The 487587-nt window shown below is 31.7% G+C and overlaps 23 protein-coding genes across 60 annotated transcripts in view; 12 read left to right on the top strand and 11 right to left on the bottom strand.

Annotated features, from left to right (window-relative positions):
- Positions 1-200: 200 nt before the first annotated feature.
- On the bottom strand, positions 201-20530 carry LOC115877143 (zinc transporter ZIP3-like). 6 transcript variants are annotated; one of them, XM_030893295.1, is made up of 4 exons: positions 20494-20530; positions 6044-6273; positions 2910-3090; positions 201-1189 (listed from the first exon to the last, which is right to left on the bottom strand). In XM_030893295.1, exons 2-4 carry the CDS (start codon positions 6255-6257, stop codon positions 565-567), a joined length of 1020 nt encoding a protein of 339 aa, XP_030749155.1. In that variant the 5' UTR covers positions 6258-6273; positions 20494-20530; the 3' UTR covers positions 201-564. The 6 variants fall into 6 exon arrangements, with proteins under 6 accessions (XP_030749155.1, XP_030749149.1, XP_030749151.1 ...); XM_030893289.1 differs by lacking the exon at positions 20494-20530 and adding an exon at positions 15544-15635; XM_030893291.1 differs by lacking the exon at positions 20494-20530 and adding an exon at positions 13396-13494.
- A 5166-nt stretch (positions 20531-25696) lies between these two features.
- On the bottom strand, positions 25697-28257 carry LOC115877141 (probable H/ACA ribonucleoprotein complex subunit 1). Its single transcript, XM_030893287.1, has 3 exons — positions 27948-28257; positions 27679-27894; positions 25697-26038 (listed from the first exon to the last, which is right to left on the bottom strand). The coding sequence occupies exons 1-3, from the start codon at positions 28077-28079 to the stop codon at positions 25712-25714; spliced, it is 675 nt and encodes a 224-aa protein (XP_030749147.1). The 5' UTR covers positions 28080-28257; the 3' UTR covers positions 25697-25711.
- A 448-nt stretch (positions 28258-28705) lies between these two features.
- On the top strand, positions 28706-34259 carry LOC115877142 (glutathione S-transferase-like). The gene is made up of 5 exons (XM_030893288.1): positions 28706-28952; positions 29356-29518; positions 31871-32038; positions 32604-32746; positions 33957-34259. The coding sequence occupies exons 2-5, from the start codon at positions 29383-29385 to the stop codon at positions 34119-34121; spliced, it is 612 nt and encodes a 203-aa protein (XP_030749148.1). The 5' UTR covers positions 28706-28952; positions 29356-29382; the 3' UTR covers positions 34122-34259.
- Positions 34260-40947: 6688 nt separating this feature from the next.
- On the top strand, positions 40948-43990 carry LOC115877140. Its single transcript, XM_030893286.1, has 2 exons — positions 40948-41253; positions 43611-43990. Exons 1-2 carry the CDS (start codon positions 41233-41235, stop codon positions 43908-43910), a joined length of 321 nt encoding a protein of 106 aa, XP_030749146.1. The 5' UTR covers positions 40948-41232; the 3' UTR covers positions 43911-43990.
- LOC115877139 (aurora kinase B) lies at positions 43914-47063 on the bottom strand. The gene is made up of 6 exons (XM_030893284.1): positions 46837-47063; positions 46590-46781; positions 46406-46540; positions 46105-46355; positions 44147-44286; positions 43914-44086 (listed from the first exon to the last, which is right to left on the bottom strand). Exons 1-6 carry the CDS (start codon positions 46968-46970, stop codon positions 44009-44011), a joined length of 930 nt encoding a protein of 309 aa, XP_030749144.1. The 5' UTR covers positions 46971-47063; the 3' UTR covers positions 43914-44008.
- A 264-nt stretch (positions 47064-47327) lies between these two features.
- Positions 47328-49390, top strand: LOC115877138 (la-related protein 7). The gene is made up of 4 exons (XM_030893283.1): positions 47328-47750; positions 47802-48642; positions 48694-48928; positions 49038-49390. The coding sequence occupies exons 1-4, from the start codon at positions 47585-47587 to the stop codon at positions 49338-49340; spliced, it is 1545 nt and encodes a 514-aa protein (XP_030749143.1). The 5' UTR covers positions 47328-47584; the 3' UTR covers positions 49341-49390.
- A 7311-nt stretch (positions 49391-56701) lies between these two features.
- LOC115877134 (rRNA 2'-O-methyltransferase fibrillarin) lies at positions 56702-64091 on the top strand. The gene is made up of 5 exons (XM_030893280.1): positions 56702-56890; positions 57066-57191; positions 60212-60345; positions 62602-62724; positions 62803-64091. The coding sequence occupies exons 1-5, from the start codon at positions 56887-56889 to the stop codon at positions 63382-63384; spliced, it is 969 nt and encodes a 322-aa protein (XP_030749140.1). The 5' UTR covers positions 56702-56886; the 3' UTR covers positions 63385-64091.
- Positions 64092-65730: 1639 nt separating this feature from the next.
- Positions 65731-202463, bottom strand: LOC115877133 (serine/threonine-protein kinase MARK2-like). Of its 18 annotated transcripts, none has more exons than XM_030893269.1 (20): positions 202308-202451; positions 199223-199335; positions 197339-197476; positions 112218-113522; positions 104545-104784; positions 103176-103396; positions 100566-100710; positions 99192-99454; positions 97121-97301; positions 94677-94845; positions 92371-92412; positions 91432-91443; positions 91176-91346; positions 88663-88750; positions 86775-86900; positions 84860-85045; positions 78447-78503; positions 76987-77104; positions 73555-73714; positions 65731-68900 (listed from the first exon to the last, which is right to left on the bottom strand). In XM_030893269.1, the coding sequence occupies exons 4-20, from the start codon at positions 113511-113513 to the stop codon at positions 68842-68844; spliced, it is 3534 nt and encodes a 1177-aa protein (XP_030749129.1). In that variant the 5' UTR covers positions 113514-113522; positions 197339-197476; positions 199223-199335; positions 202308-202451; the 3' UTR covers positions 65731-68841. The 18 variants fall into 18 exon arrangements, with proteins under 18 accessions (XP_030749129.1, XP_030749120.1, XP_030749123.1 ...); XM_030893260.1 differs by having other exon boundaries at positions 88663-88807; positions 202308-202450; XM_030893263.1 differs by having other exon boundaries at positions 88663-88807; positions 99201-99454; positions 202308-202449.
- A 409-nt stretch (positions 202464-202872) lies between these two features.
- On the top strand, positions 202873-204146 carry LOC115877135. Its single transcript, XM_030893281.1, has 3 exons — positions 202873-203480; positions 203574-203710; positions 203770-204146. Exons 1-3 carry the CDS (start codon positions 203420-203422, stop codon positions 204052-204054), a joined length of 483 nt encoding a protein of 160 aa, XP_030749141.1. The 5' UTR covers positions 202873-203419; the 3' UTR covers positions 204055-204146.
- Positions 204043-204808, bottom strand: LOC115877137 (baculoviral IAP repeat-containing protein 5.1). Its single transcript, XM_030893282.1, has 2 exons — positions 204498-204808; positions 204043-204403 (listed from the first exon to the last, which is right to left on the bottom strand). The coding sequence occupies exons 1-2, from the start codon at positions 204612-204614 to the stop codon at positions 204098-204100; spliced, it is 423 nt and encodes a 140-aa protein (XP_030749142.1). The 5' UTR covers positions 204615-204808; the 3' UTR covers positions 204043-204097.
- Positions 204809-205504: 696 nt separating this feature from the next.
- LOC115877132 (cilia- and flagella-associated protein 52) lies at positions 205505-237539 on the top strand. Its single transcript, XM_030893259.1, has 13 exons — positions 205505-205660; positions 205731-205930; positions 206235-206352; positions 211131-211396; positions 212671-212836; positions 216166-216350; positions 219676-219806; positions 219858-220028; positions 222048-222225; positions 228194-228345; positions 233569-233771; positions 234708-234908; positions 236563-237539. The coding sequence occupies exons 1-13, from the start codon at positions 205579-205581 to the stop codon at positions 236913-236915; spliced, it is 2406 nt and encodes an 801-aa protein (XP_030749119.1). The 5' UTR covers positions 205505-205578; the 3' UTR covers positions 236916-237539.
- Positions 237540-242057: 4518 nt separating this feature from the next.
- LOC115877131 (cysteine-rich protein 1-like) lies at positions 242058-247331 on the top strand. Its single transcript, XM_030893258.1, has 2 exons — positions 242058-242241; positions 246794-247331. The coding sequence occupies exons 1-2, from the start codon at positions 242202-242204 to the stop codon at positions 246988-246990; spliced, it is 237 nt and encodes a 78-aa protein (XP_030749118.1). The 5' UTR covers positions 242058-242201; the 3' UTR covers positions 246991-247331.
- A 4993-nt stretch (positions 247332-252324) lies between these two features.
- Positions 252325-293867, bottom strand: LOC115877252. The gene is made up of 21 exons (XM_030893403.1): positions 293482-293867; positions 285005-285194; positions 284833-284936; positions 284223-284377; positions 283999-284167; positions 283705-283938; positions 283436-283650; positions 282276-282457; positions 280052-280188; positions 279885-279991; positions 278776-278906; positions 271340-271485; positions 265681-265870; positions 264969-265072; positions 263075-263229; positions 261666-261834; positions 261171-261410; positions 260220-260434; positions 259933-260114; positions 252791-252927; positions 252325-252729 (listed from the first exon to the last, which is right to left on the bottom strand). Exons 1-21 carry the CDS (start codon positions 293622-293624, stop codon positions 252597-252599), a joined length of 3438 nt encoding a protein of 1145 aa, XP_030749263.1. The 5' UTR covers positions 293625-293867; the 3' UTR covers positions 252325-252596.
- Positions 286104-293922, top strand: LOC115877130. The gene is made up of 5 exons (XM_030893257.1): positions 286104-286302; positions 286355-286651; positions 290248-290327; positions 291137-291271; positions 293191-293922. The coding sequence occupies exons 1-5, from the start codon at positions 286141-286143 to the stop codon at positions 293288-293290; spliced, it is 774 nt and encodes a 257-aa protein (XP_030749117.1). The 5' UTR covers positions 286104-286140; the 3' UTR covers positions 293291-293922.
- LOC115877129 (carboxypeptidase N subunit 2-like) lies at positions 286932-288326 on the bottom strand. The gene is made up of 2 exons (XM_030893256.1): positions 287505-288326; positions 286932-287420 (listed from the first exon to the last, which is right to left on the bottom strand). The coding sequence occupies exons 1-2, from the start codon at positions 288028-288030 to the stop codon at positions 287143-287145; spliced, it is 804 nt and encodes a 267-aa protein (XP_030749116.1). The 5' UTR covers positions 288031-288326; the 3' UTR covers positions 286932-287142.
- Positions 293923-294630: 708 nt separating the features above from the next.
- LOC115877128 (intersectin-1) lies at positions 294631-344345 on the top strand. 4 transcript variants are annotated; one of them, XM_030893253.1, is made up of 24 exons: positions 294632-294932; positions 295120-295300; positions 295361-295911; positions 295971-296120; positions 296188-296371; positions 301436-301812; positions 303506-303727; positions 304549-304776; positions 305935-306101; positions 306158-306370; positions 308586-308822; positions 308876-309057; positions 311506-311570; positions 316105-316289; positions 320291-320491; positions 320556-320829; positions 322598-322774; positions 328309-328568; positions 328623-328860; positions 328909-329240; positions 331614-331842; positions 333532-333630; positions 340638-340862; positions 343522-344345. In XM_030893253.1, the coding sequence occupies exons 2-24, from the start codon at positions 295125-295127 to the stop codon at positions 343671-343673; spliced, it is 5124 nt and encodes a 1707-aa protein (XP_030749113.1). In that variant the 5' UTR covers positions 294632-294932; positions 295120-295124; the 3' UTR covers positions 343674-344345. The 4 variants fall into 4 exon arrangements, with proteins under 4 accessions (XP_030749115.1, XP_030749113.1, XP_030749111.1 ...); XM_030893251.1 differs by having other exon boundaries at positions 294634-294932; positions 303494-303727; positions 343522-344344; XM_030893254.1 differs by lacking the exon at positions 333532-333630 and adding an exon at positions 333425-333496 and having other exon boundaries at positions 294634-294932; positions 303494-303727; positions 343522-343673.
- A 3859-nt stretch (positions 344346-348204) lies between these two features.
- LOC115877127 lies at positions 348205-368698 on the bottom strand. The gene is made up of 3 exons (XM_030893250.1): positions 368383-368698; positions 353484-353672; positions 348205-352803 (listed from the first exon to the last, which is right to left on the bottom strand). The coding sequence occupies exons 2-3, from the start codon at positions 353661-353663 to the stop codon at positions 349114-349116; spliced, it is 3870 nt and encodes a 1289-aa protein (XP_030749110.1). The 5' UTR covers positions 353664-353672; positions 368383-368698; the 3' UTR covers positions 348205-349113.
- Positions 368699-384980: 16282 nt separating this feature from the next.
- Positions 384981-420312, top strand: LOC115877125. Of its 9 annotated transcripts, none has more exons than XM_030893243.1 (9): positions 384981-385244; positions 406628-406740; positions 409571-409695; positions 411463-411525; positions 412393-412568; positions 417684-418540; positions 418690-418846; positions 419005-419246; positions 420058-420312. In XM_030893243.1, exons 3-9 carry the CDS (start codon positions 409574-409576, stop codon positions 420142-420144), a joined length of 1704 nt encoding a protein of 567 aa, XP_030749103.1. In that variant the 5' UTR covers positions 384981-385244; positions 406628-406740; positions 409571-409573; the 3' UTR covers positions 420145-420312. The 9 variants fall into 9 exon arrangements, with proteins under 9 accessions (XP_030749103.1, XP_030749100.1, XP_030749105.1 ...); XM_030893240.1 differs by having other exon boundaries at positions 406628-406744; XM_030893245.1 differs by having other exon boundaries at positions 406628-406744; positions 419005-419367; positions 420058-420310.
- A 3708-nt stretch (positions 420313-424020) lies between these two features.
- Positions 424021-432724, bottom strand: LOC115877122 (kinesin-like protein Nod). Of its 2 annotated transcripts, none has more exons than XM_030893236.1 (11): positions 432287-432722; positions 432036-432230; positions 431814-431988; positions 431593-431758; positions 431260-431465; positions 430375-430741; positions 430090-430233; positions 429912-430038; positions 425096-425688; positions 424915-425040; positions 424021-424202 (listed from the first exon to the last, which is right to left on the bottom strand). In XM_030893236.1, exons 1-11 carry the CDS (start codon positions 432389-432391, stop codon positions 424097-424099), a joined length of 2310 nt encoding a protein of 769 aa, XP_030749096.1. In that variant the 5' UTR covers positions 432392-432722; the 3' UTR covers positions 424021-424096. The 2 variants fall into 2 exon arrangements, with proteins under 2 accessions (XP_030749096.1, XP_030749097.1); XM_030893237.1 differs by having other exon boundaries at positions 424024-424202; positions 424915-425037; positions 432287-432724.
- A 1505-nt stretch (positions 432725-434229) lies between these two features.
- Positions 434230-435687, top strand: LOC115877124 (ribonuclease H2 subunit C). 2 transcript variants are annotated; one of them, XR_004049289.1, is made up of 4 exons: positions 434230-434559; positions 434629-434861; positions 434919-435437; positions 435537-435673. XR_004049289.1 is itself a non-coding variant. In XM_030893239.1 (3 exons), the coding sequence occupies exons 1-3, from the start codon at positions 434412-434414 to the stop codon at positions 435561-435563; spliced, it is 408 nt and encodes a 135-aa protein (XP_030749099.1). In that variant the 5' UTR covers positions 434233-434411; the 3' UTR covers positions 435564-435687. The 2 variants fall into 2 exon arrangements, 1 of the variants encoding a protein (XP_030749099.1); XM_030893239.1 differs by lacking the exon at positions 434919-435437 and having other exon boundaries at positions 434233-434559; positions 435537-435687.
- Positions 435688-436091: 404 nt separating this feature from the next.
- LOC115877121 (transmembrane channel-like protein 7) lies at positions 436092-440116 on the bottom strand. Its single transcript, XM_030893235.1, has 4 exons — positions 439822-440116; positions 439606-439768; positions 439456-439549; positions 436092-439293 (listed from the first exon to the last, which is right to left on the bottom strand). Exons 1-4 carry the CDS (start codon positions 439985-439987, stop codon positions 437404-437406), a joined length of 2313 nt encoding a protein of 770 aa, XP_030749095.1. The 5' UTR covers positions 439988-440116; the 3' UTR covers positions 436092-437403.
- A 90-nt stretch (positions 440117-440206) lies between these two features.
- Positions 440207-445726, top strand: LOC115877123 (signal recognition particle 54 kDa protein). Its single transcript, XM_030893238.1, has 9 exons — positions 440207-440601; positions 440671-440847; positions 440904-441133; positions 441212-441362; positions 441420-441568; positions 441645-441906; positions 442322-442386; positions 442438-442565; positions 445346-445726. The coding sequence occupies exons 1-9, from the start codon at positions 440524-440526 to the stop codon at positions 445630-445632; spliced, it is 1527 nt and encodes a 508-aa protein (XP_030749098.1). The 5' UTR covers positions 440207-440523; the 3' UTR covers positions 445633-445726.
- Positions 445727-450227: 4501 nt separating this feature from the next.
- LOC115877120 (protein dopey-1 homolog) overlaps positions 450228-487587 on the bottom strand; it is a 51169-nt gene continuing 13809 nt past the window's right edge. Inside the window, exons 3-22 of one of the 3 annotated variants that reach the window (XM_030893231.1) lie at positions 482601-482766; positions 481030-481219; positions 479625-479800; positions 474032-475000; positions 468398-469175; positions 467125-467381; positions 466407-467071; positions 462841-463942; positions 462403-462688; positions 461893-462256; positions 461667-461830; positions 461436-461614; positions 459887-460079; positions 459661-459834; positions 458344-458677; positions 458138-458290; positions 457006-457195; positions 453690-453701; positions 451033-451200; positions 450228-450979 (exon numbers count right to left, since the gene is read on the bottom strand). In XM_030893231.1, coding sequence (XP_030749091.1) covers positions 450607-450979; positions 451033-451200; positions 453690-453701; positions 457006-457195; positions 458138-458290; positions 458344-458677; positions 459661-459834; positions 459887-460079; positions 461436-461614; positions 461667-461830; positions 461893-462256; positions 462403-462688; positions 462841-463942; positions 466407-467071; positions 467125-467381; positions 468398-469175; positions 474032-475000; positions 479625-479800; positions 481030-481219; positions 482601-482766 — 6893 coding nt within the window. In that variant the 3' untranslated portion in view covers positions 450228-450606. The remainder of the gene's footprint in view (positions 450980-451032; positions 451201-453689; positions 453702-457005; positions 457196-458137; positions 458291-458343; positions 458678-459660; positions 459835-459886; positions 460080-461435; positions 461615-461666; positions 461831-461892; positions 462257-462402; positions 462689-462840; positions 463943-466406; positions 467072-467124; positions 467382-468397; positions 469176-474031; positions 475001-479624; positions 479801-481029; positions 481220-482600; positions 482767-487587) is intronic. The other 2 variants (XM_030893232.1, XM_030893233.1) reach the window with 2 other exon arrangements.

Here is a 487587-nt window from a genome sequence, read left to right as displayed (position 1 = left end):
TTGCAAAATCATTTAATTCTGACAAATAAAAAAACGCAGTAATACCTACTTACCTATTTACATCCGCAGTAATACCCATGTTTAACCTACCATACAAATAAATGTCTTTTAAAGTAAGTAAATTTAACTGCTGAAATTTACGGCGAATATTTTTTTACCCCCAAATCAGGTGAGAGGAAAATGAAATAAAACTAAAACAATCCACTGTTAAATACAATATGTATTACGTTGATTTAACTGATACAGTTATATGTCTTATATACTTAATTGTATTTTGATATAGGTGTTTGACGTTAGCTCCAAATCCAAATCTGAATAATCCAAACAATTATTATTAAGCATGTCGGTTTTGCTAAACAAAACTAATTAGGTGTAAAACAGAAAACAAGTTGTATAAGAAAAAAAAGTGTATTGTGTAAACATTATTAAAACTCAAATGAGCCTAATTTCAAATAATATAATTCAAAATCTTGATATAAATTATCATAGTCACAGATTTGGAATCAATATTAATTGAAATCACATCTTTGGTTTGTTTCAAAATATAGGGTTGAATTAGGTACACTATCCCAAAATTGTTATTCCAAACATACAAACAAACCCAAACAGTATCGAGAAATACTGCCTCAATCCAGTTTTTCTTTCGTTTTGTAAGATTTCAAAAAACACAACGTATAACAATGTGCCGGAAGCAAGTCCTTGCAAAAACACCGACACCACGTCAGAGGAGTTTTCTTCTAAGTTGCTAATTGCCATTCCAATACCTATTCCCATGGGACTCACTACCGCAAACGTAAAAACATAGATCACGATAAGGTATGTTTTCATGTTGGTCGTGACCAGTTCGACTCCTATACAAAAAGCGATCACTAGCTTGTGAGCGGCTACTGCTCCGAACATGTACCACACGTTTCCAGCGCTGGATTCTAGTCCCACGGACAATCCTTCGAATAGTTCGTGAACGGATAAGGCCAACACTACTAGCAAACCTCGAATGGCCTTAACTGTGGAATCCACTTCGATTGCGACTACGTGGGTGTGCTTGTGAGAGTGTGCCGTGTGATTGTGAATGTGAGCTTCTACAATAACCTCCTTGATAGGTTCGATGTGCGCAGAGCACCGTGGGGTATCTCCGCGACGTACAGAAAGTGTCCTTATCAAAGGTGAAGTGAGAGCTTCAGCTTCTTTTCTAAAAAAAGATACCTTTTATTAGTAGACGCCAAGAAATTATTTTGGTATTATACGAGGGTTGTCTTTTATATTTTGCATATGACGGTCGAGAAAAACAGTAGATAATTTTTAAACACCATTGTTTTTCAAATTATTGTCCACTAAGGGAAATGCATTTTTGCATCCGTTGGAACCAACTCCGAAAGCAGTTATTCCATTCGCTAGTTGCTACCTTCAAAACTGCGTTTTTGAAGGCGCTGACTGCATCTTTTGAGGACTGGAACCTTTGATAACCCAATTCATTCTTAATTTTTGGAAAAGTAGAAAAGTCGTTAGGACTTAGATCCGGACTGTATGGAGAACGGTCAAACAATTCGGTGTTTTCTGGCTATAAAAGTTCAATTGTTTTTCGGGTTGTGTGGGAGCTTGCATTGGTGGAGGATCATTCGTCGTTGACGGTTCGTTTATTACAAAACTCAGCAATTACTACCGGCATGTGTTTCAAAAAACATGTGCCATCTCTCGTGGGGAGATTCCTCACGTAAAAATAAGATTTATTTTTCATATCAACATAGGACCGATTCTGCTTTATTTCCTGGCAACAGGGTGTTAAAGTCTTAATAATCCTTCGATTTAGTGTAATTTTCTTCCAAGTACTTTTAGCGATTTGAATGAAATTTTAAGTGTAAAAGTTCTATAAGTGCTACATATTTTAATGCAAAAAAAGGGTCGATAAATTCAGTATAATTCTTCATGTAAAATTTGAATTGATGTCTTTGAAATTCCCAATAGTGTGTCAATATCGTGATATGTGACACATCGAACTTCTTGGGCCAGCTCTTACAGGTCAGTTTACGTACAGTATCGACGTTTTCCTAGGTGAATGCCTTTGTTGGTAGACCTGTTCTTTCATCGTCGCTAAGATTAATCAGTCCACGTTAAAATTCTCCATACCAACGATAAATTGTCGACTGATGTGGTGTTTCATTGCCGAAAACAGAAGCCAGCTCGGCAAGGCATTCTTGTTGAGACAAATGTCTCCGAAAATTGTAAAAAATTATTGCAGGAAAATTTTCTCGACTGACTCGCCAACTCAAAAATTCAATTTAGGTACAGTTTTAACGAAGCGGTCTAAAACTTTGGCTTTAACTGAATATGACAGTTATATTTGACATTTCATATATGTTAATAGGCGCGTACTATGTTTCTATATGCAGAACATAAAAGACAACCCTCCTAACTAAGGGTACGTTGGAGCTGCGATAAACGATAAAAGCAGTGAATTATTAGGGTGCGTTTATGTTGGAGCGGCGATAAACGATAAGAGCAGCGATAGTAGCGAAGCAAAGAATATTATTATATTAATTTATATGTAGGTGTTTATATTGGAGCAACGCGTCGAGACACTGTTGGCAGTTGAGCAGCGCTAATTCACTGCTTTTATCGTTTATCGCAGCTACAACATAAACGTACCCTTAGATATTAATACATAAATAGAGATACCTCAGTGCAGATTCAGAAAGGTAATTAAAACGTGCAAGGAAGACAGCTATAAGTATTTCTACGTTTGAGTATTTAGTTTTTAAATATAATTACAATCATATTAAACAAATAGTACTAAACTCTATAAAACATCTTTTTTTTTAAATAATTGTTGTTTTTGCCCTTTTTATTCGATTTGGCATAAAAAATAAAGTAGATCCGGGTAGTGGGGCATCCCCTTTAATATTTTCTCTTACCTGTGCAAATAAACGTGAACACATTCTTCTACGAAGTACATGATGAAGAAACCAATGCACATCAGCAGTTCGGCGTAATGTATTTCCAAATTCGGTGTTAAATTTAGCTCTTCAAATGTTTCCGCGACTTCCGGAAGCAGATGAAGAAAAGTTGTACAGAGAAGAACACCGCCCCCAAGACCTAAGTAAATATCACAATATGAAATATAAATTATCGCAGTTTATAATTATTACTTTCTGGTTTTGTTGACTACCAAAATAATAACATTCTCGCGATTTCTTTTTGTTCTATGTAGTAAAGGTCTATTGTGGTCTATTACAAGTGGTCTATTACAATATGTTTAATAAAAAGCGAGAAACTATATTCAATATATTTAGTGATAACGGATCATCTAATGAATGACTAAGTATTGAAGATAAAGTATATGGGTTAAAAAACAAAATAATGTTCAGTAGTACATAATTAATACATAATCATTCATATAAGCCTAACCAAACCAGACCATAGATGGTCTATCCAACGACGACGAATGACTTGGATAGACTATATATTTACACATATTACGTACATACAGTTCTATGATATAAGTATAAACAGTTCTGTGAAATGGTACTCCAAATCCCCCAATATATTCGAATAACTGACGCTCTACTACATTTAAATAATGAAAAATATATTGTGAATCAGATACAGAAATTCCTATAAACGATAAAATTATTGTTCCTTAACCTGTAAATACCATCCTTAACAATAAACAACATTAATTAAGTGAAGTCAACAACAATAATTTCTCTGAGAAATATTTTTTTATTATGCATGGGATAAGCTTTAAACATGAATATGACTTTATACCGAGTTTTTTCTTAAAAGTGGCTCACCCCTATAACGTTTTTATTTTTTTTTTTCAGATAAAAAAACGAGATTTGGTGTGTTAGTTAACATATGACATAGGATTGATTGACGTATTCAGTTGTTTTCCGTTACTTCCTGTTGCCCTCCTAAATGACTACAACTTTTGATTTTTAAATGACACGCTCGGTATTTTTTACTTTACTACATATACTGCCATTACTCGCTGACGAGTATTTGACACGCATCAGAAAATGGTCACGCAAAGCGTTTTCTTTCATGAGCTTTTCTGTGACTGAAAAGCCTGATACGTGATGTTATCTGCCTACCGCACTCCGGACATTCAAAAATCTCATTGCATTGTTGTCTCTTTACTTTTTGGTTGTCACTGTTAACTGAGTTTACAATTCTTCTACAATGAGTTCTATTGTGAGCTGTTTCTTCCCACTCATTCTGCATATTAATCCCCTTTAAGTTTTCGTGGAAAATGTCCTTGTACCTTATAAGTTGTCCACCCGGCCTCCTCTTACCGTCTACAAGCTCACCGTAAAGGGCGTAAAGCAGAAATTTTGGTATGCGGTTTTCTTGCATTCTGCATACGTGACCAGCCCTTCTTAAGCGGGATTTTGTAACCATGACTTCAATACTCTCGCAGTTAGCTTTTTCAAGGACCGATACGTTTGAGACATGATCAGATTCTTAAGAGTTGTCTAAGGTGTCTCTGTTGCAACTTGTTTAATGCCGTCGTGTGCCGGCGGTACGGCATGGCACCCAGGTTTCGCTTCCATATAACATGCTGGGGATTATAATTGCTCGGTACACTGCAAGCAGAGAAGAACAAACGTTTGTTCTTCTCTGCTGCAAGTTTCGTTTTTGTCAATTGTAGAAAACCAAATACGTTTAAATAAAATATACGGATGGTACCGCTTAAATTCCTCTCCCGATATTGAAGGATGGCTATAGAATTTCAATGCATTTCCTACATAAGTCTATCCTCGTGTTGTAGGAGGTTTGACTAAACAAGGATGAACTTATGTCCTGAACCATTCAGACTCGATTTTCTGTCCTTCAATACTGGGACGTAAATCCTCTCATTGCTCTTATGGGGAGGCCGTCGTATATTTTAATTTAAATGTATTTGTAGAAAACCTTGTCTTTTAATTTCCAGATGGCGCTGCTAATCCTGTGCTGAATTTCAGACTCGATATTGGCCTTTTCCGAAAATGAAACTACCTAGATAATTAAATTCCGCTACATATGCCAATATGTAATTGTTGTAACGTTTTTGCAACTAGAGCGCAGTTATCAGCGTATTGAAGTTCTGTGATGAATTTTGTACGTGTCTTGGCCCTGAGTCTTTTTATGTTGAGCAGACCGCCGTCGTATCTATATCTAATGCCCAATCCCCTCTCCTGCAGTTTGCTGTCAACTATAATGGAGAGCGCTGCCATCTGTAGCTGCCATGAATATGTTGAATAGGAGAGGCGCTAAAATACATCCCTACCTAACTCCTGTATTTGTTAGGAAGGGATCGCTCAGTGATCCATGATGTGACACTCTTCACTTATAATTTTTTACTTTATTCGAAAGAAAACGATACTCTGAAAAAAATCGTATTTTAAATTTCAATTTAGAGTGCCATGGAAATAAATGAAACAATTTGACTCGAAATATCGGTGATCCCAAATTATTCGTAAAAAATGCCCTCGTTCCATTTGAAAAAAAATGAGATATGATTAAAAATTCGTTTTGGGCATCTTTTTAGGCAGGACAAGTGTCATTTTCTCTCCAATAAAGTAAAAAATACCGAGGGTGCCCTTTAAAAATCAAAAGTTGTAGTAATTTCCGGTTAAACAGGAAGTTACCGAAAACAATTGAATACGACAATCAATCCTAGTTGATGTCATATACTAACATACAAAATCTCGTTTTTCTATCTGAAAAAATGAGAAAGTTATAAAGGTGAACCACTATCCACTTATGAGAAACACCCGGTATACGTTTTAAAAGACTTCTGAATATTTAATGGTTTTATTTTCTATAAAAATTACAACTATCTAAATAACTGCAATTTTGGACTTGCATTATTAAGGAGGATAAATAATTATTTTTAAAAATAGATTTGCGTTTTTACAAACTAATTTCAGCAATAATCAATTGTCTTTAGTTGTAACACATTAGTGTTGAGAATTTTTTTAGGCTTTGTGATAGCGTTGTTACCACTCAGAAGTATTAACGCAAAAAAGTTTTTAAAAAAAAATAATTACTTAATATTTCTACTGACCTAATAACATTTGAACATATTTGTTGCTTTCAACGGCGGTATCCTTATTGTCACTTTTACTAACCAACCATCTGGTAAGTTTGATGGGCAAACAGCCAAGAACAAAGGAACAAGTGAACAGAACGCACATTGCTGTCGCTTTGGCGATATTGGGGTTGCTTCCGTCATCTTCAGAATCGTGGGTACCATGACGAAGGGAAAATACATCTACCATGGTGTCTACCAAGATCCTGTAAAAAAAGTATAGTAAGTATACATCATCCAAAAGGTGATTTAGTTGAATTTAGTTGAATTTAGTTATAACTGATCTGGGAAATTCTCGACATTAAATGACTCCTAACCTTTAGTTTAATCGAATGTACAATAGGATTTTTTGTAAGCACAGCTTATCTAAGTAATCTAATCAAGTCATTGTGAAATTAATTGTATAGAAAAACCACAGATATTTCAGACATAGTAATATCAATTACAGTGATTCGGTTAAAATATATTTTTAAGATTGTAGTACTTCCGTTTTATAGTCATTAAGGGCAAATTTCCACCAGAGACCCAATTAAAACTAGTTTTGTTTAACAAAACAGAAACGGAAACATGTTTTCACTTTCGAAAACAAACTTGAATTCACCAAACAGACACAGACTGAAACGGCATCTTTTATTTTGTAAATATTTTCTGCAGTTTATATAAGATTCCAGGACATCCGAGAAAATCCGGGGTTTCCCGGATTTAGGTAAATTGTCGCGAATCCCGAATATTAAAAAAAATATTTTACTATCCAGGAAAGCGCCAAGCAAATTATAAAATCCAAATGTTATAATGTTCACAAACTAAAAAATTACACACATACCCTCAATTTTATTTCATCACATTTTTCGATTTAGCTTATTTCGTTTATATCTAATTATTTACCTTCATTTTTATTATTTTGGTAATTATATACAGTATGTCCCCGAATTGTCTTCACAAGTGGAAAAACTATTTAATTATTACATTTTGAAAAAAATGCATTCTTCGTGAAAATTTTTGCTTGTTCTCAAATAGTTAATCCCGTTTATAATTTTCCAAATTTCTATACCGTTTTAGAGAAAATTAAAAAAAAAACATGAAAATATAGTTAGAAGTCCTAAAAATTAATAAGCGTTTCTATGCGTTATTGCTCTGTAGATTGTTATTGATAGAATTTTAATTAACGTCATATTTTTTGCTGTTTTAAAATGTTAAAGAAGCACAAAATTTATTTAGTTTATTACGGAAAGAGTGATAATAGTTATAGGAAAACGTGATACTTCAACAACTTCTCATTGTTAACGAAAACCTCCAAAATGTTCCTCATTTTGGACACTCCAGTTGCTGCTTTGTTGAAAATGACAGAATCTCGGATTCGCGGCAGTTTTGTCCGTTTGATGAAAATCCACCTTAACAGTGAACTTAAAAAACTCGTAATAAGACCATAGATAAAGGTAAGTAATACCTTAAATTGTGTCAAAAAGTTGTAATAAAACTTTGGTAATAAAAGATAATGACTATGCATTTATATACCGGGTGGTGCATCATCATTGGAAACATAGGAAATCCCATCCAAATTTTAAACTGTCCAAATATTGGCTCCCCTATGCTGAATACACATGCCAAATTTGAACAATTTTGGACAATCCGATTTCAAGTAATTTAAGAAAAACTGCATCTATTTTAAAATTGAAAGTGAACAGGTAACAATGCAGAACCAGTCGAATTTCAACATGCCTTAAGTTGTCAACCTATGATTTTATCATCGTCAAATGTTGGTCAAATGTAATTTGTTGATTTTGGTTGTGCTGTCTACACTACTACGTTATAGTACTTAGGCTTAGTGTCCCCAAAATGTATTTTAGTAAGTTAAAACTGGTTCGAATGAGGCAAAAGCATAACTTTTAGAAAATACAATTTGACAAAACTATAGGACATAGATAACTTAAGAACGTTGGCATTTGATACATTGGTTTTGCATTGTTGCATCTTCAGTTTTACTTTAAAAATAGATGCCATTTTTCTTAAATTACTAAAAATCTGCTTGACCAAAAATGTTCAAATTTGACATGTTTATTCAGCGTACGTAGACCTTTTAAAAACCTATTTACAACTTCGCTGTAAAATTAACAGGGGAGCCAATAGGTTCGTTCCAACCATGAATCATAAACAGATTTGCAACAATTTGCAAATCTTGTCCAATGCGCGTGTCTGTAAAATTAATTGTTTTCTGACCAATTTGAAACTAGGGTAGGAACACCTGCTTAATATTTTGTCTGTCAAGTGTGAATTTTAAATAAAATAACATAACCTAAAATTCGTCTAAGGCAACATTGAGTAAACAAGGTTGTTGCTGTGGTTGTTGTCTCTGAAAAAACTAGGAAAATGGCTCAACAAGATAATTATCTTTAAAGAAAATACCAATTTCAGCAAATGATTATTTTATATTTTACTTGATGCAAAGCACGAATATTGCCATATTGGCCAACTTGGCTATTAAAATGCTGGCTTATTTCAAACCTTTCAGCTATGTACGTGATTAGCACTTTGTCTTGAAAGCCTAAAATTTTCAAAGAAAACTTCATTGGAATATTGAGGCACGGTTTCCTCTGAAAATATTAACACAATAAGAGATTAGATAAATTTATGTGCAAAAATGTCGATTTTACCTAAATAATTTTGATTATAAATTCTGTGCTCATCTAGTAGCAATTCTAAATCCTCCTCATCACTACTTTCCATGGACGACACGTCACTAATCTCACTACTATACTCTTCGTCACTCATGATATCTATTCAGAAGTCTTTAATTAGTTAAACAGCCCGTTTAAATTATTCAAACAGATACGAGTATAATCAAATTTGCTATTATTGTATTAGTTATGGCGTGGTTATACGGTAATACGCATGCGTCGGATAAATAATACGAGAAAATTTTGCAAACCGTTCTGACAGTTTTCAAACAGTTTTCAATTTAAGATGGAACAGAAAATATCTGATTTACTAACCGACAGTAAATCCGGTTGGAACGCTTTTCAACTTCTGCGCAAACTCCTTACTGTAAGAAACCGTTTCTTACGCGGGTTGGAACGAACCTAATATCTAGATAGTTCAAAATTTGCATGCGATTTTCTGTTTCCAACGACGATGCACCATCCGGTAAATAGGTAAATAATATCAACACAAATCAAATTATTACTTTACTTGTTTTTCTAACTATATTTTTGTTGTTTTTCTCTGCATTATTTTCTCTTATTTATTGTTACATGTTCATCATAATTTTGTTTATAATGTATATATTTTTGTGTATTTTTATATCATTCATTAAAATATCTATTGAATACGATTATACACCATTATCTATTAAAAAGGGAAAGTTTTAAATTCTCAGGAAATTCTAATGCCATTTTATTAGACATGTACGACATTTATTTAACCGTTTTTTTGAACTAAGTATTTTCAATGTTATGACAAAGTCACAGTTGATGAACAGCAAATTATGGTAACCAGTGCCAAAAAAGATGCAGAACTTCAGAAATGTCACTTCTGCGTCACAGATATGCGGGCATCGACCCAGCTACGTTTACACACATACACATATTTCTATTCGATCACCGAAGTTAAGCGACGTTAAGGCGACACCGTCTGGGAATTCCGCCCTATTGTTTATTCAGGTGCCATATTATAAAACCTGTTCAGACTTGTCAAACGCATTGCTAATTTACGCCAATTAGAGACAGAATGAACTCCGACATATTGTGAATAAGTCGATTTAGACAGTTGCCTGGTCAGTAGATCTTTACGGCTTCGGACCACAGTTTGAAACCCGCGTAAACAAAAAAAATTAATTAGGAATTAATTTGATAATTCGATAGTTTTTGTGCTAAAAGTAGTAATAATACACATAGAATTTAGAACTTTTTAATAAACACGAATAAAAACGATTGAATCTAATATCAAAATTTTAAAAAATGTCTATATCTATGTGGCGGATTCATCTCTCCAAAAAATCCTATATGGGTATTTCGCCACTTTTTTTTCTTGCAGTGGCGAAATACCCATATAGGATTTTTTGGAGAGATTAAAATTTTATTTTAATCAATGTAATTAGGCATCTGTAATGATGTAATCGATTTTTAGATAAGATTTATATACTCGTACTATCGCTACTTGAAATTATTGTAGAGGATGTCCCAATATTCCGTGAATATAGCAGTAGTTATTGTTAGTATTTTTGGAATCAAAATAAGTTCGTTGAGCACAATTTACCTCTATACAAAAGTGGTTAGTTTGGTTTGGTTAGAGGGCATCAAACTTTAAATAAATAAACACATTTTTTAGGATATTTTAAGAACCGTTACTCCGAATTGAATGAGATTTGTGGGGTCTATGTTTTGCTAAGCGCTTTAACATTTGACTTTCACAAAAATACAGAAAAATTACGGGGAAGGTGAAAACTACTCCGACCCCTATAAATTCTAGTAGAAATATTTTCCAACTCCACCGACCACTGATTATATTTTTTTTCTGTTTTTTTTTTCGTAAAATGGTCCTCCTAGTATTTACTACAGTTTTTGTCTCTTGTAAGAAAAAAAGCCACATCGTATAGTTTTTGAGAACAAAAAATTGGAGAATTAAAAAAGCTTACCTCCAAAATGTACAGGGAGTTCCAATATTCCGCGGACATAGAACAACTACGTATTTTTTGAATCAAAATAAGTTAATTGGTCACAAGTTACCTCTATACTGTACGTTTGTCCCTTCTGTAGCTACGGGGTATCCGTGAGAGGGGAAACGATATTCTCTCCATGTTTTTCGTAAAAAATTAGACGACGCGTCCCATCAATAAAAATTCGACAAATTTGCAAGTAACCAATAAAATGAGTGGGCGGAGCGATTTACGGTGACGTACTCGTCAAGTCGACGAATAAAATATATTGTTGTTTATTTAAATGTTTTTTGTCCGCATTCCTTTCATAGACACAGATCCAGCAGACGTACTGTACAAAAGAGCTTCGTTTGTCCATTAGAGGACATCAATCAAAAATCAACACGACCGTTAATTAATTTAAAATTTATCAATTTTTTTAAGCTTTTTATGAAGCTTATTATCAAATATAATTTATGATACTAACATAAAATTTCATATTTTCGCCAATTATTACGCTTGTTAAAGCGTAATAGATTTTATGCGCCTCCATAGCTTCATCACAGGATTGATGTGACAAGAAACATTTTTTGGTTTGATCAAATCAGATTCGGAAAAATATTATTTTTTTCCTCAAAAAGTATGCGCGGTGACGTTTTTTACACGAAACAAAAAATGTAGTAAATACTAGAAGGGTCAATTTACAAAAAAAAATCGGTGCTGGTATATACTAGTATAGGGGTGGGGGTAGTTTTCACCGTTCCCGTACTTTTTCTTGATTTCGAGAAAGTTAAATGTTAAAGCACTTAGCAAAACATAGGCTCCTAACAACCTAACCTAACCTAATCCAAATCTCATTCAAATCGGAATAACTTTTCTTAAATTGTCTTAAAAAATGTTTTTATTTTTTTTTAAGTTTGATGCCCTCTGATAGACATACGAAGCACTTTTGTATAGAGTAAATTGTGTCCAATTACTTATTTTACGGACCTATTTTGATGCCAAAAATACATAGTAGTTCTATATCTACGGAATATTGAAACACCCTGTATATTTAATAGATAAAATACTCAGATACAAAGTCATTTTTTAAAAGCAGTTTACCTAATTTAAATTTTATAAAGTATTCTAATATTGGCACTATCTTTTTTATAATTTTAAGTAAATTACCGCAATAGGTAACAAAACCATTATGTTGGTACATTAAACAGTTAAATTACAAATAATGGAAATAATCGTTTGGTAAAAATAAATGATCAAAAAAATAATTAGGTATATTTTCTGTGAACATTACATGTATAAATATTAACAGCAGGCTTACCTATTGAAGATAGTAAAAAACTTTAAATAAAGAACATGGTGTCATATATACAGGGTGTCTCGGTTTCGTATGTTTTACAGGGTTTCTCGTTTATCGCGTTCAATTGGCTTGGAATTCTTGGAAATGACGATCGATGACATTCCTCATTTAATTCTACATATAAAATGACAGCAGTCTTCATTTCTAAGCTATTGCTGACGCCGTTTTTTTTCGATCATTCACTACATAGATTCGTATTTCTAAAAAATCATAATCTCTTCACTAATGAAGTAGTTTTAAGATACATATCAAAAACTACAAGGATTATTTATATTGGTTATCCTAGACAGGTAGACATGTAATTACGCGATTTATCTAGCGTTTTGCAAATATTGAAAAAATATAATTGATAATAATTATTACTACACTGCAAAAACTAATATGATAAAATACTATTATTATAGAATTATATGAAAAAATAACTCATAGTTATAGTTTATTTAGTCTGAAATTGATGCAATTTTAATATTGACCAGAATTCACAAAACAGAATTAATATGAGTATAAGAACTTTTAATTTTTAACTCTATGATAAGAACTTTATGATAAGTATGATTAAAAAAAACGGCGTCAAAGACGACTGGCGAATAACAATAGATGATAATTTTGTCGAGGTCAATCTCTAGACGTCATTTTTTTTTAAATTTCACACCTCGTGTGCTCAAGAGATAATCAAAGAATGCAGTCGCAATTTCTGTAGGTGTGGGACACTAGCACTATTATACCAGAAAGTAATTATCAAAATAAGTTAAGTACATACCAAAGTATCTAATAAAAATATAGTTTGAAACTAAAGCGTTTGAAACATAAGACTTAAAATAATTTTATTTTAAGTCTATGGTTTGAAACATATTGCAATACTCTATTAAATTTCTTTATTTAATGAAAGAAAAATGCTGTAAAATACCTATATGATTTCGTTGACCTAGATAACATTAAATTCGGTTTAGAAGGCCAAATAATAAATAAACAAAGATTTTTTTTCTAGATTTTATACAATTTTATAACCACCCGCTGTTTCTATTCGTTTCAAATATATTTTTACATATTAAAGTTTAAACTGATCTTTAATAATTCAAATTAATTTATTAAAATTCTGTATAATTTGAAATGTTTTGCATATTTAAACGTATAGGTAGTAAGTAAAATTAAATGTTTTGACACTTACAGTTTAAATTTTCACTGGTGGAACTCACTATATAAGGAATATAAAAAATGTGATCTATAATAAATCGTTAGCTCTATGTTCAGAGATGATACCCAAAAAGAGTACCTATCGATTCGTTGGCGGCTTTTATAGAGATCTGATCTAGTCTGAAATTAATTTATTTATACGACTACCTGTTTGAAATTATCTTTTGGTGTCTATATATCGGTAACACCTGTGATCCCAGACCAGTATACTTTGCACTCTTCAAGTTATACCTACTTACTAAAGGGCAACAGAACTTGATTTAATGCTTTTTGTATACATATATAATATTTATTTATCGGGTTTTGATCAAATAATTTTTGTTATAGGTAATGCCTACAGTGTGTGTCTTAGATAATTGAAAATATTTTAAATGGTCGTATATTTGGAACCCAGAAGTTTCTGTATATTATAGAAAACTATTTTTTGAGGTGTAAGTTATGATTTTTTGCATAATATTTCTTTGGCAGTGGTTTTAATGATATGACACGTTGTCAATTCTACATGATCTAATCATAATTATTGTTCCTAAAAAAAAACGCAATAACGACATAATTAAAAACACAATTTTGACAATCTATCAGCTTCTGTTTTAAAATTAATCATAGTTTCATTTTGGTGGTAAATATACAGGATGTTCCATTATTCCGTAGACATAGAACTACTACGTATTTTTGGAATCAAAATAAATTTATTGGACACAATTTACCTCTATATATAAAAATGCTTCGTTTGTCCGCTAGAGGGCATCAAACTTTAAAAAATAACGCACCCTAAATCTCCTTCAAATCGGAATATCGGTTCTTAAAATATCTTAACAGGTCTGTTTATTTTTTTTAAGTTTATTGCCCTCTAACGGACAAACGAAGCACTTTTGTATAGAGGTAAATTTTGTCCAATAAACTCACTTCGATTCCAAAAATACGTAGTAGTTCTATGTCCACGGAATATCGGGACACCCTGTATAATTGCCAACCCAACCAACCCAACCCTGTATAATACATACAGTACGTCGTTGATCCGTTCTGTATCTACGAGGTGTAAGGGAGGAAACGAAATTCTCTTTTAGAGAGCAATTCATGTGCGCGCTATAAATAATATTACTAAACTAATCCATTCGAGCTTCCATTACTAAAAGTCCAAAGTACCTAATCAGTTTTTTTCAGCGTTTTTCTATGTAAATGAGACATAATCTTTAAAAATATTAAATAATTGCGAAGAATAACTATAAAAAAAATAATAAAATCACGCAACTATTTTTTGCATGTACATAGGTATATGGACAGCTATTGTAATGAGTGGATGGAGTGTGTTTTGCGGTGACATATTCGTCAAATCCACGTAGACTCTCTTCTGCCCCGTGTATATAGGTAGCGATCTATAAAATATATTGCTGTTTATTTAAATATGTTTTGTAGTAAATTGATCATACTCCAATATTGTGTCTGTGTCTGTTACGGATAATACGCGAAATTAGCTAATTCGCGAATTAACCGGTTAAAACGCGAATTTTACGTCTTACGGTGGAAAAAGAAGGAAGAGTTAGACTTTATTTGATAGAAAGTGACATTATTGTCAAAAATTGATATGTCATTCTACCTAACATACCATTATGGAGTGTAGAGGTATGTGTATTACAACCAACGTTTTTTGTCTGAAAAAAATTAAAAAGTTATAGGGGTGAGCCACTTTTGAAAAACATCCGATATAACCCTTAATGTTCAGATACTCAATACTTAAGGATTCTGTTTCAATAGATAACAAATATCCACATTTTCATTAATAAACCTACCACAAATGTATAGATATCAAAGTACCGTATCATCGAAAAACGGGCGTCAATTAACCTCTGAAACGACGATCGATGACATTCATATATTCATATATGTATGTAAAGGAAATATTTAAAAAAATAGATTAATTGAAAAAGAACTAATATCTTACTAATGATGATTAACTTGCATATCAAATCATAGCAATATTTCGTTACATACTCAAGTGTGCGATATCTTAATAAAACTTAAGATAAAATGGAACACACACATTTTTTAATAGACATAATTTTTGGTTTTAGTTGAATAAAAATATACATTTTACATTATTACATTATTTTATTTTTGTGTAGTTTAATATATTACCATGTTTCAATTTATTTACTGTCATATCTTAAAATTAATAAATATTATTATTGTTGGTACACCTAAAATTTACAAATTAATATTATAGTTTGAATAAAAATTATTATTAACACAAAATACAGATTCCACTTAATACACATACAAATATTATCTTACCTAAATGAACTTTGCCAGACACTTACTAGATAACACTTAGTTGTCGACTATGAACAAGAAATCACGACGTTTCTCTTTTTATAGATATGGCAATCTCATAAATACCCACCTAAATAGCAAGGATTACAAGATATCTGTTTTGTACATATAGATACACACAATCAGAATAATCAGATACTATAAATCTTATCTGGCTGACGTAACGTCTTAAAAATAGATATTCGGCGCAGCATAAAGTATCGCGGTTACCTTGAACAAAACGAATTGAATGTAGTATCTATGCGGTCTAAGAATCTATAGATAATAAATATTAACCTTCAGCATTTCATTAAATCTGTGTGTCTGTTACGGATAATACGCGAAATTAGCTAATTCGCGAATTAACCGGTTAAAACGCGAATTTTACGTCTTACGGTGGAAAAAGAAGGAAGAGTTAGACCACAGAATATCTAGCTACGCAGTAGCTAGATATTCTGTGGTTAGACCAAGAACCAGATGGAGAAGAGATATTGAAGAGAACTTGAGAAGGATAAAAGTTAATGGTTGGAGAATAAAGGCCAAGGACAGAAACAAGTGGAAAATATGACTAATCAATCTTTTCTCTTTATAATCAATCTCTCTAAAAAGCGATAGGATTTTTAAGTCCTTTTTTTTTTTTCTATATACCATTTTATATTAGAGATATTATATTATTTATAAAAATACATTTAAGTATGCCCAAAATGTTCAGCAAATATTATTTTTGACAAAAATTGAAAATGTTTTCTAAAAGTTTAACTTGGGTATAGAAAATTTCGCACACAATATTACCCTTGTTTTAGTTTCCATAGTCTTAATATGGAAACTAATAATAGACAATACTTTTACAGTATTTATATTTTTCTTAGTAGAATTTACCCACTTTGATTTATCTTTACAAACGATGATAAAATTCTCTTTTGAGACAGCCTCTTGATTCAGCTTCCTACTAAGAACTCACTTGAGAATGTAGTGACTATCATATATTGGAAAACATGTAATTCTATTAAATGAATCAAAGAGATAAGTTTTGAAAAAATAAAGTTCTCTGTCAAATATAATATGTTTTTATTACAGTTGGGTGTTGAAGCCTTTGTTGTTACAACAGCAAAATAACACTAAGGGCGCAAACATAGTGAGGCATCTCGATGCGATGCTCGCCAAGATGCTGGCCGCGCTGCTCGCCAGGATTGTAGCCGCGATGCATCCTACGCGCAGTGTTTTAAAACGGCGAATGGGTGCGCGAAGGATGCATCGCGACTATCGTACAAACATAGTGAAGGCATTTCACCTCGACGCGATGCTCGCCATTCACCTCGCCATCCGGCGATGCTGAATCAAACATGTACAAATATATGCATCAAAACATACTGGAGCCGCGCACCTCGCCAGGCACCTAGATGTTCATCCTAGGAAACAAATTTTTTGTTTTTGCGAGAAGCGGACGCGGATGCCTGAAACTTTACATTTGATTGGTCGGTTTAGGATCACAATTCGTTGAGCATATGTCGAACTAGAGTCGGGTGGAATAAAATGTTCACAATACTAGTATTTAATTTATCACCAACAATGTAATCACCTTGATTCTACAGGGTCCGGCAATAGTGCGTCGGGCATCTGCAGCTCCTATAATAAAAACTTATGAATTTTGTAGTCCAGACATAAAGTATGTATTAGGATGTATTTGAGGAAAATATTTGAACTTCTAAAGGGTGGCTCAAAAAGTGTGAGTAGATCGCGAATAGTTTTTTAAATGGAACATCTATATACAGAGTGGCGCAACTCATTCGCCTCGGCTGGTTATACGAAAACGGAAATATGTAGAAACAAAATATTTTATGGGCATATGTGGGAAGACCATGTGCATAATTTAAAATTATTTTGAAATGTACAGGGTCTGTCAGAACTAGTTTTCTTGCAAACTTATTTGCTTGTACAGGGTGACCCAAAATAATAATATTATCAACTTTTCCAAAAGCAACAACTACTTCACTTCTATGTTTTTTTTCCCCAACTATAATTTAAAAAATATATAGGTACTAAAAGTCATATATCGTCGTAATATGGCATTTTACCGGGTGTTTTTCAAAAGTACCTTATCCCTATAACTTTTTATTGTTTCTGAAAAAAAGGAGATTTGGTATCGAGGGGTGTCTCACTTGGGTAAAAAATGTACATGTACTGCTAAAATATTTTACTACCAAGCGACTGCCAATGACTGCGAAGAAAACTGCCTATGTCTGCCATATAACAATTATAATCGATTGATGTCAATGATTGCCAGCGACAGCCAAAAAATGTAGATGTAATTCCAACAGTGAGAAACCTCTCGTTTGGTATGTTAATTTGGTTCGGGCGTATTCAATTAGTTTTGGATGCTTCGTGTTTCACCGGAAATGACACAAACTTTTGATTTTTAAATGGTACCGTCGGTAATTTTTACTTTATTTCATAGAAAGTGGCATTCTGAATAGAATGGTATATCATAATATGTCAATTTGAAAATATATATATAGTAATATGTCAATCTGGAAATGACAAAAACTTTTGATTTTTAAATTGTACCCTTAGTAAGAGTTAGACTTTATTTGATAGAAAGTGACATTATTGTCAAAAATTGATATGTCATTCTACCTAACATACCATTATGGAGTGTAGAGGTATGTGTATTACAACCAACGTTTTTTGTCTGAAAAAAATTAAAAAGTTATAGGGGTGAGCCACTTTTGAAAAACATCCGATATAACCCTTAATGTTCAGATACTCAATACTTAAGGATTCTGTTTCAATAGATAACAAATATCCACATTTTTCATTAATAAACCTACCACAAATGTATAGATATCAAAGTACCGTATCATCGAAAAACGGGCGTCAATTAACCTCTGAAACGACGATCGATGACATTCATATATTCATATATGTATGTAAAGGAAATATTTAAAAAAATAGATTAATTGAAAAAGAACTAATATCTTACTAATGATGATTAACTTGCATATCAAATCATAGCAATATTTCGTTACATACTCAAGTGTGCGATATCTTAATAAAACTTAAGATAAAATGGAACACACACATTTTTTAATAGACATAATTTTTGGTTTTAGTTGAATAAAAATATACATTTTACATTATTACATTATTTTATTTTTGTGTAGTTTAATATATTACCATGTTTCAATTTATTTACTGTCATATCTTAAAATTAATAAATATTATTATTGTTGGTACACCTAAAATTTACAAATTAATATTATAGTTTGAATAAAAATTATTATTAACACAAAATACAGATTCCACTTAATACACATACAAATATTATCTTACCTAAATGAACTTTGCCAGACACTTACTAGATAACACTTAGTTGTCGACTATGAACAAGAAATCACGACGTTTCTCTTTTTATAGATATGGCAATCTCATAAATACCCACCTAAATAGCAAGGATTACAAGATATCTGTTTTGTACATATAGATACACACAATCAGAATAATCAGATACTATAAATCTTATCTGGCTGACGTAACGTCTTAAAATAGATATTCGGCGCAGCATAAAGTATCGCGGTTACCTTGAACAAAACGAATTGAATGTAGTATCTATGCGGTCTAAGAATCTATAGATAATAAATATTAACCTTCAGCATTTCATTAAATCTGTGTGTCTGTTACGGATAATACGCGAAATTAGCTAATTCGCGAATTAACCGGTTAAAACGCGAATTTTACGTCTTACGGTGGAAAAAGAAGGAAGAGTTAGACCACAGAATATCTAGCTACGCAGTAGCTAGATATTCTGTGGTTAGACCAAGAACCAGATGGAGAAGAGATATTGAAGAGAACTTGAGAAGGATAAAAGTTAATGGTTGGAGAATAAAGGCCAAGGACAGAAACAAGTGGAAAATATGACTAATCAATCTTTTCTCTTTATAATCAATCTCTCTAAAAAAGCGATAGGATTTTTAAGTCCTTTTTTTATTTTATCTATATACCATTTTATATTAGAGATATTATATTATTTATAAAAAATACATTTAAGTATGCCCAAAATGTTCAGCAAATATTATTTTTGACAAAAAATTGAAAATGTTTTCTAAAAGTTTAACTTGGGTATAGAAAATTTCGCACACAATATTACCCTTGTTTTAGTTTCCATAGTCTTAATATGGAAACTAATAATAGACAATACTTTTACAGTATTTATATTTTTCTTAGTAGAATTTACCCACTTTGATTTATCTTTACAAACGATGATAAAATTCTCTTTTGAGACAGCCTCTTGATTCAGCTTCCTACTAAGAACTCACTTGAGAATGTAGTGACTATCATATATTGGAAAACATGTAATTCTATTAAATGAATCAAAGAGATAAGTTTTGAAAAATAAAGTTCTCTGTCAAATATAATATGTTTTTTATTACAGTTGGGTGTTGAAGCCTTTGTTGTTACAACAGCAAAATAACACTAAGGGCGCAAACATAGTGAGGCATCTCGATGCGATGCTCGCCAAGATGCTGGCCGCGCTGCTCGCCAGGATTGTAGCCGCGATGCATCCTACGCGCAGTGTTTTAAAACGGCGAATGGGTGCGCGAAGGATGCATCGCGACTATCGTACAAACATAGTGAAGGCATTTCACCTCGACGCGATGCTCGCCATTCACCTCGCCATCCGGCGATGCTGAATCAAACATGTACAAATATATGCATCAAAACATACTGGAGCCGCGCACCTCGCCAGGCACCTAGATGTTCATCCTAGGAAACAACATTTTTGTTTTTTGCGAGAAGCGGACGCGGATGCCTGAAACTTTACATTTGATTGGTCGGTTTAGGATCACAATTCGTTGAGCATATGTCGAACTAGAGTCGGGTGGAATAAAATGTTCACAATACTAGTATTTAATTTATCACCAACAATGTAATCACCTTGATTCTACAGGGTCCGGCAATAGTGCGTCGGGCATCTGCAGCTCCTATAATAAAAAACTTATGAATTTTGTAGTCCAGACATAAAGTATGTATTAGGATGTATTTGAGGAAAATATTTGAACTTCTAAAGGGTGGCTCAAAAAAGTGTGAGTAGATCGCGAATAGTTTTTTTAAATGGAACATCTATATACAGAGTGGCGCAACTCATTCGCCTCGGTTGGTTATACGAAAACGGAAATATGTAGAAACAAAATATTTTATGGGCATATGTGGGAAGACCATGTGCATAATTTAAAATTATTTTGAAATGTACAGGGTCTGTCAGAACTAGTTTTCTTGCAAACTTATTTGCTTGTACAGGGTGACCCAAAATAATAATATTATCAACTTTTCCAAAAAGCAACAACTACTTCACTTCTATGTTTTTTTATTCCCCAACTATAATTTAAAAAATATATAGGTACTAAAAGTCATATATCGTCGTAATATGGCATTTTACCGGGTGTTTTTCAAAAGTACCTTATCCCTATAACTTTTTTATTGTTTCTGAAAAAAAAGGAGATTTGGTATCGAGGGGTGTCTCACTTGGGTAAAAAATGTACATGTACTGCTAAAATATTTTACTACCAAGCGACTGCCAATGACTGCGAAGAAAACTGCCTATGTCTGCCATATAACAATTATAATCGATTGATGTCAATGATTGCCAGCGACAGCCAAAAAAATGTAGATGTAATTCCAACAGTGAGAAACCTCTCGTTTGGTATGTTAATTTGGTTCGGGCGTATTCAATTAGTTTTGGATGCTTCGTGTTTCACCGGAAATGACACAAACTTTTGATTTTTAAATGGTACCGTCGGTAATTTTTTACTTTATTTCATAGAAAGTGGCATTCTGAATAGAATGGTATATCATAATATGTCAATTTGAAAATATATATATAGTAATATGTCAATCTGGAAATGACAAAAACTTTTGATTTTTAAATTGTACCCTTAGTAATTTTTTACTTTATTTGATAGAAAGTGACATTATTGTCAAAAATTGATATGTCATTCTACCTAACATACCATTATGGAGTGTAGAGGTATGTGTATTACAACCAACGTTTTTTGTCTGAAAAAAATTAAAAAGTTATAGGGGTGAGCCACTTTTGAAAAACATCCGATATAACCCTTAATGTTCAGATACTCAATACTTAAGGATTCTGTTTCAATAGATAACAAATATCCACATTTTTCATTAATAAACCTACCACAAATGTATAGATATCAAAGTACCGTATCATCGAAAAACGGGCGTCAATTAACCTCTGAAACGACGATCGATGACATTCATATATTCATATATGTATGTAAAGGAAATATTTAAAAAATAGATTAATTGAAAAAGAACTAATATCTTACTAATGATGATTAACTTGCATATCAAATCATAGCAATATTTCGTTACATACTCAAGTGTGCGATATCTTAATAAAACTTAAGATAAAATGGAACACCACTATTTGGAAGATTGTTTAATAGACATAATTTTTGGTTTTAGTTGAATAAAAATATACATTTTACATTATTACATTATTTTATTTTTGTGTAGTTTAATATATTACCATGTTTCAATTTATTTACTGTCATATCTTAAAATTAATAAATATTATTATTGTTGGTACACCTAAAATTTACAAATTAATATTATAGTTTGAATAAAAATTATTATTAACACAAAATACAGATTCCACTTAATACACATACAAATATTATCTTACCTAAATGAACTTTGCCAGACACTTACTAGATAACACTTAGTTGTCGACTATGAACAAGAAATCACGACGTTTCTCTTTTTTATAGATACGGCAATCTCATAAATACCCACCTAAATAGCAAGGATTACAAGATATCTGTTTTGTACATATAGATACACACAATCAGAATAATCAGATACTATAAATCTTATCTGGCTGACGTAACGTCTTAAAATAGATATTCGGCGCAGCATAAAGTATCGCGGTTACCTTGAACAAAACGAATTGAATGTAGTATCTATGCGGTCTAAGAATCTATAGATAATAAATATTAACCTTCAGCATTTCATTAAATCTGGATACAGGAAAAATACTGTAGGGTTTAATAATAAGCCATAACTATAAAAGTTAATATCTATGTATCTGTTTTATAGCTTTATTTAGACAAGCATGATTAGTTCATTAAATACTTAGTAGATTCGTTATTCGTTCACATATATCTCCGTATTTTGATATTGGATATAATCTCTAACAAAGTACTTATATAAACGGATTTTTTTATAATTAAATATAAATCATATTGAAACCTCTTGGCGTCACAAGAGAAAATTATAGAAGCTTAAAAAGTCAGGAATACTGCTTATAAGAAACATAAAGTATGTCAGAAAATTTGAAAACACCTGAAATAGTCTCTTCTGTCGTTGGAGAGACTTTACATGGAATGCAAAGTCTGATTCTAGATTAGACTACATGCAACAAGTGACATTTACTTCTGCCTGAATATTTCAGAAATATACAAGTTTTGTCATTTATATTTTGCATATAGAAGTAGAAAAAAACAGTAGATAACTTTTAAAGTAACACTCATTTTTCTCCACGAAGAGAAATGCATTTTCCTCCGTTTGAACCTGTGGTTTGAACAAATTCTAAAAGCAGGTCTTGAGCGCCTTCAAATCTTTGAAGGCGCTCACTGGATCTTCAGGCTTCAGGGGACTGTACCCTTTGACCGCGCAGACCATTCTTAATTTTTGGAAAAGTAAAAAAATGTTTGGACTTAGGTCCGGGTTGTATGGAGGATAGTCCAACAATTCGATGTTTTCTTGCTTTAAAAACTCAATTATTTTTTGAGCTGGGTGGGAACTTGCACTGTTTTGGTGGAGGATCATTCTAACAAAAAAAATTATACAGGGTATCCCAATATTCCGTGGACATAGGATTACTACGTATTTTTAGAATCAAAAGAATCAAAATAAGTTTATTTGACACACAGATTTGACACAATTATCTATCTATACAAAAGTGCTTCGTTTGTCCCTTAGAGGGCATCAAACTTTAAAAAAATAAACACATTTTTAAGATATTTTAATAGCCGTTATTCCGATTTGAGTGAGATTTGGGGTGCCTATGTTTTGCTAAGCGCTTTAAAATTTGACTTTCACAAAAATCAAGAAGAAGTACGGCAACGATGAAAACTACCCCCACCCCTACATAAATTTTAGTTTTAGTATAAAAATATTTTCCAACTCAACCAGCATTTTTTTTTCGTAGAATGGTCCATGTAAAAAAACGCCACCGCGTACTTTTTTTTAGGAAAAAAAATATATTTTTCCAAAACTGACTTCCAAAAAGTGTTTTTGTCACATCAAGATAGAGGCGAATAATAGTATATTACTAAATACCAGAGGGCCCATTTTACGAGAAAAAAATCGGTCGTCGGTTGAGTTGGAAAATATTTATATTAAAATTTATGTAGGGGTGGGAGTACTTTTTACTCTTCCCGTACTTTTTCTTGATTTTTGTGTAAGTCAAATGTTAAAGCACTTACCAAAACATAGATACCCAAAATCTCATTCAAGTTGGAATAAAATTCTTAAAATATCTGAAAAATTGTGTTTATTTTTTTAAAGTTTGATGCCCTCTGGCGGACAAACGAAGCATTTTTGTATAGAGGTAAATTGTGTTTAATGAACTTATTTTGGTTCCAAAAATACGTAGTAGTTCTTTGTCCACAGAATATTAAGACACCCTGTATATAATAATAATGACATGTATTGACTATTTCCATTCTAAATATCTCGAGAACGGTTGCTCGTAACGATTTTTACAAAGAGATATTTTTTACGTAAAAAATAACTGAGATGTATATTTTTTCCCTCGGTAGTTTTATACAGGTACGGACAAAAAGTTATTACGTTTCAAACCAGTTAAAACACATGTAGGTGGCGCCCTCTACCAGTAGGAATCATATTGACATCAAAATCAAATTTCTCATATCAAAAAACTCCCAGACACCAATTTTCATCCAAATATTTACGTTACTGCAGAAATTATTTAGAAAAAATCGAAATAAAAATGAAACTTCTGCACCCTGTATCTCCGAAACTAAGCATTTTACGACATTAAATATATAAACAATAAAACGGTTTTTGTAGACGTATCTGTTTAAAAAAAAAATAAAATGTTCTCGAATAGTTGAATTTAAATATTTTAAATAGTTTTTTTCTTTATTCTTTCTATTTTTCTGCTTCCGACGGCGAAAAGAGATAAACTTTCCGAAACGTTAAGCGTTTTTTTGTTCGTTAGGCAAATTTGTTTCTGTAAACCTAACTGCTGACAAGTACCTATAGTTTCCGTTGGATTCACAGCGCTTTCAGAGCGGACCGTCCGCGACTTCGAGCAAGTACCATGAGTTTATATGAACAATTTCACATGGGTCGCATATGCTCCGTCCGGATGATTCGCCCGACGGCTATCTTGAAAAAACACGACGAAAGGTCCGTCGCGGACGATCCGCTCCATCTGAAAGCGCTGTAACGCAGCAGCGTTTACAAAAAATAACTATTTTATTTTGTAGATTTTCTTGCAGTGGCGAAATACCCATATAGAATTTTTTTCAAGTCAGTTTATTTTATTTAGTGTCTACTGAAGCACCTATTCAACAATTTTGTTATAAATGGATAGTATATTATTCATCTTTATATCTGTAATAATTATAATGACTGGGAAATTGCACGGCGCCATAATTTTAAAAGAATAATCTACCATTTCGATTACTAAGTAAATCTAACAGTGCACTTAAAAATAAAGTTCTTTAATTAGTATAACATCAATCATATCGTGCAATTCACTATAACTATTACAGTATAATATATTCCAAGTCATTATAACTATGACAGAAATAAAGATGACTAATATCATACTAACAATTTATAACATAATTGTTGAATAGGTGCTTCAATAGAAACTAAATAAAATAAACTGAGTTGGTTTCACATGAGATCTCACAACTTTTTTTAGTGGAAGAGTTACATTCTACGTTTTTAATAGGATAAACTATTTCCAGTAATGTCTTGAAATTACTGGCATAAACTAATTTTCGATAATAATAACACGCAGAAATATTAATATAAAATACTTTATTTTTAGGCTTCCACGTCATCTTAAAAAATAAACAATACAATTACATTACTATTACCATTTCTTAAATCCACCTCCTCCGCCACCGCCCCTATTAAATCCTCCCCTACCCCCTGAATTTCTATTAAAACCACCCCCTCCTCCTCCTCGTCCTCCTCCTCTACCTCCTGAACCACCCCAGCTTCCTCCGCCGCCTCCGCCTCCTCGCCCGCCAAAGCCACCCCTACCACCTCCACGACCCCCTCGATTCCCACCTCGTCCTCCTCTGTCCCCTCCAAAGCCACCTCTTCCCCCACGGCCACCTCCTCGTTTCTGTACTGATCCAGGCGGTCTCGGAAGAAACCTCTGTAGCGGTAACAGTTTGGCAGGATCAATAAATAACTGGAAAATTAAGGGTTTTTTAATATTAGCTAGAGAAATAATTAAAATATATTACACCAACAACTCCTATAATATTAAAGACCAAGTTCGTATTGTTTAAAAGAAAATGACTTGATCACTAAAGACTACCGATTTCCTACAAAGCGGTACCGCTAAACAGCGGCCATACATTAGCGGTCGATTTTTGCCAGCGGGTTCCAACCAGGGTTTGGAAGTAGTTAATTAAGACGTAATTTACCTGATTAACTACGTGTAGTTTTTCTTCAAAAACTACGTCTATTCCCGTTCATTAACTACATAAAAACTACGTTTATAAACTACCTATTGATATTATAAATAATTTTGCTTTGCATGAGGAGTGTAAATAATATGATGTGAATAGTTATATTTAAAGCCATATTTCTTCTGTTTTCTTAAATACATTATGTGTTTTCTAAAGCTTCAACTTATTAGAACCTCACCTCAAGCCTTTGATATTTGAAAATTACATACATATAGAGAAATTAAAATAACTTTGGCTGCACATCATAATACGACCACCAGCAAACTCCATAAGACGACGCATGATGTCATTGATGACGTGCAACCAAAATTGTTTTAATTTCCCTATACATATGGTACATAAACTACATTAACTACATGTAATGTAGTTTATGTAGGTTTTAAAAGTAACATGTCGTTTTCCGAACCCTGGTTCCAACAGAGTAGTACGGCCGCTTTGACGCTCGATTAAATACGGTGTGTTAAAATACTGCCGCTATTCGTTTTGAGTCATTCATATCATAGAGAAATATAAAATAAATAATATTACATTTATACATAATATTGATTACATAGCGACCCTGTATTAATTATACAGGGCACAGGGTCGCTGATATGTATGGAAACGGTAAGTTATTATGGTGCGTCCAGACCTGACGACCCGAGCGCGAGACGAGAGCAAGACAAGAGGAAGGCAAGAGCGAGACGAGAGCGAGACATTTTCTATCCATTTTTTGATGCAAGCCTGCCACGAGACAAACGAGCTGGATCATAGTGAAAGGAACCCAAACACATATTAAATTGTAATTATTGAATATAACAAATGATGGCCAAATAATAACGCATACAGTAATAAATTTTTGTATCTTTAACATGGTATTTAGTTTGACGTATTTTATTCATCGTCGGTTTTTTCCCTTTTGGCTGTTTTCCCCTTTATCTCTCCATTTGTTTTGGGACAGGACGTTGTTTACATAATACTTTTTTAGAACAAAATGCTAAACAGAAAAGTTATTGGGAAGGTTAAGAAGCACATTTTAATATTACTGTAGAGTATACAGGTCAAAAAAGTGTTGCGGATATAACAATATATTCTCTAATAGGAATACCCTATTTTTTATTTTATTATTAGATTCTGCTATATATCTAAGATTAATAGATTTTGTAATAATTCAATTTGTTGTTGTAATAATTCAATTTTTAACAAACTTATTTATGACTTCGCTGTAAAATCAACAGTGAAGCCAATATTTAGGCAGTTCAAAATTATATTATAATCATTAAAATGCTTTTATATCTCTATACCCATTAGTGATGGTGTCACATTGAGGCGGCACAGTGACCTTAATCTTAAGGGGGTGCTGAAAAGGTACACTTACTTTTTGGTTCTTTTTAAAACTTCCTGCTCTTATGTTTTCACCTAATCTAATTGAAACTGAATAATCTCTGATATTTCCAAAGATTTCATCTATTTTGCCTATTTGTTCCTTATTTTCTAAATATATGGGTGCATTAAAGAAGGGTACATCTTCAAGTTCTACTTTACAAACTAAATCGTCTTGAACACTGTAATCAAAGTATCCGAGAGGAATAACCTGTAAAGAAATAACTTTATTTAATGTGTTCAAAATTAAATAAAAATTCTTACCTGTTCGGGAGGTCCCTGATCATAATTTCTATTTCCTCCGCCACCTCGTCCGCCCCCAAAACTATTCCTGCCTCCTCTACCGCCACCTCCTCGACCACCCCCAAATCCACCACGACCTCCTCTGAACGACATTTAGAGATTACTTTAACAAATATAAGACTTCTTTTATAGAGATGTATCACTTTTAAAACATATTTAATTGATGAAAGGCTTGGAAAAGGGCTTATAGGCACATAAAACGCTCTTTACACGTGCAAACGCACTTGTTTTGATTTGACTACCGGGCGCATAACCTCAATCTGCGTCTTAAAAAATTGTAAGGTTAGATTGCAAAGTTAGGATGTATTTTTGGTTGCCTAGAACTTTGTCCGATTTATGGGTTGCATACAGAATTTTTTTTTAGTTTTTTTTGCCGCCTTTTTGCTTTTTAGGAGTTAATCGAGTTTATGTAATATCTAAACTTAATTACCTTTTTACAAAACCTCTGATAGTTAAACAACATTATTATCATACGTATATTAACAGCATTGCTGTATAAACAAATAATGATTAAACGTTGCTGAACCTTTTCAGGAATGTTTGGTATTTTTATATAATTATTTTAATTTCCCTTTAGGTACTGAAAGGTACTGAAAGACTTAAAAAATGTTGATTCAGACCTTTTGCTATTTTTTTTTAATTGTTAGAGATAAAAATGTTGTGGATAAGTATGGTAAGTGGATAAGAAATAACATTCTATCCATTAAGCTATTCATCGATAATTTGAGAGATAAAAATAAACCAACACAATTTTTTACATGGCAACGATTGAATAGCAAGGTCGGAAAACACCGGTACCGGTCATTTTATAGATTGCTAAGCTTTTATACGTCAGTTAATTGGAAGTCATATCCTTTGTTGTTGACTCAAAAAGTGTCTCTCGTCTCTGCTCATAACTGTTTTATTTGTGTTTGATAAAACGTCCGTACAGTACAGAAATATTTCTTATTCGTTTTTTGAATTAAGGTAGGTACCTATGTGGCTGATTTTCATTGTAACGCTTTATTTATCATTAATCATGTAGAATCTAATAGCACTAATAGTCTATAGGAATAATACAACACTGATACAAACATTCCACAAATTTATTGATTTTTTGTCCGTTATTTTGTAATAATTTTAGAATTATTAGTATATTCTAAGATATTGATTCAGTTGTGTATTGACTTAAAATCTTTCTGTGTTTAAAATACCTAGATTCTATACCCGTTATAGGACTCCCGTGGCTTGATAAACAGACAAGACGATATATTTAATAAGCAAATTTTCACATAAAAACGATTAGAAATAAATAACACTGCATACAATTATTTGCTAACAACACATTGCTAACAATATTTTTATAATAACTAAAAATTAAATTTTATAGGTATACCAGAAAATATACATCTTGAACATGGCGCCAGCATACAAACTTTCATATTTCGATATCATGGGGCTAGGAGAACCCATTAGGGTTCTTCTTAGTTACGGCGCTTTGGAATTTGAAGATTTTAGAGTTACTAGAGAAAACTGGCCAGGTTTAAAGTCAAGTAAGTGTATTATCACAAATAAAATTGCATTTTTTGGAATGCATTTAATTTTTAATTTATTTTATTTGCTGAATCAGAAATATATGAATACCCAGTCACAGACCCCAGGTACACTTTATCACTCTGAACGTATATTTCGCTATTGATGCCGTTGATGTCCTCAGGAATAAATGATTAACACAAACTCATAGCTTTAAAACCTGATATAATGTTTGCACCTATTAGCGAAACAGAGTCCAGAGCTACAAAAAGGGTGCTTGGTTTTTATACATTGCGTAATTTTTCGTAACGCTTTTGTAAAGAAAATATTTCTATAGAATTTTAGTTTTTTTTAAAACCATCGTTTATAACTCATTTATAAACCTACCTACGAGTATTCTACCAGTAGTAAAAACAACTTAGAAGACAAAGTTACTATACATAATACTAGAATTGATCAAAAAGGGTTATGGTCAAGCGTATACTTTGTATGGCGACAGTTAAACATTAAACATATCCTATGTGAAATGATTAGATTAAATTATATATTTATTTATATCCACAAGGATGGGATACACTACACCTGACAACATTAGCCACTCATACACAAGAATACTTGGCCTGCGGCTCTGCTGCGGCTAAAAACTTTGCTATGTGGGGCAGGCCAAATAATATACCACTCCGATAAACAAATTATATAGAAACTACTATAAAACGTCGAATTTTATCCCAAACGAGAATATGTAATCGGGCAAAGATCTAATTGGCAAGACTAGTCCGCAAGCCAAGTTTCCAGACCAAAATACGAGAGTTTTAGCTTAGATTAAGAACAAAAACACATTACTGCCTTAGGTGGCCTTCATTATCAATCTTCATTTTCAATCCAGTTTTTCCATCCAGTCTTTTCCAATATATTTTTATATTTTCTATTTGTGGACTATCTACTGTTGGTTAACAAAGAACATCACTTTAGAATGCCTGGACAGATTATTCAACTGAAAGTGGGTGATAAACTGCAATTTTTTCTTCAATCTCTTGATAAGAAAAGTCAATAAAAAATAAACATATTTTTATAATGGGTACACAAAATCAATAACAAGGTACTTATTTATCACATTTCTGTAATGAATGAGATAAGAAATAGGAACGACATCTGGCAAATAAAAAAAAATAATCTTAACAAGTTTTGTGCTTAGCCTTTTAATAATCCAAAAAGATATTTGTATTCAAATGAAATTTGATGGATCAGACCAATTTAAAAAAAAATCGGAATCTTTAATTTTTTTTTTGAATATCTCCGGAACTACTCGGAATTTGAAATAATAATAATGACTTTATTGTTTAAAATAAATAAAAATACAATTTTTAACAATATTTCAAAAGTAGAACAAAGGCGAAGTTCAGCTCTTACCGAACTACGTCCGGTGGAGCTGAGCTGCTCTCTTCCACTTAATTTTAACTTAACCCAATTTTTTATTTTTTTTTATTTAAATATTATTTTAGATACATTAATGCACAACTTTGCCCTAATTTAACCATACATTAGCGCGACGCGCACCGATTCGCCTGTATTGGTACATGTTTTCAAGTTGTGCGCGCTTTCAACCACGCAAACCGCTTGTCGCGAACCATCTCCTGTTGTTTTTTTTGTTTAATATCGAAAAATGCATTTTAAATGAACTGTTATGCCCGTCAGATAGTTCAGACAAGTTTTTCCTGCTATCTGCGAATCTGCCAGAAACCAGAAAAACCAGCGATTTTGCGCTTGTTAATTTGGTGACAATAATGTCAGATATTTTTCAAGAACCGTGTTCCTTAATAATAAAAATTTAGGCATTAATTAATTATAGGCATTTCATAGAAAGCATAAAAGAATAACAGAAACCCATAATCAAGATGTGAATGAATCATATATGAATGTGGTAGACAATGGTTTAGTAATGGTAGGTACTAAAATAATTTGACTTCCATTGTCTTTATTTATTTTAACAGCGTTTCAAGCAGAGAAGAACATACGGTTGTTTCTTCTCTGGTTTCAAGTATAAGTACAGATTAGGTAAGTGTGGACTGTGAACAGTTCACACGTTTGATAACGGTCAGTGATCAAAATCAACAAAATACCGATGAAACCCCAGCAATTAAGGAATAATGGGAGGATTATAATCCAAAAACTAAATGAAACACACTTTCTGAAATGTAATTTTTTTAGAAGTTATGACTGTATTCCTCTAATAAAAATTTATATCTCTTTATAATATACGTATTTTGTATGTATTTAGTGATAAATAACGGACTTTTTGTAGATCATAATAAGTGCTTAAAAAGTTTTCCAGGTATATCGACGGAGACCTAACACCTAAAACTTTATTTCAGGTATGCCCATGGGTCAGTTACCCGTTCTGGAAGTCAACGGAAAAACGGCACATCAGAGCATGGCCATTTGTAGATATTTAGGCAAACAACTAAAGCTAAACGGTAAAGACGATTGGGAGGATTTGGAAATTGACACCATAGTGGATACGATTAACGATTTCAGAGCAAGTCAGTATGAACAGTAATTATAAATAATTGCTATACCTTTGTGACGAAATCACTTCTTAAAAAAAGTTTTTTGGGTATTTCGCCACTGTAAGATCATCTACAAAATAAAATAGTTTTCTTTTGTAAAGACCGCTGCGTTGATCCAACGGGGATCAATTTGTCAGCGGTATTTTTTACCAATAAAACAAATTTGCCTAACGGACAAAAAAATGCTTAACCGTTTCAGGAGGTGAAACTCCTCGCGTCGTTGAAAAAAAACCTAGTGTTCTTGAATAGCTATATTTAGATATTTTAATTAGTTTTTTTCTTTTTTCTTTGTGTTTTTTTGCTTCCGATGTGGAGAGCAGATACACCTCCCGTTATGCTTTTTTTGTCGGTTAGGCAAATTTGTTTTATTAGTAAAATATCGTTGACAAATTGGCCTCCGTTGAATCTTACAAAAAATAATTATTTTATTTTGTAGATTTTCTTACAATGGTGATAAAAACCAGAATATTTTTCTGAAGAAATGAACAATTATGCTTAATCAAAATTAATTAATTACATAATCATATCACACTTTTAGAAATTGGCCAGTACCATTACCAAAGTAATGAACAAATTAAAAACGAATACCAAAAGACACTCGTCGATGAAATTATACCGTTTTATGTGGAGAAATTAGATGCAATTGCAAAAGAAAACGGGGGATATTTAGTCGGTGGTAGGGTAAGTATATTTGAGTAAAAATTTCTACTTTAAATATATCGTCTATACTAAAGGGTTAATCTTAAAAGGTTAGTCTTGGGTCGAGATTTCCGTATGTAAGAAGAGTACAATGCATGTATAATGTACTGAACAAAGAGGGAACAGTAAACACGTTGCCAAACGTATGAAATGAATCGAGAAACTGTGCACATTGCTAAGAGACGTGGAAGGAGATATAGCAGATTTGTCGCAGTTGACCGGTCGACCCAATCAGTACCTCTGTCAGTAGGTAGTTAAAGTTCTAGGGAGAGGTGTACATCATGCGTTCAGCTTCAGGATTTAATTACGTCTAGCGATACTTTATTTGTTTATTTATTAAGTCGTTGTAATTTTCCCTATAGCTTGAAAATTTTTAAGTGCAAGCTAGAAACACTTGCATTTTTGGTAAAAATAAGTGGTATTGAGTTGGTTTTCGACAATGGTCGGGCTATTAGAACTCTGAATTCAAAAATCGATATCTCGAAATCTATTAGAAATAATTGATTGTAGTTTTATCAAAAACTTTCTTAATATTTCAGTAAGTGAAAATCTTTATTAATAAAAAAATTACACGACTGCTGAAAATTGCTATGCTCTAAAAGTAAATAGATGGGTTGTGTACAATTTTTGAATGGAAAAAAAACAACCTTAGCGAATGTTTCTTATGTAAACATATTGTAAAAGATCTTCAAAATAAAAAAAAGTTTTGAATATCTAAAGTATTTCTTGAGTTATGGCGTGTTGTGTTAAAAAGTTGAGTTTTTAAATTATCGCGATTACTGACGTTTTCTTGTTTTAAAAAAATTACACCTTAAAGATATCCTTATAATTCCATTTCAGATGCTCAGAAACATTTCTAATGATTTTATCTAGTTATCTTTTCGAAAAAAAGTCTTTTAAAAATAAGCGGTTTGCGATCGTGATTTTACTTTACTTGATAGGGAGGGCGTACTGGCAACGCCGCAAAAGCACTCCGTCGCATTTCTCTCACTCCGACTTAATAAGATCCCTATGCGATTTACTTCCACACATGTAAATACCGACCCAAGAGTAACAGTTGCCAGCACGGTATAAATATTTTCGATAAAAAATGATGACTGAATCTTTGACGATTATATTACTCTTTTGCTCTGTATTGAACATAAGCTTTAAAAATGATTCTATTAAACACGAAAATTTATGTTATTTTCAGTTAACTTGGGCCGATTTGGTGTTCTTGGGTCTTGTGGATTACATGAATTTTATGGCAAAAACAGATTTGCTGTCTAAAGCTCCTAATCTTCAAAAAGTGAAGGAAAATGTTTTGAAGGTGCCTAACGTAAAGAATTATGTTGATAAACGTCCAAACAATCATTAAATTGTACCATTATTATATTCATTTTACTGCATTTGCCATAGCATTACAAATCATATAAAAAAAAATTGTTTGTCGTTAAATTTGTCAATTATGAAGATATTTTTATCATTTAATAAAATGTTGTAATCAAATTGTAGAGTGATGTTTCTTTTCAAATAATACCATCAAATCAACACTCTACACTATACGTAATCATGATCGATAAAAAACATTTCAGTTTGAGTTTTTATTTTATACTAAAAAAGCGATCATAATTTCCAAGCCAATACTGGCCGTTGTTTCTTTGATCGTATGGTATCAATCAAATACGTTTTAATTAAAATATACTGCGGCCTCCCCATAAGGGCAATGAGAGAATTTATGTCCCAGTATTGAAGGACAGAAGATCGAGTTTGACATAAGTCCATCCTTGTTCAGTAGATGGATGTAATGCACATGCGCCGAAATGCTACTTTTCTATTGGCCGAATGGTGTCGAGATGGGTTATCGATTTATTTTTGGACGCGTCGTCGGCGTGGATTTTGTTTTCAGTTTGACTTGGGCAGTCGCCATTAGAGTTTTCTCTAACTTTCTGTTTTCCACGTGTACTGTGTTTTCGTTTGTATTTTATCTTTGTGCGTTTATTGACAATTTTGTGATTTAGTTTTAAAGACTTTTGCTGTAGTTTAATTAATAGAACAATGGGAATGGGCTACTGCTTCTTGTGTGGTAGAAGCCAACTAACCAAATTAATAATAGAAATTTTTCTCGATGTTCGTTTGTATCATGAAAGCAAAATCAGAAATGAAAGGGATGTTAATATAAGACAAAAATATACTAAACTAATTTTATTCAAAAATCAATAATTGTTAAAAGCATTATATTTAGTCTTACTATTTTAAAATAAAAAAGACATTATAATGTAAAGACTAAAAATAGAGACTACATAAGGCTAATTATAATGCTTACACAGTTACACACAAACTGTCTTATTGTAAATTATTATTGTTTTTTTTTCATAATATAAAAGAGTATTTACAATGCAACAATGTAAATAATTATATTTTTTGTATCTAGCTTGATTTATGTATAAACTTAATATGTACATACTTTTAGTTATATTTGTTTAATAAAAAATATGTTAATAATAAAGAATTACTTTTGTTTCATTTTAAACCAGGACTGATGTTGATTATTGATCATAAATACATGGGCAGTAAAAGAAACAATAGACAGTAAAAAATGTACTGTTATACTTTGTTTTGCTGCAATTTTTAAGTCGAGTGAAATAGATATGCAATTTGTAATACTAAGTTCTTAAGACAGTTCCTTAATTGAGGTTTTACTAAATTATTTTTTGAATTTTAAAAAAAGTGAAATAGATATGCAATTTGTACTACGAAGTTTTTAAGACAATTTCTTAATAATTGTGGTTTTACTAAATTATTTTTTGAATTTAAAAAAAAAATATCGTACCTGTCACTTTTTTTCATTCGTTTTATTTAATAATAATTGTCTAACACAACAAAGTCTACTTAGAACGATATGATATAAATATAAATGAGTTCATTAAAAAATGGTCTGATTAAAATTAGTACCTAAATAAGCAAAAATTATCCCCTCATAAAACAAGAAATTAAGGAGTTCAGTAAAAGGATTGCAACTATATATTTTATTCAGTAAATTTTCATAATAGTAAGTATAAAAGCACAATCTCTAAAACGACAATATGAATAATGTATATTAAGATTTAACTCGAGTTTCAGTGAAAAAACTATATTGATATTAAAATATTTTAATACCTTCAGAATACTAATTACATACCATAAAATAGGAGTTTTTACGATGCGGGAAGCTATCTAGAAAAAGAATTTTAGAAATCAGCAATGGGATTCTGTAAGCTCTGTAGCAAGAAATTTCCTATCGAGCCTATGCTATTTGTATACGATTGATGAGTCACTAGACAGGGAAATGTTTACAGAATCGCACTGCAGATACCTATTACGCTACTAGGAGCCCCCCATTGTGAGACAGATATAAAATAATTTTTATATACCTATTCCATAGCCTATTTTTTTAAATGTCTGTAATATTTATAATAAACTTATTTTAACGAGTAGAAGTATTGCACCAGCATCAAAATTAACACTACTTGTAAAAAACTGTTGCTCCTTGAGTTTGTAATAGATATAAACAAAATAAACATTCGAAAATAACTAAATCGAAGATATCTGAAAACTTTTGGTTGAAAAAGTGTTTTGCCATAACATGTTGGATACGATTAAAATATCTCAATTGATAAATATGCGCATAATGTTACATTATCAAACTTATTTGATTTCAGAATATTTAACAAAAACTTCCAATTTTTCGAAAGATTTAATTCAATTATTAGAACGTCTTTAACCTCAACTTAAAATAAATAAAACCAAAACAACAAAACATATCATATGATTTGGAACTGTCCAATCAAAGTGCTTACAGATCGAGCAAGCGCAGAAAACCTCCTCCCGAACAAGGATAGACTTATGTGGGAAATGCATTGACATTCTATAGCCATCCTTCAACATCGGGACAGGAATTTAAGCGGTACTCTCCGTATATTTTATTAAAACGTATTTGGTATCAATGCTGATCTGACAGATGATTAGTTATTAAATGTAATTATTAAATATTAACAATCAATTATTGTATCTATAAAAAGTATCACAACAAATCAAGATATTTAGGATTTGCTTCAGATTCTATTGTAATTTTAATAAAGCTTTGTTTTCATTTAGGTGTGAGAAAAATTTTTAAAAAGTAACAATTTAACCTTATCAAAGATCCAAATATTTTATAAAATATTTGGATTGGATATTAAAAGGTGCCGGAATAACGGTTCTTAAAATATCTTAAAAAATGTATTTGTTTTTTTAAAGTTTGATGCCCTCTAACGGACAAATGAAGCACTTTTGTATAGGGGTAAATTGTGTGCAATTAACTTATTTTGATTCCAAAAATACCTAGTAGTGCTATGTCCACGGAATCTTGAGACACCTTATATAATGGCATTAAAAACTGTTCAAATAAAACCTTAACGAAAGTTGGCATTTTTAGTTTTAGCCCTTCCATTACACAAGGCATTAGTTGATAAAAAAAACCAACTAGTGTTTTCCCCTGTTTATGCCAGGAAGAATTTGGTGTATTTATATTTTTTATTACTTATACAATTATAATTCAACGTCGTATTATATTACCATTGATTTTTGTTTCACTTCCTATAAAAATAAAAAATAAAAATCTAAAAAAATAATTTATTTACATAATTAACAAAAACCTTTATATTACATACTAATCATTTCATGACTCCTGCGCTTTCCCTTCTCAGTTCTGTTCAGAATTTCAGTTATAAAAATAGAAAGCGATTTTACTAAATTAAGATATACAGAAGAATGGCTTAATGAATTCCTTCTAATGGTGTAAAAACTTTATACTGATACAGCTTATCATCTCCATAACCATAAAGAAGTCTTCCTACGCCATTCTCATCGTAGTATGGGTATCTGTATTTCGGCCTACAAAGAAAATACGTTATTTTTGTATTTTATATTTTCTAAAATAATTACTTACCTTTCAAAGTACTGAAAATTTGGCGCCCTTGGTTGAATAGCATCTGTGATTACCAGAAAAGCGGATACCAAAATAAAAATCTAAACAACAATAGATTAGTTGCATGCTTTTTACTGTAATTAATACAACAATTTACTAAATACATACCACAAAAATTGTATTCCTTGTCATGGTTTTGCGAACACTTTAACACTGAACCTTCAAAAATTGTAGAAAACCACGAAGCCCATCTCACCGTTATAAAGCAACTGAAAATGTGAAATTACACAGCAGAAACGGAAAGTGAAAGTTTTCTTTAATGATACTATTTCGTTAAGCTAGTATACGAGGGAGGCTTGAAATGTTTCCAACCTCACCATATTAACTTGAATAATAAATTATAATACAAATTAGATCTTCTGAAGATATCAAAATTTTCACTTTTTTATTTTTATTTTCAGAATTTTCACAAATTATAGCTCCGAACCCTTAGAATAATTATACACTCAGATGCAAAGAAACACAACATAGAAATTTTTGGTCAAATTTAAAATGTTATATTTTTATTTGTAGCCCTATTTACATGAATTTTTTAGCAAACTGTACATAATTATATCAACTTTAATTCGTAAATTCAGTTTTTTGTAACTTTAGGAATTGGCATATTATACAGGGTTAATCGAAGGGTTGTTTTTTATCCTAACTTTAAAACACCCTATGCAATAATTTAGTGTGTAAATTTTCCTAAAATATAATTTTACGGGAAGAACCATGTCTCCTGAGCATTTTGTTTTTTGGATCACGTCAATGCATGCTTTGGTTAATTTTTAAGAGCGATGGAACACAAGATTAATTTAGATTAACAATTTTAACTCATTTAATGAGAAAATTCAGTTTACGGTCGAATGTGAAAAAGATAATAGCGTTCCATTCTTAGACACAAGATTAATAAGACAGGACGATGGGGAAATCATACTAGATTGGTACCAGAAACCTACTGCATCGGGTAGATACCTTAACTTCTTTTCCAACCATCCTACATCGCAAAAATACAATACTATAAGAGCCATAAAAAACAGAGTAAGTTATATATCACACAAAAGTTTAATACAAAACAATTTAAATAAGCTATTTAACATCTTTAAAAATAATGGTTATCCGAGGAATATTTTGAAAAAACTGATTTATAACACAAACGTACACGACGGACCACGGGATGAAATGGATTACACAACTTATAGAAGAATTCCACTGGTAAAAGGACTCACTAACAACATCATATCAATTTTCAGGGATTTTCCGCATATAAAAATGGTAAAATATAACACACTTAAAATATCCCATCTATACAGCCAAATCAAAGACAAAACCCCAACACTTTTCAAGTCTGATGTAATATATGAGATACCGTGTGACGGTTGCCAAAAAACATATATAGGACAAACTAGTCAGTGGCTTAAACAGAGACTATCATTGCATAAAAGTGACTGTCGTACACATAAAAAGAGATGTGCATTGGTGGACCATCATTTGGAAACGGGACACACGTTCACTATAGATAAAGTAAAGGTTCTAAAACAGGAATCAAATTATAAAAGCCGTTTATTCATGGAAATGTGTTTTATAAATAAAAATAAAGAATCTATTAATTTTAAGTCCGACACAAACCAGTTAAATACAATATATTGCAATTTGTTAAAACATTAAACTAAAACTAGTAATGAACTGATATCCTCTTTCTTTCTTTTTGTTTTGTCCAAATTTATAACAATTTTATCTTACTGTTTGTTAGTTTTGTCTAATTGTTGATAGTTTTTTTTTGTCAGTTTCATTGTAACTTAAACACCATGCAGTGTAGGTCTGTTTTGTCCGTCAAATTTTATAACCGAAAGTATATTATTGGTGTAATGAATGTGTATATTGTAAGATACGACTGACTTTTAGTTTTGTAAGTATAATTTTTGTGTATTTTGATTGATCCTTTCTTATGTTAGAATTTTTGACTTTGTAGTATATCTCCTGATGAAGTAAATAAAGATTTACGAAATATTGAGACATAAAGAAATAAGTTTTTGAGTCACTGACCGCCAACCTGAAAATAATCCAAACAATCCTTTAAAACAGTACGGTCGATATTCAATTTTCATTTTTTACTATATATATATATGTAGTTCGCAATAGTCACCAAAGCTGCCTTGTTATATTAAAAAAAAAACAAATTATAATTGAAAAAATTGCAAATTGTTGGTGGCAAGTTCATTTCGCTCTTAAAAATTAACCAAGGCATGTATTGGCATGATCCACAAAACAGAATGCTCAGGAGACATGGTTCTGATCCTAAAATTATATTTCAGGAAAATTTACACACAAAATTATTGCACAGGGTGTGTCAAAGTTAGGGTAAAAAAACAACCCCTCGATTAACCCTTATAATAGCCAAATACTAAACTTTATAAAAAAACTGAGTTTACAAATTAAAGTTGATATAATTATATACAGTTTGCTAAAAAATAGGGCTAAAAGTGACAAAAATATAACAGTTTAACTTTGGCCAAAATTATTTCTGTTGCGTTTTTTTGCATCTGAGTGTATAATAATTTTTCGTATAAGCTTGATTTTCATGCATCCGTTGTCCGACGATACGACGATACGATATTAATTTTATTGGTTGAATTTCAAGGATTCGATTGGTTAACCGTCTCTAGCCAATCGAAGTCTTTAACTTCAACCAATAAAATTAATATCGTATCATCGTATCGTCGGATAACGGATGCATGAAAATCAAGCTTTCTCGCTATAATCAAACGTCACAAAAGTATTAATTTTTGCGGCGTGATTGACAATAAAAAAAGTCATTTTAACGCCTAGGCACAAAGTAAAGCACTTTTACGCCTAAGCATAAAAGTACGAAAATATATTATTAAACTGACATGAAGTGTTAAATTCAACGAGCCGTAACCATAGTTTATCGATATATAATTAACTGGATTGGAAAAATAGCATGTTTTATTCGGAGTAAAAATGAGCTTTTGTGCCTCGGCTGTATGTCCAAACTAAGTCAAACGTACAGCCTCGCTACAAGAAGTGTCATTTTTACTCCTAATAAAACGATATACTATTATCGTTGTAAGGCTAGAAGCTAGAGTACCCTCGTAGAAAATATCGCTTAAAAATATTCACTGTCAAAACATTGCCCGAAATTTACCTAGAATTTTAAATATACCTAATTTATTTGTGATGTATTGAAGTATTTTTTGCAATTGGGTTAAAACGTTGAAAGAATCATATCTATTTCAATCAACCATTAAAGCATGTTAATATATAAACGGTATGACGAAATTTTTATTAATTTATCATTCGAATCGTTAAATATTAATTTACTCTATGAAACAAGTGTCGTAGAATTTATTTCTCAATCGATACTACTATTAAATTGGTGGTTAAAATTCATGGTCATATAGAAGCTTTCCCTTTCCGCACCGTGCTATATACTAAACTCACGTAGGACATGTGTAGGTATTGTTTCTGATTAAAGCAAATCATGAGTAAAGTGCTAACGCTGGTAGGTTAATTTTTACATTTGTTTGTTTTGTTTCTACCTTACGACCAACAGAAACGGCGTCACAGATGGTTTATGAAATGAAGCTCACCGTCATTTTGTACATAAAATTATATGGGGAATGTCGTCGAGCCAACTGGACGCCGTTTTTTTTGCGATTACTAGCTATTACGCTTTTCTTTTATCGCCAGGAATCATTAAATTTACCAACTTTAAACTTTTTAGTGTAAACCAGCAAACGTCAAATAAAATTAAAGCCCTCCTTATTAAAAAAAGATCGCCTTATTTTTTCTCTCATATTCACTTACACCCTGTTGCCGTATACCGGGTGTTACTTAAAAGTGGCTCAACCCTACAACTTTTTTGGACTTTCAAATAAAAAACGAGATTTGGTATGTTAGTACATGACATAAATTAGGATAGATTGACGTATTCAATTTTTCTTGGTTACTTCCTGTTTCACCTAAAATGACTACAACTTTTTATTTTTAAATAACATCCTCGGTTATTTTTTACTTCATTTGATAGAAAATGTCATTCTGAATAGAATGACATATCATATATAGGGTTTCCATAAAGGCTTTTGGAAATTCCGGATAAGTGAATTCAGAAATCCGGATAAATGAACTCTAAAATCCGTACGTCGCAAAAAAGAAACTAAAAAAACTGGAAACATTTTTCGGGCTTGTTCGAAATTATTAAAAATTATATAACCGGTTGTATGTCAGAACACGCCACAGAAATAAAAGAATCCGAAATAAAAAAGCGCGTTATTTTATTCGGTGCAAGAAGATACAACAGATATTACAGAAAAGTCTCTGTGCTATTTCAATTCGATATGTTAATAAAAGCGGCTAAATCAAATATCTTTGCGAATTTTATTTTATAAAACATTAGATAACATTGTTATACATTTAGAAATAAAGTTGGCAGATAGGTACTCGTATGTCTCAATTATTTTTATTTATCTCTTGCGGATCCGAAATTCAAAGAATCCTATAAAAATTTCCAACGCATTTAACATCTGATTTAACAAACTTGTTATATTGATACATTTCCAACTTCCAACGCATTTAATAGTGATTTAACAAACAAAAAATGTTATTGACCAATAAATTGCAGGTATTAATAATAGATATGATAATTTCGAGCAGAAAATAATTTAAGGAGAATAATCCTGGAAATATATTTCCAGAGGCTTTCAAATTGTTTCTTTTGTTTGTTACTACACCATTTACAAGTACTTGAGTTGAGAGACATTTTTCATGTTTGAAATGCATTAAAATTTATAGTAGAGATTCCGTGAAAAATAAACCTTTATCGTCACTTGCCTTACTTTCAATCTAAAAAGATCTTTTCACAGCTCTTCAACAATCTGATGATTTTACTGATATAATAATAAATAACTTTTCTTTATTAAGAGACCGACTCATCAATTTAATATATAAAACATAATTATTCTTTCTCTCAATACTACCAATTTTTAAGTTTGCGTAAATAAATAAAAATAAAATAAAAATCTATGATGTACTCCATAGTAATAGATAAAATAGATTTAATAAAAACTATACTTGTACATTATGTCATTACGTTGAATGCTGTTATTTTTGCTTTAGTTTTGTCCTAAATATTTGTGAGCTATGTTTTTAACCCAGAGATAACATATATTTACAAACTGGGTATTATGTAAATTAGGGGGGGGGGGGGCAAATAGACGCAACTAAAATTTTGTCGCCTACCCAGTCACACGGGTCACGAGCCGCCACTGACCAACTTTTGACATTTTGAATTAAAAAAAAATAGTAATTTAAATGTCAATTTGTGCCATAAATGTAACAATTTGACTTGAAATACCAACTGTATGGTACCAAATTATTCGTAAAAAAATACGATTTGGGCATCTTTTAATCGGTCAGGACAAGATACGGAAAACATTAGACGATCAAATATATTAATCTAAGAGATTAAAAATTAGTGTTTTTAGCACAGCCTCTACTAAATCACACTCTAGATTGAAATTTAAAATACGATTTTTTTAAGCGAGAATGTCAAAAGTTGACATATGATATTCCATTATATTCAGAATATAATTTTCTATCGAACAAAGTACAGAAATACTGAAATATTGAATCATTTAAAAATCAAAAGTTGTAGTGATTTCCGGTGAAACAGGAAGTGACCGAAAACAACTGAATACGTCAATCAACTCTGATTTATGTCGTACACTAACGTACCAAATTTTGCTTATTTATCTGAGAAAATAAAAAAGTTATAGAGGTGAACCCAGTGCGGCCTAATATGCGATGATAACTTCAGAAAATACAACAAACCAATATCATTCACCTAAAATGATTTTTTAGGTATTTCTTACCCTTTGTTCAGTAATCTTAACAAACGCTGAACCCTTACGATTTGTAAAAGACTTTTTTCAATTTAACATTGCTGGTCATCCCGTTCTACACAAATCAGTTGAATGGCTCTTTGATCCAGATATAGGAATAAGAAGATCCAGGCAGTATCAGGAAAAAAACGGATATCTGGGTGAAAAAGCTATCGAGAAGTTAGGATTGGGGATAGATGGATATGACAGAGAAAGATTAGCTCAGCAACAGCAAAGAGATGAAGGACATCTAAATGGAATTGAATATCTAACTCCATAGATAGAGATATAAATATTAATTGATTTATTCTAGTCTAATCAGTTAAAAAATTACAAGAATAGTAGAAAAGATTTAAGAAAATAAAACTTAAAACAATGTTATTTGTTTCCTTGAACCCATGAATGGGCCATAACAGCTCTTAAAGAAAGCCGTTTTTCACCTCTGATTATTATTAGCTGAAAATAAATAGATTTAACATTAAAAATGAACACACGTTACAGGTTAAAAAAACTTACATTGTCAATTAAATCTCTTGCACCAGCCGAAATAAAATCTGCATAATGAATATCACGAGTTCTAATTCTCCTGTAAGTATCTTCTTGGTCTTTACCCTCAAAAGGAGGATAACCATGTAAAAATTCAAAACAGAGAACCCCTGTAATGATAAAATTTCAGTCATACCATAGGGTGACAAGATACACAGAGAGATCCAGCATTCTTAAAAAGCTCGGAAAGTTTTGGTTTTAGGTGCCAATTTTCATATGTACAGGGTGTCCCATTTTTGTGTGTTTTACAGGGTATCTCGCTTATGGGTAGAGATACAAAGATTTTCAAATCACTATGCTACTTTTTTCTGAAACTAAAGATGCTACAAGTAGATTTCTCCTAGCCCTCTTAGTTCCTCAAATAAAGGGCGAAATTGAAAATGTTGCATTTTTCGACCCCCTTCATATCTTGGTTATCTTATAACTTATCAAAAAGGCAAATACTGAGCCTAGTAGACATTTTACGCCGAATCCAGTGGCGTAACTAGTTTTTCGTTGGGAGCTGTCATTCTTGAAATATAACCTAAACTTATGATTTTTTTTAATGGGACACCCTGTATATAATTTTTTTATCAAATTTGCCTTGTCATGAGCTTTCTAAAATTATAATATATCCTAGACTTATTGAATAATTTATTCAACGTCAAATTTTGGCTATTGTCTTTTCCATGCGTGTTTCCATAGTTCCCGTGTTGTTTTTTGATTCACTGTAGGTACTAAACAGGGCAGGACAACAAAATTTTGATTATTTCGAAAAATATGACATGAATAAATGTTTTATTCTAGGCAACGAAGATTCTGATGCACCGGCAGAGTTATATTTGGACAGGTAGGAGGTAGCCTATGTTAAAAAGTTAAAAAAAATTTTACCTTATTTATTAAAATAAGTCTACGATATATTATATTTTTAGAAAGCTCATGGCAAGGCAACTTAGAACGCCACTGGATTCTACGTGAAAATGTCTACTGGGCTCAGTTTTCACCTTTTTGATAAGTTATAAGACAACCGAGATAGGAAGGGGATCAAAAAATGCAACATTTTCAATTTCGCCCTGTATTTCAGGAACTAAGAAGGCTAGGACAAATCTACGTGTAGCAACTTTAGTTTCATAAAAAAGTAGCATGTGATGTAAAAACCGCATCTTTGTATCTCTACCCAAAAGCGAGATACCCTGTAAAACACACGAAAATGGGACACCCTGTACTCTTTGTACAGGGTGTGTTCCTGTGTTTTACAGGATTTCTCGCTTATGCAAAGAAATACAAAGATGCGGTTTTCACATCACTGTGCTACTTTTTTATACACACCATATTTGTCCTAGCCCTCTTACTTCCTGAAATACAGGGCGAATTTGAAAATTTCACATTTTTGACTCCCTTCATATCTCGGTTATTTTATAATTTATTGAAAAGATGAAAAACTGATCCCATAAAGTTTTTCACATATAATTCTGGGGAGAAACTAGATTTTCGCGCGGGTGACTGTAGTTCTTAAAATATAACACAAACTTAATTTTTTTTAAACAGGCCATGTATATTATTTTTCTATTTTATTTGCCCTGTTATGAGCTTTCTAAAAATATAATTTTTATATATTTGGTTGGATTTTTTAAAAATTTTTAACACACTGTAGAAAGGAAGCACTTTCGACCTCTTGTTTATATTTATTTCTTAAAAAAACATAAGGAATCAAACCCCCATTTGTTTAGACTACTTAGGCAACACCCTGTATAACTAATGGTTTTTAAATATGACAACTTTTAGACTAATATTTTTTTGTACAATTAAACATCTCTTTAAATTATAAAATACCAAATAGCTCAATTTTTTTAATTGGAAATATTTTGCATAACATGGTGGTACTACTTGGGAATGATGGATGACCCTGTATAAACTTTGTAATCATTTGTATTGCCAATCTACTTTACCTAAACACCAATTATCCACTAAATGCCTATAGTCACGTCCTTCTACCATTTCAGGAGGCAAGTAATCTAAGGTACCACACATGGTGGTCCTTTTCAATGATGGAGAATGCACAGACCAACCAAAATCAGCTAATTTTATATCACCTGTTATAGTAAGAAGTAAATTTTCTGGCTTTATATCTCTATGAATTACTTCATTCTTATGGCAGTATTCAAGCGCATCAGCAACTTGATAAACATACTTTGCAGACCTGAAAATAATCTTTTAAAAATTAGATTTTTTTTCTTTAGGTGAACTTACAAATGCTCTGAAAACCTTCCATTTGGTGATGATTTTAAATGATTATATAATTCACCTTTTCCAGCAAATTCTAGTATAAGATAAATTCTGTGAGAGTCATGAAACCATGCAAGAAGTTCTAAAATGTTTGGATGCCTGTAAAAAAAGTATTATAAAAAATATCAAGGACTGCTAAATTTCATACTTTAAATGACTTTGAATTTCTATTTCTCTCATTATTAATCTTTCAACGCGACCTTTAACAATTTCTTTCTTGACTAAAGTTTTTAGAGCTACTATAAATCCAGTACGCTTCTCACGAGCCATAAATACTCTCCCAAATTTTCCTCTTCCCATCCTTTTACCGAGTTCGAAATCATTTAAACACCATTTGTAACTAAAAACAGGAAAACGCTTAAATTTAAATGTCCTATAAGATAGAAAAAATCTACTCTGGATTGTTAAAAGCTGTATGTGATATCATTCTCCTAACTAATTCTTCAGTTGGTTTTTCCAAACCTGGAGGAACTCTAACAGTTTTTAAGTGTTTCTCAGCTAATTCGTCGGGATTCTTCATTTTTGACATATTACTAAATAAAATGATAAATCAAAATTGGAAAAACCGTTTAATTTTGATTATTAAACAATTTAAAAATCACAACTTTCTTTTCAAATTCAAAATTGACATTGACAATGACATATTAGAATAAGATGCATAAAGAGAATAGACCATAGAATAGACATAGACCCTTAATATTTCTGATCAATTTGAACTACCGTTCATATAATCTATCGGTTTCAAGCAAGACTCAAATTTTTTATATATGATTGTATAATGAAAAACCGTGGTAAAAGTACCTATAATGTATAATGATTGTAATATAAATGGTTATTGTATCTTATATATTATTCTTTTATATATAAATCTCTACACTCCATATCTATGGCAAAGATTGTACATATGACGTTAGCCACGATTGTACTTGCTGAGTGGAAAATCCTTTCACAACATTTTGAAAATCAAAAATATGATCAAAAACAAACATTTCCTTGAAATATATCAATATATAGTATAAACTTTACCAACCGCTGAAAAAATTTATCCTTTTTTCTATTTCAATGATTTAGAGCAGATTTAAAAGTATTGTATACTGTAAAGTCATACAGTTAAACTTCAATAATAAATAATAAATAGTGAAAATGGGCGAAGGAGAATGTGTCGTTTTACCTGATGAACAACCGAAAAAATCCAGACATCGTAAAAAATACCTTTATCACACCATTTTACAACAAATGGAATTTTATTTTAGCGACTCAAACCTTTCCAAAGATAGATTTCTGTCACAGTTACTAAGTCAAAGTCCATGTAAGTACATTATATAAATATTTTTGGAAAGTTAAATAAACTTTATTGTAGATATTGATATCGACGTCTTCTTAAAATTCAATAAAATTCGAAAATTAAACTGTAATATTGAAGATATTCAAAAGGCTTTAAGAAACAGTACTGTGATTAGAGTATCTGAAGATGGTACTAAAGTAAAACGAAACAAAGCTATAAAAGTAAATGAAAATGTTGATTTGTGTACTATTTATGTAGAAAATATTAAAGCAGATTCTGATCATGAGAGTTTATCGCAAATATTTTCTGATTTTGGTAATGTAGTTTATGTGTCAATTCCTAAATATAAGCATAATAAAGCAAATAAAGGATTTGCCTTTATTGAATATGAAAATGAAGATCAAGCTAAAGAGGCAATTTTATTTTTTGATAGTATAGGTTGTAAAATACCTTCTGAGAGAAAACCTGAAGAATTACAAAGTATACTTACTTTCGAAAAAGAGGAATCCACAGAAGAATTTAACCCAATTAGTGGAGATATAAAAAAGAGGAAACTTAGTTTTGATGAAGATTTACAAAATAAGAAATCAAAAACTTCTGAGGAAGGTACGGATGACTCACAAATTAATAGCTTCGAAGATACTGAAGGAAAGAGAAAGGAGAAAAATAATGAAATTATCTCATCCACATTAGTCGTTAATGTAGATATTCCAGAACCTATTAGTGAAGATATAAAAAAGAGAAAACTTAGTTTAGATGAAGACTTACAAAATAAGAAGTTGAAGGCTTCTGAAGAAGTCACAGGTGACTCACAGATTAATAGTGTAGAAGATACAGAAGGAAAGAAAAAGAAGAAAAATAAAAAGGATAAAAGAAAATTATTCATCAAAGAACTTGGAATGCAAATTATGTCAAAGTAAGAATCAGTAATATAAAAAAAAACATTAATTATTATATGTATTTATAGAAAGGAATGGAAGAAACTAAGAAATCACTACTTGGATCTACAAAAGAAAAAAATGAAAGAATTTAAACTTTATTTAAGAAAACATCAAACCAATATCAAAAGAAAAGAACCATACAAAAACAAACAATTAGATGAAAATCATGATTCCACTGAGGATTCTAAATTAACTTATGTTCCAGGGGTTATTGTAAAGTTGACGTTACTTGAACCATGTAATGATGCTAAAAAATTAAAGGTAGGTACATAGATTTTTAAAGTAAATTGTTCTTTACCTAAATTACTGAAGGTATTACATTCCTTATGATTTTGTTTTTGTTTTAACTTTTTTAATTTTTTTCTTTTAGAATGAAATTAAAGTTTTATCATCAGATATTAAATATGTAGATGTACCTAATCAAGTGGGAAGTGAAGAAGCATTTTTACGATTTAATTCTAATGAAGCTGCAAAGCAGTTTTGTACTAAAGATTTTATGGGTGATAAAACAATTCTAACAGACGAGGATGAGAAGTCTTATTGGGATAAAATTAATAAAGATCGGCTGCTCAAGTTCCAGAAATTATCTAAAAAGCAGAGAGGTAGAGAGAAATTATTGAAGAAAGCTGATAAGGACACGGTTACTCATCTGAGATTTGAAGAAAATGATTAAATATTTTATAATTTTCAAGAAATAAATTAGGTTTCTTATTTCCCAAAGTATTTATTTGTAATTTATTTACGTTTATATATATTTTTAAAATGTTTGTAAAGCTGTAAGATGATTGTAAAACTGTAAGGGATATAGATAAAAAAATTTCGAATTATCTGTAAAAATATTTTTTGGTATATCAAGCATATCTGTCTAGGGATTTTATATGAATATGATATAAATTGTATGCCGTGACCGTGCCGTGACAGTACCGTATAATGTATGATCGAAAAAAGAAATGGCTATTAAATGAAGATCGGGTAACTGAAGATCGCTGTAATTTTATATGGAAAATGGGTATACCGGAAAATGTAATATAAACAAGGGTAATATCAAAGTGATTTTTCCAGAGATATGGACTTAAGGCTATATCTCTGGATTTTTCCGATTGACAACGTTCTAATGCCAGAACTTGGCAAAAACCAAACCAGAATATAGATAATTTTATTAAAAATTAGAACAGAAAGCATAGAGCAGGCCATAGAGAAAGTTAATAGTTTAGAGAGTGGTGAATCGCGTGGTAAAATGTTGGGAGATTGCGCTTTTAGCGCCCTCTACTTGGCTACAGGAACGAACTATGAAAGAGCGGGAGATTTAAATTATTATTAACAGTGAAATAAATGGAGATACCTACTAAAATTTTATATTATCATGATACTAAAGGATATAAATACAGCATTTATAATCCTTTTACACCTTTTTATTCAAAGTCTTACATGTTAATATAAAATTTGACTATTTCCATTTATTTCACTATTTTTGGTTAACGGCACTCTTAATTTTAATTTTCCTTTTTTTATGGGAAAATGATTAAATGGGAAGAATTGAATGGGAATGGAAAGAGTGACCAATTATTGTATTTTGTATTAATTTATAATACCCCTATTCTACTAAATATCTAGCTACATTGTACTTACAGTTAAATAGCTACATTGTACTAGTTATATACATATTTACAGTTTTATGATGGCTATTATTTCTTTTCATTGTGCTATCTATTGATTCGATCCGACTTGAGTACTATACCTCGAGATGGCTCCAGGAATTATTTATCTTTACAGGCCTAGAATATGAAGATTCACAGTAGAATTTTTGGTTTTACTGCCTATTAGAAACAAACCTACCCCCCTACATCAAGGGGCATACAATTATGCCTTGTTCTCGGCCATGATATTCCTTCCATTCTATATCCAACATCCAACTTAGCACACCTTCTGGTTCACAACAGGGCCTAGACTGGCCGGATGATATTTTAACAGGATAGCCCTTGATATCTCTTTCACACTTTCATTTAATAATTAAATAGGAGGGTTGGATGGTATAATTTCTAGAAAGAATAGCCTGTGAAATAAAAACTTCTGCATGGACATTACCTTTCTTACCTTTGTCTGCTATTTTTTAATAAAAAACAACTGTTTAGTTTGCACAAAAATAAAATTAACAATCAAAAATGTCTTAAAAAATGACCAAGCCTTGTAATACGCCGCACAGTGGGCCAGGGATAGCCTTAGCGATTGAAATGGACCCAGAACCTATTTCGTCCAAATTTTTTCTTTCTTATCGCAGACTGAAGTATACCATGAAACATCAGAAAACAAACAAATGAACTCGCTCCGTTGTCATGGTGCGAGTGTTAAAAATAATTTTGTTAAGTTTGTTGACGCGGCATTTCGTGTTGTTTAATTTATAGAATTTTGCCTGTTGAAACTGGAGCTGTTTTTCAAAGAAATTGTTTTTTTTTAAAAAATAAACATGCAAGAAGCCAGGGAAGGTAAGTTTTCATATTAATTTTATGCTGATAAAGTTACTCTGAAACACAACTATCCTAAAGAAATTCTACATTTTAAGTAACACCAAAAAAAATTGCCAAATAAAGGCTTTTTTAACTTTATTAAGCGATATGTTAAAATTTTAGCATCCTTTAGGGCCACCGTTACTACTGTGTATATAAGAAACATCTTATAATATTTTCTGGAAAACAAAATCTTGCTCCCAGCTGCTCCATTTTAAAAAAATTATTTTTAAATAATTTAGACCGAGTGACACAAAAATCGAAACACAAGTTTTTTGTTCATTTTTTTTAACTCTATGATCAATTTTTAATGCAACAAATCTCTTTTTACATTCAATTGATCAGGACTTTTGAGTTGAAGTATTTATTTGCCTGTCACCTTGAAAACTAAGATGGCGGCGAAGTTCAAATGAAAATAAAATTTCACATCCGGGTCTTACTTTTTGTGTAATTTTATTTTGGTGTTTTCAAGTAACAACTGAACTAAAAAGTAGCTTTTTTTCAGAGTTCAAAAATCATTCAGTTCCTGTAAGATCTTTATATGAAGTCTGCCATCAAAAACTATTGATAAAAGAAACTTTATATAATAGTCTGTGTGAAAGCTGTAGAAATCAAAACCAAAAACTTATAGGGTCATTGGCAAATAATTATTTTTGTCAATTTCGAAAAAAATGGCAGATTGCTAACCGAAATAAAACTAGATTTTTGGTGAGATACGCAGCATGACTGGAAACAAGTGTAACCATACCTTGCAACAAACCAAGAATTTCTAATGTTGGTCGACAGAAAGTAAAATTTGACAATTTAAGTTATGCTGGAAAATATAAAAGAACAAAAAAAAATCCGAGAATTTGAAACCAGTGAGCTTGTGTTTGCTACAGAAATCGGTTTAAGAACTTCCGGTAAGCCAGCAGCTGCAAGTTTATTGGCTCAAGTAGCAAACTCATCAAATGAGTCAGTCAAGCATTTGAAAATATCAAATGATTCAAATAATAACCAAAAAACAAGTTTTCAAATGTCTCCAGAGAAAGCGCTGTCCCTAATAATGAATCTGAATCTTTCTAAGCGACACTATCAATTGTTCTGAAAAATAATGAGAAAATAATTTAAATTTATATCCCACCATATAATACAATAAAGAAACGCCAAACAATTAAGATGTTACCCCTCAGATATCACTGCTACAGAACACTCTGTTTGTGTTACTTTACAGTCAGTACTAGATCACACTGTATCCAGATTATTTTTTAATACCAGAGCTTTCTTCCGATAATTTTTAATCAAACTAACAACAATTTGACTTTGCTAAGTAAATTGTGGGGATGTGACCGCAGTTCAGGGACAAAAAAGAGAGTATAAACAAGGTTTTCAGGAGGGGTGATTTTTATTGATAGTAATTTATTTTTGTGTCTGTTTGGTTCCCCTTAGCATTGTACTCGAAAAGATTTAAAAAACAAAAAAATTCTTTTATGGCAAAATCCACCCACCTTCGTCCAAACTGTTTATTGCGGGCCTATAAAATGCAATTTTAAAAAGAAACCATTGAAGTATCTAAAAAAATGAAAAAAAGTAACATGGATAAAGAAATACAACAACTTGTTGAAACTGTAGTTGTAGTAAGTGAGCATTTGACTGCTTACATAAAACATGAGTTAATAATGTCAATGATTGATGGTAAGATGATTAGTGCTTTGACAGATACATCGTCACAAAAGTGTTTTATTTGTGGGGCTTTACCTTCACATATGAATGATATAGATGTTGTGCTGAAAAGACCAATACGGGAGGATAATTTAAAATTTGGAACGTCTACCTTACACGCGTGGATTCGTTTTCTGGAATGCCTGCTAAGATAAGTTACCGTTTAAGTTTACAAAAATGGCGATGTGTTGGAAAAGATAAAATTGTAAGTCAAAACGAAAAGCAAAGAATTCAAAAAGAATTTAGAAATCGTTTAGGCATAATTGTAGATGTAGTGAAACAAGGTGTTGGTACAAGTAATGACGGTAATACCGCGCGCAAATTTTTCCAAAATTATACAATATCTGCCGAAATAACAGGTTTGGATCAAAATTTAATATATCGATTCTTTGTGATCCTACAAGTTATTACCAGCGGATTCAGCATTGACATTAATAGTTTTAAATCATACTCCTTAGAAATTAGTAAGCAATTTGTATTTCTTTATCCGTGGTACAAAATGACTGTCACTATACATAAAATTCTTATCCATGGGGGAGATATCATAAAATCATCTCCTGTACCCATCGGACAATTATCGGAGGAAGCTCAAGAAGCTCGAAATAAGGAGTCGCAGCTAAAATTATTAAGTACCGTGGCCGTAGCTTTTGGTTTAGGCAATGTTATTCATAAAGATAAAGATGTACGCCACTGATTTTTCTCTTTATTCTTAATTTTTTTTAGACGAGGCAAATTAAAATACAACTTTTTTTATTTATTTTTAGCACCTTGCCTCATCTTCAAGAAAAAAAACTCTCTATTACATATTCCCTGATTATATACAAATCCATTTAATTAGTTATCATTGACACTCTGTATACCAAAAAAGAGGAGAAACTCAGAAAAAATGTTATACTGTTACATCTTCATTTTAAAATTAAGTGAGGATCTTCGCGCCTTTCATTTGTTAATAAAGTTGATATCCTGTATATAGGAATTTACGGAGTACCCTGTGGGGAGCAACAATTATAGTTTATTAAAGTCCGATGTTCGTAAAAATTGTATTTATTCATTTTTTAATACATATTTAGATAAAAGTTGTTGACATACAAAAAGAAATTGAATTAGTCAAACTCCTAGTTACTTCCTGGCCCACTGTGCGCCGTGTTCCGGTTTTTGAACAAACAACAAACCTACCTAAGCAACAAACAAAAGAATGAGGTTAGCGGCGTTGCCAATGCCATTGTCATGTCCCGATTCACCAAAAATTCCCCATATGATTATTTTAACAAAAAAAAATAATTTTAATATACAATATTTATTATATATGTTAAGAGGAGGGATTAAACTGTAAATTACCTCCTTGTTTTTTAATCCCTTCCCTAGTAGTCTTTAAATAATTTGAGGTTACTAAATTTTCTTTCAACTGAAGCATTTGCAAAGGGAAGCACAAGTAAAAAGCAGATTATAATTTTTAAGTTGGGAAAGATGGTAAAGGTGTGGATCCGGTGGCTGACCTTGAAGCCCATATTTGCTGCTTTTGATCATCGATACTACGCAAACGCACATCGTCGATGTTGCCAAACTGCAGGTTATTTTCGAATTACTTGCAGTTGAAAATTTTTTTTGGCGTGTTAATCAATAATAATACAAATTCTATAATTTCAGATTTATCTTGATATCCAAAATTAAGGTAAGAAGGATAATGAAGATTGTGAAATGACAGTATTATAATATATAAAATTGTATTAATAATAACATTTATTTATATGTTTACATTAGAATTAAAATTTATCATTTACTTGATTTTTTTCTCTTAATGGTTTTAAACTTATTAGAATTATTTTTATTTCTTTCAAGTTATTTAATTTCTAGTTATTTACAGGCAACAATATTTTTGATTATATGCATGTATTGATGTTTTGAAGTACTACCATGACGGGTCTTATTATAGAAACAATAAACGTCAATCGGAGATAGAGGTAACATTTTACCTATTATATAATGTTACTAATATAATATACTTTGATTATAAATTAATGTTTGTATCATAATTTCCTTAAAAATATCAAGCATAGATATCAAGTTAGTGGATTTTATCGAAGAGTGCTGGATAAGACTGTAAATAAGCTTTATGTTCTATCTTTTATCTTTAGAAGGTATGGTTTGTATCAATAAAATACATTACAGTATTTAATATCGTGTACTTTGTTATTCTTTTCTTAATTTACTGTAATTTCTTGTTTCCTATAATGCCAAATCTTGACAATATGGTGAAGAGTTGAGTTTTGATCTTATTAGTTTTATAAGAATAATAATAATAATAGAAATACAAGACTAAATTAAGACTTAGTTTGTGATTTATATTAAGATCTTTCTTATAATATTTGTTATGTCTTCATCTTAATACTATATTATGCTTGGTTTGGAAAATAAATGTTAAAATATCTTAATTTTGCATATCCTATTCATCCTTCCATTAGGAAAAATATGGTTTATAAATCATATATTATGCTAAGAAAATCACATAAATTAGGTGTAAGAATAGAGAAATCTTAATGTAGCAGAAAAATTAATGCAGTATATGTATAAGCAGAATTAAACAAGGTAACTGTTAATGTTGCTGCAGCTGATTCTACAATTTTAATTACGGAGGCTAAAAGGCCTTTTAAGGCCTCCGTAGTTTTGATGGAATGTTAAAATAAATCTATTATGAACATGACATGGAGCTACAGCATTTAAAATTTAAAAAAGAGAAAATTTGGACACATCCTTTTAATTTCCCGAATTTTTAATAAAAGCACTTTTAAACGTAGCATAATAATCTAGACAGGAATCTGAGTTTTATTTCTATATAATTTTATTGACTGAAAATACATAATAAGCGTTCATATTGTACGAAATATTAAAATAATATACCGCGTACTGGTTGAAAAATAGCGTCAGCAATGACTATGAAATGAAGATCGCTGTCATTTATGGAAATGTCCTCAATAAGTCATTTCCCAGACAACTGGACGCCGTTTTTTCGATCATACGGTAAATATTGACAAAAAAACACTGAAAAGCACATATTTGTTTTCTACTGAAAATAATTTGAAATAACTCACAATCTGGCAACATCGAAGATGTGCGCATGCGTAGTGTCTGTGACTATATGCAGCAAAAACTCGTTTCAAAGGTCAGCCACCGGATCCACACCATTACCGGCAGAAAGATATATCGTCCCGCTCCGTTTTAAAGCTAAAAATTTTACGCCATTTTCAATCAGCAATAAAATGTTGAAACTCCCCTTATTTCGCCGCCTATTGCTAATCCCCTGCAAAATTCCCAATCGGCTCGGATTCCCCAAAATTTGGGGAATTCCCCACAAATTGGCAACGCTGGAGGTTAGCCTGTTCTTTCCTGAATATGCTAAGACTAACGGACTAGTCGTCGAAACTTGGTCGAAACTAGTCGAAACAATTTAGATAGTGATTTGGACGTATTGCTAATTCCTGCAGAGCCGATGCCAAAGTCAGAACATTTGGTTGCGCGTCGTATGGCTTCTTCTGGCAAGTCATAGCCCGAATTTTTCTGTTTGTCTATGGAGCAGGCTATGGAGGGTAGAAAACAGCCATAGAGAAAGAGAAACCGTTAAAAAAGTCAGAAAAAAAAAGTTGGACCATGGCTGAACCGTAAATCATATAATTAATAATATATGTACGTACATATATAAACAAAATTATCATATATATATTAAACTTGAAAAAAATATGATTAACTTCTGCGAATTTCGCAAATACGTCACATTTTGGTGGTCTGTGTTCATGGTGTGTTCATGGTCAAGTAAAGTTTCAACCGTTTGTATATTCTGTGGTTTCAACCTTAGACAAGGGTTTCAACTGGTTTCAACAGTTTTTTTTAGGTTAATGTGTAAGGTTATGTTATTTCGTACCGCAAGGCCCCATGCTTTAAAATTTATTCGTACTGCACGTGGTACTGTTTCTACTGTTTTATAAATAAATAAAAGGGCAGATTTGTTTTATTTATACAATGGGTAAGACTTATATTAGTTTTTTTATTATTTCTTTGAAAGCCTATTGTTGATGTTTTATTACTACTTTTATTTTCCTACTGTTGTGTTGGATTATTTTATTCATAGTTTTGAACCAGTTCTTGTAGTACTTTTATAAAATTTGAAAGTTTTTTGTTGTAAAAATCTTATTTTTTAGGTTTTTCTCCTGGTAACAGAGGTGGAGGTGGTTTTGGTGGTCGTAAAAGTTTCGGCAGCGACGGCGGCGGTAGAGGAGGTCGAGGAGGTGGGAGCCGAGGAGGATTTGGGGATAGACGCGGAGGAGGTAAATTTATTGACACTTTTTGTATATTCTGTAATTATGACAAGATTACAGAAAATAATCAGCCTTAGCAACAAAAACGAAATGTTAAACACCACTTTGAACAGAAGAAAAGATTGCCAAATAATATCAAGCTAATTGCCAATCATATTGCAATGTAATGCCACGGGTAATATACATAAACAGTGTGTTATTTAAATATGTAGCCAAACTTTAGTAGGCTATTTCTTTAGATGATTCTTGAGTGTTATTGAGATGAAAAGTTCATATAAAGATAGGTCCAGAAACACTTCCCTTTATTGGATTTTTTTTAAATTTTTGCCAGTTTTTTTTGTTATTAGACTAAAGTTTGTATGCCCAGTAGCATTCCAGAAGACACTAACGGCCGTATTCGTAGTCGACCGCCAGCCGCTCGCTGGTGGGAGCTTTCCCGAAATTCTTCGTTCTTATTTCAGAGTCGAGCGCTCTCCGAGTAACGCGTGCACACATCCGTCATATAGAGTAACCGCTCTCTCGCCGGCGGGCGGTTGGATAAGCATTTTTTTTTTCCGTTTCATAGTCGATCTCCAGGCGAAGAACGCTTGCGCAGTTTAAAGCCCCATCTGGTGATTTTCGGCCGGCGACTGGAGCATGTCCTTACACCATCTCCGGGCGGCCCGCCAATTTAGTCTTGTTTATTTCTCTAGTTGAAAGAAGCACCAAGCAAACTGAATTAATTATGGATATTTATAATATTGTGTGACGATTAAATGTACAACTAAATGCACAAAATCGACGAGAACGATGACATTCAGTATTTTTGAGGCCATTATTCATTACATTTGAGTCATATGAATTCCGTCCGTCTATTTGACCATTTAAATGTTTTATTGTTTTGTTTTTGTTATGTTTATAATTTTTATTTTTCCTATTGTGTTTACGTTTATTATACATTAATTCTCTTTGCTTAATTTACACAAACTGGAAAAATATACCAAATTCACAAAACATCAGTCATCTACACAAAAGAAACAAAAATAGAGCTAATTTAAAAATATAAATTACTTCTACACTGGTCATATTTTCCCTTAAAATAATTTGGGGCAATCCTTAACACAGCACACCAATAGGTTAAAGGTTAAAGCACAGTTGTTAAGGTCTATAAAATTTATAAACATACTGCCAAAACGAATCTATAAAACTTTTCAAATAACCCGAACAGACCTACGGAATTCCCCATTATATAAATTATTAACTTAATATCCTTTTTATTATGGCCAAAATATACCTAGCCAAAAAATATGTATATAAAAATTGTAAATCTTTTACTATATAAGTGAAGGATTCACGAAGATATTATTCATTACTTTAAAACAATTATAACAATGGACACATCAATAAAATATTTAAATTACTCAATATCAATAAAATATCTAAATTATTAATATTTAAATATTTAGAGAGAATGTTAAAGTTAAAGTGTAACCCATTTTTGTATAGAAAAAGTGAAGAAGAAAACATGGTCCCTGTTGTTAAAACCCTCCACCCGAAGTGAAATTTTGTCGGCGACGCGCCGTCTTTTTCGTCAGCCAGCGGTGCGCGGCCGACTATGAAAGAGCTTTTTTTGTCTCCGGATATCGAAGCGCTCGCCGAAGCTTTCTCCGGCGAGGCGGGAGAGCGCCAGCCGCCCGCTTTTCTGGCGCTCGACTATGAATACGGCCCTAAGATGCAGTTTTGCCAGAAATTCTTGAGTGAATTCCTTCACGGAGCCTTAAAAAACCTTTGTATTTCTTCAACTTCACAACAAATTTCAGATCTTGTGAAAAATCACCAAATTTCGTGTATTTTATCTATTTTATAATTAGGACAAAATTTTTAACAACCTATTTCTGGTAATTTTGAGACACAGATGTATTTAAATGAACTTTTTATTAAAAAAATAACACGATCAAAAATGCTGTGATAGATACTTGATACTCAACAACAGTATTATAAAATATGTTTCAAAAATTCATTGCTTACTATGACTGCTTGAACCGAGAATAATTAGTCGTGCAAAACGCGCGTCATCATGAGTTAACTTATTAGATATGTTTTCCGTGAAAACCAAACCGAACCAAATCTATCTATTTTTATGTTTTTGTAACAGAATCTACATATATAAAATGCTAATGTTTATCTGTGTCGTCTCTACTGAAGTAACGACTTGCTCTAGAAAGTTGCTTTTTTTACTAAAAGATAGCTAATTCGCTCTTCTAAAAACTGTCGTCGCCGGATTTTTTATGATTTTTTATTTTGTCGCTTAAAAACAGAAACACTCTTCATTCAATGACATACCTATCAGATTTTTTGGCTGATCTTTCTGGCCTCTCGGTGGTAACAAGTTTCCAGAACCGAGAATATCAGTACCACGCCTTAAGGAACCGGGATTTCCCGTTTTTTTCGGTACTCTCGATTGTATTTTTGTTCATTGACTGTGTACTTCATCAATCAGCAAGTAAGACATGGTTTTCAAAAGTAAAATCGATGAAAAAAAAACATATTTTTTTAATTAAAATGATATCAAATGATTAAGTAATTAGTAATTAGTCATGAGAAAATTAACATGAAGGCAAGTGACGAAAAAAAAGGTAGCTTAAAATTCACATAAAACAACATAAACCAACTTAACTAAATTTGAAAATAAAACCATTACATTTTTGAATTAAAAATGAAGGGAATATCCAACGTACGAAAAAAAAGACGTGTCTATTTATTTTCCATGGTCTATCAAAATTAATAATAATTTTTTTATGTAAGTTCCCCATTCAATTGAACGAACCGTATTTTAAGGGGATCTCACGATTCGATTTTAATATTCCTTCAAATGAACGACTCGTTTAATCTTTGTCCACCTCAATTCCCGTTACTTTCGAGACCGGGATTTCCCGGTTTTAAACCCTAGTGATAACGGTTTGGCAGCGACGTTACAGGTGGCGTTGTCGATAGGAGGAAATGTTACGTGTTTTATTATATATTATTAATATATGTTTTTAATTTTATAGGTAGAGGTGGATTTGGTGGGCGTGGAGGAGGAGGTGGAAGAGGTGGATTTGGAGGGCGTGGCGGCGGTGGTCGCGGTGGAGGGGGCAGAGGTGGCCGAGGAGGCGGCGGTGGCGGATTTAAAGGCGGCAAGACGGTATGCAACTTATATATATCGCAGACGTTATTATGACATTTAGCTATGTGTAATTTAGAGTTATGCTACCGTAAAATAGAGTTGATTGATTTTTGAAGTCTGACCGTCTGCAATCTCGATATTAACTTATCTTTTTATTTCTCTCTGTTCTCTTTTGTTGGCTTTCAGTTAAGTACTCTAATCAGCTTATGGCCGTTTTCCCATATCCATATAATATAAAATAAATAAATGGCCGTTTTGCCATATATCTCATTACATATTCTAGGAAATACAGGGTCACCCTTTATTCAGAAAAACCTCTATATCAGATTTTCATTTTAGATTTTCACAATATTTTTAAAAAAAAATATACTGACATAATTACTAATTAATTATTTTATAAACATATGGGGTAATTCAAATATATTTTTATACTAAGGCTATATTTTTTTACGGTCTATGACGTATGCTGTATTTTTTTCACCGTAGATTTGCCAAAAAAATCCGATTTGAAAAATAACGTAGTCTACTTAAGTAATAATACTAAATCTTACTTTACTAAGTGGTTCAGTTGTTGTCTAATGTTTCAGTTCAAATAACAGAAAAAAGTATCATACCTAGTTTTGACTCACCCTGTCTATCGTTTTAGTAATATTATTTATGAAAAATATATTACAATAAAGTAGGTACTTCAAGTTAAAAAGCATCAATAATTAGCAATTTTCAAAGATAGAAAAATGGTCATATTTCAAAAACCAGTCATTATAGATTGTAATATGACTTAAATTTATCAATTTAAATACCGTATGATCGAGAAAAAACGGCGTCAGCGATGGCTATGGAATGAAGATCGCTGTCATTTTATATGCAAATTTTTATGGGAAATGTCATTGATGTTCATTTCCCAGCCAACTGGACGCCGTTTTTTTTCAATCATACGGTATCTCTAGATACCAAATCATTTCATAATTTTTTCAGATATACCGGGTGCGTCTCAAAAGTGGCTCACCCCTATAACTTTTTAATTTTTTTAGTTAAAAAACGAAATTTGGTGTTAGTATATGACATAAATAGGTGCCCGGTGGCGAAGAGGTACAGGCTCTCGTCTACCAATCTCAAGGTAGTGGGTTCGAATCCCACCGGCATTTCATCAGCCGACAATTTTTATTAAAATAAAAATAGTTTGGGTACCTAGGTCGACTCAGCCTTAAATGAGTACTTGGGATTCACAATCCTGAGGTAATAATAGGCGGTTGAAGCGTAGTGCTAGCCACATTTCCTTCCTTGTATACCGAACGGCTCTAGTATGGCAAGCTGTACCTTGCTACTCCCAAGGCGTCAAACGCTATATACGGGAGCTATTATTATTATATATGACATAAATTAGGATTGATTGTCGTATTCAATTGTTTTCGGTCACTTCCGGTTGCACCGGAAATGACTACAACTTTTGATTTTTAGATAACACCCCCGGTATTTTTTTACTTTATTCGATAGAAAATTACACTCTGAATTGAATGAATATCATATGTCAACTTTTGACATTTTCGTATATGATTTATTTGAAATTATAACTTGCGGTTCATAACGAAAATTTGACTGGAAATACCAAGTGTGCGGTATCAAATTATTCGTAAAAAATGCTTTTTCCAAATATGCTAATGAACCACCCTCGTTCCATTTGAAAAAATTGAGATATGATTTGAGCATATTTTAACTGGCCAGGACAAGACACTAACAACATTAGAGGATCAAATCTATTTTTCCAAAGCTCCTTGATGAAGAATTAGTGTTTTTAACATGGCACTCTAGATTGAATTTTAAAATACAATTTTTTTCCCGCTTAATTTTTTTTTTAATTTATTAAGTGAGAATGTCAAAAGTTGACATATGGTATATCATTCTATTCAGAATGTCATTTTCTATCAAATAAAGTAAAAAAATACCGAGGGTGCCATTTAAAAATCAAAAGTTGTAGTCTTCCGGTGAAACAGGAAGTGACCAAAAACAATTAATACACCAATCAATCCTAATTTATGTCATGTATTAACATACCAAATATCGTTTTTTATCTGAAAAAATAAAAAAGTTATAGGGGGTGAGCCACTTTTGAGACGCACCCGGTATAAGAAACAATGATTATTAAAATAAGCGACATATCTAAAGATTTAACATAACAATAATATAACATGAACCCTACAGACTATTATTATTATTAAATTGTTTTGATGCATGTGATACGAGGTGCAATTAATGTTATTTCTTATTTAATTATAGGTTATTGTTGAACCTCACCGACATGAAGGTGTATTTGTTGCTAGAGGCAAGGAAGATGCTCTAGTTACCTTAAATTTGGTCCCTGGTTCTGAAGTATATGGAGAAAAAAGAATTTCTGTTGAAGTAAGTATCATTTTACATCCAATATTTAGTACCGCAAATGACTGAACATAAACTAAAAGTCCCTTATTTATTTTTTAGAATGATGGAAATAAAATAGAATATAGAGTATGGAATCCCTTCAGGAGCAAATTGGCCGCTGCAATTTTGGGTGGAGTTGACGCTATACATATGGCTCCCGGTAGCAGGGTTTTGTACTTAGGAGCAGCATCAGGGACAACTGTATCACATGTTTCAGATATAGTGGGACCGGAAGGTTTAGTATATGCTGTGGAATTCTCTCACAGGTCAGGTAGAGATCTAATAAATGTTGCTAAAAAAAGGACAAATATCATTCCTATTATCGAAGATGCTAGACATCCTCATAAATACAGAATGTTAATTGGAATGGTCGATACCATATTTGCGGACGTTGCTCAACCTGACCAAGCCAGAATAGTAGCGCTTAATGCGCAATATTTCCTTAAAAATGGAGGACATTTTGTGATTTCTATAAAAGCCAGTTGTATAGATTCGACAGCACAACCTGAGGCTGTGTTTGCATCAGAAGTGAGAAAACTGCAAGCTGATAAGCTAAAACCTCAGGAACAAATTACCTTAGAACCCTATGAGAGAGACCATGCCGTAGTTGTGGGTTTATATAAACCTCCCCCTAAAAACTAATGTTATTCGTTAATTAAAGTTATGTTAAGTGAGAAGTTTTTTTCTGGTATGTGAGAGATTTACCAAGATAAATATAAAGTCATTTTTATGTAGTTTTATGTCTTTTATCTTTATTTCAATCAGATGTTAGACTACTTTTTAACTAAAATGCAGATGAGACTAAACTAGGCAAATTTTGCTGTTCTTTTACTGGAATAACAATTGGTAGAATGCAAGTTTTGATATTTTTAGAATTACTTAAACAGTTTGAGAATTTCATTTTCAGCCATTAAAATTAATTGACTGATAAGACTACTATACTTTGTCTGGTGAAAGAATGTATTGTGTGGGTACTGAATTTTCGTAAATGAATGACAGCTGTATACCACTTCTCAAAAGCCCCGTTCTCAGAACTACGTTTTGTCGCTGGCTCTACCTGGTTGACTAAACGAGTTTAAATTTAAAATTGACAGCTGTTTGAATTTTGTACAAATCTCATTTGTTCTTTTGACGTGTCGCTGGCGGCACTATGAAGTTCTGAGAACGGGGCTTAATTCAACAGTAGATTGGTTTTTCTGTCCGTTGGTTATCTGTGGAAATCATTCTATGACCGGGCAGGCTATAATTTTCTTTTGTTTAAGACAAATGATAGGAAAATAATAATAAGTTATTTTCTTAAGATATTCCATATATGAAATGCATTTAGAGAATAAATATTTTTAAAAACTTTCAACCATATTAATTTCAATATCCTAGAGTTTTCAATTGTCTGACTGCTGTCTATCAGTTTGTCACGTGTAGCAGTACCTAACTGCTTATAAAATCTGTCTAATGAGAGGATCCCCGACAGTGACAGTTATGAGTGTCAGTGGCAAAAACAGTATTTTCTCATTTTTTGGATGTCGTCTGTCGAAATATTTCCTAGCTTGTTGGATAGACTATAGTCTGTTTGGTAAAAGAATATATTACATGTGTGACATTTGTCTGTTATTTTAATTTAAAAGTAGATTGTTTTTTGTCATTTTCCGAATGTCGGGACAGATTATAGTTTCTGTGTTTAAATTTTTGTGTTGTTTTGGACAGTAAAAATCGGTTTAATTTATTTTGAAAAATTGTAAAATGTTCCATATATGAAATACTTTTATAGATTAAATACTATTTTTAGATTTTAACCCATATTAGTGGCAATGGCAATATCCTCTTAAGAGTGTTAAATTGACTCACTTTCTGTCTCTTAAATCTTTGTTACCTATAACAGTACCAAATTGCCTATAGTCTGTCTGGTGAAATAATATATTACAAAATTGACAGGTCTGTCATTTTAATGCCAAAGTAGATTGGTTTTCCTGTCATTTTCCGAATGTCGTCTGTCGAAATCACTATTCCACCAGACGGATTATACTCTTGGTCAATATAGATAGGCAAATAATAATGTAAAATTAAGTTTCTTTTGAAAAGTTGTAAGGTGTTACATATATAAAATGCTTTTACAGAGAGTAAAAATATTTTTATAAAACTTTAAACCATGTTAGTTTCAATATCCTAGTCAACTTGAATAGAGACCTGGTCATTCTAAATCAGTGGTTTGTATTTAGATTAGTAAAACAAAGATAATGTTGGTTAGTTTCAGCTTTGGATAAGAAGATTGGAATAAGACCCCCCATTTTTGACAGTTTTTTTTAAAGTTTCAAATTTTGCAGATTTATTTGGCTTTTCTGAGCTTACTTTGTGTTATTTATTCTACAAATGGTTCTGTCTAAAGGTAGTAGATCTAGGAGGATAACATTTCAGGTCAAATTCAAATGAGTCAATTGAAACCTCAAACAAAACTATCAAAAATGGGGGACTGACTAATTCAAGTTCTGACACAGCAGTGAATCGCTATGGCGATCATGGGAGATGTTTATTTAGATAATCACTTAATCCCACCAAAACGCTTTCTCTCTTTGTTCAGTACTTTGTACTGTATTCAATATATTGTCATTCTTCTTCGACATGAAAATTGGTACCCAAAGCCAGGCGTTGTCGACGGTGTATATTATAATAAGTAATGATGAAAAATATTAGTTGCGGGCACATAGAATATCAGGATATGGTGAGAAATAAAAATATAGGAAGTATGTTTATATTTATTATAAATGATCTAGCTTAACATAAGTGCCCATCCCCAGTGAAAGATTTGTTTAAACATAAAGCAACATTGCTCTTTACAGCATTTCTATATCTAAGGCTGTTCTAACAAATATACTTTTATTGTATTTTCCTACATTATAATAAAGTTTTCTATTGGAGAAACTAGCCCTGCTTACATAGATCAACAAATATGCTGATTCAATAAAATATTCATATAATGACCAAACATTCATATATTAGAAATATAAACTTTATTCTTCTTGCTAACGATTTGTATTATATACAAAATAAAAAAAAAGTAAGTATAAGAAGCAAGGCTAGTTTGCTTGACGAGATAAATTTGAGTAAGTACACTCATGAAGTAATGCCGAAATTAAAAAATATTCTAGTTAATGTCTCATTTACTTATCATCGAGACATAATTTACATTTCAAGTGATTCTTTTATTATCTAAAAGTATAATGAAGTATGAAGTATTACTTAAGATCATAGTAATATGAAACATCAGTTAACTGCTTGCTTGTTAATATAACGGAACCTGTAATGATTTTTAAGTAGCTAAAATGGTATTCAATTTTGGAATATATACAGACCTTTAGCGAATGAAAATATTTTTGGTCGGATCACTTATATGACTAAAGCGCAGTTTTTCATATTTGTTTGTGCAATCAATAGAAATCTTGTTTAATAAGAATTAGACTAATACATTAGTTTTAATATTTTATTTTTTTGCAATTCCACATTACTAGGAATTTGAAGCTAGGTTACGAAAAAATGTACTTTAGCCAGACCTACAAAAACGTTCAGAGGACTTATTTTAACTCATTTAGACTGTTCAAATCAAGATTGGAATTGCAAGCCCTTCTCGCGAAGTTTTTTGGAGTTAGGGGATGTAATATTAAATATTTTCAGAATAAGATGGAATATAATTTTATTATGGGAAAGGGACATTTTTAAAGTGTTAAAACTCTTTCGATTTAAAAATAAATATTACTTGATAGCAAGTTATGATTCATTATAAATTATTAAACACCTAATTGCTTATAATATATGCAACACTACAATCAGTAGCAAGAATACTTAAATTTGAATTTAAGGTTAAGACATAAGTTTCCATCATTTTACCTAGCATTAATAAAATTATTGAATATTGGTAAAAACATATTTCATATATCTTCCTGGTTGCCGTAGTTTATAAATAACTGAAAAAATTTAATATCAAGAGTTTCTACAGGATGATTAATCCAACCATTCAAAAAAGCTCTACATCAGGTTTGCGATTGGATTTTTTGATATTTATACACTTTTTTATAAAACATGTGCATAGTAGCAGAAAGATTAAAATATATTTTCAAACTAATCTATTATATTTTTAAATGGAATGATATATCAAGCGGTGCATCGGCGTTGGAAATACGAAATCCTTTGCAAAGTTGCTTCCCTAGACATTTTACAGCGAAGTCGTAAATAGTTTTTTTAAAGATCTGCGTATGTTGAACACACATGCCAAATTTGGATAAGCCGTTTTTAACTAATTTAAGAAAAACTGCATCAATTTTTAAATTAAAACTAACAGGTAACAATGTAAAACCAGATAAATGTGAACATACTTAAGTCCTCAACCTACGATATTGTCAGTTTGTTGTGCTGTTTAAGCTACTACACATTACAGTACCTACAGTTAGTATATTTATAATTTAAAACATGTTCCAAACAAGCAAAAGCCTAAGGTTTAGAAAATACATTTTGACATTCTTTTTTCTTTTCAAAAATAGATGTATTAAAATACACTCCTACTTACTACTTTTGGTTAAACAGTATCAAAAATTTCCATTTTAGAAACTTGAAAGAGTTTTAAATAATCAGCATTTTTTTCAAACTGTCATATTTAAAAAAATCCGCTAAGCCTAACATATATAGCATTCCATTTAAAAATAAACTATAGTTTGAAAATGTGTGACTCACTCTGTACATCTATGAAAATATTTTTAAAATGTCTGTTACCTTCTATAAAAAATATCGGAGTAAATATCTCAAACTGGAATCCTTATATAAACCATATTTCGAACGTTGCCACCCTGTATTTTCCAAATGCATTATTGTGAAAGAAGATCTAAAAATATTCCTGCAACTGTTATTGACTGACAAACTCTGATCGCATAATACCCCTTTTTTGATACCTGACACGGTCAAAATGAGACCAAATAAGACTCTATTAATAAATTAAATGATATTTGTATGATAAAAATGCAGATGTACTAACAAAATCTCATTAAAACTATATGTATAATATTATACCTAAACACTCAAATCTTACACGCACTATCACACAATATTTACACGAATTTGAAAAACTAGTAAATTGGTTGCACAGTCAAAGTCTCTGTCTTCATTTTGTGCAATATACATATTTATATCACATGGAAAATTATACATACACGACTAGGTAGATGTTTATTATGATTCAACCAGCCGAATTAATATAATTAAACATGATTACCTTGATTTGAAAGAGTAGGACCAATCTTTTTATTTTCTAAAAGACGTACTCATATAATTTGTTTGTTATAGATCACAGATGTATACCTTTTGTTAAAAGACTGACATGCTTGAAATATTAAAATCGATCGCAAATTGAAAACTATAATTAAAATAAAATAAATTTGGGAAAACTGTCATGGCATGTAATGTAACAAAAGATACTAAGCATCTGATTCTCCTGCAAAAAATTGACTTGTATTTTGGATTAAACAGTTTATTTTATTCCTTAATAAATAGGGTGCATGAATTTTATTACAATAAATATTTACCATGTAACAAACACCCACGGCTATAACATATTTAGATGTTAATTTTAATATAGACCTTTAATTATTATTTTTTCTATTACTAAAAAGAAAGAAATTGAAGAATGGAGATCTTTTCATTTGGAACAGAAAAACGCTTCTACCAATTCTTTCAATTCCACATATCACAAGCTTCAATTAAAAAGTCAAATTCATTTCTTTTGCTTATTTGAAATCTTAAAATCTAAGTTCTTCAAGAGCATTATTCGAAAATTGTGTACTGGTATTAGGAGACAGACGCTTTTTCCACTATATAATTTTTCCATCACATTTAACTTTAGTGGTCAAATTTAAACCAATTATAACCTCATATTTATGTTGCCTGAAGACTAGTTTTTTTTTCTACACTTAATATATTCTAATAACATGTACAGAAAATTATTCTTTTTTATTTTCCACTAAATCTAAAAATGAAGGAATTCTTTTAACACACAATGTCAAGTTTTTCTTCCGTAAGAGGTTGAAGTCACTTTGAAAGGTCCGTCTTCTTGATGACCAGTCACAGTTTTAGTTCATTAGCTATTTTGCTTGCAATATTTTTGAAACCAATACTTGTACCTGTAATAAAAAAAAATTATGTAATATACATTTAAAATAGTTTTTCAGATAACAATATTTTCGTTCATTTGCACAATGTTGAACGTATTAAAAAGCCATAACATATTTCTTTTGATTTTTTTTAGATTATATTTTTATTATTTTTTGAGATTAAAAAAAATTAAATTATCCGACTTCATAATTTTGTAAAAAGCCTCAGATGATCTTTGCTTGCAAAAAATACATCAGTATAGTATAGACCAGTATTGACTATTTCAAAAACAATTCACACTAGAACATACAACTAAGTTTATGTGTACATGCATCTGTAATGTCGTCTCTTATTGTTTTCACTTAATTTTATTGGTTGATTTAAAAAGTGACGAATCATGCTTGAACATTTGGTTGACGGATTCATATATCCCCACACGTCATTAACAATTTTATGTAACAGCTAATTTTGTACACCGAGTTTAAAATGTTTTTGGCAATAACACACAATTTATACACTTTTTTGTCTCTACAGACATGTTTTTCTTTGTAGAGGAGTTAACATGTCAAGAAAATAATATTTAATATTAGAAACCCCGTTTAAACTGGATATTATTTATAGAAAACACAGAACTTTGTCTGTGTTTTCTGTTGTGCGTGTTTAAGACTGAGATGTGCATTGTAATTTCGGTTTCACACTGTATAAGCAAATAACTTTGTAGGGAAACGATAAATAAAAAAAATCATATTCAACTTCACTCTGCAATTTTTTTATACTTTTCTGTATATAATACCCCAGTGCAGTTATGACATTCACCATGTTGTAACTAGTAGTGGGAACTATCGAATGAATACTATCGAAACATTCGATAGTTGCAATTCATTCGAATAATTCGATAGTTAGTAAGAAAACATTCGTTGAAAACTATTCGAATAAAAATTATCGAATAGATCCGTCATCTGCCTTGAAATATTGTATTCTAGTAATTCGGCAGCAAAAACCATTCATTTATAAAATTCATTCATTTATGAAATTCATTTATTCGTCAGGATCGATTATAATAAAATATTAACTGAATTTTAGTTGTCGCCCGGCGACGTAGGTTTCTTTCCGAGAAACCTGACAGCGGTCGGTGGTGGCAATGCTATGAAAGAAGCCGGCATCTTTGATTTTTTGCGGAGTGATATATGATATAGATATAGATAAGTGACAGATATAGATAAGGACACATTATTTTTTTTATTGAGGTGCTAGTATTTACACAGAAAAAACATTATGAAGGGCGCTGTTGCCATATTTTGGTATTAGTTGATATTAGCAAAGAATATTATTGTTTGGCTTTAGTTAGTTAGGGATAGTATGTCTATATATATTCTGCATTTTTTTTTATTAATATTCTGTTGTTACACTGCAATAATACCTGTTATTTTGGATGTAGGAAAATTATTTTTAATGTTTTTAAGCAAAGACTGGTTTAATAAATAATAATAACAGTAATAATTTGTTACTATTAACAACACAATTTAAAATCATTTAATATAAATATTTTTTTAAGTAGTAGCAAAATATAAACAACAAATTAGATGTCAAAATTATTTATATTAGATCCTATTTAAAAATAATATAGTCTCTAAATTTTTTGTGTGTGGCAACGTTGGTTTATTAAATAATAATAATTACAGAACTAATTTGTTATATTAACAACAAATTTTAAAATCATGAAATATAAACATTTATTAATTTTCTAAGCATGCAGTGTAATGGAAGGAAAATATAAATAAAAAATTAGAAATCAAAATTATTTATATTAGGTGCTTTATATTACTATTTAAAAATTATATTTACTTTTACTGGCATTTACTTTAAAAAATAAATGAAATATTTCTTCGCAAAAACTACATGTAAGAGAATTAGCATAAACAAAATACAAACATCGTTAACTTTTTTTTTAAATTGGCACGTGTAAAACTTTCATTTTAATTTTCTCACCCCATAGTTTGAGTTCGATAACCATTTACTTAACCACATTACTTTAATATGATTATTAAGTTCAACTAATTCATATTATTAAAACATCTAAAATACAAATATGTACTTTTAAAATTAATTTAAGTTCATCTCATCTCTCTTAAAAATTGCTACTTCTCAAAATTTCCCATTAAAAAATAGACCATATACCATATAAAATTAAATAATTGAAAGATCGGACTACGGAAAACCACACAACTTTTCGGAAAAATTTTGACCACCTGCACATGCACACAATCGTCAATAAATAAAATTAAAAAATAACTACTATTTTAGTATTTTAACTATTTTAGTAAACGCAAAAATAGCACAGTATTTATACGGTGAAGTTATAAAAATTTGGAAGAACTAATAATGCACTGACGCATACAAAAATCAACGAATACTAAATTTCATTTATCAAAAGCATTCGATAGTCGTGGCTCAACGATAACCATTTAGTCGCACGGCGAGGTTGTCACATATGCTTTAGTATACAAATGAATGAATGATTTTATTCGAATAAAACCATTCGATAGTTGAAATCATTCATTCATTAACCATTCGATAGTTCCCATCGCTAGTAATAACCCTTATGTTAATAAGGGTTATTAAAGCTAATTTTTGTTTGATGATGCACACATCGGACAAATGGGAACTTTTAGTATGTTAATACTAAAAGTCCCCATTTGTCCGATGTGTGCGTCATCGAAAAAAATCGGCCGCCATCTTGAATTTTGGTACTTTTGATTTGGCTTTCGCACATTATTAGTACACATGTATTTAATATTTAGTAAAGGATAGCTTTTACAATTTAAGTTAATTTTGAAATATTATTAACCCACCAATAAATATTTCTTGAAAATGTCACAAGAATTGTATTTCAGTTGAATTGATGCTAAATATCCATGTTATTTGTTAATAAGCTTAAAAAATTAGTAATTTGCATTTCGGTGATTTCTTTTATAAATTTCTCTTTTTGACGTAAAAAAAAAACTTTTTTTACGTCAATGCGTTAGGATAATAAACTACATTTTATTGATTCTGATAGATTTTTTTATTCTCTTTAATTTTTACCTCTTGAAGTTTTTCGCTATAACGCACCGTTTTCGAGTTATTTACATTTTTTCCCAAAAAGTACCAAAATTCAACATGGCGGCCGATTTTTTTTTTGATGACGCACACACCGGACTAATGGGGACTTTTAGTATGTTAATAAAGGTTACTAATGCTAACTACTTTCAATGGTCGCAGTTTTCTAAAAAATTTTGCAAATTCAAAATTATTTGCGCTGGCCTATAATGATATGACTAGAATTTAACAGAATATCAATAATTGAATACCGAACATGTGAAGTTATAATTCAAAAAACTATGAAAAGAGTAGCTAGATGATCAAAAGATATTATGTCATAGAGCAAATATTATATGCAGTGACCAAACATCTGTCAATGCTGAACTCAATCATATTGAAACATATTAGTATGAACAAAGAGTATAACATTATAACTGTTAATTTCTAAGTGGGCCAATACCTTTAAAGAGGACGCGTACTGAATCGACTTCGACCGGTCGACTCGACTAAGAGCTGTCGGCAGGTTTTGGTATACATAGAAATAAATGTAATCATCAGACCAGTCGTCGAGTCAAACGGGCCAAAGCAGTGCGCGGGGTTTCGTCGAGAATCCCGATGAATACATTCATTTTTTTGTATACCAAAACCTACCGATAGCTCTTAGTCGAGTTGACCGGTGGAAGTCAATTCAGTGCGGGTCCTCCTTTACGCGTGATCCTGGTGTTTCCATTAAAGGAGATGCCGATGGACGGAAATCTATATATTATGTACACACTGGATATAATTAATTTTGATTACACGGAAGTTTTTATGAATAGTTAATCATGACATTTTAAATTAGCAGTAGATCCACCCCAGATTCCACCCAAAAATATCCATCGATACTGTATTATACAAGATACGCGCTACGAATATCTATCTTCATTTTATTTACATCTTCAAATTGGTAAGTTTAACAAAAAATTTAAACCTAACCAATTTATTTATTTAAACCAACTGTTTATTCCTTTGGTCATATCACAGATTATACAGATTATAAACTTATCGTCAAAAGCATTGTTTATCGGGTTCCAATTTTCGGAGTCGCGCACTAGTTAGGTTACTAGTTTGCGCCCATAGCACGCCCACTTAAGGCGTCTAAAATTGTGCACAGCGCCTGACCGGCCCAGTTATTGCGCTGTTTAAACGCGAGTTTATTTTTGCGCACAGGAAATTTTACTCGTTTGCTCATCGTCATAAAAAACAATTTTCGTACCACGAATTAGGGATAAGATTTTTATCTGTATACATATAGTATACCTAATCTGTGGTCATATACTCTCATTTTGATCACTGACTGCTTTTTGACAAAAATCCGAAAAACTAGACAGTTCGAAAATATTAAATTCATCAAAAAATATTTGAAAAGAAAGAGCTTTTTATATACTATTTTATATTTTCTCTCATTGCAATAAATTTTGTTGTTTTCTACTTTTTTATACTCTTGACTTAGTTATTGAGTTGTAAGATGTAGAATGTATGGAAGGGGGTTAATCACCGCGACCTTACAGATCTATTGTGTTTTATTGAACTATTGAGTTAGTAAAAACAAACAAGACTTACCAGAAATTCGTTTAAATCGGACGCCGTTGAGTGAAAGTCTTGGCAACTTGCAAACCTCTATTTCCCATTGTACTAAACTATCTGTGTTGGGGTCGCCGTGCACACATAATAATAAAAATCTTTCTCTCTGTTCATAGTCACAGTTGTTTGCGTCTAGTACCTGAAAAATAATATTCAATAAAATAATTTGATATTTAAAATAATTTGATACTTATTTCCAATAAGGTATTTTATTACTATCAAATACTTTATTAAGCACATAGTAGAGTATCTGATAATTGGACCACAGTTAAAGTTATATAAAGTTATTTGACAGTTAAGGTGTCATAATAAGCGTTTACACAACCGTGGCCTCTATTCTGGATTCTGTGAAGCCGAGCCGGTGAAATAGGTATATATAGAAATCTTCTGAAGGAATTTGTACAAGTCGTTTTCTTACGGAAACAGAAGCGTGGATTTTAAATTATTGATTAGATGACTAACGACTAGCATCAGGTGTTCAAAATTCAAATTCATTCCGACGGCTTTCGTTTGCGTTTCGTTTGACAATGGCCAATCGATTTTCGAAATTTTGGACTTGCGCAAAACTCCAGGGCTTCCCTAACAGAAGAACTTACATAAAATATACATGAAACGGGTATCTAGTTGTCTCTGACTTCAATTCGAACACATTACAGGTACAGGGTATAGGGGATAATCCATACCGGATGATGCATCGATGTTGGAAATGTAGGTAATCACATGCAAATTTTAAAACGTCCAAATACTGGCTCCCCTGTTGGTTTTTCAGCCAAGTCCTAAATAGTTTTTTAAAGGTGTGCGGATATTGGATACACATACCAAAATTTAAACAAATTTGGATACGCCGTTTTTAACTGCAGACCTTTAAAAACCTACTTACGACTTGCCTATAAAATCAACAGTGAAGACAATATTTGGAGAATTCAGAGTTTGCATGGAATTTCCTGTTTCAAACGACGATGCACTACCCACTATAATAGTTACTATACAGGGTGAGTCTTAAATAAGTCTAAAACATTTAATGCCCACTTGCACCGTTTGTATAAACTTTGTTTAAAGGCTAAACAGTGATTAACTATAATAAAATATGTATAGTTAATCACTGTTTAGCCTTTAAACAAAGTTTATACAAACGGTGCAAGTGGGCATAAGACTCACCCTATGTATAAGCCCAATATTAAGATAAGATAAACTATGTCTTAAGATATTTTACTTTGAAAATTTCTAAAAACTTTGATTTTTTGCTTAAATTTTGAGAGTGACTACTACAGTTAATCTTTCAAAACTGGATCTTTTCTGGGGTTTCTTCCTTGTAAATTTAATTTACTACCTATGTTACCATATTACATATGATAGGTTTTTTATCTAGTTAAAACTAAAAATTATTCCAAATTTTCAATTTTTTTTTCGCGAAAAAAAACTTATAGACGTGTTTCTGGGGTCGAAATAAACTACCCCTATTTGCACTTATTTAAGACGCACCCTGTATATATATATATATATATATATATATATATATATATATATATATATATATATATATATATATATATATATATATATATATATATATATATGTTTAAAAAAGAAGAAAGAATTTATTGGGAATCTTACTGTAGACTTGCAGTAAGATTAGCCATGAAGCATGACTAAAACATGACTAAAACTTTAGTCATGCTTCATGGCTAATCTTACTGTAGACTTGCCCAATAAATTCTTTCTTTTTTTTTATTATAGTCTCCACTAGGGGTGTAAGGGGTATTGAAGCGATACATATAGCCTAGCTTAACCAAAAGTCAACCTCACCTTCACGTGGTGCACCCTGTTTTCACAAACGAGGCTCTGACGTCCGAGTATAGGCGGTATAACACTATACAACCCTCAGACCTACCATCGTTCTGGGGAAGAGGAGAAGTAGACTACTCCTACCCGGCCGAGAGCGTAGCACAAGGGAACTATCGTCTCAGTCTTCACTGTGCCATAGTCATCCCGTGCTAACACAGCTTAACCCTTTTACGCAGCTAACACTCATCAAAGATGGAACATTCGAGTGGGGCAAAATCATCGTCCGGAGGTAAAATACCCCCTCGATCGGATCTCCGGGAGGGGGTGCCTACTCGAGTGTATCATCGGAGAATTAAGCAGCGTCAATGTTTCACGTTTGCGGCGTGGAACGTCCGCACTCTCCTGGACAGGTCAAACTCTAATCGACCAGAAAGAAGAGCTCTGGTCTCACAGGAACTCCACTGGCTAAGTATAGATGTTGCCGCTCTTAGCGAAACCCGCTTTGCAGATGAAGGTAGTCTGACTGAGGAGCATTACACCTTCTTTTGGAAGGGTCACCATGCCACACACAGTAGAATTCATGGCGGAGGCATTGCTGTCAAAAACGAAATCGCCACCAGTTTAACAGAAATGCCCATTGGAGTCTCCGAACGTCTCATGACCCTAAGGTACCCCATATCAGATAAAACTTACGTCAATATCATTAGTGCCTACGCTCCCACCCTAGCCGCTAACGTTGAGGATAAGGATAAATTTTACCAAGATCTACAAAATGCTCTCCAACGAATTCCAAAGCAGCATGTCTCAAACATATCAAAGCACCATGTCTCAAACGTATCAATGTATATATAATATATATCATGAAGTCATGATTACTAAATCTCGCTTAAGATGGGCTGGCCACGTATGCAGGATGCAAGAAAACCGCCTACCGAAATCTCTTCTTTACGGTGAACTTGTAGAGGGTAAGAGGAAACCGGGTGGACAACTCAAAAGATACAAGGATGTTGTTCATGGAAACTTAAAGGGGATAAGTATGCAGCATCAGTGGGAGGAAGCAGCGCACAATAGAACGCAATGGAGGAGAATTGTAAATTCAGTTAATAACGACAACCAAAAAGTAAAGAGGCAACAAAGTAATGAGATTTTTGAATGTCCGGAGTGCGGAAGAGAGATAACATCACGTATCGGGCTTTTCAGTCACAGAAAAGCTCATGACAGAAAACGCCCTGCGTAACCATCTTTTGATGCGTGTCAAATACTCGTCAGCGAGTAATGGCAGTAGTAGTAGTCTCCACGATAACATCTTTTGTTTATATGTGTTTATACATTAACAACGGTACCGAATGTCTATTAATGTAGAGATTATGGTACATAGCATAGTTGAATTTATTATTTAAGATTTAATATGTTCTTATTGAAAAATGATATTTCCTATATTAAATAATATATAGGAGGGAATTCAGAATAATCATTTCAAGATCCTGCTTACTCCATGGTACATTAGTATAATTTAACTAAAACTATTAAATTACTTAACCTAAAACTATTTACGTTTCGTATATCCCTTTTTAAGGTATATCCCAATATTTATATTTTATAAAAATAAACAAATCTATAACATACCTTTCGAATTTCTGCCATAATTTCCGCTGGATCTCTACTGGATGTAGTTTTCATCGACCATGTAAAACGAAGAGATCTAGGTTTAACGTGTTCATCATTTTGTGTTCCACCACCCACCCTGCAATGAAGTAGAACTATGCCTATTACTGTAGTAACAATCAAAACTATAAAATGTATGATGCACAAACCTACAACACATTCTAAAATACTAAATTTTAACAGAAATATCTCGTACGATAATTTGTAACTATTTAATACAAACATATACATGTTAATGCAAAAACATAGAACAATGAGTTAACTAAAAACAAATAATTAAATAGCAAATTAGTACTTTTATAAACCATTGTTGGGAATTATTTAAATAAATGATTCCTGATCATATTTATTTAATTAGCAGTTACTTTAAATTAAATTGTAATAGGTACAATTTAAATGTAAGTTAATTTTTCATTGTATTTTGCATATTTTGAAAACTAATAATTAAAACATGGCCCCTTCACAGACCTGCAAGGGTAATGTAATGGTGTATATGTCAGGCGTATCGAATAATCCGGCTTTTTGCAAAAAGACTAGGCATATTATAAAACGCCGGCATTTTAAATAAACGAGGGAGTTTTAACAAAGACCCTATCTACTTTCAGTCGCTTTGCAAAGTGACTAATAAGAATTAGGTATATTTAACTATGATATTTTCTGCAAAAAGACCGCTTGTTTTCAGTCATTCTTCAAAATTCCTAATAAAGACTAGTCATATTGCACAAAACATTTTACGCGGGATTGATATAACTAACTTAAATTTATCTAAGGAACATTTCTTGGAGTTCTCTTTCCAAATTAGGAAATAATGGCACAAAATAGCGATAATTCTGTTAATGAGAGTGTGGTCAAGGTCGATTATTATAAAAAACTAAATTCATTTTATTCTAAAAGACAGCAAAGTTCTACAAAGAAATTCTGGAATTACAGTGTATTGAATTATTATTAATTAAATGATTATTAATATTAGTAAGTATTTAATATATTTTGTATTTATTAAACTTATGTTACTTATAATAATTTATGAAATATGGTTCAAGTTGTTTCCGTCTTAAATAAATTGTTTTTTACAGTTAAATATGAGGTATTTTTATTAAAGCGCAAATAATTCTAACTAAGAGATCTAAACTTTGATCATTTTTTAATCTGCCTTGCCTCGATTTGGCGTTTTATAAAATGAGTGAAAACAGGCAGTCATTTTTGCAGAAATGTACAGAAAATATCGTCATTGTTTAATTCTTTGTAAAGCAATTTAAAATAGACAGGCTCTTTCTTAAGATTCCTTCTTTTGTTTAAAATGCCGGCATTTTATAATAATCTGCCAAGTCTATTTGCAGAAAGCAGGCGGCATATATATTAAGAAAAATATTTTTTCACGAAATGTATTTTTCTATTTCATCAGTCGGTATAATTGAACTTACCCTACTGAAGGTAAAGGTGAATTGCCATGTTTAACTTGTTGAGTGGGTTCTAATGCTCTGAAAATAACAAAGTTGAAACCATAAGAAACAAAATAAAATTTAGTACACAAGGATAAGTTAAACAAAAGTATTAATAAAAATTAAGTTATTAGAAATGTAAGACCTCACCTGTCGCATTGCTTTTAGTGCCATATTTTAAATAAAAATGCATTTTATAGTTGCCTAGTCATTCTAAATTTAATGAAAACAATGGAACTCATGGACTAATACTAAAATAGTATATATAAAAGATATAATCAGTCAGAAGAAAAATTATATTCAAAATTTATTACAACCTATGACAATGAAAAGTTGACAAAAATAAGGAATAAAGAAACTTTGTAAAATTTACAAATTTACAAGGAAATTTTTGTTATTACAATACTGAAATTAATGGTAAGGTCAAACGAGAATATTATGAAGTTGATTTTTCATAGCCTGAATTTATAAATTTTAATGTCATAAAATGTATTACAGAGAACACAAAAACAAAAGAACAGAAATAATAAAAATTTCTTTGATTCGCCTCACACACAGGATTAATTTTCAAACAATATATACATTTCATAGCACTGTAAAACTGACTGAACATTCAGTCTTGATTTTCATAATTTCAATTATAATGAATACATTAACAAGTTTGATAAAACATTTAGTATTTATTGCACCTCTTTTGCTCTAAAATAACAATAATTTATTATTTTAATAAAATGACTTTACAAGAACATAACAATTTGACTAACATAGGTTTGATTAGTCCACCGATTTATACAAAAAAAATCAAACTAACACTATTAATTTGTTTAAGTCTCTTAAGAATATCATTTTTGTTTGCATTTGGGAATAATTATATATCACTTAGGGTCAGCCATAACAATACCAAGATGGAATCCTCACGGCCTAGGTGGGAGGACTGGTATCGCTCCATAGAAGAAAGTTGAACCATGAGATGATGAGTGGCAGGTCCCTCCTTGTTTAATTCCTGAACCAGAAATAATTCGCTATTACAGACATCCACCAAGTATTCCCCTGTTCGCAGATTTATAATTGTGTACTCTTAATATGTGGCTTCATACATATATAAGGTATATAATATGGTATTTTACCTAAAAGAGGTTCACTATGCAAACAAACAGGAAACTCTTCATTTGTAAATTTGAAAAAAAATGAAACCGAGGTATAGAATAGCTTAAAATTAATTTTTCGGTGGATGATATAATGAAAAGAATGAAACATAGTATTTAAAAATAGGATGTAACGAGAAACCTTCTTATATAGTGCATTTTATGAATTCTTGTCAAAAGTATTAGGATGACCCCTAAAAGATCTCTATAAAATTCTAATAAAAAACGGAAGTGAAAGTAAATGGACTTGTATTATTTTTCTGTCAAAGTTAATAATGTATTTCCTCTATTAGACGTTAAGATCTTTTAAATTGAAAAATTCAAATATGGTAACTTCTATGTATCACATAAGTTTATTAAGTATCTGCATACTGTCCTAACGTTTTTACTATTATCACATTCTAAAAAATAATATATGTTCATCCGCATATGCCATTTAAAAGATATATACCAAGTGTCGATACTTGCGGTTTTTGAAGACTATGGGTTTAAAACTTTCAAGCTTCACTGATTTAATATTTCTTGTGTTTGTTTCAGAGACAAGATAGGAGGAATTCTAAATGTTACAATAGCAACAGTATTAATTACCGTCAAACATACCGAGTGATATTAAAAAAAAACAATCGGTAATATCTATCATATAAAAAGTACTATGGAGGGAGAACATGAGTTTCTTCGATGTGTTATTTGACACCTTAATGACAAAATTAAGAGATCTTCCTGACACTGACAATAAGGGCTATTTTGAGAAATTATAAATCAGGTAACAAATTATGGTATTATTATAACCGTATTTTGTTTTCGATTTGTGTAGTAAACTGTTAAAAAGTTAGGATGTTTTGCAAATACTCCATGAGTTAAGTCTCTAGAAATATAATCTTTTTCAATTAGATTGTTCAATATATCAGTAGCCTCTTGATGGCAGATAATTTGGTATATAATAAAAATATACATTTTCTCAGTAAATTGTGGTATTAGTTTATTATTAGCTTTCTAAATAAGATAAGAAAAGTTGAAATTTGTGGATCTATTTTCGACAATTAGTGACAGAATTTTGTAGTTTTTTCGGGCCACCCTGTATACATTTTGTTTACATTTCTCTATAGCTCTCATAAGATTGCCAAACCATTGCAGTCGACCATAATTATTCACACTATGATGCAATAAAATAATATATATAATAAAATAATTCGAAAATTTTAGCCTTCTCACTATACAACCTTTTTTAGGTAAATATCTTTGTACCTTATGTAAATAGGTTTATTTAATAGTTAGAGGTGTGTCAACTGTTTAATGTTATACATACATATTATTTTAAAAGAAATCTTAAAGATGTAAATTATTTTAAAGAAAAATTCATATTATTGTATCATTAAACGCCTTATCCAGACTGACATTATAATTTATTTAAAGAAATAGACTTATTTTGAATAATACAGTTAAATGCTGGTCATACAATCTTATAACAAAATATTAAAAAATTATTGAGAGAGATATTATTTAGTTATTCAAAATATTTAAATATAAAAGGTAACGAAGGTGGAAGGTGTCTTTCTATACGTACCTAGGTAAACAATTATCATAATGAATATCAAGAGAAACGTTTAAATGCATAAAATATGACACGCCTCTAATTTTACTCTTAAATTTGATAAAATTTTTAGTTTCTATATGAAATCGACCCAAAAAATAAAAATATATACATAAAGTATGATTTTTAATATTTTAACATTCCATACTTCGTTAGTAATCACAAAACAACATTATTCATTTCTAAAGAAAAGTGGTAATGTCATTAAAGATCTCTGCGAACAGAAGATTACTGGGTAACAAGACCCGTAATTACAATTCTATAAAAGAACTGACACGTTAAAAAAATGTGATTAAGAAGGGACGAACCACTCGCGCACACATAGCATCCCCAAAAATAATTGGACAGGGTCATTAAAAAGCGTTACATATAAACATCAGTTAAAACTGTTTAAATCCTAAGGATTTTTACTTTCATATATGTATACTTAATACAAAAAAGTAACACAAGCATTTGTTTTTCTATATGTATATTGTTTGAAATTATCCATTATATAAATCTATACACTTCTCATATGGCACATTATAATCTAGAGTAAGGTACACTTGAATATCATTTATACTAACCCGGTCATTCTAAATCTGTGAATAGTATTTTAACAGGTAAAATAACGATAAAGAGAGTCCATTTACAAAATATCCATATTGACAGTTAAATAATATCTTTTGACGTCGTGTGTCAAAATCTTCCTTCACTCGTTGGACAAACTTTAGTTGGTTTACATTATAATAGACAGACGAAAGATGCTGGTTTGACATTTTCTCGGGTGTCATTGTTAAACATGCGCTTGGTAGGAATATTCAATTAAGCAGACACACCAACAGAATTTGGAATATTATGTCAGGTATTATCAGTGACGCATCTAGAGATTAAGTCTGGGAGAGATAGTGGCAATGTATAAGTAAACTACTAGATTTAAATCAAATTTTCGCTGAAAGGTACTGTGAAAATAAATAAACTTGGATTGGCCTGCAATCTTTCTTTTTTGAATGGAATTATTCGTTTATTTTATTAGAATTTTATTTTATGCTACATTTTAACTTATTTATAAACTACTTCTCGGGAGAGGCAATTACCACCAATTATCTCTTGTACATGCGCCCCTATAGTCTAAGAGCTAGCAACGTTTTCGAGAAAGTATTTTAAGATCTTTTACTATGGTCTCTGGAACAGCATGCGGGCCGTCTGGCTGCCGATACCCGTTGCGTTCACTACTGCGCATTGAAAGAAGATCCTATATTTTTTATTAATTTAGTCCTATAAATTCTGGTATCGAATATAAATCGAACATGTCTCCATAGCGCAGTGCGTAGAGTTTCCGACCACGAACCGATGATACAGAGTTCGAATCCGGGCCAGGTCAAAGACTTTTTTTATTTTATTTTCGTTTATATTCTGATAGTAAAGTATTAAATAATTCTGATAATTAAAAAACAACAAATATTTAATACTTTACTATCACAATATGAACGGAAATAAAATAAAAAAGTATTTGCCCTGACCCGGATTCGAACTCTGAATCTTCGGTTTGTGGTCGGAAACTCTACGCATTGCGCTATGGAGATATGTTCGATTAATATTCAATACTAGAATTTAAAGGACTAATGAAAATATAGGATCTTCTTTCAATGCGCAGAAGAGGCAGCCAGACGGGCCCCATGCTGTTCTAGAGAGCATAGTAAAAGATATATCAAAGAGCCAGACGTCTTAAAATACTTGTTTTTCCGACGTTGCTAGCTCTCGTACTACTAGCTTTTACAACTGTAGTAAAATTACTAATTAATTGTTGATATACGTATCAGTGGTCCAACTCTAGCTTCAATACTAATCAAACCGTTTTCCAAAGTGTTTTTAAATTCGTGATTGTAACCAATATCGTACTAAAGAAATGTATATTATACATTTTTTGTCTGTCTTTTAACATGTTTGATTTTTCCATTAGGATATCTTATACCTTTACCTTACAAATTAAAATTCATATCACAGATTTAACATGACCAGGCCTGTATATTATCACAAATATAAAGCCAGTAAACCCAATCGATTAGATTAAAAATCGCTCCAAACACTACTCTACTATATACTTGTTTTAGAACATTATGCAAGCAATAATACTAAACAAAACATGAAGTTAGAATTTATATGAAATATTTACGCATATTTCTTATAAAATAAGCGCATAATAAGTTTATACACGTTATGCCCTATAAAAATGGTGTTATGATATGTCCAAAGAAGTTATATGTTATAGAAATGATACTAATATAACGCTTTATAATAAGCCACAACACCAATTTACGAATAAAAACCTATTCATATAATAAGTTTTGTGTGTAGAATTAACTTTTTGATTAGTGTATTATTTAAACCTCTTTCAGTTACAAACAGTAGCCAAAAAGCAAATAAGATATGTGCAAATTTCAAGCAAACACAAAATGCAAATGAACATTCTACTATAGTCCGTCCAGTGAAAAATGATAGTGACAGGTGTCATCATTTTAATTCATTCAAAGTTAATTGTTTGTGACTACTTTATTATGACATATCTGTCAATCATGATCATTAATTTTCTGGCTGGAGAGACTATTCCATATATGTATAAACACTATTCTGAGCATTTCGATTTAATAATACCATTCAGGAAGTTTCTTCCCATAGAAAATATGGTCATAAATTTTTTTTATTACTATAACTCGAAACAGTGCATACGCGTATAAGTATTTACTATTATTTAATATTTTGATTAATAAGTATAAATGAATAATCGCTATTTACAAAAATAGTAAGTTCATTGTAGTAAAACAGAAATTACTAAAATGGAAATTAAACATAAATGTTGGAGTTATCTATATATTTCGGAATTTTCGTTTATTCAATAAGAGTTGGAACTATTTTTTTTTCAAGATGTAAATAAAATAGGCTTTATACTACTGCATTTTATTATTTCACAATAATTGTAGAAAAAATCACAGTTTACGGATATTTTTTAACATATTCTTTGGAATAATAGTTGTATTTTTTGCGAGTATAAAGTTTTGATAACGGTAAAAATCGTAACCCCCCCCCCCCCCAAAAACAAAATGAAACCAAGTAAATTTTTATGAAACAATAATTAAAGCATATAATAGTTAAAATGTTGGCTTGGAAATGAAGATCGACATTCCCCATATAATACATATATGCTGCTAAACTACATACACAACTCTTGACATCGTTTTTTGTCGATGGTCTAGTAGTACCGTGTACCGTTTACTCCAAAAAAAAAGAAAATCAGAAATAATTGAAATAACAATTTAGTGTGTTTATACATATATTTGAACTACTGTAAACATTAATTATGACAGTGAATAATAATGTATAAATCTAAGTTAATAGAATTATATTAAATAAAGTAGATATGAATGTTCAAATAAAAATAAATTGCTTTGATTGCTAAGAGCGAATATTTGGTTGATTTTTAGTTGTTTATTTAATGTTTGGTGATACTCTGACGATAACAAAGCTAACTAAAAATTTAATTTTTATAATATAATTATTTTAATAATTATTGAAACTGATAATAAGTTTCACAACTTGTTACATTCATATCGAATATTTTGTTAGTGATACTAGACTTACCCCACAAAAATTTAAGATTAAAGTACTAATTGGTCTCTTACCTTTTAGTGAAACCCTTGAGGCTGAATTTAGCAAAAAACGAAGGCCTAGTATGCGGCGAATCTCCGGGGGTTCCCTGAGTGTATTGTGCTCGGGGGCGTGTTTGGCCCGAGTGGAAGGTGCTTCTCGACGAAGTGTTCCGGGGAAAAGCTTGCTGCCGCGTGGCAGCCGGTGAAGCGCTTGTTCGACTGAAATTGTAAAAAAATAATAAAAAACGCCTATTGTATATAGGTGCGAAACAAATAAAAATACCCTGTTAGTACAGATAAAATTCAAAGAAAATCATGGCAAATTATAATGCCAATTTTCAATAAATATGACATACATTTTCAATAAATGTCATATAGTACCCGAACAGACAGAAATTATTGTCACTTTTGCGATCGTATGGTACATTATACGCCTTGCGCTAGTACCAGGAATAAAAATAAAGCAAAGCTGGTGGGGTGGAAAGATAAAGCTATCCAAGGAATCTAAAAAAATAACAGACACTGTTACTGTTCAATCATATCATCTTTTGTATAGTCACTATCAGAGTTTATTTAAAATAGCGAATGGGATTAAATAATTATGATCACGACATCAACACTGTTTTTTTCACTACCATGCCATTTTTTGTCATAATTTAAAGAACACGTTTTTTAAACAACTTTTATGAGAGTTTGATCCAACCACACCACATTATCGGATGTAGTTAAAATTATGACTTAGTTGCATAGAGGATAAAAAAAGATCGTCACATATTACTGTCGCTCTACTGTGTTCAAAAATCGCTATAAGAAGAAACTCAGAAGCATATATAAATTTAACGTTGTGTCTCGGTGCATGTTAACGTGTAATCTATTATAATATTTAAGTACACGGAAAAATCAGAAAGCTTTCCGCACTAAATAATGCCTAGCTATACCCTCATTACGAAAGCAGCCTGTGGTTCCGTGGGAGAGGCGGCCGCTTTGGGAACAAGGGGCCAGAGGATCGAATCCCACAAATATAGAATATTTTTATTTTTTTACAGCTGTTTTATTTTTTTGCAGCTGGCGGTAATAGCAATCACAATACGCTGTAGGCGTGTTTTGATAGTGTTGCTTAATCTCTGGGGTAATTTTTTTTGTTTAGATTTTTTGTGTTTTAAATGGGTATTTCGCGGGCACCGAAGTTTTATTTTTAGTACACGTTAACCGTTAGGTTAGTTAAGTTGCTAAATTTGTGAGAAAAAGTCTTTAAAAAACGTCCTTTTTAATTACGACAAAAGAAGTACCATTTTAAAAATAGTCTATGATATGTTCCTCGCAATTTTTAAACTCTAAACGTAACTCGTATATACAAAAGATATATTCCTTAACCAGCCCCATTATTTTTATATATTATAAGTACATTGCACTAAATTTACACCACTCTATACTTAATAATAAGTAAGTAAGTACTTAATAAGATTAAAGTATTTGGAACACATACAAATTGATAGATAGCATTGCACTCATTTTTCTCCAAAATAAAGTGAATCTTATTACTAAACTTTTTTGTGGTTTAAAAAAAATCAAATAACATACAAATAAGTATATTACTTATAAACAGAATAGATCAAAATCAAATTGAAAATCCTATTTAATGGAATGTACGAAAGTGTTCCTTAAAATAGCAAATAATATTCTGTTTTCTGAAAAGTTTTCTATTATTTGTCTTAATTTACGTCATTATTTGTCTTAATTAAGTGTCAAAATTACAAATGACATTTCAAGGCTTGTATAGTTATATCAAAAGAAATCAACGCAATATATTATTTGTGCAGTTGATAATAATGAAACAAAAAGCAAACACAAAAATAAACAACTTTAGCCACTAAAATGATGTTTTTTAAATCAGTCAGTTAACACATCAACTCCAAGGTTAGGACACCTATTTCAAGCCTACACCTACCTAGTACGTAAAGGGTCATTAGCATTGGCATTTTGGGGTTCGGGTGGACCACTACTGCTCACAGACGCAGACTTGACGTGGCCCTTAGCTGTGACAGGTCTCAGGGTATCACCCAACGATTCGGGTCTACATGCGGTTAGCAAAAAGAGATCAAGTGTTATTTTACTGTTATATAAGAGGAATTAAGAAAACAGGAAATATTGCACTGAAAAGAGCAGTGTAGAGAAGGTTATTATCATGTCTTTGTGGATGGTTGGGAATACTACAGGATTAATCTACTACCTATGACCGTTACCATCGAAAAGGCAGAAGGCCTGACGGCTTACGCGTGACGTCATTCTTTCTATATATAATAAATTAGATGTATACCCTGCTGGCAAGCTAAACTTTGGTTCGGCATTTACATGTATAGGAGTGAATCGCTATGGCAATCTAGTAAGTCGGAGAGAGCAAAAATACGAAGTATTTATTACATAAGTACTTAATCTGACCCTAGATTCTATGCGCTTGGGAAAATACTTGCTTTCTGTCTTTATTCAGTACATCTTATTTTGCTAAGTGCGTTGACCGTACTCTTCGTACACACGAAAATCGGCACCCAAGATCATCAATGCCAGCCCTAGTATTGCATTGAAATTTTATAATCATGAAAATTAAAAATAAAAATTAGATCGCTATAGGAACCAAAACTATAAATATTATATTAAGATACGCATTAAAAGGACCGTATAATCGAAAAAAAAACGGCGTTAAAAAGTCTGTTTATAACAGACAATTCTGACAATATTTTCAGCATCAGGAATATTACATTTTGGAAAGTATAATAACGTTTTATTTTTAATGAAATTCTAAATTATTGTTGATGCTGTTGATAAGATTTTTGATAAAGATAATTTTGTTAAGACCAATACACAAAAATATCCACTTAAATATAAAATAACCGGCATTTATTTTTTCACACTTTTAAATCTTGCTCAAATATTATTATTGCAATATTATTAAAACTGATATTCAAAAAATCCGTTTTTTTCCAAAAAAAACTCCGCAATCCTTGAATTTTTTAAACTTTTTTGATGGCATCTTGGTGAACTGTTTCCGATTTTAACCATCTTCGTTTCTATTACGGTTTCCGAGATACCAATGCTCGTACCTCGAATTTGTAGCACCCTGTATAAAGTAACGTTTAAAGGTAACTAGAAACATTCCACAACTAGATGAAATTTTATAACGATCGTCCGATTTTCTTTCGATGACGATCAGATTTTTCCGTTAGAACTGCCCGGCCTAATGTTTTCTCGATGGTTACAGTACGACCCGATTAATGGCCACGTCATAAAATATACTACCATTATACTACATTCCCATGATTTCACTTGGTAATATTATATTATTTTATATGATTAGTATTATTAAAATTTAATTAAAAAATGCTTATATATTAGAAAACACTAAGGTATATATTGCAATGAGAATTTTATAGTAAATGTTTAAGATAAGTATGTAGTAAATAAGACTACGTGAAACAATTATTAAATGTCCATTTGAAAAAATACAACTTTAATTCTCAGACAGGAAACGATAAGTAATTTTATCAGAACAAATGGGTCAATTTTATTACTAAAAATGTCCTTAATGAATATTTCTCATATCACTGTATGCATCAATATAATATTTGGCCATGTTATAAACATTTTTTTTTCTCTACTCATAATCAATAAAGGAAAATCGAATTAAGTATACAGTTACTTAAGTGTATACATGACAACTATACTTTGTTTTTGTTTTGGTTCTTCCCGATTTTAATTCTTATTTAGAAATATTTAATAGATATTATAAATAACACACATATTTTACAATATTATTTATTAAATGTTAATACATTACTCACCCAGGCAAATCAGGAGCTATATTAGTCTTTTCTGTACTTTCCGATTTTCCATCATAACTGATAGTCGATCGCCTACCAACTGTGGTCCCTAAAGATAACGTCGTATTCTTAGATACAGTTCGAGCTCTAGCTGTAGCTTGTACTCCTAATATGACAAAAATAAAACAGATGCTACAACACTAAACATAGAAGAACAGAAAAAAAACAAAACAGAGAGTAGACACATGGAGAATAGCAAATGTAAAATAAGAAAAAATATTAATATAGCTTGAAGAAATGACTTCTCTACATTTTAGTGATTTATAATTGTGATTGAATATATAGTATAGACATGTGATGTATAAGCAACCTACAGTGATTCTATTTTATTAGAGGATAAAATGTTGGTAACAATGAAAATATTTGGAAGAAGCTTCTTGTTAAATAAAATATCTCAGAAAAGCTTGAATATTGTATTAATATTTAATGAAATAAGTAAACAAAAATCCTACACGATTAATAGGTATAGTTAGTTATCCAAAAAATCAAGTGTCTCTTCAATCTTTAATCAATAATAATTCAAAAACAATTCCATGACAAATGGTAATATTGAATTTTAAAAATACAAATATTCTTTAGATATTTCATAGAAATATTTACTTAATTAAAATATATACAAACATCATAAACACTTAAAGTTTTGTAAAACAACAATTAACAAAGTGTAATAATTAAATATTATATAATATTAAAAAAAATGTAGTATGACGAAAGAAAGTACGTATGACAGATTACATGACAGTGTGTTTTAATTTGTTAATTCGTAGGTAAAGTCTGTCCAACCAGAAAATACTTAACAGTGACAGTCGATGTCATTTTAATTCACAGATAAATTGAATTTTCTGTTAGTTTTGGATGTTGTCTATCAAAACCTTTTAACACTTATTGGATAGACTTTAGTTTTATATTAGCACTATACAGATGTTTTCACAACACCCATTTGTTACAAGTTTTTTTAGATAATTTAGATAGTATCAAGATAGTACTTTTTTAATCACTTCCACGTAATATTCTGATAAACTAAGAAATAAATGTACCACGGTGATGAATTCGTTCACATAACCCTAACAAATATTTATTAATCTAAGTGAAGTGTGCCACCTCACGGAGGCAAATGGTAAACCACATTGAGTATGTATGGCTAAATACAGGGTTTCAGAGATATTTATTGTGATACATGCAGGTTAATCTATTGAAGGTAGTAGAACATTTTAAATGTAGGGGTTGTACGGTTTTACCTGGACCACAGAAAGTGAAATAAAAAGTTAAGAAAAATGTATAACTTCATTTTTTCATTAGACCCTGTAAATTTTAAGTTATAAATTCAATGATTATAAAAATTTAAGTAGAGTAAAACATGTACATAGAAGTTAGATTGATAAATATAATAGGAGTAGGAAGTTTTCTTTAAGTCAGAAATAGTTGTTCTTTTTTATACTTTTTTTTTGTATGTGGTGTTTGGTTTAACACAGGCATTTGTTTGCTTTGTATTAACACACATACTAAAATATTATATTTTTTGAAAATAACTTGATTATGTTTTTTCAGTTTTATACAGTCTTTTTTCATATGGGGATTCTATCTTGCTCATTCTATTTCGAAATATAATATAAAAGAAATAATTTGTCACTAAACTTTTAACCACTGTAACTGAACCACAATTATCCAACCTTATTTCTTTTGTAAAATAAAATAAACTACATTGAAATTAAGATGATAGACACATCTATCACTGTCAAGGATTTTGTCATTGGACAGACTATAGACTTCAAATTAAAGAAAATAGAACCGCTGTCTAATGAATAGGCTGTTTCTCCAAAAAAATCCTTTATGGGTATTTCTCCACTACACTGCAAGAAAATCTACAAAATAAAATAGTTATTTTTTGTAAACACTTCTGCGTTAAACCTAAACGGACACTGCTTGTCAGAAGTTATGTTTACAGTTATACAAATTTGCCTAACAAAGAAAAAAATGCTTAACGTTTCGGAAAGTTTATCTCTTTCCGTCGTCGGAAGCAAAAAAATACAAAAAAATAAAGAAAAAAAACTATTTAAAATATTTAAATTCAACTATTCGAGAACACTTTACTTTCTTAAAACAGATACGTCTAACAACGTTCTTAACAGAACGTTGTTAGGCAAATTTGTATAACTATAAACATAACTTCTGACAAGCAGTGTCCGTTTAGGTTTAACGCCCAGAAGTGTTTACAAAAAAATAACTATTTTATTTTGTAGATTTTCTTGCAGTGCAGTGGCGAAATACCCATAAAGGATTTTTTTGGAAAGATGAATTTTAATAGGCTGTTCTATTACTAAACGTGTCGTGTGAAGAACTCTGTTAGTGTATAAACAAACACAAACTGTTTGTATGACTTAATTTAAGTTTAAGTTCTAACTTGAGAATAAATTGTGCATAGCATAAAATTTATCTTAGATTTTTCCTGGCATAAAAAAACATCATCAACTTACTATTTTCTGTAATGGTCTTTGGTTGAGCACTTGCCGGTCTAGAATTTAGTCTAGCGCTGTTCTCTTTAATGGTGGCGCTATCTACCGTATTTTGTCGTTTGAAACCGGTTTGGTGATTATTAGTTTGAGACGTAGGTACTTGTGGTTGGGGTCCAGTTCGTAACGTCTCGCCTATAATAATTCAACAACAGGTTAGCTCGGCCGCTCTTACTCGTTTGAAAGTAACACAGCAAGCTTGCGATTCATTTGTACTTACCTATAGTGCCACCTGGGGAGTAAGAAAAAAAGCTACAATTAAAATCTTGAGTCGGAAAAAAATATTTTTTTACGTTAGATAATTTACACATATCAAATATATCAGTTAATTTAAAATTACAAATATTTAAGTCAATTTAAGTGACGCGATGGAATTAAAATTATTTAAATATATTTGATAAAATTCTTTTAGATCAATGTGTGTACAAAAATACTGAATATTATATATTGTGTACAAAAAGTTCGCCAAAAAAGGGAAAATATAATATTGAGGAGCCAAAGTAATATTTATGCGGAATTACTTCACCATCCAAAACAAAAAAAAAATAATTTAGATGTAAAATCGAAAATCTAAAAAAAAGAAAAGTTATTTAGCTTTTAACTTTTTATTCAGATTTCTTTTGTGATTGGGTATGTTGAAGTAATTCCGCATAAAAAACTTTTTTCAATAGGTAACTCAATATTTAATATTTTGCCAACTACTTGGCACCTCCTGTAGTATGGATATTTGTTATCGCTGGATATTATTCACGTATTACCATTTTTTACACACCCTAGCTATCATGTATTATATTTATATGTGTAAAGAAAATCAAATAGTTGTGACAAAATAAAATTAAGCAAATGTCACAACTAGTTGTATGCTCTTAGCATTGTTTATTTACAAAAACAAAGCTGAGGCATCTAATTACAACTGCAATTATCAAGTATATGGAATCTACTTTATTGGTTAATTCTATATGAATATCGAAAATACCCAGAGTTACAGAGAAATGTCAATTTCTGCCGGGATAAAAACCTCACACCTAAACACACGTTTAGAAAATCGGGACAAATCAAACAACAGATAAGTAGGTATTATTAAGCACAGTACAAAAATTGACATTTACAATAACAGAGAATGACAAGTTTGTTAGTAGTGCACCAAACCAAGTGTTACCTGCCAAGGGTAAAGGGGTACCAAATGCCAAACCTCGGAAACCTAAAAATGTTAGAAACAATTTTTCTCAAGTAACATATACATATATAGATCAATAACACTACAAGATATGGATGAGAATTAGAAAGAAATTTGTACTAATATCACACACCACTGTACAGTTAGAAAAGCGAAGTTAAAGCTAGACAAAGAGGTACTTTTTAATAAAGAATATTCTTTGGTACACATTGTGTTTGAAGGCAGTTGTAATTAAATTAATTTCTGCAAATCTCAAGTACTTATATTTTTAACAAATATGACAAAAATATATAAATATCCTATAAAAAAGATAATATAATTTTGAAATGTTTCTAGTTACGATATTTATTATTCATCGAATATATCTTGTTACTGAAAATGTTACTTTATTATGCAAAATTTATTCTGTTCTTAGAAAAATTAATAGAACGTATAGAAACGAAATAGAGTTTTGTTTATAAAAAAACATTAGTAATTGAGCATCAACATTTGATATCAAGTATGGTAACACTAAACTTAAAAATCATACCCATGTAGTGAATAGGATTTATTGTAATGAACGCCGCAGTTAGCTAATACATATTATGACTGAGTTTAGTCCAGTTTTGTATTTAAATCTATAAATATAGAACTGGACTAAATTAAATCTAAAAGATCTAAAAACCCAAAAAATGTTTTAAAAAAATTCCAAATTTTAAAAAAAAATTACAAAAAAACTCAAAATCGTGTTTATGCGGTCCAGATATACTACCCCTAAAAATATTTGTAATTATTTAAGGGTCACCCTGTATAAATTTGGGTAAATACCCAAGGTCTTGCACCCGGTATATACCCAATTTGGGTAAATGCCATTATACCCTTTATGCATAGAAATACGAAGGCGATTCTTCAGCCGTACGGATTCCCTTCGTGATTTGATCAGATCATATATGGATCAGATATGATCCATTCTTTTTTTTTTGACTTCGGACGAGTATTTCATTCATCCACGCAACGATAGGTGGAGCGATACGCTCATAAATAAGCTAATTTGATGATTGTGAGCAGTCGGCCTTATTATAATAATATATATATATATATATATATATATATATATATATATATATATATATATATATATATATATATATATATATATATATATATATATATATATATATATATATATATATATATTATTATAATAAGGCCGACTGCTCACAATCATCAAATTAGCTTATTTATGAGCGTATCGAGCGTAACCTCGGCCTTTTTATGCCGAGAACAAGACCGAGATATCGGCCTGATTTTTACCCGAGAATGATTGTAACTGAGACCGAGATCTCGGTCGGACTTTAAAGGAGATTACCCTACAACTGCATATTAAATACCCCGTATAATAGTATATACCGGGCATATATCTACAATATTCCTCAATGGGTATATACCCTACCCCCTTCTAGGATATACCAGGCATATGCCCAAATTTGATTTACCTACACGTTGGTACCCATCTCCAATCAGTGCTTACAACGTTGCGACCTCCCATGTTACCCACATTTTACATATTTATGTGTTTATAAGTTCACAGTAATATTAATATTTTACACAATAACTTACAAAAATTAATTTTAATTGTATCAGTGACATTATTAATTCTAAAAAAAACGCAAATAACCTAATATATTAAAACACCCTAATATATTTTGCAGTTTTTTGCAAATTGAAAGAATAAATTTTAACAATTATTGCAGATTCTCTTATCGCCATATGAAGTACATAAAGTACTTTCAATCAAATTTAGTGTATATTTTCTTATCGATGTGGCAGCATAAAGCGTCGAATAAGCTGAGATCTGGCTGATTGCCGGTTGGTTGGCGGGGTTACCAAAATGTCTTAGTCAAATACAATATTCCCGCAAAGCCACAATAGGCCCTCGCGGCCTCAGTGGAGGGTCCCCCTTGGGACCCACTCTTAGTCAAATACAATATTACCAAAATGTAGGATTTTTTTGAATTTAAAAAGTCAAATAACTGGGTTATTTTTAATTTCTTTTATATATGGAAATAGAAAATATTTCTTACGTCCGTCCAGATCTATGATCCCTTAAATTATTATATTCTTAAATTATATATTCTCCGCACTTATTAAAGATACACCCTGTATAGTTTCATTAATTTGTTTGTCCTATTTCTAAGATAACGTGTTGTTTTCTATTTAAGAATTGTTCTTTAATATTTGAAATACTTGAGATTGAGCAGAAATATACAATATACATTGAAAGCTACTGCCAACACCGTGATACGCACCTCCACTCGATGCCCTCCTGGTCGTTTTCGCATGGGTGGCCGAGATTGACCTGTGTACGCCTCTGTGAGAAGGACTTTGAGCCGTGGGTTGCGGAGCTCCGGGTTGTTGCTGCCCCGTCATGTTCCTTAATGATAGACTGGAACCACTTCGACTACCGTCGCTTTCGGGCTAGAAATTCATGTTTACTCAATTAAATTTCGCTTATACCAGCTTGGTGCAATTTAGAATTGCCAGACGTCTGTGTTTTGCGGTAAAATTCAGATAAATTGTCACATATCACGGACATTCAATATACTATCGCGGAAAGCGCCAATCAAATTATAAAGCCAAATGTTATGTAGTTCACAAATTAACAAATACACACTTATGGCTTAACATTATTCCATCACACTTTTTGATTTAGCTTCATTCTTTTATGTCTAATTATTTCCCCTCATCTAATGTTATTTTGGTAATTATATTTACCTTCATTTATGTTGTTTGTGTTGTGTCAATAAAGAAGTTTAGACTATGATTTATTTTAACTTAGTTTTCACCCAAGGCAAGAGGTGGTGATGTGTAATTTATTTTTCGACGCCGATTTTGGCCCTCGTTTACTATCCCGGAATTGAGCTATAACAATCTGGCAACCCTAGGTGCAATAGATTTGGTTCCACCTAGGGTTATTACAATTATAAAATTATATAAAGCTATATATAAAGGCAGTTGACTTACATTATTGAATAAAAAACAAGAAAGAAATATATAAACAAATTTAGCGCAACCGCAAAGGAACTATAATATGGTATTTAAATTGCGGTTTATCAATGGCGTTCTAATTTTAATTACAACATGTTAAAATATAAAGCAGAGTAGACTCAATAATTAGCTACTTTTTTACTTTAAGCCAATAAAAGTTACTAGCTATTAAATTGGTTAATATAAATATTTAATAATTATAAAATACCCCGTTACGCTAGTGAAATAACTAACTCAAATTGACGCATCTTAATTATTTCTGACAAGTAGTAAATAAATGCGAAAACGCAAGAATAAAAACATAATTAGTTAAGTCGAAATGAATTCCGAGTTTGATTGGTTCACTACTCAGGATATACGTATAATTCGTAAAAAGTTGTCCGATTATTTTTTATAATTTTTGTCTGCGAACGATCGCACGTTGCAAATTTGTACACTATGTGTAAAACCAATTATAAAAGAAGCAAGAAATAACAAAACATAAATCCAAAAACCCCAGCGAATACGTAAACAATCAGAGCAAAAAAAGTTTAAATCAAATTCAAATGTATGAAATAAAACGCCGAACAACGCTGAAAGAAGACGGTATTTCCATGATATCCATTCTGTCTCTAATGCATGAAAATTCTTCTTCACAGATATATGCTGTCTGACAGAAGGATAACGATTGTATCAAAATCGGAAGACATGCGGAACCGATATTTAAATGTTTGAAATTTCCTAATTTGTTGTTGGATTTTATTCGCTGTATTGATGAACGACACGGGTAAATATTTCATTTCATCAAAGGGGAGGACTATTATCGCCATCATAAGCTCATTATAATGCGCAATCGTCATTTTTCAAAAAATCGGACTATAAATAAAAATGTACAGGGTTGCCAGTTCACTTGTTTAAGATATGAAAAGAGACAATAAAATTGAATTAAATGAGATTTACTTTACCAATAGAATTCCCAATAATATTACAATTGTATTAAAATTACTAACTGTTGGTATATTTATTATTGGTGCAATTTTAGTGGCAATACAATTTCAAACTTTAAAAAATATTTTAAATTTTTGATGTGAAATCCGGCAATACCGCATGGAAAAAATGTAACAATCCCCTTTTTGACTCTTTAAAAGTGGTGCATATTTCTAAAATCGTCTACTATTACTACACTGAATAGACTGAATTTAAAGGCGGTGTTTGACTTAAGCCGAGCTCTATGTAACACTGTGGTATACGAGTATTCGCTAGACAATGCGGGGAAAAAATCGACGAAGTGAGCGGCTCGCGAACAGCAACGGTGCTCCACTCGACAGTCGGGTTTTTAGCATGATACAAAGAATACAAGGTATGATATTGCGCAGGTTGGTCACTACGTCACTGGTGATAAACGGCACCATTGGTCGCAAGCTCCGCGCGCCAATTTCAAATTGTCAAACAGATGACACATAATAAATGTGAGAATAATTTTTCAAATGTCAAGCTCGATGATTTGACATAACTTTTAGGGTTATGTCCTAATTCTTCCTTATTTTAGTCTTTTTTTATTAGTGGCAATTGAACAATATGGATACTTCCATGAACGAACAAGCGTTACATTACAGCACTCGGCTCAAGTCAATCTCCGCCTTAAGAATAAAAACAAAAGAAAATCAAACAAAAATCTCAACAGTCACAACACTGCTACGCATATAAAAAAGAAATGGCTACATACGTCTGTACTTTTTCTTCCTAAAAGTAGATATGTTGCATAGGCATCATCATATTTTTGAGAATCTAAGGAATTTTCTACATCATATCTATTAAAGCCTAAACAAACTAGAGCTTCAATTCTCTTTGGATCATTCATGTCCGCTTCAGGTTCAACATAAGGTTTCAACTCGTCGTTTTCATACCTATAAAAGAAAATTATAGTGTAAAAAACTTAACTTTAACGATAACTCAATCTAATATAATGGTGGTTTAAAACATGTATCTACTTAACACATTTCATGCAGTGATGTTGAGACACCTTCAAACTTCTGAGTTATTTACCTTAAATTAGAGAAATTTGACGACAATAACCAGTTAATATAACATAAAGTGTCAAATATAAATATAAGAAAACGACTTGTTTACATTACAAATCAGATGTACATTTGGCCGAATGAAATTATTAAATATAGTCTTATCTGAAATTAAATTAACATTAATTAATATTTCAACAAACATTTCATCCTATAGCATGCATTACATTGAGTACAATACAACATTAACTGGTATTTGTTAGGCGTTACTTTATATTTTTTGAGCCAATGTTACAATTTAATATTAAAATAATTTTGAAAATAATTAATTAGTCCTTTAATATAGGATGTATATGTTCGTAAAATATGTTGATAACTATAAAGTTCTAACAATATAACTTTAACAAATTAATGTATCATATCATATTTATAGTATTAGTACAGGATCCGGCTGCATGATTATTACGCTTATTGTATTTTTAATCAAAACCTAATTTTTACGTTATTATGAATAGGAGAATAGACTTATTATAGGGTGCCTATCAAAAACTTGCCGCAACTAGGGGTTGCCACGTTTCAAAGTTTTTCCTACGAGTCCGGCAACAGTGTGTCGGGCATCTATAACTCTTATAATAAAAAACTTAGGAATTTTGTATAAGTGCCAAACTAAAGTATATACTAGGATGTATTTCAGGAAAATATTTTAACTTGTACAGTGTGGCTCAAAAAAGTATGAGTGGATCGAGATGACTTTTTTTAAATGGAACATAAAAATACTTGTATATTAGCCTCTCATTAGCTCTGTACATTATTGCTTTTAGCTTCCTTTCTGATCACTCTGCATGATCCTAAAATATTATTAAATATGTTTCGATAGTTTCAGAGATATTAATAAATAAATAAAAAAAGAAGCGTTTTCCCCAGCTTTTTTTAAAAAAAAAATATTAAAAATACAAGAAATTTTCTGAAATCAAAAGTATATTAGATATTTACTTTAGATAGTCTGTACTTAACTTTGCTACAAATATCGTAATTTTAACTATACAGGGTGTTCAGGTTGTTAGATGAAGAATTAAAAAATGAATATTTTTCGATTTAAAGTATTTCAAAATATTTAACGGTTTCGCAAATATTCACGTTTTTATTATAGTACAGGATCCGGCTGCATGAATATTATGCTTGTCGTAGTTTTAATCAAAACTTAATTTTTACATATATTTATGAATAGGAGAATACACTTCTTACAGGGTGCCTATCAAAAACTTGCCGCAAATAGGGGTTGCAACGGTTGAAAGTTTTTCCTATTGACCCGGCAACAGTGCGTCGGACATCTCTAGCTCCTGTAGTAAAAAACTTAGGAATTTTAGGATCCTGTAATAAAAAACTCAGGACCTAAAGTATGTACTAGGATATATTTCAGGAAAATATTTTAACTTCTACAGGGTGGCTCAAAAAAGCATGAGTGGAACGGGATTTTTTTAAAATGATATATGTATGTATATTATTCCTTTGTTAGATGGAGAATTAAAAAATGAATATTTTTAATATTTAAAGCAATTGTAATTTTGTAATGGTTTCGCGTTTTTTTATTACATATGGCTCTTTGAACGATAAATACCAGACTAATATTGACACAAGATACAGACTTTGAAATACTTTAACGCACCACCCAGTAGATGCCCGACACACTGCTGCAGAACTGTAAAACTTACTACAATTTCATGCTAATACCATACCATCTATGTTTTACAACACCTATAAGAAAAATTAATAACTAACCCCACGTACCCCTGGTTCATCCACTTGTCCTTCATGATGGTCTCGAGGCTGGCTCGTTTCGCCGGGTTCAGCACCAAAAACTTTTTGAGCAGATTTTCGCAGTCCGTGCTCATGTAAAAGGGGATGCGGTATTTGCCCCTTAAAACGCGCTCCCTTAACTCCCGCAACGTCGAGCCGTCGAATGGTAAGCTGCCCGATACCAAAGTGTAAAGGATGACGCCTAACGACCAAACGTCTACTTCTGGACCATCGTACTTTTTACCCTAAAACAATATAACAGATTGATAAAATGAGAAGGCAATTCTCATAGAACATGGATGATTTCATTCATTCAAGTGGAGGACAAGTCGAAGGAAAATAAGTGTTGACCCAGAGTTGTATTAGCCATCAATTAAGATTGTATACCGTATATGTTATTAAAAACTGGAGTAGTTGTAAAGTAAAGACATCAGACGATAGGTTTTAATTCAGGAAGTGTTTGTAAATTATTGAAATATTTTTTTTTTGTTATATTTATGTTGTGTTTTATTGTACCTGTGCAATATTAAAACTTTTTATTCGATATATTGATAAATATAATAATAAATGCGCGAAGTTTCTTCATGTTTCAAAGAAATAGTTTACTTAGATTTTTTGGGTGTGGTGTATTATTTAACATACACCTTTGTTTTGTATTAATACAGACCCTAAAATATATATTTTTCTGTTCATAATATTTTGAAGTAATCACTTATCACTAAAATTTTAAATATTTTAATTTCCTGCTCTGCGCTCCAGTCGTACCAACCTATTTCTTTGTAAAATAAAATAAACTACTTTAAAATTATAACAGACACATCTATCACTGTCAAGGATTTTGTCGTTGGACAGACTATACACTTCAGCTCTTTATTGTAGAACTATTTGTACTACTTACTAAATAACAAAAATGAATCTAAAACACAGTAATCAGAAGAACAATTTTAGGAGGACACTGTAGAGGAAAAAGTGTAGAAAATACAATAAAATGTAAACCTTATGTTCTTGATATTTTATAAAAAAAAGTCATTTGTAATTGTTGTCTATGGCATTTGAGAAAATATACGATTTGGAATACTGTTTAACAAGCAAGGGTACAGGTGGTCTTCCAGATCACTGGTGCGCAATGTCAGAGGATGTATAGCCCCGCCTCCAGGCCACACCCCCACAACGTCAATCTTGATAGTGAATACAGATTATATCAAAATATATTTAAACATCTTAGAACATTTTAATATACATTTCTTTTATCTCGTATGAATGAGATTCGTCGTTTTGTTTGCTATGTATAAACCTAGTTGCTATAAATAATAATATGATATATAAATATTCAAATAAAAATGAATTAAATCCCACCTGGAATAATTCTGGTGCAGCGTAAGGTGGACTGCCGCAAAACGTGTCTAACTTGCTTCCTGGAGTAAATTCGTTGGAAAAACCGAAATCGGCTATTTTAATATTCATTTCACTGTCTAACAGCAAATTTTCAGCCTTTAAATCTCTGCAACAGAAAAAAAAATATTTTAGAAAAATTAAATAATACGAATTTAAAATAACCAAAGCATTAAAAAAATAAATATTTTTTTACTGTTTTATTTGCTAATCTGTATATATAATCTATAAGTGGGTTTAATTTAGTCTTACGTATTTTTAATGAGCATATAAAGATAAGATATATAAGATATAGGTAATTAAAGACGGTTATTTACAAATATGTTTCTAACAACTCTCTGATTAACTGACTAAATAGTTGTTTTCACTTCTTGGAATAAGAGCAATCAAATATCAAAATACAACTACTAATTTATCTCTACCTCTACTTAAATCAAAACCTCGTACCTAAATCAAAATCTACAGAATTATATGTAAACTTTGCTTAAATGATACGTTTTAACAAAATATTGATACAGATGCATAATTCTTTTTCTTCTAAAATTAAATAAACATTGTAAGGAAAATTACATATTACCTAAAGCTCCGAACACATAACATTTTACCTTACATTTTGTTTGCCAGTTAAAACGGAAGTCCGTCGCTAGAGAACTGATGGAAGTTATGAAGAACGGTCTTCCATCTTAGCCACGGCTAGGTATTTTACGTTTTACCTGCGGTTTTATTTATTGAACTTTAGAAAAAATATAGAATACTACTACATAATTATTCTTGTAGTGGTTTCGCAAACACGCAAAGGTAATTGTAAAAATCATATCCTGTGTAAAAAAATTGTAAAATTATATTATTTTTTAAAACTACGTAAAGATGCTGTAATTTATCCATCTTTTTTGTAAACATGACAGGTAAAATGTTATTTATAGGTATTTTTTTAAATATGAGACAATAGCCCCCCATACAACGGAATATTTGGCCTGCGGATTTGGTCTGCAGATCAAAATTTACCCGATTAAATATTCTTGTTTGGGACAAAATTCCACCTGTTATAGCAGTTTTTATACAGATAAATGTTTATAGTAATAAAAACTGCCGCTTAGAAAGAAAGTTTACAAGTCCGCCAACTTTATCCTTCGTTCGTTTTTTAGAACAATCTAATCTGACAGATTAAGTGTGCGGATTTGGCCTGTAACAGACTTGGTCAGCCACAGGCTATCCTGCCAGACTTGTTCCATAGGCAAGATCTTCTTGTGTATGGGGGGCTATTGTGTAGGCGGATGAGACAAGGTTTGATAAAAAGTACCCTATGATCGAAAGATCGAAAAAAACGGCGTCCAGTTAGCTGGGAAATGACGATCGATGACATTTCCAATATAAATTGACAGCGATCTTCATTTTCATAGCCATCGCTGACGCCGTTTTTTTCTCGATCATACGGTATAAGAAAAGTATTATTATAATAAAATTAAACCCAGTCTCTTTCTACAATTATAGTACGGGAGCTAGCAACGTCAGGAAAACAGGTATTTTAAGAAAGCTGGCTCTTTAATATATCGGTTACTATGCTCTCTGGAACAGCATGCGGCCCGTCTGGTTGCCGGAAAACGTTGCGTTCCCTACTGCGCATTGAAAGAGGATTCTATATTTTAGCTTTGTTTTGGTTCGAATTTCAGGACGATTCTAGAATTGCGCAGAACAAATTGCGTACTAGCTATTATCTCGGATCGGTTCGGAATCAATTCGAGAGAACCATAAACCAAAACACATCCAAGATTATTATTGTTGCGCATGTGCGAACTGTTAATTCGTAAACCGTCCCTACTGAGAGGCGCGAATCGTTAGGACGATCCTAGAACGGTCCAGAACCAGTTCCAGCCAGAAACCAAAACAGCTGTGTAAACATTCAGAATCAATTCCAAATGAACCAAAACATAAAACGCTTACGACGCGTGTGCGAACTGTCCTAAAGCGTGAACCAAAACAAAGCTTTTTATTAGTCCTTTAAATTCTAGTATTGAGTATAAACCGAGCGAGTCCATAGCGTAGCGCGTAGAGGTTCCGCCTATCAAGCGAGGAGTGTTTTCCCCGAGGAGAAAGTCCCCGAGAACTTTTTTATTTTATTATCGTTTAAATTCTGATAGTAAAGTATTAAATAATTCTGGTGATTCAAAAAAAACAACAAATATTAATACTTTACTATCAGAATAGGATCAGAATATAAACGAAAATAAAATAAAAAAGTTTTTACCCTGACCCGGCCTCGAACTCTGAATCATCGGTTCGTAGTCGGAAACTCTACACGCTGCGCTATGGAGACTTATTCGATTTATATTCAATACTAGAATTTAAAATTTAACGGACTAAATAAAAAAATACAGGATCTTTTTTCGACCCGCAGTAGTGAACGCAACGGGTATCGGCAGCCAGATGGGCCGCATGCCAGAGAGCATAGTAAAAGATATATTACCAGCTTTCTTAAAATACTTTCTCGAAAACATTGCTAGCTCTTAGACTATCAGAACAGTAGTTGAACACTTAAATAATTAATTTATTATCATTTAATCAATTTACACTAACCTGTGTATAATTCTCTTTTGGTGACAATACTGCACAGCAGAAACGATTTGCCTGAATTTAGCTCGAGCCTCTTTTTCCTTCATTCGGCCGTGCAATACGAGGTAGTCAAATACCTCTCCTCCCGAAGCGTATTCCATAACCAGGTACAATGTTTTTTCAGTTTCAATAACTTGAAACAGTTTCACTATGTTTGGATGATCAAGCATTTTCATTATCCTCACCTGTAAAATAAAGTCGTCGATAGAAAATTCTCAATTTAATGTTAATTATTTCTTGGTACATGATTTGGGTAATTAACAACTGTCATCAGTATCATGTAACGCTGTATGCTGTATGATCATAAAAAAATAAATTCGGTGTGATATGAAATCGAATTTTATTATCAACTCTCTTTTATTTGAGTTCCGGAAAATGAACATGACAGGGATTTTGGTAAAACACTAAAATTCTATCTAAATTAAAAAATAAATAAAAAAGTTTTTCCTCTTAAAAGCTATTGTTTCGATTCTAAACCAACTTTTGTTAATGTTAGCTTTCTTCGGGTCTTTGTTGTTACCGATTTTGCACCGTCCAAGAAAAATTACGTAAAGGTTGTTCTAGGACTTTAAAATTTCTTAATAATTCTGCTATATTTTCTTCGCAGACAGTACATATGTGAAAATCGAGGTGAAAATATATATATATATATATATATATATATATATATATATATATATATATATATATATATATATATATATATATATAAATTTACATGATGAAAATTGCTATACACTAAAAGGAAATGAATGGGTTTTTTAAAAATTTGAATGAAAAAAAAACAAGCGACCTATCGAATTTTTCTTATTTAAACATCTTGTAAAAGATCCTAACTTCAAGATAAAAAAGAAGTTTCAATATCTAAAGTGGTTCTTGAGTTATCGGGTGTTATGTGTTAAAAAGTTGAGATTTTAAATTATCGCGGTTACTGACGTTTTCTCGTTATAAAAAAATGGACACCTTAACGATATCCTTATAATTCCATTTCAGATGCTCAGAAACATATTTAATAATTTTATCTAGTTATCTTTTCGAAAAAAAGTCTTTTAAAAATAAGCGGTTTGCGATTGTTATTTTACTTTACTTGATAGGGAAAGGCGTACCGGCGAAATGTAGCATCACCGCAACAGCACACCGTCGCATTTCTCTCACTCCGACTTAATAAGATCCCTATGCACACATTGAAAATACCGACCCAAAAGTAAGAGTTGCCAGCACAGTATACTAGTTTGTTACACAAAATATTCAGTTTCCTAACTAGTTGCATAAATAACTATTTTTATTCCCTAAACAAATCACTAATTTGCCTACATAATAGCCATGGACTTACTTCTCTGAATAACTTCTGTAAGGAGCCAGGCGTAAGCTGGGTCTTGTCTATGATCTTGATGGCCACTTCCTTGCCCGTGGGCACATGCTTGGCCAGTTTCACCTTGGCGAAGTTGCCCTTGCCGATGGTCTTGAGCAATTTGTATTTTCCGATGGTAGGCTCGTCGCCCAGCCTGGGTCGGTTGCGGTTTGCCGACGTGGTCGAACTGCTACGGCCACTCGACTCCGTATTGTCATTGCTCTGTGAAGAAAAAAGTAATTATTAGTTTACTAATAAAAGGCTGATTGTGTATTTAGATTACAAGAGTTGTTTTAAAATGTGACAGTGTTAAGCGTTCTTGGACCAAGTACATTAATATGCTGCCATATAACTGTAGTAGAGTCTTATTTGTACGCTGCTTATATCGTATTAACTGTTTTATCCTAGTCAAGTTGGAAGGCTTCGTAACATCCAAGTAAGTTGGCGTAACGAAGTTTTCCAACTGGACTTTAGATAAACCAGTTGATGCGATACAAGCAGCGTACAGTGAGACGCGCTGGTATATAGCAGCATCCTTGGTCTAAGTAAGTACACCTGGTATGTGTCAACCGGGCGTTAGCATTTTATTTTATTTCACTTGAAACAAGCTATAACTCTGATTTTTATGAGCTACAACATTCATTAAAAAATTATGAGGTCTTTAGTAAAGTTTTAATACGTATTACGAAAAATGGTATACGCGGTGCAATGACACAGTAATTTATATATAAACTACATATAAATTCAAAGGATTACCATGTATATTAGAAACAGAAGTATATTAGATTATATTACACTTTCATATTACAGTTCTAGTGGATCGATTTTGGTGATGTTTTAAGCAATTTGTAGATACATTATTTGACTTTTTAGCTTCTTTCTTGACAGTTTGTTTTTTGGTTCATCTTAATATTGTTTTTGTTGGAGATATTCGTTTTAGAAGAATTTTAGCATTATTTTATTGTCGGTTACACTAGCTGATTTTAAGGCCAGAAGGTATATCGACTATCGTTTTAATTCAAGAAGGTAGAGATCAACTTCTATGCTTAAAAATCAAACCAAACCAAACCAAACAATTCCTACTAGAATAATTGCCAAATGATAATAATGCGATTTTTCAGAAAAAAAGTGCTATTAATACGCAATACTGTGGCAATTGACAGCGCCATTGTGGTAGGCAATACATATTAAAACATGATTAAAACCCCATAATTTGTTTTTAATAAATGTTCGAACTCAAAAAATAAAAAGCCTGTTAAAAGTGGAGTAAAATAAAATGCAGTGCAAAATACATATAATTAATATATTAATAATTAATTAATATTTATAAAATGTGTTCAATTTTTCTTCAGGCGGAAAATTAAACGTATTTCAGACTTTGCTACGATTCATTAGTTTTTGATGTAGGGGCATTTTTGTATCGAAACAAAAAAATCGTGATTTAAATATAATAAGTACATCTAAACATATTGATAAAATATACTTAGGATGATTTTAAACTTATGTTCCCATTTATTTGGAGTTACTGAAGTTTTTTATTTTAAAAAACATTTTATCTGTTGCACAAAGTGTATTTTCACCGGTCTTGATCGCATTGCTACAACACAAAATCAAAATATAGTAGTATAGTAGCTGAAGTAAATAAAATGCAATCTAAAAATGTTTGTATTTAGAATATATACGGGTGGTGAACAAAAATAATTGTTAACACAAGAGGAACAAAAATAATTGTTAGTGTAGTATTTTTTCTTTACTGTTTAGATAAAATGTTAATTTGAACGATGTTAAAAAAGAACACATTCAAAATTATTTCAAATCATTTTGTATAATTTATCTATTACAGAGAAAAAAATATGAATGATAGTTAAGTATTTTTTAGCTTTTCTTTTCTAAAAAACGACAGTTTCTTTCAAAATCTCTCAAAATTATTCAAAAAATTGGTACTCTTGTACAGATTTGAAATTTGACACACACGTTGATGTATAATCCAATTTTGAACAACTTTTAATATCTTGTTTCCTGTTATCCCTGCTAATCCAACTTTTAATATGATTACGCAGCAATAACGATAAAAAAAATATATTTCTTCAAAAGTTTTTGACAGTCAGTGTATATGAATGAATGTATATTTAAATTGATTTTTCTAATACTCAATGATAGTACTCAATGATTTTGTGTTAGTTAATTAGTCAATTTCAAGAGAATCCTATTAGATATACATTTATCAATTTTTGTTAAGTATATCATACCATATTTCTTCTTAAAAAAATAATTTTTGTTAAATGTCATTTGTTTAAAAAATCTGGGCAACGGCAACGGCCAGCTACGTCGATTCTGATTTTTTACTGACACTCAAGAAAAACTGCCTGAGAGACAGTATTATACAAATATTTTAATAATCATTTTCATAAAAAAAATAGTATCTACGTATATTGTTTTGCTAGGAGTAAAAATGAAACATTTTGTGGTGAGACACCAAAAGTCATTTTTACTACGACTTTCAAACGTACGAAAGTAATACATTATAAGTTTTTATAGTATATCGAGAAACCATGGGTATACTCGTTGAATTTGACACTTTATGTCAGTTAAATAATATATTTTCGTATTTTGAGCCTAGGCGCTTTGCCTAGGCGTTAAAATCACTTTTTGATATTGTTAATCACATCGAGAAAATTAATACTTTTCTGACGTTTGAAAAAATGAAATTGTTTTATTAGGAGTAAAAATGACACTTTTTGTGGCAAGACTGTACATTACAGGCAAGGCACAAAAAGTCATTTTTACTCCGAACAGAACATATATGCTATTTTTTTTCAACGTCACTAATAATTTTAAACAATTTGAAACGATGCAAATAATATAAAAAGATTTAAAAGTATTACTTTGTAAATAATTATGTATTGAGAAACTATGGTTGCACTCGTTAATTTTTTGTCATTTTATGACAATAATATATTTTCGTACTTTTGTGGTTAGGCTTGGCTTAGGCATAAAATTGCTGTACTACAATTTGTTGTTGGCACGTCGCAAAAATTAATACGTCTGTGACGTTTGAAAAAAAAAAGATTTTTTATTAAAAATGTGACGTTTGATTGTTATATTAGAGCAGCCCATATTTATTAATAAATACGAGTAATTGGTTAATAAAACAGTTGGCAAATGTTAAATTATGATTAATCTATCAAAATAATAGTATAGTGAATTATTTGATATAAAGTTATAAAACATCTGTATTTGTTTAAGTATTTAACGAAATAATATTTTGGTTAATGTTAAATTAATTTGTAACAAGGTGAATTGAGTCAGATAGTAAAAGCAAACGAATCAAGTTCAATCTAATAATAAAAGTTTGATTGAACAGCGGCTGGAAAAATTACTGATAATGGCTTATTAATTCCTTATCTGCCCTAAAAGAATAACTAACCAAATACTAATTTACTATAGAAATATTAAATGCAGATAAAAGATTATATAGGTATTTGTTGAAGGGATATTACCTACATATAAAACAAAGCGACTTTATTAGTGAAATTTATTATCCCTAGTAGTTTAGTATGAATTAAATTTGTGTTTGTTTTGAAGTACAATTACAATGATGTAGTTTAACAAAAACAAATAGCCGAAAAACATGCCTTTACAGTGATGGGCGGTGGGTAAATACCCAACGAGTAGGAAAATAACCATTTGGGTATATACCCATATATAATAATAATTACAATAGGTACATACCGAGTGCAAAACAATATAATGGGTGTTTGTCCATGTTACATTTAATAAAAGAATCGTCAAAAATTCTATTGAAGCTTTTTTATATTGTATTTCTATCTTCTATATGATTATTACTGTTACTAACGTTGCTGTACTGTGACGTCCTATTCATTTAATCATACGGGATAATATGTAATTAACATAAATATAGTTTTTCTACTGCTATCAAAACAAAATTAAACTTTAATTCGCAGGCTTTCAGTTAATTATACGAGTATATTAAAAATCGATATTTCAATTAACTACTAAAATCTACCTGTTAATTTATTCAATGTTCAAAAGAAAGAAAGGTATTGTATAAACACTGGATATTTATTTTTTGTTTTGTTCTTATTTAGCCTATCCATTCCTAGACTGGCCCAATACCCAGATCTAATATATTATATTGAATCGGCACTTATTTCTTTAAAATTTCAAGCAATAATCGGAAAAATTCTATTTGTAGTAAATTAAAATAATAACCCTGAACAAATAAGTGATTTCTTTTACCATAATAAACGTGAAATACATATATGCAAGACCGGAAGACCGTCTTGCATTTGTGCAACATATTTTTGTAACTTTTTTTTATTCTCATTTAGTAAGTTTGGACTTTTGGAAATCAAGAAAAGTGTAGTTCTCTGCAACACTTACAGCCAATATCCAAGCCAACTTGAAACGGTTCTTTAGCCACACAGTATATTTTTATTAGGTATATAAAACTTAAAACGTCTCTTTATCACACAGTATATATTTATTAAGTTAATTAAAATCACTAGCCATTGTTAATTAAAATAACTTTATCATCATTAAAATTATTAATCTGGGCTATCAATACCAAAGCGTAATTGTAAAAAATATTGAATATTATTGAATGTTTTTTAATTTCTAGGTATATAAAATAATCGATATGTACAGTTTAATACAAAATAATCGGAGACAAATAAAACTTATTTTAAAGAATCTAGATAAAAAAGAATGACTAATCGTATGATTTAAAATTATCAAGACTTTCCTTATCAGTATCAGTAAACTTGGTTAATTCACTATGTCATTCACAATGTTGGTTTGTTGCAGTTTTCAACAGTTTTATGCCAAGGTTATACAAGGGTGATATTTTCTTCTAATAATTATTAATTTTTTTCTTAATATTTGTGACGAGGACATCAAAATATGATATATGATATATATTCATATGTCCAACGTAACAAATTAATTTACCTTAACTCCTTGTATAATTAGTTAATGCTTTTATGGTTTAAAAAACAATTTTGTGACAATCCTTATAACCAAACGAAGAATAAAAATAAATATACAGGATAATTTGCCTTTTTTACAATTTCCCATCAATTAAAATATTTTTCACTTAGTTTGAATGATATAAAAAAAGATTCATTAAAGGTGAAAGAAAAAGCATTAAAAATATAAGTACAATTGAAAAAGACGATAAGGTTACAGACTATAGACTGCTTTTTAAATCAATCTGAAACCAATTTGTCAAAAATTGTTCGTTTATTAACTAATCAGTAACATTGTTCTTTTGTTAAATGTATACCTAGTGGGTAGTAGGTTTCGTTTAGGAGGTATTATTAAAAATATACTGGTGTTTCAATCTATTAGTTTTACCCTTGATTATGAATAAGACAAGGGTTTTACCTTAACCTAATACCCCCATTTTTTTATTATAAATTGATAATGTAAAGCCAATTTTAATATGTTTAAATATAAATCCTAAACTACTTCATTTCTTTATTAAATTCTATTATGTTTTAATAATTATATTAAAAAAAATTAAAACCTTTCAATTACTGAGTGTAAAGTAGTTTGAAACTTTCAAAAATTGCATTTTTTAAATAATATTTGTATTTGATATTTCATAGTTCTGTTCTGCCTAATAGATATTTTACTGGTATCGAAATAAAAATATTACAGTGCTAGGTGTCCCTATCTCTAGGCCATTATTTTTCAATAAAAAGTTAATGTTAATATTAGAATACAGTATGAATTAACGCGAGATCTTCCTAGAAGAGATAATTAAATATTTTGTCAACAAATGTACGAATTGAATTAACGAAAAAGTGCGAAACAATATTCAGAGGTGTATTATACAGGTTGTTAATTAATAATCCGAAAAAATTGACAGGTGATTGCTTTTTGAAAAAGAAAATGTGTTTTTCATATACAACTTTTAGTTTGGCGTTTATTATATAGCGTGGCCCGAAAACATATACATCTTAATCTCAATTGGCAAAAAATTTAAAAAATGTAATATATTTTATTACTAAGGGTATTTAAAAATGTCGATCTAATGCCTAACTGTATTTTTTACTAGTTTTAGTGTATAAAATATTCACGTATATTTTAACCAATAGCTACCTCCGTAAATATTGCAAAATTTGTACATAAAAATTTTAAATAAACTAAACTCTTCTGATTGCAAAAATTTTAAATTTCTTGTTTTTATTTCTTAACGGTTTTGTAAATATAAACAATTTTTGAAAACAAATCTAGGGGATCACGGAAATCACACATTTGAAATAACAGATAAAGACGGCCATATCTTATGGTAATAAATTTTGATCAATTAAGCCATGGAATTGGCAAGAATTTTTTTCGACAGGTTTTTGATATTTCGAAAATTAGATATGTGACAATTCAGACAAAACTCTAATATAATTTGTATAATCTTTGTAATATTTAAATTATAAAAATCTTTCATAATTTAAACATTTTCCTAAAACCAATAATTACGGAAATACCGTACGATCGAAAAAAAAAGGGCGTCGAAGACGGCTGATGATAATTTTGGCGAGGTCAATCTCTAGACGTCATTTACTAAAAATTGACTTAAAAATTAACACTAATTATAGAAATATTAAAAAAGGATAGAATGTTTCCGAACACACAAATTTATTTACAAAAAATTATTGTTTCTCGAATTTTAAATTATATCTACCATTTAAAACTCATTTTTACTCAATATAAAATAAATTGTAACCTTCTCAAGGCTACCTTCAAGGCTCTCTAACCTTCTCAGTAAGCGTCATTAAAAAATAAAAAAGAGTACAGACCCAGTAATGACGTCTAGGGCTTGAGCTTGCTAAAATTATCATCGATCGCCATTCCCAACCGTTTTTGACGCTGTTTTTTTTATGATACGGTAGTTATTGGCTGAAATATACTTGGATATTCTGAACAGTTCTAACAGAATTATTCATAATTATTTTTATTCTTTTTCTTGCTTAGTGTCCTACGTAGACAAAAATGTTTGTAAATTGACTGATTCACATTAAACATTTTTTTATTTCAAAACTAGTCAGATAGTAAAAAAAAATATTACAAGTGGAATAGCGATTTGCACATTCTGTATATGACCATAGCCAAATAAATTTCTAGTTAAAATCAAAGTGTTTTAATTTATGTTATTTACACACCTAATGTCAACAACTTGGTATGAACTGTTTTTGAAATAAATTCTTATTGACATTATGGTTCATCCTGTACAAGCAAATATCTTTCTAGTGAAACGTCAAATTCAAACATTTTATATGAAAAACCTCCCTTATTTTTAAAAGAGGACTCATTTGTTTTTTTTTCGCAATTTATTATTTACACATTGTATATTTAATTTAAAGGAGATAGAGAATGACATTGTAAGAAGAAAAATTGTTCCAAAGTGTTCTTTGATGAATCTGAAACTGCCTGCCCGTTTTCTAAATCCAGTGACTTTCTACATAAAATAGATACTGACAAAATTGCTTGCACGTTTTCTAAAACCAGCAAGTTTCATAAAATAGTAGACCTACCTGCATTGTTGCAAGAGACACAACTTATCCGCTATTTCCAGATCGTCGTACAGTAAAATAAAAATACAAATGAATAAGTTGAAAATTACAATCCGATACCTTTAACTTGTCCTTGGTCGGCCTCGGCGTTCTTCTCTTTAGTACCGTCGTCGTTTTGTCTTGCACATCGCTAGCGGTCCGATTCAAGTACGTCTTCTTTTCCTCCTTTTTCGCTGTTTTAATGCTTTGATGGTCCATACTCTTCCGCTCTTTCTGCCGCTGGAAATGCTGTTCATCATCAGTCTCGATGTCGCTGTAACCGCGAGCTTGTAGATCCTCGATCTCCTTCGAAGGTTTTATCGGATTCAACAAATTCTCGTCCGCTTTCAAAAAATCTTGTGACTGATCCCTTTCGGGCGGAGAGGGTTTCTTGAACTCCTTACCTGGCTTAGCAGCATTTTTCTGGGAGCGAAGAAGAAACTCGTCAAATTTACGAAAATTGTCTTCTCTGTTTTGAGTCTCTCCCAATTTCGAAATCAGATTTTCCACATGCGTCAGATGGCCCATAGTATTATCTACCGGCACATTGGAATTGGTAAGACTGGGTTTTGGATGTGAAGCCACTGAATCGATCGATTTCTTCGGTTTAACTGGATCTAATATTTGGTTTAATTGAATTTTATGAGGATGAAAACCGGGCGGTATCATTGCAGAAGACTCAGCCGTAGGAGTAACGTGGTATATGTTTACATCTTTATTTTTTTTCGACCATTTTGATTGCTGTTTGGGTGTAGTTGTAGGACTAATTGTAAAAGGCGGTAAGGGAATTTTATTTTGTCGATTCGACACCGTAATGTAACCGGTTAGAGTGTTCTCGTGTTTGTTGAGGTCGTTAGTTGCATTGCTGAGCATAGTTTTGGGCGCACCCATCTTTTCGCACGTGAGTTGTTTCAAAGTTGATGAAGATCCTTCAGGTCCATCGTTGGTACTTATAAAATGTCTCCAGTTTCTAGATGTTGGAGAGTTTTTAAATTCGCTCTGTTTTTGGTCCTCTGTTTTCTTGTCATGAGCAAGCGCTTTCGGTTCATCCACGAAATTGTGATTGATTTCCTTCAAATCTTTGCTAACGGATTCCATGTTTCCGTCAACAAACTTCGAACTGTTTTTAGAACTACCCGAATCACTGTCCGACCTGTTGCTGAGCCTGTCGCTGTGGTGAAATTGTTCCAACGTATCTCGAACCTTGGCACTAAGTGGAAACTTGTCGTGTTTCACTTCGTGAGTAAACGCGTCCTTGTACCGTTCACTATAATTTCCAGCGTTGGTGATCTTATCGCGTCTGTCCTTCAGCATCCTGATACCTAAGTCGTGCGGATTCTGTTTCCAGGGACTATCGCTAGGTTGATTCTGGCTCATTATTCAATTCTGTCGAAGCAAAAAACGTGTTAGAGAAGTATGAAGGGTGCCACTAGCGAAACGCCCTTGCCGACACACAAAGCTAAAGCCGCGTAGGTCCTAACGGGCCGAAAAGCGACGGGACATGATTAGACAACACACAACATTGAAACATAGAGGACGTCACACGCCAGCCAGTTTAAATGATCGGATTAAATCGTTTTTATCTCTATCTCTCGAACGGCTGATTTTCGAACTTATTTACCTGATAAACGAGCGAGGAGCCATAGTTTCGCAACTATAGTTTCGCGGATACATGACTGCGAATAACTAATAGGTTTGTTTCGGGTAACAAATTGAAACGTTCCAGTTCTGAAAATGCACTAAGTTTCGATGAAAAGGTTAACTCGAGAGGGTGTCACGTGTCTTATCAGCTAAATGAAATTGCGCGTCGCGACGAACTCAGAAAAATAATTTTATCAAAACAATCGAACGATAGATACTGACTGCCGAGATATAGAAATTGAAAAAAGATACACATGTTAATTGTGTGTATTACGTTTCCCCAAGGTTAACAATTATCGATTGTCGAGCTGGATTGTCGGTTTCAGCTGCATTTCGAACCGAGATTGTACCGCGAACGGGCGAACCATTCGTAAAGAAAACGTTTTTTTCTTTAATCTTCAATTTCAAATGATTCAAATTTCCCTGAAAAACAAAATGGCGGCGCGACTTTCTTTAATTCCAAGCGTTAAGTAAGCAATAAAAATGATGAGATAAGATATAATATATTTAGATAAAAATCCTTTTCAGTTATATCTATTAAGTTTTATGATAAACGCAAGCATATTTGAGTGGATTATCCTTCAGAGGACCCAAGTCAATTTAAGATTTTGAGCTACATCGGAACTATTCATCTTATGTGTCCTGCAATATTGTATTTCATTTATTAGAATTAATATTACTATATAATTAGTTACAATACAAAAATATGCCAAAAAATAAGACAAAAGCAACAATTTGTTGCATTAAGTTGTAAACTAGTACAATGAGTAGAATGATTTCTTGAGCAAAATTGATTTACAATTTTAATTTTAATGTTATTTTGAATCTAACTGCATAATACAGGAACAAATCAATATTAAATTTATATCTTATTTTTGATATCTTAATGACAAATAAGCAGAACAAAAATAAATAAACCTTGAGCGTTTTCAGAAGTTTTTACTAATAGGTATATTTCACAATAATGTTAGAAACTTTTCTTCAAATTCAGATTATTTCTTTGCTATATTCCAACTACAATAAACAAAAACATTATTCAAAGCAGTAAATCTTTTATAATTTCTTAATTAAATAAGGAAATATAATGATAATATAATTCCTTCATTATATTAGAATATAATGATCAGCTATTGATATCAAATAAAATAAAAATAAAAAAATATATCATAGAACAGACGTCATACTATTTTCTCACTCATTAGATTGCATTGAATATTGAATAGATACAAAAATATAATCGATTTTGATTAAATATTTATTTGTTTTATTTCAATTTAATTTAGATATAATTATTTTTCGCAGTATTAATATACATAGAGTTTATCAATAATTGTTTGTTTATGTATAATCAATCCAACCAGAGAATATGACACAGTGACAGGTGTGATTTTAATTCACAGATAAATTATATTTTCTGACAATGTTCCATAACATGTTTGTTGTTGTTTCTGTCAACATGTTATAATAATATTTGATAACATTTGGCTTACATTTTCAAAAACTAATTAACTTAATTGAACACAAGTCTAGGCCCATATTTATAGTCGAATCTCAAACCGCGACTCCAGTCACGAGATGAAAAGGTCCGACAAAAACAACAGGCTTACTAACAGGCTGCCTGTTATTTTTGGCGGACTTTTCTGATACCCAGATTCGAGACGTGACTATAAATACGGGTCCTAGTGTGTCCAACGAGAGGATCCGTGATACTGTCAGTTTCACGCCTTTCAAAGCAAATTAGACGCTGTTTATTCGATCATATTATGGTATGAATTGGTTAAATGCCTAAGTCATATATGATTTTTGTTGGTATAATTTATAAAGCTAAAAATTAACAATCTGCTTTAAACAGTATAACAGCAAATTAAAAAAAAAATTGTTCAATATATTCAGAAAATGTTACTCGGACATAATGAATGGATACTGTCTTATTTTGTATTACCAACAATGTTTGTTTTTTAAGCAGTGCTTTCAAGCCAGTCAGATACTTATGTTAATTGCCGTTAAGAAATAAGGTAATCACTTCTTAATATTCTGTTTTTCTTATTTATTATCACTCATCAAAGCAACATCATAACTAAAGATGTTTTAAACAACAATGACAGTTCTAGACTAAATTTATTTAGAAGAAATATGATTATTGCCCATATTAGATAAAATAAATAACTTCATTATATACGAATCATCATACCATACGATCGAAGAAAAAATGGCTTCACAGTAACCTCTGAAATAATAATCGCTTAATTTTGCTGGGCAGGCCCATATATACAATTTATTAGAAATCGCATAAAAACTTGTAAATTATAATAAGTAAAAATGTTTCCTGCACACACAAATAAAACATAATCGAAAAAAAACGGCGTCACGGATGGCTTTGGAAATGAAAATCGCTGTCATTTTATAAGTAAAATTATATGGTGAATGTAATCGATCGTCATTTCACTACCAACTAAATGGCGTTTTTTCAACCATATTTTTTAAGTTTTTATGTCATATTTTAATAGGAACTAAAATCGATTATTATTTCTAAGACCACTACAAAAGCCGATTTCTTTTCGATGGTATGATGCATGCAATTGGAGAAATATTCAATCAACTATGACCTTAATTAAATGATACTTAGCAGAGAAATGATAATACGGCACTAATTGGAAAATGTAATCACCCCACTAAAAAATAATATATCGTCAGAGTAAAGGAAGTGCACCTAATTAATTTACAATTAAATCCAAATAAACAAAGAACCTTTAAAACAAAGAAGAATTTAAATACCAGAAAATGCGTAAACTCATTTTTTTAGACACATGGCAAATTTAAAGGACGTCACAGTAATCGGAAAAAAGTTATATACGCCATTGACTAAGTTTATATGGAATTTTGTTGCCTATATCAAACCTATATGCTGTGTAAATATATACAATGAATATTTTAATAACAAATGCATATTTTAATAATGAATCACTTGGGAATGACACTTTGGTCACCTTTACATTTGAGGCGTTCAATAAATAGTATCGTAATAAAATATATTATTCAACACATAAATTACTATACTTTGTGTACATAGTGACAACTGACGATATAATTAACATTTTACAACATAACTGTTGTTTTGTCTACACACAAAAATAATATGGATATATTACAGCCCTTTTAGTAAACTTTGCTTATAATGGTCAATACGTCCAGTACAATAAGATAAGAATAAAGAAAGAGAAAGCATAGCAAGTATTTTCCCAAGCCCTTGAAATCTAGTTTCGGATTAAGTGGTTATGTAATATATACTTAGCATTTTTCTCTCTTCGACTTACTAGAGCGCCATAGCCATTGACTCCTAGGCCAGTATTTGTAGTAGTATCTTGAAACTGGGTCTCAGAAAAGGGACCGACAAAAATAACAGGCTTACTAGGCGCGTTACGGATGACGAAACGTAAGCCTGTTATTTTTGTCGGTCTTTTCTGAGACCCAGTTTCGAGACGCGACTATAAATACGAGCCCTAGACATGTAAGCACCGACTCAAGACTTCGCTTGCCGACAGGGTATATCTTTTGTGACATCACCGTCGCGTTTATACAATCGTATGGCTCTTTTAATATTAATGTATTATTGACAAATCAAAATAAACGAATGGACAAATGCTATACAAGTTCATACCAAATAAACTTTTAGTCAAGTTATTAAGCTGGCAATGCTTTGCCCACTTTTATATATTTTCTTTTAATCAAAATATTTTAGGAAACAAAAATAAATTAATTATAAATATATAAACAGTTATTGTTTACATCAACAAAACTCACCTTCTTAACAGCACTTAAAGGACATAAAGGGCTATTACTATCGCTTTCCCGTTCAAAATATTCTAATAAAGTTGCAATGAGTTTTTTACGGCTATTAAGCTATCTTCTATACTTCGCACTAAAAGAGGTTCTAAAAAGAACAATGTTCGACTGCAAGGTCTGCTACTAAAGTATCACAACACTATTTATTTAAACTAAAAACTCGTAATACAAAACTAAAGCGTCAAAACGAATAACAACGTCAGTAAATGAATAAATAAATGACCTGAATCCCCAGCGCGAAATTTAAATTCTAGATAGTCAACCCGGCGCCGGCGCCGAATATGTCCATGGTTGGCAACAATGAATTTATAAATCGCGCCCTCGATTACGTAACTAAAAGTTTGATTTGAAATATACTTTGGTTATACCTTATTAATTAGTAATGCACGACTAATTTTCTTTTTCAAATTCTAAACTTAAATATAGAAAAATCGCACATAATATATTTGTCAAATAATATAAAAATAAATGGAGAAAAATCACACTCGCATATTTTTCTAATGTGATAAGTGTGAACTGTGAAATTTTACAACATTATTATAATACATTACAATGTTAATAAATTCTAATTGAAAAATATTTCTTTAAATTAAATTTTATAGAGATTTCCAGCCATTTGCTAATTTAAAAAAAAATGTGCACAGTCTACCGATTGAATGTAACTATTACATCAAGTAATAACAGCATATCATATACAATGTGCTCAAAAAGTTTTATAACTACTTCTAAAATCAACTTGATATAAATCGGCCCACTAGAACAAAATATATTAAACTTTAAAATGTATGACAAGTTTAAAATGCCTTTTTTATAACTACGCGTGTATTTAGCAGCAATTATATTAAATTCCTTCATCATTAATTAATCTCAGTTAACGTAGATTTTCGTTGACCCTTGATTTGACATTTCACGGTATTCCCTAAACGGCAAAAAACAGCAAAAGGAACGAGAAACAGCAGCTGTCTCACACGCTCTCTGGATTTCTGCGGCTGACCGACCGCTGAGTATTTTGCTCAGCGGCGGATTGTTTTTGCGTGTAAGAGACCGTTTTAGCATAGTTTAAGGTTTTAGGAAAACCGCTTACTTTCAGCCACTCAGCCGCTGACCATCCCTGAACGCGCCCAATCTTTTCTCTCACCGACTTACAAGATCGCCATAGAGATTCACTCCTAGACACGTAACTATCGACCCAAAACTTTGTTGCCGACCGGGTATGCATGACGTCCGCGGTTCGGACCCCGCGTAAATAAAGTAGGCCCCGTCCATATTAGATCTGACAGCAAAAAGAGACGATAATTTAAAATTCGTTTTTTTTACTTTTCTTATAAAAAATAAATGAGCTTATTATACAGGCCCATTTCAAATCTTCGTCTTCTAATAATCTATTTGGGTCCTTTTTCCATTATTTGACGTGTTGATTCAGCCCTCGAGGCGTGTTTGTCCCCGAATATATCTTCCCCAATAATCGATGCTTGTTGAATTAAAATGGAAATGGAAACCGCCTCGCTGATAGGTTATTAAAAGTTCTCGATAGGCAGTTTCTCTCTACGTGCCCTTCTGCTTTTGAAGAGCGCGAAAAGCAATTTCTGAGAAATCGTCTGAACTGATAAATGATCGTCATGTCGATCAATTACATTTTTTTTGATTTATGTATTCTAAAATGTATTATTGAAAATTTTCGACAAAATTAAATAAAAATTTCATGTTTAAAAAACCTTCTTAACTGTTAAGTTATCAAAATAAATAATTCTAGATTAAATAAAAACATTTTTTGTTGTTTGATTTGTTGTCAAAATTAATCTTAGTTTTATTATAAATTTATAAATATAAAATACTGATTATGCCGAATTACATGTAGACTGTGGAAGAAATGTTTAGTTATATTTTTTTTCTTCCAACCCAATGATCAGATTTTTCTACTACTTCTTATTTTTCTTTTTCTACTCTTCTTATACTTTCTACGAATACTGTATGTAAGATCGATAAAAGCTCGTCTAAAAAAATAAAAAAAACTACCAATTTTCAATTTTTTTTCCGCGAAAAAAACTTCGTGTTTCTCGGGTCGAAATATACTACCCAGTATATTTCGCCCTATACTATCCAGTGTAAAAGTAAAAGTGTTTTGGTGTATTGTGGTGATTTAGTGTTTTTATTTTGCTGTGTAACACCAAAGGTTCCAACTCTCAACTGTAATATACTACCCCTAAAAATATTTGCACTTATTTAAGACTCACCCTATATGTTTTTAATTCCTTTTTTATGTAGAACCACTTCCTATTAAATGCTATTATATTTTGAGAAAAATTTAGACTAATTTTAACCTTTTAAACAAAACATGAAGTTGATTTTATATAATATTTAATTCCAAATTAATTATTTCAAAAAATCAATGAAACATCATTAAAAGAACCTTTGCTGACTCATATTTAAGTAGACAAAAGATTGTTAATTATAAAATTGCTTAGTTTAAGCCACGTATTTAAAAAGGCTACCGAACCTTTATAAATTAAGAACCACGCCTCCTAATAAGTAATGAATAAAAAAGGTGTGCCAATCAATACTTAATATTAATTAGAGCCAACCCATAGGAAAAACTAATTGTTATATGAACTAAATTTAAAAAATATATATATTTTCTAAAGGTATCTGTAATCTGTAATGTATAGACAAACATGTATTGAAAGAAAAATACGTCATACTTTTTCCCCCCGGATGATGTTAATCGCATCGCAATTTGACGTAATCAAAATCTGTTCTAATATACATCGCAGAACTTTAAAAATTAGGATAACAATGATAAGTGCATAAATACGTCATCTATAGGTATAAGATGTAATAAACAGTCGTGAGTAGTTTGTAATTTAACAAGTGGGTCTCACACTTATATATAGTGGCTAAAGAGTATAAGAAATTGCATGTATATATAGAAGAAAATGAATGTATTTATAAGCAATTCATTTAAAATCTTCTACAGTTGTTTTTCAACTCATATCTTCCTTATTTTATCAATAGTTTGGCAAAATTATTTTTTGAGATATTTTCGCAGCCCTTTAAATATCTGTCTTAGGCCAGTCGATAAGTATTAAAAAATAGCTTATGGCGGGAGCAAATCCGGACAAGCTAGAATAAATTTTATTTTGTTTAGTTTAGTGTAAGGAACCACGTGTTCAATTTGCACCACCCCCAAAGCCCGGATGTGGCCGCCATCTTGAAAAAAGTGGCTAAAATTCGGTTTATTTTTCATTATTTGTCAATAACTCGATTTCTATCAACTTTAGTGCAAAAAATGTACAGACCAAAATTAAAGAAGAGGAAAAACTCTATAAAAAACGTTCTATGTACTTTTTCCGTGCGACGACCCGTTTCCAAGTTATCTCGGTTTAAACACGCAAAATATATTATAAGCAGTTATTATTTCCTCTATTCTAGGCAGTTTTTGTCTTTCCGAGAACCTTACTCTTTTTATTTATCCACGCAATGGCTGCGACACCACATCCGCATTATACAGACAAGGAAAAATGAAATTCGTTAAAGTTTTACAGAAAGAAAAAGAATTATTACAAACAGCTGCACAAACTTTCAAAGACCCAAACGTATCCCCAGAAGATATAGAAAAAGCTGGAGAACGATTTCTTCTTCATCTATATGGATCCAAAAAAATGCGACTCATTAGATAAGTACAGATACCAGTGTTTCGTAAAATCTATTACCAAAAGCTTACCAAACCTAGCATCATTACCACCGACCAAAGACGCAGCTCGCTTGCACTCCTTCCGTACGTACAGTCAGGTAGAGCCAGGTATGGGAATGAAAAATCACCTCTAGATTGGAAATGGAAAAATTCAAAGAATGGGTTGATGCCCATTGCTACTTCCCAAGACGCAGCTCCCCAAGAATTATTAAATCTGATTTCATGTAAATGTGACAAAGGTTGTAATACATCTTGTAGTTGCCGCAAAGCAGGTTTGCGTTGCTCGGTAATGTGTGCACTTTGTCAGGGCAAATCATGTTCGAATAGTTTGGAGGTGGCAAAATTAGACGAAGATGAGTACGAGGACAATTTTCCTCTCGATAAAGATCAACGAAAATAATATTCTGCACCTTATGAACCAGATCCGGAATATGATACAGATGTGGGAAGACATTCACGAAGATTATATATATTGAACAGCCAGTAACATCAAAAAAACGAAGGAACTCTGATGAACCTTCCACCTCAAAAGAAACCTAAGTTGACGACATGTGGATTAGGCCTATTGGAAATGGGGAGACCACTAAAAAAAAAACGCGCCGGGTACCTACTTTACCTTAAGGCAGCTCCCTGAGAGATAAGGCGGTTAAGTTTGGTTTCAAAGGCGGATTTAGCGGTTTGGTTTGGTTTCAAACTAGTGCAGTAGAACTTCACTAATTTGGACACACGCTAAATCGGACACTCCATTAGTTTGGCGTCTCTTATCAACCGAACAATTTTGATATGTTTACCTCTTTAATCCGGATACAAACAAAATACAAAGGCAAATGAATGAAAGTCCGCATTTTTCTTGGACGGTGGACGGTTAGATGCAGTATGTACTCTTTTCTTTGTAGTATAGAACTCAGGAGTATCGTATATTGCTAAAAAATAGAGCCAACTAAACGACTGTTTGAATGAATGAAATGGAAGATCGGATTGCACTGACAAGGAAGGAAGGATACATAACATTCCATTTTTGCTATTCCGATATTTAATAATTCCGATATAAAAAAATCAGACATACCAAGAACAAAAAAATCATATCTACCAACAAATAAAAAAAATCAAACCATGTACAAAATAAAAAAAGCGTAAAAGAACTTAACGAGAATAAGAATTTGTCTTTGAGTGAAGAGTTATAATAAGGCAGACAAATTGAAGATAAAATACTAGTCATTGGAAACAAAGGACACTAATAACGACAAGACTAGATTGACAAACTGCACCATCAATGAACAAATATTAGCTAGTATTGAGAAAGATTCCGGAAACCTAATAGTTATGTTACTTTTAATGAAAACACACTAAAGTCTGACCAATGAGAGAACCGATAATTTCGACATATGACATCTAAAAACTGACCAAAAAGAATAATTTTAATTGCATTTTTAATTTTTACTCAACAAATATATGCTATTAAGGACATAATGAACGTCAAAATAATTTAAGAATGAAACTAATAGTTCTTGAAAGCCCTTTTCCAGAATATAGCTTTATATTCTAGAGGAAATCCATCAGTCAAGTAATTTAACTAAGTCAAAAATTAAATAATTGGACTTAATGTGTTTTGCTGATCTGTATGTAACCAGCTAGGGAAAGATATATGCAATTACTAAATTTTGTTGCCGTAAAAAAGTCAATTAAAAGACAAATTGTGCCGCCGGTTGACGTCCGATAAAGTAATTAGTCGACACCCTCGGTCAACTTCCGCATAGTCTAAAAGACTTTCGGTCATTTCCTACCTTTTCCGACGTTAATGAAGTTTTGGAGCCATTTCCTCTTCCGCTAAAATGACGCACAAACATCCGTGCCGAAAGCGAACGACGAAAATTAAAAATTAATTTAATCCGATTTGGAAAAATTAAAAAGCAAATGAGAAAAGACGGTTCAGAAACTTATGAGAAAAACTGTATTTTTAACACTGTAGAATGAATATTTTTATAGTCCAATATCCGGCTGCAGGATTAGTACGTTCATCATGTAGTTAAAATCTAATTTTTACACATATATTTATGAATAGAGGAATACAGTTTTAAAAGGGTGCCAATCAAAAAATGCCCGCAAATAGGGGTTTCCACGGTTAGGTTAGGTTGTAAACATAGTAGAAATGACTTTATAGTAGCTCCTACAATAAAAAACTTATAAAATTTTAAAAATAAAAATTTAGATGCTAGCTAAGTCAGCAGGCTTATCATATGGAAAAAAACTATGATTTCCAATAATTTTCTTTTCAACTATTTCATGCTTAAATTCTAATAATTATTGCTTTTTTCATATACTGGGTGCGTCTTAAAAGTGGCTCTCCCCTATAACTTTTTTATTTTTTCAGTTAAAAAAACGGGGTTTGGTATGTTAGTATATGACATAAATTAGGATTGATTGACGTATTCAATTGTTTTCGGTCACTTCCTATTTCACCGGATCTACAACTTTTGATTTTTAAATAGCACCTTCGGTAGTTTTTTACTTTATTCGATAGAAAATAACACTCTAAATAGAATGACATATCATCTGTCAACTTTTGACATTTTCGCATATGATTTATTTGAAATTATAACCATAGATAAAAGAAAATAATCTACTATTAAGATAGATATGAAACTTAATAGTAAAATTATGGGTCAAAGCGCCCCTCCGTGTTTTTAGTGGCGACTACGTTTAACCCAGCGCCTTCGCCTTTTCTGCTATAAATGTTTTTTATGTTTATATTTGAATTCAAAGGATTTATTTTTAAAGTTACACTGATATATTAGTATATCAGAGTAACTTTAATAAAACATAAGAATATATATATTTTACAATTTATTTTTTTAATTTTTTTACAGAGTTTCATGTAAATGATCGTAAGTCGATTGGCTGTCTAATGAATAGACCGAGATTTATAGATTTTAAAGCGAACGAAAAAAAATCAAACAACGAATACATACCATATGTTTTTCTTTTATCTAAGAAACATACCGTCTATATTATCGTCTTTTGGAAACACGTACATTTTTGCAGTTTTGTTAGTTTCTTTGCAAGATGCAACACAACAAGAAAACACCATTTTTACAGTTAATAAATAATAAAACTATTTCTGACTATGATATTTAAAATTTAGATAGATAGAAAATTAAAAAACAAACGAGTATTTGCAAACGCAGGCCCAAATTCAATCAAAATCAAAATTTTTCCTGCGAAAATCAGGCTTTTTTCACTGAAAAGTTATTTTTTGACTTATCAGCAGTCATTGTCAAGTTGACAATATACAGAGTGTTTTCGAATTAGTCTAAAAAATTATGGTGTGATTCCTCATGTGATCTTAAAACAATTTTTATATAATCATTGGGTCTAAAGTACCTTTCTGATCTACAGGGTGTTAAAAATTAAAAAAAAATCGATTATTTTGCTTAACATAAATGGTACACCACTGCTTTTTTAAAGAAAATATATTTTTTTCTTGACTGGCCATCCTTTTTCAACAAAATTGATCGTTTTTCTTGTTCATCAAACGGTTGTCGAGAAAAAAATAAATATACTTATTAAGAGCCCGCCTTAATTCGTTTTCTAACGATTTTTTTATTTTTTAGATTAATTAGGAAACACCCTGTATATGCATATCACAGGCAACCAAATAAACTAGTAACCTCTAAAAATTATTTTTCCTGCCACTAGCGACATACCGTGTTTTTAGTGTGTACTAAATTATTTTATCAAAATTTCACCATATAAGTTTCCAGGCAATGATTATAACTTCGTTCGTAACGAAAATTTGACTCAAAATACCAAGTGTGTGGTATCAAATTATTCGTTAAAAAATGCTTTTTCCAAATATGCTAACGAGCCACCTTCGTTCCATTTGAAAAAATTGAGATACGATTAAAAATACGATTTGGGAATATTTAGCCGACCAGGACAAGACACTAAAAACATTAGACGATCAAATCTATTTTTTCAAAGCTCCTTGATTGAGAATTAGTGTTTTTAACATAGTCATGGCAGTCTAGATTGAAATTTAAAATACGATTTTTTATTAAGAGAAAATGTCAAAAGTTGACATATGATATATCATTCTATTCAGAATGATATACATGCCATTTTCTATCGAATAAAGTAAAAAAATACCGAGAGTGCCATTTAAAAATCAAAAGTAGTACTCATTTCCGGTGAAACAGGAAGTGACCAACATTGCAATGACAATTGAATACGCCAATCAATCCTAATTTATGTCATATACTAACATACCAAATCTCGTTTTTTTATCTGAAAAAATAAAAATGTTATAGGGGTGAGCCACTTTTGAGATGCACCCGGTATATTTATGACAAAAAAGCATCTACAAAAAATGCAAAAAATAAGCAAATTACATTTTTCATATATCCTCATGTATTTTATATTATCTAAAAATAAACGGCAATTGTAAATATATGGAGCTGATAATATTCTTGACAAAATAGTGAAGGATCCAGTAAATATAACAGATAAATAACACATTTAATTTCATAAATACACAGCAAACTACTTAATCGCATTTAAATTAATATTAATCATGCTCCTAAATTTGTTGAAGTAACACTCTAATTTTCTATATGTGAATATAAACTAAACCTCATAATATACTGTTGTTTCATATACCATACGTCCGAAAAAAAACTGCCTTAGAGGTGGCTTGGAAAAGATGCCTGAAGTGCTGCAACTTAACGCCGTTTGTTTCGATCTTACAGAACTACCACAAACTAAATTAGGTTAGTCTGTGGTACGACTGAATGGCACCAGCATTGATCATTATTATTTGTAAATTAAAAAATACAGTTTATAAAACATAAATTAATAGTAGGTATACAATCTCTACAAAGTACTAGATTTACATTGTTTACTTTAAGTGTTGATTATAGAGTGTAATATTTATTATTTTTTTATAAAATTCACTTTTATTTATATTTAACGTGACGTGTCCCTTTATTGCAATCTATATTGTAGGTTGCATACCTATGTTTATTATTTATTTTTCAAAACGATTTTTACCAATAAACATTACACAAATCCAATATCAGTTTTTTTTACACTGGAACTTTTTTTTGTCATTAAATTACTTAATTAAATTATTAATGTTTGGCATAGTAGTCCAACGCTCGTCAGGCCAAAAAAAAAATTTCTATGAAATTATAGTAGTATCTATCAAATGACAAATTTTCAAATCCTCACTGCCAGTTTCTCATTTGCCAATTTCGTAAATCAGATAGACTTGCTTTTGATTACAGTTTATTAGTAGTTTATAGTAGTGTCAAATAATACGTTAAATTTCATGCATGGGAAAAAAAGGCTTACGGATTTCAAAAATTTGTCAAATTTTTGTATCGGCAAATTTTCAGCGAGACTGTTTTTCTCCACTTGGGATGTGCCAGACTGTTATTTCCATTAATAAAATGATTCACTATAATAAATGTCAAATGATTGAGAATAAAGTGAACTTTTTTTCCTTTTATCTAGTGAATTCATCCGAAAATTTTAACCAGACGCAAATTGTCATTTAATGTCACCATCCGAACATATATTTTATATATTCACCCACTGGGAAAATAAGTACAAAAAAATCACTGCCTCCAGGATTAATAGTATAATTTACTGATAAAAGCAGTGCTTCTTTCTGCTCTTTAATTAAATGGTCTTTAGCAAAAACTGATCTAAAATGCAAGTAAAATTTCCACCGAATATCATTCTACAGTGAATATCATTGTTTTTCACTAACTCAGCGCGTTAACGTCGCCCTTAGCTCCAATAACAGCCTGAACTCTATTAGGCATTGTACCAACTAGGCCGTTACAGAATTCAGGGGTGAAACTATCCCATATTTGTTGCAATTTAGCACGTAGTTGTGGTAAAGTACGCTGATGATCATTTCTTAGTCGTTGTTTCATTTTGTGCCAAAGTCTCTACTGGATTAAGATCCGGGCTGCTAGAGGGATGTGACAGAACTTGTTAATAATAACCTTAATATCATGTTCTCCCATCCATTTTTTGGTAGATTTAGCCGTATGGCATGATGCTCCGTCCTGTTGAAAAATAAAATCTCCAGATGGATGTAACTTTGCTGCACTTGGTAAAAGCGAATGTTCAAGGACATCTTGATATTTGGCTGCGTTTACTGTGCCTTTAATAAAGTGTAAAGTTCCCAATCCTTTGGCCGATATACAACCCCATACCATGATGCCTGAAACTTTACAGTTATTTTGAGATAATCCTTATGGAATGCTTGTTTTTTCCCGAATCACACGCTTTCGGTAATCTCCCACACATACATTAAATCTGCTTTCGTCACTATAGATAACTTTGTCCCAGTTAGGTTTGGTCCACGAAAGATTTGATTTGGCCCAAATGTAACGATTCCTTTTTTGAGTTTCCGTCAACAATGGTTTTTCTTTGGCCTACTCATATAAGTCAAAAAATAGAAAATTTATACCGCAAAGAAGTACCTATCAAACATACCTTATAAAAACTAAAACTGCTCTTGTGGATATATTGGCGATATCATTCTCTGGAAACATTCATCCCAGTTTCTCTATTCCATCTTGCGGTTACTTCTCGTAGTGTATTTCTTCTTCCCGACTTACATATTCTAATTAAATGCCTTACACTTCTTTGAGAAACAGCTTTTGGTCGGCCTGATCTTTTACCACGAACATCAATACTGGCAGTTTCACCATATTTCTTAATTATTATATTAAAGACAGTAGTTGTTGCTACAGTCAATGCAGTATAAATTTCACGCATTGTTTTCCCGTTATGGTACTGATGAATAATAATTTCTCGCACTTTTGTATCAGTAGGTTTTTCACGTACCATTATTGTATTTTACTCGTAATAAAATTGACAGCTGTTAATAATTAATACTCAAAATATATAATTAAACCGTAAAAACAATTCCATATATCATAAAAAATATTGTTAATTCCAAATTTACAATTAAAAAAAAATAAATTAAATAATTTCGATAAATTGGCATTTTATTTGCAAAGTAACTGCTTGTTCCAACATATAGTTGTTAGAGCTCGTATAGCAGAATCATAATTAAAAATAATTTTGGTTTACTAAAATAATAAATAAAGTCTTAAAAAAATAAAAAGTATAGTCCTCGGTATATTAGAGAAAAATATTGAATACTACAACACATTATTATAATTCTTGTATTTTTCTGATACATGACAAGTTGCGTACGTGTATTGTTAGGCCAATTAAAAGTCAATTTGAAATAACTGCAAATTACACGCAATAAAAAATATAATTATCTACAATAAAGAGTAGTTGCCAACCGTGAAGTAACAATTTTTAATTGCATAGAGCTGACATAAATATAAAGATATGCTTCCAATGTATTTTATCTAGCTGAAGATACTAATCCGTTAAATAATATTTTTATATACCGGGTGTTTCACAGAAGTGGTTCACCCTTATAACTTTTTTATTTTTTTTCAGATTAAAAAAACGAGATTTGATGTTAGTATATGACAAATTAAGATTGATTGACGTATTCAATTGTTTTCGGTTACTTCCTGTTTCACCGAAAATGACTACAACTTTTGACTTTTAAATGACACGTTTGGTATTTTTTTCTTTATATGATGAAAAATGACATCTGAATAGAATGACATATCATATGTTGATCTCTATATCAGAACTTTTGACATTTTCGCTTAAAAAATCGTATTTTATATTTCAATCTAGAGTGCCCTGGCTTTGTTCATAAAGACAATTTGACTCGAAATACCAAGTATGTGATACCAAATGTATTTTTCAAATGGTTATTTGAAAAATAGTTGAGATATAATTAAAAATACGATTTGGCATCTTTTAACCAGGACAAGACGCGAAAAACATTAGTCGATCAAATCTATATTTCCAAGGCTCCTTGATTAGAAATTAGTGTTTTTAACACAGCTATGGCACTCTTGATTGAAATTTAAAATACGATTTTTTAAGCGAGAATATCAAAAGGTGAAATATGATATGTCATTCTATTTCTATTGAGAGTTTCATTTTCTATGGAATAAAGTAAAAAAGAGGGTGTCATTTAAAAATCACAAGTTGTAGATCCGGTGAAATAGGAAGTGATCGAAAACAATTGAATGGGTCAATCAGTCCTGATTGACGTTGTTGTCATATACAAATAATTGTCACGTATATCGTTTTTTTATCTGAAAAAAATAAAAAAAGTTATAGGGGTGAATAAATGGTTTATAAACAAAAAAAAAAAGAATAATTTATTATTAAGTTAGTTATCTAGAAACTTTTAATGCAAACGGAACCTCGGACACCTTGTATATTACCTAGATAAATGGGCTATCATACATCAGTTATTCTTGTTTCTAGTACGTGTTTTACGTAGTACTCAAATTGATTTGGACACAAAAATAAAAAATACGGTTCAAAATACGACCTCTTTTTACCCAAATTTGGCAGATACCCGACGGCAACATAACACAATAATTATTGTATGAAAAAAATAATGCCAAAAATAAGGAAATATTTATCATACAACTCCTATAATTTACATATTGAATAACATATACCTAGAGAATTCTTAAAATACAGCATCACCAAAAAACAATACCTTTCTATTTTTTCCGCCTCCTCCCACAACAAAGGGCAATCCTTCCACCATATTAACCACCATTCCGCCTCGTGCTTCTGCGCCGTTCTTGTGCGAGTGTTGCGGATGCACCACATGGTTGTGGTGGTAGTGGTGCGCGTGTTGGTGGTGACCACCAGGGGGCGTTTTTACCCCGGCGGCCTTGTCCGTGTGCGCAGCCGCGGCAGATTTAGACCGGCGCAGCAGTCTCATCATTTGGTTTTTTATGGTTACTGGCTGACGAGAAAAAAGTTCGCTTAAGTTTGTGCCGATTTATGAAGGGGCGCGTTGAAATAAAGACTATGCGGTATCCATCCAGAGCTGAGTTTAGGTACAATATCTGTGATTTAACGAGCGATCTTTTGCAAAGTATCCACGTTACGAACACGAATACCATAAGTTGGAAATATTATATAGGTACTTTGAAATTATAATCCATAATAATTTTAGTCGGCCGACCCTTGTAGATCTTTTATTGACTAAAAAACTTTTCAAAAATTAACAATTAAAAGAAAATATTATGTCAAACGTTTCAAAGCTTATCATCATAAAAACTCAGAAATAACATATCATCATAAGACCAGCATGCAAGACACTTGCAGTTTTTTACATTTTTATTTACATTACATTTCATTTTTCAAGAATTTTCTGAAATGTTTATTTACTTACCCCTCACCTCTATAATTTTTTAAATAAATATTAAAAAGGTTTCTTCGAAACTTTTGCCAGCGAATATATAATTTATGGTAGCCGTAACAAGAGTTTCATTTTTATTTCGTTTTTTTCTAACTAATTTTCTAAAGTAACATCGATATTTGGATGAAAATTGGTACCTATCTGGATATTTTTTACACGAGAAATTGGATTTTGATCTTAGTAAGACTCCCACTTGTAGAAAACGCCACCTGCAAGTTTTCTAACTGTTTTGAAGAGTAATAACTTTTCGCCCGTGCCTGTATTAAGGTGCGATCACACCGGCTGCGCCGATCCGCGCCGCGCCGCTCAAAACAGTTTTAACGTGTACTTTTGAAATGTATTTTTTTTAAACGCGAACAAAAGTATATGTTAAAAAAATGATTTGCGCGGCTAGGAGAGGCGCAGCCGGGGTGAGCGCACCTTTTCACGACTGAGAGAAAAAAATATACATTTTCACCGTTTTTTACACAAAAAAGTTTTCTTTAAAGATAGTTAATAGACTGAAGATAAATTTTGATTATTTAATTATTAATTTTTTGTGTCAAAGGTTCACTAGAAACCAGACATCAATTTTCATCCAAATATCGACGTTTGATTAGAAATTATTAGAAAAAATCTAAATAAAAATAAAATTTCTACACCCTGTATCTCCGAAATGAAGCATTTTACATTATGTTTACATTATTACGTCAATTATGTCAATTTTTATTTTTACAAGTTTTATGTCAATCAGTAAATGACGTATCGAGACAAAATTATCATCGATTGTCATTCCTCAGCCGTCTCTGACGCCGTTTTTTTTTCGATCATACGGTATCTATCGTATTTATAAAACATTTTTAATTTGCCACCATGATAGTTGTCACACAGCGTATGACAAAATATTTATTTCGTAACTGAACATACAGAATTGACTCCACAACTTTTTTCGATAATTCAAATATAAAATTATTTTCTTTGTTCTAGACTTTTTCAGAACACCATATATAATGCATGAAACAACAATATTAATAATATATGACAAGAACTCTCTCTTTCCGGAAAAGCAAATAGTAGCGGTGGTTTGAACTTGACACTGATCTGTAACGACAGAACAATACGAAGATTGTTGAAAGTTCAATCACAGAGGTGTTAGACAATATTGCACGAATTCAGAGAAAAGAAAATATCTAGAATGGAAATTACAGGTTTACAGAGTTTGTCTTAAATTGGGTACACGTTAAACTTAACAAAATTATTCTACGATACAGTTGGGGTTGGAATCTTTGGTATTGCAACAGCAAAATAAAACACTAATTCACCACAATACAACAAAACACTTTACTTTTAACACTGGACGCACGCATCATGTTAGTATCATCAGCAGATAGATGACTGATGATTAAATCAGTTTTAAACATCTGCTGATGATGCAAACTAACAGGGATAGCGAAACGCGCATCCAGTGTAAAAGTAAAGTTTTTTATTATTGTTTTGAAATAGTGTTTTATTTTGCAGTTACTTAACGTATATAAAAACGACACAATTTGTAATGCATTACATGTAATGATAAAAATTATTTTTTTTTAAATCAACTTTGTAGAAAAGAATTATAATAGTAACAATAATTTTTAATTAACATCTCTCAGATCGCAACTAAAATATGCTCACTAATAGTTCATTTTATGTAGAATTGAATGCCGAAAACCGTTTTCCGATATCTTTAACAGATTTCGAGTTATATGAGAAAATCTACAAAAGAAATATTTTTTTCTGTTTTTTAAAACATTTAACACCAAATATCTCTCCAGAACAAAAGGCGAGAATCTCAAAAACTATACCATTTTTGTAAAGTACACATTCAGGGCTACAACACGAAATAAGCAAAATCTATTTTCCAAAATTGTTTGAAAAAATTCCTCGGCATCACCCTGTCGATTTTGTCAAAAACCGAAATCTCTCAGATCGCTAAAATATGCGCACTGATAGTTCATTTTATGTAGAATTGATTGCCGAAAACCGTTTTCCGATATCTCTAACAGATTTCAACAACTAACAGTTATTTTTTTTCTAACAGTTATTTGAGAAAATCTACAAAAGAAATATTTTTTTCTGTTTTTCAAAACATTTAACACCTTTTTTTAACATCATTTAATTCTCAGCAACAAAATATAAAAGACGAATTTAGAATGACACTATTTTGAACTGTTCTGTATCCAGTGTGTTCCCTTAATGTGAATGAAATGCATCAAGCATACCGATTATATACAAATTATTCAAAAACACTTTGTTATACGGAATCAGTTAAATAAACAAATTTAGAAATTCTTCCACAAATCAAAGTAAAATGTTTTAAAGGAAGTGAACTAATCTTCCATTGCTTATTTTCTTATTTAAAAAAGTTTAATTGTGCGTGATGAGTCAACACGACTGTGCAAAACAGGATTTAAAAATTGTGAAAACTGAGTTGGCGGTAAAAATAATAATAATTTAAAAATGTATAAGTATGTTCAGGAACGCCTTACTAAAATAACAGCAAAACATTTTTAAAATTCAAAATTTTGTTAGGTATTGCTGTATTATTTTATAGCTGTATGATAGATAGAGATAAAGATATTTTTACAACAATACAGAATTTTATCCATAAACTTCAATGCTAGTTTCCTTTAAAACGTCATAACTGTAGTCAGTGATCTATTACCGTAAAAATATTGGTATATTGTTTTATTAGGAGTAAAAAAAAAAATGTTGTGGCGAAGTTGTACATTTCACATTTTACGAATGAGGCACAAGAAGTACATTTATCCAAAAAAATCCTTTATGGGTTTTTCGCCACTGCACTGCAAGAAAAATCTACAAAATAAAATAGTTATTTTTGGTAAACACTTCTGCGTTAAACCTAAACGGACGCTGCTTGTCAGAAGTTGTGTTTACAGTTATACAAATTTGCCTAACAAAGAAAAAAATGCTTAACGTTTCGGAAAGTTTTCTCTTTCCGTCGTCGGAAGCAAAAAAAAATATAAAGAATCAAGAAAAAAACTATTTAAATTGAACTATTCGAGAACACTTTACTTTTTAGAACAGATACGTCTACAAGAAATTGTTGACGTTCTGTTAAAATTAAAAAATTGATTTTAACAGAACGTCAACGATTTCTTGTAGACGTATCTGTTTTAAAAAGTAAAGTGTTCTCGAATAGTTCAATTTAAATATTTTAAATAGTTTTTTTCTTGATTCTTTATATTTTTTTTGCTTCCGACGACGGAAAGAGAAAACTTTCCGAAACGTTAAGCATTTTTTCTTTGTTAGGCAAATTTTTATAACTGTAAACACAACTTCTGACAAGCAGCGTCTGTTTAGGTTTAACGCCCCCCCGAGAAGTGTTTACCAAAAATAACTATTTTATTTTGTAGATTTTTCTTGCAGTGCAGTGGCGAAAAACCCATAAAGGATTTTTTTGGATAGATGAATCCGCCACATAGATATAGACATTTTTTAAGAAGTACATTGTTAGTCCGAGTAGTTCGTTCCATCGAACGTTTTATGACCTGCAGTTTCCTTATGATGTCCGTTTAAAGTGTCCAGGTTTCGCATGCAAAGGTCATGGGTAGTACACATTGGTCGAATGTTTTCTTCTTCAGATAAAGTGACATTCTAGATTTGAATATGATTGAGTTTCTTCCATAAGTACTCCATGCTAACTTAATTCTTCTCTTAGTTGTCCCAAATATATAAACCCCCGGTACACTAAAAATTCCGCCACCCTAAAAGTTTGATGTTTCATAACTTTTTATTTTGTAATCCAATTTTTAGGATTATGGTATCAATGTGAAGATAAATTTGGCATTATTTTTTTTATTATTTTAATGGCTTATATTCTTCGGTTTCTCCATCCGTTAATGCTAGCCATACCTCTTAAAGTTTGTGGTGGAATAGGACGACGAGACGAACAGCTCCTTTAAGTTCATCGCACAAATGTTCCATTGGATTGAGGTCGGGACTACAAGGAGGCCATTCCAATCTTCGTAGTCCAACCTCATCCAGGTACTCGTTAATTACTCGTACTCCTAACACGTTACCCCGCGCAACGTGGGGCCTGGCACTATCATGCATCAGTTTAAACTGATTTCCAATAAAAGGAGCCACTTGAACGACAACCTCTTGGAGGACATCCTCAATATAACGGTGGACATTGAAAGTTCCATTTTCGACAAATTCAAGATTGAAAAAATATCAGTATTTTATTTAAAAATGTGTAATCATAAAAGAATAGGAAATCATAGGATAATTGTAAAAAAAAAGACACGTTAGGAATACATTTAATATTACAGGAAAGTGTTCTTTATCCAAAATGCCCGTCCCACTTTTTCCACAGGGTGTTTTGAATTTATTGCAAAAAACGAAGTTTTGATTTACCCCGGTATAAACCTATCTAAACGAAATATATAAGCATTAAAATAATAAAAAATAATGCCAACAAATTTATCTACAAACTAATACCATAATTATAAAAATAAAATCAAAAGTTATGAAACATAAAATTTAGTCAAAATTTTAGGGTGGCGGAATTTTTTAATAGTAATAAAAGTAATGCCTTGTAAGTAAATATATAACGAGCAACAATGATGACACTCTCTGAATTTTACATTTAATGCCAGTTTAATAATATATTTTTGTACTTTTGTGTCTAGCTGTAAAAGTATTTTTTATATTAACCATGTCGCAAAAAATTGATACATTTGTGTGACGTTTTTAAACATACTTTATTTTTATCTAAAAATATGCTGTAATATCATAAATAAAAAAAAATTACTGCTATTTTCTTAATACATCCTATTATGTTTTTTTCGTTTAAATATATTTTTTGAACATTTCTCTCATTAAAACTAGTCTACGAGTAATAAGCACCTAAATTTGTTATTTCCTGGTTAGTAGAAAAAAATATTGTATAATTATTCAAAGAAAGTACTGTACTAATTCCGCTTTCCCAGTTTTCACTTTATTCAACTTTAGTTTCATAATATTAACTCTTGTAATTATATTAAAAACAATTCAAGAGCATTGAGTTCAGATGAAATATCAGTATAATTTGTTTCCGCGTATTTTAAACTCTATTTACAACAAATATAGATTCTATTTACAACAAATATTTTATTTATTAAGTGTTTTGCGGTAATATTCTGTAAGATTACTGTAATACCTACTAAAAATTTCAATTTAATCTTATGACTTAGTATTGTAAATTGAAAGAGTCCGTGATTTACCTACACCGTACCACCGAATATTAACTAAAAACCTTACCATCAAAAAATATTATATATACTATCCTTTGCCACAATTTCTGAATTATCAAATTCTCACATTTATTTAAAAGTAAAATCACAGGGTCACGAATATTATTCAACACAAGTTATTATCGCTTGATTTAATAATATAACTTTATAAAATGTGACTCCTAATAGATAAGCCCATATTCACAATTTTTTTAATTGTGGTTAAATATTTGAAAACAAAATAATGTTAGTATATTGGCACACAAAAAAGGTGTGTCAAGCTGAAAATAATAGAACCCTTATTACAATATCCCCTGAGACTTTACCTCGGCCAGTAAAAGCTAATGTAAACTTGCACGCCAATAAAAAAAAACAATTACTTTTCGTGAAGTATCAGAAAAATAAGAAAATATAGAACTAAAAACAATTATAGATGTGGCAGATTAAGGCGTATTCTCACTAGTAGATTTTAGTTGAAACGTTGATTGAAAGAACTGGGAAGACACGCAACCTAATGGGCAAATTCGTGACAAGGCTGATTTGATTTCCCGTACGGTGGAGCCTCTACTCGTTCTACGGCCAACGCATAAAACATTCATTTTCACTAATTAGGCGGAAAACATATCGAAGACGGCGTGGAACTGAAAGCGACAATGTCGCCACATTATGTGTAATATCTGTAATACGTTTGACGAAAATACCTTTGAATAAAAAATCCGCGTTTATGTATTGTATTCGTGCATGTTAAACATAAAATAAACAACAAAAACAAAAATTCTTTTATTGGTACTGAATATTTCGTATGATTGAAAAAAGTCGTTTAACTAAACTGACTTGGAAATAACGACTATTGACATTTACCCTAATATTTTACATATGGAATAACAGCGATCTTCATTTCCAAGCCAACTCTGACGCCGTTCTTTATATAATCATATAATGTTATATTAAATTTTTAATGATAGAAAATCCGTATTAATAATAATTCATTTAATGACAGAAAATCCAAATCCGTAGTTCTGGCAACACTGCCTCTGGCAACCACCCACTCTGTCGACTACAAGCAAAACTACTGTCTACGGTACAGTGTTCTTTATCCGCTACGCTGTAAACGATTATCAGCGCGCAGCGGCGGCGGCGCAGAGCTAAACTAAATCTCGGACATGGTTTGTGCCACGAAATCGCCCATAAAGTTGCGCATCTTCTTATTTCTTCAATCAACGGTTGAACGATTTTTATTGATGTAGCAAAAAATAGTGTAAAAATGGCAATTAAGTTGGTCCATTTCAAGGGTTGGACAAAATGAATATGAAGTGGCATGAAAGTATTCTGTTACTTTTTTTGGATTTACATCAACAGCATGACTGGATGCTCGACGGTTGTATATCTGCACGGATTCTAGAACCCATCTATGTTTACTTATTTCTCTGAGTGTATGCTCCTTTGCCATTATTCTCATTTATTCTGTCTCTCCACAGTGACGGTTGTTTAAATTTAATTTCCATTAAATAACTTAAACATTAGCAGAAAATTGTAAATTTTTGCCATTAAAATTCAGATAAAAAATAACTTCCTAAAAAACCTGATATCGGAATATCTTCACCGGCAACACGAAAGCACAATATTTTAAATATTTATTCATTTTTAAAAGTAGTAATGTGGTAGGGATTTGATCGTTCAATATCAGCTTCGTGAATTAATCAATTACCAAAATGTAAATAGATGCTTAAGTTTATATGTTTTGGATCTACGAGATTAAAATATTATTCAAACAAAAAATTTCCTTTATATTTTGAACATATCGGGATAATTCCATGCGCGATAATATATACGCTACAAATTTTTTTTCGTACCCTAAATTTTGTTAATTGTCATACATTTTGATAAAAATTTAAGTCAACAAACAAAATTAATTACTAGTATTTGCTGTATATGCACATTACTGTGTTATTCAATAATTACTGTAATAATAGTAATTTTTAATACAATAAGATCGAAAAAAAAACGATGTCAGCGATGGCTATGAAATCTTCATTTCATAGCGCTGTCATTTTATATGTAAAATCATATGGAGAATGTCATCGATCGTCATTTTCAAGCAAAAAAAAACGACTGAAAATAAAATACAGAATCTTTACATTACTGAATTTCTATATAAAAGGAAATCCTTTATATTCACCGTCATTATTTCTAATCTATACACTATGAGTCGTATAAAACACAACAGTACACGTCAGAATGTGGGAAGCACTGTCTATATATTTTTTTTCAACTTGATACGAAGTAAACATAAAAAATGACACCGAGGCTATAATGATGTATTATATTTTTTAATTCATTCAAATTTAAAACAATTATACCATAAATAGTATACAGTATGTCCCAGGGTCGTCTTTACAAGAGGAAAAACTTTTTTGTTACTAATATTTCGAGCAAAATGCATTCATTACTAAACATTTTGCTTGTTCTAAAATGGTTAATTTACCAGGTTTTTTAAACGGTATGGAAATGGCTAAGTTTACTATTTCCGTACCGTTTTAGAAAAAAAAATGAAAATATAGTTGATTTTTTTTCCAAAAATTAAACAATTTTTTAGTCTGGTTACCTTGTACTCAAAACAGAGTTTTGGAGGAAAATTTTGGGGTAGTTCTGATTTTTTCAGTTTATTATGTTTTTTAGGTTTATCTTTTGGTAATTTTAGTTGGCCTATGTAGCCTTTTTTTACTTTTTGCGACTTTTTGTTTTTGGTTAAATTTACTATTTCCATACCGTTTTAGAAAAAAAAATGAAAATATAGTTGAATTTTTTCCAAAAATTTAAACACGTTTTTAGTGTGGTTACCTTGTACTCAAAATAGAGTTTTGGAGGAAAGTTTTGGGGTAGTTCTGATTTATTCAGTTTATTATGTTTTTTGGGTTTATCTTTTGGTAATTTTAGTTGGCCTATGTAGCCTTTTTTACTTTTGTGACACCCTGTATACAACAAAATAATTTTAGGATATACACCATTATAAACCATGCAAAATCCGTATAAAACTTTTTCATATCTGCGACAACGGCGCCGATATTGGTCTTCATCGCACTAATGGACCACCCTGTATAAAGTTACAATATTTCTTGATTATATATATTTTCTTTAATATGAAATTTATTTATAGATTATTTTTAAATATATAAAATAACATTAAAGCTTTTTCCCAGTGTTTTCTCAGTTCTGAAAAGAATGCCCAATAAACAATTAAAAATGTTGCACGGTGGGGTATTAGCATGAAAAAGGTGATCGAAATTCGAAAAAGCAAATGTGTTTAAGATTTCCCAAAAAAAGATAAATGATAAGTTAAATCATCTCTGCCATGAATGGCTTTGCTATGGGTGTGTTTAGTTGCATTCATTTGTTTCAACGAAACGTCAAAGTTGTTACTTCTCACATGCTTCTCACGGATAAGAGGTAAATGGCTAAATTTTATGTTTAAAATTATAAATTGTTGTTGTTCTTGTGCTCTTTTTATGTTTATATTATTGTTTTGATTGAAAATGGCTCAGCAAGATGCAGGTATGTATTCTACATAAACGTATTATTTATTTTGATATTCTCTATACTAACGATTTTTTTTGCAACTAAAAGTTAGGCGTTTAGAAAATTTGATTAAATTTGTGACATTTTTATTATACTTAGAGATTTAGTTGCGCATTTCGAAGAATTCAGCATATTGTCTATATACGTTTTACTTAGTAAACATTGGGCTTTCATACAGTAAAATAAAATACTGCGACTTTTTGCGATTTTGCTGATAAAATGAGAAAAACATTCTTGGTTTCCTCTAATTTGCCAATCAGCGATATACTAATGCGAGGTGTAAACCGCGATGGCATTGTTGTGTACAAAGCGAACGCATTAGTGCCATTAGCAGTATAGCACAATTTGGCATTAGTAGCGACTTTAGTGGTATGGGCATTGCTCGCGGATCAGTCGTAGCATTAGTAGTAGTAGTTGCGATATTACTACTGGCACTGACCGTGGAAACACTGGAACAGTGATTTTTCTTTCTTTTTTTAGAATCGACGAATTATCCTTTATTTTGTTCATATTATTTCCTCTTTAATTGAAAATAGCAATAATTTATATAAGGTCTACATAAAAAAATTTCGATCAACTATCAGTGTCAAATACCCCACTGTGTGTCGCCTCAAGTATTGATTTGGTTTAATCAACAAACAACTCAATCGAGGGCGAACAATTCATTTGAAAAAAAGGGTCGGTCAAACGCGGAAACACGTGCTCAAAATCGATGTAGAGGTCATGCGGACGCATCTGCATTTAGACTGTTGTTACGTATGCACGAAGTCACATTTGCAATTTTAAATACCACCGTCCGCGTCCTGCATTTTCCAGGACAGTCCTGTGGTCAGCCAGCGCCCTATTTTATCATTGGACATTTACATATTGAAAAATAACCGCGATCGTCAGCTCTGTTTGGATACCACATTTTTATCGTCTATTGTGTGTGCCAAAACCTGATGATGTTTCCAGAAATTGAGTCTCACTTATTTATGTTTTCAGTATAGTTCTGCTCTACTATATCTTAATAGAGCTATATGCTTCAGGAATCTAGTTATTGATTAATGCTTCTTTGAAATCTTATAAATAATAATAATACCCGAGCTTTCTAGTGGAGTGTGTTATATTTAGGATATAAGTTGGTGTAATGTATTACTAGTGCTATACAAAAGTCATAAGATAAAACATAGTTGCGATAAGGTCGAATCTTCTTCTAATTGAGGTAAAGAATTATGTTATACACAAACCAAATTCCATTTAAATTATCTAAATTGGTATCAACAATAATACGATACCGTTCAAAAATTAGTTAGTAACTTTTATAAATAAGGAAATGTTAACGGTGATATCAAGTCTTTACAAGGAAATATATTTTTTTCTTTTTGACGTAGTAAATATGCCGTGCTCTTTTTGACCTAGCTTCATAATAAATGATAAAATGACTCTGTATTGTCTATATTGCTAATTAACTAATAAAATAAATGTATTAACTTATTACATTACTTAGGTATTAAAATTAATAAAATTAACTACATTATCCCCAATAGGTACATATTGTAATTCGTTTGAAATTGTAAACGCCGTAAGTTATATAGGTTCTAGTATTTTTTGAATCTACAATAATTGGTAAGTTACGTAAATTATTAATTTCAACATTTTCAGTTTCCACAAAACCAAAAGTGTGTTTAGTGTTTTTGATCGGGCCATATACCTACAGTATGTCCCCGGATTGTCTATACTAGAGAAAAAACTTTTCTATTATAGACATTTTGAGAAAAAAGCATTCTCATAAAAACTATTGTTTGTTCTAAAATGGTTAATCCCGTTTATACTTTTCCAAATGTTCATACCGTGTCAGAGAAAATAAAAAAAAACATGATTTTTTTTTCTAGTCCTAGAAATCAAAACGCATGGTAATGTAATTTCGTTTTCATTCTTTGATAAATTGTTATTGATAGAATTTTAATTAACGTCATATTTTTTGCTGTTTTAAAATGTTAAAGGAGCACAAACTTTATTTAGTTCAATGCTACGGAAAGAGTGATATTAGTTATCGAAAAATGTGATACTTTAACAGAAAAAAAATATGACGTTAATCAAAATTAATAATAACCATCTACCAAAGAATGAAATCTAAGTTATATTACGGGATTAACCATTTTAGAAGCAATTTTTTATTTAGCAAAATTTTTAATAAAAAATACATTTTTCTGAAATATCAATAATAATTAAAAAAAATAAAAAAGTTCTTTTCTTCCTCTTGTAAAGACAATCCGGGAACATACTGTAGTTCTTAAAATCTGTCTAGCTTCACTAGCGCTCTTGTGTGGATATTTTCAATTCAATAAAAGCTCTTAAAAGAAAGATACTAAAGTAGGTATAAACTTTCCGAGAAGAAAGCTCGACCAAAGCTCTCGGAAAGACATAACCTCGTTTTCTGGAAACAACATCAAATTCTTAGCACCGGATACCGCGCCTTTCATCTTTTCCGATTATTATAAATCTATTTACCTGTTCTTTCACGCTATATTGCGGCTTGATCGTGTAGGTCGTTTGCTTAAGCGCCGCTGCGGCGTCCAACTTGCAACTCCCCAAAGTCGAAACTTCAAACATCACTCTTTGTGGAAATGGGGGAGAAAATCCAGCACCAGCACCACGCGACCTTTCCACCAACGAAAATCGACCTTACGGAAAATTTCCCTCGGTTGGCATTTTCCGATGTACTGTAGAAACGGTTCGTCTCCATTAGAAGCGTATTTTTTAAATGTATTTTAGTGTAACCGAATTGCGAAAGATGCTCAATATTCATTTATATAAACATACTATCTATAATTACATAGTTAAAATTTTCATTATTTTAGTATTTTAATAATACACCAAATCACTAGACTTGTACTATAGCCTGATGGATTTATTCTGGCATGTCTGTCCGCTAACCGCCAATTTGTCCGCACAACAAAATATTTATGAAACCGGTTCAGGTTGTCAGTTTGTTTCTTAGGATCGTTGGTTTCCAAATGGTCTCAAACCTGGTTGTACATTATACTTCTGCGAACGATCAATCGAAATCAAGATAAATTTCGATGAGTAAGTGCGCGAATTATACGACAATTGTTCTTTGAGAGTTCTGTTTACTGTTTATTTAATGAGATGGGGAATGGTAAACAAAATAAATATTTTTCTTGTTCCATGGTCTTCTATTTTAACTTAAAAATGAAACTAAAAGAACTCCGGATTTCCATTGTCTTTATTTATTTATTTTAACTTACACGTGTAAGTTGAAATAAATAATGACAGTCCAAAGTTCTTTTAGTTTCAAGTGTAAGTTAAAATAAAGACACTGGAAGCCTAAAATTATTTTAGTTTCAAGTTAAGTTAAAATAAATAAAGTCAATGGAAGTCCAAAAATTCTCTTAGTTTCAAATGTATGTTAAAATAAATAAAGACAATGGAAGTCCAAAATTATTTTAGTTTCAAGTGTAAGTTAAAATAAAGTCAATGGAAGTACAAACATTCTCTTAGTTTCAAGTGTAAGTTGAAATAAATAAAGACAATGGCAGTCCAAAGTTCTTTTAGTTTCAAGTGTAAGTTAAAATAAAGCCAATGGAAGTCAAAAATTCTCTTAGTTTCAGGCGTAAGTTAAAATAAACAATGGAAATCCAAAATTCTTTTAGTTTCAGGTGTAAGTTTAAATAAATAAAGACAATGGCAGTCCAAAGTTCTTTTAGTTTCAAGTGTAAGTTAAAATAAAGACACTGGAAGCTTAAAATTATTTTAGTTTCAAGTTAAGTTAAAATAAATAAAGTCAATGGAAGTCCAAAAATTCTCTTAGTTTCAAATGTAAGTTAAAGTAAAGTCAATGGAAGTACAAAAATTCTCTTAGTTTCAAGTGTAAGTTGAAATAAATAAAGACAATGGCAGTCCAAAGTTCTTTTAGTTTCAAGTGTAAGTTAAAATAAAGCCAATGGAAGTCAAAAATTCTCTTAGTTTCAGGTGTAAGTTAAAATAGACAATGGAAATCCAAGATTCTTTTAGTTTCAGGTGTAAGTTTAAATAAATAAAGACAATGGCAGTCCAAAGTTCTTTTAGTTTCAAGTGTAAGTTAAAATAAAGACACTGGAAGCTTAAAATTATTTTAGTTTCAACTTAAGTTAAAATATATAAAGTCAATGGAAGTCCAAAAATTCTCTTAGTTTCAAATGTATGTTAAAATAAATAAAGACAATGGAAGTCCAAAATTCTTTTTAGTTTCAAGTGTAAGTTAAAGTAAAGTCAATGGAAGTACAAAAATTCTCTTAGTTTCAAGTGTAAGTTGAAATAAATAAAGACAATGGCAGTCCAAAGTTCTTTTAGTTTCAAGTGTAAGTTAAAATAAAGCCAATGGAAGTCAAAAATTCTCTTAGTTTCAGGTGTAAGTTAAAATAGACAATGGAAATCCAAAATTCTTTTAGTTTCAGGTGTAAGTTTAAATAAATAAAGACAATGGCAGTCCAAAGTTCTTTTAGTTTCAAGTGTAAGTTAAAATAAAGACACTGGAAGCTTAAAATTATTTTAGTTTCAAGTTAAGTTAAAATAAATAAAGTCAATGGAAGTCCAAAAATTCTCTTAGTTTCAAATGTAAGTTAAAGTAAAGTCAATGGAAGTACAAAATTCTCTTAATTTCAAGTGTAAGTTGAAAATAAATAAAGACAATGGCAGTCCAAAGTTCTTTTAGTTTCAAGTGTAAGTTAAAATAAAGCCAATGGAAGTCAAAAATTCTCTTAGTTTCAGGTGTAAGTTAAAATAGACAATGGAAATCCAAGATTCTTTTAGTTTCAGGTGTAAGTTTAAATAAATAAAGACAATGGCAGTCCAAAGTTCTTTTAGTTTCAAGTGTAAGTTAAAATAAAGACACTGGAAGCTTAAAATTATTTTAGTTTCAACTTAAGTTAAAATATATAAAGTCAATGGAAGTCCAAAAATTCTCTTAGTTTCAAATGTATGTTAAAATAAATAAAGACAATGGAAGTCCAAAATTCTTTTAGTTTCAAGTGTAAGTTAAAGTAAAGTCAATGGAAGTACAAAAATTCTCTTAGTTTCAAGTGTAAGTTGAAATAAATAAAGACAATGGCAGTCCAAAGTTCTTTTTAGTTTCAAGTGTAAGTTAAAATAAAGCCAATGGAAGTCAAAAATTCTCTTAGTTTCAGGTGTAAGTTAAAATAGACAATGGAAATCCAAGATTCTTTTAGTTTCAGGTGTAAGTTTAAATAAATAAAGACAATGGCAGTCCAAAGTTCTTTTAGTTTCAAGTGTAAGTTAAAATAAAGACACTGGAAGCTTAAAATTATTTTAGTTTCAAGTTAAGTTAAAATAAATAAAGTCAATGGAAGTCCAAAAATTCTCTTAGTTTCAAATATATGTTAAAATAAATAAAGACAATGGAAGTCCAAAATTCTTTTAGTTTCAAGTGTAAGTTAAAGTAAAGTCAATGGAAGTACAAAAATTCTCTTAGTTTCAAGTGTAAGTTGAAATAAATAAAGACAATGGCAGTCCAAAGTTCTTTTAGTTTCAAGTGTAAGTTAAAATAAAGCCAATGGAAGTCAAAAATTTTCTTAGTTTCAGGTGTAAGTTAAAATAGACAATGGAAATCCAAAATTCTTTTAGTTTCAGGTGTAAGTTAAAATAAATAGAGACAATGACAGTCCGAAGTTCTTTTAATTTCAAGTGTAATAGCTCCTGTAACAACCAATATGCGGTATTTAAATTCCAACAAAGTATGACAGAATATTTACTCTTCTTACAAAAAGAGTTTAAAAACCAAATCTTGTTGGCAGCAAATCTAACTTCTAATCGAACTATATCGATATATTAGCCATCCGGCTTTCATCAAGGCTTAAAAAATAAGGACCAACATATGAGCTTGTCCTCTGCTATTTAAAGGAATAAATTATATCACTGTGCAATAAGTTATCATACAATTCTAGAGAGCAAGTACGTATTTCAAATATTCATCTTGTGACCAAGATAAATCAAAAACCAACAATTCACAACCTATTTCCAATACGGTATGATGACAATCAGATTCCATTCTCGTATCATACGTATAACAATCCTTCAGGCCAGCTCGGAATTTTAACGAGACAATTCTATAATAATTCTACAAAAAGTTGAAATAAATCAATGAGAAAGTTCTCATAACTTGTATGAGGTATCTACATACTTCGTTAATTCATTCGGTAAATTATTTCTCAGAGAAAGAACAAAATATTTCAAAACTAGACCTGGATTCCCAGATACAATTTGAATTTTTACTCAAGACTGATAGATAAATTATGTATATTACAGTACCGTACCGACGTTATACAATAAAACGTCTACGCTAGCTATTGTTCAAAGTTGAATAAAGTAAATGAGAAATTAGGCCAATAATAATTAAATGCGAACCTACTCATAATAATACCATAAGATCGAAAAAAACGGCGTCAGTTATGAAATGATCATTGCCAGGGAAATAGTTTCATCGACATCCCCTGCTATTTTTCTGTGCAAGGCACTGAAGTTTTATAAACTGGTCGTTAATACAAATATAACGGAAGATTAATAAATGTAACATTTGTGTCATTTTAAAATGGGACAGAATATACTAAATTCAGTACGAAACAAAACTATTTTTGTATCTATGTACGAAAAAAATTATAAAGTTTTAATAACCTCGGGTGATTATTGTTGCTCGGGCCACAGGCCCTTGGACAGAAACTTTGCCCTCGGTAATTAACAGCCTTATAATACCCTTGATACGTATTAAATGGCATCATTCTTACATCAGTTCTATTTATTCCCCAAAATTATTCATCACAGACTTAAAAAAAACATGTACTAATTACTATTGAGTAGCTACAGTAGTTAGTACAAACGGTTAGTCCTTCAGAATACAGCAGAGCCTGATCGCCTGAGAAAAAAAATACTTTCCTCCTAAATAACCCTAATTAATTTAAAATTAACAAAATATTTTTTATCGTTTAAATTGGTTTTAATAACAATTTGCAACTTTAAAAAAAAATACTTTTTGAATGAATAAATTTGAATACGTTTATAACTGTTTCCATTATCTGTAAAAAAATGATTTACAACTTCGCATATTTAAAGAGAATTGCAAATTTAATTTTTGAAAAAAAGAACATAAAAAATAAAGGTAATTTAATAAAAACGAATATAAAATTGAATTCCATAAATTTCTCTAATTTTCTATTCTAATTGAAACCAAATTGCATTATATAAAAAATGAGAAATTAAAACTCAATTATTATCAAAAAAGTTAATTTGTTTTTGTCAATCTGAATGTTGCCATGTCTGGACCAATCGTTAAAAAGGTTGTACTGGTTTTGGTTTTGACAGGATTTTCAATGGAAGTTAAAAAAATGTTAATGAACTCTAAAACAAATTAAAACTCATTCCTTTTGTTAAATATTGACTAGCAAATTCAATTTCATCATGTTCCCTAGCACAAAAGAAAAAACAAAACCTTTTTAGGATGACTTTCCGTCTGTCAAGGCCCTTTATCTCGGGAACACGTAGGGGTTCGAGTTGAAATTAAAACCATACACTCAGGTCTACGGTCGCTTGAAACTGTGAAAAGAACTTCTACAGCAAAAAGCAAAAGTTATAGCAATCTAACGTTAGCAAACTTCCAAGTTAACGTAAGAAAGATTCAGCAAATGACGTTTTTAATTTGCGCCCTCAATAATAATAATCGACGCTCTCAAAGGGAATCAAAATTTATAGGGTATTTTCCGAGCTATGAAATTTGGAAAGTAGTTACCATCTTATACTACAAGTATAGGAAAAAATCTGAAATACAGGAGTCTTAAATAAGTCCAAATGTTTTCAGGGCTCGTAGATCTTGATAAAAGCAATATATTTTCTCTTTACCGTTTAATAAATCTAAAAGACCGAGATATTTTATTTTGAAAATTTCCAAAAAAAAATATTTTTTGCTAAAAGTTTGAATGAGAACCACTGAATCTTTTCTGGATTTTATTTCTTGTAAATTTAATCCTATTTAATATGTACGCACTTGTCCGTTTTTTATTTTTTAAATGTTTGTTCTCAATGTTGCATCAAAAATTTAATTAAGAATAATAATATTGTAACAATATCTGAGTTATGTTTGTAAGTAAACTCTTTCTCTGAGTTATGTTTGTAAGTAAACTCTCTCGTCTCCTTTATATAAATATTTTGACCTATTTCGTAATTAAAATTACAGGACATGTTTTTGCTGCCGGTCTATTTATAACTGTAAATTCAAATTTTACCTGTTTATTGCAAACGAATCTTCATTAAGAAAACAAAGCTATAAGACAAAAATAACTTTTAGTCGGTAGTAAATTAACAGCAATAAATACACTAGTGTGCGTAATAAATGCCGTTGGAACATCATAAATAATAATTTCTTATGCTTATATGAAATCTTAAATTAGTTTTATGTTTTATTTTTTCGTTAAATACAAATATTCTGGTGTAGTTAAATGAAAATGGCGCCATATTAGGCAAAGAACTAATATTTTAGTTGAGTAACCTGTTGTTTTTACTTTGACTATTGTTAGAGAATTCTTCCCTTATAATTTCTTGTATACACTTGCCACATCACTAATATTTGAAGAAAAAAGGAGAGGTACAACCTTATGAGTGAATTTGTGACATTTGTGAAAAGGTTTGTATTAAAAAGTAGATGAAATGAGCAAACAAGACTCATCAATGCCATTCATAGGCCCAGAAGCTTTCTGCCGCGTTGCAAAAGCAGTCACGAGAATGGTCACAAAATGGTGGGTGGCTAACAAATCTCTAGAATGGTAGACAAATTCACCAGGGCACGAAAAAGTTTCACAAGGTCACTACAGGCGAAAAAGCTCGATAGAGAGTAGAACATTCGCTCTCGTAGAACATTTGAACAATCTCGAGTAGAATATTCGCCAAAATTCTCGGCAGACCTGATAAGAAGAGATAGTCAAAGCTGTAGTGGGTCTACTAACAAGGCACTGTAAGCTGAATAGGCATCTAACATCTAAAGCTAATAAAATTGATGACGAAGAGTGTGCCGGTTCTGACAATCTGAAGAAGAAACGACAGGACACATTTTATGTCGGCGCGACAGCCTGGCAAATATGCGGTTCTTGGTGAGAGGCAGTGATAGGCCATTGCCAGGGAGCTATACGGAGGATTTAGTCTCCAAGTTGCAAAACTTTGTGAAAAGGATAGGACTGGAGAATGTAACCTAAGGATCAGAAGAGGGCCACACAATACATCTGAGAGGATCGCAGTGGATCAGGCCGAGAGCACACCATCTAGGAACCTAATCTAATCACCGATATTTTAAAGAAAAAGAAAATGTGCAACCTTATGAGTAAAACTTTTAAGTTACTAAAATAAAAGGAATACCTAATTCAATACAAAAATCTCGAATTCTAAAATATGGAAATATGGGGTTAACAACAAATATTTGAGCCAAAAGAGAAAATATAAAAACTGGAAATTAAAATGTTCGCATCGCATTCAATTTTTTAGTACGTGCACATGTAAAGCAGGTATTCTAAAATAACTTTCGTTTACATTTTCGATTAAGTTTATACTCGCTGATATAGTCTAAAAATAAGCTGTGTTTACATTTGATATCAACAAGATGAGACTTATATATATTCTTTGTTAATAATTTATTGAGTAATGTTTGCAAATATTGCGATAATAACAATAAAAAGATTTTCCTTTCTGCTACGTGTGGTAAATATATTCAAATCCAATATAATACCATACGATCGAAAAATACGGCATCAAAAACGAGTGAGGAATGATCATCGATGATAATTTTGGCGAGGTTAAGCCCTAGACTTCATTACTTGGCCCGTACTCTTCTTGTAACCTCAGGATCAGAAGAGGACCATAATAGATCTGAGAGGATCGCAGTGGATCAGGTCCATTGCCCCCTCGAAGAATCTAATCTAATCTACATCACAGAGAGCAAGACTGCTTAAAGGAAACGTAATTAACCAAGACATATCAAATATATTGAAAATAGCGCTTAATAATGAATCCAATTTAGACTCATATTAATACAGTGTTATTCATATTTATACGATTGAGCATCTTTCGTTAAATCACGGCTACATAATAATCGTAAAAAAGTTGGGTTTGAGTTAACGACAAAAATAAATACATTTCAAAGTTGGAGAACGAATTTTTTTTCCGCAAATTTTATACGAATGTACATCTTCACAGAGAGAATTGTACCTCTGACCTACATAATTTCTTAGACTCGAACCGGAGCAACTTCAAATAAAATTTTCGCTTGGATAAATTCAGAAAATTTATATTCTCTAGGCAATTTACAAGCAGAAAGGAGGCTGCTTATTATAAGTTCATACATACGTACTACCTTGAACGAAAGCAAATCATAAGGTTCAAAAAGAGTTAATAAAAGTATTAACGCCAAGATATTTACGTCTTATTGGATTTTTTCGTACACATTTAGTGTACATTCGTATACATTCAATCTGTGCAGATAAGTGTGTATGATATGCTGCTCTGTATAAACACCTTTTGGTTAGGTCACATATTCATTTTAAAAATATTTTTTATAATTTAATGAAAAATTTCGTAATGTGTATCTTTCAATATATAGGGTATACCAACAATTTTAGTTTTAATATATCTTCAGAAACAGTTAAGTGTTAAACTTAGATATGTATTGGTTTTCACATATTTATTGTGCTCCGTATCGTATACCGGGTGGTGCATCAGGAAAACACGAGGCAAAACAGGAAATCCCATGCAAATTTTGAACTGTCCAAATATTGGCTCCCCTATTGATTTCACGAGGAAGTCGTAAATAGATTTTTTAAAGGTCTGGAAATTTTGAAAACACATGCTAAATTCGAACAAATTTCCGCAAACCTTTTTTAATTAATTTAAAAAAACTGCATCTATTTTTAAATTAAAACTGAACAGGTAACAATGCAAAACCAGGTAAACGCCAACACACCTTAAGTTGACAACTTATAATTTTGTCAATGTCAAATTATATTTCCTAAATCAATGGGCTTTTGTATAATTTCAATAAGATTTAAATTATAAAATGCGTATGGGGCACACTAACCGTAGGTTAACATAGTAGCGTAGACAGCAGAACAAATTGCATTCAATCATAGGTTGACAACTTAAGGTATGTTAACATTTGCCTGATTTTGCATTGTTACCTGTTCAATTTTAATTTAAAAATAAATGCAGTTTTTCTTAAATCAGTTAAACCCGTCAAAACTGTTCAAATTTGACATGTGTATTCAGCATAGAGGTGGGAATTCTAGTTCTTTGGAAGGAACTAGTTCCTTAGTTCTTGTTCCTCCAGAGGAATAGTTCCTTGAACTAGGTCTTTAGTTCACAATAGTTCCCGACTAACATTGACATCCCCCTTGCTTGCTAATGCGTTTCGTTGTCAGTCAGTACTATTCACAGTATGATCTGTATAATTTTTATAATGTACGGAGATATAACGAGACGTGTAATTGTGTATGTTAAAAACATATGGGTAAGTTTTATTGCAGATAAAAAAAATTAAAAAATTCAAATCAGGATTTAAAAAACTATATCATAAATCAATTGAAGCAAATATTACAAAAATTTTCCAAAAAATTGCATTTTTCCTCACTTCAAGTTTTTTGTTTTTGTCTAAAAATTCAGATTATCTACTTCGTTTTATAAGATATTTCTTAATTTTAGGGACCTAAATTGAAACATTCCCATAAAATATTTAAAAAACAAACTAAAAATAAAAACAGTATCCACGACAATTTTCTGTGGTAATTACGCCGCACCGGCTCGGCTGTGGCAATAGACAAGGCTGAATCCATCGTCGTCGCCTTGTATTATATCTCGGATCTGCCGACTGAATAGATTCCCGTGAACTAGTCTTTCAATAGTTCCTCTATGTCCGGATCCGATAACATACGGCTGGCACTCCCCACGCCTGCCTAGCATCAATCGCGCTGGCTGATCCATACGTAAACTAGTCTTTTATTTAGTTCCTCTAGTTCCTTTAGGTCCAGATTCGATAACATACGGCATACGGCTGGCACTCCCCACTCCTGCCTAGCATCGTAACCTTTGTAACCCTTGTACGTAAACTAGTCTATTTAGTTTAGTTCCTTTAGGTCCGGATCCGATAACGTACGGCTGGCATTCCCCACTCCTGCCTACCATTGGGCTACGCGCGCTAGCCGATCCGTCCCCGTCGCATATTATTCTATATCGGTCACAGTCTGGATCCCGGAATAGGTCCTGAGGAACTAGTCCTTTGAGAAACCAGGAACTAGTTCCTTTCATTCCGGTGTCGGAATAGTTCATTGGAACTAGTTCGTTCAGGAACTACACACCTCTAATGCATTCAGCATACGCAGACCTTTAATAAACCTATTTACGACTTCGCTGTAAAAACAATAGGGGAGACGATATTTGGAAAGTTCAAAATTTGCATGGAATTTCCTATGTTTACAACGCCAAGATAATATTTCAAGTTAGGGGGGTTCCAGATAGAGCAGTTTCGGTGTACCTCAAAAAGTCACATCACTGGATAGATGATACCTGCTACTCCTAATGAGTACTGCTGTATACAAGAAACCATTCATTGTTATAGTATATCTCAATCAAGTATTGTAGTCATCAAGAGACAGTCTGTATTTACCTAAATATAACCCAAAATTCCATTTTAAAGGTCAGAACAGAATCGGATGATTTTTTTGGGAATCTTTACACAAAATCCAGGAAAATAAATATACTATAAAAATTTTCATTGTCATATTTCTTTTGTTTGTATACATAATATACACATCAGTGAATTTTTTTGCTATAAATCAGGAAGTCAGTACACAAGGTTATCAAAACTAGTAATATTTCTTAAGCCTATTGTTGTCTCTTTGAGATAAACCAAAACGTGTATGAGCTTGGAATTAATTCCATTATTTCAAATTTCCCGAATATTTGCGAAAATAAAATAATATCGTCCCCCCCTTGCAATTCTTGGTTAAAATATGATATGTACAGCTGGTTCCAATAAAATTGAATACGATTTAAAACATATTTTTATTATTTCGGGCAGTATATTCTATGATACCAGTTACCCCCATTACTCTACTCATGTCATGCTGACGTTCTGAAAAATGTATTTGCCACTTTGTCAAAAGCAAACTTGTTTTATACAATGTCACAATAACCTTAATATCTCAAAATACTTGACACATAAATATACACTGCCCAAATATTCGAAAAAAATGTGTAAAGAGTCGTATTCATTTTTTTTGGAACCAGCTGTACGTATGTCAAATATTTGCTGTGGCATGACAATATAAATATCCGTTATTAAAGTTTGTTTTTATTAATATTAAATATATCTTTCATAAGGATTTTCACTGTTCCCGGTCATATATAGAATCAATATATTTATAGCTCAAAATAGCTCCATTTATGCAAGTTCCATTCAGACGTCTAAAATGAAAATCTACTACTATTTCCAAATATCGCATTTGTTTTAAGTATATCAGTTTTCGGTATAATTGGCCATTAAATTTTGTATGCAAGCCCATTAAATTTTGAGTTCCAGCAATTACAGCGCTTTCAGATGGAGCGGAGCGTCCGCGACTTCGAGCAAGTACCATGAGTTTATATGAACGATTTCACATGGATCGCGTATGCTCAGTCCGAATGAGCTATATTGAAAAAACCACCGCGCGGACGCTCCGCTCCATTTGAAACCGCGATTAAAAATGAGACAAATTGTAAAATAAAGTTTTTAAGAATTTGGCCAATAAATCCGCTTATAGCCATTTACTGCTTTGACGTCAAATTAGACCATAGAGTATAATAAACAAAAGTAAAAAATACACCTTTTTATGTCCAAAAAATAGCCTCTTAATAAAATAAAGAGACAGCTGTTATGTCCTATCATTTTCTGCTTGGGGGGATTTAATAACATTACTTTTAATTAGAGAAAGTTTAAAATTCATAAACCTATTTATTGATTTCTGCGAACCCAACCGCAGAATTGAAGAAAAAAACTAGATATTTTTTCATAATACATACTTCCTATTCATCAACACAAATGTTTCTATAATATAATTTGATTGCAAAATATTCCGCTGCAAAACCATAACTACAAAAACGAAACAAACATAACATTTTATTATTTCAAATGAAATTAATTATAAATTGAATCATAATGTAGATTAGCGGAATAAAACTAAAATTCGTAATGCTGCAATGACACAACCTTGTAATGGCAAAAATACTTTCAATATACATCACGCGTTTAATGAGATATAGTTAACGCAATAAAAATGTAAATTATAGGGATACGCCGATTTAACTTATAAAACTCATTATAAACCAAGCCGATTGACAGTATATATTATTATATCATTATCATAACCAGTTAATGGTGTTTTGATTCTGGTGCATCATGTTTCATTTTTAAGTTCAATTCGATAATCTATAAGCGATACCAAATAAACTTTTAGTTACGTCATCGAGGGCGCGATTTTTAAATTCATTGCTGCCAACCATGGAGCCATTCGGAGCCGGACTGACTAACTGGAATTTAAATTTCCCGCTGGAGATTCAGGTGGTACTTGGTAGCTCTGCTGTAAAAAATGTCAAGTTGCCACATTTATTTTTTTGTTTTATTTATTTCCGGATATTTTGATTTGTTATGACACTTTAGTTTTGTATTACGAGTTTTTGGTTTACGTGAATTGTGTTGTTATATTTTAAAAATCTTATACTAGCAGATTTAGCAGTTGAAAATTGTTCTTTTTAGAACCTCTTGTAGTACGAGGTGCACAAGATGCCAAAGCAGCTTAACAACCGTTGCAAAAAACTATAGGATATTTTGAACGAAACGGTAATAATGGCCCTTTATGTCCCTTAAGTGCTGCTATGGAGGTGAGTTTTGTTGATATAGATAATGACTGTATGTATTAATAATTAATTCATTTTTGTTTCCTAAAATATTTTGATTAAAAGAAAATATGAAAAATTCAACGCTATGCCGGTCAAGCTTAATCAAGATTATTTGGTATAATCTTATAAACGAGTTGTATGTGTGTTTCACCATCATTTTATTTTGCTAAGACATATCTTGCTGTATTGCTGTGTGTGTTATCACGTGTTCAAGTCTACCTATAATGCCTTCAAGTAACTACAAACTACATACACTCAGTTTTGTGTGGGGCTACCTTTAATAGACAATTCTTCATTAGTTAACGCCTTGCAAACGAAAATTTCCAAATAAAAAACAGCAATATAGGTACTTATATAATGATTTAATTAAATTTCTATTAAATTAATATTAATCACTTTTTACATTTTATAATGAGTAACTTTCTTTAAAAGTATAACCTGGTCAAAAAAATATTTTTAATGATTCTATTCTTAATTATTATAAAATCGCGTATTTATTGCATAACAAAAATGAGTGCATAACGGCAATAGATAGAGAAAAAAGAATCGATATCGATATTGATATATTTTTATAGTAGTTGAAGCCTGGCGCATCCGCCACTACATCAGGAAAATAAAATACATATTTTTTTTTTAAATTAAATGAAAAACAAAAAATCCGGCGACGACAGTTTTTAGAAGAGCCAATTAACTATCTTTTAGTAAAAAAAGCAACTTTCTAGAGCAAGTCGTTACTTCAGTAGAGACGACACAGATAAATTAGGAAGCATTAGCATTTAACATATGTAGATAATAATTTATTAAATATATAATAATATTTAAGAATAAAAGTGCATTTACTTTTTATTATAATTTTATAGTTATTTATGTATCAAGGGAATTATAAGTGTAGTTGATTACCGAGGGCAAAGTTTCTGTCCCGAGGGCCTATGGGTCGAGGGACAATAGTAGTCCGAGGTTAATTTTAGAAAAATTTAAATAAAAAAAAATAATGTTTTTTTTTTTAAATCTTCCGGTATATTTGTATTAACGATGCTTGCCAGGTTACTATTGTATTAATGAGCTGGTTTTAGATTGACGGTTGTTGTTAATCGAGTTCAGTTTTTTGTCAAAAAAAAAAGTCTTTCGTGCGAATTCGGCACATGTTCGAGTACGTTTCCGTTCAAATGGAGGAAATTAAAAATTAAAAAAAGGCTGAAGAAGCACGACAAGCGTTACTTGTTACTTCCGCCTTTAAAAGTGAATCCATTTACCAAAAGGAATATAAAAAATACCTTCAGTGGCTGGACAGGAAAAATATTGTAGCCGGGGATGCCGATGAATCCATTCTCTTGTAAATTTATTATACTGTGACATAATAAACGTAAATAAATTATTAGAGTAGTTAGATGAGTGTGCATTTTCATTTTATATTATTACTCTACGAGTATATTGTACTACATGATTGTTACCATAAAAGGTAGAAAGAATTATGGCATCTTAATAAGGGTGTGCGATTGTTGAAATAAATCCATAATATCAAGATTTTAGGCGTTACTCTGCATAACCAAATAACTTTGTATGGGAATGTCACATCGAAAAATTTTATAGAAAAAAAAATCTTTTTAACAAGCAATCAACCCCATGTCATTTACACCCCGTATATCAAAGATTAAAATCAACAATGCTTATAAAAAAAACAAAGATTTAGAGTTCTCGAAGTCTCAAAAATATTTAAATGTCATTATCTTAAGTAAAATTCAACACTAATTGAACGCATCGGAAAACAGATGATGATAACATAACCCGGTCGCGATGCAAATAAATCAACGTAACTAGAACAGGGGGAACTGATCTGTCGCCCAATTATTTACAATTCTTGTTTATAATTTTTCGTGCAGGCAGAATGTAGGTTGTAGTATAGTTTCATTAAAATATTAATTAACTTTTAATGTATCCTCGTTTGTTGCCAACAATGTAAAAAGTAAACTTTACTACTTTCTGTTGTTTCAATGACTCTGGTCTTGTATTTGTTAGGACACTTCTTAGGCTAGTATCACACTATCAAATTTCTTTGTCAAAGATTTTATGTTATCGAAGAATTTGACAGTGTAATATGTGTGATTTTATAAAATATTGTATATAAACAATGTCAAATTTTTCATCAAATATCTTTTATAAAAGATCTTTGACAAAGAAATCTGATAGTGTAATACTGGCCTTAGAGTCGATCCAGATTTAAAGACAGTTCCAGATCAACCATTTTCTCTAAATAATCACGATACTGTTTACTATCCTAAACTATCATCCAGCTTCTTTAAATAATCAGGATATTCCGCAACCGCTACAAAAAAAATATGAAATAAGTTATATTTTGAAAAATGCCACTGGGTTAAAATCCATACAAAACCAGCACTCAATAATTGCATTTTACAAAAATTAACCTTCTCATTATTCGTATTATATTGAACAATAACACTAATTTGTGTAATACCATAGAAAAGAGAATTTGCTATGTGTAAAAAATAGACTTTAAAATGTCTGTTTGTAAAATCGAAAATCATTGTTTAATATTTTAATAAAACGATATAATTTTAGTAAGTAGAAATTTTAAAAAATCAATACAACCCAACACAATTTTCATGAAAATTAATCAATACAACTAACATGAAGCAAATTCCTGAGTCTATTTACAAGTCTGTTATCAGGCTTAAACTATTATCAAAGATATTAAGTAAAACTCTGAGTATTAGTTATTTATTCGAATTATAATTAAATTAAAATGCCTTCATTGTTTCTTTACATAATGTATTTGACTACGTATAACTAAACCCTATACGCAATAAAGAGTATAGCCCTAATACGGACCATACTAAAGTTATTACTGTTATTAGAATTAATGTTATTTTTTAAGATAAAGAAGAATCACAAAAAACAAGAAAATCAAAGATCTAATATTCAACTCAAGCTCGAACTCAATGTAATCCAGATTCTTTTGATACTTTCAGATTAAATATACTTAATTGAATCGGATAAATCAAATTTATACTTGTGTATTTATGACATCATAGAATTATTATTAGTCGAAAATAATAATTATTGTCCTTTAAAAAATTAGCATGCACAACATGAAGAGCAATTGAACCTATAGATAATTACAGGAAACGTACCTATATGTCATAAGACACAATAAGAAGCCTATAAATAGCCTACTTTTTACTGCAGAAATCGCTTTTAGTCTAATTTGAACAAATTAAAATGTTATTATAGTAAATTAGTACGTCATAATTGTCCCTAATTCCATTATAAGCTATTTTAGACAAAAAGTTTTCAAATAAAAGTTGTAGATAATCACATCCTTAATGAGATAGTGTCCTCCGTTTTTTTCTAAAGCCTGTCATTTTTGAAATATGACACAAACATATGTTTTTTTAAATGGAAACCATAGTTGGCCATGACTTCATAGAAAGCGCCATTTTTTAAGCTTTTCAGCGATATAAGCTATAATATGTTTTTTTCGAAAAATTACTGAGTTATAGCCAATTCTTATAAATTTAAACAATTTCGCTTAGTTAGCCATGGAAACAAGTTTAATCGTCTTTGCACTAAGAAATGTGCATCTGTTATATCCAAACTTTGTAAATTAAAATAAACAAAAATTGTAAATATGAATTTTTCAAATGAAGAAAAACGTGTAGGATTATTGGTTCAACTTTTCTTGGCCATACATTTTTGAGGATACGTTGACCGGTAAATGTTCAGTTTTTTAGAGAATGGTTTTCAAGACATGTTAGAAAAGTTAAATTTAGTTATAGCTAATTCTTATCTTTCTTGACTAATTTCACTTAGATTGCATAGTATTCTTATTCTGTTATGATTTATAACTTATAAAAAGTCAGAATATATTATTAAACGGTTCTTTACAATTTACATTACCCAAACTAAAACTTAAAAAAATAATATCACTACATACACTTTAAGTTATTTTGGAAAATTTTCAAAAAATCCGGCATTGTTTGAGTTGCATTTTTTTAAAACTAAATTACTACCTATTCTCACAGAAGAACCGGTCTACTTTTAAACTTCTCTCGTACCGCCACTTCGAGTGCCTCTCTTAATACCTACATTAATTCATAAGTTTTTTGTAAACCTTATTATTAACCATAGCGCATAAAAAATCTAAAATGGATAGGTCAGGTGATCGAGGAGGTCCATGCACTTAATTAGTCCACCTCTTCCTATCCCTAAGTTTGCATAAATTATGATATAAATAATTTCTTTCTTTTAGGGGCGGGGGGTCATAATGAAAGTCCTGTTGGAACCACTCTCTTGATGCCCGAGTATCTACATGCTTTTCTTCACTTGAAAAATGCATATTTACAATTTTTGTTTATTTTAATTTACAAAGTTTGGATGTGACAGCTTCACATTTCTGAGAGCAACGGCGATTTAACTTGTTTCCAAGTGAAATTGTTTAAAAATGATAAGAATTGGTTATAACTCTGTAATTTTTCGAAAAAAACATATTACAGTTTATATCGCTAAAAAGCTTAAAAAATGGGACTTTTTATGAAGTCATGGCCAACTATGGTTTCTATTTAAAAAAAATATATGTTTGTGTCATATGTCAAAAATGACATGCTTTAGAAAAAAACGGAGGACACAGTCTCATTAAGAATGTGAATATCTACAACTTTTATCTGAAAACTTTTTGTCTAAAATAGCTTGGAATTAGGAACAATTTTTAAAATAGCCGAAATTCGTTTTTTGCGAAATATCTAGTAAGCCATGAATTTTTTCTGAAAGGCGCATATTTATGACCCCACAAAACTGCAATTCTTTCCCCATTTAACCGACTCTCTATCTCCACTAGTTTCCGAGATACCCATAGAGAACATCGTAGGAAACTCACCCTGTATATAGAACTTTAGTAATATAAGCGCCTTATGTTCAATCCTAGTTCCTTTTGCATCTTTATTTAAAATATCTCGTGTCACTTTGACCTTGACTATAAAACAACATCAATTCAGAGGATGGTAACTTAACGTGAGAATTGCAAAATTTTTGATAAGGACTGGGAAGCCTAAGCTTAAGCACAATGCTATCATTTAAAAAATAACATTACATCTTACAGGGTATGTACGACCAAAAAAAATTGTGTAATCGAATTTTATAGTGGCAATCACTAACGTTTTCTTCATTTTTATATTTGACACGCATGGTTGTTTAAACAAAGTAAATTTAGTAGGTGAATAGAAGCGTGTTTTGTAATGAACTCATGATTGAGCCTTATTGTCGGTATTTAGAATATCTAGATTTTGAAGTTAAATTATTTGTTTCTTTTTTAGAAAGAATATTAAAAAATCTGAATATTCAATATTATGTACACAGTAGTACATGAATGGTAGTACATCAGTCATGTACTACTGTGTATTACCAGCAGTAATAAATGCTGCATTACAGAATTAAATCCCTCAAGTGGCAAAGGACGGACAACAGATGGACCACCAAAAATTACACCATGGTATCCACGAGGAATTAGACCTAGAGGAAGACGAAACCTGAGATGGGACCATCATATTAGGAAATTGGCTAAAATGATTTGAGCCGCATAGCCAACAATAGACAGCAATGGGCCCAACTACAAAGAGAGCATCTAAACATCTGAGGAAGGCTACACCATAATTGGAGACGGGTGAATAAGCTGAGAATGTTGATGATGGACAGAGTGTGTAAAAGACCAAAAGCTAAAAAAATTATGAGATAGGCTTTCGACATCCCTACAAAGATATTTATAGCGTGAACTAAAATCATATTAAACATGTAAAGTTCAACAACCATTTTTTTGTGGTAACTCACGTGATCCTTGTTTTACATAAACTAATGCTTTAATATCTTAGTTTCTTGTTTCATTAGCTGATAAAACATATCCAGATTTTGTAATAATGAATCCGTCAGAAAGATATAAACATTATTGTTTACAAAAAAGCATCTCTTATCGTAAGATTCTAATTTTTATCACTATAGACAAAAGATGTACTTTTGTTAGAAGTGTAAAAACACGCTTATGAATGGCTTCAGATATTTTAACATCGCTATGCAAATTTACTTCACACTATTATTGATGTGCTCTATACATTGGTACCCGTATATGTTACACAAATATTTATGTAGCGCAAGATAGAAGACATCAAACACTTCAACGTGATAAATTGTTTGTTTTAAAATAATTTTATATTTATTACTCTTGCAACTTGTTATTAGTAATAATTGATGTCTGGATTTCGTTTAGACGTCTTATCAGAGTTGAACGTCGATCAATAAAAAACTTATATAAAAATATTGATTTCTAAGTGTTGAGATATATAAAAACTGATTATAAACTACTAAGATAAAATATATTTTCAGGAAAATTTTACAATATAGTTCAATAACCGAAACTTTCACTATTTCCGGTAGGCGGTAGTAGGAAAAGCACTTATTTGTATAGACTCACCCTGTATTCCTGTATAACGTTCTAATCCAAGCCTACTTCAATGAAATAATTAAACCTTTAAAAGATACAATTTTCAAATTGTAAACTGCTGTAAGAGGCATATTCTATTTTCTTTTACTAAACTGACATTTTTTACAGATAAAACTAGTACAAATATTATAATATAGTACTTCTTCTTACATAGTTTCGTTCACATTCTATTTCAGGTTCAATGGAATTGTAGTCAACCCTATATATTAAAAGATACAGTTTTTAAATCATTAATGAATCTTATAAAACACAGTGATATAGCGCTTATGTTTTGTTTGCTTTGTTATATTTACCTTTCTTACATATAAACTAGGCAACAATCAGGTAGGTTCGTCTATATTATTTATCTATTTTATAAGTATGCTTCAATCAAGTTGGAGCCGACCAAATATATCACGATACAATTTTTAAAGTTAAAGAACGTCTGTAAAGCTTATGTTTTGTTTACTTTGTCAAATTTGCCATTCTTGCATAGGAAAGGAAACACATAGGGAAACAAACCATGCGAATTTTGAACTGTCCAAATATTGGCTCCCCCGTAGCCTTTTTAAACGTCTGCGTATGCTGAATACACATATACATACACTTCGAATAAACAGATTTTAATAAATTTATGCGTCCTTTTGATATTAAACCAAACAAAATTAATCATAAGGTTGTCTATTTTATATATACCGGGTGGTACATAGGCGTTGGAAACATAGGAAATCCCATACAAATTTTGAACTGTCCAAATATTGACTCCCCTATTGATTTTGCAGCAAAGTCGTAAATATGTTTTTAAAAATATGCGTATGCTGAATACACATGCCAAATTTAAACAATTGTGAACAAGCCAATTTTTCTAATTTAAGAAGAACTGCATCTATTTTTTAAATTAAAACTGAAGAGGTAAAAATGTAAAACCAGACAAATGTCAACATACCTTAAGTTATCAACCTATGATTTTGTCACTTTCAAATTGTATTTCCCTCGGTATTTCCCAAAAGTTAGGTTATTGCCTAATTCGCACAAGTTTTAAATTGCAAAATGCATTTCGGGGACACTACCGTTGGTATTGTAACGTAGTAATGTAGACAGTACAACAAATTACATTTGACAATGATAAAATCATAGGTATGTTGACATTTGTCTGATTTTACATTTTTACCTGTATTTAAAAAATAGATGCAGCTTTGCTTAAATTAGAAAAATTGGCTTGTTCAAAATCGTTCAAATTTTGCATGTGTATTCAGCATACGCAGATCATTAAAAGCCTATTTACGACTTTGCTGCAAAATCAATAGAGGAGTCAATATTTGGACAGTTCAAAATTTTATAGGATTTCCTTTGTTTCCAACGCCGATGTACCCGGTATATATAAAACAGAAAACCTTATGATTAATTTCGTTAATATTATATTGTAAGTACGCTCTACCCTATATATCAAAAGAAGAATTTGAAATGTAAAGAGTCTTCAAAAATACAACGATAAAGCGCTCAGTTTTGTTTGTTACATTTGCTTATCTTACAGATAAAACAGGTAGCCTTATGATTAATTTCGTTTGTATTTTATTTTATGTACACTTCAATCAAATTAGGGTCAAACACCCCGTATTCTCCCATCGAAAAATAGAAACACGCATCATTTCCAATACATAATAACATCAAACCCAACTTTCTTTCGATCGCTAAATACGGCTGTTATATAGGTATATTTATTTCGCTCTTACTCTTTGATTTCCTTTCTTCTTCCGACACTGAACAACAATGAACAACAATAAACAACACGCGCGCACCAATTCCCCGTAACGACATGCGAGTATTTCGCGGTCCAGTTGACAGCGAGCGGCAATTATTTCTTTCGATAACAGACCGTTTCACCGCGACAAAAGCAGAAGAGCTGCCACTACGTTTTGTCTGGCGAACTGACAAGACTGACTGACTATTGACAGAAACAACGGTGTGGCAGCAGCAGGATACTGGTAAATCGGCAGGCTTGATTATGTTAAACGCGACTGTTTCACACCCGCCTGCTAGAGCTGCTCGAACGCAGCGTGTGGCGATCGAGTGCGCGCAGTTGGGAACGCGCTCTTCTTCGCAGCCTCCTGCCGCCGCAGCGGGCGTATATCGAGGCGGGGTTTATGGGGGTTGACTCGAAAGTAAGGCAAAAGGCTCGAATACATTCTATAGGGTTGTCCGAACTGTATTCGGAAAACTTCGGGAACATATTCTACCGATAAAAATTAGTAAAAAAGTTCGTATAAATTGTCCTAAATTGCTTCGTTTCGGAGATACAAGGTGTAGTAGTAAGTTTCATTTTTATGTCGATTTATTCTGAATAATTTCCGAACTAATGTCAATATTTGGATAAAAATTGGTGTCTGGGTGTTTTTTGACAAGAGAAATTCGATTTCGATGCCAGTATGGCTCATACTTCGGGGGTCGCGACTATGTATCGCCATGCTTTTAAGCTATTTGGAAGAGTAAAAACTCTTCGTCCGTACCTGTATTACAACTAATGACTGAAAATAATACATATGTCGTATTTTACGTAATAAAGGTGTCTTGGTAAAAATCATTACGAGTAATGATTCACAAGGTATTTGGAATAGAAATAGCCAATACATGTCATCATTGACAAAAAATTAGACGTGTTTGATATTATTAGACTGAAATAATAAATTCGGAAATGTTTTAATGCTTTAAAAAATTATAATTAATTGAAAAAAATAAAAGGTTCCCAAATTTATCATTTCAGTCAAATAACTCTCCAGTCAACATGTTTTTGTCAATAATGACATGTTTCGACTATTTCCATTCAAAATATCTTGGAACGGTTGCTCGTAGCGATTTTAATGTATATTTTTTCACTAAGTAGGTAGTTTTATACAAGTACAGACAAAAAGTTATTAAACTTCAAAACATTTGTTAAAAACATGTAGGTGGCTCCTTCTACAAGTAGGAGAGTACGTAAATCTTGCTTTTCGTATCTTCGTATCCCCCTTCGTATCTTGGTTATCTTTCAACTTACAACTTATTGAAAAGGTATAAAACTGAGTTCCATAGAGTATTTCACGAATTCAGTGGCGTAACTAGATTTTCGCTGGAAGCTAAGTAAACAAGTTATGATAAATCTGGGTGTAGCATCTTTAGTTTCATAAAAAAGTGACAGTGGCGTGAAAACCGCATCTTTGTATCTCTACTCATACACGGAAAACCCCATAAAACACATGAAAATGATATTAAATTATATTTTCTCGCTCTAAAGACGGTTTAGCCGGTAAATCCACCAACCAACCTAACCTAACCAATTCCACAAAGCAGCCGAATGGAAACCAGCCAATGGATGTTTTTATTTTGCGTTTTTTTTTCCGCAAAAAAATGGCAATCTAGGCCGGTCCGTTAATACACGTCCTAAACTGCCTGAATGGTAAACAAGGCCGCAGCAAATTTGCAACGTAAGCTGCAGGTACCCCTTTTTGGTGAGCGCTCGCACACGTTGGAGGAATAACAGATTAGACGGGCATAGGGGCATAATAAGGAAAACCTACGCAAAGCGGGAAAAAAAACGCCCGTTTAATATTCATTTAATTAGAAAAATTGATTGAACTTGAAATACTATAAACTTGGTAGCTTCCAACAAATGACGCATTAGAAGAAATTCCGAATTATTACGAAAAATATGTATATACAGGGTGCGAATAAATATAAATTCGAAAAAATTAGGAGGTCCAGTGGTACTTATATAATAAGAATAGAGATTTTTCATTTTTTTATTTCGCATGTATATCTACAAAGTTGAACAAATACACAAAGTGCTTATTTAGCATGCTTTTTTTAGAAATGGTTCACACCAAGTTCACACTAAAGTTTTGTCAATTAGTGTGTCGTTATCATAAATAAAATGTTTTTTTTTTAAATAGAATAGTTGAAGAGCAGACTTTCTAGATGCATTTTGTCCATTTTGTCGAATTTTGGCAAACAAAGAAAAACTGCTACGCTTTTTGCAAGAAACTTAGATAAACTAGTATACTTAAAAAATAGATAAAAAAACATAAAAATAGCACGTACACCTACATGTGAAAAATCTAGTTTTGATATCTGAAAAAATTGAAAAAAACTGTTAACGTCCTTTAGACGTGAAATTTCTGTTTATTTTTCTCCTCCCCCGGTCCGTATCCCCAACTACATAAACCCCAGTAGTTGGTATATTTTACATTATACATATATTACTTAAAATAGATTTTATTTAAAACATCTTTTATGCAGAAAGTGTCTCTATTAAAAAAGTGCAAGAGTCTTGCAGCAAGACCAAGATCAATAGCAAGACTACCTAATAGACTTCTAGAGTACCTCATTAATTTTTAAAATTTTATCTCTACAAAGAATACGTAGCAAGAAAAAAAGACAAATAATTGTTAATATTCATTAGAACTGCTTACTAAATTCGTAAAAAACCGCTCTATGCGTATACCTATGTCAATATATGACACTCTTTGCTTGGTATTTGTGCAACCAAAAAATTTCAAAAAAATCACTTCTTGATTTTTTCATAGTTATTAATTTGGACCCTGTAAATTACAAGTACAATGCTTCGTTTCGATTCCATTATCGTTACTATAATGAACGCCCCTTAGCTACCCTACAGTGGTGGTAAAGATAATACCGATAAGTCCATTATTGGTCTGTATATTAACCTAAAATAATTAGGTTGAAATGTGCTAACGGTATTTGTCGTCCCATTGAAGGGTAAATTTGACATTGTATTAGAGGTTAACATGCTATCTAAGAACTTTAATCTAATAAACATACAAGAAGAGATTGTTCGAGCAAATTTAATTTACCCTCCCAGTTTTTTAATTGTTTAAAGTTCTCGTTCAGCAATCTTATATACCGAAAGATCGGCAATTGGTAAATTGTTAATTATTTGATCTTGTGGAAGCTCATTCATAGCGAACGAGAATATTTGTAAAATTAAATTGGTTAATGACTAATATTTAAAGAATATTTTATTTGTTTGCATGAATCAGAAATACAAATAAAACATTTCCAATTTAAAACACTGTCCCACATGTTACCGACAGAAAATCTCATCTCGTATTGAGTCAAACTGCAAATTTATACATGATGCATTATTACTAACAAATTTAAAAACTAATTTAGAATGAGAATCCTCTTCACTATATATCACTAGCCATCACTTAAAATAAACCGGAGGATTATTATTATTGGAGTTTTGCTGCTATATCGTTACCGAATCTACTTCTTAACTTTGGATGTCATTTACAACGTTTGAAACAAGTGTTTTTAAACAACTTTTAAACATACCGAGTTTGCTTAGCAAGTAACAGAACATACCATAACGTGGTATACTGATCCAAAACCAAAGCAGGAACCATAGAAGTATTTGAGCCGAAAACTAAATACTCCGTATCACTAACTAATACTCCTACACCAGCATTGTTCAGGCAGAAATCTACGCTATCGAAAGATACGTATGTACAACTTATCTTAGAGAGAAACTATCGGAAACAAGAAATAGCCATCTTATCCGATAGTCAAGCAGCATTAAAAGCGATCAACTCAGTAACCATCAATTCGAAGTTGGCCAAAGAATGCCTAGAGAAGCTGAACAAATTAGGTAAAGAAAATAAAGTCATCATACTCTGGGTGCCAGTCTACCAAGGGATAGAAGGTCGTGAAAAAGAAAACGATCTAGCTAGAAAAGGAGCAAACATTCCACTAACTGGACCGGAACTGTTGTACTTCCCAAGTGGAAACCAACTTAAAGCGGAACTCAAGAACCTGGAAGACTTGATCCGTAACCTGGAATGGAAATCCTCCAACGGTCTAAGACACTAGCAGAAATTTCTCAGAAGTTATGATCGAAAAAAATCAAAAATTTTCTACAGAACACTATCTCATCAATGAACACCTCAGTAGATTGAAGCTAAGAAACAACGGCGAATGCAGATTCTGTGGGGGAAAATGGAAAAACATCAGAACACCTCATCACTGGGTGCACCGAGACGTAGAGGTGTGTAGTTCGTGAACGAACTAGTTCCAATGAACTATTCCGACCCCGGAATGAAAGGAACTAGTTCCTGGTTTCTCAAAGGACTAGTTCCTCAGGATCTATTCCGGGATCGAGACTGTGTCCGATATAGAATAATCTAAGAGAATAAAATGCGACGGCGACGGATCGGCTAGCGCGCGTAGCCCAATGGTAGGCAGGAGTGGGGAGTGCCAGCCTTATGCCGTATGTTATCGGATCCGGACCTAAAGGAACTAGAGGAACTAAATAAAAGACTAGTTTACGTATGGATCAGCCAGCGCGCTTGATGCTAGGCAGGCGTGCGGAGGGCGAGCCGTATGTTATCGGATCCGGACATAGAGGAACTATTAAAAGACTAGTTCACGGGAATCTATTCAGTCCGCAGATCCGAGATATAATACAAGGCGACGACAATGGATTCGGCCTTGTCTATTGCCACAGCCGGCGCGGCGTAATTACCACAGAAAATTGTCGTGGATACTGTTTTTGATTTTTAGTTTGTTTTTTAAATATTTTATGGGAATGTTTTACTTTAGGTCCCTAAAATTAAGAAATATCTTATAAAACGAAGTAGATATTCTGAATTTTTAGACAAAAACAAAAAGCTTGAAGTGACGAAAAATGCAATTTTTAGTAAAATTTTTGTAATATTTGCTCCAATTGATTTGTGATATAGTTTTTTAAATTCTGATTTGAGTTTTTTTTTAATTTTTTTTATCTGCTATAAAACTTACCTATATGTTTTTAACATACACAATTACACGTCTCGTTGTATCTCCGTACATTATAAAAATTATACAGATCATACTGTGAATAGTTCTGACTGACAACGAAACGCATTAGCAAGCAAGGGGGATGTCAATGTTAGTCGGGAACTATAGTGAACTAAAGACCTAGTTCAAGGAACTATTCCTCTGGAGGAACTAGAACTAAGGAACTAGTTCCTCCCAAGGAACTAGAATTCCCACCTCTAACGAGGCGACAACTATAGTGCTATAAACATTGGTACGACTGATATCGGAGATAGAGAACTAACCTAGGTGTTCTTTATTAGTTTAGATTTTTTCGAGTTATTAAAAAAATAAATTCATATGTCTAATTTCTATCCTTCTAGTCTCATCTTTTGCTTCAGCATTTAATATAAACAATAGCAGGGCCTATAAACGTGCGTTCTGTGACTGTCTCATATTTAACCCAGCATATTTCAATTTTAGACTTTTTATGGGTTAACTATGAGACACTCTTTTCTGCATACTGTCTTTTTAAAGGTACTTTAATTTTTACTTTTGCAGTTGTATCGTTACCAAATGTTTTTTATAGAAGAAATACTTTTGTATTTAAATGGTAGTACTCGTAAATAATAATCGGTAGCCCACTACGGCTTAGGATCGTTGTTTGGAATCCACGTAAACAAATAAACTCCACGAGAATACCCCCAACAATTTTACATAATCGGTACTACACATACACAAAATCTAGTTTTGAAAAATGTAGAGTTTATCAAAGTGAAAACATTCTGATAATATTTACCAAACTTGATAGGCTGAATTAAATGATATTTACTGAAAAATTGGTTTTTACCGGTATTATTTAAATATCCAAAACTATAAGGATACGGTACAACACGTATCGAGCAGTCTAGCTCTGGCATTGCTTTGAATTGTCTGCGATAACGTGCAGTGTACAACGTGTTGTTTGTATAATGGCGAAACAATAAATATAAATTAAAGTGTATATTTTTATAAAAGACAATATTTAGCAATATTTAATATTAGAAATTATTAAAAGTCGACATTTATAATGAGTAAATTAATTTAAAATATAACTTATGTATGATTTTATTAAGGTAAGCTATGTAATTTTCCTATACATGTTAATGTTTGTAATAATGAAGATACACATCTCTCTTCTTTATATTGTATAACAACATTTCAACTTATATTAAATTTAATGATTTCTCCTAACTATCCTAATTGATAAAGTTAAAGAATAAAATAATATAGTGGTTTATCCCTTCAAAAATCTCTCTAATGACGTATAATATATCCTAATTACAGTGATATTAGCCATTTCTATACTATTACACTCTCTGGTGCAAACCCAATTTTCATTTAAGCCATAACTTTCTCTAAAATTGCACACCAAAAAAATAATTGTAAACCGCATCACCTTTCATTTCGATATCGATGGTCAATCAGACAGACAACACCAGGACGCTTCATAGAAATAATTATGATGTATCACCCAGCACCTTCTAACCGTGCATGTTATTTCAGAGTCACCACACTGTGTACAGCGAATTGCAAGTGTAGTATCATTATTAATCAAACGTATTTTGGTGAAAGGTAAAATGAAGATGTATGTTGCAAAAACTATGATTTCAAAATAAAAAATATAAATAAACAAAAAATAAAAGAGGCTTTTCAAATCAAATCAAGTTAATGTATTAATCAGGCATTTGTACAGGGTGTCCAATTTTCGTGTGTCTTGCGTTTTTTCGTTTATGAGTAGAGCTACAAAGATGCGGTTTTCACATCACTGTGCTACTTTTTTATGAAACTAAAGATGCTATACACAGATTTGTCCTAGCCCTCTTAATTCCTGAAATACAGGGCGAAATTGAAAATGTTGCATTTTTCGACCCCCTTTCATACTTTACAACTTATCGAAAACGTGAAAACTGAGTCACATAAAGTTTTTCACGTAGAATTCAGTGGTGTAACTAGATTTTTGTTGCGAGCTGTCGTTCTTGAAATATGACCCAAACTTATATTTTTTTTTAAATAGGATACCCTGTATATTATTTCTTTCATTTGCCTTGTTATGAGCTTTCTAAAAATATAACACACTCTATATTTATTTTCATAAACACGGTAAAAAAAGCATTTCTTAACATTTTAACATAGGCTTTTTAAAATAGGTAATCAAAGCAACCAAATAATTTATTCGACGTCAAATTTTGGTTATTGGTTATTCCCCACTAGTTTCTGTGTATTGAATCATTGCAGAAGTGCATTAGGAAAATACAAACATGAGGAAAATTTTGTTGATGTTTGACCATAAAAATCTTAAAAATAAAGAAGTTGTCTAAAAATGTGCTACAATACGGATATAGTATAATCCTTTATCTTTAATTTCCTTCTTCATTTATGTAAAAATACCTAGCCAGTTTTACATAAAACGTTAAATGCCGAACGCTATTTTGCTACCTTTTCGGACTAGTGAAATGGACTCTTAAAAATATTTTTAACACTGCACGCGCGTTTCGCTAATCACACGGTAACGGTATATGCTAACATTAGCATCGTCAGCAGATGATTAAAACTCTAAACTTAGTTATAATCACCTGCAAATTATGCCAAAATGGTTAGCGAAGCGCGCGCCTAGTGTTTAATAGTAAAGTGTTTTGGTGTATTGTGGTGAATTAGTGTTTTATTTTGCTGTTGTAGTTTCCAACCCCCAACTATAATCTAGTATAGATATTATATATTATACTTCTTCGTATTGCAGTTTTAAAATTTAACAACGACCTGAAATAATAACTCGAAGAATCGCTATCAAAAACTTCAAAGACATAGTAGAGCTCGAATTAAAATGTTATATCTTCACCTAATATAACGTGGTTTTTACTGGATAATTCTGAATTTCAAAAGTTAGTGTAATTATCGATTGAATTCTATATTATATAAGATAATAAGTAAAAATAAATAAAAAAAACTATATAATCAAATAATTATAATGAAAACAACACAGATAGAGAATATAAATGTTGTACGACACTAACATTTCCTTATAAAAACATATTTGTATTACATGCTTCTATATAAATCCTTCCTTTCAACATTTTTAGATAAGCTTCTTATCTACTACGTTATGTTTGTAATTAACTGTAAAAACGCGCCTTTAGAATACAAGATTATAAAAACAATTAAACATAACAAACACGAGAAAACGTCTGTACAAATATATCAAAACTTTAAGCAAGAAATAACTTAGGAAGAATGATATCATCTATTTTAAAATACGTACGAGTATATTGCCTAAAGCCTCATTCAGAACGCTAAAATTAATGGAATAAATTAGTGGTTTCAATTATTGTACAGCTGGTTCCAAAAAAAAATGAGTACGACTCTTTACACATTTTTTTCTAATAATTGGGCAGTGTATATTTATGTGTCAAGTATTTTGACATGTTAAGGTTATTGTGACATTGTATAAAACAACTTTGCTTTTGACAAATTGGCAAATAAATTTTTCAGAACGTCAGCATAACATGAATAGAGAAATGGGGGACTGGTATCATAGTGTACTTTATACTTTACGAAAAATTTACGATCATTCAATGAAAATGAATAGAATATCCTAGCTCAAACAGCTTGAGTAGTCAGTTGTATCCATAGAGAAAGTTTAATAATTAACTTATACCGGGTGTTTCCCAAAAGTGGCTCCCCTGTAACTTTTATTTTTTCAGATAAATAAACGAGATATGGCACGTTAGTGATATGACATAAACCAGGATTGATTGACGTATTCAATTGTTTCGGCCACTTTCTGTTTCACCGGAAATGACAACTCTTGATTTTTAAATGGAGCCTTGGAAAAATATATTTGATCGTTGAATGTTTTTCGTGTCTTTTCCTGGTCGGCTAAACATATAACTATATAAACATAACTAATAACATGACTATTTTTTTTTCAAATGGAACGAGGGTGGCTCATTAACATGTACAATGTGGGGAAAAACTACATACTTTTACGAATAACTTGGTACCACATACTTGGAATTTCGAGTCAAACTGACGTTACATTTATGGCCATGGGAGTCTAAATTGAAATTTAAAATGCTAGATATTTATTTTAAATCAAAAATGTCAAAAATTGACATATGATTTGTCATTCTATTCAGAATGTTATCTTATATGAAATGGAGTAAAAGAATACCGAGGGTGTCATTTAAAAATCAAAAGTTGTAGTCATTTCCTAATATTTTTCTAATAATCAATCCTAATTTATGTCATGCCAAATCCAGGTTTTTATGAGAAAAAAAAGTAATAGAGGTGAGCCACTTTTGCGAAACACCTGGTATATAAAACAATAAACCTTTCATTTGTAACCACAATAAAATTTCTCTTGACGGATTAGAATCAAAGGCCAAAATGACATTACTCGCAAATTTTAAAGTATAATTAGTGACAAAAGTTAAAACTTTTTCTACTAATTGAAATTACTACCACTAATTTTGACGTCCTGAATTGAATGCTTACATTAGAGGAACAAACCTCTACGCCTAATTAAAACCAGTAATTTATTCCACTAATTTCCAGATTCTGAATGAAGCTTTTTGACTAGTTAAACGTTTTTTGACACACACTTTTACATTGTAATCTTGGTTATATATAATTAGCATAATTTCGTTAAATTAAAACAATCTTATAATAATAGTTGATATCATACAAAAATAAGCAGGACCAGTCAGGTGACCAAAACAATAAATTTAGCTTAACTAGTATTAGTTAAACCGGAAAAAATGAGATAATAATTAAGTTAAAAATAATATTAACATGTTTCATGCTAATGACACAGCTTAATCACTAATCAGCTAGTCATCTTCGCTAGTTTTTGAGTACACGTGCTTCCCAAGCCGCGCCTGTTCTACACGTGCAGTTCAGAGTACCAATCTCGATAGTTTTTATAAACGGAGCTTTCAATGTAGGCATGTTCGGTCCACCGGTATCAGGACCGGCCGGAATCAGAAAACCGGTTCCAAACGGTGCCGAAATACCCGTACAGGTTTCAAAGGGTCCTGGAGTGTTCCATCGGTTCAAAGCGGCACAAACAACAAATTTCAACTGACTACTATACTAATAATTGCACGACTCTATTTTTATATTCTCCACTCTAAATATGATACTATAAATATTAAGTTTGCATTTTTAGCTGACCATACCAATAGGCCAATACTCAAAAACCGCTGAACCGATTTTAACCAAATTTGGCACAAAAATACTACGGCAATCTAGCCATTAGTTCTTGGTGAGTGTGGGGGGTTGGTAAGGGGGTATGGGAGGGGGTTAAAAATTTTAAAAAATCTTCCAACTCCAAAATTACAGTAGCTAGCGAAACGCGGTTTTCAAATTAAGATTAGGAATAACATTTGCAACAAAATTTGTAATAACATCAAAATCAGTCAAGTCGCAGTTTTCGAGATATTAACATATTTTAGTATGGGCGGCTATACGTGCCTCCAGGCGCCAATTTTTTACACTGTTTTTGCGGTTTGTTATAATAGCATACATGGTGATGTAAAATTACCGGTAATTTAAAAATCGGTAATATTACCTATTACCTGTAACATTACGTAATATTGAGGTAACATTGGTAATTTATAAAAAAACAGCTTTTTAAATAATATTTTATATTTCCAAACTGTAAAAATATTACAAAAAAAGACAAGAACGTTTTTTAAACTAGTCAGAGTCAGAGTAGCCTATGTTATAGTACGTAATAGAGTGGATAATGGTAGATCATCTTCAATCTCGTCATCTGGTTCTTCTTTCTCTTTCGTTAATTGAGTCAAGTCTATTACTTAAAAAATCGATATCTTCTTCTTTCAGTTCCTTCTCAGCAGCGTTTACCGTTCTTGGATGTTGTTCATTTAGTAAATTATAATTAAGGGTAATATAAGTAAGTTTTACAGCTCCGCGGTAAGTCTGTTTCTTCTTAGCTGATGGACAAATCCATAAGTACCAAAGTTTCTTTCGGTTGCGGCTATTGACAATGGTAAGAGTTATTCTCTTAATTCTTATATTGTTTTTTTATTGAATAACATATTTAAATAGAAATTGGAAATAACGAACATTATGGGTTAAAGCTGTCAAAGATGTCAACCGTCCTCTACCTGTCTGCTCCAGAGGACAGTCCTCTCTTTGATCTCACTTATGTTTCTCTTATGTACTGAAAATTTCTCTTATGTATTGAAAAAGTCCTTTTTTTACATACCAAACTCAAAATCTGAAAAATATTCGTCTATCGCCACAACGGTTTAAAAATTGTTAATCTGTGTCTTTCGCTCCTCCCTCTCGTTTGAACAGAAAAGAAAACGAAGAAATATTTATGTACAAGAAATATTTGTGGAAGTGATAAACATCTTTAACTATTTTATGTTTACTTATTGTTAGCTTCTGTTTTGAAAAAAAAAAGTTTTGTTCAAAATAGTTTTATTATATAAATATTTTTAAGAAAATAAGACCATTAATCGCTAACTAAATTCTAGACATTTGGGCGAGGTTTCAAAAATTGATTTAGCCTCTTCCTCTTTTAACCCTCTCGTCCTCTATTTTTTATTTTGAAAGTTGGCAACCCTAGTTAAAGCGCGCAAATTTGTCTGTCTTTTCGTGTTCGTTAAACCGAGTTCGACCGGGTCCATACATATTTAAAATATAATAGAACCATAATTTACCTACTTTTTATGTGAGTTTTTAAAAAATATTCGCTGTCTGTGAACTATAAATAGTAAATTAAATTTTATTTTACATTTAAAATTGATTCGCTTAATACGAACTGAAATGTATAAAGGAAAGAAAGTCTTGAAACGAATCTCGCTATTTTTTTCTTTATCCCAAAACGGCAATCGTGTAGCGAGTAGCGAGCGTATCAGCGATGAATAAATAAAAAAAACAGAAGCAGATGCTCGCTTCTCCGAATTTAGTAAATTTCTAACAGACTAGAATAGATAATATTCCTTGGAAGAACATCCGAGTTCTCCTTTTTGGTCCAATATTCGTTTCACCAGCCGACTAAGTTTCTATTAATAGTAAAGTTATTTCGTTATCAAACAACTCTCTTCGACTATATCGAGACGGCTCAAACTTAAATAACGATACATTGGAAAGTTACACGACTTTACAAGAATAATTCAATTGGGTCCCTTTAAAGAAAACTTATTTATTTTTTATTAACTTCTAATATTATATTTTCTTATAAAAGTCAATTTATGGCAAAGAAACTTACATTATTAGATTTAACAGATATACAAGAAATACAGTGTTAGCCATTTCATTTCATCCCACTCAAGGGACTCATAATAATTAATCTACTACTTTTCTACTCTACTCATATTTTGTGTTTCTGGGTTCGAAATATACCACCCCTAATATATTTGCAGTTATTTAAGACTCACCCTATGTAATAAAAAAATAACTTGTACTAAATACAAATGATTAAAAACGTTGATAATCCTAAAGAAAATGGTCCATTTCACTAGTCCGAAAAAGTAGCAAAATAAGCGTTCGCCATTTTACATTTTATGTAAAACTGGCTAGGTATTTTTACATAAATGAAGAAGGAAATTGAAGATAATGGATTATACCATATCCGTATTGTAGCACATTTTTAGACAAATTCTTTATTTTTAAGATTTTGATGCTCAAACATCAACAAAATATTCCTTATGTTTGGACTAAATTTTCTCGAAAATAAAGACATAATAAAAATAAAATTCCGTTACACACACACAATACGGTAATAGATGAAGTTTTGTGATTACAGTGATATAAATTATATGGTTTTGTAACAAATTGCTCGCTATTTTATAGCAAATGCTGAAGCTCTGCAAACCTTAATCAAACATTAATTAAAGCACATACAGTACAGTACGTCTGTCCCTTAGGTCTGTCCGTTCTGTGGCTACGGGGTATCCGTGAGAGGGGAAACGATATTCTCTCGATGTTTTTCGTAAAAAATTAGACGACGCGTCCCATCAATAAAAATTCGACGAATTTGCAAGTAGCCAATAAAATGAGTGGGCGGAGCGATTTGCGGTGACGTACTCATCAAGTCGACGTATAAAATATATTGCTGTTTATTTAAATGTTTTTTGTCCGCATTAGCGATGGGAACTATCGAATGAATTAGACTATCGAATGGTTACTGAATGAATGATTTCAACTATCGAATGGTTTTATTCGAATAAAATCATTCATTCATTTGTATACTAAAGCATAGATATGTGACAACCTCGCCGTGCGACTAAATGGTTATCGTTGAGCCACGACTATCGAATGCTTTTGATAAATGAAAAATGAAATTTAGTATTCGTTTGATTTTTGTGTGCGTCAGTGCATTATTAGTTCTTCAAATTTTTATAACTTCACCTTATAAATACTGTGCTATTTTTGCGTTTATTAAAATATTTAAAATACTAAAATAGTAGTTTTTTTAATTGACGATTGTGTGCGTGTGCAGGTGTCAAATTTTTCCGAAAATTTGTGTGATTTTCTGTAGCTCGATCTTTCAATTATTTTATTTTATATGGTATTTATGGTCTATTTTTTAATGGGAAATTTTGAGAAGTAGCAATTTTTAAGAGAAATGAGATGAACTTGAAGTTTTACACGTGCCAATTTAAAAAAAAAGTTAACGATGTTTGTATTTTGTTTATGCTAATTCTCTTACATGTAGTTTTTTGCGAAGAAATATTTCATTTATTTTTTAATGTAAATGCCAGTAAAAGTAAATATTATTTTTTAATAATAATGTAAAGTACCCAATATAAATAATTTTGATTTCTAATTTTTCATTTATATTTTCCTTCCATTACACTGCATGCTTAGAAAATTAATAAATGTTTATATTTCATGATTTTAAAGTTTGTTGTTAATATAACAAATTAGCTCTGTAATTATTATTATTTAATAAACCAACGATGCCAAAAAATTTAGAGACTATATTATTTTTAAATAGGATCTAATATAAATAATTTTGACTTCTAATTTGTTGTTTATATTTTGCTACTACGTAAAAAAATGTTTATATTAAATTATTTTAAATTTTGTTGTTAATAGGTATAACAAATTATTACTGTTATTATTATTTTTATTAAACCAGTCTTTATTAAAAACATTAAAAATCATTTTCCTACATCCGAAATATTTTATTATCTAACCTAACCTAACAACAGAATATTAATAAAAAAAATGCAAAATATATAGACATACTATCCGTAACTAACTAAAGCCAAACAATAATATTCTTTGCTAATATCAACTAATACCAATATATGGCAACAGCGCCCTTCATAATGTATTTTCTGTGTAAATACTAGCACCTCAATAAAAAAATAATGTGTCCTTATCTTTATATGACTCCGCAAAAAATCAAAGATGCCGGCTTCTTTCTAGCATTGCCACCGACCGCTGTCGGGTTTCTCGGAAAGAAACCTACGTCGCCGGGCGACAACTAAAATCCAGTTAATATTTTATTATAATCGATCCTGACGAATAAATGAATTTCATAAATGAATGAATTTTATAAATGAATGGTTTTTGCTGCCGAATTACTAGAATACAATATTTCAAGGCAGATGACGCATCTATTCGATAATTTTTATTCGAATAGTTTTCAACGAATGTTTTTTTCTAGCTATCGAATTATTCGAATGAATTGCAACTATCGAATGTTTCGATAGTATTCATTCGATAGTTCCCACTACTAGTCCACATTCCTTTCATAGACACAGATCCAGCAGACGAACTGTACGTCTGTCCGTTCTGTGGCTACGGGGTATCCGTGAGAGGGGAAACGATATTCTCTCGATGTTTTTTGTAAAAAATTAGACGACGCGTCCCATCAATAAAAATTCGACGAATTTGCAAGTAGCAAATAAAATGAGTGGGCGGAGCGATTTGCGGTGACGTACTCGTCAAGTCGACGTATAAAATATATTGCTGCTTATTTAAATGTTTTTTGTCCGCATTCCTTTCATAGACACAGATCCAGCAGACGAACTGTATGTTTGGAATTTTTGGTGTAGCTTAACACGACAGGATCGGGTTAAGCCTTAAGCAGATTTCTGAAATATAATATATATTTCCTTGGCCCACACACCCGCTTTACCTGACCCCTGAGAGCGACCCGAAAGTACAGCGTAATAGACTCTTAAGTTAGAAATTAATATTTCTAGACGTATACCAATAATTAGTGTTTAATACATACTACCATACTGAGGAATGACAATCGATGACAATATTGGCGAGGTCAAGCCCTAGACGTCGTTTTCTTGGCCCGTACTCTTCTTTATTTTTTTTAATGGCGCTTAAAATTGAGTAAAAATGATTTTTAAATAGTGCAGTTCAAATTCGAGAAAAAATATTTTTTTTGGAAATAAATTTGCGTGTCTAGAAACGTTCTATCCTTTCTTAAATAACGCCTAGAGATTAACCTCGCCAAAATTATCATCGATTGGTATTTCCAAGCCGTTCTTGACGTCGTTTTTTTTTTGAGTACAATTAAGTAAGGCTCAGTAAGCAATTTGCCTAGTGGTCTCATTACGTTTAAAATCTACTATAAAAAGCTTAACCTTTGATGTGTGTAATTACTACGCACATAATTTTACTTACGGGGTGAATTTTAAAAGTAGTAAACCTACTTTTGATAATAGAACCTTATAGCAAAGAATACAAAAGCAATTTGCGAAAAATATAGGTCCGCAAACAGTCGGTAATATTTGACGTAAGTTGCGTGATTCCAAAATAAATAATTCTAACTGATAAGGTAAAATTAATTTATTTAACAATTCGTTTAAATCTTACGAATACATTCAGTCTATCAAGAGGAAATACTACAATAAGTTAATAATATTAAAAATATAGCAGTATAGGAAAATATAGTTTCGTATTGAAATATTATACGATCGAAAAAAATGGCATCGGAGATGGCTTAGAAATGAAGACCGCTGTTATTTTATACGCAGAATTATCCAGGGAATGTCACCGTTCGTTATTTTAAAGCAAATTGGTCGTCGTTTTTCTCGATCGATTCGGTATATTTTGTAAAAACCTTCCAATGTTGTTAGTCTATTGTTCCTTATTAAATTGCTACAAAATGCAGACAGAACATAATAATTTGGTTTTATCTTAATTTTATTAAGGTAAAATATTGGCGATACGTTTTATAATGTAGTACGTAGGTATATTAAAATATAATTTTTTTAGATTCTAACTTTAACGCATTTGTAGGATGGAGTGTACAATTATGGAGTAAATAATGTGATGTCCAACGAGTCGGGGAAGATTTCGGCAGATGACATAAAAAAATGACAGATAGTTCAGTCATTGGGGATCAAAAAAGGGGTCTGCTTGGAAAAAAGACCGGAAGTTTTGAAACTTTGCAGGTTTATAGGTTTTGGGGTCCTTAACTAAAATCCATAAAATGCACATTGGCAGACTTGCCGCCAACGCCGCCATCTTGCCAAGATGGCGCCCAAAATCGGTATTTTGTAAATATCTCGAAAACTATGCGTTTTTCGCAAAAATTTGAAGAGAGCAAAATTAAAGAGAATAAAATTTACTATAAAGAGGTTATATGAAAATTTTCGCTAAAGTCAACCGTTTAGGCAAAAAATTCCTGGAAATTTTACAATTTTGCGTAAAGTATGATATACATATAGTCGATTTTCCGAAATCAAATGTCCTATAATAATAATAATATAATAAATCAAATTTACTATAAAGAGGTTATATGAAAATTTTCGCTAAAGTCAACCGTTTAGGCCATAGACTTAAAATAAAATATAGACTGAGCATCTCATTCATAAATAGCTGGAACATGCGGTCAGACACTGTCTTGTTATTGTTGTGTTATTGTTTTAGGTTATAACGAGTGCGACACGAGTGATAGATAGGTTGTCTCTGTCGTAACGGTCGTTCCCTGACGACTCTGCCGAGAAACACAACACTGTCTTTCGTTTCTCAAGTACACCTGAACTCTCCGTATCATAGCCGGGTAATTTTTTTTGTGAACTTACCACCAGGTTCAGCATTGGTCTGGTTGTACCAAAGATGCCGAAGAATGGGGTTGGAAGAAAACAAAAACAGGCATTACTTCAGTCGCAACGTTGAAAGGTCCAGCTCCAAAATCCCTAGTGGCATTTTTATACTGTAAATGCAAAACCAACAACTGTGGTAAAGCCACAAATGCCTGCGGATGCAGAAAAGCAGGATTAAAATGTTCAATGATTTGTGCATACTGCAATGGGAAATCCTGTGACAACGTCACTGAAGTGTCACTCGACGAATCCGATGAAGAGGGGTTGGACTTGCCTATAGATATCCCTCTGGCGGCTGAAGATGAAGAGTTGGACGTATTGAGAAACCACCCTGATGAGCCCAGCACAGCAGACACGATCGACTTTGACATCAATGAGCCAGATCCGTCGGGCTTGTGCAGATAAGTTAAAGTTTTTAATTTTCCTAGTGGAGTAGGCCTACGGGGAGACCACGTTAAAATAAATGCGCCATGTACTTTATCTCTTGGGTGGTGTGGAAACAAGTACACATTTTCAATAATTAAAATTAATTAATCATAAATTAATGAGCGAATTAATGATACGCCACTCTTTCATGACAAAATTGAAGAAACTAAACTAAAACTAGTTTTAGTGAACCCTAATCGACATTTGAGTTCGGAAAATCGACTATACATAATATATCATATTTTACGCAAAATTGTAAAATTTCCAGGGATTTTGTGCCTAAACGGTTGACTCTCGGGTTGACTTTAACGAAAATTTTTATAAAATCTTTTTTATAGGAAACTTCTATGATTATATTCTTATCTATATTCTCTTATATCTCTATTATCTACATTCTCTTTAATTTTGCTCTCTTCAAATTTTCGCGAAAAACACATAGTTTTCGAGATATTCACAAAATACCGATTTTGGGCGCCATCTTGGCAAGATGGCGGCGCCGGCGGTAAGTCTGGAAATGTGCATTTTATGGATTTTAGTTAGGGACCCCAAAACCTATAAACCTGCAAAGTTGCAAAACTTCCGGACTTTTTTCCAAGCAAAAATCCCCAATGACTGAACTAAGAAAAGAAGAACTTATTATTAACATACGAAATTATTAAATACGCGAAATACACAAATCTATTCTCACATTTTAAATTAATATATATCTTAGGCTTTACTATTAGATAATTACCACATACGTATGTATATTAGTATACATAGCTCCATAAATTTTAAGAGATGGTAGTTTTACTCGTAAATATTTAGTCCCAGTATAAATACTTTCGGAAATCTACAAAGATGGTTGAGAATTATTTTAAATTCCGGAAATTTACCATAATTATAGCAAGTAATGATAAATGAGATCCACCGTTTTAAAAGTTATATTAATAAAATTGTAATAAAGTCGTCCAGAACAATTATCTACAATATGATCGAAATAAAAACGGCGTCAGCGATGGCTATGTGTAAAATTATACACTAAAAAACATACAAAAGAAAAAACTACAACATTGTACTTAGATTTCTGTAAACATTATGACACACAATTGTTGTATTGGCTAAGTTATTATTCTTCCCCAACTCAGTTTACAATAGTGCTTAGTAACAGCGAATTAAGGATGTAAAAAAATATAGTTACTAGTTGTACAAATTGTAATAATGATTTTCATTTGAATTTCGAGTACAGTCGAAGTACAAACGAGTACAATCTGAATATTCTCTGACAGAAATTTAGAAAATTACCACCCCACTTGTTCGGCATTTTCGTATAAAATCAAGCATAGGTTATCTTGGAGATTTACAAATTAATAGAAATAAAAGCTAAAATGTGATGCCTAGTACCATTTTAGACGCAAAATGCAGTAGTGCTTTCTACAAAATTGTGGTGTTTAGTACAATTTATTTTTCCGTGTTTGGGGAATATCATCGATGTTCAGTTTCCAAGCCAACTTGATGCCGTTTTTTTTCGATCATACAGTATATAATCAGTGGCGTATACCGGGTGATTCATGGTTAAGTTTAAAAAGTTGACACGGTAACAATTTTTTTTGAAATGAAACTATAATAACAAAGAATCTACTTTAGAAGTCTACTGAAGAACCATATACAGTGCCAGCCAAAAGTGGAGAAACTTTTAAATTTTACAATGCATTCCACAAATACATTTTTTGCTATTGATACGCCAAGTATACGAATGTTTATAGATCTTGATAATACTTAATAAAAAATAAAAACACTAAATATTTTTAGAAAGAATTTGCTGATAAGTAAAATTGTTTATTTTTATGGGGACATAAATGAAGAAACTTTTGCTATTATTACTATAAATTCAATATTGTTTGTGTGAGAAAGTTAATATTTTGTCAGTATTTTTGTAGTTTGTCTTTAAAATGCCTCGCGGTATTAATTTATCAAATCAGGTAAAACAACTGATTATTAAAAAATACCAGGACGGAGTCAAGCAAGTTGATATTGCAAGTCAGTTAAAATTAAATAAAAGTCTTATTTGCAAAAAATAAAACTGTACCAAGTAAGAGGATCAATTGAAAGTAAACCTAAACCAGGACGGTCCAGAAAAAGTGGAGCTGCCACCGATAAATTAATAAGGTGTTCTTTGAAAAATCTATTTTTTACTGCGGTCGATATAAAAAAGGAAAATCCACATGTTTCAATTTCTGTGAGGACTATTAGAAGACGCCTAAGTGAAGGGAAGCTACACGCCAGACGCCCTGCCAAAAAGCCTTTTATTTCGAAAAAAAATCGACGGTCTCGTTCGAATTTTACCACAGAACATTTAAATTGGACTTACGACCAATGGAAATAAGCGCTATGGTCGGATAAAAGCAAATTTAACATGTTCGGCTCCGATGGTATGAAGCGGGTAAGGCGTCCTAATAACGAAAGATACAATCCTAAATATACTACGCCAACTATCAAACATGGGGGTGGCAACGTGCTTGTGTGGGGGTGCTTCTCTGGCTATGGGATGGGACTACTAAGAAGAATAGAAGGAATTATGGATTGGTATCAGTATCTGGACATTTTAAGAAATACAATGTTGCCATTTGCTGAGGAATCGTTACCTCTTGTTTGGAAGTTTCAGCATGATAACGATCCAAAACATACTGCAAAAATCGTTAAAGAATTTGTTGAAGCAGAACAAGTGCCTGTTATAAAATGGCTAGCTCAGAGCCCGGATTTGAACCCCATAGAAAATATGTGGGAGCAACTAGAACGCGAAGTCAGGCAGAAACACCCGGAAAAATTTACAAATAAAGATCAATTATTTGCTGCTCTGCCACAAGCTTGGTCTGAGATTTCAGAAAATAAAATTAGGTCTTTGTTGGAATCGATGCCCCGAAGATGTGCAGAAGTGATCAAGAACAAAGGATTTTCAACTAAATATTAAAAAATAGGTAGTTTTTGTTTTGTTAGTAAAGTTTCTCCACTTATGTCCTCTAGGAAAGTAAATATTACTTATTTTATACAGAAAAACAATTATTTAAGTTTTTTGTGTGCATTATTTAATGTAACTATTAGCAAGCATGCCAATAAAAAATCTAATGAAGGATTATTATACACAATAGCAAGTTTCTCCACTTTTGGCCGGCACTGTATAATAGGAAAAATAGACTCTCTTGAGAAGTAACATGCATTTTGTTTGTAAAAACTGTGTTAAAAAACCATCGAGAAATCATCCAGAAATATACCCTTATAAACAGCACTTGAGGTTAAGGCGCATTAAAATACTTCATATTATGTAAATAAAATATATCTCAATAATATCCCATTTCCTATTCATTTCCAAGCTTTTGTACCTTCACTCGCAAGATAATCAAAACCATTTAATTGTTTAAAGCAGTGGAAAAATAAACTGTCTGCAACTGTATACAAAAACAAAATAAAATACTACATCGATGATCTAACGTTTCCATTACTCTCGAGTTCTATTGATGTGTAAAGATCGTTCAACTCACATGACAGAAAAATTTTTCTTTATTCATATGTATAGGTAATCAGACAATAAATATACAGTTATATATATATATAGATAATAAGATTCATTTTTCTATTGTTTATCGGGCTAGATAAGAACACCATGTATGATCAAGAACACTATTAAGGTAGCTACACACATTGTCGCCTTTCTCACAAAGAGACCTAACTACTATTTTACAGGAGAGCTAAAAAACGAAAATGGGGTAAGGTATAAAGCAGCGTAATCAGCTTTATTTAGGTGTATTGGTGAGAGCTGTGTGTCTTAAGTCTTGGTGAGACCAAAGAGTTACATACTTGAGAACATCGAAACCGCAAAGTATCTTAATTAAATTTTATTAGTTCTAAAAGAAAATTTTGAAGGTCTTTTAAGGTGCGATTTTCTAGCGACGTGAATCGAAAAGGTGAAAACTGAACTCATAAAACTTTCATAAATAATGAAAAAAAATGCATTATTTAACTTTTTAACATAATGCATCCTAATCAACCTAGTTTAAAAGAGTATTATTATTTTATTTAATTTAGTTTAACCAGATATTTTTGTGTTCCGTCCTCTTATCTTAATAAACTGCATCAAAAATGAACTTGTGCAGCTTTTAGCTAACACCCTATCAAGCAGAGTTATTGACATTTTTGATGTGCTTGTGCAATAATTCTACACACAGAAACTAGCGTGGAACAGTCAATAACCAAAATTTAACCTTGAATAAATTATTTGCTTGTTCTGGGGATTACCTTAAACCGCCTATATGTTGAAAAGTTAAATAATGCATTTTTTATCTTATTTATTTATTAAAAGAAGTATAGAGTATAGTATATAATATTTAGAAAGCTCATTACAAGACAAATAAAATAAAATGACCGGTAAATCCCCAAAATACTGTAGGATATTAGATACTACATACTGTAGAGTTAGACTTGATTAAGCCGGTCCTACACGATGCGCCCAACGTTGTAACCAATATTTGGCAATATTGCAATTGACAAGTGTGTCTCCTACACGTTGTGGCTAATATTTATGTGTCCAACGTTGAAAGGTGTTTGTCACATAGTGTGGGACCGGCTTTACTCCTAAATTTCAGTTCGAATTAAATAAATAGTATTCGTAATAATATAGTATATAGCATGTATATAGAGTTGTAGAGATAAAAAATACATAGATTTTAAAAACCAAATTAACTGCAAAAACATCCTATTTAAATAATAGAATTTTTAAAGATAGAGAAGTTTCACTACAATTTGATTGTTATTAATTCATTCATTTCTTACCAAGTTAGGTTTAAAACATATATCTTTACTAATTATGATACTGTATAAAAAAAATGTACTCCATATAACGTATAATTTGACTGCCAAACTGTTTTATTTATAACTGTTATTACAAATTATTTATTTAGTTTTTCTGTTATTCTAGTGGTGCTAATTAAGCTAACAAAAAACTACAGTTGCGTGGTTAGTCACAAATTCATGTATAATTTGGTACGCCATTACTGAACAACATAATTACCAAAAAATTGATCTTTTTGTATTTATGTTGTATATTTGTTGTAAGTACAAAGGAATAATTATATTGTAAAAAAATCATTCTATTTATATATTTATAAGCAAATATTGTCATATTATATCGTTTTTAAGTTGTATCATACAAAATAAAAATGTCAAGAAAACATTTTAATATTACATTCATTAGATATAATCAAAGACATTTAATAAAAAATAATATATAAATGTAATAAAATAATATACTGAAATTCAGTAGGATCGGTAATACAATGCGAATATATTGGATTCAAGTTATCTATGCAATGCACCTTCGAAGAATATGAACTAGTACAACAAACAAAAGAAAACCTAATAATAAGTAGTAAAATTAGGAAGTAATAATAATTCGCAATTTAACGCAAAAATATCCATTAAATCATCATTCCTATTATAACGCCCAGGATAATATTTACGATGGACTGTGTTTAAATATAAGAATATACGTAGTTTCAAGAGTAGGTCTACATTTTAAAATAGTCTTTTGATTATTTTTACTAAACACGAAATCGGTAGGCTTTATTCGCAGCCACAACGTCGTAACAAATACAATATGACCAAAAAAAAACGGCGTCAGCGATGACTATGAAATGAAAATCGCTGACATTTTATATGTAAAATTTTATGGGGAATGTCATCGATCGTCCAAGCCAACTGGACGCCGTTTTGTTTTCAATCATACGGCACATAATTGACTTTGTACAGTATACATATTTAATTTTGTTGCACATACACGTAGCTATATAAGCGATACCAAATAAACTTTTAGTTACGTCATCGAGGACGCGACTTTTAAATTCATTGTTGCCAACTATGGACATATTCAGCGCCTAACTGGGATTTAAATTTCCCGCTGTCGATTCAGGTGGTAACTCTGCTGTAAAAAATGTCAAGTTGCCACGTTTATTTATTTGTTTTCTGACATTTAGATTCGCTTCGACAATTTATTTTTGTATTACGAGTTTTTGTATTTAAGTTAATTGTATTGTGATACTTGAAACTTAAAATTTGTTATACTAGCAGATCTTGCAGTCGAAAATTGTTCTTTTTAGAATCGCTTGCAGTGCGAAGTGTACAAGATGCCAAAGCAGCTGCAAAAAGAGCCGTTGCAAAAAAACTCATCGCAACCTTATTAGAATAGTTTGAACGGGAAAGAGGTAATAATGGCTCTTTATGTCGCTTAAGTGCTGTTAAGGAGGTTAAGGAGTTTTGTTGATGTAAATAATATCTGTATTTATAATGAATTCATTTTTATTTCCTAAAATATTTTGATTAAACGAAAATGTGTAAAAGTGGGCAACGCTGTGCCGGTCAAAGGCCTTTTATCAAAGGCTTTTATTGAGGTCTAATTAGCATTTTAATAAAACGTGAGAATGACGTGAGTAATGACGTAAGTTTATTTATTTCCAGTAATTCTACGCAGTCTAACTTGGCATCTTTCTTTTCAGTATGTAATATTTAAAAATTCTGATACAAAATTGCTGAAAATCACCGTTCCGAATCCGGTTCAAGAACGATTACAATTCTGTTGGAACGCAGAAATTATCGTTTGCTAAACGATTCTCTCGTTGTTGGAACGCATGTGGAACGCATTTTTTTGACTGCGCATAAGCGTAACCATAATTATTGTTGTTATGTTGGAACAAACCTTGTACGTTAAGATACCCACCAAATCCCCTCTCTATATTTACTTATTTCTCTGAACCTTGTATACCGTAAAAAGATACGTATAAATAAACTGAGAATTTGAGATAGGGGTAAAAGGCTATAAAGTAACCGAAATTCGGGATCGTGTGTCATTTTAAACCGAATTTATGCAGTAAAAGAAGAGAAGTGTTCTAAATAGTATGTTATAGACACTTTTATCTGTATATATGTACTACATACAAACGTGTGTAAAATAAACCGATGGGCGTTTTAACTCTCTCGAGAGTGTAGAGATACTAATGCTTGTTTGAAATTTGAAATAGGTAAATATAAATCAAATAGTATTTTTGTATAATATATAAATAATTTGTGTAAATACTCAATACCTAAATCGTATACATAGCTCTAATTTAGAAACTTTATAATACACAGAAACAAATTAAAAAAATAATATCTAGAGTAGTGATGGGATAAGTCGAGCGAAAATTGCTCGAGTACTCGATTATTGAAATAACCGGCATCGCTCGATTATGAACGAACGACGAACGCAAGCGATCTTATCGAGCAAATTTGCTACATACATTACAGATTGGCAATATTTTATCAGTATTTTTGGTAAAATATCTTCAAACAATAGATTGTTCTTTTGATTGAGACCGTATTGTTAATTATACGACGTTATCTGTTACGTAACTGTGTGACTAAATTTTACCACCTACATCAACAATGCTTCGATGCATGATCAAGCGAAACTACTCGTCGCTCGTCGCCTGTCGCTTGCCACTATCATCAAAAAGAAGATGCGCTCTGCGCACGCAGCTTACTGCTTGGCGTTACGAGTACAAGTACAAGCGACGGCGACGCCGAAAAACCGTATATTTAAATACGAGCGAAGTTTCGCTCGAGTAATCGCTTGAAACTCGAGTACTCTATTATTAAAATTCATCGTTTTTTTCCATCACTAATATAGAGACACCACAATTATCGCTACATTGGAATATCGATACATTTTCCCAAAGTTTTCTTCTGTTCCATAAAATAATATTAAATATTTAATGAATTAAAACATACAATAATTTATCCATGACACAATTTTTCAACCAAAAATGTGCTCAAAGTGCACCTCCAAAAAATATTAGTATGATTTGTGGCTGAAATAGGCCAGGGTATGTAAAAAAATAACGTTGCTTTAGATCCATTGAAGAAAAAAATACTCCTGACCTTGACCAGCCAACGTAACGTGTTAAACATTTTATTTATTAACTCGTATAAGAACAACGCAATTATGTACAGTAGATTAAGTTTTTATGGAAACAAATCTTATATTCATTACCGTCACCTTGTAAGAATTAAAAGAACCGATTCCTTATTGTATTTAGTCAAAGATAATCGTTTTCTCTGAACAATAGCGCGATATAAATAATATAAATTAATCTAAAATACAAAACTATATAAAGACAAGAAAAATATATCCACATAATTTTATCGAGCAACAGGTGAACGTTCTCTACTTACCTTCCCATCAATGTACTAAATATTTCACATAGTTCAGACGTATAAATAGCTAAAAACTATTTGAAACTAAATAATCAATCATTTTCTGTCCTGATCTATTTAAAGCTAAGTAATAACGCCGTAACTATTTATAACACAGATATAGATTATTTTATTTTTATTGATATAAAAAACAATGTAGTAACTCTATTCACATAATACGGAGCCATCAACAATGAATGAAATAGTTGGCAATACTGTGTTAGAGGATTTCAGACGAAAGTATGTTAATTCGCTGTCATTTTTTAGGCTTTTCTTCATCTCCTTGAAAATTTATTAAGTCCTCACTTTGTTACTTTTGAAATGGATATATTTTTCAAAGCAAAAAACCATCAATTTTTCAATACAACTTCAACCAAGTTCACAACTTGGAAAAAGAATATCAATCACGGCTTATTTTCATACCGGCATTCAAAACAAAATTCGAGACTGAACGCAACCCGCGAAGTAACATTTAATCAATAGAGAATCGCAATTTTGAGACCGTTTTTTAATTAATTAAAGCTAATTAACTAACACTTATTCAATAATTGAATTAGAAAACCTTCAGATTAAATCCATTTATTTCTCATCTAGTCTTGATTAATTTCGCACTCACATTGTTAAGGAAAACGAATTTAAATATGTTCAGAAAATTAATCACATTATTTAATTTTTGGTTTGTTTTACCGATTTGCAGATATCGATATTTTAAATGCAGTATATACAAAATAGTTATATATATACTCTAGAAATGCATAATCTGTCCAACGATAGTTCGGACGATTTCGACAGATGACCATTCAAAAATTGACAGAAAATATAATTCACTTTTGAATTAAAATATCAAGCATAGATATATAAATGTTGATTAGAATGCTCTGCTACCTGCCATAAAGTTATAATTGTTTTGGATCGCATACGTTGCAGGGCGCTGCTATAGCGGTTGTGAAGAATAACCTCAAAAGGAGAAAGAATTTTATTTTGTCAATGTCAGAATTTTCAAAAATTATAAAATCTAAAATTTAAACAGCCCTCATTGAAAATATACCGAAAAGTGGTTAAAGCGTCCTTTTCCAAAGTAAATATTGCTACCTTGTCAGTTCAATTTAAATTTTATTTACGCAAACCTGTAATAATTGTGAAAAGTAGCTTTCCACAACTTACCACACTTTTCAAAAAGTAATCCTCATATTTTCCAACCGTGAAATAATACTGTTAAGCCTGAGAAATATGTCTTTAACTGTGACCCACGTATTATGGTAATTATTTGTTGCCTCACATTGCTGATTTTATAGTTTTCTTAATAGGTATATTTTAGGTCTTTCCTGCATGTCCTTCTATAAAATAAAGTTTTTTTTATATGCAACACACTGTATTTTATTTATAAAATTAAAGGAAAATATTAATACATTTGAATAAAAAATAGTTGGAGACATAATTCCGGAAAAAAACCGAACTTGGCCGAACCGCTCCGAAATTATCAAGTTTTGGATGGCGTCCGCTGCAAGAACAGCGCCAAATAGCGTTTACATTGGCTTTATGGGCACTTTACAATCTATATCTATGATATCACGCAACTGTCACTGTCATGCACTCTATTGCTGGATAGATTATACCACTTCTATAAGCACCGAGTATTCGGATGCAAGAATAAATAGCCTTAAAAATACAGATTCATCTAGACAAGTAAACAGTTGTTGAATTGTCAGATAAATCGAGAGAACAAGATAGTCATTAGAGCTATCTTTTTCTTACATTGGTGAGTGGTCTTAATTCAAGTAAATTATACAGGATGAGTCTTAAATAAGTGCAAATATTTTCACCGGTGGTATATTTCGACCCCAGGAACACATCTATGAGGTTTTTTTTGCAAAAAATGATGTTGAAAATCGTGCATTTTCTTTTAAATATCCCTGTATATTTTCCGAAAACTTTTTAGAACTGCCTGTTCACCACAACTTTTCCGACGGTATTTCTTAATCTCTGATATTACCATAGTTACCGCTTTTCTCTATGGTTACGGCACTAAAAGGAATGCAAACAGAAAAAATCCGGTGGCTCTCAAAATTTTTCAAAAGAAATCAATTTTTTTTAAATTTTCAAACTCAAATAACTCGGTTATTTCGGACTTAGTCGGAAAAATAGTAAAGAGAAAATAAAATATGTGTTTTATCGAGATCTACCAGCTCTGAAAATATTTGCACTTATTTAAGACTCACCCTGTATATTATAATAAACAAATCATAATGACGTACAATTGAGAGAACCCAAATAATATGTAGGTACTGGTTTAAGTATAAAATTATTTATACCAGAAATTGATACAATATACACTTTTCTGTAATCTAAAAAATGCACGTATTCCATGAGAATACTATTTCATATACGATGATACAAGTATCACGATTATTTTCAATAGGATCGAAATTAAAAAAAATACTTCATCCATCTAAATAACAATTTGAAAATATATAATCATCTGTTAGCAAAAACAACAAAATATGAATTCTAGTACACAATAAAACGCGTAACTAGTATAACGTTACACAAATGGCTTGATTGATGTGTTTACGATTTTTTTTCTGCACATTAAAAACTCAAATGATAACGTAGATTTAGTAGACATTACTGTTTTCCAATTATAACACTGCCCATACACAAAAATGCCCCTTCACCTAAACGATACGGCGTCGAAGCTCAACTTCATTAAACTTTCATTTTCCCCAGATCAGAAGATTATACCTTGTCTTCTCTATAGAACTTTGGCAAACAATCATCATTAACGATCCCCGTTTCCTAACTTCATAAAACTGTAAGCCGCAAGAGGCTTGTACGTCGAACACTAAATTGATTACTTTTATAAACCTGTCATGAAAATAAATTATGAAACTTCAAAAAAATTAAACTGAACTACATATACTTCTATATGTTCGATACCACTTAAACTTTTAGTTACGTAATAAATCGAGAGTGCGATTTTTAAATTCATTGTTGCCAACCATGGACATATTCGGCGCCGGGCTGACTAACAGGAATTTAAATTTCCCGCTGGGGATTCAGGTGCTGGCTCTGATGTAAAAAATGTCAAGTTGCCACATTTATTTATTTATTTCCTGATATTTGTTTTAACACTTTCGTTTGGTATTACGAGTTTTGGTTTAAATGAATGTGATAATGTAAGCTAAAAAATTTTACTAGCAGACCTTGCAATCGAACACTGTTCTTTTTAGAACCTCTTTTAGTCCGAAGTGTACAAGATGGCTTAATAGCCGTAAAAAACTCATCGCAACTGTATTAGAATATTTTGAAAGGGAAAGCGGTAGTAATAGCCCTTTATGTCACTTAAGTGCTGTTAAGAAGGTGAGTTTTGTTGATGTAAATAATAACTGTTTATATATTTATAATTAATTTTTGTTTTCTAAAATATTTTGTTAAAATATGCAAAAGTGGGCAACGCTGTGCAGGTCAAGCTTAATCACGTGACTAAAAGTTTATTTGATATGAACTATACTTAATGTACACGTGGAGAAGAAAATTATAATCTTAGAAAGTCGTTCTAAACTCTAGTTATTTTCTATTTAATGTTATTCTGCAAAATAAGCATTTTAAAATGTCTTTAGCTCTATCTAGCCTTCACCACACCCAATAACAAAAAAATACAAAACAATTTTTCGGAACTTTTTTTTACTGAATTACATACTTATATGCAACAACAATAATTCATAATACAATATGTTTCCTCCACTGTATTAGGGAAAACAAAATGTTATTTGACGAAAGTTTGAAACACCTTTGAAATACTTTAACAAAAGTAAGGAATAACCTAAAAACCACTTTAACATCAAGGTGTATCTTTTCTCGGGAGTTTTTTTTATTTGAGTTTCATCACAATAGATGTTTGTTATGTTTGATGTTCGCCTTTGTGTGAAAAAGGTCTTTGCTTTTGGTCCTAATCAACATACCTATGAAATCATGACACAAAGAAAACAAGGTATGATATTGCGCAGGTTTGGTCACTACGTCGCAGGTGATAACCTATGAAATAGTGTTTATTTAATTTAAATCTCACTGTCATTGCAATGTCATGTGATTATTGTTTGTTGGTAGTTACCATAGATAAAAGAAAATAATCTTCTATTAAGATAGATATGAAACTTAATAGTAAAATTTTGGGTCAAAGCGCCTCTCCGTGTTCTTAGTAGAGACTACGTTTAACCCAGCGCCTTCGCCTTTTCTGCTGTAAATATTTTTTATGTTTATATTTGATTTCAAAGCGCCTCTCCGTGTTCTTAGTAGAGACTACGTTTAACCCAGCGCCTTCGCCTTTTCTGCTGTAAATATTTTTTATGTTTATATTTGATTTCAAAGATTTACTTTTAAAGTTACACTGATATATATTAGTATATCAGAGTAACTTTAATAAAACATAAGAATATATATATATATATATATATATATATATATATATATATATATATATATATATATATATATATATATATATATATATTTACAGTTTATTAAATATAAATTTTGACTACAAGGTAGAAAGTAAATCACAATATTTGATAAAACTTATAAGTATACCATTTTTACAGTTAATAAATAATAAAACTATTTCTGACTACGATATTTAAAATTTAGATAGATAGAATATTAAAAAGCATACCGGTATTAGCAGACGCAGACCCAAATTCAATAAAAACCAAAACTTTTCCTGCGAAAATCGGGCTTTTTTCACAGAAAAAGGTATTTTTGATTTATCAACAATCATTGTCAAGTTGACAATATACAGGGTGTTTTCTAATTAGTCTAAAAATTGTGGTGTGATTCCTCATGTGTTCTTAAAACAATTTTTATATAACCATTAGGTCTAAAGTACTTCCTTTCTGATCTACAGGGTGTTAAAAATTTAAAAAATCGATATTTTGCTTAACATAAATGATACACTACTGCTTTTTAAAGAAAATATATTTTTTCTTGACTGGCCATCCTTTTCAACAAAAATTGATCTTTTGAGTTTTTTCTTGTTCATCAAACGGTTGCCGAGAAAAAATAAACATACTTATTAAGAGCCCGCCTTAAGCCGTTTTCTAACGATTTTTTATTTTTTAGATTAATTAGGAAACACCCTGTATATGCATATCACAGGCAACCAAATAAACTAGTAACCTCTAAAAATTATTTTTCCTACCACTAGCGACATACCGTGTTTTTAGTGAGTACTAAATTATTTTATCAAAATTTCACCATATAAGTTTCCAGGCAATGGTAGTTACTCTAGAAAAGATGGTTTTAAGTTGAGAAGTTTTATCGACAATAGTTGCTTTAATTGAACATGGTTCGTCTGCTGGATCTGTGTCTATGAAAGGAATGCGGACAAAAAACATTTAAATATACAGCAATATATTTTTTAGATGTCGCACAGTGTGACGTGGTATATGAGTTAAGGACAAAATTAGATATCTCAAAAATGAGTGAACCAATTTCAATTCTGTAAACGCTGTTTTATTACTTATAGTTTAGACTAAAAAAATACAGGAATACTGAGTAGGTGTGCAATGAGCAAATATATATAGGGTGTTACAATAGTGCGTTATCGGTTGATATTTTAATAACTAACCCAAACTACTAGCGATAGAGAAAAAAATCGCTTAAAAAATTGTATTAGGTTGCATAATCTAAAAATATTTTCATTCATTATGTATTTCAAAAATCTGTCCCAGAGCAAAGCTGTGTTTTCTAATGGAATACCCCGAGGGGTAAACCGCAGAGGAATTATGGTGTACACTATGAAGGAATTCTACAGGAATTCCAAGGAATTACGAGGAATTCCAAGGAATTCCATAGGAATTAGTAGGAATTCCAATTATTTCCGTAAGAATTCCAATGAATTCCAAGGAATTCCTTAGAAATTTAGAGAAATTCCACAGGAATTAAGAGGAATTACAAGCAACTTTATAAAAAATTAACGAACATTAGTAAACCATGAATACTATAATAGGTAGTACTAAATTTAAAGAAAAACCTTTTGCAGGCGATTTTTTACTATCCGTTTTTCGTTTTCGCTTCCAAAATTTCCCAATATCAAATATCTACAGGTTAGATATTCTTTTAATTTAATATTGTACCCTCGATTATACAGGGTGTCCCAGAAATAAGTGCAAATATTTTAAGGGGTGGTAGATCTCGATAAAAGAAACATATTTTCTCTCTATCGTTTTTCACATAAGTCCAAAATAACGGAGTTATTTTACTTTGAAAATTTCCAAAAAATAATTTTTTGCAAAAATTTTGAGAACCACTGGATCTTTTCTGGATTTTCTTTCTTGCAAATTTAATCTACTACCTATGTTGCCATATTATCAAGAAAATATGTTTTTAACTAAAAACTAAATAAATTTCCAAAAAATTTTCAAAAAATTCCGAATTTTCAAAACATTTTGTTCGCAAAAAAAACCTAATAGGCGTGTTTCTGGGGTTGAACTATACTACCAGTTAAAATATTTGCACTTATTTCTGGGACACCCTGTATATCTAAAATATTTTCCAATAGTACGGCCGAACCACCCCCGAGAGATCTACTTATAACGTTCCCTGATTTCGCCATTTTAAAGAAACCCTCATAAGATTTTTTTATTCAGTACTCAGAAAGTGTAAAGTTAATTTTTTCATTTCCTCGGAATAATACCTAGGTATATACTATAGGGAAATTAATACAACTTTAGGTGCACTTCATCAATGATACCATGCGTAATCTTATGGAATTTACTGGTGATCGTATTATGACGTGCAACTGAAGTTTTATTAATTTCCTTTCCTATAGATACGAGTATAACTAGGTACCTATCATTTTCAAAAAATCCCGAGAAAAATTAATTTTAATAAGTAAGTGCCGACATATTTCCAGTATTTTTACCTCATGATCCCCTATTAGTCCTAAAATTTAACTAAAAAAACGTAAATCTCGTAATAGTACTTTTTATTGTTAGATCTAGTACTTATAGAGACATTAGACATTTATAAAAATCACCAGAAAATTCATAGCGGAACTGCGAAACCGAGGTGGCAACGCTGGTTCAGACTGAAAGAGTTACCGAGTTCGTACCAAGGAATTCCAAGGAAGACCTTGAATGATTGACCTTGACCTTGAAGACCAGGAATTCCAAGGAATTCCGAAGGAATTACGAGGAATTCTGAGGAATTATTTGAGTAAAAGGAATTACGGTGTACACTTTTCCCTCTGCGGTTTACCCCTCGGAATACCCTGTATAATTCTTCATATTATTTGGAATCTACGCAAAATTTTAGGCACATTTCATGTATAATATGCTATACCTAAATTCAACTGCTTTCAAGATATTAAGGTAAAATTGGCATTTTGTCTTCTTTAACCATTAATAGTATAATATATATTAATTGTATAATATTATATATTAATTATAATATATGTATATTAATAGTATATTTCTGAAGTTTATCTTGCAACTTGGAAGGTTCATATACATTAATGAGGTTCAATATGTTTTCGTATACGAGCTGCTTTCCATTTCCTTTTGGACTTGTTAACCAAGCTCCTACCAAGTCCTTATTTTGGACTATGACACCTCTAAAAAAAATCATAACTCAGTTAATGGTAACCCATGGTGATTAAAAATTTGTCTGTGACAACACCATTAGTTTATGAACAACTGATAAAAAAGTACAATAGGTGATCACAAGTGATTTTTTTTAAACTTTAAGCAAAGTCGGAAATGCTAAAAATTACAAATAAACATGAACAGGAAACTTTAAACCGTTATGAATCCTTAACTGGACTTAGTGCAAAAAGTAATATTAGGTAGCAATATGAAGTACTTACCTTCAGGAATAGAACCCATTTTGATTTTATCGAAAAACCCAAAACACTTAATTATAAACACAATTAATTGGACAGGTAAATAATTGCGTTTATTAGCTTAAAATTTGAAAAATCTTGACATGTCAAAGTTTATGCGCGCAGAGAAACAAAAGCATAGCCAACTACGATTTGCTATTATACTTACGTTATATAGTGACCAATATTGTATCCAAAGATATTATACAAATTCTCATATTGCATAGTTTAAAATTGCGTTTGGTTTGAATTTTGTCCATTACACGCCACACTGTGCGTCGACTTGACGAGTACGTCACCGCAAATCGCTCCGCCCACTCACTTTATTGGCTACTTGCAAATTTGTCGAATTTTTATTGATGGGACGCGTCGTCTAATTTTTTACGAAAAACATCGAGAAAATATCGTTTCCCCTCTCACGGATACCCCGGAGCTACAGAACGGACAGACGTACTGTAGAGATCAACTTTTGGACTTAAATCATCCCCGCTAGAGTAACTTTTCAATGCCAGTGACATTACAAAAACAATAAACACCTTTTCATAGGTGTGTTAATGAGGACTAAAGGCAAAGGCAAAATTTTAATGCTAAATTTGCTGTGGATCATCAAAAGCTGTCCTCATCAAAAGCCAATATCTCCAATAAACATATATTATTTAGCAGCCATTTAAATGAATCAAAAATTAATCTATTGAGAAAAGATGCATTTAGATGGTAAATTGGTTTTTAAATTCCTTACTTTGATAAACTATTCTTCAGTACCTAAACCATAGTATTAAAAACTAGGATTTGTTGTGAACTTTTTGGAACTAATTGCAAAAAACTAGGGGATTTTTTAATAAAAACATTAGGCATTTCCATACCTCTCGTCACGTCTTTTTTGATAAACAGTTTGTACAAAGTTCGTAAATAGAGAAAACTATGGTATATCTATCTGTATTCTCCTGTACCTTAGAAATCTAACTGACGTACCTTATTGGTCGAACTTGGAGCATGATAATTATATGACCTAGAACTTTTAGTGGCAACTGTTTCTCCTGAAGTTTTGGCTGGAGTTTTGGTGGATGATGTAGCGGGAACGTCTTGAGTCACTGTATTAGTTTTAGTAACCTTTAAAAAAAGAATTATCAGTAATAAACCAATATAAACATCAGCAAAAGATTTTTACGTGTATAAAAAATAAAAAATATAAGAAATGCGCATGCGTACGTAAACGTTTACGTGTTTGTAGGCCGACTCGATCGTATGCCGTTGTTCTCTATTATCACAATTAAACTGATATAAAGTGTCAAATTCAACGAGCCTAACCATAGTTTCTCGATATATAATACTTACAAGATATAACTTTTAAACATTTTTATGTAATTTGCAACGTTTGAAGTGTTTAAAAACCTTTTAAAAACTTATGACGTTTGAAAAAACATAGCATGTTCTATTCAGAGTAAAAATCACTTTTTGTGACTCGCCTGTAATGTCGTAATGTCAAACGTACGACCTCGCCACAGAAAGTCTCATTTTTACTCTTAAGAAAACAATATATTATATTAATTATTTATACAATTATTAGTTACTCATTGTACTAAGATTATATTTAGCTTAGATATATTATCTCCATTAAAGTTGAGGGGTGGAACCTTTGGTGTTACACAGCAAAATAAAACACTAAATCACCACAATACACCAAAACACTTTTACTTTTACACTGGACACGCGTTTCGCTAACCATGTTAGCATCATCAACAGATGATTATAAACTATTTTTTTTGGTTTGGTTTGGAGATGATTATAAACTCTAAAAAAAATAGTTTATAATCATCTGTTGATGATGCTAACATGGTTAGCGAAACGCGTGTCCAGTGTAAAAGTAAAAGTGTTTTGGTGTATTGTGGTGATTTAGTGTTTTATTTTGCTATATTATCTCCATTTCAGTAGTATACATGAAAGTTTTTAAAATATTTTTTTTTTCCTACACAAATTTTTGCTACAAACGTAAAAACCGGCAACACTGTATGCCGTTTTTGATTTTGTTTCTCTGTCTGTCAACCGGTCATTTTATTATTCTCTGTCTTACACCTTAAAATCCAGGCTAGCGATTCTGTAAACATATTTCCTGTCTAGTGACTCATCAATCGTATACAAATAGCATAGGCTAGACAGGAAATTTCTTGCTACGAAGCTTACAGAATCCCACTGCAGACCACACTTCTAAAATGACCAAATCGGTATAACAATGGGCGCATTCAGTAAACACACCGGTATTAACCGGTAAAGACCTACCGATAACTTTTCATTGAACGAGTAAATAAACCGGAAACAAAATACGGTAGGCTCTCAAGTGATCGGTGACCACAACCGGTGAGTTACCATTGGCATTCACTTTAATTTTCTGCACCGGTGGAGTAACCGGTGTTTTTGACTGAATGCGCCCAATTAGATAATTAAATGACAGATTACAATCAGAAATTTTTGGCCGAAAAAATGGCTGAAAATTGGTATACTTTTGTAAAATTAAAAAAAAATGTTTTCAAATAAAGTTTTTTCAAAAATTCGACAAAGTTGTTAGTAGCAGAGTTATTAACCTTCTCTCTGGCTATCTCTGGCCACTTTTCTGGCCATATATTACTTGAAATGTCACTTTTGACAGCCAAAAGCAAGTTAATCTTTGGTTAATTATGTCATTAATCAAATTCAAAACAAAAACTAATTTCAAATTTCACCTACAAATAAAAAATAACACCGTATTATGCAAATTATAGCTGTGACAATTATTTTTGCCAGGGTTAGTTTAAGAGTGATCAAGCAATGGAAAGTGGGAGATTGGATGGAAGGAAAGCGGTAAAATTGTGCTCTCTTTACCTCTAAACTTTCAGGAACAGTCTGAAGAGTGGAGCGCATGGCTGTCGACATCTCTAGTCGACTTTGCCAAGATGGATGTTAACAAAACGGTCGTCTCCAGTACTTTACATTAGCTGCAATAAGAATCATCATTTAATATAAATATTAATACTCTTTTCTTATCGCCTTGCACCTTCGCCATAATTAGTTATTTAAAACAAAGTTGTTTAAATTGTATCTTAAAAAAATTAAAAGTAAAACCACGCGATAGACCGCTCTATTGCTTGTCATACTTTAATATATTTTTAACATAAAATGGGTCACCAACCAGAAGCGATGAGTGGCAATGTATTCTAAAAATACACAAGTGTAAACTACTCCGTGTGATTCAAAAGAAACTCACACCTGTTGAACAAGACTCGTACAAAAGTAACAGGACAATAAAACAAATAATCTTTATATAGAAATTATTAATTTTGGACGAAATAAACCGGCTAGACGTCATTAGTGATTTGAAAGTAAAGAATGCTCTGAGTGTCTTTTATATTATAAAATGTGTGATCAAAATGCTTCATCCAGTGTGCTTAGACAGAAATAAATTCCTTATTAGACATTTAACCAGTATTTAACAACTATTTAAAGCTGACTGTTTATCTAAGCTCATCAACAAACTTTTTGATCATATATTAATTTATATTCATTTGCTATATATGTAAAAAAATATATTTATGATTTTATCTAAAAAGTATCACTAATGATATGTATATCTATCCAACGAGTAGGAAGATTTCGACAGATGATATCCAAAAATGACAGAAAAATAAATTTACGTATGAATTAAAACGACAAACCCAAATGTCACCTGTCACTGTCATGTATCCTCTCGTTGGACAGAGTACACTGTAAAATACCGTATGATCGAAAAAAAGGACGTCCAGTTGGTTTGGAAATGAACATCAATGACATGCCCTACATAATTTTTACATATAAAATGACAGCGATCTTCATTTCATAGCCATCGCTGACGCCGCTTTTTTTTAAACAAGTAGACAGTCAAAAAATACATGTATTTTTTTAACTGTCCACTTTGAATTTCGATAAGAATTGTTCTACAGAGGAACAATTCTTATCGAAATTCAATCAAAAAAATTGTTAATTATAAAATACTAAAAAACAAAGGCAATTAAAAAAATGTGCTAAACTATGTATATTTAATTTCATGACAAAGGGCTTACTATAATATTAATTTTTCTAATAATAATAATAAATAATGTATAAAAACCAAAAAAATACTGTATGATCGAAAAGACAGCTTTCAGTTGGCTTGGAACTGAACATCGATGACATTCCCCAAATAATTTTACATATAAAATAACTGCGATCATTTTTATTTCATAGCCATCGCTAACGCCGTTTTTTTCAATCATATTGTATTATTCTGAATTCCTGTGACATTCTCAAAAATACTTAAATTGGGTATATTTACTTAATGATTTGTATTTGTATTAGAAATGTTTATAGTTTCATTAATCTTAAAGTAAAATAAGTTGTACTTATTTAGATTTTCGTTGAACAAAGAGAAGAATAAAAAGAGAATATAAGAATAAAAATAAAACATGGATTATTATTAAAAAAAAATATTCATATTAATAAAAAAATTTAATAGAAAAATCAAGATGATAAATCCATTCGCAATAACATTATAGCAAAGACTACATTATAGTACATAAAAAAAACAGATTAAAAAATAAATTACATTTAAAGACACACCTATTATAGAGGCTACAAAATAGAAAATTTATTTAGGTGCAACTAAATATTATTGTATTATTTAGATATATGTATCTAATTTAAGGCAAGTCTCGATATGTAACTATAAGTATTATCACTTTTTTAATCGCTTATTAATTTTGTTATATGAAATCATGCATATTAAACCAAAAATATAAAGAAATTTCTTGACAGCTTATGGAACACAACAAAAAAAGACAAATAAATCTCATCTAGCTTAAATGTTCCCTCTAGATTCCCTCCAATTATAAATTATACAGGGTGTAAATAGATGGGAAAAAATCGATGATTGTTTAAAAAAAAGAAATTTTCGTATAATTTTCATTAATACAACTTTTTCATTAAAATAATTTGGTTATAGGTATACCTGTTAAATAACCAAAATATTGTATAGGTAATAGGTATAACAATCAATTTTGATTTTTTATCTCTATACATTGAATTATTTACTACAACTGAATTAGTTACACCCTGTATAGACAAAACAACGTCGCTAAAAAACTCTTGATAGGTAGGCAGGGTAGGCATTAATCCATGCATTAATCTATCTATGAATAGGCAAAAAGAAAAAAGATTCTAATAAAATTACTACTTTGTAAACAGTGTAAATCATCGATGTGTAAATTTAAGATACACTAATAGAACTAAAAAACGTATTGACACCAGTATCAACAAATCAAAATTATCTAAAACATGGTTTAATTTTTTGCCTTGTTCAAAATATTTTAGAAATTAATGACCTTACAGCTGTTGCAAAGAAACCACGGCGTTGAGTGACTCATTATTCAGTCTCTTATTTAAGGAGTACCTGTACTACTTAAGACAGGTAGACTGAAATTGTTTTTACCAATATATCTCCGTTTTTTTAAGAAAAATAAAAACATTAATAATTACTGCAAATTCTAGCTTAAGTTTAATAACAATTAAAATATTGCTGAGAAACTACTAGTTCAAACAGAAATCCCGTAATAACACTAATAACATGAACAAAAAAAGAAAATGTACCTAATAAGGCAAACCGTTTCTTGTTGAAAGCTAGCGAGTTGACCTCTACGGGAGGAATGGATTTTTCAAAAAAAAATTGAAACAACAGGGTAATAAATAACATAACTATGGTAATCCGGTACAAAACTGATAAGTTTCGAATTTCCTCTTGTGCTAATTTAGTCAATTTTAGTTTTTTCTCTATATTTACGAACCAAGTGAAAGCTGTGACAGGAGCAAACGATCCAAGAAAAGTAACATTTTATCACACTGGTCAAGAACTATTTGATAATATAATTAAGCACTGTTATTTCTAGATAGTAAAACTCACCCATAAAATAGTCTTTTTCACTATATTTTGCCTAAAAACTAACACACACCTCAAAAAAGCATACTTTTTAACAGTTTCACAAGATGGCTGGGCGAACAGAATTTTACATATTCTTCAGAAACGACATACGTTTTCACGTTCCGCCTAGAGAACAGCAAAACTTCATTTTGATCAATGTCTGGCACGTATGTCGTTTCTAGACCTTAATCAATGACGTCATTGACAAGGTGACATCGTCGGCGCTTGCGCCAATAAATCTGAAGCAATATTCTTCAACCGCACTCAACATCTTAATTTTTTTAATTTCCAAACTGAAGATCCAAAACGAATTCAAATTTAATTGATATATTATAAAAAAATGGATAAATTTCTATTTTATATTAGTATTTAGAGAAAAGCACTAAATCTTTTTATAAAATTCATTCTTGCATAACATTTGATAAATTCGTAATAGCTTTGCCAAATAAATTTTTCTAAATTTATAGATTAATTAAATAAAATACACTTTTAAATATTTTATATGAAAATATACGAGGTTAGGTAGGCAGAAAAAATTGCACTATACTAAAATGTTTTATTTACCATTATAAAAACTTAAAACTAAATAACAGTTAAAATTACCTAAACATTATATAAACAAAGAATGAAGAATGTCTTAAATAATGAGTTTTAATCATGTTTTAATATTCTTTGATAAAACTATCTCAATCCAACGAGAGATAAGCATAACTGTGGCAATGATTATCTGCCATAAAACCACATAAAAGTAAATTGTTTTTTTTTCTCATTTTTTGGATGTCGTCTGTAGAAATCGTTGGAAAAATCAAAGGAAAAAATAGATTGTAATTTTACGAACCCCGCGCATTCACCAAATTATTAATTTAAAAACTGCTCTAAAAATGGAACTTCCACTTAAGTTTATCTTTTCTGGCCCTTCAAAGGATTAAAAAATTTAATCCGTTTTAAATCAAGATACCTCACTTTTGAATGTTATCAGTATCTTTATCAACAACAATACTATTTAGTTTAATTTTAAAATTCATTTTCAATACCTTCTTGCTACGATATAAAACTTAATTTTAATTCGGAGTTATTAAATATTGTCGTTTACAATGGCAAAGGAAAATCTTTGGAAGTTTGTTATAATTCTTTCAATAGCAAGCTATGCCATAGGTAAGTTGTGCTAAATTTTAATGCAAGGAGAATAATTCCATACATAAAACATATATATTAGCTTCTAATACTTTTTTCTTTCTAATCTAAAAGGATTGAAATGTTATACATGTTCATGTACTGAAGATGATTCTGACGCATCATGTGCTGATAATGTGGAATCTTTGGGTACCAGTGCCATAACAGATTGTGACAAAAAATACTGTACAATAACTCGAGTAGACTACAAGGTGATTTTATTATAAAATACTTCTAAAACTTAATACATCTAAAACTTAAGATTTTGTAGGATCCTAAAGGAAAACTGCAATCTATTAATAGAAATTGTGTTGATAAACTTAATCAACCTGATGGTATTACTGAAGATGAAAGTTACAGAAGTTACTCAAGGTCTTGCAAGCAAGATTTATGCAATAATGGAACTGGAAAGGGATCATCGTCAAGCCGGGGAAGTAGTTTAGGAGACAAATCAACTATTTATGCTCCTGGAATAGGCTCCTCCTCTTCTAAACTACTTCAAACATCTATATTTCTAATTCTAATTACTATACTTACATTATTAACCATTCAATAAATTAAAAAAATACATAATGAATAGTTTTATATATAGCTTATAGTTAATATATGTCTGCTCTTCGCTTTAACTTATTAAACATTTTTGTTACAGCATTTCTCTTTTCTTGATACATCTTATCAATTACAATTTGTTGATATTTATAATGGAGATCTAACCACTGTGCCAAGGTCCAATTATCCTGCGCTACTTGCATTTTAGCAAAGTCACATTCTTTGGCATGATTTAGATGTTCCTTCCATGGATCGTCAGCAGCTTCCCATCCATCCAAATGTTTATTACAAAAAAAGCAAGCAGCAGAATCAGGATCTCTTAATGAGCCAGTGAATATAAATCCAGCTTCTGCCATCTAAAAAAGGCCATTTTCAAATTGATGCCTTTATTAACTGCATTATATTTCATTCGCATATGTGTATTCTTTAATAATTAGTTTTCGAAAATACCTTGTCAGCGTTACATGGTTGGTTTTCCTTAAAAACCCATTTTTTAAATGTCTCTCTCCTTTGTTGTTGATCAAAATAGTTCAAATTAGAATGTACTGGCTGAGAATTAACTATCATAGTTATTTAGAAATGAAATATTGAAATACTGACTATAAATATTGACTAATACACATAAAATAATAAATATAAGACTAACACAATCGTATTATATTTAAAATCCCTATGGATTTCCAAATAGATTTCGAATAAAACGATGTTAATCCGTTATTTTAAAATGCTACAATGTCAAAATCCCGTCACTGGTCAACTGTCGTCACTGTCCTTGGTCACTGTCAGATTTTTCAAGAGACAAAAATAATCTTTGGAAAGCGCCTGTATTTAAAATCTATGGTAAATACTTAAATCAAAGAATCAAAGCAATGGATCAAAGCAAGGATGTGCGTTTAAAAAAGTATCATCGTTTTTTTGGTTTTAAATAACATTACCGGCATAAAACGTAATTTTGAAGGATAACTAACAGAGGTTACCCTAACAGAATTTGATATATTATAAAAAAAAAAGTAAATTGCAAAAAAACATTGCCCAAAATGTAATTTTCTACGTAGAAAAAATTGTTTTTGCACGCCCCTGGTATAACCATAGATATGAAAAAGTTTGAAACCTTAGATAAGGTAAATATGGTAGTAATTTGGTTTTAAGGCCATAAATCTCTGGGCCATAACTGCCAGGACGATCCGGCCAAGTCATTTACAAATTCTTCTTTTTCATATTGTTTCTTTCAGGCAAACAAGAAAGCCATCTAGTGATATAGACCAAAGATCAAAGATCTTAAACTCATATATATATTAACTAAAGTTCCTAAACTACACAAACCTTACTATCTCTATATCATACTCTATATCTCTGAAGCCATATAATTTTTCAAAGAATTTTTTACCCGTTTACCACAGAAAGACTTCATTGATAACTTTGGTTTCCATGGTTTCCAGAACCCGCCATTTTTCAATAAAATTTGAAATAAATCATAGTGACACCAAATAAAAATACAAATGGAATAAAGTTATGTTCATAAAGTTTTAATATGTCAAAAGTCTGTGAAGTTTTAAGCGAAAACGATAGCGATGTTGAGGAACTAAAAACCAAAGCAATTATTGGTTTTGATGGTAAATTATTTATAACAAAATGTCGGTTTTAATTAATTGAAAATTATTATACACATTTTTGAAATAATAGGAAATACTATAAATGGCTTTATTGTACATCCAGATGGTAAACATGTTGTTTACCCCCTTGGTAATAAAATAACAATTCAAGAATGGGATACTAAAAAGCAACGCTTCCTAGTTGGACATACTAACAATATTTCATCAGTATGTGTTTCGAAAACAGGAAAATATTTAGCAAGTGGTCAAATCAATCACATAGGATTTAAGGTATAATCAAAGTGGGATCATATTATATTATGATCAAAAAAAAAATGAGCAACTCTTCGCAGTAATAGGTTCTGGATCATTTTGCAAACAAAAAAAAACAAACCCAGAGTTTAACCAACACAGTCAAAACACGCATCAGCTTATGAAATGAAGATCACTGTCATTTTATATGTAAAATTAGGTATATGGGGAATGTCATTGATGTTGATTTCCAAGCCATCTGAACGCGTTTTTTTTTTAATCATACAGGATATTTATTTAATAGCTAAACTGTATTTTTTAATTAATATCTTGATATTTATAGGCTCGTGTCATAATATGGGACTTTGATAATATGAAAATGATAAATCAACATGAACATCATAAAGTTCGAGTTGAGGCTGTTGTCTTTTCAAAAGATGAAAGATATTTAATATCTTTAGGTAATTTTCTATTTTTAAAATTTAGTTTTATTCTTTGATAATAGAATCCTTAATTTTAGTTCAATTTTTAATTCATTATCAAGAGGAAAGTTAAACAAAACTGACACAAAGGCAATATACAGGGTGGCGCACCTCATTCGCCTCGGTTGATTATATGAAAACGGAAAGATGTAGAAACAAAATATTTTATGAGTATATGTGGGAAGGCAATGTGCATAATTTAAAATTATTTTGAAATGTACAGGGTGTGTCAGAACTAAGATCCATACCAAAGTTATATTTTTTCTTACGGAACACCCATTATTTCATTTTTGGATTCTTGGGCATAAAATAAGGCATTAATTATAAGGGTTTAATATGTTTAAAAGTTTTGGTTTTTGAGATATTTAAAGATATTTAAATATGCATGCTATAATAAAAAAGTTTGTCAACACCTTGTAGGTACATTGCTTTTCAGAATTAATTCCTGTGCTGACTTTGAAGCCAGACAAATAAAAAAAAACTTTACTAAAAAATTTGATTGTTTCCTTAAATGTATCCCATATAACACACAATATCCGCAGGATATCCATAGAATGTCGGAATGTCCTATTACAAGATCATCCTATAAATATATCTGTAGGATATCCTCTAGACATCCTGAAATCCTATAGATGTCTCAGAATAGAATATCCTCTGGATATCTCTGTCGTATATCTAATGTACATCCAGCTGAGATATCCAAACATGCTCATGATAATAAAATATCCTAACAATATCGTCTAGATATTTAGGAAAAATAAATAATGTACTACTTTTTATATTACATAAAATGCAATAAACCATACAGATAGATATATATATATATATTACGTCAAGGCAACAAAATATCCTGTTGGTATCTTCTGGATAATCTGGATATTTATGAGGTTGGCCACTCCCAGTAATACAGAGAATTTAAAACGCCCGCGCAAAAAATTTCCCACAGTCCATCTCGACAGTTGTTTAGTTTTGATGGTTTTTGCATCGTGTATTATTCAGTTCTTTGATTTAGTGAAATTCGAGGTGAATTCGGTCGTTTGTCGATATTGGATGGGCTTAAAAATGACTGAAACTAACAAAACTGGTTGAGTTTGACTTAGTTTTTTTCTTATACTCATAGTTCTAGCCTTGTTCTAGCAGAAATTCTATCCTAACCTCAACTAATGTCGAAAAAACGACGAACAACTCAGGTTCTCACAATGAAGAATTTGTGACAAAATTATAGGTGAAAATTTGTTGAAAATCGCTTGTTCTTTATCTCTAAACCCATTTTCGTGTTTGATCTATTCAAACAGAAATCCTATTTTTGGGTTTAAATTGTGAGTTTCTGGAATGTGTGGTGTTAGAAATTATACCTGTATCCTGTGTGCTAACTTTGATGTAAACTGTTGCTGCTAGCTCTGCTGCTAGACATAAACTGCTAAACTCCATAAAGGGTAGTATAATCTGGTATAATACCATACGATCGAAAAAAACGGCGTCAGAGGTGGCTTGGAAATGAAGATTGCTGTTATTTTGTACGTAAAATTATAGGAGGAATGTCATCGATCGTAATTTTCAAGCCAATTGAACGCCGTTTTTTTTCGATGGTACAGCATAAATTGAAAGCTCTTAACTCATACAAATAAACTTCTAAATTTTGACGCAAAATTCATTGACATAATATGTAGGTATATTTTAGAGCTGTTAATAAAAATATCCAATGAATAACGTCAAAATGTGGCTAAATAAAACTAAATCGCAAACGTTTTTACTATAAACTAAGGATGAAGTAAGTATTGTCAAATAACAGTCCTCATATAATGCCCTAAAAATATTCTATAATGCTCCCAACATCATCCTTGTATTATCCTAGAAATATCCTAAATAATCGTAAAAGGTTTGCCTAGGGATGTCTTGAAGATGCCTTTTTTTGTCCCACTTGGATATCCCATAAATATCCTCCTCTGGTTTTTGGATATCCCTAAGATATTTACTATATCCTTGGTGAATATCCTCAAAAAAAAACTTTACTAAAAAATTTGATTGTTTCCTTAAATGTATACAGGGTATCAAAAATTGATGGTCTATTTTAAATATTTATTTTACATAAAAACTTCGTTATTTTAAATACAACACTTTGTATTTTTTTAAATAAGGCGAAGCAGATTTAAATGCTCTTTCAAACTATATTAGGGTAGCGATTTTTCAATAAAATTGTAATCAATGTCAAGATGGCTGGTGTCGCCATATTAATTTTCTAGTGACACTTAGTAGCTATTTTCAAAATCGACATTGGTTTATGGACTTTATATTTAAATTTATAACAGGTTATTTTTATTTAATTTACCTACAATAAGGGCAATAAGTAAGTATTTATTATTTTATCAAGAAAAATGAAGCATGCAGTATCTGCTGGCGGAAAGATTGGATATGTTACTATAGTTACTAGTGATTTTATTTTGTGAGAACAATTGCTTGGGGGGGTTGGCCTGAAGTGTTAATGCTCAAAGATATCCAAATAGAAATTTTCTTGACAAGCCTTCTTTTGAAAAACTACTTTTCCTATTTCGCAGAGCTGATAGTGTGGTATTAGAAAAACCTATTAGGCAGAAATCTGTTTTTGGAAGTGAAGAAAATAAATTTGCCTTAATTGGTTCTTTTATAGAAAATCCAATATATCTAAAAGTCATTGTAATATAAATCAAGGAACTGCTTCTTTATTTTTCTTAATAAAATAATAAATACTTACTAAACTATTGTAGGTAAATAATAATAAAAATAAACTGTTATAAATTTAAGTAAAGTCAATAAACTAATGACGATTTTGAAAATAGCTACTAACTGTCACTAGCAAATTTCCAATGGCGACACCTGCCATCTTGATTGTCATTTTATTGAAAAATCGCTTTTTATTCAAAATCTGAGCCAGATAGGTATAGGAAACCCTAATATAGTTTGAAAGAGCATTTAAATATGCGACTTATTTTAAAAAATACAGAGTGTTGCATTTGAAGTAACGAAGTTTTTATGTAAAATAAATATTTAAAATAAACCAGCAATTTTTGATACCCCTGTATACATTTAAGAAAGCAATCAAAATTTTTAGTAAAGTTTATTTCTCTGGCTTCAAAGTCAGCACAAGAATTAAATCTGAAAAGTAATCTACAGGGTGTTGACAAACTTTTTTATTATAGCATGCATATATAAATACATATCTTTAAATATCTCAAAAACCAAAGCTTTTAAACATATTAAACCCTTATAATAAATGCCTTCTTTTATGCCCAAGAATCCAAAAATGAAATAAAATACCGGGTGTTCCATAAGAAAAAATATAACTTTGGTATGGATCTTAGTTCTGACACACCATGTACATTTCAAAATAATTTTAAATTATGCACATTGCTTCTCTACATATACCCATAAAAATTTTTGTTTCTACATCTTTCCGTATTCGTATAATCCACCTAGGCGAATGAGGTGCGCCACCCTGTATATGTCGTTGTATAACTCCTTCTATGTATAGTCAGTACATATTATCATACATGAATAGTTTCTGGAACGTAACATTTCGAATCCTAAAAATATATATATATATATATATATATATATATATATATATATATATATATATATATATATATATATATATATATATAATGGTTTTAAAAGTAACTAATTCACATGGTCAGAGTTCATTCACAAGTTTCCATTCTGTGTACTTGTAACTTGTAACCAATATTTTGTCGGATGCCGATGCTGTCGAGAATTTTTTTTATTTTTCTTAACGTTGGGCATATTGCAAATCTTACTAAATTTTGTCTTATTTCATCTTTATCCAGTAGAAGTGTAGTTGTATTTGTTTTTAGGAGAAAAATGGTAGAACATCTCTACCTAAATAAACTGAAACACTTCTTGTATGAAATATATAGGGTGTTTCAAAAACATGTATTATCTCTCGTGAGGAGATTCCTCACGTAAAAATAAGATTTATTTGTATATATTAACTTAGGTCCGATTCTGCTTTGTTTCGTAGCTACAGGGATTAAAGTCTTCATTTTTTTTCGATTTACATATACTTTATATTCTTTCAACTACTTTTAGCGATTTGTATAGAATTTTGAAAAAGTTACTATAAGTGCGACATATTTTGATGCTAAAAAAGTGTCGACAGCTTCACCAGTGACGTGCATAAGGGTTATCATTCAGAGATTCATTAGAATATTTTTCTAAAAAAACTGTAAAAAATATCTCTGCCTATGTGGCGTATTCATCTCTCCAAAAAATCATATATGGCTATTTCGCCACTGCAAGAAAATCTACAAAATAAAATAATTATTTTTTGTAAACAGTACTGCGTCAATCCAAACGGAAACTACTTGTCAGCAGTTAGGTTTATAGATATACAAATTTGCCTAACGAACAAAAAAATGCTTATCGTTTCGGAAAGTTTATCTCTTTCCGTCGTCGGAAGCAAAAAAAAATACAAAGAAAAAAACTATTTAAATTCAACTATACTATATTTTTAAAACAGATACGTCTACAAAAACGTCAACTAAAGCAAAATCGGACCTACGTTGATATAAAAAAATAAATCTAATTTTTACGGGCGGAATCTCCCCACGAGAGATGGCACATGTTTTATGAAACACCCTGTATGAATATTACAGTACTGTTTTGTGGACCGAAAACGCTGCGTATCGGAAACGATTCGTATACGCGCACCGACTTTGCTGTAATCTTATTATTCAACGATTGTTACTCTTGCTTTGTAGGAGGAAGAGACTGTGGTTCCGTGGTAATATGGGACATGTCGGTAGGGCAGGTGGTGTGCGGGTCACGTGCTTCCCGTGGCTCCCAAGGCGAAGCTACTGTTTTGCTGCCCATGACGCGACGTGGTCAATGCTTTGTTTCGGCCGGCGATTGCCATTTGGCAGTGTGGAAGATCGATGTGGCCGCTAGGAACGTCCGCGCCGTTGATGTTACCATGTCCAAACTGAAAAGGAAAGTGCTGTGCATGGATGCAAATGAAAGAGACGAAGTACGGATCAACGAAATACTATAAGATAATCAGAGGCGTAGAGAATATAGAATGTACAATGTATGGGAGGGGAATGAATGACCGCGACTTTACAGATCTGTTGTGTCCCCCTTTCTTGAGTTGTAACGCATCCTACAGTCTCAGGGTTTTGACAAAAGCAAGTATCTGAGGTTTTGTCGGGTTTTACAGAGGTTAGTTCTCCATCTCCGATATCAGTCATACCAAAGTTTATGGCACGAATGGTTGTCGTCTCGGCGCACTCAGTAATGGGGTGTTCTGGTGTTTCCCTCTTTTCCCACAGAATCTGCATTTGCCATTGTTTCTTAGCTTCCATTTACTGAAGTGTTCGTTGAGGAGACAGTGTCCTGATAAAAACCCCGTGACAATCCAATAATTCTTACTTAAATCAAGGAAAATCTTTGATTCTTCTCGGTCCTAAGTTCTTAACAATTTCTTCAAGTGTCTTAGACTGTTGGAGGATTTCCATTACAGGTTAACTATGGAGTTTTCCAGGTTTTCATTGCCTTCTATCCTTTGGTGGGCTGGCACCCAGAATAGAAGGACTTTATTATCTTTGCCCAATTTGTTCAGCTTCTCTAGGCATTCTTTGACCAACTTGGAATTGATGGTTACAGAGTTGATCGTTTTTAATGCTGCTGGACATAGGATAAGATGGCTATTTCTTGTTTCCGATAGTTCCTATCTAAGATAAGTTGTACGCATCTTTCGATAGCTTAGATTTCTTGCAACTTTTACAACATAAAATGCATAGTAAAATGTCTCCAACGCACACTATGCATTTTGTGTGGAAGCGGCTGCTTTGATAAAACCTAAATAATTCAAAAATGGTCCACTCAACTTTTATATGTTTGAAAGCGGATTTTTTAGTTAAATAAAGCTAAAATGTAAATTTTTCTTAACTTTCGATGGTTTTTTGTTTATTTTTATTTCATTTTCTGGCGGTTCTGGTAAAATCTCACAATCACATCGTGGGTTTGCTAATCGGACTGGCGAACTCACGACCCAGATCCGACCGTCGCGTCGTGTGCGTTGTCGCTCGTTGCCATTCATTAAAGGACCGGTCAGGACGGACCGGTCTGCGAATGAATGGCGGACTTTAAAGTTTTTTACCACCTCCAATACGAGTAGTTAAACTCTGTATATCTGTTTGCAATAAATATTCATTACTGTTGAGTATATGATTTGCACTTTATATTTAACGATTTGGATACATAATAATAATTATATTTTACTTCCGTTATTCTATTCCAAAGGTGTTATATTGTGGTACTACTACCGGCGACATTTTGAAAATACGACTGAATTTTCATCATGACATAGAAATTTTGGAACCCGTTAAAACACCTTGCGTGGTTGGATGTTTTGCAAGAATATCTAAGAAGAAATTAAGAAGAGGAAGCGTGGACCTATATCAGCATGGTTTGTTTATTTTGACTTTATTAGCAATTTTTGTCCAAAAAAATCCTATTTTATGCGAATTTGGGCTCGCCAAAAAAGTTCTAGCTCCTCCACTGTTGAGCAATATGCTTATCAATATGTTGACCAATCCACACAAATAATTATGTAACTGAGCTACATGTTGAGCAACCAACACACTTGCAAACTTATTGGCGACAACTCCATTCGCCAACAGTGCCCCAATTGCACACTAGTGCTGTCCCCTGATTTACCCCCATTTACAATAAAAATTAGTCTACATGTATCATTTTGAACTATTGCCGAACATAAAAATTTGCAGAAAATATTCTCTTTAGATAATTCTCCAACATTAAGCTTGTCTTAAAGAAAAAATAACAGTATATAGTATTCACGGTGATGGCACGTTAGACGTTCATGGAGAACTGGTGATGTGAAAATATTGAATGGCCATGGCCGCAAAAAATAATTAAATTGCAATATTATATAAAAAATTTTGTAGGTTATCACAAATCAATGAATTTCGTCCAGACAGACTAGATTTTTATTTTATTTTGTCAAAGGTTGTCAGTTAGTCATAATTAAAATGTAAAACTACGAAATACGTTATACGTTGCTGCAGGAGTTACACTATAGCGGCTGTTTTTTCAAAAGTTTAACCTTTAGCATAACTTTATCCTTATAACTTTTTTATTGTTTCAAACAAAAAACGGGTGTTGGTATGTGTATGACATAAATCAGGACTGACTGACGTATTCAATTAATTTTGGTCACTTCTTGTTTCACCGGAAATGGCAACAACTTTTGATTTTTACATTATAGGTACCCCCAATATATTTGTTTTTTACTTTATTCGATAGATATTATTCGATTCTGAATAGAATGCTTTTTTCGCTTGTAGTAAAAAAATAGTTATTTAAATTTCAATCTAGATTTTCTCTCTAGAGATGGCTTTTTTCGTAACGAAAAATTGACTCGAAATAGCAAATATGTGCCACCAAACTATTTGTCAAAAAACGCCTTTTCCAAATATGCTAATGAGCTACCCTTGTTCCATTTGAAAAAATTAGGTTATGATTAAAAATACGATTTGGGCATCTTTTAACTGTCCAGGAAAAATCACGAAAAACTTCAAACGATCAAATCCATTTTTCCAATGCTTCTTGATTAAAAATTTGTTTTATCATAGCTATGGAACCCTAGATTCAAATTTAAAATACTATTTTGATATGACGTTCTATTCAGAATGTTATTTTCTATCGAACAAACTCAAAAAATATCGAGGATGGAATTCAAAAATTATAAGTTGTAGTCAATTGACCGAAACTAATTGATCACGTCATTCAACCTGATATACAGGGTGTCCCAGGCTGAGCGTGCATTAGAAGTTTCTAGAGAACTACAATATCGATTTTTTGCACATCATTGTTTTACAACGATATCTATCGATTAAAAATATTTTCAATATGGCGGTACTTCCGGAAATACCGTTGAAAGTTGACAGCAACTTTCTTATTTTAAATGAGTGCCCCATTTTTTATTACATACTTAAATTCTCCGTAAAATTTTATGAATTTTGATATTAAACACTCTATACCTCAAACATTAACCGTTTTTGAGAAAAAAAATATTTAACATTTTTTGACGAAAAAAACTGCCTGTAAAAAATATGTGTATAGCCTAAACGTCAAATTTAGTGATTACCACAGCCATGTGTGTCATAAAGAAAGGACATGTGGCTATCTATTTCAAAAATCAAATTGTTCGAATGTAATACAATAATGACCGCAGCTGTCATGGAATTGAGCGATTAAAAAATTATCATAAATCATTTTTTTCAAATTGAAACCCCCTTTTTTTATTTCACTAGGGAACAGGCCTTTTCAATTCGTTACTTTTTGACTATACATGTTCCTATACCAAAAATGAATTGCTTCTAAGTTATTTAAGATTTAATTTTAAAGTGTAAATTTTTCTTGATTTTAACCAGTAGCCTATGACTTTAAACATCAAGTGATGTAAAACAATAGATTTGCCCATATTGTGTCACTTTCTTCAAAAAGCAGTATGTTATCGATCATCATTTCCAAGCCAACTTTGCGCTGTTTTTTTTCGATCATACCGTGTATTATTACTATCAACCCTTAGATATCACTAAAGAGCGAAAATACGAGATATATTTTTATAAATACACATTTTAAATTCTTAAGGTAGGCAGTATTTATAATATAGGAAATTTAAATAATTCGTTCTCTGACAGATGGAAGGTCTGATCTGGTAAATTGTCTGACTGTTTGACACTTAAGTCAAAGGAAGCTAGATAAAATCAAGAAAAATATACTTTTTCAAACTAAATCTTAAACAACTTAAAAACGATTTATTTTAGGTATAGGAACATGTATACTCAAAAAGTAACGAATTGGAAAACCTTTTCACTAGTGAAATAAAAAAAGTGGGTTTCCATTTGAAAAAAATGATTTATGATAATTTTTTAATCGCTTAATTCCATGACAGCTACCGCCATTATTATATGGCATTTGAACAATTTAATTTTTGAAATACATAGCCACATGTTTTTTCTTTATGTCACAGTGGCTGTGGTAATCACTAAATTTGACTTTTAGGCTATACAATTTTTTTTTGACAGGCAGTTTTTTTTGTCCAAATATTTTAAATATTTTTTTTTTCTCAAAAACGGTTAATGTTAGGTATAGAGTGTTTAACATCCATATTCATAGAATTTTACAGAGAATTTCAGTATGTAATAAAAAATGGAGGCACCCATTTAAAATAAGAAAGTTGCTGTCAAGTTCCGGTATTTCCGGAAGTGCCGCCATATTGAAAATATTTTTAATTGATAGATCTCCTTGTAAAATAATGATGTGGCAAAAAATCTCTGATCTAGATATTGTAGTTTTCTAGAAACTTCTAATGCACGCTCAGTCTGGGACACCCTGTATGTCATATTAGTTATATAAATACGTATTAAATCTCATTTTTTATCTCAAAAAATAAAGAATAACTTCTTTTTTTGTTCTTTTAAAATAAATATAGTTTTGACTTGAATAATAAAGGAAGATGGAGATAATGGGCCCGTTCAGGGACGGTCACCGGCTGAGTGGCTGAGTAAGCGGTTTCCCTAAACGTTCTATTTTACACGCAAAAACAGTCAGCCGCTGAGCAAAATACTCAGCTGTCGGTCAGCCGGGGGGTTCCCTCAACGCGCACAATATTACCATAAATAAGTAATGACGACATAAGTAATATAATAATAAGTAATGACGACATAAATAAGTAATGACGACATTCTACGTCATATTTATGAATTTTAGGCGTACGATCCATAAGACGACTCTTTAGTGGACAATTAATTGTCGGAGCAGGAGATGGTACTTTAGAATTGGTGGTCGAAGCAGAGAAGCCTGTTTTGTTGGACATCGATATTAAATTACCTTCCATACCCGCATTGACAATTTTGAAGTCGACGAATGTTTACAGTGCTGTCACATCTATAGAGGTAAATATGAGCATACTTAAAAAACGATAGACATTTTGATAGCAATTACAATCTTTGAATTAAAAAATTAAGGATGGAGTATAATGGTAGCCATATGTATCATGGATTAGAGGCGGAAACCACACCATGAGCCCCCATTTTTGACAGTTTTTTTCGTCTAATAAAAAAAGAAATCTCCCATCCTTATTCCTTAAAAAGATAATCCAATTCTGATATCATTTGTAACGTATGCAATACAAATCTGAGTACTGCTCACAAAGGCATAAGAGTATACTTATTTTATTATTACTTATTACACTTGTTACCTTTAAAGTAAAGTGAATAATGGTGCCCGGTGGCGTAGAGGTACAGGCTCTCGTCTACCAATCTCAAGGTGTGGGTTCGATTGCCACACCCGGCATTTCATCAGCCGACTATTTTTATTAAAATAAAAATAGTTTGGGTAGCTAGGTCGACTCAGCCTTAAATGAGTACTTGGGATTCACAATCCTGAGGTAATAATAGGCGGTTGAAGCGTAGTGCTAGCCACATTACCTTCCTTGTATACCGAACGGTTCTAGTATAGCAAGCTGTACCTTGCTACTCCCAAGGCGTTAAACGCTATATACGGGAGCTATTATTATTAAGTAAAGTGAATAAGAGTATCGTCACATGACATCCAAAAAATGACAGACGAACAATTTACCTGTGAATTAAGACAGATTTTCTCACTTTCAGGTATTTCCTTGCTAGACTAACTTTACATACCTAAGTAAACTCATAATTTATTTTTCGACGCATCCGGATTTCAGAGCTTACTTATCCGGAATTTCCAACAACTTGTATGGAAACCTTGAGTTTAGGTTACGTACAGTTCATACCAAATTAACTTTTAGTCACGTGACTAAGCTTGACCGGCACAGCGTTGCCCACTTTTATATATTTTCTTTTAATAAAAATATTTTAGGAAACAAAAATAAATTAATTATGAATATATAAACAGTTATTATCTACATCAACAAAACCCACCTTCTTAACAGCACTTATGGGACATAGAGGGCCATTACTACCGATTTCCCGTTCAAAATATTCTAATAAAGTTTCGGTGATTTTTTAAGGCTATTAAGCAGTCTTGTACACTTCGCACTAGAAGAGGTTCTAAAAAGAACAATGTTCGACTGCAAGGTCTGCTAGTAAACATGTTCAAGCTTAAAGTATCATAACACTATTTAAACCAAAAACTCGTAATACAGAACTGAAGTGTCAAAAAGAATGACAATGTCAGGAAATAAATATATAAATGCGGCAACTTGACATTTTTTATAGCAGAGCTACCATCTGAATCCAGGGTTGCCACCCATCCCGATTTTGTCGGGACAGTCCCGATTTTGATCCAAAAATCCCGCGTCCCCACGCAAAGCCCTAATGTCCTGATTTTTATTTGTTTAATAGCCACGTTTTTATTAAACAATAAAATTGTAAAATTTATTATTAAAAATACATGTTTATTAATTTCTTGAATTTAAAAACAGTTCTTTTCCACGAATTAATTAAAATCTTAGAAATTTTAGAATTAAAAGAAATATAATAAAACTTGCGTAAAGGAAATTTGCCAAAAAGGATATAAAAATTATAGATAAAAAATAAAGTATTTTTAAAACTAGAGTAAATTATATGCCTTCATTGTTTAAGGTTGTTATTTATATATTTTCACGTATGATGTTGAAATAGACAAACGCTAGGAATAGAGATGTTCAGTTAAGCTCATTAGAACGGAACTACAAATCTCATTTAATTTTAATAAATCGCATATAAGAATTTTTGAATTTTATTAAAAATGACTCTTCACTGGCACGAACCGCACACTACCGAACAGTGTAATCCTGATTTTCTGCAGCTGCAGGCTGCGTTGCAACCTTTTATGCATTTACAAGAAATCATCTTCAATAACTCTTGGGGAGCGGCGCCTTGCAGCATAGGAATGGGTATAAGTCCATTGGATGACTGCTTCCAGTCCCAGTCAGTGGGTATTTTTTCGTTACCGTACCATTTTTGGACTTGTAGGTATGTACGAAATGAGTGCATGCAAGCCGCATCTTCGGTTGGAGGAAGGGATGCAAGATTAAATAAACTCTTTGTTATAGATTGCGCAAAAAAACGATGTCTATAGATGTCTAGTGATGTGTCGTCGCTCTGTGACCCATAACGGGCAAGAAGAAATTGAATTCCAACGTTGGCAAAACAGTAAATGGCAGTTTTCAAACTTGTCTGATTTCTTAGAACCTTAAGGAACTTCATTTTACCCTGCCTATATATTGCTGAAGTGGTGTCGCACCCACTAAATGCATGTAAAAACAAAATGTTTTCTTTCACAGCCGTGTCCAATATTGATGCAGAGGGTGAATAGAGGGTATTTCCAGCTTTTCCCTTTCCTTGCTTTAAAAAGTTGATATATAACTCGCATAGTGCAGTAAGTATAACCAGTAAATCAATGTTCTCGATTAGAAGAATTAATGACCAACGGAAATATAGACGAAGACATAGACATTGAACAAGAACCAGATGAACAGTTTGATGAAGAATATATTGATGAGTCAATTGATCAACCTTCTACGTCAAAAAAAAAGAAGACGGTGAAAATACATAGTTATAAAGCATATCATGTCATATGGATATAAAAATAGAACATTTGCAACGGCAAGAAAGTGGATTAGGCCTATAGGGGAAACCACTTAAAAAAAAGTGCACCGAGTGCACTCGGCGCACTTTTTTTATTACAGTCTACCGTCAGGTGGTGTGGAAACGAGCACAAGAAAAACACAAATTTGTACTGGCAAATTATTCAAATTTACATAGAATCAGTTTCTCATATTAAATGAACTACTAGAAAATATATGCTTTGTATTTAAGCGCCTGTATCTCGTTAACCTGTTCATACACGAAATCGGTGAATAGGACCGAATAAAATAGAGAATTTAAATAGTTTTCTTTTTGGTCTCTTGCAAATTTTCTGTACAGTGCACCCAGACCGAGTTATTTAAAAAAAAGAACATAGAAATGTCATAATTTGACAGGATTTTCCAATATGGCAGCCAAATCCGGGATCGATAGACCGTGCAAATTTAGTAGAGTATTCAACAAAGCAAAACAAAGAGAATAAGTGTGCCCCTAATTATTTCCACCTAGGCCTATTTAAAACGACGTACCGACTAGCCTAAATATATTATTTAGTAATAAAAACATTCGTGTATAAAAAACTTAAATAGTTTTAACTTAAGTTTTGCGATAGTTTTTTAATACGAAAAATTATATAATTTATGGAATAAAATTACTTATTTTTCTTCAGCTCTTAGGTAAAAATTCAGTTCTCATTGGAACAGCAGCTTCAGAAATTTACCAAGTTAATTTCGATACGTTCCGTGCTGAACTGATAGTAACCTGTCATACTTCGGCCATTTACGATATCGCCTTTCCTCAGTGAGTATAACTTTGATGCAGTGGTCGAAATGAAAAAAGTGTCAATTTCAGCAATTTCTCTGAAGTTTTTGCAACGGCCAGTCATGACAACGTTAGGGTATGGTCGATGAGCACCATGCAAGAACTGCTACGCATTTGCGTAACGAATTTCACCTGCTCCAGCGTGGTGTTTGCTCACGATGGCAAATCAATTTTGACAGCGTGGAATGATGGTATTATCAGGTATGACAAAATATCGTAATGTTATGTAGGGGGTGTCCCAGTTTCTTGTGTTTTATGGGGTTTCTCGTTTATGAGTAGAGATACAAAGATGTGGTTTTCACATCATTATGCTACTTGTTAATGAAACTAAAAATTCTATGCACAAATTTGTCATAGGCTTCTTATTTTATGAAATACGAGGTGAATTCGAAAATGTTGCATTTTTTGACCCCCTTTGTATCTCTTATCTTATAACTTAACAAAAAGGTGAAAACTGAGTTACGTTGAATCCAGTGGCGTAACTAGTTTTTTTTGCTGGGAGATGTCATTTTCGAAGTATAAATCAAACTTTTTTTTTTTAAATCGGACACTCTGTATATTATTCTTTTATTTTTTTTTCCTTATGGAGCTGTCTAAAAATATAATATACTTTATACTTATTTTCATTAAAATGCATTATTTAAGTTTTTAACATAAATCAACCTAGTTTAAAAGAGTATTATTATTATTATTTTTTAATTTAACCAGACATTTTTGCTTTCCTCTTGATAAACTGCACTCAAAATAAACTTGTGCGGCTTTTAGATAAGACGCTGTTAATCAGAGTTATTGATATTTTTAATGCACTTGTGTAATAAAACTATACTATAGAAATTTTAAAACATTTTCCGAATGCACGTCATCAACTTTGAGTGACAAGCAATGGCGACAGCGCTGCCAGATTGTGATGGATTTATGAGATGAATCTTAATTTAAAAGTGACAAAATATATTTAGTATATAATTTTTATATAATTTTTTTAAGGCAGCAGTTACTCGCTACAAATTGAAATAAGTAGAAATAACTTGAAAGTGGTATAATGTGCTTACCAATCAATCTTAATTCTCTGACTGCATTCAAGTGTAATAAAGGACCTTTATTGTCATGTTCGCGCTCAAAATATTTTATCAGGGAAGCTAAAAGCGCTTTACTTCGACTGTTTAAAGGCTTCGGCATATTTTCAATCCACAATTTCAGAAAATGCAGTAAAAAATCTCGAAAATTTAGTTCTTAAAAGAACTGTTTATGCTTAGAATTACAATTTAATAAAAAATAACTATGGAAAACTGCAAAAAACGAGAATTACTTCCAAAAATTCAACAACACGATATTATACAAAATAATGACCAACACTAGGATAATTGTTAAATAATACACGACAACATTGCTGAACATGGCGCAATGTGACAAACAAGGCGATAATAAAAATCGGTTTAAACTAATTTTTGCAGCTTTAATTTAAATAAAATATCTGTTACAATCATTTGCTCTATAAATTATAATGAAGAGCTACTTGGTATCTTAAATAAGTAAATAAATTTAAACATTTTTGCTAAAATTTCATTTACTCAGGTTTATAGGCTTTAGTGTCAATTTCGATGATTGATGACGTGCATCGGAAAATGTTTTAAAATTCCTATAGCGTGGAATCTGTGCACGTCTGTACACAGAAACTAGCGTGGAATAACCAATAACCAAAATTTGACATCTAATAAATTATTTGATTATTTTAATTGCCTACCTAATTTAAATCGGCCACCTATGCTAAAAAATTAAATAACTAGTTTTTACCTTGTGTATAAAAATAGTTATAAATCGAGTATATTATATTTTTAGAAAGCTCACAACAAGGCAAATAAAAAAAAATAATATACGGAGAATCGCATTTAAAAAACATAAGTTTGGGTCATATTTATATAGTTACGCCACTGAATTCTACGTGAAAAACTCTATGGGACTCAGTTTTCGCCTTTTCAATATGATAAGATATAAGATATCCGATTTCTGTCATTTTTTGAATGCCGCCTGTCGAAATCTTTCTTCCCTCGTTGGACAGATTAATAGTAATTTTTAATATCAATTTTTGTATTTTTTTTATATTAATTAGTTCAAAATCTAGAAACTCAAAAAAATTAGAATGTTAAATCTTGGTACACTTATTAAGACATTTATGTAAGTTTATTACTTGTGGTTTTATACTTTTTTTCTTGTTATTTATAGGTCATTCACTCCTCTGACAGGTCGACTGATATATGCCATTTTAAACGCCCATAACAAGGGCGTATCTGCACTTACGACTACGTCACATGGTAGGACACTGATCAGCGGAGGTTGCGAAGGTCAAGTTCGACTCTGGGACGTTTCACCCTATAAACAAGAATTAATTTGCACGTTGAAGGTAATGTACAGATGCTTCAAAAAATCTATAAATTAAAGTGTATTCGTTTAGGTTAGGTTAGGCTAGGTTGTAACATATAATATACACTTTCGATTTGTCAGTACTAGTTATCAGTACTAGTGCTGGCTGAGGCGCGCTGCTGACTCAGGAGAAGAATCGATACGGCCACCGAGTGGGGGTTTAAGATTATTATTTGTTAGTTGTTAGGCATTGTATTGTCAACTCTGACGCGTGGCGCATCTCTCGCGTAACTCTGGCGCCTAAAGGTTGTCGCCCACTAGACAGCTGCGCGGCGCGGCGCTGGGAAGAGAATTTTTTCCGGCTGCGAAGGGACTGCGCCCACTATAGCGCGCTTTTGAAACGCGGCAACGCTATTTAGTTATAGTCGAAGTGTTTTTTACTTACTGTAGTGACGAAAGCGTATTTTTTGTGCTCTTCTAACAGAGGAAGAGGAAGAGGGGGTGAGGAAAAGTTTGGACTCATACGATTAACAAAAAAAGAAAGAAGTTTGGAGACTTTTACCATCTTTTTCCAGATTTAATAAAAGACAAAATCATTTTTTTCAGTATTACAAAATATAAAGGAAACATTTTACGCACTCCTCAATTGAGGGTTTTAGAAGAAAAAACACCGGGTATATCTACTCATCATATTTTTTCAGAAGAGACAAATTACTAATATTTTTGATAATTCTTATTTATTCTGATGTGTATATTAGTTATGTGGTCAAAAAAACCCTGATCTTTTTTATATATTTAGGTAATTAGAATTTAAAAATTGGAGATTGTCACTTTTGTTAAAAAGTGGAGATTGCCAGTTTTGCCTCTACACCCCTCAATTATATTAAATCTTTGATAGAAAGGCATTTCGTCCATCTGTCTCTAGTGAGGGAAGACTAAAAAAAATATCATATTCCTTTATGAAAATCGATTTGCCTAATTTACCTTTAAAAATACAATTCTGCCATTGATACATATCACTAGTTCCTAGTCAAAAAGCCAACTGAAAAAACTCGAATGCAAAATTATTTCCCTTTTGAGTACGCACACTGCAACGCGCCGAAACGCGGGAGACGGAAAAAAGTTGCTAGAGAAGTCTTCCGACTTCTTGACGGAAATCCCGCGGCGCGCTTTTGCGCTGCGCGCTCTAATGTGCGTTGGTCCATTTAAATACATGGCAAGCAGACAAAAGAAATTTCCACATGGCGCCGCGCCGCGTCGCGCCGCGGTCTAGTGGGCGACAACCTTAACACGTGCCCGACGACATCAGAAGTGGTTGAGAACATTTAGTGTTGGTGTTTTGTGAAGTTTTATCTGTTCCAAGTTCAGATACTCAGTTATAAATCCCAATCGCAAAAAAATCATGTTGTGAGTGGTATCTTTAGAAGAAAGCTCTACATCGAAGTCTCAGTAGTACAAAACACCGGATAACACAGTACACGTCCACAGTACTGTTGTCCACAGTACTTTTGAAATAGAAAAACGACATTACCATAGAAAAACGACACTTTAGGACCGATACTGAAGGCTCCAGTAGACCATATGAATGGCTGGTCTGTTTTGGGTGAAAGTTTCTTGAAAAGGAATTGTCTGTTTAGAGGATATAATGATCCAAAAGGTAAATTAATTAAAAATAAAAATAATTAATAAATAGGAACGAGACCCTCAAATAACCCATTGGTTTTGCTATATCACAATTTTGGTCGCCGTCTCAGGCAAAACAGTGATCGTCATCTTCGGCACAATTTTGGTCGCCATCTCAGGCAAAACAGTGATCGTCATCTGAGGCACAATTTTGGTCGCCATCTCAGGCAAAACAGTGATCGCCATCTGAGGCACAATTTTGGTCGCCATCTCAGGCAAAACAGTGATCGCCATCTTAGGCACAATTTTGATCGTCATCTTGAGCATAATCTTAAAGGTTAAACTCACGCATACTTTGTCAATAATTGTTGGTCTCTCGGTTGGCCTAAATTATTATTATTCTCTTTTGCTTGTCGTTACAGAAAACTAGCTTTCGAGGACGAAAGTTCTACAGGATGGCCGTGCTGGCTGAGGCGCGCCGCTGACTCAGGAGAAGGATCGATACGGCCACCGAGTGGGGGTTTAAGATTATTATTTGTTAGTTGTTAGATGGTTGTTAGGCATTGTATTGTCAACTCTGACGCGTGGCGCATCTCTCGCGTAACTCTGACGCCTAACACGTGCCCGACGACACTAGTCAGTACAAGTTTTTTTTATATGCATACCTATCAAAAGTAAATATAATTTTCTTTCAATGAAAAAATCTTACATACATTTCTGTATTTATTATAATAGGGAAAAAATTGCGAAACAAAAAATATGATGTCAAATTACTATAATCATCTGCTACCATATGTATAATTTGAAGAAAAATCAAAGGGACAAAAAAATATTGCCAAAGTGTTACTGGTAAGTGTGTACAGGCTGAGTCAAAGATAGAGTAAAGTCCATTATCTCATTTGTTTCGCGGTTTACAAAAAAATGCTTAATATAAAAGTTCGTGGTAAGGTTAAGATACACATTTTAAATTTTTTATAGAATATACAGGGTGCTTCAAAAAAGCGTGACGGACATAACGTATGTTTTTTTTAAATGCAACACCCTATTTTTTATTTTATTTTTAGGTTCTGCATAAAATTCCATAACTTTTTTATATACAGTGGTGGACATTCATCTATTCTTATAGTACTTAGCAAAGTACTATATAATATGTAGTACTGAACCAAAAAATATGTTTATCTTGGCTTGTTCGTGTATATCAGATACATTGACTAATTCATTTTTAGAAACATCTGTATCTATTATCTCTACCGCTACCACTTATACTTATTACAGCAAATTAAACTAAAATTCATGTTTTTTTCTTAACTTGCTTAACAGACATGAAATTTTGATAATTATTATGTTTTGTCATGGCAACTATGATGTTATAGCGTAATTGTATTAAATATATTAAACATTGGAATAAATCGCAAACTATTAAAAATAGGTATATGACATACTTAATACAAGTTGAAGAGCTTTGCAAAATCTATCAGAAAAAAATTAAAATATATAGGGTGTACCATTTAAAAAATTTGAGATTTTTTAATTTTAAGTAGTTGAAAATCATAAATATATTTTGAACACCCAGTAGGCATTTAACTAAAATATCTTTACATATATCTTTTTTTTCATCTCTATAAAACTCTCATACCAAATTTTGGTATTCTAACTTCAGAAACAATGGTATCACTGACCATTTTTTACCACACTGCAATTTAACATTAAGTATATAACGAAAGATATAGTATATGTATATGTATATATAGTATGTATATAATATAAAAGAATTTTACGCAGAATCTAAAAATAAAATAAAAAATAGGGTGTTGCATTTAAAAAAACATATGTTATATCCGCCACACTTTTTTATGCACCCTGTATACTCTGTAATAATTTTAAAATGTGTATCTTAACCTTCCCTATAACTTTTATATTAAACATTTTTTTGTAAACCTCGAAATAACTGAGATAATGGACTTTACTCTATCGTTGACTCACCCTGTACACTCTCATATTAATTTGCTACAGAAACCTTATGACGAATTAAATGTTAAATTAAATGTCAAACATATGGTCACAAACCAGTTGACTTAGACCGTGCACACACGGGTGAATAGTATACAACACACACTGAATAGTATACTGGCTGCCCAAGGAAAAAGACAGTATATGATAATTTATGTATACCGGGTGCGTCTCAAAAGTGGCTCACCCCCTATATTTTTTTTATTTTTTCAGATAAAAAAACAGATTGGTATGTTAGTATATGACATAAATTATGATTGATTGACGCAAGGACGCGCCGTCCATATGGGCAAGGTCGTGCGGCCAAAGCCCTAAAGGCGCCTGCGGTCACTGACTTTAAAAAATAATACAACCATTTTTTGGAACTTATCAACAAATTAACATAAAATTTAAGTAATACTTTTATCTATGAACTCTAGTGGTGAAAATATATTATCCACCAATGTCGAGCGCCGCGCCGCTGGTCATTGGAAATTTTGGCTTAATATTATAATATTGGAGAAAGGCGCCTACCCTTATTTGCTTATTTGGCACGACGGCGCCGAAAATACTTGGCGCGTCCCTGGATTGACGTATTCAATTATTTTTAGTAACTTCCTGTTTCACCGGAAATGACTACAACTTCTGATTTTTAAATGGCAGCCTCGGAATTTTTTTACTTTATTCGATAGAAAATGACATTCTGAATAGAATTGCTATCATATCTAGTTATCATATGTCAACTTTTGACATTTTCGCTTAAAACAAAATTGGATTATAAATTTCAATCTAGAGTGCCATGGTTGTGTTAAAAACATTAATTTTTAATCAAGGAGCCTTGGAAAATAGATTTGGTCGTCTAATGTTATTCGTGTATTGTCCTAGCCAGTTAAAAAATGCCCAAATCGTATTTTTAATCATATCTCATTTTTTTCAAATGGAACGAGAGTGGTTCATTAGCATATTTGGAAAAAGCATTTTTTTACGAATAATTTAGTACCACACACTTGGTATTTCGAGTCAAATTGTCGTTATGAATCGCATGTTGCAATTTTAAATAAACCATATTCTAAAATGTCAAAAGTTAATATATGATATGTTATTCTATTCAGAGTGTCATTTTCTATCGAATAAAGTAAAAATATACCGAGAGTGCCATTTAAAAATCAAAAGTTGTCATCATTTCCGGTGAAACAGGAAGTGACCAAAAACAATTGAATGCGCCAATTAATCCTAATTTATGTCACATACTAACATACCAAATCTTGTATTTTTTTGGTCGAGCCACTTTTGAGACGCACCCGGTATACATAAATTATCATATACTGTGTTTTTCCTTGGGACAGCCGATTTGGCTTGCACAAACCAATCTGCGCAAAATAACTGAGAGTCCAAAAATTTTAAAAATTTCCTTAAAAATTTTATGTTTTTACACCGCGTCTGCATTTTTGGCCTTAGGTACTGATTTTCCTGTATACGAAGAGTATGCTCGATAAATTAAGATGTTATTACAGTTGGGGGTTGGAACTTTTGGTGTTACAACAGCAAAATAAAACACTAAATCACCACAATACACCAAAACACTTTTACTTTTGCACAGGACGCGCGTTTCACTAACCATGTTAGCATCATCAGCAGATGATTAAAACGTTTTAATCGTCTGCGTTTTACTCATCTGCTGATGATGTTAACATGGTTAGAGAAACGCGCGTCCAGTGCAAAAGTAAAAGTGTTTTGGTGTATTGTAGTGATCTAGAAAATAAGATGTAATGAATAAGGAAAGAAGAGCAAGTATTTTCACAAGTATTTTCACTTTAATTTCAATGTAAGCATTCAGAACGTCTAAATTAATGGTAGTCGTTTTCAATTAGTGGAAAAAGTTAACAAACCGTTGACTTTTCCACTAATTATACTTAAAAATTTGCAGGGAATGTCATTTTGACCTTTGATTATCGCCCGTCAAGACAAATTGTGGTTATAAATCAAAAGTTTATTGTTTTGTAAGTTAAATATTTGGTTTTCTCTATGGATACAACTACCGCAAGCTGTTGCTAGGATATTTTATTAATTTTAATTGTGTTTTTAGGCATTGTGAATGATAGTAAACTAAAAAGTATAAAGTGTAATTGAAACCACTAATTTATTCCACTAATTGCGAGGTTCTGAATGAAGCTTAAGTGGTTATGTAATAAATATTTTGCATTTTTCTCTCTCCCACTTACAAAATTGTCATAGCGCTTCACTCTTAAATATGTAGACACCGACCCAAGGTTTCGCTTGCAAGTAGGGTATACTTTAAATATGTATTCGTATTAAAAAATACCTAGTAATTTGAGAGTAAAATAAATTCTTGTAGGTAATTATTTAGTACTAGAACCTTTTTAATTTCATTCTAGGAACATAAGGGACCTGTCTCGGCGATTCACATCAATAAATTCAACACTGAAGCGGCCAGTGCCAGTACGGATGGAACGTGCATAATCTGGGACTTAGAAAGACAATGTCGACGGCAAATTTTGTTCGCAAACACATTATTTATGTGTGTTAGGTGTGTATTTTTCATTAGATTTCTCTGAAATTATTTGTCAATTTATTTTGAGGAACGGGGAGGAGGAAATTCCATTCTTCCCCCTGGGTTTCCAATACTACTACAACCCATTACTCGTAATATTGTTACAGCTTACTCAACTTCTAGCTGTCATAGTAACTATTTCTACTTTACTAAGTTACTAAGTTTACTTAATTCATAAAGTAATACATACATAGTAACTATCTCTACTTTACTAAGTTACTAAGTTTACTTAATTCATAAAATTACTTTATACAAAAAAACGCAACGTCGAAATTTTTCGTCAAATTTAAAGCGTCATATTTTTTATTTTTTGCCCTATTTTCATTATTTTTTAGCACACTGTATATAAATATATCAACTTTAATTCGTAAACTCATTTTTTATAAACTTTAGTATTTGGTTTATCGAGGGGTTGTTTTTTATCCTAACTTTAAAACACGCTGTGCAATAAGTTAGTGAATAAATTTGCCTAAAATATTATTTTACGGTAAGAACTATAGCTCTTGACCATTTTATTTTTTGAATCATGTCAACACATGCCTGGGTTAATTTTTTAGAGCGAAATGAACTTGCCACCATCAATTTGCAATTTGTTCAATTATCATTACTTTTTGACGTTTTTTTCAATATGACGAGGTGATGATTTATGATCTGTATTAAGTATATCTGATGTTCAAAATATATGTTAATTTTAATCTATATTTTATACAGGGTTGTTCACCACATACGACACGAAGTATTGTAGCTAAACGATTAGATTTTTACAAATTGTAAGTTTTGAGTTTGTTTAAGGACTATTAGAGCTACAATTTAAACATATTTTTACAAGATACAGAGTGTCCCAAATAAGTAAAAAATATTATAGTTGTATTTTTTTAAATGGAACACCCTGTATATTATTCTATTTTTAGATTCTACGATTAAAATAAAGGTAAATTTGATTAAGGTTTATCACACTTAAACCTTACCGGTTTTGAAATATTTTCAATTTTATGAAATTGCAGTAAAAATTTTAAGGCTTCATTTCTCCAAGGGTATCAAAGTTTTTAATACTAAATATTTACTAAAGATTACTTATTGATCAGATATTGTGTTGCAATAATAAAAATTTTACTACCTTATACAGAGTGTCCAAAAATTTATATTAAATAATTACTAGCTTTAAACGGCAATAACTTGTTTAATTTAAATGGAACACCGTGTATATTTTACGTGGATCATATGCACAATTTAATTGTCTATCAAATTTTATTATACAATTTTTTATCTATTAGACATTTTCTTATAATTTAGACCTCATTTATCACTATAGCCATGGAATATTGACATTTCAGATTTTTTTGTACATATATGTTGTACAAAATGTACAGGTAGTAAATATTGCAAGCCCATTGGTATACAAAAAGAACTATTTAAATCTTTATAAAAGAGTATACCAATTAAATATACCACCATTATTTCCGACCAAAAATTAGTTAAATTGTTTTAATTAATAAAGTATTTTAAATAAATGTGGATTTGGCTTAGAAATCATCAATATAATAATAAGTTATGAAAATGAACGTCTTTGTTTTTATAAATAAGCATTCGTCAAAAAATTAAATAAAACTTATAAGGTGTTACTTTTTACCACACACAAAATTCAGTTTTTTAGTATTTGGAGCAATTATTATTAATCAACGTAAACAGCCAATTAATGTAGTTTGAATACTGGGATCATACTAATTGGTCCTCTTTAACAAAAAATATTTAAACAGTTTTTTTTTATTTTTTAATGAAATAAGCGAACTATATCGACAATATTAGTACCTGTACTCTTTGAAAATTGGTTACATCTTTAAAAATAATCTAAAATGTCAATATTCCATAGGTATAGTGATAAATGAGGTCTAAATTATTAGAAAATGCATTTTATACGAAAACTTAAAGAGATGGGTAAAAAATGGCATAATACAATTTAATAGACAATTATATTGTGCATCTGATTCACGTAAAATATATAGGGTGTTCCATTTAAATTAAACAAGTTATTGCCGTTTAAAGCAAGTAATTATTACATATACATTATTATTTATACATTTTTGGACACTCTGTATAAGGTAGTAAAATTTTTATTATTGCAACACAATATTTGATCAATAAATCTTCAGTAAATATTTAGTATTAAAAACTTTGATACCCTTGGAGAAATGAAGCCTTAAAATTTTTACTGCAATTTTATAAAACTGAAAGTATTTCAAAAAAGGTAAGGTTTAAGTGTGATAAACCTTAATCAAATTCACCTTTATTTTATTCGTAGAATCTAAAAATGTAATAATATACAGGGTGTTCCATTTAAAAAAATACAACTATAATGTTTTTTACTTATTTGGGACACTCTGTATCTTGTAAAAATATTTTTAAATTGTAGCTCTAATAGTCTTTCAACGAACCCAAAACTTAAATTTGTAAAAATATAATTGTTTAGCTACAATACTCCGTGTCGTACGTGGTGAACAACCCTGTATAACTTTTGCTTTGTTACTACCTTTTAGTAAATATATTTTAGCGGGATATAAAAGATCAGTTTTAATAATATTGGTCAAATTATTAAATAATTATATGTTCTTGTTCATTATTTTTTTATTTCGTTCGGTCCGGTTCTGTTGATTCTTGAGTGCTTTGATGGATCGTGTTTTGCCTTATTGGGAAAATTTACGTGAGGAGAACTACAGAGATAAAAATAATATATAATACTGTACTATAATGTAGTACAGTATTACCGTATATAATATAGTACAGAATTAAAACGGCGTCAACGACGGCTAGGGAATGACAGTCAATTATAATTTTGGCTAGGTCAAGCCCTACACGTTATTTACTAAACATTTTTATAAAACTTTTTAAAAATTAACACTAATTACAGAAAGGTAACAAACAGGCACAAATCTATTTCCAAAAAACATTGTTTCTCGAATTTTTAACTACGCCATTTAAAAATTATTTTTAGTCAATATAAAAATAAATTACTACCTTCTAAGACCAACCGGCAGTATGCGCCATTAAAAAATAAAGAAAAGTACGGGCCAGTAAATGGCGTTTGGAGCTTGAGCTCGCAAAAATGATCATAGATTGTTCGTCATTCCCTAGCCGTCTTTGACGCCGTTTTTTTTCGATCGCACGGTATAATATTATTTAGTACCTAGTTCATACGTGAGTTATAAATACCTAGAAACAACAATATTAGATATCTTATCATTGATAAATAAACTGGCAATATCCGTTTATTTAAAATCTTATGCATTAAGTCACGTATAATTTTAAACAATTACTGGGAAAATAGACAAAATAATTTAGCAAATACAGATTAAAAACAAGTTAAAGTTCATATACATAACGTATTATTTATGATAGATGCCATAATTATTAGTTTGTCGCCATTCAAATCTAGAATGATTTTGGATGTCAATGTAACATAGTTCAGTAAAATTAACACTAGACAGTTATAATTCTGATTTTTAGTACAAGTTAAATTTAAATAGAAATCAGTTCATTTTAAATTATTGTAACATGTTAAACTGTGCTAGTTAGCAAATAACAGGGCCCGTATTCTGTAACTTTGACATAAAAACGTTACGCTTTCAAAGTGGTGAGCGCAAGTATTCGATCAGCGAAACGCAAGGCAGTCGATTTTGGTACGTTCTGGATACTCGTTGAGCACATATTGGCAACATCGCAAGCTAACACTCAAATGTTGATAACTGACTGATGTAACAATGAAAAATGTCAATGTTACGTGAATTTCATAACCTATTGTTGAGTTATCTCAAGCTATTTTTCTATGGATATGTCATTATTCTTATTATACGAGGAAAGTGTTGAAGTCGCTTCTCAGCATTTTCGATGTTTTGAACAATATTTATAGCTGCCAAGTCGTAAATTATCAATTACTTATTGAGGAATTTATAGAAGAAGTAGTAATTTTCACTAAAGAGCAAGATAACGCACAAAATCACAATTTTTTCGATTTTCACTCACAGTTCGACAAGCAAAACGATCCTTTAAGGCAATCGTTTTCAAAGCGCTCAGCGCAATCAGTAAAGACGCTAAGCGCGTCAGACGAGAATACCGAAATCGTTAATTAAGTGCGCGCTCAGCGAAAATTAACGTCATATACGCTGAGCGTCTAAAAGCGCTTAGCGTTTTCAAAGTTACAGAATACGGGCCCAGTTTGTTCAATGAGTCGGGGAATATTTCGACAGGCGACATCCAAGAAATGACAGAAAATTAAACTGACGGATACAACTGTCACTGGCATCCTTTCGTTAGACAAATTTCAGTTATGTATTAACCTAGGAAACTAACAATTATTATAATTTATAAAAAAAAATGATTAAAAAGGTACAGAATTTTATATTATCCCAAATTTTTTTTGTATTGTAATTTTTTTTTGTTTCTATTATACGGAATTGACAGTGTACAGGGTGTTCTATTTTCGTGTGGTTTATGGGATTTCTCGTTTATGAGTAGAGATACAAAGACGTCGTTTTCATATCACTGTTACTCTGTACTTTTTATGAAACTAAAGATGCTACACAGAGATTTCGAGCCTCCTGGGTTTCTGCAATATAGGGCGAATTATATAGCATCTCGGATCATCTCTTAACTTATCGAAAAGAGTCATGTTTGAAATTCGAATCGTTTGAATCGTATTTCGAAAATGACTAGTTACACCACTGGATTCTACGTGAAAAACTTTACGGAACTCGATTTTCATCTTTTCGATAAGTTATAGGATAACAGCGATAACCAAAAAGTTAAGAGGCAACAAAGCAATGATATTTTTGAATGTCCGGAGTGCGGTAGACAGATAACATCACGTATCGGGCTTTTCAGTCACAGAAAAGCTCATGAAAGTAAGCGCCTTGCGTGACCATCTTCTGATGCGTGTCAAATACTCGTCAGCGAGTAATGGCAGGATAACCGAGATACGAAGGGAGTCTAAAAATGTAAAATTTTCAAATTTGCCTTATATTTGAGGAACTAAGAGGGCTAGGACAAATTTGTGTCTAGCATCTAGAGTTTCATAAAAAGTAGCACAGTGACTTGAAAACCGCATCTTTGGTTAGTAATCTCTACTCATAAACGAGAAATCCTATAAAATACACGTAAATGGGTCACCGTACAGTTGTATAGTTGTATTATCGGTACTTATTAAAGGTACTATCCAACTGGAGTTCAAATATTGACAGGAGGTTCGGACAGAAAAGTAGCGTACTGGGAGGTGCTTGACGGGTGCTTGGTTAGAGAATTAGAAGGCTCTCCTACTGGAACAATCAACAGCTTGGACATTTCACCCAGTGGAGAATATTTCGTAACCGGTGGCAACGACCAAATAATTAAACTATGGAGGTATCAAGAAGGTAATAAGGAGAGATGGGTAGATCCGGCATTTTAAAAGAGTCGGTTCCAGATTTACATCAAGCTTCATGGACCTACATCCAGGTGTCAGTTCTGCCGGATCTATATCATTCTAACCTTTAATTATAATTTAACTAAATTTTGTTTTGCATAAAGCAATCCGCGTTTAGGGAAATCTGATGTTTGCCTTTTGTCTGATCTTAGCGGTTTATTTATTTGGTAGAGGTATCGTAAGGTTCAATTTTTTTTATGACTATGAGGGAATGCATTACGAACTTTTTATACTAATAAAATATAGTCGAGACACAATTACAGCCTTCCATCAAAACTGCCGCATATGGATTGCTTCATGCTTCAGTAAAATGATAGGCATTTAACAGATAGTATTTTTAAGAAATAAAATGGCCATTTACAAAAACAAAAGTAAAACTAAATTTGAACGTAGTCCATGTCTGCTGATTTCTTTGACGAACCCTGCATAATCATAACATTTAAATTTCTCAATCAAGTAACAACTATGATTATTGTTAGTTCCCAGTAGTTAGTACGTAGAAAAAAAATCGTGGGTGTTTGGGAAGGCTCGACACCCACGAATTTTTTTCTGCGTAAAGTAACAACATTAGACAAAAATTTCAAATAAGACAAAATAATTTCGAATACGGTTACGGTTCCGCAAAAGTAAAATTAAAAAATCAACAGTAAATACAATTCAGCAGTTATTATTCATTGTGCATTGTTATGTTTTCGTTATCTGCCGACGACGTGGCCAGTTGGCTGTCAGCAATGCAATTTCGCGGATAGGGGTCAATATTCAGTAGGATCTACATCCATCAGTACCAGCACCGGTACACTACTTCGTATCATTCTACTCATCTCTAGTAATAAGTAGATATTTTTTTTTTCTACTTTTACATAAATTCTATGGTTTATATCTTCAGGATTGACAACTCATATTGGTATCGGTCATGCTGCCGTTATAACCTCAGCATATTTCAGCGCTGATGGTCAATATATAGTTAGCGCATGTGCGTCAGGAAGCATTTTCGTGTGGGAATGTCCTAAGAAAGAAAGGCAGAGTGTAGGAACGGAAAAGACCGTCGTTGAAGAACTAAAGAAAGACTCGGAAGAACATATCAAAGGTAAAAATTAGTTGACATTTATAATTATACCGGGTGCATTTCAAAAGTGGCTCACCCCTATAACTTTTTTATTTTTTTAGTTAAAAACACGAGATTTGGTATGTTAGTATATGACATAAATTAGGATTTATTGACGTATTCAATTGATTTCGGTCACTTCCTGTTTCACCGAAAATGACTACAACTTTTTTGATTTTTAAATGACACTCTCGGTGTTTTGTTACTTTATTCGATAGAGAATGACACTCTGAATAGAATGACATATCATATGTCAACTTTTGACATTTTTGCATATGGTTTATTTGAAATTATAACTTGCGGTTCATAACGAAAAATTGACTCGACATACCAAGTGTGTGGTATCAAATTATTCGTAAAAAATGCTTTTTCCAAACATGCTAATGCGCCACCCTCGTTCCATTTGAAAAAATTGAGATATGATTAAAAATACAATTTTAACCGGCCAGGATAAGACACTAAAAACATTAGATGGTCAAATCTATTTTTCCAAGGCTCCAAAAATTACTGTTTTAACATAGTCATGGCACTCTAGATTGAAATTTAAAATACGATTATTTATTAAGCGAGAATGTCAAAAATTGACATACGATGTCATTTTATTGAATAATGTAAAAAAATACCGAGGGTGCTATTTAAAAATCAAAAGTTGTAGTCATTTCCGGTGAAACAGGATGTGACCAAAAACAATTGAATACGTCAATCAATCCTAATTTATGTCATATACTAACATACCAAATCTCGTTTTTTTATCTGAAAAAATAAAAAAGTTTTTGCCACTTTTGAGACGCACCCGGTATATCTATAGGAATTTTCGAATAAAGAGATTAAAGCACGAGTATAATATTGTCCATGTATATTGTGGTCGGAATCGACATTATAGGTCCCCATCCTTGACAGTTCTGGTTGACGTTTTAATTGAAACATTTAAATTTGATTTGAAATGTTGTGGGTTTGTTTGCGTTCACTGGCCTTATTATTTATTCTACAATATGATCGAAAAAAAAACGGCGTCAGAGATGCCTCTGAAATGAAGGTCGCTGTCATTTTATATGTAAAATTATATGGGGAATGTCATCGATGTTCATTTCCAAGCCAACTAGATGCCGTTTTTTTTTCGACCATACGATGCAATCGGTTTGGTTTAGAGGTAGTTCAATATAATAAAAAAAAGGTAGTTCAATATAATAAAACATAGAAATTGAAACGTCATAAGTGATTTTTGACGTCACCAAATATCTTTCAAAAATGTTATCCTTTTATTTTGTAAAATTCGTAAAATAAACTGATATAGGTATTTTATTATAGCATGGTTACTTTAAAAAAATATTTGATAAATTTAAGTACCGTCTATATAATTAAATCTATTGATGACTGAAAAATTAATAAATGGATATTACACCAACCATGAGATATTTATAAATATTATCCCGAATTATTACTTTTATCTAAACGAAAATAATTGAAGCAATATATAACCAAATTAATAAATAGAAGAATTCTTATAATCAGTAGCAGACCCAAAAAATGACAGAAAATATATTTGCCTGTAAATTAAATTGAGAGACACAACTATCACTGTCAGGGATCCTCCCTTTGTATAGACTGTAATCTAATATTTTAATTAATATTTTAGATTTGCCCACTTCTAGATCCAGTCAGAAAAGCGTCAGGGAGTCACCAAAGGAACCTGGTGAACCGAAACGAGAATTTTGTAAATGTCCATCCACAGTTTCATCGAGTCGATCATCTAAAGGCGATCCATGTGCCAATGTATGCGAAAACGTTTTAGAAGCCGAAGAGAACAAAAGTAATAGGAGTGCTGGATCGGCTAATGTCAAACCGGAAAATAAAAATATTTCAGGATCTATCCAAGGATCACGTAGATCTTCCAAACAAGGATCGACTAGCTCGACGCCGAAGAAACCTCCATCACAAACGAGCAAAACCAGCGATAAAGCCAAAGGAGTATCCTGTGATACTAAATGATCAATATTAAATTAAAAACTGCCATTCACTCGTAAAGATTCATATATCTACCTATTACTTGTAATTTTATTATACCTACATATAATTCCTTATTATTATTTCTTTTTATAGTTTATTTTTTACTGCATATAAAACAGCGTTAATACCCTTAACTTAAAACCATACATTTCAGGAAATTTTTGATTTTTGTTTTAAAAATATAGATGTAGTCTGTCAAGCGAGAAAGTATATAACTTCGAAGACACCAGATGATATCCAAACAAATGATATAAAAAGAATTATACACTTTTGAAATAAAATTACAAAAAACTATCGCTCACTGTCCATATATTTTTTGCTTGGACAGATCCAACGACATCTAAAAAATGTCATTGGGTGCCGATTTTCGTGTGCACGAAGAGTACAATCAACGTAGTCAGTACAATAAGATGTACTGAACAAAGAGAAAAGAGCAAGTATTTTTCGACTTACAAGATCGCCATAGCGATTCACTCCTAGACATATAAATACCGACTGAGATTATTATGCTTAGATAGAACCCTCTGTTATATTATTATGCTTAGATTAGAACAAAGCAAATTAATTCAATTTTATAAGTGATCCAATAAAAGTTTTATATCGTCATTGTTTACTGTTACGTTGTTATCTCTATTTATTTGCATAACTACAAATTAAACTCCAGTAGGTATATATTAATGTCAAACTGACATTTATTAGTATAGAGGCTCTTATTACGATAACTTGTCGATCTCCATTAATCAAATTAATAAGGAATTAAATATTTGTTAAAATATGTTCATGATCGATCATATTTTGTTTTCTATTTATTTATTATTGATAAAGATAATATATGTATAATAGTCTAGGAGCTGGCTACATAAAAAACCTTATCATCGTTACATGGCTAATTTTTTGTGTGAAGTATCCTTTTGTGTAGCCATTATGAAATAGTCATGTCTGCCAGCGCGATCCCTGGGCTTATAGCGGGGGCGGCCAATCGAAAGGGTGTAATTTTGACACTAAAAATATTATAAGATACATGAGTTATAATTGCGAAAATAGCTTTTATTTATTGTTAAGAAACGTGGAAAATTGTTGGCAGACATTTTTCTAGTCGCGAAAATGCCGACAGACAACGCCAAAGAGGCATGAAATTTTAAAAATTATTAAAAAATGAAATTTGAAGAATGAAAAAAATTATGGCATATTTGCATACCGATTGGTGAAATGTCATATTTATTTATTTTAAAAGCCGTATGCAAAAGGGCAGACAAAAAGATCGTGGCTCAATCAGCTGCAGACAGTTATCAAAAGCGCGATATTACTCTAGCGCTTTTTTCAGGGAACGCTGGCCGCCTCATCCATTTAAGCATAGATAAATCATATAATATACAATTATATTATAAATATATTTTTTTATTATTTTAATAACGATTTTTTTGTCTGCCCTTTTGCTCATACGACTTTTTAAATTAATTAACAATAAACGTGACATTCCACCAACCGACATGCATGTATGCGATGATTTTCTTTTGTCAAAATTCTATGCCTCTTTCGCGTTGTCTATCGGCATTTCAGCCACGAGAAAAATGTCTGTCAACAATTTTACACGTTTCCTAATAATAAATAAAAGCTATTTGGCAATTATAAGTCGTGTACCTTATAATATTTTTAGTGTCAAAATTTCACCCTTTCGATTGGCCGCCCCCGCTTTAAGCCCCGGGATCTCGCTGGCAGACATGACTATTTCACAATGGCTACACAAAAGGATACTACACACAAAAAATTAGCCATGTAACGATGATAAGGTTTTTTATGTATCCAGCTCTCGGTCTATAATGATAAATCATGAATAACTGGAAAATTTTAAACAGTCTAAATAAAAAATATTAATAAGAAAATCAGCCAATCATTTGCCAGGCAGTCGACATCTCTAGTTTTTGGGCACCCTCGCATCACCTACCACCTACCACACCTGTTCCCTTAGTCTCGATAGTTTTTATAAACGGAGTTTCCATGGAATTTAGAATCCAATAACAATGAGATAAGCGAATATCTAGTTATAAATAATATTGAGGTTGCATGTGAACTAGGAATGAACAGAACCGGTATTTTAAAGGAGTCGGGTCCGATGCAGAGATATAGACTTAGTCCATATCTCTGGTCCGGAGTTACATGAAGCTTCATGGACCTACATCCAGGTTCCAGTCATTCCAGTTCTGCCGGATCTATATCACTATATTATAATAACCATTAATTTTAATTGAACTAAAAGTTTGGTAGTCCGTATTGCCAAGTCCTTATCACCTGATCTATTCTATTTATTTGGCAGAGGTACCTTAAGGTTCAAATTTATTACTGTGAGGCAAAGCATTACAAACTTTACATATTAATAAAAGATAGTCGAAACACAATTTACAGCCTTCCATCAAAACTGCTGCATAGGTATTGCTTCATGCTAGAAGTAAAATGATCGGCAACATATAATGATGTTACAACAGATAATATTTTTAAGAAATAAAATGGCATCTTTTTTTATAAAAAAAAACTAAATTTTAATGTAGTCCTCGTCTACGTATTTCTCTGCCGATAACTCTGTACAATCATAACATATTCCATAATTTCTTGAATTTACCAATAAAGTAACACTAGACATAAATTTCAAATAATACGAAATATATTCGAATGCGGTTACGGTTCTGCGAACATAAACTTAAAAAAGAAGAAAATAGAACTTGACAGCAGTTACAATTCCCTCTATATTCCATTACTCTCCAATACTGATCTATTTCGCTGCCATTGCTGTCTAATGCATAGGCATAGGCTATCAACTGGCGAATATAACGGGATGGCTAATAAAACTTTGAAAACCTGTTCCCTAATTCATAGTTTTGACTGTTTTTCATCTCATATGTCAAATTTTAGCCTTCTAGGAATTTTCTGTAATCTGCTTCAAGGTTTGTACTCTTATAATCTTCAATGTTTTGTTACTAATTATTAATTATAAAAATAATATTAGATCGTGTCTGATACGTTTTAGACATTTTTGACGTATTTATTTGTACATCATTTAAAAATTATCTCACATTAAATAGAAGATTATATATAACATCATGTATATCCTAAAAAAATATTGTTTCCCAAAAAAATATTAATAATAAAATGCTCAAACTGTTGCAGCCGTAGCGTGGAATTTCTGCTAAATACATTTTTCATTAGAATAATTATTATGGCCTAACTTAATATATTTAACTAGTAATATCACAAAAAGATGAAACAATATTTAAAAAATTTAACAATATTTTTTTTATGTGTATAAAATATTTTACACTTTTTAATTCAGCATAAACACTTTACTATTATCTTTATTAAATAAGTTCAATCAAAGCGCTCAAGCTTTTATCGAACCATGTTCCAATAATGTCATATAAAAATTAAATAATAATTAAAATTAGAATTGAACTAAGACTATTTGATAAGAACTATATAGCATTACGATTACTATGATAACAGTGTTTCTATATATTTAAAATTAGGATAAAACCTAATACGGATTGTCTCAAAATGTAGGGAAATATCGTAAGAACTATCTTTTGGCATTTCCGAGATTGTCTATTTTAATAAAAACTTTTCTCACTTTCTTTTTTATATATGTAGCTGCATTTTTATTAATTTTATTTATTTCTTTAAGTTAAATTTCTCATTGGATGCTAATGCCAATGAGAGGTTCTATCCCAAGGTTCTTATCCCGATCCCGATCCCGAAAATTGGAAAGCCAAGTTATAGCAGAGCTGGTTACAGTGTTAAATAGTTTTTAGTGTTGTTCTTTATAGTGTAAATAACTTCCTTAATTTTTTATATATTTTTTTATTCTTTTTTTTAACTTCATTAATCAAATAAGGCTTTGAAATATCCACATGGAATCCAGGAAGAACATAACAATATGTTTGAAATCGGAAGAAAAAGATATTTAAAAAAAAAACTAAAAAATATAAAGCGTATTTCGTTAAAAAAATTAAATTTTTCGTAACTTTCTGATCGTCTTTTGTTTATTTCTACAACTCCTACATTTAAATTATTATTTAAGTTTTTTACTACCAGGTTATCCTGCAGGTAAAGCACATTCATTTCTGAAAACCCTGTATTGTATATACGTGAGATATAATTTTGACAACTTCTTCTGGTGATTTAATGACAAGTTTATCACCAAAAGGGGTTGTAGATCTTGATATTTTCGTAATATTATAGGTTTTGGCCCTGAATTTAGTTTATAATGTGATGTTGAAAAATTAAGTTATCGTTTTAGGGTTACAGCGCTTTCAGATGGAGCGGACCGAACGCGCGGATGTTTTTTCAAGATAGCTCATCCGGACGGAGCATACGCGACCCATGTGAAATTGTTCGTTTAAACTCATGGAACTGGCGGACGGTACGCGCGGACGCTCCGCTGCATCTGAAAACGCTGTCACGAATTACCGGTAATAGCTGGTTGGGCACAAGTAAGTCACCTGTTGTTTTATTGCATGAGCAATACAACGGATCTATTAAAATTGCCCGAAAACAATTCACTGAAGTAGAATTACCCTAAAACAATTGATCGAAAAGAAAATAAAAATTTCCCAAGATGTCGATTTTTGGTAAAATATTGCTCTAATACAGGGCATTTAATAAACACACTTCTCACATATATGAAGTCACACAAGTCAACACAAGTCTTATTCATATATGAAGCGTCTATACAAGAAATACCTATATGGGAATTGCGCGATAACGGCAGTAGTAAAAAATGATTTAAAAATATATCTTAAGATTCTTATGTAATTTCTCTAGAATAAAAATAAGATAAAAAATGCTTATTGCGAATATTTCTTGGATGTAGTAATGACTTATAATGTAATGATATAAAAAAAGATTAAGATTTAAGGATTTTGTCTGGGGTAAGTAAATCCTTTTTGCCTACATTATATACGCGCCACTGCTACTAGACTACTACTAAGCAAATAATTTAGTTATGTTTGTCTAATCAACCAGAATATAAATTAACTAAAATAAATACTGCCAAATTGTTAAATCACATACTGACACAAATATGGACATGCCGTATAGCACACAACACAAAATTCATCACCGCATCATTATTTATCTTTCGTCAAGTACGAGACCGACCGAATTGAAAACCTGCTAAGCCAGGCATTTTTCAGTTAGTTCGGTTTGTGCCATAGGCTTAACAAGGCTAGTACTGCTGCCCCCGTTGTGTTACAGGTACGACTAAATTGACCCGTCGAAATGCCCAACTGTCCCAGGTGCGAGAAACCAGTTTATTTTGGTGAGTATCTTGTTTTCTTCGATTCCAATATGAGACTATGTCTATATCTTTCCGAAAAGATAATACTATCTTTTTTATTAAACATAGATAACAAGATAAATATTGATTCAAACGAAGTACCTGCTTATTGGGATATTAGTATGATAGATAACAGATAACAACTGGGTCTTTAACTACTTTCGTATTTGTTTTTATACTTGTAGATATAATTTTAATAACAATGAATTTATTATTACATTTTATTTGTTATACCATTAGATGAAAAAAAATCGCGTTGGAGTGGCCTTTGAAATGGCAATCGATGATATCGTCTTATATGTCATTTGTTAAAACTGGCATAAAAACTTCTCAAAAATTCATATTGGAATGGAGTAACAGTAAAAATTAAATCAGATATATATTACTATTTTATGGAAATAGATTGATTTCTGGAGAGTTTCTACTTTTTTCCAAATGAAATATATTAAATTTTGTTAAAAAATATGTCAGCTTTAAATAAATGACGTATAGAGGTCGGCCTGACAATTATTATCATCAATTGTTATTGCGAATGCTACTATGACGCTGTTTTATTTGATCATGCAGTTGATGTTAATTAATAAATTTGCGTTCTCTATGCATCGGATCAAAGAATCTGGATCAAAGAATTTCATAATCAAGCTACCTTTGACTTCGGTACCTAATTAGAAAAGTTCTGTGATTTTTTCATTGGAATTGCTTTTTTGATATGCAATGCAAAGCGCGATTGATTACAAAACTTTTTGATCATACGGCCGTTTACTGTAGTAGATAAAATATGATATACAGGGTGTTCAAATATTCCGAGGACATACCAATTTTTTGGAGCCATAAAAAGTTTATTGAACATAATTTACCTGTATACAAAAGTGCTTCGTTTGTCTCTTAGAGGTCATCAATCAAAAAAAAAAATTGTGTGCACTATGTGCGCATATTTGAAGTTAAACATCTTATTCTCGTCTGTCTGTCACTCCATGTACCTCTACCCACGTGCCTAGTTTGGTTCCAATCGACCTATAATTAAGAACAATCCTGATGATGTCGGCCATTTAGAGGCTTCGGTTCGAAACGTGGACGGCGTCATCCTGTAGCCCGTCCCCAATTATGCCGAAAGCGACCTACATTTTTCTTTAATATCAAATCGTTAGTCCCACACTGATGAAGATATAAACGAAACGTCGTATCCGACCAATTTTGGTCGCGCTCGGACAACATCAACTTTTGACGGTTCTTACGTCAAAACTAGCTGTCACAGTGACAGTGTCTCACACGGTCAAGTTTGGTCTTGGTCCAATCTATCAACATACCAAATTTCCTTTAAATCGGGCGATTTTTTTTATTTAATTCATTGATGATGGGGTTTCGTAGTGCACGAAACGTCGTCAAAATATTATGAAAAAATGAAGCCTAATCTACATTCAGAGTTTCAGCCCCTCAGTTCACTCTCCAAAGACACATTAAATCGGACGATTTTTTCGCCATTGATGATGGGGTTTCATCAATTGCTCTTCGAAAAAAAAATCAATCGTCTTTTTTGTAAAACATTTATACTAGAGTTAAAATAGGTAGTAGTCCTATATCAAGGGAATATTGAGACCCCCCAATATTCCCCTGTATCACAGAATATCTAGCTACGCAACCTGTATTATCAGAATATAATTATTCTAGGAGCTACAATAATTCATTTTTAAAATAACTACAATAATTCATTTTTAAAGTAAAATGGTATCTCTAAATCTCTATCAAAACTAGTTTTTATCTCCAATTACCCTTAAAAAAAATTAAAAAAATATTTCGTTAACATTCCATTAAATTTACTCAAAGGCAAAGCGTTTTAACGATTTACAGTTTAATTAATATATTAACATGCTCGGGCAATTTGTACATATATGCAATCTTGCAATACGTAGAAAAAGTGCATATTTACATTCCTATTCATTTTACGATAACGCTGTTAAAAAGCCCGCACTTCCTTAATGCAATGAATACATAACCGATGTTTCAAACCTTTAGCTACGTGTTTGAACTATAAATTTGAGTACAAGTATTTTTCTAACGGTAGTTAACTTAAATAACATTTAAATTTAATATATTAATGAAAGTACCGTTTTGTCGTATTGTCAAAAAGGCGTGCAATAAAGCTATTCTATAATACCGTATGATCGAAAAAAAAGGCTTTTGGTTCAATTGGCTTGGAAATAAATAACATCGATGATATAATTTTACACAGCGATCTTCATCTCATAGCCATCGCTGACGCCATTTTTTTTTCGACCATACGGTATAATAAAATAAAGATTTAAAATACCTATATCTATTTTAACTAGTGATGAGCGAGACGGATGATCTTGGTCTTACACAAAAAACAAAGCCAAGACCAGGACTAGCGTTGATCTTGCATTTGTCCATCACTCATTTAAACTAATTTTTGTCTTAAAAGATTTGTGTCGAGCACATTTTAAAATTTATCTCATTTTTTAACTATAAACTGACAGGTAAAGTAGAAACTCTAATCATAAAGCTTTTAGAACATATGGTATGAATCTATTATGTATGATGTGAAACAATGTCCGCAAAAATAATAAATGAAAATAAAGAGCATGATTCACCACTCGCGTCCATGACATAATATTTGATTATTTTATATTCAAGGAGTATATAGATGTAATAGCTATTTTAGGAATTCAACAACTGTAAGGTCAAACTTAGACCAAGTTTGACTCATCCATTGATAAATGTTGTGTTTTTTTCTCAAACAGGAAATTGAACAAGTGAAAATCGACCAAGCCCATTCCATTATTTTAACCCTAAAAAAGCGTTTTAAGAGTTTATACCGTATGATCGAATAAAAACGGCGTCCAGTTGGCTTGGAAATGACGATCGATGGCATTTCCTATATAAATTTACATATAAAATGACAGCGATCTTCATTTCATAGCCATCGCTGACGCCGTTTTTATTCGATCATACGGTATTTTTATATTGTAGTCTTAAATTTATGTCACCGCTATAAAATATGTCACTAATCTACAATTGCATCACACTCATGAGACTGAGAGATTAAATCCATCAATCAAATAAATATTTTTTTTGACACTGATGGTCATTGATAGTTATAATCTTTATAAGTTACTTAAAGAAATAAAACCTTAGTACCTTTACTAAGATTTATTTAAAACCGTTTTCCTTAAAACTTGCAAATATGGGCTTTGATTTCGATAGTAATAAAATGTCATATAACTTCCCATAAAAATTATCATCTGTTACCTTTATAAGAAGTCTGTTACCATACAAAAGCCACAAACAAGAATATTAGGTATACCCTAAGAGTATACCAATGGTCTATTAAAATTAAAATTGTTAGGTACATATCTATATTTTTCTGATGAAAATTTTAATACATCAATAGTCATATATTTTCCCTGCAATTAATGAGTAGTTATGACACAACTTCTGCATTGTTTAACCAGATAAATTCATGTGCAAATGTGGTTATACGTATTAGCATATTGAAAAACATTTAATATTTTACCTTCTCATCAAAAACTAAGCTTGTTTTGCCTCAGACTTTCTACCGATATAACTGCACAAACCAGGTTTGCACAGGCGGCCTGAGCGATAAAACTGGGCGTCTGTGGGGGCATTAAGACAGTTTAGGCTTATTCTCTTATCCGCCTCATCTTGATTAACTTCCTTGTGCCCCTTTTAAATATGAGCGCCAAATAAAAAAAATGGCGCCGGGAGGCACGTATAGCCGCCCATACTAAAATATGTTAATAAAAAGTTGGTAGGCAGTTCTTTTAGTTTCAAAGTAAAGGAATTTTTCCAATTTTGGTCCGCGGTTATTTCCCCTATCCGCCACCTGGGGTCGCGTCCGATGGGAGTTTGGAGTTCTCTACACGGATTTTCTCAAAAACGGACTACGGAAACACGGAATATCTCAAAAACTGCGACTTTGACTGATTTTGATGTTATTACAGATTTTGTTGCAAATATTATTCCTAATCTTAAATTGAAAACCGCGTTTCGCTAGCTACTGTAATTTTGGAGTTACGATTTTTTAAAATTTTTAACCCCCTCCCATACCCCCTTACCAACCCCCCACCCCCACTAAAAACTAATAGCCAGATTCTCGGGTTCCACAGTATTTTTGTGCCAAATTTGGTTAAAATCGGTTTAGCGGTTTTGGAGTTATCGTGTTACAGGCGGACAGACAGACAGACACCATGAAAATATTTTGTATGTAGGTCATTTATGACTCAAATAACTCATTTTGAGTGAAATTAAAAAATCTTTTTTTTTTGCCGATCTTAATAGCCTACCATACCTGTTGGTACGGTTGGCTAATAAAAAATTGAAATTAATTTTTTACTATGCCCTCAAAAAATATCTTAAAAAAGTAAAATCGGTTAGAACTCTTTGTATTTATAAAACATCCGTTAAATAAAATCACGGGTGATTTGTAAATATTTTCAAGCGTGACCTGTAGCAAAGCAGTACCTTGAAACTAATTTAAACACTTATGTTTTTCTAGCTGAACGCAAAAGTTCCCTTGGAAAGGACTGGCATCCAGCATGCTTAAAATGTGAGAAGTGCAACAAAACCCTTACACCCGGGTCCCACGCAGAAAGGGAAGGAAAACCTTACTGCCACAACCCTTGCTACTCAGCTCTCTTTGGACCTGGTGGTTTTGGAAGGGGTGGTGCTGAAAGCTACGTTTACAAGAAGTAGAAACTGCCGAAATAGAGAAAACTTATAAAAGTGACAGAATGTTAAATAATTATAAAATGCTTCTCCATGGAAAACCTATTAAGTAAAAGTATTTTTAATAATTTTGAGTATTTCTCCGTGGATTATATATAATTATTTAGTTCTTGCCACTTCTATATATTAATTGATAAAAAAATCCTTAAATTCGCTTTAAATATTAAGTATTTCTAAGTTAACTTTTATTTATTGGTTCTAAATGTAACCAACCGACATTCCGTGGTATTACTGACTTTTGTTGTATTATTTATACATAATGAAGATTAAGTTTTATATTTTTCATTAATAAAAATAATAAACATTTTGGTCTTATTTTTAAATTTTTCCTTATAGACATAAATCTATTCAGTTTGCTTGGAAATAAGCGAAACCTGTTCTGTATGTTATAGTTTGGAGATTTAGATAAGTTTTAAAAAGTAGTTTATGTAATCAAGCATAAATAATAGTAGATAAATATGTCAGAGATTATATAGATATATTTCATGATTAAAAATAAAATAATGGGTTTATAATAGATCACAAAACAGGCACAACTGAAAAAAACATGTTCCTTTGTTATGTATATTTCGTAATCCCTTAGTTCTACATGCGGGGCTCTGTAGAAGTGCACCGATTAATCCTTGCGGTGAAGCTGGAGGGAAACCCTCTAACAACACTGAGAACATTAACAGTGCAGAGGAGAGGCAGCTGACACTTGCGCGAGACCAGCTTCCACAAGTGGCCACCTGCAGTCTAGCCACGCTTCAACCAGGCGGGCTAGACTGAGGGTTCAGCGGAGAAGGAGTACGGAGATACTTCCGACTGCTCCAAGGATTTGCCCTAAAGGAAGCAAAGTGAAAACACTCCCCGAAAAAAGGGAGTGTAAAGTACGTAAAAAGGGTATACAACCAAGAAACAGCCTGGCGCATTTCCACCACACAGCAAGAGAGAACTTCTCATCTCTGCTCTAGCAAGGAGAGAAAAAGCCAGGATGGAAAGCCATCCATCACCGGGAGGCAAGCAGGGATGTAAAACCAGCTTTGCCAGCACTCCAATGTAAGGACATCGAGTTGGCGAGTTATCAACTCGAGGGAAGAGGGCACGGTCAGGTCCTCACAATAGGAACTGACCTCAAATCCAAGGAGGCAATAGAGAAAGAGAGATATATCCTCTATTATAGATTCGGGACAACACCGGTATCAGGTCTAAGGAGAGCCCAAGTTAAAGAGGTGGAGTTAAAAAATGGAGACATATCCTCCAGCCTCCACCTCACGGGTACCTCAGCCGGAGATGGTGAAGGGACAAACCCCAACCATGGAAGGGTGTATACCCTCGCAGGATGTAGGAGGTATGGTCGGTAGATGTCCATTCCTCGGAGGAAGAACATCTGTTGTCAGAGGGGGGTGGGAAATACCCTGTCCTCCCTACTACCGGAAAATCTCCATATATAAAGTGTTATAACTCAAAAAATGGGGACACAATAGACCTTAAAATGTCGCAGTGATTAACCCCCTTCACACTCCTTCTACATTCTTTTTCTGTGTATTCCGTAAGTCATATGACATTTTCCACAGTAAATTTTTATCAAAGCCACCCAATGACTTTTCTCTCGTATTTTACCATTGAAACAAGCCATATGGAGCTGCGTGTATCTGCGAAACCATTAAAAATTTTGATATAATTTACATACAATTTTTTTTATTTTTTAACTCTTCATCTAGTAAAAAAATAATATACAGGATATTCCAATTAAAAAAACAAAGAAAAATTATTTTATATTTTAGAAAGTTTGGCCATCTAAAGTAAACATCTAATATAGTGTTGATTTCAGGACAGTTCTTGTATTTGTAATAATTTTTTTAAGGAAGGTTGAAAAATATATATTTTTTATTTATTTAATATCTCCGAAATTATCGAAATATATTTAATCATATCTTAGGAATATTTAGTGATCTGAAACGAAGCCAAAAACAACATACAGGGTGTTCCATTTAAAAAAAAACATCTCGATTCACTCACATTTTTTTGAGTCCCCTATAGAAGTTAAAATATTTTCCTGAAATACGCCCTTGTACAGACATTAGGTTTGCAGTTAAACAAAATTCTCAAGTTTTTTATTCTCGGAGCTACAGATGCCCGACGCACTATTGCCGGACCCTGTAGATAATTTCAGTCAAGGAGCATAATGCTATCCAATGACTAAAGAATCCAAGGACAAATAACACCCGAGAGCAAATTGTGACGATGTCACCAAACAGTGCCGTGGCACATATTTTTCTTAACCTAGCTGCGTTTGAAGCAATATTTATATTTTTTGATAATTGTTTTGACTACGCCTATGGTGTATCATCCTAATTAATTACGAATAAAACGTATTAAAATGTTAACAAAAGGTACAAAACTAGTATCGACTTATAGCACATATCAAGTACATAGAGATGTTAATTGAAATTGAAGAATAATTATCAAATTCAATAAGAAAACGCTAAAAAGTTGGAGTGAACTGTTTATTTACCTATGAAACGTAACTCCTGGCTCTTTCTTATCGCTGCTGCTTTTACACTTGAAAGCTGAACAACTAATCACCATTGTAATAAAGTTTATACAAAGTTTACTACAGACAAACTATTAAAAATGGCTAAAATTTTCGCTGGTGACCAAATGATGACTCATTGTTTGCCACCAAAACAAAAAAAAAGATATGTCCTTATATTCTTTAGACATTGATGCTATCCATGTACTCATGCATGGTGGGCGGAAAACGGACTCTAGGGTGGGGATCCTTGACAGTTCTGTTTGACGATTCATTTGACATATTTGAATTTGATTTGAAATTTTGTGGATTTGTCAGTCTTTACAGAGATTATTTTATGTTATTTATTATTTATTCTACTACTGATAGTTGTATAAAGTTTAGATTGATACTTGTCAAAGATTAGATGTCAAAGAATTTAGATACGTCAATTTTACTTACCTGTTTCAGTAGCGTATCGGATGTTTGTGTTAATAAATAATTATTATAACCTTTGATTATAACTTATCTATTTTTATTAGAATTTTATAATTTTATAACAATTTTAATAACTACCAATATTTATTGGCAACGTAAAATAAAAAAACAAATTATTGAGTCTACCTCACGTCTACCCTACATCATAGTTTTACATTTTTCAAATAAAATTAGAACGGCACTGATAAACCGGAATTTAAGTCGGAAATATTTGAGTCCCATCGCGGTGGACCAATGGACTTGAGCACACACGCACTGATCCTCCACGCTCACTCTGAATCTGTCTGTGCGCGAGCAGCCGCGAACGTGAGCCGTCTGGTGTCGGTTTTTGGTCCGTGCTCAAAGGGATTTTATGTGTGCGCGAACGCTCAATTTGGACCGGCAATTTGTTTTGTCTGCGTTCGTGCGTGCGTGTGTGATTTTTTTTCGTTTTCTTTATTAAAATTATGGAGTGGATCAATGAATCTTCGTTATTATTAATTGAAAAATATGAAAACTTGCCTATATTATGGGATGTTAAACATTCTTTGTATTATTAAAAAATCAAAAAAAATATAACGCATGGCAAAACCTTGTAAATAAAATTAATATTGAATATGTCGATATTAATGAAATTGCTATTCTAAAATTTGTATCTGTTATTCGTAATTTTTGATGTTATTAAATTTTGTAAATATTTAAAGTCGGGCCATGTTATTCTTGTAATGTTTTTGAACTGATCATAGCCCTCCTCAGACACTAAGTTGTTGCAGTAAATTATATCGATTTCTAAAAATTTGGGTTTGCCACCAGCGACGATGTTTTTGATTTTTCTTCTTTTTAATAATTAAGCTGTGCATAACACAATGACTTCAGCCTCGACTATTTCTTGGTCGTCCATTATTTTCGCCAACACAACTCTGCTGTGCCCGCACAAATGGATCACTTCATTCGTCGAAAAATAAGTTGTTAATTTGAACGGAGCCGAGAGCGCGAATGAATGCCGTGCGCGCACTCTCAGCTCGTGCGTGCTCAAGTCTAAACGCACCATTTTATGGATTTTGATTTTTGATATGCTCCTTCCTTAATCTTCTTATTCAAAGGTTTTAACTGTTTTGAAGAGTAATAACTTTTCGACCGTACCTGTATAAAACCACTGACTAAAAAATATACATTTCCATGACATTTTATGTAAAAAATGTCTCTTGGTAAAAATCGCTACGAGCAACCGTTCTTAAGATATTTAGAATGGATATAGTCAATACATGTCATTATTGACAAAAAATAAGCACACGCGTTTTGAGTATAGTTATTTGGCTGAAATAATAATTTCTTTTTAATTAATCATAAGTTTTTCTGCGAAAAAATGATGATTAAACAGTTTCTGTCATATTGACAGAAAAATATTTCAAATTTATGATTTCAGTCTAATAACTCAATAACTCAGTCAACATGTTTAATTTATGTCAATGATGTATTGACAATTTCGATTCCAAATATCTCGAGAACTATTACTCGTAGCGATTTTTACCAAGAGACCTTTTTCATGTAAAAAAAGTCGTAAATGTATATTTTTTTACTCTGTAGTTGTATACAGGTACCGACGAAAAATTATTACTCTTAAAAACAGTTAAAACACATGTAGGTGGCGCCACCTACAAATGGGAGTCATATTGACATCAAAATCAAATTTCTCATATCATAAAACACCCATCCACCAATTTTCATTCAAATATTGACGTTACTTCAGAAATTGTTTGGAAAAAATCGAAATAAAAATGAAACTTCTACACCCTGTATCTCCGAAACTAAGCATTTTAGGACATACATTTATACGAACTTTTTTACTTATTTTTATCTGCAGAATATGCTGCCGAAGTTTCCGGAATACAGTTCGGACCACCCTGTATATTCAGAAGAGGACCACAACAGATCTGAAAACACAATTGGCCTGATCTCGCAGTGCATCAGGGCGGTGGTTATCGACCAAACCAAAGGAAAAGTAAATTTCATTCAATTCATTTATCGAGATCTCCCAGCCTTGAAAATATTTAAATTCTTATTTTTGTATTGACTTACCTTGTATAGTCAGATGTTTGTGCTTATACTTCCATCCCTATATTTTAATAATATAATTGTTGAGATAAAGACCATTATTATTTTTATTAATAATAAAGTGGCCCCGAGGTAAATACTTCTAAGTAATAAACACACAATTTTATAAAAAAAATATTTATTTGAAGTTTTAATAGAATCTCAGAACCACAATTAATTTTAATTATGAAATATAATTTCAAAATAACTGTAAAAGTATAAATAAAAACCTAATAAACGATCACCGGTATATAATAAAAAATAAAATCGATACAAAACTGATATTTATACTACTTAGAGAGAAACGATTTACAAAAGAAAAAAGACAGCAAAAATTAGCCCTTAGATGACTAGAGTTAAAGTAAAGAACAAGGTAAACAAAATAATTACACGTAAAAAACCTGTAAATATCATACAATGAAAATACTGTAAACTGAACTATTTCAAAAACGAAACATGTATACTTAATCTTGTGTATCACTTTTGATTCGGAGGAATTCAAGGCTTTTCAATTTGATTCTTTTGTTTCCTGTGAATTTTTCAATAAATTCGAGTCTGGAGTAACCTGCTCTCCTTCGTTAGCTTCTTTTGGAGGCTCAACTATTTCTACAGTTTTTAGCTGTGTGTTCTCTTTAGATTTTCTGTAATTGCATCAATTAATAGTTAGTAATTGTAATGTTTATATTTACTGAAAACACGTACTTTCCAAAAGCCTCTCCCTCTGCTAATGTCTCCGGCAATTTCTTGTTAAGGGTTTCTGGCAACATCAATGATAAAACTCCTCCAGCGAATGCTAGCGCTCCAAATACTAGAAGTGGGAATGGTTTCCAAACATGTACCTGTAAAACTTAATACTTAATACTTTAAGTACGCGAGTATACTTAATACTTAATACTTTAAGTACGCGAGTATACAAAATGATAATCTAGAAAAAATAGTCCCGAGGTAGGTGGAAGGCTGTGGAGATTGGCTCTAAAGAGCGCAGGGGCTTGTGCCCACCCAACCGCCAAAATAAAAGAAAAGAAATAAGTACACTCAGATGCAAAAAAAAACGCAAGGGAAAAATTTTTCGTTAAATTTAAAGAGTTTTATATTTTTTTATTTTTTAACTGTATATAAATACATCAACTTTAATTCTAAAACTCGTTTTTTTTTATAAACTTTAGTATTTGACTTATTACACAGGGTTGTTAATCCAAGGGTTGTTTTTTACCCTAGCTTTAAAACATCCTGTGCAATAATTTCGTGAGTAAATTTTCCTAAAACATTATTTTACGGCCAGAAACAGGACTCCTGAGCATTTTGTTTTGGTTTGATTTGGATTGAGAGAAAGACTCTGATTATGGAAGCCAACAAATGACACCCTTAAAATTTACATGGGATTTCCTATATGCCCTAAGCCGATGCATCACCCGGTATATGGAAGTATGTTTATATAGGTCAGTAAGGTCTGCCTTTTGGCGCCGATTTTCATGTATACGAAGTGTACAGGATGGTCGAAATTGGTCTGTTTTAACAGAGAAAACCTATTTCCTGACTAGATAGAGCAAAACCGACATAGATGTCATGGGCTCAATTTCTGAGAAACGTTTAATGGCCTAAACCGCCTGTTCATATTTTCACTGCCAACCGAGATACGGAGTCTTTTTGATTTTTTTTCCATTTGGAAAATTGCTCATAACTTTTGTATTTTCCGGAATAATAAAATTCTGTAAAAACGTTCTTAAGGCACTTTTTTAAGCGCAACCCAGTGGCGTAGTCAGTTTTTTTCTATGCTTGCTTTTTTAGTCAGAAATAATAAAAAATATAATTTTTTAAATGGAAATCGTAGTTGGCTATGAACTTAAAAAAATGCTGGCGTTTAACCCTTTCCAACGATATAAAGTTATGTGTATTTATTTCTAAAAATGAGAGAAATATTACGTTTTTTATCTTTGTATCGAAGCGGGCCTTGATTTTGTGTTGACCTATTATTGCCTAAGTATTTTTAATCACAATTTAATATTCTATATCATTATTCATCTGCATAATTAAAGACTTTTGTAACGGTAAATCAACATTCTATATTAGTATTACCATTTACAATTAAAAAGCCGGGGTTACAACTGCACTATTAAATGGAGAATTTAGAGAGAATTGGATTGGAACAAGGGATCCCATATCTTGGCCTGCTAGGTCCTGTGAGGTAACTCCTTTCGACTTTTTTTATGGGGAAAATTAAAAGGCCTTATATATAAGGGAAGGACCATTGGGACGAGAGAAGAATTATAGAAGGCTACTAGGAAATCTTTTGGACTTATTACACCAGTTCGCCTAATAAATTATTGTAACTCTGTGCGCAAAAGATGTTTATTGTGTATTCAACAAGGGGGTGTTCAGTTTGAACATTTTTGATGATTTTTTTAGAAAACTATATTCGTCACTCAAAAAATAATTTTTTTTAGTTTTATTCTTTGTTTATTGTATCGATTTCAATTATAATTACTAATACTAATATAGAATGTTAATTTACCTTTTCAAAAGTCTTTAATTATGCAGATAAATAATAATATAGAATATTAAATTGTGGTAAAAAATAATTAGGCAAATAGGTCAACACAAAATCAATCACGCCCGCTTCGATTTAAAGATCAAAAACTTAATATTTCTCTCATTCTTAGAAATAGATGTCCATAACTTTAGATCATTGGAAAGAGTAAAACGCCAGCATTTTTTTAAGTTCATATCCAACTATGATTTCCATTTAAAAAACTTTTCTGACGAAAAGAGCAAGCATAGAAAAAAACTGACTACGCCACTGGATTGTGCCTAAAAAAGTGCCTTAACAACGTTTATACAGAATTTTATTATTCCGCAAAATAAAAAAGTTATGGGCAATTTTCAAAATGGTAAAAAATTCAAAAAGACCCCGTATCTCAGTTGGCAGTGAAAATATCAACAGGCGGTTTACGCCATTAAACGTTTCTCAGAAATCGAGCCCATGACATCTATGTCGGTTTTGCTCTATCTAGTCAGGAAATAGGTTTTCTCTGTTAAAACAGACCAATTTCGGCCACCCTGTACATTCAATGCGCTCAGTATAATAAGATGTAAACTGAACAAAGAGCGAGTATTTTCCCACATAAATTAATAATTTTATATCAGAATATATATATATATATATATATATATATATATATATATATATATATATATATATATATATATATATATATATATATATATATATATATATATATATATATGTTTTTTAAATTAACAATACATAATCGTATTTTCATTAAGGTACTTCAAGACTAATTCTTCAATTTTTAAAAACTGTATGCTCTTTATATCCTGATAAACAGAACGCATATTTTGAATTTTATAGTTGAATAACTCCATTATAAGAACATTTTACAAAATTAATTTCACATTAAAATATATTAAAAGCCTAGATTAAAAGTAATAATGACATTATTTTATTGTGATATAGTAATAAGTTTTAATGATGACTAATGAAGAAAAAATAATTTTCACTTTTAGACAGCGTGATCAAAGACAAAAATGCTATGTGGTATTTTATGATTTGTATTTTTAGTACATATATTCAAAACTTGTACTCTAACGCATATAGCTGTTTTTCGAAAGGAACAATTCCATTCTTTGCTTCGTAATTTTGATTTTTTTAAAGTCTTTAGTATTTATACATTTTTAGAAAGTGATACAGAGAGATGAAATAAATACACTCTTTAACGACTTTTCTCTTTGAACCTTATTAGTATCCTTTGAATAAGAAGACTAAAGGAAGGAGCATAATGCTATCCATGTATTCATGCATGGTGGGCGGAAAAAGCACTCTAGGGTGGGGATCCTTGACAGTTCTGTTTGACGATTCATTTGACACATTTGAATTTGATTTGAAATTTTGTGGATTTGTCAGTCTTTACGGAGCTTATTTTATGTTATTTATTATTTATTCTACTACTGATAGTTGTATAAAGGTAGTAAATCTAGATGGAAATTGTGGCAGAACTTAAATTAACAGTGACACTATCGCGATTTATCGAAAAAGACTCTAAAATAGTTGGTTGTGTAGCGTGCGGTAGATCTCGGCAAAAATCGAGTGAAATAATGGAACAACTTTTCGCTAGTAAGTGACTATATAATATACAGTACGTCTGTCCGTTCTGTAGCTACGGGGTATCCGTGAGAGGGGAAACGATATTCTCTCCATGTTTTTCGTAAAAAATTAGACGACGCGTCCCATCAATAAAAATTCGACAAATTTGCAAGTAGCCAATAAAATGAGTGGGCGGAGCGATTTGCGGTGACGAACTCGGCAAATCGACGTATAAAATATATTGCTGTTTATTTAAATGTTTTTTGTCCGCATTCCTTTCATAGACACAGATCCAGCAGACGTACTGTACATACGTGTAGTAAACCGATAATTTATGAAATTCACTTAAATTAAGTAATTATATATTTTTTCTTGCATTTTTGCTTTTATTTACTACTTGTCAAAGATTAGATGTCAAAGAATTTAGATACGTCAATTTGATTTACCAGATTTACCTGCTTCAGTAGCGTATCGGATGTTTGTGTTAATAAATAATTATTATAACTTATCTATTTTTATTAGAATTTTATATTTTTATAACAATTGTAATAACTACCAACATTTATTCACAACGTAAAATAAAAATAAAATTATTGAGTCTACCCCACGTCTAACCTACATCATAGTTTTACATTTTTTAAATAAAATTAGAACGGCACCATAGATTTAGTAAGAACAGATATCACATTGTGCATTTTAACCCGATCAAACAATGGGAGGTTGACTACGTACTGTAAAAACCAACTGAGATAGAGATGGCGACATTGCCACATCTCAAATTTGCGCCTGTCTACTTAGTTTGATTTGCAGAAAAGGTGACTTTAAAACCTTCACCGGATATCAATAAATCTCAATTTCTTAATTAAATTAATAGTTTATTTTTAAAGAAGCATGCGTAATAATATGTTATTAACCAGAGGATATATGCGTTACTATTAAAGGACATGTTTACTGTGTAATGTGCTGAAACGTCTAGAACTATTGGCAACGTCGCTGCTAGCCTCCCAGAATGAAATGAGCCGTCCGCCCCACCACCCCTCGCGACGGCCCTTGGTCCGTTATAGCGTACTACGTTTAGCTTACGGTGTGTTTGAAGTCGGAATCAAGTCCGAAGTGAACTTTTCAGTGTTTTTCAGTAGTTTTTGTTTTTGTTTAACGTACTTTTGAATCTGCCAATTTTCAATATGCTACGACAGTGTCCAATGTGTGGAAAAATAAGCTCAAATTACCCGAATTTGTCTTTTCACAGGTAGGTATTGTTTCCGCCGTAATCGCCGTACATAGGCGTCCCACAAGGGAGCCTCTCACAATTAAAATAATTTCTAATTATATTTACAGTAGCACACAGATTTGATACTTTTAATGATAAGTGCCTTCGATTGAGAGACTAAAAGGTAATTGCCTCGTATCAGAGCCATCAGCCATCATAATACGAGAAGAAGACCGAAAGTCAAATCTTTTCAATCAAAAAATTTTCAAAAAAACACAATTTTCTCATTAAACTAAATATTGATTTTAGGCATAGGAAGTTATTAATAATACAAGATTAAACAACTATTACACAGTACTTCACAGGAAGCTATCGATTGCGAACTAACTAAATCGTTACTAATTACTAATTTTGAAAAGTTCTTTTTAAGATCAAAAAAGGTAAAACTAAAACCTAAACTATCATTTGAGAATAAACGGGAAGTTCTAAATAATGTTGCTTATTCTAAACAAGAAAAATTTATAAGTTTTATAACATCTCTAATTAAATTTGGACAAAAAGAATATTTCTGTTTGCTGTAGGTAATTTTCAGGAAAATATTGTAAATAAAAATGACTTTTTAAGTCAAAAAAAGTCAAAAGGACAAGTTATTCCAAAAAAGGACTGTCCTTTTCAAAAAAGGGCAGGTGGCAACCCAAGGTATTTCTGGAATAGAAATTTAATGGCAAATCTACAACTTGAGTTTGAAAATATGTTCCGGCCACCTATGTTTACAAAAATGTCTAAAATGTGCTTTACCATTGCCTCCATATTCTAAAAAAAAATTGAAAGAAAAGTCACCAACCACAAACCTAATATAGAAATGTTTCGGAAGCCTGAGTCACCCTGTAAATATTCAAAAGTAACTGAAAGTTTATATAGAAGTAACTGAAAGTTTAAATTGAATATCGACGTTGGAGCGATTTTCGAAAACTACCTACTAACGTTTCAACATAAGTATATGTGGGATATCAATTATATTATTATATTAGACCTTATAACAAAACTCATCTAACGAAAAAGTGTTAATGTAGTATATTAATATGGAGTAAAAATTTTACTAATTACTTTACTTTTACTTTACAAATTAAATTCGTTCCAAAAAACGATACGCCACTGGCCATTAGAACAATCCAAATGCGCCTAGTTGCCGGGGTCGGAAATTTTAAACTTCTCTGTCTCTTCTGTCCTTGTTTGACACATTGTAATGTTTGATACACTATCAACGAGTATTTATGAATGAGATGTTCGGTCTATCTTTATAATGTCTTTGAACGGCACTGATAAACCGGAATTTAAGTTGGCCATATTTGAGGCCCATCGCGATGGACCTGAGATTTTTGATATGCTCCTTACTTAGTCTTCTTATTCAAAGTTAGTATCTTGTCATTTAACCTCACTTTTTACTAGTGTAATATAAAGGTCATTTTAGTAATTAGCAACCATAACAGTTAAGAGAGAGAAATAGATAAATATCCTGTGAAAGAATAACTTAATGAACTATCCTGTGTATCCTAAATGAAAGAGAAAGAATGACATGTTAAAGAGATTCCACATGAAATTTGTTTTGAATCCAACATTAGTAAAAAACATGTAATCTATTTGGAGTCATCTGTATATTGCTCATTATCCACATCAAATGATGAGTAAAATTTAAATTAAATTTGTAAATTTAAATATAAGTGATATTAATATTAGTATAAGATAGAGTTGGGCTAAAAATTGCTACCTCTGATATTTTCACCGTGAAATAAAAGTAGCAGTTCACGGTCGTTACCATAAGAATAAACCCTGATTGACTAAGCGTGACAGCAAGTCGCGAATTGGTAGGTGGGTGAACCAGCTACATATGATAATAAAAGTGCGAAAGAGTGTGTGACACCGAACAACCGTCGTTCCATCTTCTTTCTTATGGAATTTTTCTACTCCATTAGATAAAAATTACGCAAAATGTAATTTATGTCCTCAAATTTAAAAAAAAAACATATGGAGTTAAAACATCCTACACTTTCATTAACTGCCAACGAAGGATGTTCTTCAAAATAAAATACTCAGGTAAGTACATATTATGCCTTTTACTATTAACTTTCAAATTAATATATTGTATTATTTTATCCCAAGTTCTATATTTATTTTATTTATACGGTAATATAAATAAATAATTTGATTATTTTTTATAATGGTGGTCTTCAGTCGCGGTCGGCAACTATGATCTAGTTGCTATATCTGAAAGATCTATAGTGAAATTGCAGTCGAAGTTAAAAAGTAGCAGTTAATAAAATATCACGGGCAGGTTTACTGCAAAATTATGACATGGACAACGGTTTTAACCTTAACCTATAAATTAACATTAACGGTATAATTCACGTTCACAGGTTAATTTCGCATCTAATTATAAATCACGGTCGCAAGTATACATGTTAATGCGATTTCACGTTTTAACCCCACTATAGTATAAGGATAATGCAAACAATAATTTTAATATTATCTTACCATAATATTAATGTATGGTGCTATGATTGACCCAAGCCTGGCGAAAGTTGAACTAGCTCCTAATCCAGCATTTCGCACAACTGTTGGAAACTGTTCAGCCGAGAAAATATAAATTGTTCCATAACTGACCGTTATAGATATTTTTCCAAGCATGGCAAGGAGTACTGTTAACCAAACAATATCTAAAACAAAAAAAGAGAAACAATTAAAAATAGTATTACCTTGCATCTATTAGTTAAACAAGTATTTTAGAAGATAATTAATTTTAACTTTACCAAATGACTTACCAATAGGGATAAGTAAGGTTGTAAGTAACGCCGTTCCAGCAAATATCATACTGCCACACAAAATCTTTTTCCTACCCCATCTGTTCAATGTGAGCAAAGTAAATATATTAGCAGGGGTTTCAACTGCGCCAGATATTACAAAATTTAGGTACGGATTACCTCCTAGATTGTTAGTGTTCCAGGATAATCCATAATAGGTTATATTGTTAGCACACCTAAAAAGAAAAAAATGTGCATATGTAGCAAAAGATAAAATAAAATCATAATTTAAAAAAGTTTTATTTACTCCTATTAAATCTATTGGTATGACTACTTATAGTCTATATAAGACTATCAGGGAGAAATGCGTTTCAATTGAAATGCTACTTACTTAGCCGGGTCAGCTAGTTAATGAATAAAATCGCTGCATTCTAATACTTGTTCTACTAATTGAGAAAAAAAACGGCTTCAGCGATGGCTATGAAATGAAGATTGCTGTCATTTTATCTGTAAAATTACATGGAAAATGAACATCGATCGTCATTTCCAAGCCAACTGACCGCTGTTTTTTTTTTCGATCACAAGGTAGAATGATAAAACCGAACAAGTGCGAGTCGGACTGTGCCCACCGGGAGTTCCCTTTAAAGACTATATTTTTTATGATTTAATTACAAATATATAGTTTTCAGATTTTTCTCTATACTTGTAGTATAAGACGGTATTACTTGTCAAATTTCATAGTTCTAGGTCAAGAGAAAATATCCTATACATTTTGGTTCCCGAGAGTGTCGAAATATGCGTTTTTTGCAACATCAACGGTCGTATCTTTTTTCTTTTAAGTTAACTTAGAAGTTTGATTGGGGACTGTAGACCTGAGTATATGGTTTAAATTTCAACTCGATACCTCCACACGTTCCTGAGATAAAGAGACAGACCAACAAACTCCTAAAAACGTAACAATATTAAACTTACCAATCAAAAAATATAATAATTGACCTTTTTCTTAGGCTGGAATGTTTAAACAAGTCTAGAACGGAGGCCGTTACTTGCGGTTTGTCTTTTTTATCAACATCTTCTCCTTTCCTTAATAACTCGTCCAACTGTTGATCAGATATAGTTACTTTATTCGTTCGCGCTACTTGATGAATAATCGTTTTAGCTTCTTCGAGCTTATTTTTTGATAACAGCCATCTAACGGATTCGGGTATCCACCTAAAAAGATACTGCTATGATATTTGAAAACAAACCTAATCTAAAAGATGACTGCATTGTTACCATAACCAAAATTATGTTGTTTGGACTATTTGTTTTGAGTGTAGAACAAACGGACATTTTCCATAAATGGAAAATGCCTGTTTAGCCTAAAAAGAACTAGAGTTATCACTTGGATGATATTTTTAAGTTCAATTTTTTTTTCATTTCCCTTCAAAAATGATAAATGTACTATGTGTTTAAAATGAAACATACCACCAATAAAATATGAACAACACTCCTGGCAATGTGAGAGCTAATTGGAGCCATCTCCAGTAATGTATTAGTTTAGCAAATAGCGCTATTAATACATAACCTCCAGAAAAGAATATAAATACTACCGTTCCAGCGATAAGTCTTTTTGACGGACCCACCATCTCCAAACCTATATGTAAAAAATTATAAATCAAAATTATCATTGATGAAAATATAATAGTGACTGTCCAGCATTTTAATTCAAAAATACATTGTTTTTTTCTGTAATTTTTTAGATGTCGCTGTCGAAAATATATAGGATTGGTGTATTCTCCGCCAGTGCTGTCACAATCGGAGAATCCCGTGTTATACAAATAGACGAGCTTAAATAGCGAGTACACGAAAAATTTGTTATAATATTATATGAAAAGTATTAGTAAGTAGAATTTGGGAGAATTCGAAAAAAATATTAAAAGGTAAATCTTTTGAAATCTTCAGAAGATCTAAGTTGCATTTTAATTTATTATTCAAGCTAATAAAACTTTTTATATGAGTAATAACACGCCAGCTGCTTCAACTAAGGTAGCGAGTATAGTTTTGTGTAGTTTTACACACACCGATTTTGCTAGTAAGCACTAGTTCATTACAAAAAGTATATCATTAATATTGATTAAATTATACTTTATCCTCATAGTTTATACCTAATTAATTTTTTGAATATATAATGGATACTTTGTCTCCTTTTATTTCGTCGAACTGCCTGAATCAATTTTTGCTTTTGATCAAATCGGTGTGATAAAGTTGAGAAGCTGTAAAATGTTGTTCCGAGAGTTGTATTGACACAGAAACCACGCTTGACATTTTTTCGGAAATTTTACATTTATTATTATTATTTGAAATTGTCACCACACAACGCGTCGCCCAATTCGGGTTCTTTTTCACTTAATTTTTACTACCCGAAACAACGTTACATCACACAAACTTCTTAAATGAGAATTGTATAGTTCTATTAACTGTACTAGTAAAAATCAAAATACTTAAATATTATGACATAGCCACGATTTCAATATTATTTCAATGCGATTAACATGAACAGTAACCGGGACGGCGTGAAATAAACTTAGTCGGACAGTTCTGATTTCTGCCGTACCGAGCGCTGCTGTCGGAATTTTAAAAATTGGTTTAAATACACCAAGCCTATAGACTAGAGAAAATATAATACATAATATAATCTGTCAGGCAAAAAAATACATTTTGAGACTTGTTATTTTGTTATGTTATTTTTTAGATGTTGTCTGTCAAAATGAAGTGTTTCCCATGACAGACTATAAACAATATTCATAGATTAATCTGTTCAGTTCTGGCAAGTAATTATATTTAATACGTAAAAAACTGAAGTGTAACTTATTCCATTGAATATTTCTACTTGCCCATAACATATGCTATCAAAAAGACTCCAGATGTAGCAGCTCCAACTATCGTCCTTGCAACAGCAAAAGTCCAAAACTCTGGAGCTAACGCTGCAAGAACTCCGAAGATAACTTGTATGATTGATGATATAAGAAAAGTTATTTTTCTTCCCCATCTAAAATTGTATATCTTTTTAACTCAATTTCTAAGAAGTAATGCCTAAAGTCTATCCACTGAGAGGATACATGACAGTGACAGTTGTCGCTTGTCATTTTTATTCACAGGTAAACTATAGTCTATTTTTTGGTTGGACAGACTTTATACAACCTATTAATGCAATATAATGTTATTAATATATGTTTTCCTTTAAATAAACTAGTTTATAATATCTAGGTGTAACTAGATTAATATCTAAAGTATTTCTTACATGATAAAATAACATGTTTAAAGAATATAATTTAGATTGGTCATTAGGTACGTCATCTCTCGTGGGGAGATTCCTCACGTAAAAATAAGATTTATTTTTCATATCAATATAGGCCCGATTCTGTTTTGTTTCGTAGCTACAGGGTGTTAAAATCTTAATATTTTTTCGATTTATTATAATTTTCTTTCAAGTACTTTTAGAGTTTCGAATAAAATTTTGAGGGTTGTTTTTGTCTCTTGATATTTTGTCGATTTCGGCCTCCTTGCTGAGATAAACGAAATTTTATTAATTTGCATTGATCCAAGTCTAAAAACAACCTTTAAAAAAATTAATATCATTAACTTGCGAAAGTTTTAAATAAGTACTCATTGATTCCTCATCAAAAAATATGAAAAAAAGTTCCTATAAACATGGGTATGGAAATGCATAATTTTTGGAGTTACAGGATGTTAAAACTTTTTAAAATTAGGTTTTTTGTAATTATCTTAAATACCATTATTTTTTATTTAAAACTGCTGTAGGTTGGACTAATAGTAATAATAACTAATAGAAATAATATTTAATAATAAATGAGATGGAATATGTAATTTATTAATTTTATTTTTATTTTTAAAAGTAAAAAGTAAAGATTTCAGTTAATGTCTCCTTTTTGCTGCCGTCATCGCCAGGGCTAATTTGGACGGGGCCTACTTTGTTTACGCGGAATCCAAACCGCGGTCGTCGGCCATATCATAGTCAATGGCCTACCGACTTGGCAAGTGTCAAATCGACTCTTACTCACGAGATATCCGATCTCATCCGGTCTCGAACCGGCGTGAATGAGCAGTGTGTGTTAATAGATTTTACACTTTTGCCTTTCTTTGGACGACAGCACGATACAGAGTTTCGAACCGGTCACCCGTCCACTAGTATCGCCTTACGTCGCTTAACTTCGGTGTTCTAATGAGAACCGGTGTTTCGACGTAGCTGGGCAGTTGCCTATTTTTATTTTTATTTTATTAATAATTGTGATTAATAAAATTGCGTTTATCTCATCAATGAGGCCGAATTCGACAAAATTTTAAGAAATAACTTTTAACTGGCATTAAACGGCCTACTCAAGTTTGATCTCAAAAGAAAAAGTCAGTGGCGCATATGTTTTTTTTTGAAAAATATTCCAGTGATAACCCATATGCACTATCGAAATGAAATTTATCGACACTTTTTTAGCATTAAAATACGTACCACTTATAGTAATTTTAACCCTCAAAATTTCATTCGAATCACTAAACGTACTTGGAAGAAAATTCTAATAAATCGAAAGATTATTAAAACTTTAACACCCTGTAGCTACAAAACAAAGCAGAATAGGACCTATGTTGATATGAAAGATAGATCTTATTTTTACGTGAGGAATCTCCCCACGAGAGATGGTACATGTTTTTTGAAACACCGTGTATAATAAAGAAAAAATTAGAAAAACAATACTTTGGTTTATAATTAATTACCTGTCAGACAAGTCTCCAAAAATTATTGAACCTAACATAACACCAATCATAAACATTGAATTAGAGGCAGCTATCAAATACGCATTTTTACATGTAAGATCCCACTAAAAAAGGAAAATAGTTTAAATTTTTAAATTTCTAGATCAATAAGAACTATGACTTGCAGGATTTCATAATGTACAAGATTTTACCACAATTTATAAATGTGATAAAAATTAAGTATTACGTTAATACTTAGATGTAGTAGGGTACATAAACTACATAAGGCTAATTTTAATTCTAGTTTTTACACCAAAACAATTTTATAAATTGTTTATAAACATCCATGATAACATCATCAGTGGATGGTTACATGAAGGAGAGTGTTGGTATTTGGTATGCATCATTCTAAAACTAATTTATTTTTGAATTAGATTTAAAAAAAATGGCTAGGAGCTTTAAAAATAAAAATTAGGAGTACTGTATTATTTTTAAGATTTACTATAACAAAGATCCCAATTCTCTTTAGATGTTAACTAAAATATATATTTTTAGTGGCTATTAATTATTTGACATCTTGGAAATGATTTTAGTGAACAAAATGTTATGTTAGATGTCAGCGTTCGCAAGAGTACCATAATATCCTTCTCGGAGAAAAACAAATAACAGAAATATCAAAAAATATTATATATTCTTTATATCTTTGGAGATATTTTCTAAAACAAAATTTTACCTCCGTAACTGCTGTTTTCCCATAATCTTCGTAGCTATAGATATACTGATCACATTCAGTAGTAATATTGCCAGACCTGACTAAACAGGATGAAAACTTATTATGACTCGGATCGTATGGGTACCATTTTTCAAATTCCGAATAGGAAATATCAAAGTCACTGGTTATATTTTCCTGTGGTCGTGGACATCTATAAATTTTATTTTATATAGTTTATTGTATTATATCCGAAAACCGAATTATTTTTTCTTATTGATCGGAATTATAACATTTCAAATTTAAATTTCTCTACCAGTACTCAACTTTTTATATAGCTAGATATGGCAAAAAGTAATATACAGGGTAAGAGGAAAAAAACAGACGATGTCCATTTTATGGAATGTTTAAGTAATCAACTTAATTTGTTGGGTATGTCCAGTCCCAAACATATGTTAAATTGTAATTGAATATAACAAACGATGTCCAAATAATAACGCATACAGTAATAAATTCTCGTATCTTTAACATGGTATTTAGCAATATTAAATTATCGTTTTCTCCGTAACTAGTCGGTGTTGTGACACCTTTCATATAAAAAGAATTATGGGCTTAGTCCGCAAGTTATTCTTACAAAAAAAAAACGGCGTCGAAAACGGCCGGGGAATGGGAATCAATGATAATTCTGACGAGGCCAATCTCTAAACGTCATTTATTAAAAATTAACATAAAACTGTCAAAAACTGACACGAATTATAGAAAGATTAAAAAAGTATCACGTCACGGTCAATATGCATACTATAGCATCACATTCATTAATATACCATAGCATCATAGTTCACACTTGATAGCGGCCAGCAGGGGCGGATGCAAAAATTTATTTTAGGGGGGCCCAAACAAAAGGTAATATAGAATATGCTTTTTAGAGAGCCATTTTTAACCCAAAAGCCTAATATTTAACCCTTATTTAACCCAAATTATAAATTTAAGGGGGGGGCTTGGCCCCATGGGCCCCCCCTCTGAATCCGCCACTGGCAGCCAGTGATACTTCTCACCGAAACGTTGTGTAAGCAAAATAAAAATAAAGACAATGGAAGTCCGAAATTCTTTTAGTTGCAATATAAATAGGTAAAACATAAAGTATAACGAAGGTGCCCTATAGTAAGGTATAAAGAATGCTAGGTTGCCACTTATAGATAAGTTTATAAACAAAGGTCATATATACAGGGTGTCCCAGACATAAGTGCAAGTATTTTAAGGGGTGGTAGATCTGGTCAAAAGAAACAATTTTTCTCTTTACCGTTTTTCAAATAAGTCCAAAATAACCGAGTTATTTTACTTTGAAAATTTACCAAAAAAAATGATTTTTTGTTAAAATTTTGAGAACCACTGGATCTTTTCTGGATTTTCTTTCATGTAAATTTAAGCTATGTTGCCAAATTATCAAGAAATTATGTAATTCCATTTTTTTTTAAATCCAAATTTTCAAAATTGTTTTTTCGCAAAAAATACCTCATAGGCGTGTTTCTGAGGCCGCAATATACTACCAGTTAAAATACTTGCATTTATTTCTGGGACACCCTGTATATATAATATGATTATTATATGATTGTACAGGATGGCGCACCTCATTCGCCTCCATTGATTAAACGGAAACGGAAAGATGTAGAAACAAAAATTTTTATGGGTATATGTAGAGGGGCAATGTGCATAATTTAAAATTATGTTCAAATGTACAGGGTGTTTCAGATCTAAGATACATACCAAAGTTATATTTTTTCTTATGGAACACCGGGTATTTTATTTAATTTTTGGATTCTTGGGCATAAAATAAGGCATTTATTATAAGGGTTTACTATGTTTAAATGCTTTGGTTTTTGAGATATTCAAATATATTTAAATATGCATGACATAATAAAAAAGTTTGTCAACGCCCTGTACATTATTTTTCAGAGTTAATTCTTGTGCCGACTTTGAAGCCAGAGAAATAAACTTTACTATTTACTATGTATTTATTATTTTATCAAGAAAAAGAAAAAAGTAGTGCTTTGATTTATATTACGATGACTTGTAGATATATTGGATTTTCTATAAAAGAACCAATTAAGGCAAATTTATTTTCTTCACCTCCAACGACAGGTTTCTGCCTAATAGATTTTTCACATTCCACACTATCAGTTCTGCGAAATAGGAAAAGTAGTATTTCAAAGAAACTCTTATCAAGAAAATTCCTATTTAGATATCTTTGAGCATAAACCCTTCAGGCCAACCAACCAATTGTCCTCACAAAATAAAATAACTAGTAACTTACTACTTATTAACTTTATTGTAGGTAAATTAAATAAAAATAACCTGTTATAAATTTAAATAAAGTCCATAAACTAATGTCGATATTGAAAATAGCTACTAAGTGTCACTAGAAAATTGCCATGGCGACACCAGCTATCTTGATTACAATTTTATTGAAAAATCGCTTTTTATTCAAAACCTGAGCCAGATAGGTATAGGAAACCCTAATATAGTTTGAAAGAGCATTTGAATCTGCTTTGATTTATTTAAAAAAATACAGGGTGTTGTATTTGAAATAGCGAAGTTTTTATGTAAAATAAATATTTAAAATAGACCAGCAATTATTGATACCCATGTATACATTAAACGAAGCAATCAAATTTTTCAGTAAAGTTTATTTCTCTACCTTTAAACTCAGCATAAGAATTAATTTTGAAAAGCAATGTACAGGTGTGAATAATATATTCTATTGTAGGCATGCATTTTTAAATATCTTTAAATATCTCAAAAACCAAAGATTTTAAACATATTTAACCCTTATAATAAATACCTTTTTTGAGCATAAGAATCAAAAAATGAAATAAAATACCGGGTGTCCCACTATTGGAATTACATGTACATTTTCTTGGCAGTCGCTAGCAGTCATTGGCAGTCTTATGGCAGTCACCTATAATAATTACATGGCAGTCATAGGCAGTCTTCTTCATAGTCATTGGCAGTCGCTTAGCAGTGGAAGGGTATTTTGGCAGTAAGTGTACATTTTTTACCCGAGTGAGACACCCCTCGACCGGGTGTTCCATAAGAAAAAATATAACTTTGGTATGGATCTTAGTTCTGAAACATCCTATATATTTCAAAATAATTTTAAATTGTGCATATTTCCTCCCCACATACACTCATAAAATATTTTGTTTCTACATCTTTCCGTTTTCGTATAATCAACCGAGGCGAATGAGGTACGCCACCCTGTATAAATTAAAAGATATAGATTTTTTGTCACACTTTTTTTATTCAAAGATTTATAGCTTTTTATCTATTGATATATTATATTTGTTGGTTTTTGTGTAAATAATTCATCATAACTCACAAACTTTTCAAAATTCAATTTAAAAACACCACATCAGTTGTTTATTTGCAAGTTAAGACCTTAGATTTTTTGCTTTGTTTAAGTTTTTAAGTGTCATCTTACGTGTTTTTTTGTGAAAAATCTGTACCTGGAAATGGTGATACTATCTTTTTAATTACTATTATTATTTTTTTATCAGTAGTTAAGACAATAATTATTCTGTGCGATTGAACGTATAAAGTACAGCGTGTTCCACTAAGAATAGCCCTCGGCTGTTTCTCGGAAAGTACCTATTAGCCGTAGGACGTGCAGAAAAAAATATTAGCTAAAGTGGCTAAGCGAAAGTGCTGAAAATTATTTTCAAGTTTGTAGAATGGCCGCTAGGCAAATAAAAAAATAGAATTTTTACAAAAATCCGCCTAAAAAAGGGAGGCACTATACACTATAGGTAATAGCGTCATAATAATAAGCATATTTCGGAGCAAAAATGGTGTGGTCGGGAAAGGTTAGATATGTTTTTATTTAAATATGAATAACTCCGGACTGGATAATCGGAATCCAACGATCTAGGGCTCGTTAAAAAGGGCGTTCCTCACTCAATATTATCTCATATAAACCATAATAATAAGCAATTATCAGTAGATGCTATAGCGCGCTATCTAACAAACATTGCCCGTTTTTTCAAAAAATTTAAATGCAATAGTATATGTAATTTTCGCTGATAGTAAAGAGGAATAAAAGCTTAAAAGGTATTCCCCGACCACATCTTGATATCTTTTTGCAAACCGAAGATATTAGCAAAAACATAATTAATACGAAAATGAAAATATACGCCCTTAACTACCTTATTCTTATAACACGGTATCTGTAGCCAGTAGCCCTATTGATGACCATTCCGACCATTCTAATAAAAAATTAAATAGAAATTATTAATTTATTCTAATATCGATAATAAACTTTTCCGATAACAACTTTTCCATACTTTCAAAACAATTTTCGAACTCAAATATCATCTAGAGCAATAAATAGAAGAAAATCCATAAGATAAGTCAGCTATGTAAGTAATATACTTTTAAATAATTATTTTTAATTTTTCAATATATAATCATATTCATTCAACACTAATATGTTTACCAAACTTAAGCGATTTTGATAATCATTTTATATAGCAGACGGCGTATTCAATTGCAAAATGTTTTCATAAGATTATTTTGTTGACACATTACCAACAAAAAATTTGTCACTTAACTGCGGATGTTGTTTAAGTATTTGTAATCTAAATTTAAACTGATTTTAATCCTAGATTTATCAACCTTCAAATAAATCAAAAACAACACATTTTCATAAACAAAAACCGATTGGAAAATTATTCGTCTTCAAGTATTTCAAATTTACTCAATATTTAGATATATAAAAATACCCTATAATAAAAAAAGAAACAAATTCACCATATAGGTTTACATATAAAATCATTCAGTCATTTGGTCATCAACAGTCATTTCGGTCAGACTCACCCTGTATATATCATTTATTTAAAATAGAAATATTACGGTATAAATTAGGATGGGAAATGTAGAGCAAGATCAAAAACCTAAAAAACTATGATCACAAAATCATTAGAACTTCACCAGCCTATGTCCAAACCTACTTCATAATAAACTTTGACAAAAGATACAAAATGTTCCTCAGATATAGGTACAGATATTTAAAATATTTTTTAGATATACAGAGTGGCCCATTAGTGCTAGGAGGTTTAATATCGTCATATACAATAAGACAATATCAAAAAAGTTATGAAAAAGTTTTATTTTTTTTTTAATTGCAAACTCCATTTTGCTATACAGATTTGGATTGAGCATACAATTCTACACACTATTTTTTATTTGAAGCACTATGCGGTGTTGTCATTCTATATCTTATTTACTAAAACTTTAGTTAAAGGCACTATATCCAAAAGTAGTTAAAAACTTAAGTGAATATAACTTTATTAATTAGCTATATTTTCCTAAACATTAAGAATAACAGAATAAATCCGCGAAGAAAAATTTAGAATATGCAGAATTTTATGCCGAATTCAATTATGTACCTACTGAAAAAGTGGGTGTGCAATTTAAATAATTTTAATACTTTATCATAACTTTTATTGGCACACCCTGTATACAACAAAATATTTTTAGGATATGCCCTTTATAAACCATGAAGGCATCTGTATAAAAGTTTCTTTCGTAACTTCTACAACGACGATATTGGACTTCCCCGCACTAATGGGCCACCCTGTACAATTTTTGTACAGAAATTTAATATTGTAAAAAAATAAAGCCAATTTACCTGTATCGAGGTTCGGCCAATAAAAATACGTTCCCCAGTTTGTGAAAAGCAGAAGTAATAGCAGGTAAACACAACAAAAAGTATACTCGTTTTTGGTATCTGCCAAAATCCCCCAGTAAGGGAATAACATCATCAAAACCCATATTTTATTCAGTCTTTATCATGTGTTTTTTAATACTGACTTGATGCTTCCTAAAAATAATTAGGTAAACTCCTGAAATGCTCTTATATCAATTAATATTAAGAATGAAGTGGGTAATACAAGCGTATCAGATCATTTAAATAAATATTAGCTAAAATGTTTAACAAATGAGACATCCTATGAAATGGTTTATATTAAAACACCAAAGTGTTTAAATATAGAATACATGATAAAAAAAATGGGTCAACTATCTCTCATAGGTACCGTATGATCGAATAAAAACGGTGTCAGCGATGGCTATGAAATGAAGATCGCTGTCATTTTATATGTAAATTTATATGGGAATGTCATCGATGTTCATTTCCCAGCCAACTGGACGCCGTTTTTTTTCTCGATCATATGGTATTTCTCTATGAAGATCAGAGATAAAAAATATCAAAATTTCATCACATCATTAAATGCTCATGTAAAATCAATTATCATTTATTATCAAAATTAAATATCACCAAATAATAAAAAACAAATTAAATAAAATCAAAAAATGATAAAGGCCAATTAAAGGCCCAAATTAAAGCGTGTCATATCATATATCATTATTTTGAAAATCACATAAATTAGGTAATTTTAATCGAAATATCTGTATGATCCAAAAATCGGCGTCCAGTTGGCTTTGAAATGATGATCGATGATATTTCTCATAGATCTTCATTTGCAAGCAATATCTGACGCCATTTTTTCTTTCAGTCCTAAGGTAGGTACTTTATATATAATAATACAATATGATCGAAAAAAAACCGGCGTCAACGATGACTGAAATGAAGGTCGCTCTCATTTTATATGTAAAATTATATGGGGAATGTCATCGATGTTCATTTCCAAGCAAACCAGATGCCGTTTTTTTTTCGATTATACAGTATTAATATCTAGTATATTATCATACAATATCTTCAAGTGCAGTACTAATTGTTTATATACAAATTACACGCATAGGACCCCTAAATAAATATAGAATAAATAAACGAACATTTAAATATGTGACAATTTTTTTTTTGAGAAAAAAAGAATAGTCATGGGTCATGGCTTTACTGACAGTCTCAGTCTTTCATTTTTTCTAGCATGAATGTCATTAAATGTGAAACAAATGAAAAAAAAAATAAACAACAATATTAAATCAAATCTATTTCATTCAATAATTTTAAAAAGGATATTTTTACTGACACCATGCCATATGAAAAACATATTGTTAATAACTACAATTTTACTAAGTACCTTTATACTGTTATTACCCCTGTAGATTAATTAAAATAATGATCTCGTATTATGTATTAAATAAAAAAATGAAACTTAATATACGTAAATGTAATAAACAAACTTACCACAATATCTTTAAAGTAGTTATACTGGCTAAAGGTTGTATAATTTAATGGGACCTTTCAACAAATAAGTTAAACTCGAGAATTTTTCTATCTGGAAAATTAATTGAGGATAATTACCTTATGCTAATAGATTTTTAATTGTTGAATGTATAAAGCAGTCTTCATATGAATAAAATCTTCGAGACTACACACCAGGTACTGATTTCATGAAATAAAGTAGGCTTATTTTTTCATGGTTACTGTTTATACAGTTTTTTTATTAAATAAAAAGTTGGCTTTGGAAAACGTTGTCTTAAAAAGTTATTTTAAATTCGAATATGGAAAAATGGGTCGAAGTTGCAACCGCTAACATAACCTAGAATATGTTTACAATGTTGCCGTACTGATATAGAATAAAAATTTAATTTCCACAGTTTTATAATATCAATTAGAATAAACTTTGTTGTAGCTCCTTATAGAATAACTTAAAAATGTATATTAATATGACAAGAAACCAGATATTTAATAAACAAGAAAGTGATTTTTAAAACGTATTTTTTCTAATATTAATTTTCAGCATTGAATTTTTTTCAAGAACTGACAACGTTGCAAAATATATGGAGTGTTAAATGATGCCTACATGTGATTGGATGGTTTTTGGACTTTGGACTTCATGTGATCGAAGGAGTAGAAGGAAATCAATGAATATTTAGGACACGAATTTCTTTCTATCTCTCCTATTTAACACGCTAGTTAAACAAGGACAAAATATCGAAAGTCTCGTTATACAATGGGCTATTTAAAATTTGAATGTGATTTGAATACTTTATCTACCTAGTTAAAAAAATGCATTTTCTTCCTGAAAAGTTTATTCTTTCAAAAATGATTGATGCCTATAACATAAACAAAAGCATTTTATTATCAAAAATTATAAATTTGATTACATTGGCGGTGCATAATGACAATAGGCAAATAAAAATAAATAATATTTCACCTATTTTTTTTAAACAGGTTGATAAAAAGCGATTGGTTATTTTAAAACTAAAAAAAAATAGTAGTTTGGAAAATAGGAAAAAAATATAATTATTACACATATTTGTCGTTACTACAAAAATATTAATACAAGTCTATACCACCACAGTTAGGGACAAGATTTTTATCTGTATACATTATAGTAAACCTAATCTGTGATACCACAGTCCAAACCTTAGGTCCAAACCTCATTATTTGTAGTTGTGTTTGTAGTATTTTTTGGTATTATTTAGATCTAGGATCAACGACGCTACTGCTGTTTTATCTGCAATCTGGAAAGATCTTTTCTCCGACACGTTCCAAAACATTTTCATTGTCATGATAAATATGAAGGTCAGATTAAAAAAAGACGTAATTGAATTTAATGTACTTTTAGTAAGTACTCTTTTGTAAAATGCAAATGAACTTGCGACAGTAAATTGATAAATGGGTAGTTTATACATGAGAAAATTAAAGATAAAATTACCATAAGCAGTGCTTAAAGAATTTTTTTTATCAAATATTAAGATTAAATTATTAAGAAAATAATATATCTATTATCTATAATGTATCTTTAATATTTAAAGCCCACATTGTAGTGACGGCTAGACATTGTTTTGCCTATATAAAGAGTTAAAATGCAGATCAATTTGCTATGAAACAAACAGGTACAAGTGAGGGAAATTTCGACAGACATAAAAAAATTACAGATAAATCAATTTTATAATTTTGCAATTGTGAATTAAAATGAAAGCGCAACAGTCACTGTCAAGGATCCTCTCGTTCAGCAGAAAAGTTATAAAATGGTACACTTTTTTATACTTTTATAATCACAAAACTGACTTTTACAGAAAAACTGATTTAATGTTGCCAAAAATCATGAAGGTACATCAAATTTATCACCGTATGCGTTATTATTTGGATATCGTTTGTTACATTGAATTACAATAATTTACAGTACGTTTGTCCGTTCTGTTGCTACGAGGTATCCGTGAGAGGGGAAACGATATTCTCTCGATGTTTTTCGTAAAAAATAAGACGACGCGTCCCATCAATAAAAATTCGACAAATTTGCAAGTAGCCAATAAAATGAGTGGGCGGAGCGATTTCCGGTGACGTACTCGTCAAGTCGACGTATAAAATATATTGCTGTTTATTTAAATGTTTTTTGTCCGCATTCCTTTCATAGACACAGATCCAGCAGACGTACTGTATAACATATGTTTGGGACTTGGCATTCTCAACAGATTGATTACTTAAAAATTCCTATAAAGTGCGCCTCGTTGCTTTTTCCCTCGCCCTTCAATTATTTTATTAAAGCTATATAAAAATTAATATAAAATACAAAATAATATTAAAAGCTTCAACTAGGTAAATAAAATTAGCAATTTGGAAGTCCATAGAAGGTAATCAACTAAAATAACTGAGAATTTTCGTGTATACCAAATATATTACCTCAGTTTTGGGTGCTACATTGGATTCTAAACATACTTTAGATTATGGAGGCTAGAGGCTTCTAGCCTCCATACTTTAGATAAAACAAATAAAAACTGTTTTACGTTACTTTTACGTTACGTGAATTTCAACTACTTAAAATTAAAAAATCTCAAATTTTTTAAATGGGATACCCTATATATTATCATTTTTTCTGATAGATTTTACAAAACTCTTCAACTTTTATTAAGTATGTCATATACCTATTTTTAATAGTTTGCGATTTACTCCAATTTTTTCCATTTTTTCCCATATTTTTAATACAGTTACCCTATAAAATCATACTTGCCATGACAAAACAATTTATTACTTATCCTTAACAAGTAGCTTAATAATTAGTTACAATTGCTGGTATTAGTTAAAGTTAATTAACTTTACTCAAATAAACTAAAACCGCAGTCGTGAATTTCTTGGTGTATTTCCATATTATGAAAGAGGACACTTGGATTTTCCGTCGCGCGTCGGGGCGAATAGCCACAGATTAACGTAATACTAGATTATCTAATTGTTGAAGACTACTAATATAGCAATTTTTTTCGACATACAGTAAAGTTTTTTTCTCGTAGTAACTCTAGTTTATAATTCATTTGGTAAAGCCAATATTAATACTGCCGTGAAACCGTCCCATTACACACTGAAGATATTTTCTAGATAATCTACATCTATTCTTATACTACTTAGCAAAGCCCTATATAATATATAGTACCCTTAGTACTGGACCAGAAAATATGTTTTTCTTGGCTTGTTCGTGTATATCAGTCACATTTCAGGATAATCTGTAACTATATATCTCTACAATTTATACTTATTACAACATATTAAACTAAAATTCAAATTTTGTTCTTAACTTGCTTAACAGACAACAAATTTTGATAATTATTATTTTTTGTCATGGCAACTATGATGTTATAGCGTAATTGTAATAAAAATATGGGCAAAAGCAGAAAAAAATTAGAATAAATCGCAAACTATTAAAAATAAGTATATGACATAGTTAACAAAAGTTGAAGAGTTTTGTAAAATCTATCAGAAAAAATGGCATAATATATAGGGTGTACCATTTAAAAAATTTGAAATTTCTCAATTTTAAGTAGTCGAAATTCATAAATATATTCTGAACATCCTGTAGCATCTAACTAAAATATCTTTACATAGGTCTTTTTCTATATCGCTATTAAATTCTCCTACCAAATTTTGGTTCTCCAACTTCAGAAACAATGCCATTACTGACAATTTTTTATCACACTGCAATCTAACATTTGTTTAAACAAATTTAAATATTACAGAAACTATTAATTTTAGGTATATAACATTATATACAAAACAGTTATGGAATTTTACGCAGAATCTAAAAATAAAATAAAAAATAGGGTATTCCATTTAAAAAAACATATGTTATATTAGTCACACTTTTTTGAAGCACCCTGTATACTCTATAATAATTTTAAAATGTGTATCCTAACCGTCCCTATAACTTTTATATTTAATTTTTTAATTACATTCCTAGAGTTTTTTACACCGACAATCATGACTAGTTAAGACCAATAAATTAGATACTTAGTTAAGCAGGTACCTCGATATTTATATGATTTCATAAAAAAATCGTATATGTATTACACTTAACGAAGTAACATTTTCAATATACTATGTTCAAATTGAAAACTATACAGAAGACAAATCTATATATTCCAAATAAAAAAACTTCATATCACGTTTTCTGTTCGAGATTTTTCCTGTAATAATAATCTATATTCCGTTTTAATTTTATACAGGTTGTTAACTGGACAGTTACTTATAGGGGAACAGAATGGCAACGCTGCCTATTAAGAACGCATGCACTTCTGCCGACTCGTCCCGTCGCGTCGTCTATCGACAAGCGGGCCGAGGTTGCCATATCTCAACCATAAAGTTCTTGCCGCGAGTAATAAACAAATTAACAACCTGTATAAAAACAAATTAAACTTAAATTTCGATTCAACAAAATTCTTTTATGGTATGATTTCATTTAACTTATTCATAAAATGTAGCTGCATAAATATCTTAATTAAAAACTGGCTTATTTTTTTAAGATATTTCCTAGTTAACAGATTTTTAAAAATGAAACGTATATTTGATAGTTATCTATACATATTTCTATACTGGGTGTGTCTGAAAAGTGGCTCATCCCAATAACTTTTTTATTTTTTTCAAATAAAAAAACGAGATTTAGTATGTTAGTATATGACATAAATTAGGATTGATTGACGTATTCAATTGTTTTCGGTCACTTCTTTTTTCACCGGAAATTACTACAACTTTTGATTTTTAAATGGCACTCTTGATATTTTTTTTACATAATGCAATAGAAATCCTCACAGGACACTCTGAATAGAATGACATATCATATGACAACTTTTGACATTTTCGCATATGGTTTATTTGAAATTGCAACATGCGATTCATAACAACAAGTTGACTCGAAATACCAAGTATGTGATGCCAAATCATTCGCAAAAAAATCCCTTTTCAAATATGCTAATGAGCCACCTAACGGCCAGGACAAGACACTAAGAACATTAGACGATTAAATCTATTTTTCCAAGGCTGCTTGATTAAAAATAGTGTTTTTAACACAAGCTAGTCATTCTAGACTGAAATTTAAAATACAATGTTTTTATAAGCGATATGTCGAAAATTGACATATAATACGTCATTCTATTCATTTTCTATTGAATAAAAGATCCCGAGGGTGCCATTTAAAAATCAAAAGTTGTAGTAATTTCCGATGAAACAGGAAGTGACCAAAAAGAATTGAATATGTCAATCAATCCTAATTTATCTCATACTAATATACCAAATCTCGTTTTATTTATCTGAAAAAATAAAAAAGTTATAGGGGGTGAGCCCCACTATTGAAAGGCACCCGGTATATAGGATAGTTATCCGGGCTCCATTTCTAGTTCTGTAAATATCCAAAATAATTGTAAAAATCTAAAACTTAAATAGTAAAAATAACCAAACAGTAAAAATATTGTATAAATGTGTTTAGAATTCAACCTAGAAAATGGAGACAAAAATAGTTCAGGGTTTGACATTAGTAGCTGCCTATATTATCAGTCTTTTCCTAATTTTACTTTTATTTGTAAATCAAGGAAGATAGTATATTATCTGACAAACGGTTCTGAAACAGCAAAAGAAATACGGGCAAAAAAATGATGTCAAATTTAACAATACACAAGCATAATTTTGGTTCAATGCTAAGTACTTTAACGTAGTTCTTCTTAGATTTATAACTGATTCCTTCATTCTGCGTATTATAAAAAGTAAATATTATATATATATATATAATATATATATATATATATATATATATATATATATATATATATATATATATATATATATATATATATATATATATATATTATATATCATCACAGCATCCGGAACATAACCAATCTGATTGGTGCAGATTCTCGCACGTTTTGTTGCACGGTGGTAGCCATGCGTAAAACATCTTCCTGTTGATTAGTGCTACCACCAGTTTTCTGCACCTCCATGAAAATAGTGTAAATATTGACTAGTACTGAAATATTCAGTGGCAGTGATATTGTATTGTATTTTACACCTTTAACTTGATTTGCGCATATTATAATTAGTACACGCTTTTTAACATTTATTACTATATTTAGATTTAGAAAATCATTAAAGAAAATATAGAAAAAAATTATAATGTAAAAAATATTTTAAAGTTTACTGAAAAATATTATAGAAATTCCTGATATACAATTTCATAAAACACCGCTGTCCCCTGGATATTTTATGAATGAAATCGACCATGTTTTTAAAAAACTGCGTTCCATTTATTATTGTCCCGTCGCTTCAGATCCGTTTCTCAAACTGTATCAACCTAAAAGTACAGTTTAAGTCGGAATAATAACTTTGGTTTGACAATAAAAAGTCACACAAATCTAACATAATATATCAAAACAATAATTGTTTAAAATCGGGTTGTGTGTTAGAATTAGCAGCAGATGATTTGATTGAACTGCGTTTAAATCATCAGCTAATGATAATGCCGCTGATTTTGCTAATATGGTTGGCAAAAAGTTCGTCCCTAACTCTATCTATAACTATATTCTACCCCGCAAAATAAAACACAATCACCACTGACAGGTGTCACCACTTTTGCTGTGTAACACCAAAGGTTCCAACCCTCAACTGTTATATTCTACCTTACGAAACAGGGAAGATTTCGATAGATGATCCCCAAAAATGACAGAAAATACCATTTACCTGTGAAGCAAAATGACAAACAACTATAACTGTTATTTATCCTCTCGTTAGACAGGCTTTATTACATGTTTTGGTGTATTATGGTGGATTTGTGAAACTGGCATTCTGTAAGTATACAGAAATACATTGAGTAGGTACATCTGAATGACTATAAATACACAAATATAAAGTAAAGTAAAATATGACTATAAAAAGATACAAAAATCACACAGTCCTTGTAAATGAATTAATCATTCATTATGAGAATCTTTATCGTCTGGAAGTAAACTTATTTGAGTATCGTTATTATCAGGATCACCGGGTTTGCTTTCTGTCAGAGTTAGCTGTCCATTATCCAGTGCACTTTCCTCCTGTGCATTTGAACTCACTGATTTCCTGTTTAGAAATAAACATGACTTAATATTTTTTTTAAAATAAAAGTAACTTTTTATTTACTTTCCAAAATTTTCCCCTTCTTCCATTGTTTCAGGTAATTTTCTATTCAAAGTTTCTGGTAAAACTAAAGACATGATACCTCCAATAAGAGCTAAAGATCCAAATATTAATAGAGGTAGTGGTTGCCATATATGAGTCTATAAAAAAAATACTCTTGATATCACAGAATGAAGATCCAAGCGATCCAAGATGTGTTAGGGTTATTAGTTATTATTGTTTTAATATAAAATATTCCTCCTTATGATATTATCATAGTTACCAGAGTATAAATTAAATTAATTAATTAATGGCGAAATAATCAACACTTACTATTGTCACTTGCTATTTTAAAAATCAATAGGGGCGATTTTTAGAGAAATTTTTATCTATTAAGTTGTATAAAAGTGTATAGAAACAATTACGAAATGTTCAGAGAAGTTGTATAAAACTTTGGATTGCATAAAACAAAAAGTGGGTTTACTAAATTAATTCGCACAAAACCAATTTATAAAGCATTTTTTTACAGGCTCCTAATCAATTATAGAAAAAGTAAAAAGAGCTTGGGATCTCAGGACCTCTTGTACAGGGTGGGTCAAATTCGACGCTTTTAAATGGAAACACCATTTTCTATAGGAGATAGACGAAAACTAATATCGGTGTCTGAAGCTCAATTTTCATCAAAAACATAATGGTGAAAACCGCACATCAATATCTGTTACCATTTCGGAGTTACGGCGTGTTTTTCAAAAATATGCATTTTTAACAAATCGCTGTAACTCTTTTGCCATGGAAAATTTTGTATTTCTATGAAAACATTTCCAAAGCACCTTTTTACGTAGAATTTAATGGTTTACGTAAAATTAATAATTTAAGAGTTATCAACAGAAAAATTGATTTTTTATTTGGGACACCCCCTATATTTATAATTAACTGAAAATAATTTAAAATTACCTTTCCAAAAATATAGCACACTTGATATTTTCTTATAATCCCCTTCGAAATACAGAATTTTCTTTTAAAAGTTCGCCACCTTTAACTAGTAGGCTTTGGACCCCTTATTGATGATATGCCCTTAATGGAACTTGAAAACATATTTTTCCAGCAAGACGACGCGCGACGCACCGCCTCTGAACGTTGAAGTTATCAGCAAATTTTTGCAGCCAATTTCAATAATAATTGAATACCTAACCAATATCCCAGCCGTTGGCCGTCGAGGCCGCCTGACATAGTGCCCATGGATCTAATCCTATGGATATATTTGCGGAAGAATAAAGGTTCCTTATTCTTCCGTATAATCTAGACAAGAATTAGAAATACTTAGCAGTTATGAGAGGGTATCTTTTACCCCTACTGAGTTAATGAATTCCGCAAGAAATGTTCAAAAACTGCCCCGTCTGTCCATAACAGAAGACGGTCGATATGTCGAACACCTGTCGCAAAATCTCATGTCTTGGTTTGCTATTTATTTTCATTGTTATTAGATATAGTTTAAATGTGTTGATGCTGGTTAAATATATTTTAAATTGTTATAAAATTCTGCATCTCTCATAGCAAGTATTATTTTCGTTTTAATTGATGCTCACAGCTAGATTTTTTTGCATTACAGCCGGTGCCGTTCAAAGCCTACTTATTTAAAGCGGGCGAATTTTTATATACTCTATATTTCAAAGAGGAATCGAGCAAAATATTAAGTATGTTATATTTTTGGAAAGGTAATTTTAAATTCTTTTCAATAAATTAAAAATATACAGGGTGTCCCATATAAAAAATCAAATTTTCTGTTGATAATTCTTAAATTATTAATTTTAAAAAAGTTATACTTAAACCATTAAATTCTACATAAAAAGGTGCTTTGGAAATGTTTTCATAAAAATACAAAACTTTCCATAGCAAAAAAGTTACAGCGATTTGTAAAAAATGCATATTTTTGAAAAACACCCCGTAACTCCGAAACGGTAACAGATATCGAGATGCGGTTTTCAGCATCATGTTTTTGACAAAAATTTAGCTCCAGACACCGACATTAGTTTTTGTCTATCTCCTATAAAAAAAGGTGTTTCCATTTAAAAGCGTCGAATTTGACCCACCCTGTACATCCGCCCCTGTTTATATACCATTGCCATTTTTAATGCATATATTTTCACACATTTTAGCAAAAAATAATACTAATTTTATGAGGGATGAGGGTGTTCAATTTTCCAATTATAACATTTCATAATAGGATGTTAAACTATATTATGCTTACCATAATGTTAATATATGGAGCTGAAATGGATCCAATACGAGCGCAAGTAGATCCGGCACCAAGCCCTGCATTTCTGATCACTGTTGGAAACTGTTCAATAGAAAAAATGTAAACAGCTCCGTAACTTGCTGTTATTGAAAGTTTTCCAATCATTGCCATTGTTACAATTAACCACTGCAGATCTACAACGTAATGTATAATTGAATATATTAGTAATATACCGGGTGCGTCTAAAAAGTGGTTCACCCCTATAACTTTTTTATTTATTCAGATAAACAAACGAGAATTGGTATGTTGGTATATGACATAAATTAGGATGGATTGACGTATTCAATTGTCATTTGTCACGTCCTGTTTCACCGGATATGACTACAACTTTTGATTTTTAAATGGCATCCTCGGTATTTTTTTACTTTAATCGATAGAACATATCACATGTCGACTTTTCACATTCTCGCTTAATAAAAAATAGTATTTTAAAATTCAACCTAGAGTGCCATGGCTATGTAAAAACACTAATTCTTAATCAAGGAGCCTTAGAAAAATATATTTGATCGTCTAATGTTTTTTTCTTGTCCTGACCAGTTAAAAATGCTCAAATCGTATTTTTAATCATATCTCAATTTTTTCAAATGGAACGAGGGTGGCTCATTAGCATATTTGGAAAAAGATTTTTTTTACGAATAATTTGATACCACACACTTGGTATTTCGAGTCAAACTTTCGTTACGAACCGCAAGTTATTATTTCAAATAAACCATAATATGCGAAAATGTCAATAGTTGACATATGACATGTCATTCAATTCAGAGTGTTATTTTCTATCGAATAAAGTAAAAAAATACCGAGAGTGCCATTTAAAAATCAAAAGTTGTAGTCATTTCCGGTGACCTAAAACAATTGAATACGTCAATCAATCCTAATTTATGTCATATACTAACATACCAAATCTCTTTTTTAACTGAAAAAATAAAAAAGTTATAGGGGTGAGCCACTTTTGAGACGCACCCGGTATATCAATTAACACTGTAAAGTTTGTTCAATGAATCAGGAAAGATTTCGACAGACGACATACAGATAATGACAGAAAATACAATTTGCCTCTGAATTAAAAGGACCAACCTCCACTGCCCTCTCGTTGAACAGACTATAACATATACCTTTTGGAATAATCATGGTTAAAAGTAAAGCTATTCCTGCAACAATCATACAGCCACACATAATTTTCTTTCTGCCCCATCTATTCAAAGTTAGGATTAAAAAAATATAAGCCGGAATTTCAACTGCACCAGATATTACAAAATTGAGATAAGGATTTCCTGCTAAGTTATTTGTATTCCAGGATAAACCATAATAAGTTATGTTATTGGCAAACCTAAAAATTTGTTATAAGTAATTTTTTTCTGGGTGTCCATAAAGTACTTTTTACCAATCAAATAATATTATCAGAGTTCTTTTTCTCAAGTTAGGATACTTAAAAATATCTAACGTGCTTGGCACTTTTTCATCTGGATTCGGCTTTTCCTCTTTACTTTGTAAAAGTCTATCCAACGTATCATCGGATATGGTAACTTTATTTGATTTTGCCGCGGATTGTATCAGTTTTTTAGCTTCTTGAAATTTATTTTTGCTTATCAGCCATCTAGCTGATTCAGGTATGATCCTTACAAAAATTATAAAAATATCTTAAAATATAAAAAAACAGCAATATATTTTACCTTACCACCAATATGTCAAAAATACAAGACCAGGAATCGTTAATGCAAACTGTAATGTTCGCCAGTCTGTAATATTAATGGCAAAAAAAGCCGTGGCCATGTATCCTAAAGAGAAAAACATATGACATACGGTTCCAGCAATAGGTCGTTTTGTAGGTCCTACCATTTCTAAACCTGAAGATATATTAGATTATTTGATGGAACAAAATATAGCTTTTTCGTAATATACCAATTACATAAGCAACTAAAAATACTCCAGATGTAGTAGCTCCTACCACAGCTCTAGCTATTGTAAAAGTCCAAAACTCTGGGGCAAAAGCCGCTATTATTCCAAACACAACTTGTGTTACCAGTGATAAAAAGAACGTTTTCTTTCTTCCCCATCTATAACAAAATAAATAACTGTGTCTATATGATTTTAATTATTCTTTTAATATGTTTTTCACAAATTATTTTAGGCTAGGCGCTGACATGCAATATAATTAATATTAATCGTCTATATACATCTTAATGTAGTGAGCGTATTGAGTGTGCTAATCGTACACACGAAAATAGGCACTCAAAGCCAGATCTTGCCGGCTCTGTATAAGCAAAATAAAGAGAATAATGACAAAAAATCTTTGCAAATCACTGATCTAAGATACTTTTCTTATACTTAGATATTAAAAAATATACCGTATAATCGAAAAAAAAACAGCGTCAAGTTAGCCTGGAATTGACGATCGATGGCATTTCCCATATAATTTTACACATAAAATATAAGCGATCTGCTTGTACAATTCTTGTGCAAATTGTATGATATATTTTATTCAAAACCGAGGGAGAAAGATGTTACATACCTATCAGATAATTCTCCAAATCCTATTGATCCTACCATCACACCAAACATAAATAATGAGTTACCAATAGCAATTAAATATGCTCTATCACAAGTTAATGTCCACTAAAAATAAAAAAAAACATTATAAAAATGTTTATTACATTGTACAAATAAACTAAACTGTATTTTACCTCTATAACAGACGTGTATCCATACATATCTAAATTATAGATATACTCCTGACAAGGCTGAGATTCGTTGTTAATTTTTATTTTGCAATTTGAAAATTTTTGATTCAAATCATTGTACGGATACCAGTTTTCTAGTTCTGTTTTATTAAGATGGTAACTAGCGTTCAATAACTCGTTTGGCAATTTACATCTAAAAAATCGTATTATTAAGGAACAATTTAAATTTTACACACAGTACATTATATACAGGGTGGCCCATTTACAACGTCAATCATTGAGAGTAAAAAGGTACAGAGCTGCATTCCTATAATAAAATAGCGAATACTTTTTTTAAAGACATATTTATATAACAGTGTTCTTTCCAAATCTGATTATATACATTTTTTCAATCTATCATAGACATATCTATGAAATATCATAGATATATCTATGATATTGCCAATTGAAACACCCTGTGTAACACTGGGTGGCTGCAGGTATGTTATTTTTAGTGACAAAGACCTACTACTACGCCTACAAAAACGGCGTCAGCGATGGCTATGAAATGAAGATCGCTGTCATTTTACATGTAAAATTATATGGAGAATATCATCGATCCTCATTTCCAAGCCAACTGGACGCCGTTTTCTTCGATCATACGGTATTTTATTTAAAAACTAATAGCGGAAAAAAAAACATATGAAATTTGCACTCATACAAAACAAAAATGTTATTTTATAAATTTGAGACAGTAGTGTAAATGTGCCGAATATTTAGTATAAAATGAAAAATATTTAATAAGCATTTCATAAATATGCTTGCCATGGTATTTCTGAAGTGATAATTTTATGGCAAATTTACTGAAAAGAATATACATGCAGCCTATTCGATTTAAAAAATATAACATTTGTATAAAAATATATAAAATGTATGCAAATTTTATAAAAAGACAAGTGAAAATTTCAAATGGTAGGCCTTTAGATGTAGAAAAACATTTAAGGTCACCCTGTAATCTGCTGTAATATACAAAATAGGTATCACCAGAATCAACTAAAGAAATATTTCATAAATAAATAAAATACCGCCTACTAGTTCTGCAACTAGTTAAACACATGATTAATATAACCTAACCTCAAAAAACAATTAAAAATAAAAACATGAAATTATTACAAAATCCTATGCATTTAAATGGTGTAAATATGTATTATATTATTATTAGAGAACAAAAAAATACTGATATCCCGAGAGTATCTGAATTAGTAAGAAATGCCTATAATTCTAACATATTGAATGCCTTTTATGTTGCACTATTCAATGAAGTAAGTAGAATAAATATATTTTTACTATTGTTTTCAATATAAAATATTCTAGGCCACATTCCAGATAACGATTCTGTTCTCAGCGATATTATTTATATTTTTCCATGTAAAGTTGATCTATTGCATTTTTACTTTACCCCTAGTATTATTGTTAATGTATATAATTATATTTGGGGCCATGACAATGAAATCGGCTCAGTTAATGTACGAGAAAAAGCCATTAAAAGCTTGGGTTGCTGAGGCATATGAACCCTACTTTTTTACAAAAGATCCTAATAACTGCTGGTACAAAATTATAAAGGAAGAAGAAATAGAGAACATAGATATAAAGCCTGATGGTAGAAAAAGGGTAAGTAAAGTACGTCTGCTGGATCTGTGTCTATGAAAGGAATGTGGACAAAAACCATTTAAATAAACTGCAATATATTTTATACGTCGACTTGACGAGTACGTCACCGCAAATCGCTCCGCCCACTCATTTTATTGGCTACTTGCAAATTTGTCGCATTTTTATTGATGGAACGCGTCGTCTAATTTTTTACGAAAAACATCGAGAGAATATTGTTTCCACTCTCATGGACACCCCATAGCTACAGAACGGACAGACGTACTGTATAATGGATCTCGTAGGTTACATATAAAGAAAAAGCTTTTATGATCAAGCTAGCTTTGGACCTTGATTGTTAAACAAATTTTAATACAATTTACTTTAAGAATTGTATATTTTTCATGATCTAAAGCCTACTTAGCCATAAAATTTTTGACTGCCCTATATAATATTTTATTATTTTATTTAAAACAATGTACTAACATTCTCAATTTAATTAGCAGAGAAAATTGTTACTTCTGTGTAAATTCTTTCGTGATTTCCTTTTCAAAGATATCTTCTGGTTTATCTTCATCAAATAGAACTTCATTAAATCCTGAGTATTTTACCTTAGTTGGTATTTCATTGATATTGTTGTTTTGTAAATTTAACATTTTACCTTGTACTATAGATCTAAATGCAGCAGGATGTATGTTTACAATATTATTATTGTTTAACAATATATAGTCAATATATTTTAGTCCTTGAAAGGTATTTTTTTCTATAGAAGTTAAATTGTTATAGCTTAAATCTATAAATGAATTTATAATAATATCAACAGGTGATATAAAACATGATGAAAAAAAGTTATCTTCAATATACACTAATTTATTACCACTGAAATTTATTCTTTGTATGTTTTGAGTTATGTAGAAAATATTTGGCTTCAGTGTAATTAAATTATTCCTACTTAAGTCGAGAGATTCTAAGTATGTCAAATTATAAAATGCATGTTCTTTGATGTCTTGAATTCCATTTCCAATTAATGACAACTTAACTATCTCTAATGAATGAAAAACTCCATTTTCTATCACTTTGAGGTTGTTAAAGTTCAATGATATTATTTTTGCACTGGGTAAATTTAAGAAAGCACACTTCTCTATCTGTTTCAATCCACAGTTATATAGACCAATATACTTTAATTTGGGTAATCCTTTAAAACATCCAGTTTGAAGGACTGGAATATGCTCATTTTCGGCAAAAATCTCTGTAGCCAATCTTTCATCATTAACTGTGTCAGCTTTCAGTACTGTTATTTTTATGTCATTTTTAGTAATTGAAAACTTTACATCATCAAAACACTGACAAGACACTTGTGTAAATGCAAGAAAGGAATATAGCAATTCAATTTTTCTTAGCATTCTGTTCTTTAATGTGTTTAATACTTGTAATACAAACTATTGAGTAACTATTTATAAACACGTTATCAGTATTTTGTAGTCATCAGTATTATATAGCTTTTTTTTCAAGGATTAATTATAAATATTTTTCAAAATAATAAAATTGTGCTACTAATTGTGCGTTAAATTCTTCTGCAATCGTCACTTTCATTGACTCAATAATAAAATTAAATAAATTACTGATAAATATGTATTATAATATGATTTAACTAGTGAGTGTAGGTTTGTTTTTGGATCTATTCAATATTGTAGCTGAATAAATAATGAGAATCTGCAGTGGGATTCTGTAAGCTCCGTAACAAGAAATTTCTTGCCTAGCCTATGTTATTTATATATGATTGATGAGTCACTAGACAGGAAATATGTTTACAGAATCGCACCGCTGATTATTTGGGGTCGTTGAAGGACTACTAGAGCCACAACTTAAAATTATTTCAAGTATAGAGTGACCCAAATAATACAATTTTTTAATAATAATATCATCCTCTAATTATAAATATTTCATTAAAATAAAGGTAATTTTAATTAAGGTTTAATTCACTTAAATTTTACCGTTTTTGAAATAATTAAACACTTTATGCTTTTCTTTGTCTTTTAATTTTAAATAAATTCTGGCTTTAAATGACAATAACTTTTTATAAATAATATAATATAACAGAACTCCCTATACATCAGGTAAAAAAAATAATCACGTATTAAATTGTATGACACAATTTTAGCTACCTGTTAAGTTTTTTGTAAAAAATGCATATTTTTATAATTTGTAGTTTGTTAATGATTAATTTTATCAATGTACCCATGCAAGTTTTAAATATTATTTTTTAAGCCAAATATTTTAGGTAACAACTATAAAAAAAATAAAAAGTGCTAATATTGCTGATATTGTTAGCTCATTTGTTAAAAATAGAAAAATATTATACATATTTGTAAAATAGTACAAGTTAAATATAGCCCCATTATTTTGTTGATAATAAATTGTTCTAGATAAATGTGGATTTGAATCATAAATCAGAATATTAATAGTTATGTTTGTGAGCGTCATATACAATATGATTGAAAAAAAAACGGAGTCAGCGATGGCTATGAAATGAAGATCGCTCTCATTTTATATGGGAAATGTCATCGATGTTCATTTCCAAGCCATCTGGACAACGTTTTTTGCCGATCATACTATGATATATGTGGTGAACATCGTGTTCTTTATTATTACCACACTGTCCAATACGCACGTGCAAAAATAATTTTTTTAATTTTTATTATTTAGGATCAACCTATAATAATAGAATTATTAATGGATACAAATATTCAAAGCATTTTTGGGCAGGAATAAATAAAGTGTGAATTATAAAAACTTGCATTTTCTACTAAAATCTGAAGAGAGGTTTTTAAAAATTAAAACAATGGTGTTATACAGTTTGATAGATAATTAAATTTTGATTCTGATACTTGCAGAATACCGGGTGCGTCTCAAAAGTGGCTCACCTCTATAACTTTTTTACTTTTTTCAGAAAAAGAGAAACGAGATTTGGTATGTTAGTATATGACCTAAATTAGGATCGATTGACGTATTTAATTGTGTTCGGTCACTTCTTCCTGTTTCACCGGAAATGACTACAACTTTGGATTTTTAAATGGCACCCCCGGTTTTTTTACTTCGTTTGATAGAAAATGACGCTCTGAATAGAATGACATATTAACTTTTGACATTTTCGCATATGGTTTATTTGAAATTGTAACATGCGACAATTTGGCTCGAAATACCAAGTGTGTGGTATCAAATTATTCGTAAAAAATGCTTTTCCCAAATATGCTAGTGAGTCACCCTCGTTCTATTTGAAAAAATTGAGATATGATTAAAAATATGATTTGGGCATCTTTTCACCGGCCACGACAAGACATTAAAAACATTAGATTTCCGGTGAAACAGAAAGTGACCGAAAACAACTGAATACGCCAATCAATCCTAATTAATGTCATATACTAACATACCAAATCCCGTTTTTTTATCTGAAAAAATAAAAAAGTTATAGGGGTGAGCCACTTTTGAGACGCACCCGGTATTCCTAACTAAACAAGTAATTGCGGCCATAGCATTAAACAAATTAAATTATAATTTTTTACATTAATAATATGTGTGAGAAAAATCAAACTGTCTGAAGTGTAAAAATGTGATTTTAGATAATTGGTACTGTAGCAGTTATGCGGCATTTACATCAACCAGACTGGGCCTGGATGTTTAGATTAGCAGTTGACAAAAGGTATATAACAATATAACATTTATGTAAAGTTTGTACAATAAGCCAGAGAAGATTTTGACAGACGACAAAAATGACAGAAACTACAAGTTGCCTTTGCGCTAAAGTAATTGGGAATATGGAGGGTAGAGGTAAGGAGAAACATTTGAAGGGTCCAGGGGAAAAACTTGATTAGCGCCAATTTCATAATTTTAGGATTTTACAATATTATAGTAGGTCTAACTGATCCCCACAAAATGTATAGAATACACGGAAAGAACCTGATAACCACCAACCGTCCAGTGCTCTCCTGTAAAATTAGTAAAATAACGCTTATCATGTTTTTCCCCTGGACCCTTCATTTCTTGAAGGGGTCGCCAAAAAGTGGTCACCAAAATGGAAAGAATAAGGGTTCACTAAATTACCACAGTGGCGCTAAACCAAAACTGACATAAGCAATAAGGGACCGAACTGAACTTTAGAACAGCGGTTATAAACAAAGTGAAGTTAGTCAAAAGAGCGGCAAGACGTACCTTCAGAAATCGCATATATATCTCAATTTAATTATTTTCTATTTTAAAAAATTTTGGCGCTTTTTTCAAATGTAGCACTTTTGCTACCAACAGCGCCATCATTGCCAACAAGTGTTTTCTGTTTGATGACCACTTTTCAATACACGAGGATAATTCTCCTTATCTATACCTTCTTTAATCGAGAATAACTGTCACTGTCATTGTTCATTTTGTTCAATTTTCTCATTGGACAGACTTTGTTTCAAGTCCCTATAAAGTCCCCAAGTCCCTGGCGCTATAAAAATATTTTCTCATTTACAGGTATAGAAGAAAAGGTGTAGCTTTAAATCTCACAAAAGTAGTTCAGGAATGGTGTAAAAATAACAAATTTAATCATGTAGATTTAGCTATGACTGAGTGTCAAGAGGGAGCACGGCAACTGTTTGATAAAGCAGGGTAATATTGAGAAATTAAATTATACATATTTCAATTCAATATAGGGTATCAATCAATATCAATCAATCAGTCTTTGAGTTTGACAGTTGTAATAGATTCTTGTATATGTATCCTATAACGGCAGTATGACATGGTCAAAGTGTACTTGGACCAAGGACACTTGGATACTGCCATATAATTGTACTTATAATAATGCTATAGTAAACGCCACGAATGTTTGGGAGTGATTCATCGCTTGATGAAGTTAGAATCGACACGCGCGCTATCATTTTTTACATTAAAAACATAAACTTTTACCGCAGACGTAGGTTTTTAAAGGCCCGGTTTAATCATCTGCCTGCGCTCCTCCTACTTATTCTAAAATGTTAGCGTGATTAACAAAGACGATACTATATCGCGTTTTTTTGATTGATTCGTTTTTGTGCGTCAGTCCATTGGTGTGCTTGCAGTGCGACCAATGGGGCATTCCAGTTTATATTTATAACCAAATATATGTTTTGACAAGACTTTGACAGTTAAAACAACAAATTACAACAGATTATATATTGATTAATATATGACTTGAAACACCGCGGCACTGGAATTATGTTTTATGTGACCTTGAAAGATTAGTTCACATGGTAGCGACCGATGAATCACTCCCAAACATTCGTGGCGTTTACTATACTCGCGTCTCACTTGTACGCTGCTTGGTCCAGTTGGAAGGCTTTTTAACATCAAAGTAAGTAGGCTGGCTTCCAACTTGCTTGGATGTAGTGATTTGCAAATGGAAGAACAAGACCAGGACTCACTCGCTTCTTCCATTTGCGATTCACTAGCGAACTTCTTATGCAAAAAATATCCAAATACCAATTTTCATCTATATATCGACCTTAGTTCAGAAAATATTTGGAAAAAAAACGAAATAAAAATGAACTTTTATACTTATTTATATCTGCAGAATATATTGCCGTTCCAGTTCCAGTTTATAAGTTTCGTGATTACAATTTGGACCATCCTGTATATCAATTAGCATTACTTTTTTATTTTGTTTTTTGCAAAGTCGTGAAAACACTATTTGCAATAAATTAAAACAATAATTTTGAACCAGTAACTTTTTTTCAACTTTTTATATCATATTTATTTATTTGAATGATTCAAAAAACATGTAACTATAACTAATAGTGTAAAATTCGGTATGTTTAGACAAAAATATTTTATACGAATATGGCTTATTGTTGTACCATAAATTACATATTTGCTGGCAATAGTTTCAAAGAAACATTTTTTTAATTACTCTTATTTAAAAAAATTAAATGGACGAGGTGTAGGTAAATAAACTTTGCGTAATTTTTGTTAAATTATTATCTATGAAAAATTAGATGAAAATAACAAATGCAAGGCCGCAAGAGTCTTGCATGGTGGTTTTAGTTTTGCGTTAGTCTTACATGGTCGGTCTTGGTCTTGCAGATAAAACGCTAGTCTTGATCTTGCTTTTTGTGCAAAACCAAGACCAGTCTCGCTCATGACTAATTGATTTTGATAAAAAAAAGTTGCTACCATACGAACAGCGTAAAAGTGAGACGCGCGCAACATCTACATTTATATGGCAGCATCTGGTTGCCTTGGTCCAAGTACAATTTGACTGTGTCAGCCAGGCTTAAATATTGTTTATCATATTGTCAACTAAAAATTATAATTAGTGTTTTCATACATATCTTTGTAAGTTATTTTTATATATCAGGGATATATAAAAATAACTTACAAAGTAACAAAGACTTACTAAATACAAAAACTATTAAAAATTCTAATATTTTTAACGTTTTTGTTTATTATTACTAAAGGTCGTTACCCATATATGTAATCAAGTCTGTTCTACATAGATATAAGTATTTCATTTATTTAAATATTCCAATGCTATCTAATCTATATTTTTTTAGGTTTGAAATAAAACAACTGTACCATAAGAAACTTTTTACAAGAGCTTACATGATGCAAATGTATTTGTTAACGTGTGAAGTGCGCCCCACATTTAATTAATTAATAACATTAGTCTCATATGGCTTAACATGATAATGAAGTTAAATTTAGAATATAACAAACTGATATATCTTATCAATTTGTTACTTTTTATGTGTTAAATTTTCATCTGATTATTTCTACTGGAAGACTTTTTTTTAGCTGGATGCAGTGATATAATATTTTTTCAGTTATAAATCTAAGATTCTTACCTATACTCCGGTTCAGCTATTAAGAAAACGTTTCCTAACTTGTGAAAGGCACATAAAATTGCAGGAAGGCATAATAAAAAATATATTTTTCTTTGGTAACTTCCAAAATCTCCTAGGAGGGGAATAACATCATCATAACTCATATTTGTTAATACCTAAAAAATAAATAAGTTGTATTTAGAAGGCCCATATATTGTTGACTTATCTAACCAATTATCTATAGATAGTGACCAAAAGAGAAACACTTATCTTTTTAAATATTTGTCGTCACAAAGAACATCTATTAAGATGTTAACATTAAGGCAGGAAGTTTTCAATTTTAGAATGTAATCTAATAATGTGTTAAGAATGTACAAAACAGAATTGTATTAAAAATATGTTATATTTTTAGAATACATGTAATGTTTTTTATACATGTTAATAAAGAACATTTGAATATAACAGATTGTACTTATTTGTCCTGAAGCATATTTTTATTTATAATTATCACATTAATACAGTTTAAAATTTAAGCATAAAATTAACACATTTTAAAAAATATATACTTTGTATTTTTTTAAAAAAATCTGTACATTTTTTATTAAAATCATAAAGCTCTATTATATGTGAACAAAACTAATAAATTACTATTATTATTCAAATTAAAGTGCATACATACCCCTGCGTAATCACACACACGTTTTATACCCTATAAACAAATCATCAGATAAATTCCTATTTTTGATTTGTTATGGATTTTAAGCTCCTCCTCCAATGTAATGTTACAAATTACAATGCACTTTATCACAGATAAATTTGAGACTTTTTAAGTGGTTATGGAAATAACATCAATAGAGATCTACTCGATTTTTATTTTAATGTTAAAAATAGACCGGCATTTTTTAAATTGTGTTAGCTGGCCTATAAAGTAATAAGTTTATTTCTGTTTTCTACTGTGAAAATCAATAATTATATTGTTTTTATGCAACTTACGGAACAACCCGGTTTTTCTGGTTTTCTAATAATCATAATTATTTTATATTATCTCTGTCTTTCTTTGATTTTTAGGATTTTATTAGGATTCATCAATGGATTCATGTTCTTTATTCATTCTAACCACGTTCTAACCCAACTAAATACAGGCTATTTTATTTCTCTTGCTAGTCAATACGTATATGGCTAGTCTTCCTTGCTAGTTGTCAGTCAGTATGTCAGCGAGTTGTCAAAGTATGTTAAAGGAATTTGGTCTTTAAGTATACGTCCTATAGGAACTACTGTACATCAAATTTTGTTTATTGATTTTTCACTTGTAAATTTATTGTGCCAGCCAGAGGTGCCAGCTATTCCGGAAGGGGTGGATTTTTCAAGACAAATTATCAGAAAACTTGTAACTTGTAATTTTATTTAATAATCCATTCAGTTAAGATGAATTTTTAGACCTTCCTTAAGTACAAAAGTGAAAAAATCATAAGGTAAAAAAATTATAAATGTATTGATTATTTATGATTTAGGGGCAATAGTAAAATTGTAAATAAAAAATTTAAAGAAATATTTTATTATTATAAATGGAGGTAAAAGTTTAGTGTTTCGTTATTTTTTAAACAATGAAATGACTACACGCCCATTTTAAATTATTTATAATAATCCTGCTTGTATTAGCTAAAATGTCAGCTGCTGGAACACCTTCAACTGACCCTTGGGTTATTCAGGCTCGCGAAAGAGCAAGATATGAAGAGCAATTTAAATCTTTAAAACCAAATAATGGAATTATTACGGGAGATCAAGCGAAGGGGTACTTGCTACAAAGTCAGTTGCCCCCTGTAGTATTAGGACGAATTTGGTAAATAAACAGTTCTTATATCGCACATTATGTCCCTAGTTGCATTTTTGTTATTTCTAGGTCTCTTGCAGATATGGATGCTGATGGTAAAATGGATATAAATGAATTTTCTATAGCTTGTAAACTTATAAACCTGAAGCTCCGCGGTTTTGAAGTACCTAAAGAACTGCCTCCTTCCCTTTTAGTATCTCTTGGATCTCTTGCTACACAAACACCACCAGCAATTCCACCACTTCCTAATCCAGCTCTAATTAGTCATCCACCAGCTCGACCTGAACCTCCAAGGGTAGCACAAGTAACATCTCTACCCCAAAATATGCCATATAATCAAAGTCTTATTTCTACAAGTCAACCTGTTATTCCCACACATCCATTAATAGGTGTTACCCAACCATTGATATCGGTAAATCAAACTCCATCTGCTGCTGTTCATCAACCCCTAATTAATGCCACAGCTCCACCTTTAGTTCAGGGTCTAACTGGTATAATACCAAATACATCTCTAAATGCAGGCATAGGAACTGTGAGTCCACTCCCTCCAGTAAGTAGTGTTCAAGCTGTAAATTTAATTGGAGGAGCAGTTTCAAGCAGTGGTTCTATAATTCCTACAGGTATTTACTAAAAGATTATTTAACTAACATTTACAATTATTTTATATTTGTATTTTTAGGAGTAGTGCCACCAATGCAAGCCAATATTCCACCATTAGTAGGAAGTGTTCCTCCTTTAAATTCCAATATTACAAATACTGTTGGATTGCAGGGAGTTACTGGTTTCAGTTCACAGCCTTCAGTAATGATACCAAACTTAACAAACACAGGCATGGATCAATAAAAAATAATATATAAGTTTGATTAATACTTAATTTATAATATTTTTTATATTAGGTATTGCACCATCCAGCCCTCCAATATCAACTGGTGTTATTCCAAATGTTGTTCCATCTGGTCCAGTATCCCCAGTAGGTTCTATAGGAGCATCAAGTATTCCTACTGCAGGTCCAGGAGCAACCAGCACTCCTAGAGCTAGTGTAGCTAGTTTAGACAGAACTGCATCAATTGAATCTGGGCTGTAAGTATTATACAATTATTTATATATATTTTGTTGATTTTTGGTATATTTAATATCAAATCATTTTTCTCACTTTCTATTATTTTTTGGCTCACCCCGATAACTTTTTTATTTTTTCAGTAAAAAAAAACGATATTTGGTATGTTAGTATATGACATAAATTAGGACTGATTGACATATTCAATTGTTTTCGGTCACTTCCTGTTTCACCGGAAATGACTACAACTTTTGATTTTTAAATGGCACTCTCAGTATTTTTTTTTACTTTATGCGATAGACAATGACACTCTGAATAGAATGACATCATATGTCAATTTTTGACATTTTCGCATATGTTTTATTTGAAATTGCAACATGCTATTAATAAGGACAATTTGACTCAAAATACCAAGTGTATTGTACCAAATTATTTGCAAAAAAATACCTTTTTTAAATATGCTAATGAGCCACCCTCATTCCATTTGAAAACATTGAGATATGATTAAAAATACGATTTGGACGTCTTTTAACTGGCCAGGACAAGACACTAAAAACATTAGAGGATCAAAATATTTTTTCAAGGCTCCTTGATTAAAAATTAGTGTTTTTAATATAGCCATGGTACTTTAGATTGAAATTTAAAATACAATTTTTTATAAGTGAGAATGTCAAAAGTTGACATATGATATGTAATTTTCTATCAAATAAAGTAAAAAAATACGCCTTCTAAAAAGTTAAAAAACACATAAAAACTAAAAAATAAACTTTTATTTCATTATGGTACGTATACATTGGTGCGCCGCGCCGCACAGTGTTGCACCTTATAGGGGAATTGGGTCAAAATTCATATTTTGAAAACAAACTAATATTAATTATTGCGACTATTTTTATTTATTTTGTTTATAAGAGAGCCAACTTTTGCTCCAAAAATGATTGCAAAATTGTCAATCCCCTATGCGAGGGTGTCATCCCCCAAAATTTTTCACATCGAAAGAGGGGCCAATTTATACCTTATTGAAAAGGTCTTTTATTTACCTAAATATTGGTGTATAGTTCTCCAAAATCGATAAGCCCCTATTGAAAATATGGAGGTTTGAAATATCAATAATAAGGAAAAAATGCAAACTAAATTATATCAAGAAATTTGGAAGGTTTTTTAAACAAATTTTAAAAATACGTTATTTTAGGGTAAGATCCATAGAGAAATCTTCAACATTCAAGTGGGGGTCTCATCCCCCAATTTCAAACCCCACTATTTTCCTAAGGGGTTGATTAATTTTCAAAAAATAACCAGCATTATATAGATAAATTAAAGTCCTCTTAATAAAATATTACTTGACCCCTATTTCCATTGGAAATAAATTGGGGAATGATACCCCCACTTAGAGGGTTAAAGAATTTGCTATGGTTTTAATACATTTGACGTATTTTTGAAAATGTGCTAGAAACTTAAAAAAATATATTATAAATTTAAAAATAAATATTTGGCATTTTTGGTATAAAATCCTAAATTGAAAATAGCAGAGGATTTCTTTAAAAATAGAAAATTAACAAAAATCGCAAAAATCCGCAAAACATGATGTATATTATTTTAATTCTACAATATTACAGTTGAGGGTTGGAACCTTTGGTGTTACACAGAAAAATAAAAACACTAAATCACCACAATACACCAAAACACTTTTACTTTTACACTGGACGCGCGTTTCGCTAACCATGTTAGCATCATCAGCAGATGATTATATATATATATATATATATATATATATATATATATATATATATATATATATATATATATATATATATATATATATATATATATATATATATATATATATATATATATATATAATATTATATTTTTATTACAAGTTAGTTTTTTTTACAAGTTACCCATTTTTCGTATAACATGCTATTGGGAATAGCAGAGGATTGTTCTAAAAATAGAAAAATAGCAAATTCCGCAAATCTCCGCAAAAAATGATTATTATCATTTTAAACTAAATTGTTTAAAGATTTTATTTTCAAAATTTCTTCGGACTATATTGATATAGAATAAATTTTACACTAATCTTTCAATTAACGCACAAAATTATTTTTCGTTTTCTTTATCTCTGTTTCTTTGGAATTCGTAAACAATAAAAAAAGAACATTCTATTTTTATTATCAGCAGACATTCCTCTAAAGATAGGTGTATTTACAAACCCAAAAATAAATACATGCATTTTTGAATTATGTCCATTGAGCGCACCAGTGTGCGCCGCGAACGCGCAGCGCGCTCGCCGAGCGTTGTCCACGCGTTACTTTTATTGTTTTAGCGAACATCCCGCGATCCATCGAAATTCCGCGAACATTCGTAAAAATAGCAAAAATAGCAAATTCCGCAAATCTCCGCAAAAAATGATTATTATCATTTTAAACTAAATTGTTTAAAGATTTTATTTTCAAAATTTCTTCGGACTATATTGATATAGAATAAATTTTACACTAATCTTTCAATTAACGCACAAAATTATTTTTCGTTTTCTTTATCTCTGTTTCTTTGGAATTCGTAAACAATAAAAAAAGAACATTCTATTTTTATTATCAGCAGACATTCCTCTAAAGATAGGTGTATTTACAAACCCAAAAATAAATACATGCATTTTTGAATTATGTCCATTGAGCGCACCAGTGTGCGCCGCGAACGCGCTCGCCGAGCGTTGTCCACGCGTTACTTTTATTGTTTTAGCGAACATCCCGCGATCCATAGAAATTCCGCGAACATTCGTCTAGTCGTTAATCATGTCTCTATCGTCCGAGAAGAACTACGCAATTTTAATCATGAGTAATGTGACTCTTTAAACACTCCATTAATAAACAATATTCAAAGAAAAACACAAAAAAGGGAATTTATTCAAAGAAAATACACATAGTCACTGATAAAGGCGCGCGGTGTCTTCACCCGCCGTTCCAATTGAACAACGAACAAACAAAGCGGAGCGTCGAAAAACCGACTGGAGATGGTTTGCCGCTAGCTGTTTGCGCGCGGAGCGCGCGCAACTTGAAAACACGTACTAATAAAGGCGAACCGGTGCGCGCGTGCCGCGCGTTCGCGACGCAGCGCTCCAATGTGTACGTACCATTATATGTTATATTATATATTATTAAACTAAATCTTGGATTGGGGGTTGTTGGGAAAAATGGGTTCAGTTAATATAAACTTTCAGAAAACATACATATAAATTTGGAAAAAAAAACAATATAGGTTTTTACTAAGCTCTAAAAATAAAACCAAATTACTAACAGTCATTACAATATAGAAATAAGTTTTTAATACTATATGTAAAAAAAATAAGTTATAAAACTGGAGTTAAAGAAAAAGTTTTTAGTTACAGCATGAGGCAAATTTCATTGTTTTCCTGAGCATGTTTTACACAAAGGATTCGTACATTCTAGGCATTAAAGATAATTAACTGGGACATAACATTGTCTTTGACTAGGATAAGAACTCTAGGATAAAAATATCTCCGTGGGCTTCTTTTAGTTATACAGGAATTGCAAGTATTCTACCAATTGTAAAGCATATTTTTCGTGGAATATTTGACATTGTCAAACGCATTTGGCTGGCAGGTTGTCATATTGTCACTGTCACCGTCCTCATCATATCATTTTAATAGAGTTTTCTCATAACTAGAGTCTCCTAAACGCATTCTTTTCGAAGACCCCGTCATATTTTACAAAAATTTGTCATACATAAAATTTTACACAAACGGTCCGGCATCGTCTGCGAGACTGCGGCTTCAGTAACTTCTTCCAGAACTTCTAAAAAACTAATCCAGTTTGGGCACAAATATAGCTATCAGTTGTTGACCTAGAGGGGCAAGATTAGCTAGAACGCCAATCGTGTGGGCGGTCCCAGAAACAAATGAGACTGAATTAATTATTTGGCGTAGTCTGTCAGACGACGCCGGACCAGTTAAGGGTTAAGTCAAGACTTAGAGACTTAAGTCATAGATGAATGCAACAAGTTTAGATTGGAAAGCCCGTAAAAATTTTGGGTCGCGAAATTATTTTGGGTCGCGACCGTTATACGCGATCTGTCGCTAAGAACAACGGCAAACAAAAATAGAAATAATTTTCTCTTGTCAAAGTCAGAATCTTCAAAAATCATAATAATCTTTCAAAATCTAAACCGCTCTCATTAAAGAAATTCCGAAAAGTGTTTATAGCGTCCATTTTCAAAGTAATTATTGCTATCTTGTGAGTTTAATTCAAGTTTTATTTACTCCAACCGGTGATAATTGTGAAAAAGTGGCATTAAAAACTTAAAAAGCTGTGCTGTGAACTGTGAACTGCAAAAACCGTCGTGGATCGTGGCATAACGTCGGTTTCCAATGTTTCATAGGTATTTCATACATGCGTCCTTATATAAAATAAAGTTTCTTGTATGCAACACACTGTATTTTATTTATAAAATTAAACGAAAATAATAATAAATTTGAATAAAAAATATTTGGCGATATAATTCCGGAAAAAGCCGAACCGCTCCGAAATTTTCAAAAGTTTTGGGTCGCGACCGTTGCAAGAATAGCGCCAAATAGTGTTTATATTGTCCTTATGGGCACTTTCCAATCTAAACTTGTTTCATTTATCTATGACTTAAGTCATAAAAACGACTTAAATAGCGTTATATAGATTTAAGTAAAATTATTTAAGTCAAAGACTTCAGACTTCAATCATTTGAACTTCATGTTGAATTTGACTTAAGATTCAAATAATTTTGATTTTAGAATGACTTAAGACTTAAGTCTTTTTAAAACTGACTTGTTGCAGCTCTGAGTACCATTCATTAATCCTAAAATCTCTAATATAGAATTGCCAACTATTTCAATCATTGTTGATCCCTCCTTACAATCATAAGATAATTTATATGAGAGTGGGATTAGGGAATGTAAAAGGGCGGTCCAATAATAAAAGGACGTAACAAAATAATCTATAACTCCAGAAGAGTTAATAAAGATATTAGTATCAGTTAAGGATAGAATTAATGATGCATATTACATGACGTGGCACTATATATAATTATATTTTTTTTCTCAGTGGTGCTGATTGGGGTGTACCGCATCAAACCAAGCTGAAATACACCCAAATCTTCAATACAATGGATCGAACCAGGAGCGGATTTTTGTCTGGCGCCCAAGCTCGAAATATAATGGTACAATCTAAATTGCCCCACGCCGTTTTGGCTCAAGTTTGGGCTTTAGCCGACATGGACACTGACGGGCGATTGGGATGCGAAGAATTCGTTTTAGCTATGCACTTGTGCGAACAAGCGCAAGCCGGAGTCGCCCCACCTGCCAAGTTACCACCTGATTTAATTCCGCCGTCCTTTAGACGGCCGACCAGAACCGCTTCCGTTTCTAGCCAGGGCAGCATCGTTCATCCTGATCAGGATCCAGCCTCAACTCTGCAACAAAGTAAGTTTATGCTTAATAAAGTGTTAATAATAGTAAATGGTTTGGTTGTGAGGACGCTGTCCTTTATTGTCTAATAGTAAATTACCTATTCATAGATTATACCAAACAAACTTTTAGTTAATGGATTAAGCTTTACCGGCACAGCCTTGCTCAGTTTTACATATTTTCTTTTAATTAAAATATTTTAGGAAACAAAAATTAATTAATTATAAATATTATACACATATGACGTCAACTAAACTCACTTCCTTAACAGCACATAAGGGACACAAAGGGCCATTATTACCGTTTTCTCGTTTAAAATATTCTAATAAGGTTGCTACGAGCCTTTTGCAACAGCTTTTAAGCTGCTTCGACATATTGTGCACCTCGCACTACAAGCGGTTCTAAAAAGAACGATTTTCGACTTATATTAAATATTTACACTTAAACCAAAAACTAGTTAACTAAAGTGTCAAAACGAATCAAAATGTCAGGAAATAAATATATGTGACAACTTGACATTTTTTACAGCAAAGCTACCACCTATATCGCCAACGGGAAATTTAAATTCCAGGTAGTCAGCCCGGCTCCGAATATATCCATGGTTAGCAACAATGAATTTAATAATTGCGCTTATATACTAAGGGCTGGCAAAGCTTAGTCTTGGGTCGAGATTTCCGTATGTAAGAAGAGTACAATGCGTTTATAACGTACTGAACAAAGAGAGAACAGTAAACACGTTGCCAAACGCACGAAATAAACCGAGAAATTGCGCACATTGCTAAGAGACGTGGAAGGGGATATAGCAGATTTGTCGCAGTCCATCTGTCGACCCAATCAGTACCTAAAGTTCTAGGGAAAGGTGTACATCATGCGTTAAGCTTCACGATTTAATTACGTCATACGTCGATACTTTATTTGTTTATTTATTAACGAGTCGTTGTAACTTTCCCCAGAGCTTGAAAATTTTTAAGTGCAAGTTAGAAACACTTGCATTTTTGGTAAAAATAAGTGGAATTTAGTTGGTATTCGACAGTGGCCGCACTATTAGAACTCTGAATTCAAAATGAATTGATATCTCAAAATCTATTAAAAATAATTGATTACCCTAACGATATCCTTATAATTCTATTTCAGATACTCAGAAACATATCTATTGATTTTATCTAGTTATATTTTCGAAAAAACGTTGTTTAAAAATAAGCGGTTTGCGATCGTGATTTTACGTTACCTGACAAGGAAAGACGTACCGACAACGCCGCAACAGCACACCGTCGCGTTTCTCTCACTTCGACTTAATAAGATCCCTATGCGATTTACTTCCACACATGTAGGTTCCGACCCAAAAGTAACAGTTGCCAGCACGGTATATATATGTTAATAATTGTGGGGTCACACGTGCCTACTCATAAATTTGTATGATTCCTGTATCAAACTTCATGCGTTAATCATAGATAAATGGAAAAAGTTTAGATTGGAGGCCGATAAGGACAATGTAAATACCATTTGGCACTATTCTTGCAGTGGATACAATCTAAAGCTTTTAATGATTTTGCAGCGGTTTGGATCCATTACAGTTAATAAGGCTAATGATTGTAAATGATTGTAAATTTTAAATGCATTGTAATGTAGTTTATTAGTAGTTGCGGATATATTTATTAGTAGTTGCGGATTATTTATACATATCTTTAAAATATAGCATCCTTTGAAGATAAACGAAAAGAAAACTACGAGAAAGGCCAGGCTGAATTAGAGAGAAGACGCAAAACCTTAATGGATCAACAACGAAAAGAAGCCGAAGAACGCGAAAGGAAAGAGCGAGAAGAGCAAGAAAGAAAGGAAAAGGCTCGGCAAGAGGCTGAAAGAAAGCGGATGGAAGAATTAGAAAAAATCATGAGGGAACAGCAAGAAAAAGAAAGGCTTTTGGAAGAAGGTATGTACTATTAATATTGTTACTGACTTTATGGATTTTGTGTTAACCACAAACACTTTTATAATCTACTTACTTATTTATTACACTAATTAAATTTAAAATTAAGTATTTCATTTATAGTGTCTAGATTGTGGATTTTAATGGAGGGGGAAGTTAATCACCGCGACCTTGTAGATCTATCGTGTTCCCCTTTCTTGAGTTATAACGCCTCATACAGTCTCGGGACTTTGATAAAAGCCTGTATCTGACACTGTTGTACAGAGGTTAGTTCTCTATCTCCGATATCAATTGTACCAAAGTTTATGACACAAGTGGTTGTCGTCTCGGCGCACTCAGTGATGAGGTGTTTCCCCATTTTCCCCACAGAATCTGCATTCGCCGTTGTTTCTTAGCTTCAATCTACTGAGGTGTTCATTGAGGAGACAGTGTCCTGTTAAAAACCTAGTGACAATCTGGGGATTGTTCTTACTTAATTCAAGGAAAATCTTTGATTTTTCTCGGTCTATAGTACCCTAGGTTTAATATGTTATCTTTATCGGAGCTAAGAAATTGAACAGGCGTATTTCCATCCTTTATCTCGACAACGCGTGGAGGTATCGAGTTGAAAAAGTCAAACTTCTAAGTTAACGTAAGAAAGAGATACGGCCGTTTATGCCGCAAAAATATAGTCTTGATATGGAACCGGTGGGCGAGTCCGACTTACATTTATCCTGTTTTTTTTTGGATATCGTCTGTCGAAGTCATGTGGTCACTTGCTAGACAGACTTTGTATTGCTATGCGATTTGTAATAGGTACTAAGTATGCCTTTATTGTACCATAGAAAGAAAACGGCAAGCCGAACAACGAGAGGCAGCACGCAAAGAGATGGAACGTCAAAGACAGTTAGAATGGGAAAAGCAACGCCTCCAAGAACTACAACAGCAAAGACAAAGAGAACAAGAGAATGTTTTAAAGTTAAAGGCTAAAAATCAGAGTCTCAGTATTGAGCTATCGTCATTGAATGAACAAGTCAGGGAACTATCTCAGAAAATTTGCGATACCCGAATAGGTAAACTATCATTTATTTTTGTACGCTTGTATGTATACAACGTACGCTTGTATTCATGAAAGAGGATAATTGCGTCATAAGGAGTATTCTAACAAATTAAGAATAACATGTGTCAGTAAAAAAATATTCTATAGACTTGGTGCGTCCCGTAAAACACCGAATTATAAAAATACGCCAGCTAGCGGGTACACGAAATATATGTTAAAATATTAATTCAAATGTATTAGGAAGCGCAATTTGTGGGAATTCTAAAAGAAATAAAAAGGTAAATTTTTTGAAATCCTTAGAAGGTCTAACGTGTGTTATAATTTATTATTCAAGCTAATAAAACTTTTTAGATGAGTTCAATTGAGCATAGTTTTACGCACCGGTTTTGCTAACGGGGACATATCTGGGGCTATTTGGGTTGTAAGGACTTTATTTAAAGGTACATAATTGTAATTTTAGATGTTCATAAAAAATTTAAGCACTAGTTGATTAAAAAAAGTATACCATTAATATTAATCAAATTATATTTTATCCTTATACTATATGGGCCTATTTAATTTTTTGGTTATGTAATGGGCACTTTGTTTACTCCTTAGATCTTGTTCCTCCTATGTTTCGTCGATCTGCCTGAATCCACTCTTGCTTTTGATCAAATTCGTGTTAACATTTTTAAACACCAAACCAAAACACAACGCAACGCCAGTTCGGATTCTTTTTAACTTAATTTTTACTAAACCTCGTACCAGAATGTCTCATAGTTTCAATAACTGCACTAGTAAAAACCAAAATACTTAAATACTGTGCCAATATTACTCCAATGCGATCAACACGAACAGAAACCGGGAGGCCGTGAAATTAAAAAGCCCGGAAGTTCTGATTTCTGCTATCTCAGGCGCTGCTGTCGGAATTTAAAAAAAAATCGGTTGAAATACACCAAGCCTACAACTCTCGTCGTTTTGATAAAATATGTACCGCAATATGTGTTCTTCAATTGTTAATAAATGACAACAAAGAAACTTCGTCTATTTTTGATTTAGGAATTGAGCTCTGATTTAAATAAGTTTCGCCTATATTTTCTGAATAAAAATATTCTGACGCTATCATCTTATATGAATCGAACTATATATTTTAAAATATGTAAATTTCTACTGTTGATTTTTATATTTTAAGGTGTATCTAACGTTAAAACAACTATTGATGGAATGCGTAGTACACGTGACACGCAAATGCAAGAAATGTCTCAACTTAAAAATAAATTAAAGGACCAGAACGCTAGGTTATTAGCGTTGTCTCAAGAAAAAGTAAAATTAGACGCTAAAAATAAGATTAATACACAAGTAACTTTTCAAAGTATGTTATAATTATTATCTAATTTTTAATAAATAACTTTTAGGATTCTGAACAAGCAAAATTGGCATTTGAAAACAAAGAAATAGTGATTAAGAATTTGAAGGAAAAAATGTCTGATATGCAAGCTCAGATTGATTCAAAATTATCAGATATTGAGAATAATAATAGTCAGTTAACCGATTTGAAATCGCAAATGAATAATCTTATTTCAGATTGTGAAGCTTTATATATTACTTACGAAGAGAAACGAAATAAGGTAGGACAATTTTGTGACAGTAAAAGAAAATTGGTGGATGGTAACCTTTTTCTGTCTGACGAGAGAATATTTGACAGTGGCAAATATTAATCTGTCATTTTAATTCAAAAGTGAGTAGTTAATTCTGTAATTTTTTGGATGTCTTCTATCTAATCATACATTCTCTCGCTGGACAGACTATACCGTTCATAATCTGAAATAACGAAAATACACATAGATGCAGAAAAAACGCGATGGAAAAATGTTACGTCAAATTTATATATTTTTTATTTTTAGTCCAATTTTCATGATTTTAGCAGACTATATCTAAATAATATGTAAACTTTTTATATTTTAGCAGGCTATATATAAATATACATACCAGGTGCGTCTCAAAAGTAAAAATAACTTTTTTATTTTTTCAGATAAAACGAGATTTGGTTAGTTTATGACATAAATTAGGATTGATTGATTTATTCAATTGTTTTTGGTCACTTCCTGTTTCACCGGAAATGACTACAACTTTTGATTTCTAAACGGCACCCTCGGTATTTTTTTACTTTATTCGATAGAAAATGACATTCTGAATAGAATGACATATCACATGTCAATTTTTGACATTCTCGCTTAATAAAAAATTGTATTTTAAATTTCAATCTAGAGTGCCATGTTAGAAACGAGAGGCTTTGTTAAAAACACTAATTCTTAATCAAGGAGCCTTGTCCTGTCTCTTCCTGTCTGGTTAAAAAATGCCCAAATCGTATTTTTAACCATATCTAAAATTTTTTCAAATGGAACGAGGGTGGCTCATTAACATATTTGGAAAAAGCATTTTTTTACGAATAATTTTATACCACACACTTGGTATTTTGAGGCAAAAATTTTCGTTACGAACCGCAAGTTATAATTTCAAATAAACCATATGCGAAAATGTCAAAAGTTGACATGTGATATGTCATTTTATTCAGAGTTTTATTTTTTATCGAATAAAGTAAAAAAATACCGAGCGCGCCATTTAAAAAGCAAAAGTTGTATTCATTTCCGGCGAAACAGGACGTAATCGACAATTGAATACGCCAATCAATCCTAAGTTATGTCATATACAAAAAAAGTTATAGGGGTGAGCCACTTTTGAGACGCACCCCGTATAAACTTTAAATTGTAAACTCAGTTTTTTTAGAAACTTTAGTATTTTGTAGTATACAGGGTTTATCGATTAGTTGTTTTTTATTCTAACTTTAAAACACCCTGTGCAATAATTTCATAGGCAGACTTTTGTATAACATTATTTTTAGCATTTTGTTTTTTGTCTCATGTCAACACATGCCTTGGTTAATTTTCGAGGGTGAATTGAACCCGCCACCAAGAATTTGCGATTTTTTTAATTATCATTATCATAGATAATTTATCATTTTTTATATTAATTTTCAATATAATGTAGTTTTGAAGACTACTGTCGTGTAAAAAAAGTTAAAGAGTAAAGATACAGTCCTGGTTTTAATAAACAATAATATTAACAGAACTAACGATATTAAAGAAAACATAACAACTGTAATATTAACTGTAACACAACTGTCATAAACAAGTATACAAACGGAAAAAAAGCTTGTAAAAAATAGCCTAATACTTTGAATTGCTTCCCTTGGCTACTATAACTGCCTGAGACGTTATGTTTTTCCATTCTTCTTTAAGGACCAATTTAAGTTTATTTAATTAAGCTGGTGCCACTTCGCGACCTCTATCCCTCCTGCCAAGCATTTCCTAAACGTGTTCTACAAGGTTCAGATCTGTCGAATATGCTAGGCAGTTCATAACATTATACTACCTCATAGTATTTATCAATAATTACCAAAACCACCTCGTCATATTGAAAAATATCGTCAAAAAGTAATAATACTTAAAAAATTGCAAATTGTTAGTGGCATTTCGTTCTTAAAAAATAATACAACCTAACCACAGCATGTATTGACATGCGCCAAAAAACAAAATGCTCACACGAAATGAGACACGGTTCTGACCGAAAATTAATTTTAGAAAAATTTGTTCACGAAATTATTGCACAGAATGTTTTAAAGTTATGGTAAAAAACAACCCCTTGATTAACCCTGTATAATAAGCCAAATATTAAAACACTTTAAATTTGACGAAAGATTTTTCCTTTACGTTTTTTTGCCTTTGAGTATATTGATATTTTTTATTTTTACATTAGTTGTAAATATTTTTTAAACATATTCAGGTTCTGGATTTAAAAAGTCAGTCAAGAACCACGGATTATAGCGACGCATGGAAAGGTAATGACGACGCATGGGGTACAAATACTAGTTCAGACTGGCCTGTCGACAATAATTGGGGTGATAACACTGTGCCGCCTGATATCGAAAGTATACCGGGCGTTCACAAATACAGGGCTATATACGAATTTAATGCAAGAAACAACGACGAAATATCGTTTCAACCTGGCGATATTATACATGTAACTAAAATTTAATCAAAAGCCATGTCTGTTTTTGTAATATTTTTTATTAGGTACCAGAACAACAAACCGGAGAACCTGGTTGGTTAGCGGGAGAAATTGGAGGCCATACTGGATGGTTTCCCGAATCTTATGTTGAGCCTGTTGATGGGGTCGGTATTAGTGGGGCTAGTGCAGGTACACAAGTCACTCAAGAGCAACCTGCAGAATTGGTTGTAGGTTCTACAAAATTAGAGTGAGTATTAATTCACTTAGTTATTAAACATTAAATAAAGTTATGTTCACAAAGTTAAATGTCGAATTTGATTAGACTAATGACTAGATTTTATAATAAAAAATGTAAAGGAAATAGCGGACCAAGCGTCTTATATGAATTTTCATCTATTCATTTGCTTTAATAATTTTGATTGTTTCAACAAGTATGGCTTGTCTAGCGACAGAATATATGACTTCGACAGCTATTGGATACTCTATACTATATATAAAGGAAAAGATTAATTTTTTTTTGCCTTAAAATTAAAAACTGCAGATGTCACTGTGATTTCACATATTAGGTATCCTATAAGTATACAGATAAAAATCTTGTCCCTAATTCGTGGTACGAAAATTGTTTTTTGTGACGATGTGCAAACGAGTAAAATTTCCTGTGCGCAAAAATAAACTCGCGTAAAATAACAATAAACAGCGTAATAGAGAGATATCGCTAAGGCTCCGCGCGCACTGCATCGGATCGGACCGACCAGCAAAAGCGACTGCGACCATCGTACATATAGACGGCGCCGGCGTCTACTAAAACATTTCGGCCTGTAGAGGCCAGATTCCTACCTCTACCTATCTACGATAGTCGAGTCACCGCCTTCGCCGGACTGGTACTGATTCAGTGCGCGTACACCTTAAAGCGAATAGCGTGCATAGACGTTAATAAGGCCAGGTGTTATTTCCTTTACGTGAGGTGGTATTAACTCTCTTCATTTATAGTTATCGGATCAGAAAGAATTCTGTTCGCGTCGCGTCCGCTATTTAAACTTAACCTAACTTTGAATTTAAAACTTTGAAATTGTTTTGTTTATTAGGTATTTTAAAACTAAAGGCAAAGTGCTTATTTCCAGTGCTTTATTGTTCAACGTCTGCCAGTGGGTTTAGGGCAACAAGCAACAAATTCTCTTAGAAGGGCTAAGTCGTCATCTGCTGTAAACCTAAGTCTCTTTATAGGTTCTTTAATATTGGAAGAGGTGGAATCCATATTTTGGACCATATTTATTTAATTAAAACTAATAACAGCTACTTAAATATCAAATTATCTAATAAAACTAAAGTAATAATTCAAAACAATTCAAACATAACCTAAAATAAAAGATCTCGCCGGCCGGCCCCGGTTGTCAAATACCCGCACATGCCCATTTAAGCAATTTTTAAACGTTATTTAGAAATAGCGCTTGGTGTAATTGATCCGCAAATAACGTCAGGCGGTAACGTTATTAGCGGGTGTTGCGTTAAAAATTGACTCGCGCATATCGTAGCCATGATAAGGTACGCGTAAATACTGCATCACGCTATTCGGTTTTCCGATATCTCTCTAATAACTGTGCCGGTCAGGCGCTGTGCACAATTTTAGAGGCCATAAGTGGGCGTGCTATGTGCGCAAACTAGTAACCTAACTATAGTGCCCGATTCCGAAAATTGGAGCCACGAAAAACAATAAAGAAAAAACAAAGTTTATAATCTGTATAATCTGTGGTGATATATTCCTTTGCTGGACAAACTTTCATTATTTTAACTGCAGTGTAATCCACATATAATCGACTCGCGGGGATCAACAGATATAGTTCATTAAAGCCGAGCCGAGTTGAGATAACACAAATGAATTACATACATAATTAAAAAAGTGCATTTTAATGCTAAGCAGGTAGATACATATACAGGGCATTTCAAAAAACGAGTGGGGTGATTCCTCACGTAAAATAAGATTTATTTTTTATATCAACATATGTCCGATTCTACTTTGTTTCGTAGCTACAGGGGGTTACAGTATCCTTTTTTTTTCGATTTATTATAGATTTCTTTCAAGCGCCTATAGGGATTATAATGACATTTTGAAGGTGAAAGTTACTTTAAGTATTACATACTTTAACGCTAAAAGTGTCAACAGTCACCAAGGACGTGCACATGGACTATCATTGAAATACTTTTCTAAAAAAAGCAAGTACGCCAATGGCTTTTTTCACTTCTTAGCAAAATTGTGTAGGCCGTTTAATGTCGATTAAAAGTTGTATCTTGATAGAGTTTAAGTTTTAGAGACTCAACTCAACACAACACTCTAATAACATTTACAGAACAACTGCAGGTGCGAGTTCGAATAAAATCTTGTTTACTATTGCAGAAATTTTGTGGGAATTTCCAAAGTAATTGAAGATATTTTAGTTTACTAATTGTCCACTAGAAGCAAGGTGCATTATATACATGTTGTCTTAGGATATTAAATGTGTTTGATTTGGGACTTTAAAATTCGATCATTATATGCCAGTTTCCATTATAAGCCTGTTCATTATAGATGGATTATGCTGTATAGATCTTGTCAAAGAAGACGTTATCGCAAATTTAATAATAATAATAATAGTTATAATTTGTTTAGTGTTTTGTTGTCCACCTATGTTACTGTCATATTATAAATTAAATATTTTAGAAGTGTTAGTGCCGCTAATGAAGTTTCTGAAGAGCCTGTAGTAACTGAGCCAGCAACTAATACAGGTTTGTATTTTTTTAAATGTTTTTTTTAAATTATCTAAGAGCCATCATAAACATACATTTTTTATAAAATACATCTCTTTTTACAGTCATGATGATTTATCAGACTTTTAACCAGTTCGTTTATTTTATTAAACTAAAAATACTAACAATAAAGAAGATATTCCACTATTAAACTTCATTTAGAAAACAATTAACATTTAAAAATTTCTCTTCATAGAAGCACATATATCATCCCTCAAAATAGAGTCATAGGTAAATTGTGCTAAACTTAAAACTCAATAGTGTCACAAAAACATTGTCGAATATCAGCGGAAAAAAAATCATTTTAATAAACATTACAACTTTACTCAGAACCTCGAAATTAGTGGTCTCAATTCGCGTATAAGTTTGTTCCTCTAATATCAATGTAAGCATTCAGAACGTCAAAATTAGTGGTAGTAATTTTCAACTAGTAGAAAAAGTAAAGCTTCATTCAGAACCTCGCTATTAGTGGTTTCAATTAGGGTAGAAGTTTGTTCCTTTAATTTCATTGTAAGCATTCAGAACGTGGTAGTCATTTTCAATTAGTAGAAAAAGTAAGCAAATTTTTAACTTTTGCCAATAATTACACTTAAAAATTCGCGAGTAATATCATTTTAACCCAGGCCCTAGACACTCAATACTAATTTTATGGAACTACAAATTTAGTTTCTTTCGCATCGCCAGACAGCGCAAAAGACATTAAAGTACAGGTTTCTAATTTATATATGAAAATGACATGACAGCCTCTATATTTACTACCATTTATGGTCTAGTTTTGGCCTAGTTGTCAAAATGTTGGTGATCCGTCAAGTTATTATTAAATAATTATGAATTCAGATATTCTTGATTTGCGGAAAGTTCGGTGATTTGTGTTTATAGATTGTGTTTTTATTAGTTTGTGCATTTTGATATTTACAGTTGATCATCATTTTCGTGTTAGATATTAAAACTTTTTTATTAAAGACATTTTAGACATTTTAGAAATAATACATTTATGAATGAAATAAAAAAATATTTAATCATAAATAAGTAAGTACATAGTTGGTAATATCGTATTTTTAGTAATAGTTAATTAGTAGTCTATAATATTTTTACTATATTATAATTTATTTGTTAAATCAAAAAAATAGGCGCTATGTGCTCTATTGTGGGTGTTTAAAATGTATGTATTCATAATAATTTTATTTTTAGTTTTGAATATGTTACACTTCTAATGATCTAATAAAACATAAAATATAGTAAACAAGTCTATATGTTTATTATTTTATATTTTATAAGGAATAATTTTGCGCTTGAATAACGTTACCGTTTTAGTTAGCGTTAATAAATAACGGAACGCTAAAATTATGTTATGCCAAAACTCCCCATTAGTTTCTTCCGGATCACCCTTTGAATAAGAAAACTAAGGAAGGAGCATAATGCTATCCATGTATTCATGCATGGTGGACGGAAAAATCACTCTAGGGTGGGGATCCTTGACAGTTCTGTTTGACGATTCATTTGACACATTTGAATTTGATTTGAAATTTTGTGGATTTGTCAGTCTTTACGGAGCTTATTTTATGTTATTTATTATTTATTCTACTACTGATAGTTGTATAAAGGTAGTAAATCTAGATGGAAAATGTGGCAGAACTTAAATTAACAGTGACACTATCGCGATTTATCGAAAAAGACTCTAAAATAGTTGGTTGTGTAGCGTGCGGTAGATCTCGGCAAAAATGGAGTGGAATAATGGAACAACTTTTCGCTAGTAAGTGATAATATACATACGTGTAGTAAACCGATCATTTATGAAATTCACTTAAATTAACTAAATTATATATTTTTCTTGCATTTTAGCTTTTATTTATTACTCGCCAAATATTAGATGTCAAAGAATTTAAATACGTTAATTTGACTTACCTGCTTCAGTAGCGTATCGGATGTTTGTGTTAATAAATACTTATTATAACTTATCTATTTTTATTAGAATTATATATTTTTATAACAATTTTAATAACTACCAACATTTATTCACAACGTAAAATAAAACAACAAATTATTGAGTCTACCCCACGTCTACCCTACATCATAGTTTTACATTTTTTAAATAAAATTAGAACGACACTGATAAACCGGAATTTAAGTCGGCCATATTTGAGGCCCATCGCGGTGTACCTAAGATTTTTGATATGCTCCTTCCTTAGTCTTCTTATTCAAAGGGATCACCAGGTGGCTCTAAATGACGGGCTTATTTGTTTTATATCAGTGTCCAATCTATCTCTAGTACGTGACGTTAGTCTATGTTTTAGCCTTTGATTATAATCCATAAAAAAAATTAAATATTAGACTTTTTCTGTGGATAAAACTGACTAAAGTCTGTCCAACAAGAAGATGCTTGACAGTGATAGATGTGTCTGTCATTTTAATTTCAAAGTAGTTTATTTTATTTTATAAAGAAATAAGTTGGTACAACTGGAACGCATAGCAGGAAATATTTAAAATTTGATTGACAAGATGTCAAGTTATTACTTCAAAATATTGTGAAAAAAACTGTATAAAACTGAAAAAATGTAATCCAGTTATTTTATTTAATAAAAACGGTATGTGTTACTACAAAACAAACAAGCACAAGACACTACATACCAAAAAATATAAAAAAGAACTATTTTTTACTTTCAAGCTTTATGAAACTACCCGCATTTGTGATTATATTTATCAATATAACTTATGTACAAATACAAATTTGTAATATTCCACAGGAATAAATAACAACCAAACCAAACCAAACCAAACATAGGTAAATAAAACAAACTATTTTATTAACAATAACACCTACCAAATTTTATACCTTAAAGGTTGATTAATTAACTTTAATATTAATTTTTTTAAACCAGTACCTTTTGACATTATTTGTCTGCAGTACTAAAATTCATTATTTACCTATCGTGTGATCTCGATATTTTACAGCTACTCCAGTTTTTAGTATGTGTTTAGTTTGATCCTTCTACCATATACGAGATGCACTTTATCTACGACGAGATGGTATACAAACTTTATCGATGGCAACTTCATTGGTGTATAAGACTTTCTGCCTGGGCAGCGAGTATTAACCATAAACTGTGCTCTGGGTCAACAGTTAATTTTCACTCGATTTTTCCTCCACTTGACTTCAAAAGACACAAAAAACACGTAATAATACGAATCAAAATGCATCATCTTCCAAAACGCAGGGTATTTAACAAAAGTTGACACAAAATTATAACCTATAATTTGGCAAGACTTTGACAAGCGGCAAAAATGACAAAAATCTAAAGGCGAGTTCATACGCATCGGCGTCCGTTTGTCGTTCATCGTTCCGTCAAACCAATAAAATTGAAATACGATCTGTCATTTTTTAAATAAACCAATCAATGACTAAAGAATCCAAGGACAAATAACACCCGACAGCAAATTGTGACGCTGGCATCAAACAGTGCCGTGGCACATATTTTTCTTAACCTAGCTGTTTGAAGCAATATTTATATTTTTTGATAATTGTTTTGACTACGCCTATGGTGTATCATCCTAACTAATTACGAAAAAAACGTACTAAAATGTTAACAAAAGATACAAAACTAGTATCGACGTATAGCACATATCAAGTACATACAGATGTTAATTGAAATTGAAGAATAATTATCGAATTCAATAAGAAAACGCTAAAAAGTTGGAGTGGACTGTTTATTTACGTATGAAACGTAACTCCTGGCTCTTTCTTGTCGCTGTGGCTTTTACACTTGAAAGCTACACAATTCACCATTGTAACAAAGTTTATACAAAGTTCACTACACACAACAAACTATTAAAAATCGCTAAAATTGTCGCTGGTGACTGGATGATGACTCACTGTTTGGCATCAAACGAATGGCGTCTAACGTCACAAATTCTACTACAGCCCGTACAGGGGCGTTACATGTCCTTATATTCTTTAGTCATTGAAACCAATAAAACTGGTTAAAAACAACAAGACACGACGCATGACGGATTTATATTTAAACCCATCCATAGATAACTTAAAAATTATTAGAAACTTTTTTTAGTAAAATAAATAGATTGGTATGGGACGTCATCTGCTTTTCTTCTGTCATCGTCTGTCGAAATCTTACCTGAGAAAAAAAACAGAGTATACCTCAAGTTGTTGCTAGGATATTCTATATAATTATATATAATTTATATATAATATATAATTTTAATAGTACTCTTTATTATATTTATATATAATTTTAATAGTTTTTTAGACATTGTGAATGGCTGTAAACTCTTAAGTATAAAGTATAACTGAAACCACTAATTTATTCCACTAATTTCTAGGCTCTGAATGAAGCTTAATCCTTGAAACTTATAGAATAAAGTCTAAAAATTGGGTTGAATTATTTATATGCTTTTTTGAATTTCTATTTCTGAATAAACTTTACCAATAATCTGTAAATATAGGCAATTGTCTCTATCTGTATTTGCTTTCATTTTAATGGCAAACTATATTTATTAGTGCAACCTGAAGGAGAACCAGAGTATTATATTGCCAACTATCCATATCAATCTCAAGAACCTGGAGACTTGACCTTCAATGCTGGTGACGTTATAGCAGTTTATAAGAAAGATGGCGATTGGTGGACAGGAAAACTGAATGAGAACTGTGGAATATTTCCGAGCAATTATGTTCAGCTAGTAGATGTAAGTAGACATAATATTTTCAGATTGTGTTATTTTTTTAGTTTGAAGTTTGTTTATTTTTTTTAATTTATAATAAATTATTAATATTTGTGCTTGAAATTAATATGAACGTGTATTTTCATTAATATAGTAGACGTAATGAAAATTGCAGAACTAGGAATTATTTTTGTTAGATTTTTATGTTATTCTAACGAAAAAATACAATTTTTTATTTGATATTTGGGAAATAATAGAAAAAGAATAAAATTTTTGGAAACCCCTGAAGTATTAGGAAACTTGGCATATAGGTGTAAATCAAATCCTGAATAACTTTTTTCTTTTACTTTTTTCGATATTTTGCCACCTAATCCCACATTTGCATATCTGAAGAGGATATTTGTAATTAGCTTGTATTGACAGTTGAACTTGATGACACCTTGTATACACAAGTGGAAGTTAGGTTAAAAAGTGCGATGTGATGCCTTTTTTATTAAGATGGCTGTTTGTATGTAGGTAATTTTCATCTCACAAATTTCCTTTGTATCAGAAAATTTACCTTATAAATATACCTACATTATATTCTTCCATATAAGGAAAAATGTATAAGGACAAAATTCCCACTGTCATTCTTTAACCAAGAAAAAATATTTATTATTTTTGAGACTTCATGTTTGAGATAAATATTACATGGCTGTGTTATGGTCAATTAACAAATTAATTTTAAAATTATTACATTTTTGCATTTCCTCTGTTAATCTTTTAGTAGTCGATATTAACAGTCTTTATATTCTTGTAATAACTAAAATTTATATTCTATTGTCGAAATTGACTGACAAAAATTAATAATAGATATTTTATTCTTAAAATATTAATTTTGAAAATGTTCTGCTTAACACACTTTTTATTGCAGTTTATAATATATTCTATGTTTGTTAATTTGCTATTTTGTGTGAATGTTTTTATTGACTTTAGTTATCATTTTATGGTTGCTTCTCTATTATATCTGTCATCATTTCCTTTAACATCTCAAGAGCTATCTTCCAAAATGCGATTTTTAATTGAAACCAGTGTTTAAGAAAATTCTAATAATTTTTTTTAGAATTTACAAAATTTCAGCAAACAGGCAACTTTGCAGGCCAAAGAATTGAGCGTCCGGATTGCACAACTACCTTAGCGCGTGGCGGCGGGCAGCCCAGTTGGCAAGCGAGACAGCGAGGCGCCGATTTAACAAATTAAATAATTTTAAACCTGCCGTCATTTCGTTAATAATTAACGTATCGTGTTGATTTTTGCATAGAAATACTCATGAGTCTTTAGTGCTTCCGACAAGCCTAAATAATTGGATTATTTTTTATATTTTCGATTTGTTTACATTGCCCGAGCATATTATACTTTGAGATAAAAATCTCTGTTATAAATTTTAAAACTGACAGATATTAATACTGTCATTAATTAGTTATACATTTGGTTACAACATATTCAAAATTTAGGTCTATCGGTTTATGCTAGCAGTAATAACGAGTATAAATAAAAAAATGGTCAGTACAACGCTTCCCGTTTTTAGCGCACGTTCAGCTTTGGTTTTAGTTTTAGTGCTATTTTTACAGAAAATAAATTCTGAACTTTGATCAAATGACAAGAACATTATCATTGCCGATATCTCCTGGTTATAATGTAGTTCTTTTTTCAAAATATTGCATTGTTTTAACTTATAGTCTGTCCAACGACAAGATTCTTGACAGTGATAGATGTGTCTGTCATTTTAATTTCAAATTAGTTTATTTTATTTTACAAAGAAATAAGTTGGTACAATTGGAACGCATAGCAGGAAATTGATATATTTAAAATTTGACTGACAAACTTCAAAATATTGTGAAAAAACTGTATAAAACTGGAAAAATCTAATCGAGTTATTTTATTTAACAAAAAACGGTAGGCATGTGTTAATACAAAACAAACAAGAACAAGACACCACATGCCAAAAAAATATAAAAAAGAACTATTTCTTACTTTCAAGCTTCATGAAACTTCCCGCAGTTATGATTATATTTATCAATATAACTTATAATATGTACAAATACAAATTTGTAATATTCTACAGGAATAAATAAAACAACATAAATAAAACAAACTATTTTATTAATAATAACACCACCAAATTTTTTACCTTAAAGGCTGTTTAATTAACTTTAATCTTAATTTTTTCAAACCAGTACCTTTTGACATTATTTTTGTGCAGTACTAAAATCCATTATTTACCTATCGTGTGATGTTGATATTTTACAGCTACTGCAGTTTTTAGTATGTGTTTAGTATGGTCCTTCTACCATATACGAGATGCACTTATCTTCGACGAGATGGTATATGAACTTCATTGATGGTAACTTTATTGGTGTATAAGACTTTCTGCCTGGGCGGCGAGTATTAATCATAAACTGTGCTCTGGGTCTACAGTTAATTTTCACTCGATTTTTCCTCCACTTGACTTCAAAAGACACAAAACACACGTAATAACACGAATCAAAATGCATCATCTTCCAAAACGCAGGGTATTTGACAAAAGTTGACACAAAATTATAACCTCTAATTTGGCAAGACTTTGACAAGCGTCAAAAATCTAAAGGCGAGTTCATACGTATCGGCGTCCGTTTGTCGTTCATCGTTCCGTCAAACCAATAAAATTGAAATACGATCTGTCATTTTTGAAATAAACCAATAAAACTGGTTAAAAACAACAAGAGACGACGCAAGACGGATTTATACTTAAACCCATCCATAGTTAACTTAAAAATTATTAGAAACTTTTTTTAGTAAAATAAATAGATTGGTATGGGACGTCATCTGCTTTTTTTCTGTCATCGTCTGTTGAAATCTTACCTGAGAGAAAAAAACAGAGTATAGAAAAAAAAAATTGAATTATGCGGCTTTATTGCGAGAGCTACCGGCGCTGCGTTAATAAAGAGATGGCTATGTACGTCAATCGAAAGACAGTATTTGCGATAGTCTTTTGTTTACACGGAGTATACAAAATTTTTGCCACAGCTTGTTTACTACCATTAGTATTGTGCGTTTTTTTAAATTATTTATTATTAAATAGAGGGAATCCGACCAAAAAGAAAGGTCAAAAGTTAGTAGAAATCCGGATAAATGGGAGTAAAATATTTCCAAAAAATCTCGTGACGAGGTAAAATTACAGTCTATTGTGTGTATGATTGATCTCTTTATTAACACAGCTCCGGTAGCTCTCGCAAAAAAGCCGCATAATTCAAGTTTTTTTTAAGGTAAAACAATGCAATATTTTGAAAAAAGAACTACATTATAACCAGGAGATATCGGCAATGATAATGTTCTTGTCATTTGATCAAAGTTCAGAATTTATTTTCTGTAAAAATAACGCTAAAACTAAGACCAAAGCTGAACGTGCGCTAAAAACGGCGAGCGTTGTACTGGCCATTTTTTTATTTATACTCGTTATTACTGCTAGCATAAACCGATAGACCTAAATTTTGAATATGTTGTAACTAAATGTATAACTCCTTAAATGATAGTATTCATATCTGTCAGTTTTAAAATTTATACAGGGATTTTTATCTCAAAGTTATAATATGCTCGGGCAATGTAAACAAATCGAAAATATAATAAATAATCCAGTTATTTAGGCTTGTCGGAAGCTCTAAAGACTCAAATCTTCTATGCAAAAATCAGCACGCTACGATAATTATTAACGAAATGACGGCAGGTTTAAAATTATTTATTTTGTTAAATCGACGCGTCGTTGTCTCGCTTGCCTACTGGGCTGCACGCGGCCACGCGCTAAGGTCGTTGTGCAATCCGGACGCTCATTTGTACTAAATTCAAAAAAATGTGTTAAAAAATACTATATTCTTTGACACTAGAAAATGCAAGATTGTATTAATGCAAAAGATTGCAAGTCTAAGATGAGGTTTAAAAGGATTCTTCTTTTATAGCTAATATCCTTGTGTGTTTTAAATGTTTACTAACAATAATAACCATTCGCTTAGAATGATTCTTCGGCAAAAGTTCCATCGCAAGCTCCAATCTCCAATGATATAGCTGCATCTACTGGAGTGTCAGCCGCGGAAGTCAAATCTGCTTTAGAAAATATGAGCAGCGCTAACACAGTTGATAACGAAGTTTCTCAAATTAACGAGAACAAAGCTACTGAAAAGCCACTCGATGCTTCGATTACCGCTAATGCCCAGGTTTGATTTTTAGTTGTTTGAAATTTCATGTCATAAATTTTACCGTTTCTCTTCTCCCTCCTAGGTTTTAAAAGGCAAGAAGCCAGAAATAGCGTCAGTCATAGCACCCTATCAAGCGACTAGTCCAGAACAGTTATCGCTAGCTCGTGGTCAGCTTATAATGATTAGGAAGAAAACTGATTCAGGTTGGTGGGAAGGGGAATTGCAAGCTAAAGGAAGAAAAAGACAAGTGGGGTGGTTCCCTGCAAGTTACGTTAAAATTTTAAACAGTTCTGGAAAGATCAGCGGAAGAACTACACCAGTTTCGACCTCAAGAATGCAACAAGAAGTTGTAATTGGTAAGTTAGTATATTTTAGTTTGTAATTCAATTTAACAATGTGGGGTTCACACATAATTAGTAATAGTGTCGACAATGCACAGTGGTTCCCAGATAGGTCATTACTTAGAAATATTAATTTCAAAATGTTTGCATGAAACTGTAAAGGATACATAATAAATAACAAAATCAAGTAAGCGTAGTGTAGCGCTTTTTTTTATTAGAAATGTCTCATTTTTGCTACTGGTATCAAGCTGACATAAACAGTTTTCAGATAACGCCAATTAATTACTTATTTTATTAAAATTGATAAAAGCTTTCGCCTTTTCTGTAATAGACGTTCGAAAAGTAGGTAAAAAGAACTGTTTTTTTCTTTTTTGCACTTAATTAAACCTAAGTAATATTAGTTTATGGCAATTTATTTGAAGGTAACAAAAATAGTATTTTTACATTTTTGCTTGTCACTCTTTAAGACTTTTAACTACTTTCCCTTTCAAATCCTCTTAAACGGCATGAAAATACTTGTTGCTTAAAGTATATTGCATATAAATTAATTGCCACTGGCTGCCGCGAATTGCCGCCGGATTTTATACCGGGTGGTTAAAGATTGACTTTTTATCTTAAAATAAAAGTAACTTATTTTTTCCTCTTCCTGTCAACTTATTTCGTGGACACGCTATATATCAATTGACAATAAAATTGTATTTATAAAATGAAACAACTATCTCTTTTATTTTTTCAACATTTAAAATAAATTTGACCTCTTCAATATGAAAAAAAAACATGTACATATGTGTAAACATAATCTGTATACCTTTCCGAATAGTACTTAAAATGCAAATCACAAGAACTGGGCCCAATTTTTTTAATACATATTACATTAAGTTTTTTATATACATTTATTTAACATTTGTTATAAATTTCTATTAAAAAAGGTGCAGTCAAGCTATATCTAGATATATAACAGTTATGACCGCGCAGCTAATTAAGGGGAACCACTGTGCAATGATATGATTAAGGAAAAGACTCGAAAAACATTAGACGATCAAAACTACTTTCCCAAGGCTCCCTGATTAAACATTAGTGTTTTTAACACAGCCAGGGCACTCTAGATTGAAATTTAAAATACGATTTGTTTTTCAGCGAAAATGTCAAAAGTTGACATATTATGATATGTCATTCTATTCAGAGTGTCTTTCTATGGAATAAAGTAGAAATATACCGAGGGTGCCATTTAAAAATCAAAAGTTGTAGTAATTTCCGGTGAAACAGGAAGTGGCCAAAAACAATTGAATACGCCAATCAATACCAAATCTCGTTTTTTTATCTGAAAAAATTAAAAAGTTTTAGGAGTGAGCGACTTTTGAGATGCACGCGATATACAAGCTATAGCTGAAAAAAAACGGGGTTAAGGCTGCTTTATACGATGTTATTTTTGTTGGGTCAATTCTTTGAACAAAAAGTCTTCTATGAATCTTGATATGGCTGACTGCACTTATCACATTAGTAGTCTATGAGAAAGTTTAAAAGTCGTAGTAAATAAAAAATAACCAGCAAGTTAACTGTAAAAAGAATCACTTCAAAACAACAGCGTAACCTTAACGCTTAAATTATTATTAACGTTAACATTCATGTTTATAGGTACATCACCTGTGAATGTGAAGTCACGTTTAGCCCAACTTATTTTTTATTTAAGATACTTATTTTAACTGCTTTGACGGATGGTGTTCAGCCAGACTGGGACAAGTTACACGAGAAAAAACGAGAATTTTTATTTTTGTTGTTACAGATAAAGTAATAGCCCTTTATCCTTATACCGCTATCAATCCCGACGAATTAAGCTTTTTAAAAGATGACATCATAAATGTAACAGCTAGAGAGGAAGAGGCTTGGTGGCGAGGAGAATTGAACGGGGTCTCAGGATTATTTCCTAGCAATTACGTTGCTCCATTGCAACAAAACCAATGTAAGTAGTTTTGATTTTTAAATTACATTAATAGTTTTATTTAATATAAACTATTTGCAAAACAATTTCCGATAGCTTTCAGCAGTTATTTTGGATAGCCAAAGTTATTTTTCGGAGGCGACGTCAGTTTAAGAGTTCGATAACTACTTATTGTTACGATTTTACATTAATAATTTTTAGTTTTATTGTTTGATGACTCCCAAGTTATTCTAAATCCATGGCTTCTTAGTTAACGAGTAAGATAAAAGGAGCTGTGTGACTTAATCAGTTGATAAACAAGGACAGAAAGAAACACAGTTGCCGGTTCCTATGTATGATTTGTAAAGATAAGCGAAGTGAGAATGACATATTTTATTGCCATTTACCATTAGAATTTGGAATATTATTTGAAAATTGTACGCATTTTTCAGAAGGGCTTTAGTTGATAAAAGCACAAAGTTTTAACAGCCGTACACCTGCTTGTGTATGAATTTTCTGTTTGAATCTTGTCAGGCCCTCTTTTCTAGCTACATTTGCACGACGCCGCTAGATGGAGATATCGGGTGCGTTTAGGGATTGTTGGTGGCTGAGTAACGCGAGTCGACTTCCCTGAATGGTCTATTTTTACACACAAAAACGGTCAGCCACTGAGCAAAATGTTCAGCGGTCAGTTCTGTGTCTCCTGAACCCGCCGCTGGTGTCTCCTGAACCCGCACATCGTTAAGATCTCGCCATAGACAAGTACATTCTCCGCCGGTGCTGCCACCATCGGAGAATGTCGTAAACAACTGGCATATACAAATACTCGAGTTTAAATAGCGAGTATACGAAAAATGTATTATATAATTATTCTAAAAGTTTTAGGAAGTATAATTTGGGACGGCCTTGGTGGTCGATATGATTGCTCTGCTTTTTATGTAGTCGACGCAAGGTTGCTGGTTCGATTCCAGCCTAAGGCATAGGTGTTCAATGTATGTGTGAGTCTGTGTTTGTCCTAATTTAAATGCAATAAAAATAATTATATAACTGGTTGGTTGTCGTAAAGACACGTGACCATCGAGTAACAAGAAAAAAAAGTATAATTTGTCAAAATTCTAAAAATAATTTTATTATTCAAGCTAATGAAACTTTTTAGATGAGTTCAATTACGGTATAGTCTAACAGCTAGCAACGTTTTCGAGAAAGTATTTTAAGACGGCTGGCTCTTTGATATATCTTTTACTATGCTCTTTGGAACAGCATGTGGCCCGTCTGGCTGCCGATACCCGTTGCGTTTACTACTGCGCATCGGAAGAAGAGACGTCTTAAAATACTTGTTTTTCCGACGTTTGGTTTGGTTTTATGCACCGATTTTGCTAGCGCAGTCGTAACTGGGGCTATTTCGGTTATATATTTTACTAGTTACACGATTTTTTTAAAGGTACATAATTATAATTTTAGAAGATGTTCATAAAAATTTAAGTACTAGTTGATTAAAACAAGTGTACCATTAATATTGCAAATTATAATTTATCCTCATAGGATATGCCTATTTAATTTTTTGATTATGTAATTCACATTTCACATTTCTGACACTTTGTTTATTCACTTGTTTCGAGCTGCTTGAATCCATTTTTGCCTTTGATAATATCGGTGTGAGAAGTTATAAAATATTGTTTCGGGAGAGTTGAATATCCAGGAAAGTTGAATTATTGAATGTTATCACACAACAACCGCGTAATTACGCCCGCTTTTACGTGTTAACATCATTCATTCAGTAACATTTATAATTCTTAAAATCTACTACCATATCGGAAAGGATCGGCAACGTCGCGTTCCTCTAACTTTATTTTCGTATAGCAGTCGGGCCCGACGCGCCGACCAAGGTTTAGACACGTCGAACCGGCAGCGTCGCCTGGAAACGCCACTACGAAAACGCCGGCTATGAATATATGTGTGTGCTCTGCTGGGCCAGCAAAGCCGGTGCAGGCTAGGGTTGGCTAGTAGGGGTGGGATGATGATCGGGAGCTAGCAGGTACCCTTTGCTGCCGCCCTTGGTTGTCGCGGAGGATTTACATCAGGACAGGTGGTTGGTTGGACGGCACGCTAAAAATTCCCAAAAGTTAGCGAGCCGTTCGACTCGCGGGCTTTATGAGGAAAGTCGGGGAATTAGGGCGCTGTAGCTGGAAGTTTTTCGCTCATCTACGTATCAAATTAATTACAATAATTATTACATACCTATTGCAATTAATTTGCTATTTTTTAATCCGTGTTAACAGGGAATACCGCTTTTACGTGTTAATATTTCGACAATTTTATTAAAATTTGAAATTGTCACAATACAATGTGACGCTCGGTTCGGGTTCTTTTTACTTACTAACAAACCTCGTACCTGAGTGTTTTATGGTTTCAATAACTGCACTATTAAAAACTAAAATACTTAAATATTATAACAAAGTCACGATTCTAATAAAATTTAAATGCGATCAACATCGGAACTGCGTGAAATACAAAGCCGAAAATCTCTGATTTCTGCCGTCTCGAGCGTTGCGGTCGGAATTTTTAAACTCAACTGAAATGCTCCAAGCCTATAACATACTTAGCGTGCATTTTCTGTTTGGAATTTTCCAGGTCGAGGAAGACTAGCAAAGTCATCCTGATGATGGAGTATAACTCCGAAACCGGTAGACGGATGGGTGGTCTCCTTGGCCTGACTATAGCTTTAAACAGAAAATTCGCACACAAGCAGGTGAAGGTACTTGATGTCCGGCTGATAAAATTTTGTGCTTTTCTCAATTATTTGAAACGTTTCGATCGTAATAAATTATTAATTAACTATTATAAATATATTAATAGCCCAAGCTTAGTTGCCGTGCTATTCGCAGCGTCTAATTTTGACGTAAAAGTTGGAAAATTCTTTAATGAATCTTTAAAGTAAAAGCAAATATTGTCTAATAATCTCCGAATATTTAGGTCTTTAAAATGTTTTTTATATCAAAATAATCTTCCAATCAAATAAGTTAGTACTTATCTTAGAGCTGTAATACTGTCATGGTAGGCTTAGTGGTTTAAACAATCTTTATTATATCAACTACGGGCATGGTGTCATAATACAATAAGACAAATTAATTTATGTTCTCACAACACGCGGGTGATTGCAATCATACAGCGTGTTAAAGGTATTTGGACGCATAAAATGTTTACTTCTAGTTTCTCAGAATTTGAATTTATTCTTCTAAATCTCTTAACATCAGCTAACTACAAATAAACTAGCGAAAATTGAAGTCTGTTATTTCGTATATAGCGCGTTTTAATTCTCCCAAGACTAAAATGGTTTATTTTTCCAAAATAGGTAAAAAAGTTACTTAAAAAAGTCGTATAAAAAATAAAAAATAAACATTTTTAAACAGCGTCTCTTTGAAAAATGTAATATAATCTAGTAGTCTTTTAATATTCCACAACATGTTCCTTCTTTGACATTTTTTCGTTTTATTTTATAGGAGTGTGCACCCATCCTACCATACAACGCTGAGTAGATAAGGACCTAGAATTATAAAAAATATATTTAGTGTATGTTATGTATAATCTGGATGTATGTGTTGATCCAATTAGAATAACCTTTATTCTAATTGAAATTATATTGGGAATCTACCTATTCTAATCCAAAATTGATATTGTTATTAATTGAAAAAAGTTATTGGGTAGGCTAGTAGAATTTTTATCTTGTATAACATTTATAATGTGACTAGTTGTTAAAATGCACTACTGCGTAATTCTGTTATCTAAAAATGTATCCAGAGTTTAAGCTTGTTTCACTGTTAGTTTATTTCTACTAGCCTTAGCGCACTTTAGAACAAAAAAATTATTCACGAATAAACTTAATCTCAATTTAAATATTTAAATATATACTATTGTGATCTGCTTTTGCTTTTTAGTACTCAAATTATTTGTAATTTTTTAAGCTTGTGATTTTCTTTAATATGAGGTCTTTTTATGAAGTAATTTATTGTATATTTTTTACCAGTTAATTCTCTTCCAGTGTAAGTTTGGTAGGGTGGGTGTAGAATGGTAAGACTAATTTTGGTAATGAATACTTAAGATAATTATTTTACTTTTTTTGTTATACTATATGATGTATATACCACCCTACTAAACACTAAATATTTTAATATGAAAAATTTTACTTTGTTTTTAACTAACTTTTATTAAGTTTTTTGTTATTTATTGTAGTAAATATCCATTACATCAATTCTAGTATCAAAAGAAGCTCTAATAGGCCCAAAATCTAGATAGGCAATAAATATGTTATGCAAAAAAGTTGTTTACTTATTTTATTTTGGCCATTAGTTTAAAATATCTAACGATGTATATTATGAGGTGGTTATTATAATATTTTAAATAGGAATAAACATTATTTAGAGAGTATTCCTTCGGAGAAATACTTTCAATCATATAAACAAAATAATATTTAATAAAAATCTGTAATTTTGACAAATACAGTGTGATAAAAAAGACTGCTCGGGAATGACAATCGATAGACATTTTGGCCAATTTGGTCAATTTGTAGACGCCATTTACTAAAAATTGACACTAAGCAAGTGTACTCCTAAAAGCAACAATTTTTTCTATTCAGTATTTGAAAGTCAGCAGCAAAAATATTTTTCCAAAATTTCTAAAAATATACTAGATAATTGACTGTTTTAAAAATGCGAACACACCCACATAGCCACGTGACCCAAATCGGGGCGTTTTGAGTTGTGACGTCAGCTCGCGGACGCTCTTTACCTTTAAGATGCAGTTAGGCGGCTAAGGGGTGAATTGTATTTTTCGTTTGTTTTTCTTGTTGTTTTGCGTTAGAGCTTAACAGGTATAGAACAATATGGAAAGAGGGATTCTGCAAGCACAAATGGTCACTGTGCTTTGTACCTAATATTGCCAAGAACTAACTGACTCTTTCATTTTGAACTGCATCGGACAAAATTTCGACATATCGGACAAATTTTTGATGATATGTCTCAACATTTTTAGGTTCATGACAGGTTGCAAAGAAGCAAAACATAGAATTGAAAGTCTAAGATATGGGCTTATAGAATACCTAAGCACAAATTGTAGCAATATGAATGCGTCTTTCCTATTTGCTTTATATGATCGAATAGTTTTGGTAGCGACAAATAAGAGCGTGTGCACACGGGTTGTCTCGAACTCGAAGCGGAAACGTCTCGATCTTGGAACAAATCTCCCTCCACTCTACTTCCTACGTAAATAATAGTAGGTCCACGAACGGGTCGTGTAGCGGCCGAAGCGGAGTCCCAAGTGATTGATACTATTATTTACCTACAAAGGTAGAGTGGAGGGAGAGTCGCTCTGAGTTCGAGACGCTTCCGCTTCGAAAGCCAGACGACTCGTGTGCGGACGCTCTTAGTTATTTAGAGTTGATCAATTATTAAATTTTCATTTCATCAACTGGTATTCTTATAACGTAAAAGTTGTTTTGCTCTGTTCAGTACTTATTATAACTTGGAGATATATTGTCCATGAAAATATTTAATAATAATGGCAAGTTTATAAATATGCAGCATCTTACGAAGAAAAGAACCGACTAGAAGCTATAAACGAATTAATAAAAACTGAAACTGCTTATATACAAGATATGTCAATTGTTCATGAAGTTTTCGAGATCCCGTTAAGAAAAAGCAAAGTGGTTTCTATAAAGGAAATTGATGGAATATTTGTTAACTGGCGGGATATACTACAGTGCAATCAAAACTTTTTGGATGATTTAACTAAAGTTCAGTATAGTCGAAGTAATACAGTAGGTGATGTTATATGTAGACACGTGAGTTGTGCTTATATTATTATTAGTTTTAAAATGAAGAGAATAATATTTCAGTTACCGAGAATGACCGCCTATATAACATTTTGTGGAAAACAATTAGATAGTGCCACTTTGCTGCAACAACTTACAGAGTCGTCAACAGCATTTAAAGAATTTTCCAAAAAATGCCAAAGCAATTATAAAACTAAAGGAATGCCATTGTCTTCGTTTTTATTGAAACCTATGCAAAGAATAACTAAGTATCCTCTACTTATCAATAAAATTTTAGAAAATACCGATGTAAATCACCCAGGTAAAAATAATGTTTGAATTTTCCCTCTTTTAATATATTTTTTTGTAGACTATAAGTTGTTAGAAGAAGCATTGAGAATATCGGAGAAATTTCTCAATTCTGTTAACGAAAATGTCAGACTTAAGGAAAATCAGGAGCGTATGGCATGGTTGCAACAATACGTCCAAAACGAATTAAATTTGAAATTCGATAGTTATACGAATAAGTTAGGCCCTAGACAGTTACTGCATTTTGGAACATTTACAAAAGTCAAATCGGGCAGAGATTTATTAGGATTTCTTTTTAATGACTTGTTTATGTTGGTACAACCTAGTAAAAGTATTAGCAGCCAGTTTACATTCCAAAGAAATTATAACATTATATACAAAATGTATAAACAAGTAAGTACAATATTGTATAGTATTATTAGTAATATACCATATCGGCAATAGAAGTCTTTGGTCCGTATTTACATGTCTAGGAGTGATTCTCTATGGCGATCTTGTAAGTCGGAGAGAGAACAATGCGAAGTATTTTGTAAACACGCCTTTATTTATAACTAATTAAAAACAATTTAAACGCCTTAAATTAATAAAAATAACACCAGTCCGCCAAAACATTCGTCACCAGCCGACGCCGATCGATAGCTTCTCCCGCCCGCCAGCTGACCGCTATCCCACCATCGCCCGCTGCGCCGGTCGTCCGTCGCCATGTTGTCATTTTCCTTCGTTTCGGAAAAATCACTGGTTACAATTTATTACATAACCAATTAATCCGACGCTAGATTTCATGCACTTTCTAAAATACTTGCTCGTCTGTTTTATTCAGTGTATCTTAGGGCTAGTTGACAGTGTGAACTTGACACGGTCAAATACACTTGTACATGACTTGTACGCTGCGCACGTCTCACTTGGACACATATTGGATCATATCAATCGATTTTAAATCAGTTGGTACGATACAAACAGCGTTCAAGCGAGGCGCGCGCAGCGTCCATGTGTATTTGATCAAGGTACACTTTGACCGTGTCACCCAGGCTTTATTGTACTGAGCGTATTGACTATACTCTTCGTACACACGAAACTCTGCACTCAAAGACAGAAACGGAACAAATAAAAAACTCTTTAAAATATCTAAATGCACCTCGTCAAGAACACTGTTTTTAAAGCAGATACGATACAATTATAAACCGTTGACATTTTGAATATATGAAGTCAAACTTCAAACTAGGAATTACTACCTGATTACAATGACCACTTTTATTTTGAGTGTTTCAAACACGCTCGAATAGATAAGCTGGCTTCAAATACCGATATGAACATCAACGATTTTTAAAGCACGCTTGAACCTTCAAGTCAATCCCACTTTTTTCTGAGATACCCCCCATTCACCAGCGTATTTGGTCTGCGGATTTAGACGGCAGACTTGGCTTGTCACGTACCAAAACTTTCTTATCTTGGAGAACCCATTCTAGCCTGCCAACTAAAACCTTGATTTTCATGCATCCGTTATCCGACGATACGATATTAATTTTATGTATGGGGGGCTAATAGGCTTCCGTGCATCAACATAATAAGTTGACCGATTTGATATGCGACGAGCCAAATCTGCAGATAAAAACTTTGTATTTATGTGCCGGACGAAGCCTGCCACGGGCCAAATCCGCAGGCTTGATATGTCAGATTAGATTTGTCTAAAAAACGATCTAAGAATAAAGTCCGCGGAGATTTAATAGGGCAAAAATCTAATCGACAGACTAAGCTTGATTTTCATGCATCCGTTGTCCGATAATACGATATTAATTTTATTGGTTGAATTTAAAGGCTTCGATTGGTTAACCGTTTCTAACTAATCGAAGTCTTTAAACTCAACCAATAGCCCCCCATACATTAACATATAAGTTGGACCGATTTGATCCGTCCGAATTGTGTCGGCGAACTAGGCTCGGCACATACCAAACCCCTCGTCATTTTTGACCTCGAATTTGGCTCCCCGACTTTATAGCCCGATTAGATTTGCCTGATTAAATCGTGTTGTTAATGGGACAAAATTCGACGTTTTATAACAGACTTGATCTGGCTCGCGATCTTTTGGAATTCCTGAAAGATTTAACCAGTGGTCTTAGATTTACTCAGCATATTTGTACTCAGTGAGTTGTAAAAATGAATAACAATCGTAGCTCTAGCTTGTGCCATGGCGTATGTATTTACTCCAATAAACAAAAAGTAAAAAAACGAAGCAAGTGGGTGAAAAAATGGATTTCTCGTAGAGATGAACTAGGTCATATGCTGAGTACTAAGTTTGCGTTACTTTTTTACGAAGACTTGATACGCGTCGCAAACCAGAGCTAAATATAATTTGACATATCAAATCATATCAAATTGGTTAAGTTATCCGCTGGTGTATATCGAATATAATATGGATCAAATGTCGGTTAGTTTAGGATCGAGATTAAAACCTGGATACTTTAAGTGGAGTTTGCTTGAAATACTCGAAATAAATGTAGTCAATTACTTAATGAGGTGAGAAACTAAAAATCTTCAAAATTTCTCTATAAATATGATTATTTTTAGTTTGATTTTAATTAATACTTATGTCATGTTTATTTATTTTATTTAATTTTTTTATTTTAATAAACCTATTTGATGACAAACACATTATATGATGGCACTAATAGTGTTTTTTTCTGAGCGACTCAACACTCTTGTTATGCTATACAAAAAAGTCAATATATGTATACTTATTAGTAGTATATTTATTTTAATGTTTTGCAGCCTATACTTATTCAGTTTCTATCTGTAAGTAGAGAAAGTACGGACAGTGTTGAATACGGCACCGACTCAAATAGAGTGGTTAAAATTCATGACGAGAAGACGGGTTATAAAATATTTCTTTTGGCATCTACAGTACATGAATGTAGTACATGGACCAAGAAAATTGAAGCTGCTAAAGAGACATTTCAGAAAATTGATAATTTAAATAAACAAAATAAAAGAAAAACCCGTAAGTATCAGATAAATATAAGTTTATTTATATTATATTAAATATCCAATATAAAATATAGTTATTATATTATATTAAATATCCAATATATATGTTACCGGCAAAGTTTGGAATCCGACATTGTATAGAATTCCTAGGTAGTATATAAAATTCCTAAAATTATCAGGTATTGTATTAAATAAATTATACAGTGTGTTTGAAAATTGTATTCGAAACAAAGCAGAATCGGATATATGTTGATATGAAAAACAAATCTTATTTTTACGCGAACAATCGACGAGAGATGGTACATGTTTTTTAAAACACCCTGTATAATATACATCTAGGCATTTTATAGAATACCAATTTTGATAATTGGCATTGTTAATAACTATATTACGCGTAGTAATTCACGTACTCCGTCACAATTCCTCTTTGATGCTTACGCACCCATCAAGGGAAAATCGTATTTTTAAAAAATACAAAAAATAACGAAAAAAAGTGTCAAAACCAAAGCAATCAAAACTCATTAGTATAATTAAAATAACGGCAAAATTTCAAGGTGGGCGCTGAAGATGAACGGAAGAAGCCGAACACTTTTAATGAAGTCATGGCCAAATATGGTTTCCATATAAAAAAAAATATATGTTAGTGTCATATGTCAAAAATGGCAGGCTTTATAAAAAACGGAGATCACAGTCTCATTAAGGATGTGATTATCTACAACTTTTATCTAAAAACTTTTTGTCTAAAACAGATTATAATGGAATTAGGGAGCATTTTTAAAATAGCCGAAATTTGTTTTTTAGCCGACCATACCAATAGGTATGGTAGGCTATTAGGATCGGCAAAAAAAAAGTTTTTTTAATGACCTAAATACAAAATATTTTCATGGTCTCTGTCTGTCTGTCTGTCCGTCTGTAACACGATAACTCAAAAACCGCTGAACCGATTTTAACCAAATTTGGCACAAAAATACTGTGGCACCCGAGAATCTGGCCATTAGTTTTTGGTGGGGCTGGAGGGTTCGTAAGGGGGTATAGGAGGGGGTTAAAAATTTAAAAAATCGTAACTCCAAAATTACAGTAGCTAGCGAAACGCGGTTTTCAAATTAAGATTAGGAATAATATTTGCAACAAAATTTGTAATAACATCAAAATCAGTGAAAGTCGCAGTTTTCGAGATATTAACATATTTTAGTATGGGCGGCTATACGTGCCTCCCGGCGCCAATTTTTTTTCGAAATATCTCGTAAGCCATAAACTTTTTGCATATGTTTTTGTTCTCACAAAACTGCAATTCTTTTTCCATTTAGAGATAGATATTCTATGAAATGCCCAAGTATTTCATAAAATGTCTAGGTAAAGTATCAACACATTTAAATGTCATACATTGCCTGAAATCGTTAGTAATTTTATAGAATACCTAGGTTTTATATAGAATGCCTTAATTTTATACTATATAATTAATATTTGTTATTTTCTTCTCTTTTTCCACAATTTGTTGAAAAGTCTATATTACATTTATAGTAAAAAACTTAAAATTGTATAAAAATATATAAAAAGGTCATTCGTCTTGTTTATGTTGTCTTTGTTATGTTCAGAGCTTCATCTTGGGCCATTGTGTGGTCGTCTGCTTGTGCTAGTCCAGAAAGGGAAAAGGTTAATGCTATCCGGTAAGCTATACTTAATTTTTATTGCATGTTTTTAGTTTATGTCATGAACAAGTGTTTAACAATAACAATACAAGAAGCTAAAGAAATTCAAGTCAAATGTACCCCTCAAACCTGTAGCTATAAGCGCAAAAAAGGTAAAGCAAGCTTTAATTTTATTAATTGATTGTTAGATAATACTAACAATATAATAATAATACACTACAAAGTATATCTAATTTCTTTTATAAAAATAGGGGAGAGCCACCAACACTGGCCACCCGTTGTTTTATTGAATGAAATATTCGTCCAATGGCTGAAGCATTTCATATTATATAGCCATCCAACCCAAGAGTTTCCAGTGCTATTATTAATGGATAATCACATTAGCCATGTTTCAATAGAAGCTATAAAACTAGCCCGAGAAAACAATGTGTGTTTATTAACATTGCCGCCACAAACCAGCCACCAGCTACAGCCATTGGACCGAACTGTTTATGGACCGCTAAAGTCTTATTCCAATAGTGCATGTCAGTCGTGGTTGACGAATAATCCAGGCAAACGTCGTCATCCCGCCCGAAGGCGTTGCTGCTCCAATAGTCCCGTTAGGCGCTCCTTTAAGCATATGGTCCTTAAGAGTCCATTTGCGCTACACCGCTCGGGTCGGTCTCAGGGGTCGGGTAGAGCGGGTGTGCTGTGGAAGGCGGTCCGTTCACGATCCCCCACCGCCTGATTTTTGGTCGGACGCATTCAGTGTAAATCACATCTGAATATTTCCCATATTATTTCAGTGGAGTAAAAACGATATCAAAATGTGTCAAAATTTTTTTTGGAGGTATAACTACATGATATTATACAGGATTATCAGTTAGGCCTTTGTGCATGTGAAATAACTAATTACGACCTTTTTGGGGGTGTCAGAAATTTTTTAACTAGCAAAATGTCAAAAATGTATAACCATGTTTTTTTATCTTTCCTACGCGATAACTCCTAAACTAATCAACTTATTCACAAACTCTTTTTTTTAATCGATTGAGAACACATAGGCGGTGATAGCTGAGGTAATTAAAATTCCATAGTGAGTGTATTTTTTTTGGAAAATGGATTAAACTTCAAACATTAACTTTATTGTATCATGATTTTCGGTAAGCGAGAAACTTTTTTATTTGAAGGAATTTTTACATAGTATCTGCGTATGAAATAAAGTAAAAATATTGAAAAAGTTTTTGAAACTTGGTACAATTTTCTAATGCTAATACTTTTCTTGTTATCCTAAATTAAGTTTACGAATAGGCCGCGCGCGAGACCACTCGGGCCTCGCCGCCCGAGACTTTGATTTTATATGGCGACACGGCGGACGCGATGTTCCGTAGGCCTATTTCTGATTATTGTTATTGTACCTGCAGTTTGAAATTTAGTTAATTCAGTACGTTATAAATTATTTAGTTATCGACTCTTTAATTTGCAGAAAAACTATAAACAAAAATGATAGGCTTTTTAAATCCTATTATAACGAAACCTAAAAACTATCATAATCATAAATGCTGCGGAAAAAGGCAAAATGATGTATGCTTAATATATTAATTAATAATTGTATATATATTATATTAACAATTATTAATATATTATATTAACAAAAAGAAAACTAGATAAATAGAACGGTTTTGATATTATAATATTTTTGATATGTGATAAAATAGGAAAAAAGGGCAAACATCACAAATTAACATCTAGACAAACAGGTATCTTATGTTGTAACCTATTTTAATAAGATTTTTTAATAAATTCATTGATAATAAAATTGATATGATCGCTAAAATTCCATAGCCAGTATTTTTTTTTGCCAATAGAGCTGAATAATTTGTCATAAACCAGAATAATTTTAATTATTATTATTTACCGTAAATATAAAAAATAATAATAATAATAATAATATAATTCCATTACATAAATAATTCTATATAATTCTACAGAATGTCCCCGGATTGTGGAAAACAAGTGGAAAAACTTTTATTATTGACATTTTGAGAAAAATGTATTCTTCATAAAAAATTTTGCTTGTTCTAAAATGGTTAATCCCGTTTATACTTTTCCAAATTTCCATACCGTTTGTATATTGTTGAATTTTTTCAGTCTTAAAAATCAAGGGGCGTTTCTATGGTAATATAATTTCGATTATATTCTTTGATAGACGGTTATTATTAATTATTGTTTTATTATATGTAAATTTATATATGCATGGGAAATATTGTTGATCGTCATTTCCCAGTCAACTGGACGCCGTTTTTTTTTCGATCATACGGTATATTATGTATTTCAATAAAAGCGACAATACTTAGGCAACAATGTTTTCGATCTAGCGTGGTTTAATGACAAAAGGGGCTCCCTGTAATCCTTTTACCTGTTCAAATTAATTGATTAGTATAATGAGACAAGTCGCTGATTCCTACTATTTAGTGGTTTTCATATTTTATTGCAATGAAAATCGCAGTTTTACGTACACAAAACGCAGATTTAATTTAATTTTTTTTTAAAAACTCAGAGCAAAATTTAAAATGTCATATGTCAAATAGAAAAAAAATATTACAGTCGAAAGTGATAAAATATCCGATTTTTAAAGAAAAATCTCAATGCAATCGGTAATATTTGCCATGACTACCAACATAAAGCTTTTTTAATCTGCCAATTCGTTTATTTAATCAGGAAAGTGTGCTCAAAGGTTTCAAAAAAAAGAATTTTTATTCATTTCCGATAAAGACAATTAAAATAAAAATTCTCCAGCTTTGGCAACATTTGACTTTCAAAGAAATTTTTGTCTATTTTAATTTCTACACCGGGTGCGTCTCAAAAGTGGCTCACCCCTATAACTTTCTTATTTTTTCAGATAAAAAAACGAGATTTGGTATGTTAGTATATGACATAAATTAGGATTGATTGACGTATTCAATTGTTTTTGGTCACTTCTTGTTTCACCGGAAATGACTACAACTTTTGATTCTTAAATGGCACCCCCGGTATTTGTTTACTTTATTCGATAGAAAATGACATTCTGAATATAATGACATATCATATATCATATGTCAACTTTTGAAATTTTCGCTTAAAACGAAATTGAATTTTAAATTTCAATCAAGTAGCCTTGGAAAAATAGATTTGATCGTCTAATGTTTTTAGTGCCTTGTCCTGGCCAGTTAGAAAATGCTCAAATCGTATTTTTAATCATATCTCAATTTTTTCAAATAGAACGAGGGTGGCTAATTAGCATATTTGGGAAAAGCATTTTTTTACGAATAATTTGATACCTCACACTTGGTATTTCGAGTCAAATTATCGTTATGAACCGCATGTTATAATTTCCTTATTAATTTCAAATAAAACATATGCGAAAATGTCAAAAGTTGACATATGATATGTCATTCTATTCAATGTCATTTTCTATCGAATAAAGTAAAAAAATACCGAAAAAACTAAATATGCCATCAGTTTGCTTAAATAGAACAAGTAACATATAATTTACGCGAAACTGACGATATGACCACAGACAACAAATTGCAGAGCTTCACAATTCAGCATAAAAATATTTATTAAAAAAATAAATTAAATATAACTGTAATCAGAAAACCTTAATTTATGTCTGTATTGTAACGGAATTTTAACTTATAATACTCTTTCCAATATAGACATGTCTTATAAACCTCATATTTTTAAATGACGTGTTGAACGATGTGGGGTACCGATTAATTTTGAAGAAAAAAATATTAAACACTGAACTTAAATTAAAATTTATTTTTAAATTATAAGAAAGTATCGCTTATAATTAAATTAACTATTAAATTTATTTCAATCAATATTTTTTAAGTATAATAAATACAACTTTGTTTGACCATCAAAATCTCAAAAATGGTAGATAACAACCTATTCTCAGACCTATTGAATAGACGTATAAAATTTAATCAAAATCGGTCAAGCCGTTACGGTGAAGTCGGGAGAAGTATGGTAACAAAAAAACAACCCCTATTTGAAAGTGAAAATTTAGTGTTGTATGTATTTTTTATTGCCACATCGTAAAAAAACAAAAATTAAAAATTTTGTCCAAAAAAATAAAAAAAATTGGGGTGGGCCCCCTTGTCACTTAAGGGTATAAAAAATAGATAACAACCAATTCTCAGACCTACTGCATATACATATTAAATTTCATCAAAATCGGTCAAGCCGTTACGGAGAAGTCGGGAGAAGTATGGTAACAAAAATTAAAAAAACAACCCCTATTTGAACGTGAAAATTTAGTGTTAAATGTATTTTTAATGCCACATCGTAAAAAAAAACAAAATTAAATATTTTACCCAAAAATAAAAAAATGGGGTAGGCCCCCTTGTCACTTAAGGGTATAAAAAATAGATAACAACCTATTTTCAGACCTACTGAATATACATATAAAATTTCATCAAAATCGGTCAAGCCGTTACGGAGAAGTACGTAACAAAAATTAAAAAAAAAACCTATTTGAAAGTGAAAATTTAGTCTTGTATGTATTTTTAATGCCACATCGTAAAAAACAAAAATTAAAAAATTTTGTCCAAAAATTTTAAAAATGGGGTGGGCCCCCTTGTCACTTAGGGTATAAAAAATAGATAAAACCTATTCTCAGACCTACTGAATATACATATAAAATTTCATCAAAATCGGTTAAGCCGTTATGGAGGAGTACGGTATCTAAAACTGTGACAAGACAATTTTTTATATGTATTAGATTTCAGAAATCTGCCTAAACCTTAGCCCGATCCTGTCGTGTTAAGCCACACCCATAATTCCAAACGCACGTGCTTTCAGCGAAAAAATATAATTTTTAAATTCCTTAGATTAGGGCTTGCAGAGCTTCAGCATTTGCCATAAAATAGCGAGCAATTTGTTACAAAACCATATAAATTATATATCACTGTAATCACAAAACTTCAATCTATATCCCTCCTGTAACAGAATTTTAAATTATATTTTTATTTTCGAGAAAATTTAGTCCAAACATAAGGTTTATTTTGTTGATGTTTGACCATCAAAATCTTAAAAATGAACAAGTTATCTAAAAATGTGCCACACGACGGATTTAGTATAATCCTTTATCTTTAATTTTCTTCTTCGCTTGTGTAAAAATACCTAGCCAGTTTTACATAAAACGTTAAATGCCGAACGCTTATTTTGCTACTTTTTCGGACTAGTGAAATGGACTCTTAAGGTATTTCCTAGGAAAAATGAGAAGAGGTGGAATATTATTTCCATTCGCATTGATTGCTCCGCACATCGTAATTAGCGTTCTTCACTCGGCTGAAGTTATTTGTCCTACTTGTTTTTATCCTTTCGTAGCTATAACTTTTCCAGTTTCTTGAACAGTTGTTAGGGCAGTCTCGTCGATGTTATAAATTTTATCTAACCGGAATTTACATTTTTCGAGAACTTCTTTTAAATTTGCTTGCTTCATCCACGTTACCGTAGATGGAGCTAAGAAGGTTAAAGGTAGGGTATATATATATAAATAAAATTCTTTTAAATTGTTGAAACATTTCTGTACAACCGCTTTGTTGAACCCCATTGCACGTCCTAATGATGTAGCCTCAGCCGATCGAATTGATAGTGGGTTTCTTCTTAAAAACTGTGTCAGCCTTGCTACAAAATGCTTTCCGGCCATTTTGTTTTCCATCCAGGACCTTGGAATCCGTTTACGATTAGCAATAGCTAACTCAAAAGCTAATTTTTTAACATTTCTTGGAGTTAGTCCGTGGTGTAATTTAGCACAAATCTGTAAATATTTACATAGCTGGAATTCTTCTTCTAACGTGAATATTCTGTTAACAGTATAGTTAGGTGTTAAACCAGCTTGATAATTTTCTGGTTCGACATTTTCGAATTTGTTGACATACCTTCTTAATGTGGTTCTTGGTATTTTGTAACGTAAGGCTGCAGCTTTCACTGACAGTCCATTATTTTTAATGTCATTTAAGGCTGCCCTCATTGTTTCCCCCTCAGTCTTTCCAATCCCCACTTTCTTTTTGGGTTGTCGTGGCATATTTACTAAAATAGAATAATCCTAATTTAGAATAATAATGGAACTCGGGCTGTATTAAAAACATAAAATATAGTTTTAAATATATTTCTTTTATTCAAAATTCAAATATAATATAAGGAACAGTGGCCACCCCTTTATAATATATTAGAGTAGTGGCCACTGTACCTTCCGTTAAGATGGCCACTGTAAGAAAGGGAACATAAAAAATAAAACCTAACCTAACAGAAAAACATTGCAGATTCTTTAGCCTTTGACCACTAAACTTCGTACTGCAATACTAAATCCTTAAGAAGCATGCAATAAAGTAACTGAAACACTTACCAGCTCAATGATTAACACGAAAAGTCACGCTAATAAAAAAACTTTTCGCACCGAATTTCAATGTCGCACTTGTTACAACGAAGCCAGCCATTTAACTGAAAGCATTCCGCGCGCCACGTGCTTGTAATATACTTAAGTTCGTATATAAGAGAGGGCGCTGGCCAGTGTACGTTTTGCAAAAGAATATTCAGTGGTGGCCACTGTAGCAGCCATGGCCACTGTTGGTGGCTCTCCCCTACACATTTTTTGATCATTTCAGAGTTTTATATTTTACAGTGAGTTATTAAGCGAATAAAAATACTAATTTGATAATTAGGAGAAATTAATATGACAAGTAAAATATATTTTCCTTTTTTGTTTTTGAACGAATAACATATATTAAAGTTATACCTAGTTTTGGTTTTATTAATAGTACCCCATTCTGCAACATGTTCTTTTTCTTTTTTAGTCCATTTGCTCTAAAATTAAAATTTTTATTTCACTAATACTGCTGTACAGTCTTTGAATGTGAGCGCGAAAATAGAATACGGCTTTGTGAATAACTATCTATAGTTTAACTACGAAGTTTTTTTCTTTTTCTTATTGTATTTCTTTCTATTTCTTACTTAAGTATTGTAGTTTTTTGCAACCTGAATCTTATTAGAAATTAATTATTAGGCAAGGCAAAATTATTTAATTGTTATAAGTTTTATTTTTATATATAATTTTTAATGTTATTATATTAATGTTAATTTATCAATAATTATTTTTTAACTAGATACTCATGTTTCTGTTGTAATAAATTAGGTAAATCCCACACTGAAAGCGTGTATTGCAAAGTGACATTAGGAAACCAAGAACAAGAGACAAACTTTGCGAAGGACAGCTTTAATAACGGCAACATTTCTCAAAATGGAGCTCCACAAAGTCCTTGTTTTATATGGGATTGTAGTATGCAGTTTCAACTGCGCAACATAAATGAAGAAATTCTCACCTTTACAGTTTTAGAACAGAATCTTTATAGTCTTGATGGTAAGTTGATATTGGAAAGTCAGTAAAAGATGGCGTGCATGTCATCAAAATATTTGACGAGTGTACGTCATAATGACTTGCCTCTAGCCGTACCTTGCAATTCTTCAACTCCAACACCAAACTTACACCAGAGACTAACCCACGCACTCAAAATACGCCTAACCAACGCAACCAAAATACACCTACGGCGTATTTTGATCGCTCTTACCGACAGCTCTAAATAAATAAAAAAATAAAAACACAAAAAAAACTTACACCCGAGACTAACCCACGCAATCAAAATACGCCTAACCAACGCAACCAAAATACACCTACGGCGCCGGCGTATTTTAATCGCTCTTACCGACAGCTCTAAATAAATAAGAAAATAAAAACAGCTGCAAAAAAATAAAAAACCTGTTTGAAATGAAATGTTCTACCTCTGCCGGGAATTGATCCACCGTCCACCTCAACCACGGGGCTACACACTGCTTTCGAAACCAGACTATATTGAAGCATTACCAGAGTACGTAGATCGCCGAGTAGCGACAGAAAACGTCGGCCCTTTTGATGTGGTGGGACCAAATTTTCTTTCTCTCTCTTTTGACGTGTTTGACAGATAGACTACGTATTTAACTGCTCAACTTATGAAGTGGTCCTATAAACATGGTATACACTGCTCACAATTTGAAGTGGAATTAATTATAAAGTTTTATACATATCTTTTTTGTTTTGTTTTTTCCTTATTTCTAAATTTGAATGTATAAAATATCTTACTGCTAATAAATAATTAAAAAAACGATTCGTTGCCTGAGGTATACTTGAAATAAAGTATATAGAGATATTTGATAAATGGCAACAGTGGCAACTTCGCTTCTTCGTATGACAGATAACCTACTTATTTCGCGCAGCCGCAAAGAACATTGAAAACGGGACTGTCGCTACTCGGCGGTTTAGGTACTCTGGCATCACTTTCTTCTGCCGTTTCAATACGCATGCGCCGGAACTGTGGGTTGAGGTTGAAGAGTTGCACGGTACGGATAGACGCCAATCGTCATAATGTTACCACGGCTACTTTTTTACTTTGACTTTTGAGAAGCGTCAAATAAAATTCGTAATTTTGTCACCGTTTTTTCACTTTAGTTACACTATATAGGAAGATTCACGGCGATGTTGAAAAGCAGTTTTATTTATGTTTGGATTTTTTAAATAATATATGTACATAGACTTTAATTTAAAATAATGATTTGAGCAATTTTGTAACAAATGGAAATATATATACATATTTTTTGATCTCCCTGTTTGATAATCGGTACAAATATTTTTTTTATATCTACATTATAACTTTGTCTATTATTTTTATAACATAAAAACTTAAGCAAAGCAACAATATAAATTTTTACAACTTTGTGTGCCAACTTTTATTGATGTCTCTATATTTATTATAGAAAATGCTATAAGTGCAAATAAATATACGAAGGGGTTTTACCACATACATTCGTTTAAGAAATCATAAAAAGATGTTATAGCTGGTTCGTGTTTTCGATCTTAATCCAACATTAGTCTTAATCTTCAGAATATGAATCAAAGTTAACGAACATTAGCGTTCATGCTTCCAACTCATCAATCTTGACATTGATCTTAGTCTTTTTATTCTTTGGGATAATACAAAATTAAATAAGAATTTTGAAATAATATTTGACATGTTGAATTGGTTTGGTAAACCGTCAAGTCCATAAATTTTAATAATTTATCTATAATTTTCTGTTGTTTTTTGTTCTAGAAATTATTAATCTCAATTCACAAACAAGTGAATGTTTTCATTGTGAAAATTAATCTCTCTAGTTTTCTAAATTCTAAAATTATTTGTAAAGGTATGTTCAAAACATATTTTTAATATGAGCGCAAGCGTATACTATAATATTCTGAAGACAAGTAGAAACATGAATGTCATTCAGTGCCGCTTTATCCACTGGGCAAGGTAGGCAGCTGCTTAGGGCGGCAGGCTGATAGGGGGCGGCATTTTTTTAAATAACAAATTTTACTTGAATTTTTATTAGTTTAAGGGGGCGGCAAAATAAATGGTGCCTAGGGTACCAAACATAGAGTTAAAAATAACTACCAAATCACCTTAACGCGGCTCTGATGTCATTTCCATAAGTTCTTAGGGTTAATGTTCAGGCTAATGACTATTAGGTACTCGAAGTATGAACCCAATAAAGGCAGAAACCCAGTCAACTACGGATAGTAGTGTTTTAGGATCATTCCTTATCAGCATGGCTTGCTTTGCTGCAAGACTTTACTATTTTTTATCTAGGTCTTTTATAAAAATTATAATAAAGTTTTTATCCTTTCCTGTCACATATATTTCTTGGTAGATAAATAATGTTTTAATAAAAGCAAGTTGTGGCAGATCCAAGGAGGTCCATAGGACATCTTCTTGAAGATCATCTATTTGAATTGTAGTATTATATATATATATATATATATATATATATATATATATATATATATATATATATATATATATATATATATATATATATATATATATATATATATATATATATATATATATATATATTTTACCTTTGGACGACGTTATTATTGCATTTTGGCTATATGACATTATTTTAATATTTTCATAAAATAACCAAAAATATTAAAGAGATTTTTTTAGTATTTTTAGGTAAAGCTGAATTAAAACTTAAAGACATCTACGAAGAATCCCAAAACACTAACGGACCAATTACTAAAAAACTACTTTTGCATCAAGTAGAATCTGGCGAAATAACTGTAAAACTTGATTTACATATATTTAAGAAGTATTAACTTTTATACAATTGTTAAAATTAAGCTCTTGTACGGTTACACTTTATCTCTCGGTCATTGAGACTCTTTGTTTACAATTTATTATGAATGCATTTTATATTTTTAATGTTGCGATATACCTTCAATTTATTAGTATTATATTATTTATATATAGTTATGTAGTATTATTTATATTTTTATACTGATTTGCGATAAAGGAAATCAGTTTGGTTGATTAAAACAAATTTGCTCAAAACTGCCAAATAAAATTACATTTTTATCAAACATTTTCCAAATTGAAAAATATCGTGAAGTAACTTTTCTATGTGTTTTTTGCCTATGATTAGATTCTATTTAGACAATAATAGTACCCTTAAAAATATGTAACTATAGAAAAATAAAAAGCTGTAAGTAATATTATTGTTTCTGAAACAACTTGTTATTAAAGTATTCTTCTAAAATATTGTATAAGGTACCATGTTAAAAATATTCTTTTTTTCTGTCTGATGTCTTAGTACGCCTGTTTTAATGAAATGCTTCATTTGTATACACTCTCACTTTGTAAAAAGCTTTAAGTAAGTAGTAGTACCAGTCTATATATCTATTATACTATTATACTAGCCCTGGTCACTTCATCTGCATGGTCTGTATTTTAATGTATGCGACAGAGATAAATATAAATGACCGGTCGACAGACAGAGAGACAAAATAAAAAGCGGCATAAAGTGTTGCCGGTTTTTGCGTTTGTGGGAAAATGTTTGTAGAAAAAATTAAACTATTTAAAAACTTTTATGTATACTACTGAAATGAAGATAATATATCTAAGCTAAATATAGTCTATTACTGGTGTAGTAAAATGAGTAACTATAATTATGAAAAATAAAGTTCCAACAGTAGATGCAACATTTCTAATAAACGCCTACTTATGCGGTTTGAAATTTTGATGCAAAATCCGGAAATATCGCATAGAATCATTACAACCCAACTATTGTCTCTTTTTAATGCATTTTATTTTCCATTAAGCTGTCGACATCACTGTCTTACACGTTAAAATCCAAACCACGCAGTTTCGATAACCAGATCGGTATATATCATCTGTTATATTATTTATACAGGGTGTCCCAGAAATAAGTGCAAATATTTTAACTGGTAGTATAGTTCAACCACAGAAACACGCCTATAAGGTTTTTTTTGCGAAAAAAAAATGTTGAAAATTTAAAATTTTTCTTAACATTTTCCGGGAAATTTGAAAAAACTTTTTAGTGCCACTTGTTTATTCACCTGAGATTTCTCTACGGTGTATCTAAACCTTGCAGTGTTGCAACCTCCTATGTTATCCACATTTTACATAGTTCGGCGGAACATAATTCTACATTTATAAATTTATAGACAAATTTCTACTCAAAAAATGAATTTAATCTTTTATCAGTGCTCATTATTAATAATTATAGAAAAAAAAACACATTAATTATTTTTAGTACTTACCCTTTCAATGAAAACTTAACAAAAACCACCGAAAATTAACTAAAACATTACGTTTATGACATTTACGAAAATCTTTGTTATGCTGCAAAATAACTTTATCGTGGAATAAATTTAATAGAATGATTCATATTATTCACAATCAGGTCACAAAAAAGAAATTCCTAAAATGTTTATCGTAATTTAGAATTCAATTCAAGAAATTTAGAAAACAGCCCAACGAATAATCGATTCATTTTTGTTTTGTTTGTTTTCTTTCATGTTTCTCTATTTTATTTGAACCACTGTTTTACAAAACACCTTGAAAAGCGCACATTACTTTGAATACCTTTCTGAATGAATAAATGTTGAGAACTATTTTCTCTTATCGCCAATTTACGAACTACTTTCAATCTAAGAAAATACATGTTTCATTCAACAATTTTAAATACGTATTTTGTTTTTTCGCTATTTTTTCGATGTATTTCGACAATTCCATCGACAGCCTAACCGTCGACCAAGAGTGCCGCGTGTGAACTGGTCCTTTGAGTCGCCGCGCCGCACAGTGCTTCGAACATATGGCTCTAGAGGACAAAAATCCAAAACTTCTCTTTTATTGTAAGCAATTTATTCAAACTAGGTTTATTTGACACAAATGATGAGTACTCTCATTGTACTAAATGATGATGTTCTTAGTCCCACGTTTATGAAAAAAAAATCTTATAAATAATAATAATGTTGGAGCTGTGTTCCATCTAAGCAAATAATAAGTTATAGTATGAAAACGGTGTAAGTATTAAATAAATTCCTGTGATAAAAAAGAATTGAAATAACATTAGAACATGATTCCTACAATATAAGCCTAATATAAGATAAAAACGTTTTTCTTTAATGAAAAGAAACATTAATGTTATATTTAATTAAAAAAAAAACTTAAGATACTATAAATTTACTTTAGGACAACAAAATGCATAGATCGTAACTACTCTGAGTCAGGAGAATCACTGCTGACAGAATCTTCCAAATTTATAGTATCCAAATCACAGGTAGATGAAGTATCCTCACATATAAGATATTTCTGTACATCATTTTCTAATATGTTACTTTTTCGTGTTGTTACTGTTCATTTTGTCGGTATGAGGGGTTCGGATGTTAATAGTTACCTCTTTAATAGACCATATCCATATATTATATTTTCCTTTTCTTGGGTATGAGATTTTATAATAAATTGAAAGATGGACACTTTTTTTATGCGACGTTTCGCTCCAATATAGTGGACTTTTTCAGGCACAAGTGGTGTCTCATTTGACTGGAAGGTTCATCAATATCTAATAAGAACATATTTTTTGAAATACAAATAATTTTGAGTTCTTGTCCTTATGATCAAGCCAAGTATTAGCCAGATCGGCATTGCTTATCAATTTTATTCCATCTGAAAAGTATTATAAAATAAAGTTCGTCGCAAGCAGACGCAGGTGAACTATACAAAAATTAAAAGTGTATGAATATGGCAACAAAAATATTCAATAAATACGATATGTTTTGATATGTTTTTTTTAAATGCCTTTTTGAAGTTTGAAAACGTAAAATTTTTATACCTATTTAAGAATCAGCTTAAAAAATAAATAAAAACTAAACAATCAAGAACTTGTTTAGAAATAAATTTAAAGTACATACCTTGTTTAACAATATCCATAGTGGCTTTCAATTAAGTACGTACCCGTTTAACTCCATAATATACAGAACTACTAAGAATGTTATTCTTTTCACTGATGAGATAATGATCGCAAAATTTATTTTTAGTGAAAATATTTGCTAACAAAAACGCTGTTTATGAAAAATAATATACAGGATGGTTGAACATTGCTATAAGTATAAAATTATATATTCAGATATTAGTAAATTTTAACTTATTTTTTGATTTTTGTCCATGGGACGAAGCACTGTGCGCCGTCGTGGCGGGCTTGCGTCAGACGACGATGTTAAGCAACGTTGCCGTAGTTACAACAATTTCAAATTCAAGACATTCGAAGCAATCAAATTCGTATTAAATTTTAAAAATAAAACAGAGAAACATGAAAGGAAACAAACAAAACAAAAATGAACTGATTATTCGTCGGGCTGTTTTCGATATATTGAATTCTGAATTACGATAAACATTTTAGAAATTTCTTTTTTGTGACCTTATCAATAACCAATTCATTTGTGTTTTGTTTGTTTCCTTTCATGTTTTTCTGTTTTATTTTTAAAATTTAATAAGAATTTGATTGCTTCGAGTGTCTTGAATTTGAAATGCTTGAAACTACGGCAACCTCGCATGACGCAGGCTCCACACGGCGGCGCGACAAAGGAGCAGTTACCAGTATTGCGCGGCTTTCTTGGCCGACGCGACGGTTGGGCTGTCGATGGTATTGTCGAAATACATCGAAAAAATAGCGAAAAAACAAAATACGTATTTAAAATTGTTGAGTGAAACATGTATTTTCTTAGATTGAAAGTAGTTCGGAAAGTGGCGGTAAGAAACAACAATTCTCAATATTTATTCATTCAGAAAGGTATTCAAAGTAATGTGTGCTTTTCAAGGTGTTTTGCAAATCAGTGGTTCAAATTGTGATGAGACCTAGATGAAAATAATGTGTTAAAAATGGGGACTGTTATTTTAGCAGTTATTATAATAGCATGTACAAGTAAAGCAGCACAGTGAAGTGTATTTTAGTTAAGTGTATATCGAAAAAGATAACTGTCACAGTTACATCGATCTGTCATAAGTATTTTTTTAACGTTGGGTAAGTTTTTTAATTTAACTTTTTTAACTTTTAAACATTTAACTTTTAATTTATTTTATGTAATATTATCACAATCTTAAAAATGTAATGCATCTCTGCAAACTCCTCAGGTGTTGTGATTTTATGACTTACTTTTAAACATATACTTTCTTGTCCATATGGCAACACAGTGCGTCGAATTAACTGAAATCCGGGTTTGATCCGGGTAATTGGATGTAGTTGGCGATATCTGGCGGCGGTTCTCAAAATGTTGCGATTATTTTTTAAAATTTTCAAAGTTAAATAACTCGGTTATTTTCAATTTATTTTAAAAATGGTAAAGAGAAAATATGTTTATTTTGACCAGATCTACCACCCCTTAAAATATCTGCACTCGTTTCTGGGACATCCTGTATAATAAATTTGCTTCAACGGGTATATCACAAGCTAGAACTGCTTTTGAACAATGTCCCAGGATGATTTTTTAACTCTCATTAAGATTAAGTAGGGGATATTTCGTCATGAAAATGAATAAAATTAAAAATATTCATCAATTCATTTTAAATTTAATATCATTTTTCTTTGTAATATTGATTTTAACTGTAATTTCCATTCGTTTGCTACTCTGAAACGTTCAAGCATCTTGTTTTGTATGTTGAGGTATTACATTAGAGCAGGAAATTCATGAGACATCCGTTATATTATTAATATAAAGAGTAATAATATAAAGTTCTTAGTGATACTACCCAGTACAATGGAATAATTCAATATTAAAACATTAGTAAGTGATTTAGTTAAAGTAAATTTTTTCTGTTAAATATGGTAGGCAAATAGAACAATAGTTCTAAGGTAGCATAAACTTAATAAAATCCAGCGATGCTTTATTATTTAATTTTATTAGAATTTATCTTGTACAATAAATAAATAAATAAATTAGAGCACTGCATTTTTATTTCCTACTTAATCTAAAGTCTTATGTCTTTTTAATATCCTAAATATTTATATAAAAAAATTATGTTTACTTCACAGTTTTTCCTGTATTCTAGAAAAATCTCTGAAATAAAAGAAATATCAACCTATTTCGAAGTGCCCAAATATTTGAGCAGCCAACAAAATTCGTAGTAATATAATGTAACCCCAAATATGCACAACACCGGTATGTAAGTCTCTTGAACACTTAGTCCACCTTTTTCTATTAACAACTAAATTTCAGTCTATTTATTTTTAATGTATTATTATTTTTCTTGTCTTTCTGGAATGCTGAGTTGCTTCTTTTCAACCGCCTCTGGATAACTGTACAAGGGTTGAAAGCCTCCTATTAACTGAGGCTTGAAATTTTCCATATCAAACTCGCTAGTTGTAGCGAGAGGTATGGTAGTTGTCTCTGTATCGTCGGAGGAGGCAGGTTTACCTCGGTCCCGTACGACTGACCAACCCTGGTTCACTGCTGAATCTACGTTAACGCTGGCTTGAAATGGAGCTTGGAAGTCTTGCTGGTCCGGTAATGACGAATCAACGTCTGCATCTGATTTATGGTTACTGTACGTATGATGTGATACAATGATCGGCGCTTGGTATTTCTTTTTAAGGTTTGGCTCGATGTTCTCAATTACACCCGGTCTAATTTCTGGAATAACCGGACTACCATAATTGGGCATCGAGTATTTATCTGAACTCATGCTGGGATCGGTTGGAGTGTAGGCTATAGCTATCGGTTTTTCCGTGTACGTTTTCAACGTTACCGATATTTGATTAGAGTTGTATTTATTTTTTCCACCCGTAACGATTCTGCTTTCTGTGTTTTCACCAATATTATTCCATTGATTGTAATTGTCTGGTCCGTCGTCCAATTTATTATCCGGTACGTTAGAATGTCCTAAAACCGAGTCTGGACGTTCTAATGGATATGGAAAATCGGATTTTGTAGGAAAAGTTGGGGGCTTAGGGTGAGGTTTCAAAATAGGAGCGTCGTTTCTGTCGTGATTTTGAAAATTAAAGTCGTTTTCAATTTTTGATGGCGGTAATGGTAATTCTCCTCTAGTACCAACAATAACTCCTTCAGAATCCTTACTGTTGTCCATATTTATTCCTGCCTCAACTGGATATACTCTATAAATGGTCTTATTATTCGTGGTATTTCTTGTTGCCTCTTGTGCAAGAATTTTCAAGGTTTCACCATCAACTTCTTTGATCGGTAACCTTTCGGGTTTTTCTTTTTCTTTTTCAGTTTTTGCTTGAATCATTTGCAATGTTTCTACTTCTTCATTTGCTATTGAATGTCTTTTATTTGCAATTTGTATATTTGGAGGTGTCTGATATAAGTTTAATTCTGGAGAGTTCTGTGTTTCAACTGGTCTGGGATCCTCGTTCATTATTCTATCTTCAGCAATAGGAGTTTGATTATCTAAACTTTGGAGGGCTAAAGCGATGGGTCTTCTTTCTTCTATTTGTGGAGGAGAATTTTTTAATACATTTTTTTGAGGATATGTATGAGGTGGTGGTCGAACGGGAGGCAACATTTTTTCAAAATATCCAATTGGCCTATTTGATGGCCGTTCTAATAATGGTTGTCGATTAAATCTTTGATCGAATATGTATGGGGATCCATGGGAATGATAATGTTTCAAATTTGGTCTAAATTGAGGTAAGATATTTGGAAGATTATCAATTCTTTTGTAGGCAACTTCTGGTCGTGGTCTGGGTGGTCGTACGTATTCGGGTTTTCCATTATAAAAGTGGCCGGGTCGTGGATCCCAAGGAGGCCTTACCGGTCTTTCTGATGGTTCATATCTAACCGGCAATATATCTTTTTCAAGTGGAGGGGTTAAATCACTAGGCAATTGATGTGTTATAGGGTTGGAGTGTAATTTTAGTACTTCTCTTGTGGGTGTTGGTACAGGCAACTTTTGTTCGAATCTTGAAGGAATGGAGTTTGGTTTTAATATTTTATTTTCTTCTGGAAATATTATCTTATTGACACTTTCTTGTGGGAACTGCACTTTATCATCATGATCTATACTATCATCCATTACTTGTCCTTTTATTTGCTTAATGCCACTAATAGGCATACCTATAGCTAAAGATGCTTCAGAATTTTGATGAGGTTGAATGGTAACCGAGCTACCTGCTATCTCATGGGTTTGTGGTTTAAAGGCTATTTGGGGTCCGTTGGTATCCGAATTACTACTGTAGCTTGCTTCATGGCCGTAAAGGGGTCTGAATGGATTACCATCATAAGGACTTTCTTTTAGAGCTACACCCACATATTGACCTGGTCCTCCGACGCTTTGATGCTGTCCTACTACGAAAGAAACGGTATCTTGATCAGGTGCAATGTGAATATTACTTGTACTAGGGACCAACGAATTAATCGGTCTTTGTTGATTTTGTGGGAAAGGAAGCTGAACCGTTAATTGCGGATGTGTTTCATGCTTTACCTTTTCACTATTGAGTTTTTCTCGAAGATTTTGTGTTGCTACGATAATTGGATCTCTATGTACGGGTGCGTTTATATGGTTGTCACCTAAGGGTAGAGATGTTACTCTTGATGTTGTTGCTTGAGTAGTCGTGGTAGTAGTTGTAGAGGGAATAGTGGTAGTAGTGGTCGTTGCTTTTGTTGATGTGAAAAAGATAGGAATTGTCGCTGGTTCTGTTTTTGAGCTATATAATTCTGAAGAACTAGTAGGTTTAACGGTAGTTACTTGCTCTTTTATTTTGATAGTAGTATTTTTTTGGACGTTATGGAAATTATTTATAGGTGAAGTTTTCTCAAATTTGACATCCAAGGGCTGTACTTTTAGAGTCTCTTCTGCATGAACATTATTTTCTACAGCAATATTGTCAGTTAATTTTGGGTTGTTATAATCATCTTCATCGTTATATTCGTAATTTGTATCCAGATCTGTACTCGCTTCTGTTTGTAAACTTGGTGGACCAGCATGTATATTTGGATAGTTCTTTGTTGTCAAAATCTTCTCGATTTTAGGTGTAGTCGTAATAAATGTATTATCAGGAATTTTTGGAGGAGGATTTATGGGAGCGCTAGTAGTTTTAGGCTCTTCAGTAGAGGTCATTTCGTCATAACTTCCGAACAACTGCTCAAATAAACTTAAAACCCTTGATGTTGAAGTACTGGGCGTGATTGTAGATGTAAGGTAAATATGTTTTACGTCTGGCGTAGTTAATTTGTTATTTGATTTTATTTCATGTGTAACTTCAGTCGAACTATCATAGTAGTCGTACTCTTCATTGAAGCTGGGATGTGACATGTCGGAATTTAGTAAACTAACAGATTTTGTTGTTATTTCGGGATAAATCTTCATTGTAGTAGGCCGAGTTGTGGTAGTGGCGACTGGAGTGGTAGCCATAGTTCGTTGTGTTGTACGTGGTGTGAAATACGATCCTGTTGTATAATACGTAGGGTTTGCAGTAGGCCTTTTCGTAGTAGTGGTTTTTGGCACACCAAACGTGTCTTTATGATTATGGTACTTGTTAACACTACCTTGAATTTTTGTACTCGCATAAGGACTAGACATTAGAGGTGGAACGTATTTTTCAGGGTTGTATCTAACCGGGAGATTAAGAAAATCATGAAAATTAGTTGTTAGTTGATTCACAGCATTATATCTATGACTTCCGTAGTTATCTATATTTCCATCTTTCCTATCGATATTCTTTTTATCGTAAACATCGTCTGACGGGGTATCATCGACGTAATCATCCACGTCATCATCATTACTATCATTATTTTTAGTTGATGTTGACTTATGATTAAAATCAATTTTGCCCGTGGATGGATCTTTTTCTACATAGAATGGTTTTCCCTCGTTAAAAATGTCATCAGGTAAGTTATATCCTGGTCGGACTAAAGCTGAAGGGTCAGGAATTTCTTCAGATTGCGCAGGAATACTGTTGTGGCTTTGGTTCTATAACAAGCAAAAAAGAAAATAGTAAGTTCAAATACTGTATCATCGAAAAAAAAACGGCGTCCAATTGGCTTGAAAATGATAATCGATGACATACTCCATATAATTTTAGTTAAAAGTTAGAATATAAAATATAATCTAAAATCTATTTAAAATGGCTGAATCTAATTATATGGAGAACAGAACAACTCTAGCCCTAAATCTAATATAATAAATCTAAATCTATAATTATTTAGGTAGGACAAATACAATGGTCCTAAATGTATCTGAAAAACTTAGCAGCATATTATGCAGATAAAAGTATGTAAAAAAATTCGTATAAATTTATGTCCTAAAATGTTTCGTTTTGGGAGATACAGGGTGTAGAAGTTTCACTTTTATTTCGATTTTTTCCAAATAATTTCTAAACTCGTCGATATTTATATGAAAACTGATGTCTGGGAATTTTTTGACATAAGAAATTAGTTTCAAGAGTATGTAATATGTTTTTGTCTATGCCCGTATAAAACTACTGAGTGAAAAGTTATACATTTTCTCCCTTTTTTGAGTAAAAAAGGCCTCTTTCTAAAAAATGCTACTACTACCCTACTACTATTCGTATACTAGTTCTCGCGATATTTGGAATCGAAGTAATCAATACATGTCATGATATCATAATTAAACCTAAAGTAAAAACTTACTATTTTCGCTGTCGTTGATTCCAAGCTATCCGTATAGTCATAATCGTATGCATAATTTTCTTCTGTATAATTCTTATTGTCTAGATGTCCCCCCATAAGGGAGTTTCCTTGTGCGTGTATCACCAGTCCCGTCGATATAAGGATCTTGATTATTGTTAGCAGGACATACTTCAAATCCATTTTTTAAATCTGAAAAATTGAATATATACACATTAAATTTCATTTTAATTAGGGCACTAGGTCTTTCAAAGACCGATTTTTTTGCTTTATTTATTATACTTATTTTTTCAGAATCTGTTTATTAGAAGAGTTATTAAGTGTCTCATTAATTTTATGCGTTTTTAATAAATAAACCTGACATAGATAATATATAATCAGTGTCGCTGCTACTGAACATGTGTTTGGAATTTTAAATTTGTTGAAAAAATTGTATACATTTATATTATACAGGGTGTTTCAAAAACATGTGCCATTTCTCGTAAGGAGAATAAAATAAGATTGATTTTTTATATCAACATAGGTCCGATTCTAGTTGGTTTCATAAATACAGGGGGCCAAAATACTTTATTTTATTTTGTTATCGATTTATTATAATTTTCTTCTAAGTGCCGGAATGAAATTTTGATGATAAAAGTTACTATAAGTGCTGTATATATTAATACTAAAAAAGTGTCATTTTTTGTCTATCTAAAAATGCTCCCATTAAAAAATCTTGAGAACTTCCTACTGATAATAAAATAAAAACTCAGACTCTTTGAAATCTACAGCTGCAGCTGACGACTTTATCAGCATCATCGGTAGATGCATGGTAGATGCTGTACCGGGCTGTACCGGGTGCGTCTCGTACAACATTGCTGTACCGGGTGCGTCTCAAAAGTGGCTAACCCCTATAACTTTTTTATTTTTAGATAGATAAAAAACGAGATTTGGTATGTTAGTATATGACATAAATTGGGATTGATTGACGTATTCAATTGTTTTTGGTCACTTCCTGTTTCACCGGAAATGACTACAACTTTTGATTTTTAAATGGTACCCTCGGTATATTTCTACTTTATTCGATAGAAAATGACACTCTGAATAGAATGACATATCATATGTCAACATTGACATTTTCACATATGGTTTATTTGAAATTGTAACATGCGGTTCATAACGAAAATTTGATTTAAAATACCAAGTGTGTGATACCAAATTATTCGTAAAAAAATCCTTTTTCCAAATATGCTAATGAGCCACCCTGTTCCATTTGAAAAAAAATAGATATCATTAAAAATACGATTTGGGCTTCTTTTAACCGACCAGGACAAGACACGAAAAACATTAGACGATTAAATCTAATTCTCCAAGGCTCCTTGATTAAAAATTAATGTTTTTAACACAGCTACTCTATACTGAAATTTAACTATTATTTTTTAAGCGAAAATGTCAAAAATTGACATATGATATGTCATTCTATTCAGAGTACAATATATAACAGTATACAAAAACAACTGAATACGGCAATAAATAATAATTTATGTCATATATTAATATATCAAATGTAGTATTTTTATCCAGAAAAATAAAAAAGTTATAGGGGTGAGCCAATTTTGAGACGCACCCGGTATACGTTAGTATTGAATCAAATGGTTCCATCATGCCTCAAATGTATCGATTCTGGAAAAAGCTAACTGCGAGAGTTTTAAAGTCATGGTTACAAAATCCCGACTAAGATGGGCTGGTCACGTATGTGGAATGCAAGAAAACTAAGTTAAGAGGCTAAGAAGAGATTTTTGAATGTCCGGAGTGCGGTAGACAGATAACATCACGTATCGGGCTTTTCAGTCACAGAAAAGCTCATTAAAAGCTCACAGAAAAGCTCACGCCTTGCGTGACTATCTTCTGATGCGTGTTCAATACTCGTCAGCGAGTAATAGCAGTATGTATGTATGTATGTAGTCTTGAATTGTTATAATCTCCAGTATTCTCAGTCAGTGTGTGTGTCATCCGCATTTAAACAAAATCCTCAAGGTTTGGTTTGGACACCTAAAACGTAACATAAATTTCCTTCGCAAAAAACATTCACGTCGGTAGGAAGACACTATCCGAATAAAGCTGAAGAAACCAATAAATAAACTACTAAAAATTCGCCGTGTTATTTAGTACCAGCAACGTACCGTTGGGTGAAGCCGGCCGCCGCTGATTCCACTCCATAAAATAGATCTAGCGGTACTCACAAGTTACCGCTGGTGGTGTACCTATAACCAAAACAAAACGAAAAACCAGGTATGGCAATCGTCTATTTGCATAGACCATGGTGCCGTTAAGATACTGCTTGTTTCGCTGTTCGCCATGAATTGTCTGGAATTGTTACAATTAAATGGTTTACTAGGCCAAGAATGCCGGTTCTGTTCATATCGTGTGAATTCTACGCGTAAAAAATAATTTAAGAAAACTTATTAAAATTATTAATTTTATTATTGATTTGGTCAGTTAAGACTCCCGCATTATAAAACAATTATTTAATACTAACTGATGCAATTTAATTTTTCCACGTGTTACAGTTAATTTATAGCTTATTTTTTAATGCTAGTTATCAATAAATAAATTTGCACGCGTACAGTGTACCTATCCTCTGCTACTGAAGTTATTTCCATTGCAGGCATTGATCAGGAATCACTTTTACAAACCTTTATTTAACTTGCCATAAATAAATACAACTATGATTAGAATGCTCATTGAGGGCAACAGTACTGGAAGAGTTGTCAGCTTAGGGGTTTTGGACTCACTGAATGGGAGCCTACCCCAGTATCCTTCAGAAAGAAATCTACGCTATCGAAAGATGCGTACAACTTATCTTAGATAGGAAACAGGAACTATCGGAATCAAGAAACAGCCATCTTTTCCGATAGTCAAGCAGCATTAAAATCGACCAACTCATTTACCATCAATCCTTGAAATTTTAGAAACTTTTTGGAGGGCATATTGGTGAACATTCCAAAGCGCAACTTTGCCTCAATTTAACCATGTTCATATCTATTACGGTTTCCGAGATACTAATGCTCGTGTCCCGAATTTGTAACACCCTGTATAATTGATAGTACGGTAGGTTGTACTTTATTCAATCGATCAAATAATAATAAAGCCATTCCTAGCATGAAAACAATAAGGATAGTTTTTAGCTATTGAAAATACCGAATGATCGAATAAAAACGGCGTCAGCGATGGTTATGAAATGAAGCTCGCTGTCATTTTATATGTAAATTTATATGGGAAATGTCATCGATGTTCATTTCATAGAAATCGCTGACGCCGTTTTATTCGATCATATGGTAGTAGATTAGTTTTTTTCCTGTGGAGGCTGAGCCCAGTGTATTAATCCAAGTAGTAGTGAATTTTTTTCGCACTTATTTTCCTGGTGGGTGAATATATAATAGTTTTTTCCAATAAAGATTTTTATTCGAAATTGGTCAAAGAATGCCTAGAGGAGCTGAACAAATTTGCCAAAAAAAAAAAATCTTCCTACTTTAGGTTGAAAATATCATTTATTATGGTTAATGAAAACGATCTAGCTAGAAAAGGAGCGAACACTACACAACTGGACTAGAACCGTTCTGCTTCCCAAGTGAAAACAAACTTAAGTAAGAACAGTCTTTCAGTGGACTGAAGCTAAAGGCGGACTCTCACCTCTCAAGACTCGTCTACTTGGCAAGTACGCCAATATTTGCGTACTTGGCAAGTATCACCACTTTGCAAACAACATTGACAAGTGTGGCGCTCACACGACGCGCGACGTGTCCATTTCAACAAGTACGCCAGCACAAACATTGTTTAAATCCTTTGCAAGTAAACAGTATAGTCGCATCCCCGGTATCCATAGTCTCGAAATTGTCATTGCTAGGGATTCTTTTATTTTAAGTTTTTTTTTACTGTACACTGCAATACGATTTTTATGTTCTTTATGTTTGGCCATCCATATGAAGGGCTCATTTCCGTATAAATCTATAAATTCCAAAACAACATAGTTTGAGGACTACACGGGAAAAAACAGCGTTGTCCATTTTAATTCGAGCCGAGAAAAATGCGATTTAGTGTTTTTAAAGAAATACATATGTTATTTTCTGTTGAATAATTAGAAAAATATATATTACTACCAATTCTGAATTATTAATATTGTTAATTATCGCCATATTCTGAAATACCGAAATAAAAATGTCAAAATGCAAAACAAAACAGGGGAAAACCAGGGATGTCCAATTAAAGGTTGTATAAAATCAAAATCTAAACTATTATTTTTTTGTTGTAGGAAGAAAATTAATATTTAAGTAGGTTTTTATTAGAACACATAAATTTACTACATGTAATGCTAATTGCAAGATGCGTAAGGACATCTCTGGTTTTTGCCATTTACGCGTGGACCACTCTGGTTTTTCCCTTGTACGGCAAAATAACTAAGCTGTAATATCTCTGGGACTAAGCGTATTATTGCTTTCTTTTTTCTCGAATGACGCTAACATTTGCCTACTGTATCGCTATCTTAATTTCTATGAAAATTTGTACACTCCATTTATTGCTGAAGGAACGATTTTGGTATGTCGCCGATTAAGTTATTAATGTAAATTTGATATTATATAATCTATTATTGTTTTAACGTTTTAAATTATCCGCAATTAACTTGAAAAACACTACGATCCGGAAATAAACCGGACATACGCTATAACAGATAACAGTACAATTATTTGCGCAGTCGTTAGGCTAGCCAATGCTACACTTGGCAAGTGTATAAATATACGAATAAAGCCGGGACCCAATTAGGCCACACACCACGCTATCCTACGTGGAAAAGAGTGTACACATGAGATCTGGGAGAGACGACGCACGTGTGATAGCGTGGGATGGCGTGACGTGGGGTGGCGTGTTGCCTAGTGTGTACGTAATACATGTAATTAAATGGAAACAACATACGCACATATCTTGGCGTGTTGGCTAATGGGGTCCCGGCATAATTGTGATCCTTTGACTCGGGCTATGTTTACAGACAGAGAGTGGGAACGCAACGAGTGACAAATAATTGCACAAGGAAACCGTTCTCACGACATGGCAAGTATATTCCAATAACAAATAATGTTTGTCAAGTACACGAGTTGTGAAAATGCGCCTTAAGAAACAACTGTGAATGCAGATTCTGCGGGGAAGTGGGAAAACACCAGAACAGCTCATCACTGAGCGTCATCATCGCCGAGATAACAACCAGTCGTAACTTTGGTACGACTGATATCGGAGATGGAGAACTAAACTCTGTAAAACCATCTGACACTGGCTTTTATCAAAGCCTTGAGGCTGTACGATAATAAGGTGGCGGTGATTAACTTTCCCCCTCCTATACAATCTACAATCTATTGTTGATGATTATTTCAATACAAAAGGTATTCCACAAAAGATTTTTTGGTGGGAACTGACGTCCTGTAAAAATTTTGATTAAACACATTATTTCCGTTTTCATTCGGTCATGATCGCGTTTATCTCACGATATTCTCACGCGCATTCTTCAGCATGAGTCTTACAATAGCCGCGCAAAGGGAAATCGGAGGCGTGGGTGCGAGCGGTAGACGCGGACATAACGGTACCTCTTCATTGTGTTCGAATTAACAGCGAGATACTCCGCGAGATGGTCAAGGTGAAGGCGTGGCCTTGGACGCCGACGCCAGTGACCCACATTTTGGAAGAAGCCGGTGCCTCACCTACAAGAAACCGCTTTACTGGGCCTTCCGCTTGTTTTGCTCTGATAAACACGAAAAGATTCTAAAGTTATTTTATAACCGTGTGACAATCCAGTTCGTTTGCTAAGCTAATTTAATCTGGTCTATAATAAATTAGGCCAGTTAAAGGCTTTAATGATATTTTAGAAAGAAATAAACGAATATTGTGTATATTTGCAAGAAATCGACTGATTTACTTTATTTCTTCTAATATTCGTTAGTGCTGTTTCACATGGAGCGGATCCGACGGAATACTTTCACCTGTGCTACTAATCTGTGCATGTGAAACAACGTTTTATCATATAGCAGGTACGTGCGCGGATGGTCCGTCGAAGCAAGAGCTCAACAGATGGCCGTCGCGTCAGACAAAATCATTTAGACGGATCATCCGCGTCCATGTGAAAATATTCATATAAACTCATGGTACTTGTTCAACCATGTGAAACAGCACTGACGCCAAACAAACAAAAAAAAATATTTAAGAATGTAACGATTAGGGATGAGCGAGACTGATCTTGGTCTTGTTTTTTATATTGTAAGACCAAGACCAAGAATAGTATACCTCTTCTTTAGTTCCACCTTGTTCCACTAAATTTTAATCTATTGCTGCGGCTTAACGCTATTGCTTTTTTAGGTCGACAAATATATTAGTGAATATTCAAAAAATTTGTAGTTAGGATTTTTGTCCCAAATATATCCGTCCAATATTTTCCGAAAATATTTTCACAGAAAACATATCTTGGCCGATCCACTAACCTTGGCATTTATTAACGATTAGTTTAGAGCTATCCTTTCCATGTACATCACTTGTTCTGGACCGCTTGTTCTGGAATCAGCTGATACCTTTGATAGTGCCATAAACATACATTTATAGTATTAGGCGTGATACATGGCACACCTTTATGATATGACTAGAAATACTTTACCCCCACATGGAATTTGGAACCTTATTTGGGGCCTTTAGTTGAAAAAAGAAACAAAAATGCCAGTGCAAACTAGTGATGGGAAAACCGATTAATTTCAATAATCGAGTACTCGAGTTTCAAACGATTTCAATAATTGAGTGATCACTCGTATTTAAAAATACGGGTTTTCGCCCGTCGCTTGCTGTACTCGTAACGCCAAGCAGTAAGTTGCGTGCGCAGAGCACATATCCTTTCGGTGATGAATGGCAAAAGTAGCAAGCGACGAGCGATTCGCTTAATCGCTTGATTTTGTTCATTTTTTTTTTCAAACCATTGTCGATGTAGGTCGTAAAATTTTGTCACTCAGCTATACGCAACGGATAACGTCGTATAAATTTGCTACTTGCAATGTATCTAGAAAATTCGCTCGGCTTTTTAGTAGTATGTCCCATTAAAATCGGATTTCAATTTATTTTATTCTAGGATCGCTTGCGTTCATCGCTCGTAACTCGTCACTTGCATCGCTCGTTCATAATCGAGAGATGTCGGACATTTCAATAATAGAGTACTCGAACGAATTTTCGCTCGAGTTATGCCATCACTATGCAAAACCATGCGAAAGTTATACAGGGTTGTTCACCACATACGACACTGAGTATTGTATCTAAACGATGATATTTTTACAAATTGTAAGTTTGGGGTTCGTCGAAGGACTATTAGAGCTACAATTTAAAAATATTTTTACAAGATACAGAGTGTCCCAAATAAATAAAAAAATATCAAAGTTGTATTTTTTTAAATGGAACACCCTGTATATTATTGCATTTTTAGTTTCTACGATTAAAATAAAGGTAAATTTGATTAAGGTTTATTACACTTAAACCTTACCGTTTTTGAAATATTTTCAATTTTGCGAAGTTGCAGTATAAATTTTAAGGCTTTCTTTCTCCGAGGATATCAAAGTTTTTAATACTAAATATTTACTGAAGTTTATTTATTGATCAGTTATTGTGTTGCAATAATAAAAATTATGCTACCTTATACAGGGTGTCTAAAAATTTATTTTAAATAATTACTAGCTTTAAACGGCAGTAACTTATTTAATTTAAATAAAACACCCTGTATATTTTATGAGAATATTTAATTTAGACCTCATTTATCAATATATCCATGGAATATTGACATTTTAGATTGTTTTTAAAACAACAAATGTACAAAATGTACAGGCTAGTAATATTATCGTTTTTAGTAAAACGATAATATTAGTAGCCCATTTGTATGCAAAAAGAAAACTATTTAAATCTTTATAAAAGAGTATACCATTAATTAAATATACCACCAGTATTTCCGCCCAAATACTAATTAACTCCATACTTAATTGTGTTGGTTAATAAATTATTCTAAATAAATGTGGATTTGAATCAGAAATCAATATAATAATAAGTTATGAAAATGAACAATGAACGTCTCTGTTGTTATAAATAAGCATTTGTCAAAAAATGAAATATCATTTTTAAGGTGTTACTTTTTACCATACTGTTTAATACACATACAAAATTCAGTGTTTTAGTATTTGGAGCAATTATTATTAATCAACGCAAACAGTCAATTAATGTAGTTTGTATACTGGAATCATATTAATTGGTCCTCTTTAACAAATATTTAAACAGTTTTTTTTTTATTTTTTTAATGAAATAAACGCACTATATCGACAATATTAGTATGTGTACTCTTTAAAAATTTGGTACATCTTTACAAATAATATAAAATGTCAGTAGTCCATGGGTATATTGATAAATGAGCTCTAAATTACAAGAAAATTCATTTTCTACGGAAACTTGAAGAGATAGGTAAAAAATGGTATAATACAATTTGATAGACAATTAAATTGTGCATCTGATTCTCATAAAATATACAGGGTGTTCCATTTAAATTAAACAAGTTATTGCCGTTTAAAGCTAGTAATTATTTAAAATAAATTTTTAGACACTCTGTATAAGGTAGTAAAGTTTTTATTATTGCAACACAATAACTGATCAATAAATAAACTTCAGTAAATATTTAGTATTAAAAACTTTGATACCCTCGGAGAAATGAAGCCTTAAAATTTATACTGCAATTTCACAAAATTGAAAATAATCAAAAACGGTAAGGTTTAAGTGTAATAAACCTTAATCAAATTTACCTTTATTTTAATCGTAGAAACTAAAATTGTAATAATATATAGGGTGTTCCATTTAAAAAAATACAACTTTGATATTTTTTATTTATTTGGGACAATCTGTATCTTGTAAAAATATTTTTAAATGGTAGCTCTAATAGTCCTTCAACGAACCCAAAACTTACAATTTGTAAAAATCTAGTCGTTTAGCTACAATACTCCGTGTCGTATGTGGTGAACAACCCTGTAGACTAATTATTAGCCTTATGTGCCACCTTCTCAAATTATTTCTGGTCGGCCAACTTATAATCAATATTTAACCAATCGAAAGAGTAACAAACTACACATACTTGGGCACTAAATTCGTTAGAATGAGAAATCTCCTCAAGAGTATAGATCTTAATTTACAAACTAAACTAAGATTACTTAAATGTTATGTCGGGTCTGTGCTCCTGTATGCTGCCGAGTAATAGACATTGACGGAAGCGTCCACAAAGAAACTTCTTTGAAAAAAAAAAGTTGTTGAAGTTGTTGGAAAAGTTGAGAAAGTTGAGAAAGTCTTTGATGTGACTGTATAGTCACATCTCGTCTGTATAGACGAAATCTTAAAATCCCCTGGGGAACCGCGTATCGTGTATCCCTATAATATAGATTTATAAATGCTTCAAAAGGAGACCAAAATCATGGACATTATTAATGGACATTATTAACGAACGCAAACAAAGAATATCTGGGACCCATAATGGAACCAAAAGAGATATGGTCTAGTTCAGTTGATACTCCAGTGAAAGGACGACCTCTGGAAGACGCAGAACGCAGAATGGCCATTCCTGTCATCCTGTCTACATGAGAATTATTTAGAGCAAAAGAGCAGTAGTCAGTAAAGTTCAAATCGCCTTTGCTTATCGCCCTCATCCGGAACGGATATACGCTACACTTAGAAGAAGATTTTTTTTAGTTATTTATGGGACTTTTTAAAGTTATCATCAGGAAGTTGTACCGTCTCTATTCTATTCTTTGGTTGTTTTAAAATAATATAAATTCTAGCAATTTCAAATAGATCAACAAGACTCTCTCTGAATCTTTGCCAAATTTTCTTTTTGTCATTCGTGTTCCTTTACTAGGATCCATTAAAACTGTTCAATCTGGTTTCTAGTCACTTCACGTACTATTAAAAAGTCGTTTTTTTTCAGAAGAAGTTACCAATCAAAATAGAAAATCGAAACTAATCAAAAGTATATTTCTTTCCATAGTCAGAATACCTTTCGGCGAAAATATAATTTAAATTAGTACTTTATTAAAATATTGCCACTACCCCTCCCCAGTCTCATTCTCTAGATGCGCGACTGCGTTATACAGGGTGAGTCTTAAATAAGAGCAAATATTTTTAGGAGTGAAGATGTTGAAAATCGTGCATTTTCTTTTAAATTTCCCCGTATATTTTTCGAAAACTTTTTAGTGCTTGTTCACCGCAAATTTTCCCATGGTATAATTTCTTAATCCCTGATATTACCATAGTTACGGCTTTACTCTATAGTTACGGCAATAAAAGGGATGCAAATACAGAAAAAAATCCGATGGCTGTCAAAATTTTCTCAAAAAAATCAATTTTTTAAAAAATTTTAAACTTAAATAACTGGGTTATTTTGGACTTATCTGAAAAATGGCAAAGAGAAAATATGTTTGTTTAATCGAGATCTACCAGCCCTGAAAATATTTGCACTTATTTAAGACACACCCTGTATAATATAATATTAGCTATTAAAAAATTGAGCAATGTTATTGTTTTGAAAAAAGTTTAAAAAATGTTGAAATTTATCACATATAATTTATTATTCATAATATTATTTAAAGTTGTTAATTATGACGCATCATTTTATTGTAATGAATTATAGGCCAGTCGGACAGACCGTTATGTTTTTTATTTGTCATAATACCTCGAGATTAAACAGTTTTATCGAATTTTACTTAAATACTGATTAAAATAAAAAAAGAAAGTTCAGAGATTTTAAATATTTAACCTTTATTTGTTCTTATAATCGACGCGTGAACTTAATAAGTGATAATTACCTCTTATAGAACAAAATAAATACTTAAAGTTTGTTAACAGCACATTTAAATAAATGGGCACATAATGGGCATATAAAGGGCTTGTCTTTTATATTATGCATATAGAGATAGAAAAAACAGTAGATAACTTTTAAACACTATTGTTTTTAAAGAAAGTATGTAGATATTCTCCACGAATCGATATATATATATTAATTTTTCGGGATTCTTAATTCGGATTAGTCGGGACTGTACGGAGAATGGTCCAACAGTTCGATGTTCTCTTGCTTTAAAAACCCAATTATTGTTTTTCGAGCTGTGTGGGAACTTGCACTGTCTTGGTGGAAGATCATTCGTTGAGGGTTAGTTTTTCGAAACTCATCATTACTTTCGGCTAACTAAATAGATATGTATCAATCAGCAGTAACTATCCTTTGATCTTGCAGAGGAATTGTCGCTACATGGCCCGCTTTTGAGACAAATGGCGCCACCATCTTTTTGGAAACACTTCGAGAACGGATACCTTTCGTCGGTTTTGGGTTTTGGTTGATCTTAAGAGTAAATATAGGATTTATCACCACTGGCAATACTCTATATATTTTTTGAGTTTCCTGTGTTAAACTGGTGTAGAGTTTTTTGGCACCAATTGACTCAAATTGCTTTCTGTTCTTCCGTTAACTGATGCGGTATGCAAGGAGATACTTCTTCGTGTAAAAATTTTGAATTGAAATTTCTGAAATATTCAATGATGCTTCAGTTTCATGGTATGTGACATGTCGATCTTCTTGGATCAACTTACGTACAGCATTGACGTTTACCATAACTGCTGTTGTTGGTGGACCTGTTCTTGGATCGTCGCTAAGACTAATCCGTCCACGTTCACATTCTCCATACAAATGAGAAATTGTCGAATGATATAGTGTTTCATTATCCAAAAAAAACACATTATCTAAATTCTTCATTTCGAATCCATTATCTAAAAAACAAACAAAAACCAACTCGGCAAGGCATTCTTGTTGAGAGAAATCTTCAAAAATTGTAAAAAATTATTGCGCCAAAATTCCATTTTTTGACTAACTCGTCAACTTCAAAAATTCAGGTATAGCATGGGTATAGCTCATGGTATAGCTTTAAACGTAGTTTTAGACGTATTTGGATGACAGATAATTTTGACATTTGATATGATTGTTGACAGGCACCTACTCTGTTTCTACACTCAGATGCAAAAAAACGCAACGGAGAAATTTTTGTTAATTTTTTTTTAAAGTGTTATATTTTTGTTATTTTCATAATGTTTTTAGCAGGCTGTAGATAATTATGTCAACTTCAATTCGTAAACTCAGTTTTTATAAACTTCAGTATTTAGCATATTATACAGGGTTAATCAAGGGGTTGTTTTTTACACTAACTTTAAAACACCCTGTGCAATAATTTCGTGTGTAAATTTTCCTAAAATATAATTGTACGGTCAGAACTATGTCTTTTAAGCATTTCATTTTTTGGATCATGTCAATACAAGCCTTCGTTAATTTTTAAGAGCGAAATGAGCTTGCCACCAACAATTTGCAATTTTTTAAATTATTACCATTTCTTTTTGAAGTTATTTTTGAATATGACAAGGGGGCTTTGGTGATTATTGTGAACTATATACTAACTTTGAACTGCCCATCATGTTCGACGTTTGGGAAATGCTTGGTAGGAGGATTAGAGGTCGCGAAGCGGTACCAGCTTTATTAAATGAACTTCGCTTTTCGCTTGGTCCTTAAAGAAGAATAAGAAAACATAACGCAATATAATATATGCAGCCTCACAGACAGTATGAACGGACATACACAGGCAGTTATAGCATTCAAGGGAAACAATACAAAGTATTAGGGTATTTTTTACATTTTTTTTTCTGCTTGTATACTTGAGTATTACAAATTTTTTGTTTTCTTCAATATTGTTAAAAAAATGTCTATACCTATGTGGCGGATTCATCTATCCAAAAAAATCCTTTATGGGTATTTCGCTACTGCACTGCAATATTGTTATTATCGTCAATATCGTTATTAAAGTTTATTAAAACTGGACTGAATCTTTAATGCTTTTTTTTTTAATTTAGTATAGAGTATCCAATGCAGCGTAATATGACGTTATGACGATAGTCACAAAAACATCTCGTCATATTAAAAAGTTACATCAAAAAGTAATGATAATTATTGAAAAAATTACAAATTCATGAATCAATAATTATATACAGCTTACTAAAAAAATCATGAAAATAGGGCTAAAAATAACAAAAATATAACACTTTAAATTTGACCAAAATTTTCTCCGTTGCGTTTTTTTTTGCATCTGAGTGCATATGGAAAATATAAAAGACAACTCTCGTATTAATTTAAAGCACAGAAAAGCAAAGCAGCTAAGTCAATACCGAATATTTTTCCTACATAGAGAATATTCAACCGCGACCGCAAATACACGCACTTTTCAGCACGTCGACCGTTGTTTCAGAGGAAATGCTGGAAGTGAAGAGCCGCAGATTCGAAGAAAAATTCGCTGGTTAACATTCACTCTGCGATGCAGCAGATAAAGAGACCGGCAAGTAAACAGTGCTTGATGCCTAGCTAAGCATTTACTTTTTTTCCTTATTACTCTACCTCGAAGACTTCTCAAAGGATTTAGTGGTTGTTTCACAGTAATAAATATTATTTGGTTCTTTATTAAATAACTTCATTAATCAGTTTATAAAAATCTCTCCGTCAATGATTACTATTAAATGAAGATCGCTGTCATTTTATATGTAAAATTATATCCGGAATGTCATTGATCGTCATTTCCAAGCCAACTGGACGCCATTTTTTTCGATCATACGCTACAATATGAATAAAGGGTTTTATGATCAAGCATGCTTTGTATAATAACGTTTTTTTAACTAATAATGCAGCCAAAATAAACCGGAAATGTAATCCCTAACTAATAACCGGAAATGTTATCCCTAACATTTCCGGTTATTTGTTTGTTGTTAAAACGTGGTAAAAAATTACCGGTCATACGTCTTCAAATGCCGGTAATTTCGGTAATTGTTAAAGAAATAAATATGCACTAGGCTAGAAGCCAAATTTGTCAGAACTCCAATCAGAAGAAACTATTAGTTAGCCTCGAATAGTGATGCCTTCATTTCAAACACTCATTACGGTTGCAATAGATTTATTACAATAGTTATTCTTATAATGCAATTAAAATATTCATAATTTTTATTACTGTTTTTAAATTCCTTTAAAAAATATATTATTTAGAGTAAAGTTGCACCGAAAAAATATGGTATAATTTTTAACCACAGCACTGCAACCACTAAAAGTTGGTGTGGAGCAGTTGGTTACAAAAATTCAAACCAGTTAATAAACAGATTTTACTTCAAAATGTAGGATTGCTGAGGTAACAAATCGGAGCACCCCTTTAACTATCGAGTGTCCCGGTCCTTTAATACTTCCATCCTTACATTGACTTCGGAAAAACTATGTTATGTGTAAAAATAAATAATTTGTTATTAATTTAGTTTTCTATCTATATCTGATTATTTTGTTCCATAATTCCATTAATTCAAATTTTAATTCAATTCTTTAATTCAAATTTGTACTCAAATGGAAACTGGTAACGCACTCTGTATAATGTGGGCATAAAAGTCGTTTGAGTACGCTCATTTTCTTTCTCATTCATTTGTTATTCAATTCGCAATAACGGTAATTAAAAAATAAACTTTTGATATATTACAGACGTAAAATAATATAATAAATAAAAATGTCTTTTATATATTTTTTTTTTAAATTTTTATCATTTTATTTTTTCAGCGTTATTTATTTTGTCTATGTGATATGTGATATTTTCTGTATGATATTATAACTCTTCTCACAATATAATAATAATCGTTATTATTTTTAATTACTAATAAAGTGAGACAATAAAAAAATCAGGATTTAACAAAAATAAACATAACAAATCAAAATGTACAATAAAATAATAAAAAAATTAAATAATAAAGAAACCTCGATAGAACTTACTTTTTTATATCCTAATTTAAAAGTCTATATTTTACACTCCAATGCTGATTATCCAATATTAAAAAACATCGACATTTTCATTAAAAAAAAAACACTATCTCAAACTACGAAACATGAGAAGAGCGAGGTCAGTACGGATTCTCTTGAAATTTCTTCGACCGCGACTTGAAATGCACGCACACTCGTCGAAGAAGAAATGTTGGAAGTGAAGACCCGAAGATACGAGGAAAATTGACTGGTTCCCTGCGCGTGTAACTTCGACGGAGACCAAAAATCGAAGCGATTAGTTTTTTGCGGACGACAAAGACATCGACCGAGCGGCTACTTTGATAACTACTGCTCGGACCATTCTTCGGTCTTCCTTCTTCCGCCAGCAGGGGACAGTTTTCGCAATGCCGACCTGCAGGAAAAAACGTTTTTGGTACGTCGATGACACTCGAACCTTTCGTATAAGGAGAAAGTTTTGTTTGGTTAGTTGGTTAGTGACTATATCGAATGTCATTTCGAGTAATGTGAACATTTTCACCTGTATCCTATTATTGTTTCCTGAAAAAAAATACCAGTTGAGTGCAGTTGAATATTGCGGCAAGAGGCTCAATAATTTGTTTTATTTTATGTTGTCAATAAATGTTAGTAGTTCTTAAAATTGTTATAAAAATATGTAATTCTAATAAAAATACCGTATGATCGAAAAAAAACGGTTAGGTTAGGTTAGTTGTCCCATATAATTTTACATATAAAATGACAGCGATCTTCATTTCATAGCCATCGCTGACGCCGTTTTTATTCGATCATACGGTAGATAAGTTATAATAACATAACTATTTAATAACACAAACGTCAGATACGCCTGCGAAGTACGTAAGTCAAACTGTCGTGTGTTAATTATTTTGACAAGTATTAAATAAATGCGAAAATGCAAGAAAACTATACAGGGTGTTTCAAAAAACATGCGCCATTTTTCGTGGGGAGATTCCTCACAGAAAAATAAGATTTATTTTTCATATCAACATAGGTCCGATTCTGCTTTGTTTCGTAGCTACAGGGTGTTGAAATCTTAATAATATTTCGATTTATTATAATTTTCTCCCAAGTAGTTTTTGTGATTCGAATAAAATTTTGAGGGTAAAAGTTACTATAAGTGCTGCATATTTTAATGCCAAAAAAGTGTCGATAAATTTATCAGGGAGGTGCATATGGGTTATCACTAGAATATTTAAAAAAAAAACACGTACGCCACTGACTTTTTTCTTTTGATATCAAAATTCTGTAGGCCGTTTAATGCCAATTAAAAGTTATCTCTTGATATTTTGTCGAATTCGGCCTCCTTGATGAGATAAACCCAATTTTATTAATCACAATTAATAAAATAAAATTAATAAATCATATATTTTACCTAATTTATTATTAAATATTATTACTATTAAGTAGTTATTATTACTATTAGTCCAACCTACCGCAACTTCAAATAAAAAAATAATGGTATTTAAGATAATTACAAAAAACCTATTTTGGCCAAATTTCACTGCCCAATTACGTCACTATTGATCACAGTCTCACAATCCAAATTTGGCCGATTAAACAGTCCTGAATAGTTTACAGTTTTAAAACAAAATTAACCGGTCTAATTTGTCCATAAAATCGTTAGTTTCGCGGCATCAATTTTGACGTCACTGCAATCAAATCCTTGCTGACATGAGATGAAACGAAATGGGAGATGAATATATTGACGTATACAAGTGGAAGTGAGACTCGTATTAAAGCTTTAAAATTTGACGAATGTACGTCTTATTGGATAATTTTAATTTATTGTTCATGGATGGCTATTATTGATGGTTACACAATTCTATACATTTTTATGGTCAAGTTCTGCACAATCAAAAATTTTCTTGTGACAACCCTGACTGTAGGTATTTCCCAAGTATTTCCGCTGGTAAGTGTCGCCATATTGAAAACATTTTTAATCGGGGATTGTTATTGCCAAACATTGGTGTCCAGAAAAGCTTTATTCTAGATATTCTAATTTTTAATAAACTTCTGTATACTACAGAAAATTTCAAAATGAGGAAAGATGAAAAAAAAAACTAATTCCTGAATACCTAATTTCGTTTATTCTAATTTATGATATTTCGTTAACGAATGAGATAAACAATGTAAACGATATAATAACGAATTAGTTCCCCTTATTCAGCATTAAACTGTGATTTTTCTTCTTGAGTTCTTCTCTTAAAAATTATGTGATTCTTCATAAGTCTTGAAAGAGGGGTTATCTGAGAATATTCTTATAGTCACAGCCAGAGGTGCAACTAGGGGGGGCGGGGCAGGGGGGGCTTAGCCCCCCCAGATGACCAGTGCGTGTCGTATAAAATTGGTTTTAACCTCACATGAATCTTATCTTATAGTGACCTAAGCCCCCCCCCCCCAAAAGACTTGAGCCCCCCTAAAAGTATATGTCTAGTTGCGCCCCTGGTCACAGCACTGAATTTTTGACGTAAAATATGTATAATATAATAATATATAAATAAAAAAACGTACTTCATTGCATTCTCTTTTTGTGTGTTGGTATTTCGTATTATTTAATATTTATTTATTTTGGAAAAATGTAATAGTAACAGTTTTTGCAGCTTTAGCAATATAAAGAATTAAATTTGATAAAGGTTAAAAACAAATTAAATTTTATTGATAAATGAAATAAATCCAAGAAATAATTTGAAATCGTCAATAAAAAAAAGTCCAATGGGCATCGGCAATAGGTTTGTTAGGGGTACTAAATCCAGAAATTATGCTAAAATAGTAGGGAGCCCAAGCGGGGATTTTGGGATATATATTTAAGCGCGGCAGAATAACATAAGAGGAACTTTGCACCCTGTTAAGTACTCCAATCCAAACATGAACCTTTTATGCAGGATTGCGTATAGGGCAGCCGATCAGAGTTAAAAAATTGATCGTTAGAAAAACTCGAACGCTAATTACATGCAGTATAAGTGTACATTTTTTAATAATATGAGGAATCACGGGAATAACATAATCTGCCGATTCCTACAAGCCGAAGTAGATAAAATCATCAATAAAGTGTGGTGCTAAGAATTACGTATTTCTAAAAAATCTGCCATGTGTTTTACTGACGTCCAAATCGCCAATCTTTTGAATAGAAGCTTCTTTAGGGTTCACTTAAGGCATATTAAGTCTATATGTATCGTCGCCTATATCTGTAATGTGTTGGAATTGAACGTCTAAAAAGTCAGAGACCACTAGATAACCGGTCCATGTATATTTCAAATAAGTCTTTCTGTTAGGCAGACACTGGCGCAACAGCGCAACTCCAAAATTCCGAATATCGATTAGCCGTTTACTCTGAGGATTAGCCAATGTCGAACGGGAGCGCAAACGAAAGCCGTACGAAGTTGGACGAAGCCGTACGAATGAACAGCTGATGCTAGTGTCTAGTTACTTATTGGTCTAGTTATTCGATCAAAAATCCACGCTTGCGCACTACGCTTGAGCACGCCCAACTGAGCGACTTATGCCAAATTCCTTCAGAAGTTTAAACAACCCATTATACCGCCTCGGCTTCACAGAGTACAGTTTGAAGTCGATATTATGACTTAACGTCCCTTTTGATTATCTAACGGGCTCGTATAATGTTTTTCTTTTCTAATTTTCTACCTCTTTGTATGGCCACCCTAACCATGCATATTGTCAGATTAATATCCCTCCGTTACCAGAAGCACGTGTGGACCGCACGTACTATTATTAAGTGGAACGCCCAAGTATTTATTTGTGACTTTTTTTCATACTTATGAAAACCTGTACACGCTCCCTTTACATTGATAGAGCTACACGCTCCCTTTACATATATACAAACTAATAAACTTATAATTAATTAATTTACTTATGCTTCAAAATACGTTAATTTATCGTTACCGTAAAATAACGTAAAATATTATACAGCGGTAAAACTGTGAAATGGTAACCTGCAGGCCTGCTGTAGGGTTCTGAACTAGGTCAAATAATGAATACGCGGCTAATGACATGATGATCATAATAATACGGTTATTAATTTTTTTTATGGATAAGAATTATTTACCTATTAAAAATTCACATTTTTTGTCATAAGTAAAACATCAATCGTAAATCAAATATAAAGGATTTGTTGAATATTTAAAACCCCTGGTTTTTTTATGTAAAAATAAGACATGAGTGGTATACGAATATGCAACTTTAACACATTCCAAATTTTATGAAAGAACATAGGTTAATGAATACGAAATACCATAATTATAAAGGGTGGGTCTTAAATAAGTGCAAATATTTTAGGGGTAGTATATTTCGACCCCAGAGACAGTCTATGAGGTTTCTTTCGCGAAAAAAAAATTTTGTTCTAATACAGGAAATTTAATAAATTTTGTGTTTATTTATCTATATTGAGAGTGGGATAATTTAAAAAATCGCATATTTTTTATATGTCAAGAAAAGTATAGTAGTATATAATACAATCATTCTGCATTCTGCCACATTTTTTCTATGCATGCTCCTTACGACAATTATAAGCTCCAAATGCAACAGAACAAAGTTATGAGAATTTTGTTAAAAAAATTGTACTAGAGGTACCTCTATTGAGGATATGTTGAAATCATTAAATTGGCTGAGTAGTGATGAGCGAAGCTGGTCTTGGTCTTGGTCTTGCATTTTTGCAAGAACAACAACAAGACCAAGACGAACGTTAAACCTTGCGGTCTTGCGTTTTTCTGTACATTTTTTATTAACTCGTATATTAACCATTTTAGAACGAGCAAATCTACATAATATAAAATGTTAATGTTTATCTGTGTCATCTCTACTGAAGTAACGAATTGCTCTAGAAAGTTGCTTTTTTTTACTAAAAGATAGCTAATTGGCTCTTCTAAAAACTGTCGTCGCCGGATTTTTTGTTTTTCATTTAATTAAAAAAAAGTATTTTTTCCCTGATGTCGTGGCGGATGCGCCATGCTTCAACTATCTACATATATAAAATGCTAATATTTATCTGTGTCGTCTCTACTGAAGTAACGACTTGCTCTAGAAAGTTGCTTCTTTTACTAAAATATAGCTAATTGGCTCTTCTAAAAACTGTCGTCGCCGGATTTTTTGTTTTTCATTTAATTAAAAAAAAAAGTATTTTTTCCCTGATGTCGTGGCGGATGCGCCAGGCTTCAACTATCTACATATATAAAATGCTAATGTTTATCTGTGTCGTCTCTACTGAAGTAACGACATGCTCTAGAAAGTTGCTTCTTTTACTAAAATATAGCTAATTGGCTCTTCTAAAAAATGTCGTCGCCGGATTTTTTGTTTTTCATTTCATTAAAAAAAAATACTTTTTATTTTTTTCCTGATGTCGTGGCGGATGCGCCAGGCTTCAACTAGTTATTTTATAAAGTATCTATTTCTCCCAAAATGTTAATAATAAAAATGTTTTTCCTCTTCGGTTCTCGGACAAAAATTCATTTAGAAGTTTGCAAAAATTAACTCACAATATTATACTAATTTATTTTTAGACCTCTTTATATCATTTCATATGTGACGCAAGAACTGCTTTTAATGTTTTTTATAGACAGTGTTATTTAATTTCTAGTAATAATTACCGAAAAATATTATTTTTATTGAAATTTCCTTCTTATACTATATGTCTGTGTCTTTCTAAATCTGCGACATGTTACCAGAGATTGGAAGAACAACTTTTCGTTACTGTTATAACCACCTAGGGGCACCTGCCTTGTTGTCCAACTGTTAAAACACGCTCGTGATTGTGTATATACGCGATATCGATACTGTGGAATGTTGTTGAACATTAGAACCACTTTTAATTGAATATAAAGTCTTTCTTCGGTTTCTACTACAATCAGAGCTGCAAGCTCACAAAAGGACAGAGTCAGAATTTTCATATTCAGTGGCATTTATTTTTTCAAGCGGCAGCCCGGCAACAGATTAAAAACACTGACACTCCCCCGATAGCGCAAAAAAAGTTATTTTCGGAACCGTTTGATTCGTCGTATTACCCCCTTCCCCATTGTAAGATATTCCATTTAAAAAAATATATTTATGATATGTCTGCCATCACGTTTTTTTGAATGACCCTGTATATATACAATAAATTAATTGTGTACCTTAACATTGCCTAAAACTTTTCTATTTAATATTTGTTTGTAAATCTCAAAACAAATGAGATAATGAACATTACTCCATAACCCTGTACCAAGTACTACAAAATTTAATTTTTTATAAGTTGTGTTCTATGTTCTTGATGCTTACGTTTTTTTAGTGTTATTGTTTGCAGTTATTCTGCAAATAAATAGGTTTATTTAAAGTGGTTTTATTCTTATCTGTACCTACAATAAATTGATAATAGGTATATGGATATGTACTTAATAAGAAAATCGGTAAGCGGTTATACATGAAAATTAATACCAATGACTAAAGAATCCAAGGACAAATAACACCCGAGAGCAAATTGTGACGCTGTCACCAAACAGTGCCGTGGCACATATTTTTCTTAACCTAGCTGTTTGAAGCAACATTTATATTTTTTGATAATTTTTTGACTACGCCTATGGTGTATCATCCTAATTAATTACGAAAAAAACGTATTAAAATGTTAACAAAAGGTACAAAACTAGTATCGACGTATAGCACATAGCAAGTACATATAGATATTAATTGAAATTGAAGAATAACTATCGAATTCAATAAGAAAACGCTAAAAAGTTGGAGTGGACTGTTTATTTACCTATGAAATGTAACTCCTGGCTCTTTCTTATCGCTGCTGCTTTTACACTTGAAAGCTGAACAACTAATCACCATTGTAATAAAGTTTATACAAAGTTTACTACACACAAACTATTAAAAATCGCTAAAATTGTCGCTGGTGACCAAATGATGACTCATTGTTTGCCACCAAAACAAAAAAAAAAAGTCACAAATTCTGCTGCAGCCCATTAGGGGCGTTACATGTACTTATATTCTTTAGTCATTGATTAATACCGTATGATCGAATAAAAACGGCATCAGCGATGGCTATGAAATGACAATCGATGACACTTCCCATATAAATTTACATATAAAATGACAGCGATCTTCATTTCATCGCTGACGCCGTTTTTATTCGATCATACGGTACAATATGATTGAAAAAAAAACGGCGTCAGTGATGGGTATGAAATGATTGGTGTCATCATTTTATACATATATGTAAAATGATAATATGGAGAATGTCATCGATCACCATTTTCAAGTCATCTGGACGCCGTTTATTTCGATCATACGGTATTATCATTTAAAATTTAGATACTTAACGAATTAGAGGAAATATCTGACAATGCAGCTTTAAATTGATAAAGATTGTTTCTATATTTTTTCCCATGGTTCTGATAAGAAAAAACCGTAAATCAAAAGTAAATTGCCGTTTACCTGTGTAGTGTAACAACCCAAATTCGTCAACAAAGTTGAAGAGGTAATATTTTGGCCAACTGTATAACAAACAATTTAAATGAAAGAAAAGAAACCTACGTTGTGATAAATATTTTTTTATTGTGATTACCTCGGATGCGCCTCGACAGAAGCAATATTTTGGGAAATTTGAGGAGAATATGTCATGTAAATAAAACGCTAAATTTGTAAATAGCCCTACTTATTTTATTAAATAAAATGAAAGGAGTACCGTACTCTGCCTGGAATTCACATGTAAAAGAGTACGGCAGAGAAAACCATGATCACTATTCCAGAGAATCTAACTATGCTGTTCTGAACTTAACTCTTGAATAAAAGAGAAATAATAATATAGAAACTGTCCTCATACATAGGTTTATAGTCATTCAAAACATGCCACATTCAAAACATGCCATATTTATATCATTCAAAACTGAAGAGTTTTTTGTTAGTTTAACGGGTCCCCACCCGTAGGTACGCAGGGAGAGTCCCTTGTTGCGGAATCGACGCGAAAGTTGAAGGTTTGGTGCCAATATCTTTAGAAATTATATTTATTAGAATCTTTATAGATTATTCTATTTATTGTTTTTGGTTGCCCTTTTTGCGAGCTAAGATTTTGCGAGCTAAGCCCATGCACGGTCGAAAATTGTTAGTACACTCAACAAGGCCCTTATTCTCACAAACCACAAACATCGGCACGAAGGAATAGTAAACCATTTTATTTAGATTACTTTTAAACTGAAATTATTTACAGCATAAATAGATTCCATTAAATGCATACACATGTATATATTATCTTTGTCAGATCAAATGAATAAGGAAAAGCTTTAGAACAGAATTATAACAAGAAAACAAAATAATATGATTTAGTTAACATTAGTTAAATAATGAGAAAACATTTACTTACCAATAACATTCTTTGTCACAAAACTTAAGAACCAAAATAATATCAATGCGTCTCGAAAGGTAGTCTAAAAGTCCCTCTTCCTAGTTTGCGAATAATATTTTAAAAATCAATAATTTTATTTATGTATACAGAGTGTCTTAAAACTGAATGTTTTGAATTTAAAGAAATATGTCTATTTTTAAATAGGTGGTTCATCTCACCTGTAAAATAAAAAAAAATCGGCAAATTTGCAATCCCTATTGGAAATATGCATTTTAGAAGTAGGCGGAAGATAGTGTTTCTAAAAAATCATACTGAAATAATTCTTACTAACACGTGAAAGTCAAACAAGTTTGTAACAATATAGTTTAAACACATTATCACAAGATGAACGATTATATCATTGTTTTTATATTACCACTATCAGATCACTATCCAAGATGTGAAGCTATATTTACTGGAGATTGCGGCCAAAAATACGAACTTATGATGTACTTTATTAATTCTAATGTACCTATGTGTAGCATTTTTGAATTTAAGAATATAGTTTCCTCTGTGCGTAATTCTGCGTTGTACGTATTCACTAGATGTGTTACAAAATTAGAAAAACAACGAATGTCAACAACGGTGCTCGTGTCGCTAACCCAATCACTCATCGCAGCTTGTCGATTTATAGGTGACACTTGCTTTAGTTTTTGAAACGTAGTTAAATAATGTAAACTTTGAAGTTAAAAATGGGTTTTAATGGCCTATTTAAATCCATTTATTTAAGATGAATACCATTAGCTAAAATATTATTTTCAAGCTGTGTAGAAATGTATAAAATAATAATTATTTTAAGTAAAACAAAACATACTTAAAACCAATAAAAGTCAATTTTCTACATTGTACAAATACCATATATGATCGAAAAAAAGGCGTCCAATTGGCTTGGAAATTATGTGATCGTTGACATTCCCCATATAATTTTACACACAAAGTAACAGTGATTTTTATTTCCAAGCCATCTCTTATTTTTTTCGACAATATGGTACACGTTAACAAAGTTTTATTATACCATGCGACAAAAACGACATCAAAAACGGCTGGGAATGATAATGTCCATGATAATTTTGTCGAGATAAAGCCCTAGACATCATTAGTTGGTCCGTACTCTTCTATACGTTTTAATTGATTGTTATTATTGTTATTTATGTGTTTTTTTTTATGATTTTTTTTTTTTTTTTTTTTTTGATGTTTACTGACAGTTGGCCTTAAGAAGATTGTAATTTATTTTTATATTGAGTAAAAATAATATTTAAATGGTGTAGTTACTTCATCACTGAGTGCGCCAAAACGACAACCATTCACGCCATGCCATACCCTGGGGTACGACGTACGACTGATATCGGAGATGGAGAACTATAGCCTCTGTGAAGCCGTGTCAGAGACTGGCTTTTGTCAAAGACCTGACACTGTATGATAAGTTATAACAAGTTATAAATAGGGTTCAAAACTGGGAAATCCCGGTACCGAAAGTACCGGGACTCGAGATATTCCTGGTTCTTTCGGTACTTTCGGGACCCGGTAATAATAATTGAAAACATATATTTTGTTACGGGCAAAAGACTTTTGATACTTTCGGGATCGAAATCAAACTCTTCTAAATAAGTAGTGATGCTATCTCTTACTGTTCTTACTTCTGTTCTTAAGTTATTTTGAAGTTTCTATAATGTTTATTAGCAATTATTGAAGTTTAAATATGTTGTTTTATTATTTAGTATAATATTCCTCAATGTATTAGTTATATTTTTTTGTGTTATGCTTTAATCGGCATTTGCATCTTTAATTGAAAATGTTAAGTTTTTTTTCCAATTTAGTTAAGCTGGTTTCGAGGTTGGTTGATGTTGTTTTAAATGTAATTTTTAAGCTATCTATGTGTTTTCTTTTTTTTTGCCTGTGTTCATTATTTGTGTTCATGTTTACTTTCTCATGATTTAATAATTTGCTAATTGACGAACTCCACAATCGTTATATTTTATCGAAAATATTTTATAACGGTTCTGGAAACTCTATTAATACTACCAATTAGGGTTCAGATCTTTTTAGCCATCACAGAACCGGGCCTCGGTAACAATAATTAAAAAAAAAATTGTTACGTGAGAAAGTCCTTTGATACTTTCTAGTGGTCCAAATCAAACTCTTCTAAATAAGTAATGATGCTATTTCTTATAGTTCTTGCTTCTTTTCTCTTTTGAAGTTCCTATAATATTTATTATCTTATGTTTTAATAGATATTTGCATATTTCAATTCAATATTTTAGGACTTTTGCCTCAAATTCAGTTATGCTGGTTTATGTTGTTTGATGTGAAATTTAAGATACCTATATGTATATTTTTTTCTTTACTTGTGTTCATGTTTGTGATTTCATGACTGATTTTTTTCATGACTGATTACTTAATAATTTGATATTATTTTCATTGAAAATCTCAATTTTTTATCCATTTTACTTTCAAAAACCATCCCTTGCTTTCTTATTGATGAACTGTACTACCATTGAACAAAAATTAGTCGAAAGTACCGAAAAAAACGGAATATCCTGCTTCCTAAGAAGCGAGGTGCCAAAATTCCCGGTTCCGAAAAACAGCTCCGGTTCCGGAAACCCTAGTTATAACTCAAGAAAGGGGGACACACAATAGATCTATAAGTTCGCCGGTGTTTAACTCCCCTTCCAAACATTCTACATTCTAGTTTAAAATTCGAAAAAAAATAGAAATTTTTATTTTTTCCAAGGAAATCTTTGGAAAAAATGAGTCGTGTTTCTTTAAAGAGTTTTCTAGTTCTCTTATAAATGAAATTTCTGAAAAAATCATATTTTAACATTGCAAATGAAAACAAAATTAGAAATTTTCACTGTCAATTTTCTGTTAAGGAAGAAATCAGTCCATTTTATTACCTACAGATGGAATTGAATGAAATTAATCTGTCCATTTTATTTTTATTAATATTGTGATTATGTGATTATATATTTTTTATATTGTGATCGATATTACCCACCGTGATGGGATAAAGCACTTAACAGTTGACAACACTGTTTTTGTTGAGTACCCTATTATTTTTTAGTTTGTGCGGAGTATTTTTAATATAACCCATATAACCTCTTTATAAAATATACTTCTTTTAATTAACTAATAGATGTTATCTTCAAATATTGACTTTAATATAACTAATTTTTATAAATGTAAATATGGATAATGTTAATCCTTCGACATTTATTTGGCAACCGTTCAAAGTGTTTCTTGCGCCAGAAAATTAATTAATTGCATATAAAAGTGGATATTTATAAATTGTTTGTAATACATGCACATAATTACTATTTTTATAATAAACATTGATTATTATAAACTTTATAACATGATCTTATTTTTAGTTTTTTTTATTGAGTCATTAGTGCTCGCTACGGCAGAAATCAGAACTTTCCGCCTCTGTATTTCATATTTCACGCAGTCCCGATTACAGTTAATGTTGATCGCACTGAAAAAAATAATTTTGTGACAATTTCAACTGACAATAAAATAAAACACTATAAATTAGATAATAAAATTGAAAAAAATTTGACATAAAAAGGAGAGCGTAATTACGTGTTTTTTTTTGGTACAATAATTGCTCTTTGTTTGCTCACTTGTTCCGTCGAACTGCCTGAATCCATTTTTGCTTTTGATCAAATAGATATGAGACAGCTGGGAAGCTATAAAATGTTGTTCCGGGAGGGTTTTATTGAATATTATTCCACTCATTGTATCCAACAATCACGCAAATGCGCCCTTCTTTTCGTGTTAACGTTTTTGCGTCAATTTTTTTATCAATTGAAATTGTCACAACGCGCAACGCGACTCTCAGTTCAGGTTCTTTTTCACATAATTTTTACTACCAGAAACACATTTACATCACACAAACTTCGTAAGTGGGAAGTTTATAGTTTCAATAACTGCACTAGTAAAAACCAAAATACTTAACGGTAACCAGAACAGCGTGAAATGAAGTAGCCGGGCAGTTCTGATTTCTGCCGCACCTTGCGCTGCTGTCGGAATTTTAAAACGTCGTTTGAAATGCACCAAGCCTATAGGCACGTTTTTAATAATAATTATCATTCACATTTAACTATTTTGTAATAGACACCATTACCATCCTATTTAATGCATATAATATGCGTGTAAATTGATATCTATTACTACTACAAAAAAGAGTACCCTCTAAACTATTTTAATAACGCTTATGTACCATTTTTAAGTGATGAGTTCCAGACTAGTAAACAATTTAATGCGAAGCCAATAAACGTTAAACTTTTATAGTGTTGTTTGTTTTTAAGCATCGTATGAAGTCTTACATCCTGTTATAATTAACTTGCATATATAAAATTTATTAAATTAAGTGATAGATTATGTAAATGTAAATAATATATTTATGCTATTTATGGGCAGCATTATGAACATTTAAATAACATTAAATATTATTTTTTAGACGAGTAATTCAAATCGAAGTGATGTCTCCATTTATTTTGAAAAATATGCTGAATACACAAAAAAATATTTATTAATTTTTAGTAAATATCTATTGGATTAAAATAAAAGATTACAAAAACAAGTACCATACAATCGAAAAAAAAGGCGTCAAAGACGGCTGTGACAATCGATAGTAATTTTGGTTTGGTTTGGTTTGGGTACTAGCCCTATACATCATATTCACCTGGCCTATATTCTTATTTATTTTTAGTGGATTTTATGCAATTCTTTTCTGTTGCATCTCAGTCTTTAAAAAAAATGTAATGGAGCGTACTTCCCATTGGCCTTAAAAAGGTTGTAATTATTTTTTTATTGAGTAAACATTATTTTAAATGGTGTACTTTGAAATTCGAGAAAACATTTTTTTGATATTTCTTTATTTATTAAAAATTATTTTTTATTAATCTTAAAAAATCAAAATTTGCTCTTACAATGATAGATAGATAGGTAGATAATTTATTTGTTTCGAATAAACAAAAGTGACAAAAGCCAGCAGGCATGGAACATTGTGAAAATAAAATAAACAAAAACTTAACACTTAATATAAAATACAAGACCAACGAGAATAATACTTGACAACAAAAAATATAAAATACACACACCGGAAAAATCTAGGGATATCATTTTATTAAAGTTAAAAATAAATGTTTTGAATAAACAACCACATATTTGTAGGCCAATTTTTTCTACTTCGATTGAAATGAAGTAGTCACACTAGTTATTTCTAAATTTGGGATATTTGCAGAAGTGTTTGTGCATTTTTTGTCAAATGTATAAAAAGCACCTAGCATCAATTGTTCGAATTTAACCTGTACTGGCTATGTTTTTATGATAACTGGCCAGAATTCATTCAAATAACTCAGTTTAGTATTAAAAAGAGACGAAATGCTAAGGGCCATGGGTATGCTCGAAGCTGGAATACGCCAAATCGACGTAACTAGAGCATTAAATACAACGCAAAGTGTAATATCGCGATTAAGTGCACACTACCGTGAAAGTGGTGATGTTGCTGAAAGGCACACAGGGCGACATCGCATTACTACCCCTCAGCAAGATCATTTTTTACAATTAAATGCTCGACGCCGACCGACTCTTACAGCACCAGAGCTTAGTTTAATTCTCCAGGAAACACATAATGTAACCGTTAGTCCTGACACTGTTCGCAATAGATTAAGAGAGGTCAACTTAAGACGCAGACGCCCCTGGAGAGCTCAACCCTTAACAAGAGGAAATCGAGAGGTAAGATATTTGTGGGCTCAAGATCATGTTCAGTGGTCGAATGAACAATGGGCCAATGTTCTCTTCACGGATGAGTCACGCTTTGGAATTCATCCGGATTCGAGAAGGCTTAGGGTATGGAGAGAACCGGGAAATCTTATTCGGTTGGATCATGTTCAGGAAGTGCACCCTTATCAAGGTGGAACAGTTATGGTCTGGGGAGGAGTCCAGTTAGGCCGAAAAACCGATCTCGTTTTTCTTGAAAGGTTTCTAACAGGAATCACATATCGTGGTTTAATTGTTGAGCCTGCCTTGTTACCATATGCCAATGATTTTGGGAAAACCTTCATTCTCATGCATGACAATGCGCGGCCTCATACAGCCAGAGTGGTAAGTGAGTTTATCAATGCTCATCAATTAAACATCTTACCCTGGTCGGCACAATCTCCTGACCTCAACCCCATCGAGCACGTATGGGACGCGGTCCAAAGAAGAATATTGAGAATGGGTATGCCTCGTGAAACTCGTAGGGATCTGGTTCGGGCCGTGAATGCAGCGTGGCAGGCTGTACTTCAAGAAGAGATCGACAACCTGATCAGGAGTATGGAGAGACAATGTAGGGCTGTAATGAACAGTAGAGGAGGCTATACCCTTTATTAAGTAAAACTGGTTTTATCTTTTTTTATAATTCACAGTTTAGAATTAAAAAAAATGTGTATTTTTTTGAGTTCAATAAAAATCAAGGTAAATTTGAAAAAATCGGCAAATTTCGCATTTTTATTTCCAATACGTCCTGAAAACTATTTGTTTATTTTAATTTTATTATATCAGAAATGCAAATAATAAAATTACTGACGATGGCTGGATAAAATTGTAATATCCCTAGACTTTTCCGGTGTGTGTATATGATTGAAAAATCATTATACAGTTCAAAATAAATAATATTTCTAATTACTCAATAGAGTAGCATCAGCAATTATCTCAAGAGTCCATACTAGATTTACTACAAAAACAAAAACATGCTCACTAACTTAAATATGAGATATGCGTATCCGAAAAAAAATCCTTCAAACTAATTTTTAACACAAACTCAAAATTTTTATGCTTCAAACTATAATATGCTTTTTAAAATTTTTAGGTAAATAAACCATAGTACACTGTTTATCTTTCCATGAGACCATGACCTGCAACTTTTCGGGAAAAATATTAAATATTTTTACAACTGAAGACTCGTTACCGAAGTATTATTGCATTTGTTAGGTACCTATTAGGTATAATATTATATATGCATGTATATATTTATTTCTAGTGATACTCGTGATCACTAACAAAGCCAGCAAAGAGATCTCTATTATTAATCACAAACATATTATGCATCGTAAACATAATGCATGTAAGTGTAGTATATAAATATACCCTTCTCTACAAAAACACTCCTACAACTTTCAAAACAGCTCATCCCAAGTATATTTCGAATACATATTTTTTGTAGCAGAAAAATTCTATTCACTCGTATATCAATACTATTTCCCCAAATGACCAAGCCATATCTCATTCTAGATTGGACAAAGGCATAATAAGCTGTCAATGCAGCTTCTTCACCTACATTCTCCGAGACAATCCTCAAAGCAAAGCTATATCTCAATACCCCCTCTGCAACACTCTCAACGTGCACTTTCTAATCCAATCTACTGTCAATGACACCAGCTGAAAAATATTCTTAGATGTAATAATTTCATAATTTTTATATTGAACTGCAAGCGCATTCTCTACTATATTACCAAAAGCTACACACTGCGTTTTAGATGTACCTATTCATCCATAAACCCATTGACGAAAAGTATTCTACAAAAATATCACAAGTTCTTTTAATTTTAACGCTCATTAATTCTGCATTATCTGCACCAAAGATCAGTGTAGCATCATCTGCAAAAAGAGTTGTATGTTCTCTTGTTATATTAGGTATCTCGTTCGTATAAATTACATACAATAATAGCCCCAAGATTGAACCCTGATGGACACCTTTTATTACTTTGATTTTATTCGACACTATATAACTCTATCCTGACTATCATTCTCAAAAGCTTCCTGGGTTCTATTATCTAAATAAGCTTTTATTAGCTCCAATGCCATACTCAAGGTTTAGGGAGGCTAATCTGTCCTAAAAACAGTTAAAAAAAATATTCAAATTGATCGAGCAATTATCAAATGATGCGCTTATTGAGTTAGCTATTGGATTTATTAGTTAAATCGGTTAAAACATTGTAGATGGATATCCCTTGTTCTATTTGTCTTTCTTTAACAAACGTTATTTTGTTATGATATTACAATGTTTGTTTTGAAACGTTTTCGGATCTTGCGAAAAAAAAACGGGTAAAATGAAAATAGAAAATGTCTCTGTAATATTTAGCATTGATGTTCTAAAATTAAAACATTGCTGCAAATTTGATACGTTTCCCACCTCTCATTGTTCAGTTTGCCAGTTAACGTCGATCGGCGCTAACCCATCCACGATCTCTCGCCAAACGCGAGGTGAAATTTTCGTGAAAATTAAGCCTCGTACCTGCTAAATGCGGCATCGGTATCGACGCAAAGTCCCAAAATAAAAAAAACAAATACAGATTTCCGTGCTCGGTGATTTAGCAAATTTTGCCGTGACATGCCAAATTTTCGTAGAGCTTATTTGTTGTGAACGGATGTTAGTGAGAACTTTTTTTTTTGTTATTTTGTTGCTATAGTATGTTATGAAACGGTGAGTTTGTATTAATATAAAAGATAGCTCGGTTACTTTTGAGCTCTTAACTATGTCTTAACTACTTTATGTCCACTTCACGTCTCTAAACACTAATAGCAAATACCATTGGTAAATTAAGTTTTGCCCCAAGCGGAACTAGAACTAACCTCGTGCAAGAAAAAATGCCAATGGTGCGCGACAACTGAACTAGGGCAACACGAGCGTTAATACAACGTGCGGCACTAACTGCGCTGCCGAAGTCCAAACAGTATCGAACTGGTTCTTCAATTCTTCAAGTATTTAAAAAATTGCCCCAAATCAACTAATTTTTAACAATTGCACTAGCGGCGCACCAGTGCTGCACTGCTTTGCCAATATGGTGTTTGCTATGAAAAGATACCGTATGATAAAAAAACGATAATAATTAAAACGAACTCATAGAGTAAGATCCAAGAGTGATCAGACGTAACTTATATTCACAAGGATGAAACCTTAGGCACTCAGTAGTGCTCTCATGTGCTTTGGATACCGGCGTGTTTTAGGGTTCCCCTGTGACACCTTGGCAGATACCAGGTGAGAAAGGTAACTAAAAGAAATAAATAAACTTTACTTATTTTTACATATCTGATTTTTACAAATGTTATTAAGACAGCTATTATAAAGTTATATTTAATCAGTCAGACAGATTGTAATGACCAAACATCCTCTAAACACAAATATTATTCAGCCGCGACTATGAGCACGGGAGAAGCGTTTCCGAGTAAAGTATTTAAATATTTTAAAAATAGTTACTGCTTTCGATTTAATATTCTCTTTTTGTGAAAATAAGTTATGTCTAATCGCCCTGGGACCTTAGACTATCAATTTGTAGACGTTATTTACTAAAAATTGACACAAAATTTAAAGTTAAAAAAAATTGAAGGAAGATTAAAAATGATAGATCATTTCCAGGCACACAAAATATGAAAATGAATTACGACCTTCTTAAGGCCAACTGGCAGTAAGCGCCATAGAAAATGAAGTAATGCCGTCTAGGGTTTGACCTTGCCAAAATTATCATCGTCATTTCCCAGCCGTCTTTGATACCGTTTTTATTTTGATCGTCTGGTACTTACATGTGAAGATATAAACACAATACTTACTTACTGCCATTACTCGCTGACGAGTATTTGACACGCATCAGAAGATCAAGGTTAAGCAAGGCGTTTTTTTTTCATAACCTTTTCTGTGACTGAAAAGTCCGATACGTGGTGTTATCTCTCTTCCGCACTCCAGACATTCAAAACTCTCATTACTTTGTTGAGTTAACAATTCTTCTCCATTGAGTTCTTTCGTGCGCAGCTTCCTCACACTGATTCTGCTTGCTTATGACCTTCAAGGTTTCATGAAAAATATCCTTGTACCTTTTGAGTTGTCCATCCAGTTTCCTCTTACCGTCTATAAGCTCAAGAAGTCACCGCCTTTACGGCACCCGCAACGGCTTCCGCAACCAGTCTTGCACCCGCAAAATATATTACTTAGAACTGGATCCGTGCTTGTGACAAAGGTGAGGAAGCCAACAGGCAAAGACAGCTCTGGAATTTCAATCGACGATAATTTTGACGAGGTCAAGCCCTAGACGTACCCTTCTTAATTTTTTAAAAGCTGGTTGTAATTTATTTTTATATTGAGTAAAAATGATTTTTAAATGGTATAGTTTAAAATTCGAGACAAATATTTTTTTTGGAAATGGATTTGTGTGGAAACGTTCTATTCTTTTAATCTTTCTATATCACAAGTATACACGGTTTTGGACCTGACGAACTAAAAGCAATTTCTAAGATAATTTTTGGAGCTGAATCCAAATCAGGACTCCATTTTTTAAGATTGGTTCTAGTTTTCGAAATATTCAATAAATTCATAATTTTAGTATTTTTGACCGTTAACGGTCAGTTTTATTGAATTAAACAATATAATTCAGAAATGAACAGAGGTTGAACTGATGCTTGGGATCTGTTTCACGGATTAGGGTCCAACCGTAATCGCTCATCATTCCTTCGTCCCAAAATCCTTGGTATCGCCTTTCGATTTTCGTTATATCTTGGTGTAGCCGCTCTCCTTGCTCGTCGCTCGTGTCGTCCAAGTTGTGTGGAAAAAAATCAAGATGTGAATGCAGAAAATGTATCTTGAGAGACATTCGAGCTCCAATTTTGTGGTAATTTTGCAACAAATTGTCGATTACTTGCTTGTAATCCGGTGACTTATGATTACCGAGAAAGTTGTGAACAACACTTTGAAACGATGCCCATGCTGCTGCCTCATCAAGCGGTTAACATTTTGTTAACGTTGCGTCAGCCATTAGTTTTCGAATATCAGGTCCGACAAATATTCCTTCTTTGATTTTTGCGTATGACAGTTTTGGAAACAACTTGGTTAAGTACTGGAAAGCCGGTCCTTCGCGATTGAGACTTTGAATCGACTTTGCAACGTTTTCTCTATATTTTCACACGTTCCGCAGCACAATCACAATACAAATCCAAATGATGTTTAATGCAACGTCGTCAACTGACCGTGTGTCAACTACCCGGGCCGTTATAAGAGCGCAGTGCTACTGCCATGCGCGAACTCGACAACTAGAGCCAATCTTAGCTTTGTTCGGGTTCTTGTTATTACCGATTCTGAACCGTCCTAGAACTGTGATGCGTATGCGCAGAAGGAAATATGAAGACATTATTTCATTTGCGCATGCGCTGCAGAGTTCTAGGACGGTTCAGAATCGGTAATAACAAGAACCCGAACAAAGCTCTTGACAAACGGATTGAAAATCTGAGTTCAGGGCATCAAAATAACGTTAAGAATCGTTCTCATCTGCTCGGGTCCAAAAGTTGACCCGAATTTGTAAACTTGTGAATTATTAGTGTTAATTTTTGACAATTTTTATGTTAATTTTTAATAAATGACATCTAGAGATTGACCTCGCTAAAATTATAATCCATTGTCATTCCCCAGATCATACTCTATTGTTCAAATATTCACACTGTTATTCAAAAACTGCAAACAATTTCTGTAGAATATCAAAGTTTATAGGAGAAACATATATTGAGTAAAATTAACTGCGTGAATAGATTTTTACATTGTCACCATAAATTAAAAAAAACTAGTTTAGATTGAAAAGTGGTATATTCTTTGTATAATAGAAAGTGGTCAAAAGAGCAAAGGAAGATAGCAAAATAAAATAAATAATAACGAATAAAATAACGAATGAAATTTCTATTGACTAAGACAATTTTAAAATTAATGCTAATACTATTATTTCTGCGTAACTAAAAAAAATAACAATATGTACAGTACGTCTGCCCGTTCTGTAGCTACGGGGTATCCGTGAGAGGGGAAACGATATTCTCTCGATGTGTTTCGTAAAAAATTAGACGACGCACCCCGTCAATAAAAATTCCACAATTTTGCAAGTGGCCAATAAGATGAATGGGCGGAGCGATATGCGGTGACGTACTCGTCAAGTCGACGTATAAAATATATTGCTGTTTATTTAAATATTTTTTGTCCGCATTCCTTTCATAGACACAGATCCAGCAGACGTACTGTATAAATATTTATTTTCCAATCACTTGAAAAATATTTTAAAAACTATTACTACTTGTTGAGTTACCTTTATACTGTTAAATATTTGTTTAATGTAAACTGCTAAGTGCATAAGAAAAAAAATCTAATATTAGGTTTTATAATTGTTAAAAATATTATTTCTGGCATTTATTTCAATCTCCATTTTATCGTTAAGAATATTTTAATACCAAAAAATACTCATTATTTAATTTTGTTATACTTCAAATTTTTGAAAATACGAATAAATAAATGTTCTGCCTGTACTGTACAAAAATGATTCCGATACGATTTTAAAAATAAATTTAAATCAAGTATAAAATTTAAAATCTATACATATAAATAAAAAGTGAATAAAATATAAATAAATAATACCAAACTCTCAATAAATCTATTTTAGAACTAAGATATTTATTTTCTATTTAGCAAATTGCCCTATTTTTGAATAATTAACCTAATTTATTATGAAGTTTATTTTGTTGAAAGATATTATTTATATATTTGATTTGTTTTAACTTCACATTTGTAGTGAAGCCATGGCCTACTTAGAAAAACTATCATCCAGACACTGGGTGGCCAAGGACTGAGCTATAGGTGAAAAAAACACTGTATTTTTATGAAATATGTATAAAAAACTGTTTTAATCATCTGCTGATGATGCTAACATGGTTAGCAAGCGCGCGTCCAGTGTTTAAAAGTAAAGTGTTTTGGTGTATTGTAGTGAGTTAGTGTTTTATTTTGCTGTTGGCAACCCCACAGGTAACGCCAAAGGTTCCAACCAAAGTTTGACCCGGATTTTCTTTTCGGTTAAGTTGGTAGAAACCTAATTTTATTTTTTAAAACTAAAAATAAACTTTATAGAAACTAATTAGATCAAAACATTTTCTTTATTCTAGTAATTCCTTACTAAGGTTTTAGACAAGATTTTCCTTAAAATAAAGTGGAAAATGTTTATTAAAAAACTTAAATTTATTTTTATGTTCAGATAAGAACACAGTATACCGGGTGCGTCTCAAATGTGCTTCACCCTTATAACTTTCTTATTTTTTCAGATTAAAAACGAGATTTGGTATGTTAGTATATGACATAAATTAGAATTGATTGACGTATTCAATTGTTTTTGGTCACTTCCTGTTTCACCAGAAATTACTACAACTTTCCATTTTTAAATGGCGCCCTCGGTATATTTTTACTTTATTCGACATGGACATATGATGAATGTGAATGACATATCATATGTCAACTTTTGACATTTTTACTTAAAAAAAAATATTTTAAATTTCAATCTAGAGAGCCATGAATGTTCAAGGAGCCTTATGGTACGTATACATTGGCGCGCTGCGCCACGAACGCGCGGCGCGCGCGCACCGGTTCGCCTGTATTGGTACGTGTTTTCAGGTTGCGCGCGCTCTGCACGCAAACCGCTTGCCGCGAACCATCTCTAGTCGGTTTTTCGACGCTCCGCTTTCTATGTTCGTTGTTCAGTTGGGACGGCCGGTGAAGATACCGCACGCATTTATCAGTGACTATGTGTGTTTCCTTTGAATAAATTCCCTTTTTTGTGTTTTTCTTTGATTATTGTTTATTATTGGAGTGTTCAAAGAGCCGCACTACTCATCACTAAAATTGCATAGTTCCTCTCACACGATAGAGACATGATTAACGACCAGACGAATGTTCGCGGGATTTCTATGGACCGCGGGATGTTCGTTAAAAGTATAAAAGTAACGCGCGCCCAAATATGCGCAGCGCACCGATGTATACGTACTACAATATTTTTCGTGTCTTAAGTGCCGGTTAAAGCTCCGCGCGCACTGAAGGGGTATCGGCGAGAGCGGCACGACCGGTCGGGAAGTCGATTGTAGCCGCGCACTGGAGTCGCACGATCGACGGTCGAGAGTACGTCACCAGCATAAATTTGAGCATAGACGAGGCGAAGTTTATTCAAATTTAGTCAAATTCATTCGGCATTTCAAAAACTTATAAAGTATTATTACTATTTATATTTTTATGCAACTTTTTGTATTTTATGCTTTATGATGGAAATTAATATTATTTAAATCTTAACCAAACACACATTAATATATTTAGATCTTAACAAACCACATAAAATTAGTGAAATAGAGTGGAAGATGGGGATAAAATATACTACATGACTCTTAGCTTGACCGATTTTAACAAATTTGGTATCATTCAAAAGGGTTTAATTTGTTGTTTAAAAATTAATCTAGATATGAAAAATAGTCAAATAAAACTTCTATTTTTAGTTTTTTAATCTAAATAAGTGTTATTACAAACATTTATATATAGCTTTTATTTTAAGTTTTTAAAATCTTTGTTTTGAGTCTTGTTAACAAGTTTCGTTAAATAAAACGAAACTTGTGTTTACATTTTGTTTAATGATTGACGTTTCGACCAATTTTAATTCTTCAGAATCTATAATATACGTATAACTAATTTTCTACGTTTGTGGTAAGAAAAATCTCAATACAATTTTCTCACTAACACATTGTTAGTGATAAAATTGTATTGTATATTATAGATTCTGAAGAAGACCGAATTAAAATTAGTCGAAACGTCAATCATTAAACAAAATGTAAACACAAGTTTCGTTTTATTCACTACTGACTTAAAACCAAGATTTGAAAAACTTAAAATACAATAAAAAAGTCAAAGAAAATTGAAAAAAGAAAAAATATAAATAGGTTTTATAGTACCGTATTATCGAAAAGGAACGGCATCAGCGATGGCCATGAAATGAAGGTCGGTGCCATTTTATATGTAAATTTATATAGGAAATGTCATCAATCATCATTTCCCATCCAACTGGACGCGGTTTTTTACTATCTTTCGGTAGATATATGTACAAATATTTTATTCAAACATAAATATTATTTTCTCTATTTGTACCTTGTACGGAGGCAATCAACATAGTAACATAGGATGACTATTTATCAGCTGTTATTACTAACGTCAAAACAAACCAAAAATTAAATAATATGATAAGTTTTTTGACGATATTTAAATTCGATTTTCAAAATAATGTGAGATAATCAAAACGAGATGAGAAATAAATGAGTTTAATCAGAAGATTTTCTAATTCAGTTATTGAATAAGTGTAGTAAACAATATAGGTTACGTGCTTGTAAGAAATTTTTATAAAGAACCGCATATTAAGTATGATATGTACTTAATATTCGATATATACCGCCGATAGCTCAAAGCGCACCGAGCGCACCGATCTAATGTGGTGCGGGCTTACATTTATTTTAACATATATTCATTTATTTTAATAGAGACCCATTCAGTGCGCGCGGAGCTTAAGAGATGCCCAAATCGTATTTTTAATAATATCATAATTTTTTCAAATGGAACAAGTGTGCATATTTGGAAAAACCATTTTTTACGAATAATTTGTTACAACACAGATGGTATTTCGAGTCAAATTGTCGTTATGAACCCAGCATGTTACAATTTGAAATAAACCATATATGAAAGCGGATCGTCCGTGACTTCGAGCAAGTACCATGAGTTTATATGAACAATTTCACATGGGTCGCATATGCTCCGTCCGGATGAGTTCGTCGACGGCTATCTTGAAAAAACATCCGCGCGGACGGTCCGCTCCATCTGAGAGCGCTGTTACTATCGAATTCAGTAAAAAAATTCCGAGAGTATCATATACTAATATACCAAGTCTGTTTTTTTTTATCAGAAAATATAAAAAAGTTATAGGGGGTGGGAAACTTTTGAGACGCACCCGGTATAATATTAATGTTTGCAAAATGTTATGTTGAGTATTATTAGTAATGAGTACCGATAAATAGACAAATTGTGAAAAGATAACATACGTATACCTATAGTGGTGCTGTCGGGTTGTATTTAGAGTCGTATAATTTGATCGGTCTTGGAATATCGTTTAAACCTAATATAATCTAAGTAAGGTTTAAACTCAGTAAAATGTAGCGACTAAATAGTTTAAACGGCGCTAAAAGCTAAAACGGAATATATGGCCTTAAGTTGAAATAAGGTAGGTAATTAGATGAAATTTAGATAGATTTTATATAGAATAATAAAATCAATAAACGGCTAATATTCAGTATGATTGCTGTTATCTTTCCATTTTTGTATAGTAATATCGTTGTAATATTACGGCACACATTGCGCGAAACAATAAAACCAGTTGCCTTTTAAGTTCTTGCTATAGTCACTACCAAAAATATTAATTTATTTAATTTAGTTAGTTACTAAATTTTAGGTTACTATATACGGGGTGAATCTTAAATAAGTGCAAATATTTTTAGGGGTGGTATATTTCGACCCCAGGAACACGCCAAAGCGTTTTTTTGCAAAAAAAGATATTGAAAATCGTGAATTAAAAGGGTTGTATACATATACAGAAAAAAATCCAATGGCTTCCTTTTTTTTTAATTTTTAAACCTAATAACTCAAAACTAGAGAAAATTAGACAAACTGCTACGGAAGAAATCCTTTCAGATTTTCATGTTGTATGGTTTAAAGGTATTATTTATTAAGGATAGTGAATATGCATGGATTATGCATGACATTTAGATCTTATAAACTTCCTTTTTTTAATCCAATAATTAATAATATAACGATATTTTTCCATATTTGTTTGAATATTAGGCTAAAATTTAAATTTGTATCTTAAAAATGAGAAATACACAAAAGAAAGTTGACTATCGATGGACTATGTTCTATGTTCATAATAAACGATAAACTCCTTCATATGTTAACATATATGGCATGGAAAATACTGTCTTATAATAACATAATCATGTTTTCAATATATATTTATTGACGTAAAGTTACAGAATATATAAACCAACAACAACTTGCAAATAGTTTGAACCCACGCGGATTTCTCGACAGCCTATTAGAACGAAATCCATCTTTCGTAAAGAGGCTGCATAGACTAATGGACCCATCTATTTACACTTTGTTTTGAAACAAAATAAACAAAAGCGAGATACAAACAAACATGTAGACATTGATTATTGATAATGTTAAGTTTAATTAGACGATATAAATAATTAACTTAAAAAATAACTAATTATATTATTACAGTTGAGGTTTGGAAACTTTGGTGTTACACAGCAAAATAAAAATTACACTAAATCACCACAATACACCAAAACACTTTTACTTTTACACTGGACGCGCGTTTCGCTAACCATGTTAGCATCATCAGTAGATGATTATAAACTAAAGTACAATCTACAAGTTGAGCGTTTATATACTCGCCCAGTAGGTACCGAGTGGGCGTGGCAAAATCTGGCCAACCGAGTCAGAGCCAACTGAGCGTAACAGTTAATTTCCGCCACTAGAGTAGTAGGAATAAAGAACTTGAAGGAATTGGACCGTTGACTCTGTTCATACTATTTTTACATTTATTAATTCTGATGCTTTCATATGCATCTAATTGCCTGTAATTTGAGACTTGTTAATTAATTTTAAATTATTAAGATCTATACAATGTTCTTTATCAACAATATGTTCGGCAACGCAAGATTTATACGGTCTACCATATCTTATCTGAGCTAAATGTTCTTTAAATCTAGTTAATATTGATCTTCTAGTTTGCCCAACATATTTCTGATTACAATCTTTACAAGAAATTTCATAAATACCCGACCTTTCCTGTGGAGGTGTTTTATCCTTTGGATTACCTAATAATTGTTGTAATTTATTATTAGCACTATACACAAGTTTATAATTGACATTCTTAAAAATTCCTTTTAGACCACGGGATAACTCTCTATCAAACGGTATTGAAAAATATTTAGACGTATCTTTCTCCACTTGAAAAGTCGAATTTTCAGAAATCATTAATGATTGACTAAAAAAACTAATGACTAAATCAATGTAGCTGAGTGTAATGGATATTCTCCTTCACTAGTTGATAAATTGATTAGAAAACGTAGGTATAGGTTAATGATTTCTGAAAATTCGACTTTTCGTCTCCTGTCTAAAAGGAATTTTTAAGAATGTCAATTATAAACTTGTGTATAGTGCTAATAATAAATTTCAACAATTATTAGGTAATCCAAAGGATAAAACACCTCCACTGGAAAGGTCGGGTATTTATGAAATTTCTTGTAAAGATTGTAATCAGAAATATGTTGGGCAAACTAGAAGATCAATATTAACTAGATTTAAAGAACATTTAGCTCAGATAAGATATGGTAGACCGTATAAATCTTGCGTTGCCGAACATATTGTTGATAAAGAACATTGTATAGATCTTAATAATTTAAAATTAATTAACAAGTCTCAAATTACAGGCAATTAGATGCATATGAAAGCATCAGAATTAATAAATGTAAAAATAGTATGAACAGAGTCAACGGTCCAATTCCTTCAAGTTCTTTATTCCTACTACTCTAGTGGCGGAAATTAACTGTTACGCTCAGTTGGCTCTGACTCGGTTGGCCAGATTTTGCCACGCCCACTCGGTACCTACTGGGCGAGTATATAAACGCTCAACTTGTAGATTGTACTTTAGTTTATAATCATCTGCTGATGATGCTAACATGGTTAGCGAAACGCGCGTCCAGTGTAAAAGTAAAAGTGTTTTGGTGTATTGTGGTGATTTAGTGTAATTTTATTTTGCTAATTATATTATTAATAATAAGTTCATCCAACACCCCAATTTCTACTAATTACCTGATTTTACACTCGTAAAGACCTATTGGGAACAATAAATTGTACCAAATAGTTATTAGATAAATTGTTCGGAAAAATCTGTTAGACACTAATGCAAAGTTTTATAAGTGATGACACTAATGCAAAGTGTTATTCAAGCGAATTATGTAGTCCAGCAGGCAGTGAATTTTTGTTGTATTTGTTTTTCCAGTGGGTGAATATAATAGTATGTTCGGATGTGTGTGGAGGGTGACATTAAATGACAATTTGAGTCTGGCTAAAATTTTTGGGTTGATTGATCGATAAGAAGAAAAAAAAAGTCCACTTATTTTCCCAGTTATAAATATTTGACATTTATTAGAGTGAATAATTTTATTAATGGAAATAACAGTCTGGTACATCCTAAGTGGGAGGAGAGTCACTCTGGCTGAAAATTTGACAGATTTTTGAAATCTGTAGCCCTTATTTTCCTATACTTAAAAACTGCGTCAGCGATGGCTATGAAACGAAGATCGCTCTCATTTGATATGTAAAATTATACGAGGAATGTCATCGATCGTCATTTCCAAGCCAACTGGATGCCGTTTTTTTTCAATCATACGTATAGTTACAAGGTTATTGGTGATTAAAGTTTTTTGAAGACGGGCGGACGGACTGACATTTTGCTAAAACCATGTTTTTTAGAATCTTGGGGTATGAAAACGTTGAGAAAAGTATTTTTATCTATAGCCAAATTTTGCACTAAACCAATACTTTTCTTATCATAAATTATGAAAATTAAAAACATGTACAAATGACAAAAATCACCTGTATAATTGAACATGCCGAATTTAGCGCGCCTGGCAAGCGTTGGACGAGTCTGACAAGGCTTTCGGTATGTTCTACATTAGCCAGATTATTATTTGCAGCTATAATTATAATATAAATTATCATCTGACTAATTTTTCACTGCGAAAATATGGGCAATCGTTTCAATAATTTTTATCCAATTTTTTACCCGCCAGACATATTACCCATTCTAACAGATTATCCAGACTAATTTTTACCAAACCAAACTTAACTGCACAACATCTCTCACTGATAGAACTATTTTTATCGCTGGAAAAAAAGTAGATTATTTGTACTTTCTAATGCATTTTTCCTCCTCATACCATCCGATGATGTATTTTGTGGTATTCGAATTAATAAGACTTAGCCCGTGGTTACATTGGATGCGTGTCCGTACGTTTTTTTGGTCGTACGTGCTCGGACGTGCACGCAGCAAAAAACAAACAAATGATATGTACGCAGGCGGTTACATTGCATCGGAGTTGGCGCGTCCGTGCACGTACGTCAATTTCCGTTGGTCGGATGAAAACAAATTGGTCTGAAACTGGTTTGTTTTTTAATACGTGCACGTCAGAGCGTTCGAATTTTTATATCTCTGGGCCCAATACATTCCCGAAAAAATTGAATATTTTTGTATACCAGGTTTATTTTTATTTTAGATATATTAATGATGCTGGAAACATTCTAAAATATTCAAAAAATTTGACCGGTTGCTGTTTTAATTTACCAAATATATATACTATAATATACACGTATACAAGTATTATAGTATGTAGTGCCAAAAACACATTAAAAAAAGCTAAAAATCTGTTTACTGGTAACTTTTTTCGGAGTGTAAATCATCTAACTTCACTAGTGATAATGTGCATTAATGCATCTAAAAGTTATTCAATTTGCCGCTACTGACATGACATGTTAATTGCGACTTTCAATTTAAAATGAAATTTGCACTTCTGTTTGATTTTGCTTCAATTTGATTTTGGTTCCGACAAATAATCTAAATATTTATGTAGTATCGTATTTAGATGTTTAAAATTAGATTTGCAAATCTAAATTATTTCACATCATAATATTTATTGTTTTTATTAACATATCGAATTATTATGTGAATTAGAAGCAAATGCCTACAGGATTTTTTGAGAAGAGTGCACTATGCAATTTAACAATTAAATGGAACACTTACTTTAATGTAGATTCTGATTATCTCTTACAACTAGTATACATACTATGTAACAATTGAAGACATGGCTTATAAAAAGTTAACTAAGTTTAAATTGTAATCAGATTTTTTGATATACCTTAGTTTTAAAGTCAATACTTGAAAGCGGAACTGAAGAATCTGGAAGAATCCATCCGTAACCTGGAATGGGTGTTCTCTAACGTTCTAAGACACTCGAAAAAGTTCCTCAGAACTTACGACCGAGAAAAATCAAAGGTTTTCCTTGATTTAAATAAAAACAATCTTCGGATTGTAACGGAGTTTCTAACAGGACACTCTGTCTCCTCAACGAACACCTCAGTAGGCTGAAGCTGAGAAACAACAGTGAATGCAGATTCTGTGAAGAAAATGGGGTAACACCAGAACACCTTATCACTGAGTGCGCGGAGACGACGACCGTTCGTGCCATGAACTTTGGTACGGCTGATGTCGAGGATGGAGAGCTGGCCTCTGTGGAGCCGTCTCAAATACTGGCTTTTGTTAAAGTCCTGAGACTGTATGATGAGTTATAACTCGTTATAACTCAAGAAAGGGGAACACACTATAGATTTGTAAGGTCGCGGTGATTAACATTCTACATTTTAAAGTCAAAAATACGATTTGGAGATTTTCGCTTATACTATCGAAGGAAAAAGAGTTGAAAAAGTCAATGATAGAGTCTAGAAGCACTTTTAACAGAAATTTCTATTCCTTTGTGTAAAACAATTACATCAGGCTTTAACTCGTTAATACCTATACATATTACCATCAACATATCATGTTAATACACTCATCTTCTCTTCTGAACCATTATAATTCTCTGTTTTGACGACTAGTGTAATAACTTGGGTTTAAGGGGTAGTTTTACTCATCAATAATCTTCCATTTGGAGTATAAAATAAGTCTATATTTAAAACATTAAAACTAATTACATTCAACTGTGAAATGTCTCGTTAACAGAATACATGTTTTGCTTACTATGCTAGGCTACCTAAATGAACCCAGTTAAACCTATTACTTAATTAATATTCTTATATACAGGATGATTAAATAAAATAATATAATATAATAAATATCTACTTATAACTACACTAGGTACTATTGTCATTTCAGTTTGCTGATCATTTTGTACCACAAATCAGCATCCGTGTTAACATTTCTGTCTGTAAACCAAATGCTACACTTTCAAAATCTATTTTTAGCACGTGTTATCATGTTTAGCACAGCTCTCCTGTAATATTCCTGTTTTAAGCCTGCTACCCTGCTACTCTCCTAAATCGTAATGGTCTACTTGTAATCGTATAATCGTAACAAATTGAGCAACAGCCAATATTTAGGCAACATCATTGAAAATAACAAAATGAATTATTTTACAACGAATTAGCAGACAGGAGGGGAGTTAATCACCGCGACCTTACAGATCTATTGTATTCCCCTTTCTTGAGTTATATCGAGCTATAACTCATCATACAGTCTCAGGGCTTTCACAAAAGCCAGTATCTGAGACGGCTCTACAGAGGCCTGCTCTCCATCCTCGACATCAGTCGTACCAAAGTTCGTGGCACGAACGGTCGTCGTCTCTGCGCACTCAGTGATGAGGTGTTCTGGTGTAACAAATACAACAATAAGTAATAAAGAAATTCAACAATATGGGCTCAACTACAAAGAAAAAAAATCTAAACATGTGAAGGAGGCAGGGCCGGCGGAAGGGCCGGGCGGCCGCCCGGGGCGCCGTGTGCGAGGGGCGCCGTGTGCGAGGGGCGCCGTGTGCGAGGGGCGCCACGACGGCAATTAAAATATTTAAAAACAGTAATATAAACAAATAGTAATGAAAAACCAGATCAATAATTAATCGATACTATCAATTTCCACATTAAAATATTAGCAATTACCATACCCACATAGGGAAGAAATATCTGACTAAACATTATAAACACTACTATATCCTAGACGTATCCTATTATAGTTTACTGAAATTATGCTCAAAAAAATCATTAGCACGAAAGCTTTGGGATAGTTTTGATTTCTTCTTTTCTATATGTTTTTTGGATGCTCTATAAGAAACTGGGATTTGCGAATTCATTTTTGTGGAAGAATCTTAAACAAAATAATATAAAAAAATATAAATTTGATTTGTTCGTGGTATTTTACTTATAACTCAAAAACTAACACCTTTTTGTAAATAACCCTTCTTTCTACGTATAATTCTCGTTTTTATAAATTTCTAACTGTTTTTGGGTCAAGGGCCAGCAAAATTGACAGTTTTAGACTGACCGCTCAAAATCGCACTTTTTCTACTACCCACAACCTTTATTTATTATTAATGGCTGATGCCCTAAAATTATATGAATGATATTCATTCGCAAGAAGCTGAAGAGTATCCCGATATCCTTATCATCAAAAAATGCTTATAAGTTTGATTCGTTAACTAAATATATTTATTAACAGTAGTGGGAAAGATTTCAATCTTTTGGTGGTTTTGATTGTTCCGGATTGAAGATGTAGTAATACACGAAAAATGGTACCAGGATCGTAGAATTTTCTCATTAGAGAAATTACAGAAAGAAAAATTTCTCACAAAGAAAAATTTCTCACAAAGAAATGCATCTCAAACACTGGCTGATCCTCATTTTCCTCAGCCGACAAAACTGTCTGATCATATATTGATTCTGCACGAAATAATTGATTGTGAAAAAGAAAGGAAAATTTTCTTAAATTCATATAGAAAAATAATGCAACTGCTTGTAACTAAATACTAATGTTTTCAGAGATCACTTATACCAGAACGAGACTGCCGAAGTTGGAATTCTATTTCTTATAGCTCTATATACCGGGTGCTTCTCAAAAGTGGCTCACCCTGTAACTTTTTTCAGATAAAAAAACGAAATTTGGTATGTTAGTATCAGGGCCGGCGGAAGGAAAATATTGAGACCGGGCGAGTACCCTATCTGGCGCCCCCCCCCCCTCCTTAACAGTTTTTATAACTCTTTTTCCTTCAGTCCTATACTTTAACTACAAACTAAGCATATTTATGCTACTTTAACAAAAAATTTTCACTTAAAGATACTTCAAAATTCTTCTCTTCGTTCAATCTTAGTCTGCGATTGTTATTTTTTCTACACCGGTCTCGAAAGTGACTCACTCTTATAATTTTTTTATTTTTTTAGATAAAAAACGAGTTTTGGTATGTTGGTATATGACATATATTAGGTTTGATTGGCGTATTCAATGGTTTTTAGTCACTTCCTGTTTGACCGGAAATGACTAAAACTTTTGATTTTTAAATGCACCCTCGGTATATTTCTACTTTATTCCAAAAGAAAATGACATTCTGAGTAGAATGGCACATCATATGTCAACTTTTGACATTTTCGCTTAAAAAAATCGTCTTTTAAATTTTAATCTATAGTGCCAGGGCTGTGTTAAAAATAAACAAATTATAGAGTGAGAAACTTCTGAGACGCACTCGGTATATAAAAGAAATAGAACTTCGGCAGTCTCGTTCTGGTATAAGTGATCTTTGAAAACATAACAGTATTTAATTGCAAGCAGTTGCATTATTTTTTATTATATTTTATTATTAAGAATTTAAGAAAATGTTCCTTTCTTTTTCACATATTTAGTGCAGAATCAGTATTATGATCAGACAGTTTTGTCGGCTGCAAAATGAGGATCAGCCAATTCATTTCTTTGTGAGAAATTTTTCTTTGTGTGAGAAAATTCTACGATTTTGCTACCATTTTCAGTGTATTACTACATATTATATTCAATCCGGAACAATCAAAACCACTAAAAGATTGATATCTTTCCCACTACTATTAATAAATTAATTTAATTAATGAGGCAAACTTATAAGTTTTTTTTTTGATAATAAGGATATCGGGATCCTCTTCAGCTTCTTGCGAATGAATATTTGCCGCATATAACTTAAGGGCATATCAGCCATTAATAACAAATAAAGGGTGTGGATAGTAGAAAAAAATGCAATTTTGAGCAGTCAGTCTAAAACTGTTAATTTTGCTGGCTCTTGACCCAAAACAGTTTGTTTAGAAATTTATAAAAACGAGAATTATAGAAAGAAGGATTATTTACAAAAAGTTATAAAAATGCCACGAACAAATCCGATTTATATTTTTTTACTTAATTTTGTTTAATATTCTTCCACGAAAATGAATTCGCAAATCCCAGTTTCGGATAGAGCACTCAAAAAACATATAGAATAGAAGAAATCAAAACTATCCCAAAGCTTTCGTGCTAAGGATTTTTTTAGCATAATTTCAGTATGAGTAAACTATAATAAGATACATCTAGGATATAGTATAATGTTTATAATGTTTAGTCAGATATTGTGATAAGTTTAGTCAGCTAATGTGTTAATGTGGAAATTGAGATTACCGATTAATTATTGAACTGGATATTCGTTACTATTTGTTTAGATTACTGTTTTTAAATATTTTAGTTGCTGTCGTGGCGCCCCTCGTTTCCGGCGCCCCGGGCGGCCACCCGGGTCGCCCGGCCCTTCCGCCGGCCTTGGTTAGTATACGACATAAATTAGGATTAATTGACGTATTCAATTGTTTTTGGTCACTTCGTGTTTCACCGGAAATTACTACAACTTTTTATTTTTTGTTTGCCAAAAAAACAACAACCGTAGACTAAGATTGAACCAAGAGAAGAATAATTTTGAAGTATCTTTAAGTAAAAATTAATTGTTAAAGTAGCATAAATATGCTTAGTTGTAGTTAAAGTATAGTATTGAAAGAAAGAGAGATAACTAAATGGGGGGGGGGGCGCCAGATATGGTACTTGCCCGGGCTCAATATTTTCCTTCCGCCGGCCCTGGAAGGAGGCTACACCATAATTATTGGAAATGGTTGAATAAGCTGAAAATTATGATGATGATGATATTTGTAAATTATGTGTATAGTACGAGTATTAGTATTAGACCCGTACTTTTGATCCTTGCAATTAACTTTAGTTTGATGTGTTTCTGCATAAATTCTAATTTTAAAATATCTAAAGCATTTTTAGTATTTCAATTGTTTTTTCCTCTACTTATATGGGAATTTAATAGTCTATTTAAATTCTAATAGCATCGCTGTATATGCATGACGAGGCGTAGGCTGTAAGAGAGTGCTATAATCGTAAAGTGCTGTAATATAGCTTTATAGTTTTCTTTATTTATTCTACAGAGTATTTTCCAATTCATATATTCGTTTTTTTTTCAACGGAGAAAGCCATTAGTATCCAGTTCTATTTTATTTGTCCTTTTTATTGTAAGATTCTTTTTAACCAAACTCCACCAAGTGTAAACTTTAGTTTAAACTGGAGATTTTTTCGTTTAATTTAATTTTATACATGTCATTTCAATAATCATAGAAAATATATTTTATCCTAATGCTTCTTTTTTTTGCACAGAGGTTATTGGTGGCGTATATGGAATTGTTTTCATGTTTCTTCTATACGAGCGTGAAACCTGCAAAAAGTTAAAATAATTCATCAAATAACTCCTCCATGTCAATAAATCACAATTAAATGAAAACTTTTCTGAGATATTTTTAAAATAGTGAATAAGAAAAGAGCAAACTTCATTAGGTACCTTTGCAGCAGTTCCTTCATGATATACGTAAAATTAATATAGGCGAGTTTTGTCTTAAGATTCTATTAAGGCCGACTCAGACACGCATGCTTTTCGTCCGTTTTGCTTGCACAGTCATAAGTTGCAATGCAACACTGAACGCTGACAATCCTTCATACACTCCGTCTTACACTCCGTCTTAACGTGCAGTTTTCTCTTCAGTCGTCAGTCTTCAGCTTTCAGAATAAACATGGACCGTCAAAAATTAGCTGTTTGTGCAGCAGCAGTCTTGATCATAAAAAAGAAAAAAAAGGAGAGACCCCGAAAAATACCATATAAAAAAAACCATAATAAATACCATATTGTAAACTATTTAATATTTCACTTAAAAAGTTAATTTGCATTGAATAATTGCCAACCATTAAAGGAAATTTGAGCTATATAATCCTTGATGGGCATATTCTGGATATGCAAATACTTTTTTTTTAAATAAGACGTAATGCAAGACTGAAGACCAATCAGACTCAACGTTTTTTTCGCAAGCAAGTTGGAACGCGAACGAAAAATCAACCCGCGGCTGATTGCGTTCAAGCCAGTCAATTGACGGTACACGATAAACAAAACGGACGACTTGATGCTTCACACACACCGTCTTGCATAGGAACTTAAGACTGTGCAAGCAAAACGGACGAAAAGCATGCGTGTCTGAGGCGGCCTTTACGCTGTACTGTTCGGGTTGCTCTCAGGGGTCGGGTAAAGCGGGTGTGTGGCCGAAGGAAATATATATTTCAGAAATCTGTTTAAGGCTTAGCCCGATCCTGTCGTGTTAAGCCACACCCAAAATTCCAAACACACGTGCTTGGAAGAGGCTCCATTAAAATTTGCAGAGCTTCAGAATTTGCCATAAAATAGAAAGCAATTTGTTAGAAAACCATATAAATTATATGTAACTGTAATCACAAAACTTTAATCTATTTCCGTATTTTAACGGAATTTTAAATTATGTCTTTATTTTCTAGAAAATTTAGTCCAAACATAAGGAATATTTTGTTGATGTTTGACCATCAAAATCTTAAAAACAAAGAAGTTGTCTAAAAATGTACTACAATACGGATATTATTTTATTTTAAGTCTATGACGGATATAGTATAATCCTTTATCTTTAATTTCCTTCTTCATTTGTGTAAAATACCTACCCAGTTTTACACAAAACGTTAAATGCCGAACGCTTATTTTGCTACTTTTTCGGACTAGTGAAATGGACTCTTAAGTCATGTATACAAACAACCAGTTGCCTCAAATAGAATGCTTAAATAAGGATATTAACTAGTCAACTGTGGATATGGGCTTGGTGCATTCTCCGACGACGCTGCCCCCATCGGAGAATAGGGTTGCCCAATTCAAAGTCGTTTCTACTACTTTATACGGGTCCGTCAACAGTGCATCGAGCATCTGTAGCTCCTATAATAAAAAACTTAGGAATTTTTTATAAGTGCAAACCTAAAGTATGTACTAGAATGTATTTCAGGAAAATATTTTAACTTCTACGGGGTGGCTCAAAGAAGTGTAAGTGATTATTAAGAGTAATTATCCCGATCGGATAATTTTTTAATGGGACACCTTGTATATTATTAGATTTTTGGCTTCCTTTCTGATCATTTTACATGATCGTAAAATATTATTAAATATGTTTCTTCAAGAAATGTCTTGAAATCAAAACTATAAAACTATAGTTGGTCTGTACTTACTTTGCTATAAATATCGTAATCTTATGCTATAAATATTCAAATATTGTAACCAAACAGTGGATGTTCCAAATTCTATGACAAACTTTCTAAAATATAAAATAGTTTTTCTACGTTTTTTTTTAATGGAGCGCCTTGCATATTATTTTTTTGTTAGATGGAGAATTAAAAAATAAACATTTTTTGTATTTAAAGCATTTTAAAATTTTTAGCGGTTCCATTTAAAAAAAAACGAAGAAAAGCTGTTTTGTAATTTAGAAAATTCGCATTGAATTAACACTCTGTATGGTTTAAGATTAAAATATTTATTGCAAAGTAAGTACAAACTACTAACTAAAGCAACTACCTAGTATAGTTTTGATTTCATTTTTAGCGGTTCCATTTAAAAAAAAACGAAGAAAAGCTGTTTTATAATTTAGAAAATTGGCATTGAATTTAGAACACTCTGTATGGTTTAAGATTAAAATATTTATTGCAAAGTAAGTACAAACTACTAACTAAAGCAACTACCTAGTATAGTTTTGATTTCAAATAAAAAATATATTTTTATGAAAAAAGGAAGCGAATTTTTTCAGTGATTTTACTCCATAATAGTGTTTTAACCAAAGTTTCAGTACATATGAAATATAAATGCAAACTTACTTATTACTTATACCGTATGATCGAGAAAAAAACGGCGTCCAGTTGGCTATTTACATATAAAATGACAGCGATCTTCATTTCATAGCCATCGCTGACGCCGTTTATTTTCGATCATACGGTATATTACAATATACCGTAGGTATATACATCTGGAGTCCTCTCTGGTACGTTTTCCCCTTATAATTTATGTACGGTAGAAACTTTACTCTTGACTATTTGATTTTTCACCTTTTTTCTATTCTATATTGACGATTATTCACTTGCATTACTACTTGAAGTCGAAGACATAATGTTTTAAAACTGTTTCAGTCAAAAATAAATCTTCATCAAACAAGTGCGCAGGCAAACTAAACAACTGAAGTACAGAATTACAAAAACAACTGAACAATGCGAAAGACGTTTGAGAAACCCTATTAGAGTTGATTGAAGAAATAAGAATCAAAACCATCAAAACCAAATCCAATTCTTTCAATCAATGCTATTAATCAATGATTTATTGGGTTTCCCTATTAAACGAAATGTTCTTCATAAAATAGCAAGCATTGAAAAAGCAAATGAGATAATAACCTTTACTCTAATCGTTGATTCTGTACGTTCGTAGTACTGTACGTCTGCTGGATCTGTGTCTATGAAAGGAATGCGGACAAAAAACAATTAAATAAACAATAATATATTTGATACGTCGACTTGACGAGTACGTCACCGCAAATCGCTCCGCCCACTCATTTTATTGGCTACTTGCAAATTTGTCGAATTTTTATTGATGGGACGCGTCGTCTAATTTTTTACGAAAAACATCGAGAGAATATCGTTTCCCCTCTCACGGATACCCGGTAGCTACAGAACGGACAGACGTCCTGTAGGTACTGTTCGGATTCGGCGTTAAAACGTAGGTTCAGTGTTTGTGTGAAATTCTGATGTCACATCGCAAGGACAAAATTTTTTAGGCATTTTAGAAGTCCTTGTTTTTCTAACATACCTACTGTAGTACTATATATTTTTAGCTATGTCCTGTGCTACATTACAAGCAACTATATTAAATTTCGGTTTTCACTTGAAAAAATAAACACCGATGTGATAAAAATATACATACATAACGAAGTAATTGCTGGCAACCCTATAAATAATTTTATGTCTTTTTTTATAGTTTTAGCAACACGAAAAAGTAATTTGGTTTCCGGACGACGGCGACGCAGATATCTTTTCAAAAATAAAAATGTGGATTTGGATCACGTGACGTTCAATTCTACAACTACCACCGTAAGTAAGTATTTATAGCGACCTATTAACAAAGACCCTATCAACCATATTTTATAATTATTTGAACCTGAGTTAGTTAGCTGCAGTAATTTCATAAGAAAATATACGCATACATAATATTTCACATCGATTCTACTAGTAGGGGAACTCAAGGAGGGCTTTTATAGTTAAGTACCTGTTAAGTATCCCCACTATGTAATTATCGCGACCTTACAGATCTATTGTGCCCCACTTTCTTGACTTATTATAACTCATCATACCTTGGGGCATTGACAAAAGCCAGTATCGGCAGACGCCAATAATAGACGATCTTTTTGAAAATGTATCACTTTCTATGCGTTTAAGGCAAGGCTATGGCACTCTGTTTAATATCATTATGGATCACATACAATATGAAACTCTTGGACATTGGATGTAGATGTAGATTGTATTGGAGGGGGGGGGGGAGTTAATCACTGCGATCTTATAGATGTATTGCGTCCCCCTTTCTTGACTCATCATACAGTCTCAGGGCTTTGACGAAAGCCACTGTCTGAGGCTCTTACTTAGGCTTTTAGGTTAGTCCTCCATCCCCGATATCAGTGGTACCAAAGTTTATGGCACTAATGTTTGTCGTCTCGGCGCACTCAGTGATGAGGTCTTCTGGTGTTTCCCCATTTTCGGCCATTTTCTGAACTTCATTGTAGTGAGGTATTCATTGACGAGAATGAGTCCCTCGCCATACATGCACCTTTTATATCATTTTAAATCATTAAAGAATCATGGCAAAACATAATGTGTCGATTTCCACAAGCCGAAGTAGCTAAAATCATCGATAAAGTGTGGCGCTGTATATATTTCTAAAAAAACTGCCATGAGTTTTGGTAGCCTATAAATCGCCTGTCTTTTAAATAAGACCTTCTTTAGGGTTCACTAACCATACCTTTTGAATATCTGATGCGCTCAAATTTTTCATTTTCTATCCCTTCGTATACAATATGAACCACCCCAACTCAACCCACCCCTACAATGCAAATCTGCAGATTAATATCCAACCGTTATCAGAAACACAGTGCTGCGCATGCACTTTTAATAGCTTTTTTTTAAAGATGGGAAAAGCCATCTACGGCCGGGGTGAGGCTTAACTCTAACCCGAGTCCTGGGGTCATTTCTTCACGAGAAGCCACTGTCCATGTTGCATTAGGTTCTACCTCTTTCGTCCAACTGCTTTCTTTTCATTATGTCTCTCAACATTTTCCAGACAGCCTTACATTTCTCCGACTCCATCATAAGGTCTCCGACATTCTCGCAAATATGCTCGCTAATTATGGTTGAAAATGTCATAGGTTGACATATGATCTGTCATTCTATTCTTTCAATTAATTCAGAATCTCATTTTCAACTAAAGTAAAAATTACCGAAGGAACTATTTATGAATTAAAAGTGGTAGTCATTTAACGGTGAAACAGGAAGTGACCGAAAACAATTGCATACGTCAGTCAATCCCTTTGGTCAATCCCAATTTATATCATACAGGGTGAGTCTCAAATAAGTGCAAATATTTTTAGAGGTGGTATATTTCGACTCCAGAAACATGTATATGCATTTTTTTTTAATTTTTAGTTAAACATACATAATATCATGATGTCATTGCAACATAGGTAACTAAATTTTCCAAAACTAAAACCCCGAAAAAATCCAGTGGTTCATAAAATATGAGCAAAAAATTTATTTTTTAAATTTTCAAAGTAAAATAACTCGGTTATTTTGGAGTTATCTGAAAAACGGTAAAGAGAAATATGTATCTTTTGTCGAGATCTACCAGCCTTGAAAATATTTATACTTATTTAAGACTCCCCAAGACTCTGGTTTGGAAATAATAAACAATGACATTAACAATTATGACATTGCATGTAAAATATCATCGATTTTTTTTTCATATACTATTAAATGTAAATAATTCGGTATATTTCAATTACACTATTACGCCTTAACGACTGACGCCGCCTTGGCATTTTGTCAAGAGCGCGCCGAGCGCGAGCCAATTTTTAAACATTGGGGAAACCACAAATTGCTTTTGCATCAAACTTGTCGAATGGCGGGTTAAATTTATTATTTTGTTTTGGTCGGTACCGAATTGTAATTGTTCAGTACATAAATAGAAATTGTAAAATTCAGTAGCTAATTTATCAAGTTGATAATGCCTTATAGGCTTGGTGCATTCTCCGCCGGTGCTGCCACCATCGGAGAATATCGTAAACAACTAATATAATATACAAATACACGAGTTTAAATGGCGAGTAAAAACTGGACTTTTAATCAACTACTTAGGTTTAAACATTTGCTGATGATGCTAATATGGTTAGCGCAACGCTCGTCAAGTGCAAAAGTAAACTATTTTGGTTTATTGTGGTAAATTAGTGTTAGTTTATTGAGTATATTACATATTAAGTGGGTATATACAGTTTGACCTAGTGCTCATAAAAAGCTTTGTGCTAGGTTTCCAATTTGAAAAAAAATTTGGCAATTGCACGGCGCCATAAAAGAATAACCTACCATTTCAATTACTAAGTAAATCTAAACAATGCACTTAAGAATAAAGTGTTTTAATTAGCAGAATATCGTACCGTGCAATTGTCAAGTCATTACAATTATTACAATTTATAACAAAATTGTTGAACAAGTGCTTAAAGAAAAAGTAAATAAAATAAACTGACGTTTTACATGAGATCTCAAACTTTTTATAGTGGAAGAATGAAGAATTGCGTTGCGAGATTTGGCTTGTTTACATTCTATGTTTTTGATGGGATAGACAATAGACAATAAATTTAATTGTTTTTAATTGTTTTAGATAATGAAGGACTCGACTGAATTAATACTGGAGGGTTCCAGATTCTGGTTCCAAAAGGTTCTGGTGCCTATAATGGTTTGTCTTGGAGTAACAGGAAATACAATCACTGTAATGGTATTAACAAGGTAATAGTTTTTTCTATATTTCTATTTTATAAAGTTATTTATATACAGGGCGTCCCAGGCAGAGCGTGCATTAAAAGTTTCTAAAGAACCACAATATCTAGAATTTAGACGGAGATTTTTTGAACATCATTGTTTTACAACGAGATCTATCGATTAAAATATTTTCAATATAGCGGCACTTCCGGAAATACCGGAAGTTGACAGCAACTTTCTTATTTTAAATGAGTGTCCCCATTTTTTATTACATACTTAAATTCTCTGTATAATTCTATGAATATTGATATTAAATACTCTATGCCTAACATTAACCGTTTTTGAGAAAAAAATATTTAAAATTTTTGGACGAAAAAAACTAACCGTCAAAAATATTTGTATAGCCTAAGGGTGCATCCACACTATCCTAAAAACGGCGTAACGACCTTGAATCGATTTCCAGTAATTCTATTGGCTGAAATTTTTGACAGATAAATTTGACAGATAAAATTTCTGACAGATGAATTTTTCAGCCAATAGAATTACTGGAAATCTATTCAAGGTCGTTACGCCGTTATGCCGATAAGCCGTTTTTAGGATAGTGTGGATGCACCCTAAAAGTCAAATTTAGTGATTACCACAGCCACTGCGACACAAATAGAAGACATGTGGCTATCTATTTCAAAAATTAAATTGTTCAAATGTCGTATAATAATGGCGGTAGCTGTCATGGAATTGAGCTATTAAAAAATTATCATATACCTAAATATTTTTTTCCAAGGGAAATCCACTTTTTTTATTTCGCTAGTGAAAAGGTTTTCCAATTCGTTATTTTTTGAGTATATACATGTTCCTATACCTAAAATAAATCGTTTTTAAGTTATTTAAGATTTAGTTTATTTTTCTTGATTTTATCTAGCTTCCTTTGACATTAAGTGTCAAGCAGTCAGACAGTTTATTTCCATCTGTCAGAGAACGAATTATTTGAATTTCCTATATTATAAATACTGCTTGCCCTAAAAGTTTAAAAAGTCTATTTATAAAAATATATTTCGTATTTTCGCTCTTTAGTGATATCTGATAGTTGATATTAATAATATACCGAATGATCGAAAAAAAAAACAACGCAAAGTTGGCTTGGAAATGATGATCGATAACATACTGCTTTTTGAACAAAGTGTCACAATATGACATGGATAGACGTTTAAAGTCATAGGTTACTGTTAAAATCAAAGAAATATACCTACGCTTTAAAACTAAATCTTAAAGAACTTATTTAAAACAATTTATTTTAAGTATAGGAACATATATAGTCAAAAAGTAACGAAATGAACACATAAAATAATAAATACATAATTTTTTATATTAACAAATACTATACCTAACATTAATCGTTTTTTTCTCAAAAACGGTTAATGTTAGGTATAGAGTGTTTAACATGAATATTCATAGAATTATACAGAGAATTTAAGTATGTAATAAAAAAAACGAGCAACCAAGGCAACCACTTAAAATAAGGAAGTTGCTGTCAACTTCCGGTATTTCCGGAAGTGCCTCCATATTGAAAATATATTTAATCGATAGATCTCGTCAAAAATTTCTAGATATTGTAGTTCTATAGAAACTTCTAATGCACGCTCAGTCTGGGTCACCCTGTATAGCTATTTCTATTCGGATTTAAAGTATAAATTGAATATTTAATTACTTATGATAATGTGTGGTTTGGTTTGGTTAAAAAAATAACGCAATTTTTTTCTTTGATCACAACGACGCGCTACGGACATATCCAACAAGAATAGAGAAAATAAGACACACTAGAATAGTGTTTACTACACCAAACAATAGTGTTTTTAAAGGGTAATAGTGTTTTTTTTATTTTGTGTCATTTGAAGGGCCCAGGGGAAAAACATAATAACCACCACTATACGGTGGCGGTTTTCAGGATCTTTCCGCGTCTTCTATATTTTTACTAGGCATATATCATAGGATTTAACATCTTATTGCCCTGTAGAGTTTATACATTTTGTAGGGACCAGGTAGAGCTACTATAATATTGTAAAATCCTAAAATTAAGAAATTGGCGCTTATCAAGTTTTTCCCACGAACCCTTCATTTAATACAATGACTAAAGAATATAAAGACATGTGTAACGCCCATATACGGGCTGCAGCAGAATTTGTGCAATGTTATACGCCATTTTTTTGGATGTAACGAATGAGTCATCAGCTGGTCATCAGCGACAATTTTAGCGATTTTTAACAGTTTGTGCGTAGTGAACTTTGTATAAACTTTATTACAATGGTGATTAGTTGTTCAGCTTGCAAGTGTAAAAGCCGCAGCGATAAGAAAGAGCCAGGAGTTACGTTTCATAGGTAAATAAACAGTCCACTCCTCCTTTTTAACGTTTTTTATTGAATTCGATAATTATTTTTCTGATATTATGTACTTGATATGTGTTATACATCGATACTAGTCTTGTAGCTTTTGTTAACATTTTAATACGTTTTTTTCGTAATTCATTAGTATGAAACCACCGAATACACCATAGACGTAGTCAAACCATTTATCAAAAATGTAAATATCTCTTAAAATATGTGCCACTGTACTGTTTGGAGGTATGGTAACAATTTGGTCTCGGGTGTTATTAGTCCTTGTATTCTATAGTCATTGATTTAAAAACTAATATTTTTAATAGATATAAACTAATTACTTTTTATTTTACAGGAGGCGAATGAGATCGTCCACTAATATCTACCTGTCCGCTTTAGCCATAGCGGACATAATACATTTGTTCTTCGTATTTCTTCTTTCTTTCAAACACTACAACAACATAAACGACAGAAAATATGAACTGTACTGGAGATTTTATGGACTGAGTCATTGGTTTTGTGACGCTGCAAGTAAGTACACACATAAAATAATAAATTAAAAGTACACACACGTTGTCGTTGAAAAAGGCACAACTAAATAATACATGCCGCGCTCATTCTATGATAAAAGATCTTATGTGATGAGCAAACGGTTTTAAAATTTGATACAACTTTAAAATGGCTTATGGCTTATATTAAATGTCTTTAAATTAAACATGATTTGATCTAAAAAGAAAATAACTTTATTTTAACGCACCTTGTGTTAAAAGCGAGTGACAGTAAACCTACATGGTTTTGTTTATTCATCTGTCTTTTCAAGTCGGAGAATCAAGATTTTATTCCAATGAGTGTTATTTCTGGCAAGAACTTGAAAGGAAATGAGAGAAAAAATAGATCTATAATTGTTTTTATTATGCGGTCATCTATTATGGACGATACATGCACATTACCTTCTATAGAAATACGGACAAATTATTCATGTGCCGTTATTCGGTAAGTAGGTAATTATATCTGCGTTAATATACTTTAGCTAGTTGATTTAAAATTATACACTATTATAATTACACTTACTCACCGTTATAAGTGTTGTAAATGTAAGATAAAGACGTTAAAAATTACTAAGATTTATGTCGGTACCTAAGAGTGATATATATATAATACAGTAAAAAACATATATCATTATACAGGGTGTCCCAGAAAGTACAAGTATTTTAAGGGGAGGTAGATCTCGATAAAAGAAACATATTTTCTCTTTATCGTTTTTGAAATAAGCCCAAAATAACGTTATAATAGATAATAATAGAGTTATTTTACTTTGAAAATTTCCAAAAATGATTTTTTCTAAAATTTTGAGAACCACTGGATCTTTTTTAGATTTTCTTTCTTGTAAATTTAATCTAATACCTATGCTATATTATCTAGAAATTATGTTTTTTAACTAAAAACTACCCCTCAAACACCCCTCATGATGTGACCGACGTACTGTAACTTCCTTTCCTTCACTGTTGATAGGAGCTCTTTATCTTTGCCCACCCACCTGAGTACCTCCTCATTTGTCACTCTATCCATCCAGAATATACGCAGCATACGACGATACAAGTATCTCAAAAGCGTTAATGCGGTTTTCCAATGTCTGGTTGAGTGTCCAACTCTCAGAGCCGTAGAGAAATACTGGAAAGATATAACAACGCAGCATACGTATGCGCAGTTCGAGGCTTAGATCTCGGTTGGAGAAGAGGGTTTTTATGGAAGCAAAAGTACGTATGGTCTGTTTGATCTTCGCTAAAATTTCAGTTTTGGGGTCGCAAGCGTCGTTAACTAGGGCTCCTAGATACTTTATGGACGATACTTGTTCTACAACCTTGTTGTTAATTCTGAGGACAGTCTCTCCCGGTGTTTTGGAAAATACAACAAGTTTAGTTTTGTTAACGTTAATCTGTAATCCGTACTGCATGATATGATCAACGATGCAGTCCATCATGTTCTGAAGGTGTAGAATATTGCCAACCAGTACGACCGTATCATCTGCGAAGCGAATATTGTTGATTAGGGTACCATTGATTTTGATACCATCCTCAACGCTCTCTAGTGCCTCACGGAATACCGCCTCGGAGTAGATGTTGAAAAGGAGTGGGGATAATACACACCACTGCCTGACGCACTTCCTAATTGCTACTTCATCAGATGTTCCGCCATCCGCCCTCATCTCTGCAGTCTGGTTCCAGTATAACTGGGTGATAATGCGCAGGCCGCCCTCATCCACACCGGTGGTTCTATAATCTATAAAGCAGGCATATACACGTCTGGTAATGTCAGATCTAGGCATAGGAATTACATGCATTGGAATGAAACGCCTATAAAAAGTCTAAGCTTAAACAGAGATGGATAACAACTTCCCCGTTTCCACTTCCACTGTGACTGTCGAGTTAGACAAACTCCAATAAGACAACAAATTTTGGAAATAGCACCGCCTCCGCGCCGCCTCCACCCACCTGCCCTTTATCGCCATCAATATTATTTCTCTTTCCGCGCCTCCGCGTCGCGCCAGCGCGCCAGGCCACCACAGAGTTGCCAGGTCTACCGATTTCGTCTGTAAGCTACCTATCTACCGATTTAAACAAAAGTCTAGAGATATGTTCAACTGCGTCTTTAGCCTTTACAATAGAAGCACTTTTAAAAATCTAACACATTTAAGCGACTATCGCATCGTAAACCGTATAATCTGACATTCGTAAATATTATTGTTTATTAAATTTTGTTTAGAAATTATAGGTCATCGTTCTGTCTGGTTGCATAATTACGGAGATATTCTCAAACATTCGTATTATCCTTTTCTCCGGCATTTCCGAAGATGATATCTTTAGAAAATATTTTGTCTTATTCATCTACTAAGTTGAACCCGCATTTCTCCCCAAAAAAATAAACAAAGAAAAAAATCTAAGTTAAGAAACAAACTAAATACGGACAAATATTTGTGTGTTTCTTCTGTCTAAAAAATATAATAATAAAAGAGAGTTGAGAGTTAACAGTTTTCCCATTGAAATGAAATTAATTCTAGATATGAGTTAACCAACTTTGTACAAAGGTAAACAGTAACTGATACCCCTACTTATTAGTTTTAAATGTTTTTATTAATATATGAATATTATTTAAGTTAATAAGATTTTTTGATATTAAATGATATTATACCTAGCTATTTATAATTTTTATTATATTTATTTTGTTTGTATTTTATTTGCGTATTTAATTCTAGGAACACATAAAAATGCAAATCTTGTACTTTAATATAATTATTTAATATTTTATTTTGTTTGTGCAGTTTATTATACTTTTGATTTTTGACTGATTATTTGAAATATCGATATTTGTTAACAAAAGAAAATCGTAAAATATTATCTAATTATTTTATTTAATAAAGCTTTTGATTTATAAATAAAAGACCATCAAATAGGAAAGAAATAAATTTACTATTTAAGAAATCTGGCAACCCTGTCCTGCCACTCATTAATAAGTTCTTTTCCGGAATTTTTTCGTTTGTCGAAATTCCACCGCCGACGCGAAGCAGACGCTTGTGGTCCCGCCCCCTCTCCCAGAAACGATCTTCTCACTCATCGTGTCACTTCTTCTAATCAGTGGAAGGGAAAACAGAGTTATCTGTCTTTGTTACACTGCAGGGTAGACTGCAGCCGTGTCATCTTTTTTTATCGCATTGAGAATCTCCTATTGCTAACAGTAGCTTTGCCAAACCCGTATATCGACGTTCATGTCCCTGCATCGCTGTGTAATAACGTTCAGTGTAGTGCCTCGCGCGTACCAACTCCATTCCTAAAGCTTCCGGTTTCTTAAGTAGAGCTATTTAAAAATTAATAATGTTATTATTATAGTTGCATTATTAAAAAATTTTTGGGCTCTCGGGTTAGGTATAGGAACGTTGAAAAGCAATTTTATTTCGTGTTTCAATTTTTTAAATAATATACATAGGCATCAATTAAAAATAACATTGATTTGATCGATTTTATAACAAAAGGAAATATTTATTTTTGATCTCCCCAATAGGTTTATTTAGATCACAGAAGAGAATAAAGATAGAGGTTTAGATAGATCGAATATGTCAACTTTCCTTAATAAACCAAATTTCAGCTCTCAATATGCCGCTTAACCTTAATATATGACTAAACCAATGCTTACTCAAGATCATACTTTTGTCGATTTTACACATGTTATATTTTTATCTCGAAAATTGTTACGTTGGTTCTCAAAAACTGTTAGGTTGGTTCTCGAAAACTGTTAGGTTAGTATAATAGAAAAATTATGAGATATGAAAGTAGCTTCGAAAAATGTAATAATATTTCCCATTGCCCATTTAAAGTAACGAAGATGCTACCAATTTTAGTATGAAGCGGCAACACTGAGCAACATACAGTACAAAGCAGGAACAGAGGGATAGAAGTATTTGGAAGAAAACTAAATACTCAGAACCAATGGGTACCTACCCCAGCATCCTTCAGGCAGAAATCTACGCTATCTAAAGATGTGTACAACTTATCATAGATAGAAACTCTCGGAAACAAAAAAAAACTTCTTATCCTATAGTGAAACAGCTATAAGAGCGATCAACTCAATAAGGATCAATTTGAATTTGGTCAAAGAATACCTAAGGAAGCTGAACAAATTAGGCAAAGAGAATTATTAAGTCAGCCTACCCAGGGATAGAAGGCAATGAAAAAACAAACGATCTAGCTATAAAAGGAGCGAACACTCCACTAAGTAAATGGAAATGTGGAAAAGAAAAAATGTAATAAGTGGAAACTAACTTAAAATAGAACTCAAGAACCTAGAAGACTCCATCTGTATCATGGAATGAAATCCTCCAACAGTCTAAGACATTTGAAGAAATTTCTCAGAACTTGCGACCGAGAAAAATCAAAAAATTTTCTTGATTTAATAAATAACAATCTTCGAATTATCACGAGGTTTTTAAGAAGACACTGTCTCCTCAATGAACACCTCAGTAGATTGAAGCTAAGAAACAACAGCGAATGCAGATTCTGTGGGTAAAATGGGGAAACATCAGAACACCTCAACATTTGCTGTCCTCCATTCGAGAACTTCAAGTTCCAGTGCTTTACGCCCTGGGCTACTCGAGAACGGTTCTGAAAGGAGCTATGTGCAATAACAGCGTGCCTTCATATGGCGCAGAACAGTTCTGAACTTTATGATTCAATTGAATGGAGTGAGAGTATCGCGTTCTTCTACAGTTCAGAGCTGCTAACCTCTGTAAAAGCGTCTCAGATACTGGCTTTTGTCAAATCCCTGAGACTGTATGATGAGTTATAACTCGGGAAAGAGGGACACAATAGATATATAAAGTCGCTGTGTTTAACTTCCTCCTCCCATAGAATCTACAATCTACATTGACGATTTGATAGCCCAAAAATCTTTCAAAAGTCTTTTTTGAGCTTGGTCCCGTTACAGTTGGGCAAGGCTCTACTTTTCTTTATTTTAACTGATGAGTGTCTATTATTATGATATTTGAGGAAATTAATTCACCATTTATAACGGTTAAGAATGATTTAAATAAATCCGTTAGATAATACTTTCAACGCTTAATATTTATCAGAAACTAATCCGAGTCATTTTTTGCAGGTAGTACATCGGTTTGGTTAATCGTTTCCTTCACGATAGAACGATACGTCGCAGTGTGCCATCCAATGAAGGGAAAATATTTTTGTACAGAGAGTAGAGCTAAAACTGTCATCGTTATCGTTTATATTTTCTGCATCCTCACAACTGCATCCACCACGTTCGAGTACCAGCTTAGTATGAACGACATGGAGAACTGTACGGAATGCAAGATTGACCCGAAAAAAATTAATTTTGAAAATGGCAGTTTTGCGGGCAATAGCACGTCGGGAGATTTAAATGGTGCAACACACTACGTACCTAATAATGTTATTTTGACAAAGGACAATACTTCCGAAAATAGTAAGAAGGTGTCTACTCTGAAAGTATTTAACGATCCCAATTTAACACCTATCCTAAAAAGCATTTTGGCCAATTGTACGACGAATCATCCTCATATCATTTACGTATACCCCCAGATACTGAACGTTAGTAGTGAAATAAGCCCTAGAGATAACGCTAAAGTGGAAACGATATCTAATATGACTATAGTTCACAATTACTTGAATGAAACAAAAGACACTCCTGGAAGAGATATGTCCCTTCCTATAAGCGAAGCATTAAATGGAAGTGACGGTAATAATGTAACGAGTATTTCGAATAAGTTTTGTTGTACTAAAAGACTTTGGATCGATGTGGAAAGTACTAATTTAGGCAAAAATGAAACGTATACCAGCATTATGTACTGGTATAGCGCCCTATTTTTTGGGCTCTTTCCCTTGACACTGATAGCAACGTTTAATTGTTTTCTAATCAGAGCTGTATACTTGTCGCAACGTAAGCGCCGAGCTATGACAAACTCCAAGAAAAACAATTCTCAGGTAACTATAATTTGATGACATACTATACTTGATGGCACATGTTTTTTGAAGCACCTTGTATTTAGTAAGAAAGTTTATTTAAATACATTGTAAATAATTGTATTGCTATAGTAGGATCTTTAACTAATAATGTAATTTGTTATTTTTAGGAGTCATCTGTATCTTCCCATAATGAAAATCGAATAACTATAATGCTTATAGCAGTTGTAGTTATGTTTTTGATATGTCAGACTCCGACAGCATCACTATTGATATATCAGAACTTTTATCCACCAAAATCACATCGAGAAAAGAATATTCATCACAGTAAGTACTCATTACATAATTTTATTTTGAAAACTATATTTTTTAACCAAACCAAATTTTTAAAACCTTAAATATATAAAATTAGCTAAATATCTATGTATACTGTATACCCCAAACAAAACATATTTTTTATAAAAGACAACCATACCTATTTTTAGCTCTAGGAAACGTATTCAACTTTCTCGTCACTGTACACGCTTCCTGCAATTTCCTGCTGTATAGCACAATGTCCAAAAAGTTCCGAACTACTTTCAAGAAATTGTTCTTCGACAGAAGCAAAAACAAACGGCAAGATACAATAGTTCTATCTACATCAAAAAGTAATTCGCAAAAATTCAATCCCTACCATCACGGTATAAAGCGGAATCCTACAGAATACCGTACCCCAAGAAATTTGGAGGTAACTATATATTTTTTTAATAAGGGAAAGTACGTCAACACGTACAACATGAAAGTTGGCATTGGAGTTTAAATAAATTGGCAGGATTGAATGGCTTGATCTAATCAACCTATTTCTCTTGGTAATTGTGTTTTAATTATAACTAAATGCAGAAAATACTAACAAACATTAATTAATGTTGAATGTGCTTGAACTTAAATAATACCTAATTATTTAACCTATTATACTAAATTTTTAAAAATGAAAACAAAACATATTTTAATATTTTTTATTTTTCTTGCTGCACCTTAACAACCTCTTCATCTACCGTTTTTCTCAGATAAATACTAGATCTAGCGCTAGAAGATATCGTAAATCTATTCAATCGTTTTTAAAGGAAACATTTTAATCCTTATCTTTAATTCTGATCGTCGAAGTAACTATATCAGAAAACGTTTTAAATAATGACCAGGTGTCCACATTGACATCATAAGCATAAATTAATATTAAATATAATTAGTATGACTATAGTCTGTCCAACGAGCCAGGTTAGGCAAAAAATGAGAGAAGATGCAATTTACCTGTACATTAAAATGACACACACAACTGTCACTATCATCGATTCTCTCGTTGTATAGACTCAGTATAGATTATGTCATAATTTGTTAAATTATGATACACAAATTGTTAGTATATCACTCATAATTTTTCAAACTACGATAAACATATTGTAATACAAAAATATTCTTATAAAGTAGCTATTTAATTTATAGAATTTATTTAATTTACACATTGTTATAAATATAAGTAATTATATTTTTAATTATTTTAGGTTCAAAGCTTGACAGGCATGCCAAGGTCAAAATCGCTGATGGCACGTCCCGGTGGAAAAGTAAAATCAAGTGATTTGATCGTCTGAGAAACTGCTAATAAATTCTACATCTATTAGTATGCAAAGTTGGCTCTTCTGTAGAAATTGCCGTTAACAAAGAAAAAATGTCGCAATTAAAAAAGTATGAACTCTATTTTTTAAAGAGCAAGTACAATATGTACATTATGTATATTTAAATAAAAGTTGGACAGTTTAGTGTAGTTTTTTGATTCTTTAAGAAAATTTTAAGAAATAATAAAATAATATGATAACCGACAACCGTTTTCTCTGTCAATTAGTAAGTACTACCGTATGATCGAAAAAATCAGCATCCAGTTGGCCGGGAAAGAACGATCGATGACATTCCCATATAATTTTACATATAAAGTGACAGCGATCTTCATTTCCTAACCATAGCTGACGTCGCTTTTTTTCGATCATATTGTATTAATATATAATAACCAAAATTATAGTCTGAATTCAGTAAAGGCTTCATGCACCCAAATATCGAAAGATTTAATCTAACAACTACATATAATTAAATTAAAAAAATTATAAAAAAATATTTGGATACACAAAAACGTTAAATAAAAACGCTTTAAAATCTACTACGTAATTTTATGCATAAAACCTCCGAAATTCTGATACTTTAAAATTAAACTTTTTTTAAGATGTTAATAATATTGATGAAATAATTATTCAATAAAATTAAAATAAATGTAAATAAGTTTTCCGAAACGAAAATTAAATTATTAAATTACGGTATCAAAATTGTTAGTATATTATTCATAATTTTTCAAATTATGAGACACATATTGTAATATTGTTAATTGAGATAGGATCCAATCTCGCCGCATCCAACTCTATTTCTTTCCGCTTTTTTCTATAATTTTGACAAAGTTTTGTGTTATTTTTTGTCAACCGTATATTTTTTGATATGTAATATGCTTGCTCTCCTCGTTTTCTTCTTTACTGGAGTTCAGTCCCATACTCTTGGGTATTCTTAAATCTTCCATTCTATGAAGATCGCCAAACTATAGCAATCGCTTGAATTCTATGGTATCCAAGATAGTATTTACCTTGCATCTCCCCTCTTATATATATATATTACTTACGTGTTCTAGGCGATATATTTTGTTGTTACACCTCCAATAGTCCATTTCAAAAGCAAGTAGTCTAACTTCTTATAGATATCGATCTACTTTAGTAGTAGTAGTCTTTTTCATCTTTGTGAAATTAAATTCACAAAATTTCGAAATTCTTAAACCAATAAAAAAAGGTATCTTTTAACTAAGGCACAACATCCCCATTGACAGCAACGCTCTAGGCCGTTCTGTCCTTTGACTTACCACTAGTAGTATGGTCGGTATGTCGATGATTTTGTTACTGCGTTTACCAAATCGGCAGCACACGTCAGTGAAGTCACTTATTCAGTTTATGGACCTTACAGCTCCTTTAAAACGACCTTTACACTACTCGCGAAGCAGGACAAAGTAGGTCAAAGTCGAATAGTGAAGAGGGTTATTTTGTGTTTCCTCGTCTAATAAAAATAACCCGAGACGAGACAAAGTTAGAAGAGGAGACATGAAGTAACACCCTTCACTATTCGAGGTCGACCTGCTATGCCTTACTGCTCGAGTAATGTAGAGGCCGTTTATACATTGTCACGATCAGCGACACCTCTCCAAGGGATATGAAACGACTGCTAAGGCGCCATCTCCTAAAGCGCCAGCTTCCAGCCGAGAAAATCAGACGTGTGCCATCTTTTAGGCAACGGGGGAAACCCGAATATAACCAAGAATTTTTTGGTTGGAATAGATAACGAAAATATGCGTACGAAGTAAGTCAGTTTGAGGTTTGAATACATTCTGAACTGATATGGTTAAAGAGCAACCGAGTTAGAAATAAAGTAATTGGGCGCATTCAGTAAACACACCGGTATCAACCGGTAAAGACCTACCGATAACTTTTTATTGAACGATCGAGACAACAAAAAATGTCACAAGTGACAATTATGACAAACTGCGCCGACCGGTATGTAAATAAACCAGAAACAAAATCAAGCGATCGGTGATCACAACCGGTGAGTTACCATTGGCATTCACTTTAATTTTCTAAACCGGTGTGTTTACTGAATGCGCCCATTGAGGTCATTTAATATGGCATATACCGTGCTGGTATATATGGCATATACCGTGCTGGCAAGTGTTACTTTTGGGTCGGAACTTACATGTGTGGAAGTAAATCGCATAGGGATCTTATTAAGTCGGAGTGAGAGAAATGCGACGGTGTGCTGTTGCGGCATTGCCGGTACGCCTTTCCCTATGAGGTAAAGTAAAATCACGATCGCAAACGGCTTATTTTTAAACGACTTTTTTTTCGAAAATATAACTAGGTAAAATCATTAGATATTATGTTTCTGAGCATCAGAAATGGAATTATAAGGATATCGTTAGGGTAATCAATTATTTTTAATAGATTTTGAGATATCGATTAATTTTGAATTCAGAGTTCTAATAGCGCGACCACTGTCGAATACCAACTCAATTCCACTTATTTTTACCAAAAATGCAAGTGCTTCTAACTTGCACTTAAACATTTTCAAGCTCTGGGAAAAATTACAACGACTCGTTAATAAATAAACAAATAAAGTATCGCGAGACGTAATTAAATTGTGAAGCTGAACGCATGATGTACACCTCTCCATAGAACTTTAGGTACTGATGTGGTACTGACTGAGTCGACCGGTGGACTGCGAACAAATCTGCTATATCCCCTTCCACGTCTCTTAGCAATGTGCGCAGTTTCTCGGTTTATTTCGTGCGTTTGGCAACGTGTTTACTGTTCTCTCTTTATTCAGTACATTATAAACGCATTGTACTCTTCTTACATACAGAAATCTCGACCCAAGACTAACCTTTGCCAGCCCTTAGTATATAGGCCACTAGTACTAGTACTAGTGTGTTATAATTGAGTAGTTTAATGTAATTATAGTCATGTAATAAATTAGTTCCGTGTCGTATCGTGTGTTTAAGTCAAGAACCCACGGAATCTGTAACAAAATTTATAGAACTCTAGTTTTGCAATAGAATAAAAATAATCAAAATTATATATTAATTAAAAAAAAATTAAATAAAAAAAATTAAATTAAATTAAAATATGCGTACGAAGTAAGTCAGTTTGAGGTCTGAATACATTCTGAACTGATATGGTTAAAGAGTAACCGAGTTAGAAATAAAGTAATTGGGCGCATTCAGTAAACACACCGGTATCAACGCCAAAATTATAATGAAAGAAGCGATAGCCTCTAAAAGAAAAATAAAAGAGGCTTTTCTAATTCAATCTAATAGAAATAAATGTATTGCTCATGCATCTGTAGATGTTAGTAATGTATGGCAATCGCTTCTTTGATTTTAAAGAACATAACATAAATAAACATAACATACGTAAAATTTAAAAATAATCATACAGAAAGTTTGGGCTTTTTGGTTTTACCTTATTAAGTAATTGTTATCAGGTAGTCATTGTTAATTTTGAAGTTTAACTTAATATAATGTCATTTTAACAGAACGTCAACGATTTCTTGTAGACGTATCTGTTTTAAAAAGTAAAGTGTTCTCGAATATTTCAATTTAAATATTTTAAATTGTTTTTTTCTTGATTCTTTATATTTTTTTTTGCTTCCGACGACGGAAAGAGAAAACTTTCCGAAACGTTAAGCATTTTTTTCTTTGTTAGGTAAATTTTTATTACTGTAAACACAACTTCTGACAAGCAGCGTCCGTTTAGGTTTAACGCCAGAAGTGTTTACAAAAAATAACTATTTTATTTTGTAGATTTTTCTTGCAGTGCAGTGGCGAAATACCCATAAAGGATTTTTTTGGATATATATATTAATTGTCAGACAACATATATTACTTGATGAAAACTATATATTACTATATGACTTATAAAATAATTTACATATATTTCTACATATTAAAACATATACTATCAATTACTACATTTTTAATAAATTCAATGTCATAAATCTTTCAAATTTCTTGGTACCCCAGCCAGGCACTAGAGATAAATCTTCAATTTCGTTAAACGACCCCTTCAGTTTCCTTTGAACAAAAATTTAACGATAACTATGTTCATTCAGAACATTAATGTAGAACCATGTTCATTGTTCATTTATCTTATAAAGCAGAACAATTGAAATAGTAAAGAAAAACACAAAATCTAAATCTGGCTCGCCCTGTATATACCATAGTTAATAATAATTTATCAATAATTACAAAACATTGATAAATTACGAGTTTATAATGTTGGGAAAACTTTTAAATGCAAAGAGAAATTAACAAAATATAACACTAATTCACCAAAATACAAGAAAACATCAAATGATTAACACTGGACAGGACAGTACAGTCTTAATCATATGCTGATGCCACCATGGTCAGCAAAACTCGCGTCCGGTGTTAAAAGTAGTGTTTTGGTGAACTGTGGTGAATTAGAGTAATATTTGTAACAACTGTATTATTATTCTAAAACGTTAGTTTAAAAATCGCTACATTTCAAAAAACACTATGCCCAGCCTACAACATTATGGCATAAAATATAAAATAGTTAATTTAAAAAACAATTCTAGTGTATAAATATATTTGATTTATCCTATGTATAAATGAAGATATTTTTATACTCCACCTACCATTGTCACATATAGCACGTTTTGTAAAAATTATGAAAGAAAAACTTAAAATAGAAATCTGATACTGAGAATTTTCCAAATATAAAATATATATCAATTATTTATTCATACAATTGATTATTTACCTGTATAATAAAATCTGTTCACCGGTTTTTGCTCCTACGGAATGTAGCGTTCCAAGGTCTTTCAAGTTTCCATCATTTAAAATTTTTAAAACCGCTTTGGAATGGACTGTACGAGGACTATCTCTACTGCCAATTAAAAATATAATTATTTCTTAGCCCATGTGCTTACATTTAGACCTACCTCTTTGATTGTGAAATTAACTTATGCACTGGAGATTTTTTAGCTCCTTTCCTTTTCTTTTTAGTTTTCGGACTTTTATATTTTGTAATAAATCCAACGCTTTTCCTGACAACAGCAATGTTCTTCTTTTTGCTTCTTACAGCATTTAAAAGATTTCGTTCTGAAGAATTCAGTAGGGAAGAGCATGAAATATCACAAGAATTTTTAGTTGTGTTAAGATCAATATCTTCAGTTGGTTTTTTGCTTAGTCTAGTACTTCTTCTAGGTGTTGCTATTGGTAACTGATCACCAAATAAAAATCCCGATTGTTCGGACGCTTCTGGCTGCTGTATAAAACTACTCTCATCTTTTGTCATTGTAGAATCAAAGGACATATCAGAAACATTAGAAGCGTCATGCTTTTTCATGGATAACCTCATACTTCTTCTTGGCATTTGGCCCGTGGGTTCAATTTCTAACGCGCTATTCTGAAGATTTTTGGACTGTTTGTACTTTTTGGTTGGGATCATTGGCATTTTAAAGCCAAAATCTTTATTAGAATCGGTTTCAGATATTGCCGTATTATTAATTTCATCTGCTGGACTATCGTATTCCTAAATTAATTCATTATTAATTCGAAATTTGCCTTACAAATTCAAAACTGTTATACAGGGTGGTCCGAACTGTATTCCGGAAACTCCGGCAGCGTATTCTACAGATAAATATAAGTAAAAAAGTTCGTATAAATGTATGTCCTAAAATGCTTAGTTTCGGAAATACAGGGTGTAGAAATTTCATTTTTATTTCGATTTTTTCCAAATAATTTCTGCAGTAACGTCAATATTTGGATGATTTTTTGACATGAGCAATTTGATTTTGATGTCAATATAACCCTCGTTTATAGAGGGCGCCACCTACATGTGTTTTAACTGTTTTGAAGAGCAATAACTTTTCGACGGTACCTGTATAAAACAACTGATTAAAAAAATATACATTTCCATGACTTTTTACGTAAAAAATGTCTCTTGGTAAAAATCGCTACGAGCAACCGTTTTCAAGATTTTAAAATGGCAATAGTCAATACATGTCATTATTGACAAAAAATAAGCACACGTTGAATAGAGTTATTTGACTAAAATAATAAATTTTTATTTTTTTTAATTAATCAAAAATTTTTCTGCGAAAAATGGATGATGAACAGAAACTGTTTATTCTGTTGAACTTTTGGCACAAAAAGATTTCAATTTTAAGATTTCAGTCTAATAACTATTTGTTCAACATGTTTAATTTGTCAATGATGACAGGTATTGATAATTTCAATTTCAAATATCTCGAGAACCATTACTCATAGCGATTTTTACCAAGAGACCTTTTTTATGTAAAAAAAGTTGTAAATGTATATTTTTTTACTCAGTAGTTTTATACACGTATGGATGAAAAGTTATTACTCTTCAAACCAGTTAAAGCATATGTAGGTGGCGCCCTCTACAAGTAGGAGTCATATTGACATAAACATCAAATTTCTCATGTCCAGAAACTCCCAGACACCAATTTTCATCCAAATATTGACATTACTTCTTAAATTATTTGAAAAAAATCGAAATAAAAATGAAATTTCTACACCCTGTATCTCCGAAACTAAGCATTTTAAGACATACATTTTAACGAACTTTTTTACTTATTTTAATCTGCAGAATATGCTGCCGAAGTTTCCGGAATACAATTCGGACCACCCTGTATAATAGAGTAAAATAGTTAGTAAAGGTGCTACAGGGTGCTTTAGAAAAGAATTCTAATCATTAACGTATAATTTTACGAAAACTGTTTACTTAAAAGGTTAAAACCCAATTCAGTTAACATATTGAATATAAAAAAAAATATCAGAACAGAGGACAATTATTATAGTTTTCATGAGAAAACTGTGCTCTTTTTCAAAACAGTTTTATGGTTTGAGTTGTTTCAACAAAATAAATAATTTGTTTACAAACTAATTATCGTTGCTTCTTCTCGAAAATAAAACGTTTTAACTTTTTAAAAATATCATGTTTTGGGTACATTAAAATTGACATATTTTATAAATAATGTATGCACAGGATGGTCCAATAACAGAGGACGTCGGCTTAACGCTGGAATCATTAAGGCTCGATTCTCACTAAAACGTACCGTCACCGTCACGTCGGCGTCGAGCCGGCGCCTCCGCGCCCTCTCGACATAAAGCATGAAGTAAATAGGAAATGGATATAGCTAGAGGTCGTTGGATGTTGCCACGACGCGACGGCTACGTTACGAGTAGTGTGAATATGTTCATTGTTAGCCATTTAAAAATATTTACTGTGGCTCGACGTGACAGTGGCGCTACGTTATAGTGAGATTCGCGCCTAAGCCGGCTACACATATTGTTTTGCCTTAGATCTTACCTGTGCATTTAAATTGTATAAAAAAAAACGTTGTATGTAGACGAAAAAATGGACGTTTTACTTGAATTGAATTAAGCAGAAAGACAGTCTAGAAAACTGACGGTATCATTCAGTTTTACAACAAAACAATCGTTATGCTACACTGTAAAAAATATAAGTAGTAAATTTTTTTCACAATTTGCTTTGCGTATTTGAAAACGAAACTTAAACCATAAATACAATAATTTTAAGCTTCATTCAGAACCTCGCAATTCCTGGAATAAATTTATTGGTTTCAATTGTGTAGAAGTTTGTTTCTCTACTTTAAAAAATTAGTGATAGTAATTTTCAATTAGTAGAAAAAGTTAGTTAAATAGCACATTTTTAACTTTCGCCACTAATTATTCTTCAAAATTCGCCAGTAATGTTATTTCAGCCTTTGATTATAATCCATCAAGAAAAATTGTCCATAGAAAATAAAAGTTGATTGTTTTATAAGCTAATTATTATGTTTATAATATTATAACCTAGTTATTATTAAGCTGCTGTTGCTACGTTAATTGATTAATTAATTTTAATTGAATATTTTTAGATATTGTAAATGGTTGTAAACTCAAAAGTATAGAGTATAATTGAAACCACTAATTTCGGAGTTCCGAATAGAGCTTTATAGTAAAAATCCATGTTTTTTATTTTTAACTTCACCTAAATACAATGCTAGAATTGATAAAACCGCAGGTAAAACTTCCAATGTGTACGCTAGTCTTTAATCAGTCTTACCTGACGTAGTAAAATGTTATGTCTAGACGGGACTAACTGCGCTTTCAGATAGAGCGGAGCGTCCGCTACTTCGAGCAAGTACCATGAGTTTATATGAACAATTTCACATGGGTCGCGTATGCTCCGTCCGGATGGTTTTGTCAACGGCTATCTTGAAAAAATATCCGCGCGGACGGTCCGCTCCATCTGAAAGCGCTGTGACGGAAGACCGCAAATAAACTGCCGTCGATTCTTTAGACAATCTTACTCTTTAACTGACATGGAAATGGTAAAGTAAAACGTTGTACGTTGATGGGGCTTATAAATGTAATAAAAAATAATCATTATAATGATCCTATTATTTTTAATAACTAAATGTTTTATTATAAACCATATTACCGGTTTCGAACCTACGGCCAACGTCCTTTATTGTTTGATCATACTGTACATTTGTTTTTTTGACTAGAAAAATGTGTGTAAAAATCAAAATCATATAAATTTTATCAATTTTTCCATTTTTTTTACAAAATTGGAAAAACAGTTACCAGAACGATCGAAAAAAAAACGGCTTCAGAGTTGGATTTTATATGTATGTAAAATTATACAGTAGACATTGGTATTGAAACAATGAATATGTTTTATACAAAACGGTCTGCGAGAAAATACGTGCTGTATACTAAAGCCGGAGTCTCATGCATCCGAAATCCGATGGTACGACATCCGAAATTTGAAGTTATCGTGTGAAATAAAAAAAGCCTGTCACATACATCCGAAAGTTCGTTCCGAAATTTGACAGTTTTAACATTTTTCTGCTGCGCTGAATAGAGATTCATGTCATGTTTTATTGGAGAAACACTTATAAAAATAACTTCCTCGCCAAATATCCCGAAATTGCACACTTCCCACTAAACTTGTTTTTAAAAACAAATGTTTTCAAAAAAAGTGAGGCTAAAAAACACACGATATCGTACAAAAGTTAAACAAAATTTAACTTTATACGACGTCGGATGATTAGTTAAAATTATCGGATAAAAATTGTTGTCAAAATATTTCGACCAATAGGAGCACCGTCGGATCGTCGTGTCATCGGATTTCGGATGCATGAGACTCCGGCTTAAAGTGTGCTGTTCCTAAACAATTAAAATAATAGTTTTAATATGTGTTATTGTGCGTTTGTCCAGTTTTTCACAATTTTAATTCTGTAGGAATATACGTTCAAGAGACTTACAAAAGACATATAGTGTCGAAACGTCGTCGTCGATAAAAATAAAATAATGAACAAAATCCAATAACATCTTTGAAACCCCAACCACCTAAAGCCAAGAATATAAAAAGAAAAAAATGTAAAATTATATAGAGAATGTCATCAATAAACATTTCCAAACCAACTTCACGCCACTTTTTTTTCATCTTACGGAAGTTAAAGTATAGTTTTTCTATTTTTCAACCCATTAAATATCTACCAACAATTTAAAACAATGACGTAGTTTTTATTGATTATATAAAAAATCTTCGTTTAGAACACAAATTGATGATGAAAATTCTATTTAGATTAACTCTTAAAAATTAACATTCTGCACACCCTGTCAAAAATTACCAAACTAATTAGCAATAAAATAAAACAGGACTACATGAATATTCGATTTCTATCCACATTCATTTTATAATACATTTTAACTTACCAACACACGTTTAATTTTCGCTCCATCAATTGGACTACTTGTTGCTCGTACTGTTTTAACCTTTAATTGCGCTATTTCGCTCTTTACTAATTTGGATACTTCGTTTTGAATCTTATTCCATGACATACTGAAATTTCAAACTGTACTCTTGAAAAAATATTATTTATTTATCATTTACCCTGGTGTATTTTCCTTATCAGCCTGTAAAGGTGCTGCTAAAGGGGATGATTTTGCAGGTGTTTTTAATGAATTCTTTATAACACTTTCCAGTTTATCCATAATAGAAACTTCCATTTTTGTTATATATTTTCTTATAACAGGGCTAAAAGTTATTTTAATAATGTATTTATAGAAGTAAAGTGTTACATTTAATTTTCATTATTAAAATAAACAGGAAATTGATATTAATTTGGTGATAATGAATTAACAAAACTAATTTTGCAATTCATTCTGGATGTTGTACCTTAAAGTTTCCTGAGTGATATCCATATAGTTACTCATAATGGAAGTAACTGATGAAGAACACACTGAAATTTGGTTCGAATTGTCTATTTGGCTTTGATTTGCTTCGTTTATTAAAGGCATAGAGAAAATTGTTTTTTTTCTTGCCGGTGTTTTTAATGGTGTTGTGGTCTGTCTCTTCAAGGGAGTTCTAATAGCACTTGAATGTTCTTTTTTGTATTTTGTTATAATCTGATTCACTTCTGGATTACTACGTATCTTTTTAGCTCTTTGGGAAAAGTCTAAGGTTTGCAAAGTCTCTGTTATGTTATCAGAACTGGCACTGACACATGCTATTAATGAAATGTAATTATCAACATTCAGTGATCCTAAAAAGTAATGTATTAACTATTATTTGTATAACTAATATTGTATCACAATTAATAAAATTAAAATAAAAATAAGATTAATAAATTATTTATTTGATCTGATCTATTATTAAATTTTATTGAAATTTATAAGACTGATATTCAATGGTACCTACAGCAAATTAAAAAAAAAATAATGGCATTTAAGATAATTAGAAAAGATCAATTTTTCAAAAGTTATAACATTCTGTAACTTTAAAACTATGCATTTCCACACCTATGTTTATAGGATATTTTATTCATATTTTTTGATTAGGAATCAATGAGTACTTATATTTTTGAGGCAAAATATTTCAAATGTGTCAATGTATAAAAAGTACAGTATGATCGAAAAAAAACGGTGTCCAGTTGGCTGGGAAATGACAATCGCTGACATTTCCCATATAATTTTACATATAAAATGACAGCGATCTTCATTTCATAGCCATCGCTGACGCCGTTTTTATTCGATCATACGCTATAATAATTAATGAACTGACCTTGCAAAATGCTTGTTATCATTGTCTGTCTGTAAGGTATATATGCAGATTTCATAGACAATGCTGATATAACTTGACCTATTGAAAGTAACCCTTTATTTATACTAACACCTTCTTGAAATGTACTTCCAGTATTTCCCGTTTTTCTCACACTTTCTGAACCAGCTAGGTCCACTAAATTTATCTTTCCTTTTACTTCTTCAGTGCTACAAAACAATATTAATGACAACAGTAAAAATATGAATGTAAACTAATGTTTAAATGTTATACTTTCATTTGTATCATCTTGATGTGTATCACAAGAACATAATTAAATTTTTAAAAAATACCTACCCATTTCTTCCTGTGAAATATACTGTAAAAATTGCATGTGATCTGGAACTATTTATATTTTGTTTTGTCTCAGCGACATGTCTTTTCTTGCTTCCTAATTCCAATAACATCATTGCTGAATCAATACTGTCTATAATTTTGATTGCCATGTCTTGAACAACAAATCCTAAAACATATTTCTATTAAACCTGATTTCAATAGTGAAATATAAATATATAAACCAGAAACAGATAACGGAGTCTTTCTATCTGGCTGAAGTAAATCAAAAACTTTCTCATTATAAATCTCTAAAAAAGATATGCCAATATCTACAAATTCATTATTATCCGCGTGATTTGTAAAAATATCATTCAAAACTCTTGGAATAATTCCGACATGTGAAAGATCATCCAAGCCCTTAAAAAAAATTGAGAGATTAAATGATATTAAACAAGAAAACTCACCTGAAATCCAGTCCCCATGGTATAGGTTTTACCAGTTCCAGTTTGTCCATAAGCAAAAACAGTACAATTATACCCTTTTTTAACATGATCAACTAAAGGTTTTACAGTTTTATCATAAATTTCTTCTTGATCAATTTCATCAGAGAAAATATTATCGAAATGATAAGCTTGAGACCTCTCTGGTATTGCAAGTACCTATAATCAAACATCAAATGTTACTTAAGTTTACTTGTCCTGACAGCCTAACTCACAGGAGGTTCTTTTGATATCACTTGTATGCATGATGTATCTTTACTTTTCAAAGTTGGTTTAATTCTGATAGAAACTGTTATACATTCCTTTTTGGACACTTCCATTATTATTCCAACCAATTCCGAGTGAAAAAATGTCTATATTTCCTTAATAATTCTTAAAACCGTTGAGATTCATCAACCTATTCAGTTTTAACGATAATTTACACACATGCGTGATTCTGTATAACATTGCACTTGCAAATGAAACTTGTATTTATTGAATTTTATGTTTATCACCATTCGACCGTAAATTCACATAAATATAATATTTCAAAAACTTCAAGCCATAAAATAATCCATCAAATAATAAATAAATAATCTTCAAGCCATCTTCAAACAGGGATCTTTTGAAATTTTGAATATTTGAAAAAATAGACATTTATCCACAGATCCACAGCAAATATATTTTAACTATTTACCAATATAACCAATGAACTATAGGTAGAACTTTAGAACTACTCTACTTTAGCCAACTTAGCTGAAATCATATATAAAGTGTATATGTATATATATGATACTAAATGGACTTGGTCACTTGGTCACATTCTCTTGTATACCAACGATGTGTTCATAGGTTCATAGGGGTTTACTCTTAAGTCTATATCTCTGGGTTTATTTTATTTACAAGGAATACGAACGGCGCGCCATTCCATAGTGGTTCCATATTTGAGGACCGCCGCGGCGGTCCTCAAACGAGTTCTAAAGTCATATATTTATCTCTAGTTATACTCTTGTCTTCTGTGGATTTACTTTTTTCATCTATGTCTGTGGAATAAACAGCGGAATAAAGCCGGAGTCTCAAGCCTAGTTCTCATGGAGCGGAAAATCGCGTTGTGGGAGCTGAATATCGCTTTCTGTTGAAGAAAGTAAAATTGGCCGGTTCACATGAAGCAGGATTCCGGATGCGGATTTTTAGATAAATTTAGGGTATTTCAGATTATTTTCTAGTGATTTTTTTTTATTTCAGAACTTGAAAAGGGACAGTGACAAGACAAGTGTGTTTTTTTAAGTAAACAAAAATATTTGTAACTTGTATATTATTATATTAATTAATTTAAATTGTATGTAATTATGGATACTAATATTGCTAACAATTATAACTATTATCAATGGAGAAGGCAGTACATAGTTGGATTAATATTAATTTGTGAATGGCATAAAAACAAAAAGTCTTTACAAAAACATAGAATAAAAAAAGGAGAATGTGGGTCAGAGATATTTTCTTAAAAAGGTCTGAGCAAGCAATCCCAACTCCAAAATCAAAATTCAAACTACCAAAACAATTTTCAACAATACCAAAACAATATCAACAAACAGCTTTCCTCCCAATTTGAAGTTAGGTTAAAAATTAAACGAAGAAAGAACATGATTAGACAAAGATAGACTATAAAAACTCGCTAAAAAGTTAAAAATAGTTTAACTTTTTGCGGATCCGCCAAAAGTTGAAATTTTCCCGCAGCGGGACAATTTTAAAAAAACTCGCGCTCGCAACGCGATTTTCCGCCCCATGAGAACTAGGCTTCATGCATCCGAAATCCGATGACACGACGATCCGACGGTGCTCCTATTGGTCGAAATATTTTGACAACAATTTTTATCCGATAATTTTAACTAATCATCCGACGTCGTATAAAGTTAAATTTTGCTTAACTTTTTGTACGATATCGTGTGTTTTTAACCTCACTTTTTTGAAAACATTTGTTTTTAAAAACAAGTTTAGTGGGAAGTGGGCAATTTCGGGATATTTGGCGAGGAAGTTATTTTTTATAAGTGTTTCTCCAATAAAACATGACATGAATCTCTATTCAGCGCAGCAGAAAAATGTTAAAACTGTCAAATTTCGGAACGAACTTTCGGATGTATGTGACAGGCTTTTTTTATTTCACACGATAACTTCAAATTTCGGATGTCGTACCATCGGATTTCGGATGCATGAGACTCTGGCTTAAACTGGAACCTGACTGGAACCAACTGGAATAAACAATTTTCACCATAACCATAATTTTAACGGTTTCTTAATTACTTACATTTGCATTTTTTTTAAATTTTTATAAATCAACAAACCTAAAGGTTTTCTAATAAGATGGCTATACATATTTATAGTGGCAAAAATCATATACTACATAAGCTCCAAAACAGCCGTGTACAAAGTATTCCCTTCAAAATTCTTGCAGACTGTGATACTCCTGTATCTAAATATTTTGAGCCTTACATAAAGAGTGAAAATGAAAGTAAGTAAATTATTTAAGGCATTTTAATATACATTAGGGCCAATAAGTTATTATCATCTTCTATTTTAGTTTTAAAAGGTTCCTTTAGAGGTTACCCTTTAAAAGGTAAAAAAATTGATATTCCGGAAGGATATGTTGGCTTAGTAGTGCATGAAAGTATTAGGCCAACAAATGAGAAAGATGATAGAAAATTCTATGTGATAAACAAATTTAACGAATTTACTTATTGGAATTGGGACAAGATTCCAAGCAAAAACGATAATTTTCTAAAAGCCATGGATTGGATAGATATTGCTGAAGTGGTATGTTTATATTAGACTCTATTTCTTAGCACTCTTTAAGGTTGTATATCTTACTAGCCTTCCAAGAATCCAAGCATTTTTCACAAATACCATAAACTAAATAGGACTGATTAATTAGTCTAATTTGTGCCTAAATGCCTAAAAACCATAGGTTTCATGGCATCAATTTCTGTCTCTGCAGTAGGGTTGCCAGTTTTATAGCAAAGTCCCGGGAACGCAAAAAAAGTAAGAGCAAAAAAAACTGTGATGCTTTACCCAAATCAAATCAAATTAGATACTTAAACTAAGGTATTTATATATAATTACCAAAATAACATAAATTAACGACGATAGATATAAATGAAGCTAAATAAAAAAAAAATGTGATAGAATAATAAAAAGCGTAAGTGTGTATTTCTTTACTTTGTCAACATTATAACATTTGATTGGCTCTGTCTGGGATAGTAAAATGATTTTCCAGGATCTGGAACAATTTGCCTAAATCAGGGATTTTTCTGAAAGCCTGGCAACCCTACTCTGCAGTCCTACTAAGGAAGAGTGAAATTGGAATCATACTTGACGAGTACATTGACTTATGTAAGTAGAAGTAAGACTGCAACCTTATATTTACAGTGAAAAGTGTCCAAATAATATATACATTTATGTATTAAAATTTAACAAAAAAAATATTTTTAGTTACACAGTCCAATTACTGAAGAATGAAGGAATGTAAATCAATATAAACCCAAGAATGTGCCTTATTACATCCTTCTGTTATGCTAAAATTAAACAAACATTTGTTAAAAAATTAAAATATATTAAATAAACTTTTACATATTTCCATTTATATTACCTTTGGCATGGACTAGATATTGAACTATGCAAATCTCAGTACTATAAAGAACATTAAACAAGAAGTTAGATAGCTACTTATCTATTAGATTTTAAAATATCTACCACACCAGCACAAATTCATAACTATAGTAATATGTGGTAGTTACTATATAATCATAGATTAAGGATATAATTTATTTACTGGAACATATATCTCTATTCTTCTCTAGATTTCCACAGGTGTGGTTATACTTTAACAATCTAATAAAGAATATCACAAATAATAATATTAATATAACAGGTATTGCAAGATACAGTAAGAATTTTCACGAAAGTAGTACAAAAAAAACTTGGTACTTTAGGGCGACAAAGCTGAATATATACTATTTCTGTATTATATACTATTTTCATTATGTATTATCTCTGGAACCAAATACACTTACATAATTGCTTATTAGGGTGCACCAAAAAAATAAATATTTTTTTCTTTTTTGCTTACCTATTGTTCGGGATGATGAAAATAAAATTCTGGTAAAGTCTGAGCTTTTAATATTAATATTAAGAGATGCCCCATCGTCATTTTCTATTTCCCATAACATGGGGAAACTTTTTTTCTCTTTGGAATTTTATTACGTTCTAACAAATCAGGGTTTTGTAAAAATCAATACATATTCTAGTAGGAGATTAAATGGTCTTAAAAAAGTCTGATATGAATTTTCATCTAATCGACTCGTTTGAAAGTTATTGAAGGTTAATGTTTACTTCAAATTGTAATGATTAATGATAACTTCCTGTAGCCAATATTTTGTGATAAAATATAAAAAATTGTGGAAGTGATCATATACGATTTGAAGTTTTGAACTTTAACCTTCATTAACTTTCAAACGAGTTAATTTATTTTTGATTAAATGAAAATTCATATCAGACCTTTTTTAAAAGACCGTTCAATTTCCTGCAAGAATATGTATTCGGTGTAAATTGGTCATTTGTTAGAACGCAATAAATTAAAAAAAAAAGGAATTTGTTTCCCCGTGTTATTTATATGAGAAATAGAAAATCCCGATGATGAAACCAAACCTCTTAATATTAATATTAAAAGCTCAAACTTTACCAGATTTTTTTTTCATCATCCTGAACGATATTTTCACGGTATTACTTTTACAATAAATAAATTGCATAATTCCTATAGCATTATGAAGTATAGTATGCCCAGTGAAAGAATACAGGAATTTGATGGGATCCATAATATGACAGGAAAAGCAATCTACTTTTGAATTAAAAGACAGACAACAATCACAATGATATTCTTTTCCTGGAGAGACTTACTTAATTTTGGATGGAATTAAACTTTCATGTCTAATTATTCCCTTAATATCTATAGTAGTAATGTATTTGTAGCTAAAACATAAAATGTAAACAAAATAGCTAATTGAATTAAACAAAAATAGTAAAATATCACATTTATATAAATATAAAACAGATAGGATTAATACTAATTGGGTACAATATATGGACATTATTGAATATAAAGAGATAATAAATTATTTTTAATTAAAGTTCAGTGTAGATCGATGCTAGCGATAGAACAATTTATAATAATATATAGGTGCAACAGATTACCTACTTATATTTAAATAGTTTAAAATTTGCTTTAATATTCAATAATGGTCAAATGGCATTAGATATTTTTGGAAACAGATATGTTTTGTATATAAAAGTGTCTGGCATTTTAGCTATGAAAATTTGAGTTGGTATATTGTGATTCTGTATCGCCATCCATCATCTGATTAGCTAATCTAGCCCTTTTATCATTTTCTTGCTTTATAAACATATACAATCTGTCAATGAGAAACTTCTTATCGTGGCCTTCAAGAACTAATTGATTTTTAAGAACCCTTACCATATGTCTATTTGCAGAATTTACAGCTGTAAAATAGTAAAGCAAAAGTATTAAGATAATAAATACTGGTATAGCAAATGCTGCGGTTGTAATAAAGCTTGATGTGGTCTGCAACCAATTAGGAGCGTCAAGAAATGTTTTTACCATAAAATTCCAAATTGAAGGGAGATCTCTATATGGACCACATGATCTACTTGGCTTAAGTTCTGATATAGTAAAAGCTATTGGACCGAGTGCTACTATATAAGAAATTAGTAAAACTGCCATGAACATTGAATTTGATCTGGATGACCTGTATACAATTGCACTTGGCTTGCAATTTATTAAACAAGCAAATTTTTTAATATAAAATAATAGAAAGAATATAACTGTCCCCAAAATAGATATTAGAGGTGCAAAAAATATGCCAATCCAACACAATGTCTGAGTATATACAACATCTAATACATGTTTAGGTAAATCAAAAGTTTGTTCTCCAATAAACTTAATAAACTTGTTATCTATGTGCCTTGCTAATACTGATCTTAATGAATTTATAATAAAAGTCATTATTAAATGTGTAGCAAAGTCTGTTAATATTAGTTTGTAAATTTGTTGACCAACAAAAGATTCCCAGCAAGTACAATCTACAGTTTGCCTAGACTGTATTTTTGAGTACATAGATCCATAAAACACTATAAGAGATGCTAATCTTAAAGTTACAGCCCTCAATAATAAAATTCTTATTTCAGCTATAGGTCCATAATTCTCATAACTAATTAAAAATCGAAAAATCACTGGTATAAACATATTTAAAGCTACAATTGTTAAAGATGGAAGAAATTCATAAAACAATATTTGTAATTTTTCCTCTATATGTTCTGTAAGTACACCCAATTGTTGTGTCGATAAAATAAAAATAAAATATATTGCACAAGAGCATAGTGTCAATATAGCTAACACTATGGTATTTACTAAAAATCTAAAAAAGATAATTTTATATTTCTCCTGTCTTGTTCTGCTTTGCCGCTCTTCCTCCAACTTTTCAGTCTGCAAATATATTTTAATTTCATTAAAAATGGCTTGATGCTTAACTCTAGCACTTTTCTCATTATGAATACAAAAATCCCACCCACCAAAGATAAGATTAGAATACTGGTAAAGTTGTCCTTCTCCTTCTACTATTCTTTCTCTAAAACCTTTAGCTGCAGTATGTAATATAGTATAAAGTGAGAAAAAGAAGTATATTAATGTCACCAAAATATATGCTAATGGCATATTATAATACATTTTGGTATTGTTTGTCATATATGAAAATGTCTCGTTTGAATAGAATGAATAAAATAATGGCGTTTTTTCAAGCCTACCTGTACCCTGTATAATTTCCAAAAGTAAGGAAGATTCATTTATAGAACAAAAATATTGAACATCACATGTTGAATCATTACCTAAATTTACACAATCCATCTTCTTTAGCGGAAAATCTAATAAAAATGCGGGAAGGATTATAAACAGACCGACCAAAAGTAAAATAAATAGATTTAAAAAAAATAACCACTTCAGGAATCGGAAAAATGCTACCACTCCCATTCCAAAATGACCCTCTATATGTTTAAAATCACTTCGCCATAGTTCCACTTTATGGTAAAGTTCTATCAAACGAATTTTAAACTGATGCCATGCTTTCCTCCTCTTCCAGTTAAACTGTTCTAGTCCTTGTAGTCTAAAATGTTGTTCATTCTAAAAATAAAATAATCTTATTAAGACTTCTATCACACCAGCTTTATAATTTTTTATAATCTTATTTTATAATCTTTAGATAACAGGAATATAATAAACAATTTTATGGAAGGAATCTACCTGTACTAATGTAATAAAAATAACTTCATTTACTTTCCTTACCATAATTTTTGACTTTTCTTCTCTCTTTTTAGCCATGGGAATTGGTGATGCTTTAATCAGCATAATAGCTTCCCAAGCAGTTTGTTCATTTGACCTGTTACAATAAAATTATAATAAAACTTAATATTCTTCTTTGTTAGCAGTTTTTACCTCATTTCTGAAAGATCAGGCAACATTGACTGTTGTACTTCTCCAGCTGCTGATGCCCTTCTGTGTACTGTAGAATCTCTACGCGATCGACTTGCGGTATGTCTTCTTACAGTACTTCTATAAGTCTTTGCATCATTAGTCCTTAATCGCATAGTGGTTGCTCCTATGAGATTTTATCACGCAAAATAATTTTAATTAATGTACCTAATAACTTACCTGCCCTATTCTGTTTACTTGGAAGCAAAGTGGCTAATCTTTTGGGGTCTTTCCATAAGACCTCAATATCGGAGTCACCAGGGTAACTTTCTTGATAAAATTCAGAACCAGCTTCTTCCCAACCCTGGGATCGAACACCTTTTTTCTTTTTCTCTCCCCCCGACATATTTGTAGCTCACAATCAACACTAATCTATCTAATAGGTATTTCACTAACATACATTGTTAGCTAAACTACCACTAAACATTTTTTTGGTATTTCAACAACAATTGAATGAAAAAAACATGACAATACACCCCCTCCACTTTTTAAATAGAAATGTCAGATCTGTCGATCTGTCTGGAAATCGAAATGTCGAAATGAAAATAATAGATAGGCAATAGATAGGACAAGCAAGCGAAGCAAGCAACCAGCAAGCACCCCAAGCAAGCACCCAACATACAAAATACGCATTGATCATATACATCCATTTTTTATATGACCAGCCCATTTCTAATTATTGACCAAAGAGTATATATGCTATTCTTTTATGTATTCTGTTTACGTTTAGTTTGACGTTGATTTGATTGGGACACGATAACCATAACCTGTTTGAGTTCTTTTAACTTTCAATATTTACGTTGTATTTGTAAAATTAAATAAGATATTTTCTGGATGAAGCATATTATTTGATATATTCAAGAAGTAAAATAAAGCTTAACAATGGTTTTAGCAGATTTAGGACGTAAAATTACGTCAGCCCTACAAGGATTAAGTAAGGCAACGATAATTAATGAAGAAGTAAGTTCTACCAGATGTTAAGGTTCCAAAGTTTTCGATAATTTTTAACTTTTGTTAAAAAACTATTAGGTTCTCAATGGAATGCTCAAAGAGATTTGTGCAGCTTTACTTGAAGCTGACGTTAATATTAAAATGGTTAAAAAATTACGAGAAAATGTAAGATCAGTAATAGATTTTGATGAAATGGCTGGAGGCCTTAATAAAAGACGTATGATACAAAGTGCAGTTTTCAAAGAATTAATCAAGGTACTTGATTTATATACGTATTGGACATTTTGGTATACTTATTTATTTTAATATAGCTAGTTGATCCAGGCGTAAAGCCTTATCAGCCTATAAAAGGACGGCCAAATATTATTATGTTTGTTGGTTTGCAAGGATCAGGTAAAACTACAACATGTACAAAATTAGCGTATCATTATCAGAAGAAAAACTGGAAGTCATGTTTGGTTTGTGCTGATACATTTCGTGCTGGTGCTTATGATCAAGTCAAGCAAAATTGTACCAAGGCTAGAATACCTTTTTATGGAAGGTATGTACTGTTAATTTTTTACAGACAAAACTGAATGTCAATTGATTAATTGATTAAAGAATTATTTTATATTTTTAGTTATACTGAAGTAGATCCTGTTATAATAGCACAAGATGGTGTAGAGATGTTTAAAAAGGAGGGTTTTGAAATTATTATTGTAGATACTAGCGGTAGACACAAACAGGAAGACTCTTTATTTGAGGAAATGTTGTCCGTTGCAAATGCTATAGTATTATTTTTATTTTTGCTAAATCCTGTTATTTAAATTTACATATGTTTTTTTTAGAAACCGGATAATATAGTATTTGTGATGGATGCAACAATAGGTCAAGCTTGTGAAGCACAAGCAAGAGCTTTTAAAGAGAAAGTAGATGTAGGATCAGTAATTATTACAAAGTTAGATGGACATGCAAAAGGAGGTGGGGCGCTTAGTGCGTAAGTATAGAAATGGCATAACAATAAATTAATGTGACCTGAAAATGTAAACTAAAGAAGTTATATTTTTTCTTAGGGTGGCAGCAACCAATAGTCCAATTATATTCATAGGTGTAGGAGAACACATTGATGATCTTGAGCCATTTAAAACAAAACCATTCATTAGTAAGCTGTTGGGTATGGGAGATATTGAAGGTTTAATAGATAAAGTTAACGAATTGAAGCTGGAAGACAATGAAGAACTACTTGAGAAAATTAAACATGGAGAATTTACTTTAAGAGATATGTATGAACAATTTCAAAATATAATGAAGATGGGACCTTTTTCACAAATTATGGTACAACCTTTTATATATATGTATGTAATAGCTCTAAGAGCCTAAAAAGCTCATGGCTTGATTGGTTATCTTTCTCCATTTGTTTCCGTCTTTCGCCTTTATTCTCCATCCATCTACTCTTATCCTTTTCAAGTCCTCTTCAACATCCTTTTTCCATCTGGTTCTCAGTCTACCCCTCCTTCTCTTTCCACCTATTTCACGTTTCATTATCATACTAGGAATTCTTGCTTCGGCCATTCTTTCAATGTGGCCCAGCCATCTCAGTCTTTGTGCAAACTTCTAGAGATGTTCTCACTCTTAATAATTTTCTGTCGTGCACTAACACATCTATTTCCTGCCATTATTCTTGGCATAATTTCTTACAACCTTTTATACTGATCATTTTTATTATATTTGATTTTATGTTTTTGTCTAGGGTATGATTCCAGGGTTTAGTCAAGATTTTATGTCAAAAGGTAGTGAACAGGAATCTATGGCAAGGTGAGTCATTTAATTTTATTGTATATAAAAAATAAATAATTATTTGTTTAGATTAAAGAAACTTATGACAATTATGGACAGCATGAATGATAAAGAACTTGACAATAGAGATGGTGCAAAACTATTCTCAAAACAGCCATCCAGAGTGATAAGAGTATCACAGGGATCTGGAGTCACAGGTATTATCACTTGTGTATAATTTTATAAGATAGTTTAGTTAAGAGGTTTATATACAATTTTATACATATATAAACTGTCATACGTTCTGTATCATTATAGTCTTATATCAAGTGGGTTTTATATGTTCAGAGATATTTCATATTGGAAAATAATACAAGAACTTTTCGATCGCATGCTATTAATGCATGGTAAAACAAAATTTTTTATTTAGTTTTATTTGCTTTTAAACGTGTTCAAATAAATTATAAACTTATATTCGCCAACGTTCAGTATCATTGTGCGGAAACGTTCCCTTATAAGAGCATGTATGAGTACAAACATATTTAAGCATAAACGAGAACGTTTCCTCTATTTTTTAACATTTTTTAAAGCGATTCTCTACTTTTGAGTCTAATTAGCATATGCTTTTTACAAAAATAGTATTTTTCTTTATAGTATTTATAATATACCATATAATATAAACATTCAGCAAACGATAAGGTAATAACACCGAGAAAATTACTTCCCCCCCTTTCTTTTTTGTCGAAATTAGGACTACAGGGATTCCCCAGTATTACAGCTCTATTATCTACATACAGTGGTGGACATAAGTATGGAAATATTTTTTTTCCTAAAATATTTTGTGTAACTTTCTTTTTAAACTAATTTTAAATATATTAAATGAAACAACGTTTTGTAATTTATGGATATTTAGTTTTAATTTTCAAAAATAATTTCTTATTTTTCTTTTACTAAAAAACATAAAAATTACTATGGATAAAAGTATGGAAAGATAATTTTATAAAGAAACAAATCCTAAAATCTAATATTTAGTTGCGTAACCTTTGGCCTGAAGGACTGCTTTACATCTTCTTGGCATGGAATCCACAAGGTTTTGACAAATTTCCAAAGGAATGTTCTGCTATTCATCTTGGAGTATCTCCCACAAATCTGTCGCATTGTGAATAGCCCTTAATCGAATTTTTCTTTCGAAAGGCTCCCAAAGGTGTTCAATTGGGTTTAAGTCTGGCGACTGAGAAGGCCATTCCAAAACATCCACGTTTGCCTCCAAAAACCATTTTTTTACCAATCGTGAGGCGTGTTTGGGATCATTGTCCTGCTGGAATCTCCATATTAGGGGCATCTCTTCTTCGGCAAATGGTAACATGTTATTTTGCAGAATGTCCCTTTACATAAAGCGATCCATTTTTCCCTCTATCTTTACTAGCGGACCAACCCCAGCTCGTGAAAAGCACCCCCAGATCATAACACTACCACCTCCATGCTTTACTGTTGGCTTCTGGTACTTTGCATCATATCTTTTACCTACTGGCCTTCTCACAAATGATCTACCATCAGAACCAAATATTTTAAATTCACTCTCATTACTCCAAAGCACTGTGTTCCAATTTTGAAATGTCCAATTTAAATGGTTTTGAGCAAACCGAATTCTGTTCTTCCGATTTCTTTTTGAGAGCAAAGGTTTTTAACGGCCACTCTTCCCAGAAGTCCTACCTCACACAAGCGTCGTCTCACGGTGCGATCAGTAACATTGATATTGAAATTGTCACATATTTCCTCTTTTATTTGCCGGGAAGATTTGTGTGGGTCTGCTAGAGAAATCTTTTTAATGAATTTTTCTATAAAAGGGGTGGTTTTTCGGGGACGCCCCGATTTTGGTCGGTTAGTTGTAGCTCCCAATGTTCGGTACTTTTTTAAAATTTTCGAAACTGCTCCTTCTGAAATCATTAATGATTTGGCAATTGTACACTGTTTCAAAACAAAATTCAAAAAAATCAAAACACCTCTATTTTTTAACTCTATAACTCTGTTGCGTAAGTCCTCAGACAAATACTTATTTTTACCCATTTTAACAATATGTTGCTTGCCTTTGCAATAAAATCAAACTAAACAAATCGATCACAACAGCAAAAATATCAACAAGAAAAAAGCTTTCCATACTTTTGTCCGAAGTGTAAACAAAATATGTTGATAAAAATAAACAATGTAGTTAGAATAAAAAATTATCTTGTGAATATTTGATATATTTATGCGGTTGTTAGCATACGAAAATATTTAAGCTGTATTATTTGTTTGAGCGAGATAAAATAGGAAATAAAAAATCTTTCCATACTTTTGTCCGCCACTGTATATAAAATGCTAATGTATATCTGTGTCGTCTCTACTGAAGTAACGACTTGCTGTAGAAAGTTGCTTTTTTTACTAAAAGATCTCTAAAGGCTCTTCTAAAAACTGTTGTCGCCGGATTTTTTGTTTTTCGTTTAATTAAAAAAAAATAAAAAGTATTTTTTTTCCTGATGTCGTGGCGGATGCGCCAGGCTTCAACTAGTATTATTATACAGATTTAGGTATTAATTTATTGATTTAATCTGCAAGTTACAGTATTAATGTTGACATTTACTCGGCAACATGCCCAGAAAGAAGGATTACATGTTCTGAATATCTATTTTTTTCTTTTTATTCTAAATGTTCTCATAAATTTGATTTTTCTCAAACCAAAATTAAAATTTTTTTGCAATATTTTGTCACCTCACCCCACTTTTTGCATATAAAGATTTTTGTAATTTGCCGCCCTGAGAGGTGTATGACATATGCCAAAATGTTTTTTTTTGTTAAGTATGCTGAAGAAATTTCATTTTTTTTATAAATTCTAATAAAATTTTTTTTCGCGTTTACTGCAAACTTTTTGCCACACCCTGTACTAAGGATCAACTAATTTAAACAAATCTAAATGAACCACATCAATAGCAAATTTATTGGTTAAATTTCTTGTCTTTAGAAAGAGAAGTAAAGGAGTTGATTACCCAATATACCAAATTCGCTGCCGTCGTTAAGAAAATGGGCGGAATTAAAGGCTTATTTAAAGGCGGAGATATGGCCAAAAACGTCAATCAGAATCAAATGGCTAAGTTGAACCAGCAAATGGCGCGCATGATGGACCCACGAGTACTACACCAAATGGGTGGAATGTCTGGCTTGCAAAATATGATGAGACAGTTACAGTCCGGAGCTGCTGGTGGACTAGGAGGTTTAGGGAATTTAATGGGAGGATTTGGTGGAAAGTAACATTGAAATAATAAGTCATGTTTATGAATGAATGTAATAATTCTGTATGTTAATTGTGTTTAAAAGAAATTTAATTAAAATTTGGTTATTTAAACATGATGTTTTATTTACTTCAACTGAATGAAAAAATATAAATCAATTAAGGTTTAATTTTGAAATATATTATAGATAATTTTAAATAGTAATTATGTTTTAAAATTAAGTTTTTGTCTAAAACAGAATGTGGCTCATCATGGGAAACGTTGTAAAAAGTTTGCCTGTTTAAATATGATATAAACAGGCTAAATTATCGCCGGCGGTATAGGCTTGGTGCATTTCAGTTGATTTTAAAAATTTCGACAGCAGCGCTCGGTACGGCAGAAATCAGAACTTTCCGGCTCTGTATTTCACGCAGTCCCGGTTACATAAACGGTAACCGGTTCATCGCATTATTATAATCGTGGCTTTGTCACAATATACAGGGTGTCTCAGATCTTAATCGGGAAAATTTAATAGACGATAGAACTTTTTTGAAAAAACAAAAAGTTCATATCAACTTGAAAGATTTAAAGCTTCCTTTTCGAGACACAGGGTGTTAAAGTTAATTAAAAAAGAAAGATGAAGATATTTGAAAAACTATTTAATCGATTTTGATATAACTTGACCCGTTTATAATACTTACTATGGGACTTAATTTGATGTAATTAGATTTTAGTTTAAAGGCCAGGGGCGGCTGTAGGGCATCAGTGTTAAATTATTTTAAAGGAAAAAATAGGCACGCCACTGCTTTTTTAGAAGTTTAATATTATTTTTGGATTTAGTAATTAAAAATATTATTTTTCTGTCTCCTGATTTTTTTGTCTATTTTGCTTACTTCTTGCGAAAAAACACTCCAGGATGGAGTGAATAAATGAATTTATTTTTTTTCGCAAGAAGTAAGCAAGATAGACAAAAAAATTAGAAGACAAAAAAAGTATATTTTTAATTATTAAATCCAAAAATAATATTAAACTTCTAAAAAAGTAGTGGCGTGCCTTTTTTTCCTTTAACATAATTTAACAGTGATGCCCCACCGCCGCCCCTGGCCGTTAAACTAAAATCTAATTACATCAAATTAAGTCCCATAGTAAGTATTATAAACGGGTCAGGTTATATCAAAATCGATTAAATAGTTTTTCAAATATCTAATTTTTTTTTCTTTTTTAATTAACTTTAACACCCTGTATCTCGAAAAGGAAGCTTTAAATCTTACAAGTTGATATGAACTTTTTGTTTTATTTTTGCAAGTTCTATCGTCTATTAAATTTTCCCGATTAAAATCTGATGACCTGTATTTAAGTATTTTAGTTGTAAATTACGGTAACTAATTAAAGGTACGAAATTTGTGCGATGTACCGCTGTTTCGGGTAATAAAAATTAAGTGAAAAAGAAGGGTAAAGAAGTAAAAATTAAGTTATTTAGTGACAATTTTAAATAATAACATTGTCGAAAAATTGTCACACGAAAAGGAGAGCATAGTTGCGTGATTGTTAGGGGCAATAACACTCAATACCACTCTCCCGGAACAACATTTTACAACTTCTCAGCTTTATCACACTGATTTGATGAAAAGCAAAAACGGATTCAGGCAGCTCGACGAAACGAGTAAACAAAGTGCCCATTACAAAATCAAAAAATGAAATAGGCATAATTTAATCAATATTACTAGTATCCTTCGTTTTAATCAACTAGTGCTTAGATTTTTTATGGAAATGTTCTAAAATTATAATTATGTACCTGTGTGTTATGTATTTCATAGAGGTGTATTTGTTTAGTCGGCTGTTTACAGTATTCCCCGATGGTGGCAGCACCGGCGAGGCATGCACCAAACCTATAGACAATTGACGAAAGAAAGGAAGACCTTAGACGGTTTTACGTATTTCTTGACATGAACACCACCGGCCGATATAATGCTATATATCAAGGGTGAGCAAGAAGTCGATTGCAATCGACCGGTCGATCGCAAGGCAAATTTGGTCGATCGCCGCGGAAATCCTAAGCAAGTAATTGAAGATGTTGAGGTAATTCCAGGACTTTTGGAAAAAATAAAGAAATTGTGGGATTAATAATCTTCACCTTTTAAAAAAGATTTAATTGTGAAAGGCATTAGCTAAAAAAATCGGATATTTCATATGGATCAAACGGCATTAGAAAGTGAAATTATGATTTACCAACTAATTTGATCTTCAAGCCTCAAAATTTGAAGAAGATATTTGGAAATATGTACACCGGGAAAATATTCCAGTAAACATTATTAATAATTATCCATGTTCTTTTAACTCTTCTTGACGTGAGTTTTTTGGCGCTTTAAATAATTATTGTTATTGTTATTTACAAAGTAAAGTAAGATGTACATTTTTGTTTCTATACTTTAGGATTTGGAATTAAGAAATGGTACAACAACTTATACATTTGTTTTTGTTATATATTTGTTATACAGTTGATAAAACGCTATCCTTGGAATGCTGCTATCAAAGTTGGGTCTGGAAATTTAATTTCTTTATGAGCCTATATGTCGAAAACTTAATAAATAATTTAAAGAAGGATAGAAAATAGTTTTGAATAGTTAGTTATCTACCCATACCTCGCTGAAATACGCCTTATGCTGAAACACAATGTATAAACATTGTATGCATTTCATATCACTTCCTCCCCTTAAACTACGCCTATGAGAAAAAGTCGATCGTGACACAATTTTGAGATAAAAAGTAGATCTCATATACAGAAAAGTCGGCCACCCCTGCTATACAGGGTTGTTCACCACATACGACACGGAGTATTGTAGCTAAACGATTAGATTTTTATAAATTTTAAGTTTTGGGTTCGTTGAAGGACTATTAGAGCTACAATTTAGAAATAATTTTAGAAGATACAGAGTGTCCCAAATAAGTAAAAAATGCTATAGTTGTAATTTTTTAAATGGAACACCCTGTATATTATTCTATTTTTAGATTCTACGATTGAAATAAAGGTAAATTTTATTAAGGTTTATCACACTTAAACCTTACCGTTTTTGAAATATTTTCAATTTTGTGAAATTGCAGTAAAAATTTTAAGGCTTCATTTCTCCAAGGGTATCAAAGTTTTTAATACTAAATATTTACTGAAGTTTATTTATTGATCAGTTATTGTGTTGCAATAGTAAAAATGATACTACCTTATAGAGAGTGTCTAAAATTTTATTTTAAATAATTACTAGTTTTAAACGGCAATCACTTGTTTAATTTAAATAGAACGCCCTGTATATTTTCGGAAAATCAGATGCATAATTTAATTGTCTATCAAACTGTATTATACTACTTTTTACCTATCCTTTCAAGTTTTCGTAGAAAATGCATTTTCTTATAATTTAGACCTCATTTATAAATATACCCATGGAATATTGACATTTTAGATTCTTTTTAAAGCAACAAATGTACAAAATATATAGGCTAGTAATATTATCATTTTTAACAAAATGATAATATTACTAGCCCATTTGTATGCAAAAAGAAAACTATTTAAATCTTCATAAAAGAGTATACCATTAATTAAATATACCAATATTTAAACAGTTTTTTTTTATTTTTTAATGAAATAAACAAACTATATCGACAATATTAGTATCTGTACTCTTTAAAAATTTGGTACATCTTTGAAAATAATCTAAAATGTCAGTATTCCATCGGTATATTGATAAATGAATTTAAAATTACAAGAAAATGCGTTTTCTACGGAAACTTGAAGCTATAGGTAAAAAATGGTATAATACAATTTGAGAGACCATTAAATTGTGCATCTGATTCTCATGAAATATACAGGGTGTACCATTTAAATTAAACAAGTTATTGCCGTTTAAAGCTAGTAATTATTTAAAATAAAATTTTAGACACTCTGTATAAGGTAGTATAATTTTTATTATTACAACACAATAACTGATCAATAAATAAACTTAAATATTTAGTATTAAAAACTTTGATACCCTTGGAGAAATGAAGCCTTAAAATTTTGACTGCAATTTCACAAAATTGAAAATATTTCAAGAACGGTAAGGTTTAAGTGTAATAAAATAACCTAAAAATAATATAAAATAACCTAAAATAAAGGTAAATTTGATAAAGGTTTAATAAACCTTTATCAAATTTACCTTTATTTTAGTCTTTACCTTTATTTAGGTTTAATAAACCTTTATCAAATTTACCTTTATTTTAGTCGTAGAAACTAAAAATGTAATAATATACAGGGTGTTCCATTTTAAAAAAATGCAACTTTGATATTTTTTATTTATTTGGGACACTCTGTATCATATAAAAATATTTTTAAATTGTAGCTCTAATAGTCCTTCAACGAACCCAAATCTTACAATTTGTAAAAATCTAATCGTTTAGCTACAATACTCCGTGTCGTATGTGGTGAACAACCCTGTATATGACTCAGGGCAACCTGTATCTTGAGAAAAATATTGTGAGAACTGTGAATTTTAGTTAGCCTACAGTCTGCTGCAACTTTGTGTATACATTAGCTTAACAGTGAGAAGTAATACCAAAAATTTTACCAAAACGTGTTTATTCTTAAACTAAAATAATACAACAAACAAATTAGGCAATAACACCCACATTTTTTTAATAACATCACAATATAAAATCACAATCTGTATAAATGCTGTATTTAATTTGATAATCAAATTGCACCTACCCTATTGACAGATATATAACATCGTTTAGAACTAAATAATATTTTAACATAAATATTTGATATATTTAAAAACATTCTGAAATAACAAAATTCGGCTAATATTAGATTTAATGCAAATAATATATTATAAATGCACCGTGTTTAATACTGATTTCTTTGGGCAAAATATAATAAATCATAGGCAATATCTTGTCACTTTTTTCTGAAAACTCTCTTCATTATTTTGTTTATAGAAAACGCTGATATTTTAATTCAGAAAACATTTAGAATATTAGAGATTCTCTATCTTGGAATTTTGTCTAGAAAATCCGCTTCAACGACCCTATCGATTTTTTCCAAAATCATATCCAATTTTTTATCCGACTGGCGATCTGTAAACAAATTATCGGTGGTCACTGTTTTACTACACTCACTCCTATGCCTATTTGAACAAGAACTAAGCGTTTTAAAGAAACTGTGAAGGTCTTCCAGTTGACTAATGCTGTTCCTGGTTAAAAGCAGTTCGTTTCTTTTCATTGGTAAAATGCCTATATGGGTATCGGCATATTTCCTATCCATTAATTCTGCTATTCTAACTACGTGCGGTGTAAACGAAGCTGTATGCGGAGTGCCTGATTTACGTATAAGATCGTCTCCCACAAATGCCCACCGATACCTTAAAAATTATTAATATAGGTGTGAACATTATCAATAGTAATAGTTTCTTACATCTGGAATTGTGGTAAAGTTGTAGCTGGCAATAATAGGGCTAGATCTAATAGTTTTGCAGTAGAGAGTTGTAATTTCAACCAATGAGGATGGCCGAGAGCATGAAGTCCATTGTTGCTATTTGTTGCCCAACTTGCATCCAGTGTAGACATCAACTTTATATGGGAACTGTTTTTAAATAGGTATTAGTTGTTGTACATCATATAGATTATTATTGAACTATTAAAACATTACATCTTATAATGTTCATAAAATAAATGTCGCATTTGATTTATACACGGTCTTTCTAAACCTTTCTGACAAAATAAAAGAGGCTAATCTTCAAGTGATTTTAAGAAGACGAAAAAGCGGTATACATTTTGTTCGAATGTTTGGTTAAGCTTCATTCAGAACCTCTACATTATAACAATATAACAAGAATAGCTCCCGTACATAGCGTTTAACGCCTTGGGAGTAGCCAGGTAACAGCTTGCCCTACAGGAGCCGTTCGGTATACAAGGAAGGAAATGTGGCTAGCACTACGCTTCAACCGCCTATTATTACCTCAGGATTGTGAATCCCAAGTACTCATTTAAGGCTGAGTCGACCTAGGTACCCAAACAATTTTTATTTTAATAAAAAATAATAAAAATTTTAATAAAAATAGTCGGCTGATGAAATGCCGGGTGTGGGATTCGAACCCACAACCTTGAGATTGGTAGACGAGAGCCTGTACCTCTACGCCACCGGGCACCTGTGTAAATAGTAGAATAAATTAGTGATTTCAATTAGCGTAGAAGTTTGTTTCTTTAATTTCAATGTAAGCATTCAGAACGTCAAAATTAGTGGTAATAAATTTCAATTAGAAGAAAAAGGTAACAACTCTAACAGCGCTTTCAGATGGAGCGGACCGTCCGCGTGTTTTTATATTAATGTGTTTATATGTGGCCGTCATCCAGACGGAGCATACGCGACCCATGTGAAATTATTCATATAAACTCATTGTACTTGCTCGAAGTCGCGGACGGTCCGCGCGGACGCTCCGCTCCATGAAAACGCTGTTAGTTAAGAGAAATTGTGGTTAGAAATGAAAACTGTATTGTTTCATAAGCTAATTATTAAATTTTCTCTATGGATACAATTGACTACCGCAAGTTGTTGCTATGATATTCTATTAATTTTAATTTTATTTTTTTAGACATTGTGAATGATCTTAAACTTTTAAGTATAGAGTATAAAGCCACTAATTTATATCACTAATTTCGAATTTGGAATGAGATTTTAAGCTTGATTCGGAACCTCGAAATTACTGGTTTCGATTAGCGAAGAAGTTCGTTTATATCATTTCAATGTAAGTATTCAGAATTACAAAATTAGCTAGTAATTTTCAAATAGTAGAAAAAGTTAACATACTTTTAACTTTTGCCACTAATTATACTTAAAAATTAGCCAGTACTGTCATTTTGGCCTTTGATCAATCTTTGATTATTATCCGTAAAGAGAAATTGTGGTTAGATATGAAAAGTTTATTGCATTATAACCTAATTATTAGCTTAAGGAGATTATTAGCTGTTAGGATATTCTATTAATTCTAATTGTATTAGACATTGTGAATGATATGTAAATTTTTAAGTATGAAGTGTAATTGAAACCAATAATTTATTCCACTAATTTCTGAATGAGGCTTTAGTCTTCAAAATACATACAGGGAGTTTTTTTTTAATTTTTATTTAAATATATTAGGGTTCAGAACCGGGAAATCCTGTTTCCGAAGCTATTCACTATTCAGCTTCCACATGTTCTTTTGAGCTATCAAGCCGGGACTCGGCACTCAAATTCCCGGTACTTCAGTAACAATATATAAAATAAACTATAATTATAAAAAGATCAATAAATACAACATGTTATACCGGGTGATGCATCTTTGTTGAAAACATAGTCTAGATTTTGTCTCCCCTGTTCATTTTACAGCGAAGTCGTAGAGGTTTTTTAAGGTCTGCCAATGCTGAATATACATGCGGAATTTGAACAATTTTGGATAAACCGATTTTAAGTAATTTTAGAAAAACTTCATCTATTTTTAAATTAAAACTGGTAACAATGCAAAACCAGGCAAATGCCGACGTAAGTTGTTATCTTATAATTTTGTCAATGACCAATTGTATTTTCTAAGCGTTAGGCTTTTGCCTCATTCGCATCAGTTTTAAATTACAGAAATGTATTTCGGGGACACTAACCCCAGAAAAATAACACAGTCAATAACTTCAGAATACGTAGACTTTTAAAAAACTTATTTACGACTTAACCGTAAAATTAATAGGAAGCATATTTGGACAGTTCAAAATTTGCATTGGATTTCCTATGTTTCCATCGATGCACCACCCGGTATATCACTGTACTAAAAGAATTTTTTCAAACAATAATTCTAGAAATAATCAGATTTTATTATTTAACGTTAGTGAATGTAATAAAGCAATATATGATAAGCTTAATGAGAGAACGTTTTAATAGGCAATATGTGTTAAGAATCCAATATATTAAATCATATATCACATTTTATGTTATGAACATAGTGTGAAGACAAACAAATAAAAAAACATCAAATTAGTAATATTAGAGGTAGGGATCAAAGGTGAACGCTAAATGTCTATATAGTGTGTGTTAAAAGAGTTATTTACCTGTTATTGATTCTGTAGAAACCAGGAAGCCCATCAAATAAAGCACAAAATAAATAATCTTGATTAAAATACATAGTAACTAGCAAATTATAAATATTTTTAAATACAAAGTAATCCAAAATTTCTAGTGATTCAATACATTAACGATTTATTTATATCAACAGAGAGAGAGAAATTAATTACCATAAACAGAATAACAGAGGACACAGGCTTTACAGATCATAAGAAAATAACTTGAGTTATAAAATGTTATTTTTAAAAATTATTTTTTATACTCTCAAATCACGAAGTTTCACACAAAAACTATGACATGCAGTTTGATAAACATTTCATATTTTAAGATGGTATGTAAAAGTGGCGTCCAGTGCAAATCAAAGCACGGTAGACAAAAATTGACAAAATAGTAAAATAAGTATAGCATAAGTCATTAATTAGGTAATCAAAATAATTATTTTTTAAATATATTGGGGATTTTCTTCAGATATGGCATCGCTGCACAGGACGCGCGACTCCGACAAAAACTTCGTACCTCCTTAAACCACTCGTACTTCCTTATTCTATCTCTTCCTTACACATTGGCCTTCCAGTCACTGGGGTCTGTAGAGTACGTGGAAGATTCACTAAGGGGCAACTTTTACCACCCCATAAGAGACGAAATATAAAGTAAATCCCCCCAGACCCCCTCGTCTTCGTGTAAATTATATGGAGTGCCTTTATGACTTTATGGTAGTAGTGGGAACTATCGAATGAATACTATAGAAACATTCGATAGTTGCAATTCATTCGAATAATTCGATAGTTAGTAAGAAAACATTCGTTGAAAACTATTCGAATAAAAATTATCGAATAGATCCGTCATCTGCCTTGAAATATTGTATTCTAGTAATTCGGTAGCAAAAACCATTCATTTATAAAATTCATTCATTTATAAAATTCATTTATTCGTCAGGATCGATTATAATAAAATATTAACTGAATTTTAGTTGTCGCCCGGCGACGTAGGTTTCTTTCCGAGAAACCCGATAGCTATGAAAGAAGCCGGCATCTTTGATTTTTTGCGGAGTCAGATATAGATAAGGACACATTATTTTTTTTATTGAGGTGCTAGTATTTACACAGAAAATACATTATGAAGGGCGCTGTTGCCATATTTTGGTATTAGTTGATATTAGCAAAGAATATTATTGTTTGGCTTTAGTTAGTTAGGGATAGTATGTCTATATATTCTGCTTTTTTTTATTAATATTCTGTTGTTACACTGCAATAATACTTGTTATTTTGGATGTAGGAAAATGATTTTTAATGTTTTTAAGCAAAGACTGGTTTAATAAATAATAATAACAGTAATAATTTGTTATACCTATTAACAACAAAATTTAAAATCATTTAATATAAATATTTTTTTTAAGTAGTAGCAAAATATAAACAACAAATTAGATGTCAAAATTATTTATATTAGATCCTATTTAAAAATAATATAGTCTCTAAATTTTTTGTGTGTGGCAACGTTAGTTTATTAAATAATAATTACAAAACTAATTTGTTATATTAACAACAAATTTTTAAATCATGAAATATAAACATTTATTAATTTTCTAAGCATGCAGTGTAATGAAAGGAAAATATAAATAAAAAATTAGAAATCAAAATTATTTATATTAGGTGCTTTATATTACTATTTAAAAATTATATTTACTTTTACTGGCATTTACTTTAAAAAATAAAGAAATATTTCTTCGCAAAAAACTACATGTAAGAGAATTAGCATAAACAAAATACAAACATCGTTAACTTTTTTTTTAAATTGGCACGTGTAAAACTTTCATTTTAATTTTCTCACCCCATAGTTTGAGTTCGATAACCCCCCATTTACTTAACCACATTACTTAAATATGATTATTAAGTTCAACTAATAAAATATAAAATTAAATAACTGAAAGATCGGGCTACGGAAAACCACACAAATTTTCGGAAAAATTTTGACCACCTGCACATGCACACAATCGTGAATAAATAAAATTAAAAAATAACTACTATTTTAGTATTTTAACTATTTTAATAAACGCAAAAATAGCACAGTATTTATACGGCGAAGTTATAAAAATTTGGAAGAACTAATAATGCCAGTGACGCATACAAAAATCAAACGAATACTAAATTTCATTTATCAAAAGCATTCGATAGGTAGTCGTGGCTCAACGATAACCATTTAGTCGCACGGCGAGGTTGTCACATATGCTTTAGTATACAAATGAATGAATGATTTTATTCGAATAAAACCATTCGATAGTTGAAATCATTCATTCATTAACCATTCGATAGTCTAATTCATTCGATAGTTCCCATCGCTACTTTATGGTAAATTTTATGTAGGAATTGCGCAGTACTCGAAAATTATTTTACGCAATCTCTAGAATTAAAATAAGATAAAAAATGCTTAATGCGATTTGTTGGATTAGTAATAAGTTATAATGTAAAGATATAAAAACAAATATTTTATTGTATTGTCTGGGGTGGGCAACACCTTTTCGCCTAGATTATTGCACGCCACTGATATACAACTCAAAATTTATTATAAACAATCGACATTTAAAAACGTTTAAAGTTCTTTATAATGTATCCTCTGTTATACAGGGTATTTAAAAAATGCACAGCCAAATTTCAGGTCAGGATTCCTCATCAAAAAATACGAAAAAAGTTCCTATAAACATCGGTCGGGAAAAGCATAGTTTTAAGTATACAGGATGTTAAAAATTAAAAAAAAATACTTTTTTATAATCATCTTAAATATCATTATTTTTTTAATCCCAATTATCCTTTTAATCCCAATTAGGTAGCGCTGAACATCAATGTTATAAATTGTTTTAGTTTGTTATCAAGTATTTCAATACTTCACTCTAGATGCAAATCGAAATTTAATTTTTAATTTTTCTAATGGGGTCCAGAGACCTCTCATAAATTGGTTGTATTTTTTTCTCGAACACAGTTCTAGATAGACATTTACCATACAAGAGAAAAAAAAAAGATTTATTTGCTTTTAATTGCAAAAAACTATTTTTTAAAAGTTTAACATCCCTACATCTTTAAAACTACGCATTTCCTTACCCATGTTTAGGGAACTTATTTCCAAATTTGTTGATAGGGAATCATCTCCTTATGAACATATAAACACATAAGAACTTATATTAAATACCTAAAATTGTTAATACCTTCTAAATTACTACACAATAATAAAATAGGATAAACTATTCCCAAATAGTTAATGAGATTAAAGCTTCTACACCACATTAAACAGTACAAAAGATGAATGTCTTACCTAAAATCCTCAGTGTCAGTTGTCAGTTCTTGTTCAATTTGTAGAAATACCTGTAACATTTCATTTATTATAATTGGCCAAAGGCTTGTAACATGTAGCGGGCTTATTCTGATAAGAATAACTCGAAAACAGAGAAACACCTGGGCCTGTATTCCTGGAGTGTTCAGTCTAAGGTTTGTCGTAAGTTGCTCTAAAAGAAAACCAATGTATATATTTTTTGTACAAATCTAATTTTGTTCATTATAGCTATGATATAAAATGACTAAGAAAGGAGACTAATATTTTTATCTCCGTGCATTAGAGACGGAATCGGAAATACCTTCTTTTGTCAGTTTTCTTTTACGTTTCACTTGGCACATCTGCATTTGACTTGAATTTTTGTGTATTTGTTATCGGATTTTATTTTATGTTGTTTCGGATCGGTTAGGAATGTTAGGATTAGGAGCGGTTCATGTTTCCGATCCTAACCCTAACATTAGTGCTAATCTCAAGAATATGAATCAACGTTAACGAACACTAACGGCCATGCTTCCCACGAATCGATCTTAACATTAGCCTTAGCGCTAACGGGTCCTAAGAAATAAGGGACATTTTATATTCTTAGGGCCAATGCTTAACAAAACTAATGGGTGATTTTTTTTTAGCTGAAATCACTTATAAAAAAACCCAAACACAAAATCAGAAAAAATTCTCTAGATTTATATGGTTTATTACTAGAATAACTGAAATCGGTTACATAAAAACATGTTAATTCTTTTACATTCTAAAGATTTGTTAAACATAAACACACAAAAAGCTTCTTGCAGAAATAGTGTTAACTTTAGAATAACTGATTTAGTTATGATTTTTATTCTTGCTTTTTCGCATTTAATTTTTAACAAATTTAATAACTAATAAGATTGATTGACTCAACGCGAAAAAAAACAACAAATTATTGAGTATGTGCATACATATACATATATTTTATTTATCTGTCTATATTTTAACCCATTTAAAACACGATTGGAAGGCCACCGATGGATTTTAAATGGGTCATATTAAAGTAACATCCCGATCGCGCTAATTTTGTGTATGCGCCCCTTTCTCAGCCTCTTTATTAATTTTACAGCTTAAAATCTATAGAGTGTCATACCTTGTATTTCAGGCATATATTTTGCATATTGATCAATTTCACTGCAGAATATCACATATGCGAGTCTTTTTAATAATTGCGCTTTTTGTTCATGCTCCTGCTCTCTAGACGAAAAAATACCCAGCGTTCCACTAGGTGTTATTGAAACACGATCTAAAAAATACAAATATTTAAAAACTCGATTACAGAGTCAAAATGAATCTCACTCATTAAATCTCTGAAAGTGGTATTGTCATGGGTCATCAAATTATCAACTATCACTCTCCAGTACTTTAGACATGAGTGATCCATTTGGAAGAGAGTGTTGTCCAATAGCAAATCAAAAACGTCCTTTTTCCAGGCTTTTCTTGTGTACTGATAACTACTTAGGCTCGATAAAAGTTTGGAGCACGCAGTAAAACTAGACATATTTTTAATTGTATGCGTTCTCAAATAAGGTACTATGTTGCACATTAGTGAAGCTAATATGTTATTCACTTTGTCTTTTTCAGACGAACCGAAACAAATATCTAAAATAGGAGCTAAAATTTCTGCTAAAACCTAAAAGAAAACATTAAACTGTTAAAACAGTAAAAATACATAAAATTATTGATATAATATCGAAATTGTGTATAAAAATGTAAATACATATAGGGTGGCGCACCTCATTCGCCTCGGTTGATTATACGAAAACGGAAAGATGTAGAATCAATTTTTTTATGGGTATATGAAGAGAGACAATGTGCATAATTTAACATTATTTTCAAATGTACAAGGTGTGTCAGAACTAAGATCCATACCAAAGTGTTTTATTTTTTTTTCTTATGGAACACCCGGTATTTTATTTCATTTTTGGATCCTTGGGCATAAAATAAGGCATTTATTATAAGGGTTTAATATGTTTAAATGCTTTGGTTTTTGAGATATTTAAAGATATTTAAATATGCATGCTGTAATAAAAACAATTATTGTCAACACACTTTACATTACCTTTCAAAGTTAATTATTGTGCTGACTTTGAAGCCAGAGAAATAAACTTTTCTAAAAAAATGTATTGCTTCCTTAAATGTATACAGGGGTATCAAAAATTGCTGATCTATTTAAAATATATATTATACATAAAAACTTCGTGATTTCAAATACCTATAAAAATTATCTTTGTTTTTATATTAAGTTTGTGTGTTTTATATTTACATTAGTTGTCTGAGGATATAACCACAGATTAGGCATCCTATAAGTATACAGATAAAAATCTTGTTCCTAATTCGTGGTACGAAAATTGTGTTTTTTGTGACGATGAGCAAACAAGTAAATTTTCTTGTGCGCAAAAATAAACTCCCGTTTAAACAGCGTAATAACTGGGCCGGTCACAAGGCCGGTCAGGCGCTGTGCACAATTTTAGAGGCCATAAGTGGTCGTGCTTGTGCGCAAAATAGTAACCTAACTAGTGCGCGACTCCGAAAATTGGAACCACGAAAAACAATGCTACTGACGATAAGTTTATAATCTGTATAATCTGTTATATAACTAAAAAAGCTACTTACCAATTGGGCTTGTACACTGTGACTAGAACTTAATACTATATCAGCGGAACCACCATTTACAATACTGGACTCTGGAATACTATCTTCATCATGTTCTCTAACGGCGTAATTTCTCCTTAGCCATGTGGTCTGTTCCAGACAAGATCCACAAACTTGGGAGACACAGTCTATCAACTGAAATATTATACTTTAATAACGTAAATATCATTAATTTCAGGTTATTTACTTTTGCAGTGACGTCTTGTAAATCTTTCTGGTCTTTCTTCTCCTCCAATGGACAACATTTAATCATCATTTCATGTAAAATAGCTGCTAATAAGAATTGCGCAGGAGGAGTTAGCGAATTTACTTCTCTGATAAGAGACAACAAAGATCCCCATGCTTCTGAGAGCTGAGTGGCCGATGCATTACGCATATAACTATAAATTGAAAAATATAACTAAAAAATATAACTGTCTATATCTATATTCTCTCGTTTAAGAGACCGACCTGGTCATCCTGAACAGAAGGCTTTAATTTTTAATATGAAGCCCTAATAGAAATTTAAACGTGTTAAAAAGAGATAAAAAGTGTGCTGATACATTTCTCTCTATGCGGTATTGCCGGTTTTCCTCTAAAATATTTAATAATGATCAATAAAGCGTTTCGGGTATTCATGTAGTAAGAGTTAGACAAGTAGTTAGTTAAATATCAATATTTAGAGTAATTACGCTTCAGTTCTAATGTCTCACACGGCCCAGCTACGTCAAAGACATTAGATGATACGAGGGTATGGACGGTGGAACGTTTAGAAACTTTATCCAGCTGTTGTTCCATAGCAAGAGTGTAAAATCTATTGAGACGCACCGGTCATTCACGCCAGAAAGAGGCCGGCTGAGAACGGATATATTGTGAGTAAGAGTCGATTTAGGCACTCGTCAAGTCGGTAGGCGATTAACTATATGGGCGAGGACCGTGGTTCGTATTCCGCGTAAACAAAGTAGGCCACATTAGTGATAGCAGCAAAAAGGAGAAGTTAACTCAGTTTAAACTTAATATACCACATAACAGTTTACATTTTGTCGGTTGAAGCTACGCCGCTTAATTCAATTTTGATTTTTCACTCCTTAATCTTAAATCACGCCTAGCGTTGGTAGAAACTGGCAACCCTGCATTTTTTGTATCTCTGTCTTGCTCAATAAAATACAGACCACCGGTTTAGAATGATTAGGCCGGTACCTATAAACTGGTTTATGTTTACATGCATAAAATATATTATGCTTTAAGTAAAATAGATTATGCTTTAAGTAAAATAAGAATGTGTGGACGACTAGGCATGGCAAACGACGTTTCTGAAATATCGATGGTTGAATATGACTGAAATATCACTGTTGTAAACTATCGATGTATCGACATTTTTAGCACTTTAAAAAGAAAAACTCTAAAAACTAAATAAACTGCTCTGGTTATGGAAAAATTCTATAATTATGAGAGCCGCATTTCTGTTTTATTACATTCAAATAAAAAAATAATTTAAAATATGGATGTGAGAGATCTTTGCGACGTTTGCATCCCTGTGGACGAAAGAATAGGATAAAAGGTCAGAATATATTTATTCAAAAATGATAACGTTCTAATTTATTACCGTAAGATCCTTTCCTAATTCCTAAAATATTTAATAATCCGAATCGTCTTATTTCGCGAATCGGACTATATATCGAAGTACTCTTCGGGTACTTCTTATAAAATATACAATTTCAACATTTTATAAAGCGCGTTGAATAAAAAAAACTTACCAATAAAATAACTCTAATACTGAAACATCCAAACAAATATCCGAACTAAGACCTTCACAAGGAGGAGGGTTCTTTATCACAGCAGTTACAGTTTGTACTAAATTATCCAAAGGAATAACTCTTATGGCGGAAATCAGATACACTAAATTATTCTGTCCAACAGTAGGCTCCGGTATAACCTAAAGAACAATCATTACTTATTTTAGGAAGAGAGGTACACTGAAAACTTACAGCTTTAAAATTAGAGAACGGGTTTCTTCTTTCGTACCAAGCGACGCCTACGGCAGCCAAAAAACTAGCACCATGGTGAACAGCTATTGGACTTAGAAACTCTAAAAGTTGTTGCTTTACAACTTTAGAATTTCCATATACACTGTTGTAGTCGCTTTCTATACCTTTAATTCGATTAAAATTAGCGATATAATTGCTTTCATAATATGTTGTAAATGTACCATACCTACAATAGTTTGCCAAAGTTTAGCTACACTCGAAATAATCCTAGGCATATGACTCAAAATAGTTTTACGCGCGTGTTGATAATAGTCCGAATTCTGTTTTGTGGACGAGTTCAAATCCGAACTTAATGGAGAAAAAAATACATTAACTAAGTTATTTAGTATTTCTCCAGGATTAGTTACAACAGGTGTGGTAGCAGAGGCAGGTACATTTTGGTTTACAGTCTGTGACGGATCCAGAAGGCAATAGTGACAAAGTATTGTCAGAGATTCCAGTTGAGTTACAGTATAATCCGACCCTAGTTCAAAATCATCTAAATCAGGCTTTTTGTAGTTTATAGCTATGTCTTCAATATTATTGCAAATCTATAAAAAAAGTATTAGAATTATAAAGTTGTTGAGAGAAATCTGAATTGTAGTTTAAAAATACAAGAAACTTTAAATACTACTCTATTATATACTAATATTACATTCTAATTATAATTAAAATGTTATTAATTATCTCGATTTACCTGGTGTATGACGCTCAAAGAAATTTGCTTCAAATTATCGCCAAAATAGGGCAAACAACAAGTGACCATATTTAACCATTTTTCATGTAAATTCCTAATATTCTGATTTCGTAAAGCACTTAATATTGCTGACAAAAATATCTGCTGCTTGGGTATTAGAACTGTAGGAGAATAATTTAAATGCTCCCCACTCATTGAGCTGGCCAATGGTTCTGGTGTAGGCTGATTTGCTGACTTAGATGATGGAAATACGGCATGTTCCAGAATAATTAATGAATGAATTAACCTTAAACAAAAAATATAGAATTTAGTACATAGTTCTAAACGGTGATTAGAATATAGTCAGTAAATCAAAAATATCTGTTTTTTTATATCTTTGATTTACTGAATTTATTCAAAGTTAGAAAACCACACTAGTGTAAATTGCATAAAACCTACCTTAGTAATTGAATTTGAAACGATTCTACATGTTCTCCAGTCCTGTTTTCACTATTACACAATTGAAAATTGTTGAAAAGTAAAATATCCTCAGCAAAAGTCATATCTTCATCAAAATCGCGTACCGACATCAGAAGGCAAGGCAATAATATTTTTTGTATCTTACACTTAACCAACAAATCCGCTATGTAACTAGCAAAACCTTTATTTGAATTCTCTTCAACCATTGATATAAGGTTTTCAATTATAACATTTAATATATCAAAACTTTCTAAGTGGATTTTAATATTATGCTCTAATTCGTCTATAATGGGACAGGAATCTTCATAAAAGGGGAAAAAAGTTCGTATAAAATTTAGACAAATGGACAATATGACGTCAAGAAACATATATCCTCTGTAAAAGTTGATGTATTCTTGACCGACTTCGCCGCTAAAACCATTTCCCAAATAGCTCTTCCTATGTCTAGCCAATAAATATAGCACGTCATTATTCTTTAGGTCCTTGATACCACTGGTTGCAGAACATTTAATAAACAATTTGGGGTTACATAGTATACAGCCTTTTAATGTTTGCAAAGCATAAATCACTTGATTTGAATCAAATATTTCGTAATATAAACATAAATGCGAATGTATGGGATAAAGAACAAAGTTTTTCGAATTACAAGTATTAATTTTGTTCCTTAAATCTAAATCAGTTGGTCTGCTAGGCGTGCACGACCGTAAATCACAATCCTTATCGATTTCTTTACAAACTCTTTCCAAAATTTCATTTAAAATAGTGGATACAATGGCATGTTCTTCACCTTTGCCATTGAAAAAATCTTCGGCGCTTTTACTGATCTCCAACTCGCAATTTAAGTTCGCAGAATCCGATATACAATATGACCAGCTCTGTACTAACGAATTTTCTATATCGTCGGGCTGGACGTTGCTTTTTTCATCGAAACTTCTTGATTTAGATAACTTTACTGCCTTTATTCCATCCGATATTGGTTCAATACTTTCTAGTAAAGATTTTGCACTATTGTCGACAAGGGCATTGAGGATTTCTGACTGTTTTTTTTGTTTTAAAGTATTATATCCACTGTCCCTCTCACCTATAGATATATTTAAAGTTCTTAGGTAATATACTGGGTGCAAACAAAATCGTTGCACAGACCGCCATTACATTTTTATTAACTAAATTTTAAAGTTGCGTGAATATGTTTACATATTGATATGTATAAAGCTACACGCACACTGGTGCGATCACGGCCGCGATCACGATCACGATCAGGGCAGCGATAACATGAGCGATCATTCTAGCACACACCAACGGGGTCGCGTTCACCGCCGTACCTATATGTAGTGAGCTATCCTGTAGGTATACATACGTACAAATTAAAAATGTGAATTATGTATACCGAAAATAAAACATTCTTAAATATTTACTTAAACTTAAACAATAAAAATGTATACATAATATATACTATCCAATTCAATTGCAACTCCAATTGTCTCAAAACTTTTGATTTTTAATTCTATTATTTTTGTAACTTGGATCGGATAAATCATATAGAATTTTGTGTATTTTTACGAATTTTTACAGCCTTAATTAGCTGCTCTGTTACCTCTTATTTAACATTTATAAATTGCAACAAGAAAAAACACACAAAATATCGGAAAATTCCTATCAGTTGGGTCGCGATCACGCGATCAAACTCGACAAGCTGAATCTGATCGCCACCGCAGAATAGAACGCCGCCAGGCCGCTTCGTCTCCAAACCCCGATCGCGCCAATGTGAAATGGCTCATATGTATTCTTCAGCAACGTTTGGCCGCGGCCGCGTGGAGATCGTGATCGCGGCCGTGATCGCACCAGTGTGCGTACACCTTAAGCAATTTTCAATTCTTTTTTCAGATTTTTCAATAGAACAATTGAACAGACTTTCAGTTTAACCGGAAGTGGGCAGAAACAGAGAATTTAAAATAAGAAATTAAAACCTTGCCTTAGATATTTACAAAGAGCTTAAAATTTTCGTTGCAACAATGTAATTTCAATGCTGGTATTATATTTTCAAAATGGTGGCGTATAACGAGTTTTATTCCAAATTCAAGTTGGTGGAATTGTGCAATTACTAATAACAATCACGTCAAACTATTTTCTTGATATTTAATTGAGTTGTCAAATTAAGTAATTTGTTATAAAAAGCACTTTCAACTTGCGTTGAAAATGTCAAAATTAGTCTCAAATTTACTGCAAATTTAAAACGGAAAGTGAGAAATAATAGGAATTAATAAGTGTGTATATATTTTTGTTAATATCCCTCTGATTTTTCAATAGCCAACTAAGATAGTTCATAGTAAGCTAAAAAAATACAGGGTTTAAAGAAGGCATCCATTCTTCTCAAAGAGACCTGGTTTAAATTAAAAAGAACTATAAAGACTCAAAGTCTCGGTCTCAACGTTTATATTAAATTAAACAGTGACACGTGTTTTCTTCCAGTTAAACTGGAAGTGATGTAACTATTTTTTTTAATGTAAAATGTCAGTTCATCGGAACTGATGTTCATCGGAACAGTATATTGTATTCGTATTTACCAAATTTATACGACAATGAAATAGAGGTCAATAGCTGGCCATACATACAGAGGTTGATCTGTCGATTATAATTGCCACGGATAAGGTTTTATCTGTCATATATTAAACTGTTGTCATCCACTAACGTAGATTAAAAATTCGCGGTTAATTCTTAGAGATTGATCCGTCATAGGGAACACCGGGCGTTAGTGGGCGAATGCCGTAGATTTATCTGCCGTTTGAATCGAAACTGTGGAATTTCGAATTCGCGAAAGTTTTGTACACGGTTTGATAATCGGTGGTATAACAAGTATGCCTATACGTATGCTTTAAATGTTTTGTGGAAGGCAAAAAGTAGTTCTGTGTTGTGGAATAATTATTAATATGCAAATAATTGAAAGTAGTGCTGTAAAAAAGACGTTCAAAGTGGATTAAAAGTTATTTGCTGAAGAAAAAAAAATTGAGCCATAATCTTCTTTTAAAAGAATTAAAAGAAAATGGTCTAGACGATTTTAAAAATTATTTGAAAATGGATATTGATACGTATGAGCTTTTGTTTAGTTTAGTAAGATAGGGTCTCACATTGCAAGATGCTCCAATGAGAGCAGCAATAGGGCCAGAGGACCGGTTAATGGCCACCCTTCGTTTTCTTGCAACGGGAAGATCATATGAAGATCTAAAGTTTTCAACATGCGCCATAATATTCAACAAATTAAACTTGTCTTTGAACATAGACATGTTGACTACCTTGTCGCACTAAAACTTTTCAAATATTTATTTAAGAAAACTATCTGTTAATGGGCAACGACGGATTTAACTGGTATGGTGTAAACTGACATTCAAGTCTGGACCAGTTAAGACAGGCGCGCTCCTTCCCATTAATTAAAAGGTAAATATGCCGGTTTAATCTGCGCCGTTCCAAACCTACAGATCAACCTCTGTGTGTATGAAACGATTTTTTTGCGACTAGACATTTTCTTGAATCTCGTATTAATTACTTACCTGTATTTGAATCTGATTTTTCATATGTTTTGTCAACTGAATCATCAATACTAATAGTGTTATCACTGCTGGATAAGCTCTCTGAAGAATTATGAGAATCTAGCAATGAATAAGATCCTTCCAATCCATGCGGATAAATCTCTTTAGAACTTAATGGATTTATAATCACTTTAACATTTCCTTTGGAATGCTTATCTAAGCTAGGCGAGACGTTATAACCTTTAAAATCCTTATTTTTTGCTGTGATGAAGTTGTTAGTATCTTCAACTAAACTAGTAGTCATGTTGACGGCCGAAGCAAACTTTTTTCCTGGCTTTGAAAACGCAAACCACTTCTTTTTCGGCGATTTTGGTCTAGTATTTTCTGTAACATGATACATAATGTTACCATTTACGCTACTAACAGCGTAGACTTTTTTAGAATGAGATTCTTCTTTTTTCTGATTATCTTGATTGACATTATCTTCTAAGGTATCCCCGTCGCGGATGTTTATGTGTCTTATAGAAACTCTGGCCGTATTTGAAGAGAGAAGTCTAAACAATATGGGTGTTAATATTCTAGAAATATCTCCATGCAAAAGGCAGTGATTGAAGAATGATTCTGAGAGTAATTGCAGTGTAGGTTTTTCTTTATTTTGAAGCATGTCTAAGACTCTTAATAAAGATCTAAAACAAGTATTCTATTAAATTCTTGTAAATATAAACCATACCTTTAATACCTGTCAAAATTTCTAGTACTACATTTATTCGGCGGCAGTTTAATGTTTAAATCACGACCTAAATGCCACAGAAGAAAAAACTGCTTAATATACTTCGGATTTATATTATCATTTGTAAGATATTTTCCAATTTCTTGTTCCACAAACAATTTACAGTCAAAAGTATTATGGATTTGATAAAGTAATGTAACACACACCATTAACTGATTTTGATTCTTAATGATACCAAGAAGCCTCCATAAAATTTTTGACATTTCCTGTAAAAACAACACATACATAAAAATAACGATATACTATGATATAGAGGTACATGACGCAAATGTCATTATAGCAATCAGAGATATAGAAGGGATAGCAATCAAAAAATTATTAGATTATAACCAAATATTAAATCAAAAATGCAATGGCTAAACACCTGTCGGCCGTATTGTTAATATAAAAGAAATACCGTCATACAGCGGCATGATATTTCTATATCGGATGCGTCTTGAAAGTGGCTCACCCCTATAACTGTTTTATTTTTTCAAATAAAAAGAACGAGATTTGGTTGGTAGATTTGGTATGTCTAGTATATGACATAAATTAGGATTGATTGACGTATTCAATTCTTTTCGGTCACTTCCTGTTTCACCGGAAATTACTATAATTTTAGATTTTTAAATGGCACTCTCGGTATATTTCTACTTTATTCAATAGAAAATGACACTCTAAGTAGAATGACATATCATATGTCAACTTTTGACATTTTTGCTTTAAAAAAAAATCGTATTTTAAATATCAATCTAGGCTGTGTTAAAAACACTAATTTTTAATCAAGGAGCTTTGGAAAAATAGATTTGATTGTCTAATGTGTTTCGTGTCTTATCCTGGCCGGTTAAAAGATGTCCAAATCGTATTTTTAATTATATCCCAATTTTTTTAAATGCAACGAGGGTGACTCATTATTATATTTGGAAAAAGCATTTTTTAAGAATAATTTGATACCATGCACTTGGTATTTCGAGTCAAATTGTAGTTATGAACCGCATGTTACAGTTTCAAATAAACCATATGCGAAAATGTCAAAAGTTGATATAATATGATGTCACTTTCAAAACCAATAATGACCAAAAAAGTTGTGGTTATTTCCGGTGAAACAGGAAGTGATTAAAAACAACTGAATACGTCAATCATACCAAATCTCATTTTTTAATCGTACCATTTCTCATAGGGAATCTCCCTACAAGATGGCACATGTTTTTTGAAAGACCCTGTATTCAAATTAAAAACTTACCTCAATTACGATAGTGTTCTCTTCTATGTAACTCACATGCCGATGATCCAATATACCAGTAATAATTATATTTTTGTTGCCTTCCAATTTATTACCAAGGTTCTGATTTTTGGATAAACTGCACACTTCAAGCAGAGTGTTCATTGCTGTAATCTGGATTTCTCTAGTAGAAGATTTACAACATGCCGAAACTACGAGAGATTCGAGCCAAAGAGGCAACTTCATTTCTCGAAAAGATGTTAACAAATTAGGAAATGCGCAGAATTCTAGTAATAAGTTGGATGCTACGCTCATACAATTTTCATAGTCCGATTTTAAATCTTCCACATGACGAAAGGCTGTTAATATTTCGTTTTTAATTTTTACTGTATAATCCACTGGGCCAAAGTCGCTATCGTCATTTGACATTCTATTGTCTAATAGTTTTTGTAAGCATTTTATCCTTTGATTTCTGTCGCACGTTAACGATTTGAAAAATTCTTTAATATCAGTCTTTGGAAGGATCTTTGATTGAATGAACGCTACATAGAAGGTTTTATACTCTTCAAGACACTGCACGAACTGTTTGTTTTCATACTTTGTTTTCGTAATAGCGACTGGAGTACTTTCCTTCGATGATGGCTCAGAAGTTTCATCCGTACTAAGAGTTACTGTTTCATCCCCTTCGTTTTTAATTTCGGAAAGTTTGGAACTGGATTTTGATTTCTTATTCTTGGATTTTTTCTCTATTTTTGGGCTAGTTTTATCTTTCTTCTTTAGGAATTGATTACTATACGACCTAAATTGGAGAAGTAAAATAGAATCAATATAAAAAAAGTTGTCCTAAAAGTAAAAACCACAATAAAATTAATAATTTCCAAATAAAAAAATAATTTTTGGCATCTATTTTTTTTTTCATCGAGTTTAAATTTTTTAATTATTAAAATATTCCCAAAATGTTAAAAAATCTATATTTTTTAAAGTCTCTAGCCAAGTCTCTAGGCATTTTTACAAACTGCTCCCACGACAGTTGTTGCGAACTGTTTTTTATATGTATATACACACATTGTATACACGGTGGTCCGAACTGTATTCCGGAAATTCCGCGTATTCTCCAGATAAAAATAAGTAAAAAAGTTCATATAAATGTATGTCCTAAAATGCTTAGTTTCGGAAATACAGGATGTAGAAATTTCATTTTTATTTCGACTTTTTCCAAATAATTTCTGAAGTAACGTCAATATTTGGATGAAAATTGGTATCTGGGAGTTTTTTGACATGAGAAATTTGATTTTGATGTCAATATGACTCTCATTTATAGAGGGCGCCACCTACATGTGTTTTAACTGTTTTGAAGAGCAATAACTTTTCGACGGTACTTGTATAAAACTACTGACTAAAAAAATATACATTTCTATGACTTTTTACGTAAAAAATGTCTCTTGGTAAAAGTCGCTACGAGCAACCGTTCTCAAGATATTTAAAATGGCAATACATGTCATTATTGACAAAAAATAAGCACACGTTGAATAGAGTTATTTGACTGAAATAATAAATTTTAATTTTTTTAAATTAATCATAAATTTTTCTGTGAAAAAATGATTATTAAACAATTTCTGTTGAACTTTTGGCACAAAAAGATTTCAATTTTAAGATTTCAGTCTAATAACTATTTGGTCAATATGTTTAATTTGTCAATGATGACAGGTATTGATAATTTCAATTTCAAATATCTCGAGAACCATTACTCGTAGCTCAAGTTTTACCAAGAGACCTTTTTTATGTAAAAAAAGTTGTAAATGTATATTTTTTTTGCTCAGTAGTTTTATACAGGTATGGATGAAAAGTTATTACTCTTCAAACCAGTTAAAGCATATGTAGGTGGCGCCCTCTACAAGTAGGAGTCATATTGACATGAAAATCAAATTTCTCATGTCCAAAAACTCCCAGACACCAATTTCATCCAAATATTGATGTTACTTCATAAATTATTTGGAAAAAATCGAAATAAAAATGAAATTTCTACACCCTGTATCTCCGAAACTAAGCATTTGAGGACATACATTTATACGAACTTTTTTACTTATTTTAAACTGCAGAATATGCTGCCGAAGTTTCCGGAATACAATTGGGAGCACCCTGTATATAAAAATTGTGGCAAATAAGTATTATTTATAAACTTTCATGCACAAAATAAATAAAATTTCATTTTGAAAAGTTTTGAGATTAGATTAGATAAAGATATGTTAACTCTGTAAAAAATGACATGCTTATAGTTGTATTATCCATAAAACAATACGTTTTATTGTTAATATTAAATTATTTACAAAACATATGAATTTATAACCATATGTTTGAAATTTATCCACAACAAATCAAATAGATATTCATTAATACCAAATCAAGCTTATTTTAAAATTCTGGCCATTTAAATTGTTAAAATTATACCGATTTGGTCATTTTAGAAGTGTGGTCTGGATTTTAACGTGTAAGACAGTGATGTAGGCAGCTTAATGGAAAATCAAATATATTAAAGAGATAAAAGTTGGGTTGATACATTTCTTCTATGCGGTATTGCCGGATCTTGCATCAAAAGTTCAAACCGCACAAGTAGACGTTTATGGAAAATGTTGCATCTAGGGTTGGAACCTTATTTTTCACAATTAGTTACTGATTTCACTACAGATGTAATAGATTATATTTAGCTTAGATATATTATCTTCATTTCAGTAGTATTACATGAAAGTTTTTAAAATAGTTTTTTTTCTACACAAATTTTCCTACAAACGTAAAAACCGGCAACACTGTATGCCGCTTTAATTTTGTCTGTCTGTCTGTCAACCGGTCAGTATTATACCGGTATATTATTCTCTATCTTACACGTTAAAATCCAGACCACACTTCTAAAATGACTAAATCGGTATACCCAGTACTATAACAGTAGCTATCATATTGCAGCAGATGAAAGTTATAAATTTATATTCAAATGCGCATGATCGGCCAAATCATTTCACACAGGGGAAAGAACAAAAAATATATAAATAATACCAATAATTGGTATGAATTGGTATCAATTATTGAATTAAAAAAAATTGGTATCAATTATTGAATTAAATGCCAAAAAACGGCGTCGGAGATGACTTGGAAATAAAGACAGCTGTCAGTTTCTATGAAGAATAACATTTTCTATGTTACATTATATTACATCATTGATCGGTAATTTCACACCCATCGAACGCCGTTTTTTTTTCCAACATACGGTAATATCCAGTATAAAAAATGCACAGTCATGTTGGAACTATAATATAAAACTATCACAAGGCAACATACTCTTCAGATGAAAATAAGTAAAATAGTTTGTATAAATTTATATCCTAAAATACTTCGTTTCGGGGATTTCGGTTTTTTCCCAATAATTTTTGAATTACACAATTGTCTGGATGTTTTTTGACGTGAGAAATTTGACTCCTACTTGTAGGGGGCGCCACATGATTTTTATAAAACTACTGAGTGAAAAATATCCTTTATTATTGATTTTTTTTTTCGTAAAAAAAGGTCTCTTGGTAAAAATCGTTACGAGCAACCACTCTTAAGATACATGGAATGAAAAGAGTCAATACATGTCATTACTGTCAAAAAATAAACATATAATGTTGACTAATTATTTGACTGAAATGGGAAATTTGGGAACTTTTTTTCAAATTAATCATACATTTTTCTAGAAGTAATTATGATAAGACAATTTCGGCTGAACCTTTGGCACAAAGACGTTTCAAATTTATTATTTTAGTCTAATAATTATCTAGTCAACATTTTTAGTTTCAACAAATTTCGCCAATGATATGTATTGACTAGTTCAATTCAATATATTTCGAGAACCATTACTCTTAGCGATTTTTACCGAGAGACCTTTTTTGCGTAAAATACTGCGGAAATGCATATTTTTAAACTCAGTGCTATATAGTGGAATACAGGCACGGACGAAAAGTTATTACTCTTCAAAACATTGAAAAATCATATAGGTGGCGCCCCCTACAAGTAGGAGCCATAGTGACATCAAAGTCAAATTTCTCATGTCAAAAAACACCCAGACACCAATTTTCATCTAGATATCGGCGTTAGTTGAAAAATAATTTGGTAAAAAATCGAAATAAAAACGAAACTTCTATCATAGTATAAGAAAACTAGTAGCTTTACTCCTTGTCAAATCCTTTGTTCTTTTTCTGCCATTTTATATGACCTTGTTCTCGCGTCCCCTGACCACTGACGTAGCTGATAGTCGTGGTCTATAACTAGGCGAAGTATAGTCGTGGCACTCGCTATAGTTTCACAGAGATGTATTTAGGAAAATATGAGTTCACAATAAAATAAAATAAAAAAAATTGATCATCGAGTAAAAATTTGCTTGAAAACTGAATATTTTCACATTTCGTAGAAGTAACAATTCTTCTGTATCTGAAAATCTTCTGATGGGAAGAAATGCGGAAAAAATATATAATGACATATTTTTATATTATGTATTATCTATTTCAAAGGTTTTCTACAACTTTTTTTTTAATTTAAAACAATTTTAATTTTCACATTAATGTGTTTGTTTTGTAATAATATATTGGTTAAGTAATTTTCATTGGATAACTAATACATTGAACAACACATTGTTACCGAGTCCCGAAGGTACCGAAAGAACCGGGAATTAATAATTTCGAGTCCCGGTTCTTTGATATCTCAAAAGAACCGAGAATTTCCGGTTCTGAACCCTAGTTACCATATTATCAAGAAATTATGTTATTCAACTAAAAAATAAAAAAAATTCCAGATTTTTTTTATCAAAAAAAAATTGCGTAGGAAAATCCTCATATTTCTGGGGCCAAAATATACTACCCCTAAAAATATATGCACTTATTTAAGACTCACCCTGTATAGGGCGATTCACGGTTATGGTACGTTATAGCGTTTTCGAAACCGGAGCTATTTTTCGGAACCGGTAATTTCGGTACCATGCCTCTAAGGAACCGGGATTTCCCGTTTTTTAGGTACTTTTGGTACTAGCAAATTTTTGTTCAGTGATGGTACAGTTCGTTAAACAGCAAGTAAGGGATGGTTGTCAAAAGTAAAATCGATAAAAAATTGAGGTTTTAATGAAAATAGTATCAAATTATTAAGTAGTCATGAGAAAACTAACCTGAACACAAACATGATCAAAAATGACTCTCAAAAAAAACTCAAAGAACAATTTTTTAAATTATTACTACAACCAATAGCAGCACACCGTAAGGCACTCATTTTTTGTCAATCCGTCTCTGTGCTGGGACGCAACGCTCGTACCTCGCAGGTCGACGGACGGAACTCAACTGAAACGCTCTGCAATCTGCCGATATTCGACAGATTGTAAAAACTGGTAGAAAATATTAGGGAGAGTGCAACTACTCTTTTCCTTCTACTATGCTTCTATACTCTGTATCTCAGAAACGAACCATTTTAGGACATAAATTCATACAAACTATTTTATTTATTTTTATCTGCAGAATATTCTGGCCGAAGTTTCCCGAGTATAATTCAAACCACCCTGTATATGAGATAGCGTTTTTTAATAAAAGTGATAAAAATAAGAAAAATGCGATATTTGCATTAAGAAATTTTATAGGAAAAACTTACCTTTCCCTTGCTAAATCCTCTACAGTTAATTCATTCTTATCAGGAAATTCATTTAAGTTCTCATTAATTCTGGAGTCAGATTTACTTTTCTCTATCGTTCGTTGCTCGTCAGCTTCAATTTTAACAGTACCAACCGCAACTTTTTCCGAATTATCCAACGTACTAGCTGCCTGTTCAGTTTCCGTTTGTAACTGAGTCATAGTTAGAGGTTGTATCTTCATAAGAATTTTCGTACACAATTCTAGACTTTTCGATATTTCATAATGGTTTAAATCGGCCACGCAAGAGCTTGACACTTTAATTATTTTGTTAAATAAGTTAGGTAAAATATTTGAAGTATTCTCTCCATATGACTCTATAGGGATAATATCTAATAGAAAGTCCGTTAAAATGCATAATTCTAGAATGTACGGTTGTCCACTACCAATTTCATTAACTTGACAGCGGTCTCGGTACTTATATTTTTTTATATTCTTAACGGCTTCGTCGTACAATCTTTCAATGTACGACCAAATATAGTAACTTTGGAGTGTGTTAAATAGCAAATTTGCATTTTTCACTAGTTCCTGACAATTTTTACTAACAAACTGCTTATTCAAAAGCTTGTCATCGTTTTTTAAACTATTTATATCTCCATTAAACGACACACATCTTACTGACTGATTTTTATGTCTTTGGAGATTAAGACATGACAAATATAAAGTTCGAAATATGTCGTATAAGATGCCATCTAAAATCACAGGACCAATTTGTGGTTTCTCAAACAAAGACGTTAAAAGCCTATAAGGTTTCACGTCAAGAGGAACAACTGAAATTGCCTTTTTCAATATATTCTTTATTCCATCGTTTAAAAGATCGTAGGCTATCGAGTGTTTTTTAGGATCCGAAACTTCTTTATTTAATTCGCCTTCTACTTGGACTAGTGGTAAATTATTTGTTTCTGTTTCAAGAAGCCACGAATATAAACGTCTAAAACAAACAATATTTTTTAGAAATAACATATCCATATAGTAACATAAATTATACCAGGTGACGACGAAATTGTCGCACAGACCGTCATTTCATTGATTTATTATCGTATAAATTTAAAATACAGTTCATCAAAATTCACATTTCCCATTAAAAAACAATTGAATAACATCCGGATTAACCGTAAGTGAGCACGAGGTTAGAAAAAAGACATTTAACCATTATATTAAAAGTCTTTCTTTAAGTAATCAGACATATTTAATTCTTAGTACATATTACTGTAGAACCGCTTTTTATTCTAAATTTCAAGAACATTCAAGATTAGTTTTGATATTGTCGACAACTAAAAATGCCTCTCTAGTCTCTTTAATGTCAAATTGTTTTGATAACTCAGTGAAAAATTAACAATATAAATTAATAAATAATATTCGATATATCGATTACAATCAATATGTGTTTATGCAACAATTTCGGTATCACCCGGTAGAGTAATGAGTAGTAAAAATTAAAATCAATTTGCATAATTACGTTAAGCTATCATTATGTTTGTATTACATTAAATAAACAAACATTCAATTCAAGGATTTTCCGTGGGTAGCCATACCTAACTATATTTGCAAAATTACTATACATAAAAATATATTAAATATTAAAACTCTAGGAAAATGATAGCACATACGTATAATAAGAATATTTGTGTATATTATAAAATTAAAATAAAAAAATTAAATAAACTTAGATCTTAAAAACTTCGGGATAACTAAATTGGCTTCATTTTTGTTGAAGACAAAAAAAGAAAATCAGCGATATTTCTGATTGCCTTTGTCTTTAACACTGACTACTCAATCGTCAGTCTTTCTTCCATGTATATGTTGATTTTATGAAACAAATTAAAATTTTAGTAAAATTGAATATGTCAAAATTTATAAAATAGCATTGTTACAATGAAAAACCGAAGTTAACAATTACGTCCAATATCGTTCTGCGCAATTAGAGCTGATTAGTAGCTCTCGCAGAGAGAAGCATAGGTTTATACGATAACTTTGTTCTAGAAAAAATTAACTAGAAAAGTGCATGTTAAAGTCACGTAAACAAAGTTGTGTGTAATGGCATAGGTTTATCCAAGAAGTTTATAATATTTAAAGTTATAAAGTTCTTAACAAATAGTTTTTTTATATCATTGACTTATTGAAATCAAGATTATACGATATTACGTCAGAGGCCCGATTCTGTAAACATATTTCCTGTCTAGTGACCCATCAATTATTGTTTAGAAATAGGCTAGACAAAAAAAATCGCGCTATGAAGCTTACAGAATCCCACTGCTGAATGCCCAATGGTAAAAAGAATAGTTTTGACATAATATGTCAAATATTCCACAACTATCTTATTTTAATGATAATAAAAGAATTATAAATTCTGTACAACTCTTCACTTTCAATTTTTTTGTAATTGTCTCCACCTAATCTTACTTAATAATTAAATAAATAATTTATTTTTGTTATTCATAATGCTGATTATTCCTGCACAGGGGCGCATATACGGGAGGGGTAATGGGGGTAATTATACCTCCCAGAAAGATTTATAAATAAGAAGATGTAATAAAAAAGAAATAAAATAAAATTCACACAAAAGAAATTTAAAACCACTCAAAATAGAAAATCCAGACCAATCCAATTTATTTGTTCCATAGTCACAATACCTTTAGCAAAATTTAATTTTGAATTAGCTAAATATTGACACTACCCTTCCCAAACTTAATCTCTGGATGCGCCATTGTTTCTGCATTATTTTTTTTATCAATAACTCATTAATAAAAAAATCCCATTTGTTGCGAACTTTTTGGCACGCCCTGTATAATATTGTACTTCCCATTTTCCCAAAACGGTTAAGAAACAATGTTTCGATAATTACTAATAAAAAAAGATAAGAGCAAACAACCTGAACTTTTATCGCAGATTATCCTAACATAATAAGATAACGCTTGCAGACGAAATACTCCACTTATCTGTAAACTATTTTAAAACATTTCCAAATTAAAAACTTGTTTAATAATAAATTTAGAGAAAAGTTTTGTATCTTGAACAACAGTACTGAGGCACCCAATATTTTTACAAATAAAATATAAGCAAAAAATCGATCTGATCAAGAAGGCTGTGACTTTCATACCTAAAAATCTTCTAATGCTTTCAATAAAAATATTAAGAAAGGAGTATATCAAAAAACTTAGGTTGGGCGTGATGGGACATAAAATGGCTGGCTTAAATTCCGGTTTATCAGTGCTGTTCTAATTTTAGTTAAAACGTGTAAAAATATAATGCAGAGTAGACTCAATGATTTGTTGTTTTATTTTACTCGTCAATAAATGTTAGAAGTTATTAAAATTGTTTTCTATTTTTATTAGAAATACAGGGTTCGTATAAATGTATGTCCAAAAATGCTTAGTTTCGGAAATACAGGGTGTAGAAATTTCATTTTTATTTCGATTTTTTCCAAATAATTTATGAAGTAACATCAATATTTTGATGAAAACTGGTGTCTGGTAGTTTTTTGACATGAGAAATTTGATTTTGATGTCATTATGACTTCTATTTGTAGAGGGCGCCACCTACATGTGTTTTAACTGTTTTGAAAAGTAATAACTTTTTGTTCGTACCTGTATAGAACTACTGAGTGAAAAAATATACATTTTCGTATTGATAATTTCGATTTCAAATATCTCGAGAACTATTACTCGTAGCGATTTTTATTAAGAGATCTTTTTTACGTTAAAAATGTCGTAAATATATATTTTTTTACTTAGTAGTTTTATACAGGTACGGACGAAAAGTTCTTACTCTTCAAACAAGTTAAAAATATGTAGGTGGCGTCCTCTACAAGTAAAAGTCATATTGACATCAAAATCAAATATCTCATATCAAAAAACTCCCAGATACCAAATTTCATCCAAATATTGACGTTACTTTAGATTTGGAAAAAATCGAAATAAAAATGAAACTTCTACACCCTGTATTTCCGAAACAAAGCATTTTAGGACATATATTTATACGAACTTTTTTACTTATTTTTATCTGCAGAATATGCTCCCGAAGTTTCCGGAATACAATTCGGACCACCCTGTATATATTTTTATAAGTTATAAAGTAATAAATTTGTTTATAAGTAAATCAAATTGGCGTATCTTGATTAGTTTTGACAAGTAGTAAATAAAAAGCGCAAATGCAAGAAAAACATATGATTAGTTAATTTCAAGTAAATTTCATAAATGATTGGTTTACTACACGTAACGCATACCGTATGATCGAAAAAAAAACGGCGTTCAGTTGGCTGGGAAATGACGATCGATGACATTTCCCGTATAAATTTACGTATAAAATGACCGCGATTTTCATTTCATAGCCAACGCTGACGCCGTTTTTTCTCGATCATACGGTATTATATTGTCATTTACCAGTGAAAAGTTATTCCATAATTTTTTTCGATTTTTGACCGAGGTCTACCCCACGCTGCATAACTAACTATTTCACGGTCTTTTCCGGTAAGTCATAATAGTGTCACACACTGTTAATTTCAGTTCTAGCACAATTTCTTCCTATATTTACCCTCTAACAAAACCAATTGTAAAATAAATAATATAAAATAAGATCAGTAAAACAAATCCACAAAATTTAAAATAAAATTCAAGCGACACGTCAAATGAACCAACGAGATTTGTACAAAATTCAAAGAGCTGTCAATTTTAAATTTAGTACAACTCTCATTGGTTCTTTGAAGTGTCATTCAGTGTAGTCAGCGATAGAATGTAGTTGCGAGAACGGGCCTTGAAACGTCAAACAGAACTGTCAATGATAGGGACCCATGGTACAAAGAAAACAAGGTATGATCGATAACGGCTCCAATTTCGTTAAGTTTGCGCATACCACCTGTGACGTCATACGCCATTACCGCAAAAAAAATATCCATATTATTCAATTGCCACTAATAAAAAAAGACCTAAAATAGGGAAGAATTAGGACATAACCCAAAAGTTATGTCAAATCATCGAGCTTGACATTTGAAAAATTATTTTCACATTTATTATGTGTCATCTGTTTGACAATTTGAAATTGGCGCACGGGGCTCGCCGACCAATGGTGCCGTTTATCACCTCTGACGTAGTGAGCAACCTGCGCAATATCATATCTTGCATTCTTTGTATCATGATAGGGACCTATGATGTCGATACCGTCAACCATACATGAATACATGGATAGAGTTATACCCCTTACTTAATCTTTTTATTCAAAGTTCTAACGTAGTTACCCATAAGAATTATCTGGCATTGCACAAAACACGCGTGATCACAAAAGTCTTGATCATGTACAGTCCCTTCATTTCAATAAATTCCATTTTTTTACGTAAAACAGTAGTGCTTTAAAGATTTTTTCGCTAATCAAGGCCAGCTGCATAAACATAGTAAGCCTTCAGCTGACCTTGACAAAGAATCTATAGAACTAAGTAAATTCCTACTTCGATATCTGTCCTTCAAGTCACGAAAATCCAGTTTGAATTAAAGTAAATAATGTAATATCCGTAATTGTCAACAATTTCTATTTTATAAAATACGGGTAAATAAACTGCTAACCTATTTAAAGACATATCTCTCCTTAAAATGGTAGATAAGGCCGCTGTCACCAACCTTACCATATCGGCGTACAGAAGTTGTTTATTTTGCATGGGAAAACAAATTATTAGCAAATCCAATGCCGATCTTTGTACTAAAACGCTTGAATCTTGAACAGCGGCGCATAGGCCTGATACCTAAAAAAATAAATAAAATAAAATAAGTGACTAATACAGTGATCATAAAAAAAATTGCAGTAAATGGAATTTTTTATTTTGAAGTTATCGGTAAAATATTTTTGAAAAATCAATTCAGCACGTCTAGTACTAGAAAACATAATTCTGGCATATAATGCATCAACTATCCGAAAACTGGACATTAAATGACAATATATGTTTATCGCATATAAAAGTTGTTCAGAATTCAACATTACGCATATGCACCATAGCGTGGCTAGATAGAAGACTCTACTGGTCTCAACCTTGGGGCACCAGGGGGCAACCCATTGTATTCTCGTCTCCCTTACACTTCTACATGCGGGCCTCTGTAGAAGGGGACTGACTCCTTGCGGTGTAGACTTCAAATCCAAGGAGGGAATAGAGAAAAAGGGATATATCCTCTATTATATATTCGGGACAACACAGGTCATATATCATGTCTAAGGAGGGACCAAGTTAAAGAGGTGGAGAAAATGGAGATATATTCTCCAGTCTCCACCTTATGGGTACCTCAACCGGAGACAAGTTCCTTGACTGTGAAGGGCGCGAAGGGCTAAACCACAAGCGGGGAAGGGTGTATACCCTCGTAGGAGGTAAATGCCCGCTCCTCGGAGGATGAACATCTGTTGTCAGAGGAGGATGGGAAATACCCTGTCCCTCCTACAACAGGAAGATCCCCATGTGAGTTATAAACTGTATGATGAGTTATAACTCAAGAAAGATGGACACAATAGATCTTTAAGGTCGCGGTGATTAACCCCCCTATCACTCATTCTACGACGCCGCAACACAGAATTTTACTAGACGCAGCACTTGTTACTTTAAGAAAATAGCAGATACAAAATAACAGCCCGTGTTAAGTCCTTTGTCATGTACCTATTGAATATTAAATATAGGCTCTTTTTTTTGAAGTATTGATTGCTTAAAACCAATAAATAACAGAATAGTATTATTTTCAAAATAACAGTTAACTATTATTTAGGAGTATTAGTTTTGCCTAAATCCGCCAGTTTTTAAAATGTTTAGAAGGCATTCTTGTCATTCATACATAATACTTTAAAATATGACGAATACCAAACTTTTTTTTATATTGGTCATAATGAATTGATTTCGCATAAAATATTTTATGATAACTTCATAATAAAAAAAATATTTGATAACGTTTTGACTATCACTGTATGTAGGTAATATATTATAGAAAATTGTACCATTAATCCGATATCGTGTCCCATTAGATGCAATTGATCTTCCATGGCTAATTTTCGATTATAATGAGACAAGACGTAAGTAATTGCTGGTAATCGAACGGGACTGTTATTAGCGACGCATTGCCAGATGCAAGTATAAAAATAAGCCGGCTCCACACCTTCACAAACGTTTTCTAATAATAAATTAGTTCTGTAATACAAAAAGCATTATTCTATTAATCTTTCTGGAGATAAAGAGAAAAAAATAATATACAAGATGGTCCGAATTGCATTCGGGAAACTCCTGAAACATATTTTACCAATAAAAATAAGTAAAAAATTAGTATAAATTGATGTCCTAAAATGGCTTCGTACAGGGTGTCGAAGTTTGGTTTGGTGTATTTTTATTTCGATTTTTTCCAAATAATTTCTAATGAATTAATGTAAATATGTGTACGAAAGTTGGTGTCTGGATATTTTTTGACATGAGAAATTTGATTCCAATATTAATAATAATAATAAGTCATATTGGCACTGGAATGAAATTTCTCAATTTTTATCCAAATATTTATATCAGTTCAGAAATTATATGGAAACAATAGAAATAAAAATATACAGGGTGTCGAAATTTCACCCCGTATCTTCAAAGAGAAGCCTTTGAAGACATAAATTTATACGAACTTTTTTACTTATTTTTATCAATAGAATATTCTGCCTGTAATATGTCTCCCTGTAATATGTTCCCTAAAACAATTCGGACCACCCTGTAGAAGAGGAATCATGAAAGAAGACGATTGTATTAGGATATTGTTATTCAGAAAAGATATGCGAAGCCAATACTTAAATAATTTAAAATGAGAAAACTTGCGTCAATTCCTGTATTAAACATAGACAGACACAGATATTCTCGTCGCGTATATTATTCACAGTGACAAACGGCTGAAAGTGCATCCACGCTATCGTAAAAACGGCGTATCGGCGTAACGACCTTGAATAGATTTCCAGTAATTCTATTGGCTGAAAAATTCATCTGTCAAAAATTTTATCTGTCAAATACATCTGTCAAAAAATTCAGCCAATAGAATTACTGGAAATCGATTCAAGGTCGTTACGCCGTTACGCCGATACGCCGTTTTTAGGATAGTGTGGATGCACCCTGAAAGTACCTGTCATAAAAACAAAAGGAATGGAATGAATTTATCAGCAATATACATTCATTTGTTAATATTTAGAATCCTCCAGTATTACGTAATCGTTTTCTTTCGTAAATCGAACTACATATACCTAATGCTATATTTACTAATGACATCGAAATTAATTTATTTAGAGGTCATTGATATTTTGCTATAAACTGGCTAAATATTTTTGAATATTATTTTAATTTTTTTTTGTTCTTTGACATTGTAAACATTTATATATGTTTATTTTAACAATAAGACTGACAATATTATTTGTATAATGTTTTGTATTGTCTTTTGTTTGTTTGTGTACCTTGTTTTTTTTTACTTTGTTTGTTAGTTTACCTTTGTCCACAAATTGAAAAATTTTTTGACAATAAAGGCATTTTATTTATTTATTTATTTATTATTTACCTATCAAAATGGTCAGATCCAGTATCCAAACCCGGCAATATTCCGCTAAGAAAACCGCTCAGTGCTGGTCGCAATCTATCTCCTAAAGGTACAAAATGTGTTTCGTATATCATCAACAACGTTGGACGTATGTTCATGGCGGCATGACCCATTAAAGGAAAAAGACCTGAGAAATATTAAAATAAAGGGTTTTCAAAATATGAAAATCATCACTCTTCAGTTCAGTAGTACCCTAAGTGTAGGTTTACATGCATCCGTAATGCATCGTCAGTCGTTGATTTTAAGCAATTTTATTGGTTTATTTCAAGAATGACAGTTTATACTTAAATATAACGACGCATTACGGATGCATATAAACACACCTTTAGGCTCCGGTGTACATACTCGGTTAAGGATGAGTTCAGACTTAAACTAGGTTCAAAATTTTAATAGATTGTTCAATGACTTCTTATCGTAGAAATTAGTTCAATCATTCATTACCAAAATTATGTATTTGACGATTTATATTGGAGCCAGCCATGTTCGAAGCTTAAACTAGACTTCTAATCATCTTATAATCTTATACAAGAAAAATATACCTCAATAAAATTTCCGAGTTTAAGCTCTGTTTGTAGAACTGGGAATAAGTATGAGTTCATAAGCATCCGTCATGCGTCGCCCGTCGTAGATTTTATGCAATTTTATTGGTTTAATTTCAAAAATAACGGCTCATACTTAAATATGATTGGAGTGACGGAACTACAGACGACGCATTACGGATGCATATAAACTCACCTTAAGGCCAGGTTGTACAAACATAGCTTAAACTCGAGTTCAAGTAAACTCTGAACTAGGAAATTCTATTTAGGTATGTTTCTAGTAGTATAAGATGATTAAATGCCCAGTTTAAGCCTCCAAAAAAGGCTGGCTCAATTTTAATAGTGAAATACCTAATTTATGAACTAATTTCAACGATAAGAAGCCATTGTACAGCTTATTAAAATTTTAAACTAGGCTTAAATCTGAACTCACCCTGAACCGAGTGTGAACATGAACAATCGGGCTATAGTAGCCATATATCCCACTCGGATAGCAATACAAAGAGATAAGTTTAAATTTTTGAAGGTAGAAAATATACTGAGCAAATTACTAGTAAAATTTTTCTAGAACAGTGGCTTAGATTGTTTTTACATTTAAAGGACACTGTATATTTTACAGGGTATTTGAAATATACATTAAATTTACTCAGAGGTGGCTGATAAAATTTCGATGTATTATATTTGTGGTTCTGGGTATGGTAACCCCAACAAATTTTAGTGAAATAATTTAGAGCCTACCAGAAACCTTTTTTTTTGTTATTAAAAACAATTTTAAAATTTGCAACTAATTTTAATTTTTGCGTGAGCACCACGAAGGTGACATTTTTTAATTCAAAAATTAATTTTGTTTTTATTTTTTTATAATAATTGTAATATTTTATTGAAAATTTTTAAATATTATCAGAGCAGTTTTATATTCTTAAAACTGTTAGTTTTCATCATCTGCTGATGATGCTAACATGGGTAGCGAAACGCACGTCCAGTAAAAGTAAAGTGTTTTGGTGTATTGTGGTGAGTTAGCGTTTAATTTTGCTGTTGTAACGCGAAAAGTTCCAACCCCCAACTGTAATAATTATAGAGCTGTTCCAGTGTATCTTTTTTCTGTTTGCAGTTTACACATATTTCATTTAATACCTCGAATTCAACAATTGTAAAACCACACATTTAACATTTTAACAGTAACAAAAATAGGAATAAATAAAAATCTAACGATTTTTATGATAAATGACTGCAAGCTTTTATACTCGTTCGCAGTAATCTGGATAATAAATTACTCATTAACTCGTAGTATTAGTATAAATCAAAATGTGAACTAAAACGAGGTAATTCTTTTAACATTGTACAACAAAACATTGACCTTATTTCCTTTAGTATTTTATTAAAAGTTTTTTAAAAGAAGTATAATCCGCTAGATCAAGGTATTAAAAAAAACACATGCATAATATAAAAAATGCATAATGTAAAAATACATAGATATTATATCTATAATACAAATTTTTGAAATATGACCAATTTTAAAATAAATTACCTCTATAGAGTATATTTTAGTTTATATTTTCCAAATGTTCATACAGTCTTAGAGAAAATTAAAAAAAAACATGAAGATATAGTGTGTATTTTTGGTCCAAAAAATCAAAAGGCGTTTCTATGGCAATATAATTTCGATTTCATTCGATTACTTTGCTGTTGTTAAAGTATCACATTTTCCGATAACTATTATCACCCTTTCCGCAGCATTGAACTAAATAAATTTTGTGTCTCTAACATTTTAAAACAGCAAAAAAATATGACGTTAATTAAAATTCTACCAATAACAATCTATCAAAGAATGAAAAGGAAGTATATTACAATAGAAACTCATTTGATTTTTAGGACTTTATAGCAAAAATATTTTAGTTTTTTTTTGTATTTTCTCTAAAACGGTTATAGAAATTGGGAAAAGTATAAACGGAATTGACCATTTTAAAGCAAGCAAAAATTTATATGAAGAATGCATTTTTTGCAAAATGTCAATAATAAAAAAGTTTTTCCTCTTGTAAAGACCATCCAGGGACATCCTGTATGTAAACCAATGCGGACCAAGGTGGAATGGCTTCTAATATCTATAGTTTAACTAGCTGACCTGGCAAACGTTGTTTTGCCATATATAAATTATTCCTAGGATTAATCTCATCCCTCCTCCGTGCTGTTGACTGGGTCAGAAGTCAGAAGTGACACCGGTAGACACCTGGCTGGGATAACTAACTGATCAAGTGATTATGTGTATAAATAAATCAGTTATCAACCGGGGTTAAGAATTATTGAATTACTAATATATTAAAAAATAGGGGTCGATGGTAGAAGGGTGAAAATTTAGGGTTTTATGTGTTTTTTATTTTATTAAAAAAATAGTTTAACTAGAACAGCTTAAAACAAAAATATTTCGGTGATATCTCAGTAATCATGGTTTAAATACTTAGTTATAAAAATGTCAAAACTATTACAAAAATGGGTTGTATATGAAGAAAAATATTTGTTATATCGAAAATCTAATAACAGGTGTATTCCTTATCAAATCGGTTTCTATAAACATTCCTATTTTGATTGTTTTCATTATCTTTATTTACACTAACTAAACTATTAAATCTAATTAATAAAAAACTAGATAAAATTGATAATATTACAACATATAGATATAAAAGGCAAATCAACGATTTCGCAAGGTAGATTAATATCATTAATGTTCAAATTTTAAGGTTTTTACCCATGTTTGTTTTTTGTGAGCGATACTTCATTTTTCACTTATCTTGTTTTTTACATAGACCCTCAATATTTGTATTTTATCCAAGTATAGATTCCACATTGGAGACCATTTGGAGACCTTCCATTGCAGCCGCGAGGATCTATTGTGTCTCAGATATACAACATTAAATTTCACCCTCAATACCCAACCTTTTTAATATATTTAGTATGTCCAACGAGTCAGGGAAGATTTCGATGGACAACATCCAAAAGATGACAGGAAATACAATTTATCTATGAATTAAAATGACAGACAGAACCGTCACTGTCAGGGATCCTCTCTTTGGACACACAACATACTATATAAGCGTTGATTGAAAGAATTGGGAAGATACGCAACCTAATGGGCGAATTCGTGACAATAAGGCTGATTTGATTTCCCCTTACGTCCCAAGCCCTGTACGGTGGAGACACCAATCGTTCTGCGGTGAACGCATACAACACTTATTTTCTCTAATTCGGCCAGCGAAGGCATATCGAAGACGGTGTATGGATCTGAAAGCAACAGTGCCATATTACAAGGTGTAATACCTATCTGTAATGGGTTTGACGTAAATAAATTTGGATGAAAAATCAATGTTTATGTATTGAAAATTTATTCGTGATAATATTAATGTCGTATGATCGAAAAAAGTCATTTAGTTGGCTTGGAAATGACGAAATTATTGACATTTACCATAATATTTTACCTATGAAATAACACAGCGATATTTATTTCCAAGCCAACTCTGACGCCGTTCTTTGTTTAATCATATTATATTATATTAAATTGTTTAATTATAGGAAATCCGTATTATTAACGTACTGTACCCAAAATCCGTAAATCTACGGATTAATCAGTAGTTCTGGCAACACTGTCTCCGGCAACCCCTTCTCTGTCGACTGAAAGCAGAACTTACAGAAACTACGATACAGTATTCTTTATCCGCTGCGGTGTAAACGACTATCAGCGCACAGCGGCGCAGAGCTAAACTAAATCTCGGAATTCTCGGACAGGCTGACGGTAACGCCAGCTACATCTCGGACAAGTTTTATGCCACGAAATCGCCCATAAGGTTGCACGTCTTCTTATTTCTTCAATCAACAATATAATGTAGGTTGTTTATATAAGTTATATACCCCGCTGGCAAGCGAACCTTTAGGTCGACGTTTAAATGTACAGGAGTGAGTCGTTATGGCGAACTAGTCGGAGTAAGCAAAAATACGAAGTATTTATTACATAAGTACTTAATCTGACGCTAGATTCCATGCGCTTGGGAAAATACTCGCCTTCTGTCTCTATTCAGTACATCTTATTTTACTAAGCGTGTTGGCCGTACTCTTCGTACACATGAAAACCGGCACCCAAGACCAGAAATGCCGACCCTTAGTATAGTATCAGGGATGGTGATCCTTTATGAGATGTAGGTAAAATTTTGTTCATAATTTTTTAGGACCAGCATGTAGGTCACTAATGCCTAATGCCCCTTTGCACATTCTTTTAACTGAGTATTTTTAAAACTAAATATCATTAAAATTCAATTGGCTTAACTGGTAAAAATGAGCGCCATTTGACGATTTAAAATTATACACTTTATTTGATATTTTGTAAACACTTTTACAGTATTTCAAATAGTACAAACGGATTT

This window comes from Sitophilus oryzae, unplaced genomic scaffold (genome assembly GCF_002938485.1).
Source record: "Sitophilus oryzae breed Bouriz unplaced genomic scaffold, Soryzae_2.0 scaffold_1442_pilon_pilon, whole genome shotgun sequence".
NCBI lineage: Eukaryota > Metazoa > Arthropoda > Insecta > Coleoptera > Curculionidae > Sitophilus > Sitophilus oryzae.
This window is presented reverse-complemented; position numbering and strand designations above follow the sequence as displayed.

What these genes read in the sequence shown, in the direction of transcription:
- LOC115877143 (XM_030893295.1), bottom strand. Translation starts at nt 6,257, where the DNA reads ATGGTAGATGTATTTTCCCTTCGTCATGGTACCCACGATTCTGAAGAT. An exon ending in ATATGTTCAAATGTTATTAG is followed by an intron (nt 3,091 to 6,043) that starts GTCAGTAGAAAT and finishes ATATTTACTTAG; the next exon opens with GTCTTGGGGGCGGTGTTCTT. An exon ending in GTTCACGTTTATTTGCACAG is followed by an intron (nt 1,190 to 2,909) that starts GTAAGAGAAAAT and finishes ATCTTTTTTTAG; the next exon opens with AAAAGAAGCTGAAGCTCTCA.
- LOC115877141 (XM_030893287.1), bottom strand. Translation starts at nt 28,079, where the DNA reads ATGTCGTTCAGAGGAGGTCGTGGTGGATTTGGGGGTGGTCGAGGAGGT. An exon ending in ATCAGGGACCTCCCGAACAG is followed by an intron (nt 27,895 to 27,947) that starts GTAAGAATTTTT and finishes ATTTCTTTACAG; the next exon opens with GTTATTCCTCTCGGATACTT. An exon ending in GTTTTAAAAAGAACCAAAAA is followed by an intron (nt 26,039 to 27,678) that starts GTAAGTGTACCT and finishes TTAATTTTCCAG; the next exon opens with TTATTTATTGATCCTGCCAA.
- LOC115877142 (XM_030893288.1), top strand. Translation starts at nt 29,383, where the DNA reads ATGGCGCCAGCATACAAACTTTCATATTTCGATATCATGGGGCTAGGA. An exon ending in CTGGCCAGGTTTAAAGTCAA is followed by an intron (nt 29,519 to 31,870) that starts GTAAGTGTATTA and finishes ACTTTATTTCAG; the next exon opens with GTATGCCCATGGGTCAGTTA. An exon ending in GATTAACGATTTCAGAGCAA is followed by an intron (nt 32,039 to 32,603) that starts GTCAGTATGAAC and finishes TCACACTTTTAG; the next exon opens with AAATTGGCCAGTACCATTAC.
- LOC115877140 (XM_030893286.1), top strand. Translation starts at nt 41,233, where the DNA reads ATGAGTAAAGTGCTAACGCTG. An exon ending in TGAGTAAAGTGCTAACGCTG is followed by an intron (nt 41,254 to 43,610) that starts GTAGGTTAATTT and finishes ATGATTTTTTAG; the next exon opens with GTATTTCTTACCCTTTGTTC.
- LOC115877139 (XM_030893284.1), bottom strand. Translation starts at nt 46,970, where the DNA reads ATGTCAAAAATGAAGAATCCCGACGAATTAGCTGAGAAACACTTAAAA. An exon ending in GGAAGGTTTTCAGAGCATTT is followed by an intron (nt 46,356 to 46,405) that starts GTAAGTTCACCT and finishes GATTATTTTCAG; the next exon opens with GTCTGCAAAGTATGTTTATC. An exon ending in AGTGGATAATTGGTGTTTAG is followed by an intron (nt 44,287 to 46,104) that starts GTAAAGTAGATT and finishes TTATCATTACAG; the next exon opens with GGGTTCTCTGTTTTGAATTT.
- LOC115877138 (XM_030893283.1), top strand. Translation starts at nt 47,585, where the DNA reads ATGGGCGAAGGAGAATGTGTCGTTTTACCTGATGAACAACCGAAAAAA. An exon ending in GTTACTAAGTCAAAGTCCAT is followed by an intron (nt 47,751 to 47,801) that starts GTAAGTACATTA and finishes ACTTTATTGTAG; the next exon opens with ATATTGATATCGACGTCTTC. An exon ending in GGAATGCAAATTATGTCAAA is followed by an intron (nt 48,643 to 48,693) that starts GTAAGAATCAGT and finishes ATGTATTTATAG; the next exon opens with AAAGGAATGGAAGAAACTAA.
- LOC115877134 (XM_030893280.1), top strand. An exon ending in GATTTAAAGGCGGCAAGACG is followed by an intron (nt 60,346 to 62,601) that starts GTATGCAACTTA and finishes ATTTAATTATAG; the next exon opens with GTTATTGTTGAACCTCACCG. An exon ending in AAAAAAGAATTTCTGTTGAA is followed by an intron (nt 62,725 to 62,802) that starts GTAAGTATCATT and finishes TTTATTTTTTAG; the next exon opens with AATGATGGAAATAAAATAGA.
- LOC115877133 (XM_030893260.1), bottom strand. Translation starts at nt 113,513, where the DNA reads ATGAGCCAGAATCAACCTAGCGATAGTCCCTGGAAACAGAATCCGCAC. An exon ending in CGACCAAGGACAAGTTAAAG is followed by an intron (nt 104,785 to 112,217) that starts GTATCGGATTGT and finishes TTTTCTTCACAG; the next exon opens with AGCAATGACAATACGGAGTC. An exon ending in AAAGACCATTACAGAAAATA is followed by an intron (nt 88,808 to 91,175) that starts GTAAGTTGATGA and finishes TTGTCATATTAG; the next exon opens with GAGTACAAGCTACAGCTAGA.
- LOC115877135 (XM_030893281.1), top strand. Translation starts at nt 203,420, where the DNA reads ATGGCAAAGGAAAATCTTTGGAAGTTTGTTATAATTCTTTCAATAGCA. An exon ending in AATAGCAAGCTATGCCATAG is followed by an intron (nt 203,481 to 203,573) that starts GTAAGTTGTGCT and finishes CTAATCTAAAAG; the next exon opens with GATTGAAATGTTATACATGT. An exon ending in TAACTCGAGTAGACTACAAG is followed by an intron (nt 203,711 to 203,769) that starts GTGATTTTATTA and finishes AAGATTTTGTAG; the next exon opens with GATCCTAAAGGAAAACTGCA.
- LOC115877137 (XM_030893282.1), bottom strand. Translation starts at nt 204,614, where the DNA reads ATGATAGTTAATTCTCAGCCAGTACATTCTAATTTGAACTATTTTGAT. An exon ending in AACCATGTAACGCTGACAAG is followed by an intron (nt 204,404 to 204,497) that starts GTATTTTCGAAA and finishes GGCCTTTTTTAG; the next exon opens with ATGGCAGAAGCTGGATTTAT.
- LOC115877132 (XM_030893259.1), top strand. Translation starts at nt 205,579, where the DNA reads ATGTCAAAAGTCTGTGAAGTTTTAAGCGAAAACGATAGCGATGTTGAG. An exon ending in TGGAATGATGGTATTATCAG is followed by an intron (nt 220,029 to 222,047) that starts GTATGACAAAAT and finishes TGTTATTTATAG; the next exon opens with GTCATTCACTCCTCTGACAG. An exon ending in ACTATGGAGGTATCAAGAAG is followed by an intron (nt 233,772 to 234,707) that starts GTAATAAGGAGA and finishes TTATATCTTCAG; the next exon opens with GATTGACAACTCATATTGGT.
- LOC115877131 (XM_030893258.1), top strand. Translation starts at nt 242,202, where the DNA reads ATGCCCAACTGTCCCAGGTGCGAGAAACCAGTTTATTTTG. An exon ending in CGAGAAACCAGTTTATTTTG is followed by an intron (nt 242,242 to 246,793) that starts GTGAGTATCTTG and finishes ATGTTTTTCTAG; the next exon opens with CTGAACGCAAAAGTTCCCTT.
- LOC115877130 (XM_030893257.1), top strand. Translation starts at nt 286,141, where the DNA reads ATGAAATTATTACAAAATCCTATGCATTTAAATGGTGTAAATATGTAT. An exon ending in AGCCTGATGGTAGAAAAAGG is followed by an intron (nt 286,652 to 290,247) that starts GTAAGTAAAGTA and finishes ATGTGATTTTAG; the next exon opens with ATAATTGGTACTGTAGCAGT. An exon ending in CAACTGTTTGATAAAGCAGG is followed by an intron (nt 291,272 to 293,190) that starts GTAATATTGAGA and finishes ATATTTTTTTAG; the next exon opens with GTTTGAAATAAAACAACTGT.
- LOC115877129 (XM_030893256.1), bottom strand. Translation starts at nt 288,030, where the DNA reads ATGCTAAGAAAAATTGAATTGCTATATTCCTTTCTTGCATTTACACAA. An exon ending in ACAAAGAATAAATTTCAGTG is followed by an intron (nt 287,421 to 287,504) that starts GTAATAAATTAG and finishes ATTCATTTATAG; the next exon opens with ATTTAAGCTATAACAATTTA.
- LOC115877252 (XM_030893403.1), bottom strand. Translation starts at nt 293,624, where the DNA reads ATGAGTTATGATGATGTTATTCCCCTCCTAGGAGATTTTGGAAGTTAC. An exon ending in ATAGCTGAACCGGAGTATAG is followed by an intron (nt 285,195 to 293,481) that starts GTAAGAATCTTA and finishes ACGATTTTTTAG; the next exon opens with ATGTAAATTGCCAAACGAGT. An exon ending in CACCATACATTAATATTATG is followed by an intron (nt 252,928 to 259,932) that starts GTAAGATAATAT and finishes TAAGTTTTACAG; the next exon opens with GTACATGTTTGGAAACCATT.
- LOC115877128 (XM_030893251.1), top strand. Translation starts at nt 295,125, where the DNA reads ATGTCAGCTGCTGGAACACCTTCAACTGACCCTTGGGTTATTCAGGCT. An exon ending in TATACAAAATGTATAAACAA is followed by an intron (nt 329,241 to 331,613) that starts GTAAGTACAATA and finishes AATGTTTTGCAG; the next exon opens with CCTATACTTATTCAGTTTCT. An exon ending in GAATCTTTATAGTCTTGATG is followed by an intron (nt 340,863 to 343,521) that starts GTAAGTTGATAT and finishes AGATTTTTTTAG; the next exon opens with TATTTTTAGGTAAAGCTGAA.
- LOC115877127 (XM_030893250.1), bottom strand. Translation starts at nt 353,663, where the DNA reads ATGGATTTGAAGTATGTCCTGCTAACAATAATCAAGATCCTTATATCG. An exon ending in AATCAACGACAGCGAAAATA is followed by an intron (nt 352,804 to 353,483) that starts GTAAGTTTTTAC and finishes TGCTTGTTATAG; the next exon opens with AACCAAAGCCACAACAGTAT.
- LOC115877125 (XM_030893243.1), top strand. Translation starts at nt 409,574, where the DNA reads ATGAAGGACTCGACTGAATTAATACTGGAGGGTTCCAGATTCTGGTTC. An exon ending in ACTGTAATGGTATTAACAAG is followed by an intron (nt 409,696 to 411,462) that starts GTAATAGTTTTT and finishes ATATCCAACAAG; the next exon opens with AATAGAGAAAATAAGACACA. An exon ending in CCAAGAAAAACAATTCTCAG is followed by an intron (nt 418,541 to 418,689) that starts GTAACTATAATT and finishes TGTTATTTTTAG; the next exon opens with GAGTCATCTGTATCTTCCCA.
- LOC115877122 (XM_030893236.1), bottom strand. Translation starts at nt 432,391, where the DNA reads ATGGAAGTGTCCAAAAAGGAATGTATAACAGTTTCTATCAGAATTAAA. An exon ending in GACTCCGTTATCTGTTTCTG is followed by an intron (nt 431,759 to 431,813) that starts GTTTATATATTT and finishes AATATGTTTTAG; the next exon opens with GATTTGTTGTTCAAGACATG. An exon ending in CGAAAATTAAACGTGTGTTG is followed by an intron (nt 425,689 to 429,911) that starts GTAAGTTAAAAT and finishes GAATTAATTTAG; the next exon opens with GAATACGATAGTCCAGCAGA.
- LOC115877124 (XM_030893239.1), top strand. Translation starts at nt 434,412, where the DNA reads ATGGCTATACATATTTATAGTGGCAAAAATCATATACTACATAAGCTC. An exon ending in CATAAAGAGTGAAAATGAAA is followed by an intron (nt 434,560 to 434,628) that starts GTAAGTAAATTA and finishes CTTCTATTTTAG; the next exon opens with TTTTAAAAGGTTCCTTTAGA. An exon ending in GGATAGATATTGCTGAAGTG is followed by an intron (nt 434,862 to 435,536) that starts GTATGTTTATAT and finishes AAATATTTTTAG; the next exon opens with TTACACAGTCCAATTACTGA.
- LOC115877121 (XM_030893235.1), bottom strand. Translation starts at nt 439,987, where the DNA reads ATGTCGGGGGGAGAGAAAAAGAAAAAAGGTGTTCGATCCCAGGGTTGG. An exon ending in AAGTAAACAGAATAGGGCAG is followed by an intron (nt 439,769 to 439,821) that starts GTAAGTTATTAG and finishes AAAATCTCATAG; the next exon opens with GAGCAACCACTATGCGATTA. An exon ending in CCTGATCTTTCAGAAATGAG is followed by an intron (nt 439,550 to 439,605) that starts GTAAAAACTGCT and finishes TTATTGTAACAG; the next exon opens with GTCAAATGAACAAACTGCTT.
- LOC115877123 (XM_030893238.1), top strand. Translation starts at nt 440,524, where the DNA reads ATGGTTTTAGCAGATTTAGGACGTAAAATTACGTCAGCCCTACAAGGA. An exon ending in GACCTTTTTCACAAATTATG is followed by an intron (nt 441,907 to 442,321) that starts GTACAACCTTTT and finishes GTTTTTGTCTAG; the next exon opens with GGTATGATTCCAGGGTTTAG. An exon ending in ACAGGGATCTGGAGTCACAG is followed by an intron (nt 442,566 to 445,345) that starts GTATTATCACTT and finishes TCTTGTCTTTAG; the next exon opens with AAAGAGAAGTAAAGGAGTTG.